This window comes from Chiloscyllium plagiosum, unplaced genomic scaffold (genome assembly GCF_037043375.1).
Source record: "Chiloscyllium plagiosum isolate Xiang-an unplaced genomic scaffold, Cpla_swu_hap1 HiC_scaffold_2, whole genome shotgun sequence".
Taxonomy (NCBI): domain Eukaryota; kingdom Metazoa; phylum Chordata; class Chondrichthyes; order Orectolobiformes; family Hemiscylliidae; genus Chiloscyllium; species Chiloscyllium plagiosum.
Window position 1 is genome coordinate 115,194,441 of NW_028270140.1, and position 483,911 is coordinate 115,678,351.

The window sequence follows — 483,911 nt, forward strand, 5'->3', positions numbered from 1 at the left end:
TTAGGGAAACAGGAGGTCACTTATTCATTGCACAATTCATTGCTTCTGACCTGTTCTTGAAACTGCAGTATTTATGACAGAAAATTTTGCTACCAGTCAGGCACAAAATTTTAGCGGTTGATAAAGATGGAGAATGATGATTCTTTTAGGTAGCAAGATACTCAATGAAATGCCAGGAAAGTGAAATCATCTGATTTTGTTATTTTGCACACTTAGCAGGAGGCCACTGCTTGATGCCTGAGCAATCTGTTAGTTCATGTGTTCCTGTAACGCACTTTAGGTGCCAGTTTCCTTCACAGGATCTTAGAAAACCACGTGACTCTCTATGTGTTTTGCAAATAAAATCTTTGTAATGATGAGCTACGCAAATGAGAGATGTGGAAGACTATCTCTAGAGGGTTGTACTATAACTAGTTTCAGCTATTTAAGGGCTTGACAAGTGACGTGACACTGTGATCAACTAAGTATTTGCAAAAACAAAACACTCAAAGGAACACTTAAAATGGAATATAAACAGCCTTTGGAAAACAGCTGTAGTTTTCTAACATCCACCAAAGAAGAACTGCTCAACATCTGAGCCTTGATTTGTTTTGTTATCCAATATGGCATTGTATAGAACATTGTCTTTTTAACTAATAATATGGATGTGCATGTTTATTGTAAACCTTTTAGAAGTTATAAGTGTGTGTGAGTGTGTGTGAGAGAGAGAGAGAGAGAGAGAGAAAAAAAGAAATAGGGATGTGATACTGGACACATCGGAAGTGCCCTGCTGAGAATGAGATTCAAGTACCATTGCCCAGACAAAGGTTATATGTCTGGGCTATGCTAAAACAGAGATTGGGCAATTCTAATGAGTGAAAAATAAATTTGGGGGAGATAAAAAGTCAAGTGGGAATTTGTGATCTGAGAAAACTATAAAATGCCTTTACAAGGATTTGAACAGGCTAAAGAATGGGTTAGAACATGGCAGAAGTAATGTACTGTGGGGGGAAAAAATGTAAGGACAACTCTGGTAGGAGAAACAGATGTGCAGAGCATTTGTTTCAATGATAATAGGGTTGGAAAGTATAGATGTACATAGGTATCCTTGTCAATAATTCACTGAAGGCTAATAGACTGAACTGGTCCTCACCCTGAACAACTTCTCTTTCCAATCCTCCCACTTCCTCCAAACGAAAGGAGTGGCCATGGGCACCCGCATAGGCCCCAGCTATGCCTGCCTCTTCGTAGGATATGTGGAACAGTCTATCTTATGCTACTACACTGGCCCCACCCCCCACCTTTTCCTCCGCTACATCGATGACTGTATCGGCGCTGCCTCGTGCTCCCACGAGGAGGCTGAACAGTTCATCCACTTCACCAACACCTTCCACCCCGACCTCAAATTCACCTGGACAGTCTCAGATTCCTCCCTCCCCTTCCTCGACCTTTCTATTTCTATCTCAGGTGACCGAATCAACATGGACATCTACTACAAACCGACCGACTCCCACAGCTACCTGGACTACACCTCCTCCCATCCTGCCCCCTGTAAAAACGCCATCCCATTCTCCCAATTCCTTCGACTCCGCCGCATCTGCTCCCAGGAGGACCAGTTCCAAAAACGCACAACCCAGATGGCCTCCTTCTTTAAGGACCGCAATTTCCCCCCCGACGTGGTCGACGATGCCCTCCACCGCATCTCTTCCACTTCCCGCTCCTCCGCCCTTGAGCCCCGCCCCTCCAACCGCCACCAGGACAGAACCCCACTGGTCCTCACCTACCACCCCACCAATCTCCATGTACAGTGCATCATCCGCCGTCATTTCCGCCACCTCCAAACGGACCCCACCACCAAGGATATATTTCTTTCCCCTCCCCTATCAGCATTCCGTAAAGACCACTCCCTCCGTGACTCCCTCGTCAGATCCACACCCCCCACCAACCCAACCTCCACTACCGGCACCTTCCCCTGCAACCGCAGGAGGTGCAAGACTTGCGCCCACACCTCCCCCCTCACCTCCCTCCAAGGCCCCAAAGGAAACTTCCATATCCGCCACAGATTCACCTGCACCTCCACACACATCATCTATTGCATCCTCTGCACCCGATGTGGCCTCCTCTATATTGGGGAGACAGGCCGCCTACTTGCGGAGCGTTTCAGAGAACACCTCTGGGACACCCGGACCAACCAACCCAACCACCCTGTGGCTCAACATTTCAACTCCCCCTCCCACTCCACCAAGGATATGCAAGTCTTTGGACTCCTCCATCGCCAGACCACAACAAAACGACGGTTGGAGGAAGAGTGCCTCATCTTCCGCCTAGGAACCCTCCAACCACAAGGGATGAACTCGGATTTCACCAGTTTCCTCATTTCCCCTCCCCCCACCTTGTCTCAGTCAAATCCATTGAATTCAGCACCGCCTTCCTAACCTGAGATCTTCTTCCCGATCTCTCCGCCCCCACCCCAGTCTGACCTATCACCCTCACCTTGACCTCTTTCCACCTATCACATTTCCGACGCCCCTCCCCCAAGTCCCTCCTCCCTACCTTTTATCTTAGCCTGCTGGACAAACTTTCCTCATTCCTGAAGAAGGGCTTATGCCCGAAACGTCGATTCTCCTGTTCCATGAATGCTGCCTGACCTGCTGCGCTTTTCCAGCAACACATTTTCAGCTCTGATCTCCAGCATCTGCAGACCTCACTTTCTCCTAATAGAATATTAACCTTTATGACAAGAGGCTTTGAATACAAGAGTTGTGAAGTATTGTTTCAATTGTGTAGAAGCATAATTAGATGTGTTGGGTACAGTCTTGGTCTCCGTACCTCAAGAAGGTTGTTACAGTGACAAAGGGAATCCAGCTGTCTAGAAATAGAAACAAAAGTGATGGAGAAACTCAACAGATCTAACATGATCTGTGGAGAGACAAAAATAGTGTTTCAAGACTGATTTGACTCTTCTTTGGAATGGAAAGGAGCTCAAATATGATGGTTTTATGGCAAAAAGGGTCGAAGAGTTAGTGGAACAGATGGTGAAGGCACCTAGAACAAATGACAAAGTGAGTACTAATGGTAATGTTTCTTTAGTACTTACAATCTTTATTTCAGATCTCCAGAATTTGCATTACATTGTTCCATTTGAAGATTTACCAGACCTTTTCCCTTGATGGCAGGATTATGAAGAGCGATTGAGTGAACTGGGCCTGTTCTTCTTTAGGGTTTTGAAGAATGAAAGGTGATCTCATTAAAATATATAAAATGTTTAAAAGGATTGAACATCTAGAACTGGGGACCACAATTTAAAAATGCAAGGGATGCCATATAAGACTGGGACAAGGAGAAATTGCTTTTTCTTTGAGGTTTGTGAGGCTTTAGAATTTTTTACCCCAGAAGACTGTGGAAGCTCAGTCTTTGAGTATGTTTGAAGTAGAGATTGACAGATTTATGTTTATTAATGATGTAAAGGGTTATGGGATAGTGTGTGTATAAGGCAATGAAGAGTTTGATTAGCTATGATTGTATTGAATGGTGAAGCAGGATCGATGGGTTAAACAGTTTATTGTTGTTCCTATGTTGTTATCCAATGTTCCTATGTTTCTATTTCCTTCGCTGTCATCCACTAACTCAATGATCACAAAAATCAAACCAAAATTACTGCTGATCTATCATTTGCCATTGTGGAAACGTTTTAAAGAAAATCAATATTCATAAAAGAAAACCAATGCGTAAGAATGCTTTCACATGCAAGTATTTTCCTTTACCATTTTCAGTGAATGGTTTAGCTTTGTTACATCACAGACACATTTTCTAATGATTTGCTTGACATTTCCATGTTTCTTCGATGACTTATGCTTCCATGATTTTAAGGCAAAATCCTCTTACATTTCTCAGCCTCTTCATTTTTCATATGTGACCCTGAACAATTAGAAGTAGACTTTCTGCTTGTAACAACCCTGCTCAGTGGCAATCAGGTGGACAGCATCTGGAAGGGGAATAAATATTCATTACACCCAGAACTTGACCATGTTAGTGGCTGCCAAACATACTGCCTCAATTCAGGAACGAAGTTAACTACTCTCTTGGGACCATGCATGTCCTGCTTACGACTTTTCACCTTTAGACTATGCAAAATGTCAGACATAGATTAGAGCTACATGAAATATCATACAAGTTTGTGAGGAAGAAAGAATTTTTTTTTAAGACACACTTTCAGCTTCTTAACTTCTTTCCTTCAAATTTTTCTAGCCCATACTTATTCATTTGAGTGTTTGCGCTAACTGTTGTTAATTATGTATTTTTTTTCTGTCCCAATCATTTTACTGACAACTAGTTTCCTATTGGGAACAATGAAGAGATTGATAATATATGCAAGTGTACAAGGGGTACTCTGTGACTACTGTTAATACACTCATGCCTGATCTGTAGATATAAGTGAAATTAAGCTGATTTCACACATAATGTGTGCCACTAAAGAAGTCAGGAAGCAAACTTGAGATTGATACAGAAACTCATTGAGATTTTAAGAAACCAAATCATATTGACATCAAGTGACATAAACATTGCTAGTTCTGAGGGTCTGAGGAAAGGTCACTTGATACAAAACACTAACTCTAATTTCTGTCCATAAGATGCTGCCAGGCATGTTGAGCTTTTCCAGAAATGTCTGTTTTTGTTTCTGAAATGCATTGTTAGTTCTGGCATGCATCTTATTTATGGGAATCAGATCTTAACGAAAACACAGTTGTTGACAGAATGGGCCCGAAAAGCATTGAAAGCACAATATTCATGATGCAGAGGTTGGCTAGATTTCTTCAATATATCAAATGGCACAAGTTGCTATTTAATACATTGTTAAAATCAGTCTGATTTAAAAACAAAATCCCAAATTTTTGAAGCAAATTCAAAATAGGAGGAAACCTTCAAGTAAAGAATCAGATAAACTAACGCTGATGGCCTATCCACTTCCTGTCAGCAATTAGCATGAAACTAGGGCCTTATAATTCAGTTCAGAAAGGTTCATTCCATGAAGATGTTTAAGTTAAGGGATGCAACCCCAAGGGAGAAAACAGGATAATTTAATCACCAAGAGTTAAAATCTCAAAGTTCAGGATCCAGAATGCTTAATTGCTGAGTTGCTGAATGAGAAGTATTGCTTCTCAAATTCTGGAACCATGGAAGAAGTCAGGAAGAATGACAAATATCTTTCACAAAGTGCAAACATATGTCAACATCAATATATGGAACACAGAATCAAAGAATAATAGGGATTGCAATGCTGTCTGTGAAGTGTTACTTAACATGTTGCCATAATGCAAATAAGGCTTGACTATGGAAATTAACGTGCAAATGAGTTACAACCAGCATAAATCCACATATCTGGGCAAAGCACAACTTGATGTTAATATAAATTGATACTTGTGTTTTTAAAAAAAGTGTTGTAAGAGTAAATGATTGGAAATGGTGAAGGATGGCCTGGGTAAATAAATAAATGGTAAAGTCCTATCGGACCATAGGCTGCTCTCTCATTAGAGAGAGAGAGAGAGAGATGACTAATGGTGATTTAACCTCCGATTCGCCTAAGGTTTGGAATATTCCAAGCACTGGCAATAATAACTGATTAATTATATTCACAACAGAGACAACCCTGGTTGCTGGAACACCTGGCTGGTGGTCTACACAAACAAAATTTGGTTCATTAAGAAAACCATATTGCAGTTTAGGAACTCTGCAAACATGTGACACATATTCAACCATATAACCTTGCTCTATTTAAAACCAGATTATATGTCCTTAGTGTATATTGACAACAAAAATGAAAATGAAGGGTTGATTTATCAAGATTTATTTATTGGGAACACATCTTGTTATTTTCTATCAATTCACATACATGGGCATGAAATGATATGTCCTGCACCAGTGGTGCATCCCAGTGTATCTCTGCCATAGGTGAATTGATCCTAAAGTATGAAAAAGAGTTAGGTAGTGGAGGCACAATCAGTGGAATTTTATTTTTAAATCTAAATGGTGAACTGTAGATGTTTCTGCGTGGATAAACATGGAAGAAGTTCATAACTACATTTGTCTGATCAAGTGATGTGTAGCAGTGGATAGGTCAGGGTAAATGGACTTGATTATAGCTGTGGGGCTGGGAAAAGATTTTAAAGTCATGACAACTAAAGGACTATGAATGCATGTGGCACAGTAAATATAAGGGAAAGACACAATGCTTATAGGTAGTAGGTAGGAAAGAACATAATGATTCTTTTACAAAAATGTGTTCATGGGATGTGGACACCTCTGGCTAGGCTGGCAATTATTGTCCACACCTATTTGGCCAGAGGGCATTTTAGGGGAGTTGTATTGCTTTTGGTCTGGAGTTACATATAGGCCAGATGGCCAACAGATTTCCTTCCTGAAAGGACATTAGTGAACCAAACAAGTTTTCTGACAATAATACTGCCATGGACTTCTTCAGGCTAGTATTTTATTTCAGATTTGTATTGCATTCTAATTTCTCCTACCCCAGACCACTAGTCCAGTGACGTTACCACTATGTCACCAATTCTGGTTTAACTATGGGGAGGTCTGCAGAGACACAGTGACCAATGTGCTGGGAAAGAGGCAATAATTGGCTACAAGGAGGTCAAAAATATAATTACAGAAGAAAATTACAATAACTACAAATTTAGCAGGACAATCTTTTTTATTCACTAATGGGATGTGGGCATGCTGGCTGGGCCAGCATTTTATTTCCCTCCCTAGTTGATCTTGAACAGGTGGTGGTAAGCTGCTTTCTTAAACTTCTGCAGTTCATGTGCTGTTGGTAGACCCACACTAAGAAGGAAATTCCAGGATTTTGACCCAGTGACACAGTGAAGATGTTGGTAGCTTGGAAGTGAACTAGCAAGTGGTATTGTTCTTATATATTTACTGCCCTTGTCCTTTTAAGTGGTAGTGGTCATGGGTTTGGAAGGTGTTGTCTAAGGAACTTTGGCAAATTTCTGCAGTGCATCTTGTAGATAGTACACACTGCTGCTACTGAGCGTCAATGGTGGAATGAGTGGATGCTTGTGGATGGGGTGCCAATCAAGTGGGCTGCTTTGTCCAGGATGGTGTCACTCTTCTTCAGTGTTGTTGGAGCTGCACCCAGGCAAATGGGGAGTATTTCTATCACACTCCTGATTTGAATATTATAGATGGTGGACAGGCTTTGGGGAGGTTAGGAGATAAGTTATTTGTCACAGTATTCCTACCTTCTGACCTGCAGTTGGAACAGCTGTATTTAAATGGCCAGTCTAGTTCAGTTTCTGGTCAAAATGGAGGACAGGAAACATTGAGATAGGAAGAGCCTAGGAAAGGCCACAGAGTACCTACTGGAGAAAAGATAAAAGGTGCAGAGAGACACAAGGTAGGTGAATAATTTATTGGATTCCAGCAGGTTCATTTTCTCTCTCTTTATATAAATATTTCTTTATTAGACTTCTGTGGATTATAGTTATTTTAAACCATTACACTTTGCAGATTACTATTACAACAATGTATTTTATCTGAGCAAATTTTAAAACTCAGAATAAGAAATTGCGTTCTTGCATTATTTTGAAATATAGGCTATCATAGGTAATTATGCAGACCTAATTTTCAGATGAATTTTAAAATGTACCATCACTCAGGATGCTCTGCAGAAATGTACGTGGTGCTCTTTAAAGTAGTTTAGCAGCAGAACGCAGGCAGTTTTGAATAATTCCTGTCTTTCCAGATTACATTGTGTAAGTGGCAATACCCCACCCCCACAAATTTTAATGAGGTGATTTGAAAATGTATGAATTTTCAAATTCATATGAAAATGAACATCTATTTAACTCCAGCATGTGGTGCCCAGCCCTTATTTGAGAAGGTGGTGGTGAGCCACATTCTCAAACTGGTGTCGCCTTCAGGTGCAGGTAAACAAATAGTGCTTTTGGAAACAGGGTTCCAGGATGTTAGTCCATGAAGGAATGGCAAAGTAAGGCCAGGTCATGATTATGTGTGACTCAGAGGGGAACGTGCAGCCACTGGCAGAAGTCACAGATTTCAAACATGCTGAGAAAGGAATCTTGCTGATTGCTGCAATGTGTCTTGAATCAGCTACACACTTTTATGAAACAGCAGTGAAGGGAGTGAATGTAGAAGGGGTGAATGGCATGCCAATCAAGTAGGCTGCTTTGACCTGAATGGTGTTAAACTTCTTGAGTGTTGTTGCAGACTCTCTCACAAATAGGTGGAGAATATTCTGTCACATTCTTGACTTGTGATTTGTAGATGATGATTAGGTTTTGAAGAGATAGGAGGTGAGTTATTTGATGAAAGATTCCCAGTCTTCTGTCTTAGTTTTATATGTCACAGTTTTATATGTCTAGTCCAGTTCAGGTTCCAGCTAATTGAAACCCCCACAATACTGATATAGGGAATTCATCCATGGTAATGACATTGAATGTCAAGGAACGGAAGTTAATTCTCTCTTGTGGAAGATGTGTGGTACTTGAATGTCATTTTCCACTTATCAGACCAAGTGTGGACACTGTTCAGGTCTTGCTGCATTTGGACATGGACTGCTTTAGTATCTAAGGAGTCACAAACTGTACTGAACATAGTGCAACCATCAGTGAACATCCTCAGTTATGACATTTTGATGGAGCCAAGTCACTGATGAAGCAACTGAAGATACTTGAGGATTCTGAGGATCTACGGGTTCTTGTAAAGTAGTGATAGTGTCCTGATCTTCAAGCCAGGAGACCTGGGTGCAAGACCCATCTGCTCCAGAGAATAACATCTCTGAACAGGTAAATTGAAAAGTATCTATGCTGAGGAACTTGGAGCTCGTGTGGTGCAATTGGGTGTCCGCACATCTGGGCCAGGAGGCCTGGATTCAAGTCCCACGCTTCAGAAGTGTGTAATAATATTTCTTCACAGTTGATTCAATATCAACCTCAAGGATCTCCTACTGACCTCCAACAATCATAATCAGCTTCTTTTGAATGGATGACTCTTGTCAATCTAAAGCTTTCCACATTATTCCCATTTCCTTCAATGTTCCTTGTTACCAAACATGGTCAAACGCTGCCTTGATTTCACTCATACCTCATCTAATGTGGCCAGCTCTTTTGTCTAACTTTGGACTATGACTGAACTAAAGTTGGAACTTCAGTGGTCTGAAATAACTCATTTTCAACATCAGTAAGCAGGTTATTGCAAAGTAAATGTTGCTCGATAGCACTGCTCATGATCCCTTCTTTAACATTACAGATGATTGACAGTAGGTTGATGAGGTATTGGTTGGCTAGTTTGAATTTGAATTTGACATAGCTGGGTAACTTTCCACATGATCAGGTCAATGCCAGTGTTATAGCTGTACTGAAATGTCTTAGCTGGGGTGGGGCTAGTTCTGGTGCAGAAGTCTGCAATACTATTGCTGGAATGTAGTCAGGGCCCATAGCCTTTGCAGTATCCAGTGCCTCCAACTGTTTCCTGACTTCAAGTGCAGTGAATCAAATCGACTGAAAACTGACATTTGTCAGTGGGAACACTGGAGGAGCCGAGATGGATCCTCCACTCAACACTTCTGGTTAAAGAGGCGAAAGCAAGGACTGCAGATGCTGGAAAAGCACAGCAAGTCAGGTAGCATCTGAGGAGCAGAAAAATCGATGTTTCGGGCAAAAGCCCTTCATCAGGAGTGCTTTTCCAGCACCACAATCTCAACTTCTGTTTAAAGATCAATGCAAATGATTCAGCCATATCCTTTGCAGTGATGTGCTGATTTATTGATTTATGTGCTGATTTATTTGAAGGTTGAAGCTACCAAAAGGAAAGACACTTTTCATTCCATCTGCAATGGCCAAGTAAATGAGCCATTCATTCTGATCTGACTTTCCGTTACCTGGTTTGTAGCCTTGCAGACTGCAACAGTTCAGATGAAGATCTAGATTTATTTTAATTGAGTTGAGAGTTTCCACCAAACCAGGCAGTGAATTTCAGTCATCCACCATCTATTTTTCCTCATATCCCCTCCAATCCTTTTACCAATCACCTTAAATGACCATTGATTACTTTAAATGTGTGTCCCTTGCTAAGTGAGTGGTTTTGTTTTAGCATTTCCTTTGCTGAGAAAGTTTCATAAACATCTGTTACAAATGTTATTGATGTATTGTCTTTGAAATGGTATTAACAAATGATAAAGCGGCCTGTAACCTATCACCAGTTTGGCTTGACTGAATGAAATAACATTGCGAAATGCTTCAGGTGCTTTGTCTATTCCCAGATTCCTCATTCTGGTGTAAATTTTCCAGGATGATCTCCAAAGTAAGTATGAGACCCAACAACACTGGAATTAAACCTGTGTTGCTCCCATCTATTTTCCTGTTCTTTTGTCCCACCTCAAACACTGTTAAACCTCCTGGAAAATATCCTCAAAATTTAAGGAAATCTCCAAATCATTTACCGTTGTTGATAATTGTGAGTGTAGTGTTTTTCATGATGGATTTAGTTTTAGCATAATCTATTACAGAGATGCATTAGTGGTAGAGTCATGTGGTCACCTGTGGTCACTTTGTTACATTATCCAGTTGCTATTAACTAGACTCCTTGGAGATAACTCTTGTCACTTTCAAATTTTGACGGGGTAAAGGGATAGCAGTTGAAATTGCAAATTGGTAACTGGACACTAGAGGGCCCCTTGTAGCAATTGGACTCTAGAACATCTCCTGCAATCTAAATAGAATATTCCAGATCCTGAAATGAAAGAAACCATTTTATTACCATATCAATTTGAAAAAATAACCACCACACTAATCAAGTGCATAGAAAGCATCTTATCAACTACACGACAGTCACAAAGACCTTTGCCAAGATCCGAGATCCATTTTGTATTTCAGGAGTGGATCACCACCACAGTTGGGTTGAGTGGGTTGGGTTTGTGAAGGAATCTCAACAATATCTTTCCCAGTCTTATTCACTATTCTCTGGCTATGGAGTCCCTTTAAGTCTACATGAACTGATTAAAAATAGATTACAGTCTTAATCTCACACAGAAACAACTCAACAGTAGAGAAGGGGATTGAGTCCCTTTGGGATCAATTATATTACCTTTTAGCACAAATGTTTGGACCTTCTGACAGCCTCACATCGACTCATGCTGGGCCTCAAATAGTGTTGAGTTCTTCAGCGAGCTTCTAGATGTTCCCGCCACATCTTGCAGAATCATAGAGTCAGAGAGCATGGAAACAGTCCTTAGGTCAAACTAGTCCCAGCTGACAATGTTCCCAAATTAAATTAGTCTCACCTGCCTGCATTTGGCCCAAATTTCCTATTCATGTACTTATCCAAATGTTTTTTAAACATTGTAACTGTACCTACATCCATCACTTCCTCTGGCAGTTTATTCCTCATACTATCTACTGTTTATGTTAAAAAAAAGTTCCTCCTCATATTCTTTTTAAATTTTCTTCTTTCATCTTAAAAATATGCCCCTTGGTTTTGAATTCCCCCACCCTAGGGAAAAGACCTTTGCGAATTCACCTTATGTATTTTATAAACCTGGATATCCTATTCTATTCTATTCTATTCTATTCTATTCTACCAAAGGCCCTACCACTAATTATATAAGTCCTGCCATCCTTTGTTTTATCAAAATGCAATACATCACATTTATCCAAATTAAACTCCATCTGCTACTCCTCAGCCTATTAGCCCAATTGATCTTTATCTTTGTAATGTTAGATAACCTTCTTCAATGTCTACTATGCCATAAATTTTGATGTCATCGGCAAACTTATTAACCATGCCTCCTATACTCTCATCCAAATCGTTTATATAACTGGCAAACAAAAGTAGACCCGGTACCAATCCCTATGGAACACTGTGGTGGATGTGCAGGTAAAGGTTCTGCTTCCTAGATTTGACTGGAAAGGTCAGTTCTGATGAAGAGTCATCTAGTCTTAAATGTTAGCTTGCTTTCTCTCCATGGATGCTGTCTGACCTGCTGTGATCTCCAGCATTTTTTGCTTTCAGATCAGATTACAACAAGATACATTCCCAGCAGAGTTAATTTGGTCTTCCCAATGTGATAATCACCCTGAGTATTGTGAGGCATTTCTACCAATATAATGTCCTCAGAATTTCCCAATATCATCGCCTAGACAGCAGAATATTTTTGAATCATAACTTCATTTGCTTCCTAGACAAAGGCAGCTGCTAAATTGTGCATAGCAACCGTACATAAACAGCAATGAGACCTGATGATGTCTTTTCATCAGTTGAATGAATTGTCCTGCCCAAACTTAAAGACGTTGATATAAAGATACAATTTCAAAGCTGCATGTGCCACTTCTATCAAGGTGGACAGTCTAATAACAGTCATCTGGAGATCACACCCAGGTATTAGAAGTAATCCCTTCCAGTCCCTTGGAAACAGATCCTCTGACTTATACACTCACAGGTGTGTTTCAACTTGGAATTGATCATGGAAATAAAACAGGATTTGAGAGAACCAGTCTGCCATATTTGGATTGTCAGTTTTGCAAGTATCCTTTTTTTGACATTTCAGGTTCAACTTTGCCCTTCAAAGTATATGGAGAAATATAATTAAGTAGAGTAAGAACAATTTGTTAGCTCGTTTCTTGCATTATTGCTGCATGGGTAAGATTTATGTATAACTTTGCAATGTCTTTGTCCAAACACAGAGCTGCTAGTGTTTTAAGACTTCTGTTGTATTAAGAGTTTCGATGAATTAATTCAGATCTGTTAACTTTATGATATATTTTCATCTTATGACACATGGATTAATAGGCTTGAGAGAAAAATATATTGGATTAGTTTCAATGTTTGGTCTCCATTTCCCTCTGGGTGACTGCTTTTAATTTGTAAACGGGATGCTAGTTGGGCCAGAATTTATTAGAGGAGAAAGTGAGGTCTGCAGATGCTGGAGATCAAAGTTGAAACTTTATTGCTGGAACAGCACAGCAGGTCAGGCAGCATCCAGGGAACAGGAGATTCGACGTTTCGGGTACAGGCCCTTCTCCAGAATTTATTACCCAATCTCAAATTACTCTTGAGAAGATGGTGAAGACCTGCCTTCCACACCTGTTGTGGTCCAGGGGCTGTAAGGAAACCCAAAATACTGTTAAAAAGGGAGTTCCAAATCTTATATCCCTCAGCTTTGACGGAACAGTTATATACTTCCAAGTCAGGATGGTGTATGGCTTAGAGGGGAACTTGCAGGTGGTGGCATGTATCTGCTGTCCTCATCCTTCTAGATGAAAGTGGATTTGGAAGATACTGTCAAAGGACCCTTGGATGCAGTGCATCTAGTCGATGGTAAACACTACTGTAACTGTGTGACAGTGATGAATGTAGTGGATTTTGAAGGTGGTGAATCGGGTGTTTATCAAGAGGATAGTTTTGTCCTGAATGCTGTCAAGGTCTTGAGTGTTGTTGAGGTTGCATTTGTCTCGGAAATGAACAGCATTCTATCACACTCCTGAGCTGTACCTTGTAGATTGTGGACAGACACTGGGAGACGGGAGATAAGTTACTTGTCATACAATTCAGTGACTGACCTGTTCTTTGCTGTTCGCTTGTGAAATATGGATGTCACTGGCTGGGCCAGCGTTTATTGTCTGTCCCTAGTTGCCCTAGAGAAGGTAGTGGTGAGCTGCCTTCTTGAACTACTGCAGTCCAGGTGCTGGACATTGACCCATAATGCCTTTATGGAGGGCACTTTATACCAAAGGTGGACAAGGTTTGGGGAGTCTGGATGTGGGTTACTCACCACAATATTCCAAGCCTCTGACTTGCTCTTGCAGCAACTGAGTTTCTGGTGAATGGTAATCCACAAGATGTTCTTCAAAAAACTCAATCAAGTTTGTGAGACATGATTTCACACGCACCAAAGCCAAGTTGACTATCCCGAATCAGTCCTTGCCTTTCCAAATACATGTACATCCTGTCCCTCAGGATTCCCTCCAACAACTTGCCCAACACCGACGTCACGCTCACTGGTCTATAGTTCTCTGGCTTGTCCTTACCACCTTTCTTAAACAGTGACACCATGTTAGCCAACCTCCAGACATCTGGCACCTCACTATAAATATCTCAGTAAGGGGTCCAGCAATCACTTCCTTAGCTTCCCACAGAGTTCTAGGGCACACCTGATCAGGTCCTGGAGATTATACACCTTTATGCATTTCAAGACATCCAACACTTCCTTCTCTGTAATATGGACATTTTTCAAGATGTCACCATCTATTTCTCTATATTGTATATCTTCCGTGTCCTTTTCCACAGTAAACACTGATGCAAAATACTCATTTAGTATCTGCCCCATCTCCTGCGGCTCCACACAAACATCGCCTTGCTGATTTCTGAAGGACTCTATTCTGTCCTTAGTTACACTTTTGTCCTTAATGTATTTGTAAAACCCTTTGGATTCTCCTTAACTCTATGTGCCACTGCTATCTCATGTCCCCTTTTTGCCCACCCAGATTCCCACTTAAATATTCTCCTACTGCATTTATAGGCTTCAAAGGATTCACTCGATCTATCCTGTCTATACCTGACATATGCTTCCTTCTTTTTCTTAACCAAACGCCCAATGTCTTTAGTCATCCAGTATGCTCTATACCTACCAGCCTTTCCTTTCACCCTACCAGGAATATACTGTCTCTGGCAATGGGCTGAGTGGCAGATGGAGTTTAATTTAGATAAATGAGAGGTGCTGCATTTTGGGAAAGCACATCTTAGCAGGACTTATACACTTAATGGTAAAGTCTTAGGGAGTGTTGCTGAACAAAAAGACCTCGGAGTGCAAGCTCATAGCTCCTTGAAAGTAGAGTCACAGGTAGATAGAATAGTGAAGAAGGCGTTTGGTATGCTTTCCTTTATTGGTCAGAGTCTTGAGTACAGGAGTTGGGAGGTCATGTTGCAGCTGTACAGGACATTGGTTCGGCCACTGTTGGAATATTGAGTGCAATTCTGGTTTCCTTCCTGTCAGAAAGATGTTGTGAAACTTGAAAGGGTTCAGAAAAGATTTACAAGGATGTTGCCAGGGTTGGAAGATTTGAGCTATAGGGAGAGGTTGAATAGGCTGGGGCTGTTTTCCCTGGAGTGTTGGAGGCTGAGGGGAGGCATTAGAGAGGTTTATAAAATCATGAGGGGCACGGGTAGGATAAATAAACAAAGTATTTCTCCTGGGTTGGGGGAGTCCAGAACTAGAGGGCATAGGTTTAGGGTGAAAGGGGAAAGATATAAAAGAGACCTAAGGGCAACATTTTCACTCAGTGAATTGATTAATTGTCTACCACCATTCATGGCTGGATATGGAAGAACTTCACTGATCACCTAGAGCTGATCTGTTGGTTGTGGATCTAAACATCATGGCCTAGACAGAGAACACAGGGGACCAACACCTTCAACATATTGTCTAGCTATCACCAAAAAAGGTTTTGTGATTTACAAATGAAAGAAGTGAAACTAACAGATGAAAGGCTTAACAGACAATCAATTTTTCAATGTATAATTTCAGTTACATCACACTGTAAATTTTTGCTATAAATTCTGTGTTAAGATTGAGCCCTCCACTATCACCAGATGAAGGAGCATCGCTCCGAAAGCTAGTCTGCTTCCAATTAAACCTGTTGGACTATAACCTGGTGTTGTGTGATGTTTAACTTTGTACACCCCAGTCCAACACCGGCATCTCCAAATCATGTCAAACATAAGCAGCATCTGCCCACACATACATCAAATTGGTGACTGATGCGTTGGTAAATCTTGGCCAGCAATTTATTTTCCTTTTGTACTGAAAAGCTGGTGCAGAATGACACACCACTCAATGCCACCAAACTGATATATTTCCTCAAATAGAAAAGACATTGAAAGAAGCCCTGTCAGTTATCCTGACCCATTATTCTGTGTTGACAATACAGAATGCAAGTAGCCTGGATTGCAATGGTTTTGAAGAAGTGTATGTGCAAGAGTTTCAGCTGGAGCTTTAATGTGTGTCCTGCCACAGTATGGATATGCATCATAAGCAAGTACAGAGCTGTAACATTGCATGAGGTCTTGCCATGAACCACAGTTTGACACTCTGCACTTTATGACATTTACGTAGTAAATTCTACTCCTGGAAAATCCTGTTTTGGCACCTTCCTTAAGGTGTACCATCTTCACGTGGATCTCTCCCTGGTTGTGTCCACTGTACACAGCATTAAACCTGATCACCTGAGCTCTGGGGTGCTGCACTCAGTCTGTACATAGCTATAATCTACATGCTGTCTCCATATTTCTTTCAGCTGTATTTGGATTTTTCCAGGCATGTATTTTGTCTCATACAGCCTTTGGAAACGTTGCAAACACATTTCAAATATTCTTGAAATGGTTGAAAACATTTCTTTTTCTCTCTGCAGCAACTTACTCTTAAGCAGCTGCATCCTTTTATAATTATTGGCAATGAGCCTTTAAATTGCTCATATGTGCAATTCCACTGCCACCACCTCCTTGCTTTGGCAAAATTGCAATACCAGGTCATATGAGCTGGTAGTGTGCCATGGAAAATGAACTAAGTTTGTTCATAGTGCTACTGGGACCAGAAATCAAATGGAAGCCCACCATCACCTTCCCACTGGCAATGGGCAATAATATGTCCCGTGAATGAATAGAAAGAAAAGCCTCTGGGCTCAAGCTTGATAAGTACAGCTTTTATTTCTCCCTTTGCCAAAGTGTCATAGGTTCAGGATTGATAGTAAGTGCAGAGAAGGATGAATGAACCACTTGCTGATAGGCAGACTCCAAAAAAAGAAAGAAAATGAAAGAGAAATCCCAAACAAAGAACAGGAGAGGAGAAAGCAAAGCTGAAGCAATAAAAAAAAAACACAAAATTGTGTCTCCGTTGAGAAATAAAAGATTCACTTGGGATCTGAAACTTTGCATTGGGTTTGGAAACATAAGTGTCTGTTTCCTAGTTCTGAGAGGAAAAGAGACAACGATCTGATAATTTCACAGGGATGCCCTTAATAAGTGTGGAATTGGGATTCTCTATTTGCTGAACAGCAGGTGGGCCCTTAAGACTGCAGAGGCAATCAGAGGCATTCTAGTTTGAAAGTAGCAGCCTGCAGTAAAAGGTCAGTAACCGAGAGACAGCATTTTGATGAAAATTGGAGTGAGGCTAAGAGAAAACACATAAAGCAACCAGGTCACACCTGTACAGAGAATCCCTCAATAGGGAGGCTTTCAGCTGCACCATCCCTGGACAGGTGAGGTGGGCCTCTAGTCTTGCTGTTGGATGCCCAACTCCAGGTACTTAACTGGCCCCTCCGTCAGGTTGGAGGTTGGAAAATCCCAGCCAACTTCTTCTCAGTGCCCTACTAAGGCTCTTAAAGAGCCACGTGGCAGACTGCCACTTGGGACGAGAAACCCCACTGATCAGAAACTCACCTTCACGGTGAGGGTGGCTCAGTGGTTAGCACTGCTATCTCACAGTGCCATGTGGGGATGGGGTGAGTCTAAAGTTGGATGCTCTTCAGAGGGTCAGTGTGGACTTGATGGGCTGAATGGCCTGCTTCCACACTGTAGGGATTGTATGAAAATGGCAGCACTGGGAAGACATTGGAGAATCAATGTGCTACCTGGTATTGCCATTTAACTGCCCAGAAATATTGAAGCTAACTTGCAGGTCGCTTTCCATTCTCAAACTCAGCAACACCCAAAGGTCAGCCCTGAATTTCCCCACATAATGGGCTAGGTTTTTATTTGCATTGGATGTAGGGCCAAGTGGACATCAAGTTTGCATCTCCACTGATGACACTGATGTCACTGAATTATCAGGAAAAAGTGAGGACTGCAGATGCTGGAGATCAGAGTCGAGATGAAGGGCTTATGCCCAAAATGTCGAATCTCCTGCTCCGCGGATGCTGCCTGACCTGCTGTGCTTTTCCAGCACCACACTCTCGAGTCATTGAATTATCATCCAGTCTGTGTTCCCTATGATTCTATAAAACTCAGAGCTTCGATGCTTGAAATGGGAACTGCTCTCAGGAATATATGTAACAGAAAACGTTGCTTCCTTCTTTCCAAACCACACTTTCTCTGAGAACAGGACCCAGCTGGCTGCAATGGAACATTAAGTTTACTCTTAAATCAGTTTGCTATTTGGCAGTGGAAAAGAAACTTTGAACTTTGGCTGCAATTTGATTTTTTTTTTAAAGAAAAGCTTTAATTCTCTGTTGTGTATAAAACAATAATCGTCAAAATTGTTGGAAGTGCCAATTCATCAAATGGCCACACACTAAACTTGCAAGATCCGAACAAGTACCATTGTAATATTGATCTATTTTGTTTAGTGAGTCCATTAAAATAGAGAAAATAAACAATGCTCACACAGGTGTCTTGCTGCCAAAAACATTGCTCAAAACTTGAGACCTAATGAGAAAGAGGTTGTAAACGCAGTGAGAAGGAAACATACTTCTGGAAACTAAACATGCTCTCTGGATATTCTTGCTGCTGAATTATTTTCCTTTTACTTTTTTTGTCCAGCTTATTCATAACCTAAAAACATTTTCTGCCTTCTTTATCCCAGCACCTGTTTCAATAAAACCTTAAGGGAACTTCATGATTTATTTCTGGTTTCCATAGCAGTTTCTCAACATACAGAGTTGTATTATTCTAAGGGTCCCAAGGATATAAATGCAATAGAACAAAATAGAAATCTAATCTCAAGCCAGCTAACGCTACCTTTTGAAAGTGATCAACAAAGTCGCAGACAGGGAAGGAGACAAATTGAGCATTGGCTGAAATCAGTGCCAACTGACTTCCATTAACTGTTTTCACAATACTCAGAATAGAAATTAATTGTATTTAAGTCAAGTTCACAGACAACATTCTAGAGGGTAGATTTACCTTCAGCCTGGGCATGGACTGAGACAATCTTTCCTATTAGCATGACCCTGGAGAACTCTATTTGCAGACCAGCCACTTGCTAAGCCTTGGGTCAAAAGGACTAGAGGAAATTGGAATATGTCTCCCAAACTGCTGGATTTTAAGCTCTGCCATGATTGATATAAAGACATGCTGCTCAGAACCAGGCAGAGGACCCTGTGCTTCATATTTTCCTGGAAGCAGTTGGGGGCAAGTGTTGCTGATTTAAATAGAAATAATTACTTTCTTCTGTATCTCCACCCAACCTGATCCCTGGAACCTTCTGCTTGACAGAGTTTCTTGGTTAGACTGCTGCATCAGCTTTATTCTCCAAAGTTAAACAGAATTAGTTCCATATTAATCCCACTACCTGACCTCTCCCCATTACCTAATATCTTTTGCAGCTTTAAATATTTATCTGATATGCCTTTAAGTAATCTCTTCTGCAATCACATTCTAACAATCCTGATATAAAGAAATAAATACTTCTTGTGTTACGATGACCAGAATCAGACACTTATTTTAAGGGTGGTTGCACCAAGGTTCATAGATTTGCAGGATCACCTCACTATTTCAGATCAAACTATCAAGAGACACCACTGGATCAGCATACAGTTCAGAAGGTGCTTTAGCTGGAAATCTTATGCTCATTAAAAGAAATAGCTAACAAAATTCAATATTATTTGATAAGTCTCAATGCTGTTGTCAAGAAAATGGCAGTAATTTAAAGCTGAGGGGACAAAAAGCATTTCATGTTGGGTGTTATCTCACACAATCATATGAATATGCTTAAATTGCTAACCTCTCACAGGTGCAAGTGTTCAAAATGAATTTGTGTAATAGCTATAAGCCAGGAAAACAATAACTGCACTCAAATTAAAGTAAAATACTGTGGATGCTGAAAATCTGAAATAAATAGAGAATTTTCAAGAAATGTAGCTGGTCTGGCACGATCTGTTGAATCCGGTATGACTGTTAGAGAAACATTAACTGTGTTTTTCTCTCTCTGCAGATGTGACCAGACCTCATGAGTTTCTCTAGCATGCTCTTTGTTTGAAACAGTAACTGCAACTTTGCAATGTACTCCTTTGAAAATACAGATTTTTAAAAATCTCTTTGTTTCTATTTGATTACCTTGAGCCACATTTATAATTAAGATTATGTAACATAGCTACTTTCATATTGTTTTGAAAGGGAAGATGTTAGGCACTTGTTGCTTTCACATGTTGCTCTTTAAATTCATGCAGTCATTTCACTTTACCTGTCAGACACCATCCAAGAAATAAAGGTGAAGGCCAAATGATACAATCTGTAGCACAAATATGCCAATTTCACAATCAACTTTGAATGTACCTTCTATATCCAGCGTGGATCTGTCAACCATATCCAGTCATGGTGTAAATTAGTCCCATCACTGATGATTATTTCTAATTTGTACCTTATATCTTACTCTTGTCATTTCATAGTTGATATGAATCAGGAATCCAAGACAAGTTTATATTAAAAGGCGCACTGCAGAAATTCATCAAATATCCTTAGACAGCACCTTCTATACACATGGCCAATTCCATCTGGAAGGACAAGGGCAGCAGGTACATGGGAACACTACCACCTGCATCCCCTCCAAGTCTCTGATCATCCTGACTTGGAATTATTTCACAGTTCCTTCACTGCCACTGGGTCAAATTCCTGGAATTCCCTCCCGAATGGCATTGAGAGTCAACCTACAGCACCTGGACTGCAGCAGTTCAAGAAGACAGCTCACCACCGCCTCCTCTAGGGCAACTAGGGACAGGCAATAATTCTGGCCGGCCAGTGATCTCCATGTCCCGCAAGTAAATAAAAAAGTGAGCCTAATCCATCTTTCATTCCATTTAACCTCAACCAACTGTACCACCTTCCCATTAAGTTTTCAATGTTTAGATTTAACATCTAATTTGAAGGACAGAAACATGAGCAATGTGGCACAGCCTTAGTAGTGCATCAGAGGATGGCCTAGATGATAAGGTCATCTTTACATTAGCATCAAACTCATAGCCTTCTGATACAGGTAAAGCCACCTGTAAAAAACCTGGTTTACTAATTACTTTTGGAAAGGAAACTGCTGCTCTTACCTGGTCTGGACTGCATATAACTTCAGAGACACACTAATATGGTTATGTTTGAATTGGCCCAGCAAATTCACTCACCATCATCTTTTCAAAAGCAACTAAGGATGGGCAGTAAATGTTGTCTTAGCCTATGTCACCCACATCTCATGAGTGAATAAGGACAGATAGCATTTCCAATTCTCCCTTTATTTGTAAATATCCATCCCGAATTTCTGACAGCCTTTAGAGTTTGGGGTGTTTAATTATAATGATCTAGTTGGAATTCTATTTGTGTATTTGAGAGCGGCAAAGGTGACTCGAGGCTCTGCTAATGTGCATAAATAATGAGAACAGCTCATTTGATAAACTTGATTATGAAATTTCATCACATGGAATTAGAATCTAAGTCAGAGTTTCTTTGGATTCACACACTAACCAGACCCAAGGCTTACAGCAGAAGAGTCATTGTATGAAAAAGCAACAGCTAGAATACTATTTCATTCATCATTACCGAAATAATATCCTCCTACAGGAGGACCTTGGCAGTCTTTGCAGTCGGAGGTCTGTCTTTTCAAACCTGCTCTGCACAATAAAGTGTATTAAGAAGGAACGACAATAGCATGAATTTCAGCTTACCCCCTTTTCTGAACTGAATTGGGAACAGGCATGAAGTCAATATAGTTGAAGCACACTAAATGAGATGCCAAGGTGGAAGTGAAATTTTCTCATTTACAGAGTCTTCATTTACTTCGTAAAATAATGAATTAAAGTGATTTGGAAACTGAAAAACTGTACCATCCAGAATGGAGGTCTGTGTAAATGGTGTAACAGTAATTTAGACCACTTTGAGAAGAATTACTAATTTCACTTTTTGGAGATGCTGGTGTTGGACTGGGGTGTACAAAGTTAAAAAAATCACACAACACCAGGTTATAGTCCAACAGGTTTAATTGGAAGCACTAGCTTTCGGAGCGCCGCTCCTTCATCAGGTGGTTGTGGAGGAATAAACTAATTACACTTTGTCACAGAATCATCTTATTTTGGAGGATATCTCAGGATGCTTACTCACAGGAAAGCAGCACTGGTTTTGCTAACCATGATCCTAATTCAGACTTCTGAATGTGCAGAGTAGCTACCCAGTGCCAGTGGGGTTTTCTTTAAGGCTGCAGATCTGGGTCCGGTAATGTTATCAGATTCTAAGTGCATTTCATCTCCAGTTGCCAGCAACTAGTTTGAAGGGCAGCAAGTCAGTACTCTCAACTCTTACGTTCAGTATCTGCTTAATGATTAATCAGTTTGGTATAACAATAAGTAACACATGGTGCATGGACATATAAATAGAAATAAGTAACATTGCTAATGGCAAATGTATTCACTGAAAAACAGAATGACAAACACAGGCTCATGCAAGAAGGCAATAGCTGGGCGTGTATTTGTTTTGAACAGAGCAATGTTTTCAGCCTATTTTCATTAAACATTCTGCATTACAACAATTACAAGAATTCATAGAGTTCCTCATTGGCAGGAACCACTCTAGGACATCTTGAGGTTGAAATGCACTGTGTGAATTAAAATCTTTAAGACGCATTTGTGCCCACTATCACTGCTGCAGGTGTCAGATCAATTTTCTTCGGAGTCCAGCCAAGGAAAGCGATGGGCCTAGACGGACTCCCCAGCCAAACACACAGATCCTGTTGGACCAACTGGTGGAGGTATTCACCGGTATCTTCAACCTCTGCGTCCTACGAGCCAAAGTCCCCACCTGCTTCAAGAAGACCGCCATCACCCCTGTACCTATGAAAGCACAGACAATGTATCTTAATGACTGCCACTCAGTAGCTCTGACCTCAAAAATCATGAAGTGCTTCAAGAGACTGTGTGGAGTTTGCACGTTCTCCCCGTGTCTGCGTGGGTTTCCTCCGGGTGCTCCGGTTTCCTCCCACAGTCCAAAGATGTGCAGGTTAGGTGAATTGGCCATACTAAATTGCCCTTAGTGTTAGGTAAGGGGTAAATGTATGGGTGGGTTTCGCTTCGGCGGGTCGGTGTGGACTTGTTGGGCCGAAGGGCCTGTTTCCACACTGTAATCTAATCTAATCTAATCTAATCAAGGCTGGTCATGGCCCACATCTGCTCCAGTCTCCCAGCCTGCCTCGATCCCCTGCAATTTGCCTCCCGATGTAGCAGGTCCACAGCGGACATCGTATCCCTAGCCCTGCACTCATCCCTGGAACACCTGTACAACAAGGACACCTACATCAAACTCCTGCTCATTGACTACAGCTCTGCCTTCACCGCCATTATCCTGGCCAGAATGATCTCATAACTCCGAGACCTAAATCTCAGCTCTGCCCTCTTCAACTGGATCCTCAGCTTCTGGACCCACAGACTGCAATCAGTGAAGATAGATAACTGCACCTCCTCCACAATAAGAATCAACACTGGAGACCACCCCAAGGATGCGTCCTCAGCCCCCTACTGTACTCCCTGCACACCCATGACTGTGTTGCCAAATTCCAAACGAGCGCCATCTACAAGTTTACTGATGACACCATCTTAGTAGGACGGATATCAAACAATGACGAGTCAGAATATAGAAAGGATGTCACCATGGTGACATGGTGTAAAACTAAGGATTGATCATTAACTTCAGAAAGAAGGGAGGAGAAGGCACCCCCCCCCACCCCCCCCCACCCCCACCCCCCAATCTACATCAATGGAGCTGAAGTTGAGGGTGGAGAGGATCAAGTTACTAAAAGTGACGTTAACCGACAGCCTGTCCTGGACTTCCCATATAGGTCCGACAGTCAAGAAGGCACAATACTCTTCTTCCTGAGGCAGCTCGGGAAATTTGGCATGTCCACAAGGATCCTTACCAATGTTTACAGATGCACCATAGAAAGCATACTGTCCGGGTGCATAACAACCTGCTCTGCTCAGGACTGTAAGAAACTACAGAAGGTTATGTGCGCAGCCCAGACCATCACAGAAGTCAACCTTCCATCCATGGACTCCGAGACCTAAATCTCAGCTCTGCCCTCTTCAACTGGATCCTCTTGTTGCCATGGAAAGGCTGCCAACATCACCAAAGACCCCGTCAAAGCTCTCCTACAACCTCGTCTGTCAGGCAGAAGATACAGAAGCTTAAACCCATGCACCAGCAGGTTCAAGAACCGTTTCGTTCCTGCTGTTATTAGACTGATGAATGGACCTTTCTAATGTCAAATCGTGCTGATCTTGCTAATGTTGATTTTGCCGAGCACACACCCTGTGCAATGTAACCTGTATGCCTCTGACTATTTTTTTCTCACTCTATGATCCATATGTCCTGGCTAACTATGATCTGCCAGTACTGCTCGTAAAACTGTACTTAGGTACACGTGACATTAAGTCAACCAAGTCAAATCAAATCACAGAATTCCTTCAGATGGGAAAAAGTGAGGACTGCAGATGCTGGAGATCAGAGTCAGATTGTATTGCTGGGAAAGCACAGCAGGTCGGGCACTGTATTGGCGCTATCTCATTTCCCACGAGGAGGTTGAACAATTCATCAACTTTACCAACACCTTCCACCGCGACCTCAAATTCACCTGGACCATCTCAGACACCTTCCTTCCCTTCCTGGACTTCTCCATCACCATCTCTGGCGACCAACTAACCAAGGACATCTACTACAAGTCCACCGACTCCCACCCTCCCTTCTGTAAAAACGCCATCCCTTATTCTGCCTCCGCCGCATCTGTTCCCAGGATGACCAATTCCACCTCAGAAAGTCACAGATGGCCTCCTTCTTCCATGATCGCAACTTCCCTTTCCACATGGTTGACGATGCCCTCCAGTGTATCTCCTCCACTTCATGCACCACCGCCCTTGAACCCCATCCCTCCCAACGCAACAAGGGCCAAACTCCTGGTCCTCACTTTCCACCCCACCAACCTCCGCATGCATCCTCCACCACCTCCAAACGAACCTGACCACCAGAGATATATTTCTGTTCCCACCCCTATCAGCGTTCCAGAGAGACCATTCCCTCCATGACTCCCTCGTCAGGTCTACACCCCTACTAGCCCACACCCGACTCTGGCACCTTTCCCTGCCACCGCAGGAAGTGCAAAACCTGTGCCCACACCACTCCCCTCACCTCCGTCCAAGGCCACAAGGGATCCTTCCACATCCAACAGAAATTTACCTGGACTTCTACCAATGTCATCTACTGTATCCGTTGCACCCAGTGTGGTCTCCTCTACATCAGGGAGACAGGACGCCTTCTTGCGGATCGTTTTCAGAGAACGCTGGCACACCCGCACCCACCAACCGTGACTGAACACTTCAACTCCCCCTCCCACTCTGTCAAGGACATGCAGGTCCTGGGCCTCCTCCACCACCAAACCGCTACCACCTGACGCCTGGAGAAAGAACACCTCATATTCTGCTTTGGGACCCTGCAACCACATGGGATAAATGTGGATTTCAACAGCTACCTCATTTCCTCTCCCCCTACATTATCCCAGTCCCAAGCCTCTAACTCAGCACTGCCCTCCAGACCTGTCCATCACTCCCCTTCCCCGACCTATTACCTTCTCCCTCACCTTCATCCACCTATTGCTTTCTCAGCTACCTTCCCTCCAACCCCACCCTGCTCCCATTTATCTCTCAGCCCCCTGCTCCACAAGCCTCATTCCTGATGAAGGGCTGATGCATGAAATGTCAATTCTCCTGCTCCTCGGATGCTGCCCGACCTGCTGTGCTTTCCCAGCAACACACTCTCGACTTCCGTCTGATGGCTCAACCTGAAGTTTATTAAAGTCAGTGATGCAATTGCCTTCAATTCATCAAGGTTCCTAAGCTAGCAACTTCCAAACTCACTAACGCCTCAAAGGATAAGGACAGCAGATACACAGGAACACGATCACTGCAAATTCCTCTTTGCTGTTGATTTGAGTCCATGTTTACTCTATGCTGAGTCAACTAATCTCAAATTTCTCTCAGTTCTGATAAAAACATCATCAACACAAATATTAAGTGGAATTTTCCCTACTTGTGCCAAATGGCAAGATGGTTTGTAATTTGGGAACCTATTGTCAGTTGGCGCAGGCTTGGCTGAAGATCTTTAGCTGAGCTGTGATGTTAACATGCCCCCCTGGGGTTACTAGACTGATCAATCAAGATAGTTTATATGGGCAAAGAAGGATTCCTAATCAAAAAGACCATGGAATGCTTATAATGGCTGAACACCATTTGGATTTTTGAGGCTCTCTCAACCATAGGAATGTAGTGGAGAACTGGGAAGGTTATTCCTGATATCTCTCATGCCTGCTTGCTGTGAAATTTGAGGGCTTGCATTCACGTGATGTTCCCCAAAGAGAGGAAGACTTGGATGGAAATCGAGATGAAGTCAGCAGCAGAGATATAGCCACTCCAAAACCTGTAAACTGTTCAAGAGGATCCAGGACTTCAAGAGGGCAAGAAAGGTGAGCGGTGCAATACTTTCAGGCACCAAACCCTGTATCCTTGACCTCTCCAGCATTTTCTCTTTCACTGATCTCCTCAGAACAAATCACTCTGCACATTCCTCTTTCTTTGGCCATCTCACATCCCAATCTCAACAGCCAATCCCCAGGCTCACGCTTATCCTCTTGCCCAATCAAAACCATGCCTCACAGTCACTCACCACAAATATCCCCATCCTCACCACATGTTATATTCATAGCCCTCTGCCTTCTCCCATTAGGAAAGCATTTCATATTGTTGACAGGGAGAGTACCTCTGTTCAGGAGTGTATGCAGTGTGACCCACCAGTGACAGACAACTTCATTGTATTAGTTCATGGGATGTGAGCATTGCTAGCTAGGCCAGCACTTATTGCTCACAAGTAATTACGCAGAGGACAGTTAAGTGTTATCCGTATTGTTATGGGTCTAGCATCATATATTGGCCAGACTAAATATATTTCCCTCTTTAAAGGATATTACTGAATCAGATGGATTTATATGACAATTGACAGTGAATTACAGAACGTTTATAGTATGGAAGCAGGTCATTTGGCCCATCAAGTTCTCACCGACCCTCTGAAGAGCATCCCACCCAGACCCACCCTATCTCTGTAACCCTGCATTTCCCATGGTGAATTCTCCTAGACTACACATCGCCGGACACTATGGGTAACTTAGCATGGCCAATCCATCTAACCTGTATCCATCTTACATCTCTGAACTGTGGGAGGAAACTGGAGCACCCAGAGGAAATCCACACACAGTCCCAGAGGTTGGAATTGAACCTGGGACCCTGGCACTGTGAGGCAGCACTGTTAACCACTGTAATACTGTGCTACCCCATGGTTACAGCTGCTGTTAGGCTAGTTTTTTAGTGAATTCAAATTTGATCTCCTTGATAGAATTCGAACTTTTTGTCTACAGACATTCGCTCAGGGTTGTGCATTACTCGTCCAGTGACACTATTAGTGTGCAACTACCTTTCTACATATTGCTCATTGGCAATGTATAGTGACCTGCCTCACAGGGAAGAAAGTCTTGTTGTAGGATATGATGGATGTCAGCAATGACTGCCATCAGAACCTGAGCCACCTGAGGCATGTCATGACTCCTGATCTTCTGTAGATAAAAGCTGGAAATAGTCAGCAGGTCTGATAGTATCTGTGGCAAAAGCTGTATGACTCTTTGCCAGAACTGGGAAAAGTTAGAAATGTAATAAGCTGTGAGAAAGTGGAAAGGTGGAAAGGATTTAGAAGAACAAAAGCGAAGGTTTATGATAGCACAGATGGCAGGAGAGGTTAAATGATATAAAGTTTTTTTTTAAATAATGCAAGGCCGAAGAGGAATTGGTGATAGGACATCTGTGAATCACATGGCCTGAATAGTTGCTGTCTGAAAGCAAAGGAAAGAAAATAAGAGAGATGAAAAGGAAAAAGAAAGCAAATAAACCCAAAAGATAAATGGGTCAGAGGTTATAATCGAAAATTGCTGAACGAAATGTTGAGTTGACAAGAAGTGTCCAGTTGAAAGATGAAGTACTCTTCCCCAAGCTTGGGGTAAGGTCCGGTAATACATTTCCTGAACCTTTCAGGCAAGTGTGCCTTCCCAACCTTGTTGGGAACCTGTTTCACATTCATTAACATGCCTTAAATACTCATTAAGGCCATAAGGTGACCATAATACATAGGCACAGAAGTAGACCATTCAAGTGTATCAAATCTGCTCCAACATTCTATGAGATCATGGCTGAATTTATAATCCTTAACCATCCCTCCCACTTCTTTGGAAAACTGCAGCAGACTAAAAGGTCAGAGTGGGAGCAATTTGCAGAATTAAAATAACAGATGACTGAAAGTCCAGTTTAGAGGCGATCACATTGTAAGCAGCCAATATATTAAAACCAGTACATACTAAAAGAGGTCAAATAAATGTGAACCTTGGATGTTGAGAAGGTCTGAAAGGACAGATGGTATCTTCTGAGTCTACCCATAGCACATTGAAAGGCAGGAGGGGGCCAAGAAACCAAAATTCACAATCCTGATGTTGGTTAAAGGTCCGGTAATACATTTCCTGAACCTTTCAGGCAAGTGTGCCTTCCCAACCCCGTTGGGAACCTGTTTCACATTCATTAACATGCCTTAAATACTCATTAAGGCCATAAGGTGACCATAATACATAGGCACAGAAGTAGACCATTCAAGTGTATCAAATCTGCTCCAACATTCTATGAGATCATGGCTGAATTTATAATCCTTAACCATCCCTCCCCCTCACTTTCCTGCCTTTCCCCATAATCCTTGATTCTCATACAGATTTAAAATCTTTCCAATACATCCTTGAATATACTTAATGAGAGCATCATCAGCCCTCTGTGGTTAAAAATTCCACAGATTCACAACCTTCCAAGAGAAGAAATTCCTGTCCATCTCTGTTTTAAATGTGCAATGCCTTATTCAAATGGGCCCTCTGTTTCCAGATTCTCCCACAAGGGCAAAATATCTGTCCTGTCAAGTCCCCTAAGAAGCCTTTATGTTTCAATAAGATAGTCTCTTGTTCTTCTAAATCCTAATAAATACTGGTCCAGCCTACTCAATTTCTCCTCAAGACAGTCCCACCATAACCAGGAGCAGCTAAGTGGATCTTCTCTGGACTGCCTCCATTAAGACGGCAACTTGTTGGAATTACATTGATGAGTGATATCTTGTTAGGCAAAAATAAGAAAAATGTATGTTCAGAAACCTGACTAAATTTATAAGGTTCCAGCGCCTCCTCTTTACTATGGACATAAAATCCCTTTATACGTCTGTCCTTCACCAGCATTGTTTCAGGGCTCTCCACTTCTTCTTGGAAAAAGGCCTGAACTGTCCCCATCCACCACCAGCCTCCTCCTCTGCCTGGCTGAGCTTGTTCTCACTCTTTTAACTCCTCTCCTTTCTTCAGGTCAGAGGAGTGGCCTTGGGTACCCACATGGGCCCCAGTTATGCCTGCTTCTTTGTGGGATATGGAGAACATTCCTTGTTCCAGTCCTACTCCTATCCCTACCCACAACTTTTTCTCTGGTATATTGATGACATCATTAGTGCTGCTTCCTTCTCTTGTCCAGAATTGGAAAATGTTAATTGCTTTTGCTTCCAATTTCCACTCCGTTCTCACCCGCACCTGGTTTACCTCAGACTTCTCCCTTCCCTTCCTCATCATCTCTGATTCCATTTCTGGGGATAGGCCAACCACCAATAACCATTATAAACCAACAATCTCCCACAATTACCTTGATCATGCATCCTCACCCTGTAAGGTGCTTCCTGTAAAGAATCTGTTCCACTCTCCCAGTTCTTCTGTCTCTGTTGCACCTGTTCTGATGATGCCAACTTTGACAAGGGACCTCGAAACGTCCACCTTCTTCCTCAACCAAGGGTTAGAAACTGCAAAAAGATATGTGCACAGTCCAGACCATCACAGAAACCAACCTCCCATCCATGGATTCCACTTACAATTCTCATTGCCATGGCAAGGCTGCCACCAACATCACCAAAGACCCCTCCCAGGCAGAAGGTACAGAAGCTTGAACATATGCACCAACAGGTTCAAGAACAGTTTCTTCCCTGTTGTTATTAGACTGCTGAATGAATCTAATTTCAAATAATGCTGATGTTGCCAATGTTGATCTTGCTTTTTTCACCTCCGGTGCAGCCGTAACCTTATATTCTTCGCTTTGTCTAAGCACTTTATAATCTGTATGCCCTTAATTGCTAATGATCTGCCTGAGCTGCTGGCAAAACAAAATTTTTCAATGTACAAAATTTTTCAATGACAACGAAAAATCAAGTCAAATTCGCCAGCACCGCAGTTATCAAGGCACTTGGCTGGGTCCAACCCATTTCCCACACTTCAGCCCTCATCCCTTCTCCTGCCTCCCACAACAGTGATAGGGGCCCTCTTGTCCTCACCTACCATCCCACCAACACCCACATCCAGAGGATCATTAGCCGCCATTTCATGCTACCTCCAGCGAGATGCCACCAGACACATATTCCCCTCCCCTCCCTTGTCAGAATTCCATAAGTGCCATTTCCTCCGGGACACTCTGGTCCACTCCATCTTCACTCCTAACACCACCGCCACCACCAACCTCCTCCCTCCCTCCCCAGGCAAAGCCCCATGGCATCTTTTCCTGCAACCGCAGATGGCGTAACCCCTGCCAGTTTACTTCCTCTGTCCTCAGCATTCAAGGGCCCAAACACACAGCTTCCAGGTGAGGGAGCCTAAATATGTTCAGTGACAATGCATCCCCCTCTCTGGGCAGGTAGTTCCAAATGTTCATATCCTTTGAATAAGAAAGTTCTCAGCTTTCCTAAAGTTTGGCGACTGACTGTGTGGAGTTTGCACATTCTCCCCGTGTCTGCGTGGGTTTCCTCCAGGTGCTCCGGTTTCCTCCCACAATCCAAAAATGTGCGGGTCAGGTGAACTGGCCATGCTAAATTGCCCGTAGTGTTAGGTTAAAGGGGTAAATGTAGGGGTATGGGTGGGTTGCGCTTCAGCGGGTCGGTGTGGACTTGTTGGGCCGAAGGGCCTGTTTCCACACTGTAAGTAATCTAATCTAATCTAATCTAATCTAATCTATCTTTAAAAAAGCTCAGTCTTAAATGATCAACCCCTTGTGCTGAGGCTGTACTTTCTGAGAACTGTGTTTATACTACACTATGTGTTGGAGTCTTGCCTCCTGCCAGCGAGAATCATACAATCCCTACAGTATGGAAACAGGCCATTAGGCTCAACGAGTCCACAGTGACCCTCCGAAGAGTAACTTATCTAGACCCATTATTTCCCTACTCTATTACTCTACATTTACTCCTGACTAATGCACCCAACTTACACATCCCTGAACACTATGGGCAATTTAGCACGCCAATTCACCTGACCTGCACATTTTTGGATTGTGGGAGGAAACCAGAGCACTTGGAGGAACCCCACACAGACACAGGGAGACTGTACAAACTCCACACAGGCAGTCGCCCGAGGCGGATACTGGACCCAGGTCCTTGGCGCTGTGAGGAAGCAGCGCTAACCACTGAGCTACCATGGCGATAAACTTTATATTTATCCAAGTCCTGTATTCTGGTGTGTGGCTGAGCAGGTGGCACCTCATGTTGATTACCTTTCTCCTGGTGTCCTTCGTCGGACAAGCAAAGCATCCATCTCATAGCGTAGGCTGGCAGCAAGGATATCCAGCTGAAGGGGAGTCAAGCAACGGGTTAGACAGGTGGAGTGCCTTCCAAAAGGTCAGCAATCACCTGTGAAGCTATGATAGCACTCAGAGAAAATGCTATGACCAACAGCTTCAGAATGATCATGGCTAGAGCTCTTCAGTTTCACTGATCAAAAGCTGCCCAGCATGTCAGTTTCACTTGAGTTCTCCCCTCTGTGTATTCACCTTGGACAGCTGGTAATTTGCTGACAGGTCAAGATCCAGGTCCCCAAGCAAGATTTAATCAGCTTTTTATGTATCACAATCCGAGGACAGAAGTAGTGAAGTCTTGCTTCAATTGTCTGGGAGCTTAGTTAGAGCACACCTGGAGTATTTTATGCAGTTTTGATCTCATTATCTCAGCAAAGATATTATTTCCACAGAGGAGTGCAAAGGTTCATAAGACTTGTTTCTGGGATGGTGGACTCATCTATTGAAAGAAATTGGACAAATTGGGCCTGTATTCTATAATTTTGGAGAATGAGTGGTGATTTCATTTTAAATATTTCACAAGTTTCAATGATAGACACAATAGATATTCCCCCCGATTGCAGAGTCTAGAACCAGGTACCACAAACAAGGGAGGAATTTGGTCTGAGATAAGAAGATGGTTGTGAATCTTCAGAATTCTTTACTTCAGAAGACTGTGGAAGTTCAACATTTGAGTATGTTTTGGCAGAGATTGATAGATAGCTGATTACCAGTTCATACAGGGTTGTGTGAATGGGGTGAGTAATAGACATGGAAGTGTGCAATCAGCCGTGGCCATCTTGAGTGGAGAGGCAGGCTTGATGGGCTGATTAGCCTAATCCTGTTCCTAACTGGTCTCCCGACAGATCCTATAGATAGTGCTCACTTTCAATCCCACCCTGGTTAACCCAGAGAGTGGGTGACATTCAGACTCAATGTCAATTGCGAGCAATTTAGCTCCCTGTACACATCCAAACCCACCTCCTCTAACCTGGGAAAATCCATCCATTAATCTGGTTTATCTTTCTACAGAAGCTGTCTTGATTATCTGAATATTTTTAATTTTTTTCTGATTTTAGTTGGGACAAGTGTGAATTCCCTTCAGTGCGCCCACTCCGGGAGAAATCAGAGTTAACATTAGATCCAGTGAGCGTTCTTCAGAGCAGTTCTGAGGAAGGTTCATTGGACCAGAAACTTGAACTCTGATTTCTCTCCACAGATCCTGCCAGATCTGCTGAGTTTTTCCAGCAATTCCTGTTTTTGTTTCTGATTCCTAACATCTGCGGTTCATTTGGTTTTTTTGTTGAGAGTTCATATAATCCTGGCTGCTACTGATCAAACCGCTGGAACTCAATGCTTGTAAATATTGTGTGAAGCAATGTGTGGATATGATAGCAGTGGCCCTCATAGTCAAATGGCTCACTAAAACCCAGGTGATAGGGGACGACTAGATTCCGGAATAATCTAGTTAGTTTCCACTGAGACGCAGTGGAAAGTAGTTTCTACCTTCATAAAGTATGGCAATATCAAAGAAATATATAATTTGTTACTATTGCAGTAACAACAGTAATTCGAAAAAAAATTATAATTTATTTGGTCTGGTTTACAATACATTACACTGGTTACAAATTGTTCTTTTTTTTCCCAATTTAACACAGTATCACAATTAGTTTTTAGGCAGACACGATTTTTTTTCCCCTGATTCCTAACAAAATGCACAAGTTAAACATAATATTCCCATTAAAAAGCAGCAGGCTTTCACACAGTCCTGTTTTCTTAGCTCTCTGTACAAGCAGCAATAAAGGAAGAATGATGGTATAACTTTATTCCAACTCATCATTTTATTTTAAAAGTTTGCTTTATTTCAACTTCACAGCATTTAGGAAGCAAAAGCCGAGCAGAGGGGAAAGGGAATCAGTAGCTTCTCTTATTTAGAAAGGTACAAAATGTAATCTGGATCCTGCGTTGAACAGTGTGGTCTGTATTGATGTTTAGGGATTCTTTCCAAGACAAAAGTTCTGGCAACACCTTTATAAAATTGGCCAAAGGTTATAAAAACATGTCAAGACTGTATGATTTAAGGCAATGAGCACTGTTCAGACTGCTGAAATTTATCAGTGACATCAGAATTTTCTTGATACACATCTATTCCATTTTCAGTGCAAGTAAAGGCAAAAAAAGCCTTATAAATCATTTCAGAAATGGTTGGATGATATGAACGAAATGAGGACGCAGTAGTTTTGCTGGATGAATGAGCCCAGATGTGTTAATTGTACTTCCTTACCTATATTTATCTTGTACTGTAGGATTTACATGGAGAATGTAAATAAGAACAAAGCTGGGACAGAGTACAACTACCTACAAGGACAGTGCAATTGAGTATTTCTTTCAATGGGTGTGAAGCAAAATCCCAAGTTTCCCTTGAAACCAAACACACACAAGTAGGAGATCAGCATCTCATATCCATGTATTTATTTTAAAAAACAGGAACAAGTAATCTCTACTTATTCACCATCACCCAATCCATCAGTTCTTTCCCTTCATTTATTCTCCAGACTTCAAAGAAGGATTTCATTTTCTTCCTACAAGAAATAATAATAACAGGGTGACAGATTGTACATGTGGCATTAAGAATTGGCTGTAATTTATATGACAAACACAATGGAAGTGTTAAAAAAGGTTTTTGTAACTAATTATATGTTTTTCTTTGAAGATGTGGTGTAAATCCCACAAGGATGTGGGAACAATGTCTTGATTGTCTTAGCAATTACAACAGATAAGAATCCATATTTGGAGTAAATATAAACGGTTTTACCCCAGATAAATGTAAGTCAATAACAAAGCATATTACCAAACATTGTTTGATAGCTTTCAATCTCCTTTACTGATACCTTCATGGGGGCTGAACAATTTTTCTGCCCACGTTGCTAATGTCATTTTATGGTCATCTACACACACAATCACCTGATGAAGGAGCGGCGCTCCGAAAGCTAGTGCTTCCAATTAAACCTGTTGGACTATAACCTGGTGTTGTGTGATTTTTAACATTGTACACCCCAGTCTAATACCGGCATCTCCGAATCATAACCCTTACTCAGCTGTTAGGGAGGACCCAGCACACAGAGGTCAACTAACTGTTCAAAGAACCACATAAATTCCAGCTCACAGCCAAGTAACTTATTACCTGCTGATTATGCCGTGGAATTTGCCACAAAATTGGAAGTAGTTCTGAAGCATTAACATGATAGCTGTTACATATCTGCACTGTAACACACATTTGTTTACCACTCACCAGTATCCCTGCCACTCAGAAATGTGAAAAGGAAACCTCTATCCACTCAAAAGGATAAAATTGTGAACCTTTGAGATTCTCCACCAAAGACTGGGGATGCCTAGTCAATGAAGGTACTCAAGAGTAAGATTGACGTGTTATTGGCACTAAAGGTATCAGAAAATAGCAATACCACATGCGGTTGCTACAGAAGTTCAGTTAAAATCTTATTAAATAGCAGCATAGGCTTGAGAATCTGCGTAATCTACTTGTATGTCTATAACTTACATTCACGTAATATTATTTACATCTGGTATTAAACATAATAGTCTCCAAACTTTCCAGTGCTTCACTGGGATTTATATGTAGCTGAAACCTGTTACTTATTGGTGGAATCCACCGGAAAGAACATGAGACTTGACTGTGCCAGGTCTCAGCGGTTTCCAGGATTTTCTGGGCTCTCTTGTTCTAGTAGAATTTCCACCTGTTCCTTATAAAGCAAGGATTAGTGGACGGCTAAATTGGGATGAAGTGTTGCTCTGCTGTGATGATAATAGACTAACACCACTAGTGGGCGGAATCTTATACAAATGGGAGTAATGTGGCCTATAGAGAGACTTGTGGCAGAATCAGACCACAAGAGTAACAAGGCCCAGCTCAACGTCGAGATCTTCTCATTCCTATTTTCACAAGTGGTGTGGTGAGATTCTCATCTGACAGCGGCTACTGGCAGGGATTAGCACTTGTTAAATATCTCGTTGAGGGCCAACAATGGACAATAGACAACAGGTGCAGGAGTAGGCCATTCTGCCCTTCGAGGCTGCACCACCATGGCTGATCATCCTTAATCAGTATTCTGTTCTTGCCTTATCTCCATAACCCTCGATTCCACTATCCTTGAGAGCTCTATCCAACTCTTTCTTAAATAAATCCAGAGACTGGGCCTCCACTGCCCTCTGCGGCAGAGCATTCCACCCAGCCACCACTCTCTGGGTGAAGAAGTTTCTCCTCATCTCTGTCCTAAATGGTCTACCCCATATTTTTAAGCTGTGTCCTCTGGTTCAGCACTTACCCATCAGCGGAAACATGTTTCCTGCCTCCAGGGTGTCCAATCCTTTAATAATCTTATATGTCTCAATCAGATCCCCTCTCAGTCTTCTAAACTCAAGGGTATACAAGCCCAGTCGCTCCAGTCTTTCAGCGTAAGGAAGTCCCGCCATTCCAGGAATTGACCTCGTGAACCTACGCTGCACTCCCTCAATAGCCAGAATGTCTTTCCTCAAATTTGGAGACCAGAACTGCACACAGTACTCCAGGTGTGGTCTCACCAGGGCCCTGTACAGCTGCAGAAGAACCTCTTTGCTTCTATACTCAATCCCTCTTGTTATGAAGGCCAGCATGCTATTAGCCTTCTTCACTACCTGCTGTACCTGCATGTTTACCTTCATTGACTGGTGTACAAGAACACCCAGATCTCTTTGTACTGCCCCTTTACCTAAATTGATTCCATTTAGGTAGTAATCTGCCTTTCTGTTCTTGCCACCAAAGTGGATAACCATACATTTATCCACATTAAACTGCATCTGCCATGCATCTGACCACTCACCTAACCTATCCAGGTCACCCTGTAATCTCCTAACATCCTCCTCACATTTCACCCTGCCACCCAGCTTAGTTTCATCAGCAAATTTGCTAATGTTATTACTAATACCATCTTCTATATCATTAACATATAACGTATCATTAACGTTTATCACTACTCTTTGTTTCCTGTCAGCCAACCAACTTTCAATCCAAGTTAGTACTTTGCCCCCAATACCATGTGCCCTAATTTTGCTCACTACCCTCCTATGTGGGACTTTATCAAAAGCTTTCTGAAAGTCCAGGTACACTGCATCTACTGGATCTCCCTCGTCCATCTTCAGAGTTACATCCTCAAAAGATTCCAGAAGATTAGTCAAGCATGATTTCCCCTTCATAAATCCATGCTAACTCTGACCTATCCTGTTACTACTATCCAGATGTGTCGTAATTTCATCCTTTATAATACACTCCAGCATCTTTCCCACCACTGAGGTCAGACTAACTGGTCTATAATTTCCTGCTTTCTCTCTCCCACCTTTCTTAAAAAGTGGTACAACATTAGCCACCCTCCAATCTGCAGGAACTGATCCCAACTCTATCGAACTCTGGAAAATTATCACCAATGCATCCACAATTTCTCGAGCCACCTCCTTCAGTACCCTGGGATGTAGACCATCAGGCCCCAGGGACTTATCAACCTTCAGACCTAACAGTCTCTCCAACACCAATTGCTGGCAAATATAAATTTCCTTAAGTTCAGGTTCTTCAGCCACTGTTACCTCAGGGAGATTGCTTGTGTCTTCCCCAGTGAACGCAGATCTGAAGTACCAATTCAATTCTTCTGCCATTTCTTTGTTCCCCGTAATATATTCCCCTGTTTCTGTCTTCAAGGCCCCAATTTTAGTCTTAACCATTTTTTTGCCTTTCACATACCTAAAAAAGCTTTTACTATCCTCCTTTATATTTTTGGCCAACTTGCCTCATTAATATTCAGGTTCTGAATTTACCAAAGTTGCCCAACAAACTAGACTTTGGGATACTCAACATGGAAATTAGAGCAGATATCAGACAGGTCCAGTTAGCCACAACCTCCATGTTGGAAAGCAGCATCAAACCCTCAGGGCACAATCCATGGCACCAGCCGCATGCACTCCACATCCACAAACACTGGCGCGCAATATTAACCAGCCTCCTCATGGCACACTTCCAATCCACTTACAAGATGCTACTGCACTTTAATGCTGCACCTTGGGCAGCACTGGAAACAATCATTGTAATGCTGTACCAATGACTCTGCACTCAGTGAACTCACCATACTCATGGAATGCAGCAGGCTGCATCTCCAGGCTCTTTGCTCATTCTCATGGTGCTCGTTCACTCTGAGCCTGTCTGGATGCTCACAGCATCCTGCCTTGTAGTGTCTTTTGTTTTGCACTATGCCCTCTCAGCCAGAGATACTGGGCTCATATTCCTTCTATCTTGCAGTTTAGCTCAAACACAGAGGTCTTAATCTTGTCATAGTTAGCTTTAGGCTTTGGTCAAGTCAAGGAAGATGGACTTCACTCAGGAGTTCCTGACATTGTCGGCTAAGGGTAACCACCGACACTAGTCCAGGCCCTGCTTGGGGCAGTCAGATTCAGAATGCCCTCCTCATAAAGGGTAAGGAGCAGAATGGTGGGCAGCCCACTACCCATCTTAAAACTTTATGCTCTGTAGTGGGCTGTTTTCCTCCTGGAATGAGAGGGGCAGGAGATGGAAGTCAGTGGCCCAGTTATTACTGTTGGTACAGGTGGAAAGCGTCCAAAGTGAATGAGTAAGCATTACAGAGGGCATGCAGAGTCAGTGCTGTCAGGGAATAGGGCAGTGACAGCGAGGGAGGGAAGATGTTTCAGATAATAATGAAAGTGATAGAGCACCAAACTTGGATGGGAGTTGGATACAGCAGTAGAGGATACTGAGTGTGAGGAATCGGAGAGAAGGTGTTGGAACTTACCCTGGCCAAGTGGAGAATGTCACTGATCTTCCTCCTCCAGTGCTGGGTAAGCATTGCTCCAGATGTCCGAGATTTAACCCTGGTGGCAATCTCAGACAATAGTGCCGCAGTGTCTACTGCTGGGAGGATGAAGTCCTGTGTTCAGCACCATCTCATCCAGCAGGACCTCCAGGAGCCTGTCCACAAAGCGGTTTCTCCTTGTCTACCAGATCCAGGGGAAATGTGAGGAATGATGGAGGACAGCACTGGACTCTGCTTGTCTGGGTGCACAGCCTTTTAAAAGATGGTGCAAAGCAATGCCAGTGAACTCCAGGATTTCCACTGAGTGGTGAGTTCCACAGAGCACGTGGTAAGAGATGAAAATCGGATGTGAGAAACTATAGGGGCGCAACTAGGTAATTAATTTGGTAAGATACAATGAGAAAGCTCACTGAAGTTCATGAGGATGATCACTCCTCACAATCTGACTTGACTCGTACTTAATCTAAAAAAGTGTAAGATCCAGCCCAGTGCAGTGAAGAGTACTGGCCAGCTGGTTGGAACTGTGTCTGACCAAACTTGTCAAGTTGGCTCCCTGGAAAATAGGGTAATTTTCAAAAATAAATTTGACTGGCCCTTAAGCACAGGGGGGAAGGTGCTATCCCTTCCCTAATCTAATATTGAACACGTGCCAGGTTCTGTCTGTATTGGGCAGCTGGGCACTGGGGAAACAATTATGTTCTAGTCTGTGTGCCACATGCAAATTACATTCCTCCCACTATCACCATAAACTCCACCAAGGTTAATGCTGGAAGATAACAACAGCCCTGCTCTGATCGTCAGGAACAGCAATGTTCAATGCTGGTGACAAAATATGATCAACAACCCGGCAGTTCTCATTCATGTAAGTATTATTTGCATTTCTCAAAGTAGACCTGATCCATACTGCTTTTACAACTGAGGTGTAGGGCTTTGGTGGGGTTGGGAGTGCGTTCATCAGGGTCCAATAATCAGGGTTCTGGGCTCAAGTCAGGGACTAGGGTTTGGGCCAATGGCAGGACCAGACCTAATGATTTCAGTCCTAGCTAAAGTCTGTAGATGTTTGTTACGTAAGACAATCAAAGGATATGGAACAAAGGCAGGTAAATAACAATTGAACCAATCATATTTTTATTAAATGGATGAATGAAGTGTGGGACTGAATATTCTACTCTTGTTCTAAATATCCTTATTTTTTGATCACTGTGCTTGTAAATTAGCAAAACCAACAACACTACAGCAACATTTGCAATATCAATATGATTCATATGCTGAGATATGTGGAATAACTTATTTTCTTAAAAATTCTATACATGTGTTTTTAATCAGTTATGCTGAGAAGAGACAAAATGCAAAGGTTCTACAGCCTGTGAGCAAATAAAGTATAAAACCTTCACCAATGATGAACTCTCTCAGAGTTCAGCTTATTGTGTTTTCTTTTTGAAATGGAGAAGGAAAAAAGCAGTTTGGGAAATATATGAGGAAGTCTCTGGGGTAGAAACAAAATGAACATCAGTGAAGTGTTTCCACTCTGAGAGTGAACTTCTTAAGGCCTAAAGGTAATTAGTTACTTTGAAATGTCTCACTGGAAATCTTGTGTCTCTGACTATTAGTGAGCTCACAGAACATGGCATTTCATGGAGCAAATGAATACACTTGGAAAGAGAAAGCTTTTGGCCTCCCCACAATGCTGAGGAGATCGATGGAAAACAACATGATGACTGAAGAAGACTATAATACCAGGCATGGTAACCTTGGTCTCACACTAAAGAACACATCTCAATGGATATTTCATGAATGTTGAATGATATCAAAAAGTGAATGGCTTAATCCTTTTTTGTTTAGTAGTTGGCTGGGTTGGGGGGTGGTGTGCGGGATTGGTGGTAGAGGGGAGTGTTCGATCATGACTATTCCCAAAAGCAGCCTTCTGTAATGGCATTTGCAGCCACTTGTTAAATTTAACTTTGAACTTAATCCATATAGGAAGGTTATGAAATTATTTATGAGTTTTGCAGGTGTGAATGTGTTATGTAACTCTTCCTATCCAAGTTGAAATCCATAACAATTCTGTTTACCTTAGATTTTCTTTTCCTAAGGCATAATGACAAGGTTCATTTCTCTCTGGGGATACTGCAGAGAGAATCTGCGAACTGTAGCCTTTGGGAGACAGCAATTTAAAGCAATGGCTGGTGTTCTCACACAACCCTCCTGGAAATCAGCCTAATTACACTTCTATTGGTGGAAACTGGCACAGGAGCTAGAGGTGATGGACTCCAGTTCAGCTATAACACTGGCATCTACTCAACAATGTGGAATGCCCAAGTATGTCCTTTACAGAAAAAAAGGACATATCCAATACAACCAACTACCACCTCATCAGTCTACCCTAGATCACCAGTAAATTGATAGATTGTGTTAACAATAATGTTGTCAAACAGCATTATCTTAGCAATAATAATATTAGAATCAGTGGGAAGTGGGGGAAATGCTCAGCTGGTTGGAGTCATACCTGGCACATCTTCAGGTAACTCATAATAATCTTCCCTTTAGCATAAGGTCAGAATGGGGATGTTTGCCTGTGTTTGCACAATGTTCAACACTGTTCATGACCTCTCTGATACAACATTCAGAAGCATGATATCATCTAAGACACAGCAACCTGCTTGATTGGCACCATATCTACAAACATTCACTCCCACCACCACTAAAGCTCAGTATCAGCAGTATGTACCATGCACTGCAGAAAGGCTCCAAAGACAGCAGCTTCCAAACCCACAACCACCTCCATCTAGAAGGACAAGGGCAGCGGATACATGGGAACACCATCACCTTCAAGTTCCCCTCTAAGCCACTCACCATCCTAATTTGGAAATATATCGCTGGGTCAAAATCCTGGAAGTCTCACCGTAACAGCGTTATGATGTACCCACACATAATGAATTGCAGCACTTTATGAAGGCAGCTCACAATCACCTTCTGAAAAGCAATTATAGGTGGGAAATATGAACTGGTGCCCATGTCCTATGACAATGAATGTAAAAGAAATGTTATCTCCATAAAGCATTCAGTAAGCTGCTACTTAAAAGGTTTCTTGAAGATTGGCATGGATAGAGGATGGGCTAAAAACAGTAAACAGTTTTGAAGTAAATAGCTCATCCTCATGATGGCAAACTAGTGAGGTGTCACAGGGATCAATATTGGGGCATCCACTATGTCTAGTCTATATGAATAATGTGAATAATGAACTAATCATATTGGAACCAAATTTGCTTGGGATACAAAGATAGTTGAAAAAGCAACTTGTCAAGTGAGTGGTCAAAAACATGGCAAATGGGAGCCAACGCAGGAAAATATGAGGTAATCCACTTTAGGGTAAGAAGAATGCACAAGTTCTATATTACTTAAATGGTGACAGACTACAGAATGGTGTAGCACAAAGTGCCATGGGTGCCCAGATAAACAAAACCCAAAAAGCCAGCAGGTAGGTACAGTAAGCAAACAGCAAGACAAATCATATGCTGACCTTTATTGCAAAGGAATGGAGCATAAAAGTAGGGATGTCTCACTACAAATGTGCAATTGTAAATGTAAATAATGCGAACACACCAAAAGTACTGACTGCACAGTTTGGGCGTCTTAATTAGAAATGGACACATTTGCATTGGTGGCAGTTAAGAAAGGGTTAATTATGTTGATTCCTGGGATAAAAACATTGTTTTATGAGAAAAGGGTGAGTTGGTAGAACCTAAACTCTTTGGAGTTTGGAAGGATGAAAAGTAATATTATGAAGGGGCTTGCCAGCTTAGATGCTGAGAGATGTTTCCCCTTGTGGATGAATCAGGAAACACATGGCACATTTTCACAATGTGGGACCTCTCCTTGAAGACTGATATGCTGAGTAATTTCTTCTCTTAGAGGGTGGAGTACCTTTGGAATTCATTGTTCACTGTTCACTAAGTCATCGACCGTATTCAAGGCTGATGTACAATATTCTGGAACTACAGAACAAAGTTTGTATACAATAGACAGGAAAGTGGTGTTGAGGCCAAACTTAGATTAGTCATGATCTTACATAATGACCTTGTGACTTAAACCCTAATTCAGCTGCACTGGTGATTTATTGTCATTTGAGACACACGAACAGTGAGAGTGATGCACAGCCAAACAATGGGCTGGATTTTCAGTCTGGAATCCAGAACTAGATACCTGATCATTTTCAGGCCCACCCTTCCCACTGATGTGCAGTGCTACATTAAATTCAAAACCTTAATTTGGACCATCCAGCTCATTGACCAGTTAGTGCTGCTGGGTGCTGACTGGGCCAGGAACTGACTTGGAGTGCAATACTCATAAGCAGGTGGGTAGTCATGGCTGGCCATACTCAACCTTGTAGATTGGAGCGGACAGCAGAGCAGAAGGCCTATAGCCTCACAGTGACCAAACAGTTAAACACTTGACTCGCTTTGTCAGTGATGGCAACATTATACCACCAGTTGAAGAGGTCAAGTTGAACAACCATCTTCTTTCAACATTTGAATACAGCAGGAGCACTATATTATGGCTCCTTGCAATCCTCCACATGTCTCAAGATGGTTCACTCTTCCTGTTCACTTTGAAAACCTCCTTCTGGCCCTTCCAGACTGTCACTGAGTTCTATACTGACCTTAACTGGCAGTTAATTGGAAACAAATCTGATCACCTTTGCCCTTCTTTTACAAATGGCTTTGTATTCTGGAAGGGTTTGGATACTGACATACTAGTTTCAAAACATACCCACAACCGACCCTGGGTCTAATGGTGTTTGAAAATCTGTTACATTTGAACAATGAAGGATTAACTTTGGTGGAGCCTTATGATGGCCAAGTGCACAACATTCCACCTCGGCACAAAATGGGCATTGCAGATTTATTGTCAAATGTAAATTGGGCTCTCTCTACGTCTGGCAGATGGTCTACAACAACAGGCACCAAGTTAAACATTTACCTGAACTCCCTTTTAATGTATGACACTGGGAAGTTTTCCCAAACACCTTGGAGGTATTTTAAAGGTACAGAGCCCTGCCAAAACCTTAGAAAAGTACATTGAGCTAGCTCCTTGAAAAGCTCCCATCTCTGACCACTTTGTTGAAAGCTGAGCTTGCACATAGCAACCTCCCATACAATATGATTTACTACCTCAGACAATGGAGAGACCAATTAAACTGAATGTTATACCTCTACAACTACAACTCACTGTCTTACAAGAATGAAGTCAGAGCACCACTGTCAGAATTTAAGACTCAGTACTTGAAGGAATAGATAGTTCTTATAGCACATCTGCAGGCACATGTAGGATTTGCATCCATTGCCCCTGTGCTGTGGATTGCCAATTCCATCATGAGCTGAGTGCTGCTGTCAATTGGTATCCTTACTCTCCATCTGCATTAACACCACCCAGCTTTCTCAATGGCCAGCAGCCCCCTCAACTCTTTTAATGGGCCCTCCTGTATTTATGTGCCACCCGCCATCCTTAATCAGATAGCAAACATGAAGGCAGCCTACCAATTGGCCACTTCCTGCAAAATTATACTGACAGACAGGATTGGGAAGCAGATGGAGCCTAGATCCAGAAATGGTGTCACTTTCTTAATCCCTGCAGCATACTTCAGCCAATTGAAACTAAAAAGGACTGATTGTGAGAGCTGGTAGCATTAAGTTAGTACTTAAATATAACGTGAGGAGATTATTTTATGGAATTACTGTTGCTTAGTTACAATGTGTGTGAACGGCTTGTTGCTGGAGAGGTTTAACCTTGGGAAACATGACAGGGTATCTATATAAAAAAGGCTTTTATATAATAGTGGTTTGTTCAATGACAGTGGTTTATTCAAAGGGATTATATTCAGACATACATGGGAGAAGTTTTTATCAGCTGATTTCCTACAACTCTATGGCTCAGTGACCTGGTTATAGCCTTTCATACCAACATACTGCAATCAAAGAGCATTTGGCAGCCAGCACTTCTGCGGCTAATTCCTTGGCTATCATCCTAGAAAAAGATCTTGGAAAATTTTCATTCTGCAAAGGCCCCATCTGAAAATGGATTATATAGGAAAATTGCACAAGAATACGGAGCTGAGTTCTTTAATGCCTGAAATCCTTGATCATTTCAAAAATTATGAATCCGTGTCTTTCTGCTTTCACCCATTCAATTTAGAGAATTTCTTTAATGGGATTCTATCTCTTACCTCATGGATGAAGCCTGGTATACAATTAGCATTTTGCAAGTTGATAATTCATGTTTTGAGGACAGAGCCATCATTCACATGAAGGAGTTAATCATAGAATCCCTACAGTGTGGAAACAGGCCCTTCGGCCCAACCAGTCCACACCAAGTCTCTGAAGAGTAACCCACCCAGACCCGTTCCCCTACTACTCTCCATTTACCACAGACCATTGTACCTAATCTATGCATCCATGAACACTATAGGCAAATTAGCATGGCCAATTCACCTAACCTGCACATCTTTGGATTGTGGGAGGAAACCGGGGCAACATGGAGGAAACCCACACAGACACGGGGAGAATGTCTGTGTGGAGTTTGCACAGTCGCCCGAGGCTGGAATTGAACCCAGGTCTCTGGCGCTGTGAGGCAACAGTGCTAACCACTGAGCCACCGTGCCGCCCTTACGAGTGCTGTGAGTGAAGATTACTGATCTTAGCTACGTGGGGTAAAGACTTTCTAAAATATATTTAATGTCATGTGTTGACACCTTGTGAGGATAATTTTTATTCACCAAGTTGGCAGTCACCCACCAATCTCCCATTTATTTAGAAATGTCACTGCCGGTCATGAACGGTATAAGCATTGGGATATACTTTAGGTGGTTGAAAATACTCTGGGTGATTTAACATCTTCAAAGCCAGCCTCAAACAGATATGTCACAAAGAATATTTGAATGTTATCAAAATATGTATAATTTGAGAATTCATACCAGCAAGACAAAGTAAAATATTTGTGATATTGTCATAAGATTCACTAACACACTTACTGTACTGGTGTCAAATGCATAATCAGCTACTGGTGAATGTAACATGGGGCCAGAAAACTGCACCATTCAAATTATTCTTAGATGCAGTATTTTATAATAGGATAAAAAATGGCAAAGATTCACTGTGGACCAAATTAAACACAGTTAATCCTCACCGAGGACTGAGAACCATAATGTGGAAAGTTACATTTCAATCATGATCACCAACAAACTGTGGTTGGCTGAAGAAAACAAATTTAGAAACAGTTCCATTTTACAACGTTGTTTTGTCCAAGAGCACTGATTCAGTTTATCAAGGGCTTAATACCTTAATACTTTCCAGCCAATTATTACTTAGCAGCTGTCAATGACAGCAATGCAGCATGTTTCCTGACAGATTTATGCATTTTGAATACAACGTATCCTCAGAAAATAACTTTACTTTCTAACTATAATGACTAGCATGCCCCGTCATAGGGAGTTGAGCTCATCTTTCAATCTACGATGGAAGTTGTTGGCATCTTCAATGCAAAAAGAGTGCAACACAAATGTCGTGAGACACTGCTTTTTGGAGCTTGGTTTTGTAAAGGCGACTTCTCCACATTCCCTTCAGTGTTTACTTATGGGACATGGAAACAAGTTTGGAATCCACCACAAGTGGTCAACTTAATTGTGCCACAGTAAGCTTCTCATGAGGGGTAACAATCAAATCCTTTCAAAAACACACTTCAGTTTTCATCATTATCTTGGTGATGATAAACAGAAACACAATATTTTACTCTGATAGCACAAAGTTTCCACTTAAAAATATGAGAAGTACCTAGTGGTACTGTGATAGCAGCTACAATACTTAGGTAATTACAGACAACATGACTCACATTGGACATTTTGTGGACTTCAGGAACGACATGAACCTTTCTCTCTCTTTGTAAACTGCAAAGTAGTTGAGATAAAACCTGCTAAAATCACTATGAGCAGGTTCTGCAAATATCTTGATCGGCTAGGAATGATTCTACTAAGTATAATACATGCAAACAGTCTTTTCCACTGAGTGCTTAGTGGTGATTTGTCACTGGTCTTTGAGAAGCAGAATCCAACTGGTTCACCAGATCAAAGTCCTTAAACAAGCAGGTGGGTGTTGAAGGATCCCCCCATTTTGAGATTAAGAAAACCAATCCAGAATCTGACTGCTCAACCAACCGAGAATACGCTTTCACTCTTCCTTAGACTTAAAGCCTCACAGATACAGAATACAAGTTTGACCTATGTGTGAGGCAAACTGAATAATTATAAATAATTCAAAGACTGAAGGGAGAGCGGTACCTTCATGACTGAAATAATTTCTGTCTATAAGGCTTGCTACTGAGTGCTCAGCTTAGACAAGTTTTGCTTTGTTGTGAATGTCTATTTATATTAGGTTTTTGATTTACTGTCTAGTGCTTTTTCCTCATGGGTTGTTGTTTATGCAGATGATCATCAAGTCGGAGATGTTTAATGATCGCAGTGTAAAGAATTCAGTGACAAGAGTATTCAATTTTGAAAGCTACTGCTTATTATGAAGCGTAACTATTGTTCATTAGAGAGAACTGGTAGTTTTAGTGTTTTCAACAATAATTCATCCAATGTAAAGGGATTTTGTTTTACCAACATTTGAGTGTGAGGAGTTTTAATAGTTGAGACACAATTGTGACTTCTCAGGTAAATAGGCTATCTTTTATTAACTAAAAAGTACGTAATGATGATTTATAGTCTTAAATCAAAATAGAAGTGTATTTAAACATTTTTTGATGTGACAGTTCAATGCAGTAGACATGACCAGAAACAGCACACAGTGGGAGGACAGAAATCATGAGCAAATTTTGAGGTCTTTAATTTCATTGTGGGTCAGGGAGGCTCTCTCTCTGTGTCCCAGGCAGCAGCTGAGAATCAGCAGGCACCACATGCTGCCAGCACAGCAAACCCAAATGGATTGGTTGTTGGGTATGCAATGTGAATGTTTGTTTGCAAAGAGCTGGATTTATTGGAGTTGATTGATGAGTAATTTTATTTTCTATATTGTAATCTCTAGTTTAAAGCAAATAGTATGAAAGTAAGCTTAAGGCAGGTCAGGATAAACTGGGTGCATGGAAAGTCCGTCTCGTGCCATACTCGAACTTGTGGGCCCTTTGTGTGGCAACCAAATGTGTGGGAAGGGTCTCTGACTTCAAAATCTTGAGTTGCCGGTTTGGAACTTGAGTGCGAGTTGGAGTCACTGTGGTGCATCCATGAAGCTGAGACCTACACTGATATCACACTGACACAAAATGGTCACACCGTGGATTAAGAGCATGCAGACAGAGGGGGAAATGGGTGACGACTACAGAGTTAGGAAGACCAGGTAGATGGTGTATGTGTGTGGAAGAGGTCCATTAAGATTATCTCACTTATCAACTGATTTTCCATTTTGAATACTTATGAGGGTGATGGTTTGCCAGAACAACAAGAGCAAGAGCCTCCCCAAACTCGTGGTACCACACTTGGCTCAGCTGCACAGACTGGGTGGAAGTAGTATGGAAGATCAATCATGGCAAGCGTTTCAATATTTTGGGGAACAAACAAATGTTTCTGCGCTATGATTGTACTCATAGCGCTTCATGTGGCAACAAAATGTGTGGGAAAGGTCTCTGACTTCAGGATGGTCAATTGCCTCCTGGTGCTAAGGCCAAGCATTTCACTGAGCAGCTGCAGGGCATTCATTTGATGGATGTTAAAGAGGCTAAGATCATGGTCCACATTGGCACTAATGACACAGCTAGAACAGAGGATGAGGTCCTGAAATTAGAATTTAAGGAGCTGGGCAAGAAGACAAAAAGGCAGGTTCTCTCAGGCAGTAATGTCTAAATGGCCCCCAGTATCATGTGCTAGTGAATAAAGAAATGCTCAGATTGAATGAACGAACACATTGGTGGAAACATTATGCATCAAGGAGACCTTTAGATTTCTGAGGCACTGTGCCAGTTCAGAGACGAGTGGATCTGTAGAAGGAAGATGAGTTACACCATATTAGGATTGGAACTAATATCCTCATGGGAAGATTTGTTGGTGTTATTGAGAAGGTATGAAACTAGTGTGTTGGCAGGATGGAGACCTTAGTGAGAATTCAGATAGCATATGAGAAGTAGAAAAGTGGCAGAAACAAGTACGAGTGTTAACCAGAGTCAAATTAGTGTTCAAATGACAGAATTAAAAAGCACCAACTGAATGCATGTAGCATTCACAACAAAACAGATTAAATGATGGTGCTAGTAGAAGTAAAAGAGTATGATCCATACAGATCACCAGCCATGATCTAGAATGGCAGAGGAGGCCTGAGGGGCTGAATGGCATACCCTTGCTCCTGCGTTCCTTCAATAATAACTGCATGAACTTAATTGCTACACATAACTGAAATTCCCTTAAGCCCACTAAATTGTGTACAATACAAACAAATAACATGAAATTCCTTCAAACTACAATGTAATAATTCTGCATATATCTTCCTTCATATCTAACACAATTGTCCATCATGACCAAAAACACAATGTAGCATCAACATTGTATTTTAATTACCATTAGCAGAAAATCTGAAATTTTAACAATTACAGATACTCAAGCTTCCCCCCTAGCTGACATTAATGTGAAATATTAATGACAGAAGTAGACCAAGTTTACAAATTAACTTGGCTTTCATGCAGGTGCAACAGGCAGTGAAGGAGACAAATAGTGTGTTGTCCTTCATAGCACAATGAGTTGAGTACACGAGCAGGGATGTCTTTCTGCAACTGTACAGTGCCCTTGGTGAGACCTAAAGTATTGTGTGCAGTGATTGGCCCAGACGTAGTCTCCAGTCATGCACTCAGATCCTGTGCAGATCAGCTGGTGGGAGTATTCGCTGACATCTGTAACCTCCACTTGCTACCATCTGAAGTCCCCACCCGCTTCAAGAAGACCATCATCATGCCTGCACCAAAGAAACATATGCATTGTGCCTCAACAACAACCACCCGGTGGCTCTGACCGCCATAATTTTGGAGTGCTTCAAGAGGTTCGACGCAGCTCATATCAACTCTAGCCTCCCAGCCTGCCTCAATCCCTTGTAACTTGCCTACTGACGCAACACGTTTATGAAGACGCTATTTCCCTGACCCTACGCTCATCCCAGGAACATATGGAACACAAAGATACAAACATCAAGCTTCTATTTATTGACTACAGCTTCACCTTCAACTCCATAATTCCAAGCAAACTAATCTCCAAACTACGAGACCTATGTCTCAGCTCCACCCTCTGCAACTGGATCCTCAGCTCCCTGACCACAATCAGTGAGAATAGGCAACAGCACTTCCTCCACGACAATCCTCAACAATGGTGCCCTACAGTGAGGTGTACTCAGCCCCTTACTCTATTCTCTGTACATTCATGACTATGTAGCCAAATTTTGTCCAAACTCCATCTACAAGTTCACTGATGACACCACAATTGTAAGCTGGATATTAAACAATGACGAGACAGAACACAGGAAAGAGATAGAGTGCTTTGTGGCGTGGTGTAAAGATAGCAATCTCTCCCTCAATGTCAGCAAAACTAAAATGCTGATCATCCACTTCAGGAAGCAAAGACGACAACATGCCCCTATCTACATCAATGGAACTGAGGTGGAGTGTGTCGAAAGCATCAAGTTCCAAGGAGTGACAATAACCAGCAATCTGTCCCCATCCTCCCACGTTGATGTGATGGTCAAGAAGGCACCACAACACCTCTTCTTCCTCGGGAGGCTAAGAAAATCCAGCATGTCCACATGGACCCTCACGAACTTTTATAGATGCACTACATAAAGCATTCTATCTGGATGCATCATGACTTGATACAGCAACTGCTCTGACCAGGACTGAAAAAAACTACAGAAAGTTACGAACACAGCCCAGTCCATCACACAAGCCAACTTTCCATCCATTCACTCCATCTATACTGCTCACTGCCTCGGAAAGGCAGCCAACAGCATCAAATACCCTTCCCACCATGGTTATGCTCTCTTCCAACCTCTTTCTTCAGGCATAAGATATCAAAGCTTAAATACATCTACCAACAGATTCAAGAACAGCTTCTTCCTCGTTGTTATTAGACTTCTGAATGGACCTCTCAAATTTCAAATCTAATGTTGATCCATGATTTGTAGGTGCCGATGTTGGGCTGGGGTGGACAAAGTTAAAAATCACACAACACCAGGTTATAGTCCAACAGGTTTAATTGGAAGTTCTGGCTTGCACAGCACTGCTTCTTCATCAGGTGATCCAGCTCTTTAAGCACCTTCTGCATGGCCATAACTTTGTATTCCTCGCACTGTTCACCCACCCTTTGATCTTTGGATATTATGATCTGCCTGTACTGCATGCAAAACAAAGTTTTCACTGTACCTAGGTACATGTGACAATAATAAATCAAATCAAATCAGTTTGGCTTCCTTATTGGAGGAAAGATGCTCTGGTTATGGAGGGAGATGTTCTGCCTATGGAGGGAGTGCAACAAAGTTTTACCAGACTGATTCCTGGGTTGGCAGCACTGATGTATGAAGAGAGATTGGATCACTTAGGACGATATTCACTACGATTTAGATGAATGAGGGGAGATCCTATTGAAACCAATAAAATTTTAACAGATAAATGCAGGAAGAATATTCCTGATGACCAGAGAGTCCAGAACCAAAGGTCAGTTTAAGATTACATGGTGTGCAATTTAGAACGAAGATGAAGAAAGATTTCTTCACCCCAAGAGCAGTGAGTCTGTGGAATTCACAGCTGCAGAAAGTGGTCAAGGCCAAAACACTGATGTTTTTAAGAAGCAGTTAGAGAGAGTTCTTCAGGCTAAAGGGATCAAAGAATAAAAGGGAGAAAGCAGGAACAGGGTGCTGAGTCAGACATTACATTACATTTTTTTTTACATTACATTACATTACAGTGTGGAAACAGGCCCTTCGGCCCAACAAGTCCACACTGACCCGCCAAAGCGAAACCCACCCATACCCCTACATTTACCCCTTGCCTAACACTACGGGCAATTTAGTATGGCCAATTCACCTGACCCTGCACATCTTTGGACTGTGGGAGGAAACCGGAGCACCTGGAGGAAACCCACGCAGATACGGGGAGAACGTGCAAACTCCACACAATCAGTCGCCTGAGGCAGGAATTGAACCCGGGTCTCTGGCGCTGTGAGGCAGCAGTGCTAACCACTGTGCCACCGTGCCGCCCACACAGTCAGCCATAATCATACTGAATGATGCAGCAGACTCAAAGGGCCGAGTGACCTATTCATAGAGTTATTCCATACACGTACCACCCTCTGCATGAAAAAGTTGCCCCTTAGGTTTCTTTTATGCCTTTCCCCTCTCACCCTAAACCTATGCCCTCTATGTCTGGACTCCCCAATCCCAGGGAAAAGACTTTGTCTATTTATCCTATCCGTGCCCCTCATAATTTTGTAAACCTCTATAAGGTCCTGCTCTTATTTTTTATATTTCTGGTTTAGTTTAAACACATTCAATATGCATTAACTCAGGTATCAAGATAATACCAATTAAAACCCTTTGGTTACTTTTTAACCTCTAAACCTGGAGAGACCAGGCAGTGAAAGGTCTAAATGGGAGGCAGTTCTGAAAGCAAAGCTTTGAATATATAGCACATCAGACGAATGTTTCGACACCTCCAAGCCTTTTTCAGGAGGTGGAGTTACCTCACCAATCTGCCGAGCAGCGAACATCTGGTCTAACTAACAGCCAAGTTCGAGACAGGATGAAGACTCTCCTGAATATTCCAGGCATTGAACAGGACTTCACTCCAGAAAATCAGGAGGCGAGTGGCATCTGGGAGGCAGCCACCTGCTGGTAGTTCTTGAAGTCATCAGGACCTCCAATGGATCACCCCAGCCTGAACCATTTGGGATATGTCTAGTGAGACACAGATGTTAGCCATACACAGACTGATGGTTGGGCAGCTGTAGCCATGCAGGATTTTTAATTTGTCTTGGCGATGCCGGGAAGGATGGTCTCCTGCCTTCCTCAGCATGCCCAACTAGCACCATGGGGCTTTTGGCCAGACATTACTGTAGTCTCTCCCACTGTGGCTCTTCCCTCGTCCACCCACCATCCGTAATTAAACAGGGCCCTGAGAGGCAGTTTCTCTGGGAAGACCATAAGGGACATCAAGAGCTGAGGTGAAGTCAGAAACTGCTCTGCCCTGGACCGTAAGAAGCTAAAGAAGTTGTGTGCACAGCCCAGACGATCACGGAAGCTAACCTCCCATCCATGGACTCCACTTATACATCTCATTACTGCAGAAAGGCTGCCAACATCATCAAAGACCCTTCCTCCCCCGGCAATGCTCTCCTATAACTTCTCCCATCTGGCAGAAGATACAGAAGCTTGAACACATGCATCAATAGGTTAAAGAACAGCTTCTTCACAGTCATTATTAGACTGCTGAATGGACTGTCTAACTTCAAATAACATTGATCTTGTTAACGCTGATCTTAATTCGCACACCTCCTGTGCACTGTAACCTTGTATGCCTCACTCTATCTCAGCTCTCTATGATCTGCATGTCCTTGCCTGCTATAATCTGCCTCTACTGCTCGCAAATAAAACTTTTCACTGTACTTCGGTACATGTGACTACAATAAATCAAATCAAAATCAAACAATGATCAACAATAGCAGCGTGAGCTGTCAACAAAGTTCACTGCAGATATTCACCAAGGATCCTTAGACAGAATTTTAAAAACCACAAATACTTAGAAGGATGACAACAGAAGATAAACAGGAAGACCACGACCTGCAAGATCCCCTCACCATCCTGATGCGGAAACGTATCACCATTCCTGCAGTTTTGCTGTGTCCACATTGCGGACAGACCTATACCAAAGTGACTACAACAATTGAAACAAGTGGCTCACCACCATTTTCTCACTAGAGATTGACAATAAATACCGATCCAGCTAATGACATCCACATTCGATGAAAGAATTTTTTCGGGCAATCATTTTCTTACGACAAGCTGTTGGGTGACCTGCACATTAATAACAGCAAGTACCAATAAATTCATTGTTACTTTGTCTAGAATTCTGAGAGCATTATTGTACACACTGGTGCGCAAAAGAAATATTTTGTAGCAAAATATAAATGCCAACCCAATTTGTTGCATTATTAAAACAATAAAACTTTAATAAATTGCCGATTATTACTTCATGTCCAGCAACAACATAGTGGACTCCAAAAATTAAAAGCTGCATTTTTATTCCTTGGATTACTCTCATCCAAAGGCAGATGGAATGTAGCTTGTGATTTTTTTCAGTGACAAATTTTGGAACAGTTTTGAAAGGCCATCATAATTCACAGACTTTTAATACTTGAGCCTAAGGACCACTTATCTGTTGAGGTAACTCAGAGCTGTCAAGAATGGGGAAATGCCAGTGGAAAGTTTTGACAGAAATGAATGAGAAGGATTGAAAATCCATTAAGAATGAGAAATGAATATTTCAAGTAAATATTTTCATCCAACTCTGATTATTACCTATTGCAGTGTAACATTCTTCTATTCTTTTCCCAAAGTAACCAGTGGTATTTTAGAGTGAAGTTACTAATTCAATGATCATTCCTGTCAAATTAGAGAGCCATTGTGTACTTTCAGCCAAAGCTCCCTTGGAACTAGATCTAGGTTTCCCAATCAATAATAGAATTGAAAATCCACCTCCTTGAGATGATAGTTTAGGGCCTACCACCATAGTGTCGCTTAGAGCCTCCCAAATGTATTGAAGTGTGTTGGTCTTGAGTCAGTGATAGCACTCTCACCTCTGAGTGAAAAGGTCATGGTTTCTTACCCCATTCTACTGCCTTAGCATGTTATCAGCAGTGACATAGGCTGATACTCTAATAATAAGTATAGCAATTCCACAGCACCACCTTCTGACACATCAATTCCTCTGGGTGCTCCAGTTTCCTCCCAAAATCCAAAGATGTGCAGGTTCGGTGGATTGGTTGTGCTTAAAAACAAATTCCCTGTAGTGTCCAGGGATGTGCAGGTTATGTCGGTTAGCATCGGTAAAACAGGGTGTGGGGGGTTTGGGGGTGGAGCTTGGTCTGGGTGATGTGCTCCAGAGGGTCAGTGCAGACTCAACGGCCTCCTTCTGCACTGTACAGATTGAACAGTCACATTTTCTAATGTAAGATATGGAATTGTGTTAGAAACACAAGATGATCAACTAGAAGCAATGGCTCATATTAAAACCAACTTATGTTAGGGTCAGGTCCTGCAGATCAATTCCTATGTGCTATATGGAAGCTAAGCAGAGTCATTGGGGACATTTAAGCGACTGCTGGACATGCACATGGATAGCAGTGAGTTGGGGGGTGCGTAGGTTAAGTTACTATATTTTACATTAGGATTAAACTTCAGCACAACATCGTGGGCCAAAGGGCCTGTTCTGTGCTGTACCTTTCTACGTTCTATGTTCTAAATAACAGGAACAGATGTCATAACTGATTTTACATGTTGTCATTAGCATAGTTTAAGTGAAGTAATGCATCAGCATGTTATAATCTCATCATACAAGATGTTTCTGTTACTTGTCTTCAGAAATTATTCCACTGGGATTTATCCGAGGATTCTCTGGGAAGCTAGGGAGGAAGTAGCAGAGCCGTTGGCTTTGATATTTGAGTCGTCATTGTCTACAGGTTTAGTACGTGAGGACTGGAGGATTGCAAATGTTATGCCATTGTTCAAGAAGGGCAGCAGAGATTACCCAGGTAATTATAGACCAGTGAGCCTTACTTCTGTTGCAGGAAAGATTTTGGAAAGGATTATAAGAGATAAGATTTGTAATCATCTAACAAGTTAAAATTTGATTTCAGATAGTCAACATGGGGTTTCTCACAAATCTCATTGAGTTTTTTGAGAAGGTGACCAAGCATATAGATGAGGATAGGGCAGTTGACGTGGTATACAAGGGCTTCAGAAAAGCCTTTGATAAGGTTCCACATGGTAGGCTGATGGAGAAAATGCAGAGGCATGGAATTGAGGGTGATTTAGCAATTTGGATTAGAACTTGGCTTTCTGGAAGAAGGCAGCGAGTGGTGGTTGATGGAAAATATTCAGTCTGGAGTTCGGTTACTAGTGGTGTGCCACAAGGATCTGTTTTGGGGCCACTGCTGTTTGTCATTGTTATAAATGACTTAGACGCAGGCATAGGTGGTTGGATTAGTATATTTGCAGACGACACTAAAGTTGGTGGAGTAGTGGACAGTTTGGAAAAATGTTACAGGTTGCAAGGGGACTTGGATAAACTGCAGAATCGTGCTGAAAAGTAGCAAATGGAGTTCAATGCAGCTAAATGTGAGGTGATGCACTTTGGGAAGAATAACAGGAAGGCAGAGTACTGGGTCAATGGAAAGATTCTTGGTAGTGTGGATGTGCAGAGGGATCTTGGAGTCCATGTGCATAGATCCCTGAAAGTTGCCACCTAGGTGGATAGTGCTGTTAAGAAGGCAAACGGTGTGTTAGGTTTCATTGGTAGACGGAATGAGTTCCGGAACCGCAACATCATGCTGCAACTATACAAAACGCTGGTGCGGCCACACTTGGAATATTGTGTACAGTTCTGGCCGCCCCATTACAGAAAGGATGAGGAAGCATTGGAAAAGGTGCAGAGGAGATTTACCAGGATGTTGCCTGGTCTGGAGGGAAGGTCTTATGAGGAAAGGCTGAGAGACTTGGGTCTGTTCTCGTTGGAAAGAAGGTGGCTAAGGGGGGATTTGATAGAGACATACAAGATGATCAAAGGATTAGATAGGGTAGACAGTGAAAGTCTTTTTCCTAGGATGATGACGTCAGCTTGTAAGAGGGGGCATAACTACAAATTGAGGGGTGATAGATTTAAGACAGATGTCAGAGGCAAGTTCTTTATGCAGAGAGTGGCAAGGGCGTGGAATGCCCCATCTACTATTGTAGTCAACTCAGCCACATTAAGGAGATTTAAACAATCCTTAGATTATCTCAAAATCATCCATGTGCCTGTGTACAGGGACGAGCTGAGAATAGTTCATAGGTCGGCGCAACATCGAGGGCCGAAGGGCCTGTTCTGCGCAGTATTGTTCTATGTTCTATGCTCCCTGGGCATTCAGATTATACTTTCATTTACAGTTATTCCATCTAGCATTTCAATCTTTCCTGAACAACATTAAAGTTGCTTCCACTTTCAGGGGTGAATGAGATTTCCAAATCGCTAGAACATCAGTTTCTAATGATTATATTATTTGGGAAAATTCCAATTAACTTCAATCTTCACAAAGATAACTATCATGTAACAAGTACTTCCTAATATTCCAGTTCCCTGCTCCTTTTAACTATGGTAGCATCCTGCAATGTAAGCTTTCACACACAAACCTGGAGAAAAGTGGGTCACCAACTGAAGACCAGTGGGTAGGGGAGAAGAGAGTGATATACTGTTCAGAGATTTAAGAAAAAGCAATGTACAATTTTTTATTGGGAGGCATCAATGAAATATGAAAATTATGTATTAGTCCATCAGGATATTATTAATTACTACAAAAATATTTGATTTAAATCTATTCAAAAGCTGACCACCAAGTAAAGTAGAAGAATTAGACAATAAAATACAAGATCTTTTTTATATTTTACTCATGAGGTGTGGGCATCACTGGTTTAGCTATATTTATTGTCCATTTCTAATTGCCCTGTCAGAGGGTGGTGAGCTGTCATCTTGAATGGTTGCAGTCCTTGGGGACTGCTATTAGGAAAGGAATTCCAGGATTTTGACCCAGCAACAGTGAATGAACAGTGATATAACTCCAAGTCAGGGTGGTGAGTGGTTAGATTAGATTAGATTAGATTAGATTAGATTAGATTACAGTGTGGAAACAGGCCCTTCGGCCCAACAAGTCCACACCGACCCGCCGAAGCGAAACCCACCCATACCCCTACATTTACCCCTTACCTAGCACTACGGGCAATTTAGTATGGCCAATTCACCTGACCCTGCACATCTTTGTGATGTGGGAGGAAACCGGAGCACCCGGAGGAAACCCACGCAGACACGGGGAGAACGTGCAAACTCCACGCAGTCAGTCGCCTGAGGCGGGAATTGAACCCGGGTCTCTGGCGCTGTGAGGCAGCAGTGCTAACGACTGTGCCACCGTACCGCCCACGGTTGGAGGGGAAATTACATGCAGTGGTGTTCCTATATATCTGCGACCCTTCTACCTGACAGAGAATGTGAGTTTGGAGATGATCTTACAGGAATCTTGATGAATTACTACAGTTTATCTTGTAGATAGTACACACTGCTGCAAACATTAGCTTGTGGTTGAAGATTCTAATCAAGAGGGCTGCTTTCTCCTACATGCTGTTGAAGCTTGGGTGTTATTGGAGTAGTAATTGGAGAGTAATGCATTAGACTTTCAACTTGTGCTCTGTAGATAGTAACCAGGTATTTGGAGATTAGGAGGTGAATTACTCACTGCAGAATCCTCAGTCTCTGACCTGTTCTTGTAGTCAGGATTTTGATAGTGAGGGATTCGCCAATGATAACATCAATGAACGTTTGAGATGGTCATTACCTCATACTTCTGTGCTGCATATGCTACTTGCCAGATATCAGCCCAAACCAGGTTTTACTGTTTAGGGACAGGGACTGCTTCAATGCCTAAGGAATCATAAATGGTGCTCAGTGTTGAACAATCAATCATCAGCAAACATCCCCACCTCTGACCTTACGATGGACGGAAGGCCAGTGATAAAGCACCTGAAGGTGGCTATGCCTAGGACAACACCTATAAAGAACACCTATACTGGTGTCCTGACACCGAGATGATTAGCCTCAACTGTCATTATCCTTTGCACTATGTACAACTCCAAACAACATCAAGTTCTCCTGCTGCATTGATTCCGGTTTCACTGGGTTCCTTGACTCAGTCAAATATTGCCTTGACATCAATAACAATCACTGTTTCTCAACTCTGCAGTTCAGCTTTTTTGAGCATGTTTAAACAAAGACTGTAATGAGGTCAGAAACAGAATGGGCCTGGTGATCCCCAAAGTAAGCATCAAGAAGCAGGCTAATGCAAAGCAAGTTATGCTTAATAGTGCTGTCAGTGACCCCTTCCACCACTTAGTTAATCATCAAGAGCAGACCTTAGGGCAGCAACTAGCTGTGTTGGGTCAGTGTTGCTTTTTGTGTAGAGGATATATCTGGGTAATTTTCTACATTGACACTTAGATGCCAATATTGTAGCTGTACTGGAACCATTTGGCTAGGGATCCAGCAGGTTCTACAGCACACGTCTTCAGTACATCTGGTGGAATGTTGTCAGGGTCTTTAGCTTTTGCCATATCCACTGCCCTTCAGTGGGTGGCACGGTGGTTAGCACTGCAGCCTCACAGCACCAGAGACCCGGGTTCAATTCCCGCCTCAGGCGACTGTCTGTGTGGAGTTTGCACATTCTCCCAGTGTCTGCGTGGGTTTCCTCCAGGTGCTCTGGTTTCCTCCCACAGTCCAAAGATGTGCAGATTAGGTGAATTGGCCATGCTAAGTTGCCCGTAGTGTTAGGTGCCCGTAATGTAGGGGAATGGTGTGGGTAGGTTGTGCTTCGGCGGGCCAGTGTGGACTTGTTGGGCCGAAGGGCCTGTTTCCACACTGTAAGTAATCTAATCATATCACATGCCAAGTGGTCCATATGGATTCTGATTTTAGATGATCACAGATCAATATTATCTGCAAGCCTAGTCCCCTCTCTGCAGAAACTAATATGGTTTGCAGCAAAAATTCTGGGGCTTAATTTTATCCTTTGTGTGCAATTAACAAAATTGATCTAAAATTGCAGTTGTTATCAGAAATTTTTTTGAGTTTCTATTCTGTCAATGCAGAACTTTCCAAGTGTGGTGAGTACTCAGATTTTAAATGACTGACAGTTACTTTTAAGTAACAATAAGAACATTTCTTAGTTATATTAGGGGACAGTCGTCAGTTTCTTAGTAAATTAGAAAAGTGCACACTCAAAAGTTTTAAAACCCCTTCTAATTCGCACCTTTGTGCCCAAAAGAACATGCCTACTTTTTAAAGAGACCTACAAATGAGTCCATGGTAACACAGCTACTTGTTTGGACAAGACCTGCATCTAGCACAATGTTTTTTTAAACCTCATACAAAAACTGAAGAAACTCAGGGGCAGAACGGTGGCTCAGTGGTTAGCACTAATGCCTCACAGCACCAGGGACCCAGGTTCGATTCCAGCCTCGGGTGACTGTCTGTGTGGAGTTTGCACATTCTCCCAGTGTCTGCGTGGGTTTCCTCCGGGTGCTCCGGTTTCCTCCCACAGTCCAAAGATGTGCAGGTCAGATGAATTGGCCATTCTAAATTGCCCACAGTGTTAGGTGTATTAGTCAGAGGGAAATGGGTCTGGGTGGGTTTCTCTTTGGAGGGTCGGTGTGAACATGTTGGGCCGAAGGGTCTGTTGCCGCACTGTAGGGAATCTAATCTAATCTAATCAAGTGGCATTGAACTTGATTATTGCTTAAATGTTTTGCAGATATCTACGTTGGGAAATTGCAACTGAATAAAGACTCAAAATCCAGCATTTTAATTTGGAGAGACTAAAAGAAACTTTTCTCATTAATGCTGAAAGGTTAAGTACAAATTGAACAGAGGTGACCAAATTCTGAACTCTTTTGTCCAAGGTTAATAAGGATAAAGAATTTTCATTAGTTGCTGAGTTGGTAACTAGAGAGCATAAATTTAAGAACCATAAAAGACAGATAAGTATTTAATGCAAGAGATTGTTGGGACATGTAACATCCAATGAAAACTACCACTGGAAGCAAACACCATAATAGTGGGGGAACGGACAAATGCGCGGCAAGAAGAATTAAATGTATGGGGAAAGGATAAGAAAGGAGTATATAGATGCTCAATAATTGGGCTTTGCTGTAAAATTAGATTTTATCAGCGCGTGCTCCAGACCAGCTAAGTATCTAGCCCTTGTAAACAAATTAAACTGAAATATTTAATTTGAATAAGTCTGATATGTTTACTTGTTGCCAGCATAATGCTGCCCAAATGGGACCTTTATAATGCTCTGATGTGAAACACCAATGACTAAACTGATGAGAAAATACTCAAAGCATCAGAAATGGCTATACATTTCAGAATTAATCAAACCAAAGTTTGGAAAATTGTATTCAGTCATATGCATGCAGGTGACTGCAATTTGGGGAACATTATGCAAGACGTTGGGAAGATAATGGTTTATAATAATTGGCAGAAATTAATTTTGTGGACTTCTGCAAGCTATATTTAATATTGCTTATTTCACATTTATTATACCTCTTGACATTCATTAGACTTTCCAACTCCTTCGATTTCTGAGCAGCTTTCTTCAGCACTTCTTCAGGGATACTTGCTAGTTTTGCAACATTCAGGCCATAGCTGCGATCAGCAGCTCCCTGGGTCAGTTGATACAGAAAAGTGATCATCTCTGGTTGCAGCTCCTCCACAAATCCTACAGGATTAAAAGGGCATGTGTTAATAATCCTCTCCCAGGCTAACAACCAAAACAGATGGCTGGAATTAAAAGGTGAATAGTTCTTGTACATGATTTGTAACAGAGTAAGTGCAAAATGAAAAGACCCAAATCTATCTCCCTCAGTGTCACTTAGCTAAAAGACTTTTGCATAAGTACACAGACATTTTTACTTATTGTCAAAGTGTGCCCAAACACACTGTATGATCGAAGTAATCCTTGTTCTCAGGTTTCTTCACAAAACTTGTTCATGCTTTTTTTTGGGGCTAAATGATACTTTATATGTACGGTGAACCCATTTAATTACGAAACACAATTTAACAGTTACACTATATTTGATTAGATTTGTAAACAGGGTGCGAGGGGATTAAAATAGAACTGCCACACACTTTGAAAGAAACATCTGATTTTAAACAGACTAGAAAGTTACACTGTTGAACACTTGTTACAGAGAACTCACACTGGGCCTCACCAGACTGTGTATAAATATTTTGCCAGCATAGTGCTTTAAAGTGCTTATCAAAATCATTTTAGGTAAGGACAATTCATTAGACAGATCACTACCCAAAATCTAGAAATTTTTCAGTTTATGTCTATGAGTAACACAAGCACATCTTAATATAATTGGGATCTATAATCAAATAATTATGTCCCAAATACTTTAATTTGTCTTTTCCACCTAACAGGTTACTCTCAATATCCACTCTCTGAATAAGGAAGTCTTCCTAATTGTATTTTCAAATTTACTTCTCATTAATCTAACTTTTCTGGATTGTTTTGAAATACCTTATCTATAATGTTTAATATTTTACATTTGAAATAAGTTTATAGAATTTGAACAATCCAATTAACCACTCAGGGGACACTTGTTTCAAAATAACAAGACAACTTGCCGCAGTAAAAAGTTTTTAGAACTTTTTTTCTCTTCAACACGTTGTAACTAACACTATTTGCTGCTGAATCACGATCCATTCACTGTTAGTCAGAACCATGGGATGCAATATTGTGAGGTAACAGTGACACATTCACCAGCCAGAGCATCGGGGCAATCTTACCTCAGTCCATCATAGCAGCTCACCTGCATTTTATGCTCATTGGACAGCTAACTGTGTGCAGTTAGGGCTTCCACCTCTCCAAAGGACAAAGTCTGCCCCAAGGAGTGCTGGCCAATCCAATGTTTACTGAGCTCTTCAGTCCCAGTAGCATCAGCGGGAGCAGTGGCTACTCCTGGAACAAACAGTAAGCCAGAATCGGAGTACAGCAATTGGCTGGGCTGCTGGACAGGTTGCTGAACTAACACAGACTCAGTGTAGGGGACTCGAGCAGTTGAATGGAGCAGTGCTGTCAGAATTTGGAGGGAGGTTTTGGGAATTAGTAGACAGCTAAATGTTGGAGTCAGAATTCAGAAGAGGTTCTGGGGAACAGAGAAGTGGGAAGGTCACTGGTTCTGTGTAGGGGAAAGCTGTGAAGGCCTGCCTCTGAAGAGGTCCATGAGCTTTAATACTTCAGTATAGCTGAAAGTAGTGTTGAAATTCTGATGCATGCTGTGAAGCATAAATCCCAATCTATTATCCATATTTACCCTAATTCTGGGTGTTACAATATAAAAACTGCACATGTATTATTGTTCCAACATTGTGAAGTAGAGTTTATTATTTGTTGCATAAAACTATGGAATCCTGTAGTTTCATTCTCTTAGAAAACCCTTGATGTCTCACTTCCCAACTTATAAGGAAAAAATTATTGATCCTGAGCCAGATTCTAAAATAAATTTGGCTGGCTGGTCCAGCATTGCTACAGAATTCTAAAAGTGGGGAGGTTTTACTGCAGCTGTACAGGGCGTTGGTGAGACCACATCTGGAATATTGTATAAAGTTTGGTCTCCTTATTTGAAAATTGATAAAATTACTTTAGAAGCAGTTCACAGAACGTTCACTCAACTTATTCCTGTGATGAGGGGTGTATTTTATGAAAAAACATTAAAGATTATATCTAAAGGCACTTAGAAGAAAGAAGGGTGATTGTGTTACAATATAGGATCTGGAACAGATAAATATGTGGAGAATTGTAAGGGGAAGAGACTGGCATTTGGCATTTCTGCAGCTGCAAGAACAGACTCCAGGATGTTGTCTCCCTGGTGTCAGGGTCAGGAATGTCACTGAATAACTACAAGATATTTTGAAGGGGGAGGGCAAACAGACAGCAATCATGGTACGTATTAGTACAAACAACTTAGGTAGAGACAGGAATAAGGCCCTGTAAGCAGAATTTAGGAAGCTAGGAATCCAAAAGATCATAATCTCTGGGATACTTCTGGTGCTACGTGCTATTGAGTATAGAAATAGGAAGTTAGCCCAGATGAAAGCATGGCTGGAGAGATGATGCAGGAGAGAGGGACTTCAATTTGTGGAACATTGAGACCATTTTTGAAGGTGGTGGGACCTGTCCAATGCAGGAGGGTTACACCTGAACCAGAATGGGACCAGCATCTTGGGAAGAGGTTTTTTAATGCCTTTGGGGAGAGTTTAAACTAACTTGGAAGGGGAGTGGGATCTTGAGAGATGGTTCATCCGGAGGAAATGAATAGGCAAAATTAGAAGCGACAACAAGGCACAGACATTATAGGCCAGTTCAGATACAAATGAGTTTGGCAAGATTGGATGGTATTTATTTTAATGCAAGGAGCCTTCAGCAACACTTCCTAGGACCTTACCATTAAGTGTATAAGTCCTAGGAGAAAGTGAGGACTGCAGATGCTGGAGATCAGAGCTTAAAAGTGTGTTGCTGGAAAAGCAATTCCTGAAGAAGGGCTTATGCCCGAAACGTCGATTCTCCTTCTCCTTTGATGCTGCCTGACATGCTGCGTTTTTCCAGCAACACATTTTTAAGCAGTGTATAAGTCCTGCTAAGATTTGCTTTCCCAAAATGCAGCACCTCGCATTTATCAGAATTAAACTCCATCTGCCACTTCTTAGCCCATTGGCTCATCTGGCCAAGATCCTGTTGTAATCTGAGGTAACCCTCTTCGCAGTCCAATACACCTCCAATTTTGGTGTCATCTGCAAACTTACTAACTGTACCTCTTATGCTCGCATCCAAATCATTTAAGTAAATGACAAAAAGTAGAGGGCCCAGCACCGATCCTTGTGGCACTCCACTGGTCACAGGCCTCCAGTCTGAAAAACAATCCTCCAACACCACCCTCTGTCTTCTACCTTTGAGCCAGTTCTGTATCCAAATGGTTAGTTCTCCCTGTATTCATTGAGATCTAACCTTGCTAATCAGTCTCCCATGGGGAACCTTGTCGAATGCCTTACTGAAGTCCATATAGATCACATCTACTGTTCTGCCCTCATCAATCTTCTTTGTTACTTCTTCAAAAAACTCAATCAAGTTTGTGAGACATGATTTCCCATGCACAAAGCCATGTTGATTATCCCGGCTCAGTCCTTTCCTTTCCAAATACATGTACATCCTATCCCTCAGGATTCCCTCCAACAACTTGCCCACCACCGAAGTCAGGCTCACCAGTCTATTGTTCCCTGGGTTGTCCTTACCACCCTTCTTAAACAGTGGCATCACGTTTGCCAACCTCCAGACTTCTGGCACCTCACCTGTGACTATCAATGATATAAATATCTCAGCAAGAGGCCCAGCAATCACTTCTCTAGCTTCCCACAGAGTTCTCGGGTACACCTGATCAGGTCCTGGGGATTTATCCACCTTTAACCATTTCAAGACATCCAACACTTCCTCCTCTGTAATCTGGATATTTTGCAAGATGTCACCATCTATTTCCCTACAGTCTATATCTTCCATATCCTTTTCCACAGTAAATACTGATGCAAAATACTCATTTAGTATCTCCCCCATTTTCTGGCTCCACACAAAGGCCGCCTTGCTGATCTTTGAGGGGCCCTATTCTCTCACTAGTTCCCCTTTTGTCCTTAATATATTTGTAAAACCCCTTTGGATTCTCCTTAATTCTTTTTGCCAAAGCTATGTCCCCATTTTGCCCTCCTGATTCCCTCTTAAGTATACTCCTATTTCCTTTATACTCTTCTAGGATTCACTCGATCTATCCTGTCTATACCTGACATATGCTTCCTTCTTTTTCTTAACCAAACCCTCAATTTCTTTAGTCATCCAACATTCCCTATACCTACCAGCCTTCCCTTTCACCCTAACAGGAATATACTTTCTCTGGATTCTTGTTAACTCATTTCTGAAGACGTCCCATTTTCCAGCCGTCCCTTTACCTGTGAACATCTGCCTCCAATCAGCTTTTTAAAGCTCTTGCCTAACACTGTCAAAATTGGCCTTTCTTCAATTTAGAACTTCAATATTTAGATCTGGTCTATCCCTTTCCATCCATAGGATATTGAAGGCGGGGTGTGGTATGCTTTCCTTTATTGGTCAGAATACTGAGTACAGGAGTTGGGAGGTCATGTTGCGGCTGTACAGGACATTGGATAGGCTACTGTTGGAATATTGTGTGCAATTCTGGTCTCCTTCCTATCGGAAAGATTTTGTGAAACTTGAAAGGGTTCAGAAAAGATTTACAAGGATGTTGCCAGGGTTGGAGGATCTGAGCTACAGGGAGAGGCTGAACAGGCTGAGGCTGTTTTCCCTGGAGCGGAGGCTGAGGGATGACCTTATAGAGGTTTACAAAATTATGAGGGACGTGGATAGTATAAATAGGCAAAGTCTTTTCCCTGAGGTTGAGGAGTCCAGAACTAGAGGGCATAGGTTTAGGGTGAGAGGGGAAAGATATAAAAGAGACCTAATGGGCAACCTTTTCATGCAGAGGGTGGTACGTGTATGGAATGAGCTGACAGAGGATGTGGTGGAGGCTGGTACAATTGCAACATTTAAGAGGCATTTGGATGGGTATATGAATAGGAAGGGTTTGGAGGGATATGGGCTGGGTGCTGGCAGGTGGGACTAGATTGGGTTGGGATATCTGGTCGGCATGGACGGGTTGGACATGCTGTACATCTCTATGACTCCATGAGCCTGATAAACAAGACAGATGAGTGGAGGACACAAATTAAAACAAGGCAACATTACTGTCACTGCAACTTGGTTGAGAGGAGGGCAGGATTAGCTCCATACTCCAGGATACAGAGTCTTGAGACAAGACAGGAAAGGAGGTAAAAGAGGAATAGATGTCACTATGTTGAGCAGGGAATCAATTCTAGCAGTGACAAGGGAAGACATCTGAGAAAGCTCCTTAAATGAAACCATATGACTAGAATTTAAAATCCAAAAAGAAACAATCACATTGCTGGGAACGTACTATAGGCCCCAACAGCCCGAGAGAGATTGCAGTGCAGATATGTCGGCAAAGAGTAAACGGAAAAAGGAATTTCACTTTCCCCATTGTTGACTTGGGTAGTCATAGTGTGAAAAGGTTTCGGAGTGGAATTCTAAAAATACAGCCAGGAGTGCTTTTAAAGCCAGTATGTAGAAGGTCCTACAAAAGAGTTGGTTTCTACAGGGATCAGTGTTGGACCTTTGCTGTTTGTGGTATAATCCGATGATTTAGATTGGAACATGGGAGGGCTGATCAGTAAGTTCGTTAATCTCACAAAGATTGGTTTCGTAGCAAATAGTGAAGGGAAAGCCTTGGATTACAAGAGGATATAGTCAGGCTGGTCAGTGGCAAATGGAATTCAATCTGGAAAAATGTGAGGTGATACACTTGAACAGGACAAACAAGGCAAGGGAGTACACGATGAAAGGCTTCCCTGGGAAGCACTGGTGTGCAGGTCCATCGGTCTCTCAAGTTGTAGGAAAATGGTTGAGTTGGCATATGAGATACTTGCCAAGGCACAGAGTTTATGAGTAGGGAAGTAATACTGGGACTGTGTAAAATGTTGGTAAGGCCGCAGCTCGAGAATTGTAGGCAGTTTTGGAATTCACATTACAGGAGGGCAATGCTTGCATTGGTGAGAGTGCAGAGAAGATTTACCAAGATGTTGCCTAGGCTGGAGAGTTTTAGTTATGAAGAGGGAGTGAATAGACTGGGATTGATTACCTTGGAACAGAGGAGACTCGGGGTGAACATGATTGAGATATATAAAGTTATGACGGGCACTGATAGGGTGGACAGGAAGAAACTCTTCTCCTTGATAGCGGTTTCAATGACCAAGCGGATACCTTAAAGGTAAGAGGCATGAGGTTTACAGGGAATGTAAGGATTTCTTTGACCAGAGGATAACAGGACTCTGGAAAGTACTGCCCTTGAGGCTGGTAGAGGCAGAGACCTCAGAACATTTAAGTCGCATCTTCATCTCGACATTTTTAAATCAACCTGTTCAGAGGGGTTAATACAGACCCCTGGAGGAAGCTGGATCTGAATCAAGGCCTCATGGTTCAGAGGCAGGAACTTTGCAACTGCACCACTACAATCCCAGTATTTAGATGTACATTTGCAAATGTCAAGGCATACAAGGTTATGGACCAAGGGCTAATAAAATGGGACAAGAACAGCTAAACAGTTGTTTTGACTTGATGGATCAAATGCCTTTTCTGTGCTCTTGAACTCTATGACTACACCTTGTGTGTAGTCATGCTACGTGCTAGTGAGGATAGAAATAGGAAGTTAGCCCAGATGAAAGCATGGCTGGAGAGATGGTGCAGGAGAGAGGGACTTCAACTTGTGGAACATTGAGACAATTTTTGAAGGTGGTGGGACCTATGAGAATGTTTACTCTTGCATGCACCTGTGTGCATGTATGCACCTGTATGTGTTTGTTTAGGTGGCGACGGGGGTGGGGGAATGACTAAAATTAGGGAACATGGATAAAGAATTAATGATTTCCTTTTAAAACTGGGCTGACGAGAATTACTTCCTTTCCAAAGACTGTGGAATTTTCTTCCTCTGAAGGTAGTAGAGGATGGGGCTTCACACTTATAAAAGGTCATGTCGAATTGACTTTTGAATGTCAAGCCAAGTGTTTGAGGTGCAGACAGGAAAATGAAGCTGAGACCACAACTAGACCAACAATTAGCTTAATGGATGGAAGAGTCGGCTCAACAGGGCAAATTAATTATCCTGTTACTAAATCTTATGCTTCTATGTTCCTGCATCAAATATTCTATTCTCTTCTTGCTACCTTTGTCATTCTACCTTCACAAGGAGGTTGCCTTTTTGATCTTATTTCGCCACATCAATAACAGATAAAAAGCAAGAGTTTTTTAGGTTACAAGGAAATTAAACCAGTGATAGATGGAATGTCATGAAGCTATTACTAGTGTAAACAGTTTAACAGGTCATTTAACATTCACTGGCTCCCAAGCCAGCAACTTCTCAATTATCACATTCTCGTTGTTACAATTAAGCTAGATAATGTGAACGTTTTCAAAGAAATCCAAATAACCTATTCTAACTAACACAATTCTGCTGCAGATTTCACTTTCTTTAACAAAGCAAAGTTTATTTTAAACAGTACACGCATAGCAACTTAATAATAAATGTGTACAACCACCCCAGATTTATTTTTTACTTTCTGCAAGAACTTTCTTATAAGAAATCAATCTTAAAGTTATTTTCTATTAGGATCTACTCATGAGTATGCCACATCCTCTAGAGAATTCTCCTCAGGTCCAGCTGCTCTCCGAGCTAAATCTTTCCTTCACCACTTCTTTAGTTTGGATGTCTAGTCCCTTTTTCTCAATACTTTTCAACACTTCCATGGTAATTCAGCTGATTGCTTCGTATTGCAATAAGACACTGATGGCCAATGTGACTTCTCCAACTTGCTTCAAAATATGCAAACTTATAACTTCTGTTTCCTCAAGATTCCAACTGAAATTAATCCCCACTTGACAAAAAAAACTGAAAGAACTGTGAATGTCGCAAATCTGAAATGAAAAATGAAAAGGGTCACTGATTAACTTTGATTTTTCTCCACAGACACTACCAGACACACTGAAATTTTCCAGCATTTCCTGTTTTTGTGTCATTAATCCTCACCTGTTTTCCACCAGGTGAATGATGATTTTAGTTTGTATTCTGTTCATGCTGACCTACTGTCAGTTAATTTGGCTAACTTCTCTCAATAAACTGTAAATTGCACACAACAGCTCCAAGTCGCAATTAATTCTCTCAACCAACACTCAGGTAAATTGAAACCAGAGAACCAAAATGATGTAGCCTCACCAATTTTGAATCTTTCATTGGATGTACAGGGTTACTGGCACTACTAACATTGGTTGTCCATTCAAACTGTCCATGATCTGAGGGGCTTGCTAGGCCATTTCAGAGGGCAGTTAAGAGTTAACTATATTACTGTGGACTTGGAGTCACATGTTGACCAGACCTGGCAAGAATAACTGATCCTAGAATGGCATTTATGAACCAGATAAGTTTTTACAACAATTAATGTTTTTTTCAGGGTCACCATACTAGCTTTCAATTCTCAATTTCATTAATTTAGTTTAAACCTGTACTCACAGCCTGACCTCTTAATGACTAGTCCAGTAGCATTACCACTATGCCGCAATGTCCCATCTTTTATGATGTCCTCAAATCAATATTTAGCTAAATTCATTTTTGGTTACTTGATCAAATCAAAAAATAAATAGTAAATGTGGTTTATAATTTTCCTGAATGCTTTCCGAAATAATTGCGCAGAGGCCGGTATCCCGCCACCAACTCAACCTTTATTGATACAAACACAGTACATGGACTCTGACTAACTCGCTCAGTGCCAATCCCTAGAGTGAGGAGATTCTCTGACACTCCTGTCAGCCAGGTCTCCCTGATTGGCCCAGGTTAACAACTCCAATCAGGTATCTCTTTGAATTGAAATGAACTGAATTTATTGTCACGTGTGCAGAGGCACAGTGAAAAGCTTTGACGAGATCTGCCTGGCCAACCTCATTCTAATCACCAAACTTTCAAACTATTTTAAATCTAAGCCTCAAAACAAAAACATCTCTCTGGGCCCCCTTTATTCTTGTAAGCATTGTGAACATCATGTCTAATACTTTAGCTAAGTAAGGCCACCTGCTGTTTTAAAGCTCTTACTATATAGCTGAGGAGACAGTGGCCTAGTGGTAAAACCAAGCTGATAACCTCTCAGTCATAATCTCATCATTTCAATATCCTCTTGTAATATGTACTATTGTACTACTGTGACAAAGCTTTTGGTCGACATTATCCATCAACAAGTCAGAATTTAATTGAAATATTTATTATTAAAAATCAAATGTACAATTGGATGAACAGCACAATTAGCTCCATTTTGTTTTAATAGAGTCATAGAGTCATAAAGATGTACAGCATGGAAACAGACCCTTTGGTCCAACCCGTCCACACCGACCAGATATCCCAACTCAATCTAGTCCCACCCACCAGCACCCGGCCTATATCCCTCCAAACCCTTCCTAATCATATACCCATCCAAATGCCTCTTAAATGTCGCAATTGTACCAGCCTCCACCACATCCTGTGGCAGCTCATTCCACACATGTAACACCCTCTGCATGAAAAGTTGCCCCTTAGGTCTCTTTTATATCTTTCCCCTCTCACCCTAAACCTCTGCCCTCTAGTTCTGGACTCCCCGACCCCAGGGAAAAGACTTTGTCTATTTATCCTATCCATGCCCCTCATAATTTTGTAAACCTCTATAAGGTCACCCCTCAGCCTCCGACACTCCAGGGAAAATAGCCCCAGACTGTTCAGCATCTCCCTGTAGCTCAGATCCACCAACCCTGGCAACATCCTTGTAAATCTTTTCTGAACCCTTTCAAATTTCATAACATCTTTCAAACAGTGGCCTAACCAATGTCCTGTACAGCCACAACATGACCTCCCAACTCCTGTACTCAATACTCTGATCAATAAACGAAAGCATACCAAACGCCTTCTTCACTATCCTATCTATCTGCGACTCCACTTTCAAGGAGCTATGAACCTGCACTCCAAGGTCTCTTTGTTCAGCAACACTCCCTAGGTGTATAAGTGTATAAGTAATCTGCAAACTTACTAACTGTACCTCTTATGCTCGCATCCAAATCATTTAAGTAAATGACAAAAAGTAGAGGTCCCAATACCGAAACTTGCGGCACTCCACTGGTCACAGGCCTCCAGTCTGAAAAACAATCCTCCAACACCCTCTGTCTTCTACCTTTGAGCCAGTTCTGTATTCAAATGGCTAGTTTTCCCTGTATTCCATGCGATCTGACTTTGCTAATCAGTCTCCCATGGGGAACCTTGTCAAACACCTTACTGAAGTCCATATAGATCACATCTACTGCTCTTCCCTCATCAATCTTCTTAGTTACTTCTTCAAAAAACTCAATCAAGTTTATGAGACATGATTTCCCATGCACAAAACCATTCTGACTATCCTGAATCTGTCCTTGCCTTTCCAAATACATGTACATCCTGCCCCTCAGGATTCCCTCCAACAACTTGCCCACCACCAACGTCAGGCTCACCAGTCTATAGTTCCCTGGCTTGTCTTTACAGCCCTTCTTAAACAGTGTCACCACGTTTGCCAACCTCCAGTCTTCTGGCACCTCACCTGTGACTATCGATGATACAAATATCTCAGCAAGAGGCCCAGCGATCATTTCTCTAGCTTCCCACAGAGTTCTCGGGTACACCTGATCAGGTCCTGGGGATTTATCCACCTATAACAGTTTCAAGACATCCAGCACTTCCTCCTCTGTAATCTGGACATTTTGCAAGATGTCACCATCTATTTCCCTACAGTCTATATCTTCCATATCGTTTTTCATAGTAAATATTAATGCAAAATGTTCATTTAGTATTTCCCCCATTTTCTGAGGCACCACACAAAGGCCGCCTTGCTGATCTTTGAGAGGCCCTATTCTCTCCCTAGTTACCCTTTTTTCTTTAATATATTTGTAAAAGCCCTTTGGATTCTCCTTAATTCTATTTGCCAAAGCTATCTCATGTCCCTGTTTTGCCCTCCTGATTTCCCTCTTAAGTATACTCCTAATATTTAATAGTAAGACAAGTTATCAATTTTATATAGCCACAATTGAATTGTGCTATGAAAAATGTATATTTTGTGACCTGTAGATTTATTTACTGGAATGAGTCAGATATCATTATGTTGCTTTCTCATTGTTGTAACTACATAGATGGGTTAACTTGTGCAAATGGATAAGAAACCAATTATAGTATGCTTCCTTTAATTAGCACTGCAAAGGCTCTGAGACAAGAACTACTTCACAACTGGAGCAACAGTATTCCGATTTCATGTGAAGCAAGCAAAAAAAAAGTACACTGTTTTTGGTTATGTGCTTCCACTCTTTCCCAATAAAATTAAAAAATTAAATCTGTTACTTATCACAGACAAGCAAGCACAATATTTTAGACAATTATGCAATACTCAAGCTAAGATTTCAAAAAATAAATGGCATCATGGAAACTTGCACAAAGATTCCCTCATATGAAAGACTTAATGAAGTTGTGACCAAAAACCTCTTTCTGCAATCATTTATAGAAAATTCTGATGCTCAAAATGTACACAGGCTGCGCTAGTCACCAAGTCCGTATTCCTAAAGCCCTCTATATACACATAACACTCACTGTAGTTTTCCTTCCACATTTTGCATCAGTCATGCAATATCAAAAATGCATTTTTTCTTGTCATGTGAGAACTACAGAGAGAATACCTGTTGGCAGGAGATTACAGCCACATTTTAATATCATTTTAAAAGTCAGTACTCAGGTTGGAGATGGATGAATGCCTTCCTGCATTGTGATATCTCTTCACAATTCTGCAGAGTTCAAAAGAATCTTGAGGCATCAATGAGCTAATAGTTCCAATTATCCTGATACACAAAGTACCATATACATGAAAAGTAAAGCCGCAAACAATTTTAGCGCATTCAATTCTTCTCTTTTAATCTGAGTTCCTTTTGTGTAATTTCCATTTTCCTTCTTCCCTCTAAAGTACCTGTGAACATGATAACCAATGTATATTGAAATGCCAGGGTGCTAAAAATAAATTTTATAATTTGACACAAAATGGGCAAAATATACCTTCCCTCTGTCCACTCTTGGCATGGCGGGGTTTGTGCCTCATTTGTATCCACACAAGATGTGCACAGCAAACCAGTGTTATAATGGACCTGGCCTCACCAGAGGGATCAGAAAATTGGTCAGCTTCTACTTGACAAGAATGTACTTATTGACCTCACAATGTTATACAACGACAAAGATTTAAAGTCACAATGTCTCAAAATAAAGTGATGTATATGATTTACATCATCGGAAAATTATTTTCACGTTAAACGTGTCCTCTTGACCATAACAGTGTATACTTCAACCATCAATCTAATGACCCCTAACAAGTAGATGGCAAGACTACCAATGTATATCGGATAGTAAATGACTCAGTGTCATTACTATCTTGTTTATGCAGCTGCAGTTAAAATAACTCCATTATTCCTGAGGCACTTCGAAATACAATTAACCAGGAGGCATTAAAGTAAATAGCACCGGAGTAATTTTTAAGTACTTTTGACAATACTCTAACTGGGCTTAATCATTAACAGATGGGACAGATATTCTGACAAACCAAAATTCTAATAGAACACGTATTGAAAATTTCAAAATAGTTAAGATAACCACTGTCTTGAATAATGATCTAAGCTACAAAATTCAGGAGAACAGCACCCATTTTGTCAGTACGAGTGCATCTGTAGCCTGCCAATCTACATTTTCATAAATGTTAGGATGGCACAGGGTCAGTATACTGGAAATACACAGGGTAGGCTGATTATGGCATCATAGACAGTGTGTTACATTGCTTTGAGACAATCAGTGCCACTTGACAGTTCACTGCCATACTGCTTTTTCTTAAATTTGCACAGAAACCTCACCAAGAACTATCAACTATCTTCAGGATTGTTGTTGATTGGCTCTTACTGCACTTGATAGTTCCAGAGTGGTTTAAAGTTTCTGATCTCCACACAGAGCAGTGTGTCTTGTGCTGAAGAGCACGAACCTGACTTCAAGGGTACTGCTTCAATCATTTACTCACAGTAAAGGGTAAGAGCTCACACTCTCTTAGCCAACAATATGACAAAACCTTTTATTTTGCTCTGCTTTTACCCAGGCCTTTGCGTCTTCCAGAGTTCTAATGAAGGATCACTGGACCCAAAACATTCATTTTGATTTCTATCCACATATGCTGTCAGAGCTGCTCTATTTCTCCAGCAACTTTTGCTTTTGTTTAGAACGAGTCGAAGTTGCATTGCTCATGATGCCATCATTTGGTGTCAGGCCATTTGCACTTGAGTCACCAAGACAAACTAAAGGGTTACCTATTGACCACATGGCTCGGAAACTACACATGCAAGGACAGTGTGTATAAGGCACTGATGTTGCATGAAATATCATTGAGAAGATTGTAGGAGTGCTGAAGCAACATTTCAGTTGCCTGGACCACAGTGGAGGAGCCCTACAGTAAATAGCAAAGCATGTGCAAGTTAGGGCTTGTGGTGGTTTACTGAATTCCAATCTTAAGGGCACAGCATTCACCACCTTCTATTTGGCAACTAACTGATGAGGTGGAAGAACCAGCAGTAGTAGAAATCTAAGAAGAAGGAAATTCAGAATAGAGGCAAGAGAGAAGAGATTTATGGGAATTTCAATGAAAAGACTTGAATTAAAAGGGGATCCTCCCAAACTGTAAATGTGAGGTGTACTAGTACCAGAGAATGAGATGAAGAAGTACAAAACAAAAAGGACTTGCAGTTATATAGTGCTTTTCACAACCAGCAAATATCCCACAGCATTTTACAATGGAGTACTTTTTAAGGGGTTTAATGTCAGAAATACAGCAGGTGGTTCATGTACAACATGCCTACAGCGATGTTAGCACAACCAGGTCATCTGGTTTTATAATCTGGTTGAGGAATAAATATTGGTCAGGACACTAGAAGCAAAGGCATCCTACTCCTTCAGATAGAGCCAGGAGATCTTTCACTGGGAGTGTAGACACAGCCTTAATTTAACATCTCATCCAAAGGTGTTTCCTCTGATAGTACAGTGCTTTCTCAGTACTGCACTATTTTTGTGGTTTTTTTTTGTGTTCAGTTCTTGGAATGACACATGAACTTACACGGATTCTGAGGTAAGGATGCCACCAATATCAATGCAAGCGATTATTGATAGAGATTGTTGCTGGTTGGTTTGCTCTATTGAGCAGCATCTGGGTGTGGTGATGCTGTCAGTGGAATAAGGCTTTTGAAAATCCATTCACTGAACTTGACCACTCCTAAGGGCAACACACCACTTGTGGCACTGTATCCATATTCTGGGCACTACACCCTGGCAGTGATTACCCTACTGCCTTCTGAGAGTTTGTCTGGAGGTTCTCCTGTCCCCTGTCAAACTGGATAGAGAACATTTATCCTCCTCAACCAAGATATCTGCTGCAACTTCAGTAAATCTTGGAGTCTGCTCTTGCCATGCATCCTTCCCAAGTCAAAATCACATGTAGAATAAGTTCCAACACCTGCTCCAGCCTAAGTACACCTCTGCTTTAAGAGGCAGTCTTGCTTGTCGTTCAACTAACTTGTACTCCTCGTAGTCTCTTTTGGTTTAAAACAGATTATTTGTACAATCTAGGATGTTTCTAAACAAATCCTAGACTGTCCATGGAATAGGTTATTTACACAACAAAATGCCTAAGTTTCAGAATGTGGTGACTGACCTAATCGCTTTAAAATGGAATATCTATTGCCCAAGATAAAACTGAACTTTGCTAATCTTCCTTTCAATGATCATTATACTGAGATAAGATCAATTATATCATAAAGTCAACTTATTTTACATTGCATGTGTATACAGATTGCATGTGTATTTAAAGTTACAAAGCACATCATTCAATTCATGATGTTAGCCTTTTTTTTTTATTTCAAACAGATTGGTAGTCATCCCAACGTGCAATTACTCCTTGTGAAGTACCTTGGGGCATTTCAACTATATTAAACATAAACCCAAGCTGTTATTGCTATTAAGAATGCCAGGTTTTCAATCTACAATAAGCCAAAAGGTAGTCAAAAAAAGTAAGCAGAAGGTGATTTACTGCCAATGAAATGACAAGGCTGGACTTTGGGCTTTCTTTAACAAAAGTATCCCAATTCAGAAAGTTAAACTTATTCAGATATCCACATCCAAACCTTTATTCGTACCATTTTGTTCATCAGCTTCCTCATTGAGCAGGAAGGCCATGTGATAATTCCTGATATTCTTAGGGTAGAGTTTCTCCAGCTCACACACTGGGGGGTAGTGGGTAACAAATAGCGTCAGAGATTTCACCTGAAAGTAAATTGTAAGACTTTATTACAACATACTGAACAATCAGCACCACTGAACTCCATTGTCAATAAATACACACATCGTTAGAAAAGTAGGATCAGTTAAAATTCTGAAATTCTTACAAGAAATTAAAGGACCTGTAGCAAAATAGAAAAATAAATCCCTGACTTGCTCATTGAAAAACGTATTTATCCTTGTTACTACAACTAAAGTCGTGACAACCTTGTGTTAGCAAAACACAAGCCGCTGTTTAATACTGCCATTAAAATGATGGTATGCAAGTTAATTAAGAATTATATGATAACCTTCATCACAGCATTTGCTAGTTAATAGCTTATCACTTGTGAAGAAAAGGAGCAGAGGTTAAAATTGCATTGATTGCCTGAGTTTATTAAGGCTACAATTCAATAAATGGGTTTTTGTGGCACCACAGATACCTAAATCTGAGTCAGTTTCCAGTCTCACTCCAGGACTTAAATGTCTAAGAAATTTTAATTCACAACAAGGCTAAACAGCTCATTTATTAACCTGCAAATCTTTCCAGCACACCAAGAGCAGGAGAGATCCTAGTCAGCATGCGATGAAAAGGAAGTTGGAGCCTCTACCATATCACTAACCATAACTCCCAGTTACAACTTCAATGAGAAAGTACGCATTATTACAGGAACTCTGACTCCAGGATTGTTCACACTACTCCATAACCTCACAGCTGGGTAAAGATAACCAGAAATCTTAGTCTGATTATCACTTATTTTGGCAATTGCAGAAATTACAAAGATATTCTAGAAGAAATAAGTGCAACACACAGCATCGTAAATATGTTTTCAAAAGTCTAAAATCCTCAATCAAGTCAGCCTTTAATTTTCTATATATCGGAGAGTAAAAGCTTAGAATAAATGATCTCTCCTTATATTCTAGTCTCATGCACAGATTCAGACATTTACAGCACAGAGAAAGGCCATTTGGGTCATTGTATGTGCAACAGTCAAAGATAAGACTACATTCATCCCATTTTCAGCTTTTGGCCCAAAGCTCTTGGGAGGTTATGGCAGCACAAGTGAATATCCAGGTCCTGCTTAAATGTTTTGAGAGTTTTTCCACTCAACCACCCTTTCAAGCAGTGAGTTCCAGACTCCCATCACCGAATGAAAAAAACTCTTCAACTGCTCTCTTAGCCATTTATTGCTTACTTGAAATCAATGCTGTCTTGCTACTGAAACAAAAATAGAAATTGCTGGAGCAATTCTGCAGGTCCAGCCATATCGGTGGAGAGAAAGCACCAGTCAACATTTTGAGTCTACACGATTTTGTTCGTCAACTAAGCAGGAAGGCCATATAATAATTCCTGACATTCTTTGATTAGAGTTTGTCCAGATCATGCACTGCAGGGTAGTGGGTAACAAACAATGCCAGGGATTTCACATGGAATCTTGTGTTCTGAAGAAGAATCACTGGACCTGAAAGATTAACTCTGCTTTCTGTCCAAAGATGCTGCCAGTTTTGCTGAGCTTCTCCAACAATTGCTATTTATGTTTGAGATTTCCGGCATCTGCAGTTTGTTTATTATGGACTCTTCTACTAATGGAAAAAGTGCCTTCCTATCCACGCTATCTATGCCCCACACAATCTTAAATCTCACTATCTAAGGAAAACAATCCTCGCCTCTTCAAACTTTCCTTATAGCTCAAATCCTCAAGCCCAGGCAATGTCTTGCTAAATCTCCTGTGCATTCACATCCATCCAATCATGTGGTGACCAGAGCTGCATGCAGTACCCCAGTTGTAGCCGAACTAGCAGTTTACATTGTACCAGCATCACCTCACTGCTCTTAAATTCTATGCTTTGGCCAGTAAAGGCAAGTATTCCATATGTCGTCTTAAACATTGTCAGGGATCTGTTCATAGACACATTAAAATCACTCTCATGATTGCACAATGTTCAGCAACATTTACAACTCCTCAGATACTAAAGCAGTCTGTGTCCAAATGCAGTAAGATCTGGACAATATTCAGATTTGAGCTGTCAGGAGCTAAGTAAAAATTACACCACGCAAGTGCCAGGCAAAGACCATCTCTAACACAGAATTCAACCATTGTTCAGTGCCATCGTTGAATCACATACTTTCAACAGCCTCGGGGTTACTACTGACAAGAAACTCAATTGGACTAGCCATACAAATACTATGGTTACAAGATCAGATAAGAGGCTAGGAATTCTGTGACAACTAACTTACCTCCTGTCTCCCCAAAACTTTTCCACTGTCTACAAGCCACAAGTTGAGAGTGTGATGAGTGCAGATCCAACAACACTTAAGTAGTTTGATATCTTCCAGGAAAGCAGCCCGCTTGATTGGCACCACAACCACCACCTTTAACATTCATGCGCTTCAACAGTGACGCACATTGGCAGCAGTGCGTACCATCGACAAGATACACAACATGGTTCTTTTGACAGGATACTTTAAATGCATTACCTTTACTATCTGGAAGGACAAGGTACTTGGGAGCACCACTATCTGTAGTTTTTCTGCATATCTCAGACTACCCTGACTTGGAAATATATCGTCATTCCTACACAGTCACCAGGTCAAAATCCTGAAGATCCTGTTCCACCATTGGATGTACCTGCACCCAAACAACTGCAGTGTTTCAAGGAGGAGGCCTAGCACTATCTTCTCTGGGTCAAGCAGGCACTGGCAATAAAGGCCAGCCTAATCAATGACACCCACTGGCCATGAATGAGAAACAAAAGAGAACTCAGAGCTCCACCACAGTCCATTAGATAAAGCAGTGTTGAGGGAGATGCTGATGATAATAGATTTCTACAAGCTGAACACTTCAAGCTTTTATTTTAGAACTCTCACTACGTAACCATCACCACAATCATAAAATGGACCACGTTACTACAAGATTTGGTGTACTGTCATCCATACTTCAAAGATTTTCACTACAACCTCAAGATAATCTATATTCTTTACGTCGAGAATTCTTTGCCCAGGAAGCCGTGCCTGAACAACAGAACGCTCATTGTTCCCTCCTTCATAAGCACCAGTTCAGCTACTATTGAAATTGCCAGGATAGAAGAGAGAGGAAAGACAAGGTGGTAATGCGCAGCTGCATTGGAGCAGGTGGTGCCAGGGAGAAGGAACATGAAGTTGTTGTAGAAAGCATCAGCTGGAATCCATCCTGACCTCAAGCCCAGGGAGCAGAACCTCAAGGGGCCTGCTTTGAAAAAACAAGGATACTTTTGCAGCAAGAAGTGTTCCCAACATCAAGGTTCCTTTCAGCTGGTACCAGGGAGCTTCAGCAACACTGAGGTTAGTGAAGCTCAAGGAAAGTCTGTTCCAACCAGTCTCTACTCAGAGATTTACACTTGTACTTTTTGACTATTTCAAACAAAAATCAGGAAATTGGCATAACTGTATCTAACACCAATATTTTTTAAACTTGGCATAAAAAAATGGACATTATGGTTGTGGACGGAATCATTTGACTCTTTCCAAGTTTTGGCAATACACAGAAACACAATATTACTATTTGCTAGTTTTGCTTTACATGGAAAGCGTCATAGGAAGCAGGATTAATGTCTTTTTAGTAATAAACCAAATCCAGGTTTACTTATGTTCTTAACCCAAAGATTGCAATACATTCTATCAAAAATAAAGTCAGTGGTGTCCTGGTCAAATTGTGTGTCTTTGGATCTAAATTGAATTATGCTAGCATTCATTAGCAGAATGTTGAAGGTGCATAGTTTAAAATTTGTTTTGATTTATTATCTCATATACCAAGATACAGTGAAAAGTAATTGTTGTACATGCCAAACAGGAAGATATTGAACAGATTCTCTGACTGATCGTTCAACAGAGAGTTATATAGAAATCATGGAAATGACATTTCAAAGATACACTTTGGGGAAAGGAAACTTGTCTAACATATTACTAATGAACCTCTCCAAAATCTGGCTATAGTGTACCATGCTTTTCTAGTAGCTATGCTAATGCTCTGCTCCATGATTCAACACATTTGTCATTTGTGGCCACTCCTCAGAAAGCCAAAGTAAAATCTAATTTTGTAAATTTTACATTAAGCCAAGCACTTGTCTGTTCACTGCTTCCAAAAGAAGGGTTTTTGGCAATATATAGAAACACAATTGTACCTTACTAAAACGTTAAGGAAGTAAATATCACAATGCTGTTTTTATACTTGGGTGTAGAAGGTGAGAAAGAGTACAAAACTCTGTAATTTCTACCATGTTACAAGGTCAGGATCTCAATGACCCAGTATCATTTAGTTTAGTTTAAAAGGAAAAGAACATTTTTGTGGAAGAAATCTGAGAGGAAACAGTTACTACATAAAACCATTCCAATTCACCCCTTGTGATTTTTACATCCTCAGTGACTGTACAATCTTGACTGAGGACAATTAGGAGATAAATTCTGGCCTCTACTGTATTTCTGATTTTAGATGTTCCACCATTAATGGTTTTGTCTTCAGTTTACTTGGCCCCAAGTCCTGGAAATCTTCCCCAAATCATTTGACCTTTTTTTTTTAAGTCACTCCTTAAAAATTGCCTTTTTGACAAAGCTTTTGGTAATCTGATCTAACATCTCTACATAAAGCAGTATGACACCAATTCAAATTAAAATGCTTTGTGAAACTCTTGGAATGCTGGATTATGATAAAGTGCAATGTAAACATAAGTTGTTGTTGATTTGTACATGCCTAGGTTTATGAATTGACACTTGTACTGCAGATATTGTATCTTTAGATATCTATTAGGCACTATCAGGTCATCACTGCTTTAGTGGAAGAGTTGGAAATAAAGTCTTCTTTGTTAAATATCTGGATAGGTGAATATTAATTGTGCTGGAAATGTGTTGCTGGAAAAGCGCAGCAGGTCAGGCAGCATCCAGGGAACAGGAGAATCGACGTTTCGGGCATAAGCCCTTCTTCATTCCTGAAGAAGGGCTTATGCCCGAAACGTCGATTCTCCTGTTCCCTGGATGCTGCCTGACCTGCTGCGCTTTTCCAGCAACACATTTCCAGCTCTGATCTCCAGCATCTGCAGTCCTCACTTTCTCCTCTAATATTAATTGTGTCCAAATAATGAAAATTTGAAGAGGAAAGAACACGTAGCATTTATACTTGAAATACTGCATTGGATGGAGTTGCTAAATATGTCAATGCAGATTAAGAACACTACTTGTCAAGCGTATCTCATGTGTAGCCATCGCACAATGGAAATTGAAAAAAAACCATGAATAAGGAGCCAACTTCGATAGTGCTTGGTATTTAAATAGCCTTAAAGAAGTAAAGTTCTAGAATATTCATAGCCACTTCTAACCACCACTTGGCTTCCCTCCAGGGCAGCAGTCATTAGGAGATGTTGGAAAATTACAAGTACAATTAAACAGTGCAAGTCGTCATGTTTTCATTTTAGGAGCTTTTTGTTCATCCAACACTGGATTCCTGACAAGCCACATGAGAAATTAACAAGTAGAGTAATGAAGGTGGTGGTAATGAGGTGGACCTAGGGCTGTCAGCATACATGTGGAAACAGCTACCGTATTGTCAGATAATGTTACTGTGTGGATGAGAAATAGGAGGGGGTCAGGGGGACAGTCGATACAAGAAAGATCTTTGGGGAAGCCAGAGTGACTCAGAGTGTTCATAATAAGTGATTCCCTGGCTAAATATAGACAAATAAGAACAGAAACACAGTTACGATCCCTCCTATCCTTCTGGTTCTGAAGGGTCACTGTACTCTAAAATTAACTTTATTTTCTCTCCACAGATGATGCCAGACCTGCTGAATTTCTCCAGTAATTTCTGGTTGTGTGTGTTTCTACCCAAATGGATGATAGAAGAGAAATGTTGGAGGGGGATGGTGTGGTAAACCACTTCAAAGGCTACTGAAAAATCAAGGAAAAGGAAGGAGAACTTTGCTTGGCTACAGACGGACAAAATAACATTTACAATTTTGATAAGGGTTGTCACAGTACTGTGACAGGGCAGATAACTGATTGGAGGGATTCAAACACAGAGCTCTGAGAAAGATGAGCAGAGATTTGGATGTTCAAGGACTGTTGAGGAGAAAGGGGGTTTAAGATGGGACAACAGTTTGCCAGGACAAAGGGATTAAAGTTGGAAGTTTTAAGGAGGGTGGTGATGATGACAGATTTAAAGACGCAGGAGCAGGGCCGAAGGATAGCAGACAATATTAGCTAACATTGGAACCAAGAACAGAACAGGGTGGTGAGCAGTAATCGCCTTAGCAGCTGCGCACAGTCAGGTTTTCTCCCCCTGTGCACAGTCCCTTTAGATTTGGCCCAGTGAACCAGAGAAAGAGAGGACAGTTACAAGGGCAGCTGAAAACGAAGACTAAGTTCTTCTGACCAAGAAACCCAGAGTTCCTTGCACATTTTAATGAATTGGGGATTGGAGGATGCAAAATTTAAGATAAGCATAGCAGGATGATCCAGGAACAGTTTTGGCAGAAGAGTGCAGAAGCCAGTATATAGTGCAGACAGATCTGGTATTGAGACACATTAAACATTGGTATAAAGGAAGGGAGATTATACACCATAGGAGGGTTAACTTGAGTGAGAGAGCCTAATACCTTTATTGGGGATCAAGGATATAAAAGGTATAAGTGAAGATTTGATTGAATAGGTGGGCAGCTGCAAAATTCCAGTGAATGGAAGGTTAAGCTAGTTAGGTGGAATTCTAAAAGTGCAGGTAAAAGTGACTTGAGGGAAGAGAATACACAATATCGAATATCCTTTTAATGTCATGTGTACTCTATTGTAGGAATACAACAATATCTGCCTTCTTATGGCAACATCTTAGGTACAAGTACCTAGGTACAATTCTTGGATACAGGGGAATAAAAGTAGATACATTACTTATAGAGTTGAAAATAAGTTTAAAACAGGACATCATTAAAAGGGTTGCCACTGCAGTAGGGTTGGAAATTTCAAGAAGATATTACACTGTAGTAACTCAGCGCAGGGCTTCCGCATGTGGTCTGACTGCGCATGTCAGAACCCAGTCCAACAGCCTTCCCTGCTCCACTCCAAGCCCCAGTCTGCTCAGTATCCGCACTCAGCCACTCCAAGCTAAGTTCCAGGACTGTCTCCACACCAGTCTCTACCCAGGACTCGCTGCCTGTTCTTTCCAGGCACAGATTTTTTTTGAGGCCTAGTTAAATCATACAGAATCCAGAAGTAGTTTTGGTCTCTACCTGGTGTTCCAAAAATATTCAGACAATATGTAGAAAATGGAAGATGTGGCATTCTTGAGAGAGAAGCAGTGACAATGTGGACTAAATATATACCTACAAGCAGCAAATTCAGACTAACCAGGCATGACCCTAAGTGAAGTAATTAATAAAATAAAGAGAAATAAAGACAAACAAATTCTTATAAATTCTGCAAGGACTAAGCAAAGAGGGATCTGCAGGCTGCATATTAGTGCAGAAATAACTCAGAGCTGTGGCTGTATGGAGCAAAAAGAAACAGAGAAAATCTACAGCTTCAGATACAAAATATAACGGAATTAATTTTGCCCATGGTTAAAAGGACAGTCAGTCAAGAGGCAACAACCATTGCAAGCAGGTTTAAAATAAAAAGAAAAAGTAAATCAGCAAACATTTTGCTTGACAAGTATTCACTGGGAAAGAATGAACCAAACTCAAATAGCTCTCCCAGGTAAAACTAAGAACTTGCTCCAGCTTAAGTTCTAAATGAGTTAAATTTGCTCAAAAACAATAAATTAATGATAAACAGACAAACTGTCTAGCATTCATATAGAACCTTTCACAAATGGTGGACATCCCAAAGCCCCTTACAACCAATAAAGTACTTCTAAAGTGGAGTCAAGGCGGTAAAGAAATGCAGCAGCAAATCTGCACACAGCAAGAACCCAGAAAAAAAGCACTGTGAGCATTACTGATAACCAGTTTTGTCATGTTGATTGACAGCATTGTTAGCCACCTTACTATGGATAACGTTCCCTGCTTAGCTTTAAAATCACACCACTGGATTTTTTTTAGTTCCAGCAGAGGAGGACACACATGGTCCCAATTCATCCCATGGAAAGGTTGGGGCACTGCTCCCTGAATGAACCGAGGGGAGGCCTTGATTTTTCAGCTCCTTAACTGAGAGTTGAATCCAAAACCTGGGACTCAGAGGTGAGAATGCTATCAGTTAAGCTGCAACCGACAGCACATTGACAGTGTTTATACCAAAGTACCAAAGAAGATTACGGACGAGGTTTGGGCAGCATTTAAGAAATAAAATGTAGAGGAATCAGTGAACATGAAGATATTAGTTTACCAGAAACAAGCCTACATACCGCCCCATAATCAAAAGGGTGATGATATCTATGAATTTGTCTCACTCCAATTCAGTGTAAAATAATGAAATTGAATATTAAGTCAACTTTGGAACATTATCAGAGTAATACCTTAATCAAACTTTTTCAAAGTGGAATCAGAAATAGTTCATTCTGTCTCAAAACCCACTTAGATTATTTTTTGGAAGCAAGAACTCAGCTGAATTCTGGTGACACCAACAAAGTGCTATCCAAAGCTACCAGCAGTCATTAGGACCTGGCCTCCAATTGTCTTGGAGATCCTTTGCTGGTGCAGCAAAGCTCTGCCCTGCTGGGACCTTGTGATAGTCTGTGTGAAATAGCCAGTCTACATTATATAAAAACAGATATCATTACTCAGGAACTCAGGCACCTTGACATCAGCATTGCCTTTGTGCAGAAGGAGAAAGTGAGGTCTGCAGATGCTGGAGATCAAAGTTGAAACTTTATTGCTGGAACAGCACAGCAGGTCAGGCAGCATCCAGGGAACAGGAGATTCGACGTTTCGGGCACAGGCCCTTCTTCAGGAAGGCCAATTGAAGGAATAAGGCAGAAGTACATCTTTCTCTATAAGTTCCTTCCAGAAGTGCAACCACAGGATCGGTTTCAGCATCACTAATAACCTTGTCTAGTGTCTCAGTGACTCTAATGAGGGATCAACATCTTACACTCAAAGCAATGGACAAGGCCAAGGAAGGACTCGAGTGAATCTTGAACAATTCCTAGCCTGAATCCCAGGAGACAGCAAACTAAAATATCCCTTTGGATCTTCCAATCACAAATTAAAGAAAGATGAATATCTGGAAGTGCATGAGTGGCGAGAACAGAGCGCAGTAAACAAAGTACGATGGTATCCTCACCCTGAGGAGATACCTAGAACATGCCCTTGTCCTAACCAACACCTGTGTCACCTTTATGGTCCAATGTTGCATGGCTCCTACTGGGCTATATCATAGTGTGAGCATAGAACTGCAGAAATGTCAATCTCTCTCTCTCTCACACACACACGCACACACAAAATTGACAATCTTCATCGGGCTGGCCTCCTAGTTGAAGCAGTGCTGCAAGAAAATTAACATCAAAGACCTCAAAGTTACAACCAAGATGGCTCTTCCCTGTCAGTCACTCACTGCCAACCTCTTCTTCAGTCATCAGGAGCTACAGTGTGACAATAATGCCTGGTCAGCCTCAGAGTACACCAGAATAAACACCTGTAAAGAGGCCTTGGTCTCTCTACAAAGAAACACTTTGACCATTGTGATGCAAACAACAAACAGATGCAGGATTTAATCAAGTTTGTGCACAGACTTATCAAGATTGGATTTTCCACAATGGCTCAAGAGAAAAGTAACAAGCAGCTAAATAAGCCTGAACCCATAACATGAAGAACAAGTATTGGGTAGACAGAGTTTGGGAGATGCAGCAACTTGAAGACACCAAAACATCTCTTCAGCACTATCAAGATGAACAATGTGGCCCAAGTACTGAAGATTAGTAGAGAGAATATTTTGATTCTTCAACCAAAATTCTGTCTTTGACTCAAACATCCTCAACTTCATCACTCAATGCCCTTCCAGCTTGGTATTGATGCTCCTAGTTCCTGAGTAAAATTAAGAAAGCAACTAAATAGTTGAAAAACAACATAGCCCCTGTACCAGATGGAGTACTTGCTAAAATTCAGAAACATAGCTAAGAAGCACTGCTGTTACAGCTGTACAATCCTGTTTTGCTCATCTAGGAAGAATAATATATGCCAGACAAATCTCAAGGTCACTTTGATCATGACTATCTTAGGGGGATGGTAGACCCATACATTCAGTGTCATGGGATCAATGTAATCATTGCTGTTCCTGAATTACATTAGTTACTTGAAATTTTAAGCCTAACATAAATCTGACAAATTTGCAAAAGGCATTATAATAGTTCAGGCAGTGGAATAAAAGGGATGCAACTGAAAAATGACAAAATTAGAAAAGAATAATTACACATTTGGCTTTATATTGATCAATACAAAGCACTGCATTTAGGAAACAAAATTCTTTCCATATAAAAAGAGAGATCAAAAATCAGTATGTGATATCAAATAAAGAAGCAGAGGTGGAACTTCTGGAATCATTTAAGATCAAGTTAGATCTTGAAATGGGAGAACTTTGGGGTCATCCTGGACAGATGATTTAAGATAGACAATCAAACAAACTTCCTCACAAGAAAGTGAATTCGTAAGATGAGGAAGGAAAGGAGAGAAACAAGGAACAGCCAGCTCCAAAAAATTGCGGCTAAAAAAGGTAAAAGAAATTATGTGAAATCATTCCTAGTAAGGCAATGGTCATCAATTTACAAAAACAAATCAGCCAGAAATCACTTCTGGAATCACCATTCCTGTGGCATAAAATATATATAAAATAGAAACATAAGAAACATTAGTAACAAATAAAAGCATTCCACACAAAGCCTGCTCCAGTACATTAACTCTTACTCTACCTAACTGTAATTTAAGTAATGTGAATGCATTTGCATTTCTTTGCTACATTATTTAAAATAGCTGTGCTTCATTTTGTATAAATTGTCAATGACAGTTAGTAGTATTTAATTGCAAACTTTTATTGGCTTATTTAGAATGGCACACAATGCAAAATAACAAAATATGGGCCAAACAAAGGTTGTCAAACACCCCTTTATCCCAGTCCTATTGTGTCTGCAATTGTCTGCTCATTGTCTGCAATTATTCCATGTTGTACAGTTTTAATCTAACATAATGTAACTTGTAAAAATAGAAATACGTTGCCAGGAAACACTGTTAAAAGCCCTTGCAGCAATGAACCAACACTGACATGAAACACAACTGAGAATGTTGATCAATAAGCATTCCTACAACAACAGTTTGAAGCTGTCAAAAATGTTTATTCAGCAAGAAAAAGGTCATCAGCGGTAATAACTGGCAAGTGGTGACTATGAAATTAAGATTTCTATGAAAAAACATAGGTATTCATACTAGAGCAAATGTCACGTTTCACTATGCATATTGTAATTGTTATTATAATTGTGCAGTAATGATAAGCTATGCAGGGCAATCATTCATTTTAAAACACAAGAGAGTATAGAAATGTACAGTCCAATTCACAGTGTAGAAATAACCAGTTCAAGGAATAAAGGAAATATACAACCTACATACAATTTCAAACAAAGTGATAAGAAAAGTGGATACAATAATATGTCAAAACAACAAATTAATGTTGATCTGCGTTTCTCTGAATGTTGCTGCAGTTAAGACTAGTCTTCTACATTACTATATTGATAGCAGGTAGTGTGACAAAAGTTTTCCACATTATTTCAGTTTCTGAAATAAAAACAAAGTACTGGAGAAATGCAGCAAATATGGCAGTTTCTGAGGACAGAGAAAGAAAAAGACAAGTCCAAGTTCAAAGTGACTTTCCTTCTGTAAAGACATTCTAAAGCAGAGTCAGACTGGATTTCAGACATTAAATCCATTTTTCTCTCCATAGATGCTCCCAGACCAGCTGGATTCTTATTTTTTGTAAATTTCAGATCTCCAGAAACTGCAGCATTTTGCTTTTATTTCAGAAGCTGGAGGGGAGCGTTTTTGGGAGGGGAGAGGGGGTATTCGTGTGAGCACAAACAAGAGAGGATTACAGGGATAGGGTCAAAGATGGAGAGATCTGCACAAGGAGATTGATCTGTATAAAGCAATGACATAGCACAGAGAAGAGAATGATGCAAAATATGTGATTAAACATATGGTCAAAAAGATACACAAATACAGTTTAGCAACACAGAATTTGAAGTCATACAATATGGTTGAAAGATCAGGAATGACAACATAATCTTAACTGGAAAACAGAGAGAGAGTGAAGGGGAGGAAAAGCAAAAGAAATTTGTTGTCCAAATTCAATTTTTCAGATTTTGGAGTGTCACCAATGTAATACTATTTTCCACAAGGGGCTAGCAGTGACAGGGGGAGAAGTCAAAATTGAGGGCATAGCGTTTGGAGACAAGGAGGCTGGGGGTGATCAGACTGAAGTGTTGAAACATGGAAATTGACTGAAACAGTTAAATAAGTATTGTTTGTTCTAGTAGAGAAGAGGTATAACATTAGAAGAGGTATAACATTAGAATTTGAACTAAATTAATTAAAAGGAAATTATATAAATAGAAAACCAAAGAATTAAAGAACTGTGAATGCTGGAATTCAGAAATAAAAACAGAAATGGCTGGAAAAACTCAGCAGCTCCAGCACCACGTGTGGGAAGAAAGTGAGTTGATGTTTTGGGTCCAGTGATCCTTCCATTCAACTCCCATTCTGAAGAAGGGTCACGGGACCTGAAACGTCAACTCTATTTTCTCTCTACAGATGTTGCCAGACTTGAGTTGTTCCCAGCAATTTCCGATTTTATTGCTGTACAGAATAGACAGGGAGAAACACCTCCCATTGGCAGAAAGGATAAAGATACAGGATACAGATTAAAGAGAGATTGACAGGACCAATGGTGACACAAGAAAAATCTTTCCGTGCAGCAAGTGGCTAATATCTGCCAGAGAGTATGGTGAAGCTCAATACCATCTAGGTTCTCAAAAGAAATTATATAAGAACCTGCAGAAAAGAATTGCAGCATGATGGGAAAAGTACAAGGGAGTAGGGTCAGATGAGCGAGCCAAAGGGTTACATCTGTGGTGTAACCATTCCCTGATTCTAGGGGCACAATCCAATACATCAATAGAGAGAACAGACACTCAGTCTAGATCGAAATAATAAACGACCAACAGTAAAAGAGCATTTGACCTTACTGATGCACCAAAATCCAACTTTAGTACTAATAGCTTTAGATATTTAGCATTCTGGGAATTCATTTGGCATGCAAAATACTTACATCTTTAATAAAGTGCTCCAGAGTAGCATAAGCGATGGCAATACCATCGTGAGTACTTGTGCCTCTTCCCAATTCATCCAAAATAATTAATGATCGTGATGTTGCTTTTCTAATGATCTCAGCTGCCTCTGTCAGCTCTTCCATAAATGTACTTTGACCTTTGTAGATGTTGTCAGATGCTCCCATTCTGAAAGACAAAAGATTTATTCTTTCAAAACCAGCTGAGATCATGATCCTATGAAAAAGAATTCAAAATTGTCTCCTTTATTGTGAATGCTATCACCAGGTAACAAATAGCACACATGCACTCTGTCACAACCCCCCATCAGCGTGGAAGGAAATGATGCTATGGGATCCCTGCATAATGTGAATAACTATATCGAAGGTGCGTGACAGGGCTCAGAGGGAATTGGTGGGAGTTGGAGCCAATGTGGAGGAATAGATCTTACACAAAATGATCCACACTTTCTCCCCACCTCTGGGCAGGCAGCAATGACTGACAAGGGAGTATGGTCCCAGTTTTCAGCCAATAACACACCGCTCCAACTGGGGCACAGCCACCACCTCACCTCCTTGACCTTCTGAGCAGCACATGCACTGGTAATGGGGTCACTGTGGGTCGCTGTGCATGTGCACAGGGACTTCCTGCAGCCTGCTCTGTCACAGCCAGCTGACATCACCTGCCACATCCACATTGGGCAGAGATCACATTACATGATGTAGAATTATTCTGTTCAAAAACTTCCTGGCAATATTTTACGTCGTGGCATCCTTGGCTAACTCTCTCCAGACATTACATTTTAAATATTCTAGGTTCCTGGAATGCAGTTTCTGATGGGGGTAGATGAAAAATGTTCAGTACTAACTGGTGTTGGAAATACCACTTGAGAGTAATAAGTTAGAGATTCAGAATATGTGCGTACCCCTCTATCAGAAGTTCCCTTTGATTCTGTTCCAAATTACATCACATTAAAGACAAAGTAGCCTAGCAATCATTCATGCCATTCTGACAAATTCAACACAGCTTTGCTTTATAATGTATAAGTGATCATTGTTCAGAATGTGGCTGCTTACTAATCCTCTTTGGTAAAATGACCAGGATAATGACAGAGGATAATGAACAAGAGGACTCGCCAACTCTTGATCTCCTCAGCAAAGACTCAAGCATGGATCCTTCACATGATTTCTGCTGAACGAGTGAGTACCCTCCGATTGGGAAGGGAAAGGTAAGTGGTACCTCCTAATGGTCCGGTTGACTTGAAAATTGTGGTGCAAGACTAGAAGAAGCAGTCCTCTGTAGCAACTTTGTTAATCATTATCTGAGTAAAATACTCTTCAAAACTCTTGGAGACTGTTGATGGCGAACAAAATGCTTGTTACAATGATTATATCTGAATGGGTAAGTTAAAACTTTTTAGACAAATCCAATTGCCCTGAAAGTCAATTATCTAAAGATTATGCTGCCTTTAGCCATGGAAACATCAGGCAATATATCTGTCCTGGTAAACTCGGAATTTTAAGCTGGTTAACAGCCTGCAGAGACTTTAAGTGTTGTCAATCTGTATGCAAGTCCTCTGGGCTTGGATGCAAGAGTGCCTCAAGGGAGACAATATGCGTTTTTTTTTCAAGCAAACAAATATTAGTATACAAAAACAGAAATTGCTTGAGAATCTCTGCAGGTCTGGCAGCATCTGTGGAGAGAAAGCAGAGTTAATATCTTGAGTCCAGTGACCCTCATTCAGAATTATTATTCAGATCATGACTGCTGTTCCTTTTGACCTTGTTTCTGCATACCATATGTTGCTAATGATTCTGTTTTTCTCATACACATTTCACATCGACTCTTCTTCTGCCTTTTATATGCCCAATAACCAAATATTTATACCAAATAAATCATTGCCTTAGTCATGTAATCTCTCCTGCCTTGCACTGTAACATCCTGTCTTTTTTCTTCATCACCTACTAGCACCACTCTCCTACCTCACCTTCACCACTTTCCCTGTCTCTATTGAGGCATAAATCTCTGCATCTTTATATCTCATCCCTTTACATCTCAGTTGCGAGGAGATCTCATCGAAAGATAAACAATACTTCTCTTCCTCAGATACTATCAGCCCTGCAGAGTATTTCTGGTATATTTGGATTCATATCAGATTTCCAGAATCTGTGATATTTTATTTCCCAAAATTCTGATGCTTGCTTTTCAATCCTTTCATGGCTTCTCCTCACCACTTCAGATCTCCACCAACCCCACAACCATCACGGCCTGCTGGACCAACCTCAACCATCACGGCCTGCTGGACCAACCTCAACCATCATGGCCTGCTGGACCAACCTCAACCATCACGGCCTGCTGGACCAATCTCAACCATCACGGCCTGCTGGACCCACCCCACAACCATCACGGCCTGCTGGACCCACCCTAGAATTCTACTCTCCATTGATTCTGGTCTTCCATGAATTCCCTTTTCCTCATCCTAGCTCAATCTTCAGCAACAAACAAAAGCATAAACTGTCAGAGAAACTCAGCAGGTCTGGCAGCATCTTTGCAGAGAAAATATAGTTAACATTTCAAGTCCTGTGATCCTTCTTCAGAATTGGTAGATGTGCTGTGTTTCTCCAGCAATTTGTTTTTGTTTGTTCCCGATCGCCAGCGTCTGCAGTTCTTTGGCTTACTCTAGTTTCAGCCGCTAAGATTTCATGTCCTTTCCTCTTGAATACCTCCACCACTTCTCCTTAAAACTAGACATCTTTGATCAGGTTTCTGGCCATCCATTCCATCTGTTTTTGGCCCAGGTTCACTTATTTGTACTACCTCTATGAGATAACGGAACACGTCATTCTCTGCTAATGATGCTATCCAAAGACAAATTGCATTTTAAGTTTTTGTGGATTAAAACGTTGCATCAAACACAAGAAGCCTAATAAGATTATAGAGTCATAGAGGTGTACAGCAAGGAAACAGACCCTTCGGTCCAACCCGTCCAAGCCGACCAGATATCCCAACCCAATCTAGTCCCACCCGCCAGCACCCGGCCCATATCCTTCCAAACCCTTCCTATTCATATACCCATCCAAATGCCTCTTAAATGTTGCAATTGTACCAGCCTCCACCACAGCCTCTGGCAGATCATTCCAAGCACGTACCACCCTCTGCATGAAAAAGTTGCCCCTTAGGTCTCTTTCATGTCTTTCCCCTCTCACCCTAAGCCTATGCCCTCTAGTTCTGGACTCCCCAACCCCAGGGAAAAGACTTTGGCTATTTATCCTATCCATTCCCCTCATAATTTTGTAAACCTCTATAACGTCACCCCTCAGCCTCCGACGCTCCAGGGAAAACAGCCCCAGCCTGTTCAGCCTCTCCCTATAACTCAAATCCTCCAACTCTGGCAACATCCTTGTAAATCTTTTCTGAACCCTTTCAGGTTTCACAACATCTTTCCGATAGGAAGGAGACCAGAATTGCACGCAATATTCCAACAGTGACCTAATCAATGTCCTGTACAGCTGCAATATGACATCCCAACTCCTGTACTCAATGCTCTGACCAATAAAGGAAAACATACCAAACGCCTTCTTCACTATCCTATATACCTGTGACTCCACTTTCAAGGAGCTATGAACCTGCACTCCAAGGTCTCTTTGTTCAGCAACACTCCCTAGGACCTTACCATTAAGTGTATAAGTCCTGCTAAGACTTGATTTCCCAAAGTGCAGCACCTCGCATTTATCTGAATTAAACTCCATCTGCTACTTCTCAGCCCATTGGCCCATCTGGTCCAGATCCTGTTGTAATCTGAGGTAACCCTCTTCGCAGTCCACTACACCTCCAATTTTGGTGTCATCGGCAAACTTACTAACTGTACCTCTTATGCTCGCATCCAAATCATTTAAGTAAATGACAAAAAGTAGAGGGCCCAGCACCGATCCTTGTGGCACTCCACTGGTCACAGGCCTCCAGTCAGAAAAACAATCCTCCACCACCACCCTCTGTCTTCTACCTTTGAGCCAGTTCTGTATCCAAATGGCTAGTTCTCCCTGTATTCCATGAGATCTAAACTTGCTAATCAGTCTCCATGGGGAACCTTGTCAAACACCTTACTGAAGTCATACAGATCACATCTACTGCTCTGCCCTCATCAATCTTCTTTGTTAATTCTTCAAAAAACTCAATCAAGTTTGTGAGACATGATTTCCCACGCACAAAACCATATTGACTATCCTGAATCAGTCCTTGCCTTTCCAAATACATGTACATCCTGTCCCTCAGGATTCCCTCCAACAACTTGCCCACCACCAACGTCAGGCTCACCAGTCTATAGTTCCCTGGCTTGTCTTTACCGCCCTTCTTAAACAGTGGCACCACGTTTGCCAACCTCCAGTCTTCCGACACCTCACCTGTGACTATCGATGATACAAATATCTCAGCAAGAGGCCCAGCGATCATTTCTCTAGCTTCCCACAGAGTTCTCGAGTACACCTGATCAGGTCCTGGGGATTGATCCACTTTTAACCGTTTCAAGACATCCAGCACTTCCTCCTCTGTAATCTGGACATTTTGCAAGATATCACCATCTATTTCCCTACAGTCCATATCTTCCATATCCTTTTCCACAGTAAATACTGATGCAAAATACTCATTTAGTACCTCCCCCATTTTCTGTGGCTCCACACAAAGGCCGCCTTGCTGATCTTTGAGAGGCCCTGTTCTCTCCCTAGTTACCCTTTTGTCCTTAATATATTTGTAAAACCCCTTTGGATTCTCCTTAATTCTATTTGCCAAAGCTATCTCATGTCCCCGTCTTGCCCTCCTGATTTCCCTCTTAAGTACCGTAGCGCCTCGACTTACGAACTTAATCCGTTCCGGGACCCGGTTTGCGAACCGAAAAGTTTGCAAACTCAATCAATTTTTCCCATTGTTCAGATAGTGTTCACAGTGCACGCTCCAAAGACGAACTGAATGAGATCACGCGGGGCCAGAGAGCTTTTGCGTTCAACAAGCGCATAGCAAAGCAGAACAATGAAACCACGTGATCGCACACGGGTTTTTTGCGCTCGTACCTTCGTTCGTACCTTGAATTTTGTACGTATGTTGAAGCAAAATTTTATGTACAATCCTGTTCGTAAACCGATTTGTTCGTGAACAGGGTCGTTCGTATGTCGAGGTGCTACTGTATACTCCTACTTTCTTTATACTCTTTTAAAGATTCACTCGATCTATCCTGTCTATACCTGACATATGCTTCCTTCTTTTTCTTCACCAAACCCTCAATTTCTTTAGTCATTCAGCATTCCCTATACCTACCAGCCTTCCCTTTCACCCTAACAGGAATATACTGTCTCTGGACTCTCGTTATCTCATTTCTGGAGGCTTCCCATTTTCCAGCCGTCCCTTTACCTGCGAACATCTGCCTCCAATCAGCTTTCGAACGTTCTGGCCTAATACCGTCAAAATTGGCCTTTCTCCAATTTAGAACTTCAACTTTTAGATCTGGTCTATCCTTTTCCATCACTATTTTAAAACAAATAGAATTATGGTCGCTGGCCCCAAAGTGCTCCCCCACTGACGCCTCAGTCACCTGCCCTGCCTTATTTCCCAAGAGTAGGTCAAGTTTTGCACCTTCTCTAGTAGGTACATCCGCATACTGAATCAGAAAATTGTCTTGTACACACTTCAGAAATTCCTCTCCATCTAAACCTTTAACACTATGGCAGTCCCAGTCAATGTTTGGAAAGTTAAAATCCCCAACCATAACTACCCTATTATTCTTACAGATAGCTGAGATCTCCTTAAAAGTTTGTTTCTCAATTTCCAATACAATCCCAATAAGGTGATCATCCCTTTCTTATTTCTCAGTTCCACCTAAATAACTTCCCTGGATGTATTTGCGGGAATATCTTCTCTCAGCACAGCTGTAATGCTATCCCTTATCAAAAATGCCACCCCCCCACTCTCTTGCCTCCCTTTCTATCCTTCCAATAGCATTTGTATCCTAGAATATTAAGCTGCCAGTCCTGCCCATCCCTGAGCCATATTTCCGTAATTGCTATGATATCCCAGTCCCATGTTCCTAACCATGCCCTGAGTTCACCTGCCTTCCCTGTTAGGCCCCTTGCATTGAAATAAATGCAGTTTAATTTATTAGTCCTACCTTGTCCCTGCCTGCCCTGACTGTTTGACTCACTTCTGTTCTCAGCTGGACCCGTCTCAGATCGATCTCTTTCCTCACTATCTCCCTGGGTCCCACCCCCCCACCTTACTAGTTTAAATCCTCCCAAGCAGTTCTGGCAAATTTCCCTGCCATTATATTAGTCCCCTTCCAATTTAGGTGCAATCCATCCTTCTTGTACAGGTCACTTCTATCCCAAAAGAGATTCCAATGATCCAAAAATGTGAATCCTTCTCCCATACACCAGCTCCTCAGCCATGCATTCATCTGCTCTATCCTCCTAATCCTGCCCTCACTATCTCGTAGCACTGGGAGTAATCCAGATATTACTACCCTTGAGGACCTCCTTTTTAAATTTTTGCCTAACTCTCTGTAATCTCCCTTCAGAGTCTCAACCTTTTCCCTTCCTATGTTGTTGGTTCCTATATCGTTGGTTCCAATGTGGACAATGACCTCCTGCTGGCCCCTCTCCCCTGTGAGAACATTCTGCACCCTCTCTGAGGCATCCTCGAACCTGGCACCAGGGAAACAACACACCATTCTGCTTTTACTCTGCTGGCCACAGAAACGTCTGTCTGTACCTCTGACTACAGAATCCCCCAACACAATTGATCTCTTGGAAGCCGACATACCCCTCGTTGCATTAGAGCCAGTCTCAATACCAGAAACTTGGCTGTTCATGCCACATTCCCCTGAGAATCCATCACCCCCTACATTTTCCAAAACAACATACCTGTTTGAAATGGGTATATCCACAAAAGATTCCTGCTCTAGCTGCCTACCTCTCTTACCCTTCCAGGAGTTAACCCATCTATGTGACTGTATCTGAGACTTCCCCCCCTTTCTATAACTGCCATCCATCACATACTGTTGCTGTTGCAAATTCCTCATCGCTTCAATCTGTCTCTCCAACTGATCCACTCGATCTGATAAGATTCGCATCCAACAGCATTTATGGCAGATATAATCCGTAATAACCCTTAAACTCTCTTTAAACTCCCACATCTGACAAGAAGTACATATCACTGCAAAGGCCATTTTTGCTCCTTCACAATCTACAGACCCAGAAAATAACACCGCCTTATTCTCTACAAACACTGCCCCAGGGTAAATTAATAGCTATGGCTTATAGTTTAAGTTTAATCAAGAGACTTATCTCCAAAAACATATAATCAAGAAAGAATCCACTATTCTCACTACTGCAGCCTTTCTCTTGGACAGACTTAAAACAACAATTAACTTATCTGATTCTGTGCTGTGAACTTCACCCAACAGTTCCTCCAAGATTAGGTGTGAATTTCACTGTTTGTTAATTTTCCCAGATGCAGTCCGATGTCCAGCGATACACGAATTCAAACATCAAAGGCTGTAACTGTGCAGGTTCTAGGCTAGAGGAGTTCATTTTCTCAGCATCCCTGCTACTATCTTCAGTGTTCACTCCCTCTACAAAGAGTGTACTGTGGCTTTGGTATATACTATTCATACAATACAAAAATTCACCAAGCTGATTTCAATTGTAACTCCCTTTTCATAACCTTTACTATTGAGCATGAAAGCAGAATGTTGTAAAAATACCACCAGCATCAAATTCCACTATCCCAACCTGACATTGTCATTTTGTGATCACTCCTGCGTCCATATTCTATAATTTTCTATCTAATGCCATTGTGGGAACATTATCATCCAGAGTAATAATACAAGTAGGTGACCACCACTGTGTCACCACCGTTAACTAAAGATGGGCAATGATTGTGGAAGTGCCAACGTCACTCATATAGGAACATTGGAATGGGGAGGCCATTCAACACTCTCAGCCTGTTCCACCATTCAGTGAGATCGTGGCTGATCTGTGGCCTAAATCCGTAGGCCTGCCTTTGGCCCATATCCCCAAATACTATGCTTAATCAAAACTTATCATTCTTCCATTTAAAATTAACAACTGATCCTCTGCATTTGTGGAGGAGAGTTCCAAAACTCTAACACTTGGTAATATTTCTCTTGAATAGTCTGGCCCTAATTCTCAGAATATTCCTCCTAGCTCTAGAATCTTCAACTATTGTAAGTAGTTTATCATTATCTACCATGTCTTTTCCTGTAATGTCGTGAATATTTCCATCTGATTACTCCCTTAACCTTCTAAATTCTACAGACAGCAAGCCTAATTTGTATAATCTCTCCTCACAACTCATTTTGAATAACTGCAGCATAACTTCTGCATCCTTATACTCCAATTCTCTGGAAATAAAGACCATTATTCCATTAGCTTTCTTGATTATTTTCTGCACCTGTTGTAACATTTTAAAGATCTGTGCACATGAATCCCCAAGGCTCTGTGGACATTTACTAGATTTAATTTCATACCATCGACAAAAATAAAATCATTCCTTTTTCGATCCAAAATGGATAACCTCACACATTCTTACATTGAACTCCATCAGCCACAGTTTTGCCCATTCACTTAGCATAACAATGTCCCTTTATAACTTTCTGCTATCATTTACATTGTCTACAATACCGTCTAACTTTGTGACGTCAGTAAACTTTGGATGTATGACTTTCTGTGCCATTTTACAAGTCATTCATAAATAATGTGAATAATTGAGACCCTATCACAGATCACTTTTGGATACCACTGGTCACATCCTGCCGATTTGAGTATCAAGATATTACCCATTGTTTCTGTCACCTGCTCGTCAACCAATTTCAATTTCATGTCAGTAATTTGGTCCTCAATTCTATGGGCATCAACCTTAGTTAACAGTCTCCCATGTGGGAATTTATCATGTGCGACGTCCTTGTGGAGGTCCATGCAAACCACATCCCAGGAGGACCAGTTCCAAAAACGCACAACCCAGATGGCCTCCTTCTTCAAGGACCGCAATTTCCCCCCCGACGTGGTCGACGATGCCCTCCACCGCATCTCTTCCACTTCCCGCTCCTCCACCCTTGAACCCCGCCCCTCCAACCGCCACCAGGACAGAACCCCACTGGTCCTCACCTACCACCCCACCAATCTCCATGTACAGCGCATCATCCGCCGTCATTTCCGCTACCTCCAAACGGACCCCACCACCAAGGATATATTTCCCTCCCCTCCCCTATCAGCATTCCATAAAGACCACTCCCTCCGTGACTCCCTCGTCAGATCCACACCCCCCACCAACCCAACCTCCACTCCCGGCACCTTCCCCTTCAACCGCAGGAGGTGCAAGACTTGCGCCCACACCTCCCCCCTCACCTCCCTCCAAGGCCCCAAAGGAAACTTCCATATCCACCACAGATTCACCTGCACCTCCACACACATCATCTATTGCATCCTCTGCACCCGATGTGGCCTCCTCTATATTGGGGAGACAGGCCGGCTACTTGCGGAGCGTTTCAGAGAACACCTCTGGGACACCCGGATCAACCAACCCAACCACCCTGTAGCTCAACATTTCAATTCCCCCTCCCACTCCACCAAGGATATGCAGGTCTTTGGACTCCTCCATCGTCAGACCACAACAAAACGACGGTTGGAGGAAGAACGCCTCATCTTCTGGCTAGGAACCCTCCAACCACAAGGGATGAACTCGGATTTCACCAGTTTCCTCATTTCCCCTCCCCCACCCTGTCTCAGTCAAATCCATCAAATTCAGCACCGCCTTCCTAACCTGAGATCTTCTTCCCGACCTCTCCGCCCCCACCCCAGTCTGACCTATCACCCTCACCTTGACCTCTTTCCACCTATCACATTTCCGACGCCCCTCTCCCAAGTCCCTCCTCCCTACCCTTTATCTTAGCCTGCTGGACAAACTTTCCTCATTCCTGAAGAAGGGCTTATGCCCGAAACGTCGATTCTCCTGTTCCCTGGATGCTGCCTGACCTGCTGCGCTTTTCCAGCAACACATTTCCACATCCACGGCTTTTCCCTGTCAACTACCTTAGAGTCTTACAACACGGAAACAGACCCTTCGGTAATACTCGCCCATGATGGCCAGACATCCCAATCTGACCTGGTCTCATTTGCCATCATTTGGCCCATATCTCTCTAAACTCTTACTAATGTATTCATCCAGATGCCTTTTAAAATGTTGTAATTGTACATCCTTCCACCACCTCCTCTGGCAGCTGGTTTCATACAAGCACCATCCTGTGTGTGAAAATATTACCCCTCAGGTCCCTTTTAAATCTTGTCCCTCTCACCTTAAAACCTATGTTCTCTAGTTTTGGTCTCCCCCACTTGAGGTAAAAGACCTTGGCTATGCCCCTCATGATTTTATAAACCTCTATAAGGTCACCACTCAGCCCCCAATACTCCAGGGAAAACAGCCCTAGCCTATTCAGCCTCTCCTTATAACTCAAACCTTCCAGTCCGGATAGCATCTTTGTAAATCTTTTCTGCACCTTCTGAAGTTTAACAACATCCTTCCTATAGAAGGATGAACAGAAATATATGCAGTATTCTAAAAGTGGCCTCACTAATGTCCTGTAGAGCCTTTACATGACCTCCCATATACTAAATGCCCTGACCAATGAAGACAAGTGTGCCACCTTGTCTACCTGAGACTCCACTTTCAAGGAACTATGCACCTGCATCCCTAGGTCTCTTTTGTTCTTCCTAAAAAGTACAGAGTGATGTGTGCAATTTTCCAATCCAGAGAGACCATCACACACTTAATAAAAATAACCTGCACCCGAACTCCTTAAAACATGTAAAGAGACATCGGGGCCAGATCTTGGTGTTCTCCTGGAATAAGGAGCAGCACCAAGAATGACTAAAACATTGTTTTCTAAATGAAATTTAAACTTCTTACTAAAAGTAGACCATACAGTCTTTCCAAGCAATCTTATCTCAGCAGAAGGATGTAAACCTAGTTTGACTGGTGATATTATTAAAGGATTATTTGTTTTTGACAAGGTTACTTCATAGACAACTGAATGAAAAATTGAGGGGATAGCTTTCATTGAGTCAGGAGATTTCTTCATATGAATGATTATAGTTCAGAGTAACAGCTCTATTAGATTGTGGAAGCACACTTTGTTATGCTCCTTTTCAGAGATTTCCAATTTCTAACTCATGGCACCCATGAACTTTATTTTCACTGTCTATGTCCGCCCCGGGATACTGGATGAGGATCTATAGAGAATATTTGGGAGCATGGAGAACATGGAGATATGAAGCAGTGTGACATCTGGTACAAGGATAAAAGGCATAAGAAAAATGTTGGAGACTTGAGCCCTTATGAACAGAGGTAGACTTCTAGCTCATTCTGCCTTCAGAGTCCAAAATCCAAACCCTGTCTAGCTACATGCCCCAGAATGAAAATATGGCGCATGTGGACAGAGGTGACCAATGTGGGTTTCCAAAGTTGGGAAATGGCCTAATTCAGATTTTCTCATCCCAATATGAAAATCCAGCCCCATATTGTCACTACTGCCCACATACAATGTTAACCTGACATATATGGCACGCACCCAGTGGTCACAGACAGATTGCCAGGTTATCCTGATTTATTTCAGAGACAAGCTTGTGGAGGATCATATCTGCTATCAGAAATGTAGCTTCATCCATAAGCCTTCTAAGTGCTCTTATAAAGTTTGTGTTGCATCATTACATAGCATCCATGATATGAATCTGTTAGCACAATGCCTTTAACAGGTCTAGATGGTGTTTGTTTTATGAAAAACCAAAGGACAGTATAGAAATTGTTGAATCTTCACCTCGCTGCAACATTATTAGGAACGGCCAAGTCACGGAGTAATGTAAATAGGAGAATTTATTAGATTACTATGTTTCAGAAGTACACTAGCTGTCAAGTGTTTTGGGATGCCCTGAGGTAATTAAAAAATGCAAGTCTTTGTTTCACTTCGATTAGCTCAATGGGTTTTCTTTTGATATTGATCTCTCTTTCAGATCCTCTCCTCATCAAAATCTTCATGATAACCAGAACACTCAAGTTGGTTATATTTACTACGTTGAACAATCCACTTCCTTCACTGTGCTGACATACACCTTGTCCTGCTCCTATCTGGAGTAATTGCTAGATTTTAGCAAATTTGACCTATAAATTTTACTTGATGTATGCCTCTCACGTCCCACTTTGTCTTCTATCTAGAAAATCTAGAAGAGGTTTGCCTGCTGCCTTCCTCCAGTTTTGGTGAAGGCACTTTCTCTAAAACATATCTGAAGCTTTCAGTATTCAGTTTCGGTAGTGCTGTCTTTGACTTCTAATTGTTTACCTAGATCAGTAAAATTCAAGACTATAATTAAGAAGAACATACTGTAAATAACCTTCCTCCAGAGCAGCTATTAATAATTTCTCTAGTTGCAGTAAACATCGTTTTAAAAAAATGTAGCAATTGAATCACAAAAAGCTAGCATCCAAGTTTAGCAGGTAATAGGGAAAATAAATGGAATGTTAGTCTTTATTTCAAAGGGAATGGAGTACAGAAACAGGGAAGTCTTGCTAAAACTTGACAAGGTAGTGGTCAGATCACAGCTAAAACAGTAAACAGTTTTAGACCCCTTATCGAAGGAAAGACATACTGGTAAATGAGAGGCAGTCTATACTGGAGGCAGTCTATACTGGAGGCAGTCAGAGAAATTTCACTAGGCTGATACCAGGTATGGAGCAACTGTTTAATGAGTAGAGGTTCAGTAGTTTGGATATGTACTCATTGGAATTCAGAAGAATGAGAGGCGACCTTATTGAAATATACAAGATTCTTAGGGAACTTGGCAAGATTGATATGAAGAGATTGTTCCACAAGGGGAAACAGTCTGGGACCAGAGGGCAAACTCTCAGAATCAGAGATCACCCTTTTAAGACAGTAATGAAGAGGAATTTCTTCTTTCAGAGGGTAGTAAATCTGTGGAATTCTTTACAATACAGAGCTGTCAAGGCTGGGTCATTAAGCATATTAAAGGCCAAGATAGACAGGTTTTTGGTCAGTATGTGAATCAAGAGTATATGGAAAAGGCAGGAAAGTGGAGTTAAGGATCACCAGATCAGCCATTACCTGCTCTGTCATTAATGAGCTGAGTAGCCTACTCCAGTTCCGGTGTCTCATGGTCTTAAAAATTCAGTTAACTTAGGCAGATTGGTAAAAAGGTTAACCAATTATTTTACAAAATTGCAAATTCTTTGGATATGATTCAATCTAACTTGGAATATTTAAAACTGTATCCTTGCTAGAATTTTTTCCATCGTGAGCATGGATCTTCACATGATTTCTGTTCACATCAAGGGGATAATTTACTTTGGCCATTATTCCAGCTCTTACTTGTGAGTGTCAGCAAAAATGTTCAGTTTGAAAGATAGCTACAATAGTTGCATATTTCGATCCACAGGCCGAAGCAACGAAACCATGCTATTTTTAAATAGAAATGGGGTTTTAAAAAGATGGATAGGAAGGTGAAAAGACAGAAAGGTTTAGAAAGGGATTTCCATGAGATAGAACTTGGGGTTAGGTATTCAATGTGACTTTGACCACAAGGACTCTGCATCTGTTTATGCCTGCACTATATTCACCTAAAATGTTGTAAACTTACAGTAGGAGACTCGCCAACTTTAAGGGCATTTGAAGGTCATTGGATGAACACATGGATGAAAATGGAATAGTGTAGATTAGATGGGCTTCAGATTGGTTTCACAGGTCAGTGCAACATCAGGGGCCAAAGGGCCGGTACTGCGCTGTAATGTAACTATTGTCAAAATGTTTGCATATAAACTAACAAGTGAAGGTTTGATTACTTTTCCCATCTAGTTTTGTAAATTGAAATGTAATACACTCACTTTAAAATTGTTTTAATCCAGCAATTGGTTTTATAAACAAAGACATGACTAAAAGGACAGGAAATCCCCACCTTAAAAAGGTAGCTGCTTTTTCATGTCAAACTGACTCAATTTAGTAGTGATTTGCATTTTATGAAAAGTCACTCTAACTTACAAACTTATTGTTCTACGTAAAATTCTAGCCATCAACACCAAAGGCAAAGCAGGATACAAATATTCCCTGCACTACTGCCCACTTCTGTCCACTGTGGTAAAACTGAAAATTCCTTAAAGAAATGGCTCTTTGAATAGTTCAGTGGGAGCAGGCTTAGAGGGCTATAGACTATAAAATTCCCCTTTCGTGAGTCCTGACATGGTGAACTGTAGATGAAGAGTTGGATTAATCACACAGCCACTAAAGGGCTTGGTCTGCAATCTGTTGCAGATGGTTGCTGTTCACCTTTGATGAGAAAAAAGGTCAACAAAGGCCACGCAGAGCTCTTAGCATCATTCTGAGACTTTTCTTGCATTTGTTAAGTAACAAAGATCATGAAATTAGCCCCGCACTGAACTCATTCGAGACGAACTTCGACAAGGAGTCATGATTGAGCTTTAGGTTGACAGGAATGCTACTGAACTTCAACAGACCGGGAGCCAAGGTTAACAGAACATTCAGAGTTTACAATACACTGGTGACTGTGCAGTTTTGGGCCAACACTAAGCAATATTCAGACTACTCGCAACCTCTTCAATTCAGTAATACAAAGGAGTCAGTCTTGCCTTGCCCTTTTGTGCTTTGCTTCCTCTGTCAGAAATGCCAGGCTCTTGGTAGACAGATAGAATCCCTACAGTGTGGAAAAAGGCCCTTCAGCCCAACAAATCCACACCAATGCTCCAAAGAGTAACCCACCCAGACCCATTCCCCTATCCTATTATCCTATTATCGCTCCTCACTAATGCACCAAACTGACACATCTCTGCACACTATGGGCAATTTAGCGTAGTCAATTCACCTAACCCGCACATCTTTCGTTTGTGGAAGGAAACCGGAGCACCTGGAGGAAACTCACACAGACATGGGGAGAATGTGCAAACTCCACACAGACCTGAGGCTGAAATCGAACCCGGGTCCCTGGCGCTGTGAGGCAGCAGTGCTAACCACCAAACCATAGTGAGGTCCAATTCTCTGCATCAGTGGAGCTACTTCTAAGTCAGAGTGTGAAACAAAATGGGTTTTCTCATTTGCATTTATGGATTTTAATTCCTACAACTATCGTGAAGATCGACAGCCTAGTGGACAATGAGGCACTATATTTGCACTCTCAAATTCTGGCATGCAAACTCTAATTTTGATCATGTTGACAAATAATAATTCTATTCTGTCCAAAAAATATGACTGACATCAAACTTTAGTCCTCTAAATTTTATTTGTGTCTGGTTCATCACTCTCTGAATTCCAAATAAACACAGTCATCATCTTTAGGGCCTAAGTTTATGAACTAATGGTTTTTCTTTGACCTGAGAAAGTACACAAGAACCAGTTGTTGTAAATAGCACTGAATTGAGAGTATTGACCAGTCAAAATATAAATTATTCAAACATGTTTAAATCCCAATCTGTTCATTCAATGTCACCTTTTCAGTGACTTAACCCTTAGCCTTAGCTTCCTTTTTGAAAACTGATTTATACCCATTCTATCATTCTAACTATTTGCATTGCGCTCAGTACCACTGGTACTGCCATGCCATTCACACAGACAAAGCCAGGAAGCAGTCACACAGTTGCCAGCAGACCTCCACCAAGTTAGGGTCAATAACCTTCTCTCAGGGGTCTCAGTATTGTAAATCAACCACTCAGGTCAGTCAAAGTCAGGATGCTCCCCATATAAGGGGTGAAGAGCCAAATGTTGGGCAGCCTATTCCCCATCCTGATGCTTTCTGCCCTACAGCAAGCTGTTTTGGACCTCCACTATCTATCTACAAAGCAGGGCATATATTTCCCCTTCAATGTCTTGTCCAGAGCAAATGTTAGGAAACGTGCCAGGCAGCTCAGAACTAATAAGGTTTTCTGGATTCACAATAGCCCTTTAATGGTGGTGCCAGTAACAGGAATGCCAATCAATTCCAGGATATCCTGGTAGTGGCGATTTGTTCCAGGAATGCTATGTGATAATATGGGGCTAGAATAGGGATACAGGGGCTGACTAGGTAACTAATGAGGCGAGTTTGGAAAGATCAGCTAGCAATCTTGCCAAAACAACCATTCAACATACCTGCTGAAACTGACATTTGGCTAAAAATGTCCTTAGATTCAGTCTTACGACACCAACTCTTTGGAGGAAATTCAGAAAAACATTTGAACAAAAACAATCAACAATATTTTAAAACTTACTAAAGTTTTAACAAAACTATATCTTGAAGTTAAACTTATGGGTTTCCAACTTCAGTTAAAATGTTTTCTAATGTCCAGCAACATAGAAACAATTCAAACACCACATTTATATGTGGACTCACCTGAATTTTAAAAGCTCGGTTTATAAAATTTTACAACGTTGCCATGTAAATTTAAGTTTACATAATTGTAAAACATTACAGAATATAATCACAGGGATGTGTAATATTGACTGAGTTTCTTGGCTACGTTTGAGGTAACTGAATATTCCAGGAGTCGTAGGAATATTATAGAATTACCGAGAGGACGCAAGTATAACATCATTCCTCTTGGTTGTAAACATTACTCTGAAGAGAGCAGTTCCTAGCATTTGGAATCCAAACGAGCCTTATCTTCAGCACCTAGAGACATCTGTACAGTGAAATGGCCTAAAGATTTTAAATGCTCCTGCCTGAGGAAATGGGTGAATCAAATGGAACCATTGAAAGGTCCTAGCCAGGTCAGTGAAGGTACAAAAAAAATGCATTCAGTAATATTATTATGAAGGCGTATTATTAGGGCTCAACCGAAAGCCAGCCGAGTGCTGGCAAAATGTAAACAAAATCAGGAGAATGTAAATGGCTAATCATAAATTAGTGCTGATAGTTATATCTTTCAATTTATTTCCTGATATCCCATGGCGCCATCTCAAGGATGCTGCAATCTACAATTGTGACACTACACCATACACTGTTATCGCTTTCCCGTCCAGTTACAGATGGTACCAAACGGAAGCAACAATTCTAGACATACTCTAATGAAACCAGATATCGCTGGAAATATGCAGCAATTAGCATAAATTTATGATTATCAGTAGAATATCAAAGGATCTAGTTAGAAAAATACTTTACCTCAAACAGCTGTTGAAACAATTACTATGTCTAAGAGATGGAGAGTAACTGAAAAAGATGCTGAGTGAATTTGCACATGAATACATATCACCATATGAAGACCAAACACCAGAAAAAGTAATGGGCCTTAAAGGCTTCCTTATGTGCTGTAGGATTTATCAATTATGGATTTCAGCAGAAATTAAAGATAGGATTAAGTGGAAAACTGAAAAAATATTCCACAATAACAACTGTAACACTTTCATGATTCTTGATTGCTTCATATTTTGTTTAAAAATCCTGATCAGAAGTGACAAGAAGTTCGCTCCATTACTAGCACGTCACATCACTCCCTAATGGAGAGGCAAGGCAGATAATCATTCCCAGACAGATGATCATTACACAGTAACCATGTGTACTGTTAACTGACCCTGTCACGCCGCTTCTAGATTGAGTCATGAACTCACTCATAAAGCACGTTTATCGGTGGCTGACTCCATGATTATGTCTGGAAGGAGAATAGCATTAAATCGAAGGTTGTATTTTGTCAGGTGATTGTCCTTACAACCCTGCTACATGGCACAGAATGTCAGGTTTACTACAGGCACCATAATTAAAGGCACTGAACGCTTGCAACAAAGACAAAGATCCAGTATGAGAGTTCAACGGCAGAACAAAAATCAAAAGCAACGAGTCCCTTCATCGTCACAAACAAAAATAGAAATTGCTGTAAAAACTCAGGCCTGGCAGCATCTGTGGACAGAAATTAGAGTTAATGTTTCGGGTCCAGTGACTCTTCTTCAGAATAATGAGTCCCTTCATTGTGCTTGGTAACAGAATTCCCAGTCCTGCATTCCATATGGAATTTCATACAAGCAATACAAGAGCACCCTAAAAGAGATCTTTACAGACTGCTGTATTACACCTGAATGCCTTGGGAAAATACTGCAGCCAAACCCTCCATGTGAAAGCAATCAGAGAACTTTGATTCAATATTTGAGAAGGACTATCGTCGCCAAACTAACATCCAATATGCCCAGAGGTAGGTCAGGGATAGCAGAGCTGCAGAAGTTCTCCTAAACACCAAAGACAATGTAACTTGCCTGTTCTCTGGATATCCATGTCAATCCCTCATTAGACTCTTCAGTCAAAAGAGAGAGTCCACGAGAATGTGGGAACTCATTTAGAGCCTGAACACTCTTGAAAGAGATGTCTACCATCATTAACCATTCTATACATTTTAAGAATGTATATATATTCTATATTTATTATAAATCATTCCAATCTTTGGAGGAAGAACCTTAGCTTTGCTTAGTCGGTCCTCAGATTGGCAGGCTGGGTCTGGATACGCCTGTAGATTCACAGAAGGAGCTAGTGGAACAACTCAACAATTTGAGTAAAAGCAGAAGTTTAACAGAGATGCTGAAGATTTGAAATAAACACAATGTTGACGAAACTCAGCGGAGAAAGTTTTGTATGCATTGGCTTCGCAAGTGTGCATCAAGATACTTCTTAAATGTTATGAAGATTCAGCACTCTACCACTCTTAAAGGCAGCGAGTTCCAGATGCCCACCACCCTCAGGGTGGAACATTTTTTCCTCACATCCTCTCTAAATCTCTTGCCCCTTATCTTAAATTGATGCCTCCCAGTCATTGCTCCCCACACCAATGAGAAAAGTCTCTTCCAGTGTACCCTGCCTATGTTCTTCAATTTTATGCATCTCAATCATGGACGCTCAGTCTCCTCTGCTCTAAGGAAAACAACCCCAATTGATCTCTCTTCACAACTACAACTCTCCAGCTCAAGTAACATCCTAATAAGTCTCTTGTACACTCTTTCCAGTTCAATCACATCATCCTACAATGTGAATACCAGAATTGCACACATTACTCTAGCTGTAGCTTGACCAATGTTTTATAAAGGTCTGGCCTGTCTGATAAGCAGGTCCTGAAGCTGAATCTCATGGGTACCTTTCTTAATGGCTCTTAAGGTGCAGTGCTAGCATCCCATTCAATCCCCACCTCTTTCAAAGATGTGGATCAATTAGATTAGAAATACCTATAAAGTTATACATAAGAGAGGGACATGACAGATGCTGAGGGGATAGATGTTTGATTACTCTAGGTCAAGTCGGCATAAGGAAGGAGGAAGTGTTGGGTATTCTAAAAGGCATAAGGGTGGACAAGTCCCTAGGTCATGATGGGATTGATCCCAGATTACTGAGGGAAGTGAGAGAGGAAATAGCTGGTGCCTTACCAGCTATCTTTGCAGCATCCTTGAAGATGGGTGAGGTCCTGGAGGACCGGAGCATTGCAGATGTTGTCCCCTTGTTTAAAATGGGTAACAAGGATAATCTAGGTAATTACAGACCAGGGAGCCTGACATCAATGGGAGAAGAGCTGCTGGAGAAGATACTGAGGGATAGGATCTATTTACATTTGTGTGAAAATGGGCTTATTAGTGACAGGCAGCATGGTTTTGTGCAGTGAAGGTCATGTCTTACCAACTTAATAGAATTCTTTGAGGAGGTGACAAAGTTGATTTTGATGAGGGAATAGTTGTAGATGTCATATACATGGACTTCAGTAATGGGTTTTGATTAGGTTCCCCATGGTAGGCTGATGGAGAAAGTGAAGTCACATTGGGTCCAGGGTGTACCAGCGAGACAGATAGAAAACTGGCTGCACAGCAGCAGACATAGTAGTAGTGGAAGAGAATTTCTCAAAATGGAGAACTGTGACCAGTGGTGTTCCACAGGGATCTATGCTGGGACCACTGTTGTTTGTGATATACATAAATGATCTGGAGGAAGGTATAACTGGTCTGATTAGCAAGTTTTCAGATGACACTATGAGTGGGGGAGTAGCTGATTGTTGAAGGGGACTGTCAGAGAATGCAGCAGAATATAGAAAGATTGGAGAGTTGGGCGGAGAAATGGCAGATGGAGTTCAATCTGGGCAAATGCAAGGTGATGCATTTTGGGAGACGCAATTCAACAGCAAACTATATGGTTAAATGGAAAAGGCCTGGGTAAAATTGATATACTGAGAGATCTGGGTGTTCAGGTACATTGTACCTGAAGGTGGAAATGCAGATCAGTAGATAGCTACAGGTGAAGTGCCGGAAGACTGGAGGTCGGCTAACGTGGTGCCACTCTTTAAGAAGGGTGGTAAGGACAAGCCAGGGAATTATAGACCATTCAGCCTGACGTCAGTGGTGGGCAGGTTGTTGGAGGGAATCCTGAGGAACAGGATGTACATGTATTTGGAAAGGCAAGGACTGATTAGGGATAGTCAACATGACTTTGTGCGTGGGAAATCATGTCTCACAAACTTGATTGAGTTCTTTGAAGAAGTAACAAAGAAGATTGATGAGGGCAGAGTGGTAGGTGTGATCTATATGGACTTCAGTAAGGCATTCGACAAGGTTCCCCATGGGAAACTGGTTAGCAAGGTTAGATCTCATGGAATACAGGGAGAACTAGCCATTTGGATATAGAACTGGCTCAAAGGTAGAAGACAGAGGGTGGTGGTGGAGGGTTGTTTTTCAGACTGGAGGCCTGTGACCAGTGGAGTGCCACAAGGATCGGTGCTGGGCCCTCTACTTTTTGTCATTTACATAAACTATTTGGATGCGAGCATAAGAGGTAGGTTAGTAAATTTGCAGATGATACCAAAATTGGAGGTGTAGTGGACAGCGAAGAAGGTTATCTCAGATTACAATAGGATCTTGACCAGATGGGCCAATGGGCTGAGAAGTGGCAGATGGAGTTTAATTCAGATGAATGCGAGGTGCTGCATTTTGGAAAAGCAAATCCTAGCAGGATTTATATACTTAATGGTAAGGTCCTAGGGAGTGTTGCTGAACAAAGAGACCTTGGAGTACAGGTTTATAGCTCCTTGAAAGTGGAGTCACAGATAGATAGGATAGTGAAGGCGGCTTTTGGTATGCTTTCTTTTATTGGTCAGAGTATTGAGTACAGGAGTTGGGAGGCATGTTGCGGCTGTACAGCACATTGATTAGGCCACTGTTGGAATATTGCGTGCAATTCTGGTCTCCTTCCTATCGGAAAGATGTTGTGAAACTTGAAAAGGTTCAGAAAAGATTTACAAGGATGTTGAAACTTTATTGCTGGAACAGCACAGCAGGTCAGGCAGCATCCAGGGAACAGGAGATTCGACGCTTCGGGCACAGGCCCTTCTTCAGGATTCCTGAAGAAGGGCCTGTGCCCGAAGCGTCGAATCTCCTGTTCCCTGGATGCTGCCTGACCTGCTGTGCTGTTCCAGCAATAAAGTTTCAACTTTGATCTCCAGCATCTGCAGACCTCACTTTCTCCTTACAAGGATGTTACCAGGGTTGGAGGATTTGAGCTATAGGGAGAGGCTGAACAGGCTGGGCTGTTTTCCCTAGAGAGTCGGAGGCTGAGGGGTGACCTTATAGAGGTTTACAAAATTATGAGGGGCATGGATAGGATAAATAGCCAAAGTCTTTTCCCTGGGGTCGGGGAGTCCAGAACTAGAGGGCATAGGTTTAGGGTGAGAGGGGAAAGACATAAAAGAGACCTACAGGGCAACATTTTCACACAGAGGGTGGTACGTGTATGGAATAAGCTGCCAGAAGTAGTGGTGGAGGCTGGTACAATTGCAACATTTCAGAGGCATTTGGATGGGTATATAAATAGGAAGGGTTTGGAGGGATATGGGCCGGGTGCTGGCAGGTGGGACTAGATTGGGTTGGGATATCTGGTCGGCATGGACGGGTTTGACCGAAGGGTCTGTTTCCATGCTGTACATCTCTATGACTCTATGAGTGATCAAGAACAAAGAATCTTACAGCTCAGGAACAGGCCCTTCAGCCCTCCAAGCCTGTGTCGATCCAGATCCTCTATCTAAACCTGTAGCCTATTTTCTAAGGATCTGTATCCCTTTGCTCCCTGCCCATTCATGTATCTATCTAGATACATCTTAAATGACACTATCGTTCCCACCCCTACCACCTCCGCTGGCAACACATTCCAGGCTATCATCATCCCCTGCGTGAAGAACTTTCCATGTATATCTCTCCTAAACTTTTCCCCTCTCACTTTGAACTCGTGATCCCTAGTAATTGAGTCCTCCACTCTGGGAAAATGCTTCTTTCTATCCACCCTGGCTACACTGCTCATGATTTTGTAAGCCTCAATCAGATCCCCCTTCAACCTCCTTCTTTCCAATGAAAATAATCCTAATCTATAAGACCATAAGACATAGGAGCGGAAGTAAGGCCATTCGGCCCATCGAGTCCACTCCGTCATTCAATCATGGCTGATGGGCATTTCAACTCCACTTACCTGCATTCTCCCCGTAGCCCTTAATTCCTTAATCTACTCAACCTCTCTTCATAGCTAGCACCCTCTATACCAGGCAACATCCTGGTGAACCTCCTCTGCACCCTCTCCAAATCATCCAATCCTTTTGGTAATGTGGCAACCAGAACTGTACGCAGTATTCCAAATTTGGCCAAACCAAAGTCCTATACAACCGGAACATGACCTGCCAACTCTTATACTCAATACCCTGTCTGATGAAGGAAAGCATGCTGTATGCCTTCTTGACCACTCTACTGATCTGCGTTGCCAGCTTCAGGGAATAATGGACCTGGAACACCAAGATCTCTCTGTACATCAATTTTACATAAAAAAGGCATACAGCATGTTTTCCTTCATCAGACGGGGTATTGAGTACAAGAGTTGGCAGGTCATGTTACAGTTGTATGGGACCTTGGTTTGGTCACATTTGGAATACTGTTTACAGTTCTGATCGCTATGTTATCGAAAGGATGTGAATGATTTTGAGTGGGCACAGAGTAGGTTCACCAGGATGTTGCCTGGTATGGAGGGCACTAGCTAAGAAGAGGGATTGGGTAGATTAGGATTATTTTCATTAGAAAGACAGAGGTTGAGGGGGACCTGATTGAAGTCTACAAAATCATGAGTGGAATAGACAAGGTAGATAGCAAGAAGCTTTTTTCCCCCCCAGAGTGGGGGAACTCAATTACTAGGGGTCACGAGTTCAAAGTGAGAGGGGAAAAGTTTAAGGGAGATATGCATGGAAAATCTTTTACACAGAGGGTGGTGAGTGCCTGGAAAATGTTGCCAGTGGCGGTGATAAAGGTGGACACGATAGTATTATTTAAGATGCATCCAGACAGACACATGAATGGGCTGGGAGCAGAAGGATACAGATCCTCAGAAAATATGCATAGAACAATAGAACATAGAACAATACAGCGCAGAACAGGCCTTTTGGCCCTCGATGTTGCGCTGACCTGTGAACTATTCTCAGCTCGTCCCCCTACACTATCCCATCATCATCCATGTGCTTATCCAAGGATTGTTTAAATCTCCCTAATGTGGCTGAGTTGACTACATTAGCAGGTAGGGCATTCCACGCCCTTACCACTCTCTGCATAAAGAACCTGCCTCTGACATCTGTCTTAAATCTATCACCCCTCAATTTGTAGTTATGCCCCCTCTTACAAGCTGATGTCATCATCCTAGGAAAAAGACTTTCACTGTCTACTCTATCTAATCCTCTGATCATCTTGTATGTCTCTATCAAATCCCCCCTTAGCCACCTTCTTTCCAATGAGAACAGACCCAAGTCTCTCAGCCTTTCCTCATAAGACCTTCCCTCCAGACCAGGCAACATCCTGGTAAATCTCCTCTGCACCTTTTCCAATGCTTCCTCATCCATCCCGAAATATGGGGACCAGAACTGTACACAATATTCCAAGTATGGCCGCACCAGCGTTTTGTATAGTTGCAATATGATATTTCGGCTCCGGTACTCATCCCCTCTACAAATGAAACCTAACACACTGTATGCCTTCTTAACAACACTATCCACCTGGGTGGCAACGCACATGGACTCCAAGATCCCTCTGCACATCCACACTTCCAAGAATCTTTCCATTGACCCAGTACTCTGCCTTCCTGTTATTCTTCCCAAAGTGAATCACCTCACATTTAGCTGCATTGAACTCCATTTGCCACCTCTCAGCCCAATTTGGCAGTTTATCCAAGTCCCCCTGCAACCTGTCACATTTTTCCAAACTGTCCACTACTCCACCAACTTTATCATCGTCTGCAAATTTACTAATCCATCCACTTATGCCTGCGTCTAAGTCATTTATAACAATGACAAACATCGGTGGTCCCAAAACAAATCCTTGTGGCACACCACTAGTAACCGGACTCCAGACTGAATATTTTCCATCAACCACCACTTGCTGCCTTCCTTCAGAAAGCCAGTTTCTAATCCAAACTACTAAATTACCCTCAATTCCATGCCTCTGCATTTTCTCCATCAGCCTACCATGTGGAACCTTATCAAAAGGTTTTACTGAAGTTCATGTATGCCACGTCAACTGCCTTACCCTCGTCTACACGCTTGGTCACATTCTCAAAAAACTCAATAAGGTTGTGAGACACGACCTGTCCTTGATGAAACTATGTTGACTATCTGAAATCAAATTGTTGCTTGCTAGATGATTGTAAATCTTATCTCTTATAATCCTTTCCAAAACCTTTCCTACAACAGAAGTAAGGCTCACTGGTCTATAATTACCTAGATCATCTCTACTACCCTTCTTGAACAAGAACACAACATTTGCAATCCTCCAGTCCTCTGGTACTAAACCTGTTGACAATGATGACTCAAATATCAAAGCCAAAGGCTCTGCTATCTCCTCCCTAGCTTCTTCGAGGATCCTCAGATAAATCCCATCCGGCCCAGGGGACTTGTCTACTTTCACTCCCTCTAGAAATGATAACACCTGTTCGTAACTAACCTCGATCCTTTCTAGTCTAATATCTCATACCTCATTCTTCTCTGCAATATTCTCCAGTAACTACCGTTTTTTCCCCTTTGAACAGTCACCCAGCTTTCTTCATACCTAGGAGTAACTACTTCCCTGTAACTCCTATCTATCACAGCCTCTGCCTCCCAAATGATCCCCAAAGTTCATCCAGCTCCTGCTCCAGTTCCCTAACACAGTCTTGGAGGAGCGAGAGTTGGGTGCACTTCCAGCAGATGTACTTGGATGGGACACTAATGGCGTCCCTCACCTCAAACATCATGCAAGAAGAATATTGCTCTCCCTGCACTGCCATCCCTGCTACCCTATACGGTAGGTTTAGATAGAGAATCTGGATCAGCGCAGGCTTGGAGGACCAAAGGGCCTGTTCCTGCGCTGTAATTTTCTTTGTTCTTTGTTGAAACTCACCAACTAAGAAATGTAAAATCCATGATAATGGAGCAATTCATAGAAGGCTAAATTCTCCTCAGTATCTGGAAGCTATATTTTTGCTCTCAGCAGCTTTACAGTATAGCAGAAGCTGCACAGTTAATAATTCTCCCGTTTGGAACAAAATGTGCTCTGTGTTAGCTTAAAATCTTCCGTTGCAAAAGGAGTTCAATGCTTGCACATCATTAACATGAGCAAAAAGGTTTTCCAAAAAAAATTAAAACAACTAAAGTATGTTTATTTATAGGTCATTAAAACTAAGTAACAAAATATTGAGACAAAAAGTAGAACTATAATGAGCAATGCCCATATAATGGACAAAATTATCTCTGACAACAGCCTTTGGAAAATTAAGTCATTGCCATGCCAAACTTTGAATGCCTTAGTCCTTTCAGGTTTGGTATTGCAGAAATTCGAAATTATGGAGTCATACAATCGTACAAAATCGATGGTCAGGAAAGATCATAATCACAGTCATCGAGTTATTCTCTGGGAAAGGAGAACAATCTAACATCTAGTTTTCCTTTACTCTTACACAGGTTGCCAGAATCTGTTTTATCATCTTTTTCTGAATTTAGAGATCCGAGTCAGTATCTGCTTTCTTCTGAAGTCCTGTCTCTGGCCAAACTGAGTAAGATTAAATTTTAGACATATGACAATCCATTGGACAATTAAATATACCCAACTGATTTCTCATAATTCAAGCAACACTGACAGATTGATATTTGCAGTAATCGAACCATCATTCCATTACAACATCCATTGCTTAATAGACAAATCTCCAGACACATGCAGTTGGCAAATCATGATTTAATTGAGAACAATAAAGAATGATCATGTTCTCATGAATAATTTAAATGGACACAGTATTTTGAAAGAAAAATTACAGCTGACTTGTTTTTATCCTCAAAAGCAGCACACTTATTGACCTTTATTTCTAAGTAGCATAAGTTAATCTGTGCACGTACAAGAGAGGTCACTTTTGAGTGGCAATTCCACACTTCAACCTTTACCCAGAGACTGCAGCTAGTTTTCTTTAACTATCACAGCATGGTGGAAACATGCAGTGTCGAAAATTGAGTCCACACAATTATTAGCTCAGAAGAGAAAGCACTGAATCGAAATCAAAATGTTTATGAAAACCCAGCTCTGAACTGGCTCCTTTGTCTTGAGGTCTCTGTTCCATTCAAATGTTGGATGACCTAGACATTTACTACTGATTCATTATGAGCAGTGCACATATATTTTAAAACAAAATTCAGTTTAACTACATGAAGGGGTGAAGAGAGTGAATGTTAAAAGTGGTGGATGGGGTGCCAATTAAGTGGCCTCTTTACCATGAATCGTGGCAAGCTTTTTGAGTGCTGTTGGAACTGCACTCATCCAGTCAACTGAAGAGTATTGCACCACATTCCTAACATGTGCCTTGAAGATAGTGGACAGGCTTTGGGGAGTCAGGAGGTGCGTTACTTGCTGCAGGATTGCTTGTCTCCTACCTGCTCTTGTAGCCCTGTATTTAAATTGCTCGTCCAGTTCAGTCTCTGGTAAATAGTAAGCCTTAGAATGTTGATAGTGGAGGATTCAGTGACAGCAATGCCTTGGCTGTTAGGGGTGATGATTAGATTCTCCCATGTCAGAGATGGTCATTGCCTAGCACTTCTGTGGCACAATGTTACTTATCACTTGTCAGCCCAAACCTGGAAATTGTCCAAGTCTTGCTGAATTTAGACATGGACTGATTCAGTATTTGAGGAGCTGTAAATGGTGATGAACATTGTGTAACTATCAGCAAATATCCTCATCTTATGATGGAGGAGAGCTCATTAATGAAGCAATTGAAGATGGTTGGGCCTAGGACACTACCCTGAGGAACTCCTGCAGAGATGTCCTGGAGCTGAGATGACTGCCCTCCAACAGCCACATTCATATCTCTATATGCCAGGTAGGGCACCAACCTGTGGAGAATTTTCCCTTGATTCCCAGTGACTCCAGTTTTGTTAGAGCTTCTTGATGTCACATTCATGCAAATGTTAAGGACCATCACTCTCACCTCACCTCTGGAATTCAGCTCCTTTGTTCATGTTTGAACCAAGGCTGTACTGAGGACAGGAGTTGAGTGACTCTGGCGGAACCCAAACTGGGCGTCACAGAGCAGATACTGTTTGATCATGCTATTGGTAACACCTTCCATCACTTTACTGATGATCATGAGGAGACTTATGAGATAGTAATTTGCTGGTTTGGATTTGTCCTGTTTTTCATATCCAGGACATACATGGATAATTTTCCACATTGTTGGGTAGATGTCAGTGTTGTAGCTGTACTGGAACAGGTCAATAGGGGCATGGCAAATTCTAAAGCACAAGTCGTCAATACTATTGTCAGAATGTTGTAGTATACAGTACTGGCAGTACTTTACAGTATCCAGTCCATCCACATTTCTTGATATCATGTGGAGTGAACAGAATTGGCTTAAGATTGGCATCAGTGATGCTGAGATCCTGTTGGGGACGTCAGTCTGGATCATGCACTTGGTACTTCTGGTTGAAGATTGTTGCAAATATATCACTCTAATTTCTTGCACTCACGTGTTGGGCTCTTCCATTGAAGATGGGGATAGTTGAGCAGCTCCTCCTCCAGTGAGTTGTCTACCACCATTCACGATTGGATATGGCATGACTACCAAGCTCGGATCTGATCTGTTGGTCGAGGGATCACGTCTATCATTTGCTACGTTTGTTATTCAACATGCAAATAGTCCTGTTTTGTTACCTCACCAGGTTGACACCCAATTTAAATACAACTACTTCTGACATGCAGGCCTGCAATCTTGATTGCACTAAGGTTGATCCCCTACCTTGATGGAAGTAGTAAAGTGGGGGATATGCCAGGCCATGAGATTGCAGATTGTGTAAGAGAATAATGCTGCTGCTGCTGATGGTGGTCCAAAGGCCTCATGGATGTCCAGACTTAAGTTGTTGGATCTGTTTAAAGTCTGTTCCATACAGCAAAGCGATAGTGTCACACAACAGGATGGAGTGTATTCTCAATGTGACAGGAGTCTGTCTCCACAAGGTGGTCACTCTTACTAATATTGTCATGGACAGTTGCATTTATGATTGGCAGATTGGTGAGGATTAGGTCAAGTATGCTTCTCGCTCTTGTTGGTTGACTCACCAATTGTCACAGACCCAGTCAAGCAGCTATGTCGTTTGACCAGCTCAGTCAGTGATGTTGCTGACTCATTCTTGGTTTATGGATGTTGAAGCCTCCATCCAGAATACATCCTGTGCCCTTGCCACTCTTAGTCCACCCTCAAAATGGTATTCAATGTGGAGGACCACTGCTTCAGCAGTCACAGTGGGCTGTATGTGATGATCACCAAAAAAGTTTCTTGCCCATATATGGCCTGATGCCATGAGACTTCATAACATCTGTAATCAATGTTCAAGACTTCCATACTTTATTTCACAGAGGGCGAGACAGGACATGCCCAGGGTGGTGATGGTTTTGTTGTCTCGGACATTGACTGTAAGATATGATTCGGAGAGTACGAATTGGTTTGTTGCTTGATTAGTCTTTGGGACAGCTCTCCCAATTTTTGCACCGCCTCTAGATGTTGGTGAAGATGATTTTGCAAGGTTGACAGGGATGAGTTTGCTGTTGTTGTTTCCAATGCCTGAAAAGGTGGTCTGAATCAAGATTAGCGTGGTGCTGGAAAAGCACAGCAGGTCAGGCAGCATCCAAGGAACAGGAAAATCGACGTTTCGGGCAAAAGCCCAGTCATTATTCATGATGCAGGGCTTCTGCCCGAAATGTCGATTTTCCTGCTCCTCGGTTGCTGCCTGACCTGCTGTGCTTTTCCAGCACCACGCTAATCTTGACTCTGATCTCCAGCATCTGCAGTCCTCACTTTCGCCTTAATAGAACACTATCTGGGTCACTGGTTTACAAGTCTAGAACAATATCACTCGGCCATTGCCTGACCAGTTCCACCACAAAACACACCAGATGGTCTCCTTCTTTAGAGACCGCAATTTCCCTTCCCACGTGGTTAAAGATGCCCTCCAACGCATCTAGTCTACATCCCGCACCTCCGCCCTCAGACCCCACCCCTCCAACCGTAACAGGACAGAATGCCTTCCACCCTACCAACCTTCGCATAAACCAAATCATCCGCCAACATTTCCGCCACCTCCAAACAGACTCCACCACCAGGGATATATTTCCCTCCCCACCCCTTTCCGCCTTCCCGCAAAGACCGTTCCCTCCGTGACTACCTGGTCAGGTCCACGCCTCCCTACAACCCAACATTTCAACTCCCCCTCCCACCCTGCCGAGGACATGGAGGTCCTGGGCCTCCTTCACCGCCGCTCCCTCACCACCAGACGCCTGGAGGAAGAACGCCTCATCTTCCACCTCGGAACACTTCAACCCCAGGGCATCAATGTGGACTTCAACAGTTTCCTCATTTCCCCTTCCCCCACCTCACCCTCGTTCGAAACTTCCAGCTCAGCACTGTCCCCAAGACTTGTCTGGACTTGTCCTACCTGCCTATCTCCACTCCACCCTCTCCTCCCTGACCTATCACCTTCATCCCCTCCCCCACTCACCCATTGTACTCTCTGCTACTTTCTCCCCACCCCCACCCTCCTCTAGTTTATCTCTCCACGCTTCAGGCTCACTGCCTTTATTCTTGATGAAGGGCTTTTGCCCGAAACGTCGATTTCAAAGCTCCTTGGATGCTGCCTGAACTGCTGTGCTCTTCCAGCACCACTAATCCAGAATCTGGTTTCCAGCAACTGCAGTCATTGTTTTTACCTCAATAATTAGATTAGATTAGATTTAGATTACATTAGATTACATTACAGTGTGGAAACAGGCCCTTCGGCCCAACAAGTCCACACCGACCCGCCGAAGCGAAACCCATCGATACCCCTACATTTACCCCTTACCTAGCACTACGGGCAATTTAGTATGGCCAATTCACCTGACCCTGCACATCTTTGGACTGTGGGAGGAAACCGGAGCACCCGGAGGAAACCCACGCAGACACGGGGAGAATGTGCAAACTCCACACAGTCAGTCGCCTGAGTCGGGAATTGAACCCGGGTCTCAGGCGCTGTGAGGCAGCAGTGCTAACCACTGTGCCACCGTGCCGCCCACTAATGCTAATGCTGTTGAACAAAGATAATTCGATGCTCTCTAATCGCAGATGGTTATGGCCTAGTACTTGTGTAGAACAAGTGTTATGTGTCAGTTGGCAACCCATGTCTCAAAAGATCTCTTGATGTTGGTGCAGGTGGGTATAGATTGCTTCAGTATCTGAGAAGTTCTGATTCCTTTAATATTATAAAAAGGAGCACTAATGAGAACTCAACTGAACCAAGCCAAATGTCAATAAAGAAACGTGTTTATCTTACATGGAATATGTAACAGAGTACGATGATCATAATGAATTTCAGCTATTTCCTGCCATCCCTTACAAACCTCAGTCATAAATAATGCAAAATCCACCATTAATCCAGGTCTGTCCCACTTTAGTCACCAAAAAGGGCTCTAACACCTCTCCTTCTTTGAATATTTCTGCTTTATTCTGGACACCACACAGAATGTGTATGGGGGCAGACAGCGAGACAGACAGAGAGTATGCAAGTGCACATGTACAAGAGATGGAGGAAGCGAGGAAAATAGAGAAAGCACAACAGCACAAAGTACACACCAGTGCCAAATACCTAATCGCTGTCTCTTCCCCAACTCCCTTATGTTGTGCCTCAAGGATAGGCTCATCAGCACCTCTGAATGTAAACCAATCTGACATCAGAGATAAAATACCTCAGAGGTGTTAAATAAACATTTCTGTCTCAAATTAATCTGGCAATGGAGACACACAATTCTATGATTCCTTCACTTTTTGCTTCAGTATATGGACTTAAATCAACACTTGTGCTAACTATGCATTTCTGGAATTTAACCAGAAAAGACAAAAAATATCTGGAAATAAGACAACACATGCCTGTCATGAATGGTTAAAAATCAGCACCGTAAGAATCAATTTAGCTCATTAGTAGCATCTTTACAATCAAGTTAGAAGTTCACAAATGCAAAGCCTCGGATCAAGCCTAGACATTTGAGTGCAATATTGGGGTCATGCTGTATTGTTAGAAACCTTGGCTTTCAGATGAGACATTAAACTGCAATCTCTGTTCAGACAGATCGGAGATCCTATAACACTACTCTAACAAGAATACCTTTCTCCCCGACTATGACCTCTATCGTTGAGAAAACTGAAGGCAGCAGACACTAAGGAACAGATTCATCTCCGAGTCACAAACCATCCTCTCAGACATGTTTCTTCTTCATTGCTGGATCAAAATGAGCTTCATTTAACAGCAGCTTGCAGTAACGTTAACAGTTGGATTGCAGCAATCCAATGGAAACAAGGGATGGGACAACGTTAATAGCGGCACCGATGTCCCCGTTTTTGAAAACTTGTCCTGGTCAACAATCGTACCTCAAATAATGACGCCAAAAATAGCATCTTGACTAAATAACAGTAGCAGTGAGACGGTATTCACAGGGCAGCAGTATAGTCAGAATGAAGTGCCCCTAAAATGGCTGCCTGAAGCATATGCACCTCAAGGTAGAGGTCCCATGATTATGGCAGTCCAGAAAGGACATTTATACATAACGGCATTTCAATCCAAACATTACCCTTATTCTCCAAAAAAAAGGAGTGCATGCATTATTATGTATATATTGAGTTACCGAAAATTCCCAATATACACACAATTGTTCTCACACCTTAACAGTTAGTTATTTTCATCAGGATTGGCAAACGCTTTTCATGCAGAATATTTAAATTGCGCTATTTTTTAAAATAACATACATGTATTAGTGATGGTTGTTTCACCTGGGTGATGTTCATTTCCCAGCGAGTGTTGTTCCCATGATACCTACTGTTGTTCTATTGTTGTTGTTGTTCTGTTGCTGTGGACCTCTGGGTCTAATGGCTGATCTGGAGACTGTGCAGGTGGCGAGGTCATATGTTCCTGATCAGCTGCCTGAGACAAGGAACAATTTCTTCAGTTCTGCATACATGCTGGTGATTGCCATAGTATATCTGGTCATTCACTTCTACTGCATATAATCGAAGTGGCAACTTCTTTATGCCAGTCCCAAGTTGCCGCTTCAGCTGACCTTTGGTGAGAGTGTTGAAAGTTTGGACTTTGACTGGATCTCCAATGTTCCACTCAATGTATCTCTGCAGGTCAAAATTTGATCTTATAGCAACTAATGTGTCCTTGATGCTTTGGGTTCATCCTTTCGTCATCACTTCTTGCAACCTTGGACAGTTGGGTCCAATTCTACTGTCCTATTGGGTAATTTGTTTCGTTTAAGCAAGCACTGTTTGTTATATTCAATACCTCTGCTGGGTAGATGACTTCCAGACAATGCTGAGTTGCTGCTTCACATTGAAGAACAGAGAACAGTACAGCACAGAAATAGGCCCTTCAGCCCTTCATGTTTGTGCCAACCATGATGCCGTTCTAAACTAATCTCATCTTGCTGCATATGGTCTGTATCCCTCTATGTTCATGTGTCTGTCTAAATGCCTCATAAACATTGCTATCATTGGATCTGGAAAGTTTCAGACTTTGTTACAGCTATTACCTTCATGGAGAGTTCTACAGTATGCAGTCTGCAATAAACATTGGCTTCACTTGTTTCTATGTCACATTCAGATATTATCCCTGTAACGAAAGTAACATTCTTTGAAGATGCTTTGAAGCAGGTGGTAGCGACTTGAGGAAAATGATTTGAAGAAGTGGCTCAAGGTTGGCCTCAGCTGTCACTTTGTCTCTTCCGTAAGGGTTGAAAATACTCCCTAACAAAATCAATGACTAGGCACTTTTCTCAATCTGGCGAAAATGTCTTTCATTTGTGTTAATGGCCTGGATGTAAATACAACTGCTCCTCGGATGCTGCCTGGCCTGCTGTGTTTTTCCAGCACCACATTTTCCAACTCTGCAATTACAACTGGCCATGCATTGGTGTGTGGGTTTATTCTCCCATGACAAATTGGCCAGGAATTTTGCTCAATAGTTTAACAAATTGCTCCACTGCTGTTACAAGAATTGATCACTGAATCACTGCTACAGGTGGCACTTTTTAAGGATTGTTGAATTCATTTAGCTGTCAGAACATGGTCTATATACTTGACTTCTGGCATCTGTAATCATAATTATTTATTTTCAGACTCAAGTTCAAGCACTCATAATAGATTTTGACCACAGCCAACAATGGCTCCCTCCATGGTGTCTTTGTATCCATAAACTAGCAGATCATCCACTATAGTTCCACTTTGGGAAAATCACCATCTCATGTTGCTTGCATTGTCATTCCTCGGGAACCATGGATATACTAAACAACACGAGCAATCATCTGCAACACCCAAAAGATTCCAGAAAGTACTTAGAAAGTTTCTTGCCAGTAACCATTCTTTGCTTCTGACTACATTAAAGTCTGATAACAAGATTCAAAAGCCAAGAGGAATTATCCCCTTGCAGCCCTTAACAGACATCTGACGGAGAGCATTTCTGCATTTATTGTGCTAGTCAAAGGTGATCTCTTGAATGCTGAATTCAGCAGATGGAATATCACTGAATGTCATGAGAAGAGACACTTGTTGGAGATCGTCAAAACCTGGTAATTTTGTGGCACTGAATTTATTTGCCACTTATCAGCACCACAGGTGCAGCAAATCCATCTGATGTGGTATTACTAACAACTAATGGTATTATCAATGTGAACTCCAGTATACTGTATTTCATTCATTCATTGGATGTGGCAGTTGCCAGCTGGTCCAGCATGAACTACCCATCCTCAGTTACTCTTGTAAAGATGGTGGTAAGCTCCATTTGTGTAAGCACACCTTCAATGTTGTTAGGGAGAAAGTTCCAGAGTAAGTCTGAACAGTTGCAATCAGCAACTGCCGAAGATGAGAAATGTTGGCCCAGTTAGTAACACCCACATCCCAGCACTGAAACAGTTCAAAAATTAAGTGAGTCGCAGAAGAGCATTACGCAGGGATGATGTGACCATATTAAAGCAGTACCTGAAAAGATTTGTTCGTTTTCACCACACATACATGAATTTGGCATTCACTAGTTGGAGCAGCATTTATTGTCCATCATTAACCCCTTGCCTTCTAAAACCACTGCAGCCTATTTAGTGCAGGTAGACCCACAATGCTATTAGGGACCAAGTACAAGACTTTAATCCAGTGACAGTGAATGTGATCTAATCCGAAGTCAGGACAGTGAATGGCTTGGAGAAGAACTTGGAGATTGTGACATTCCTGTGTATCTGCCGACTTTGTCCGTCTGAACAGTAATGGTTATGGGTTTGGAAGATACTGTCTAAGAAACCTTCATGAATTTTTGGTAATACAGTAAGTAAAAGGTTTGCACATGGTTTCCTGATGTCCTGGCATTTTCTAAGAGATGTTAATTCTCCTTTAATGGTAAGAGCAATGAGAGTAATTATGCAACCTATCTGACTTTTAATTTCAGTGAATCCACAGCATGAAATAGGAATGTTTGAGGAGAAATGGATAATTCGCAAATCATGGTGAGCTATTTGGAAAACTATTCAAAAACAAAGAACAATATAGAGATGAATAAAAAAAAAAAAAACTGCATTTACCAAATATGGCCTATTCAATTCTAGTGAGCTAGGTCAGGTTGAACTCAAAACAACTTAGGTTTGAAATTCTTCCAAATAATTTATTTTGCCCGTGAACATGAATCAAATTGTTTTTCTACAGTGAATGTGAAAGACAACACATTATTTCAAGTCAGAATTTTTGGTTATAAGTTTAAATTTAGTCACTCTGGAAGACCATGCCTACTTCTTGACCACAACATCAATGGAAAGTCTTTGTTTTTGCACAAAAATAAATAAATAAACTTTTAAGACACTGCAACCAACAACTTTGGGAGTGACATTAATGCAAATGAATATTCCATTTCAGCCAACTGCCGATTTTAAATGCTGTGAGTAAACAGTTGTGAAATTAACACAGTGCATTGTTACAAAATACAATTTACAAACCTACAGGTCAGTCAGCATCTGGGAAATGTATATGAAAGTTATTCTTGCACTCTAATACAAATCTAGGCTCGTTTATAATGTCTGGCGTACTAAAGTCGTTATTGCAGTTTTGTCTGAATAACTGTTTCATCTGATGTTGTGAGTAATAAGGATGCAGTTAGCTCAATTAAATTAAATTCTTCATATAATCTCAGAAATGTTGAGATAGGATTGAACCAATTAGGAGGAATATAACTTATATTTCATTGAATACACTCAAGACACATGTCCAATGATAAATGGCATTATTGTTAAAATTAGCCTGTGGGTTTTCATTTAACTATTAAAAGGATTAAACAGGTAGATCACTCACTAAAGTAATCCTCCTCCCTCAAGCGGTCTGCTGAATTTTGAAATAAATTATTCTGGAAGCAGAACAGATAGCATGAACTATCCCAAATGAATACATAGAGCTCATCTCTCTGAAAGGCTAATTTATGAGCTAATATATTTCAGCTCAAGAGCTCAGAACACAGTCAGCTGCTTACATTATACATTGGCAGATACTTTAATCACGACTGGTTGGTTCTCAGATAGACTGAGAATGCAGGGTGACTCCGTAAAACATTTTTCAACCTTTCTGTTATCCAATGACATGTTTAACATCAGATATATTTGCAGCAGGCAAGGAGGAGGATTCTCAAAACCTTTCAATTTCATCCAGAAATTATTTGCCTTTCTGCACCAGTCACTGTGTTGGCATGTTCAGTGTTATGGTTTATGTTCAGTAGATCTTACTGGTAGATTGTTTTGAAATGTAAACTACTTTTTAACCTTGCATGATTATTAAAGGAAAACTTTCATATACTAATTACATATTTAAAGGGCTGTTTGTATATTACTTAATAAATCACAGAATTATAACACTTTATAGTACTGAAGGAGGCCATTAGGCCCATCATGTCTGTACTGAATCCCAAAACAGCCAGTTAGTTCAACTCTCCAGTCCTCTCTCTGTAGCCTCTAATTTCATCACTCGCAAATATATTTCTAGCTCACTTTTGAAATCTCGTACGAAATCCAAACTCTCCCCGAGCGGCATTCCAAATCCTAACAACTCTGAGTAAAGACGTTTCCCTACTCTCACTCCTCACTTTCTTGTTGACAATCTCGTGACTCCCTAGTTACTGGCATACCAACTAGTGGAAACAGAATATCCATCTTTACCTTGTAAAAATTATTCCTAATTCTGAACACCTCTGTAAAGTCACTTCTAGTCTTTACTCCAAGGAGAATGAGCTCAATTTCTCAAATCTTTCCTTGTATCTCTGTTTATCACACATCCTTGTAGGAGGTTCCCCATATTCTCACCACAAGGTCTAGGTCAACAACCTATTTGCTACATATGCTCAGGTCTGCTTCGAACCGATTTCAACTGCAGCAGCAAGCTTCCTTTTTCTTATAATTTGCAAAATTAACCCTGGTTATGCTATAGCTTTATCGTACAAATTTTTAATATACTCCACAATTACCCCCCCCTTTGATTCTTCCCAAATAGAATCACAAAAGTAAAGCAAATTAATAATGATTCACATAGTTCTGGGATAATGCGCGTTTTGGCAGCACAATGTAGTTGAAGAATTAGGGAACAGTATTTTCAAGACCGCTTTCCTCCGTTGTCAATATTGCAATTCCAGTGGGAATCAGATCGCACGCTTCGTTCTGCACATGTGCAACATCAGCATCAGTCTTCGAGCCATTCTGCGCATGCGCCAATGTTAGCTGCTGACAGAGCAGCTTTCTGGGAGAGGTACTGTATAGAAAGCAGCTTTCTTACATTAAGTGTACTGTGTTAAATTTACTTTTGTTTTGTTCATAAATATGATTTCAACCTTCATTCAGGTTGTGCTTTACTTTGCATTAGACTTTTGGGTGATTTTTGAGCGATCGTGAATGATATTTTTTGTCTGCCCCTAACACCACTTTTCCCATAGGCTCCATTAGTTCTATTAAGCAATTTTCTATTAAATAAGGTTTCGCAGGAATGCAACTACAGCACTATAGGAGAACCACCTGCACGTAGGTTGCTTAGCACATTTGAGAGCAGAAAAATACTGAACTTCAGGCTTCAGTATTTGCTGAATACAACAGTTAAGCAACACGAACACAAAATACAGGATAAGAATCTCAACAAAAAGGCAATACAATCAACTTCCCCATTTTGGGTTACTGTAACAATTCTTATCAAGCTTCAAGTTCAGTCACTGGTTGTTCGTTAACATCCTTATGGACTCAAACTTCCCCAGTTCTCTTGCCCGAGGCATCTGTATGTCATTTTTTGTTCGGCTCTTTCACTCCAGCTCACTATTGCTGCTTTAAAGTCAGTTTCTCTATGGATTATGTGTCAGTCTCTTATTATTTAAATTACGCTCGTACTTTTCCAAGCCATACTAATCTGTTTTGTCAAGTAGGTGTACATGTCCGAGGCCCATTCCCCAGTGCAAATTCTTTTGTAACCACGCATTCACTCATGTTTGAGAGTATGTTGCTGGAAAAGCACAGCAGGTCAGGCAGCATCCAAACAGCAGGAAAATCGACGTTTCAGGCCAGAGCCCTTCATCAGGAATGAGGCTGGGAGCCTCGGGATGGAGAGATAAATGGGAGGGGGTGGGGCTGGAGAGAAGGTAGCTGAGGGTGCTACCTTCATGACGTGTCCCACCTGTCATGGAGGTGGGGGTAAAGGTGATATGATGGAGAGGGAAGTGGAGCGGCGAGGTGGGAAGGAAGATTGACAGGTGGGACAGGTCATGACGGTGGCGCTGAGCCGAAGGTTTGAACTGGGGTGAGGTGGGGGAGGGGAAATGAGGAAATTGGAGATGTCCACATTGAGGCCCTGGGGTTGAAGTGTTCAGAGGCAGAAGATAAGGCGTTCTTCCTCCAGGCGTCGGGTGGTGAGGAAGTGGCAGTGGAGGCGGCCCAGGACCTGCATGACCTCAGCAGAGTGGGAGGGAGAGTTGAAATGTTCAGCCATGGAGCGGTGGTGCAGGTGTCCCAGAGATATTCTCTGAAGCGCTCTGCGAGAAGGAGTCCAGTCTCCCCAGTGTAGAAGAGACCGCACTGGGAGCAACGGATACAATAAATGACACGTGTGGAAGTGCAGGTGAAACTCTGACGGATGTGGAAGGCTCCTTTGGGGCCTTGGACAGAGCTAAGGAGGGAGGGTGGGTGCAGGTTTTGAAATTCCTGTGAAGGCAGGGGAAGATGCCAGGAGGGGAGAGTGGTTGGTTAGGGGGCGTGGACCTGACCAGGTGGTCACGGAGGGTATGTGGAAGGCTCCTTTGGGGCCTTGGATGGAGGTGAGGGGGTATGTTTGTTATTTCCAAGGTAGCACTCACTCTTACACACTTACATCAGTATCCAAGACCGTATTACACATTCTTGACTTTCGTATGACCTTATCAAAGGATTTATGAGAATTTCCTTATCTCTCCACATACAGCCCTGATGCCTTAGGTAGCGACTCAATCACCAAGTTCACCAAGGAAAGGAAAGACAAGGAGACAAACATCGCCAGGAGAAGGTTATCAGTTCAGTACTCTCATTTAAGGATCCTTTTCGCTATAATGCACTTTAACTTCAATTGCTGTATCAACTCATTATTCCAATTTGTTTCTCTTCTGCCACTGCTTTCCATTCCTAATTACTTAATCTCATTCAATTTTGCCATTTAACTGTTATCACCTATCTAATTAGAGAGATCTGGAGAGATCTGTATTCCATGGTCAATCATCTGTTTGATTCAGGCAAAGCATACTTATTCCTATTTTCTCAAAGATGGCCAACATTTAGCGAGTTTTAAGAAGATTTGTAATGCAGGTTGAGGTGAGAAAAAGAACAGGAAATGACATCACCACAGGAAATGCCACCACCAACCCAAGGAAACCTAAACACATAAATAGAAAGTGGGTCACTAACATCATGCTTCACCGGAGGCTCACTAATGATGTTACCTAGTATGGTGACAAAACACCTGAAAACGAACCTTCCAGCTGAGTGAGCAAATTACATCCATGACCTACATTTTTAAAATTTATTTTACAGCTTATTCTAGAAATTTCTGGAGAATTCAGTCTTCAGATATGTCAGGCGGGGCCTGTCTGCCTTTAACATTATGGGCAACTCAGATTTAGACATCGTAGCTGATGCTTACACTCCTGCTTGTAGTGCCGTTGGGCCTATTAGGGGATCATGTGTCTTTTGTGATCTTCGAGCTATGGGTGTGGAGTCACCGGATTTTAGATGTCTAGTTTATATTTTGAGGTCTTATTATTAACAATAGGGTTCTTTTGATGGAATCGTGTTTGACTGTCCCCGAAAAGCCTTTACAGAGGTGGACATTTATTAAAAGAGGAGCCCTCACCTCGGGGGGCCAATGGATGTAGGGGTTGTCCTTAGGGTCTCTGCAGTCTTTGCCAATTACACCACATTAATACATAGTCTATTCAGCCATAGAAAAACCAGTCACCAATGGTTCAAGCGTTTATTAGCAGAAGCAGTAACAGTTATTTTCAGCAACCATTATGTAACTATCACTACGTCTGCTTGAACCTTTGAACCACTGGTGATGGCTATTCCATGAATGAATAGAGTATCCATCAGATACCATGCAACCATCAGATTAACTGTCTTCAGCATCGGACACAATGAGTTCAATAATTACAATCTGAGCAACTTTGGCGGTGGCACCATTGTAAATTTTCAGCTTATGAACCATCCTTCCACAACAAATCAGCCAACTCCATCCATTCCTTTTTTTTTAGGATAATTTGTGCATCAATAACATCCCATGACTTGATGACACACTCACACAAAACAACAAGTTGGACAACATGCATATTTCCACACGAAGGTTTTTTTCTACACGGACCATCCACCTATTCAATTCAGTGTGAACATGGTCCTTGAATGGATTTTTAAGGCTCATATCCAAAGTTTGAACTGCAGACATTATATTTTTTGGTATAACTGCAGACTGAGTGCTCCTTTGTTGCAGACACTACTTAATCTCATCAGTCATATGGAACCTGAATATGTTCCAGATGACAAAACTGCATTCTTTACATGGGTTAATGGGGCATCTACTCCACACATTGAGCTAAAACTTGAATCCGTCCTCATCAGTGCAAAATCTTGGCACGGATAGCTCAAAACCTCTTGCAAGGAAGTTGCTTTCGGCATGGTTTAATATTGAAAATTGCCATGGGCTTTACTTTTGTTCTATTAGCCAATCAGGAAAGTACGACCGTGAATTTTGGCTTCTCAAGTCCCCCTCAAAGTTTCACTGGAACTCTTCCCACTCCACAATTGGGTTGCTGAGCATTTCAAAATTCAAGGGTACTTCATCTTGCCGATGAAAAAAGATGCGTTACTCCTGTTTTTTTGCAGCTGTCAGTTGTGGAATCACTGGCAAGAGGTAATTCTGGCACTGAGGTCTCTTGGTAGACAACATTTTTCTGTCAATCAACATTAATGGGTGCATCCACAACTCCCAGCCAATCAGCACTCAGATATCTTGAGGGCATCACTCTAAGGAAAGGCAAGGGGACAGGCCTCCTCAGAATCAGTCAAAAAGCCAGCCAGCTTGAATTTTACCATACTTGTCCGCTTATGACTTAGAACTTGTCTGTGTACATTTATCATTAAAACATACTCAAAACTCTACTGTTTCAACTCTTTAGGGAAAAAAAGTTTAGTCGAGAGACTCTGCCAAAGAACTGATAGAGGCACTCACTTATATAACCAAGTTGCAACCTAGCTCCATATATATATATATCCAATGACATAGTACTTAAAGTAACGCACGTGCTATCTATCAGCAGTTCTCAAGTTGTGTTGGTTGCAACAGTCCTCCAGAAGGAGGATTCAAAATGCAAGTTACTGGCATACAACGGCACGATGGAAATTGAATGAGAGAACAAGCTGGACCATCTTCCAAACGACACAAATAAACCATATCCTGCAAGCATTACACGAGTTGTATTCATAGAAGCAACAAGGACCTGACTTTATAACCAAGATTTAGGCTTTAGTTACAATATACTAGATCTCCCACACTTGCAAGGCTGTAAAAAAAGATAAAATGGCTGAACATGGAGATTGACATGAGACTGAAGCTCTCCAGCTTCATCTAATTTATGTCTTCTCAAAAGCAGTGCCATTCTTTCCATTAGAATTTTATTTTCTTGGGACAAGCAGAAGTATGTAGTATAACACCAGTTACTGGCAGGCAGGGTATTTTGACCCCAGCTAAATGGTCTGTGGGTGAAAAGGTTTCAGAGTTTATTTTTTGTTTCCTTCACTCAGGGATATGGATGTCACTTATTGCACATCTCTAGTTGCCCTTGTGTAGGTGGTAGTGAGCTGCCTACTTGAACACTACAGTACATTTGGCGTAGGTAGACTCACAAAGCTGTGAGGGTAGCAGTTTCTCTGTGAAATATGTAATGCACAACGTATTCATAAGGTAAATCAATGTCTCTTTCAAGCTGTAAGATGTAATTGCTGTTAAGTAAATTTGGGTCAAACAGGGTTTATTTCCTCTTTGGCAGGAAAATGCAAATAGAAGTTTGTTGCAAATTCATGGCTTTCTGAAAGCGGTCTAATTACTATGTTCAATCACAGTCTCCTGTGTAAATAAGGTATCTTCTGTCACTCGGAAAATTTTTCTCAACTGATGCAAATAATGGACCTTCGTTGGGGATACTGACATTGTCACCGAAATAGAAATACAGAGATGCAGGGTAATGACCTGAGGGCATGGATTCAAATCTCACCACAGCAGATCATGAAATCTGAATTCAATGAATAATAGTCTGTAATTAACATTAAAAGTAGTCTAAAAATGACCACAAAATAATTGTCAATTTTTGCAAAAACCCATCAGGCTCATTTGTTCTCTTTATGGAAGGAAAATCAGTCATCCTCGTCTGATCTGGCCTGCACAAGACTCAAAACCCAGAACAACCTGGTTGTCTCTGCAATGTATTCTGAAATGATCTAGCAAGACACGCAATTGTATCTAACCACTATAAAGTCCAATAAAAGGAATGGAGCTAGATGGACAATTTTGAATCAACCAAGGAAGCAACAACAGCCTTGATGCCCTTGAAAAATCCTACTTATTAATACCTGGGGTTGGCGCTGGAATTGGGAGAGCTGCCCCACAAACTAGTCAACTTAGTCATTCAGCATCCTAAGAGCTACAGTGATGCAAGAACACAACTTATTATCACCTTCAAGAGAAATTATGGATGGGCAATGAAGGTTATTCCAGACACTAACAGCCACACTCCATTAATGAATTAAGATCTTTTTATCAATATATTTTTGAGAAATGACAAACTGTGCACCACACCCAACCCCGCCCCCACGCCAATCCCCATCCCCGCCCCCAGGCCTAACCCCGCCCCCACACCCAGCTCCAGCCCCACACCAGGTCCTAGGTGCTAGCTCCCAGCCCTGCCGTGTTTTCACTATCCCTCCATACCTACCCCTCTCTGAGGATGAAAGATCAGTCCTCAACAGAGGCCTCACCTTCATTCCCCTACGCTCTCGGATTAATGAGTTCAACACGCGGCGTGACATCGAACAATTCTTCCGCCGCGCCTACTTCTTTAACCAAGACTCTCGCCCACCCTCTGACGACCCCTTCTCCCGCCTCCAACACACCCCATCCGTGCTGGCCTCCTACCTGCCCTCGACCTCTTCATAGCAAACTGCCGCCGCAATAATAACCGCCACCTGAACTCCCCCACCCCTCTCACCCACTCCAACCTCTCACCCTCGGAACGCGCAGCCCTCCACTCCCTCCGTTGCAACCCCAACCTCACTATCAAACCAGCAGACAAGGGAGGCGCGGTAGTAGTTTGGCGCACCGACCTCTACACCGCTGAGGCCAAATGCCAGCTCGCAGATACCTCCTCCTACTGCCCCCTTGACCATGACCCCACCCCCCACCACCAAACCATCATCTCCCAGACCGTCCATAACCTCATCACCTCGGAGGATCTCCCATCCACCGCCTCCAACCTCATAGTCCCACAACCCCGCACTGCCCGCTTCTACCTCCTGCCCAAAATCCACAAACCTGACTGCCCCGGCCGACCCAGTGTCTTCGCCTGCTCCTGCCCCACCGAACTCATCTCCGCATACCTTGACACCGTCCTGTCCCCCTTAGTCCAAGAACTCCACACCTACGTTCGGGACACCACCCATGCCCTCCACCTGCTCCATGATTTTCGCTTCCCCAGTCCCCAACGCCTTATTTTCACCATGGACATCCAGTCCCTGTACACCTCCATCCCCCATCACGAAGGACTCAAAGCCCTCCGCTTCTTCCTTTCCCGCTGTACCGACCAGTACCCTTCCACTGACACCCTCCTTCGACTGACTGAACTGGTCCTCACCCTGAACAAATTCTCTTTCCAATCCTCCCACTTCCTCCAAACGAAAGGAGTAGCCATGGGCACCCGCATGGGCCCCAGCTATGCCTGCCTCTTCGTAGGATATGTGGAACAGTCCATCTTCCGCAGCTACACTGGCCCCACCCCCCACCTTTTCCTCCGCTACATCGATGACTGTATCGGCGCCGCCTCTGCTCCCACGAGGAGGTTGAACAGTTCATCCACTTCACCAACACCTTCCACCCCGACCTCAAATTCACCTGGACAGTCTCAGATTCCTCCCTCCCCTTCCTCGACCTTTCTATTTCTATCTCAGGCGACCGAATCAACATGGACATCTACTACAAACCGACCGACTCCCACAGCTACCTGGACTACACCTCCTCCCACCCTGCCCCCTGTAAAAACGCCATCCCATTCTCCCAATTCCTTCGACTCCGCCGCATCTGCTCCCAGGAGGACCAGTTCCAAAAACGCACAACCCAGATGGCCTCCTTCTTCAAGGACCGCAAATTCCCCCCCGACGTGGTCGACGATGCCCTCCACCGCATCTCTTCCACTTCCCACTCCTCCGCCCTTGAGCCGAGCCCCGCCCCTCCAACCGCCACCAGGACAGAACCCCACTGGTCCTCACCTACCACCCCACCAATCTCCATGTACAGCGCATCATCCGCCGTCATTTCCGCCACCTCCAAACGGACCCCACCACCAAGGATATATTTCCCTCCCCTCCCCTATCAGCATTCCGTAAAGACCACTCCCTCCGTGACTCCCTCGTCAGATCCACACCCCCCACAAACCCAACCTCCACTCCCGGCACCTTCCCCTGCAACCGCAGGAGGTGCAAGACTTGAGCCCTCCCCCCTCACCTCCCTCCAAGGCCCCAAAGGAAACTTCCATATCCGCCACAGATTCACCTGCACCTCCACACACATCATCTATTGCATCCTCTGCACCCGATGTGGCCTCCTCTATATTGGGGAGACAGGCCGGCTACTTGCGGAGCGTTTCAGAGAACACCTCTGGGACACCCGGACCAACCAACCCAACCACCCTGTGGCTCAACATTTCAACTCCCCCTCCCACTCCACCAAGGATATGCAGGTCTTTGGACTCCTCCATCGCCAGACCACAACAAAACGACGGTTGGAGGAAGAGCGCCTCATCTTCCGGCTAGGAACCCTCCAACCACAAGGGATGAACTTGGATTTCACCAGTTTCTTCATTTCCCCTCCCCCCACCTTGTCTCAGTCAAATCCATCGAATTCAGCACCGCCTTCCTAACCTGAGATCTTCTTCCTGACCTCTCCGCCCCCACCCCAGTCTGACCTATCACCCTCACCTTGACCTCTTTCCACCTATCACATTTCCGACGCCCCTCCCCCAAGTCCCTCCTCCCTACCTTTTATCTTAGCCTGCTGGACAAACTTTCCTCATTCCTGAAGAAGGGCTTATGCCCGAAACATCGATTCTCCTGTTCCTTTGATGCTGCCTGACCTGCTGCACTTTTCCAGCAACACATTTTCAGCTCTGATCTCCAGCATCTGCAGACCTCACTTTCTCCTCAAACTTTGCATATAGACAGCTGTGACAAAATAAATGCTATATGTAGCACAGATGAGTACATGTATCATAAGCCACCCACAACATTGTTTATATTCCTTTAAAAAAAAAAGTCATGCTATTGAAGCTTTTCATTGTCTATTCATTGGTACAGATACAAAAATATCATACAAATTCTGGAAAAATTGATTCATCTTGCAAAGGACAGATTCCTTTCTATGAAAACATGCAGCTTCTCACAAACGATATGGAGTTGCTCTGTGCACCCGGTTGATGATCTTAAGTTGGTGTTGGTATCATTTTTGGCATACTCTGGATAGTTGAATGAGTGCTATCCAATCACAGAGTTATCTAACATTAGAGATATGTTCTAAGCTTGCAGGCAAGTGCCATTTGATTGGATGTGCCCATCTCGCGGACTGAGCAACATACATACCTGGAATCACATTGTTAAAAATCACACAACACCAGGTTATAGTCCAACAGGTTTAATTGGAAGCACACTAGCTTTCGGAGCGTCGCTCCTTCATCACCACCAGATGAAGGAGCTTTGCTCCGAAAGCTAGTGTGCTTCCAAATAAACCTGTTGGACTATAACCTGGTGTTGTGTGATTTTTAACTTTGTACACCCCAGTCCAACACCGACATCTCCAAATCATGGAATCACATTGGCACTGAAGTTTATATAACACATTACTCAGCTTTATGGTGGGCATAGCACCTTTGTTAGGTTGATGGCAGCAGCTTGAGTTGGTGACAGTGGAGATTATCACTCAGTGTTACAGCCCTGGTAGAGTGGAAAGACCTGTTTCACCTATCATTTTTGGAACACCTTATTCTTCCAGGATTACTTGAAGAACACTGGACAGTTTTCAGATCTATAAACAGCGTCTGTGGGCATGCTGTGTCTGTCTGAATAAAACAAAAGCATCAGGAACAATAGTTCCCTGGTGAATTCTCCTGCAATGCCTTAACTGATCACAGCCAATTTGCCAACCAATCAACATCCTTTCCTAATGTGGAATAAGTTGTTGCTTCCTTTGGAAGTTGTTGCATCTGCCATGTTGAGTACAAGATGAGAAGCTTCAGCGACGTCTTTTTTCAACAATACTCAAATATTGTTCTACTAACATACGTTGTTCATGATGTGACATTTCATGAATTATTCATTGAGAGGTGGGTGGGAGCTTCACTGGCCAGGTCAGCATATGTGCCAAGCCCAGATGCTCAGAGATGACGGTATCATGCCTTTTGTTCGACTGTGGGTTTTATGCAAGCAAGTGGTTTTCTTGGTCACTTCATAGGTCAGATAAAATTTAAAAGGACAGTGAAGGATTGGGGTGGGCCATTAATGACTAAGTTGAGGAGAAATGTCTTCACCTAGACAGTGACAAGCCTGTGGAATTCTTGGTCACCAAAAGTGGTTGAGGACAAAATACTGAATGTTTTCAAGAACGAGTTAGACATTGTCCTTAGGGATTAAAGGATCAAATGGCATGGGGGAAAAGCAGGAATTGGGTAAAAAAGGTTGGATGATTAGCCAAACGGTCATTCTTGCTGGTTATTTTTCGGCGTTTCTAAACGTTACAATAAGGTGATAGCCAGCCAAACCAAAATCAACCTCACTATCACTGGATTCACAACGCAGTGATTTAAAACATTCAATGACCCTCAAAACTGCTCAGTTGCTCCAAACTAGATTTTACAAGTGACAAGTGGAGGTCAAGTTTATAACTTAAACAAAAATTAGCAAATTTATACTTCAGAATGTAACTTTAACAGAACACTGATAAACAACAAGACAATCCAATTAAAAACTATAAGCTAAGCCTAACCTTCTTTGATCATAAGTCCCCAATCTCACATTGATGGACAGACAGACAGTTGGGGGATAATTTTGAAAAGAAAATAAATGAATTGTAATTTGCCAGTTTGTGAACAGTTTCACCAGGAAATATCAGGCATTCATGAAAACCTTGGATGGTGGTTTGTATTACAGGTGCATAAGACTGAATATCTCACTTGAATTCCGAAGTCACCAGTCAATGTAAACAGCTTCCACAGATCTTTGGAAGCTTTTACTCATTTCTTACAGACTGGGATTCTTTTCTCAGTTTTTAGCAAGTTGATAGCTGGAGAATAACTAGGGAGAGCAAGACTAAAAAACATCTTCCCAGTCTGGCAGCTCCAAAAGCAAAACTGCGGCCCGTTCAAAACCCCAGTCAGAACCAGTTCATTCTTTGTTTTCTTTCTTTTTCAACATTGTCTGTGGTTGGCTGGCCAGCACTGGTCTTCCCTTAACTGACCAATTCAACACTGGCTGCCAGTCTCTGAGCATAACAACATCTCTGTGTCAAATCACCTACTGTGTCTTCACAGCAGTAATTCTACTCCATTCTCTTTCCAGACCAGTTTCCCACAGTCTTTTGTTCTCTTCTCACTTTTTTTAAAAACAAGCTGCTGTTCAAAGTTCAAAATTCGATTCTCTATTGAAACTCAGAGTTCCAAATCAAAACAGAGAAAAATAAAAGAAAAACAGCGATGGTCTCCACAGTAATCATCTTTGTGTAAGAATAGAGGCACAGATCAGGTTTACCTTGAGTTAGGATTATAGAATCCCTGTAGTATGGAAGACCGTTCAGCCCATCGAGTCCCCACTGACCTTCCGAACAGCATCTCACCCAGACCCACTCTCCTATCCTATCTCTATAATCTGCATTTCCCACAGATAATCAATCCAGCCTGCACATCTCTAGACACTGTGGGCAATTTACCATGGCCAATCCACTTAACTTGCACATCTTTGGATTGTGGGAGGAAACCCGAGCACCTGGAAGAAACCCACGCAGACACAGAGAGAGAATGTGTAAACTCCACACAAACAGTCGCCCAAGGGTAGAACTAAACCTGGATCCCTGGCGCTGAGAGACAGTAGTGCTAACCACTTTTCTACCATATCGTGCAAGTTGAATGAGGAAAAATTTTTAAAATGTTAATTTGACAGCTTCATTGTCAATTTTAATGATCCCAGTGGGATTCTTTCTCTTGCGCCTTTAGATTCAACTTCTCTTTTCCATCTTCTGATTACCATATACTGAAAACATTCACCTCACTGCAACAAATTCATCTCCTAGTCTATAAATCTTTCCATTGCCAAAGTATCATTTTTTACTCCTCTGCATTGCTGCTGTTTTTTATGTCCTTCCTCAACACATTTAATGGCAGAGCTGACAGCCATTTTAGTATTACATTTTTTTGCAAATGACTTAACTCGCCACTTTCTTCCCCCCCGTTCATAAAATCAAATCTTTTCCAGCAAGCACTTAGTTACCTAAACCACTCTCTTTCCCTCCACTACTAAGCCTCTGGCACCGTTTCCATTCCTTCTCTCAATCAGGTTAGGATGATCCCTATACTGAAGGCACAGGTAGCTGATGTTGTCTCCCATGGCCTTTTGCACCCGAGACAGCTGGTGCATCATCTATTCTTAGACTCTTAAACAGTCACTCCTGCAGTTGGTCACCAGGAAGCAAAAAAAAACATTTCAATAAATGTTACAGCTGTAAATGTGTGCAAGTAGGAAATTGGCAAGAGTACTCAGTTACCACATCCTCCAACACAGGATTAAAGATTTTTATAAATAAAAACAAAATAAAAGAAAATCCAAATATATGTACATCCCTGTAACCCAGATTCTTTTTCTCAATAATGCTTTCCCACACAACCGCTTCTTATCCATGCTAGCAGCATTCATTATGACAGCTTTATTATAGTCAAAAGCCTGTTGCTATGTTACATGGTGTGAATTACTTCAGTATTTTGCCAGGGAAACAGAAACTAGTCCCTTGCCAACAAAATACTCAAATACGAATACAATGATGCAGGGAATATTACAGACCCTTTTTTATTAAGATTTTTTTTACTACTGCTCATGTTACTCACTTAAATTGCTTTTCAATAAGAACTGCCAAAATAAAATGGCAAGTGAAAAGGATCATCAGTGGACACCTGGCAGTATCTCCCATTGACTGTCCTTCTTTTCCCTAATAACACGAAGCAGCTGAAGTAGGGCGTAATGAAGACATCGTGTGCCTCTTGACATAGAAAGGCTGGTGTCGGAAGTACATAATTAAGTACCACTGATGTCCATTTTGCAGAAGAGGATTATAGGGATTACTCTATCCACAACTAAAAATACCTCAATAGAAACTCTAACTTGTAGGTGAACTCTATGAGACCAGAAATGCATTTTTTTGTAGGTATGAAATACAAATTAGGCTGCACTGATATGTTTCAGATAGATTTCAATGTTACAGTCACTTGGGAAGAGCAAAACATCTTGTAACAATTGCCATTTTCTCGCAGTTAAAGGGAAAAACATTGCAGCTTTGTTGCCATTCAATGCCAGAGACAGATTCTTGCTGAGAGATTGGGAAACTTGGCAATTAGCTCCAATACACCTGTTTTTGGCAAGATCCATCACACTGTTTCACTCAGACACCTGACAGGACAGCAATGGAGCTTCCCCTTCTCCCACAGCTCCGGGGTTAATGTCATGCTCATTGAAAGCTGCCACTCAAACAAAGGAAGAGCCACCAGGTAAACAGCACAACAGTCACCAATGAGCTAGGACTGTCATTGGATCCCAGGCCACGTGTGTGAGGTTACTCTGGGGGGCGGCAGCAAGAACATTGGCTCTCAATGCTCCCTAATTCCCGATGACAGGGCCCTCAATCAGTCACTGAGTGCCTTTGAGTATAAAGGGCCACCCTCTCCTCCCTGACCTTGGCCAAAAGTCAACATACAAACTTTCACTGACTTGCTTACAGTGGTCCCTTAAAGTCATCTGCAGCAAGATAGGGCATTAACTGCCCACTGAGAAGGGGCACAATTTGAGTTAAGGCAAGAAGGGTGTCCAAGAGGGTTCCTGTCACAACACTGTAGGTGGAGGCATGAAAATGCCAACATTTGCACTCACTGCCCTCATAACCCTGCAATTACCAAAGCTAACATGGAAGGGGCAGTGCACATGGATCTGCCCACTGTTTGTGAGCAACACTGATGAGATTTTAACAAAAAGAAACAACGGGGAGGGCACTACAAGGATTACTATACATTTTACTTTTATTTATCTGGGATGTGGTTATCACTGGTGAGGCTGGCATTTGTTGACCATCCTAAGACACCTGATTGGCACCTTAAGACATTTCAGAGGGTAATTAAAAATTAACTGCATTGCTGTGAATCTGGAGTGACAGATCACATAAGGACGCAGATTTCCTTCCCGAAGGGACATCAGTCAACCAGATTTGTTTTTACAACAGCTGACAATGATTACATGGTTAGCTCGTAATTCCAGATTTTTGTTTTTGAATTCATAGTGATCACTTGCCATGTTGGGATTTGAACCCATGTCCCCAGAATATTCACCTGGAATTTTGGATTATAAATTCCAATAGATTACCACAGCACCAGTGCTTCCCATTAAAAACGGTGGACAGATTAGGAAGGAAGGAAACAGAGAAAGCGGTCAGCCAGCATAAAACACTGCACAACATTAGTTTCCCATTGCTAAGTGACAAGCTTGTAACTAAACTGTCTCCGTGTCTACTGTACATATTGGTTAGGCTGGAAAGTACAACAAAACAGATCTCTTTAGTCACACATTTGAAAGATGACAACCTCAAATAGTGTTAACAAAAGCTACATCATGGCAATTGGTTAAGACAAGAAAAACAATGTATTTTATAAGAGCCCATTGTCCCTGTTCAATATAAAACCAACTGTCCCCTCACCTCAACTATTCTATTTCTTTCCCATTTCTTGGTCTTGTACTTTCTTCAGTTTCAAATGTTCAGATATTCTTCCCTTAAACAATAATGGCTCATGATGCAACACCTCCCTTTGACAAAACATTTCATGCTCCAGCAACACTTGGAGAATTTTCTCACCCTCCTTCTGCATTGCCATAATAAACACTTGAAATTGATTTCACTCCAGGACGTTTGTGCAGAACTCCCTGGTACCACAAATTTCCCTGCTTCATCAACAACCTAACCTCCATTATAAAGTCAGAAGTAGGGACATTCAGTGATGATTGTGCATTGATCAGCAGCATTCACAACTCCTCAGACAGTGAAGCAGTTAATATCCAAATGCAACAAAAACTGGACAATATCCAGGCTTGGGGTGACAAGTGACAAGTAACACTGGTGCCACACAAATGCCAGGCAATGACCATCGCCAACTAGAGTGAATCCAACCATCTCTTTATGGTTTTCAATGGCATTCTCATTGCTGAATCCCCAGCTACCAACAGATTAGTGGTTGCCACTGACTAGAAATTGAGCTGGACCAGCCATATAAGTACAGTGGCTACAACAGCAGGTCAGAGGCTACGAACTCTGTAGTGTATAACTCACCTCCTGACTCCCCAAAGCCTCTCCATTGTCTACATGGTCAAATCCATTACGTAATGGAATATACCACACTTGCCTGAACAACTGCAGCTTCAATAACACTCCATAAGGACAAAGTCCACTTGATTAGCACCACTACTCATTCACTCCACCACAGACACAATACTAGCGGTGTATACCATCTACAAGATGTGGCTGCAACCATTCATTACCGCTCCTTGGACAGCAACTTTGATCATTTCCATTTAGAAGGACAAAAGGCAGTAGATACATGGGAACACCACCATCTGTATTTCCTCCTTCAAGCCATTCATGTTCCTGACTTAGAATTATATTACCAGTCCTTCATTGTCGCTGGGGGAAAAAAATCAGAAATCCCTCCCTAATGGCATCAGTGGTGTTCCTACACCAAACAGACTGTAGTGGTTCAGGAAGACAGCTCACCACTACCTTCTCGAAGGTAATTAGAGATGGTCATCAGGAACATCTTATCTGCATTTACATTGTCTAGTCCTGCCAAAATTTCATCGGTTTCTATGAGACTCCCTTTCATTCTTCTAAACTCAAGGAATGTAATCCTAACTGACCCAGTCTTGCTTCATACATCTCTCCATGAATCAGTGTAGCAAATCGCTGTGACACTCCCCCCATAATTAGAACAAAACGTGGGAATAAGTGACTATACTTGGAGTTACCCACCGTCTGTGTCTCCCAATAAAAGAGCCAAGACAAATGCAGAACGATGAGCAACTTTGTTATGGTCTCTCCCTCTGCTTGGTTATACATTGAACATTGCTCCATGTCGCTTATTTTGGATTTGTCATTTTAGATCATTTTGCTTTTTATGTGCCAAATAGCAGACTTTATATTGGTTTATTGTTGTGGGCAAAGTCACACCGTTAGTAGCAATAAAAGCAATGGATTGAATGATGTGGTCAGCAATTTTTGATTGCTAGAGTATTTGGATTTTTTTAACCTTCATCACTTTTGTAATTGCTCAAGGTTTGACAATAAGTGCAGCCTCCCCCAGACATAATACATCATTTCTAATACTATTTCTAGCTCATCTATTTTCAGAGACAAGGTTATTTAAATGGGATTGCAGTAATCAATCTACTGATGACCTCAGCACTTCATAAAACTGGGTGCAATGAGATCAAGACTTATAAAGAATAGCCAGACATTGTTGAGGAGATTACCTGCAAAAAGATAAATATCTACTTATATTAAAAGACTGAGCAATCATGTGTACTTCTTGAGTCATAATATTTGAGTTATTCCATTTGTCAACATCTATATTATGAAGTGCAATTTCAGGATAAACCAAGAGACAATGGATGTCTACACCACAGCAAGAGTTTATTCACACTATTGAGAGAGAAATTGGAGACAATCTAATACTTTTAAATTTTAAAAGAAAGTTCTGTACACTTTCAAATTGTATTTATCATAATCTGAAATATTTAAAAGCGAGGTCGAGGAACCTGAAATAAGTTTGCATTCATTAACAAGAACCTCCTTTGCTTCAAATATGTATTCAACTTTTCTTACAAAGATGTCATAATCTCCGCTTCAACCATTTCCTGTACAACAACACAAAGTAACAATATTTCTCCTAATTTCCAAATTTATTCTCTTATTGATAATTTCAAAATGCAAGTCTCCCATTACCCATCCCCCACCTACATCGAACTTCTTTTCCCAATTTGTTCAATCAAAATTCTTAATATTTTTGGGAAAAGAAAATTGCATCAAATGTCCTCTTTATTTTCAAAACAAGAAACATTAAGTATTTTGAAGGAGGCTCACTGGACCCAAAATGTTAACTCTGATTTCTCTCCACCGATGCTGCCAGACCTGCTGAAGTTTTCCAGCAATTTCTGATTTTGCTTCTGATTTTCAGCATCCGCAATTCTCCAGGTATTTTTTGGTTTCCTCTTTACATTGCCTATTTCTGTGAAAATAGTCTTATCGTCTCAAGCGAATTGTTTCCAATATTGACCCATTCCTCTCATCCTCCCACTTGATCTACCTTGCATCAGCTTTACAAATGCACAAATTAGATTTAGGCCATTTGTCACCTTCCTCAAACCTGATCCACAATATTATATGATCACGGCTGATCCAATTGTGGTCTCAAATTCACATTCCAGCCTTGCTATACAAGAACGATCTACCGTTGCCTTAAAAACATTCAACAATCTGCGTTCCAATGACTCTCAGCCCTCATCTCTCTCTCAAAATGCGAGGTGCCTTACTTTAGAATCATGGCCCCTCGTTTTCTAATCTATCTTGCAAGTGGAAACGCCCTTTCAACATCCATCCTGTCAAGGCCCCTTCGGACCTTATGTTTTAATAAGATCACCTCTCATTCTTCTAAACTTCAAATAATACTGGCTAAGCTTTTCCAATTTCTCCACATAAAATAATCCCAACCCAGGTATCAGTCAGATAAATCTTGCCTGAATTGCTTTTAACACATTTACATCATAGAAGTATCACAGAATCCCTAGAGAGTGGAAGTAGGCAATTTGGCCCATTGAATCCACATTGACCCTCCAAACAGCATCCCACCCAGACCCATGCCCTACCCATGTAACCCTGCATTCCCCATGGCCAACTCACCTAGCTTGCACACTACGTTAAATTAACCAATCCACCTTACCTGCACATCTTTGACGTGTGGGAGGAAACCGGAGCAGCCAGTGGAAACCCACACAGACACGGGGAGAACACGCAAACTCCACACAGTCACCAGTGGCTGGAATCGAATCCGGTCTCTGGAACTGTGAGGCAGCGGTGCTAACCTCTGAGCCACCCGTGCCACCCTTTCTTAAATAAGACAACCAGATCTCGGACACAATAATCCAGCTGTGACCTCACCAATATTTTTTAAAACTGCAGCAAAATATTGTAATTTTTACATTTTTTCGTCTTGAAATAAACATTCAATTGCCTTCCTAATCATTTGCTGTAACTGCAAATTTTGTGCGATTCATGTATCGGCACATCTAGGTCCCTCCATACCTTCGAGAGATAAAGACTCCCCACATATAAATAATATGCTTTTTATAATATGCCATCTGCTAAATTTCTGCCCACGGACATAACCTATCAATATCTCTTTGCGGACTCTTATGCTGTCATCGCAACTTATTTTCTGTGATCAGTTTTGGGGACCCTTATCGAAAGAAAGATATACTGATATTGGAAACAGTCCAGAAAAGACTCTCTAGCTTGATACGATGTACAGGGGGATTGTCATATGAGAAGAGTTTTGATTTTGTTCTAGGAATTCCCTGAACAGCCAGGGAATTCCTAGAGGCATGGCACTCATCCACTGATTCAATCAATAAACACATCGACCTGGACCCAATATACCGACCACTGCAGTAGACAGCTGGAACTGACAACCGGAAGCGGCAGATTCAAACCACTATAAATGCCGGAGGAAACAACACAGAAGCGCTTCACAGGAGGCACCCAAGGACTGAGGATGTCACCTAGACAGGGGACAAAATGTCTGCAACACAAATTCCCAGCTCGGCGAACAGAACCACAACAATAAGCACCCGAGCTACAAATCTTCGCACAAACTGTGGAATCAAGAGGAGGCAGGAGTGTGGAGTTGAGGATTATCAGATCAGCCTGATCTCAGTGAATGGCAGAGTTAGCTCAATGGGCTGAATGGCTTTCTGCTTTCACGTCTTGGAGTCTTAAATTTATCAACCACACAGTCATTCCCTCTATTCAGTAATCTACATTAATTATAAATAACTGATGCTCTAATAACCCCTGTGGCACATCATCCTGCAAACCCAAAAAGGACATATTTATGTTCATCCTCTGAACCTCCCTACACCATGAATTCTTATTGTGTGGAGTAACCTTTGATGTGCACCTCCTTAAATCTTATTTGGAAATCCAAGTCCAAAACACTTGCTTGTTTAAAACCTTTCTCCCTGCATTCAGACAATGCTTCAGACTTTCTCTATCAGTTCCCTCAGAACAGACTATTTGTTTATTTAACAAATTTGTTGTTTGCACATATTTGTGCACAGATTAGTTGTCAATTTTCCTTTGTAAACGTCATGTCACATAAGGAGTTTACAAGCTATTAAACTGCTAAAGATGATCTGAAGATAAGAACATTGTTATATAAATAAAAACATTTCTACAAAAAAGGAAATTATGAACCAAATGTCTCTTAAGTCAAATGATCTTTTTAAAAACCAAGAAATAAAAGCATTGCTCGCAGTTTTGCTAAAAAGCCAAGTTGTAGATCTGAAGGACAAGTCTGCAATTTATCTCCGAAACTAAACAAAGAGCTGGGATTGATGAAAACAAAGCAATATAAATCAAAACAACAGGTAAAAACAAAGAGGACCATAGGAGATTTCCACGTTATTTGAAATATTAACGCAGTTTCTCTCTCCAATTGGAAGGGTTTGGAGGGATATGGGCCGGGTGCTGGCAGGTGGGACTAGACTGGGTTGGGATATCTGGTCGGCATGGATAGGTTGGACCGAAGGGTCTGTTTCCATGCTGTACATCTCTATGACTCTACTAGACCTGCTGCATATATCTAGAATTTCCTCTTATTTTCAGCATCCACAGTATTGTACTTTCCTTGTTAAGCAAAAGCAGGTTTGTACATCTCAGTTATTCAATTTACTAATGCCAACCAACCAATCACTGAACACTGTTATTTTTCAGATTTAATTCCCTGACTGTTGAACAAGTTGAAAATAAATTCCAAGTGTTAGCAAAACATACTCATCACGGAGCAAGAATTCCTCTGGGTTAAACCTTATTATGAAATCACCTAAGTGTAATTTTTGTCGAGTTTCAATGAGGGTTTCTATCTGGGAGCCCTCAAAAAACAATGCCCTAACATTAATCCCTTCAGAGCCCCACTGGACACAGGTTTCCAAGCACAAAACACTCTGATCCCTGACACTCAGCCAATTCTGGATCCATTATTTTCAAATGTTTTGGATGTCATGGACTTTTACTTTTGATATCAATCTCCAATGCAGGACCTCATCAAAAGTCTTAATGAAATCCAAGTATGATGTGGAGGTGCAGGTGTTGGACTTGAGTGGACAAACTCAGAAGACACACGACACCAGGCCATTGTCCAACAGGTTTATTTGAAATCACGCGTTTTCAGAGCACTGCCCCTTTGTCAGGTAAAGTCATCAGGTGACTTTATCAGGTGAAGTCATTGATGACTTCACCTGATGAAGTCACTTGATGAAAGGGCAGTACTTTGAAAGTTCGTGATTTCAAATAAGTCACATAACATCTAATGAAATCCAAGTAGATTATATCAAAAGCATGACCCACCATCATCCACCCAGTTAGTCAGACATGACCTGCCCATAACAAAATCAAAACTGTTTGTTTTAATTTGTTATTGTCACATGTAATAAAATACAGTGAAAAGTATTTTTTGTGTGCTATCCAGGCAAATCATACCTTATGTAATCATACCTTACAGAATGCAGAATCAAGTGTTACAGCTACAGAGAAAGTGCAGAGAAAGATTAACTTTAATATAGTTAAAAATCATACAACACTAGGTTACAGTCCAACAGGTTTATTTGGAAATACTAGCTTTCAGATCACTGTTCCTTCATCAGGTAGCTGTGGAGCAGGATCACACAATGCAGAATTTACAGCAAAAGATCACAGTATCATGCATGCAACTGATACAATATATTGACCACACCGAGGTTGCTGTTAAGTCTTTCATCTTTTAGAATGGGCTGCATGTTTCAATTCATTAATATGTAAATCTTAGAACTTCTTTCAAGTCACATTCTCAAGATAACTTAAGGTTTTATAAAAAAGGGGACATCTCAGCTCAGTCAATGCATTAAAGGTGTGAGGTTAGAGTCTGTCTGTGTCCCAATCTTGAGTCAGACTGGTTCCATTTCCAAAGTAAGAATTTACAAAATACACATGGATTGACAACTTGCATTGACTGTCTGAAGATTGTGTACTTTGTGAACAAGAGAATGCATCTGCAATTACAATTCTGCACACACAAATGCACCCCATAGACGTGTGTGTGTGTGTGTGTGTGAGAGAGAGAGAGTGAGTGTGAGAGAGTGTGAGAGAGTGTGAGAGAGTGTGAGAGAGTGTGAGAGAGTGTGAGAGAGTGTGAGAGAGTGTGAGAGAGTGTGAGAGAGTGTGAGAGAGTGTGAGAGAGTGTGAGAGAGTGTGAGAGTGATTTGTTCAATATATCGTATCAGTTATATACATGACACTGTGACAAATCTGTGTCTTATGATCCTGCTCCATAGCTACCTGATGAAGGAGCAGCGCTCTGAAAGCTAGTGTTTCCAAATAAACCTGTTGGACTGTAACCTGGTGTTGTATGATTTTTAGCTTTGTCCACAGATGCATCTCCACAGGGCTTTTGCCCGAAACGTCGATTTTGCTGAAGCTCCTCGATGCTGCCTGAACTGCTGTGCTCTTCCAGCACCATTGATCCAGAATCCATCTCCACATCATGGCTACCAACTTTAATATATGAGCGGCCCATTCGAAAGTCTAATAACAGTGGAGAAGAAGCTGTGATTGAAACTGTTCATACACGTTATCAAACTTTCATGTCTCTGCCTGATAGAAGAGGATGGAAGAGAGTATAACCGGGATAGGAGGGGTCTCTGATAATGTTGGGTGTTTTTCCAAGGCAGAGGGAAGTGCGGATAGAGTCAATAGAAGAAAGCCTGGTTTTTCATGATGAACAGGACTGTGTTCACAACTCTCTGTAATTTCTTACAGTTTTAAGCAGAGCAATTGCCATACCAAGCTGTGATGTATCCATATAAAGTGGTTTCTACGCTGCATTGATAAAAGGTGCTAAGAGTCACTGTGGTCATGCTGAATTTCCTTAACTTTTTGTTCCTGCCTCTCCGATTGCAGATTAATTCTGTCCCTCAGAACTGTTTTGAATAGTTTGCCCAAAAACAAAGTTAGACTAATTAGCCTGTAGTTTCCCGATTTATCTCTTGCTCCTTTCTTGAACAATACCACATTGGCTGTCCTCCAGCCTTCTGTCACCTCTCCTCTGGCCAGATGGCAGCTCAAAACCATTGTCAGCACTTAGGTACAACAGAAGCTACAATAACAGATCCCAACAGCCTGGTCGGAGATTGCCACCCATGTCAATGTGGCCTCAACCAAAGGAATGCCCAGTAATGCCACAAGGAGGTTACATTGAGCCCACAAGGCTGACAATGGCCTACTTCCTAGGCTGTAGAGGTACAAAGCCCCTGACACTGACTACCCCTAGCAGCTGACTGACTTTGCCATTGCCCAGACCTGAAATCAATGTGTCCACTCCCTTGCCTGACCACGGCTGACAACGATGACACGTTTCCTGGCTTGGAGTCTGTGCTAAAAGATCAGTCAAGATAGAAGCACTCTTAACATTTAAGCTGTCACTGAGGGGACAAAGTGCAAAATGGCAAGGCAAGGCAGTGATGCTGTGAAAACTAAAGTAGGCACAAGTGAGTGAGTGCTAAGAGAGTATTCTGAGGTGCACCCGAGTCCAACCATGGGTATCTAGCCTTGGACATTTAAAGTCCTGGAATCAGCAGTATAATACAAGGTGCCAGCGTTCTCCAAAGTGCAGCACTGAAGTGCAACAATGTACACTAGGTGGATCAGTGATGTATCATGATGCTGCTGAGAGGCTGGTACATGTTGGGTGTCTGTGGCGGCATGATCATGCAGGTTACCATTCTGAGTTTCCTGCCTGGATCTCGGTGTCCAACATCTATCCACCAAGTATGAAAATGGAAAAATGGAGACAAGATTAGATAGTAATGAGAGTGATAAAGGACAATACTCCATGAAAATAGGCCTCTTGCTGCTCACTGGCCAGAATCTCATCTCGCCATCCAATGCTCAGTTTAGAAAAAAGGGACGGTTTGATCTTGACATCAGAAAGGTTTTCGTTGGAAATGTCATCCGATTTTGCCAAATTCATTCCCATTTCTAACATCATTCAGAGGCTGGGAAGATTTTTCCCTGTGCTTCAAGGATTGTAAGAAACTAAATCATAAATTCATCCCGATGACAGGCTTGTTTGTAAATAACGAGGCAGATACCATACTGCATGCTGACATGTGCGATAAATGAGTTCTTTGTGCATTCACATTTGTTAAATCTGGCATCTATGGATATTGGAACAAGGATGGGGCTTGTCACATGGTTCTTCCTAGGTCACTCAAAACACTTCAAAGTTCAGTGAACAACTGTGCTGAAGTTAGTTCTAGTTAGTCAAAGAGAAGGTAGCTGGCAGAGAAGATATAATGTAGCTGGCAGACTTGCATTCAGAGAAATCCTTAGGCAGTGAAAGTTTAGTGTAGCTAGCTGTCTGCTAAACAGCTGGAGGTGTGCTGAATGTAGTCTCAAGAATCCAGTGAGGTACTTCAAGAAATGGTATTCAACTACTGGGTGGTGAGCAAATCTTTGTGACAGTCCTAGTGGAGGCAATAACCTGGTGGTATTATCACTGGACTGTTAATCCAGAGACACAGATAATGCTCTGGGGACCTAGCTTCAAATTCCCCATGGCAGATGGTGCAATTTGAATTCAATTAAAGAAAAATCTGGAATGAACAGTCTCATAATGAGCACGATATCATTGTCAATTGTTGGAAAAACCCAACTGATTCACTAATATCCTCTAAGGAAGGAAACTGCCATCCTTAGCTGGTTTGGCCTAAGTGTATGTCCAGTTTCCAGAAATGTGAATGACTCTTAACTGCTCTGGGCAGTTAGGATTGGGCAATAAATGCTGCCTAGCCAGCAATGTCGTCTTCCATGAATGAACAAAGGAAAAAAAAGTCAAAGAGTTGCTTTTGAGGAAATTCAGAGGATAGCTCTTCAAAATGAAAGATGTGATGAAGGACAGTTTGAATGAGATTTGATGACCCATTGTGTAACCAACATCTGTATTGGTTGCTGAGAAATCTGTGGGATCTGTCATGACTGCACCAGCTGGTTGACAAGATCTTTGGTGCTCAAACACAGTGTGGCTTTAACCATATTTACATCATGTTAATTCTGGATTTTAAAGTACAAGATTAAAATATTATGAATATTATTTTACTTTTCCAACTTGTACAGTACTTTGTTTGCTAAACAAAGTGGAATCTTGTGGCTTTATTCTCTTCATCAGTAACTGAGATTTCAAATCGTATCGACTTTAAACAAAAATGTTACTGGTCCCCAACTAGACCATAATATAAACTTAGTGGTCACAGACTGGATCACGGAAGAGATACTAATGTCAAGGAATCAAACAAAATTTGTGCATAAGTAAATAGGACATATGCTAGGCCTGCTACAGAGAAGCAGATAGACACACCATTCTGCTATAACAAAAGCAAATTAAACACTCAGGTTTATTGCTAGAGTAATAGAACTGAAAAGTAGTACATACTTGTCAGCAAAGAGTGATATTGGGCTTGGTCGTCTCCATAGATGCAGAGAAAGCATTTGATCAGGTTGAATGGCCATACCTTTTTTAAATTTTGGAATGTTTGGCCTTGGAGAGGTTTTTACCAAATGGGTCGCAGTGCTATATAATAACCCGAAAGCAGCGGTACTTACTAACAGCATAAGATCAGATAGTTTTAGTGTTGGCAGAGGTTGTCATCAAGGGTGCCCTCTTTCACCACTATTATTTATACTAGTGATCGAACCACTGGCAGAAGCTATCCAGACAGACCCCAGTATAACGGCCTTGGAGGTAGGACCAGGCAAGCATAAAATTACTCTTTATGTGGATGACGTCTTTTTTTCTTAACTGATCCATTAACATCTGTGCCCCACTTAATACAAGTGGTTAATTTATTTGGTACGTTTTCAGGGTACAAAAGTAATTTCATGAAATCAGAAGCCATGCCGGTGGGAGGTCTTACCAGCATATCCAACTTCGCGGATGGAACCTGCTTCCACTTTCGGTGGTCACAGGGAGGTTCTCTCTACTTAGGCAATTTAATTACCCCGGCATTTGACCAGTTATATAAAGCTAACTATGTGCATCTGTTAGAGAAAATAAGACAGGGCCTTCAGTGCTGGGAAGATCTCCCAATATCCTGGTTGGGAAGAATAGGTCTGGTCAAGATGAAAGTCCTCCCTCGCCTATTATACCCTATGAGAATACTTCCTTTGGTATTGCCGAGGCAAGCGCTGCGTAGGCTTTATGGTTGGTTCGGTTCCTTTGTTTGGCATCATAGACGGCCCCTTAACAAATTAGATAAATTGCAGCTCCCACGAGAAGGGGGGGCTGGGGGGGTCTAGATTTCCTGGGTTTTAGGAAGTACCAACTGAGCTCCTTGGTATCATATGTGGCTGATTGGGCCTCTCGTGATCCACAATCAATTTGCTTGGATATTGAGGCTTCCCAGGCAAAATACCCCCCTCATCAACTTATTGTTTATGGATAAGACGAGAACTGTCACGGATCATTGTAAAACCCGAATGTCCAAAACACAATCAAAGCTTGGAGGTTGATCCGACAGGGTGAGGGTCATCTACAAAAAAATAATCTCCCCCTTCACTCCTATAGTGGGAATGTTGGGATTTCAGCCAGGCTTGATAGATGCTGGCTTTAAACTTTGGGAGTCCAGAGGAACTCCTGCTTGGGAGATCATGATGTCCTTCGAACAGTTGCATCAGAAGTTCAGGCTGCCTAGCAAGGATCTTTGTCGATATTTTAAAGTACAAGACATTGTACAAAAAAAAACCACATTGATGGCCAATCCTTATAAATCGGATATGGAGAGGAGAGTGCTTCACCCGGTGGGTGTGCCCTTGGTCAGTACTCTCTATCACTCGCGATGTAATAATGTGTCAAAGGACATGGAACGACTATATAAAACCTGGACTCAAGAATTGGGCGTGGAAATCTCCTCAGAGATGTGGGAGTTCATCTGGGAAAATGCCAGGAAGATCTCTTTCTGTAATAGGACTCAAGCTAATTCAATTGAAGATACTTCATAGGACCCATATGGCACCACAGCGGCTTGCAAAGTTTAAGATAGGAGTGTCCCCAATGTGCCCTAAGTGTAAAATAGAAGTCGGTACTCTCACTCATTGTTTGTGGACATGCCATAAGATCCGCAGATACTGGGACAGTGTAATGAATGCCTTAGCAAAGATCTTGGGAACGGAGATTGGGTTGGAGCTGGTGTCTCTCCTTTTGGGTTTTCCAAATTTTCCTTCTCTAGATGCACATGGGAAGAAACTGTTTACTATCCTCTCCTTTTGTGAGAGGAAAAACACCGTAGTAAGCTGGGTATCGGAAAGTCTCGAATTGGCATAGGATAGTTATGGAACACATTCCCCTGGACTTCTTTACGAATATGATGCACCAAAAAACTGAATTGTTTTATAGAACATGGCAGCCCTTTTTGAGCTACATCAATGCAGATGTATCAGCCATATTATCTAGGGCCTTTGTCTAGCCATGAGGAGGATGTCTGTCGGTCGGGTGCCCATGGGAGAATCCCGTATAAATATGGGTTTGCTTACTATTGCTCCCATTGATGGGGAGCTACAATGAGAGTGCATTGAGTGTTGCAACTTTACTGAAAGTAAATTAAGCTGTCTTGTTGTGACTTGATAGAATTCTACTTTGAATGTTTATCTTTTTTTTCTTTGGTTAGTTATTTACTGTATTGTAGTTTTTTTATATATAGAGATTTTTTCTTATATTTTACTCTGTATTTTAGTAGTTTGCAGAGTAGATTAATAGTTTGTTTTCTTTATTTATATTGTTGTTGCTATTGCATTGTAATGTGGTTGCAAAACTAATTTTGTATTAGTTTTGTAATTTTGTAAAACAAGCCCAAAAAGTTTTTCTTTTCAATAAAAATATTTATTAAAAAAGACATACAAATTAGATAAGAGTGATAAAAAAAAACATCTGCCCAGTTCTGCAATTCTACTTCTTACGCCACTACCACCTCAGAAACTGGAACAATCTATTTTAGTCCTATTTTTCTGTATCCATGTCAAATACCTATCCAGCTTATTTGTGAATTATATTATTTTCACATTACTTGCAGCTGACACAATATATGATAACATGAACGTAATGTCAATCAAATAAACATTGCACATTTTAGGTACTTGTGAAAAAAAAAGAAAAATACTCTCCATTTTAAAGACTGGAACTGCAAAACGGGTAAATTAGATTGGAATGCTTTTGTCGTTAACCGGTATTTAAGAATTACTTGCTCCCCTGATGATTTTCTGGTGTTTGGCATTGCGTCTTACAGATCAGGAGAATTCCAGAACCAATGCATACTATTTGCTGAGCTAGCCAATGTCACATTCAGGTGCAGGATAAGATACAGACCTCAGGATTTAGACAGGGCAGAGATGCAAATCAAACAGGATTCCCCATCTTAAAATGGAAACCTCCAGTGCACCTTGCCAAGTGCAGGGAAGGACATGATGAGGCTCAGCTGTTACAATTTTTATTTGCTAGTTTTGTTTCATTTAAATACTGCTAATTGTTGGTAGATTTAGCCTGTCTGCTATAGGCCAGCAAGGTGGATTTAATTCATTGCCCCGAAAGCTCAAAGGGCAATTCCAGCAAATCAATGATGCACCTTACAATTATGACATGAAGATTGGATTTGAAGGAGATCTCCCAATTCCCTAAAGCATTATCCAGGGTTTTCTCGAAACTGTTACAATGGTGGATAAGGATAGCTCCTGTAAACATTCTGTGCCTACAATCAAATTAAATTATACTATCAAGATTGCCACTTTGTCACTCTATTCTTAACTATCATGTAATGTTTTAAAACGGATTTCAAATAATTTTTATTCCTGTATGATGGCGGCTAATACTAGGTAACATTAATATAATTAAATATCAAAACAAAGTCTGATATCAAAGTTGAGTGTTTCATCAATTGCTTTTCAAAATTTTCAAGTAAAAGTTATGAATGTATGCAACTGGTTTTAAATCAACCATTGTTGAACCTTTTACTGATATTGTCAGAATTATTTTACGGTCAAAGTGCAGCCAATAACTCTGAAATAAATAAAAAATTATTTCTAGTGAGAAATGGCTAATAAACAGAAACTAAAGTTCTCAAGTGCCAGTTTATGGTCAGTACCATAAATCCCACTGCAGGTGATGAAGCTCCTGCCATACCACATTGCACAGTCACAGAGTTACAAATGAAACAAGACTGTGAAAGCTCTGGTGCCTCCTTCTTATATTTTAGGATCTGGAGTTACAAAATACACTATTGTTCATGCAACATTTGTAATTGTGCATGTCATTACTGTTTAGTTCTTTATCCAGTAAAGACAGTACTGATAAAAGTCAAACAGTGAGACAATCTATGGTCAGCCCATTACTGGTATTGATAAAGCTAATATTGGACCAGCTGGGAGCCCTGATAAACTGTCCCTGTGTGATCTGTTATTCTGCAGCCAAATAAAATGAACCACGCATAACAACTATTTACTGGATAAATCACTTCTTTCCTGGTGTCAAATCTTATAAATATTTAAAGCCATACCATCTGCTAAGATCTATTTATCAATGCCAAGTCAGTACCATAAATTCAATTAAGTTCCCGACAAATTATCTGTGTATCTGAGGCAGTTCAAAGAGTGACAACTGGTCAAATGCAAAATAATGAAGAAATGCCAAGGTAAAATGCACTACTTCTTTGAAAGCATACACAGATTTATCAAAACTTCAAACAAAAGCACACGTTCCTGATGGATTGTCTCATTTATCAAGAAACTGCAAGACAAACATTCCCATTTTTCGACAAGTTTGTGGCATCAGCCTGAGTAGCTACTGCTATTACAGAAAATGTCACTTTCAAGAGAGGCTTAGAAAGCAAATGGATAATACAGTGAACTGTTGATGAAATGTATTAAAAGTTTTAAACCCTGCAACATCCATTTTTATATTACTAAAATACAACTAAAAATAGTACAATGTTTATTTTAAACACGCTGAGAGAGTTCCATTTACATGTTGTTTTGAATTCTCTGTATCAGAGGAGATACTTCTACATCAGGGAGAGTGAAACAAAATGGGTTTTCTCATTTGCATTTATGGATTTTAATTCCTACAGCTATCATGAAGATCAACAGCCTAGTGGACTATGAGGCACTATATTTGCACTCTCAAATTCTGGCATGCAAACTCTAATTTTGATCATGTTGACAAATAGTAATAATTCTATTCTGTCCAAAAAATGTATCTGACATCAAACTTTAGTCCTCCAACTTTATCTGTGTCTGATTCATCACTTCTGGATTCCAGTGGGCGGCACGGTGGCACAGTGGTTAGCACTGCTGCCTCACAGCGCCAGAGACCCGGGTTCAATTCCCGCCTCAGGCGACTGACTGTGTGGAGTTTGCACATTCTCCCCGTGTCTGCGTGGGTTTCCTCCGGGTGCTCCGGTTTCCTCCCACAATCCAAAGATGTGCAGGTCAGGTGAATTGGTCATGCTAAATTGCCCGTAGTGTCAGTTAAGGGGTAGATGTAGGGGTATGGGTGGGTTGCGCTTCGGCGGGGCGGTGTGGACTTGTTGGGCCGAAGGGCCTGTTTCCACACTGTAAGTAATCTAATCTAATCTAATCAAATAAACATCGTCTTTAGGGCATGAGTTTATGAACTAGGTTTCTCTTTGATCAGAGAAAGTACGCAAGAACCAGTTGTTGTAAATACCACTGAACTGAGAGGATTGACCAGTCAAAATATAAATTATTCAATCATGTTTAAGTCCGAATCTGTTCATTCAAATCAATGCCACCTTTTCAGTCTCTTAACCTTTCGTCTTAGCTTCCTTTTCGAAAACGAACTCATGCCCATTCTATTCTTCTAACTATTTGCATTGTGCTCTTTAAATTGCACTTTCTAAAATTCAAAGCTGGCAATAATTAATTCCAAAACAGCTCACCAATACCATGATTATCAGTATGATTTTTGCATTGGCATGTCACAAGTGGTCTTTCACCTTTGTGACACACAGATGGAATTCTGCTCATGACTACTTTGGAGAAGTTTTGGACTGAAAACAATGAATAGGAATCAACTAAGTGTGAAGCCTGACATGAGACTGAAGATCTCCAGCCTGGAAGGAGATCATCCCCTCATTGATGTTTCATCAAAATTCCTCCTATTAATTCTGAAGACTTATTTTGCGGCAATAAGCAAGAGGATTGGGGGAGGAATGGTAGGTGGTCAGTGAAGTGTTTTACTCTGCTGAAGTGGTTTGCAGATGGGAAGTTTGATAATTACTGTGTTAGACAATTCCAATCATCACCACGCCACATATCAGTTAAAGGTGATGGCTCAGGAAAGAGTCTGGGACTTTGAGCAAACATAATGGGTGTAAAGTAGCTGTAAGTAAAGCAAATAAGGCTTTAGTTTAAACCCCTAAAGCCACTAAACTGAACAATGAGTACTGGTTAATTTTATTGGAGGCTCTGTTTATGGCTGCATTTGCTGTACTGCAAACAGTTCTTGTCCTCACGTACAGTGGAAAAAAATGTGCAGAGAAACACATGAAAAAATATCAAATCTCAGCTATTGATTTATCAATTAAAAATCACCGCTTACAGCAACTGGAAAGGAAAAACAAATGTGTTACTTTCAGGATTGAAATGTTTTATTTCTGCAGCGATCCAATTGCTTTTAACAAACATTCACACCCCAAAATTGTCCAGCTACCCAGGAGCCAATCACTTAGTTGTTGGCAGACAGAAGGTTTTTGTCAGTGATAACTGGTCACTAATCCACAGATCAATCAGCGACTTATTACCAACCCAACCTCTACTTGTACACAGCCCCTCCAGATCATCTGTAAACTAGGCTTCCACTACTGCTGGGCCAAACAGCTGTGTAAACACTGTTTACAATGAGTGTCAGGTTACTTGCATTTAATAAGTGCAGCTATCCATCTTAGTTTTTGAAATAGCTATTTACCCATTTTACTTCACAATCAAAATCCAGAAAAATAAAAAGATACATCTTCATGAAACCGTACCAATAAAACACACAAATTAAGAATCCAGATAACACCCAAATAATTTCTTGACAAAAAGGTCATGACATTATAAACTGTGCTATTAAAAGAGGAACTTGATAATTTTCTGAGTGAAGAAAGTATTCCCAATTATAAGTTAAGATGATACCTGGTTTTGATGAATCATGAACAACCAGTCTCTTGTGCTGACTTGATTACCTTTGAGAGTCAGGGAGAAATTTGCCCCATCACTGTTTTGTTTTATTAATTGGTTAGTTGTCTTTTTCCCCTTTATTGTTGCCTTTCCCAAGAAATATCATGGCTGAACAGTGCACAAAATTATACCGTTGAACAGCCGAGCAGGTTTAATGAGGTACTTATCTGTTCTCACCCTTCTTTACGTGTTACCTATAATACAGCTAGCAAATGTCTATCTTTCTCTTCCAAGCATGTTGTGTTCTACCCTTACTGTATTTCAGCTCCACCTCAACCTTCTTCCACGTACACCTGTTTAAACTGTTCTACCATCTATCCATATCTTCCTCCCTCTCAGATCAATATAAAATTCTTTGCTCCTTCTCATTCCATTCCCAAATCTTTGCTCTTGCTCAATTTAGCCACAGGTCATAATTCTTCTCTACCTCATCAGCTTCTCATCCTACACAACCACCCATTTGCATGAGTTTAAAATCCATCCTGCCAACTTATAAAGTCACCTTTTCCTAAAATAATTAGTTAAAGGGCAAAAAAGGTTTTTTTTAAAATACGAATGAAATATACTTCCAACAGGTAAAACAATGAGCACATATTAAATTTCTTTCTCATAACAGTAACAATCTTAAACAGCTTTCATATTGTTATTATTAGACAGAGACTGATTAAATGTAAATGCATGAGAAATGTCTACAGCTTATAGCAAATTGATTACGCAATGAGGGAGAATTATTTTATAATTGCTTTTATGAATGAACCAATAATATGACTAAATCGATAATTTATCTTATTTACACAACCAATGCAATCAGGAAACAAGACTGGAAGATGTTTGTCAAAACAGAATTATTCTCAACGGCTGAAAGTGAGCCTTGACAACTGAACAGCTTTCTCTTTTTCAAGGTTTCTGAGCTTCACTGTCAGCTGAGTCAGAGCGCTGGATTTGAATTAATCATGCTTTTATTCAACATATTGCGACTAGGGACAGCTCTGGAATTAAGCTACTTCCTTACAAACTGTGATTTACACCATAGATAAGTGATAGATTATTATTACCTGAACTGTATAAATTGGAAGTGGGTCCTATGGCAATAGAAGCTACAGATCTGTTTATATACTGAAACCTCTCACATACTAACAAACATCAACACAAGCAACATAAACATTGGTGATATTGAAAATTTGAGAAGTCATGTTATTTTTAAGAGAACGGTTTACACAGGAGCAGCTATCTTACACCAAGCAAGAGTGTGAGAACTGAGCAGGAAGGGGAAGGTTATCATGGCTGTCACCCTTCAACACGCCACTGGAATTTTACCAACAGTGAGGCATGTGCCAACTGAGACCTTTAAGTGGCCAATTAATGTTCTTCCTTTTCACACTGGTAAAACACCAGGAGTGGGTGGGTGAAGGGAGGTGGATAATTCACCATCCCGACAGGCATGATGGTAAAAGCCAGTGGCCTTCCTGCAGACACAGAACAAGGTAGGGTGGGGAAGGTTTCTCTCCTGATCAACACCCTGCGGCCATGGGATGGGGGAATTTCCTTGGAAAGTATGACCAAGTTCTTGAAGACACCAGTGTTCCTTCATTTGCTCCTCCCCATCCCTGCCCTGAGTGCACCAGGACCTGCCAGTTTGGCCCCAGTGAGCTCAGTCCTGCATACCTGCATCTGGATTCAAGGTACAGCACCTCAAGGTTGGTCAGCATTCTACAGCCTTCTGGACACAATACGGTTACAACAACTTTAGATCATAATTAATCTCTGCCTCCACATCGCTCTGCATGTTTTCTTTTTCAATGGCACGTTTCTTTCTTTACCCCTTCATGTTGCATTCAGATGCCTGCTATATTGTTATTCACACTTAACTATGGCCTGAACCTTTGCTCCACTACAATATCCGTTGTCACTGTCTTCAGCTTTTGCATCATGAAATTTTGTGTCAGTTCATCTCTTTTTGCCTCAACTCTACCACAGATACTACTTTTTGTCTTTCTTGCTCTATCCCATTCTATTAGCTTAAAAACTCTTTGGTTCCCATCCTTCTGTTCTGATAAAAGGTCATCAATCTCAAACATTAACCTTGTTTCTTCCCACATATGTCACCTTTCTCCAATGCTTCAAAAACAGGGTTGAGAATTTTAAAACCAAGCAGTTTGTGAGCCTGTGAGCATGGAGGTGACAGGTGAACAGATGTAGTATGGATTAAGAATTAGACAGTGGAGCTTTCAATTAGCTCATTTCCAAAAGGGAGCAAGGTGAGAGGCCCTTGCATAACATAATTCAAAAGAGAACGAATGAAAAGGAACAGTGATAAAACATGCTGCTTGTGAAATGACTGCAGGTTGTTCATGTATCTATTCAGCAAATTGTCATGATCACCAAGGAAGGTCATGGAGGTGGACAGAACGAATGAGATCGAGAGGCAATTAGATGCATTTTTGCAGAGAGACAAGATTATGAGAGAACTAGTGATATGGCAAACAATCGAAACTGATTTATGAATAAGGGACAGATTTGTTTGGATATAATAGCTCTTTACTGTTCCTAAAAAGGATGGTTATTAGTGATGAATGGGAGAAGGCTTAAGAGGATACTGCCAATGACACTCTAATCATCAACATAGCAAACACACCGACTGCTCCTGCAATTACAATATTCTAACTGATGTAATGGAACACATGACAGGATATTAAACCAGTTGGACTATGATAAGCTATCTAACATTACGCATGTAGATTACACTGTATTTATGTAACAATGCTCATTACATCTCCTTTGTTGTGACAAACTTTATGATAAAATTAACAGATGATGTAACACATTGCATTCATAAAAATGATTACTGGAATCCCACAATTAACAATTACTTTTATAAAAAAGCAACAATGAAATCCCATGATACTGCACATAATGCACACTAGGAGAAGTTCACTTCCAGCTCCTAATTTGAAAACTCTGTGCTAATTCAAAACTCAGTTCCATTCATCTGCTAAAAGTTTAGAACAAAATAAATTGTACAACCTGACAGAAAATTGTTGCCATAAGGTTTGTATAGTTAATTGCATGGTTTCACTAGTCTGATACTGCTGAAATTATCGAACTAAACAAAATTTGGGAAGATTACAGCTCTTTCGGTATTGCAGTTAACATGTAGCTATAACCAGTCTGTTACAATCAATATTCAAGACAAAAATGATTAAAACATTTTAGCAAATTCAACATGCTGGATTCTACACACAATCTTGGAAATAACTCCACAGAGGCCAGTATTCTGTCACCAAATCACCCTTTATTTACAAGTCAAGTCCTTGAAACTTTCCAACTCCCTCAGAGCCAGCTCTGAGTGAACAGAACCGCTGACATTTCTGTTTATATCTGTCAGCCAGGGTCTCTGATTTGACCAGATTAACAGCCCCAATCAGGGACCTCATGTTCTATGAGTTCCACCTGACTGACCTCATTAAAATCGCAATATTTTATCTTGTTTCTCAACAAAATAACCAAATTAAATACAAGTAATCAAGTTCAAATACTTGGGCAGAAATCTCTTAAGTAGTATGATAGTTGAAATAACAAGAAAGTGTAACTTCTTCACTGGAGTGACAGCACAGGAGGTAGTCAAATAGTCTTCATACATCAGTACTGAACGTTTCCCAAATGGTTAAGCTTCATTATATGTTAAGCTGCATTATAACCTTCTGGCTCCCAACAAGTGCCTTCAAGGCCATCCACAAGGTGGTGTATATTCAGTGGGTCTTCTCAGCAGCAGCTTGAACCTTGCTGGCACATTTACTTGCTACCGACTGTTGCTTCTGCAGCATCAGCTACTGTTCGTATATCCTGTTTCAAAACAACTTCAGGCATATCCTGTACTAGCCAAAATAAACAAACAGTCTCCAGGTCTTCCTATAGATTTTATCAGTAATTTAGAACTTAGCAAAAAGACTATGCCAGCAAGTACAACAGAGCGAACAAATTCTAGTGGATTACTCTTGTATTGTCAAAAGAAGTTAGAGTATATTCCACAGGATCCTATTATGGCTGAAGCACCACAACTTCAAAGAACTGAAATAAGACTCCTCAAAATCACACCAGACCATTGAGGATGAGGAGAAGGTGACAGCAAGAATGAGGGGAGAGGAAAGAAACAAAAGCCAGTATCGGTGTAGACTAGAACTTTGTCTTGAATGTGAACCTAAACCCAGATCATACGGAACTTGTTCAAATAGCATACGTAAGAACTTGACACACATTTGTTCACCAATCTAGTGTTAATGGCAGCACATTTCTCCCAAATTCAATTGTTAACTTGTTTTTTTCTCTAAAGTAGATCCATTTCAAATTCCTTATTTCAAAATTAATTAAATTAGATGAAAGACCTACATAGCAAGATCAAATGTTGGCAGTGTTTTAGTGCAGAAGATCATGTGAAACGACCACAAGGGATTAGGTAAACAATAGAAATAAAGGCCTATCTGAAGTGTATGCCCATTTTGTGAAATTAAAGTCATACCTTGTGTAAATGGTGTCCACGATGCCAATCACAGCTTCTTCTGCAGGGACATAAGACCCAATTTGTGCCATGATAGTAATCAGTGCCACTTGTTTAATGTAAGAACTCTTTCCTCCCATATTGGGCCCAGTAATTACCATAACTCTCTGTCCATCTCCCTGAAAAACAAGGCCCAGCAAAATTAATGATCAGTGGAAAGCTCAAGAAAAAGCAGTCTCAAAGCGTGACCTGGGCATTCATGAACAATATCATAGCTTTATTCTTTTTTAATTATTGCTCCAGATCCACTGCTGTGCTTTAAATTAGTTTGAAACACTAACTAACATTTCAACAAGCATTTTATTATGAAGGTTTCAAAGCAGTGGATGTGGCTCAACAAAGAGAACTCTAAGTGAGTCCCACACAAGTGGGAGAAATACTTGTATGAAAAACTCAAACGTCGAGTGTTGGAATTGCAAATGTTAACATAGGTAAAACACTCCTTGGATCTATTTGACTAGATTTGAATAGGCAAGTAAACTAATGAACTGGTGAATTGCACACGTGTCAAGGTACTTATACCAATTGAAGTTGGATTAGTACAATTTTCATATTTTTCATAATTCCTGAAAATTACAAAGAATGAGGACATACATAAACAGGATGACAGCATTTTTCACAGTGACATTATTGTAACCAGTCTATAATCTGATCAGTTCATTACTGCTCAAAGTGAATTGTAACAAAACAAATTACCCAGGCAATATGACTCAAAGTACACTGATACTACAAATAACATTTGACAAACATATTTTGGAACAAGAAAAAACAAATTTTACAAGTTGTATCAATAGATCTATGGCATCATTTGTAAAGTGCGATCCATTCACAACTTCAAAAACACTGAATAAACACAAAACAATTTAATTAAGATTTAAGATCACATTTTACAACCAGGGTGGATTTGCTGGTCTCAGTACATTAAAATTACCAGAATTTGTAAGGTTGAGCTAATTTATTATTCAGCACAAGCTTCTGGCATAGGATATGCTTGCTGTACTACACAGTAAGTGGGAGAATGAGAACCAAAGAGGAAGGTGGTTTTAAATGTCCTTCCCTGCTGCATACCATCTAAGAACAGAGATTCCCTCCACAAACCTTTCCCAATGGAGATCAAATCAATACACTCCATTGGAGTTGGCCTACAGCCATTGTCAGTATCCACAGGAACAAAAAGAGACCACTAGGACTTATAACAACACACAAACCAACAGCCACCCTCAGACAACAACTCACCAGAACGAAGGACCCAATACCCAGCATAAGCAAAACTAATGTAGTGTACAAATTCCCATGCAACGACTGCACAAAACACTATATAGGACAAACAGGAAGACAGCTAACGATCCGCATCCATGAACATCAACTAGCCACGAAACGCCACGACCAGCTATCCTTAGCAGCCACACATGCAGACGACAAGCAACATAAATTCGACTGGGACAACACTACCATTATAGGGCAAGCCAAACAAAGAACAGCCAGGGAATTCCTAGAAGCATGGCACTCATCCACAAACTCCATCAACAAACACATAGACCTGGACCCAATATACCGGCCACTACAGCAGACAGCTGAAACTGACAACCGGAAGCGGCAGGGACAGGCCACTATAAATGCCGGAGGAAACACCACAGAAGCGCTTCACAGGAGGCTCCCAAGCACTGAGGATGTCACCTAGACAGGGGACGAAACGTTTGCACCAAAGATTTCCAGCTCGGCGAACAGAACCGCAACAACGAGCACCCGAGCTACAAATCTTCACCCAAACTTTGAACAAAAAGAGAAGATGGTGACAAACTGCAAGAAAGCTACAATGGTGAGGGTATCCAATATTGTGTGCCAGAAAGATGACCCATATTGATCTGTTACTGACTTGATCATCACCACATTTACTGCTGATGCACGTAAATACTTATTATCTGCACAGTAGGTGGACAAACACTCAAGTTTCAAGGTAACACTGAAATAAAAGGTACACAAGTGTAGCAGACAGATGTGCAGCTCCCCAAAGGTCTAATTCATAGTTGAGACTATTGCAATGATCAAACATCCAAAATCCTACATCTCCATTTATTTAATCGCCAACTATTTGTATGAATAAAATATATAATCAATCTAGGATATGCATAGATTTAAATTCCATTGTTGCTGATAAATTCATATAGGTCAAATCCTATAGTCCCTTATGCCTCTTCGAGCTATAGTCCAGTTATTTACCGGTACTCCCCTTCAAGACGAGAAGATAGAGTTGTTTGGTTCCATTTCTGTACTTAAGAAAGATTATATGAAAAACTAATAGCTGAGGACATAAAGAAATCAACTCTTGTATTAAAGTAACATTAAAATTGCCTATGAAACTCAGCTAATCTGGCCATATCTGTGAAGGGAAACAGACTTAACGTTTGAATCCATTATGCCTCAGAACATTAGTTCTGCTTTTCTCCCAACGGAAGCTGCCTCACTTGCTGAGTCTACTTTTACTTCAGATTTCTGGCATCTGCAGAATTTTGCCTTTGTTTGTAGTGAAACTGATTACCTTTGGAATAGTTTGCTCACTGTCAATAGAAATTACCTTTCACATTTGCCAGAACTAAAACTAACGTTTGGGCTATCAGATAATGACAAAATAAACCTTCTTTTAATTTCTCTTGCATGCTGCAGCTTTGATAGAACTGCAATACTCACCATATCTGCCAATGTGAACAAGCAAGGATCCCTGATGAGTCAAGGAAATTGTTTTCAAAATGAATGCTATATAGAAAGGGGTGGAGAGGAGATGAGATATGCTCAATAAAGTAGGTGCAAAGTAAAACTCTGCGAGGATGATACTACAACAAAATGAAGGCCAACACCTTCAGACTTTATGAAAAGATTAGGTAGGGTAGATGCAGAGAAGATATTTTCACTTTTGAGGTAGTTCAAAACTACTGATTATAATCATCATAGTCATCATTAAATCTGATTCATAATATAGGAGACAATCCTTTATCCAGAAAGCAGCTAAATGTGAAAATTGCTACAGCATAGAGAGAAACCTTGAAGAGAAAGCTTAAGTACACGAGGGGACAAAGGATAGGATTGTAAACAGATAAGGCAAATGAAGGAGGGGGTGTTCATATTCTCTACAGTCTATTGCAATCCCTTAATTTGGCTCAACCCAATATATAAGGATAACACTCGCATGCAAAGAAACCCAACACTGGCAGAGTACAATCTAATCATTCCGCATTGTTGTGAGCTGAAGACTAGGAAGAGAGACACATGCTCTCACTGACGTGGAGTCTACCGCCAGTTCTCACCAGTGATGCAGGATGGGCAATCTGCAGAAATTCCTCAACAGGATATTGGGCAGAATAAGACAAAGTAATGTATCTGAAAGAGAATTCAGTTGCATTAAACTTGATTATTTTATGGCAAAACAAAATCAGACAGGATACAGTACAGCTCCATAAATGTATGCTAATATAATTTGTTGGAATAAAACTGTACATTTTCTTCTGAGAAATAGATGTTCTTTTATTCAGCTCATCATTCATGTGCCAGCTCTTTGAAATCTCTTTGCTAATGTTTTCCCCAGAGCGCTACAATTCTTTTTCTTTTCAAGCAAATATCCAATTCCCTTCTACAAGATTCTCTTGAATCGGTTTCCACAACCCCATTTGGGGAATACATTCCAGTTTATTGGAATTCACGCGAATCCCTTCAGAGCTATTTCCCACTAGGGCCAAGTCTTCGACTTGACTCAAGAAAATCATGGCTAATATAAGAGGAAAGGGACAAGATAAAACTAAAAATAAACATCCAAAGTGTAAGAGATCGTTTAAACTCCGTGTCAGACATGCAAAGAAGAAAAATGGAGACCAATCAAATAGTAAGATCCACAAACAAGAAAATTGCAAAGGAAATCATAATCAACAAAAACATTTTACAATTATATTAATTCAAGCAATGTGGTCAGCAGCAATGCAAACTGACAATAGTGACATGGTCAATGAGAAAAAGGAAATAACAATTATGCTAAATAATTACTTTGCATCAATAAAAAGTGATGTCAAGCACAATGACACTTGAAGGAATTTAAATTCAATTAATAAATTCTGGACTGCAAAACTCATCTAGACCATGAAATCATTGATTAGTAAACCAGATGGGGTTTCATAATAATGTCCTTGAGGAAAGTTAACCTGTAATCTTTACCTGGTCTGTACTACATGTGATTCTAGATTCCCGGCCAAATGGTTTGGAATAGCAGGTGAAGCCACACAAGTCAACAGCAATCAGAGATGGGCAGCATGTGGGGCCTTCTCAGCAATGCCCACATCCCATGAAAGAACATATTTCTGATAACCATGTTGGAAAAAGGTGGGCATATCGATATAAGCTCTTATCATTATAAAAGTATCTGTGGATTTCCATTATTTGCTGACTTAGGCAGGTTCGATGTTATGCAATATGGTAATCACAATTGCAAGTTAAGGCACCTCAAAACAATCAATAATAATGGACAAGGAACACGCAATGCATCACAAGTTTTATCTCAATCCGTCCAAGGAATGCATATGCCAAACAGAAATGTTCTGAGGAAGGGTCACTCGACCCAAAACATTAACTTTGATTTCTCTCCACAGAGGCTGTGAGACCTGCTGAGCTTTTCCAGCAATTTCTGTTTTTGTTTATGTTTAAAGCAGTAGCTGTTACATAATTAAAGACATTAAAAATGAACTAAAGAGTGAAACTTGCAATAAAATGCATTACTGATTTATATTATATATGATTTCTACCACACTGCAAAGCCTGTAAAAGTCATAGAAAGCTTTGTTCCACAACTCCTACCAACCAGATATTGGCAAAATACGGCTATAACCATTAGACCTTTACTACCTGCATAGAATCTGAAACAAATAATCTACAATTTGCAGTAATTAACTAACCAGGTAAGCAACTCAAGTGGACCGACTGCCTCCCTGAACAGAACTTAGTTTGGGCAAAGTCAGGTAGGTGGCAGGAATCCGGTTCACCACCATCCAATCTAATTAAGTTCTTTCTCACTACCAAGGATGAAAGATTCCACCCATGATTCCAGTGGCGAGTTGTGATGTATGAGATTTACATACATTTTAACATAATTTAATTTGGATTTTAAAATTTTGAACCAAATATCAGAAATTACCCTCCAAGCTACGCTTCGAATTTCAGAGAAAAACTGACCAAAGCATTGGAGTTGGCTAAAATCAACTCAAAAATGCTCACCATGCAATGAAAATTAGAATAGATAAAAAGGTCAAAGTTCAACATTTTCTTACAGAAGCCAAGGCACTAGTGTTGTTACCGGTCTGTGGGGAAACCATTAGAAAATAAGATAAATTGGATCTTATCAAATTAAAAAGAAACGCAATTATGTGAATTAGGTAATAAGTACTCAAGTCAGGAGAAAGAATCAGTGATATGTCATGTTAATGTGTTGAAAAGATAAACATGTTAAAACAAATCAAATTACTATAGATATATTGGCAAGTTGACAAGTTCTACTGACTGATAAGAGCCAAAAAATATCAGCTTTTGTAACAGCAAATGTATCAGCACAACTTTAGAATGAAATGTGCACCAGCAACATTTCAAAGGATTAGCCAATAAAGGATTGTGTAACTGCTGTTTCCAGCTTTGAAAACTTAAAAGCTGCTCTGACAACCATATCCCTTTATCTGCGCTGAAATATGTAAAGCCAATCAAACTGGCGGATGAGGTTGGCAACATCAATGTGGGGCTGTTTTATTGCAAGGTCAGGAGATGGGGATTGAATGACCTGTCAGGTATCTTTCAAAAGAAACTGACCGCATGTCAACAAAAATATTCTACAGTGGAAAAGGAGTCTGTAGAGTCTTGTTACACTTCTACATCACTTTTGAGATGTATATCATCAACAACATGAAATAAACTGTTTTTTAAACATTCTTTTGATTTCCTTGGAATTGTTTGGAGAGAAGACTTTAAAGACTGTTTTAGTGAAGCTTAATTCTCCAAACGTACAATTTGAAAATCATTCATTGATATGAAATGTTATTTTCTAGGCACAGGCTTTATCACACATTTGAAGAGCATTGAGGAGTACTCAGGAACTAATGCAAAATATGGTTGCTACGTAACTCATTGAATATATAATGCCAAAACATTGCTACTGTCACTGTACTGTTATGGTAATATTGATGAGTAATGATAATTCGATCAACAAGATACATTTTCATTCTTTTGTTGGGGGAAGGATGTTTGATGTAAAGTGGATGACTTAAATATATATTAATATCATTTATTTTGGAGTTTTGAAGCTTGAACTAACATGCATATTCTATCAAACCAGATTTTAGGCTGGGGTCTGACTTGTCCAATAATCACATCAGCTCTGATCAAAGAAAGGGTTGCAACAAAATGATCAACGACACATTCTCTGGCCCTTTATAACCAAAATAATAAACACGTGACTTTGTCTGATCTGAGACCATGCATACTCCAATAGAAGTTGCCTGTTACAATAATGGGAAAATATCGCAACAGCAAATAACGAACACCTCAATTAGACCACCTGGCATGATTTTTTAAAATTCATTTGTAGGACGTGGGCATTGCTGGTTAGCCAGCATTGATAGCATTTCTCTATTTGCCCTTGAGAAGGTGGTAGTGAGCTGCCTTCCTGAATCACTGCAGGACACCTGCAATGGGTTGACCTACAATGCCCGTAGGGAGGGAATTCCAGGATTTTGACCCAATGACTGAAGGAACTGTGGTATATTTCCAAGTCACGGTGGTGAGTGGCTTGGAGGGGAATTTGCAAGTGGTGGTGTTGCCTTGTCATTCAAGATGGAAGTGGTCATGGGTTTGGAAGGTGCTGTCCAAGGATCTTTGGTGAACTTCTGCAGTGCATCTTGTAGATAGTACACACTGCTGCTACTGAGCACTGTTGCTGAGGGATTGAATGATTGTAGATGTGGTGCCAAACAAACGGGTTGCTTTGTCCTGGATGGTGTCAAGCTTCTTGAATGTTGTTGGAGCTGCACCCATCCACACAAGTGGGGAGCATTCAATCACACTCCTGACTTGTGCCTTGTAGATGGTGGATACATTTTGGGGTGTCAGGTCGTGAGTTACTCACCGCAGTGTCCCTAGTCTCTGACCTGCTTTTGTAACCACTGTGTTTATGTGGCGAGTCCCCAGTTGAGTTTCTGGTCAATGGTGACCCCAAGAATGTTGACAGTGGGGTATTCAGTGATGGCAATACCGTTGAATGTCAAGGGGCGGTGGTTAGAGTGTCTCTTATTTGTGATGGTCATTGCCTGGCATTTGTGTGCCACTTGTTGGCCCAAGCCTGGATATGGTCCAGATCTTGTTGCATTTGAGCACAGACTGCTTCAGTATCTCAGCTGTCGCGAATGGTGCTAAACACTGCAATCATAGCGAACATTCCCACTTCTGACCTTATGACAGAGGGAAGGTCATTGATAAGCAGTTGAAGCTTGTTGGGCCTCAGACACTACCCTGAGGGACTCCTGCAGAGATGTCCTGGAGCTGAGATGACTGACCCTCCATAACCACAACCATCTTCTTTTGTGCCAGGTATGACTCTAACCATTGGAGTGTTTGCCCCCGATACCACTGATTCCAGTTTCGCCAGGGCTATACTTGATGCTATACTCGGTCAAACGCGGCCTTGATGTCAAGGGCTATCACACTCACCTCACCTCTGGTATTCAGCTCTTTTGTCCCTGGCTGTAATGAGATCAGGAACGGGGTGACCCTGGTGAAACCTAAAATGGGCTTTGTTGAGCAAGTGCTGCATGATAACACTGCTGATTACCCCTTCCATCACTTTACTGATGATGGAGAGTAGACTGTTTGGGTGGTAATTGGCCAGGTTGGATCTGTCCTGCTTTTTCCACACTGGTGGGGAGATGCCAGGGTCGCAACTGTACTGGAAGAGCTTGGCTAGGAGAGCGGCAAATTCTGGAGCACAGGTCTTCAGTACTATTGCCGGAATGTTACCAGAGCCCATTGCCTTTGCAGTATCCAGTGCATCCAGCTGTTTCTTGATATCACGTGAAGTGAATTCAATTGGCTGGAGACTGATATCTGTGATGCTGGGGTGTATCTGTGATATTACAGATACAGTTCCAGAGTTTTCATCTTCAAAGTTGCTACATTCTTTACTAAAGTTAACTTGTCCCAAATACATAATTATCAGAGTATTGTGGTCAATGCAGACATTTGACTTGGGTACATACTGTGAAGAAAGTAATCACTGACAGTGCAGGGAATTAAGTTCAACAAATATCTTCTCATATGTAATAAGAAATTTAAAATCAAAAAATGTATTTTCTACCAAACAAAATGAATAGATCAAAGTGACTATATTGTGGCTTATTTCCAAAATTGCACTCAGGAACCAAAGTCTTTATAACGTAGTCAATGATATAACAGGAAGGACGGAGTTAGTTCCATAATTCCATTGCTACATTGCTTTGCATTCACTGTTACATTCACTGATCTCAACTCCACCCACTAACGTGGGTTTTCTCTTTTTCATAAAAAGGGAAACTAGGTTTGATGCCTCGTCTCAAAATGAAAATCAAGAATCAGAGCACATTAGGTTTCCAGACAACCAAAATTCTCTTCTTTTGTCAAAAAAGGCAATCCTCCCAGCAGTTGTGGCATATCTGGCATTGAAGTGAAACTTGTCTCATAAACAATGAGCATAGAATCAAAGAATCGCTACAGTGTGAAAGCAGGCCACTCGGTCCATCGAGTCACATCGGCCATCTGCAGAGTATTCTACGTAGACCAATTCCCTTACCCTATCCCTTAAACCCTGCACCTCCCATGGCTAATCCACCTAAGCTGCACATCTTTGGATTGTGGAATGAAACCAGAGCATCGCGAGGAAACCTACGCAGACATGGAGAGAATGTGCAAACTCTACACAGACAGTTGCCTGAGGATGATGAGATTAGATTATATTCCCTACAGTGTGGAAACAGGCCCTTCGGCCCAACAAGTCCACATCGACCTTCCGAAGAGTAACCCACCCAGACCCATTTCCCTCTGACTAATGCACCTAACATTACGGGCAATTTAGAATGACCAATTCACTTGACCTGCACATCTTTGGACTGTGGGAGGAAACTGGAGCACCTGGAAGAAATCCACACAGACGTGGAGAGAATGTGCAAACTCAACACAGACAGTCGCCCAAGGTTGGAATCAAACCCGGGTCCCTGGCGCTGTGAGGCAGCTAACTATTGAATCTCCGTGCCATTCTAAATTTGGCATTCCGAAGTTATTACTGCTCAGGTTTTTAATGATTATATTTTCTGGATAGTATGCTAAATATTAACAGCAATTGCAATAAAAAAAACAATGGTATGGTATTATTTGTGAAGTATATGTTCCATAAATCATCCTATCCTGTAAAAGTCCTTATAATGGACATAATAAAAGCTGCAAGTAAAACTGAAAGGTATAAAATGTTCCAGATTTTAAACATGTTCTCTGGACATAGGAATCCACCACTGTCTCAAGTTAATACATTCTGCATTTCAATATGCCTGATGTACAATAATTCTCCAAATATCACCACTCCACCGTTTGGCAACATCTAATAAGATCTGGTTTACTGAACTCATGGAACTGGTTCTTTACTACTATTCATAAATATTGAGTATTTCCATCAGCTTTCCTTTTATCCTCTGCTCTTACTAATCTATGCGTATAATTAAAGGCCTCGTCCTGGGACCAATTTAATAAAACTCTTCGGCATCCTTTCAACAACATTCTGCCTAAGGTATATCTAAAAGGCAGCATGTTATTATTACCCATAATCTAGCCAAAGATTTGCATGAGGTCGCTAACCTCTTTGCTTTTGCACTCCATGCCTTTAACAATAACACTCAGGATAACATGCGTCTCTTTTTGTATCTTTTTGAATCTGTCCTCCATTTCAAAACATTTGTGAATTTGAGTGCCCAAATTTCTTTGCTCCTCAACTCCATTTAGATCGGAGCCCATTTAGTTAACAGACAGACAGAGTTGGAGAGGTTTATGGAGGAAAGGATAGGGATGTGACAGATGAAAAACGCTGCCAAAGATCAGGCAAAGGGATGCACAACAGGGTGTCTTGGAATCCTCAATGGGGTTGGGACTGAAGAAGCTTACAGAGATGCATTACTCCTGTATGACAACCTCCCATGGAAATACCACCAGGAGAGCATAGGAATAGTTCAGTGTGGAGATAACAAAAGCTCAGATGAGGGTTTCAGCAGTAGATGGTGTGAGGCAGAAATAAAGACTGGTGATTTTTGCGGTGGAAGTAAGGGGTCTTTTTGAAGGAGGCGATGATTACTAATATCAGTGCAAGGAAGTAGCACAGGTAGACCAAAAGATACGTTGAGCAGAAGATAGCAAGTTTCATCCCACATCCCAACTTGACTTTTTTTCTTTTTAGGACAGTAGACAAAGCCTCTGAGGAATTAGGGAGAAGGAATCAGGGAAGCTGGTCAAGAGTGTAGAGCCTCTGGCTCACTTTGTCAGCAAACTTTGGAAGTGCAATAAGGAGGTGATATGATGAAGGAGAACAAATAAAAGGGAAGAAGGAGAGAAGCACAAGGAGAATTGGTGAATGGATGCCAGGAAGAGAAAAGGGTATTGATCAGGTGGCATGGTGGAGAATGCAATGGGACGAAGAGAAGCCCAATGATTTGGGGAAGGGAAGGCAGCTGGCAAGGGCCATGTTTTCCTGCAAGCCTAACCAAACTGGAACTGTAAGGTTGCTGCCAGACCACCCATCATCATCTCTGGATCAGGAAGGAAAAGAAAATTGAGAGAGAGAAGTTAAAAGTTGGGGCAGAGAAGTAAAATCACAGGACAAGGGTCATAACAAGAAAATGCAAATCTGAGAATTTAAGAAGGAACCTTAGAGTATTTAACATTAGGTTTTCATCCATTGTTGACAATAACATCAATGTATGTATATAGCAGTGAACTCATTGCACTGCACTTTTTCCCTATCCCAACACTTCACATGGACAATCCGGAAAAAAACATTCTAATGCAATTTCTTTAAGCCACATGATCCAAACAAAAACCTAAATGTAGAGCAAAGAATATCCAATCAACCCAACAGATATCAATTTAATAACAAAATATGACACTGAAAGATGTTACTGAATACTCACATGTAGTTCAGTACTATTTGGAACATATTGCTCCTGTTCTCCCATTAGAATGTCAATCACTGGGTGCCTGCCATTCTTGATCACTATTTGTCTTTCTTCTTCCAGCACAGTTGGCCTGAACAAATAACATAACATTTAAAGTATTATTTTACACGTAATACATCTACAGAGTAAGAGCACTCACATTCGTTTTTTTTAAATTACAAAATAGAAGTCAACATGTATGGATCACTCTGGGAACAGCTGGCTGTTTCAATACATAACTTCATCATTGCAGGAAAAAAAAAATGTGCTTGAAGATTTGGACACAAGTGTTTGTGCATCTTCGCCAATGTTTTCCATTATTCCTCTGTGAACCGTTTCAAGGTGTTTGGTGACTTTCAAAATGAACCTTCTCCATTTTGGTCAGTCACAAACCAGGGACTCATAAAAGTGAGTGGGATATTTGATGTTTTATTGCTTTGAGGACATTCCAAAAGCATTTTTACTGCTCTCTAGGAGTCTCCTGCCGTGACAGAGTTCAGACTAGAGCAATTTCATCAGGAGCCTAATGTCAGGGGATGAAAGTAGACTGCCTGACTAGTTGATCAGGATTTGATTGGCAAGTATCCTGGTAATGGGCATGTTGGCTTAGGAAAGGATGCTGTACTTGGAAAGCCTTTGCAAATTCTTAAGATCTAGTGGTGGCAAAGAGCTGTGGTGCCTGGAGTAGGTTTTCGAAGTCTCCTAAATATACAGGAGTTCCAAAACCATGGCTACTCAGTAAACCAAGATCTTGGTCTTGGGATTGAGATTCCTGTCCTCAAATACACTTTCCCTCAGTCGAGTGAAGGCAGAAATGGCATATTGGAGATGGAGGAATTCCAAGTAGAGGGTTTGCCAAGACATGGAAAACGTTCAATATATTCCATAATATGTCTGTTGACCTTAATCAGTTGGGTGAACTGATACTGTTGGGCTGTGGGAGCTGGTTGGAAAAGGTCCTTAGTTTTCAATGAAGTTGTCATGCAACAACCATCTAAGGTCAAAATAAAAATCACACATAAGCAACTTCCAATCGCCAAGGTGAACTCTGAGATCTCGAGCATTAGGCACCTCGTGGACAACCTCCATACTGACAGACAAGAGCACTGCACTAACAATGCAGTTCAAGTACCAGAGTGCTTCAACACGGATATTCCCCAAAGTGAGGCACAATACGCAGAAGGCGGCTAAATGGAGGAACAAGATGACAACTCCAAATGGTGGAGGTGGCCATCAAAACTATTTGTCTAAATCTCAGTGCATTTCTAGTGGAATAATCAAGTTTCTCATGATTACTCAGCTCATTCCAATAAGAAACAATGTAACTGTGTCATGGCCACATTGGCTCCTACATATGAGGCAATGACAAAGGAAGAATTGGCAAGGACGGTAAAGAGGAAATATAGTGTCTATGGCTTCCGCTTGATGGTGTGCAGAAAATGATCTTGTCACAACTAACACATTGTTTTGCAATGAGACATGCACAATATCTCGTAGCAAAGCCAACATCCCAAAAACTGGCATTCGTTCAACTAATTTACCAATCGGGCAAGGAACTGCACAGAAGTCTGTGTTACCCATGCCATGAAAGGTTAGATATAGCAGGACGAACTAATCTAAAGGCTGTGCTTTAGACTCCACAACTAATCAACTGAAGAGACAGCAAAATCAGCATCACAAAAATTATCTATTTATCTCTAGATGAATAACCTATTCTAATCCACCATCCCATTCAGTTCTCATGCCACTTCAAGCAACCATCTAATTCCATTTAAGAGAACTTCTGGATGATTTCAACAGTGGCGCACAGCGGAACATTATATTTTCAATATGCAAGAAAGTTCTATGATGCTTTTCCATTCTAATATAATTTTATATTTGTTCCTTTTTATTATTGACTGGTGGTCACAATCTATTACTATTTCATAGATCCTTTCATAAATCATTTGGGAACAATGCTCAACTCAGTAGCATTATGTAGACCAAAAGCATCCTCCCATTCTATTTGAGGAAAAGATCCTTTTTTAGAAAATTCACTGACTTTTATTTGAAACCATGAAGGAGCAACTTTCAAAGAAATCTCCTCGGATATTGTGTCCAGTTTCGGTCTCCTTTTCTGAGGAAGGATGCTCTTGCTCTCAAGGGAGTGCAGCAAGGATTTACCAGGCTGATTCCAGGGATGGCGGGATTGATGTATCAGGAGACGTTGACTGGGTTTGGATTGTTTTCGCTGGAGTTCAGACGAATGAGGAGGGATCTCATAGATACTTACAAAATTCTAACAGGACTAGACAGGATAGATTCAGGGAGGATGCTCCCAATGGTGGGTGCGTCCAGAACCAGAGGTCACAGTCTGACGATTTGAGGTAGACCATTTAAGACGGAGATGAGGAGACATTTCTTCACACAAAAAAAAGTGCTGAGCCTGTGTAATTCATTACCATAGGAAGCAGTTGATTCCAAAACTTTGAATGTATGCACGAAACAGCTAGATATGGCACTTGGGACGAATGGAATCAAAGATAACGGGAGAAAGCAAGATTAGGCTATTGAGTTGGACCATCAGTCATGATTGTGATGAATAGCGCAGCAGGCTCTAAGGGCCAAAGGACCGCCTCCTGCTCCTATCTTCTATGTTTCTATTCAATCTAGTGGCTGGTTTCTCATTTGCTTCTGTGTTAACCTCTCACTGTGCGTGTCTATCTCTCTCTGTTCTAATAGGTGTCAGCATAAAACGTTCACAATTTTCAAATTCATAAACACATGTAATAATCAAAATATCTCTACTTGAAAACAAAAATCATTTGTCCTTTTCAATGACAAAATTTATTCAAGTTAGATGCAGGCAAGGTTCCTTTCTTCCCTAATTCTTAAGATGTCCAATAAACTGTCTGTAATATTGTCCATGCTCAGTTGATTAACATAAAGATTGGTAAAGAGATAGGAAAGAGCTTTCAAAAACTTATTCCATGTTGTCAAAACATTGAATTTCAATTAGAACTTCCAATTACCTCATCACAGACTACTGACTGCCTACAGAATATTCACTTTCCTTGCATCTTGGCAGTTTCAATGCAAAATGTTGATTTAAAAGAAACAGGAAGAGTATATGTAAACAAGACATTTGCTACCATGAGGCAAATGCTGCATCAGGTGTGGAAATTAAATCAGTCTGTTTTCTACACAGACCTTAGCAAATAAAAGGATGTAAATTTAACATGAATAAAGCTTTTGAACATTTTTTTTCAAGCTTTTCAAATAATTTTGAATATCATCCAAAAAGATTTTGCTAACAAATTAGAGAAAACACCCTACTGATGCATCTCAGGAAATTTTGCAGTAAATATGTCAAGGCTATTGATGACAAACGCCATTTTGTTGAAGTTTTTCATCTTACACATATTAAGACAACTGACAGGAAATATCAATGTAAAGGGAAAATATGCTGTAAGAAAAGAGAGTGCTAATTGGTGAGCAAGCAGACCCTGCTTGGTAGAAGTACTGGCTACAAAGAATGCACACATTACATGATAACAGACAGTTAACTGCCAAGCTACATTTAAATTTAAACCATGCAGGTTTACTCCAATTGGACCATAGGAGTGGCCATGGTTTACAAACAAGATTTTAACAAAATCCATTAAATAACATTTTAAAATACATTCAATTTGGCAAGTTAAATGATAGTGTAATATACAATAATTTGTTTTTTTTTAAATTTGTTTGAAATTTAATTTTGAACATTATCAATTTTAAGAAAATGCTACTTTAGACCATGAAACCATCATCAATCAGCAAATCAGATGGGCTCTTACAACAATGCTATTCAGGGAAGTTAACCTGTAATCCTTACCTGGTCTGAACAACATTTGATTCCATTCCCATTCCCAGAATCTGAACATATAATCCAGTTTAATATTTCAATACAATTTTGAGGGAATAGATAGAACATAGAACATTACAGCGCAGTACAGGCCCTTCGGCCCTCGATGTTGCGCCGACCTGTCATACCAAGCTGAAGCCCATCTAACCTACACTATTCCATGTACATCCATATGCTTGTCCAATGATGACTTAAATGTACTTAAAGTTGGGGAATCTACGACCGTTGCAGGCAAAGCATTCCATACCGTTACTACTCTCTGAGTAAAGAAACTACCTCTAACATCTGTCCTACATCTATCACCCCTCAATTTAAAGCTATGCCCCCTCATGCTCGCCTTCACCATTCTTGGAAAAAGACTCTCCCTGTCCACCCTATCTAACCCTCTGATTATCTTATAGGTCTCTATTAAGTCACCTCTCAAACTTCTTCTCTCTAATGAAAACAGCCTCAAGTTCCTCAGCCTTTCCTCGTAAGACCTTCCCTCCATACCAGGCAACATCCTAGTAAATCTCCTCTGCACCCTTTCCAAAGCTTCCACATCCTTCTTATAATGCGGTGACCAGAATTGTACACAATATTCCAAGTGCGGCCGCACTAGAGTTTTGTACAGCTGTAGCATAACCTCATGGTTCCGGAACTCGATCCCTCTATTAGTAAAAGCTAAAACATTGTATGCCTTCTTAACAACCCTGTCAACCTGGGTGGCAACTTTCAAAGATCTATGTACCTGGACACCGAGATCTCTCTGCTCATCTACACTATCAAGAATTTTACCATTAGCCCAGTACTTTGGATTCCGGTTACTCCGACCAAAGTGAATCACCTCACACTTGTCCGCATTAAACTCCATTTGCCACCTTTCAGCCCAGCTCTGCAGCTTATCTATGTCTCTCTGTAACCTACAACATCCTTCGTCACTATCCACAACTCCACCGACCGTAGTGTCGTCTGCAAATTTACTAACCCACGCTTCTACGCCCTCATCCAGGTCGTTTATAAAAATGACAAACAGCAGTGGACCCAACACTGATGCTTGCGGTACACCACTGGTAACTGAACTCCAGGATGAACATTTCCCATCAACCACCACCCTCTGTCTTCTTTCAGCAAGCCAATTACTGATCCAAACTGCTATATCTCCCACAATCCCATTCCTCCACATTTTGTACAATAACCTACTGTGGGGAACCTTATCAAATGCCTTGTTGAAATCCATATACACCACATCAATCGGTTTACTCTCATCTACCTGTTTGGTCACCTTCTCAAAGAACTCAATAAGGTTTGTGAGGCATGACCTACTCTTCACAAAACCTTGCTGACTATCCCCAATCAAATTATTCTTTTCTAGATGATTATAAATCCTATCTCTTATAACCTTTTCCAACACTTTACCAACAACTGAAGTAAGGCTCACTGGTCTATAATTACCTGGGTTGTCTCTACTCCCCTTCTTGAACAGAGGAACCACATTTGCTATCCTCCAGTCTTCTGGCACTATTCCTGTAGACAATGACGATTTAAAGATCAATGCCAAAGGCTCGGCAATCTCCTCCCTGGCTTCCCAGAGGATCCTAGGATAAATCCCATCTTGCCCAGGGGACTTATCTATTTCGAGAGGTCAGAAAGGACCTGAGCTTAACGTGTCATTAATAGGGCAGTATGCAGAGGGGGTTATTGAGAGGAGTTACAGGGAGGTAGTCACTCCTAAGGTACAAGGAAAAGACAAATGGGTTATAGTCAGGGAACGGAAAGGGAACCGACAAGCAGCACAGGGATCCCCTGTGGCCATTCCCCTCAACAATAAGTATACCGTTTTGGATACTGTTGGGGGAGGACTTACCAGGGCAAAGCAGTGGCACACAGGGCTCTGGCACAGAGTGTGTCCCTGCTGCTCAGAAGGGAAAGGGGAAGAGGTGCAGAGCAGTAGTCATTGGGGACTCCATTGTTCGGGGGACAGATAGAAGGTTCTGTGGAGACGAGAGAGACTCACGGTTGGTGTGTTGCCTCCCAGGTGCCAGGGTTCGTGATGACTCTGATCATGTTTTTGGGATCCTTGAGGGGGAGCAGCCCGAAGTCATGGTCCACATAGGCACTAACGACATAGATAGGAAGAGAGATGGGGATTTAAGGCAGAAATTCAGGGAGCTAGGATGGAAGCTTAGAGCTAGGACGAACAGAGTTGTTGTCTCTGGTTTGTTGCCTGTGCCACGTGCTAGTGAGGCAAGGAATAGGGAGAGAGAGGAGTTGAACACGTGGCTACAGGGATGGTGCAGGAGGAAGGGTTTTGGATTCTTGGATAATTGGGGCTCTTTCTGGTGTAGGTGGGACCTCTACAAGCAGGATGGTCTTCATCTGAACCAGAGGGGTACCAATATCCTGAGGGGGAAATTCGCTAAGGCTATTGGGGTGCGTTTAAACTAATCCAGCAGGGGGATGGTAACCAAAATTATAGTTCGAGTAAAGAAAATGTTGAGAGTAGGGAGGTCCAAAATAAAGTTTCAGGGACGCAAGATGGCACCGGGCAAGCAAGAAGTTGGTTTGAAGTGTGTCTACTCCAACCACAGGAGCATCCGGAATAAGGTGCGTGAGCTTGCAGCATGGGTCGGTACCTGGGACTTCGATGTTGTGGCCATTTTGGAGACATGGATAGAGCAGGGACAGGAATGGTTGTTGCAGGTTCCAGGATTTAGATGTTTCAGCAAGAACAGAGAAGATGATAAAAGAGGGGGAGGTATTACAGTTGCAGAAATGATGTTTGGAGACTTGTCAACTGAGGTAGTATGGGCTGAAGTAAGAAACAGGAAAGGAGTGGAGAGTCACCCTGTTGGGAGTTTTATATAGGCCTCCGAATAGTTCCAGAAATGTAGAGGAAAGGATAGCAAAGAAGATTCTCGATAGGAGTGAGAGAGAGAGACAGGGTAGTTGTCATGGGGGACTTCAGCTTTCCAAATATTGACTGGGAACACTATAGTACGAGTACTATAGATGGGTCAGTTTTTGTCCAGTGTGTGCAGGAGGACTTCCTGACATAGTATGTAGACAGGCTAACAAGGGGCGAAGCCTCATTAGATTTGGTACTGGGTAATGAGCCCGGCCAGGTATTAGACTTGGAAGTAGGTGAGCACTTGGGTGAGAGCGATCACAATTCTGTTATGTTTACTATAGTGATAGAAAGGGATAGGTGTATACCACTGGGCAAGAGTTACAGCTGGGGGAAAGGCAATTACGATGCGATTAGGCAAGATTTAGGAAGCATAGAATGGGGAAGGAAACTGCAGGGGATGGGCACACCTCTCAAGTGGGTGTATATGTCAATAGCACTAACAGCATGATGGCAGAACAAGAAACCTGAATGGATCTCAAGAAGAACATGGACAGGCATTAAGTCAAAAAATGAGATAGATGGGCTAGATGGACTACAGCCCTTCACTTACTTGATGCTGTTACCACGTTTGCACAAATCTGAACCTTTGTATATTTTGCCAATGTAAAGGACAACTGCTGCTATGAAAATGTTTTATCTAAACAAGTGGGAAATCCTTACCTCAGGAAAAGGAATTAGCATTTAGGACTGTGAAGATGACAAATCTTTTCAATCAGAGGATTATGAACCTTTGTAATTCTCTCTCCCAGAGAACCATGGTTACTCAGTCTATAGATATAATTAAGACTGGGCACTAAGGGAATCAAGATAATAAGGAAAGTGGAGACAATGATCAACCATCATCTTACTGAAAACGGAGTAGATTTAATACTATTTCTTACTTTCTTAATATCAAGCAAACTTCAAATGATATAATATCAAAATATTCACATGAAACTAAATACACAGCATCTCACACACACAAACATCAGAATTAGAGATGATTAAGTTTAATTTGAAGCTTCAATATACCTTTATTAAATAACAAATCCTTACTGTTCAGATGTCATTTTGAAAATTATATACTATTCAGTAGAAATAGACATTTCATAACAGACTAAAACTGAGTGATTCAGAAAGACTACAGAAGATTGTGAATTCCAACTGCACTCCAGGACAGAATCAAAAATTGTTCAGGCTAACATTTCAGTAGCCAGACTTTGCATTGGTAGGATGCTGACTTCCAAATGACATATTAAACTAAAGGTTCTATCTTCTCTCTTGGATGAACATAAAAGATCCTAGTATACCAATTAAAGCAGTTCTACAGATAGTCTGACTCTCAATCAATCAGAATCATTTATCTCAATGCTGTCTATGAGATTTTGCTGTGTGCAAAATTAGTGGTCACATTTCTTCATTTCCAATGGCATCAACATTTCAGAAATGCTTTATTGGCTATAAAGAGTACTGAGCATCATGAAGTTGTGTATAGTATTGTATGAATGCAATTCTTAATTCCTAGAGCAGAAATTGCAAGAAAATATAGGACTGGACAATTACCACAAAGAACTGTGCTGGAAGTTCTAGAATGAGGTCAAAAATTAAACAAAACCTCAAGAGGAACAGCAGAAAGAGATAACAAGATTATAAAACCATTTTATTACCTTGAATAGCCTCCTTGCTTAGCAACTGCTGCCAATGAAAAGATGCAATCAATGGTTGCCAGGTGACTGATTGCATTTCTAATTCCATGATAGTGTTCACCAAACTGACTGTACATAAACAGAATGAAGATATAGCAAAAGAAAATCAGTTACCAATGTGTAATTAATGTTGTTCAAATAAGTTATTATCCATTCACTTCTGTATCCTAGCATAGTAGTTAAACCATCCTATAAAAAAGAACATTGAATTTTGGAAAAGAGGATATAACATAGTTTATAGCATTTTACTCAAACTTGGGCATTTTTAGATTAGATTAGATTACTCTCAGTGTGGAAACAGGCCCTTCGGCTCAACAAGTCCACACCGACCCTCCAAAGAGCAACCAACCCAGACCCATTCCCCTAACACTACAGGCAATTCCGCATGGCCAATTCACCTAACGTGCACATTTTTGGACGGTGGGAGGAAATCCACACAGACACGAAGGATTTTCAACTGGATATTCATTTTCTGTGTTGAGCTCAGTCTTATCTAAGCTGGTTCACTTCATTCCAGTTTCCAACATTTTCAGCATGTTACAAATGTTAGAGCTGCAATTTGTTTTCTGAAATGATGTTAAATTTGCCTCCTTAGATGGAGAGAAACCAGTTCATATCACCATCCAAAGATGACTTCTTTGAAGAGTCTGGCATCTTGTGGCAACACTAGCCTTTATTCATTGTGGAGACAAAGTGGGATGCTAATCTGCTGGTCACTACAATGAAGAAATTGAAGATCTATGTTTGAAAGATCTCACTGTTGTTTCCTGGTCACTCCATCTTCCCCAGTAGCTCCTCCTCAATTCCACATATCAATTCTCAAACATTTAGATTAGATTATTTACAGTGTGGAAACAGGTCCGTCAGCCCAACCTGTCCACATCAACCCTCCGAAGAGTAACCCACCCAGACCCATTTCCCTAACACTATGGGCAATTTAGCATGGCCAATTCACCTGACCTGCACATCTTTGGATTGTGGGAGGAAACCGGAGCACCCGGAGGAAACCCACGCAGACACGGGGAGAATGTGCAAACTCCACAAAGATAGTTGTCCAAGGCTGGAATTGAACCTGGGACCTGGTGCTGTGAGGCAGCAGTGCTAACCACTGAGCCATTATGCTGTCTTTGTAGTATTTCACTAACTATAAGCTTCAACTGTGTGGTTATTAACAATGTCAGGCCACCCATGTTACGAATCGATAAAAATAAAGCGCAGCACCATTTTACACAAGTGTGACAAGAACAAGAACCCATTTCTACATTTTGGACTTCTGGCCTTGTAACAGGTAAAATATGGAGGTGAGGAATTTCCAGTGTATCAAACAAGCTCTGCAGAATTGAAATGATTAATCTAATGGATATTTTCACATTACCTACTGCCTTGAACAAAAGGGTATAGACACAAACTAATAAAATTAAGCTCTGGATAGATGTTAGGATGCATTCCTCATAAATACAACAATTAGTATATGAAATAGTTGTCTAATTAGAGTAACGGAAACAAAAACTTTGGAATTATTCAAAAGGCAACGCAGAACGAAAATCAGTAAATCGAGTGAATGACATGCACTGGCCTTGTATACTTTGAAATGGAGCTCCAGTACAACCAAGAAATTCATTTCTAAGTATTACCTTTTTTTTTAAAAACTGTTTCTTACCCTCAGGGAGTATAATGTTCTGGCAGCGGATTTTCTTGAAGGGATGTGAAATAACCTAAATTACACTTCACAAATTTTCAAGATCCTCAACAATAAATAATGGTATCACTGCTAATATTATAGGATAAGAGATATCAAATACCCCAATCTGTAAAAAACTGAACATCGTTTCTATTTTATTGTCGGCAAAAAAGCACATTTATTGAGTCTTTTCTCCTTTCACTCTTCAGGAAGTTTTGCAAGAATACCAATTCAAGGGCCACACAACAGTTATACTGCGTGAGGAGAGTATGATGATTGATTGGCATGTGGACATCGATTGGCAGAGACAATGCCTTGGGGAATGCACCAATTAACAGAGATTGACAGTTAACAGCCAGGTTTTACTTAAATTTTAAACCAGGTAAGTTGACTCTGATTAGTCAGGGTATTGGCTTGAAAAATAAACCAACAACTGGCTGTCACCTTGCAAACCTGATGGTGAAATAGGGCACATCAAAGCTAACCTGAGCGACGATGGCGACGTGGAGCAGACTATATTTTGCTGCATACTGTGCAGTCTCATGAATGGCAGTCCTGAAAGGTGTCCAGACTATCTCAGATAACACTGGAAGGATAAGGTATCTGAAAGGTCTGAGCAATAGGTGAAACTTGCTGTTTCACACTACTGTGCAATAGCAACACAAGTGGTGTTTGCCAGCAGGATGCTGCAATCAAGCCAAAATATACATTCTGCCTATCACACACATTGCATATGAAATTCAGTGACAGAAAAATGCCAGGCTACGAAGGTCATACGTTCAAAGAGTGGTCGATCGTATCAAGCAGGCATTTGCATTTTTATTTCTCAGGACAGAGCTTTGAACAATGAGAGCAAACCTGTCTGCTCAAGACTGCCAGTGAAAGAATGATTGTACTCAGAGGTGCTGCTCTCAGATGTAAGACTGTACTGTGTAGGTCAGTCTATGTTTAAGGATTAGATTTTCGATTGTGTGCACCGTGCATTCAGATAGTCCAGTGGTCATGGGACAACCTGGAGAAGTAATGTGATCAATACTCAGTTTCTTACATTTTTCCTAAAATAACATACCAAAAATTGCAGACCATTGTCTGGAATGATTTCCTGGCGGAACAGAAATAACCAAAAATGAAGCTTATCATATGTTATTCTTGATGTACTTCACAACTGACAAATAACGGCGTACCCCGTAGTCAATTATAACAATGCAGTCTTAGAATGGTCAGATGCAATTTTGGACTAATGACGGATTGGGACTTCATGCAGTATCAAAGGATTTCTGCAATGACTTGGCACATGCCTTTGACACATCTTGTAACTCTTAAATTTTGATGCCACTGGTGATATCTGGCCAAAATACTGACTCTCTTCCTTGTTTTCACATCCATTTCCTGTCCATGGGTGAAGGAAAATGTAGTGGAAGACTATCAGCTTAAAAGAACTCTGGTGTGACAATGCGAATCCCCTTAAATGTGATTCCTAAGAAGACAGTTTGTTAATCCCAAAAAAGGCGAAGCCGGTCTCACTTGTCTGTGGACATGCTGAAATAAACAGGCCATCTTTCAGTGATAGATTTTCTGTAGATTCTGTAATGTGGAATCTATAGCTGCTGCTTCTTATAGCTGTTGGCATTTACATTGTGCAAACTGTATTATGTCAGTTTAGAGAACATCTTCAGTTCCAATGTCAATGAAGTAAACTTGCAGATCCAAGAGTAGAACTTCTGTTTTCATCAGATTCAGCATCTGTTAAGTAAATCTGATGTGATCTTGCTTGTACCACATCTTACGGTCATAACCTTGGATTTTTGTTTTTGTTAGTGAAGCATTGGTTAATTTTTTTTACCAAACCATAGACTGTGGATCGTGGTTGGGCAGTACCACAAATCCTTTGTCAAATAGATATGTAGGAAATCACAAGACGCAATAGACTGGGGCTATTTTTCCTGGAGTGTCAGAGACTGAGGGGTGACCTTACAGATGTTTATAAAATCTTGAGGGGCACAGATAGGGTGAATAGCCAAGGTACTTTTTCCTAGGGTAGGGAAGTGATTTATTTATTGATTTGATATTGTCACAGGTGTGTAGATATGGTTAAAAGTGTTGTTTTATATGTTTATACAGGCATATCAAAACTAGAGGGCTTAGGTTTAAGGTGAGAGGGGAAAGACTTAAGATGAACTTGATGGGTAACTTTTTCATGCAGAGGGTGATGTATGTATGGAACAAGCTGCCAAAGGAAGTGATGAAGACAGGCGAAATTACAATATATAAAAGACATCTGAATTTATATTGAGGGATATGGGCCAAATGTTGGCAAAGAGGACTAGATCAGATGTCTGGTCGGCGCAGACCAGTTGGATCGAAGGTTTTGTTTCTGTGATGTATGATTCAATGACTCTACAAAGTTTCCTCAATGTCTGAATAGTTACAATTGCACTACAGACACAGCTTTAAAGCAAACATAGTATATATGCTCCATGAGCCATCTACCCCCAGGACAGCTGTCTCCCTATGGTCATAACATCGCAAGTTAGATGCTTCCTATAATGACTGCTTCAATGCTTGGAAGTGGCTCTGGTGGTCCTCAACCCACAGGAAAGGCACAACCATTTTCAATAATTCCCTTAGTGCTGAAGAGTTTTGAGCGAAACTGACAATGTGCAGCGATAAGAAATTACAAAGACCTAGACATCTTTGAAGATGATGGCCATGACTCAACTGGAACAGTGAACCGATAATATAGATTCACAGGTTCAGACATTTACAACACAACTAGAGGTCATTCACTATATTGTGTCTGCACTGGTCAACAAAGACCTGATTCCATCAATGCCATTTTCAAACTTTGGAAATGCAAATTAATATGTAAATAATATTTGAACGTTACAAGAGTTTCTGATGTTTCTTTCAAGTAGTAGACTCTGACCACCCTCTGGGTGAAAAAATCTTCAACTCCCCTCTTAGAATTCTCTCTCTTCCTTAAGTCCATGTCCCTGGTTATTGAATCTTCTACTAATATTTAAAAAAAAAAGGGCCTTCCTATTCACCCTATCTTTGCCCATCATAATCTTACACACCTCTCTCAAGTCCCCACTCGACCTTCACTTTGCCAAAAAAAAATCAATGAGCCCATCTGCATGAAGTGGATTCCATAGGTTTCTGTCCAGTTGGCACTAACTCTAGTAAATGAATATGGAACTTTAATCTGATTTTTAATTGCTCTTCTGATGTACTGCATATCTTTTGGAAATCTTTTTGCTGTTCAGATGTTAATCCTGACATGTCACAACAATACAGATCTTTGTTCCCAATTGCTAAGCATATGTTGTGTACTCGATGCACCTGAATTTAGGAATCATAGCTCTGAATGTATTTTAAATTCTGTTACAATGTCTGCTGTGTCCCAATTTAAACTAGTGAATTCTGACAATATGTCTTTAACCATCCTTTTTTGCTACCAATCTGGCACACATCCTGATCACTTGTCTTCCTCAAATGATTTAAAATTGTCTTTCTGTAGGGATTTGTCTGCTTGCCAACAAATTACATTAACAATACTGTCTGATGCCATAACGAATAATGACTTATGAGGATTGTCTCTCACATTTTAGCACAATTTAAGACTCTGTGCTCTCACTGTAGATTAACTTGCTTGCTAACTGTTCAAGCATGATAGGCTTCATCAGTAGATGTTGTCCAATGCTGTCACCATGTCATGTTAAAGATATTGGTCGAATAATCAATTACCTACTAGGAACTCATTAACTCCATGGATTTGTTTACTTCAAGCAGTAAAATGCACAAGTTATGAAGTAGACATTACAGCAACCAACTGATTTATGTATGTGCAACTTGCAAACACAAAGCAGGCCAACAGGCAGGCAGAGTCCAGCACTGTATGCACACAGCACGAAGTCCTTAAAAATGAGTTTTCTTAAAGGCGTGGTCTTTTTACCACATCTTAAATGAACACCGATTTGTTCTTGAAAAATAAATTGGTGTCTGGGCCAGCATTTATTGCCCATCGCTAATTGCCCAGGATCTAACCACTTTAGAAGGCAGTTTAGAGTCAAACATACTACTGAGAGTCTGGAGTCACATGAAGACCTAACCAGAGAAGCAAATTCATTTCCCTGAAGAATACTAATCAAACAGATGTTTTTACAACAATTGGCTGTCATTATTAGACTAGCCTTTTTCAAACTTCTAGATTTTTATGAACTCAAATTTCACAATCTGACATGGAGGGATTTGAACCCATGTCCCTAGAACATTATTCTGGGGCTCTAGAATACTAGTCATCAGTGACTATTACGACCAAGCCATCACCTCCCGAGAGATCTGTTGTCAAACACTGCAAATATATTGGTCAACAATAGCTCACTCTAGCTACCGGTCATCGAATCATGCCTGCAACCAATTGGATATTTCTGATGATTAATTTGCAACCAAAATCATTTTAATAATATCAAAGTAGCCATGAGTAATGCTAATACTATACGTTTAGAAGGTGCAAACTATTCAATTTTATTACACCTTAAATGCTAATTTCTCTTCATGTTATTACGAATTCCTTGCTTTCTAAAGCTGCATAAGTAGCAGAAATATAAAGCATCAACAGAATATGCTTTGGAATCTTGAAACTATTTTTCTTTTAAACTGTTGTAGATGCAGTTGATAAATGTTTTAATTTAGTTTTACGTTCCTGTTATCTAACTTCTATAACAAACATTTTAAATTCAAACTTGATACCCATGACGTACTCCAACAATTTCTGCCACTCTGCATTGCAGTCAAGGGCAAGCTGCTCTCGAAGTTGGCACAGACGCTTATACTGCTCCACGATGAATGGAGTATGGAAACGTATGACGGCTTTTGTACTGTAGATGAAAAGAAACGGAAGCAAGGTTATTACTAAAGCAATCGATTCTGTCACTAGTGGAGGAAATTAGACTCACAAAGACATCTTTTTCTGAATTAGCCTTGAAAAGAATGAATAAAATAGTGCCATTACACACAATCACTTTCTATACCATTCATCATACCAGAAGCAGCACTTGGTAACTATGATGCACACACCTCAGGGCCCAGTAAATACAGACTTCAAAGAAGAAGCCCAATTTAATATTGGAACTTGCTGTTCATGTACTGAAATGAAATATTGAGTAGGCTGCAAAACTGTTACAACATTAAACATGGAACTCTCAATCAATCAGTAATACAAGTTATTTATTTTGGCAAGTTTGCATTATTGCTCAGAAAACAGCTATTTAAGACAACTCCAATTTTTCTTTAAATGCACAACTGCTGCAGATAGTCACACAATAGCCGGTAAAGGCAGAAGTTGTGTACTGCTGTGTTGAGGCAAATTGCTGATTCCCATCAGTGATTAAATAAAATCATACTGGGTGTGTACACCAAAATCACAGAATGATATACAAGTTTCACCAGTTAGTTCCATTACCCAGTTCTTTTCCTATTGCCCTATAATGAAGGGAATTAAATTTTCTTTTGAATGTGACCAGTTGAGCCTGCTTCCACCTCCCTTTCAGGCAGCGCGTTGCAGATCAGAACAACCCATTGCATAAAACATTTCCTCATGTCACCACCTCATGTTATCAATTAAATCTCTGCTCATTGGATTACTAACACTTTTCAGACACTGGAAAGTTTAGTTTTATTCATGCTATTCTCCTAACCTTTCCTGCTGAGGAGAATAATCACAGTTTCCTGGTCTCTTCACATAAATTTCATATACCCATTACCATTCTGGTTAATCACTTCAATGTGTTGTCCAAGGCCTTGACATTCTGCCCAAAATGTGGTGCCGACAACAGAACACAATACTCGAGTGGATGATGAACCAGTGCTTTATAAAACTTTACCGTTGATTCCTTGTTTTTGCACTTTTATTCCATTAATGAAGTCAATTACATGAGCTTTTCAATAGTCTCAATTTGCCATCTTGTGTCAAAGTTTTGTATATATACATTCCCAGGTTTTTCTGCTCCTAAATCACCTTTAAAATTCTAGCAGTTATTTCCCATCATCTCTTTTCATATCAAAATGTATCAGCTCACATGCCTCTTGATTAGATTTTATCTGCCACACGTTAGTCTATTTTGACAGCCTCTCTATGTCCAACTGAAGGCTGCTACCATTCACCACACTGCTTCACTCATTTCCATATTGGAGTTATCTGCAAATTTTGAAACTATACCTAAACCATTAATATGTACCTAAAAGAGCAGTGACTGCAAAACCAAACTCTGGGGAATACCATTACAGGTCGTTCTGCTATAACGTGCGTTTCATTAATGCAAATTAGCTATAACACGATTGACAAACTGCAGGCTCTATTTCTAAAGCACATACTTTTAAAGCAGGCATGGTCATAATGTGATTCTGGCCCCATTAGTTTAAATAGTGCTGCTATTACATGTTTTTCTTATAACACGGGATTGCACGAGAACTAAATTACCACGTTATAGTAGAACAAGCTGTACATACGATCTTTAAGCCTGAAGAACAACTTGAATCTTGATTCACAACTTTAACGTGAATCTTGGCTTCTATCTCATGCTGCCACTATTTCCTTTAATCCCATGGGTTTTACTTTTGTTTCCAAGTCTATTATATGCTGCTTTGTCAAAAACATTTTTTAAAGTTCCCATACACAGCATCACTTGCAACAAGTTCTGAATAAGAGTTTTTGAACTCAAAATGGTAACTTTTGGTCCTCTCTCCACTGATATTGCCAGACCTGCTCAGTTTCCCAGCACGTTTTGTTTTAATATCACCTGCAAATCCTCCCTTATAACCCCCATCCATAATTTCAAAGGACTCAGCTCAATTACTGAAATAGGACTTGCCATCATCCTCACTTTCAGTTAATTGTTTATACTTTTTCAAATGCCAATAGATTTTGTCCCAAGTTAGTATATCCTAAAGATACCCGCCATGACATTAAACTGACTGCAGTTGTCAAGTTTATCACTTGCCACTTTTTTTACGCAGGGACGTAATATTTGCAATCCTCCGTCAAGCAGGCAATCATTTCTTAGTGTAATTCAGTTGAAGGATGACGTGTGCTCTTTACAAAAACACAAAATATTCTTAATTATGCTCAATGATATTAAAACACACCTGGGTGAGAGTACAGTCTTTTCATCTCTGACCATAAGATCATAAAGACATAGGAGTAGAATTAGGCTATTTGGCCCATCTAGTTTTCTCTCCATTCGATCCTGGCTAATATGTTTCCTAATCCTGCCCTCCTGCCTTCTCCCCATAACCCTTGATCCAGAACCTATCATAAATATACTCAATGATTTGGCTTTCACTGCCCTCTGTGGCAATGAATTCCACAGATTAACTACCCTCAGGATGAAGAAATTCCTCCTCATCTCAATTTTAAAGTGTAGCCCCTTCAGCCTGAGGCTGTACTCTCGCTCCTAGTCTCTGCTATTAGTGGAAACATCTTCTCCAGGTCCGTTCTATCCAGGCCTCTCAGTTTTTTGTAAGTTTCAATGAGATCCCCCCCTACTCATTCATCTAAATTCCATTGAGTACAGACCCAGAATCCTATACTGCTTCTCATAAATCCTTCATCCCAAGATCATTCCTGTAAACCTTCTGTGGACCCCCTCCAATGCCAGTGCATGAATCCTGAGATATGAGGCCCAAAACCAGGACTTCCATCCCTGTGTACTTCAGATTTCCAAAGCCTTTCACCATTTAGAAATTTGTCTGCATTTCTATTCTTCTACCAAAGTACATAGCCTTAAACTTTTCCAGATTTTATTCGACTGCCTCTTCGTTGTCCACTCTCCTAGCCTATCCAGGTCCTTCTGCATCCTCCTCACTTCCTCCACACTAGTTGTCTCTCCACCTATCTTTGTTATCTGCAAACTTAGCAACAATGCCCTCAGCTACTTCATCCAGATCATCAACGTATAAAGTGAATAGCTACGGTCCCTGTGTGGAACTGCACTAGTCACCAGCTGCCATCCTGATAAATATCCCTTTATCCCCACTCTCTGCCTTCTGCCATTCAGCCAATCCTCTGTCCATGACAGTAGCTTGCTCCTAACACTATGGGCTCTTAAATTATTTAGCTGCCTCCTGTGTGACACCTTCTCAAAAGGTCTTCTGGAAATACAAATAGACCACATCCACCGGATCCCCTTTGTCTTATTTACTCATTAACTCAAAGAATTCGAACAGATGTGTCAGACATGATCTCCTCTTGATGATGCTGTGTTGACTCCAGCCTACTTTACTATACATTTCCAAGTACTCCGCAATCTCATCCTTAATAATAGATTCTAAAATCTTACCAATGACTGAGATCAGGCTAACCAGCCTATCGTTTCCTGTCTTCTGCCTTCCTCCCTTCTTATGATAACTAATTTTCCAGTCCTCTAGGATCTCCCTGACTGGAGTGGTTCCTGAAAGACCACCACCAATGACTCCACCACCAACGACTCCACAATCTCCTCAGCTATTGCCTTCAGAACTCAAATGTAGTTCATCTGGTCCAGATGACTTATCCACCATCACACCTTTCAGTATCCCCAGTACCTTCCTCTTAGTGAGGGCCACTACACTCAACTCTGCTCCCGACTCTCAAAGTTCTGGTATGTTACATTGTGTTTTCCAATGTGAAACTGACGCAAACTACCTATTCAGTTCCAGCCCTATTTCTTTATTTCCCATTACGGCATCTTTAGCCTCATTTTCCAGCAGTCCAACATCCACTCTTGCCTCTCTCTTACCTTTTATTTATTTGAAAAAAAACACTCTTACAATCTTCTTTTATATTCCTTACAGCTTACTCCTATATTTCATCTTCTCCCCCTTATTGGGCTTTTAAATTATCTTCTGCATGGTTTTAAAGGATTCCCAATCCTCTGGCTTCCCATTAAATCAACACCACGTTGTATGCTTGTTCTTTTCATAGATTTGAAATTGAACTGAATTTTGCTTTTATGCTGCCCCTGACTTCCCTTGCCAGCCATGGTTATCATGTCCTCCTCTCAGTACGTTTCTTCTTCCTGAGGATGAAATTCTGCTGTGCCTCTCGAATCACCCCCAGAACTGCTATCATTGCTGCTCCACTGTCTTCCTTGCTCGGCTCCTCCTTCCAATGAACTCTGGGCCAGCACTTCCCGCGTGTCTTTGTAGTTACCTTCAGTCAAATATAATACTGTTACATCTGACTCAATCTTCTCCCTCTCAAACTGCAGAGTGAATCAGATTATGGTCACTGCCCATAGGAGTTACTTAATCTCAAGCTCCCTGTGGGACATAATTTTTAACATGGACATGGGAAGCTATGAAGCAAGGGGCAGCATGGTGGCTCAGTGGTTAGCACTGTTGCCTCACAGCACCAGGGTCCCAGGTTCGACTCCAACCAAGGTGACTGCCTGTGTGGAATTTGCACATTCTCCCTGTGTCTGTGTGGGTTTCCTCCGGGTGCTCCGGTTTCCTCTCACAGTCCAAAGATGTGCAGGTCAGGTAAATTGGCCATGCTAAATTGTCCATAGTGTTAGGTGCATTAGTCAGGTGGGAATGGGTGGGTTACTCTTCGGAGGGTCAGTGTAGACTTTTTGGGCCAAAGGGCCTGTTTCCACACTGTACGGAACTTAATCTAATCTAATCAAAAATATTCTTTCATTACAGAAATCATATCCATCTTTAACTTGCCTCATCCAGTCCTGGATTCTTCCAACATTATAACTCATGATAAAAACCCTGATGTTTTATAGAAAGCATGTATAGCATTCTGTTCAAATACAGTATGTCTGATATTTTAAATTAAATATCAATAAATGTCAAGAGGCAATGGTTAGATTCTCTTTCGTTGGAATTGGTCATTGCCTGGCATTTGTGTGATAAATGTTACTTGCCACTGGTCAGTCCAAACCTACATACTGATCAGGTCTTGCTGCATTTGAAGATGGAGCATTTCAGTTAATGTGGAGTCACAAATGATGCAGAATATTGTACAGTGAACATCTCCACTCCTGACCTTATAATGGAAGGAAGGTAATTGAAGCAGCTAAAGATGATTGGTTCTAGGAAACACCCAGAGGAACTCCTGCAGAGATGTCCTGAGGCTGAGATAACTGACCTCCAACAAACAGAACCATCTTACTTTGTGCCAGGCATGATTCCAACCAGCAGAGTGTCTTTCCCCGATTCTAATTTTGCTTGGGCTCCTTGATCCCACACTAGGTCAAATGTGGCCTTGATGTCAAAGGCTGCCACTCTCACCTCACCTCTGGAATTTAGCTCTTTTGTCCATGTCTAAACCAAGGCTGTAATGAGGTCAAACACTGAGTGGCCCTGGCAGAATCCAAAGTGGGCATCAGTGAGAAAGTTACTGCTAAGCAAGTCCTGCTCGATGGTACTTATTAATGACTCCTCTAATCACTTGAAACAGTCAATATCACACAGAAAGGACCCACAATCAATAATCACCAGATAATGTGTTTCAGTGACATTATAGAAAAGATATATATTGATCAAGACACCAAAACATCAATCACTTGCTCAGATAGCAGGCATAGGATCCTTTTTACTCCCAAAAAGAAAATAATTTATCATCTCCTTCAATCGCACATCATTCTCTGCTTCATCAATTACCTTCCCTCTATCATATTGGGCATGCACTCAAGCGTTGACACAGATGGTGTACTCAACCTTCTATAGCAGGGTTAGAGTCCACAATTTTTGTGACTATAGCACTCTTTGCTCAATCTGGCCCTCCTCCTCTATGACCCTGGGCCAATTATAGAAGTAGACATATCATTAAATAGCACAAGAGACGTAAATCCAAAAACAAAACCACAAGAGAAATTCAAACTAGTAAAAAGCAAACTCAGGACACTTTTATCACACAGTGAACTCCTAGGTAGAGCAATCTGGAATAGTTTAAGAAGCAACTGGTTGCTGAAAATAGGATGGGGACTTGAGTGTCTTTCAATATTGTTGAGTTGATGTTCATTCTATAATTATCTTCTGAATACAGAATAAGATCTTTAACTGCTTCCTCCCCCTCTTCATTTTATTGCCTTTCCTATCATGAACAGGAGAAACTTTTTATCCAGCTCCCATTGAGAATCTGGTTGGCAGATGGATTTAACAGTTTAACAGATTCTCCCTTCTAATCTCTTCCTCCGATAATTAGCATTTATTTAGTTTGATTCAAAATCATATAAATCTCTCTGAAAATGGGAGCTGGATAAACAGTTTCTCCCACTCTTGGCTGGAAAGGCAATAAAATGCAGAGTATGAGGAAGCGATTAAAGATCCAATTCTTCACTCCAACAGTCTAACAGTCTTGGCATTATAATCATACAACCTCAAAATAGATCCTTCGCACCAACCAGTTCATGCCCACCGTAATCCCAAATTAAACTAGTCCCACCTGTTATCTGCAAATTTGCTTAATATTCCCCCACATAGATAGCAGAGGATTATGAAAAAAACCAATGCAGATCAGAGGTGATTCCTGAGAAAAATAAGATGCAGAGACAGAAATAAGCAAAATTGACACTATTTGTATGTTCATCTGTGAATCTCAGGTCAAACAGAAAGCCAAATGTTTTGCACAGTCAAGATCAGGTGAAGGAAGGAAGTAGGTTTTCTGATAATCTGGAGATAGCCAAAGGATTAAGGGCCTTGATGAAGATATGAAGAAGTCATCCTAGACATCTTCAGCAATAATCCGAAGGCTGGCCCACTGCCTGCAGATGACGCTACTGATTCTCAGCACACAGATAAGGAGAGGGGAAGGGTTAGGGCTGAGGGAGGGAGGTGGATGTGTTGACGGATTGAGTTAGATTCTTGAACTCTGCTGAAAGAACTATACAATACGTGGGAAGGTGCTCGCAAGATGACAAAGCGTAACAGTGCATTAAAGATCAAGGTACACAATTTAAATGCCAGGTATGCAAGAGGTTTTTTTTTTAAAATCAAAAATTTCATAATCTGCCTAAAGCATCGAAGTATCTCCATACAGTTTTCCCTGAGAAGGTCACCAGCATTTCCTATTTAATACACTCATCACTCTATATTTAGTAAAATCCATGAAGTGCAAATGCATAAGGAGATCTATCTGGAGAACAGAAATCTTGCTGGACAACCTTTACCGTCCAGTCTGTGTTAAAAATCGTACAGGAAGAAGTACTGTTCAAATAAGATTTCATTTTACTATTTCCATAATGACATTTAGAATACATAATCTAAAAACAATGCAGTTCAAATGTAATCCCTGGTGGCCACTAACACTAAAGGCCTGCATTATGCTGGCCATGGCAAACTGTGCAAGCAGGAAGAGCTCACAATAACTAAACTATAATAACATTATCTCTCTCAAAATAAAACTCACCATTGCTTTTAATTATGTACATATTTGCACTAACTGTATAAATACGATAAGAGCATTCTGCCAAAGACCTAAAACAGCCTTTCACTCTGAGCTTTTATGCACTAAAATAGGCCTTGGCAGAAAATAAGCAGTCTATAGCAGAGCCTGTGGCTCACATTGCAATTCAATGTAACACTTTTGAAGAGTAATAAGATAAACAGATGAACATTGGCAAAGAAAGGACCCCAGCATTTGGTTGGTAAAAATCAAGAAGTTACATTGCAAATACCTCCAGAGTTTAGACTTTAAATATAAGTCACTACCAGAATCTGAAAGTGGAAGCAACTCACATGGTAATACAGCTGGTAATTCTAAAATATTAAAATCTTTTCATGTACGCAAAATAGAAGTTACACCATTCATTCAAAAGATTAACTGGCACAAGTAAGAACACCCTTTTGAATTTGAAATTGCAAAATGCTTACAGCATAGAGGGAGGCCACTCTCTCAGAGGGCAGCCCTGTATGTCCAACTGCCTTTCAAGTGGTGATGTTTTCTAATCAACCTGTGCAGAGATGCTATTGTACATTTCTGGGGCAGGTGTGACTTAAACCTAGGTGTCCTAGTCCAGAGAGAAGGATATAACCCAACTAGAGCCGTGCCTTTCAACTGTTCATTATAAGGTGGCAAGAAGATATGAATTTAAGAAATAGGGGGTTTAAATGATGGAACTCCTTCAGGCAACCCCACCATCCAATTGGATCAAGGCTGAAGTCAGCACAGGCTCAACTCCAATTAGCTGCTTACCCCAACCCCAGCCACCCTGATAATGTGCAGTTCCCTTACAAATCAAAGAATGGAATGTACTAAAAGCTGAACTAAATAACGATCCAACTTCCATAGACTCCGCAGAAAGAGAATTTCAAAGTTTAAAAGACAAAATTCCTTTCTGTCTCAACTACGACCCTTTATTTTGAAATTGTACCCCCTCATTAAAAATTCCCCCTGATGGGAACATCCTCTCAGTATTTACATTGTTGAGTGCCTTCTGAACCGTTTAAAATTTCAGTAAGGTCATCTCTCATTCTTATTTCCAATACCTGTAGTCTGCTTTGCCTTACCTTATGATATCTCCTTTACCTCAGAAGCCAACCTTCTCCAAACAGCCTCCAATGCAAGTCTACCCTTCCTAAACAAGGGGACCAAAAGAGCAGGGTCTATTTCAGGTATAGCCATACAAAAGCACTGTAAAGTTGTAGTAGGACATCTCTACTTTGACACTCTATCACCATGCTATAAAAACATATGTTTCATTGGTCTTCCTAATTATTTGCTGTACATCAACGCCAACATTTTGTGATTCAGATTTGAGGATTATCCAGATCTCTGTTCTACAGCAGACAGTAAACAATATACTGTTTCTCTATCCTTCCCACCAATGTGGACAGATTCACATTTTCCCACAACATCTCTCATCTGTGAAATTCTTTATCTACTCCCTTACTAGTCCACATCCGTTTGGAGACACTTTGTATGCTCCTCACAACTGGTTTGCTCATCTATCGTTGTATCATCAACAAATGTGTTGACCACGCAGACTGTCCATTCATACAAGACAATGGTGTGGATGCTCCAGTCAGCAGCAATGCTACAATCCTTTCACAACCTAATGCTTATGTCCATTTTTTTCTAAGATCAGGATGCAGCAAAAAAAGGCTGTGCAGCATCACATTAAAGTCCAGCAGATCGCAGTCGAGTCAGGGGAAGGAGAGGATGCATTAGCTTTTTACCGCACTAGCTGCTGTTTTTGGGTAACTTTAAAGGTACAGTATTTGAGTATGGCTGAGTGAATTGGTCTATGGGTAAAGTGGGTAAGTGTAGAGGTGGAGTAGGTGAATGAGTGGATAGCCAGGTGAGGAAGTTGGTAAGTAGGTAGTGGAGTGACAGGTGCTGTCAAATGGTCAGGTGTTTGTCTGGTTAAGGGTGGACATTGTCAGTTATTGAGTTACCAATGTGTTAGACCAGGTTTTAAACCATCTAACACCCCCTGATTAACTAGTGAGAGAAGGTATGCATATCTGCCCCAAATCTCTGACTCTAGCTGAGTGGGAGACATTTGCAAAGAGTTCTGAGCAATGTGGATTTGTTCAGTAAAAGTCAAACATTCTTGGGCAATTCCGACATCAGTCCACATCTCAGGCCTTCTGCACGTTTACAACATAAATCTTCCGTCATGTGTCTCATCTTGGACAATCCAGAGATCACAAGCTTTGGATCCTGAATGTAGATTGCTAACAACTGACAACCCCCACAGTTAAAATTTCCCAATCATCAAATGACCCATCTCTCCCAAGTCTCTGCCTCAAACTTAATCAATGGAACACCACTCCCGATGGTGGAATAGAAGAGGCTGTCACTTCCATCCTAGTAAATCACATCCTTCATATAATGTGGTGACCAGAACTGCACACAGTACCCCAGTTGTATTGTAACCATTGTTTCATACAGTTCAAGCAGAACCTCTTTGTTTTTAAGTTCAGAGCTTCAGCTCAGGCAAGAATCTCATATGCACATCAAGGTAGTCTTCATCTCCATTGCATTCTAGGGTCCCACATTCACAGTGCAATCTCTTGCCTTGTTAGTCTTCCCCAAAGACATTATTACACAGACCTTTGCAGGGTGAATTCAATTTGTCATCACTCTGCCCATCTGACCAGTCCAAAGGTATCTTGCTGCAATTTACAGCTATCCTCTTCATTATTTTCCATGCCACCAAGTCCCACACAGACCACACCTCATCTGCGCCTGTGACCTCTCCGCTTTCCCTGCTGCTGCTCTAAGTCCCAGACCAGACTGCCTATTTGTGTCCTCTATGCTCCTTTTAACCTCATCATTGCTGCTCCAGAGTCTCATGTAGATCCACCATGGTCTATCCACCTCACAGACCTCTCTGCCACTACGACAGGGTCCTGAACAAGACTGCCAGCAGCCAATCTAGTTCTGCCTCACCTCTCCCATTCATCTAGGCCCTGCTAACCGACTGACTCAGGACCCTAACCCAAACTGCTTTTCCAGTTTACATAACCGGACACAATAACATAAGAAATTAAAGCAGGAGTCAAATCATTCAACTCCTCCAACCTGCCCCACCATTCTGTAAGATCACGTCTGATCTTCCCCAGGCCTCAACTCCTCTTTCAGCCAGTTAGTCACAGTCCTCAGCTCTCCAATATTTCAAAAATCTGTGTACCTCATCTTTAACTATTTAGTGATCCAGTCTCCACAACTCGAGGGTAGAGAATTCCACACATCCGCTATTCTCTGTGAGAAGTAACTTCTTCACATATCAGTTTTAAATAGCGTCCCCATATTCTGTAACTATGTTGCATAGTTTGAGAATCCACCTTTGTGGAAACATCGATCTTTACGAGACCCCCTCAGAATGCTTTAATAAGATCACCACTCATAATTCTAAGATTAATGAATAAAGAGCTATCCTGTTGTTCTCGATAAGTCAATCCTTTCATCTCAGGAATCAGCCAAGTGAATCTCATATCGGTCTTCAAAGATACTATATCCTTTCCCAAATACAGAGACCAAAATTGTACACAGTACTCCAGGTATAGTTTTGCTGTACAGTTGTAAAAGATTTCCAAGTTTTTAAACTCCAATCCTTTTAGCAATAAAGGCAAAACTTACACTTGCCTTTTTGCCTTTTACACTAACTTTTGGTGTTTCATGCACAAAAGGACTCCGATCCTTTTGTGCTGCACTTTTCTAGTCCCTCTCTATTTCAATAATAGTCTCCCTTTTGATTCTTCCTATCAGAGTGCATGATTTCACACTTTCCACACATTAAACTCCAATTGCCAATTTTTTCACAATTCACTCAATCTATAGTCTCTAGTGGATTCCACATGTCCTCATCACAATATGCTCATCCACCTATTTTTGTACTGTCAGCAAATGTGGATATATTATACTTTGTGCCCTCCTCCAAGTCATTCATCTGGATTGCAAGTAATTTAGGCCCCAGGATTGACCTTTGTGCAACTCCATTAATTATATCTTTCTAATCCGAAAAGACCCATTGATTCCGACTCAGTCTTCTGTGTGTTAACCAATCCTCCTCACTAATTCCTCTTGACTAACTTTTTCTCTGAACCTCCCCTGCTCTAACAAAAATCCCAATGTCACCAATCTCTCTTGAAGTATCTTATTCATGTTACTACAGTGGTACGGCGGCACGGTGGCACAGTGGTTAGCACTGCTGCCTCACAGCGCCAGAGAACCGGGTTCAATTCCCGACTCAGGCGACTGACTGTGTGGAGTTTGCACATTCTCCCCGTGTCTGCGTGGGTTTCCTCCGGGTGCTCCGGTTTCCTCCCACAGTCCAAAGATGTGCGGGCCAGGTGAATTGGCCATGCTAAATTGCCCGTAGTGTTAGGTTGTAGGGGTATGGGTGGGTTGCGCTTCGGCGGGTCGGTGTGGACTTGTTGGGCCGAAGGGCCTGTTTCCACACTGCAAGTAATCTAAAAAGAAAAAAACCTCTCTGTATCTTACTCAGTAGTTGTGTTCCCTCACTGAACCATTTCACACCATACAGCGGGTCCCCGATTTACAAACAGCTGGTCTACGAACACTTGCACTTAAACAAACGAGATCCCATACAGGGATGCAAGTTTAAAAATCCAACACGTAAATGTTTCTTGCACATACAAATTGCTATTTTAATTGTCCTGCATCATGTTCCGACATGTGTACAAATCGACTTGCAAACAGATTCAAGAACAAAACACAGAGATTGCCTGTATAGTAAATGCATTCGCAGAGAAATTGATGGAAAGAACAGTGTAACGGTAGAAGGAGATATTGCTCACAACATCCACTCTAACAACAAATACAGTTGCTATAGCAACAAACAAAGAGGATTTGCCAAAAAATAACAAGTATAAAGGAAAGTGGTATATACAAGGTACTCAATTGCAAGAAAACATATGCCATGATGGGGACAAGGTAAAAGTAAGCAACATCGCTGAAAATGGAAAGAAACTGCTAATTACTCAGAGAACATCATGGATACCCATGAGATCACAGAGGTATTCAGAGTGATAAGGCCACACAACACTGGTGGCTGCCCTCAGTGTGAAAATGGTTGTAATCTCACATGAACTGGGCTGCATCTTAATTATTTTTTCTGCTCCACATTCCATTCTCTAACTATCAACTCTTAACAGCAGTTCTCTGGCACTGAACCAGATGGTCCAGAAAGTTGGATTGTTTTTCACATTGAGGTGAGCTCCCAACCACTTGTTTGTTCCATCACCTTTATCAACCACGTTGATGCAATCTGTCTCAGGACATCTGCTGCTGGAATCCACTTTCATGTTGTCTTTACCTCTGTACCTAACTATTCCAATGCAATCCTGACTGGCCTCCCACTTTCTACCCTCCATAATGTCAAAGTCATCCAAATTTCTGCTGCTCTTGTCTACTTGTGTCATGTCTGGCCACTATCACTGATTGCTAGTTTACAGTGGTTCACAGTCAAGCAATATTTTTGATTTAAAAGTTCTCATTCTTCTTTTCAAATCACTTCATGGTTTTGGTCATAATTATTTATGTAGTCCCCTCCGTCTCACAACCATCCATCATATTCCTCTTTTCTGGCTCACTCTGGCCTTTTGCAAATCCCCGATTTTAATTACCCCACCATGGCATGCTCGGAAATTTTCTGCAAAAAACTTGCCTTTTCGCTATCTCAATTTCCTCTTCTAGGACTGTCCTGAAACCTATCATAGCTAGTCACCTGATCTAATACATCCTTATGCGGTTTGGTGTGATATTTTGTTCTACAATACTCTTGTGAAGCACCTTTCAGGTGTGCCTGCAGATGTTGACCAGCTCAGTCAACAGGGTTACAAGTGAACCATTTTCAGTGACAGACATTGGCATTCTCCACCCAGACTGCATTCTATGCCGTTGGTATCTTCAGTGCTTCTTCCAAGTGGTGTTTAACACGGAGAAGTACTGGTTCATCAGCACAGTAGATGGTCATTGGCAAGAAATTACCTTGTCTGTGTTTGTACTGATGTTCTAGCATTTCATGGGATCTGAAGTTAATTTTCAGAACACCCAAGGCCACTCCATGCTAAGGGTCACCACTTACCACCATCTCTGTTGGGTCTGTCATGCCATGGCCTAGAGCAGAACTGTTCGACTTTGGCTTGATGAAGGGATTGCATGATGCTACAGATGGAACTGTGGTGAAACAGGTGGGGAAATAAAATTGTTCCCAGTCCCCCAGCATTTACCTTCATCCACCCTCCAAGACTTGATGGCAATGTCAAAAGGCCAAAGTCTGATCCTATGTCAAACAAGCTGCCTCCAGAGGCAATATGTTGCAGTTTATTACTTTTGCTGAATTGAGGCCAGAGATCTAAATTTGGCTAATCCGCTAGCTCTCGCTTTCAGCACAGGCTTGAATAGCCACACTGCGCCATAAGGATTTAGTTTTTTCAAAAATGCCACTCTGAAAATGGTCTTGAAGACACAGCTTTTCATGGCTAATCAGTCTTAACAGCAATATGGTGAGCATTGTTAAACTTCATTTGCTTTCATTAGTCATTGCTAGTTATAAAATATGCTGCTAATTTTTTTCAAAAGTACTTTTTATTTAACCTTCCCATGTTTTTGCCATATTGCACACCACGACAAGCTTGGCCCCGCAGAATTGTCCTCCAATCACTTCCAAGTAGTTTTAAACATTTAATTCCATCGCAACTTGTTGCTTACGTAACTAGTTCATGCAGTTTCCATTCATGTCCACAAAGGAATGCAAAATTAATCATAGTTCATGTGGATGTTCTGGTAATTAAATTAATTACATGTTCTGTGTGACAGACTTTACCAGTTTAAGTAGAAGTGCTCAAATGGTAGAGCAAAGCTTATTGTCAAGAGCATTTAAAAGCATTGAAGCTGGTTGAAAGTTTTTTTTGAAACTTAGCACCTTTAGGTTTGACAGGTCAAGATAACTATTTTCTCTCACTTTCATCCATGCTCTTTTCCTTATATTCTCAGTTTTTTTAAAATCAAAGAGTGGGTGTTTCCAGAAAATCTATATTTCTCATCTATATACTACCCCTTTGCAAAATCACCCAAAATCATGTCAGTCATCACCACAAACTCCCCACCCCCTCCCTTAATTCATTCACTGTTGGAAAACCATCTAAGTAATTGCCCAATATTCATTCCTGGCTGAGCAGATATTTACCCTCAATCTGCTGACTTCTGACCAAAGCTTTGAACAGGCTTTTGGCCATTTACCCTAATGGCATCTTCTGTGCCTCAGTGTCAAATTATAAAGTTGATATCAAGTGCCTTGGGGTGTTTTATTACATTAAATATCCTATAGAGTCATAGAATTCCTACAGTGTGGAAGCAGGCCATTCAGCCCATTGAGTCAATACTGAGCCTCTGAAAAGCATCCTACCTAGACCCACTCGCCTCCCATATCTCTGTAACCCTGAATTTCCCATGGTGAACCCACCTAGCCTGAACCTGCCTGAACACTATGAGCAATTTAACTTGGCCAATCCCCACCAAACCTTCAGTTCTTTGGACTGTGGGAGGAAACCCACACAAATACGGGGAGAATGTGTAAATTCAACACAGTCGTCCAAGGCTGGAATTGAACCTGGGTCCCTGGCGCAGTCAGTCAGCAATGCTAACCAATAAGCAACTGTATATAATACTATACTTGTGTAATTATAAGTTGTTTTCTTTGAAGATTTATTTCACAAACTCCCCTTCAAATGTTACTCCATCACATCAAACAATAAAAGAAATGGTGAGAAGTGGACTGTCTTGCATCTGTTGGACTATAACCCGGTATCGTGTAATTTCTGAATTTGCCCATTGTCCACCATTGTCCAACACCGGCACCTCCGCATCATGTTGACATGATGTACAGTAACAATTCAGCAGCACCTGGCAAGCCATCGACTATTTGAATTCACTTTTGAATTTCTTGATGACTTCCTTATGCTGATGTGATCTAGATGTACTCGTTCAATGTTAGGAAACATTTGTTCTGTATCTACTCCAGCAACTTTCAGCACAAAATAAAGACTTTTACATAACCATGTTACTCTGGAAAACTGCCAAACCTTTGGAACTTTTCCACAATCTAAGGATTATCAGAAGATTGCTTCCAGTGCATCCACTATCTCTGCAGCTACTTCCTTTAGAAAATAGGGACACAAGAACTGGGAGGAGGAGCAGGCAATTCAGCCCCTGGAGTCTTCTCCACCACTTAATACAATCATGGCTGAGCCCATCTCAGCCTCAACTCCACTTTCCTGCCTACTGTCCATAGCCCTTCAACCCATTACTAACTAAAAATCTGTCTATCTCCTCAAGTGTACTCAATGTCAAAACATCCACCATACTCTGGGATAGTGGTGCCACAAATACTTTGAGAGAAAATATTTCTCCTCAGCTGCTACCCCTTATCCTAAAATTATGACCTCCTGTTCTTAATATCCTAGAATATCCTTTAATACCCTAAGATGTATAGGGTGTAGATTTGCTCGCTGAGCTGTAGGTTTGATATCCAGACGTTTCATTACCTGGCTAGGTATCATCATCAGTGGCGACCTCCAAGTGAAGCGAAACTGTTGTCTCCTGCTTTCTATTTATAGGTTTGTCCTGGATGGGGTTCCTGGGGTTTGTGGTGATGCCATTTCCGGTTTGTTTTCTGAGGGGTTGCTAGATGGTATCTAGATCTATGTGTTTGTTTATGGCGTTGGGGTTGGAGTGTCAGGGCCTTAGGAATTCTCTGGCATGTCTTTGCTTAGCCTGTCTCAGGATAGATGTGTTGTCCCAGTCGAATTTTTTTCTTTTTATTTTTTTAAAAGAGGCCTGGCACTCCAACCACTACGCCATAAACAAACACATAGCTAGGTACCATCTATCAACCCCTCAGAAAACGAACAGGAAATGACATCACCACAAACCCCAGAAACCCCATCCTGGACAAACATATAAATGGAAAGCAGGAGACAACAGCTTCGCTTCACTTGGAGGTCGCCACTGATGATGTTACCTAGCCAGGTAATGAAACGTCTGGATATCAAACCTACAGCTCAGCGAGCAAACCTACACCCTAAACCTCAACCTGAGCTACAAACCTTCACAAACCTTGCAAAAACCCCAAGATGTATTCCATCAGATCTAAGGGCCTTATTGTTCTTTAGCCCTATTAGTTTCCCTTGCACGTTTTTCTCCAGTGATAGTTATTGTGTTTATTTACTCTCCTCCTTTTTCCCCTTGAATATTTAGTGATTTTGTGATGCTATCAGTGTTTTCTACTGTAAAAATTAATGCAAAGTATTTATTCAACTCCTGTGCCATTTCCTGGGTCTTCACAGTTTTTATAATGCCAGCCTAATTCTTGAAGGGGCCTATGCTCATTTTGAATTCTCGCTTCCTTTTAAAATACTTAAAACAGCTCTTAAGGTTACTTGCAACTTAATTGTCAAAGTTATCTTCTCCCCCTTTAGTACTGACTTGGTCACCCTCTGATTTATCATCAAACATTACATAGATTTTCTTTCAATCTGATGCTGTCCTTAATTTCCCTGGTTAACTACAGTTGATCCATCATCTTCACTGGATTATGTCTTTGCTGTGAGCCAGGATCTGTTTTCTAAATGTCTGCTATTGTTCCTCCACCACTTTTGCTGCTAAAATTCTTCCCCAGTCTACTCCAGTTAGCTCATTCCTTTGTAATTACCATTACTTAAATGACAGGAATAATTCTAATTTCCACACCTTGTGCATGAAAAGGTGCTTCTTCATTTCATTTTTAATCTAAAGTATTTTCCCATTAATGTTGAAAGGAGTCTAATGACAACTCTATTCTAGATCAGATGTTCTCCAATGTGTTCATTGTAATTGGGAGCATTTCAGCCGATATATTTATCTGGTTTATCTAACAAACAGCTTGAGGAGACTCCCTGTCAGGTTTCTTCATAATTCCTCCTTAAATTTATAATTTTTGGCAGTTAGGAGCAGACAAAACACTCAATTGAAGTTTGTAGTTACACTTCCCCTCCTCCTCCTACCCCTAAATATTGCAATGTATCCCTTTTCTGTAGCTTTTACCATGCTTTTATTGCACCAAATCCTTTAATGTGACGTATCAAAATTGACCAGTTGAAGGGCAAAGTTAAAATTTGTTAAAAGGGCAAAATATATGATCCTGGCATTTCCTAGGCCTTTATGCCCTTTATAACCAAGTCACAAACCAATTACAGCAATTTTGAAAGTTGCAGAAAATTAAATGCCAGTTACAAACATGGCCACAATAAGCACAAGTCTCAGTGAACTTTTACATACATCTATCAACCTCTTCACCCTAATGAATTTTCATCCACAAAAAACAAATTCCACCTCCAAATTAAGTTCAATTCATTGCAACCGCATATTCTTCTGCTGTTTAAATGCATTTGTACCTCCTCTGGACCTTCTATTTCCTTCAATAGACTTTTATGGACAAGCTTCTCCAATTCAAAGTTGCTGAATCTGCATAAATTATTAATTACATGAATTGAAAAGTTATTTTTCATACTTAAGAAACATATCATTTAGGTTTGGTGCTTTCCTTCAGCCCTGACTTTACCCTTTTTAAAGTTCAAATGTATTCAAATGCATTTGGGAACATACTTGGACATAACTTCATATCCTCAAATAGGCCCAACAATAGGCTCTTTTGCAAATCTGACCTCCAGGTTCTGTCTAAGGAGGAAGCTCTGGGCTTGAAGCAGGAAAGTAATAGACCTTAGAACATAAAATGCTGCCCGATTTGAACATTCTTTCAAACAAACTGCCAAAATGATGCTTGAAGTATTTCAGTACCACAGAACATGATTGCCATGGTAACAATGTGACGCAGAAGTAAAAGGCTTAGAGGCTATCATACTTTTCTTAAAAGTCAACTGCTACCTTTTCTTATGCAGTCTTCGAAATGGCTACATCAAAAGTCAAAATTAGAATTTGTATCATGCTAGTTTGGCCCAGCTGATTTTGGACTCTCTATTGACTTGAGCACATCACACCAGCACAACAGTGTCATACTGAAGGAGTTCCAGGACTTTTCAGATTAGATATTAAACCAGGTATGGCAACTTAGTATAACTGATCCTATGATAGTATTTGAAGAGGAGCAGAGAGCTCTCCTGTTTCCTAACCAATATTCATTTCCTCAACTATCATCAAAAACAGGTCATCACTCATTCATTTACTATTTGTGTTTTACTTGCTGTATGCAAAGTGACTGTGGCATTTGTCTATATAAATTATCACATAACCAAGGTATCCCATTATTGTAGTGCTTTGAGATGTAATGAATGGTTAATTATATACTACATAAGTCCACATTCTTGTTTGTACAAGTTCTAGCCTGTAATTATTATCAATGTTCCATGATTTGGAGATGCTGGTGTTGGACTAGGGTGTACAAAGTTAAAAATCACACAACACCAGGTTATAGTCCAACAGGTTTAATTGGAAGCACTAGCTTTCGGAGCACCGCTCCGTCATCAGGACGTCATTGGACTATAACCTGGTGTTGTGTTAATCAATATTCTAGGTTTTTAAGTAACCTATATGAGCCAAAACTTCAAATTTCATTCATACATACCTTGAAATTTGTGTCCAGTCAGATGGAACGATGGACAACAGAGAGCTTTTGACTTCTATCAGAAACTGGAAGAAAAAAAACAGTAATAAGAATTTTTTTTAACAAGTAACTAAAATGCACTATTGCGTAACAACATGACAACGTATCCTTTCCAACTGTCACCGTACTTTAGTCAGATTCAGATGGTCTCTATATCACAGATGGTGCTGCATTTACAATGTTGTAATGTTCTCAGAATAGAACCATTTTCATTAGGTATATCTTCAATACTCCTTTCAGAAGAGAGATCCATGCATGAAGGTACACACACGTACACACACCCTTTTTTAAACATTCAAATTGATTTGTACAGAAAATATCAACAACAGCAATCAAATTTATCTAACTGTAGCTGCATGTTTCGTTGAAATAGGGAATAATGAGAGAGGCAGAACAATGATAGGCAATAAGGCAGTGAAAATAAATCATGATTCAAAGAGTAAAGCTATTTTAGATTGTTCCTTGTTTTTCTCCATTACTAATCAAAACCCAATATTGCAAAGATCACTTTTACACGTGTTCTCCCACAAACATTTGCTCCAATTTGCACAGTGCAAACTGCAGCACCAGATCCAATAGTATGTGGTGAAAAAGGCTCAATTTCTGGTGAAAAGGGAACTGGTTTTGACACACAGAGTCCAAGATATAATGGACCAAACTTTTCAGTAATTGGCAAATGCAGCCTTGATATCAAGGGCCGTCACTCTCACCTCACATCTAGAGAACCTGGGAAATTCTACACAATGTCAGGGAGATGTCAGTGCTGTACCTAAACTGGATCAAGTTGGCTAGGGCTGCAGCTTGTTCTGACGCACAGGTATTCAGTGCTGTTGCTGAAATGTTGTCAGGGCTCACATCATTTCAGTATCAAATGCCTTCAGCTATCTCGATTCACATGGAGTGTATCAAATTGGCTGAAGGCTGGCATCTTGGCTGCTGAGGATCTTGGGAGGAGATTGTGATGGTTCATCCACTCAGCTCTTCCTGCTGTAGATGGGAGCAAATGCTGGCACCCACCCCCCGTCATTGGGGATGGGGATAATTGTGGAGTCAAACTCCCTAGCGAACAGTTTAATTGTTGACCGCTATTCATGGCTAGAAGTGGTGGGATTGCAGTGCTTAGATCTCATCAGTTGGAGGATCACTTAACCCTGTGTATAGCATCCTGCCTCCACTGATTGGCGTGCAAGTTGTCCAGTCATGTAGCTTCACCAGGTGAACATCTCATTTTTAAGAATGAGTGGTGGTCTTCCTGGTATGCTCTCTGCACTCAAATGAACCAGGGTTGATCTCCCAGCTTGGTGGTAAAAACAGAGTGTGGGATATGACTGTCAATAAAGGTTACAGATTGTTGTTGAATACAATTGTTCATAACGTTTCTTAGACTGATCCCTACTAACATTGTATGACCACCTTCTGACTCCTTCATGCAACTTTTTCACATTTTAGAAGTTTGTTCCCATCCCATGCCTACTTTGTTTAAACCTAAATCAACCAAACTCAATAGCATGCACACATTTGACATTATCTGACTTAGGCTGATCAGCAAGCTTCTCTTAATCTAAAAACATGGTTCATGATCACACAGTCACTATGAGCTTTTATTATTGAACGTTGTGACATTAAAGAATACATTGCATACGCTTCATAGGTACAAGTGGGAAACATACACAATGAACAGAACTCACAACACATTCCATTCAGATCATCAAGTATTGTTGGTGCTCAGGTGAACGACCAACCAATGAGATCTGGGAGGGGATGGGGCAGACCGGTCATTAAAGGGTGAGATTTTTCCCGTTTCACCACAAATGTTGCGGAAAATTAACTAGTAGTATGAGCTGTGTTAGCATAATGCTAACCTAAGGATGTTGTTAAACACTCTTGAAATTGAGTTAAGATATTAATGTCCCTACAGAATGTGAATGTAGCGTATGATATTAACTGTGAATTTCTCAATAATTTGGCTTTGGAAATTATTTAAAAGGTGGTGTCATTGATAAAGTCACCACTCCACACAGACTGCAGCAGTTCTAGAAGATGCCCAGTCATTAATTTGTCAAGAACAACTTTCTTATTTTTCCATGGGATGTGGGTGTCGCTGGCAAGACAGCATTTATTGACAAGCCCGAACTAACTCTGAACTGAGTGCATTGTTCAGCATTTCAGAGGGTACTTATGAGTGAACCACATTGCTGTTGGCTTGAGTCACATATTGGCAGACAGGAAGAAGATGGCAGATATCTTTCCCTGAAGGACATCAGTGATTCCGATGGTTTTTACAACAATCCAGTTACTTTCAGTTATTTCTATCACTAGATTTTTAAATTTGTTGGTACTTTCACAGGCATCATTCTCTCAGGGATTTTAAGGACCTTCTCCTTAAGTTACAAAAGACCGAAAAACCTCATGGAAATTCTCCCCCTCAAGCCCCCTAAAACTAAGTTCAGGTTTAGATTCATATTCACATTATCCCTTTGTAAAATGGGCAAAAGGACACAGGATAAGATCAAATCTACAATTTCACAACCACAAAAAAAATCCCTTGGAGGAAATTACCTTCTCAGTCAATTAGCTTTTAAGAAGTGTACCAATTATGAATATGCTAAATAGTCACACTATCATCTCTGCCTAGAACAACAAAAAAGCTTTTTCCCTTTAAAAATATACTTTAATTTGGTTTGCAAACCCCTATTGTCCAATTACACTGCAACAAACAATGACCACTCTAAAATATTTCTGAAAATGGCTGGTACATTAATATTATACCATGCAAAACTTATTTCCGTATACAGCATGGAAAGAGACCCTTCGGCCCAACTCATCCATGCTGACTAGGTTTCCTAAACTGAACTAGTCCCATTTGCCTGCATTTGGTCCATATCCCTCTAAACTGTTCCTATTCATGCACCTGTAAAAGTGTCTTTTAAAAGGTTATAATTGTACCCACCTCTATCACTTCCTTCTTCACCACCCTCAATATTTCGAGTCATCCTCTGTTTCCTGCAACTGTCAGCCTTACCTTTCACAGTAACAAGAACATGCTGGCCCTGAACTCTCGTTATCTAGTTTTTGAAAGCTTCCCACTGGTCAGATGTCCCTTTACCTGCAAATAGCCTTCCTAATCAACCTTTGATAGTTCCCGTCAAATATCGTCAAAATTGGCCTTTCCCCAATTTTGAACTTTAACTTTTAGGTAGGGTCTATCCTTTTCCACAGCTAGTTTAAAACTAATAGAATTATGATCACTGGCCCCAAAGTGTTCCCCCACTGACACCTCACTCAGTCACTTGCCCTGCCTTATTTCCTGAGAGGTGGTCTAGTTTTGCCCCTTCTCTAGGGGCCATCTACATATTGACTATATTGCTTAAGTTTGTGCATTCTTCGAAGCTACATTCATGTTATGTGTTCATGTGACACACTTGTTTGATTTTACTCCTTAGATTTTAAATAGCTCTCTGCATACAGTTATAAAAGGGTGTTTTTTGAAAGGAACAAAACCTAAACAGATCTGTTGTCAGATTAATAATTCAAAAGTCATTTTGAAGTTAGTGTTAATTGATAAGCATTATAACTTTCAGCATTTTCTACAAAATAATAAACAGAACAAATTCACAGAAATACATTTCAGTAAAACTCTTTTCCTATTGGTACTTGTAACATTTATAACTGCTGTAATTCCTTTCCACGTTACCATCACAGAGAGCAGGGATTTGTAATGTGAGCACCAACAGTGAATTGACTGTCTCAACGAGTAGTAGTACTAGACAGAAAATCCCAAGGTAAAATGTCTGGCCTTCATCAAAATGTATTACTGCCATAGTATGTAAAATACATCACAACATTACTGCAGTTGCATTCAGAGGTCCTGCTAACCTGGATTGTTTGGAACATAATGATGTTATTTTTGCCAAGTCCCTGCAAACTCAAAAGATCAAACAACACTTTAGACTACACAGGGCAAGATGACAGCCAGAGGTTTCTGAATTTCTTTGGCTTGGAGATCTGAATGATGTTAGCAAGGTTATGATGAGGGACCATCCTTGGTTATCATGAGATGATGATTGTGGGCATTTTCTTGAAATTGTGTCGCCAGTCTAAAATTGGACATAAACAGGCTGCAGCAGTCCTGAGAAACAAACGGGACTTCAACCTCAGTGGATGCATTTAAAGTACTCAGCAGATTATTCCAGCCTGATTAAAATCGAGCTCAGTTTACCTCTTGCCCCGAAACTGTCACATAATCTAAAGACGGCTTTTTCAGAATCAATCGGATCTCTCTGCGATGATTCTGCAGTCGGGAAAGTACCTCCTGAATCTCCAGCTTTCGCTGCTGGATGATAGGGAAGTCAGTGAGGTCTGTAAAAAGCTGTGTCTTATCACCTATCCTGCAAAAATGACAAGACACAAACCATGAATACGTAGTCACTCTTTCAATACCATGGGAAACACACACAAAAAAAAAAATCAAACATTTCAATGTTGTCTTAAGACATTGCATTTTAATTGTTTTTGGTTACCGTAAGTTTACCATTGTTTGAGTTTTAACAAAGGATGCTCAAAGGAATTTATTTTAAAATTAATTTTTTACTTATTTCAGACTAGGATTAATCTAATTTTAAGTTTTCATTGTAATTACACAGTTTCTTTTTAAGTAGTGCCTTAGCTGGCTGTCTGCCAGTTCAAAGTTATTAGAGGCTAAATGCAGTGAAGAGATTAATATTTTTGGCCATATGTTGTTATGGAGACTAAGCCAGGATTATTTTGGAGAAACAATTAGATCTGGAGATTGGATGGGTGGGGAGGAAGAGAAAATAAAGCAAAGCATCATATTTCCACCCTACATCCAAAATGGCATTTGGCAAAATACTTGTTTATTTTAAAAGAAAAAAATGAACTGAAAAGAAACAAAGAATTTCTGTATTGATTGAATGGCTCCATAAAATGCATCTTCAGAGCTGCTCTCATCATGACAATCTTAAAGCCTCTAGACCTCAACAGGTTGAGAAATAACCCAATTTAGGGCCTACTTTTGCTAACTGAGCAACAGATGACACAGGTAAACGATTTGCATTTTCATGTCATTTTAAAATAGCAAAATGCACCTTCACATATTTCATGAAGCAGGGTAAAGATAAAAGGTGCCCAATCTTTTTGTCTTTTTATAATTCAAACCTTACATACACTGGCAACATCTTAGTAAATCTCTTCTGAACCTTCTCCAGCTGGGTAATATCCTTCCGAGAACTGGGTGACCAGAACTGGACACACTACTCCAGAAGGGGCCTCACCAATGTCCTGTACAACCCCAACATTTTTTTTTTAAAATAGATAATGGGAATGTTGAAAAATGTGATTTATGAAAAGACACATGAAAAATGGGAAGTAGGGAAAGAGAATGTTTTGAGGGGGATTTTCAGGAAATAGGACTGGAGGAGAGATGGGAGGGAAATTCACTGAAGAGTGTAGGAGGACGTGTAATAATGTTAATCTTGCTTTATGCACCTCGTGCGGTGTAAACTGTACATCTCACTTTGTCTAAGCACCCTACAATCTCCATGTCTTTGCTTACTATGATGTGCTTGTACTGCTCTCAAGCAAAGCCTTTCACTGTACTTAGGTATGTGACTACAATAAATCAAATCAAGGATGGAGAAATTTTCAAAGCTAAAATGGGACAAGGCTATGAGGATCTTCTCAGTTAAATTAAATGGGTGAAACTACACCAACTTCAAAAGATCCTGAGACAGCACCTTCCAAACCCACGACTACTTGTATCACGAAGGACAAGTGCAGCTGATGCATGAAAACACCATCACCTGCAATTTCCCCTCCAAGTCATTCATCATCCTAACTTGGAAATGTATCACTGTTCCTTCACTGTCAATGTGTCAAAATCCTGGAATTCCAACCACTCCTTCCCCCCTACCCTGGCAATGGCATTGTGGGTCAACTGAAAGCAATGGACAGCAGCAAGTTGAGGAACGGAGCTCAACACTATCTTCTCAAGAGCTACTAGGGACAGATATCAAAAGCTGGCCAGGCAGCAATGACCACATCCCACAAGTGAGTTTAAAACAAAATGTACTGTAGATCAGAAGGAGGCTCCTACATCCCAACTTCACCATCACCACCTTCTGAACAGAAATTAGGAATGGCCGATAAATGGCAAATGGTAACCACTTACTACAAACAAACAAAAGGAAACTGGATGGAAAGAGAAATTAGTGTAAACTGGTGAGGTTAGTGTTGAACAGACTAAAGGTCCAAGATAGGCTGCAGGCAGAGAAAGGGATTCTACTCTCAATAGCAATAGCAAGAAAACATTCACTTTCCATCATGTGCAACCTAATGTTGGAATAAAACATTTTGGATCAGATCCAGCATGCCCAAGCGAGAATAAAGCTTTCTCCACCCTGCACTAACAACATCCTGCAATTGTGAATAAAATATTTACAATTCAATGAAAATGGACTAAGCAAAACAGCGTTGACAGTATAGATTTAGCAAGCTCCTAAACTACCTAAACAGCAAAAAAGTGGGACTAAGCAGAATTTACATGTCTAACTTTGAGGTCAAAAATTGATCTAGGGACAAGGAAGGTGTGTGTATTACACAGCCAAATGGGTTGAGTGTTCATGTGTAAATCCTTCCACCAGGCACAATAATTGCAGGTGCTAAGAATGGAAGAGGTTCATGGAAAGAACTTTGGAGCCTGCACCATCACCATCTGTAGTTACAGGCTGCTACACATGCTACCACGACAACCCAGACTCCACATGAACTTTCACACAGGTCCACAGGATCTCAGTGAATCAAGATTGGGCCCTGATAACCAATTTGTTAATTGCAATGAATTACTGGCATTTTAGTAATTCCAAAAATAGTTCTCCACATTTCTACAAACCATCTTAGTCCATTCGCCTCGCCAGAAGTGACCCTTAAGCAAATCTGGAGGGTGGGAGATTGAGAATATAAAAAGGGCTAGACCAGGCAAATATACCCCTCGCAAGTGCTCTGCCATCTAAAAAGGGGGTGGGGGAGTGGGTTCTATTTTCACCCGCTCTCCAGTGATGAGATAGCCCTGCAAAACTGGTCATAAAGTCATACAGCAAGGAACAGGCCCTTCGGCCTAACTCGTCCATACCAATCAGATTTCCTAAACTGAAGTGGTCCCACTTGCCTGCATTTGGCCCATATCCCTCTAAACCTTTCCTATCTATGTACCTGTCCAAAAGTCTTTTAAATGTACCCACCTCCACCATTTCCTCTTTTTTTTGTCATTTTCTATCTAAGGAGCCAGTGAAATATGATCCAATTTTCATCACAAAGAATCAAAGTATGAGGAAAAATCCACGTGTCACTAATATAGAAACAGGTCAATTGAACGAGGTTACAAATATTTATCACAAGTAAAGAACCATTCCAGCTGAACTTACTTGGCTGCACTTTCATCCAAAATCTTCACATAGTGATGCACAGGATCCAACAGCTGTGGCAGTTCCAACAAAATATTACGAAGGAGGGATGAGTTTAACTGAGCCTCAACAGCTGGGAGCAAGGCCTGAAAGCCCACCTGCAAACCTGATAAAGCGTGGACCAACTGGTAAAACTCCCATGTGGAGCACTAAAACAAAAAGACATTATTGGTTTAAAAACCCTGAAAAACACAGAATCAGCTGCAATGCCTGTCTTAGATTGCTGCCTTCAATTAGCACCCAAGATCACCCAATTTGCTTTTGCAATGAATAGCTTCACACAAAATGAAAGCCTGCGAGAAATTTAAAAATAAATGCACACATCGCTCAGCCTTGCAAGAGACTTTCGTTCTGTGTCGCCATCAACTGAAGAAACAAAATGGAAGACGAGTGGCCTGGCCAGAGATAATGTGCAACATCTGATATCAATTAGAAATCACCACACTGGACACCTATGCATACTGTTCAAAATATTTTCATGTTTAATAAAAAAATATTTTTATGAACACTTGAATATAAACATACAAAATTGAACTGGGGTGATATCACATTGCAAGCCAAGTATTTAAATATACCACTACAGAACCTCTCTAGGTTCTGTGTGAAGGAAAGATTTAACCCAGTTAAAAAAAAAGTGAGTTAAGGTATATCCTAAATTAACAGCCACAAACATGCACACAAATCTATTAAAGAAATCCATATGCTAATAAAGTGAAGCAAGAGTTCACCAGCAATGCATTATAATGAAACCAGAGGAAACATCTTCTTTCTGAAGAAAATAAGATCATTGTGACACAGTGACTTTTGAGTGTTGCAGCAGTATTTTGGTGATGATTATCCACAGTTTGGATAGCATGCAAGAAATGCAGTCCAACTTCCCACAGGCTGTCAGCTGGGGAATAATTGAGGCAAACTCAATATTTGCATTCAGAAACCTAGGTGGAAAAGGTGTAAGGAGGATGCAAAGAGGCTGCAAAGGATTACAGACTGATTAAATAGAGTCATACAGATGCAGAGAATGGAAATAGACTCTTTGATCCTACTCATCAATGCCAACCTGAGATCCTAAATTAATCTAGTCCCATTTGCCAATATTTGGCCCAAAACCCTCAAAACCCTTCCTGTTCTATACCCATCTAGATACCTTTTAAAATGTTGTAGTTGTACCAGCCTCCACCACTTTCTCTGGAAGCTCATTCCATACACACACCACCTTCTGCATGGAAAAGTTAGCCCTTAGGACCCTTTTAAATCTTTCTTCTCTCACCTTAAACCTATGCCCTCTAGTTTTGGACTCCCCCACCCTAGGGAAAAGACCATGACTATTCACTTTATCCATGCTCCTCATGACTTTATAAACCTCTGTAAGGTCATCCCTCAGTCTCCGAGAGTCCAGGGAAAATAGCCTCAGCCTATTCAACCTCTCCCTATAGCTCAAACTTTCCAACCCTAACAACATCCTTGTGAATCTCTTCCAAACACTTTCAAGTTTAACAACATCTTTTCTAGAGCAGGGAGACAAGAAGTGAACACATCAGTTCTGAGGAAGGGTCATTCAATCTGAAACTCTGATGTCTCTCCACAGTTGCTGCCAGACCTGCTGAGCTTTGCCAGCAATTTCTGCTTTTGTTTGAGACCAGAAATGAACACAGTATTCCAAAGTGGCTTACCGAAGTCCTGTACAGCCACAATGTGACCTGCCAACTGCTATGCTCAAAGCACTGACCAATGAAGGCAAGCATACCTTACTCTACTGCCCTGTGACTCCACTTTCAAGGAACCAATGGTGCTGCACTCCAAGGTCTCTTAGTTCAACAACACTCCCCAGGACCTTAGCATTAAGTGTAAGTCCTGATCTCATTTGTTGTAGTCCGAGATAACCTTCTTCACTGTCCACTACGCCACCAATTTTGGTGGCATCTGCAAATGTACTACCATACGGGCGGCACGGTGGCACAGTGGTTAGCACTGCTGCCTCACAGCGCCAGAGACCCGGGTTCAATTCCCGCCTCAGGCGACTGACTGTGTGGAGTTTGCACGTTCTCCCCGTGTCTGCGTGGGTTTCCTCTGGGTGCTCCAGTTTCCTCCCACAGTCCAAAGATGTGCAGGTCAGGTAAATTGGCCATGCTAAATTGCCCGTAGTGTTAGGTAAGGGGTAAATGCAGGGGTATGGGTGGGTTGCGCTTCGGCGGGTCGGTGTGGACCTGCTGGGCCGAAGGGCCTGTTTCCACACTGTAAGTAATCTAATCTAATCTAATCATACCTCCTATATCCGAAATCATTTATATAAATTACAAAAAGCAGTGGACCCAGCACCAATCCTTGCAGCATACCGCTGGTTATAGCCTGCAACCTCCTACTTTCAAGCCAATCTTGTATTCAAATGGTTAGTTCTTCCTGTATTCCATGCGATCTAATCTTGTTAACCAGTCCACATGCAGAACCTTGTCAAATGCCTTACTGAGTACATATAGACAACATCCACCATTCTGCCCTCATCAATTCTCTTCATCACTTCTTCAAAAATGTCAACCATGTTACTAAGACATGATTTCCCCGACACAAAGCCATGTTGACTATCCCTATCAGTACTTGCCTTTCCAAATACATGTACATCCTATCTCTCAGAATTTTCTTCAACAACTTGCCCACCACCGATGTTAGACTGACCAGTCTATAGTTCTGTGGCTTTTCCTCACCACCTTTCTTAAATAGTGGTACCACATTAGTCACCCTCCAATCTTCCAGCATCTCACCCGTGGCTATTGATGATACAAATATCTCAGCATGGGACCCAACAATCACTTCCCATCTTCCCACAAAGTTCTACGGTACACCTCATCAGGTCCCAGGGATTTATCCACCCTCATGCGTTTTAAGACATCTGTAATATGGACACTTTATGATATCACTATTTATTTCCCCACATTGTCAAGCTCCCATATTCTTCACCCCAGAAAACACTGATGCAAAATACTCATTTAGTATCTCACTCATCTCCTGCAGTTTTACACGTAGGCAGCCTTGCAGATCTTTATGGGGCTTATTCTCTCCTCAGTCACTCTTTTGCCTTTAATGTATTTGGATTCTCTTTAACCCTATATGCCAAAGCTATTTCATTCCCCCTTTATGCCTTCCAGATTTCCCTCTGAAGTTTACTCCCATTGCTCTGACACTTCTCTAGGGATTCACTCAATCTAAGCTGTCTAAAACTGATATATGGTTTCTTCTTTTCTTGACCAGAATCTCAATTTCTCTAGTCATCCAGCATTCCCTATAGCTACCAGCCTTTCCTTTCACCCTGATAGGAATATACGGTCTCTGAACTCTCATTATCTCATTTTTAAAGGCTTCCCACTTTCCAGCCAACCCTTTACCTGGAAGTATCCACACCCAATCAATTATTGAAAGTTCTTGCCTAATCCCATTAAAATTAGCTTTCCTTCAATTTAGAAATTTAACTTTTAGACCAGATCTATCCTCCATAACTATTTCAAAACTAATAGAATTATGATCATTTGCCTCAAAGTGCTTCCCCATTGACATCTCAGTCACCTGCCCTGCCTTATTGCTACGTTTTGCTCGTTCTCTACTAGGTATATCTACATAATGAACAAGAAAACTTTCTTGTCCACCTGAAATTCCTCTCCATTCGATCCCTTAACACTATGGCAGCCCCAGTTTATGTGTTAAAATCCTCTACCATTACCAGCCTATTATTCTTACAAATAACTGAGATCTCCTTACAAATTTGCTTCTCAATTTCCTGGTGACTATTGGGCTTCTATAGTACAATCCCAATAAGGTGATCATCCCTTTCTTATTTCTGTTCCAAACTGTTAACTCCACTGGACATATTCCCTGGAATATCCTCCTTAAGTACAGCTATAATGTTATCCCTAATCAAAAACACCACTTCCCCTCCTCTCTTGCTCCCCTTTTGACCCTTCCTGTAGGATCTATACCCTGGAACATTAAGCTGCCAGTCCTGTCCATCCCTGACCACATTTCTGTAATTGCTATGATATCGCAGTCCCGTGTTCCTAACCATGTCCCAAATTCATCTGCCTTACTGGTCAGGCCTCTTGCATTGAAATAAATGCAGTTTAATGTATCAGTCCTACCTCATTCTCTGCTTTGCTCCCACTCGCCTTGCTCACTGTTTTTACTAACTACACCAGCCTCAGACCGATCTCTTTCCTCACTATCTTACTAGTTTAAATCACCCCTGTGCAGCTCTAGCAAGTCTCCCTGCCAGTATATCAATCCCCTTCCAATTCAGGTGCATTCACCTTAGAAGACATTCTAATGATCCAACAACGTGAATCCTTCTCCCATGCACCAGCTCCTCAGCCACACATTCATCTGCTCTATTTGAGAATGTTCTGCATCCTCTCCAAGGCATCCTTGACTCTGGAACCCAGGAGACAATACTCCATTCTGTTGTCTCACTGTTGGCTGTCTGTCTCTGCCTCTGACTAGAGAAACCCCTATCACAATCAATCACTTGGAACATGATGTACCCCTCATTTCAGTACAGCCTGTCTCAGTACCAGAAACATGGCAGTACTTGTTTGAGAGGAGGATAGCCACAGGAGACTCCTGCACTACCCATCTACTTCTCTTACCTTTCCTGGAGTAACTCATCTATCCATCTGTATCTGCAGTTTTTCTACCTTCCTGAAACTGCCATCCGTCACCCTCTCCCCAGCTTCTGTAGATTCCTCAATGCCTCTAACTGCCGCTCCAACTGGTCCATGCAATCTTATACACACTTCATGCAGACATAATCGCCAAGGGCATTGAAATTCTCCCTAATTTCCCAATTCTAGCAGGAAGAGCACATCACTCTATGAAAGGCCATTTTTGCATCTTAATCTACACACCCCCAGAAAATAGCAGTCTTACTGTTCTAAAAATACTACTCTAGGGAAACTTGGTATCTATGTCTCATATTTTTATGCAAGTTTAATCTGGAGACCGATCTCTATAAAACATAGAAACATTACAAAAACACCCTACTCACTATTGTAGATTTACAAAACAAGGTATCATTATACTTAAAACTAAACACACTTAGTTGTTCCTCTGCAATGAGTACCTTCCAATACGGAGGTTTCTCCAAGGTCAGTTGTGATTTTCACCGTTTGTTTATATATCTTATGACTGAGAATAAGTTAACAGATTAAATACAACATAGGTAAATGCAAAATTATACATTTTGTAAGAAAGACAAAAAAGCAGTTTTTTTTTAGAATGTGAAGAGACAAATAGTTCAAGAGGAATTTGGAATCCTATGCACATTACAAAGAATTAGCAGATGTATCAAGTAATTAGTTAAAAATCACACAACAGGTTATAGTGCAACAGGTTTATTTGGAAGCATAAGCTTTCAGAGCACTGCTCCTTCGTCAGGTAGCTGTAACTATTGTATGAGGCTAGATTTATTTTAGAGGAATGCGTCAAAGATTCACCAGCTTCATTCCCAAAGGTTGCCCATTGAGAGATTGAGCAGAAATGACCTATACTTTCTGGGATTTACCAAAACAAGACACGATGTCATTGAAACTGGGCAGTGTGGATGCTGGGATGCTGATTTCTCTAGCCGAATAATAAAGTGTCAGCCCATTGGTGCTGAGATGCTTTTTGGACGATTATGCATCTTTGGAAATCTCTATCCAAGTGTTGAGCATTCCCCTTCAATGAGTAAACTTAGGACTGAGACTGACTACTCTTTGGAGAATAAATGAAGAAAGAGAAATGGGTGTTATCTGCATATTTATTAGAATTATGTTTAATTACATGCATTCACTGAGGACTCACTGGTGAGACGGGGAGGGGGAGAGTGGGGTAGGTGATGTTTGAGGAGGGCAGGTGGGGCCATTGTGGAAGGGGTAATCATATCGTGGATTAAGAGGCACCAGAGTTTACCTGCTGGTTTTCCCATGAGGTAGAGGACCCGTAACCATCTCCAGCAACAGCTGGAAGAGGCCCTTAAATGGCCACTTTAGAAACTCAATTGGCTTCAGGGCGAGCACACCATCTACTGCCTTCTTAAAAGTAGGTACAGAGCAATCTACTTTTCTATCTTCTTTACAAAATGTATAATTATCATAATGAACGCACAGCAGGCACAACAGGCTGAATGGCCTTCTCCTGTTCATATTTTTTGTGTCCTGCTTCCCCACCTTAGGCAAAGTTGCCGACAGTAGAAAAACAATGGGCACTCCAACTCCATTCTTACCTTGCCATTTTACAACTTCTCCTCTCCCCCATATCTCAGCACATTCCCAGAGGGCTAATAAAATCCAAGCCTTGGATTCAAGAGGCAAAATACTATTTACATAGAATTAGCCCTATTCAATTTTTATAAAGTCCCATGAAAGAGTTAAAAGTCATGTTGTCAGTTACTCTGTTACAGTTACACAAAACAGCTTTCAGAAAATAATCAGTTTCATCAGTATTTGCATTACCAAACTGCAAAGGTAATCCTACACTGGTTTACATCTTAGATGGGAAGCAGGTCAACATGTAGTGAATTACTTTTGCATAATTTCTGTTTTACATGAAGCATGAATCATTTCACCGATTAGTAATTTGGATGAAATTTGTCTGGAAGTGTGCTGTTTCATCTCTTTCTCAATTTGTAGCTGGGTCTACAACTGTCATAATGAAACACAACACACCAGGACATCATAGCACAACAATGTTAAATTAATGTTTCAAAGATTAGGATTTCTATAAAATTTGCCCATTTACTGGAGTTGTGTCAAAGGTTCACAGAACTCAAATGCCAAGTGGAGTTTTTGTTTGGATGAGAAGGCAGGACTCCAGATGGGGCTACCACAGTTCTAGTGCCAGCCACTGTTCCTAATGACCATCATGGTTCCATCTCCTGAGAAATTTTGGAAGAAGCTAGCTCAGAAGTGGGGTTTAATGGCCATCAACCCACAAACAGAAGGTATTAAATTGAGGCACTAAAATTTTGACGCAACTGGAATTTGACATGCTGGGGCAGAATGAAAGCCTCGTAGAGTGGAATCCCACTCTCTGTGACAGGCTCTGGGATTTGGAGGAGAACTCGGCTAGGGCTTTTTTTTTTTAAAGATCCGCCCAGCAGTTATCATTGACATTGACGCCAACCATCATCACATACATAACCCCCATCTCTCCAAACCTGCATTTGCAAAGGTGAAACAGCCAGACCTCCAGCCACAAGAGATATCATTTAACCATGTTCCCTCAATAATAATGATTTGGCAGACACAACTAATGTCTGAGTGCATATATTAGTCAGTACAAGGGTACTGTACTCCTGTCTTGAGGCACTGTCTCTCTCTGGCCTGCAAAAGTAGTGGCATCTCTAACCAATCTCTCAAGACTGGACAATCATTGATTAATTGTGCAGTCTCTAGAGGCCTCCTATGGTGCTCAACTGGATAGCGTGTGTCCTCCCAAGCCAGAAATTAGCCAAGTCTGAAACCACATTGGGTGTCAGACAGTATCTGTGGAGAAAAGGACAGGAACGCAGAGTACTGGGCGAATGGTAAGATTCTTGGTAGTGGAGATGAGCAGAGGGATCTCGAGGTCCAGGTACATAGATCCTTGAAAGTTGCCACCCAGGTTGTTAGGGTTATTAAGAGGACATACAGTGTGTTAGCCTTTACTAGTAAAGGGATTGAATTTCGGAACCATGAGGTCACGCTAAAGCTGTACAAAACTCTGGTGCAGCCACACTTGGAGTATCGTGTAGAGTTCTAGTCATCATATTATAGAAAGGATGTAGAAGCTTTGGAAATAATTCAGACGAGATTTACTAGAATGCTGTCTGGTTTGGAGGGAAAGTCTTACAAGGAAATGCTGAGGGATTTGAGGCTGTTTTTGTTAAAGAGAAGAAGGTTGAGAGGTAACTTAATTGAGACATAGAAGATAACCAGAGGATTAGATAGATTGGATAGGGAGAGCCTTTTTCCTCGGATGGCAATGGCTAGCACGAGAGGACATAGCTTTAAATTGAGGGGTGTTAGATAATAGAACAGATATCAGAGGTAGTTTCTTTACTCAGAGTAAAAGGGGCATGGATCGCACTACCTGCAACAGTAGTAGACTTGCCAAATGTAAGGGAATTTAAATGGTCATTGGATAGGCATATGGAAGAGAATGGTATAGCATAGGTTAGATGGGATTCAGATTGGTTTCACAGGTCGAAGCAACATTGAGGCCAAAGGGCCTGTACTGCGCTGTTATGTTCTATGTTCTGGTGTTGATAAGGCTCAATTCTACTACTAAGGTCAGGATCCCATCACCTGGTACATTTCTGTGTCCCTGTTTAAGTGTAATGTGGGGTTGGGCACCAAAACACATCCAGCTATGGGGTTTTCTGTTATTTTCACCACACTGACATGCTAGATATTCCTGGTATTTTTATTTTCACTTAATTCTTGTCTAAAATAACATGCACACTTGAATTTCTATTTGTTTTTCATTGCAAGGTTCACTTTCAGCCAGACCATGTGAGTCATCAGCAACACTGAGAACATTTGTATTTAACTGAAAGGATATCCAATTACAGTTCAAAAAGTCAAAACATTTAACTGCTACCTGCACCTTACTATCATGCAAAAACCAGGGTTTAATCCAAATTTGGGTCCCAGTAAATTTCAAAGTCACAATTTTCCTAACATCTCAATGCTGAGCAGGCTTCCACAGCACTAACTTACTCATACACACAAAGATTATTCTCTCTGCTTCTTCCTAATAATTTACAAAGAATATTACTGAAAAAAATACATTTTCTCAAAGCTTTTCAACTTGAACTGATCAGGAAAAAACAACAGCAAGTGGTTGCCACCTGTTTTGGGAGATGACACGGTTGCCGTGAATGGACATTTTTTTTTTTACAGCCTGTGTATTAATATATATAACTTCCAATACACAGAAGCTTTTCACACTTTGAGCCCAACTGACAATCCTAAATGGCCTGATTTTTGTTTTGGGAACCTGGGTTCAAATCCTGTCATGATTCGAAATCAATTTTAAAAATTCTGGTATTAAGTGTCTCATAATGACCATGGATCCATTATCAATTACTAGACGAATTAATCTGGTTAACTAATGTCCTTTAGGGAAGGAAAACTGTTACCCTCACCTGGTCTGACCTACCTATGAGTCCAGACCCACAGCAATGTGGGTGACTCTTAACTGCCTCTGGGTAATGATGGATGGGCAATAAATGCTGACCCAGCCCAGCAAGAGCCACTCACATCCCATGAATAAAAAAGTTTGGCTTTCAGCATAACTCTTCACACATTCAGGATTATACACTACATGCTGTTGAATTATTTCAACCAATATGTAAATTAGAAGAGGTAAGCTGTCTATTGAATTTGTTAAAGTGTGTATTAAACCCAAGGTCATACAGTTTTACTTTCCAATGATACTGATAAACGATACTGAGGTGTGACACAGTCCCACGACTGAATGGGCGTTTATGCAAGATCAGATTGAATGGATCAGTAATATCAAAGTTGAGTCCTGCATATCACTGAACCCATGCAAGAGATCACATGTCTTCCTTTTGGACTCTCAACTGGAAAATGAAAGCTACAGAACTGAAAAAAAGGTCTTTTCTTTGCAAGGAAAGATCAAGTGGGATTGTGGGGTATACATGCCAGCTATACAAGTCCATGTTACTTTCCATTGCATTCAAATAGATACTTTGACAGCGGCACCAGGAATCTTTTCAGTTAAGAGAAACATGACTAACAGCAGCCTTGGATTGGTCTAGCTGAAGCTTTACACATGCATCCAAACAAGAAGCATCACTCACTATTTCACTCTGTGATTGTAAAACTTAGAGAGACTTAATAAAAATAACTTTAATACAAGAAAAGGTCACCTGATCAGCTTCGGAATTGAATATCAACCATTGCTGTGCAGCGAATGTCATGTCATGCTAAAATCAAAAGAACTGTGAGAAGTAACTCCCAATCATTTTGGATCTGGACTTTTGATCTATAAAGTTAATTATCTCTGATCATAACAAACAAGATACTGACATACCATTCACCCTGTACTTGCCAAACTCACAACATAGTGTCCAACGTTAAATGTGATTCTGTAACTGGACAACATTTGCTGGATAATCCTGAATGTGTGAGGAAGTTCACTGACAACGGATTTAGGATTGCCAGTCAGGTTCATTGTGTGTGGTGCATGTGTACACTAAGAATTACATTTGAAAAATTATTTTCACGTGTAACGTGAATTTTTGGCACCATTACAAGGTCTGTGGGCCAAACGGGTCACTCATATCCGTGAACCCGTGTAAGGGACCACTTGTTTTCCTTTTGGACTATAAAATCAGAAAATGAAAGTTGGCCACTGCTACAGACAGAAAAAACATTTATAAACACTGCTCCTGCTACAACTCAACAAAATAGGTGACAGCCATTCTCTGGCTCATTTCTCAGGCAATGGCCTGACTAACCAGAGCCAGACTCCATCTGCCTGGTTTAAAATTTAAACATAGCTTGGCTGTTAACTTCCAGACATTTGCTCACTGGTACATTCTGCACATCAAGACCTCTACTAATCACTGTCTACTTTTCAACCAGTCAGCACTCTCCTCACATTTGCTTTCCCCCTGAATTGGTATTCTTGTGAACTTTTCTGATAACAAGATGAAAAGCTTCAACAAAATGCGTCTTTTGTCAGCAATACTTAAATTTTGTAATACCAAATGATTGTTTTCAAAATTGATAAACGCCTCGAAAGAGTATTTTGTTCATGTACCTTCTTGTGGTAAATACTACAGATTCCTCTCTCCAGATCCGGGAGCTTCGACAGGAGCTTTTCGGTCTTTGACGGGACAATGGACTCTGATGACAGAATTTCAGTGACTGCATCCAAACGAGCATTAATTTCACTTGAAGTGCAAAGAGAAAATTGAAGAAAGTCAATGATGGCTCAAAAAAAAATTATAATAAGCTAAACAGTTTCATTGCTGGAAATCAGGCAAAGATGAACTAAGAAATCAGGTGACAAGTACATCCAGCTGCCTCTAGCAGAAACACAATTCCTTCCAGGCTGTATGGCTACATTTTAATCAGGAAGCAAATTAGTAGTGCTTTGTGATATAAGTGGGTCACTGATATTGCTCACATCTGGATTGTGGTTCAAAGAGTATATTCATGCTTGAAAGGGATGGAGATGCTTAAAAACACAATGCAATCATCACAAATTGACAACAGCAATCATTTTTTGATGCAATTCTGATTGAAAGTTATTTCTAACTTTCATGCAATGAAAGGATGAGTTGCACACTCAAATTAAAAAGCATTCACAGATTTTGTATCGTACAGAAAATGGAGATTTATTTACCCTTGTAACTGCAGTTAATATTACTGCATATGCTCCGTGTCTAGTGGATTGCATAATAGTGAGACTACCAAAATCATGGAGGTCATACAGAAAATATATAAAAGAAGCCTCTAAAAAAGAACATCCCTACAGTCCTGAAAACAAAAATCAGGCATACAATACTGGAGGTCAATTTGACACGGAGTTAGAAAATGATTTAATGAATCAAAGTTGGTACCAACAGACAACAAAATCCATGCAAAATTAATTAGTTCACTTTGACTTTGTGTCAAGGGATTTAAGAGTTGAAATTAAAGTTGAACAGCAGCACAAATCTGTAATCATCTCGTCAATTCTGATCATAAATAAAACAGCAACTAACATGTTAATAATCTTCCCTGTTCCAAGCTTCAACTTTGTAACTAAACTAGACTTGTTCTCAAAATACAGACAATCCTCATTTGCCCCCCAGAAAAAAGGTGATAGTGGATCTTCTCTTTGAACTGCTGCTACGCTTGTGTTCACATTATTTCCACAACTTTATTAAGTAGGGAATTCAATGACATTGATCCAGTGACAATGGAGAAGTAACAATATATGGCTTAAAACTGTGTTGCTGGAAAAGCGCAGCAGGTCAGGCAGCATCAAAGGAACAGGAGAATCGACGTTTCGGGCATAAGCCCTTCTTGAGGAAACTGCACTTTTCCAGCAACACATTTTTAAGCTCTGATCTCCAGCATCTGCAGTCCTCACTTTCTCTCAAGTAACAATACATGTCCAAGTCAGTTGGTGAGTGAATTCAAGATAGTGGTCTTTCCTCCATGCTGCCACATCTACTGCAATAAAAACATTGCAAAGGGAAGGCGATGTAGTCAAAATTACATTGGTGGACCTTTGGCATATGTTGAAAAGTGTGGTGCTGGAAAAATACAGCAAGCCAGGCAGCATCCGAGGAGCAGGAGAATCGATGTTTCGGGCATAAGCCCTTCTTCAGGAATGATTCGGGCTTATGCCCGAAACGTCGATTCTCCTGCTTCTCGGATGCTGCCTAGCCTGCTGTGTTTTTCCAGCACCACACTTTTCAACTCTGGTCTCCAGCATCTGCAGTCCTCACGCACTCCTAGTGGACCTTTGGCATACGTTCAGTAAATAATACATGAATTGAGGTCAGCAATATGGATATTCAGTCCTGTAGCAGGGGCACATTCGAAGATGCTTTGATGTAGATGGTGTCAAATTTAAAATGCTGTTGAGGTCACTTTAGCGAGAAACATTCACTATTCAGCATCACATTTCTGACATGTATCTTACAAATGCTGAATGGAATTTATTAGATTTTCAGGGAGTCAAGAGGTGAGATACTTAGCTCTGCCTGTTCTTGTTGGCTGGTCCATATGAGTTTCTATGGAATGATGACTCACAAGATACTGAAATTAGCTGTTTTGCCTCATTGTTTTCTTTTGCATAAAGTCTTCAAAGTTGGAGATTTTATTACATTCTTTTCTCATCTCCTCACATCTGATTTCCTCATTGTTGCTCTCCACGGAATCAATTCTTCTGTTCGGATCAGCAATAGAGACACAAATGTCCAAATCCAACAGCTGACACTCTACCTGTCATCCTTGTAAGAGGCTTTGCCAATTCTCCTGCTCTTTGGATGCTGCCTGACCTGCTGTGCTTTTCCAGCACCACACTCTCAACTCTATCTGTCATATTGTCAGCTCACTGGCTTCTCCACTCATTCAATCCAAAAGAGATAATCAAGTAGCAAAGCAAGTTACACAATGCAGAGTTACTTGCAGATACATTTGACTTAATTTTAAAAGTGTCATAAGATTGTAGATAATAACAGATTGAAAATAAATAGATGCAATCTCTAGTTATTGCATGAATGGACCTCTCCAAGTTTTCATTTGCCTATTATGCAATATTTATGGAGAAAACACGATTCTCTTTGTAGTCCATCGCTGTATGCAACATTTTATCTCCACACATATAATGTTTTCTTTGGTATGCAAAAGAAACTGGAGCAACTTCCCTAGCTGAAACAGTAGGCAGATCTAATGATCAGTTCTTACACAATTCTCTCAATCCTTTAAACATAAATGAATTTAAATTGTAAGCAAGCTGCTATTATGATATAACCATGACAAAGGCCGTAATGACAATAAAGCAGAAACATTGAAGAGCCTCTTCTGCAGATATCTTATCCTCTATAAAACACTGCTGAAAACAAAATCATTCCACCCACAACAGACTGTTACTGATAAAAAGGAGAATTTTCACTAGACTGCACTGTACAGCACAAAAGGAGACTGGGTTCATCATAAACAGGATAAAAGAACCAGTTTTTTAGTGAAATGATCTGGACTGCCAAAATACTTACAAATGTTTTCGACTACATTTGTCCTTCTCATAGGCATGTACACACAACTGCCATGAGGTGTGGCATATTTAACGTAGGTCTTAAAACATTAAGAGGTTAATCGGCAGTGTAATCATCTCCACATGCAACTGTACTAATGCCCAAAGTTACCAACTCAGTTGTTTGCATCAATCCTTAAAAAAATTTGAAGTACGTCCTTAAAATGATTGCAGATCAACCATAATCCTTATCCTTCTCAGTCCAAGGTAATCATAAGCCTGCATCCCATTGAGTGATTACAAATCCACATTGTTCTGAGGTAAACATGAGCCTACACTACACAAAGATAGTTTTAAACCTGCATCACATGAAGGTAGTCATAAATATACATCATACTAAGGTAGTCATAAATATACATCATACTAAGGTAGTCATAAATATACATCATACTGAGGTAGTCATAAAACTACAGAGCCCTTCCAGAATTTATTCTGAATTTTAATTCCAGTGAATTCAATCATCAAGCTTCAACCCAACTCTCAATTAGTCTCAAAATTGGATAACAAACTAAATCTCACCTTGCTTTTGTTAAAGGCTGTGCCACCCATTTCTTCAGAAGCCGCCTCCCAAAGGAATTCTGGGCATGATCAAGTACCCAAAGTAGACTACCTTTTGTCGTGCCGGTGGTCTGCCCAGAGAAAGATTAGACATTAGATTTTGCAAATTTTAATTTTACTTTTTCAAAAGAAACCTCTGTTTTGCGTTTTCTTTCCCTATCACCACTAGGTTGAATTCCGAGTGCATAATTGAAAAGTTAAGCAAACATGGCAATTTTTCAGCAAGGTGAATCTGAATTTTCACTATAAAGTCAAACTTTCCAAACTTGAAAGTGTAAGTTCAAATCTGAATATTAGTAAGGTTGCACTGTATATACACAGTAATTATTCAAAACCAGGGACATCCAATTGGTTCAGCCAGTCTGAGCTAAGGAGAAATAGCTAGATTGAATCCTCAACCTATGATAAGTTAGTTGATCAAAACTAAGCTAAGATGTTTTGATTGATTTCTTACTTGATGGAAACGTTTGTCCAGAATATCTTACTTATAACTACTAGCCCCTACTGGAAGAATAAGTGTGTAACTGAGAAGGGTGCAATGTCAGATTTCCACTGTGAAGCTGCAGTGTTGACTTGCCTGCAAATACAAAATGTCAGGATTTAAAGAGCAATAGTGGCCACTTAGACGTGGTACCCAGAAAATCACAAACTTAGATTCTTGAGACAAATTCCAGATTGTCAAACGGCAGGCTTTGAATTAGCACAGCAAGGGTGGTCCTTGTTAAACAGGTTCAGGACCAGGGCACCTATGCAGCCAACTTTCATCATTGAAGCCTCAGTACACACTCCTTAACTTTTTGTGGAGGGACACAAACAATGCTGCATATTGCACCCTTAACCAAGGGATGTCCCCTCTCAATGGCAAAGTAATCACCTTAGATTCAGCAAGCAATGACAGCTATCGATGGGTTCCTGGTATTTGCATTTACTAAACAAAATAATTTTGTATTACAAATCACACAAACACTCCTCGTGAACGTTGCTGCATTTGGTTGACTTGTGAACTTGATAAACAAGTGAATACTTTAATATAAGCAATCAGGATGTGGTGAGTCAATGGGAGACAAGAATACAAATCAAACCTGTGGAAATTCCATTCATTGGCTCATTGCCAAGTTAACCAACAATCGTCCATCCATCGCTGCTTGAGGGGAATGAGATACGCCATTTCTTTTGACAGTTTACTCGTACCTGGTTTTGTAAAATTTCCAAGTTCTTCAAGGTCGTTCCATTGATTGACATGCATGTGGAGTCCTCAGAAAATTTGCTCAATTTACTGGAGAGGGTGAAACAAACAGTCACAAATAATTGTTGAACATGCCCAGAAAAACACACAGACATCCATCATTTCTCTGTTATCTGGTCAAAACCTCACAGTACAAGCACTAGTGCTCCTTTAAGACATTTTCTGTCTGTATTCATTCACTCAGTCACTTGTTTCTAGTTCACCAAGTCTGACAGACTAAAAACCAGTCCTAAGCTCCTCTGAGCCAAGCTGCCAGGAAATCCATAAGACCAGTGCCCATTATGCAGTGTATACTCCTCATTTACTCTCAACTTACAAAAGGTTGGGCAGCTTAAGGGTAAGTTAGCTTAATGAAAGTTGAAAAGGACTCCAAGCACACATTGGGTTTCTTCTGAAATTCAACAACTAAAGTCTCACATTTCAACAGAAAAAGTAAATGCATCTCCCTATCACACAGTACTGTCAAGCTTCCCATGCTTATACAACTAGACTATTAAATTTACATCTTGCACATTTTATAGAAACATAGAAACTAAGAGCATGAGTAAGCCATTCAACCCATTCAATGGCTGATCCTCTATCTCAAGGCCATACTTTCACAATCTTCCCATTCCCCTTGATGCCTTTTGAATCTAAAAATGTTTTAATCTCTCTCTGAAACATGTTCAGTACCTTTTGCAGTAAATTCACTACCCTTTGTGCAAAGAAATGTTTACATCTTAGTCCTAAATGGTTCACTCTGATCCTGTCAGCGTAACCCCTAGTTCTAGAATCTCAAACTAGGGAAAACATGCTTTGCTCTTGCGTCTAATCTGTGCAACCCCATTAGAATTTCAATCAGATCCTCATTCATTCTTCTCAACACTCACAAATATTGGCATAATTGAATCAAATCTCTCTTGATAGGTTAGTCCTGCCATCCCTGGTATTAGTCGAGTGAATCCATACTGCCTACCCTCTCTGGGAAGTGTTGTCTCTCAGGTAGTGAGAACAAAACTGCTTACAATATCCATCTTATCATTCATACATTGTGGCTTTTATTGCAGTATAGTTCAAAGGTTTACAGGACCACAATGCCACCTTCAGCGCCACAGGTCAGTCCAAAGTCTACTCAGACAGCTCTATTTTGCTTTTCATGGGATAGGAGCATCGTTGGCTACAGCAGCAATTATTGCTGATCCCTAGTGCCCTGGAGAAAGTAGTGGTGAGCAAACTTCTTTTACTGCTATAGCCAGTGGGAGGTGGCAGCACCAACTAGGGACAAAGTCTGTGATAGCATAGAAATTGCAATATAGTTCCCAGCCAAGATATTTTATGGTTTGGAGGGGAATTTGTAGATGCTGATATTCTTACGTGTCAATTGCCAGTCTTTCTTGGTGATAGATGGCACCGGTTTGAAAGATCAATGGAGGCCTGATTTGTTTCATCAGTGCACTTTGTGAATGATACATATTGCCACTATTGGAGATCAGTGGTCGATGCATTAAGTTTAAGGTGGTGGATAGGGTGCCAATAAGAGGGATACAGTTCCACAACATTCAAGAAGCTAGTGGCCATTCAGGAACGTTATGAGCTACAGAATTCTCGGCCTCTGATCTGCTGTTGCAGTTAGTGTTTACATGGCTGGTTCAGTTCAGTTTCTGGTCAATTGTAAAGGTGCAAAATTTGGATTTATTTTAGAAAGTCAGTCATAATCAGCAGCTAGGATGTCAAAGCACATAAACTAGGAGACAGGCTGAGCCAATGTACAGAATAACCTGTCAAATTGTCTACTAGTTCGAAACCACACCAATTCAGCCCCATAAAAGGTTTGTGCAAAATGCACATACATTCTTTACTGCCTCCCAAAGGACAATACCAAGTCTCTGCTTTGTAATTACTATACAGGACCACAACTATCAGTCCACCAGTACAAACTGTGCTGTGGTGACTGCTTACTTCTGGCTTACTCCAAAAGGACCTTTATGTCTGATGCTGGGTACCAACATGTCAATGCATACCCCATTTGCAATGGCCACATGAGCCCCACATCCACAGACACTGGCATCCAATATGTGCCAGGCTCTAAGAACCCTGATGACACATGCCCAATCCACATACAGGATGCTTCTGCAATTCAGGCTGCACCAACAACTGTCATTGTCATGCTGCTACAAGGACACGGTGCACTCAGGGACACACACCCAGCTCATGGAGTGGAGACTTTCTGGTCAACACCCTCTGACCTGGTTGTCAATCTCAGACCAAGCTGGCATAGCCTGGTTTCTACATCATTCCTGGGAAAAGAGGAAGTGTTGCCTCTGCACCATCCCAACCAGCAAGACTTCCAGGTCCGTACCTGAACAACTGGGTACTAATACCATTTATCTTCCACGTCTAACACAATGTCAGGAACCATCTAGGACAGCTACAGCCTGACACAACTTGTCCTGATGCACAAGTGCCATTTAAAAATGGCACAGATGCAGTGAATTCTGGGGTACCACTGAATAATAAGTGGTAAGACAGGGCTGAAATCCAACACAAGGCATGTTATAGGAGTGATGGAAGTAGTCAATAAGGGGAGTTTGTTAAAATAGGTTGAAAAAACCCACCAAGCCTCATGGGGAAGTCTATGCAAAAACATGCAGCATGAAGGACATGGAAGATATAGAATGTAGGGAAATAGATGGTGACACCTTGAAAAATGTCCATATTACAGAGGAAGAAGTGTTGGATATCTTGAAATGCATAAAACTGGATAAATCCCCAGGACCTGATCAGGTGTACCCTGCGGGAAGCTAGGGAAGTGATTGTTGGGCCTCTTACTGAGATATTTGTATCACCAATAGTCACAGATGAGGTGTCAAATGACTGGAGGTTGGCTAACGGGGTGCGACTGTTTAAGAAAGGTGGTAAGGACAAACTACGGAACTATAGCTCAGCGGGCCTGACGTCGATGGTGGGCATGTTGTTGGAGAGAATCCTGAAGGACAGGATGTACATGTATTTGGAAAGGCAAGGACTGATTAGGGACAGGCAACATGGCTTTGTGCGTGGGAAATCATGTCTCACAAACTTGATTGAGGTTTTTTTGAAGAAGTAACAAAGAGGATTGATAAGGGCAGAGCAGTAGATGTGTATATGGACTTCAGTAAGACATTCAACAAGGTTCCTCATGGTGAGCAAGATTAGATCTTAAAATACATGGAGAACTAGCCATTTGGATACAGAACTGGCTTGAAGGTGAAAGACAGAGGGTGGTGGTGGTGGAGGGTTGTTTTTCAGACTGGAGGCCTGTGACCAGTGGAGTGCCACAAGAAACGCTGCTGGGTCCACTACTTTTCATCATTTATATAAATAATTTGGATGCGAGCATAAGAGGTACAGTTAGTAAGTTTGCAGATGACCCCAAAATTGGAGGTGTAGTAGACAGCGAAGGAGGTTACCTCAGATTACAACGGGATCTTCATCAGATCGGCCAATGGGCTGAGAAATGGCAGATGGAGTCTCATTTAGATAAATGTGAGGTGCTGCATTTTGGGAAAGCAAATCTTAGCAGGACTTGTACACTTAATGGTAAGGTCCTAGGAAGTGTTGCTGAACAAAGAGACCTTGGAGTGCAGGTTCATAGCTCCTTGAAAGTGGAGTCGCAGGTAGATAGGATAGTGAAGGCGGCATTTGGTATGCTTTCTTTTATTGGTCAGAGTTTTGAGTATAGGAGTTGGGAGATCATGTTGCGGCTGTACAGGACATTGGTTAGGCCACTGTTGGAATACTGCATGCAATTCTGGTCTCCTTCCTATCGGAAGGATGTCGTGAAACTTGATAGGGTTCAGAAAAGATTTGCAAGAACGTTGTCAGGGTTGGAGGATTTGAGCTAAAGGGAGAGGTTGAATAGGCTGAGGCTGTTTTGGAGAGATATGGGCCAAGTGCTGGCAGGTGGGACTAGATTGGGTTGGGATATCTGGTCGGCTGCACAAATCGAACCAAAGGGTCTGTTTCCGTGCTGTACACCTCTATGATTCTATGACTCAAACTGAGCCAAAAAATATCTAAGATTCAGACTTTTGTCCAGAAGGCAATCACGTTCCTTAGGTTAGGGTCTTCTGACTTGTTCCATGATCAGTTTCAGGAGGATGCAGCTGCAAATGAGGTAGGTATGGGATCAAGAAGGTACAGGAACCCCCTCATCAGAGCAATGAGAAATATTCATGAGGGTAATAGCGAGAGTGCAGGGCCAACATATTCCCATAAAGGTGAACCAATAAGCACAAAGAAACCTGGATGTCAAGGTAAATACTGGATTGGATAAAAAAGAAAAGAAAGCTTATGGCAGACACTGAAGGTTCGATGCCGTAGAAAGTGCAGGGTGTTGCTTAAAGAAGGAATTCAGTGAGCAAAGAGGGGACATGAAGAAAAACAGATTAAGGAAAATTCAAAGCATTTTATTAGTACTTTAAGGACAACAGAACACAATTTCCTTTATAAGGAATCTTCTGCAATTTCTATAATCCTCTAGGCCACCTGCAAAGTTAGTGTTTCGGGACCAGTCCAGGATCAGCATTTAGTTCTGAAGGAGGGTCACTGGGCTTGAAATGTTAATTCTGTTTTCTCTCCACAGATACTGGCAGACCTGCTGAGTTTTTCCAGCAATTTCTAGTTTTGTCATAGTTTCAAGGCAAGGAGAAAATTTAGAGGGGATTTAAGGAAACTTTTTTTTTTAAGTCAGAGGGTTTTGGGCATAAGGAACTCACTTCCTGAAAGGGTGGTGGAGCAGAAAACCCTCAAGACATTTAAGAACTCTTTTTATGGGCACTTGAAATGCCATAGCATATGTGGTTATGAGCTAAGTGCTGGGAAGTGGGATGGGAATACATGGATGTTTGATGACCAACATGGACACAATGGACCAAAGGGCCTCCTCTCGTGCTGTAAAAGCCCAATGACTCTGTAATCTGTTTGGGTATAGTCCCGTAACAAAGAATACCATAAATACCAGGGGTCTGTCGGATGTGTACAGCAATAATGATGGCTGATTTTAACAATACACATGCCCAGGACAACAATTAATTACCAAATCCATTCGCAATCATTGAGATTCCTGCTAATCCCAGTCATCTGCATTCTTTTGCAGGAAAGATATATTCACTTAGGGACAAAAACAAAATCTGAAAATCATTTAGGCTAAAATTGAATTTTTAATGTGGTAAAACGTCACAGGTCGTTAATAATCAGGCAGAATAATTACTTGGCTTAGAGCTTTTTTAATGTCTTCATCACCTACATTTAAGAAACTGCTACACCATAGTGATCAATATTCAAAGCTGCTGAATTCAAATCCACTTTTTTATTTCAAGTTCATAATTTGTGGTTTTATTTGCATTGCTGAAGAATAAGTATTTGATCATTTTTGACAAGAGAACAAGGATTTGATTGTATTCCATTACATATTGATTCAAAATCCAATTAGTTTTGTTTTTACAGCTGATATTAAATAACACTAGTTAATAAACAAGGCAAGGGTTCAGTTGCCGCTATTTGAATGAAGTATTCAATTATGTATTAGCAGCAGAGTAAAACTTACAAATCATACAAGCAAAGCCATACACTGAAACACTAATATTACAACTTTGTAGCAACTTACACACATTCAGATTCTTTATTAGAGAAAAAAGTAAAATAACTGAATGGTAAGGCTCTACCTTCTGAGTGTGAGAATGTGTCCTTTGCAAATGGGTGGCGAGCAACATTACATGGCTGACAGCCTCTGTCCATAGCCTCTCTCAAGTGGCCAAATAAAACTTCTTCATGGGTTAGAAAGTCAGTGTTCTTAAGCCTAACCTTGTCCGTAACCGGTACTCAATCACACATTTCATCGTGAATCACTGGACAATGAACAAAAGTGGATTTTCCTACGCCTCATCTCACGAGTGCAGAAATCAATTGCAACTACCCAACCATCATCTGACTCATTTCAGTCCTGGATCAAATCTGGGGCTTTGCTGAACAGTATGCGAGGAAAACATGGAATTATTAGACAAAGCATAGAATACAAGAGCAGGGTCATTATGCTGGAACTATACAAAGTGCTGGTTATGGGTTATCTGGAGTACTTTGTGCAGTTCTGATTACCACATCATAGGAAGAATGTGACTGGACCAGCGAGGGTGCCGAGGAGGTTAACGTGGATGCTACCGGGCTGCAGAGTTCGAGCTATGAGGAATGATTGCAAAGGCTGGGGTTCTCTCTCTTGGACCAACAAAGGTGAAAGGTTATGAGGGGACCTGATAGAGATCTAGAAGATTGTGAGAGACAGAGTGTTTTACAGTACAGAAAAAGGCCAATCAGCCCATTATGCCGAGCACTGGTCAATCTATTTTAGTCCCACTTTCAGCACTTAGCCTGTAGCCTTGCATGCTATGGCATTTCAAGTGCTCATCTAAATGCTTCTTAAATGTTACAATGGTTCCTGCTTCTACCACCTATCAGGCAGTGAATTCCAGAGACTCCCTTGGTGAAGAGAGTCCGCCTTAAGCCCTCACTAAACCTCCTACCCCTTACCATAATACAATGTGCCCTGGTTATTGACCCCATTACTAAGAGGAGTAGCTTCTTCCGATGTACCCTATTTATGTCCCTCATAATTTTGTACACCTCAATTAGCTTTCTCCCCCACTCCTTAGAGCAGAGAAGGCTAAGGAAAACTATATGGCCTATTTAGTCTCTCCTCATTACAGCCCAGGCAACATCCTAGCGAATCTCCTCTGAACTCTCTCTAGGGTGGATAGGAAGACACTTTTTCCATCAGTGCAAGGGTCAATAATCAGGAGGCAAACATTGAAGGTGAGAGATAGAAGACTTAGAGGGGAGTTCAAGAGGGTTTTCTCACTGAGATGAGGGGAATCTGTAACTCATTCCCTGAAAGGGTTATTGAGTCAGAAATCCCCCAGGAGATAGAACATAGAACATAGAAGAATACAGCGCAGTACAGGCCCTTTGGCCCTCGATGTTGCGCCGATCCAAGCCCACCTAACCTATACTAACCCACTATCCTCCATATACCTATCCAATGCCCGCTTAAATGCCCATAAAGAGGGAGAGTCCACCACTGCTGCTGGCAGGGCATTCCATGAACTTACGACTCGCTGAGTGAAGAACCTACCCCTAACTTCAGTCCTATATCTACCCCCCCTTAATTTAAAGCTATGCCCCCTTGTAATACCCGACTCCATACGCGGGAAAAGGTTCACACTGTCAACCCTATCTAACCCCCTAATCATCTTGTACACCTCAATCAAGTCACCCCTAAACCTTCTTTTCTCTAATGAAAACAGCCCCAAGTGTCTCAGTCTTTCCTCATACGATCTTCCTTCCATACCAGGCAACATCCTGGTAAACCTCCTCTGCACCCGTTCCAGTGCCTCCACATCCTTCCTATAGTATGGCGACCAAAACTGCACACAATATTCCAGATGCGGCCACACCAGAGTCTTATACAACTGCATCATGACCTCAGGACTCCGGAACTCAATTCCTCTACCAATAAAAGCCAGTACGCCATATGCCTTCCTCACCGCACTATTTACCTGGGTGGCAACTTTCAGAGATCTGTGTACATGGACACCAAGATCCCTCTGCTCATCCACACTACCAAGTATCCGACCATTAGCCCAGTACCCCATCTTTTTGTTATTCTTCCCAAAGTAATCACCTCACACTTAGCTACATTGAATTCCATTTGCCACCTTTCTGCCCAGCTCTGCAGCTTCTCTATATCCTGCTGTAACCTGCCACATCCTTCCTCACTGTCAACAACTCCTCCGACTTTCGTATCATCCGCAAACTTGCTCACCCAACCTTCTAACCCCTCTTCCAGGTCATTTATAAAAATGACAAACAGCAATGGTCCCAAAACAGATCCTTGCGGAACACCACTAGTGACGGCACTCCATGAAGAAACTTTGCCATCAACTACTACCCTCTGTCTTCTTCCATCCAGCCAATTCCTAATCCAAACCTCCAACTCACCCTCAATGCCATATCTCCGTATTTTCTGCAGTAGCCTACCATGGGGAACCTTATCAAACGCCTTACTAAAATCCATATATACCACATCTACCGCTTTCCCCTCATCAACCTCCTTCGTCACCTTTTCAAAGAATTCAATAAGGTTTGTGAGGCACGACCTGCCCTTCACAAAACCATGCTGACTATCCTTGATCACATTATTCCTATCCAGATGTGCATAAATCCTATCCCTTACAATTCTCTCTAAGACTTTGCCCACAACAGAAGTGAGACTCACCGGCCTATAGTTACTAGGGTTATCCCTACTCCCCTTTTTGAACAAGGGAACCACATTTGCTATCCTCCAGTCTTCTGGCACTACTCCTGTAGACAAAGAGGACATAAAAATCAAGGCCAATGGCTCTGCAATCTCCTCCCTTGCTTCCCAGAGAATCCTAGGATAAATGCCATCAGGCCCAGGGGACTTATCTATTTTCACCTTTTCCAGGATTTCCAACACCTCTTCTCTACATACCTCAAAGCCATCCATTCTACTTATTTGTGACTCAGTATTCACATCGACGACAATGCCCTGTTCCTGAGTAAATACTGAAGAAAAGTATTCATTCAGTGTCTCCCCAATCTCTTCCGCCTCCACACGCAACTTCCCACTACTATCCTTGACTGGACCTATTCCTACCCTAGTCATTCTTTTATTCCTAACATACCTATAGAAAGCCTTAGGGTTTTCCCTAATCCTACCGACTAAGGACCTTTCATGTCCCCTCCTTGCTGCTCTTAGCTCTCTCTTCAGGTCCTTCCTGGCTACCCTATAACCCTCAATCGCCCCAATTGAACCTTCACGTCTCATCTTGAGATAGGCCGCCCTCTTCCATTTAACAAGGGATTCCAATTCCTTATTAAACCACGGCTCCCTCGCACGACCCTTTCCTCCCTGCCTGACAGGTACATAATTATCAAGGACACTCAATAGTTGCTCCTTGAACAAGCTCCACATATCATTTACACTCTTGCCTTGGAGTCTACTTTTCCAAGCCACACATCCTAAGTCATGCCTCACCGCATCATAATTTCCCTGACCCCAGCTATAACTCTTGCCCTGTAGTACACACTTATCCCTCTCCATCACGAGAGTAAAAATCACCGAATTATGGTCACTATCCCCAAAGTGCTCACCTACCTCTAATTCTAACACCTGGCCTGGTTCGTTACCCAGAACCAAATCCAGTATGGCCTCACCTCTTGTTGGCCTGTCGACATATTGTGTCAGGAAACTCTCCTGCACACATTGAACAAACACTGACCCATCTAACGAATTTGAGCTATAGCTTTCCCAATCAATATCAGGAAAGTTAAAGTCCCCCATCACAACCACCCTATTACTGTCACTCATCTCCTGAATCACCTTCCCTATCCTTTCTTCTACGTTTCTAGGACTATTGGGAGGCCTGTAAAAGACTCCTAACAGGGTGACCTCACCTTTCCTATTCCGAACCTCAGCCCAAACTACCTCAGATGGCAAGTCCTCATCCATCGTCCTTTCCACCACTGTAATACTATCTTTGACAAGCAATGCCACACCTCCCCCTCTTTTACCCCCACCTCTGACCCTACTAAAACATTTAAATCCTGGAAGCTTCAACAGCCAATCCTGTCCCTGTTCTACCCATGTCTCCGTAATAGCCACAACATCGAAGTCCCAGGTACCAACCCACGCTGCAAGTTCACCTACCTTATTTCGTATACTTCTTGCATTGAAGTATACACACTTCAAGCCACTTTCCTGTTTACAGACACCCTCCTTGGAAATTGATGCCATGTTCCTAACCTCCCTACACTCCAGGCCCTGCACCCTGAAGCTACAATCTGGGTTCCCATGCCCCTGCAGAGTTAGTTTAAACCCCCCCCAAGAGCACTAGCAAACCTCCCCCCAAGGATACTGGTGCCCCTCAGGTTCAGGTGTAGACCATCCTGTTTATAGAGGTCCCATCGTCCCCAGAAAGAACCCCAGTTATCCAAAAACCGGAATCCCTCCCTCCTGCACCATCCCTGTAGCCACGCATTTAAGTGTTCTCTTTCCCTATTCCTCGAATCTCTATCACGTGGCACGGGTAACAAACCAGAGACAACAACTCTGTTCGTTCTAACTCTGAGCTTCCAACCTAGCTCCCTGAAAGCCTGTCTAACATCCTCGGCACTCCTCCTACCTATGTCGTTGGTGCCAATATGGACCACGACTTCGGGCTGCTCCCCCTCCCCCTCCAGGACCCGGAAAACACGATCAGAGACATCACGTACCCTTGCACCTGGGAGGCAACATACCAAACGGGAGTCTCTCTCGTTCCCACAAAACCGCCTATTTGTGCCCCTAACTATCGAGTCCCCAATTACTACTGCTCTGCTCTTCTTCACCCTTCCCTTCTGAGTAACGGGGACAGGCTCCGTGCCAGAGACCTGAGCCCCGTTACTTACCCCTGGTAAGTCATCCCCCCCACAAGTATCCAAAACGGTATACTTGTTCTTGAGGGGAATGGCCGCAGGGGGTCCCTGCACTGGCTGCTTCCTCCCAGTCCCCCTCACTGTCACCCATCTATCTGCCATCTTTGGAGTTACTACTTCCCTATAACTCTGATCTATGACCCCCTCTGCCTCCCGAATGATCCGAAGTTCATCCAACTCCAGCTCCAGTTCCCTAACACGGTCTTGGAGGAGCTGGAGATGGGTGCACTTCCTGCAAGTGTAATCGGCAGGGACGTCGATGGCATCCCTCACCTCATACATGTTGCAGGAGGAACATTGCACTGCCTTCACTGCCATCCCTCTAAAGCTAACTTTTATTTAAAAAAAAAACTGGGTCTAAAGAATACAACAAGCAAAATTCAGCACTTACCTACTTACCACAACAGATGTTATTATTAGGTTAGAGGAGGAGGGCGGGTGGGAGGCACTACCCGTGTAGTGCCTCGGGTTCCTCTCCTTCGCGCTTTTAAAGGGGGAAAAAACCTACCCAGGTAAGCTTACACTAACTGCTTCCGGGTCTCGGCTGCCCCTCTGATCAAAGCGGTACTTATACATTTAATTGCATGGCCCAGAGAATTGGAGGCAATGGCAAAGAGCTGGAAAATGGGATGAGTGTAGTCAGATTTTTGTAGACCAGTGAATACAATAGGGTTAATGGCCTCTCGCTGTATCGTAAACATCTATGAGTCTGAATGGGTAAATATAACAATTAGTGTACTTAATGAGCAAGTCATTAGGGAATTTTGTCCTTTACTTTTTTTTAAAATTCATTCATGGGATGTGGGTGCTGCTGGCTAGACCATTATTTATTGCTCTTCCTTAATTGTCCTGGAGAAACTACAAACATGATCGGATTGCAATAAGCTCAAGTGCTGTTGTGAAGCTGAAAAGAAATGAAAACACGTGTCCAATGATTTTCCAAGCTCACCTCAAATTATGTAAGACCTTCTCCAATCTGAATTCAGATAGGTATCTGATGACAGCTGCCAAACATGAGACGACTGGCATCTCCAAATTTAATATTATGGACAACTTTTGTGATTCTACAAAACAAAAAAATTAATTTCTCCCATAAAACAGCATAAAACAACACATGAATTTCCAGTCACAGCAGCACTGTAAAGTCAAACTTGGCAAAAGCTACCAAGACAGATCGAGAAACCCTGGGAATTAACAGGGAATCTTCATTATTACTTCTTCAGAAATACAGTAAAAATAAAAAAAAACTCCACTCATCTCCCAGCTTCAATTCATTTTGAAACATTTGCTTTGAGTAAAGAGAAAAACTGACTGACCAAATTATGGAAGGGGGGGGGGCAGAGTGGTAGTGTCTCTATGTCTGAGTCAGGAGGCTTAGGTTCAAGTCCAACATGCTCCAGAGGTCTGTGATAAAATCCCTGAACAGAGTGATGATTAAATATCCAGAACAATAATCTGATCTACCCCTTCCCCTCCACCACCATTAGCATATGTTTATGACATAGCAAGGATCTCAAAACGTTAGTTCGTATTGTTCCCTTGGAGGAAAATAAGCGTGTAGCATCAGAAGTTATAGAATTGGGCGTTAGTAACCAATTTATTCTCTGAATGATACTTGAATACACACAACAGAGCATATCATGGGAAGAGAACATTCATCCCATTATCCCTATTTGTCCCACACGTCATTGAGCTCTTTATGTACTTAGATGCTCCACGGAGCCTTCTGGGAGGAAGATTACCTACTATTGTCAACTAATATTCCCCAAGACTACCCATCCACAGACTTCAGCAATTCAAACTTGTTTCGCTTTTTTTTTATACATAAGCCTTTCAGTAAAAAACTGTTTGCATTTGGATAGCATCTTTAACATGGAAAAACATTCCAAAGTGCTTCTCACAGGCATAGCCATAATATTTATTCCAATTTACAACAACATTTTCCCTTCTGTAACTTAAATCAATATAAGATCACATTCAGTTGAAAAAGCATAGATCAATTTTTAGTCAAAATCCAATTCATTTGAACCTCACGACAATCTGCATAGCTCAACAATCCAGCCCTGTTAGCAACAGAATTCCAAAAGAAAACATGTGGGCTGTGTAGTGGCTGGAATGATGTCAGTCAGGTGGACCTCAGAATATTACTTCCCTGATTGGAGCTGTTAATCTGGTCCACTCAGGAAGCCTTAGCTGACTGATTTAAACAGGAGTGTCAGAGGTTCTGTACACTCTGAGAGCTAGCTCTGAGGGACCTGGGTCAATGTCAAGGACTCTCCACATGTAAATAAATGGTGACTTGGTGATGGGATACCAGCCTCTGTGGAGTCATTTCAGTCTGAATCTTAAATCATTGACCACTACCTGAATCCAGAACAAAAGGCCAGGTCTCTGACTTCATGTCACGTAAATATTTATAACTCCTTTAAAACGTTCCTATGTACTTCATGTCAACAAATTTAATAGCCAAAAAGCATTAAATTTTTCAATGCCAAAAATCTACCATACTGTTTTTATATTGATTTCACAGAAATATTTACAGGAGTGGAATAATTTGTCTGCAGCTCATACAGTTTCAAAACCTATAACACAAGCAAACTCTATATTAAATGTCCCTCCAAATAAGTGGGTTAGCTCTCACCTACATAAATTTGCCCCACTGTTCTTTATTGAGAGATAGAATAATATTTATTGAACTACAACTACAAGGAGCAAAATGCTACTAATAAAAATATAGTGATGATGTGATTTAAGAAGAAATGTCAAGATTTGAAAAACTGAAGCAAGTAGATTATTAAACATTTTCTTGGAATCTAGAAACAAAAGTCCAAAGAGAAACATATTAACTGTCACACAAAATTTGAATAACAAAATTATATCCTGCGTATCCAACTGTTCTGACAAGCTTAAGTTCTGACACTGAATGGACTTTAGAAGCTACTACTTAAATGTTATGGAGGGAGAATTCAAAACATTCAAGGTGATCAGGCAGATTGCAAACTCAGCTGATTCACCAAGTTCTGTTCACCCATTACCCATCTACTCACTGACCTACATTAGCTCCCATTCCAGCAAACACTTTATTTTAAAATTCTTGCACTTATTTTCAACTTCCTCCATGACCTTGCTCTTGGCTACACTCACTGATGTTCTACAGTTCAAATACCCTTAGATATCTACACACAACAAATTATTACCTCTTGTACACAACAATTTTCTTGCTTCACCATTTGCAGCCTTCGACAGTCTAAGTCCTAAACTCTGGAATTCCATCCCAAAGCCTATCTTCCTCTAACTCTCTTTTTATGATATTTCTTTAAAGCTTACCTTTGTTGGTCACATGTTCAAATATCCTTTTAGGTGTTTCATTGTTAGATTTTGCTCGATAAGGCCTCTCTGAAGCACCTTGGGATGCTTTATCACATTAAACATAATACAAATTGTTATTGCTATGTGTTCTGTGGAAATAAACTTGCAAGTCCTGTGTTCACTGTTGCTAAAGGATCTCTCAATGACAATAGGCCAGTTAAAAAAAATCTTAGTTTGCAAATTCATGTCTGTTTAGAGATCCTGCATGTTGAAATATCAATCTACTGTGTAGGACATTGCACAGGTACTGTTTAACACAATTGTCAACAACAGTGAATCCTTAATAATGGCTTTCTTTATAATTTAATGTAATATACAGTACCTGAAACATCAGATGTACCACTTGCATAGAAGTCAGAGGTCACCTGGAAAGCATGACTATATTCAAAATGAATACTATCCATCCTCTCTACACGAATTCGGTCATCACGTAAACTGTAAGAAAATGTAAAGGATAATCAATTATGCGCTTTTGTACACTAGCAAATCTGCACAGTGGAAAACACATTGTTTAAATACTGACGATGTACCAGCTTTGTTTCAAGTTGGGAATACTCCAGGAGGAGCAAGTGAGGACTGCAGGTGCTGGAGACCAGAGTTGAAAAAATGTGGTGCTGGAAAAACACAGCAGGCCAGCCAGCATCCGAGGAGCAGGATTCTCCAGCACCACATTTTTCAACACTCCATGAGGAGCCCAGAAAAACTAAGACAACTCAAAAATTAATGTTTGTAAATGAAAATGCACTTTTGCAATCAACAACCTATTACAAACACAATATAATACAGCAGCCTCTCTCTGAATTCATCACATTTTTTACAGCATGGAATGACTCATACAGAAAATACGGACAAGCAGCAACTTTAAAACATATCTCAAGGTTGTATTTCAAATGACTACCTTGGCTAAGTAAAACTCTCATGCCTAAGCCACAAAGTTTTGGGTTCAAGTTCTACTCTAAAGCTGTCGTGTTAAGATAAAGGCTATAGCTCAGCTGTATTTGTGGCGTATCTTTTAGAAAATACAATGTTCAGCTGATGAAGGTAAACAATGTCATTTAAAAGTTGAAAATGTGTTTTTGGTGAGGAAAATTTGCAAACTGGAACCTACTGGTCAGTTTCAAACTGCAACTCAAAACAGAGGATTTTAGAATTCCTTTGATATATGTAATCTGTATCAACAATACAGCAAGATCTGGATAATGTCCAGATTGGAGTTGGAAAGTGGCAGGAAACATTCGTGGCACATGAGGGTAGGTAATGACAATCACAAACAAAACAAAGCCTCAGCATATGAGCAGGAGAGGCTGTTTTTTATCTGTACTGCTAGTAACAGCCATCCTTCTTCTGCAGCAACTATTATTGTTGGTCATATTGCATATTTCACTATTAATATTCCAGTATGCCAAGTCTTTTAAAGTAAATACACCACAAGTAAGTTTATACTTTAAAAATGATCATTTCAAGTGAAAACTGACAAAACTCTGTTTTCAGAGCACCTAAATGATTTCAAATTAAAATTGTATTGTTGCATTTTCAGAATATTACAGAATGTATGAGCACGCAAATACAAATGAATGATGGAGCAATTGTGTATGTAACATTCTGCTTTCTTTAATACAGGAGGTAAAAGCAACTTGTTCTCACCTTCAGCAGCACTCTCACTGCTGAGCTCCTCCATCATTCATATTCAAGGTTAAATGGAGTACCAATGATCAGAAAGTGAGCTAGGCTTATTGTGATAGGAACGAGGTCAGCCAGGTGGACCTCAGAATAGGAGTTCCCTGATTGGAGCTGTTAACCTGGTTCAATCAGGGAGTCCTGGCTGACAGATATAAACAGGAGTGTCAGGAGTTATGTTCACCCTGGGAGCCAGCTGGGTCAGTGTCATGCACATGTAAATAAAGGGGAACTTGGCGACAGTTTACCAGCCTTCGTAGAGTTATTTCAGGACTCGCCATATTGACAAATGTAAACATATAGTTATGAAAGTAGGGGAAGGTGCGTCCTCTTCAGAAGAAAGGCACATCTTCTGAACCCTCAAAAACTATTCTCCACCTGTAAGCTTCAAGTCAAAATAGTGATGAAACAGTTATCAGTTTCCCAGATATGTGCAAACTGTAACAATTCTCAAGATTACCAAGACAGAACTTCGGAACATGCAGGAAATAGGAAAATAGGAACAGGAGTAGGCCATTCACCCCCCCCCCCCCTCCCCCTAGTCTGTTCCACCAGAACAGTCTGGACTGGATATTTAAATAATATACAGCTTCTCTATTCTTCTCAACAAAGCATATATCCTCAAATTTCCTCATATTATATTCCACCTACCAAGTGTTTGCCCATTTGCTTAATCTGTATCACTCTGCAGTGCATTCTACCTATTTTGGGGTCATCTGCATGTCACCTATAAATTTGGTGATAGTACATTCACTTTCCTCATCCAGGGTTATTAGTAGATATTATCAATAATTATGAGCCCCTGCAAGATCCCTGGTCTCATATTCTGAGGGGCAAATGTTAACTTTGCCTCTCTCTTCCTTTTCAAATATTTAAAGCAGCTCTCACTCTCCATTTTTATATTACTTGCTAATTTACCCTCAGTTTATTTTGTCTCTTGTTTGATTATCTTTTGTTGTTTCAAAATAACGTCCAGATTGGAGTTGGAAAGTGGCAGGAAACATTCGTGGCACATGAGGGTAGGTAATAACAATCACAATCAAAACAAAACAAAGCCTCAGCATATGAGCAGGAGAAGCTGTTTTATATCTGTCCTGCTAGTAACAGCCACCCTTTCACAGAATCATAAAATCCCAACAGTGTAGAAGCCCAAAAGTGTAGAACCCACTCTTTAATAAGTGATCCACCGAGACCCATTCCCTTACTACTTTATATTTACCCCAGACTAATGCACCTAATCTACAAATCCCTGAACACTATGGGCCAATTCACCTGACCTGCACATTTTTGGACTGTGGGAGGAAACCGGAGCACCCGGAGTAAACCCATGCAAACACAGGGAGAATGTGCAAACTCCACACAGGCAGTCTGTCCGAGGCTGGAATCAAACCTGGGTCCTTGGCGCTGTGAGGCAGCGGTGCTAACCACTGAGCCACCATGCCTCTGGTATAGCACTAATCTTTACCAAATTGTGTGCGTTTCAGTTTTAATTGATACTATCACTAACTTCATTGTTTAACCATGGTGGATTTACTCTCTCCTTGGAATCCTTCTTGCTCACAGGGCTAGATCTTTGCTGCAAGTCACGACGTATTTTCTTAAATGCCTGCCATTGCTCATCAACTTTCTTTGCTGTTAAACTCTTGCCCCAGTCCATTCCAGCCAGTTCTCCTCTCATTCCTTCATAATTGCCCCTATTTAACTTTAGCATTTTAACTGCCTCCAACCCAATTTTCTCCTTCACAAATTGAATGCTAAATTCTGTCATGTCGTGGTCACATTTTCCTAGGAGATATTTTATTCAGAGATAATTTATTAAACCTGCCTCATTGTGTATATCCTAACTACACTCTATGAATTCTTCTTCATTGTTTCCTCCGCTGACTTGATCTTTCCTAATGTACATGAAGATTAAAGTCACCTGTCATTAATATACTACCATTTTTGCATGCCCTCATTATCTCCTGATTTATTCTTTGTACCATTCCTATGGATTCCTATGGGCCACTCCCAATATCTTCCTTTCATTATTTCTTACCTTCACCCATACGGATTCTTCCAACCAAAGGTCATTCCTTGCTATCCTAACAAAGCTACCCACCCCCTTTCCTTCCTAACTGTTGTTTTGAGAAGTCACATACGCTTGAACAGTTAGTTCCCAGCTTTAATTTCCTTGTAACTAGGTCTCTGTAATAGATATAAGATCCTACCACATTAGTCTCTGTTTATTTTGTAAATTCATTTATTTTGTTTCAAACACTATGTTTATTCTACAACCTGCATTTAAACTAATTCAGTATCTTCACAATAAGCCCCATTTCTCATGTGAATACAGATATCCCAAATGTACAGAATATTACCAGTTAGGGATGGGCACTGCATTTCTCCTGCTCTTTTTCAAAACACTAGTGAAAGAAACATGCAGTTTTAAATCATTCAGTTCAAGACTATTTCAGTTTGCAGTTTCTATAGTGATAGAGTAAATAGCAGACATTTTCACCAGATTATAAAAGACCATAAATATGCTATCTTGCACAATAAGAAATATTTTCTTTTGTTGCACTGGAACACATCAGTCCAAAAAGATGGAGGGGTGACAGAATGATTTCTTTCAGTTATGAGCCACAAATCAAAATTTGTTTCCAAATGGTAACAATACACTGAAAAGGTGCAAGAGAAAAGCACAAAGAGTTTGCTTATACACATCAGTGACCTAGGATGTTATGTCTATAATTCCTCTGACCTACAAATTAATTATGAAGAATATGTATGAAAATTATGGAAATGAACAAAATCCGAACAACAATAAGCTACAGCATGTAATCTTAGAAAATACCTGTGCATCAGCTTAGAAGATCATCTGTACGTTCATAGAGTCATACAGTCATAGAGATGTACAACATGGAAACAGACCCATCGGTCCAACCCGTCCATGCCGACCAGATATCCCAACCCAATATAGTCCCACCTGCCAGCACCTGGCCCATATCCCTCCAAACTCTTCCTATTCATATACCCATCCAAATGCCTCTTAAATGTTGCAATTGTACCAGCCTCCACCATTTCATCTGGCAGCTCATTCCATATACATACCACCCTCTGGGTGAAAAAGTTGCCCTTGAGGTCTCTTTATATCTTTCCCCTCTCACTCTAAATCTATGCCCTCTAGTTCTGGACTCCCCGACCCCAGGGAAAAGACTTTGCCTATTTATCCTATCCATGCCCCTCATAATTTTGTAAACCTCTATAAGGTCACCTCTCAGCCTCTGACGCTCCAGGAAAAACAGCCCCAGCCTGTTCAGCCTCTCCCTCTAGTTCAAATCCTCCGACCCTGGCAACATCCTTGTAAATCTTTTCTGAACCCTTTCAAGTTTCACAACATCTCTCCGATAGGAAGGAGACCAGAATTGCACGCAATATTCCAACAGTTTGAAATTATAGGCCAGTTAGCCTGGCCTCCATCATTGCTAAGATTTTAGGGTCTATTATTAAGAATGAGATTGCACAGTATTTGCAAATGTTTGATAAAATAGGGTGGGGTTAGCATGGCTTTGTCAAGGTGAGACCGTGACTGACAAATCTATAGGTTTCTTTGAAGAGATAACGAACAAGTTTGAAAAGGAGAGCCAGTGGACACCATTTATTTGGATTTCCAAAAGCCTTTGACAAGATGCCACACGCAGGCTTCTAAATAAGAGTCCATGATGTTAGGAGCAAGGTACTAGCATTGACAGAGGATTGGTTGACTGGCAGAAGGCAGAGAATGAGGGGTAAGGGATACTATGCAGCTTGGCAGCTGGTGACTAGTGGAGTTCTGCAGAGGTCACTTTCGAGACCCCAACTACTCCTGTTATACATTAACAATCTAGATAAAGGAATGGATGGTATTGTTGATAGGTTTGCAACAGTTGACACAAAGAGGAAAAGGCAAGGCTGCGAAAGAGCTTGGGCAGGCTAGGACAGTGGGCAAAGAAGTGGCAGACAGAATGCAATGTGGAAAAGTTTGAGGTTAGGCACTTTGGTGGGAAGAATAGAGGTGTAGACTATTTTCTAACTGGGGAAAGACTTTGGAAAACTGAAACACAAAAGGGACATAGGAGTCCTAGTTCAGGATCCTCTTAAGGTTAACATGCAGATTCAGTTGACAGTTAAGATGATAAATGTAATGTTAGCATTCATTTCAAGAATGCTCGAATACAAGAGCAGAGATGCAATGCTGAGGCTGTATAATGCTTTGGTCAGATCGTATTTGGAATATTGTGAGCAGTTTTGGGCCCTATATCTAAGGAATGATGTGCTGGCCTTAAACAGGATCCATAGAAGATTCACAAGAATAATCTCAGGAACGAAGAGCTGGTCATATGAGGAGCAGTTAAGACTCTGGGTCTGAACTGTGGAGTTCAGAAGGACTCGGGGTGGGCTGGGGCATCTGATTGAAACATAGAGAATACGAAGAGGTCTGGATACAGCAGATGTGGAGAAGATGTTTCTACTAGTAGGACAGACTAGGACCTGAGGGCACAGCCTCAGCATGAAGGCAAAATCCTTTCGAACTGAGATGAGGAGAAATTTCTTGAGCATACTGCAAGCCTATCGGCAAGATGCCATGATGGTTGTGGGGGGTTAAGAGATGTCGGAGACCAATGTTGATGGGTGAGGGGCGTGGGCAGTTATGGATTGTGCCTCGAGATGCTGAGCAATATGGAGGCTCCTCACAGTTGTCGAAGAGCTCATGTCGCCAAGTATCCACCCTAACTTCCATGTTGAGATTTCTTGACACCAGCTTGCTTGTCGAAATTTGTAAAATACAAAGCTGAATAATAATGAGGGGAGTTGTAGTATTAATAAGGTGTTTAACATCCAATTATCCCCTTTAATTAACAATTCGTTGTTGTCAATTAAGAAACAAAAATGTTACTCATACACCCACCAGCTTAAATTGCTGCACCGATGTGGAACTATATTTTTCACTCACAATAATGCAATGCATTACGAGAGAATATCTGTCCATGGTTTCTGTGCAGCTTTAGTGCACAGCATCCTGAATATAGTCCCTTACTACCAAAGCCTCATTCAATACCTGATAAGGGGAACTCAGGCCTATTATGCTGGTTTCTGCACCTTTCTTGTCAAAGAGAATTTACACAAAATTTTCTGTGGAATTTATTTGCCTATGTGATAAAAGCCTTTGCGAAATGGAGTGCAAATGCAGCACCACTCACAGTTGAAACCCACTCACAGTTAGCCACACTGGGGGCTCGTATACAGCAAGACTCTCCTCATTGACAAAGCCATGGCAAAGTGAAACGGTACAAGCTACTGAACACAGATCAGAAGTCCTCATCACAATTGGAGGCTTTTTCTATCTGTTGAAAGATTTCATTATTGAAGAGTTTTATTGCTAAGCCAAATGTTCAGCATCTGGAATTGGATAAATTCAGCTATTAAACGACAACTTTTAATCAGCTAAACACACCCAACGTTCCCATTAAAAATCAAATTCAAATGTTGCCATGGTACCATTAGAATCCAGCTAATTAACTATATATATGCAATGAAATTTCCAGAACTGCAGTGACAAATAACTGATGGTGGACACTGCCAGGAATATGGACAAGCTTTCGCAAAAAGATAAGCGAAAACAATACACCAGATGTGCAGAATCATTAGCCATGAAGTATTATTTTATGCAATGGCCCTATTTAAATTTAAATCTTTTAAAGCAACGACGCATTGAAATATTTCAGAAAGCAGTTCCCGTGGCTTCAGCCCAACCTCACATTAAAGCAGCAATAAAATTCCTGCCTTGCAGTAAAGTAATAAGTAGGTAGAAACCATGCATAACTTTAATTACAGTTACACTTGTCAATCAATTCTTAAATTGCCTCTCAGCTAGATACAAAGGGTTATAAACTATTTTATTGCATATTTGTACTAAAAATTGCATTCTCATTCTTGTCCCAAGTATGCGAATGACAGCTAGAACTCATAGCAAAGGCAGCTCCTGACAAATTAGAGATGAGGAACAAGAGAAAAAAAAAAAAGATATGAAATACAGCTTGTCGCATCTTCAGTTAGCAAAGAAAGTATGACACATTCAGAAGTTAACACAGCCTTGCACGTCTAGCCACTCTTCGGAATTTGAATGTCAAACAGCGTGGACATTTTTCTAGTGAGAGCAAGGAATTGTAACGGACTCCTTTCCAATTCCTATTTAAACCATAATTACCAGAAGCATCCATGAAAAGCTGGTATATCATCACAACAAAATCACATCACAAATCATTTCTGAAAATAATTGTTTGGGCTTACATAAAATAAGCTACATCATCATATTGTTAACTATGAATCCACAACTTACAAAATACATTAGATCCTAAAACTATGGAAATAATATGATTCCAAAAGAATACCACACAGGTGAAGTTTTGTTGATTACCAACGGGTTAATAAAGGCAGCAAAATCTCAGACAAGAGATAGAACCAGGCAACATGATAGCTGACAGAACAGTACTATGCATCCTGTAAAACGTAGTATACTACATGATCTAAACTCAGCTATCAGTACCATGGCTCTGGGCAAAACTATCAAATCCAAGAAACATAGACATTAATTCTGGAGAAACTCAGCAGGTCTGGCAGCATCTCTGGTGAGAGAAACAGATTTAACATTTTGTGTCTGCTATGACTCCTTTTCACTTCTGAAGCTGCTAAACCTGCTGGGTTTCGACAGCATTTTGTATATTTGCTTCAGATTTCCAGCATGCATAGTATTTGCTTTTAACTCCTGTTTTTGTGAGTGGCTGAAGTGAAAATATTAATTGTGGCATCAAAAAACACAGAAATAATTCAGTGGATTAATTTAATCATAACATTTTTAAGAATTAATATTTGATTGCTTATATCATTAGTTGTACTCTTATTTTACAGATTAGAAATTGTGCTTCCAAAAAAAAAAGCTCAGGTGAAAGTTTTTTAAAAAGCAACCCCAGTGATTTTGTGAGGAAAAGTCGACAGGTGGTGACAATGCCATCAGTTGGAATTCCGTCCCTTGCATTCAAAATAAACCATTATTGGCATTACATATGGAAATAAAACTAATTTGGTTTGGGGTGATGATACTACAGCACAAATTTTCCAGGTTTGTTTTGGGCACATATTTGAGACATAAAAAGCAGTATTTGAACCAAAAGACACATTCCCAAGGTATGAACATTTCTATAAAAAGGCTATGTAGAAAGCACAATGTTGTCCTATGAAACATAATACAGATAGTAATTCTTTGTAGCCTAAAACTAAAGTAGTTTTCTATTTTCATAGAGAGACACAGTTTAGGGGTGAAATTTGATTCAGATGATGGGACCTCCTGGAAATAAAATGCTATGCAAAACCAATGTGCAAGTGAATTAATAACAAAAGAAAGATAACTCCTGAGAAACTAAACAATTGCTTGAGAAAGAGTAATATTCAACAATTTACGATTACGCCTTTAACACCCTAAGGCACTTCGTGGGAGCATTATAAAACAAAAGTATGACACCAAGCTACATTAGGAGACATTAGGTAAGAGGACTGAAACCTTGGTTAATGTATTTAATAAAAGCAAAATACTGCAGATGCTAAAGACCTAAAATAAAAACAAAGTACTGGGGGTATCTATGGAGAGAAAAATAAAATTAATATTATGAGTCTTGTCGAATGACTTCTTCTGTGAAGCAATAGTTAGGTTTATAGGTATGTATTAAAGAGGAAATGTGAGGAAGAGATGCAATAATGTACAGGAGGACATTAATAAACGTTCAGAAATGACTATGTTACAGGTACATAAACTTCGATACAGGTAAATGTCATGTAATGCATCATGGCAGGAAGAATGAAGGAATCACATGTGCCTTGAAAAATAAGCTTCGAAATGGATTAGCGAAACACTACACATACTTAAATCACTAATACACTGGTTAAGAAAGGCAAAAAAAATCAAATAAAACACTGGGACTACTTTCAAGAGGGGTGTTATTGAAAAGTAGAGAAGTTATATTAAACTTATATAGAACAGTGATTAAACTCCATTTGGGGTGCTATGAACAGTGCTGTTCTCCAGATTATAATTAAAATATTTATACAGGCAGCAGAGGAGGTGAAAACATGTTTACTTGATGATACCACAACAAAAGCTTTAAATTCATCATGAAATATTGAAGAGGCTGGGCTTCTTTTCTTTAGAAAACTGATGAATAATGGATGGAGACACAGGATAGATGTTTCCATTTATTGGTGAGAAGCAGAACTAGGGCTTAAATGCAAAATATCACTCAGAAATCCAGTTGGGAATTTGGGGATAACTAAGTGGTTAGAAAGTGAAACTGATTACGATGTGGAATTACTACATGAGGTAAATAGCATGGATGCATTTTAGAGAAAGCTAGGTAAAGAATAGCATTGGAGTTAGAAAAAGAAGGATGGGTAGAACCTTGGGTAGAGCATGGACCTAAAGCAGTAGCTAAATGGCCGAACTGTGATCCATGTAACATTCTACAGTAAATGAAAAGCTTTAACAGAGGCAGCCTAGCAATAAAAGAGCACCTTCAGCCCTCCTTCTCCCATAAAATGCAGGTTAATAAAATCCTGCAAAACATTTCATGTGCTATTAATTTTCTTTTATACCTCTAAACTGCTCTTTCCTTTTTTAAAAGAAAACATAATTCTTGCTTTCCCTTAGACTTCAACACAAAGCAGAAATATATTTACATGCCATTTACGTAATGCGCTGCCGAGCATTTCCTCAAGCCTTCAGGAGTCTTAAAACATCTGAAATCTAAGAAATACAGACTTCTTGGAAGCAGACTTTTGAGAAAAGGGGCAAGGCGAGACCAAAGTAAACAGCATGAATTTATAGGCGAAAGTGAGGACTGCAGATGCTGGAGATCAGAGTCAAAGTTAGAGTGGTGCTGGAAAAGCACAGCAGGTCTGGCAGCGTCAGAGGAGCAGGAAAATCGACATTCGGGCAAAAGCCCTTCATTGGGAATGAAGGCTGAAGGGCTTTTGCCCGAAACGTCAATTTTCCTGCTCCTCGAATGCTGCCTGACCTGCTGGGCTTTTCCAGTACCACTCTAATCTTGAGTGTGTATTTATGTCTTATTGTAAGTACTTGAAAATTCTCTGCATTTACTTTTACAATAAACCTACTCTCCTTCCACCTAAAATCTTGCTTCATGCTTACCCTTCACCTTTGTCAGCACCCAGAAAGATTGCATGTGCTGGTATTAATATGTTTGGACAGAGTAGACAAAGCATTAAAATTAATATCAAGTGTTTCTTTTGCTTCCTCCCAAATGATCTATTAAAGACAAAGTTTAACAACTCTTTAGTCACCAGATTCAAAACGTTAACTCTGCTTTCTTTCCACAGATGCTGCCAGACCGACTAGATTTCACCAGCAATTTTTGTTTTTGTTTCAGGTCTGCAACATCCACAGTTGTTTGTTTTATTCATCTGAACATGCAACTCCCTGTCTCGCTTCAATCGGATTGATGCAGGAAAGCCAATTTTGCTCTGAACTCAAATGGCCAGAGTAAACCAATTACTTCACAACTCCGTAGTCCAGAGGGATGTGGACGCTCAGTTGTTCAGTGCATTAAAGACAGAGATCGACAGATTCTTGGATGCTAAGGATATCAAGGGGTGAGGGAATAATGCATGAAAGAGCAGCTGATACAGAAATTCAGCCCTGATCTAACTGAATGACAGAGCAGACTTCAAAAGATGGATTTTAAAAAACCTGAAAGAACTGCAAATGCTGTAAATGAAAAAAAAACAAAAGTTTTGGGTCTGGTGACCCTTTCACTCCACAGATGCTATCTGACCTGCTGAACTTTTTCCAGTAACTTCTGTTTTAGTTTCAAAAGACTGACTGCTGCTCCCATTTATGATGTTTCTCATCATTATAATTTTTTGGGAAGTATTATTTTTAAGGATCAACCATGACTACAATACTTTTCTTTTACACTCAAATATATCTATATTTACTTTGGAACCTGCGTAAGAGACATGCTATGCGACATACAAAGAGTTACAATTTTAGAAATGCAAAAGTACAGATCAGGAAAATGCTTTACTGTGGCACGGGGGTCCAGCTGAAAATACCATTTAACCTTGCATTGCTCTTCAACAGAAAGGATACGACTAAACTAGAAAGAATGCAGAAATGATTTATTTGGATGCTACTTGGTTTGGAAGGTTTGCATTGTTAGGAGAGGCTGGATAGGCTGGGACTTTTTCCCTGGAGCATTCGAGATTGAAGAGTGGCCTTATGGAGGTCTGTAAAATCATGAGAGGCATAGATAAGGTGGATAGCCTACAGCTTTTCCCCATGATAGGAGTGTTTAAAACTAGAGGTTTTAAGGTAAGAATATATCCACAGGGACAGTTTTTTTTTTCCCCCACACAGAGGATGGTGAGTATCTGGAACAGGCTGCCAAATGTAGTGATTAGATTACATTACAGTGTGGAAACAGGCCCTTCGGCCCAACAAGTCCACACCGCCCCGCCGAAGCGCAACCCACCCATACCCCTACATTTACCCCTTACCTAACACTACGAGCAATTTAGCATGGCCAATTCACCTGACCTGCACATCTTTGGACTGTGGGAGGAAACCGGAGCACCAGGAGGAAGCCCACGCAGACACGGGGAGAATGTGCAAACTCCACACAGTCAGTCGCCTGAGTCGGGAATTGAACCCGGGTCTCTGGCGCTGTGAGGCAGTAGTGCTAACCACTGTGCCCCTAGTGGTAGAGGAAAACACCATTTCGACATTTAAGAAACATTTGGACAGAAAAATGGATGGGATCGCGACGAAATGCAGGCAAATGGGACTAGATTAATTGTGAAAATTGGACAAGTTGGGCCAAAGGGCCTGTTTCCATGCCGTAAACCTTGATGACACTACGATCACCTATTCCCACCTATTCTTGCACTGGCTCAGCTCCTAGTAGCTCTGCTAACTATTCAGATTGCATCACTGCTTACCATTTGCCAATTTGGAATTTCATTCTTTTCAAAAAGCTTTTTTTTTACTGAACCAGTTGATAAAGTGCTGTGAACCAGTTTACATGATTATTTGTCATCAGTGTGACAGATCTGTTTACTGAGCTCATCAATCCTTCACCATGAGCTGCCAAAGGGATCATTCAAGCAAAATGAGAAGTTCATCAATTTTCCTTTTGCAAAGTACAACAGCAGTATCCCGACTGATTCAACTAACTTCAGCCTGTAGCCACTGGTTAGAAATTTGCACTGCACTAATCAAGTTGACAATCCATCATCTCTTTCCTAGATTTCCAAAGTCATGGAACTCTGTTGAAAAGACATTAACCAATATCGTGAGCAGATTTTTTTTTTATAACTTTACTCAAAGTTTTTATTTGTATCTAAATCTTTAAATCTTTAAATCTTAAATAAATCTAAGTTTGACGATTGGCAGAACAATGAGAAAGAGATGACAGTGGTGTCAAAATGATGGTGACCCTTAAATCAATCTCCCTCAGCATAACTTTAAGTAATCTTTTTAAGTTCACAAGAGAGGATTTTTAAAAAAGTGGTCTATCAACTGTATTTTTGTTACAGTTCATATTACAAGTCCCATCTCAATTATTTCAACGAGATGGAACCTTTCTCAAAATGATTCTCTTAAGAAAGAAAAGCTGAACAAAACAGCAAAGTATTTTAGACTCAGTAGGTTTTCAAAACAAGGACAGTTTCTGATTCCAACAAGCTTGATCATCCCTGTCTATATTTAGTTTTATAACCTTCAATCCAATTAGCAGATATTTAACCAGCTTCTCTTTCACAAAAGAGTCAATCAACACAAGAACATGGGCACCTTGACAGACTGCAGTCAGCAGCTGGTCATTTTGTTTGAGGTTTGCTTGAGAATTGTTAATTTTGTACTTTGTTATCATTTATACTCCAAGTTAAGTTGCCTATTTGCTTCCACATTATTTATGTGTCAGCATTTTGAAGACCCAGGTCATCCCCCATTCAATCTTCTTTACTCAAAAAGACACATTTAGTGTTAGGAATCTTCCTTCCTAATTGGTCTATTCCATACAGCCAGGAGCATGTCAAGCACATAATTCAAGAGCAGAGTCCACTTTAAAGCTCCTCTAAGGTGTTGAAACATCCAAAAATTCATAAGACGATTATGAAAGAAAATTTGGCATTAAGTCACATAAGGAGGACTAGATTAGGTCAGCATGGATGAGCTGGACCAAAGGGTGTGAATCCGTGGTGTACATCTGTATGACTCTATGACTATGAGAAATAGGTAAGTTACAAGGATTCTCTTCGAACGAGAGAGCCTGTAGCTGTAATCCAATTGAACAATGGCAGTTGAAATTCAGTATAACTGAAAGGTAACTCTCAGAATCCCAGAATCATGGAAGTGTTATCGCCCTGACTGAGGCCACTCAGCTCATTGTGTCTGCACCAGCTCTTCAAATGAGCGTTATGACAATCTCCAGCTTTTACCTATATCCCTGCACATTATTTCTATCCAAATAATCTACTAGAGATGGGACAATGTTAGACCTAATCCTAGGGAATGAAGCCAGTTAAGTGGTTGAAGTTTCAGTGGATGGGAATAGTGACCATAACTTGAAGTTTCAAAATCATTATGGAAAGGGATAAGGACAGTGCAGAAATTCAGTGTCCAAACTGGATGAAGACTGATTTCAATATTATTACACAGGATCTGGCAAACAGAGACTGGGAGCAGGCAAATATACATTTAGGAAGTGGGAGCCTTTTAAAAGTAATATAGATTTCAGAGCCTGAGAGAGAGAATGCAGGAGAACGGGAGGACTGCAGATGCTGGAGATCAGAGCTGAAAATGTGTTGCTGGAAAAGCGCAGCAGGTCAGGCAGCATCCATGGAGCAGGAGAATCGACGTTTCGGGCATGAGCCCTTCTTCAGGAGGGAATGCAGGGCAAGGGCAGCAGGTCCACAGAACCCTGGATGTCAAGAGATTGAGAGTTTGGTAAAGAAGAGAGCAAATGTCAGGTGCAGTGTGTCAAAAACATGGGAGCCCTTTCAAAAATATAGAGTGGAGGAGGTTGCTTAAAACATAAATTAGGAGGGCAAAGAGTGACCATTAAACATCTTTGGCAGATGGGATCAAGAAAACTGCCAAGACTTTCTGTAAGTATATCAAGAGTAAGAGGATTACCAGGGAAAGAGGGGGACCTATCATAGATCAAAGGGCCGACCTGTGCGTGGGCCCGATGGGTGAGGTCTTAACTGAATATTTCTCATCTGTATTCATATAACGGGCATAATGTTTCATAAATCCCCAGGGACTGATGAGATGAATCCCATCTCAGCCATGGGAGGCAAGGGGAGAGATTACTGCAGCCTTGGTGGAGATATTGTGGTTCCTTTATTCAAGAGGACAGCAGATATAGGCCAGGTAATTACAGACTAGTTAGTTTTTTGTCAGTGGTAGGGATATTATTGGAAAAAATTCTGAAGGACAGAATTAATCAATATTTGCAAAAGCAAAGATTGATCAGTATTGAATTATGTGCTAGAGGAGATCATGACTGACTAATTTAATGGAATATTCTGAAAGGATGAATAAATATATTGATGAGGGTCGTGCGGTTGGTGGGATTTCCATGTACTTCAATAAAGGCTTTGACGAGGTCCAAAAGGAAGAGCCCATGGGATTCAAAGCAATTTGGCAAACTAGACCCAAAGACAAAAATAGAAAGTGCTGGAAAATTTCAGCAAATCTGGCAACATCCGAGAGAGAAATCAGGGTTAACGTTTCAGCGAGAGTGACCCTTACTCAGAACTGATGAGAGATAGGAAAATGTTGGTTTATATGCAGAAAATAGGATGTGGGGCTGGAAGGCTGCAGGGTTCCCAAGTGGAAAACGAGATGGTGTTCTTCTAACTTGCACTGAGTTTCGCTGGAGTACTCCAGCAAACCTGAGGCTGAGATGTTGGCCAGGGAACAGGGTGATGTGTCGATGTGCTAGGCAACAGGAAGTTCAGGGTCTTTTTTTGCAAACAGAACACAAGTGTTCTGAGAAGTGATCACCCAGTCTATGCTTCGTTTCCCCACTGTAGAGGAGACCACATTGTGAGCATGAAATGCAGTCGACTAGATTGTGTGGTGTGCAGGTAAAGTGCTGCTTCGCCTAGTAGGTATGTTTGGCCCTTGCACACTGTGAAAAGAGAAACTGAATGGATGAGTGAGAGAGTGAGAGCGTGCGACAGAGAGAGAGCGCACGTGAGAGTGTGTGTTGGGAGGCAGAGTGGAGTTTCGGAGGGGTGAAGGAAGTGTGGGCCAGGGTGTCCTTAGGGAATTCTCCCTATGGAAGGCTAATAAAGGAGGGGAGGGGAGTGGGTGTCTGGTGGTGGCATCTCACTAGAGGTTGCACAATTGACAGCTAACAATCCTCTCGATGTGTATGTTGGTGGGATGGTGGGTAGAAACAAGGGGGAACTTAGCACTACTGTGGGAGAAAAGAGGGGATGAGGGTTGAAATGCAAGAGATCGGTCAGACCCAGTCTGTTGAGGAATCCTCAGTTGAGGAAGAAGGTAGAAATCTCAGAGGCTCCCTTGTCGAAGATGATCTCATCGAACAAATGCAACAGAGACTGAGAAACTAGGAAAATGGAATAGAGTCTTTAGAGGAAACAGGATGAGAGGATGTATAGTTCAGGTAAGTGGGAGTTGGTGCGTTTCTAGTGGCTATTGATGGCTAGTTTATATCCAGAAATGGACACAGCAATATTGTGGAAAGGAAGGGAGGAGTCAGAGATGGACCAGATGAGGGTGAGAGCAGGGTGGAAATTCCTTGCCCACCCTTCATAGCCCAGAGGGCAGTTAAGAGTCAACCACGTTGCTGTGGTTTGGAGTCATATGTAGGCCAGACCAGGTAAGGATAACAGATTTCTTTCCTGAAAGAACATTAGTGTACCAGATGGGTTTTTCCGGACAATCAATTACTCTGCCTGTGGGATTTGAACACGGATCTCAAAAACATTAGCCGAATTTCTGGATTAACATTTCTAACAATAATACCACTAGGCCATTGCCTCCCCAATAAATTTTATTTCTTACTTAATGGCCTCTTTATATGGCCCCTTCTATCGACCACAGGAATTTATCACTACTGTACATACCATCACAAGCAAAGGTTAAGGAAGCTCCAGATGTGCTGTACTCCACCACTAACACCCTGGAGACGGAACATCCAGAGGCCCTGTTTATTGTAACTGGCCTTGATCAAGCCAACGTAAGGAAGGTGTTGCCCATATACCACCAGAACATTACCTGCCCCACCAGGGGCCCGAACATTTTAGACCACTGCTACACGACTGTGAAAGACGCCTACCACTCTATCCCCTGCCTTCATTTCAGGAACTCCTACCACAATGCCTTCTCCCAGCTTACAGACAAAAGCTCAAGCAGGAGACCCCCCCACCCTCGCGGATACGGGACCAGTGCTGGTCAGAGGAGGCAAATGATCAACTCCGGTGCTGTCTGGAATCAGCTGATTGGGCCATGTTCAAACAGTCCGCAGGTATCTTGGACAAATGCGCCACCACCGTCACAGGCTTTATCAGCAAGTGTGTGGAGGACTGCATACCAAGGAAGTCAATCCAGGTGTTCCCCAACAGGAAACCCTGGATGAATTAGGACATATAGAACCTGCTAAAAACCAGTCATGAGGCCTTCAGATCAGGAGACCCACTCAAATATAAGGAATCCAAGTATGACCTTCACAGAGGCATTAAGACAGCCTAGAACCAATATCGATTCAAACTCGAGACTCAGAAGACACCCGGCGACTATGGCAAGGACTGAATGACATCACAGGCTCTACAATGAGACAGTCCAAGATAGCAGATAATGACATCCCTCCCAGATTGTCTCAATGCCTCTATGCTCGCTTTGAGCAGAATTTCGGCGGAGAGGTAACACCTATTCCAACAAGTTCTGATGAGGCAGCTGAGGAAATTTGGCATGACGGCAAATACCCTTGCCAACCTTTATAGGTGGATGTATCACTACCTGGTATGGCAACTGTACCATTCAAGATTGGAGACGGTTACAGAGAGTGGTGAACTCCACCCGGACATCTGTAGAATTCATCTACTAGGCCCGCTGTCAAGGAAAGACCGCCAGCATTCTTGAAGATCCATCCCACCCTGGCAATGTTTATCTATTACCTCTACCATTGGGAAGAAGGTACAGAAGCCTGAACACATGCACCAGCCGGGTTTCAAAACAGTTTCTACCCTACTGTTGTTAGAATACTGAATGGATTCACAAACTCATAACATGAGCCTGTACCTGTGCTTTTGTTTTTGCCGCTGTGTACCTATTATTTACTTATCTATGCTACTTAACTCTGTGATCTGTCGGTAGTGCTCGCAAGACAAAGGTTTTCACTGAGCCTCTGTACATGTGACAATAAATTCAATTCAATTCAATTCAATTCAATTCAATTCAATAGGTTTCCTTTATGGAGAGCAAATAGTTTAAAGCTTCTTTCATCTCCTATCTTGAAAGGTTCTCTACAAACTGTCACTACTTGGAGATTTCATGAACTAGCTAGGGTGAAACTGATCTCTTGAAAGAAGGACTTTATTCTTCGCCAGGATGATCCTGATTCTTGCAAACTGAACACTCAGTCTATACTACCAATGTACTCCAAACATTTGCTGTTCCATAAGTCACAAACTCAGCAACATAAACACTTCATCAGTTAACTTTAAAGTAACTGACGAGGTACTTACTAAGCCATAGGCTTTCTTGGAAATGACGTATTTAGGTCAATTGTGAAAATGATTTTCTCACCTCTTGAAAATTTTACCTTCAGAGAACTGAAATCAAAACCTCTACTTTAAAAATCCAGGTGTCTGAAATGATAATATACATAAGACACACCTTCATCACAACATGAATTGCTCAACACAATTACTCCTGAACGAGCTAAGGAAGTCATGATCCTTATTCAGAGAAATGAGATAGTAAAAAAGTTCCAAGAAAATCTGGCTTCAACTTTGAAAATCAAACAATTGATAAAGGGCCGTGTAATTATTAAAGATGTTAAGAAGTGTCATGTAAATCAGGAGCATTGCTTCAAGATATATACAGCCTATAAAAAGGAGAAATCTTAGGTTCTAGAGGAAAAATCAAAATTGCAAACAAAAATGGCTTGACAGTATGAACTGAATGATGTCTCTGCTACTGATAATTATGAATATTTTGAATATAATTCTACAGCATAAATAAGGCAAACGTTTGATTGACATTTAAGAAACAATTTGACATCAGAATGGGTGGGGTAGGGTGCTGAAAAACACAGTCAGAAAGAACTGTAGAATTAGGTAAGGAGACTATTATGAGCCAAATGGCTTTGGCTTTCTCACCTACACCAATTTTCTGTGCATATTCTTGTCGTGCCTATTACAAAATCTCATTTAATCTGTCTTGTAACCAGCAATTCAAGGACATGGTCATTAGGTCTCAAAGCAGGATGTGACCTGGATGACATAATTGTTGTGGCCAATTTCAATATCAACAAAGGTGAATGCATGATGTTGACATTGTGAAGTTGAAGGATCTGTCTGCTCCTCTGAGAAGACAGTAAATCTGTGAAAGTCATTACGCAGAGAGCTGTTGAAACTGGTTTGTTAAGTATACTCAGGGCTGAGATAAACAGGTTTTTAATTAGTAAAGGAATCAACCGGGATAAAGATCAAGAATTATCAAATCAGCCATGATCTCATTAAATGGCGGAGCAGACTTGATGGGCTGAATAGCCTACTTCAGGTTCTACGTTATTTGATCTTAAAGTGCAGTTAATGATAATTACAACAACCTTTTACTGCAAAGGGAATGAGCTACAGGCATAAAGAAGTGTGCAGTGTTTTGATGAGACTATATCTGTGGTATTGTTTGCAGTTTTGATCTCCACATTTATTAAAGAATATATTTGCACTGGGGTGGTATAGTGAAGGCTGACTAAGTTGGTCCCTGGGATGAGACGCTTGTCCTATAATGAGAGGCTGAGTAAATTGGGCCCAAATTCTCTGGAGCTTGGAAGAATGAGAGATGGTCATTAAAGATTTTGAAGGGCCTTGACAGAGTGGATGCTGAGAGAATATTTTAGATTCATCCATAGGAAACAAAAACTTACAACATAGTATTGAAGTAAGGGGCCAATAATGTACAACTGAGATGACAAGAAATGACTGAATTAGATCATGAATTCTATCCCCAGAGGGTTGTGGATGTTCCATCTTTAAATACAATCTTTGAAGGCGGAGACACACATATGTTTGGTCTGCCAGAGAATCAAGGGATATGAGGAGTAAACATGAACGTCTGATAGAACCCCATGATCAGATTAAATGCTGGAGCAGGCAAAACAAGTGATATGGTCTATTTCTGCTCCTATTTCTTGTATTCTTAGACAAGTGTTAATGACCCTGCCACTGCAACGTAACTAAGGGCACCGTGAATACATATGCAAAAGGCTTTTACAAGTTGGCCATAACTAGTAATATTTTAATGCTAGCCTGATTAAGTTTTATATATTTTATATTTCAGATTAGGATTCTGTACAATGGGAAGGTAGTACTTAGAACTACGTGCCTGCAACAAAATAGGTGTAGCTAAACAACAGAAAGAGTCCACATTAACTGTTAAGATGTATTTCTGACCAATGCTTTCAACAGCTAATATAAACAAATTTATCGCCTATTACTACTTTTGAAGACAATCCACTCTTTGAAGATGACCTTTTAAATTATAGAATACACAATGCATTTTATTGGTCTTTTTTGCTGTCTTGTAATTAATTTCCTTTTGTTGCCTAGCAGCTACAGATATTAAAGCTGTTTGTTCTGTTTTCTGTATACAGAATTCATGAAAAAAGAAAGTTATGGGTTTCACTGTCCATAGGTCAGTTCATACAAAATCAATAAAATCTGTATTGAGTTCCTAACATAAAAATCCATGAGAGAGAAGTTCTTTTCAGCAAAACAAAGCCTCTATGATTAATACCCTATTAACAAAATCACATTGACATTCTTGCAAATTCTTCAGCATTTTGAGTTACAAAACACATGATTTTATTTTCCTTTTTATTCAAAGATTTATTTTACATCCTTACTTATTTATTTCAATTCATACACGACAAATACTTGAAATTTTCAAGATATGAATTAGCATCAAGCGAGCCTTCAATTTTCAAAAGCAATTTAGCTTCTATCCCCAACAGCACATGTTCCATCTTGGATCATGTAGTCAATTCGGTTCCTTCGGTGACCAAACTGATATTTACTGTAAAGAATTTAACAGACACTAAACTGAAGCTTAGACAAAGAATAATGTCATTCTTCTTTAGGAGAAGATAACCTCAATGTTCAAGAAGCATTTGGAGTTTTAAATCAGCATCCACTCATGACAAGCTTTACTATCTACGTCAAGATACCCTTTATAAAAATATATGTAATCAATATCTTAATGTTTAAAAACTGCAATTGTGTAACCACTCAATCTTTTCAGTAATGCAAACACATTAGCACCATGTCTCTCTTCATTAGTTAGAAATCAGGTTCAGAATCCTCCTTCTCTCTTCCAGTGTAATACATATACTGCTTATAATAGTGAGGTAATACATGTTCTTCTAGAAATTGGTCATTTTCAGGACAAATGAATTTTTGCAGTGCAGACAGTGACCATTAAGGGGTCTTAAAGGGCTGAGGCAAAGGAAAGAAATGCACTACTTGTAGGATTAAAACTTCAGAGATGGAAACAAGGACAGATTTTCTTTTATATTTGTTCATGGAACGAGAGTATCATTGGCATTTGCACCCCGAATTGCCCTCAAGAAAATAGCGCAAAAACGCCTTTACGAAACACCGCACAGTCACCCCAGTGTAAGTACATCCATACTATTAGGGAGTTCCAGGATTTTGACCCAGCAACAGTGAAGTAAAAAAAAAAAACAATACATTTCCAACCCAGAATGGTGGGAGACTTGGAAGAGAATTTGCAAGTGGTCATGGTTTTACTATGCACATACTGCTTCTGGGTGAGAATGATTGTAAGTTTGAAAGATGTAATAGAATGCTGCAAGAACTCTGCCTTAATGTATCTGAGATTGTACAACTTTGGGCATGAGTCCTTGGATGCCTTGATCAGCAGATGGTACACTGCTGCCATTGGATGGCAGTGAAAGAAAATGGTTGATAGGGTGCCAACCAGGAAGTCTGTCGTTAAAAAAAAACGCTTCTTCAGTGTCATTGGAGCTGTTCTCATCCAGACTACTGAAGAACATTCCATCACATTCCTAACATGTGACTTGTAAATGGTGGAGAGGTTTTGGGAAATCACATGGAGAGTCACTCACTGCATCCTCAGTATGTATGAAATATCAAATATCTCTAATCAAACAGAAGAGTAGACTTGAGAGACCAAACAGCTTACTCATGCTTCTAGTTCCCACGTGACTAAATCTCTGGTCAATGGTGATCACCAGTACATTGACAGTGGGAAATTCAGCAATAGCAATGCCATTCAAGTGGAGATGCGAGATTCTCTACTGCTAGTCATTGCCTGTTGTTACTGCTAGTCATTGCCTGTTGTTACTGCTTTGGTGATAACGCTCCTTGCCACTTATCTACACAGGTTTGATTGTTGTGCAAGTCAAGTTGCTTATGGACTCAGATTGCTATCGTATCTGGGGAGTCGTGAATGGTGCTGAACATTGCGCAACCATCAGGGATCATCACAACTCTGAACTTACAATGGACAGAAGATGCTGTAGATGAAGATGGTTGGGCGAATTCCTGCAGAGAGACCAGGTTTGATTCCAATCAGTGCAGAGTTCCTTAATCACCCAAATTCTATTGCTGTTAAATTTCCACAATTAATGGATAAATGCCAGTATCGTAGCTGTACTGGAACAGCTCAGCTAGGGTCGCAGCTATTACAGGTCTTTGCTGCTATTGCTGAATGCTATCACAGCCCATAGCCTTTGCAGCTTCCAGTATTCCCACTTGTTTCACCAGGTTGGCACCCAATTTACAGCACAGAAGCAGGCCAGTCAAACCAACCAACCCCAACCAACTAACCACGTACATTTAACCTAACAAACCAAATATTCTATCAGCAGGGGAGAGTGTTCTCAAACACTTAAAAGCGGTATGTGGCAATAATAACTGTATGAAACATGAAGTTTGAAAAATTATTCCTACAGTAATCCAAAATTCACAGATAAAACCAAAACTCTACAATAATTTAGTCCTGTTGTGGAATCAGTACACGATGACCAGATTTCTTCTTTTCAATTCATTGTCTATTTCAGCAAGCATCAACAAGTAGCTACATGGTAGGGCAATGTCTATCCTACATGGACAATATTCTGGTTCAATAATTTCTGAACACCTCCCCCCCCCCAACCCCCCACGGGTTACTTATTTGTTATAATCATAAAGAGCTAATCTGACAGAGACAGGCCAATAAACCAAGATGTAAAACACAGCTGTTTACCCAGTGATCAGCAGCAGCCTTGGCAAAAACCAGATAACAGAAAACATCCACAGCATTCTCTCAACAGCACAGGGTGGGGAATTAGCGAAGAAGGCAGGAAAATAGCTGATCCTCTTCCCCAGCTATTATATTATAAAAACTCTGAATATATTTGGTTATTTTCTCATGCCACATAAGCAAGGTTTCATACACATGACATATGCAATGCCTAACCAGAGTTAATACATAAAAACTAAAATACCAGCCATTCAGAAAATTGATTCACATAAACAAATAGAGTTTCCCAGCAACAGTCCTGAAGGATCCATGTGAAGCCACATTTTGATAAAGTCTCCTGATGTTTTTCCATTTGGTAAGCTGCTCACACTGATTCCACACAGAGTCACAGTGTGGAGCTGTGTTTTCACCAGGAAATATATTTTTATGCATTTTCTTAAATTGTATGTGAAAAAGCAAATCAAAAACATACCAAACTTAGGCTGCTTCTACGAAAAGAGTGGCAGACAGCCCCATTGTACTAAGACAACCAGATGACCAAACAATGTACAAGGTCAAACATGGGGTTTTTCAATACTTTCACACAATTGCCTCGACTTTGTCAAAGAATAGGTAGGTCAGAATTCAAGTATTTAGCAAAAGTTCTGGCTAGTTGCTTTATAACTGATAAATATACTGGCCACATCCAATATGTCTGAAGTTTAAAAAATGGGCTTGAATTTGGTAGCTACTTTTAAAATTATTCTTGTATGGGTTCATCCCTAGTTTCCTTGAGAAGGTGGAAATGAGCAATTTCCTAGAACCACTACAGTCTGTGCAGTGCAGGCACACCCAAAGTGCTTGAGGAATGAAACTTCAAGATTCTGACCCAACAATAATGAATGAACAGCAGAGTGACTGCAAGATAGAAAAGGTGTGCGACTTAGAGGAGAACTTTGAGCTGGTCAAAGTTGCAGATTTGGAAAATGCTGTGGAAGGAGCCCTGGCGAGTTACTGTAGTGCATCCTGTAGATGTACAGTGGCAGCAATGTGTACCAATGCTGATGGAGAAGTGAATATTCAAAGTGGTGAGTGGAGTATTAAATGATTGAAATGCTTTGTCCAGGAAAGTGTCAAACTTGTAGGAGACATATTCATTTGAGCCAATGGAAAGAATGCATCACAGTCCTAACTTGTGCCTTATAGCTAATGGACAGGAGACAAGTTACTCGCCACAATATCCAGAGACTCCTGAATGGCTCTTGTAACCATAGCTAGTCCAGTTCAGTTTCTAGTCAATGTTAACCCCCTGTGATATTCACAGTGGGGGATTTAGCAATGATAGTTCATTTGAACATGGCTTACAGGGAACAGGGAAAATCCTGGCGGGGATGCTCAATGCCTTTTACTTCTGTGGCATGAATATTATCATTTATTATCCCAAGCCTGAAGGCTGTCCAGGACTGATCCAGTATCCGAGGACTCATGCTTAAAGCTGTACAATCACAGATACATCAAGGCAGAGTTTTTACAGCAGAGAAACCAGGTCTTTAGCCCATCATGGCCAGTTGGTCATCAAACATCCATCTATTCTAATCCCATTGTCCAGCACTTGGCCCACAGTCTTGTATGCCATGGCATTTCAAATGCTCATCTGAGTACTTCTTAAATGTCCCAAGGTTCCAACTTTACCACCCAATCAGGTAGTGAGTTCCAGAGGTCCAGAATTCTCTGGGTTAAAAAAACAGTTTCCTCAAATCCTCTGTAACCCTCCTTAACCTCATCTTAAAGCTGTACCTCCTGGTTATCAAGCCTTCTACTAAGGGGAAAGGTTTCTCCCTATCTGCTGTGTCTATGTCCCACAAAATTTGTATACCTCAGTCAGAACACTCCTCAACCTCCTCTGCTCCAAGGAAAACAACCCCAGACCATGTGGTCTCACTTCACAGCTGAACATCCTTGTGAATCTCTTCCATACTCTTTCCAATGCAAACACTTCCTTCCTATGGCGTGGCAACCAGAAATGCACACAATACACCAGCTGTGGGCTAACTAATGTTATATACAGCTCCATCAATGATTGCACAATGTTCAGCATCATTTGGGACTCCTCAGATACTGAAGCAAGCCATGTTCAAATGCAACACGATCTGAACAATATCCAGTGGTAAGTAACATTCACGCCACACAAATGCCAGGCAATGACCAATCTAACCACTACCATTTGACATTCAGTGGTGTTACCATTATTGAATCCCTCTCGATCAACATCTTGGGGCTTATCATTGACCAGAAACTCACTGCACTCACCACATAAATGCAGTGGTTACAAGAGCAGATCAGATACTAGGAATACGAAGGCAAGTAATTCACCTCCTGACTCCCAAAGCCTGTTCACCATCTCCAAGGCACAATCAGGGGTGTGATGGAATACTCTCCACTTGCCTGGATTAGTGCAGCCCCAACAATACTCAAAAAGCTCGAGACCATCCAGGTCAAAGCAGTCAGCTTGATTGGCGCTAAACTCACAAGCACCCACTCCCTCCATCACTGACGCTCAGTAGCAGTGGTCTGCACTATCTCCAAGATGCACTGCAGAAATTCAAAGATCCTCAAACAGCACCTTCCAAACCTCTGACCACTTCCATCTAAAAGAATAGAAGCAGTAGGTACATGGGAACACCAGTACCTTCAAGTTCCCCTCCAAGCCACTCACCATCCTGATTTGAAAATATATCACTGTTTCTTCAGTCTCTGGGTCAGTTCCCTCCCTAAGAGCAAATTGGTTCAACCCACAGCAGGTGGACTGCAACAGTTCAAGGAGGCAGCTCACCACCACCTTCTCAAGGGCAATTAGGGACAGGTAATAAATGATGGCCAGCCAGCAACATCCATATCCCACAAATGAATAAAAAAACATAACCTCATTACTCCTATATTCAACATCTTGACTAATAAAGGGATATCCCCCCGATGCCTCTTAACCATCTCATCTATCTCTCCTGCTGCCTTAAAGGATCTGTGGACATCCACACCACAGTCTCTCCAATCCTCTGTACTATCTAGGGTCCTACAATTCAATGTGTACTCCCTTGTTTCATTAGGCCCTCCAAAATGCATCTCCTAACATTTTTTAGGATTAAATTCCATTTGCCACTGTTCAGCCCATCTGACCAGCCCATCTATATCATCCTGTAATCTAAGGCTTTGCTCCTCACTATTTACCACACCACCAATTTTTGTGTCATCTGTGATCACCTCCTATATTCATGTCTAGATCACTAACGTAAATTATAAACAGCAAGGGACCCAGCACCGAATATTGTGGTAAACCACTGGACCCAGACTTCCAGTCACAAAACACCTTTGAACCATGACGTTCGGTTTCTTGCCACTAGGCTAAATTTGGATCTAATTTGCCAAACTGCCATGGATTCCTTGTACTATTTGTTTCTTGACCAGCCTGCTACACAAGACCTTGTGAAAAGCCTCACTGAAGTACATGCAGCCATCAAGTACAGTACTCTCATCTACACACGTAGTCACCACCTTGAATTTTTTCAATTACTTTCCCTACTGCAGATGTCAAATCACCAATATGCAATGCCCTCATTTACCACAATCACCCTTCTTGAATAACGGTATCACATTAGCTATCCTCCAATCCTCTGGCACCCTTCCTGTGACCAGAGATGATATGGAAATGTCGGTGTTGGACTGGGGTGTATAAAGTTAAAAATCACACAACACCAGGTTATAGTCCAACAGGTTTAATTGGAAGCACTAGCTTTCGGAGCGCCGCTCCTTCATCAGGTGGTTGTGGAGGGCTCAATTGTAAGACACAGAATTTATAGCAAAAGTTTACAGTGTGTCTTACAATTGTGTCCTCCACAATCACCTGATGAAGGAGCAGTGCTCCGAAAGCTAGTGTGCTTCCAATTAAACCTGTTGTACTATAACCTGGTGTTGTGAACTTTGTGACCAGAGAGGATTTGAAAATTAACATCAGAATCCATGCAATCTCACCATCCCCACACATAGCAGGCTGGAATACATCACATCTGGGCCTACCCTAAAACCCACTAATATATCCTCTCACTCAATATACTTCGTTCAAGTCTATCACAGTCCCCTCCCTACTTTCTACACATACATCATCCTTCTCTCCTGTGAATACAGATGCAAAGTACTCATTTAAATCCTAGGCTGGGTCTTCTGGTTCCACTCACAGGTTGCCACTTTGGTCCCTCGTGGGCCTTGCACTTTCCTTGATTATTCTCTTGACCTTAACATACCAATAAAATGCATTTAGATTTTCTTTAATGTTACTCACCAGAGTTCTTTCATATCCCCTCTTCACTCTTCTAAATTTTCTCTTTTTAATTAACCGCACCCCCCCCCCAAATTTTCTATACTCCTCTAAGGCATTTGCTGCTTTGAACCTAAAGTGTCGACTATAGACTTCCTTTTTTTTCTTTATTTAATCCTGTACATCTCTTCATATCCAGGATCTCTGCACTTGTTGATCCTACCTTTCACCTTTACAGGTATATGTTGGCCCAGCACTCTCACAATTACCCTTTTGAATGTCACAGACTACGTCCTCTAAGTAGCTGGCCCCAGTCCACTTTGGCCAGATCCTACATTAACTTATTAAAATTTAAACTTCCCCCAGTTCAACACCACTTTTGGTCATATCCATAACTACATGAAATCTTACTGAATTATCATCACTATCAGCAAAATGCTCTCCTACTGCAACATCTACCACTCACCTGGCTTCATTCCCTAAAATTAGGTCTAGCACCATTTCCTCTCTTGTGGATTTTCTACAAGGTGGTTTAAAAGGCTCTACCAGACACTTAAGAATTTCATCCCCTAGACCATTCACACTTTGTCTATCCCAATTAATATTAGGGAAGATGAAATCTCCTACTACCCTATTATTTTTACACTTGTCTGAGATTTGCCAAAATCACTCCCTTTTCTATCTGTCTCTGACTCTTGAGGTCTATAATACACATTCTGCAAAATGATTACCCCTCCACCATCAGTAGCGAACTTTCCCATTTCTGATCTCATGATGGAAGGTTAATGATAAAGCAGCTAAAATGTTTGTGGCCCGGATGCTCCCCCAAGGAATTGCTGTATAATAGAATGAACAGAGTGGTGAGGTAGGGATATGTAAACATAGGTAGAGGGTAAGGCTTGGTTGGGTGATGGGAGAAATGAATCCGGTTGGTAGCCGAAACAACCCTTCTTTCCAGCTACCAACCGGATTCATTCCTCCCATCAACCAACCAGTCCATACTCTCTACTTGTGTTCACCTATCCCTACCTCACCACTCTGCTCCTCTCCCCACCCTCTCTTTATCTGCAGCTCCACTAACCTCTATCCCAGTCCTGTAGAAGGATTATACTCGAACATTGACTTCTCCACTCCTGATGCTGCCTGGTTTGCTGCGTTCTTCCAGCCTCCTGTTTGTCCATCTTGGATTCCAGCATCTGCAGTTTTTTTTGTCTTTATCACAGAACAGCAGCCATCTTCCTTTATGCTAGGCAGAACCCCAGCCAGTGGCGTGTTTAAATGATTCCCATTGACTTCAATATTGCTCGGGATTCTTGATGTCTTTCTCTGGCAAATGCTGCTTTGATGTCAAGGGCACTCTCATCTCCTCTTGGGTTTGGCTCTTTTATCTATGTCTGGACCAAGGCAGTAGTCACATGCCTTGGCAAAACCCAAACTGAGAAGCAGTGAGCAGATTGTTGCTGTGTAAATGCTGCCGACTGCACTGTAACTGACATCTTCCATCACATCACCGAAAATGGGGAGTCGGCTGATAGGATGGTAATTAGCCAGACTGTATTACAATAGGAGAAAGTGAGGTCTGCAGATGCTGGAGATCAGAGCTGGAAATGTGTTGCAGGAAAAGCAGCATCCAGGGAACAGGAGAATTAACGTTTCAGGCATAAGCCCTTCTTCAGGAATGGGGAAAGTTTGTCCAGCAGGCTAAGATAAAAGGTAGGGAGGAGGGACTTGGGAGAGGGGCGTCGGAAATGTGATAGGTGGAAAGAGGTCAAGGTGAGGGTGATAGGTCAGACTGGGGTGGGGGCGGAGAGGTCGGGAAGAAGATCTCAGGTTAGGAAGGCGGTGCTGAATTTGATGGATTTGACTGAGACAGGGTGGGGGGGGAGGGGAAATGAGGAAACTGGTGAAATCAGAGTTCATCCCTTGTGGTTGGAGGGTTCCTAGCCGGAAGATGAGGCGTTCTTCCTCCAACCGTCATTTTGTTCTGGTCTGACGATGGAGGAGTCCAAAGACCTGCATATCCTTGGTGGAGTGGGAGGGGGAATTGAAATGTTGAGCTACAGGGTGGTTGGGTTGGTTGGTCCGGGTGTCCCAGAGGTGTTCTCTGAAGGGTGTCCCAGAGGTGTTCTCTGAAACCTGCCCCCTGTAAAAACGCCATCGCATTCTCCCAATTCCTTCGACTCCGCCGCATCTGCTCCCAGGAGGACCAGTTCCAAAAACGCACAACCCAGATGGCCTCCTTCTTCAAGGACCGCAATTTCCCCCCCGACGTGGTCGACGATGCCCTCCACCGCATCTCTTCCACTTCCCGCTCCTCCGCCCTTGAACCCCGCCCCTCCAACCGCCACCAGGACAGAACCCCACTGGTCCTCACCTACCACCCCACCAATCTCCATGTACAGCGCATCATCCGCCGTCATTTCCGCTACCTCCAAACGGACCCCACCACCAAGGATATATTTCCCTCCCCTCCCCTATCAGCATTCCGTAAAGACCACTCCCTCCGTGACTCCCTCGTCAGATCCACACCCCCCACCAACCCAACCTCCACTCCCGGCACCTTCCCCTGCAACCGCAGGAGGTGCAAGACTTGCGCCCACACCTCCCCCCTCACCTCCCTCCAAGGCCCCAAAGGAAACTTCCATATCCGCCACAGATTCACCTGCACCTCCACACATATCATCTATTGCATCCTCTGCACCCGATGTGGCCTCCTCTATATTGGGGAGACAGGCCGGCTACTTGCGGAGCGTTTCAGAGAACACCTCTGGGACACCCGGACCAACCAACCCAACCACCCTGTAGCTCAACATTTCAATTCCCCCTCCCACTCCACCAAGGATATGCAGGTCTTTGGACTCCTCCATCGTCAGACCACAACAAAACGACGGTTGGAGGAAGAATGCCTCATCTTCCGGCTAGGAACCCTCCAACCACAAGGGATGAACTCGGATTTCACCAGTTTCTTCATTTCCCCTCCCCCCCACCCTGTCTCAGTCAAATCCATCAAATTCAGCACCGCCTTCCTAACCTGAGATCTTCTTCCCGACCTCTCCGCCCCCACCCCAGTCTGACCTATCACCCTCACCTTGACCTCTTTCCACCTATCACATTTCCGACGCCCCTCTCCCAAGTCCCTCCTCCCTACCTTTTATCTTAGCCTGCTGGACAAACTTTCCCCATTCCTGAAGAAGGGCTTATGCCCGAAACGTTGATTCTCCTGTTCCCTGGATGCTGCCTGACCTGCTGCGCTTTTCCAGCAACACATTTCCAGCTGTATTACAATAGGCTTTAGATAAAGAAATTTCTAAAATCTTAGGAACAAAAAGTGGCACAAACAATGGACACGTGTTTGCTGCTCTGCACCAATGCTAGTCCATTCCAGTTTTTCCTCAACTAAATACCCCCTTTTGCTCTTGACCACAACTTTTGCTCTTTCTTGTATAAGACCTTGTCTCAATTAGAAGCATCCCACTTGTCAGTCAGTCAGAGGGTCATGAGTTTAAGTCCATGGCTACAGTCTGAACACAATATATATTAAAAAAATCAAAGCTGACACTCCAGAGCAGTCCTGATGGAGTGCTGCACTGCTGCAGCATCGTCTTTCAAGTGAGATGTTACATCAAAGCTTTGTCTGGCATCTTGATTGGCCACACAAGTGAAAAAAAAAATCACATGGCACTACTTCAAGGAGAATCAGAGTCACGAACCCTGGTGCTTTGGTTAATATTTAACTCCCCAGCCTTCAGACTAGTAAGGTCACAGGCACTGGCCCCTTAAAAGCCTACTGCACCTGGTATTTTCCAGGCAGCCTCCCACCATCACCACTAAATGAACTGTCCCTGATCATTATCAATTTTGCTTAATTTTATACAATAATACAGTGACATTCCAAAAGTATTTCACAAGCTATCACACTGTGCAGAGACAGTAGCCCAACAGACAGACCATTCCCCCAGCGCAGCACCCCTTCCCCAATACATAGATACATACACGCACGCACACACGAGCTTGCTTCCACTTGGCATGGTTATCTACAGCCATCAATATTGCCGTGTGAAACAGTGACCAACACTGGCACTACAGGCAGTCTTCAATGACAGGTCATGCTGGAACCAATTCAAAAGATCAGATGGGGTTTTCCACCTGACCAACATAGCACCACCAACAGGGGTTTAGGATGGCGAGGCCTCCATTAGGCAAAGCATCCCCAAACTGGGGAATACAGCACCAAACCCTCCCCCATACTGCTGAAAGGCAATCAGATTAAATCTGGCATCACCAGATGGCATGAATGCTTCACGGCATTAGTAAAGGACCAGTAGCAGAGAGAGGGGACATTAATTAGATGCCACATGGTAGGAGAGAGAGAGGACTGCAGATGCTGGAGTTGAGTGGACAGTACAGTGCTGGAAAAGCACAGCAGTTCAGGTAGCATCCAAGGAGCAGGAGAATCAAAATTTCGGGCATAAGGTCTTCGTCCTGATGAAGAGCTTATGCCCAAAACATTGATTATCCTGCTCCTCGGATTCTGCCTGACCTGTTTTGCTTTTCCAACACCACACTCTTCGACTCTGATGCCACATGGTACCCAGTGTTATGGCCTTCTCTAAAGATGGGAGAGAGGATATAATTCTACCCTCAGATTATGGAGCATTTTGGGATGTGCTGAGGTCTAGATACCATATATGTACAGATTGTTCACTTTATTTCTGCATACAATTCACACATAAATCAGTTCAGCAATACACTGTTCAACTGCAGAAGCACCAAGTCCAACCTGATGTTAAGACATGAGTGCACTGGACCTTTTAAAAATCAGCAATGTTGCAGTTTTCTGTAATACTCAACATCAAATTTCAACTTTCTTTTTGCTAAGGTAGCTGTGAAGGTTACTGATTTTTGTTACCACTGACTCAAATTTAATCAGCAGCTCAGCAATGTTGAAGAGGGAGGTCCAGTCCAATGAGCTGCAAAATCCCAATTTTACTTTGATATTTAATCCAGAACGACCAAAGGAAGAATAAAAATAGGCAGAGAGATTATAGTCTCAAATTGGTGAAACGATTGTTGAATTAGGAAAAATGTGAAGTGTCCCATTGAAAAATGAGGAGCTGTTACTCAAGCTTAGGTCAAGCATCATTGGAACAATGTAGGAGGTCAAGGACAGAGGTGCCAGGCTGGGACAAAATGCTCAGAAACCTCAGTGTAACTGACAAATGAGCCTCAATATTGGCAAAGTGTGAGGTGGTGCATTTCGATTAAGGGACATAAGGAGACCACCTACTCCTTTGGAAAATACATCTAAATAGTAATCAAGGAATAGAAGTACACAATCTGTATAATGCAGGTTAACAAAATATTTCAAATCCAAATCAACCATCAATCTTGTTTCTATAAGAATAGAATTGAAAAGCATAAAGTAGTGAGAATTCAGAACCCCATTACACATAGAAGAATTGTGAAGAATAGAGGCAAAGTTGGATAATCATAAGGTGAAGGTAAAGAACATCTGGGCAGAGGAGGAGAAGGATACTGGAAGGAGGGCCTCTGTTCTGTGCTAAAGATTCGATGTTATGCTGTCTCAGCCAAGTTCACTCAATAAAATCAGTTTAAGGTCATTATGACTGAAAGTGCTTTATTTTTCAAAGGTTGGAGAGCATCTGACCATAAGCTTTGCAGAAATATTTGTACTTCCCCCATTTTTTACCTGTGCAGTTTGAATCCCAGAACATTTAGATAAAATTACCAACATATTCAGATGAATTTGAATTTAATTTTCTATTTCTTTGTGGCCATGAACGAAAATCCCATGAATTTGCTTAAAAGCAACAGGTAGCTACGTTGAAAAAATTAAATATTCAAAAACACTTCAACAGACACTGAAGGAAGGGATCTGGGAAGTGCACAGAAAGGATATACAAAAGATAAATTTTCGGAATTAGCATCAATGCTTATACAGTAACAATCAAAAGGAACAAACAAGGTTTTATAAACCTTATATTATCAGTGATAGCGTTGTTAAAATGTGATTATCAACAAAACATCACAACTTCGCATAAATCGGAGAGAAATTTTGAATAATTATGCTTTAAATCCTGCAGAGACAGTGGGAAAATTCGAGCATTTGATTCTAGCCAGATCTACAGCCTCAGGCAAAATTGCCTCCAATGTAATTTCAAAAGAGGAAAACTTCAGTATCTATCTCACTTCAAGCATCAGCTCTCCAACAAATTTTGAGCTTTGCAACAATGATGGAGATGGACAGAGAAGGCAAGGAGCTAAGTAAAAGGTGGCAGCAGCCCATGATAGAGCTATGGGGCTGGAAGAAAAAAACCTCTCCACAATTTCTTCAGTAGCTTTGAATTATTTTCATAAATTGGGTTTAAGACCCAATAGAACAGGAAAGAGACACTGGGGCTAAGATGGTTCATTTTCCAGGAGCAAGTACAGAATCCATTTTTCACTATGTTAAATAATCCAACACTGCTCACATGGCTGTCAGGGATATTCTAAACCCAAAATGGTAGAATCCATGCTGACAGAATGGTAGAATACAAGAGCAGGGATGTTAAATAAGGCTCGAGTCAGATCATATTTGGAATATTATGCACAGTTTTGGGTCCCATACTAAGGATATGCTGGCTTTGGAGGGGATCCAAAGGATATTCACAACAATGATCCGGGGATGACAGGCTGGTCATATGAGGAGCAGTTGAGAATTCAAGGTCTGTACTCGATAGAGTCTAGAAGGATGAGGGGTGGATCTGATTCAAACTTATAGAATCCGGAGAGACCTAGATAAAGTGGATGTGGAGGTGGTGTTTCCACTGGTAGGTGAGACAAGGGCCCAAGGGCACACCCTCAGAGTGAAGGGATGATCCTTTAGAACTGAGATGAGGAGGATTTTCTTCAGCCAGATGGTGGTTAATCTGAAAGAAATCATTGCTGCAGGGAGCTATGGAGGCCAATGTATTTAAGACAGAAATGGATGGGTTCTTGATTGGTAAGGGAATCAAAGGTTACGGGGAAAAGGCAAGAGAATGGGGTTGAGAAACATATTATCCGTGACTGAATGGTTTGTGCAGTCAAGATTAGAGTGGTGCTGGAAAAGCACAGTAGGTCAGGCAGCACCCAAGAAGCAGGAACAAAAAAATTTTTTTTAAAAAAAATCAACGTTTTGAGTAAAAGCCCTTCATCAGGAAATTTCCTGCTCCTTGGATGCAGCCTGACCTGCTGTGCTTTTCCAGCACCACTCTAATCTCGACTCGGATCTCCAGCATCTGCAGTACCCACTTTCGCCTGAATGGTTGGTAGAGCAGATTCATTAGGCTAAATGGTCTAATTCTGCTCCTATATCTTACAGTCCCATAGGGAGTGCAGAATAACAACAGTACTTTGTGTCAAAATATTTAACAAAAAAAAAGCACAATGCTTACAGATTCACTAGAGCCCAGAATGTCTTGAATAATGTTTGCTGAATGTGTCCCTCACCAATACCAGTCTTTGCAACAAGTTTGACTCCCCTATTATACACCTTACATAGACAAGCCAATTTCAAATATCATCTCAAAGAAACGTCATCTCAGAAATGCCTAGAACCCTACCAGAAAAGTCAACCTGCTCACACCTCAGATTGTACCTTGAAGCAGTGATGCTTGCAAGAAGCTTTTCCGTGTGCTCAGACAACTCCACTGGAAGCAGAATTTCGACTGGCTGTAGACATAGGATCCGGCTTTCCAGCTCAGATCTGGATTTACAATCGAGAAAACAGTCATAAACCACGTCGCCAGTGTTGGGTTGGACTGCCTGTGAAATACAACAGCAGATTTCAGACATGCAACAGCCAGAATTTCAGATTAATTATTTTCTAAAAATGTAATTCGTCATATTTTGTTCTTTTTTAATACATTGACTGACCAGACAGATGGAAGTGTACCAGTGAATTTATATTTAAATAAATTTGACATTAAGATAGATTACAAGAGATGCCCCACAAGCCAAGGTACTGAACCATGATTCAAGTATTAGAACGTAAGAAATAGCAGCGGGAAATTTTACAGCTCCTGGAGCCTGCTACATTCAAATATTCATGGCTGATCTGATCTTGTTCAAGAATCTGACAGCTCTAATTTGAGATTTCCCATGAAGGGAAACAGCCTCACAATATCTACTTTGTGAAACCCTCTCAAACTCTTACCTGTTTCAATAAAATGACCTCTTATTCTTCTAAATTCCAATGACAATTAGCTACAACACACATTAAAGACTTGGATGTGGAAAGTGAACGCACCATAGCCAACTATGCAGACAACATAAAGACGTGTGTGTGTGCACGTGTGTGTGTGTGTGTGTGTGTGTGTGTGTGTGTGGGGGGGGGGGGGGGGGGATGACAGTGTGTCTGCAGAGAGCGAAAGTCAGTTTAAGTGAGTGGGCAAAATCTTGGCAGATGGAACATCAATTGGAGAAATGTGAAGTTATACACTTTGGCAGGAAGAATAGAGGCATTGAATATTATTTCAATGGAGAAAGCTACAGAACAGAGGTATTTGGGAATCCTCATCCATCAATCAAAAAAAAATCTGACATCCAAGTTCGAAGGGCGAGAGAGAAAGCAAAAAGCGGATACACTATAATCCAACAACTTCCATTATTCATGCAGGAATCAGAGAAATTGAGACAGGTGCACTACTTCGCATTATAAAATAGACTCCATTCTAATTGAAAATTTATTCTGTTAATCTACAGCTATCTTAACTGGGTAGTAAATCAGTAGTGTAGTTTTATATCAATTTATAGTTTAACATGTAACAATTATTTATATAGCATGAAGAGCCATATTTCTGGGGAGTGGGGGGGGGGGGGGGGAGAGAGAAGCAAAGCGCTTTGCATATTATTCCTAGAGTTACTTAAGTAAGGGCACCCAGGTGTAATTAGATGAATGAATGGGTTTCTGGAGGTATTGGTTGAAAGGAAGAAGTTAATCTTTTTTAAAAGTACACCTTGGGAGATTTAGTGTCCACCTGAAGTTAGTCAGGTTCAATGTTTCATCCAAGTGACAGCCCTTCTGACAAAGCAGCATTTCAACCACAGAGTCCAGAAGGATAAAGAGGCAGGTTGGGATGTAAAGTGGATCACAGCAGCATGGATGGAGACTGAGGGGGAGAAAACATAATCACAGACTTGAACAGGGATCCAGGACATTCTGTTGGTTGCAGCAACAAGGCGAGACCATGATTGACAGAAAGTTTACATGAGGAACGTGGGGGTCCTTCTGGCTCATTAGCAATGCACTAAAAATCATATGGACTATGTGCAGGCAGATGGAATTATTTGAGAATGGCGTCATGGTCGCTGCAGACACGATGGGCCGAAGGGCTTGTTGTTGCGCTATACTGTTCTGTTTCTATGTTAACTGCTTGATCCACTCCATTTAGTTACCAGATTTCCTGTACCTTCGGAAACATGACCAACCTGCCAAGTACATGGTGGATACCTGATTTCATTAATATAATGATGGGTTGCAACTCTCAAGAGTGATACACAAAACACATTACCACAAAGATTGCAGCAAGCACACACAGATTGGGTTTAAGTTGTGTTGTGTAATATTTATTTTTACCTGTCATCTTCCATTGCCATTATGATAAGTTAATATAAACCCCATATGGTCTATTCTGAATTTTAGAAGGAAGAACAGCTCACATTTAGGGATACAGAAGAGCTATGGATTTATTCTACAATGTTATATTTTGTTGATAATCACATCTTAACAGCAATACCACTGATATGACAAGCTGTATATCTTTTCTGTGCACTTGCCAGATTCTACCTCAGTGTGTCATAGTGTTTTTGAATATTTAATTCTTTCAATGCTGCTTTAAAAGCAATCATGGGATTTTCATTCATAACCACAAAGAAATAGAAAAATAAATCAAAATTCATCTGAATGTTCTGATAATTCATCCACTTGTTGATATAGAGTTCTGTGATTTAAACTGCACAGTTAAAAAGGGGGGGAATACAAATATTTCTGCAAGGATTATTGTCAAATGCTCCCCAATATTTGGAGAAAAAAAAACTCTTTTTGTTATAATGACACTGAACTGATTGATTTTATTGTGAGGGCTCATCTAAGACAGCGTTGCATTGAATCTTTAGCACAAAACAGAGACAGCCCTCCTCCCAGTCTACTTCTCCTCTTTTGTCTCGTTATCACAGTATCTGTCCCTGTGCACCAAATGGCCTGGCAGAGTAATTACAATGCAAGCTGCAAGTACACTCCAAAGTACAGCATTGAAGTGGAGAACTGTATTGTTGATGGCTCAGAGATATACCAGGAGCATGTAATGAGACTGGTGAGGACACAATGCCTATAACTGAAGCAACATGAGGTAGTAACATGCAAATGCATGCAAATAGATCTCTTGCTGCTCATTAGTGAAAAAATCCAGATTTTTCTCTCCTCGATGTCAAGAATCTCATTTTTCCAATATTGCCGCATTTTCCCAACTGACTTGTCAATGTGTACATCATGCAGGAGCTGGAAAAATACGGTCCCAAGAGATGGTCAGGAATGGACACATTTTGTATCACTGTCACAACTAAACACACTCACTACTATAAAACAAAGAGATAAACAAATTATCATAGGAGACAAGAGGATTGAAATTGTGATCGGAATGAAAAGAGTATTTCAGCACCTTTGTTTGAACATCTTATATTAATTTAACCATTAGCCATTTACTTTGTTTGAGTTAAAGACTTTGCTAATCTAAAAAACAGAGAATTCCATAGGGATGTCTACAATGTTCTGTTACTGCTAACATACAGTTGCAATTACTGAATAAATTGTTTGAATTAAAATGCATCAGCCCTGATCTAACACCTAATGGAATCTACCATTATTTAAAGAAAATGCTGGAGAAACTCAGCAGGTCTGGCAGCATCTATGGAAAGAGCAACAGAGTTAATGTTTCCAGTCTCGTGTGGCATTGTTTAGATTTTTTACAATTTGTGCACAGTAACTTGGTGAAAATGTCAGCTGATATCATGGACCAGATTTTATAATCAAAATTGCAGTGAGGTTTTATTTATGGGTAGTGATGCAGGTGGTCCATTTAAAAACAAAGGACAAACATACAATCACGAGAAGTGAGAAGAACTTGAGTGAACATGGCAACGGTATATCGCCTTAACCCATCAGACCGAAGGATTGAGAAAGAATGAGTAGGAATAAAGGGTAAATTTAAAGAGGTAAATTTAATACAAAAGCTGGCACGGAAAGAGAAGTCAATTGCGAGATAGGAGTCAAAGGAAAAGTGAAAAAAAAATTAATGTGGCATTTTAAGATCTCCAACTACAAATAATGCATAAAAGGAATGAATCGCTTATTGATAATAGTTTATTTTCAAAGCTAGAAAGAAGGATTAGAAAACAATAATTTGTTAAGAGTGCCATGCCTCGAGGAATTCCCTGGTTGTTCTCGGTTTGGCTTGTCCTATAATAGCAGTGTTACTACTATTATAGGACACTACTATTATAGGACAAGCCAAACAGAGAACAGCCAGGGAATTCCTAGAGGCATGGCACTCATCCACAGATTCAGTCAATAAGCACATCGACCTGGACCCAATATACCGACCACTGCAACGGACAGCTGGAACTGACAACCGGAAGCGGCAGATTCAAACCACCATAAATGCCGGAAGAAACATCATAGAAGTGCTTCACAGGAGGCTCCCAAGCCCTGAGGATGCCACCTAGACAGGGGACGAAACGTCTGCAACACAAATTCCCAGCTCGGCGAACAGAACCACAACAACGAGCACCCGAGCTACAAATCTTCTCACAAGCTTTGAGCTTTGAGATATTTGCACATAACTGCATGTTTGTCCTTTGTTTTTTAAATGGACCATCTGCATCACCTACTCATAAATAAAGATGAGTGCCACAAACCCCACCATTATTTTGACAATAAATCTGATCCATGATCCCAGCTATGTCTCCCAAAATTCAGAACCAGAAACTAGAACTTTGCTGCTCAAGTCAGTTTGCAAATAAACAATATTTTTTTCATTACTACAGTTACCATCTAAAACCATGCGATTTTAAACTATGTCTTAAAACTCCATTCAATATTAAAACAAATATTTTAAAACTTGAAAGACCTTAGCACAGTGAACAATTTAGATACAAATAAATATTTTTTGACAAAGGAGTTTGGTACATAAAAAACAAAGTTTTACAAGAATTCTCTGTCTCTGACAACATCTCTAGAGAGAAACAAAGTTGACAGGTCAGGTCTGTGATCCATCACCAGAACTCATGAAATCTTAACTCTGTTTCACTCGCCACATGCCGCCAGATCCAATAACATTGCCAGAATTTTCTGTTTTCATTGCAGATCTCCAACAGTGTTATTTTGCTGCTGTATGAGGGAGCTATGTTTCCTGGCTGTCCAAGTTAACACAACGGATAAAGCTGACATCTTTAAAATAATACTCGAAACAACTGAACAATTGTTGCTACCCATCATAAAATGCCACAGCACGTTTGTCACAACAATAGGTGCATCAAGTAAGTGACCTCCTTAACTGCAGGTGTCTGGCTGTTCTAACCATTGAATGGATAAACTGGATCAGGCACTGTTGCCTTTTGCTGCCATCTAGTGACTACATAACATTTTGCCAGAAACTTATTCAAAACAGAAAGCATCAGGTAGGTCCTTGATTTTTACTGATGTCCTCAGGAAAACGTTTTGTTGGCAAAGCTGTGCTTATTGTCCATTCCTGCCTTGAACTGGTTATTATGGACACATTTTGAAGGCCAGGTTTTTCTGCTCAATTTGACACCATGAAGTCTTCATTTTGATAAGTTGCAAAAATAAAATTCCAGTGTGAATTGTAATAGTTTATTAGCAATGAGAAGTTCTAGAGGGGAAACTGGTCAACAAGTTAACATTAGGTTATGTTCAAACTCAGCCATGCAGAATCAGTTGCTATGTTTCTAACATAAGAGTGGCTACATTCCCAAAGTACTTCACTAACTGTAAAGTGATTTGGGTCACCTTGAAACCATGAAATAAATGATAATGAGAGTCTTTTTGCTTTCAGGTTCAGAGAACAATTCAGCAGTGACAGTAATGGTTCAACATAATGAAACTTAACAGTTTTATAAATTGCGGGCAAGAAAACAACTGTCAAAGGAAGACTGGAGACAACTGCCCATGATGTAGCCACGAAAGAAGTAGTACTGCCTGGGAAAATGGAATTGTTTCTATATGGTAACTGAACTTTGAACAAGTGAATGGCTCATTATATTCAAACTTAAACTTAAGACCCAAAAATACAACTTGAGTTACAAGTTGTTATTTTGACATGTCTTACACACAGGGTCCCAGAGCAAAATTAAATCCATTATTATATCAAGGTAATCAATTTACACCAATGTCATAAAAACATATGGATCAAGAGGTCAGCCAAGATTCACCTTTTATTTATCTGGTGGATATTTATAAATTCATAAAATCACAGATGCCTATGAGCACAGCTGATGGCCATTTGACCCATTATGTCCATTCTGGCCCTCCTAAGGAGCAATTGGCATACTGCTCCTCTATCACCTTTTCCCATATCCCTGCAAGTTCCTCTTCAGCTATTTAAAGAGAGTGTAAAATATGTGGAAAGATTTATGCCCCAGAAGGAGACGACCACTCTGCCCATCATGGCTGTGTTAGCAGATGTTATGGACCAGGCCAGACCCCCTCAAAACATTCCATGAAAATGGCCCGGACCCTAACTTTGCTAGTTGTTTGAGCGGGTGTATAGTGGCTATTCCAGGAGTGATGCAGCTGGCCCAACAGTTTGAAAAAAAACCAGAATTTATTTGCAAGATTACCGAATGAAACACAAGCAAAAGAGAACCGAATATAGAATAACTTAACCTATCCAAAAACCTAACAGATTATCCCAACTTTATAATGTTTTTCCAAATTCTTTGAACAATCTTTGGGAAAGTAAGGTAAAATCAAACACAGGATCTTACAGGAGAGATGTCAGAGAGATTCAGCATAGAACACCCTCCTCCACGTAGCTGTTTCTTTGACCTCAAAACTGGCCGACTGCTCTGAACAACCAGACTATTAAAAACCAAACCAGAGTAAATCTGAGCTGGGAGAACTGGCCACTCCCCTTCCATTGTACAAGTGCTTTTGTTTTTAAACTTAAAAGCTTCCTCAAGTAGATCAAGCCAGACATTTCAGATCCGGTGTCTCGTAAAACACTTTTGAGAAAAGCCAAGGACAACACAACCTTGTTAAAGGAGCAGCATCATCACAAGAAAAAAAAAAACCCTCATCCCATTTCCCAGCACTAGGTTCGTATCCTTGGGAGGTTATGAGACTTCTGGTGCACATCCAGACACCTTTTAAATCTTCATTGTGAAAGAAAGAAATCTTACCACAAGTCCAATCTGAACACTTTGCTTCGCATGATCTTTTCTCTTCTGCAGCTGTTCACAGATACACATCAGATAGTTGTTGGGAAGCTCACTAGGTACATCTCCAACTTCAACTGAGTCACTGTCCAGGTTCAGCAGTGGGTTAATATGTAGCAGTCATTAAGGACAATAGAGCAAATTTGCATTTAATTAAGTATACATCTGCCATTCCACTTAAACTGTCACCAAATCCGGTTCAAAAATCACAAATGTTAATTCAATTCCACTTTGCAGTCCTGTTATCAGACAATACTATATATTTAGATTTCTCAGATGTACAATTATTTGTAGCACAGAAATAGGTCATCTTAAGACCATAAGTCCATAGGAAATAGAAACATAAGATAACATTTGGCCCCTTGAGCCTGCTCTACTAATCAATAAGATCCTGGCTGATTTGACATTCTTCACATCCACATTCCTGCCCTTACCCCTAACTAATCAGGAATCTATCTATCTTGGCATCACCGCTCTCTATGGCAAGGAGTTCCAAATACTCACAGCTCAAGAGAAGAAATTTCTCTTCAGCTCAGTCTTAAATTGGCTTCTTTTTATTCTGAGGGAACTCACACCCCCCTGGCCCTAGACTCCAATGGGGGAAAACATCCTCAGCAATGACCTTGTCAAGCCCCTCATAAATCCAAAATGCTTCAATGAGATCACCTCTCATTCAACTAAATTCCAATGAGTACAGTCTCAATCTGTTTAACCTTAGTTCGTAAGACAATCTCTCCATATCTAGGATTATCCTAGTGAACTTCTTTGAACTGCCTCCAATGAAATAATATCTTTCCTTATATAAGGGGACCAAAGATACTCTCAGTACTCCAAATATGGTCTCAGCAGCACCTTGGACAGTTGCAGTAAGGCTTCCATACTCTTATAGTCCAAACCTCTTGAAGTAAGAGCCAACATTCCATGAGCCTTCCTGATTTCCTGCTGCATTTGTGCAATAGCTTTCTGTGTTTTGCGCACGAGCAACCCCATGTCCCTTTGTCATGCAGATTTTAGCCGTTTTTCTTCATTTAAATACTGTTCTTTTGTTCTCCCAATCAAAATGTGCAACTTCCATTAGCCAACTTTTTGTCCATTTTTGTAACCTATTTCTGTAAACTGTATCCTTCTCACAACTTGCCTTTCTATATATTTTGTGTCATCTGCAAATTTGACTGCAGTACATTTACTTCTTTCCTCCAAGTCATTAACATATATTGTAAACAGTTGCAATCCCAGCACCAACTCTGTGGAACTGCATTCGTCACAGGTAATCAACCTGAAAAATAAAACCCTTTATCCACACTCACTGTTTCCTGTCCATTAGCTAATCCTCTATTCATGCCTGTAGACTACCTCCAACATTATGGGCTCTTATGATGTAACTTTCAATAGGTAGCTTGTCAAATACCTTCTGGAAATCCAAATACAGCATCTCTACTGGTTGCCCTCTATCCACTCTGGTCGAGACTTCCTCAAAAAAACTCTTAATATGGTGAATGAACCATGTAGGTTAATGAACCATGTAGGTTAATACGACAATCTAATAACTCCATACTTACTTTTACTGATATCACTCTTTCATGTTCAGATTACAAGGAGTCATATTCCAAACATCAGGTCACCAAACCTCTGGTCAAATTGCTTTCAAGTAATATCATTACACTATCACATCATATAACAAGACATGGACTCCAACTAATGTTTTTGTTTCTAGGAAAAAGATAACAAAGAATAGAAAGAAATCTTTAATAGTGAAATTGGTTTGACTGACAGACATGGAAATAATGTTCCCACTCATGGGCAAGATCAGAAACTAGCTTAGAAGTGCAAGATAATCACTGTCAAAAATAAAATTTGGCAAAATATTTCAACTTCTATCACCTGATTTTAATGCCTGTGATCTTTCATGAATATAGTTTTAAAAATAAAGGAAAAGAATGCTAATTTAAAATGGCTAATATTGGTTAAGCCAAACTCACGAAACTAAAGATAAACAAAACTAGCCACCAGGATACATGAACACCAACTAGCCACAAAAAGACATACCCTCTCTCACTAGTATCCTTACATACAGATGAGGAAGGACACCATTTCGACTGGGACAACACATCCATTCTAGGACAAGCCAAACAAAGACACGCACAAGAATTCCTAGAAGCATGGCATTCCAACCGGAACTCTATCAACAAACACACTGAAGTTAGACCCCATCTCCCATCCCCTGAGAAAAGGAACAGGAAGTGACTTCACCACAGCAAATATCATCACAGGAAATGACATCATCAACCCAAAGAAACCCAAACATATAAATAGAAAGCAGGGATTTTCAGCATTGCTTCGCCTGAGGCCCACTGAAGATGTTACCTAGCAGGGGTAACAAAACATCTGGAAATGAACCTTCCAGCTCAGCGAGCAAACCTACGTCCAAAGATAAACAAAAACAGTCCAAGCTGAAATTAACATTTTATCAAAAGATACCAAGATGTGGTCAGGAATGAAGAAAACCTCATCTCCTATTTTTGATTTACACCTTTCCAGAGGTTCCACATATTGAGATGAAAGTCACCTATTCAAAAAAATAAGGGAACCAGATGTGGCAATACACAAGTTAACTATATTTGAGGAAGACAGTTTTCGGGCAGAACACAGAAGGAAAATGGATTTTTAAGACCGAATTAAAAGAGTCTCTATCTCTCTCTCTCTGTTTCACTCAGCATCTCAAAAGCAACAGTCAGTCACAAAGGAGACTCATCTTTTCACTGAGAAATCAAGAATATTTACAGATTTCAGCTGCTGAGGATACATCACATCCAGTAAATAACTATGGGTTCAGGTTAAGATTTAACACCTTAAGAACTCTTAATGATTTGCTTTTTAAAAAAATATACTTTATTGGATCTTCCTTTGTACCAGATAATATCTTCAGTTTAAGCTTTAAATCTGTGTTTGCATGCATGCTTGATGTCACATTTTATTATTTTTCTTGAGGATAATAGGTAACAAAAGTCCCCTTTCTTTCACTCAAGAAAACCTTGATAACTGAAGCTTTCATTTTGATCTAGAGAACTAGGTTTTAATTAAAATGCTTATTAATTAAAATAATTTAGCTACATGCTAAAGTGAGAAAACAAAAATTTAGATGTGACTGACGAAGAGTGGTTAATAAAAATAGGTGGAGCGAGCAGGGCAATTTGCCCCTTCTCATCTGGTTGTAACATCACTGGTGAATCCAATAAGCAACTCAGAAGCACTACTCCAACTAAAGAGTTGGCAAGAATGTAGAATTCGCTACGACTGGAAGTAATTGAGACAATTACACATATGCCTTTCAGAACAAACTAGAAAAAAAAGCATGTGGAAGGACTAAGAAATATCAATGGCATTAGTTGAAAATGCTTGGGAGAAAGGTCATGTGGAGCAGAACACTGGGGTAGATCTATAGACTGAATGGCCTGTTTTTGTGCTATAAAATCCTACGTAACTATACAACCCGCATCATTAAGCAGCAAGTTTTACTGTCACTGAGGATCACATCTATACCTTGAATGCAGCATGGCATCATGTTATCACTAAAAGAAACTATTAAATGTAGAAAATTCATAAATAAGAAAATCAATGCAAGCATTTCTCACTTTATGCTTATTATTGTTTACAAAATCAGAAGAAATAATGTTAGGGCTTAAGTTACATAACTTTACACTGCTTTTTAATATCCTGTAGACTTGGGACTCCATTTCTCTGTTAGCAGTCGGCAACGCCAACATACACTGTTCCCATGAAATCCCAACCAGGACCACCTCCTGAACACAAGCAAAATCCCCTAAAAATCTAAAATTCTTAGGCTTGTGTGTGGGAATCTGCAACACAGCTGTCAGGTACATTAACCCTGCCAAATTGGGATCATTCTGGACAACAGAACAATTCTGCTCACAGAATAAATCTATATGAGCTTAAAACCCTATGAGGGGGCCTTCTTGTAGCACTGAGGTAGTATCCCTACTGCTGCACTGAGAGGCCCACCTGCTCCAAAAGGTACATAATAAGATCACTAAATAGGTAGATTAGAAACAAAACTCTTCTTTTTTACTTAAAACCCTATGAGGAGTGCTTGTGATGCAGTGGTAGTATCCCAACCTCTAAACCAGCAGGCCTGGGTTCAAGTCCCACCTGCTGCAGTGGTGCATAATAATGTCTCTGAACAGGTTGATTAGAAAATATCTGAAAATCCTGAGACCATCCGTGCACTTCCCTGTTCACACCATGAGGTGGTGCAATGGAGAAGCGAACAGAGTTCAAAGAGATAATGGAGCTGAAAGGATATCTTCTCCAATGAGTGTAGACTTGGTGTAGAGAGCAGTCAGCTTGCGAGTGAACAGATTGCCTTTGTTCTCTCCAACAGCTTTAAGAGCTGCAGTCTCAGTCTGTTTCACCACTCCCACCTGAAACAGATACATACACAGTAATGTGCTTCAGATTCAATGCAATATTAAAGGAAATGCATGGTCAATAACATCGCATGTTGCTGTTAAATAGTGGATGGAAATACTGCAATTCCTCAAAAACAAATTCACTCAGATTTACTATTTGCTAACGGAAGAAATACTCGAGCTCATTGGTTTTAAATTAATTTACAGGGTAACACAATGTATATTTATATATATAACTGCATATTTCAGCACAACTTGCATTAACTCAAAGAACACTTTACACATTTTTGAGATGTAAAATTTGCTTGGTAGTATAGAACTTGCATATTAAAAAACATTAGCTACGACCAAATGGAATTATTCTGCCACTAGCTGTCATCCATTACACAAAAGATAAAACACTTATTCTCTTGCAGTAAAAAAATGCCTTCAAAAGCACTTTACACAAAAAAAGAAAAAAAAAGTCAAGTTGAGTACAGGAGGGAAAAGAGCAAATGGAGAGAATTGGGATGTTAGGCCACAAGGATAGTTCAAGAGAATGTTTTGGTAAGTCAGCACTCCAGTGCAGTTCTGAGGAGTGTTACATGGCTAGCACTGCCATCTTCTGGATGAGATATTAAAGTAAGGTTCTTGAGCTAGATGCTCAAAAATCCCACAGAATTATTTCAAAAGAAGGGGTGTCCCAGCCAGTGGATCAATCAATTAAGATCACATAAACAAATGACCGTCATTATCAGGTTATCATTTACAGGAATAAGTCAGTCACATTGCTTCCTACGTTAAAGCAGCGACTGCACTTCAAATGTACTTCAGTGACTGCAATGCAACTCGGTCATGAAAGGTGCTATACAAAGGCAAGTCTGTCCTTCTTTCAAAAATAAGTGAGAAACAGCCAAATGGAGATATGATTACAGTTTCAATGGCAGTAGGGTGGAAAGTTATAAAGGTAGGGCAAAGTTGTGGAATCGGAACAAAGTGTTCTTGATTATGAAATGAGCAAGTGTCAGGCAAGAGCAGTGCCTCGACTTGGAACAGGAAATTGAGCTCAGGACCAAGCTGCATACACAAGACAGCAGACCATGAGGCTCTTAGGTGCTAGGTAAAAGTAGAGAGATGTTAACAAGGATCAAAGATTGGCTTTAACAGATATCATCATCATTCTTCCCCTTCACCCTTTCTGTGAAAGGCCTCATAGATATCAATCGAGAATTCATTTTCTGGGGAGGGTTTTGGAAGAGACACATCATTCCTTCACCCACATACAAATCTCACCCTCCTGATGGTCTCCATTTAAGTTATCTGTCCAGAGTTACTGCAGAGAATGACACTGAAAGTGTTCCATTGTGTCATCTCAATGAATTGTAAAACTGACATCAAAGCTTACTAAATTTGAAAATGGAAAATGTTAAATGGAATCCTAGAGAATTCCACACGACAAAGAGCAGTAAGAAAATCTACATTCCTCCCACATCTTCACCCTCCCAGCAGCAAGTTATAACATATTGCTAATCGCCATTACTTTGAGTTTCCAAGAATAGTAAGTGTATGGAAAAAAAACAAGCAAAAATTTAACCAATTATTCTTCAACCTTTTAAGAGAAGGGAAACAGTCAGAACTCAGAACTCAGCAAGCATACCTTATATCCTTTCGCGACTAGCCGACGGACATGAACAAATAGACGGTGAACTGGTATGCTGGCAGTCATGAAGTTATGGTCAGGGTGACAGTAAATATTCAGCTCTCGAGCTGCAGTCTGAAAACATATGCACGAAGTCACTGTGTTAATAAATCCTGAAAACTGGACACAAAGTAACAGATGTGAAACAACTTGTCAAGGGGGGAAAATTTGGGAGAAGAATTTGGAGGCATTTAAAGGGAATATGGGAGAGGGATGTAACTGGTTTTGTGACCACACTGACTGTCCCAAACTCGCACTTTTCTTTCATGCAAGACAGTTCCAGCACCTATTAGCATACCAGATACAGGAACGAAAATAACACCTTTCAACCAATACATCATTTCTTTTTACTCAACTGCAGATGTGAGCATCCCTGGCAAGGCCAGCATTTATCATCCATCTCCAATTTGAGAAGGTTGTGGTAAGCCGTCTCCTTGAACCATTGCAGTTGTTGTGGTGCAGGCATTCAGGAGATCCCAGCACAGTACATTATTCCCTCTTTCTCCACAGACCCTTTGATCCTTTTAGCCCTAAGAACTAAGTAACTCCTTCTTGAAAACATTCAATTTCTTGGTCTTAAGACTTTCTTGACAATTCACAAGGAAAATGTGAATTGCTTGGACATCACAATATTTAATTTGGCACAAATAGGTCTAAGCTAGTAAAAAGCCCCCTTTTTTAAAAAAAAAAAGTGACACACGCTTACACAAAAAAAATCCTAAATGCACCTACTGCAGATTAGTGAGGTCAAAACTAATACATATCCACTTCATTTGTGCAAAGCTGAAAGCTTTTAAACAGTCAGTTGCTATTCTCTTCACTGCATTTCAGATTTAAAATTTAACAATTAACAGTGTTGATTGTAAGTGTCCACTAAACTTTTCCTCAATTATAGCTCCTGAACATAGGCAACCTTAAGCTTGAGATTCCACATTAATTTCAGGAATTTTAGGTATTCCTAACTTCCAGTTGGATAAGCATTCTCAAAAACTTGAAAACTGTCCTTTCACCCATACAGCCTCTCTCCTAACACGTAACTTGCAGCCTCTCCTCCTCCACTGCGTTTGAGAATCTTTCTTCTCCCCACATACACTGTACAGATTCTTTCCTCCCCCTCTCTGCCTTCACAGCTCTTTCTTCCACCTCTCGTTTCCTTGGAGCTCTTGCTTCCTTGGAGCTTCTCTCTCACCTGTCAGATGCTTTAAACCCTCCCAAATAAGACTGAACTGACTCACAACAGGTGACTCTCTGGTTTTTTCCCCCCACGCCCCGATCACACACACAAAAGGCATCCCCTGGTCTTAGCTTTCCTGCCTCAACAGCACCTAGTAACTCACTCACTTATTTTCCTTTCCTTTTCACTTGCAGTGTTTCTGGGTTCAGTGTTTGCTGGTGATGTGTGCACAATGTGCTTAGCAATACCCAGTGCAAGGGAGAACCAGCCTGTGATTGAAGATAAAGCTCCTGAGACTCTATCCATTCTATGATGGAGTGACTTTTCCCTAATGGTCTGCTCCACGATTGAATTTTCCCAGGCATTTTGGAAACTTCAGTGACAAGTCAATGTGCCATCCCATGTATTTGAATCGCTGGTTACAAGTCCAAACAGTGTGCAACTCGAAGGGGTCTTGCAGGTGGAGCCCACATGTTTGCTCCCCTTTTCACAGAAGTTCTTTCCACATTCACAGATTTAGTTAAGTGCAGCTACATGAGTTAGCTCCCCATATTTGTCAAAGACCAACTTTATTTCACATCTTGTTGGTTTCCAAACATTTACTCAACAAGAATTAATTATTCCTCTGATTTGCCTATAAAAAGATTTGTTCTCATTCTAATCAGGAGTGAACCATTCTCAACATAGTCAAGAAATTGATTTATGATAGAACGCACATGCACTATGTCTAGTCACCATGGCTAATTTATTTGCTAAAGCAGATGCAGACAGGCACATTTGACACATTCTAAGTAAGCAAATAACAGAGCATATATTTATGGTATAAAGTGCATTGCTCATAGAGTGGAAATACTTCACTTCAAATTGCACTGACATTTGAACTTTGCCAAAATGGAGACAGTAGGGCATCTTCCAAAATGCAACACTCTTGTACCTGTGGCAAAATAAATCATAGCTCGGCGTCTTTCTCAGCCTCCAACAGCCTTTGAAACTATCATCCGACAGTGACTCTCCATGGTCATTTTAGATTTGCCGAGAATTGGAAACAACCTTTCCATATCTACCCTCTTAACATTCCTCAGGGTCTGATATGTTTCAATCAAGGCTCCACTTACTCTTCTAAACTCCTGAGGATACAAGCCTATCCTGTCCAACTTTCCCTTATAGCATAACCCACCCATTCCAGTTGTTAGTCTCGTAAAACATCTCTGATCTGCTTCCAACATACTTTCATTCTTCACAAAAGTATCAGTACTGTATGCAATACTTCAAATATAGTCTCACCAGAGTCAGTATAACTAAAGCAGAACTTCCTTACTTTTGTATTCAATTTTCCTCACAATAAAAAAAAACCATTGTATTAGCATTCCTCAATACTTGCTACACCTGCATACTCATCTTTTATAAATCATGCATTAGGATGCTCAGATCCCCAGGCATCTCAGAGCTCTACAAACTCTTAGTATTTAGATAATAAGCTATTATTTCGTTCTTCCAGCCAAAATGAACAATTTCACATTTCCAACATTGTACTCCATTTACCAGATCTTTGTCCAGTCAAAAACCACTGTAGCTACCTCACGTCTTACTCAAAACTAAATTTCCTACTTATATTGGTGCCATTAGCAAATTTAGCTACCAAACCTTCACTGCCTTCATCTAAGTTATCTTGTATAAAATGTTGAGGAGTCAGCACTGGTCACATCACCTGTTACAGCTCGGCAACTGGACGATAACCTTTTTTATTCCTACTATCTGCTTCCCGTTAGAAAGCTAATCTTCTATTCGTGCCAATGCACTAACACATCACCACGTGCTTTTAATTTCCACAATAACTTTTGAGGTGACATCTTATTAAATGGCTACTGGGAATGCAGTTATAGTTTACTATTGATTCCCCTTTATCCAAAGCACATTACTTCCTCAAACAACTCAAATGGATCAATTAAACATGGTTTCTCTTTCACAAAACCATACTGACAATGGCTAATTATTTTGAATTTATTTAAGTGCTCTCCCATAAAATCTTTAATAATAGCATGTAACATCTTCCCTATGACAGACGTTAAGCTAGTAAAACCAAAGTGCTGGAAAAAATTCAGCTGGCCCAGCCCCATCTGGAGAGAGAGAAATTGCATATACATAGACTTTAAAATTACTCTGAATCCTAAACCGAGGGGCTATATGAGGGTTTGAGATATACACATGCAGCTTTTCCAAGATTGATTAATCCAATTCATAATACAAAGAGTTTCCACTGTTCGACCTTTCAGGCCATGCTATTATAGGAATGTGTCCTGGAGAGCAACACCAGCAGTAAACTGCTAATTGGTGGTGCTGAGCCTGACATTAAGAGAATATGTGGAGTGAATTCTGAAACTTTGTTGCATTGATTTCTGAAATCAACACAGTGCCAGAAGTCTCTGGATGTTTACCAAGTGGGAGATGCTAAAGCCATTGCATGGCGTCGAGTTGGGACTAATTTGAATTGAGAGAAATGCTCAAAATCCCCAAAAGCAGATAGCGATATGTCATTTCATTTGCAACAATCCATATGATTCTGAACATAAACTGGAGGAGGAGTGCACTATTGCTCTAGTCCCACTACTCCACAAATCAAAGCAGAATAAAATTATTTTCCAGTTACCAAAATAGCCAATTAAATATCTTATTTACATTTAGGTTTGAAAGTAAAAGATCTACCAACCAGGTTTCTTGATAAACGGTTATTGGTTGAACAAAACAAAACTGTGTGGAGCCACAGAAAATGGGGGAGATACTAAACGAATATTTTGCATCAGTATTTACTGTGGAAAAGGATATGGAAGATATATACAGTAGGGAAATAGACAGTGACATCTTGCAAAATGTCCATGTTACAGAGGAGGAAGTGCTGGATGTCTTGAAACGGATAAAGGTGGATAAATCTCCACGACCTGATCAGGTGTACCCGAGAACTCTGTGGGAAGCTAGAGAAGTAATGGCTGGGTCCTTTGCTGAGATATTTGAATCATCGATAGTCACTGGTGTTGTGCCGGAAGACTGGAGGTAGGCTAACGTGGTGCCACTGTTTAAGAAAGGTGATAAGGACAAGCCAGGGAACTATAGACCAGTGAGCCTGACATCGGTGGTGGGCAAGTTGTTGGAGGGAAACCTGAGGGACAGGATGTACATGCATTTGGAAAGGCAAGGACTGATTATGGATAGACAACATGGCTTTGTGCGTGGGAAATCATGTCTCACAAACTTGATTGAGTTTTTTGATGAAGTAACAAAGAGGCAGAACAGTAGATGTGATCTATATGGACTTCAGTAAGGCGTTCGACAAGGTTCCCCATGGGAGACTGGTTAGCAAGGTTAGACCTCATGGAATACAGGGAGAACTAGCCATTTGGATACAGAACTGGCTCAATGGTAGAAGACAGGTGGTGTTGGAGGGTTGTTTTTCAGACTGGAGGCCTGTGACCAGTGGAGTGCCACAAGGATCAGTGCTGGGTCCTCTACTTTTTGTCATTTACATAAATGGATTTGTTTTGGATTTACATACATTGGATACGAGCATAAAAAGGTACAGTTAGTAAGTTTGCAGATGACACCAAAATTGGAGGTGTAGTGGACAGCAAAGAAGGTTAGCTCAGATTACAACAGGATCTTGACCAGATGGGCCAATGGGCTGAGAAGTGGCAGATGGAGTTTAATTCAGATAAATGAGAGGTGCTGCATTTTGGGAAAGCAAATCTTAGCAGGACTTATACACTTAATGTTAAGGTCCTAGGGAGTGTTGCTGAATAAAGAGACCTTGGAGTGCAGGTTCAGAGCTCCTTGAAAGTGGAGTCGCAGTTGGATAGAATAGTGAAGAAAGCGTTTGGTATGCTTTCCTTTATTGGTCAGAGTATTGAGTACAGGAGTTGGGAGGTCATGTTGCGGCTGTACAGGACATTGGTTAGACCATTGTTGGAATATTGCGTGCAATTCTGGTCTCCTTCCTATCGGAAAGATGTTGTGAAACTTGAAAGGGTTCAGAAAAGATTTACAAGGATGTTGCCAGGGATGGAGGATTTGAGCTATAGGGAGAGGCTGAACAGGCTGGGCTGTTTTCCCTGGAGCGTCGGAAGCTGAGGGGTGACCTTATAGAGGTTTATAAAATTATGAAGGGCATGGATAGGTTAAATAGGCAAAGTCTTTTCCTCGGGGTCAGGGAGTCCAGAACTAGAGGGCATAGGTTTAGGGTGAGAGGGGAAAGATATAAAAGAGACCAACGGGGCAACCTTTTCACACAGAGGGTGGTACGTGTATGGAATGAGCTGCCAGTACAATTGCAACATTTAAGAGGCATTTGGACGGGTATATGAATAGGAAGGATTTGGAGGGATATGGGCTGGCTACTGGCAGGTAGGACTAGATTGGGTAGGGATATCTGGTCGGTATGGACAGGTTGGACCGAAGGGTCTGTTTCCATGCTGTACATCTCTATGACTCTATTATTCAAGGAAGATGTAATAAGTTATTAACATACAAAGTAATAGAAGCATAAACACTTTCCATTCAAATGTCCCCAAAAAAGTCAAACACATTTCAGGAGAGATAGGAAAAAAAAACAGATTTCTCTCACAGCGATTCACTAAACAAAAATATTCCTGGACAAAGGTGTTTATTCTGGAGACTCAAAACAGAAAAGCATGGAATGTTCCAAAGTCTGTCAATCTGGAGTGACAAGTCAATAATCATGTACACTTGTCTCAGGAGTGTTAATACACAACTCATTCAGGAAATACAATGTTAACAAGTTCCTCAGGGGAGATTCAAGATGGCGGCAACCCAGCAAGTCTGAGTCTGTAGTCCTCTGCCGAAGACTCCGGCAAAGTGGGGCACCCGCCTTCACCACATCTTTTAAATCATTTAAAATAGCTTTTGCCCAGTGTAGTCAGTCATTTTACATCAAACTTGAACAGTTTGGTGTTGTTCTTAAAATGACTAAGAGCAAAAATTCCCGCAGTTCGCAACAGGCAGGGACCCCTCCCTCAGCAGCGGAGACGTCTGCGGCCGCCTCGGGGGACTTACCTGCAGAGGTGAACCTGATCTTTGGGATCAACAAGCTGCAGGAGAAGATCGATGCCTTTATTGAAGAATCCAGGTCCAGGTGGGAGTCGATCTCGGTTGTGCTTCTACAACACGACCGAGAAATTGAAAAACTCGAACAGTGCATCGGAGGGGCTGAGCAAAAGGCCATGACCTTGGAACCTGCTGCCGAGTCGGCCGTGGGCCGGGTCCAGGCGCTCGAGCAGTGAGTTCGGACCTTGGAAGAGCACATCGACAACCTCGACAATCGGAGCCGTTGAATTAATATTCGATTGCTGGGCCTTCCCGAACGGGAAGAGGAAGGCCAGCTTGCAGCTTTTTGGAGCAATGGCTCCTTCAAATATTAAAATTGGAGTCTGAACCAGGCCAGGTACAGGTGGAGTGGGCCCACTGGGTTGCTATACGCAGGCCTGGGTCGGACCAGCGCCCCCGCCCGGTTCTGTTCCAGCTCTAATGCTATAAAGAGAAGCAGGTGCTCCTGGAAGCCTCCATAGTCGTGGGGAAGGATCCCCAGGCCATGATGCATAAGGGTTCCAGGATTATGTTATTCCAGGATTTTTCTCCAGCCATGGTCCGCAAGAGGAGGGCATTCGATGAGGCAAGGAAGCGTCTCAGGGACCTAAATATCCAACACTCCTTGCATTACCCAGCATGGGTTCCGCAACAGCCACAAAGGATCCGTATATAACTTTAGATCACTGGAGAAGGCTAAAGAATTCTTGGACTCTCTTAAATAGACTGTGAGGCTTAAACCGTATGGATAATGATTTATTTTGCCCTCCCCCCACCCCACCCTGGTTTACTCTATTTTTCTTCTCCATCCTTTTTTGTTCATTACCTTCTCTGGGGGGTGGGGAGGGGGACTTACTTGTTACTCACTGTGATTTTGTTTTTACAGGCTGCGCACCTTATTTGATTTGTGTGGGGGGGGGTTTGTTTTGTTCTACCTTTTTTTTTTTAAGAGCAGGGTTCTCTTCTTCGGTCATCTTACTTAGTTTTCTAATAATTGCTGGGATTGTAACTTTGTGGTTTTATATATTTATATTTTGTATTATGCTTGCTAAACGCATCTATGTGTTGGTTGGGGGGCAGGGGGGATGGTTTTATAGAACACTTGAATTTGTCTACTCTATTTTATAATGCCTGGGTTGAGGGCGGGGCACTAGTTAGGAGATGTTATGGTGGAGTTATTGACAGGTAGTTACACCCCCTGGGAGCAAGGGGGAAAATCTCCTTTCAAATGTGTTTTGTATTGTTTTCTGTAATTAGGAATAGTATTTAATTGTGTTGGTGTAAATGTCTTCAAGAACTTCTGCTTTTGTGAATTTTCCATAGTCTTTATTCAAGGTGTTTTGAGTGGGGTTCTTCGTCCTGGGGAGGGGGGGGGGGGGGGGGGGGGGGGGGTCTCTTGCCTGGACGATCACGGCTGGCCATTCACTTAGGTGGTCAAGGAATGTCAAGGAGAGTAATTCACCAATCAAAAGGAAGAAGATATTATCAAAAAAGAAAGGGTTGATGTAGCTCTCTTACAGGAGACACATCTACTTGACAAAGAGCACTTAAAATTACAACAGAGTGGATTTGACCAGGCCTCTTTCTCATCTTTTAGTTCAAAAAGTAGGGGAGTAGTCATTCTCATTTGCAAGAATCTGCCTTTCAAAATATTAAGCCAAATAAAAGATGAATCTGGACAGTATATACTGATCAAAGCCCTAATAAATGGAGAGGAGTATGGGATTTTGAATCTTTATTGCCTCCCGGCATACCCCGTCAAATTTGTAATGGAAGCGTTCTCCAAGTTGATGGCTTTTGGGGCCCACCATACAATTATAGGAGGAGATTTTCATTGTATTATGGACTCGGAGACAGATAGGATACCCAAGAGTACTATGGGTATATCTCTTAGATCTAGACAATTGGTGGATCTGAATAAGGAGCTAGGGCTAGTAGATGTGTGGAGGTGTCTTCACCACCAGGGCAGAGACTTTTACTTTCTACTCAAACCCACACAAGTGTCATACTAGAATCGATAGGTTTTTTGCTCACTCGACCCTTTGGAATTCCATATTGTCCTGCAAAATAGGTAATATAGCAATTTCTGATCATGCCGCAGTATATATGGAAGTTAAGACTAGGAACGATGGGACAGGCCCCTGACATTGGCGTATGGATTCTTTCTTAATGAAGGATAGCAAATTTATAAAATATTTTTCTCAGGAATTCAAAACCTTTTTGGAAATTAATTCAGGTATGGCCAGTAACCCGTCAACGATGTGGGAGACCATTAAGGCTTATGCGCGAGGTTTGATCATCTCATATTGTACGATCCAGAAAAGACAAAAGGGAGAACAACAGCGCCTACTCGAGGCTCGCTTGAAGACAGCTGAGATAGCGTATGTTGATAGGCCCTCCATTACTAAGCTACAAAGGATCACAGCCCTTAGGACAGCCTTGAATACTGCACTTACCCAAACAGCAAAGAGGGAAGTATTATTTGCAAAGCAAAGACTATATGAATATGGTGACAAACCTGGCAGATACCTAGTGTATCTTGCTAGGAAAAGAACTGCTAGTTCTTTTCAAGTTATCACATACATTAGGGAAAGTGCTGGTACTCTGACTTGTGATTGTAATAGGATCAATACAGCCTTTAGCAAGTTCTATTTTGAATTGTACAAATCACAGGACTGTGAGGATAGAACTAAGAAGATGGAGTCCCTCTTTAAAAACTTGGCCTTTCCGGATTTAACCTCGGAGCAGGTGTCGATCCTGAATGCCCTCCTGACAACCCAAGAAGTACTCAATGCAATTAGACAGCTTCAGAGTGACAAAACACCTGGACCAGACGGATTCCAGGTTGAATTTTATAAAGAATTTATAGGGGAACTGGCTAGTCCACTTACAGACATGTATAATTACTCACACAGTCAGGACTGCCTCCCGCCTTCGTTGAGAGAAGCAAATATTTCTCTCCTCATTCTTAAGGCAAGGCTCCAGAAGATTGCTCATCCTATAGACCAATATCCTTGTTAAATGTGGATTTTAAAATTCTTTCTAAAACATTAGCATTATGATTGGAGAGTGTCTTACCATATATTATAAGAGAGGACCAGACTGGGTTTATCAAGGGCCATAAATCAACCAACAATATTAGAAGCATCTTAAATATGATACAAGCCTGTCAACAGGAAAGAATACCAGAGATAGTTGTTTCTTTGATGCAGAGAAGGCATTAGTGTTTATACTTGTTTGCATTACTTCATAATTTTGTAAAAAAAGTTTAAAAATTTCCTTTTTTCCAGTAAAAATACCTATAAATAAAAGTTCCTCCAATCACTGTTTCAAAGGAACAAATAGATTTCACCTGACCTCAAACACGATGCTTATTTCAGAATAGAGAGATCTGCTGAGGAGCCATTCCTTGCAAGCTTCTTGAGCCCAATTAACTCCAGATCTCCAAGCCAACCACTGTTCGAAACAAGCTCAGCGAGAGTCTATAAAAAACAAGCGGCTATCACCAGTCATGTGATTTCTAGGAACTTCATTTTTTTTAAAAATCTCCAAAGTCTACAGCGATTTCTTAATGACCTCTGAAAATAAACCACTCCAGGAGTTTCCACAAAAGTTGAAATAAATCAATTTTGACCCATCCTTCAAAACAGAAGTCCCTCAAGAAATGTCAAACATGAAGCATCTTCATAACAGGCTCAGTCTCTATGGAAGCAACCATGGGGAGAATCAACAGAAGAACACCATTCAGTGAACAACAATTAAAATAGTATCTATATGACTGAAACTCGGGCCAGAACAAATACCTGGACTATAAATGAACCTTCAAGTACTTGAGATAGCTAGTGCATTGAACTTTTGAGAAACGTCCCGGGTTCAATTCCCACCTCGGGCGACTGTCTGTGTGGAGTTTGCGCGTTCTCCCCGTGTCCACTTGGGTTTCCTCCGGGTTCTCCGGTTTCCTCCCACAGTCCAAAGGTGTGCAGGTTGGGTGAGTTGGCCATACTAAATTACCCGTAGTGTTAGGGGTAAAATGTAGGGGAATGGATCTGGGTGGGTTGTGCTTCGGTGGGTCGGTGTGGACTTGTTGGGCCGAAGGGCCTGTTTCCACCCTGTAAGTAATCTAAAAAAAAAAATAAGACTGAAAACTCTCTTCATTTCATGTAAACCAAAGTCTCCAGAAAGAGTGACCCACCTCAGCATCTTCACCAAAAAACCGATACTTGTATCCACACTCCACACACAGCACTGCATCCTTGTGTTGGTTTTTGATCTCCAGGTACTGTAGTTCTAGTGGAGTGTAAGTGCTCCTCGTTCTACGGTTGACTGTACCCGTTTCAAAAGTGTTCTTCACACTGTTTCCCTTGTTTGAAGCTGAAAATCGATGCCAATCCAGATTTACAATTTCTTGAGAACGACACTGTCAGAAATGAAAAAGATAATTTCAGGATTGCTCTTAAAATCTTCACAACCAAAATTTGACAAACTAAAAAATGAATATTTTTCAGAACAAGCTTAAATAGCATGAGGCAACTAAGCAGCAGCAAATCTAAAATACAAAAGGAAATTCTTGAGGAGCAGCTGGTAGCACCCGAGAGTCAGAGTCAAGAAAATAATGAGGAAGAAACTGGGTTATTCAAACTTGAAATTGTTAAAGGTTTGAGTAAGACATTTACTAAGGATACAAAAAGATTTAACATTTTTTGCAAAATTTCAGTGCTTAGACATACAATTTAAACTGAGCCTCGAAACATGTTAATCTACCTGATACAATCCGTCTCTGTCTGCATTTTTGGGATGAACAAAATCATCCCATTCTCTGCAAACGTTGTCAGAGTTTAGATCATAATTTTCTGCATCTTTGAATCTTTTGAACTGGATATCCACATCCGGGCCTTTAGCAACGGATGGTTCTTGCTGATTATCGATTGAAAATCCCTTTAGTCTATCCATGGTAGATGAAGATACAAGAGCATGGATATGTGCTGTTGGTTGATCTTTGGAAAAGAAAAATAAATTAATTGCATGAATTAAACAAAATGACAGCTTTATATTTACAACTGAGGCTGAGGAATACACCCACAAACATACGACAAAACAAAATGGATTTTTCTCTGAAAACAAAAGCTGGGCCAAAGAAGGGCGACCTTATAGAGGTTTATAAGATCATGAGGGGCATGGATAGGATAAATAGGCAAAGTCTCTTCCCTGGGGTGGAGGGGGGGGGGGGGGGGGGAGGAGTCCGGAACTAGAGGGCGTAGTTTAGGGTGAGAGGGGAGAGAAAAAAAAGAGACCGAAGGGGCAACCTTTTCACACAAAGGGTTGGACGTGTATAAAATGAGCTGCCAGAGGAAATAGTGGAGGCTAGTACAATTGCAACATTTAAAAGTCATCTGGATGGGTGTATGAATAGGAAGGGTTCAGAGGAATATGGGCCTGGTACTGGTGGGTGTGACTAGATTGGGTTGGGATATCTGGTCAGCATGGACAAGTTGGATCGAAGAGTCTGTTTCCATGCTATACACTCTATAACTCTGTGACTCTGAAGGCAAAAAGGATGAGGACTAGAATGTTCCCAAGTCTGCTGTTTTGATGCTCTAATGCATGTGGTCAAGCCACAGTTATTTTGTGTCTTAGCAGTCAGAGCTCACTCAAAAAACATAATCTTGAGAATTTTCTTCAATAACTGGTGGGCGGCACGGTGGCACAGTGGTTAGCACTGCTGCCTCGCAGCGCCTGAGACCCGGGTTCAATTCCCGCCTCAGGCGACTGACTGTGTGGAGTTTGCACGTTCTCCCAGTGTCTGCGTGGGTTTCCTCCGGGTGCTCCGGTTTCCTCCCACAGTCCAAAAGATGTGCAGGGTCAGGTGAATTGGCCATGCTAAATTGCCCGTAGTGTTAGGTAAGGGGTAAATGTAGGGGTATGGGTGGGTTTCGCTTCGGCGGGTCGGTGTGGACTTGTTGGGCCGAAGGGCCTGTTTCTACACTGTAATGTAATGTAATGTAATCTAAAAAAACTCTTTTGGAAGAACTAAATTTGTTTTACCTTTAATTCAACATGAGACATCATTTCAGAAAATAGGAGAGATTTGTTGGGCAATCTTTCCAGACAGGCTTCTTGACCTTAACCAATTCCGATACTAAAATATTCTCCACCCAGTCACTGTTCAAACAGCCCTAACAGGGGCCTACAGCAGAACAAGCAGTTATCACCAATCATGCAATTTCAAGTTAGCCTTGTTTAAAGAGGCCAATGCCTAAAATGATCATTCAACAACCTCGTTTGAAGAAACCACTCAAGATATTTCCACAAAACTTGAAATAAAATCAGTATTTCCACAATCCTTCAAAACTTAAGCCCTCCAAGAAATAACATATATAAACAGAGTTTTGAAAATGCCTTACGTAAAGTGTAAAAAAGCATCTGTAACTTATTTAAGAAACATTTTTGTCTCTCAAACATTTGATCAATGAACCTGACCAGGTGTTAGATTTGAAGGTAGGTGAGCACTTTGGTGATAGTGACCACAATTCGGTTATGTTTAATTTAGCGATGGAAAGGGATAGATATATACCACAAGGCAAGAGTTATTGCTGGGGGAAAGGCAATTATGATGCGATTAGGCAAGATTTATGATGCATAGGATGGGGAGGGAAGCTCCAAGGATGGGCACAATTGAAATATGGAGCTTATTCAAGGAACATCTACTAAGTGTCCTTGATAAGTATGTACCTGTCAGCAGGTCCAGTGAGGGAGCCGTGGTTTACTAAAGAAATTGAATTTTTTGTCAAGAGGAAGAAGGAGGCTTATGTTAGGATGAGACATGAAGGCTCAGTTAGGGTGCTTGAGAGTTACAGGTTGGCCAGGGAAGGCCAAAAGAGAGAGTTAAGAAGAGCCAGGAGGGGACATAAGAAATCATTGGTGGATAGGATCAAGGAAAACACTAAAGTTTTCTAGAGGTGTGTTAGGAATAAAATGACTACAGAAAAATTAGGGCCAATCAAGGATAGTAGTGGGAAGTTGTGCGTGGGGTCAGAGGAGATAGGGGAAGCGCCAAAGGAATACTTTTCGTCACTGGAAAAAGACAATGTTGTCGAGAATATTGACATAAAGGCTACGAGACTAGACAGGATTGAGGTTCACAAGAAGGAGATGTTAGCAATTCTGGAAAGTGTGAAAGTAGATAAGTCCCCTGTGCCAGATGGGATTTATCCTAGGATTCTCTGGAAAGCCAGGGGGGAGACTGCAGGGTCTTTGGCCTTGATCTTTATGTCATCATTATACAAAGAACAAAGAAAATTTACAGACCAGGAACCGGCTCTTTGGCCCTCCAAGCCCGAGCCGATCCAAATGTACGGTCTAAACCTGTCGGTCAATTCCTAAGCTTCTGTATCCCTCTGCTCCCCACCTACTCATGTATCTGTCCAGACACATCTTAAATGAATCTACCGTGCCTGCCTTTACCACCTCTGCTGGCAACGCGTACCAAACACCCGCCACCCTCTGTGTGAAGTACTTACTACGTGTATCCTCCTTAAACTTTCCACCTTTTACCTTGAAAGCATGACCTCTCATTGTTGAATCCTTCACCCTGGGAAAAAGCTTGTCTCTATCCACCCTGTCTATACCCTTCATGATTTTGTAAACTTCAATCAGGTCCCCCCTCAATCTCCTTTTTTCTAGTGAAAATAAACCTAACCTACTCAACCTCTCTTCATAGCTAGCACTTTCGATTCCAAGCAACATCCTCGTAAACCTTCTCTGCACCCTCTCCAAAGCGTCCATATCCTTTTGATAATGTGGCAACCAGAACTGTACGCAATACTCCAAATGTGGCCGCACCAGAGTTTTGTACAGCTGCAGCATGACCTCGTGGCTTCAAAACTCAATCCCTCGACCAATAAAAGCTAACACACCGTATGTCTTCTTAACAACTCTATCAACCTGGTTGGCAACTTTCGGGGAGCTGTGTACATGGACACTGAGATCTCTCTGCTCATCTACACTACCAAGGATCTTACCATTAGCCCACTACTCTGCATTCCTGTTACTCCTTCCAAAGTGAATCACCTCATATTTTTCCACAATAAGCTCCATTTGCCACCTCTCAGCCCAGCTCTACAGCTTACCTATGTCTCTCTGTAACCTGCAACATCCTTCAGCACTATCCACTATTCCACCAATCTTAGTGTCATCTGCAAATTTACTAACCCATCCTTCTATGCCCTCATCTAGGTCATTTTTATAAATGAAAAACAGCAGTGGACCCAAAACAGATCCTTGCGGTACCCCACTAGTAACTGAACTCCAACATGAACATTTCCCATCAACCATCACCCTCTGTCTTCTTTCAGTGAGCTAATTTCTGATCCAAACTGCTAAATCACCCTCAATCCCATGCCTCCATATTTTGTGCAATAGCCTACCGCGGGGAAACTTAACACTTAACTGAAATCCATACACGTCACATCAACTGCTTTACCCCTATCCACCTGTTTGGTCACCATCTCAAAGAACACAGTAAGGTTTGTGAGGCACAACCTACCCTTCACAAAACAGTGTTGACTATCTCTAATCAACTTATTCCTCTCTAGATCCTATCTCTTACAACCTTTTCCAACACTTTACTGACAACCGAAGTAAGGCTCACTGGTCTATAAGTGCCAGGATTGTTTAGATTACTTGCAGTGTGGAAACAGGCCCTTCGGCCCAACAAGTCGAAGTGCAACCCACCCAGACCCATTCCCCTACATTTACCCCTTCACCTAACACTACGGGCAATTTAGCATGGTCAATTCACCTAACCTGCACATTTTTGGATTGTGGGAGGAAACCCACGCAGACACTGGGAGAATGTGCAAACTCCACACAGAGAGTCGCCTGAGGCGGGAATTGAACCCGGGTCTCTGGCGCTGTGAGGAAGCAGTGCTAACCACTGTGCCACCGTGCCACCCACTTCTTAAATAAGGGGTCAGCATTTGCTATCCTCCAGTCTTCTGGCACTATACCTGTAGATAATGTGAGGTGATGCATTTAAGCAAGTCTACTTCTAGAGCGAATTATACAATGAATGGAAGAGTCTTGGGGAGCAGTTCTGGTCATTGCATTACAGGAAGAATGTGGAAGCTTTGGAAAGTATTCTGAGGAGATTTACTAGGATGTTGCCTGGTATGGATGGAAAGTCTTACAAAGAGAGGCTGAGGGGCTTGAGCTGTTTCTATTACAGAGAAGAGTTTGAGAGGTGGCTTAATTGAGACATAGAAGATAATCAGAGGGTTAGGTAGGGTGGACCAGTGAGAGCCTTTTTCCTTGGATGGTGATGGCTAGCACAAGGGGACATACCTTTAAATTGAGGGGTGATAAATGTAGGACAGATGTCAGAGGTATGGAATGCACTGTCTGCAACAGTTGTAGACTCGCCAACTTTAAGGCCATTTGAATGGTCATTAGATAAACATATGGATGAAAATGGAATTATGTAGGATAGATAGGCTTCAGATTGGTTCCACAGGTCGGCGCAACATTGAGGGCCAAAAGGCCTGTACTCTGCTATAATGTTCTATCGCATTTTATTGAAATTTGAAAAGAATATGCATGTCTAATTAACCTGTACTGTGGGTGGAATATCAATCATGAAGTAATCACACAAAGTCTGAAGACGGAATGGGGTTATGGGATGAATGATCTTTTATGACTTGAAATTTGTCACATACTTATTTAATGCAAAGTGAAACAGTACATACTGAAGCATGCGTAGATTGGACAGGAGATCAGGATTCAGTTTGGAGGATTATCAAAAGCCCTGCTGTAAACTTGTGCCTCAGACATCTCCAGCTCAGGAGGTAGCTATTCAGCCCATCATATCCAGTTTGATCAACAAAGATCTGCCTGCACGACTTTCACTTTCCAGCTCTAGGCCATAGATCTGGAAGCTATGACAATGCAAATTAATATCTAAATGCTGCTTAAGTATTTTTTAAGATTTCTGATTCAGCCACTCTTGCAGGCAGTGAGTTCCACATGCCCATCACCCTCTCGATGAAAATATTTCTCCTGAACTCTCCTCGTAGTTCTCTATCTCTTACATTAAATCCAAGCCCCCAATTACTGACAACCCTACTAATAGGAAATGTGCCTTCCTATCTACGCCTCTCAACCTTATACACTACTATCAGGTACCCACTCAAGCTTTGCTGCTCAACCCTAGCCTTTCCCATCTTTAGTTATATCTCAGTCTCTCCAGCCCAGGCAACAGCCTGGTAAATCTCAACAGACAGTAGACAATAGGTGCAAGAGTAGGCCATTCGGCCCTTCGAACCAGCATCACCATTCATTATGATCATGGCTGACCATCCATAATCAGTATCCTGTTCCTGCCTTATCCCCATAACCCTTGATTCCACTACCTTTAAAAGCTCCATCCATCTCTTTCCTGAAAGTATCCAGAAACTTGGCCTCCAGTGCCTTCTGGGGCAGAGCATTCCATATATCCACCACTCTCTGGGTGAAGAGGTTTCTCCTCAAATCTGTTCTAAATGGCCTACCCCTTATTTTTAAACTGTGTCCTCTGGTTCTGGACTCACCCATCAGCGGAAACATGCTGCCTGCCTCCAGAATGTCCAATCCTTTAATAATCTTATACGTCTCAATTAGATCCCCTCTCATCCTTCTAAACTCAAATTTATACAAGCCCAGTCGCTCTAATCTTTCAACATATGACAGTCCGCCATTCCAGGAATTGACCTAATGAACCTACACTGCACTCCCTCAATAGCCAGAATGTCCATCCTCAAATTTGGAGACCAAAACTGCACACAATACTCCAAGTGACCCACCGACTCCCACAGCTACCTGGATTACACCTCTTCCCACCCTACCTCCTGCAAAAATGCCATTCCGTATTCCCAATTCCTCCGCCTCCACTGTATCTGCTCCCAGGAGGACTAGTTCCACCACAGAACACACCAGATGGCCTCCTTCTTTAGAGACCGCAATTTCCCTTCCCACGTGGTTAAAGATGCCCTCCAACGCATCTCGTCCACATCCCGCACCTCCGCCCTCAGACCCTACCCCTCCAACCGTAACAAGGACAGAACACCCCTGGTACTCAACTTCCACCCTACCAACCTTCGCATAAACCAAATCATCCGCCAACATTTCCGCCACCTCGAAACAGACCCCACCACCAGGGATATATATTCCCTCCCCACCCCTTCCCGCCTTCCTGCAAAGACCATTCCCTCCATGACTACCTGGTCAGGTCCACGCCCCCCTACAACCCACCCTCCCATCCTGGCACCTTCCCCTGCCACCGCAGGAATTGCAAAACCTGCGCCCACACCTCCTCCCTCACCCCCATCCAAGGCTCTAAAAGGAGCCTTCCACATCCATCAAAGTTTTACCTGCACATCCACCAACATTATTTATTTTATCCGTTGATCCCGATGTGGTCTCCTCTACATTGGGGAGACTGGACTCCTCTTAGCAGAATGGTGCGGGTGTCCCCTAAAGCAATCAACCACACCGCCCTGTGGCCCAACATTTCAACTCCCCCTCCCAATCTGCCGAGGACATGGGCCTCCTTCACCGCCACTCCCTCACCACCAGACCCCTGGAGGAAGAACACCTCATCTTCCGCCTCGGAACACTTCAACCCCTAGGCATCAATGTGAACTTCAACAGTTTCCTCATTTCCCTTCCCCCACCTCACCCCAGTTCCAAACTTCCAGCTCAGCATTGTTCCCATGATTTGTCCTACCTGCCTATCTTCTTTTCCACCTATCCACTCCACCCTCCAACCCTCCCGACCTATCATCTTCATCCCCTCCCCCACTCACCTATTGTACTCTATGCTACTTTCTCCCCACCTCCACCCTCCTCTCAGTTATCTCTCCACCCTTCAGGCTCTCTGCGTGTATTCCTGATGAAGGGCTTTTGCCCAACACGTCGATTTTACTGCTCCTCGGATGCTGCCTGAACTGCTGTGCTCTTCCAGCAGTTCAGAATCCAAGTGCAGTCTCACCAGGGCCCTGTACAGCTGCAGATGGACCTCTTTGCTCCTGTACTCAGTTCCTCTTGTTATGAAGGCCAGCATGTCATTAGCTTTCTTCATGCATGCTTGCTTTCATTGACTGTACAAGAACACCTAGATCTCATTGTACTTCCCCTTTACTTAATTTGACTCCATTTAGATATTAATCTGCTTTCGTGTTCTTGCCAAAGTGGATAACCACACATCATCCACATTAAACTGCATCTGCCATGCATCCATCCACTCACCTAGCCTATCCCAAGTCACCCTGTATTCTCATAACATCCTCCTCACATTTCACCCTGCCATCCAGCTTTGTGTCATCAGCAAATTTGCTATTATTACTTTTAATACCTTCATCTATATCATTAATGTATATTGTAAACTGCTGTGGTCCCAGCACCGAACCTTGTGGTACCTCACCGGTCACCGCCTGCCATTCCGAAAGGGACCCGTTTATTACTACTCTTTGCTTCCTGTCAGTCAGACAATTTTCAATCCAAGTCAGTATATTGCCCTCAATACCATCTGCCCTAATTTTGCTCCCTAATCTCCTATATGGGACTTTATCAAAGGCTTTCTGAAAGTCCAGGTACACTACATCCACTGGCTCTCGCTTGTCCATCTTCATAGCTACATCCTCAAAAAATTCCAGAAGATTAGTCAAGCATGATTTCCCCTTCGTAAAGCCATGCTGACTCTGACCTATCCTGTTACTGCTATCCAAATGAGTCGTAATTTCATCTTTTATAATTGACTCCAGCATCTTTCCCACCACTGACGTCAGGCTAACCGGTCTATAATTCCCTGTTTTCTCTCCCCTTCCCGAAAAGTGGGACAACATTAGCCACCCTCCAATCCACAGCACTGATCCTGAATCGATAGAACATTGGAAAATGATTACCAATGCGCCCACAATTTCTAGAGCCACCTCTTTAAGTACCCTGCAGATCATGAGGTCCCAGGGATTTATCAGCCTTCAGACCCAACAGTCTACCCAACAACATTTCCTGCCTAATATAAATTCCCTTCAGTTCATCCACTACCCTATCCATTCAGCCACTATTACATCTGTGAGATTATTTGTGTCTTCCCCATTGAAGACCGATCCAAAGTACCTATTCGACTCTTCTGCCATTTCCTTGTTCCCAATAATAAATTCACCCGTATCTGTCTTGAAGGACCCAATTTTAGACTTAACCATTTTATTTCATACCTAAAAAAAAACTTTTACTATCCTCCTTTATATTTTTGGCCAGGTTGCCTTCGTACCTCATTTTTTTCCCCCACGTATTGCCTTCTTAGTAATCCTCTGTTGCTCTTTAAAAGTTTCCCAGTCCTCCGGCTTCCCACTCAGCTTTGCTACATTATACTACTTCTCTTTTATCTTCATACAGTCCTTAACTTCCCTCATCAGCTACGCCCCCTCTGCATCCTCTCTAATACAATAAATCTTTCCAATAATGCAGTGATCAGAATTGCATGCAGAACCTCAGCTGTGACTTGACTGCATTTTATACAGTCCAGAACAACCTTCTTACTCTTATATTTTATGACTCAACTCATAAAGGAAAGTATCCCAAATGCCTTCTTAACCATCTTCTTAACCAATATATCGACCCCCCTGCTACCTTCAGAGATGTATGGATATGCACATCAAGGTCCCTTTGAGCATTAGTTATTCCAGGGTCCTTCCATTTAGAATGGATAAATTGTAACGAGCATGGCAGCTTTTAATTTTCAAAGCTTAGTTGAAGGGATAGAGTACATTAGTAAGCTTGAAAGAGCAGAAAGCAAGATACAACACTAATTTGTGATTAGGTGGCAACTTTGGTCCAAAGAGTGGAGAAAGCTTCACAATTCTGAAGTTCTGCAAAATAAGTAGCTGAAGAAATAATGGAAATGCTGGCTAGAAGAAAGAAGGTGGAAGCAATTACAGAAGAGGAAGAGCATTGAAAGAATGAAAATGGGGTGTAGTTCTGAATTACACATCATTTAATGTCCCGGTATGGAATGCTCAAAAATCAAGTTTCATAAGAGTAACATAATATTCTCAGGTTTATACATGAGTAAACAATGGATGATTCTTCTCTCATAGGCAACCACCCTGGACACAGTGAGGAGCATCAAGTGTTGCTGGGAAGGCTGAAGCTTTCTAGGTCTGAGCTATAATCTGAAGGTGAGATGGAATCTGAAGGAGAGATTTTTCTATCACTAGATGCAATGAGTTGCCTGGACTGCAGCAAATTTCAAAGCATCAAGCATTTTGGAGAAGACATCTGTAAAAGAAGCTATCAAAATCTTCTTTCATCAATTAAATAAAGATAACTCATATCCCTTCACAAGCAAGCACTCCATTAAATGAATATGCCAATATTTGCTGCAACATGGAAAGCCAATGCATAGGTACAGACCCAGGTAAATTTATTCTATACGTATTTAGATTATGAAGTATTATTAGGACATGTGCTACTTAGCCATCACTGATTTAGACAATTAACAAGGGAGACAACAAAATAAATCAATCAGTGAAATGGATTTGACACTGAACTAATTTTTAAAAATTCACAAAATCAGGGCACAGTAACAAGGCCGGCATTAACCAACCTTGAGAAGGTGACAGTGAGCCACCATCTTGATCCACAGCAGCCTGTGGTAAATATGTTGTTAGAGAGCAAGTGCCAAGATTTTGACCAATGACAGTAAAGGAACAGAGATACAAGTTTCAGATCAGGAGAGCGTGCAGCTTGGAGGGAAACTTGCAGGTAAAGATGCTCCAATGCAATTTGCAGTCTTGTCCTTCCGGCTGAGTGTGGAAACTGTTATTGACTGAGCCTTGGTGCGTTACTGCAGTGCATTTTGTGGATGCATAACTTTACTGCCAATACACAATGGTAATGGAGAATGACAGTGTTTAAGGGGATGCACTTGGTTCAAATCAAGCAGACTGCTTTATCTTGAATATCACTGAGACTCAGTACAATTGGAACAGCCTTTACCCAGACAAGTAGCCACAATATGTACATTGCTATTCCAACCAAGTTTCTAGCTAATGATGAGCCCCAGGATCATGATGATGTGAGATTTGGTGATAGTAATCTGATTGAACAGCAAAGAAAGGTAGTGAGACTCTCTCTTGTTCAAAATATTCATAAACAGCCCCAGGCTGATTGTTGTGTTGAGGAGAAAGTGAGGTCTGCAGATGCTGGAGATTCTTCAGGATTCCTGAAGAAGGGCTAATGCCCGAAACGTCGATTCTCCTGTTCCCTAGATGCTGCCTGACCTGCTGCGCTTTTCCAGCAACACATTTCCATGATTGTTGTGTTGATCTTGGTGTATGTGGGTATGGGTTCTCTGAGGAGTTGCAAGTGCCACTTCCCTTTTATTTATTCATGGTACTCGGGAGTCATTGGCTGGGCCAGCATTTTGCCTGTCCCGAGTTCATCTGGTGAAGATGGTGGTGAGCTGCCTTCTTGAACCGTTGCAGTTCATGTGCTGTGAGTTGACCCATAACACCTTGAGGGATGCACAGTGTGCAAACATAAACATCCTATTTCTGACTGAATGGTGGAGAAAAGCAAAGCAGGACAAATTGAACAACTGAGATCACACCAATTACAAGCCATTCCGTGGTGGCACCCAAATTAACTCGCACAAGTTTTCTCCCAATTTTTAAATATAAAGCCCATACTCCATTTCTGAGATTCTCTTTTAGCAATTGTTTGAATTTAAATACAACTGTAACATAGAAAAATCTCCACAGACTCGTAGTGGCATAAAGAAGTGACTATTGGTTTTACTCTAATGCCAGCTTTGTCACTGATAACCAATAAAAAATAATTTGCAAGGGTTCAGGAATAACTATGTACATACCACAAGCCTTTTCAACTATTTCCCCATTTCCATTCTCTTCCTCACTTGCCAGCCTCTTACGTTTTGACTTCGGTTCATCTTGATCAACTTGTGCTTTCTTTCTCTGACTGCAGGCTGGTGTCTGCGAGATGAATTTTCAGAATCAAAACAAGAAAAAAAATAAAATTCAGATCATGTGGACAATTACTTTGGCAATCACTAATGTTCATATTGTGTCATCCTGCTTTTCGAGACATACCAAGTTCTATTTAAAGTTGTAATTGCATTCTTGAAAACTTTAAGCAAAATAACTTTAAGTGAATCAGCTTTTCCCCATTATAACAAATGGAAAAGCTGCAGTTAAGTTCCGTAAGACGTCTCATCAGGAAAAATATTAAAACATTAGATCTTCCAAGTCAAAATACTTTAATTTGCTCAATTCCGAATCAATAAATGAAATAGATCTAAAACATAAAAGGAATAAGTTAACTCTTTCTACTTATCTCCTGCTCACTACATTTCCCACTCTCCCATTCCCCAAACTTCCAGCTTCTCACTAATCCTGTTTGGAAAATGCTCCAGCTCACCCACACCCTGTTGCCTGATCACTTATGCTGCCAATTTAACAATTCTTCCTGAATCAGCCAATCCATTCCCCACTGATCCTGTTCGCCATATCTCTCACTTTCAAAACATCCTACTCTCTGACCCTGCCTCTAGTCACTTCTCTCTCCTGAATCCTTGCTTGGAGTGAGGGCTTTGGAAAGAAGCAGACAGAGAGGTAGAGACTAGAACAGTACTTTCAACTCACAGATAGCAAGCTGTCGAGGTGGTGAAAGAGACAGGTACGACTCTGGAAAAAGAAAGGATGCAAGCAAGAGAGTCAGGGTGACTGGGAAGGTCTGAGAATGGAAGGCACTGCAAGCTGGGTGGTTTGTGAAAGGGAGTGTTAACGAGCAGTGGGAAGCTTAGAATGGCTGTAAGACAGTGTGTGGGGAATGAGGATTGGAGATATTTATTTTATTCATTCATGGGACATAGGCTTCACTAGCTGGACAGTATTTTTACTGCCTGTCCTTAGTTGACCTTGAGAAGGTGGTAGTGAGCTGCCTCCTTGAACCACTGCAGTCAACCTGCTGTGGGTTGACCCACAATGCCCTTAGGGAGGGAATGCCAGGATTTTGACCCAATGGCAGTGAAGAAACAGCGATATATTTCCAAGTCAGCGTGGTAACTGGCTCAGAGGGGAAATTGCAAATGGCGGTGTTCCCATGTATCTGCTGCCCTTTTCCTTCTCGATGGAAGTGGGCATAGATTTGGAAGGTTTTATCTCAGGATTTTTGGTGAATTTCTGCAGTACCTTGTGGACAGCACACACTGCTGCAGCTAAGCATCAGTGATGGAGGGAATGGATCCTTGTGGATGTGATGCCAATCAGTGGGCTGCTTTGTTCTGGATGGTGTCAAGCTAGAGTGCTGTTGGAGCTGCATTCTTCCAGGCAAGTGGGAAGCATTCCATCACACTCCAAACTTGTGCCTTGTAGATGGTGGACAGGCTTTGGGGAGTCAGGAGGTGAGATACTCACCACAGTATTCACAGCCTCTGGCCTGCTCTTGTAGCCACTGTGTATATGTGGTGAATCCCATTGAGTTTCTGATCAATACTAACCCCCAGGATGTTGATAAGAGGGATTCAGTGACAGTAACACCATTGAATGTCAAGGTGTAGTGTTTGTATTGTTTCGCATTGGAGATGGTCATAGCCTGGCATTTGTGTGGTGCAAATGTCAGACCAAACCTGGATATTGTCCAGATCTTGTTGCATTTGAACATGGACTGTTTCAGTATCTGAAGAGTAGCAAATGGGGCCAAACTTTTGCATCGGTGAACATCCCCACTTCTGGCCTTACGATGGAGGGAAGGTCATCGATGAAGAAACTGAAGATGGTTAGGCCAATGGCACTACCCTAAGGAACTCCTGAGGAGATGTCCTGGAGTTAAGATGACTGATGTTTAACAATCACCGAAGGAGAGACCATTCCAATATGCCAATCAGGTCATGCAATCCTATGTCAGGGCTGCGCAAAACCATGTTAAAACAACACTACATATGAATACACAGTCTCTTAACTGATCAACTTTAAAGCAAAACGACACAACATGAGGCAATTTAAAACAGGGACTTACTATACAATTATAATATTTAATTTCACTTCAAAAGCAATAAAATACGATGACATGCTTCAGGCAGAGTTGATGCTGTTTTGACAATATAGCCTGCTTATACTTCAAGTATATTGTAAGCTGGATCATGTGCCTCAGGAAAACATCAAACCATCTAAACACAAAGTTCTTTTTCAAAAAAATACACATTTCAAAACAGAGGTAGCTCTAATCCTTGAAAATTACTTCCAGTCATGGAAAATCGCATTTGGATCATGGCACTGCCACAAACATTGTTGGTTGAAATTTGTGAATGCACACTTCAGAGGCAGCATCCAACATTCAGGATTAAAATTTTGAGAAATTACAGGCTTTTTCCCCCCAAATTTTCCTGATGAGCTTATAATGAACTCAAACTATCAAGGATCTTCTAGAAGGGAAAGTTTGCTAAATTTATCTAAAGGTGTCCACGGTGGTTTGTGCTCACTCTTGTAGTCAGAGAATGATGGAACTGTTGCAACACACTACATGGCCCAACATTTCTGTGTTGACTCCCTGTAGGAACAACTTAACTACAGCCACATCCCCACCTTTACCCTGTCGTACTGTACATTCTTCCTTTTAGAATAATAATCCAATTCCCTCTTGAATGCCTCAATTGAACCTGCCTCCAACACACACAAGCAGCACGTTCTAGATCTTAACCACGTCAGACAGTTTCTTCTCATGTCGCCATTGCCTCTTTTGCCCGAAATCTGTGTCCGTTTGTTCTCAACCCTTCCAGCAATGGGAAGGTTTTTTATTCATTTCTGAAATGTGGGCATCGCTGGCTAGGCCAGCATTTACTGCCTATCTCCAATTGCCCTGGAGAAGGTGTTGCTGAGCTCGCTTCTTGAACCACAGCACTCCTTGGGTCTAAGAGTATCCAGAGAGCTATCTCCTCAGTCCAGGCCCCTCATGATTTTAAGTACCTCTGTCAAATCTCCTCTCAGCCTTCTCTTTAATCTATGTTGCTGAAACGCAATCAGAACTTCTGTATTGTCACTTTTGTACAGTGCAGTAATGTTGGCATGAGGCTGAGTGGTAGTGGCAGCGGGTGGGTGGGTCCTACAGGGGACCTCTCTCATCCATCCTGACTTGCACGAGGAAGACATACAGCCTTGTACTGAACCTTTGTTTTGGAGGTTCCCATGTCCATTGCTCAGTTTGCTACTCACAGATAAAGTAACCTTAAACCAACACAAATACTGTGAACGTTGGATGTCAGAAAATTAAACAGAAAGTCAGGTCTGGCCGTGTCTGTGGAGAGAGAAACAGATAATGTGTCGAATGCAGTATGACCATCCTTCAAAACTTTGGAGATCCAGATCCATTGCTGCCACTATGTACCAGAGGTAAAAACAATGACTGCAGATGCTGGAAACCAGATTCTGCATTAGTGGTGCTGAAAGAGCACAGCAGTTCAGGCAGCTTCCAAGGAGCTTCGACGTTTCAGGCAAAAGCCCTTCATCCAGCACCACTATGTACCAGAGGCAGATCGAGTAAATGTTAAGCGAGTGAACCAACTAATGATTATTTTATAAGAAAGTGAGGTTATCTTGTTGAAATAAAGATGATTCTGGCAGGGTGTCTAAGATAGATGCTGAGAGGATGTCTCCCTTTGTGAGGGAATTTAGAACTGGGGGCAACAGTTTCAAAACAATTGGTCTTGCACTTAAGATTGAGAGATTTCTTTATTCATAATTTTCTGAGTCTTTGAAATTCTCTTTCCAGTGAGCAGTGAAGGCTGGGTCATTGAATACATTAAAGGCTGAGTGAAACAGATTTTTGATCACCAAAGTGAAGGTAGAGTCCAGGGCACTACCAAATCAGCTGTGATCTTACTGAATGGCAGATTGAGCTCAAGCAACTGAATGACCAACTTCTGCTATTATTTCTTAAGTTCTTATGTTCACATTCAGTAACTTATCTAACTCCTCATAATGAAGCAGTTTATGCCACATCCAACAAGCGCTGGACAACATCGAGGCTTGGGCTGATATGTAAACATAACATTCATGCCACACAATTGCAAGTCAATGACCAATTCTGACGAGAGGGAATATACACATCTCTCCATGACATTCAATGGTACTGTGACTGCTGATTCCCTCACTATCAACATTGTGGGGTTTACCATTTACCAGATATAGAAATGGACTAGCCGTATGTATACTGTAGCTAAAAAACAGATCAGAGACTCAGAATTTTGTCTAATTTTGACTTGCCTCTGGCTCTCCAAAACATGTCCACCCTCTAAGTGGTACAAGCCAGGATTGTGAAGGAATCTCCTTCACTTGTCTAGAAGAGTAAACTCCAACACATGAAGCTCTGTACTGCCTAGGGCCAAGCATCCTATCTAATTAACACCTCTGCAACCCCCCCTGCCCCCCAACTACTTTAAAACACATGTGCAAAGTGAGCTGCAGCAATTTTCCAAATTCCTTTGACAGCATCTTCCAAATCCAACCTCTAACAAGGAGAAGGCAGGAGATGCATGGGAATACAAACTCCTGCAAGTGCAACTCCAAGCTACTCACCTTTTCAACTTGAACCTATACCACAATTACTTCGCTGTTGCTGGGTGAAAACCTGGAGTACTCTTCCTAACAGCACTGCGGGTGCACTTGCATTATATGGACTGCAGCAGTCAAAATGGCAGCTCACCAGCAACACTGAAATGGTACTTAGAAATGCCCAATAAAAGTTGGCTGGATCAGCAGTCTTTATAAATATTCTATCGATATATTTTCTCCATGCTTCTTTTAATCAGATTTTAGATCCCTATACTGACATATTCAGAATGTTTCTAATAAACTTTGAACCCAGCATTTGTCACAGCAATTATTTTACTGTCACATTCTAATCTCTGATCTTTCATCATCCTGGAGGCTCTAGCTTTTGATGCCCTCCCTTTAATGCATTTCTCATAGAGTCATACAGCACAGAAACAGACCCTTCATTTAACCAGTCAATGCCAGAGTCCCAAACTAAACCAATCCCATTCTCCTGGCCCATATCCCTCCAAACCTTCCCTCTTCATGTACTAATCCAAATGTCAATTTCTGATCTTGCTTCACCTAATTTTCTAAAGATTCTCTTTCTCTTTTGTTTCAGATTTTATGCATAATAAATTCTAACGCAGTTGTATATTTTACCAGGCAACTGCATCTGATCTGTGAAGGAGCCAGGTGGCCTTCTTTCACTTTGAATAATCATGCATCCTGCAAACATCCTCACCATGCAAGCCCTTATTATTGTCAAGCATGGTTGGAGTTTCAGAACATACATATGCTACAAAGTGAAGTTAGAACACTCCCACACAACCTCAGGCTACAAATTCTCCAAAACTAGCCAACAGAGAAAACACAAGTATAGAAATTAGCTTTTAAAAATGCATGTTGTTTAAGACATTAGGATGTGAGTAGCTGTCAAAACAAAAAAAGACTCGAATGTCAAGTGATAACTCTTGTATCTGTTGCCAAAGTCTGAACATGTGTTTTTATACATACATTACATATAAAAATCACATGCAATAAGGTCTGTCAATTAACCGTCTGTAAATGAGTAGTCAAAAATAACCTGGCAACACCCAACCTGCTGCCCTGCTGCATCTGAGGTGAGAGGGATTGTCGCTGCATTGTCTTGCCCCTGTCCAATGCCCCGATCTTTGCTGACTACAGGGCGGAAGAATTTGCTAATCACAGCCTGGTGCTGAGCAGTCCTCTTCCCGCGGCCTTTCGTCTTGGACATTGCAGATATCCCCCAGGCCCCTGTACAGGCAGCAGACTGTCCCTTCGCCTGGATTCCAGCAGCTGCTGCTGCAAGCGCTCAGTTCCGGAGCGGCGGCGGCACAAAAACACGTCAGAGAGAGAGTTAGAATTAAAGCTGGGACCCACGTGCTGCTGTTATCTTTCCCTTAAAGCTACACCGTTCTCACTGTAACAACATGATAACTGCAAAAGTGAATACCTCTACTTCACCACAATGTGGAAAACAATGCAGAGCCTGCTGACTGAAACATATGCCATTTTCTGTTTGCACCCGTTTCATGCTATGGTAGCAATATGTATTCCTTAAAGATGTACTCCTCATCCACAAAAATACAACGTAACTCTTTGTTTCTTAGCAAAGATACTGCAGAAGTACAAACACTATTGCACTGGTCAGAGGGTATGGCTTCAGCTACAGGAGACTCCAGAAGACCTGTGACCAGTGGTATCCCACAGGGATCTGTGCTGGGACCACTGTTGTTTGTGATATACATAGATGATTTGGAGGAAGATGGAGATTGCCTGATTAGCAGATGACACCAAGGTTGGTGGAGTAGCAGATAGTGAAGGGGACTGTCAGAGAATACAGCAGAATGTATATAGATTGGAGAGTTGCCAGAAAAATGGCAGATGGAGTTCAATATGGGCAAATGCAAGCTGATTCATTTTGGAAGATTCAATTCAAGAGCGAATTACACCATAAATGGAAAAGTCCTGGAGAAAATTGATGTGCAGAGAGATTTGGGTGTTCAGATCCATTGTTCCCTGAGTGGTCAAGAAGGTAGACGGCATGCTTTCCTTCATTGGACAGGGTATTGAGTGCAAGAGTTAGCAGGTCACGGTACAGTTTGGTTTGGCCACATTTGGACATAGAACAATACAGCACAGAACAGGCCCTTCAGCCCTCGATGTTGCTCCCCCAAAACTATCCAACCAGCATCCATGTGTTTATCCAAGAATTGTTTAAATGCCCCTAATGTGACTGAGTTAACTACATTGGCAAGACAGCGCATTCCACGCCCTTACTACTCTCTGATAAAGAAACTGCCTCTGACATCTGTCTTAAATCTATCATCCCTCAGTTTGTAGTTCTGGCCCCTTGTACAAACTGACATCCTAGGAAAAAGACTTTCACTGTCTACCCTATCTAGTTCCTCTGACCATCTTGTATGTCTCTATCAAATCCCCCTGTTCTTTCCAATGAGAACAGACCCAAGTCTCTCAGCCTTTCCTCATAAGAACTCCCCTCCAGACCAGGCAACATCCTGGTAAATCTCCTCTGCACATTTTCCAATGCTTCCACATCCTTCCTGTAATGGGGTAACAAGAATTGTACACAATATTCCAAGTTCGGCCACACCAGCGCTTTGTAAAGTTGCAGCATGACATTGCAGCTCCACAACTCAATCCCTCTATCAATGAAACTTAACTAACTGTATGCCTTCTTAACAGTACTATCAACCTCGGTGTATTTTCAGGGATCTATGTACATGGACTCCAAGATCCCTCCTCACATCCACACTACCAAGAATCTTTCCATTGACCCAGTACTCTGCCTTCCTGTTGTTCTTCCCAAAGTGAATCACCTCACATTTAGCTGCATTGAACTCCATTTGTCATGTCTCAACCCAATTCTGCCGTTTATCCAAGTCCCCCTGCAACCTGTAACATTCTTCTACACTGTCCACTACTCCACCGACTTTAGTGTCATCTGCAAACTTACTAACCCATCCAATACTGCAATGGGATACTGCATACAGTTCTGGTTGCCACATTACCAAAAGGATGTGGATGCTTTGGAGATGGTGCAAAGGAGGTTCACTAGGATGTTGCTTGGTATGTAGGCTGCTAGCTATGTAGACAAGGTGGATAGCAAGAAGCTTTTTTCCAGAGTGGGAGACTCAATTACTAGGGGGTCACAAGTTCAAAGTGAGATGGGAAAAGTTTAGCGGAGATATACGTGGAATGTTCTTCACGCAAAGGGTGTGGGTGCCTGGAACGTGTTGCCAGCAGAGGTGGTAGGGGTGGGAACAACGGTGTCATTTAAGATGTATCTAGATAGATACTTGAATGGGCAGGAACCAAAGCTTATGTAAAGATTGGGTCACACGGCGGTCCAATGGTTAGTATGGAGATAGTGTTACCTGGGAAATTGTCACTAAGGTACGATCCCGTGAGTATGACAATGTTAGGTTCTTGCTTTATATAGTTGTGTGGGAAATAGAACCCATTCACTTCAATAATTTCAGTCCGAGACAAGATCTGAAGCAACAGTGTCATTTATTATATGTTTGCAAGCGTGGTGCCAAAAATAGACGCGCAGAGTTTAGCAAGTACATATCTAATATAGGATTTGTTTCTCTTTCCTTCCTCCACTACTGTAAACCCGGCGCCCATTACTATTGTTTATCTCTTGCCTTATCCGGCCTTGTGCACAACAAAGTACAAGTTTTACTTGGCCATTTCACCACAACCTGCTGTGGTCCATTGTTAGGTATATCCTCCTTCACTACCATCTGTTTCCATTGCTTGTAACATTTCCTCCCATTCTTCATCCATACTGAGCCTTATGACCTTTTAATTGTGGTTTGTTTTTGTTTTTGCAGAAGCGGGAAACAGATGCTTATAACTACTGCTGGTACAAGCATATCTAGCTTAACCTACACCCCTTCCCCTCACAGCACCTTATCTATTTGTCTGTAACATCTAGCATTGTTTGCAGGCACATTTCATTCTTGTATGCACATTTTAGCTAATACAAAAACAATTATATATTTCCTTCACATAGTTTTAATTTTTGTTGACTCAGCTCTTGTTTGAAAGAATTATACACTGGTGTGAGTTCATTTACCTAGCATAAGTAATTATGATTGCAGAAGTAACACTGCTTTACCTATATCCCACAGTTGTAACCACCACAACCTTGTTTTCCACCCATGCTTGGACTATTCTGTTCTTCCCATTATTTTGTTTATTTCCCTTCATCCCTATATTGACCGTTTGCCATCAGTCAGCAGTGTCTATTCCCTGACATTCCTCCCTTTCTATCCACCATGCCTCTCATTGGGAGTCTACTTAGAATCAGTGTGTCTTTGATTAAACCTTACCACTTTGGTTCAGTATCTACTTTTTCTCTGATTACACTTCTGAAACTTCTTTGGGGTGTTTTTCATGTTAAAGTGCTCAATAAACAGAAGTCTAGATTAGATTAGATTCCCTACAGTGTGGAAACAAGTCATTTGGCCCAACAAGTCCACACCGACCCTCCGAAGAGTAACCCTCCCAGACTCATTTCTCTCTGACTAATGCACCTAACACGATGGGCAATTTAGCATGGCCAATTCACCTGACCCGCATATCTTTGGACTGTGGGAGTCGTGCCTGAAAATTTAAAATAAAGTATTTGCATCAACCTTTTAATAAAGCGAAGTAATTGTATTTTAATCTCTCAGTGGAAGTGGACTGGACCTTTAGACCCAATGAATAATCAATGTAACTATTTAGGACGTTGAGCCTCCCATTGGTTGCGCTGGAGTGGCGTCAGTTTGGCGCGTTCTTTTTGCTGCGCTTTGCGGGAATTTACTTTCAGTTTGGGAACCGGCTGCGGGCTCAGGAAAAAGCTGGAAGATGTCCCGCTTGCTGAACTGCATCGTCGCTGTTTGCCCCAACATGGGGATCGGCAAAGAAGGAAACTTCCCCTGGTACCCGGTCAGATTGAAGTAAGTAATCCAGGAGTAACTGAGACGGTGCAGGCCTGAGCTTGCCCGCAGTACACTGAGCAATCCCGCTTTCCCTGCTGGACTTCTCCGTGACCCAACCGCTTTTTCTAATGACTTTCCCGGCAACGGAAAGGTATTCCCACGTTCTGGTTTTAAAAAGAGTCTCCTGCACCGAACCTAGTTCTATGCATATCTAATCTGCATGATATGATATTCTTGCAGACCAGGAGAGATACCAACTTAGACTCGCATGCAATTGCCAGGCTTTGCTGCTGTTTAGATTCTCTCCAGCCGAGATTAACAATAATCAGCACAAGAACTGATATTCCATGTGGATATGGTGTTTATGATGGAATGCTACGGTAATTGTTTTCAGAACACTGGTCAAGGCAGTTGTACGTGTTCGGGGAGGGGGCAGAGGTTATGTAGTGAATATGACTTTTCAGTCAATAGCCACAGGTTCAATGGTCACTATTGCCAGACATTCCTGAATAACTTTCTTTATTTGGACTGTATTTTTGCCAGCTATTTAGATGCAAATTAGCTTGCCATGATGCACGGTGTCAGGAAATATTTAAACCTATCTATCACATTCAATATCTAAATTATACTTGTACTTATAATTAATATGGTGCTTGATTGCATCCACCCAGATAGGAATTGTAATATTCAAAGTGTGTAACAAAACTCTGTAGAATTCTATAGTGGTCACACTGGGGATGTCTTCACAAGCCCTTTTTTTTGATTTCTGGTAATTTGGGTCTCTTATCTACAAGGTGGTGATTGTGGAGGAAAGACACATTTGGCCATGGTTGTATTGAATGCCAGAGCAAACTTGGGCTAGATTAGATTACTTAGTGTGGAAACAGGCCCTTCGGCCCAACAAGTCCACACTGACCCTCCGAAGAGCAACCCATCTAGACCCCTTCACCTAACACTAGGGGCAATTTAGCATAGCCAATTCACCTAACTTGCACATTTTTGGACTGTGGGAGGAAACTGGAGCACTGGGAGAATGTGCAAACTCCACACAGACAGACAGTTGCCTGAGGTGGGAATTGAACCTGGGTCTCTGGTGCTGTGAGGCAGCAGTGCCAACCACTGTGCCACCCACTACACGGGCTACTTCTTTCATGTGATGAAAGGTGTCATCGAGTGCTGTCATGCATCACCTGGTCAACAATAACCTGCTCAGTTGGGGTTCGTCTGGGATCCGGGCTGCTCAGCTTCTGACCTCCATATAGATGTAAGTCAAATATGGACAAGTGAGCTGAATACAGAGGTGAAATGAGAGTGACAACCTTTGACATCAACGCTGCATTCAACTGAATGTGACATCATTCCTGATGATGGGCTCCTGCCCGAAATGTCAATTTTCCTCGGATGCTGCCATGACCTGATGTGCTCTTCCAGCACCACTCTAATCTTCACTCGGATCTCCAGCATCTGCAGTCCTCACTTTTGTCTGCCTGACAAATGGCAAGTAACATCTATGCCACATAAATGCCAGGCAATGACCATCTCCAGTAAGTAGCAATCTGACCACCACCTTTTGGCATTCAGTGGGTGATGATCACTGAATCTCTGACTGTCAACATTTTGGGAGATTACCATTTAACCAGAAACTAAACTGAACGTGCCATATAAATACAATGGCAACAAGAGCAGGTTGGGAATACTGCAGCAAGTAAATGACCTCCTGACTCCCCAAAGCCTGTCCACAAGGCACAGATTGGAGTCTGATGGAATACTCCTCATTTGCTTGCATGAGTGCAACTCCAACATCAGTCAACAAGCTTGACATTGTCCAGGACAAAACAGCCTGCTTGATTGGCAGCACATTCACAACCCATCCACTCCCTCCATTTCCAATGCTTTACTATAAACCGACTGACTCTGACAGCTACCTAGACTACACCTCCTCTCACCCTGCCCCCTGTAAAAACGCCATCGCATATTCCCAATTCCTTTGTCTCCACCGCATCTGCTCCCAGGAGGACCAGTTCCAATACCGAACAACCCAGATGGCCTCCTTCTTCAAAGACTGCAATTTCCCCCCAGGCATGATCGACGATGCTCTCCACTGCATCTCCTCTGCCCTTGAGCCCCACCCCTCCAATCGCCACCAGGACAGAACCCCACTGGTCCTCACCTTCCACCCCACCAACCTCCATATACATTGTATCATCCATTGTCCTTTCCGCCACCTCCAAACGGACCCCACCACCAGGGATATATTTCCCTCCCCTCCCCTATCAGCGTTCCGAAAAGACCACTCCCTCCGTGACTCCCGCGTCAGGTCCACACCCCCCACCAACCCTACCTCCACTCCTGGCACCTTCCCCTGCAACCGCAAGAAATGCAAAACTTGCCCCCCCCCCCCAAGGGATCCTTCCATATCCGCCACAAATTCACCTGCACCTCCACACACCTCATTTACTGCATCCGCTGCACCCGATTTTGCCTCCTCTGTATTGGGGAGACAGGCCGCCTACTTGCGGAACGTTTCAGAGAACACCTCTGGGACACCCGGACCAACCAACCCAACCACCCTGTGGCTCAACACTTAACTCCCCATCCCATTCCACCAAGGACATGCAGGTCCCTGGACTCCTCCATCGCCAGACCATAGCAACACAATGGCTGGAGGAAGAGCGCCTCACCTTCTGCTTAGGAACCCTCCAACCACAAGGGATGAACTCCGATTTCTCCAGTTTCCTCATTTCCCCTCTCCCCACCTTGTCTCAGTCAAATCCCTCGAACTCAGCACCACCTTCCTAACCTGCAATCCTCTTCCTGACCTCTCTGCCCCCCACTCCCACTCTGGCCTATCACCCTCACCTTAACCTTCTTCCACCTATCACATTTCCAACGCCACTCCCCCTAGTCCCTCCTCCCTACCTTTTATCTTAGCCTGCTTGGCACACTTCCCTCATTCCTGAAAAAGGCTCATGTCCAAAACGTCGATTCTCCTCCTTGGATGCTGCATGACCTGCTGCGCTTTTCCAGCAACACATTTTCAGCTCTGATCTCCAGCATCTGCAGTCCTCACTTTCTCCTAGAATGCTTAGTAGCAGCATTGTATGCTATCTATAAGATGCACTGCAGAAATTCACCAAAGATCCTTAGACAGCAACTCCCAAATCCCTGACCACTTCCAGAAGGACAAGAGCAGCAGATTCATGTTAACATTACCACCACTGCAAGTTTCCTTCCAAGTCACTCAGGATTATGACTTGAAAATATATCACTGGTCATTCAGTGTAGCTGGGGCAAAATCCTGGAATTCTCTTATTAACAACATTGTGCCTGCAGCAGTTCAAGAAAGCAGCTCCCTACCATCTTTTCAAGGGCAACTACGAATGGGCAGTACATGCAAGCCAGCCAGTGATAGCACAAAACACTTACTTGATTCATACTGCCTTATTTTAACTGGTTTCACTTAGCAATTTCCATCAACTTCAAGTCCTGGGAGAAGTTCACTCAGGGTCTTTGTACTTAACATCACTAATGGTAGGCCATATTCAGATTGAATGACCACATAGGGCAAAAGACCTCCTGCTCCTATTTTCTGTTTTTAAAGAAACCAATGTGGCCTCTTTTGAAAGCAAACCCATGTCAGAAGCAAGGAGAAAACTCTTCGAGAAAATCGTGAGGCAGCAACTGTTCAAACTCTATTTCCTCTGATATCCTGAGCCATTTGCAGCTGCTTGTGGATTAGCCTTTGCAGTCACCTGTGCACCCACCAGAATCCTACCAAACATTCCAGATGATGCAAATGGTTACCTTCGTTTCGAAGGACGAGCAAGATTCTGAACACCTCATTCCATGCTGCTCTGTAGAAGGTATAGCATAGGCCTTATCTAAGATGTCATGTGAATGACCGACTGACTGGGTCCTTCATGTGCTGCATAACGTATAAAGCTTTCTGAAAAGCTCAGCATGAGTGTTCCAGTGATAGGCCATAGGCCTGCAATACTAATCTGTTTCCCTTTACACAACTGCTACCAGGCCTGCAGAACAGTTCCAACATTGTGTTCTTATATCAAATGAGTGTTATTGGTCCTTGCATGTCTCGCTGGTTATTTAAATCTATCTGTTTGGGCAGGTTTTGAATCATCCTCATGGCAAGTAGGACTTGAACTTCTGACCCAGCATGGAGACATCATCACTGTGTCACAAGAACCACCTTGTATGTCTCAATAGGCATAGAGAATTAGATGCTTTAGTTTTGAGAAACCATTGAAATAAGTAAGGATTCTGAAACATTTTCGACATTACTTTAGAGTCAGCCAGGAACATTAAGTTTGCAACAAAAAAGGGGTGAAATAAAAATGTCTCTAGCTCCTGAATAAGTTGCTTTTTGTGTAATGGATAAATGTTAAAGTTCAAGTGGTGAAAGGAGCTGACCTTTTGACTGATAAAAGGATTTTTAAGGATTGAGCAATGAAGCTGTCTTTTGAACTCCTGGAACCTGCTGGCTTTGATCTTGCCGAGGAAAGTGGAATCTCCTGGATATTTTTTGCTGCGTATTCCATGGTTTCAAATATTTAATTTATAATTTTGAGATATTTTAAAGTAACACATATCTGGGGTGGGTGGGACTTGAATGAATGGCTCAAAGTAAAGTTGTTCACTTTTAAGTCTATTTTAATAGTTGCATTTCCTTTTAAACTAATTGTTTCAAATTTTGCTTTTTTCAACTTTTAGCAAAGAACTCAAATATTTTCAGAAGATGACCACCACGCCATCAGTAGAAGGTACTGCCAACACTTTTTAAAACGCTCCGAACTGTTATAGAACCAAGTAACTCCTCTGTCCAAACTCTGTATCACACCTTATTAAGGCCCCCAGCAAAAGATATTTGAATTTGTCAGCTGAGGGTCATTGCTTCTTCCTCATGATCTAACAATTGCTCAGCAATGGGCAGTTAGCCTTGAAATGTTTTCCTGATTTCCTGCCTTTAATTCTCTAATTGAGAAGGATGATTAGGTAATTGGCCTGCTGTTTGTGAGACCAGAATGGCACCAGGGCTAAAGGGCTTGAATTCAGAGAGCAGGTTGCATAAATGCAGTTTGTGTTCCCACGATACAATCATGATTGAATAGAGGTATTTAAAATGACAAAAGATTAACAGAAACCTTTTAAGACTTTTTACAGCCTCTTGTTCTGCTCAGTTCAACAAAGGTTTGACTGAACTAATCCCATTTTCCAGCTTTTTGCCCATAGTCCTGAAGACTATGGCAACATCAGTGAGCACCTAAATATTAAATTATACAAGGTTTTCTGACTCACTCACCCTTTCGGACAGTGAGTTCCAAACTCCTAGCATCCTCTCAGTGGAAAAAAGATTGTTTCAAGTCTCCTCCGTCTTCTACCCTTTAATCTTAAGTCCCTTGGTTATTGATCCCTCTATTAATGGGAAAATTACCTTCCTATCCACCCAGTGGGTTCCCCTAGTAATCTTTTATACCTTTATTCAGTCCCTTCTCAACCTTCAGTGCTTCAAGGAAAGCAACCCCGGCCTATCCAATCTTTCCTCGTCTCTGAAACTCTCCTGTTTTCTTTGGAAGAACACGGGAACAGGGCGATTTGAAATTAGAGTCAAGACCTTCAATGACAAAATCAGGAAGCACTTGTTTCGATGAAAGGTTGTAAGGACTGTCAATCCTGCAACAGTTGAGCTTTGAAAACTGAGATGGATAATATTTTCCTCATTTATATGGAGCTACAGGTAGATGATTGGGCTTGCGATCATGATCAGCCATGGTTTGACTGAAATTCAAAACAGGTTCAAGTAGCTGCAAAGCTGTTCTGATGATTAGTTGCACCATTTGAGAAAATTGTATTAATGGAATATTAATTTTCTTTTTCTGCCACTGTGTCACTATTACACAATTTCCTTTTAGCTTCCTTTTTATTGTTACTTTTGAACAATGCTTTATATCCATGATTTGGAGATGCTGATATTGGACTGGGGTGTACAAAGTTTAAAAATCACAACATCAGGTTTAAATGGAAGCACTAGCTTTCGGAGCGCCGCTCCTTCATCACAATTGTAGGACGCAGGATTTGTAGCAGAAGTTTACAGTGTGATGTAACTGAAATTATACATTGAAAAAGACCTTGACTGTATGTCAAGTCTCTCATCTGTTTGAATGACCATGTTAGTTTCTCATCTTATGTAAATCGCAAAACATTTTTCAAAAGTTACATTCTCAAGTGAACTTTAATAATTGGTGTCATCCCGGATAATGTATTAGCCTCCTGTGTGCTGCTGTCTGTGCCATAATGTTTAGACTCCAGGATGCTCTCATAAGAACAAGGTATGATGCACAACTCATCGGCCACCAGTTCCGACGTGCCAGAGCGAGGAACTGTAATAGTCTCCTCAGGAGACAGATGTGCTGCAACCACCGGGTACCCTTCGTTGTCCAGTACTTCCCAAAAAACTATGCCATGTACATGGTAGGTACTCTTACAACTCAGCCAGCATTGTCTATCTCATACACTGCAGGCAAGGATGCCCTGAGGCAATATACATTGTTGAAACTGAGCAGAGGTGACAGCAATGGATGAATGGGAACCACACAACGATCAACAGACAGAAGTGTTCCCTCCCAGTCGGACATTCTACCTCGGACCTTCGGGTGACAATCCTCCAAGGCAGACTTCGGGCAGGCAGCAGTGAAAACAGGGATGGCCTCAAACAGGACCTTGGGTTCATGTCACACCTACTGGTGACCCCATTGCACTATACACATGCGCGTGCGCACACACACTTGCGTTTGTGGGGTGAATTTATACTTTGAGTTACATTGTGCTTTGCTCAAAAACGGCATGAATCCATGTAAGATTCTGTTAATTCACTTTTTAGATTAGAATCAGTCTAACCATTATGGCACAGACCGAACAGGTGCTAACACTTTCAGTACGTTATCTGGGCTGACATCAATTGTTGAAGTTCATTTGAGAATGTAACGTTTTTAAAAAGTTTGCGGTTTTACATATGAAAGAAGTGAAACTGACATGGTCATTCTAATAGATGAGAGACTTAACAAACAATCAAGGTATTTTTCAATGTATAATTTCAGTTATATCACACTGTAAACTTTTTTGCTATAAATTCTGTGTCTTACAAACATGTACTTCACAACCACCTGATGAAGGAGCAGCGCTCCGAAAGCTAGTGCTTCCAATTAAACCTGTTGGACTATAACCTGGTGTTGTGATTTTTTTTTTAGCTTTCTATCCATTCTGTTTTGAATTGACTGAGCAATTATTACCATTAGCGTGACCCTGGCACTCCACGTGTTCAAGTGTTTCAAGCCTGTTGGGTGGCTTTAAAGTCTGGACATATTAGCCCCACTGCCCACCCCACTCTCCCTACCTCTTCCTCATCTTTTGATGGTTTGCATTACCCTACATGGTTAAAAATCATAAGACACCAAGTTATAGGAGCTTTTGCCCGAAACATCAATTTTACTGCTCCTTGGATGCTGTCTGAACTGCTGTGCTCTTCCAGCACCACTAATCCAGAATCTGGTTTCCAGCATCTGCAGTCATTGTTTTTACCTCTACACCAGGTTATAGTCCAACAGGTTTATTTGGAAGTACTAGCTTTCGGAGTGCTTCTCCTTCAGGTAGAGCAGCACTCCGGAAGCTAGTGCTTCCAGATAAACCTGTTGGACTATAAACTGGTGTTTGTGTGACTTTTAACTTTGTCCGTCCCAGTCCAACACCGGCACCTCCAAATCATAGTTACCTACATGGTCTTTGCATGCGAATTATTCAATTTGAAACACTATATTTGGTGATGGTTAATAGGTGAAAAAAAAACCCTTGGGTGATTGGGAATAAGCTTTCAGTTGTGTATAATATAAAACCATTTAAAAGTGAAGACTACTTTGTGTTGGGGCAGAGCAAAATGCTAGCCTAGTTCTCTAGAATTGAACTGTATTTATTGGGCTTTGTGATATGCTCTCTTTTGTCCTGTAAAAGTGATCTGTGCTATGTTTGACCTTCTAACAGGGAAAATCAATGCTGTCATAATGGGACGGAAAACCTGGTTCTCTATTCCTGAGAAGTTTAGGCCACTTAAAGACCGGATAAATATTGTACTAAGCAGAGAACTGAAGTAAGTGTCTGAAAGGTGATATTTGTTTCTGGTAAAGGGAGTCTGCAGTATTTTCCGTTATATTTGATTTACCACAGACACTGATGCCTGCATCTTTTATTTTGGATAAGGTGAGGAATAAGTTCATAGTATTCGCTTTTGAACAATTTATATAATTATGCAGAATATAAATTGCATTAACATGATTGAACAGATGTTCTATATGCTAGTTTAGTCTTGCATACCTCCAGATCTCCTCTCTATCCTGAATTTTAGTTGACCACATAGAGAAAATGAAATTACAGCTTTCCTCATTTTGGAGAACTACATAATGTGGTGTAATTTTATCTTTAACCTCTGTTGCCTAACTTGTTTTTGTTTTGCTCCTCCCTCTTGAAGATATTGACCCCTTATTGTCTAGCACATGGGTGCTTGCCCAGGTATTGTTTATTCAAGCGTAAACTATTCAGTCATATTGTAGAAATACAAGCAATAGTGTATCTAAGCCTCATCTACCCTTGTGGGGTAGGTAGGGAGGTTCTGCTTCAGCTGTACATAGTGCCCCATTTGTTGTCTCTCCAATGCACAGTGTGCAGTTTAGGTTTCCTTATTTAAGGGAAGGATGTAGATGCATCGAAAATAATTCTGAGAAGGTTTCAGACTAAGATCTAGAATGGACACATGTCTTGTGAAGAGCAGTTGAACAGTCGAGGCTTGTATCTGCTTGGGTTTTTGAAGAGTCAGAGATGACTTGATTGAACTACAAGATCTTGGATTGCTTGCCCAAGTGGATGTGAAAAATGAAGTTTCTAGTGGCCGAATCGCAAACTAGAGGTCACTGCTTAAAGATAAGAGATGGATGAGAAGGATTTTTTGTTTCAGATGTTCATGTATGTAATACTCAGTACAGCTCCAGAGGATAACTGGAGAAAGGGCAGGAACCTTGGCCTGTTGCCTATCCTAGGGAAATAAAGAGCAATCAATATTTATGATCAAGCCATCAGGAATCGATATACATTATTTCTTTATTAATAAATGTGTTCATTGATGCATTTCCCACTACCTTTCAAGTTTTCCATGAATCTGATTTAATGAGAAGGAGATCCAGAAAATAGGACCATATGCAAAGTGGAAACAAAGATAATTTTGATCTTTAAGTGAAAATATCTGTATGTTTAAAATCTACTTCATATCCTGTAGGTCAGTGTTTGAAACTACTGTGTTTTGATCTGGTGGATTTCAGAGTCTGTGAAATTTTGTCATTGAGCTTAAACAAATATAAAGAGACCAAGAAGAAAACTGTGCCAGCTTTGTGGGTGTGCTGGTTGCAATGATCCACCTTTTGTGGTTGTGTTGCAATCCCTTTAATCAATGGATGTGCTGCAGCCTTTAGCTAATAAGACCCATTGACTGCAATCAGTGAAGATAGACAATTACAACCCTCTCCATGAGAACACTCAATACTGAGGCCCTCCAAGGAGGTATTCTCAGCCCCTACTGTACTCTCTGTACAGCCACGACTGTCACCAAATTCCAACGAACGTTATCTACAAGTCTGCTGACCACAGCACCATGATAGGATGGATATCAAACTATGATCAGTCAGAATTCAGAAAGGAGATACGGCTCCCCCTTCCCCAAAAATATACATCAACGGCATGGTGGTTGAGAGCGTGGAGAGCATCAAGTTCTTTGAAGAAGTAACGAAGGGAATTGAGGGTAGAGCGGTAGACGTGATCTGTATGGACTTCAGTAATGCATTCGACAAGGTTCCCCATGTGAGACTGGTTAGCAAGGTTCGATCTCATGGAATACAGGGAGAACTAGCCAGTTGGATACAGAACTGGCTCAAAGGTAGAAGACAGAGGGTGGTGGTGGAGGGTTGTTTTTCAGCCTGGAGGCCTGTGACCAGTGGAGTGCCACAAGGATCAGTGCTGGGCCCTCTACTGTTTGTCACTTATGCTTGCATCCAAATCATTTATATAAGAGATACAGTTAGTAAGTTTGCAGATGACACCAAAATTGGAGGTGCAGTGGACAGCGAAGAGGGTTACCTCAGATTGCAACGAGATCTTGATCAGATGGGCCAGTTGGCTGAGGGGTGGCAGATGGAGTTTAATTTAGATAAATGCAAGGTACTGCATTTTGGGAAAGCAAATCTTAGCAGGGCTTATACCATTAATGGTAAGGTCCTAGGGAGTGTTGCTGAACAAAGAGACCTTGGAGTGTAGGTTCATAGCTCCTTGAAAGTGGAGTCGCAGGTAGATAGGATAGTGAAGAAAACGTTTGGTATCCTTTCTTGATCAGAGTATGGAGTACAGGCGTTGGGAGGTCATGTTGCGGCTGTACAGGACAGTGGTTAGGCCACTTTTGGAATGTTGCGTGCAATTTTGGTCTCCTTCCTATCAGAAGGATGTTGTGAAACTTGAAAGGGTTCAGAAAAGATTTACAAGGATGTTGCCAGGGTTGGAGGATTTGAGCTATAGGCAGAGGCTGAACAGGCTAGGGCAGTTTTCCCAAGAGTGTCAGAGGCTGAGGGGTGGCCTTAGAGGTTTATAAAATCATGAGGGGCATGAATAGGATAGATTGGAGATGTTGGTGTTGTACACCCCAGTCCAAAGTTTAAAAAAATCTCACAACACCAGGTGATAGTCCAACTGGTTTAATTGGAAGGACTAGCTTTCAGAGCACTACTCCTTCATCAGATCGTTGTGGGCCACAACGACCTGATGAAGGAGCAGTGCTCTAAAAGCTAGTCCTTGTCCCTACCCTCCCCTTCACTGTTTTGATCACACAGCACTGCCCTTTGATGTGAAGGGCAATGTTTGTCACTGGCCACCCGGGTGTTTTCCTATCTTCCTGGTGGTGGAATTTGAATAAAGATTCATGCACTTTGTGTCTTCCACTGTGTCTCACACCTGCACACACACACCATGGCTGCTGGGGAAAAAATAAGCACTACCGCACTTACGTGGTAGTGTGGGGGAAAAAAAAACAGGAGTGATGCACTGCCCTCTGATGTGAAGGGCAGTGCTTGTCACTGGCCACTTGGGTGTTTGCCTAAACAAAAAAAAGAAAAAAGGCTAGTCCTTCCAAGATGGCAGCGACCTAGCAAGTCTGAGTCGACAGTGCTCCTCCCAAGACTTGGGTAAAGTGGGTCACCCACCCCCACCACACTTACCAAATCATTTATAATAGCTGTTTAATTTAATTAGTTGTTTAATATTAAATTTAAACAATCTAATCTTTAGTAAAAATGACTAAAGGGAAGGGAACCCGCAGCTCTCAACAAGTAGGAACCCCTCCCCCACCCCCTCCAGCTGCAGCTGAGGCATCCACAGCTGCCCTGGGGGACTTACCTATGGTGACAAGCCTTGTAGAAATGATCTCCAAACTGGGTGCGAAGATCGACGCTTTCATCGAAGAATCCCGAAATCAATGGGACTCTCTCTCGGCCGCGCTGCCGAAGCACGACCGAGACATCCAAGAAATCGAGTGCCGAGTCAGAGGGGCGGAGTTAAAGGCCGTGACCTCCGAAACTACAGCTCAATCGGCCGTGGATCAGGTCCGGGCTCTCGAACAGCGAGTCCGGACCTTAGAGAATCACATTGACGACCTCGATAATCGAGGTCGTCGAAAAAATATTCGTTTGCTGGGCCTTCCCGAACGGGAAGAGGAAGGCCAGCTTACACTGTTTCTCGAGCAGTGGCTGCCACAACGTTTAAATCTGGAAGCTGGATCAGGCCAGGTAAGGGTAGAATGGGCCTACCGGGTCGCAATACGCAGGCCCGTCTCGAACCAGCGCCCACGCCCGGTCCTGTTCCGGCTGCAGAGCTACAAGGAGAGGCAGATACTCCTAGAAGCCTCTAGAAATCTTGGAAAAGACCCCCAAGCTATGATCTATAAAGGATCCAAGATCATGTTATTCCAGGACTTTTCCCCAGCTCTGGTCCGAAAGATGAAGGCATTCGACGAGGCGAAGAAGCGTTTAAGGGACTTAATTATTCAGTACTCCTTACGCTACCCAGTGACGCTACGCTTTAACCATGAAGGATCCGTATATAACTTCGGATCACCAGAAAAGGCTAAGGAATTCTTGGACTCTCTTAGATAAACTGTAAGACATAATGGATGTTGGTTGGCCTTTTCCCCCCGGCTTTGGTTTATATCCCCCCCTTTTTTTTCTCTTATCTTGCTGTCTAATATTATCATGGGGGGTGGGGAGAGGGATTTGATTTTCTCCCCTCCTTGGGGTTTTCTTTTATTATTTTATGTATGTGTGTGTGTATGTATGCATGTATGTATGTATGTGTATATGTGTGTGTGTGTGTGTGTATATATATATATATATATATATATATATATTTATATTACACACTGAGGGGTTTGGTTAAGTTGGTGGGGGGAGGTGGTTACCTTATTCAATTTTACCTCCATCTTTAGGAGCGGGGTTGTTTCTCCCTTGTTATTTTGTATTACTATATTTATATTTAATTATTATTTGTTGAGGTTGTAATTTTATAGTTATATGTTTATATATGGTATTAACATTACCAAATATACCCAGGTGTTGGTATGGGTGGGGGTAGGATGCTCACTGTTAACTCTAGCTTTGTATTATATCTGAATTCTCATTTTATTGAGGAGCGCCTGGGTCAAGGGTGGGGAATTGGTTGGGAGAGGATATGATGGACTTTTGGAGAGGAAGTGACTCCCCCTGGGAACAAGGGGGAAAATCTCCACTTAGATACGTTTTATATTTTTTTAAATTTAGAAATAGTTTTTTTTTATTGTATTGTTGTGAGTGTATTAGAGAGGCTTTATTTTTGTAAATTTTACATGCTCTACGCTCGGGATGTTCTGGATAGGGTTTCCCCTCCCGAGGGGTCTCGGATTTGCCCAGATGATTATGGTTGATCAGTCGGTTAAGTGGTGCACCTGGAATGTCAAGGGGAGTAATTCGCCAGTCAAAAGGAAGAAAATATTATCAAATCTTAAGAAGGAAGGAGTTGATATAGCTCTCCTATAGGAGACACACCTGTCGGATAAAGAACACTTGAAATTACGACAGGGTGGATTTGATCAGCCCTTTTTTTCTTCTTTTAGCTCAAAAAGCAGGGGAGTTGTTATTCTTGTTCGGAAGAATTTCCCTTTCAAAATCCTAAAGCAGATAAAAGACAAATCTGGACGATATATCTTGATTAAAGCCCTCATAAATGGAGAGGAATATGGGATTTTAAATTTGTACTGCCCCCCGGCACATCCTATAAATTTATAACGGAAGCCTTTTCAAAATTGATGGCTTTTGGTGCCCGTCATACAATTATAGGGGGAGACTTTAATTGTAGTATGGATCCGGAAATAAATAGGATTCCCAAGAGTACTGCAGGAGTATCTCCCAGATCTGGACAATTGGTGGATCTGAACAAAGAATTAGGATTAGTAGCTGTATGGAGATGTCTTCATCCACAGGGCAGAGATATTTCTTTCTACTCCAATCCACATTAATGTCATACCAGAATTGATATGTTTTTTGTCCCCTCGATTTTTAAAAATTCCATATCATCTTGTAAAATAGGTAGTATAGCAATTTCCGACCACGCTGCTGTATATATGGAAACTAAGGCGAGGAACAATGGGACATCCCCTCGGCATTGGCGTACGGACCCCTTCCTGATGAAAGATAGTAAATTTGTAAAGTACTTCTCTCAAGAATTTAAAACTTTTTTAGAAATTAATTCAGGTACAGCTAGCAACCCATCAATGATGTGGGAGACCATCAAAGCTTACACGCGAGGTTTGATCATCTCCTACTCAGCGACCCAGAAGAAATTGAAGGGAGAACAACAGCGTCTGCTTGAAGCTCGCTTAAAAGCAGCTGAAACAGCATACACTGATAGACCTTCTATTATTAAATTGCAAAGGATTATGGCTTTAATAACTCTAAACACTATGCTTACTCAAACGGCTAAGAGGGAAATATTATTTGCAAAACAAAGGTTATATGAATATGGCGACAAACCGGATAGATACTTAGTATTTCTTGCAAAATAAAAAAAGGCCCCTCAGACTATTACGTCTATCAAGGAAAGTACGGGTATTTTGACTCATGATCATAAAAAGATTAATGCGATCTTTAGAGAATTTTATTCTGAGTTATATAAATCGCAGGATTGTGAAGACAGGACGAGGAGGATGCAGTCATTTTTTTAAAAATTTGACCTTTCCAGGCCTAACTCCGGAACAGGTATTGGTCCTAAATGCTCCTCTGACAGTCCAAGAAATACTTGATGCAATTAGGCAACTTCAGAGTGGTAAGGCACCGGGCCCAGATGGTTTTCAAGCTGAATTCTATAAAGAATTTATAGAAATATTGGCTGGTCCACTTATGGACAAGTATAACTATGCATATAGTCAGGGCTGTCTCCCGCCTTCGCTGAAAGAGGCAAATACCTCTCTTATCCTTAAAGGAAAGGATCCAGAAGATTGTACATCATACAGACCAATATCCTTGCTAAATGTAGATTTTAAAATCCTTTCTAAAACGTTAGCACTGAGACTAGAAAGGGTACTGCCACATATTATAAAGGAGGATCAGATGGGGTTTATTAAGGGCCGTAGATCATCCAATAATATTAGAAGGGTGTTGAATATGATTCAAGCCTGCCATCAGGGAAAGATACCAGGAGTAGTAGTTTCATTAGACACGGAAAAGGCATTTGATAGGGTTGAATGGTCATATTTATTTTACACATTGGAAAGGTTTGGCGTTGGACAGGTGTTTACCAAATGGGTCTCAACATTGTATAGTGATCCCAAAGCAGTTGTGGTTACCAATGGATTAGGTTCGGATAGCTTCAGTGTGGATAGGGGCTGCCGTTAGGGATGTCCCCTCTCGCCATTGTTATTTATGCTAATAATTGAACCACTAGCAGAAGCTATACAAGCTGATCCTAATATAGTGGCCCCAAGAATTGGTACAGGTAAACATAAAATTACCCTTTATGCAGATGATGTTCTTCTATTCCTCAGTAACCCTCTGATGTCCATACCTCACCTAATCCAAATTATTAATACAGTTAGCGCATTCTCAGGCTATAAAATTAATTTTTCAAAATCGGAGGCTATGCCAATGGGTGGCCTTGCTATGACACCCCACTTAGTAGACGGATCCCTTTTTCCCTTTCGTTGGTCCCTGGAGGGCTTCTTATATTTAGGCATTTTTATTACTCCAGTATTTGGTCAGTTGTATAAGGCTAATTTTGTGCATTTACTGGAAAGAATTACATTAGATTTCTTTTTAGATTACATTACAGCGTGGAAACAGGCCCTTCGGCCCAACAAGTCCACACCGACCCGCCGTAGCGCAACCCACCCATACCCCTACATTTACCCCTTACCTAACACTACGGGCAATTTAGCATGGCCAATTCACCTGACCTGCACATCTTTGGACTGTGGGAGGAAACCGGAGCACCCGGAGGAAACCCACGCAGACACGGGGAGAACGTGCAAACTCCACACAGTCAGTCGCCTGAGGTGGGAATTGAACCCAGGTCTCTGGCACTGTGAGGTAGCAGTGCTAACCACTGTGCCACCGGGCCGCCCACCTGCCACCGGGCCGCCCACCGATAAGGCAGGACCTCCAGCGATGGGGAGACCTTCCAATTTCCTGGTTGGGTAGAATAGCACTAATCAAAATGAATGTCCTGCCCCGTCTCCTATATCCTATGAGAATGCTTCCGGTGATGCTGCCAAGGATGGCTCTACGTAAATTGGGTGGGTTCCTTTATCTGGAATCATAGGCGGCCCCTCATTAAGCTGAAGAAGCTACAGCTTCCACAGGCAAGGGGAGGATTGGACTTCCCAGACTTTAGGAAATATCAGCTAAGTTCCCTATTAAGTTACATAGCTGATTGGGTCTTGTCTGATCCACAATCAATCTGGTTGGACATCGAGGCCTCTCAAGTAAAATACCCACTTATTAGTCTTTTATTTTCAGACAAGAGGAAAATCATTACAGATCACTGTAAAAACCCTATAATACTAAACACAATTAAGGCTTGGAATATAATGCGGCAAAATGAGGGCAACTCACATAAAACATCCCCCTATGCACCGATAGTGGGAGCTTGGGGATTCCAACCGGGGTTTACAGATGCCACTTTTAAACTCTGGAGATCTCATGTCTAGGGGACCTATTTAAGGATGGGGTCCTGATGTCTTTTGAACAGCTGCGTCAGAAATTCGGATTACCTAATGGAGACCTCTTTCGATATTTCCAAATTCAAGATTATATCCAGATAGAGAATATCTGATTTATATTCTCTATCTGATTTATAAAGACTGTAGTGTCCTACGACCAGTGGGGGTATCTTCCGTCAGTACTATTTATCATTTACTACATGATGAAGTATCGGGATATATGGATAATCTGCTTAAACCATAGGATCAGGATTTAGGACTAGAAATCTCTATAGAAACATGGAATGATATTTGGGAAAACGCTAGAAGAATTACTATCTGTAACAGAACCCAGGCTATCCAGCTGAAGATACTTCATAGGGCCCATATAGCACCGGTTCGATTGGCAAAATTTAAGGCAGGAGCATCTCCAATGTGTCCCAAATGCAAAATAGAGGTGGGCACTCTTGTACACTGCCTATGGACCTGTCATAAGATCCGTAGATATTGGACTAAAGTAGCAAGTACCCTGACAGAAGTTTTAGGAACGGAAATTAAAGTGGACCCTGTATCTCTCCTTTTGGGCTTTTCGAACTTTCCCTCCCTGGACATGTACGGGAAGAGACTATTTTCTATTCTTTCTTTCTGTGCAAGGAAAAATATTTTGGTGAACTGGGTGGCTGAGGGCCCCCCTGGACTTTCAAATTGGCACAGATTAATTATGGAATGTATTCCCCTTGACTTCCTTACAAATATGGTGCACCAAAAGACCGAATTATTTTATAAAATATGGCAGCTCTTCTTGAATTACATAAATACAGATATTTCAGCTATCCCAACAAGGTCTTTTATTTAATTGAGATTACAAACCTGGCTGGTCCGGGGCCCCTTAGGAGAGGAATCCCGCACGAATATGGGTTTTATTACATCTGATGTTAACACATTCCGAGCATGTAAGAGACTTAAATATACACTCTGATTAGTAGTAGATAGTTGAGTTTTGTTTTATTTTTATTTTTTGGTTTTTTTTTCCTCTTTTGTTACATTTTGGCTATTGTATATTTGATTTAATTGTATATCAATGTTTATATTTGAGAGTTTTGTTTATTTTTGTAAACTTGTAAAATGTTAAATTTCTAATAAAAATATCTATATAAAAAAAACCTGTTGGTCTATCACCTGGTGTTGCGCAATAAATAGACAAAGTCTCTTCCCTCAGGTGGGGGGAGGGGGAGGGGAGTCCAGAACTAGAGGGCATAGGTTTAGGGTGAGAGGGGAAAGATATAAAAGAGACCTAAGGGGCAACATTTTCACGCAGAGGGTAGTACATGAGTAATCTCTATGTATGGAATGAGCTGCTAGGGGAAGTGGTGGAGGCTGGTACAATTGCAACATTTTAAAAGGCATCTGGATGGGTATATGACTGGGAAGGGTTTGGAGGGGTACGGGCCAGGTGATGGCAGGTGGGACTAGATTGGGTTGGGATATTTGGTCGGCATGGACAAGTTGGACCGAAGGGTCTGTTTCCATGCTGTACATGTCTATTACTCCCAAGTTTCTAGGAGTGACAATAACTGACATCCTGTCCTAGACTTTCCTCATAGGTCTGATGGTCAAGAAGGCACAACAACACCATTTCTTCCTTCGGTGGCTCAGGAAATTTGGTAAGTACATAAGGCCCTGAAACATTTACAGATGCACCATTGAAAGCATTCTGTCCTAGTGCATAACAACCTAGTACAGCAACTGCACTGCCCAGAACTGTAAGAAACTGCAGGAGGTTGTCTGCACAGCCCGATCATCACAGAAGCCATCCTTCAATCCATGAACTCCGTTTGCACGTCATTGCTGTGGAAAGGCTGCCAACATTATCAAAGACCCCTGCTGTCCCAAATAATGCTGTTCTGCAACCTCTTCAATCAAACAGAAGCTTGAACATGCACCGCAGGTTCAAGAACAGCTTCTTCTCCGTAACTAAACTGATGAATGGACTTTCTAATTTAAAATGATGAACTTAATAGTGGTGTTCTTGCCTCACATATATCCTGTGTGGTGTACCCTGTATGCCTCTCGCTGTCCAACATTTTTTGTCACTCTGTGATCTGTCTGAACAGTCTCACATAAAGCTTTTCGCTGTACTTAGGTACATGTGGCAATAAACCCAGTCAATCAGGGAATTGTGTAAGGTATCCAATATTCCTGATTTGAGAACATCTCAAAGTTAACAAAGTGCTTTATTTTATGTTCACAGGTACAGGTTATGCTCATGGTGAGCCATTCCACACTGATCTTTCTGGATCGATTTGAAGTAACAATAGTTAGGTGCTCTTTGTTATTGTTTAGGTGTGAGTGGGGAGAGATTTTAAAATCAGCCGCATTAGAATAAAGAAATCTTGGCCTTTACCAAATAAGAGAGAGTAACTTTAGTCCTGCAGATGCAGTTTAAAATACGCGACACTTAAAGTTTTTCTAGGTGATGTTAGGCAGCTTCATTTGAACTGGTGTGTGTGTCTGCCTGCAATGGCACAACATCCTGCAGTGAAGAGTGGGAGAAGGGATGGCTGGTCGGAATGGACACGTTGGATTGAAGGGTCTGTTTGTGCTGTATAACTCTGACCTAATAAACACAGATTTGGACATTGGTTCTCAGAGAGGAAAGTCACCCCACCTCTCTGCTTGAGTAGATGTGAGATGCACCAGTCTCTGTCTCTCTGTCCCGGTAGAATCTAGAGTAACTGTTGAGAGCCACCTTTCCATGCATACACCATTGTTTGAAATGTTCTGTCTATAACTGTATAAGAGCACAGACACTAATACAATCCACTTCTTGCCTGATGCATGTTTTGGCAGATCTGGAAACGCTGCTGTCGAGAGTGGAGCAGTTAGAATGAGGGGTGTACAAAGGGTTAGGATCTGGGTCGATGTAGGAGTTGTATTTTGGCACCATTCAAGACAGAGTTTCTTGTATGAGATAAATTTGAGATATTTGTCTCGGGACACCCTCACCAACCAACCCCACCGTCTTGTAGCTGAACACTTCAACTCCCCCCTCCTACTCTGCTAAGGACATGCAGGTCCAGGGTCTCCTCCATTGCCACTCCCTAACCACCTGACGCCTGGAGGAAGAATGCTTCATCTTTTGCCTCTGGACTCTCCAACCACACTGCATCAATGTGGACTTCACCAGTTTCCTCATTTTCCCTCCCCTCACCTTATGCCAGTCCCAACCTTTTTAACTTGGCACCACCCTCATGACCGTTTTCTACCTGTCCATGTTCCTTCCCACCTATCCGCCCACCCTCCCCTCCAACCTGTCACCATTACACTTCTTCCCCCATCACCACCTAATCTACCTATCGCACTCTCAGCTACTTTCCTCCCCCAGCCTCACCCCTCTCCCATTTACCTCTCCACCCCCTCAGCTCAGCCTCATTCCTGATGAAGGGCTTTTGCCCAAAACGTCGATTCTCCTGCTCCTCAGATGCTGTGTGACCGGCTGTGCTTTTCCAGCACTACACTCTCCAGTCTGATCTGCAGTCCTCACTTGCGCTTAGTTTTGGCACAGATGCAGCTAGAGTCACGTCATATCATGGCGCAGGTACCGCCTTGTGGTGAGCTTTCTTGAAAATTTAGATCTCTTGACCATAATCTCTAGAGCCTTAATATTTACTGGTTTTGCTTTGGTCAACGAATTACAATAAGAACTTCCTGGTGGCATTCTCAACGTTTTGCCTAGAATTTGTTTGACAACGAAAACCATGTCAGATGCTCCTGTCTACAGCCACACTAATTTGCGAGGATGTCCTCGGTATTCAGGAATATGTTGACCACTTCACCTACCTTGACAGACACCTCACTCAAAAGACTCCCATTGAAGAACAGATTCAACACTGGATCAACTGTGCCAGGTCAACCTGCGAAAGGTTATGCCCACAAGTGTTGACAACAAAGACTTCTGCAAGTCAACGCGAGTCTTATTGGGCAGAGCAGTTGTCAACAATGGGCGAAAACACGAGGACTGCAGATGTTGGGGATCCAAGTCAAAGAGTGTGGTGCTGAAAGAGCACAGCCAGTCAGGCAACATCTGAGGAGCAGGAGAGTCGACGTGTTGGGTGTATGCCCTTCATCAGGAATGAAGGGCTGATGAAAACGTCGACTCTCCTGCTCCTCTGATGTTGCCTGACTGGCTCTGCTTTTCCAGCGCCACACTCTTTGACAGTTGTCACCACACTCCCAGTATTGCCGTGAGACTTGGGCTGTGTATCTGTGATGTCAGTATGCTGGAGAAATTCCGCCAGCAATGCCTCTGTTACATTTTCTTGATTGATGATTTAAAGAATCATAAAACAAATGATAGTGCCCTTCTGTAGGATGCTGGTTTGCAGTCAGTAATTTGTTGATTTTTAGGTGGTTCGAATCACCTCCAGATCTCTGGTTCAGGTACTTAATTGGGGAATGTGAAATGAAGGCAGTAGACCGGTGTTTCAGGGCAAAAGGATCTGTGTTTATTTAAATACAAAAAGGTAAGTATAATACAAGAAATAAAGGCAAATGTAATAAACAGTGAAATTGACACAATCAAATATGCAGAGGGGAGTAATTAAATACACTCTTAATTTAAAGTTTAAAAAAATCACATAACACCAGGTTATAGTCCAACAGGTTTATTTGGAAGCACCAGCATTCAAAGCACTACTCCTTCATCAGGTAGTTGTAGAGCAGGATGATCAGACACAGAATTTATAGCAAAAGATCACTGACATGCAACTGAAATGATAAATCAAACAAATCTAGATTGCTGTTAAGTCTTTCATCTTTTAGAATGGTTTGCAGGTTTTGGTGCATTGATATATAAATCCCAGAACTTCTTTTAAGTCCCATTCTCGAGATAATTTAAGGTTTTATTTAAAAGCTGACATCTCTGTGATCTTTTGCTATAAATTCTGTGTCTTATGATCCTGCTCCACAGCCACCTGATGAAGGAGCAGAACTCCGAAAGCTAGTGCTTCCAAATAAACCTGTTGGACTATAACCTGGTGTTGTGTGATTTTTAACTTTGTCCACCCCAGTCCAACACTGGCACCTCCACATCATATTAATTTAAATGCAGATTAAACACTATTTGAAGTTAAACAGCAATTTTAATCACAAAAAAACTTTAATCAGATTTCCTAGCTTTGGAGTTCCTGCACTGTCAGCACCCACCTTCCCCTCCCAGCTAGCTCGGTTGGAAACTTTGGAGTCGAAGGAATTTCAGCTCACCAGTGAGGAAAATGCAGTTCAAATTTTTTTTTTTTAAATTGTGTTGAAGGCTGTTGAGGTTCTTGCCATCAGTTCTCTGTGTTCGGAACCGACGCGTGTGGAAACTCTTTGGATAGTAAAGAAAAATCCCCTGCCTGTGTGTCTCGAATATCCTTTGTTGCAATGATGTTCTTTATTCAACTTTCTGGTTCTGAAGCTGCTTAATGGGGCTAGAGCCTGTGGGGAAGCTGTAAGTACAGGAGCTTGCTGTTGAGAAAGGCTCTCCCTGGTGAGACCCGACCTGGCAGATGTACAGACTGTGTGGTCCATTATCTCCTCTCAAATCTGTGTTCTCCATTGTGTTTCTGGTGTTCCCTTTTCAGGTCAGTTGACTTCCTGATGGTTAAGAGTACGTGTGAATGGGTGCTGATTAAAGTTGAATTTCCAGTATCTATGAAGGTTCTTATGTTGAGTAGCCCAAGTTGTAAAAGTTAGTTTCAGTCTAGAATGTTAATTCTGGTTGATTTGCTCTCTTGGAGTGGAGAATTACGTTGGAATTCCAGATTGAACGGTAGTCCCAGACTGAAATCATTCTGGCTGTGTGTATTTATTGAGACCTGAGCGGAGACTTCTGCCCAGTATTTTAGGCATTGGAAAAGTCCAGGATCTTGTCCATTTGTTGTGGTTCTGTTCGCCGAGCTGGGAATTTGTGTTGCAGACGTTTCGTCCCCTGTCTAGGTGACATCCTCCGTGCTTGAGTGCGGAAGCAGGTCATTCCATCCATTGGGTCCACACTGACTCTTCGAACAGCAGCACATTCAGACCCACTCCCCCATTCCTATCCCTGTAACCATGGCTAATCCACCTAGCTTGCACACCCTGGACGCTACAGGGCAATTTAGCTTAGCCAATCCACCTAACCTGCACATCTTTGGACATCGGGGGTAACGAGAGCACCCGGAGGGAGCCCTCGCAGACATGGGGAGAATGTACAAAATCCACAGACAGTCGCCACTGGGTAGAATCGAACCCAGGTCCCTGTGAGGCAACAGTGCCAGCCACTGTACCACCCAACCAGTTAGACCATTCTCCTGCCTTATCCCCATTATCCTGCAGGCTTGCAATACCACTCACTGTGCAAAAAACTTTTCCCCAATTTTAAACTGTCATTCTTGTTGTATTTAGTAACCATTCAAGCAGTGACACTGCCTTTCCATGAATGGAGTAAATCATTACTATTTGTTGTGATTCTCAGGGAGATGCCAAAAGGAGCGAATTACCTAGCACGTGATCTGGAGTCAGCACTTGTTCACCTGGATTCACCAGAGCTGCAGGACAAAGTGGATCTTGTGTGGATAATAGGTGGGAGCAGCCTCTACAAGGTACGATGTTGAACTTGCTTATCTGTTTGCAATTTTGAATAGTAATGATTCAGAAGTTTCAGTAAAATCTTTCACAGACTGGAAGGATCGGCATTCAAATTTTTTGCCACAAATCTGAAGCTAATTTTGTCGTTAGAAAAGGGGGGGAAAAAAAGAAATGCAGGGCTGAGGTATAGAGCAGAGGAGTGTGACGAATTAGCTAGCTCTTTCAAAGAGCTAATACAGGGAAAAATCAGATCAATCTTTCTCTCTGGATTCTACAATATTGTTAAATTCTACCCTTTATCAGTCTTTGGGGATGACATTTGCAGTCTTAGCTAAGTTACTCTCCTCTTCTATTGGGTTCATGGGCTGATGACTTTAGTGTCACTTAACTTGAAAGACAAATGTTTTTGCTGGAATTGGCAATAATGTGTGGGAACATTTGCCAAGTGTGATGGAGCTTCTTACAGTTAGAGCTAAAATTACAAGGACTGGGCAGTCCATGTTTGGGGGCTGATTTTGGGAGACAGAGCTGGCACCCACACAGGCAGTGAAAACAGTGTGCCCCTCGGGTGATGCTAGTGTTTATTACACAGGTTTCCCTGTCCCTAGTGTACCATAGATCACACTTCTTATACTATATATTTTTATTATTTCATGAGATGTGGATGTCACTGAGAGCCAGCATTCATTACATGTCCCTCATTGCCCTTGAGAATTGATTGCTAGATCATTACATGGCTCACTTAGAAGTGAACCACATTGTTGTGGGTCTGGAATCACGTGTGTGCACATAGGGCAAACCAAGTGAGGATGGCACATTTCCTACCCTGATGGACATTAGTGAGCCTGGGAGTGTTTACAACAATTTATGGAAGTTTCATGTTCGCCATAATGGAGCAGATTTCAATTCTGTCAGTTGCTGTGGTGAAATTTTAATCTGTGCCTTCAGAGCATTCAAGACATTTTTAGAATTGCCAATCTGAATGGCATTTTTGCTGTCTCACTGTCAGTTTTGTTTTGGTGTCCCCACTCCAGAATGTTAGACTCTAATGTTAATGGCTGTTAATGTTAGTTAATGTCTCTTGACTAAGTCATGTCTGCACCTGAACATTCCCCTTTAATGTGACCAAGGATTAGATGCCACTTTATGAACTCTCTAACACACCACAATGATATTTATCATCAGTGTACTAGGAATCACCATTTACCAGAAGTTAACACCATGACTGCTTGAAGAGTTCATTTCCTAAGCGCATCTCTACGTAATAAGGCTCAAGTCAAGAGTATAATGGAGTACTTGCTGCTCACCTTGATAGGTGAGCCTGACTGCTATGGGTTACTGCTTATTAACCCTTGCTAGACGTAACTACTGCTTTGTCAGTGGCACCGTGGACTCTGGTTAGCTACAGCAAGAACAGCATTTGACCAATCTCAGGTTGGCTAGATGGTGTATCTCCAGTTTCAGATTGATTGATTTCTTAAGGGTAATAGTCATCTTACTGATGTAATTTCCTTTCATCTCTTGGCTGACATTTTAGTGAGTCAGCCATGTGTGGGCGTATCCTTTCCATTATTGCTTTTCTCGTCTTCTGTTAAGATAATGTAACCATTTGTTAATGGCTTCACAGTGACTGCTGGTACCTGAAACAAGTTGACTAAAAATAATGAGTACAAGTTGTTCCAACAAAAAAATTTTGATTAAAATTGCCTATTATATACTTTTAAAAGAAAGTAACTGTTTGTAACTTAGAATGGCTTTAAAGGCTAAGATAAGCCGGTTTTGGACAGAGCTGTCCCTTGAAGCGTAAAGCTGGTTCACATCTTCAAAGTGGTTTCACATTTAGTCATACAGCTCAGAAACAGACCCTTTGGTCCAACTCGTCCATGCTGACCAGACATCCCAATCTGACCTAGCCCCATTTGCCAGCATTTGGCCTGTATCCCTCCAAACACTTCCTATTCATATACCAATCGAGATGCATTTTAAATGTTTTTGTAATTGTATCCACCTCCTCCGTTTCCTCTAGCAGCTTGTTCCATACTCTTCCAAAAGCATACAACCATTTGCCCTGTAGTAAAGCAAGCCATAAAAGTTAATCTCTTCAACCATTTGAGTTTCTGTTATCTGAGTCGACTTAATAAACCACATACAATAATACCTTGATGATGTTAATACCTTGCTTAATCATTATACGTAACTAGACTACAACTAATTATTGAAAAATAAACTCAATCCTACATACTTGTTCCTTGATTGTCTGAATTCTAGGGAATAAAACCCCAATTTGTGTAATCTGTCTTGGTAACGTAGCCCTTGCAGTTTGAATATCATTCAGCTGATCATACACTGCACTACCCTAAGGCCTACGTGACCATCCCAAGGATGTTGTGACTGAAATTGTGCACAGTATTGTCCAGCTGTGACCTAACCAGGTGCCCCAAAGAAAATGTCACTTGTATTTCTCAACTTTAAAGGAGAACTCCATGTAGCTTACAACATTCAAGGTTTGGTTGCATTCCTGAAAATCGCAGAAAAACAAGAATTGATTTATTTGATTTAAATTGCAGTATTGTGCATTCAGAGCAGAAACAGCTTCAAAAGATAAATCACTAAATATTTTTAAGCTATATGATTTATATGCTTGAGCACAAAAACTTGTGTTGAAATGCTGGATATTTCTAAATACTTACATTCATAAACAAAATAACCTCTTATAAAGTAAAATTTTAAATATAACAATGAATAAATGTAACTGCTTAAAATGGTTTTAAAAAAAAAATGACTCGCCTAATGTGGGTTTTGAGTGACCTGCACAGGTAGGCCTGTAGCTTTTGGGACTTTGTTTTTGCTGCAGAGAACTTGTGTGTTCTTCTGACTGTGCTGCCCCCATTGCTATTTACTTCTTGAAACAAAACATGAAGTGGGGACTTGCTGTACTCACTCAATGTTAACCTCTGCATAAATGAACTTCCAGCTGGCCACTGTATCACATGCAGGAGTACCTTTCCTTTATACACAAGGAACATTTGAAGTGAATTCTAACTCTACCACCACCCATCCTGAATTGAGGTTTGTTGGAGCAATCTGGAAATGAAACTGCTGTATGTGCCATTTGGTTGCTGGGTTTCTTGCCAGCCCAACATTTGGAAGACACCAGTGCTGCTAATGCTGAGAAGAATGGTTAATGATAATTGGTTGTTTTAAAATCTCAAATATCTCATTAAGAGTAGGTAGTAAATGATTAATAACATAGTAAAAGATTATTAGATACTTGGGAGCATCATAGTAGTCTCTGTACTATAGACTTGAGTTTATAGAGTCATAGAGATGTACAGCATGGAAACAGACCCATCGGTCCAACTTGTCCGTGCCAACCAGATATCCCAACCCAATCTAGTCCCAACTGCCAGCACCCAGCCCATATCCCTTCAAGTCCTTCCTATTCATATGCCCATCCAGATGCCTTTTTAAATGTTACAACTGTACTAGTCTCCACCATATGCTCTGGCAGCTTGTTCCATACACCTACTACCCTCGGTGTGAAAAATTTGCCTCTTAGGTCTCTTTTTATATCTTTTCCCCTCTCACCCTAAACCTATGCCCTCTAGTTCTGGACTCCCCCACCCCAGGGAAGAAACTTTGTCTGTTTATCCTAGCCATGCCCCACATGATTTTATAAACCTCCATAAGGTCACCCCTCCGCCTCCAATGCTCCAGGGAAAACAGCCGCAGCCTATTCAACCTCTCCCTATTAGTTTGTTTGTTTGTTTTCTGTTTGTTAGTATTTGGTGAATTGAATATCTTTTTTTCCCAATCCATTCTTCTATTGTCAGCCAGGGTGTGTAAATCATGTTGCATGTAACAGATTCTGATCCAATATCCAATTTCTTTTTTAAATTGCACTAGCTCAATACAAAGGTGATGCTTTTAAATTGAGATTTCAAAATGTCTCTTATTTTCAAGCCTAGATTTAATCGGCAATTTAAAACTCCCAGGCTTCAGTCGAAAACAGTGTCTCAATAGACCAATAGTCTTTTTAAACTGAGATAAAAGGATTTAGCATTTTTATAATTTACTCTCTGATCTTGTCAGCAACTATGGTAAGTCACTTTGATATCGTCTATTATTGTAGTGTCAGTATGCCCCTGTTTAATTTGCTGTATGTTGTGTAATCTTTTACACCTGATTTTATTATGGCTGAAAAGATCCTTGCAGCAATTCGTACCCTGGCCATGATGAGATAACAGTTGCACAATTCTTTTGAATATTTCAATTTTAAAGTCTTTGTGAAAATTATTTGGATTACAACTGAACAACAACAACCCAAAAAGCATCAATGCTGAAGTAAAACACAGCAAATGCTGAAAGTCTGGGAAGAAAATACCCAGAAAATTCTGGAAATATTCTGAAAAGCAGGTCTGGCAATATCTGTGGAGAGTGAGTTTTAAAATTACAGGTGGGTGGAAGTATCATGTATTCTGGCAGGTTTCTGATGTACATCATGCATTAGTTCCTGGGCTTTTTATTGCCCTCAAACTGCTTTCTCACTACTACTTAATCTAAGACTGTTTCTGTTGATTCTTCTTTTAAGTGTATACGTATAGGTTTAGATAAGCACTAATTAGGAACGGTATGTATAAACCTTTGCAAAGGTCCGCTTACCATAAATAAAACTGAGACATGTATGACATTGATAAATCTCCTGGCCCCGATGGGCTACATCCTAGAGTTCTGAGGGAGGTGGCTGAGGAAATAGCGGAGGCGTTGGTTGAGATCTTTCAAAAGTCACTGGAGTCAGGGAAAGTCCCGGATGATTGGAAGATTGCAGTTGTAACCCCCTTGTTCAAGAAAGGATCAAGACAAAAGATGGAAAATTATAGGCCAATTAGCTTAACCTCTGTTGTTGGTAAAATTCTAGAATCCATCATTAAGGATGAGGTTTCTAAATTCTTGGAAGAGCAGGGTCGGATTAGAACAAGTCAACATGGATTTAGTAAGGGGAGGTCGTGCCTGACAAACCTGTTGGAATTCTTTGAAGAGGTGACAAGTAGGTTAGACCAGGGAAACGCCGTGGATGTGGTCTATCTAGACTTCCAAAAGGCCTTTGATAAGGTGCCACACGGGAGTCTGCTGAGCAAGGTGAGGGCTCATGGTGTTCGAGGTGAGCTGCTGGTATGGATTGAGGATTGACTGTCTGACAGAAGGCAGAGAGTTGGGATAAAAGGTTCTTTTTTGGAATGGCAGCCGGTGATAAGCGGTGTTCCGGGAGGGTTCAGTGTTGGGGCCGCAGCTGTTCACGTTATATATTAATGATCTGGATGAAGGGACTGGGGGCATTCTAGCGAAGTTTGCCGATGATACAAAGTTAGGCGGACAGGCAGGTAGTACTGAGGAAGTGGGGAGGCTGCAGAAGGACATAGACAGTTTGGGAGAGTGGTCCAGGAAATGGCTGATGGAATTCAATGTGAGCAAATGCGAGGTCTTACACTTTGGAAAAAAGAACACAAGCATGGACTACTTTTGAAACGGTGAGAAAATTCGTAAAGCCAAAGTACAAAGGGATCTGGGAGCGCAAGTCGAGGATTCTCTAAAGATAAACATGCAGGTTGAGTCCATGATTAAGAAAGCGAATGCAATGTTGTCATTTATCTCAAGAGGGTTGGAATATAAAAGCTGCGATGTGCTACTGAGACTTTATAAAGTTCTGGTTAGGCCCCATTTGGAGTACTGTGTCCAGCTTTGGTCCACACACCTCAGGAGGGACATACTGGCACTGTAACGTGTCTAGCGGAGATTCACACGGATGATCCCTGGAATGGCAGGTCTAACATACGAGGAACGGCTGAGGATCCTGGGATTGTATTCATTGGAGTTTAGAAGATTAAGGGGAGATCTAATAGAAACTTACAAGATAATACATGGCTTGGAGAGGGTGGACGCTAGGAAATTGTTTCCGTTAGACGAAGAGACTAGGACCCGTGGACACAGCCTTAGAATTAGAGGGGGTAAATTCAGAACAGAAATGCGGAGACATTTCTTCAGCCAGAGAATGGTGGGCCTGTGGAATTCATTGCCACAGAGTGCAGTGGAGGCCGGGATGCTAAATATCTTCAAGGCAGAGATTGATAAATTTTTGATGTCACAAGGAATTAAGGGCTTACTTCCATTCCTATGTCTTATGGTCTTATATTTCCAACCTGTTATCAGTGTCCTTGAAATCCTGTCGTGCACTAGTGAGTCATCTTTGAAATTTTGGAATGATGCAACACGTATTGAGCCCTGTAAATTATTTCCCATCAAAGGCTTACCAGTTCTCTTTTGATGGGGGGAGAAACAAGGTATTGATTTGGCTTCCAACACCTTTTTTTCAGGTAATGCATTGGACGGTCTTTACTATCCACGTCTGAGTTTTGTCATCTGGAGATTTTGAACTGTATTTCCTATCCACTCAGGCTCAGGTCCTAACATTGATGAAAAAAATCCTGGAGGTATTACCGTGTTCTACCCCCTGGGTGATTTAGCATTCAAACTGTGTCTCTCTCCCTTTAATTCCAGGAGCTTTAATTTTGTTAACATGTCTGTGCCACTTTATTATACTGTTTTTGAAAATTCTTATACAAAATATCAACCATATTTCCTTCATTGCTCTGTTTCATCCCCCAGAAATCTTAGAAGTTAGTTGAACACCAATTGTCTGTAACAAATCCATGTTGACTTTCAATTATTATTCATTCTTGTCCCAGTTATTTTAAAAAGTTTCTTCAGCACTGCTGGTCACTGGGCTTATCCCCTTCTGTCTTTCTGGGAAGAGGGAAATTATGTCTGCAGTACCCCATTCCTTTGGCATATTTAAGAAATGATTTCTATTTCAATTAGACCTGTGATAAGGTTATGGAATAAACATGATTACACTTGAAGTTTGCTTTTATCTTGTATTTACATGAAATCTTGCTGCATCTCAGTAGGCTTCTTTTTTCCCCTTTGATTCAAAGGGACTCTTGAAAAAGAATAAACTCAAATGCAGCTTTGATTGTTGTGTACAGCCTTAATGAAATTACCATCAACTAAGTTAGTAAGGTAGCTATATTAAAAATCAATCCTCTTCATATTTTTAAGTGCATGCATCTTATTTGTGAGTGTATATTCATGTATCTAATTACATTTTTATCAGTATCAATGTAAGGAAAGCTAATGACCTCATTTCTCTAATTTTTCTAGTCTTTGGCTCATGAACTATAATACGCTAAATCACTAACTTTAATTCTTGATTAGATTACTTACAGTGTGGAAACAGGCCCTTCGGCCCAACAAGTCCACACCGACCCGCCGAAGCGCAACCCACCCATACCCCTACATTTACCCCTTTAACCTAACACTACGGGCAATTTAGCGTGGCCAATTCACCTGACCCTGCACATCTTTGGACTGTGGGAGGAAACCGGAGCACCCGGAGGAAACCCACGCAGACACGGGGAGAACGTGCAAACTCCACACAGTCAGTCGCCTGAGTCGGGAATTGAACCCGGGTCTCTGGCGCTGTGAGGCAGTGCTAACCACTGTGCCACCGTGCCGCCCACACGGCACGGTTCATGAGTAAATACAACAGACTGTGACCTTTGGAATTTATCATTGAATCATTGTCCATTCCTTTGCTAGCACCATACATGACATACATCCAGTGTCAGTCACTCTATAGTTTGGTTGCAAGCAATCTGTGATCCAAAACTATAAAGAAAGCAGCAAATGGAGGAATCTGTTGAATTTTTTTGTATGATCAGACCATTTGTACTGGAAATCCATGCCACAGTTGACCACTTCAGAACTGCAGGTAAACTAATGTGGTTGGCTCTTAACTGCCTCTGAAATGGCTCAGCAAGCCACTCAGTTGTATCAAATTTAAGACCACTATGTGTAAGAGCAGAAGTAATCTATTCGCCCTTCAAGTCTGCTCTGCTATTCAATTACATCTTGGCTTATCTCCTAATTGAACTTGACTTTGTTGTTGTATCCCCATAATCCTTTATTCCCTTATTGATTAAAAGTCTGTCCGTTTCAACTTTGAATAGACTCGGTTACCCAGCCTCAACAGTCTTCTGGTAAACAGTTCCACAGCTTCATTACCCACTGAGGGAAGACATTCCTCCTCATCTCTGCCTTAAATATACGACCCCATTTTCTGAGATTATGCCGTCTGGTTCTACAACCTCCCACAAGGGGAAACCATCTCTACCCGGTCAAGCCCCTATAAATCTTGTGTGGTTGTTCTTCTAATCGCCCTTGATTACAGGCCCAACTCACTCAACCTCTCCTGTTGTCGTCCTGTTTCCCTATGCCCTTATCAGTCGAAGCAAACACTCAGAGACACAATATGGCTTTACCTCCTTCAGCTTTGGAGCCCTGGAGGGAGAGAGAATGAACACCCATGTGCACAGACATGAGTTCTTGGTCTTCTCTCGAACAGCAGATTCTTAAGTAATTATATAGTCACTAACAGGGAGCAGCATCCAAATAAAGCAACATCTATATTGATTGGGTGACCATTACAATCAGCGAGCATCAACAGTAAAGACTAAGCCATCTGGCATTACACAATGGATGGTTTTCACCTCGTTAACCCTTTGCCTCCAGCACCTCATTGTATACTGCAAGTTCTTATCTGGTCAAAGACATGCTAGTCATTATGGTGTCAGGTCAAACATGGGCAAGAAAACCTACTCTTGCCATTTACTGCCCTCCAACCAATCTGCTGAATCAGAACTCTTCCATGTTAAACAACCCTTGGGAAAAGGACAGAACGTGGCAACAGTACAGAGCATACTTGAAATGAGGGGCTTCGGTGTCTATTGAGTGACATGGTCACATCACTACTGAATCCAGAGTACCTCAGTACTGCCACTACAGACTGAGCTGGCACCATCCTATAAAATCTGGCATCTAAATTGGGTCTATGGCAAGTGACGAGGAAATCTACACAACGTAATATCCTACTTTATCTCATCCTTACCAGTCTACCTGCTGCAAATGCATCTGTCCATGACCATATTGTTAGATCTGACCACCACATGGTCGTTGTGGAGTCAAAGTCCTCTATTCACATTGAGGATATCCTCCATCATGTTGGGTGGCACTATCACTGTGCTAGATTGGGTAGATTTTGAATAGATGTAGCATCCATGAGGCATCCTGGGTCATCAGCAGCAGAATTGTATTCAATCACAGTCTGTAAGCTATTGCCTGGCATACTCTCTGATCATTTTTAGCTCTGTTTTTTTTTGTTTCCTTTTTTTTTTCATTTTTGGGACTTGGGCATCACTGGCAGACTAGCATTTATTGCCTGCTGTAGTTGTTCTTGTGAAGGTGGTGATTAGCTGCCGTCTTGAACCACCACAGTGCACCTGCTGTATGTTGATCCACCATACCCTTGAGGAGACAATTCCAGGATTTGACTCTGCAATAGTGAGGGAATGGGAATATTTCCAAGTCAGGATAGTGAGTGGCTTAGAGGAGAACTTGGAGGCTGCCTTTTTTCTTCTAAATGGAAATCGTAGGGTTTGGTGAATTTCTAAGGATCCTTGGTGCCAATCAAGCAGGCTGAGCAATGTAAAGCTTGTTGAGTGCTGTTGAAGATGCACTCATCCAGGCAAGTGAGGAGTATTCCTTCACACTCCTGACTTGTGCCTTGCAGATGGTGAATAGGCTTTGGAGAATCAGGAGATGAGTGATTCTCGGCAGTCTTCCGAGCCTCTAACCTCTTGTAGCCACTGTTAATGGAGCAAGTCCAGTTCAGTTTCTGGTGAATGGTAACCCCCCACCAGAATGTTGATAGTGGGGGATTCAGTGATGGTAATGAATTGAATTTATTGTTGCATGTACCGAGGCACAATGAAAAGCTTTGTCTTGCAAGCTATACAGGCAGACCACAGGGTTAAGTAGCACAGATAAATAAAAATAGGTAAACAGCAACAAAAACACAGCAACAACAACACAGCTACAGGTGAATGTTAAGAATTTGAGAGTCCATTCAATATTCTAACAACAGTTGGGTAGAAACTGTTTCAGAAGGGCTGGTGTGTATGTGTGTTCAGGCTTCTGTACCTTCTCCCTGATGGCATTAGTTGTGGCATCGATTTACTTGTCACTTGTCAGTCCAAGTCTGGATATTGTCCAGACCTTGCTGTATTTCAACATGGACTGCTTCAGTATCTAAGGAGTTGCAAATGGTGCTGAATATTGTGCAATAATCAGTGAGCATCTCCACTTCTGACCTTTTGATGGAGGGATTGATGAAGGTGGTTAGGACCAGGACACTACCCTGAGGAACTCCTGCAGAAATGTCCTGGAGCTGAGGTGACTGACCTCTGATAATCATGGTCATCTTCCTAATTGACAGGTATGACTCCAGTCAGCAGGGAGTTTGCCCCCAATACCCATTGATTTCAGTTTTGCTAGGGTTTCTTGATGCCACTGTTGGTCCAATGCAGGCCTGATGTCAAGGACTGTCACTCTCACCTCCCCTCTGGAAGTCCGCTGTTTTGTGCATTTGTGAACCAAGGCTGTAATTGAGTCAGAGGCTGAATGGCCCTTGCGGAACCCAAACTGTTTGTCGTTGAGCAGGTGCTGCTTGATAGCGCTGTTGACTGCATTTTCCATCACTTTACTGATGATCGAGAGTCGACTGATAGGAAGGTAGTTGGCCAGAGTCGCCACTATCACATCATTGGAACCATACTTAAAGCCCAGCTGAAAAGCAGCCAGCCAGGAACTGCCCACTGTATTTGACCATTACTATTCAGAACATGACCCAGAAGGGAAAGCAGACCCTCATTCCCAGAATGTTTTCCAGGAAAAGAAATGTTATTGGCTGTGGGGTGATAATGCTGCTAAAGTGAGCATGGTGAATTGTGGGAGTGCATCTTATTAATTGTTCACTAATCCTCAGTTGTATAGACAGGCTCCAGTGTGGGTTCACTCCCCCCTGTAGTCCTTGTAATGTCAGAAATTGCTTCTTCATATTTAACTAGCTGTGTAACTTTCTTGTTACAAGACTTTGGTTTTGTATTAATTGAATGAGAGAGAGAATATTGTTGATTTGGAATGGGTGCGGAAAAGTATTACAAAAGTGTTACCGAGATTAGAAGTTTTCAGTTATAAGAAGAAGCCAGGTAGGCTGGGAGTTTTTTCATTGCAGCATTAGAGGTTGATGGGTGACCTTATAGAGGTTTATAAAATTGTGAAGCACATGGATAAGGTGAATAGCCACGGTCTTTTCCTCAGAGTAGGAGAGTCCAAAACTAGACGGTGTGAGTTTAAGGTGAGAGGAGAAAGATTTAAGAGATCTAAGGGGCAACTTTTCCACTCAGAGGCTGGTTCATATGGTGAATGAACTGCTAGAGGAAGTGGTGGATGCAGGTACAGTGATAACATTTTAAAAGACATTTGGACAAGTACATGAATATGGTTGGCTTAGAGGGATATGTGTCAAACACTGGCAAATGGAATTCGTTTAGTTTGGGAAATCTGGTCAGCATGGATGAGGAGCTCCAAAAGATCCATGCTGCATGACTCTACGACACTTGGAACACTCTGTAAATTGGGTGTCCATATTTATAGAAGGATGCATTTATCCAGCCTCTCTTCTTAGCTAAACTGCTCCATCTTAGTGAATCTCCTCTGCACCCCCTCCAGTGCAATCACATTGATCTGATCAGAACTGCACTCAGTGCTTCAGCTGTGGCCTAACCAAAGTCCTGTGTAGTTTCAAAATAATTTCACTCCCTATATTCCATGATAAAGGCAAGTGCCTCATGCTATCTTAACCATAGCCTCTAACTGAGATGGACAGAATCACCTCCAGAATCACGGGGAGCAGATGGGAAAGTGAAGTTGAAACGCACAACCAGCTATGATTATTTTGGATAGTGAAGCAGAGTTGACAAGTTCTGTGGTCTTCCACTGCTCCTATATCTTGTGGTGTTATGTTTTTAATTTGCATTTTGGACAGTACTTTGACCTCCTAATGTCTCAAAAAATACTAAGTGATTTTTTTTAACAGCAGAAACTTCACTTGATTTCCATAGTCACTTGCCAGTTCAAGAATGACTGATGCTCTTTATAAATCCTGTACACATTAAAAATTGAAGGGCAAGGGAATTAAATGGGAGCACTTTGCAGGCAATTGCTACATCTTTCATTTCAAAAATAGACTTTGTGGGATATAGTTGAAAGAACATACCACTGCTACTTTTATTTGTGTCAGTCTGAAGCTGTGTTTCCGCTCACAGTTGGTTTTACTTTTAAACCTTATTAAACATCAAAGGAAAGCTGTTAGCTGAAATTGCCACTGAAATGCTCCAAAGTGACAGTCAATTATTTTTAGAACCTGATCTCTTTCCCACCCACCGATTTCACAGAGGGAGTTTCTTTCAAACCCCCGACGGGCTGGATCTGGAATGTCTCACTGGGCCAGTTCGCCACCTTCATTTGGCTTCTTAAGGTCTCTTTTCAGAGGACAAGATAGCAGTGGGGGCTAATCCAGCCAGTTGGGAGCCTGTGATAAGGCCCATCATCAGATGCTGACTGGAATTTTTAGAATAATATGCAAACGAGGGGTAACATAAGAAACAACGTGTCCACACAGTGAGTGATTACAGGGTAGAACTTGCTGCCTGGCAACTTGGTGGAAGCAGGTTCATTTGAGCCATTTAATTTGGCATTGGATTTGGGGAAAAAGCTGATGTATGGCACTAGGTAATTGCACTGGTGCAGGCATGATGGGCCTAATGGCCGCCACCTGCATTGTAATGGCTTTGTGATTCCAGTTTCCTGAGGATGTAGGGAAACTTGCAGCCCTTGGCTGGGTCACCCAGCAGCAGACCAGGGTTCAGGGAGGTTTGGGGTGCTGTGTTCTCCCAGCAGGCTTAATACCTTACCCTCCTGTCCAGTTTCAGGTGCCCTGTTGAGGGTTCTGTGCTCATATCCTTCTGTGCCTCTGTGAACCTCCCTACGTACAACTATGGCCCAGTTGCAGTGACTATTGCCTTCATTTAAAAAAGCTGGAGAGGTCCACCTCAGGGCACCCTTTCCCTCAGTTACCTACAATGACAGTTTGAAGCTGCTCACAGGCTGAAGAACGTCCTCATGATCCTTCAACCCTCATTGAAAACTGCTACCGTCCTTAAATGGAAGGTGAGCTCAACGTCTAGCCACATCCTCCGCTCATTCAGGCAGAATACCGCCTCGTCCTGAAGCCCACAGGGAAAACAAATGTGTTTGCTCCTACCACATTTAGTATGATAGTATCTAATTGATTGGAAAGTGGTCACTCCTTAATATCGGATTCACCAGTTTTAAAAATCCTTCATCCTTTTAAAATGCAGTTAGTGATGACTTCAGGTATTATTCTGATGAGTATAAGACAACTAAATAAATGCAGTTTTTTCATGCTAAATCAATGGTTTGTGAATGAAATGAGTGAGTTTTGCAAATTAGTATTCTCACAGTAAGTGCTGTCCATTAGAGCACTTAATCAGAAATTCAGGGTCATGGGTCAAAGGCTTTGCAGGTTGGCAGATAGAAACTCCTCTGGGGCCTTTGTGCCTGAGTTCCTGCTGTGTCAGCAGAGGAAGCTCTGCTCCTACTCCCAGCAGAGGAAGCTCCGTGACACCAACACGCTCTTAGGAGAATAGAGTTTGTAATTCAAACAGCTGCAGCTAATACTATAAACAGCCCACCATTCACCCACCTTCTAATTGCTTTATGCCTTGTTTAACACATACAATATTTGATCTTAATCTTGAGTTGAAAGAAGAAATGTAAATAGTCCTATTATATTGCAGGGAGACCACATTATGAGAATTTTTGTTTGTCATTTAGGCAATTTTTAATGAACAAGCAAGAAAAGCTGTTCTCATGATGACACCGATGTGGTTTTATATGAAAGATGCAAGGGGCTTGTGAAGGGCTGTCATGTAGAGTCCTGATGACCTAGAAACCAGTGCCTCTGGGAGTGTTGCAATTGGGAGTAATCAATTTTTGCAAAAATAAATTGGTTGGGGTTTTGAGGGTAGTGAACTTGCAGAGCTACAACAAAGACGGGCAATGTGTGAGGGTTAGTTCTGCAACAAAGTTAACCAAGCTGTTTTACATGGGAAAACCCACTCAAGATCTTTCTCTTGTTTGGAGGGCCAGTGAGCAAATTCTGGAAAAAATAAGGTTTTAAAGAACAGTAAACATAAACTTCATGAAAAAAATAGCAAAGCGATAACTTGATCATTGAGACCATTAGAAATGGGGACAGGAGTAGACCACTCGGCCCCTCGTACCTGCTCTGCCATTCAATAGGATCATGGCTGTTCTGAGATTTTTCATATCCATTTTCCTGCCCTTTGCCCAGAACCACTGATTTCCCTACAGATCAAAGATCAATCTGTCTCAGCCTTAAATATACACAACGACTCTGGTCCTTCAGCTCTCTGTAACAAGGAGTTCCAAAGACATTCTCTGAGAGAAGAAATTCCTTCTCATCTCAGTCTTAAATTGGTGCCCCTTTCTTCTGAGACTATGCCCTCTGGTCCTAGATTCTCCCACGAGGGGAAACATCCTCTCAGAATTCACTCTATCAAGCCCCTTAAGAATCTTGTGTTTTTCAATGAAATCACCTCTCATTCTTCTAAACTCCAGTGAGTAGAGACGTATCCTGTTTAACCTTTGCTCGTAGGACAATCCCTTCATATCAGGGGTCATCCTTGTGAACCTTTCCTAAAATACCTCCAATGAAATGATATCTTTCCTTATATTAGGGGACTAAAACTACTCTCGGTACTCCAAATGTGGTCTCACCAGCACCTTGGACAATTGAAGTAAAACTTTCCTACTTTTATATTCCAACCTCCTTGAAATAAGAGCCACCATTCCATTAGTATTCCTAATTACCTACTGTAATCTGTGTGCTAGCTTTCTGCCTTTCAGAAACAAGTATCCCTAAGTCCCTTTGTGTTACAGCTTTCTGCAATGTTTCTCCATTTAATTAATATTCTGTTCTTTTGTTCAAAATTAACAACTCCACATTTTCCCACATTATACTCCATTTGTCAAATTTTTGCCCACTGTCAGTATCTGTCTGGGCAGTATTTATATCCTCCTCATTACCTCCCTTTCCACTTTTTTTGTATTGTCTACAAATTTGGCTATAGTACATTTGTTTCCTTCCACCACGTCATTAATATATATCATAAACAAGTGTTATCGCAGCACTGGTCCCTGTGGAATCCACTGATTATAGGTTCCCAATCAGAGAGAGAATCTCTTCTTCCCACCTGTTTTTTTTCCCCATGAGCTAATACTGTGCATGCCTTCTATATAACGTCCAGCACTTATCTTATGACTTACACTTCTGCGAAGTGCCTTCTGGAAGACCAAATACAAAATATCTACTGGCTCCCCTCTATCCACTCTGAGACTTGCTCGAAAAACTCTAATAAATTAGTCCAAGACAATTTCCTTTTCATGGAATCATGTTGACTCTGCTTGATTAGGTTATCATTTTCCAGTGTACTACCATTACCTCACCAATAGATTAAATGAATAATTAACATAATGACGGTTTGAAAAGTGTCCATCAGTAAAGCTAACCAATAAAACATTGTTTGCTGTTAGTTTTGCAGAGCTCTGGAGAGAGCGAGAGAGAGAAAAAAATCCAAACCTTGATCACTGGGGATGTGGGGGGAGGGGGCGAGAGCCTAGTGAAGGACTGGGTTTTATTAACATTGATAATGAAACCTTGAGAGTACCTTTAAGTGGAACTAGCACCAGTGTCAGATACTAGAGGGAAATAAATGAATGCTCCAGGAGGAAAAGAAAATGCAACTTGGAGCGCAGGATGACTTTTTTCAAATTATAAATTGATTTGAAAACCCAAAGGAATTGATTTTAGTTGGGTTTAAAGCTGCGCAGAACTAAATCTGGTAAGCTATTAATTCCTTTGGAAGGACAAAAGACAAAGTCCTCACTTTCTCCTAGAAGGACAATACTACAGAAAAGTTCAGCTGTCTGAGAGCAAGCCCTATTGATTTGACATTATCCGAGAATTAAAAGCAGAAGAATAATCTCAGATGTGAGTCAGAAAGAAGCAGTCACAAAGGACGTAACTACTAGACTTCAGTTCTTTCAATGCCATTTCAAAGACAGTGTGGGAGTTGCAAGGAAAAGGAGAAGAGGCAGCCTTTGAAGGCAGCATAACTTTAACAGCTATTGTTAGCTGCACCACACCAGAGTGTGCTATATCTCTGGTTGATGCATTTGCTTTTACACTTGGGTGACTGAAGCAAGAGTCATAGAGATGTCCAGCATGGAAACCGACCCTTTGGTCCAACTCGTCCATGCCGACCAGACATCCCAATCCAATCCAGTCCCACCTACCAGCACCCAGCCCACATCCCTCCAAATCCCCCCATTCATATAGCCAGCCAGATGTCCTCCAAATGCAAGTTGTCCATATATTGTACCTTTTTTGCCAGAAAACAAAAGATTGTAGAGACTGCTGATCTTTATTATGCTTCCTCAGCGCGACCCTGACCAAGATGTTCCTGCCTAGCCTGAGAACTAAGGTTGACTAATTATTGTCATCCTCATGCTAACAAAACCCAACAAGTCAGCACCCTTATCACAAGCTGCATAAATTAATGTCCCTTTTCTCCAGTCTGCTTCTTGATTCCTACTTACTCTAATGTGCAAAAAGAAAACCTTCCTTTCAGCAATGTTTGAGTTTTGTAGTACCAAGGCACAAGTCACAATCATGATGGAATACTCCATTTACACTCAAGTTCAACACTAACCAGCAGGCTGAAGGAGTTTGATTAGTTGTAGGAGATCACTCCCTCTTTTTGCTCCATGTAATGAAATTACCTTCTTTATTGAGAATAAATTGAACATCTTGTTACAATGCACAGACAGAACCTTTTATTTTTGGAGAAAAGCTTTTCTCTTGGTAAAATTTCTGATACTGCTGAAAATGTGTTGCTGGAAAAGCGCAGCAGGTCAGGCAGCATCCAAGGAACAGCAGAATCGACGTTTCGGGCATAAGCCCTTCTTCAGGAATGAGGAAAGTGTGTCCAGCAGGCTAAGATAAAAGGTAGGGAGGAGGGGCTTTGGAAATGCGATAGGTGGAGGGAGGTCAAAGTGAGGGTGATAGGCCGGAGTAGGGTGGGGGCGGAGAGGTCAGGAAGATGATTGCAGGTTAGGAAGGCGGTGCTGAGTTCGAGGGATTTGACTGAGACAAGGTGGGGAGAGGGGAAATGAGGAAACTGGTGAACTCAGATTTCTCCAATTTCCTCATTTCCCCTCCCCCCACCTTGTAATGGGCTAAGTAAGAAAAAAAGCAAGACTCTTGGATATCAGGATCCCAAATGACATCGCACTCCTAGAGCAAAGGAAATGGGAAGGAAAAGAACCAAAACCGCATTAGGGGTTACAATATAAAATTACTTCAAATGAGTCCAGAAGGCAGCAAAGTTGGATCCCATGATTGTGTTTGACCTTCATAGGAACACTGCGAGAGGTCGGGGCAGAGAGTGACTGGGACCAGCATCACCAATCAGAGTGACTGAAAAGCTCAGACCCAGGTTCGCTGACTGAGATTCTCCACACTCTGCATTTTTATCACAGACATTTTCTTCTGTGATTTTGAACCACAAATGCAGCATAAGTTTACAAACAAGACACCTTTCATATTTTGTATGGAATAATTCTAGAATTTCTACTGGAATCAAAAAAGATTAAGTTTCTATTGCTGACTGTGCAATGGACCATATCTCATCAACTGAATAATACACATCTTGCCAAAGGTTAATTGTGTGGACATGCTTTTTGAAGGTGTCTGGCATCAAAGGTTTTTAAGAAAGAGAAATGACATCTAGGGTCCGCATTTCTGTGATTGATTTTTGTTTTAGTCGTCACTATTATTCTCAAAACTGTGCCTCACCTTAATAGTTTCACCATTGTAACTTACTCCACAGCCAAGATTTGGTGCTCTTTGTGTGAAGTGTGATTCCCAGAGATGACTAAACCATACAGACACACACCCTCAATACCGGCAACAGGAAAGCTGCTAGATCGAACTCTGAACAGCCATTGCAGAGCTGTCTAGTGGGTTTCTGTGTCAGGTGCCTCAGCACTGATATCATGGCCTTCTGATCAGCCTCTTGGGAATGGGAGATCATTGTAGGCGACCCAGGCTGCACAGCAATAAGGGCTGCAATAGTGAGGAGGTCTATCGATATGTTTTATACTGAGAGAGGGATTTGAGGCAAGGTGGGATGGTTTTCTTCCCATCCATGCTGCCATTTAGCCCCTGACTGGAGCTTATGGAAGTTCACTCAATACACAATCTTGTGGTCAAGCTGCTCTGGTTTTCATACCAGGAAGGCAATGGGCACTGGTGGCAGCTTGGGGCCCTTTTAGATGTGCATTAATTGACCACTTGAGAACTTTTAATCGGTGGCATGTTAGAGAGGGCTCCCATTCCTCTGTTGAGCCAGGGATTTTTTTGTCTGTGCTGCATTGCTTACTCTTCCTGTCACCTCCCCCACTCCACCCCACCCAGACAGAGGACACTCCTGCCCTGTGTGCCTATTAGCCTTTTGAAGTTATACTTGCCTGCATCTCCATCCTCTGCAGAACAGGTTTGAAAGGCCGAATGGCCTACAGCTGCTCCTGTTTACCCTTCCTGTACTAGCTCTTGCTCTATGCTTTTTGGTCTACTTTGGGGAACTTTGAGCTTATTCTTCCCAAATAACTCCTCTTTTTAAATTTCCTGACTCATGAAGTACCATCTTTTTGTTGACTGCAGTCTCCCCAGCGCATTAGTGTTCTTCTTCAATTAGGTATTCTTCCTTATGGAACCATAATTGTCACAGCATCCTAACTTGTGTACATATCACTGTTATATCCTCAAGACCAACCCACCTTGATGAAGCAACTTCATGACAAGGAATGCAACGGTACAAACTGTAGCTTCCCCACCCATCCACCACCAATTTTCCAGGAACGCATGGAATCAGCATTAAGTGCAGCTTGCAACCTTCCCAAAGACTAGGTAAGCAAAGGAAATCATAATGAATGAAGAAGTCCAAAGGAATAGAGGGACCTTGAAGTGCACAGCCACAATCTTGGCAAAGTGGCCGGACAGATGGATGGCCGTGAAGGTATATGTGAGACCTCAGTTTCTTAGACGAAGCATAGAACACAAGACCTGGGAATGTCTGACCGAACATTATAAATACTCGTCGATTTTCAGCAATGCTACCTAATACATGTGCTTGCGACATTATAAAAAAGTATTTAAAGTGCCATAACCTACAAGACCACTGACCTAAAACTGGGAAGTGAGATGAGGCTGGATGGCTGCTTATCAGCTAGCAGTCTCAGTGGGCTGAATTGCCTCCTTCCATGCTGTACATTTCTGAGAAGATTGTCAAAAGTCTCATTAGCCGAGACTTTGTTATTGTTCCTTTGTTTCTGGTGCGCGGCCGGTTTCTTGTTATTCGCAATGTCTATGATTTTGGTGACCTCTACCAAGAATTTTTTATTTGATCACTTTGTCCAAGACCTCAGTTTTTGTAAAAAGAAAGCTAGCATTTATAAAGGATGTTGGGTTTTTTTCTGATCCCAATGGTTTATCAGACAATGATATAATTTAAAAATACATTTACTGTTACATAAGCAAATGCAGCAATTTATGTGCAGCAAGCTCCTACAAACACCAGATAAACAGATGGTCAAAAAGTCTGTGTTTGTTCATGTTGAAATAGGAATGTTTTCTAGAACGTGATACGTTGTGCCTGCTGGAAGCAGAATGTTTGCTTTTAATCCCATTCGCATTTTATTCATTAATTTATCCAATGCATTTGACTGTATTTCTAGATATTAAGAATAAAGAACAAATATTAATGTAATCTTGGTTCCTATAGTCTCAGCTGTCATTCCTTCCAGGCTTGTTGTACATTCTGAGAATTTTTTGTCACTCAATGCTTGTATCATTTAATTAAACATAGTGGCTCCATATTCAGAACTATCAATAAGGTTTGTCAGCAGTTTGGTAAAACTGTGCATTATTGTTTGCTTTTGTGCCCTGAGAGGTGGAAACTTGGTCAACACCCTCTTCTTTAATCTGTAAAACCGCCTAGATTCAATTTCAAGCGATAGATGCAAGTTTCAAAACAGAAACACTGAAGTATTTTCAACTAAATTGGCAAGCTGTCTCTGAGTGTGCAAGGATGAACAATGTTGGAGATAGCAGTGTCTCACTGGCTCGGGACAAGTTTGGCAGTATTTCCCCTTTCAAAAAAAATTCCACAAAAGCTTACAGTATAATGAGCTAGATAAATCTGTTGAACTGAATCCAAAAAACAAAAAAAGATGCTTTGCCTCCAGTTATAAGCATAAAGTCACTCCAAACAGAACTCCAGGATGGTTGTCTTTTGAAAAGATTGATAGACAGTTGCCAAGCTGTCTTGAAAAGGAGAAGCAGAGAAATGAGATTTTATTCTGCGCAAATTTTTCATTTATTTTGTGCAGTCTTATTTTAATTCTGTTGGAGACAGATGCATTTGCGTATACAACTGTTATCAGGAATAGTTGTTCTACCAGAAGTAATACTGCCCAGAAAAGAAGCAGTCACATTTTGATCCAGTTACACGTATTTTTGTCATTTTTGTTCAGAGGTTTAAATGTTGTATGCAGTCTTTAATGTCTTTCATCTCGTCAAAAGCACTTTACAGCCAATGATATATCTTAGATTTATTAGTCACTTCATTCCCTACAACATTGAACTGCATAGCAAGCTTCCACAAACAGTAATGTGACAAAGGACAGATTCCGTTTTAATGACGATTGTGGGATGAAGGCTGAAAGTTAATAATTAAGAGGCAAAACCATGTTCTATGTTCATTTTGTAATTTATTTTCCCCAGGAGGCCATGGGAAGTCCAATGTCACATCGGCTTTTCGTGACTCGTGTCCTTCAGGACTTTGAAAGTGATACCTTCTTACCGGAGATCAACTTAAATCAGTTCAAACTCCTTCCTAAGTAAGTCATTCTGTTGCAAAATTCTGCTACTGAATAGTTTATAACAGATCTCTTCCTTAAATTAGGCAATTGCTGTTGGAGCGCTGTTCAGAAAACTACGTGACAGAAATTTACAATTCACAACTAAGACACAATTCAATATTCAACCTGAACAGTTCTCGATTATAGTTATAAAGATACAATGAATGATTTGAAGTTCAGCTTAAGGTAGAAGTAACATTGGGGCTAAGGAAGTCTTTCTGCATTTTGCGGCCTTTTCAATCTGCCGATTTCCATGCTTGCTAACAAGTGTCATTTCAGAATTTAATACCTGGGAAATGCCACAACACTAAATGCTTTAAGGTGCTTGTTTAATCATGCTGTGCTTCTTAACTAGGGTTCTTCAGATCAAATATAAGAGAATGGGCGAATGGGGATGAGGGGGTTGTCTTATGATGAGAGGCCTAAGTTGGGCCTAAACATGCTGCAGTTTGTAATAAGGAGAGGTGATCTCACTGGAACATACAAGATTCTGAAGGGATTTGACTGGGTAGATTCTGAGAGATTGTGTCGCCTGGCTGGGGAGCCTAGAACACCAGATCTCAGACTCAATAAAGGAATGGCACTTTTAAGACTGAGATGAAGGATAATGTCTTAACTGAAAAGTTTGTGAATTTTTGGTATTCTCTGTGCCAGTGGATTGTGGATTGGCCATTATTGAATATGTTTAATGCTCAGATAGACAGATTTTTAGTCTCTTGGGGAATTTAGGAAAATGGGGAGTGAGCAGTGAAATGCAATTGCAGACTCGGGTCAGAATCAAAGGTGGAGCATTCTTGCCGGGCAGGGTACTCTTATTTCTTTTGTTCTTATGAGGTAGAGCGTGGGGAAATGGGTAGGGCCCAGCTTTTCTGCACAGTTGGTGCAACTGCACTCTGAGGCGTATTCTGTGAGGAAGCGAGTGAAACCATGGGGCTTCACTGTGGATAACTAGTGCAAGAATGTTCCTACTGTTGAGTGGAGAGGGAACAGAAATTGATGAAAAAAAAAGACTTTTCAACTGAAAGCTTTAGTCTATGAGATACATTACCAGTAGTGGTCATTGATGTAGAAATTATAAGATTATTTAAAATGGAATACATAATTGAAAGAATCTGGAAAGAGGGGAATGTGAGGAGAGTGAGCATGCTAGCACTAAGAGTTAAATTACTTCTTTCTATACTATAATTTCTATTCACTGAAAACCATTTCTATTAAGATGGAGACCAGAAAGTGGTGGTAGCAATGAAAATAAAAAATGCTGGAAATCACAGCGGGTCAGGCAGCATCACCTGATGAAGGAGCGACGCTCCAAAAACTAGTGTGCTTCCAATTAAACCTATTGGACTATAACCTGGTATTGTGTGATTTTTAACTTTGTACATCCCAGTCCAACACCAACATCTCCAAATCTGCCCATTTGAGCATTCTCTCAATTTGGATCTGTCAGTTTGTACTGCCTGGTTTTAAAGTCTGAGATGTTGTGATTGAGATTGAGTTCAGAGTTGTCACCTTTTGATCATTGGTGAGTATCTAAAGGAGAAAGATTTGATCAGGCTGCTCAACATTGTTTTGACTGCTAATCCCATTACTTAAGATAAACATCAAGAGGTTAGATAATTACTTTTTTTATTGTTGATAACATATCTGAACTTAACACCAATGGCAGACTGTCAATGAATGGGGAAATCTGAGGGTTTAATTGAATAATTTCAGAATGTTACAGTTACTTTAGAATAAAAGTTTCTACCATCCTTCATTTTTCCATCCCCCTACCTTTGATTTCCCACTGCCTGTAAATTCTTCTGGGCCTTTGAACTTCTTATTCTTCACCATTTCTTTCTATCATAATCTCCATTTGTGAGCTATACCTAGGGCTTCCACTTTTGATTGGAAGTACTCCAGGACAGTTTAATTATGTGACATGACCATGTGATATCCGGTCTCAGGTTACCAGGTCACATGACCAATGTGACTTCTGCCTGCATTTCTTTATCAGTCGGCTCACCAGTTGTTGAGTGGTCTCAGTGTTGTTTGAAAGTATGAATGAGAGTACAGCCCAGAAGTATTGGCTATGTTAGGATTGTTTCTCATTGAATTGGCAGTCTCATTGAGTTCACAGGATAATTACTGATAGCAATTGGAACAATGTTATGTTGATACAGTAGAGGGAGCGATGTACGTTTCACTGTCGTACCTGATCTATGAGCGCTCAGTGTTGAGACAAATCCAAGAAGTGAAGGTGTTTCCACCACCCTATGCTAACATTCACATCTTGAAAATAAAACAGAACTGGTTCCCTGAATTCAGAAAAGAACCTAAGAGGTAATCTTGATCAATTTTTTTCTGAAATGTAATTTGTTCTGGTAGAGGTTGTCTCTCTAAGACGGGGACAGTTGTATTGCTTTGTTTGCATGAATTGAGATTGTAGACAAGTTGCGAATGGTTAGTTGGCTTCCCTTTTGAAGTCTACACTTTTTTTTTATTTTGTAAAGCTTTAAATTGTCATGAATCAAGCTGAATTATCTTTGTGTTTTTACACAGATTCCCTGATGTTCCTGCTGATGTTCAGGAAGACAATGGGATCCAATATAAATTTGAGGTGTATGAAAGGATTGCACAAGCCGAGCTAAAGAAATTCTAGACACGTGGATTTTTAAATTTTGTTTCTGAAATGTCTAAAGTTTGAACTATGTGATCTGGCCTTCACAATGGAATGTATTTATAAGGAAGAATCTCAATCAAGAAATTAATCATTCTGAAGAGCACTGTGGTAATGATAACCATCATCAGATCCCATACCATGAACATCTTGGGGAGGCACTATATGAAACTCACTTGATCCAGGTGTGGCTCAACTAACACTGACAAAGCTCAACACCAACTAAGCTAAAATAGTGTGCTTGGTCTGAGCACCAGACCTCCAAGGTCAGCAGGAACACTGGAATATCACTTCAAGTTCCAATGGGTCAGATTAAATTTCGTCCCTAGTTTGGGAAGCAAATCATTGAAATATTTGGGAATATGGCAACCGTGGTTAGTAAATGAGCTATTGTGCTATTAAATGTGTTTTGCAAAATTAGTTACTGAATGTAATTTATCGGGCAAATCATTGATGATAAAGACATTGGAGGCCTCTCCCAGTCGTTTATTTTGTTATTATGATAGACAGTACTAGCAAGGCTACATTTGTCAATCATAGTTCCATACACAAAGTGGTGGTGGGCATCTTCTTTTCACTGCTACACTCCTTAGGATATTGGTGCAGATGCAATGATATAAGGTAGAGAATTCCAAATTACTGGGTTTCCTTTTACAACAGTGACTAACAGTTTGTGATATTCTGAGGCCACAGAACTCTAATTACAATTCATATCTTTCTTGTAGTTTTTTGGCATTTAATTTTATTTTCTCACATCGCTCTTATTGGTCCTTTACTGGTGGCTGCTGGATTCAAGGTCAGGAACTGGGGATCTGGTGCCTCTTTGGCTAAGGCACAGCGCCCTTCTTTTCACAACAAAAGAGCCCACGGTCTCAGTATTCCAGCATGCGGTTGTGATTTTAACCCTGACTAGGAATTTGTATAGATGAAGCACAACTTCTACTGCTTTGAAATATTAATACTTTAAATATAAACAGCATTGTTCTATTAACCTTTTTTGATTGTTTTCTGTACTTCATCATGACACTTGAATTATGTATATGGAACTGCCCACAACTAGCCATCCATTTTTCCAGCCAAATTCCTAACCACATCAATAACTTACTTCCAGTTAAATCACTTCTACTTTTATCAGCCTTTTTTTATGAGAGAGTTTTACAGTGCTGTCCAGAAGTCCATATAAATAATATCCTCTATCCACTCATTTCTGTTCAATTAGTTAACAGGCATAGCAACCCACTGCAGTCTTCTCAAATGTACATCCTCTTCTATGCAGGAATTGCAGGATGCTTCTTGTATCATGGAGTAATAAGTGCAGTTTGTTGGAAGAACCAGCGGCAGATGGGGTCACTGCTATGCATCTGGGATAACAAATTTCTACCCTTTGGCCGATTTCTGACTTTTTCCTCTAAAATCTGATGTTTTATGAATCCATCTGCAGTCTCCCTGCCAGAGTTTGTTTTTAAAAATTGCTGTCATGAAAACTTCATCTGTGAGAACAGGAATTCCCTGCAGGTTTGTGGTGGGTCAGCGGAGGAGATTCCGAGCAGCTGTTCCGATCTCCGATTCTTCCTGTCTCTTATGCTTGCTGCTCCTCCAGTGACAGTGTCTATTTGGACCAGCAATCGAGGGAAGGAGAAAGGGAGGCCATGTTTGACAGAGTTGGAGTAGGTATTCTAGATGATAATTTAAGAAAGGAAAAATAAGAGGTGACCACAACATGGTGAGAATATTTGGTCAAGGAAAATATATAGCAGATACTAGCTATGAATGTTTTTTTTGAATTACCACAGGTGACACACTGGCTCAGTGGTTAGCTGCTGCCTCAACACCAGAGGCCTGGATTCGATTCCTATGTGACTGTGAATCTTGGACATCCTCCCAGTGTCTGCATGGGTTTCCTTTTAGGTGCTCCGATTTCCTCCCACAGTCCATGATGGTGTGCAGGCTAAGTGGAGTGGCAATGCTAAATTACCCACAGTGCTCAGGCTAGATGGATTAGCCATGGGAAATACAGGGATACAATTGAGGGGGGAAGAGGGTGTGAATCTGGGTGAGATGATCTTCGGAGGGTCAGTGTGGACTCAGTAGACCAATTGGCCTGCTTCCACATTGTAGAGATTCTGTGGACATGACTAGGGAGAAGGAACACTGGAGAGTAAATGTCCATTTTCCCCTTCGGATTACAAACTTTCCTGATGAGAGTTTTCTTGGGATGCTCAGTTTAACTGTGCCTCACTTGTTGTCAAGGTCTAGTGTGTTGGGAAGCCTCTCTCTGTCTCACCCTTTGACAGTCGGGTCTGTTGCTGGTTGCCATGATGGCACTGGACCTGAAAGATGAGCCCTCCCCCTTGTCCTACTGCCAAAGCATGGCCTGAGGAAATTCTGCTTCCTACGCCACCCGCTGGCGCTCTATGGCCCTGCTGAAGGTGAAGGCCATTGTTACCCTGCTAACACCAAGGTGATCTGAAGCAGCAATCACCACCATGTGGTGGGCCTTCCTGCCCTTCTCCATTGAAGCTTCCTTTGCTGAGCCTCTTTATGATCCTGTGAAGAACTATCCATTCCTTGTGATCTGTCTTCTGCCATTGTGGTCTCACAAAGTAAATGTATAGAGTTTGGGGAGAGGTGCTCCTCACATCCATTCACTCCTCAGTAACATCTCTGTTAGAACTGCACTTCAGTAACTATGGGCTCTCTCTTTCTGTCCCTCCCTTTCTTTCTCTGTCCTTTCCTGCTTCTCTCCTCTCGCTCGCGCTCTCTCTCTCTCTCGCTCACTCGCTCGCTCTCTCTCCCTCACACTCACACACACACCCCCATTCTTCCCTTCCCTCCTCAGTTGATCACTGTCATTCCACACTCTACCCCCAACACACTCACACCACAGGATCATGGGATGCTTCTGAAAGATTTGTGTTCTATATTTTTGTAATAAAGTAGCTGAAACTCAGGATCCTAGGCAGGGTCAACAGCTATTACATTTGGGTTTCAGAAATGAGGCTACCTGCATTAATCTCAGTGCTTTTTCACTTACAGCCACTTGAAATGTCAGCATGTCACCACAGATCTTCGAAAGTGCTGTCATTTTCCAATGCCTTGCACTGCAGTAACCTTGTCGCTTTGTGCTATAAAATGTACATAATTTCTTGTCACAGAATGTTTTCAGATTTTTTTTTGTGTCTGGCAGTTCACCTCCCTGATGCATCTAGCTATTAAGATAGCAGCTTTCTCAAGTTAATTACCTCAGCAGCTTAAGAATGTGCACGGAAATAGGTCATACTTGTTAGCCTTGTTCCTAGCTCCTTTAAATCTGCCTGCAGGATCCTATTTTCTTTAACCCTACATGATTGCCTTTGATGTGGACCATGATCACTGCTGTTTACCCTAATCCTATAAAGTACTCTGCAGCTGCTATGAAAGGAACATTTGACTATACAAAGCCATGCTGCCTATCACTAATAAATCCATATTTTTCCAACTATGAGTAAATCCTAAGAATCTTCTACAATAATTTCCCTACTACTGATGTATGGCTCACCAGCCTGTAATTTCCCAGATTATCCCTGTTACTGTTCTTAAGTAGAGGAAAAACGACTGTTCCCCAGTCCTCTGGGAACTCTCTTGTGCCTGTAGAGGATACAAAGATTTTGTACAAGGCCTGAGCAGTTTCCTCACCTGCCTTCCTCAGCATTCTGGGATCGATCCCACCACTACCTGGGGACCTGTCCACATTAATGCTTTCCAAGATACCCCATACCTTTTTTATGTTGCTGTGACTTAGAATATCAACAAACCCTTCCCAAAACTTATGATCCACATTGTCCTCCTTTGTGATTACTGATGCAGTGCTCATTCCACTTCCTCTGGCTGCATACATAAATTCCCTCCTTTGTCCTTGAGGTGGCCTACCCTTTCCCTAGCCATCTTCTTGCTTCTTATACAGTTGGTTTTGATGTAACGTCATAGTTCTGCTCTCTTGCAATCTCGTGTTATAGGAAAATTGGGCAATACTTGCACCATTTAAACGAATGGGGCCAGAATGACATTATAGCCAGTGCAAGTAAGGAAAGTTCAAGTTCTACAAATAATGGTCTAAATTCTTCAACTGTGTTAAAGCCAAATCACGTTGAATGGACGCACATTATAGCAGAATAGACTGTATATAAAGAGCCTTGGGGATTTTTCTTCTGTTAGCCAAAGACATTTCATGGCTCCTTTGTAGCCCTCCTAGTTCCTTGTTTGAATTCTTTCCTGTTACCTTTGTACTCTTCGAGAGCTCTGTCTGGCTACAGTTTACTAAACCTTACATATGCCTCCTTTTCCCTTTTTTACTAAGCTCTCAAATTTTCTTGTCAACCAAGGTGCCTGAATCTTGCTGTCTTTATCCTTTGTTTCACAGGAACATGCTAGTCCTGAACTCCAATAAACTGGCCTTTAAAAGATTTTCACATGGATTTATCCTCAAATAGCTGTCCCCAGTCTGCGTTCCCCACTTCCTGCCTAATTATACAATAGGTAACCTTCCCTCAAATTAAAACTTTCACTCGAGGATGACTGTTAGTCTTATCCAGAAGTAACTTAAAACCTACAGAATTATGGTCACTGTTCTCAAAATTCATCACCTGCATGATGAAGAAATCCCTCTTTGTTTCTGTTTTAAATGGCCTACACCTTATCCTGATGTCATATCCTCTTGTTTTGGAATCACCAGCTAAGGGAAACATTTTATTTACATCAACCCTGTCATGCCCTATCAGAAACAAAAACAGAAATTGCTGGTGAAACTCTGCAGGACTGGTAGCCATCTATGGGGAGAAAGCATTTTGTGCCTGGTGATTGTTCACCAGCTCTTCATCTTCCGCTCGATCATTAGTTATAATGTCACTAATAAAAAGCATTGATGCCCAGTTTGGGTTCTGCCAGGGCCACTCACTTTCTGACCTCATCACAGACTTGATTCATACATTGACAGCTGAATTCCAGAGGTGAGACAAGAGTTTGTTCCCTTAACATCAAGGCTGTATTAGACCAAATGTAACGTCAAGAAGCCCTAGAAAAACTGGAATCACTGGGAATTGGGGGAAACTCTCCATTAGTTGGAGACATACCTGGCTCAATGGAAGCTGGTTGTGGTTGTTGGAGGTCAGTCATCTCAGTTCCAGGACATCTCTGCATATGTTCCTTGCGGTGGTGTTCTAGACCTAACTATCTTTAGCTGCAGCATCAATAACATTCCCTCCATCATAAGGTCAGAAGTGGTACATTCACTGTTAAATGCACAATATTCAGGACCATACACAATTCCTCAGGTATTGAAGCAGTCCATGTTCAAATGCGACAAGATCTGGACAAGTCAAATTCATGCCACACAAATGCCAGGAAATCACCATCTTCAATTGGATTAGCCATATAAATACAGCAGCTACAAGAACAAGTGGAAGGTTAAGAATACTACAGCAAGTACCTCATCTTCTGACTCCCGGAAAGCCTATCCACAATCTACAGGGCACAGTCAGGTGTGTGATGGAATACATCCCCAATTGGCTGAATGACAGCAGCTCCAACACCATTCAGGAAGCTTGATATCATCCAGGACAAAGCAGCCCACCTGATTGGCACCACATCCACAAACATCCAGTCCCTCCACCACTGAAGCTCAGTAGCAACAATGTGTGCCATCTACAAGATGCACTGTTGAAATTTGCCAAAGATCCTGAGACAGCACTTGCCAAACCCATGACCATGGCTATCTAGAAGGACCAGTGGCAGCAGAAATGGTGAGAACACAATCCTCTGCAAGTTCCCCTCCAAGCCACTCAACATCCTGACTTGGAAATATATTGCTGTTCCTTCACGGTCATTGGGACAATATCTTGGAATGCCCTCCCTGATGACATTGTGGATCTCCCTACAGAACAGGGGGCTGCAGTGGTTCAAAAAGGCAGCTCACCACCACCTTCTCAAGAGCAAATAGGACAGGCAATAAAAGCTGGCCCAGCCAGTGACACCCATACCCCATGAGAGAAAAAAAGTTTCAGTTTTCAAGATGTGGTGTCACTGGTATCCTGCATAACTGAAACTTGTATCTCAATTCTTCTCCTGATAAAGGCCAGCATCCTATTATCAGTGATTTCTAATAACGTGCTATACCTGCATAGTAATGTATTTACATTTCTCTGTGTTAAATTATAACTGCAATGCAACTATCTGTTTTACAGATCTGCACACTAACAGCCAGTTGTGTGGACTGCATTCACTTCATTTCTTTCCTACTTGTCTAATCAAAGCCAGAGAGTTGCCTGCAATGGATCATCTTCCTACTCCCCGCTGTTACCTTTGGTGACCCCAAGGATCTATCCTTGGCCTCTTCCATTTTAAAATTCCAAATGGTCCTCCAACAGCATTTTCTGAAAGAATAGAGCCAGATTTTCCCATTGGAGGTGAAAAGTAAAGAGGTTTAAATTATGATTTGTGAAACTGATGCGGAACTGGATGTGTCTGCTATGTTGATCAAGATAGGAGCTATTTACTTAAGGGATAGGTTCATAGAACAAAGGAAAACAAGGTCTGATGATCTGCAAAGGTCAAGGCACAGATCAGTCAAAACATGCCATCTTGTGACTCATTTGAGCATCTATTGCTATTTATACATGGATCCTTTAGAACACAGGTTGGCAAAGTTATTTTATTCTTCCATGGGGTATGGAGTCTGCTGGCAAGACCAACATTTGTTGCCTGCTCCTCAATACCATTGAGGCCATTGCTCTGGACCATTTCAGAGGGCATTTAAGAGTCAATCAAATTTCTGTGTGTCTGGAGTCACGAGTAGATCAGACCAGATAAGAATGACAGATTTCCTTCCCTAAAAGACACTATGTCATCAGATGGACTTTTATGACAATCTACAGTGGTGACAAGGTCACCATTTGACTAGATTTTTAAATGTTTTTACTTACACTTTCATTTTCTTTTTATGAGTTACATTTCCATAGTTTGAATGGCAGTGGGAAGTCTGAACCCCAGGATGGGGCAGAGTAATGATGCACTCTTTAAAATCAGAAGGTAACCCCCACCACTTCCATGCTCAGCCTGCAGTTCCGCTTTGAACTACGCCTTGTCACATAAACATACAACTGACTCTGTCTGCATCTCCATGGAGCTGGAGTGATTTCCAACAGCTGCTAAATCTGACCTCCTCGCTAAATATTTAAAAGTATACAAGAATGGGCTCATAATAAATCCAAAATGATGTTAAGTACTTCATGAATAATGTGGCCCTGATCCAAGGCCCGATCCCTCCCTTTCTCTCAGGAAAATGGCAGGGCAGAAATGGTGGCAGGACTTCCAGCTGAGCACCCAGTATTGTACTTCCATTCCTGGGCCAAGACAAATTTGCTCAAAATTTCAATCTGTCATAATTATACTGACAATATCCAGCTGTACATCACCACCACTTTCCTTGACTCTCCCAATGTCTATAGATTGTCAGACTGCTTGCCTGACATCCAATACTCAATTAACTGAAAATTTCTTCAAATTTACAAATTGGGAATACATATAGCTTTGTTCTTCCATTCTCATCACAAACTCTGTTTCTGAGCCATTCTCTGTCAACTAACTAATGTTGAACGAATAAGTTCACAAGCCTGATTCTGAGTTGAGCTTCTGACCCCACATTTCTGCACCATTACCCAGGTCCTCACTTTACATGCATAATGTCACTGCACTCCACCCCTGCTTCAGCTTAGACATTTCTTTATACCCATTCATAGGATCAGGGCATCACTGGTTATAGCTGTAATCTTTCTGAGCCACACAGACCTTCAGGTTATCTGCTCTCTTTTAATTCTGGTCTCTTGAATATCCCCAATTTTAATAACTGTACCATTGGTGGTCATGACTTCAGTTGCCAATCCCTATGCTCTGAAATACCATCCTTAACCTCTCCACCATCTAACTCTCTTTCCTCCTTTAAGACACTCCATAAACGTACATCTTTAACCAAGTTATCAGTTCTCTTTCCTCAGATATACATTTTTCACTTGGTGTCCAAGTTTTGCATTGTAATGTTCATGTAGGTACCTTGTGACATTTTACTGCATTACAGAAGCCATATAAATGCAAGTTGTTGTCTTGACCTTTTTGATATTTATTATTGTCCTCTTCACCGAATACATTGTCTAATCTGCAAATTTTATAAAATGGCCAGTATACCCAGACCCAGGTCATTAATATATATCAACCACAGCAATGGTGCTAATACCAATTATTGAGGGACAGCACAGCATATTTCCTTCTTGTCTGAACAACAACCATTCACCACAATACGATTTATGTTCCTTAGTGAATGTTATATGCATGCAGCTGCTGCACCTTTAATCCCATGAGCTTCAATTCTGCTGGGAAGATGAATGTTTGCAGAGCGCACTTGTATGGGAAGTGAACTATCCAATAGAAGGATTTAGTACTTTAATATTGGTTGCTGTGTAGAACAGGTTCTTAGGTTTTCCATTTACTATATATATGTACACTCAGATAACCAGCTGCACCACAAGAGAGACAGGTTAAAGGCCATTAGCTCGCCTATGAAGAATTTGTGAAACAGAGAGAAATGTATATCCATACAACCAGAAAGGTAATAAAGCTTGCCAAACTGTGGAAATCAAGTATTTTTAATACTATTTTGTAAATGTCCATAAATGTCTAATGTTATTATTAATTGGGACTTGGAGGAAAAGGAGTAATTAAGAAACAAAATTCTGCAGGGTGGTGGCTGTTTAATCTACTTCACTCCATTTCATGCAAATTCCTTTAAATATCCTTCTGCTTATTTTTTGCATTCTTGTTATCCATTTAATATAAACAGGTAAAGACTATTAAAACAGCACAAAATGGAATTCAGGACAATCCATGTGTTAAAAATAGTGCAATTCATAAATTAAACCATCAAACTGAATAACAAGTAAATATTCCTCTCAATTCTTTCAGAATTAAGGTTAACATTTACATAAGTCAAATTAGTTCATGTTTCTGCGCATGTTGGTGGTTCACCTTTCTGAGAATGTAGTATATGTGTCGTACTTGTATGTGCTCAGTGTGATTTATGTTTATTTATGCATATGTGGCCCATGTTTATATACTCACACTTATGTGTATAAATGTGCTTGATAGTTGCTGAGACACATTACTCATTTATACTGACTTCAAATATAAAATAAAACAGTTGGAGAGAATTCATCTGCCAGACACAATATCTCTTTGAAGCATTTCTAACAATCACAGATTGGTTTGAAGTGAATAATTTTTGAAACAAAAAGAATCTGCTGAATTATTTTCAGAAATATTTGAATCGTTTCCTGTTTGTTTTATTCAATATGCCTGCAACATACATTTCTATTGATAATGGACTTCAGCTTCCATATCAGTTCTTGTGTAATCCAATGTTTCCAACTCAGCTAGCAATTTTGTTATAGAATATGCATTGTAAATTTTAGATCATTCAGATCTTGAGCGAAATTCTTTAGTCTTCCTAAATTACAACAAGAAAAATAGCCTTGTAACCAATGACAACTGCTCTGATATAAAAGATTCTGTCATATTCTCCAGAAATATTACCTGAAGTGAATCAATTGCTGGGTACATTTAACAATTCAAATTAAATCAACATACTTCTTTATTCATTTGTTGCTTTTAACAGCAAATATCTTGTTGAAATAACACTTTAAAAGAAGAATCTATTCACCTCAATTGATCCCCTTCATATATGCCAGGCTGAATTTTACAGTTTCCCATCAATGCATTTGGCAGGTGAAAGCAAAGTTCATTGGGTGGCTTTCCACTGCCCATCCACGAGGTTGCCCCATCTTGTCATCCATTTTAGACAGTGGAGTGCTGTTGGACTGCCTACCTGCTCCTAAGCATTTTGAGGCCCTTAAGTGACCAATTAATACCTTAAGGGTCTCACCCTGTCATTGCTAGTATTTAAGCCCAGAGGGAGGTCTAAACACTGTGGGAACCTGACAGCTGGTCTGGTGTTGGACAAGCAAAGAGAAGTAATATCCCCTGGGAGCTCCCTCAGTAACCAAACTTGCCAACATTTTCCTCAAGTTGTACAAGTATTTGTTCCCTTTGAAATTTGGCATTCTTGCATATGTCCTGATGAACACTAGACAAAATATTCTGTCAGCTTTTTTTTCAGCTCTATTAAAATATACTTGTTTTCTCCTTTCTTGGCATATAAGCATTTAAATTGTGTACTCTACGCAGCCAAGGGAAGAATGGATAATGTTTGTTGTTTATGTTAGCAACTGGGAGCCAGTTACATGAGATTCTGCAGTGCCCAGTATATCTCTTGCTTTTTATAGTTTATATACATAATTAAAACTCAAATGTAGAGTGCATAATAAAGAAATTTGCAGATGTTGAAAAGAATTGGTTGTGTGGTATCCACAAGAAAAGAAGCTTGAGAGTGCAGGGAAGTATAGATGGTCTGGTCTGTTGGGCAGAAAAAGGTAACAGAACTCACTTTTGAGAAATATAGAATAAAATATTTTGGGCAGTGCAACAAGGGAATATACAGTAAGTGGGAAGATGCTGAGTAATGCAGAGAAGCAGAAGGACCTTGAAGTGTCTATCTACACGTCATGAAAGGTAATAGAATAGGTTCATGAGTATTCCTTAATAGAATGCAAGAGTGAGAAGGGTATGCTAGAACTGTGTACAATAGGTAGACTGCAGATTGTGTAATGCTCACATTTCTGGTCACCAAATTACAGCAAATTTGCAGGGTTACACATCTAACACAAGAATGAACTACATGACCTCCTGTGACATAAAGTTTCTAGGATTTGTATGATTTCTAAATTCTGGCTATCCATGCTTAAAGTGTGTCAGAATAAACTTTGTTTTTACTTTTATTGACAAAAGCACAGTGCTTTTCTCCCAAAGAACTGGCTTAACAGACTGAAAATGGTGATCCATACTAGTTTTCTGGACATTTCACCAGTCTCTGACTGAAATTATTGTTAGAAACCAATGGACTCCTCCATGCCCCACTACCCCAAAGGATTTCAGTGTACACATCTTGGGTGCACAATTTACCAGTAATACTTTATTTCTGTACATGAGGTACTGAACGGCTACAACCTACAGTGTTATTGCATGAATGCTTTAAAGCTACCATTTCTAATGGCTAACCTAGCTATTATGCTGATTGAGCTGAATGTTAACCTATGTTCTAATCAACCTGTTCAGAGATGTTATCATACACCACTGGAGTAGGTAAGAGTTGACCTCAGGTCTCCTGGCTCAAAGGTAGGCACACTATCAATGCGCCACAAGACCTTTAATTGTACTGAACTACAAAGCCTCAGAATCTCAGATTTGAATTAACTCCACAAAGGCCGGTATCTTGTCACAAAGTCATCCTTTACCTACATTTGAATAGTACATGACACTGACCCAGCTAGCTCAGAGCTGGCTCCTAGAGTGAACAGAACCTCTGACACTCCTTATCTGCCATGGCTCCCTGATTGGACCAGGTTAACAGCCCCAGTCAGGGAACTCATATTGTGTGAGGTTCACCTACCTGAACTCGTTCCAATCAGAACAAGGTTCACCAATTGAACTGAGTTTGCTGGTCATGGCTGACCACTGGAAGCAGGAAGAATATGTCACCTGCCCCCTTATATAAATTGGCTTTGATAGATCTTTCTGAAGAGTGCTGCAAGGATCCTGAAAGATAGTACAGCTGCAAAACCCCTCATAGGTTCGCAAGGAAGCAAAAGGTTTCTTGCAAAAGGTGCTGTGCCGAAGAAGGACACTATGGAGGGCTTGAGCAGTGAGGCATTATGGGTGGAGCTGAGAAATAAGAAGGCTGCAGTTACGTTGGTGGGGCTGTATTACAGGCCTCCCGACAGTGAGCATGAGGTAGAAGAACAAATAGCTAAACAGATTATGGAACGATATAGAGGCAACAGGGTGGTGGTGATATGAGATTTTAATTTTCCCAACATTGACTGGGATACACTTTGTGCCTGGTTGTGCAGAATTTGTAAGGACCATCCAGGAAAGTTTTCTAGATCAGTATGTCAATAGTCCGACAAGGGAAGGGGCCATATTGGACCTGGTGATGGGGAATGAGCCAGGCCAGGTAGTAGAAGTTGCAGTGGGGGATTTCTTTGGGAATAGTTACCACAATTCTGTAAGTTTTAGAATACTCATAGACAAAGATGAGAGTGGTCCTAAGGGACAAATACTACACTTGGCCAAGGCCAATTGTGTCAAAATTAGGCAGGAGTTGGAAAATGTGTTTTAGAAAAAGCTATTTGAAGGAAAGTCTGCATTTGATCTGTGGGAGGCTTTCAAAGATAGGTTGAAGGTGCAGGAGCCTTTCAAAGATAGGTGCAGGATAGGCAGGTCCCTTTGAAAACAAGGGATAAGAAAGGCAAGATTTGTGAACCGTGGATAACAGGAGAAGTCGTGCAACTAGCCAAGAGTAAAAGGGAAGCGTACATAACATCCAGGCACCTAAGAACAGAACGGGTCTTGGAGGAATAACGGGAGAGTAGGACCACTCTTAAACAAGGAATCAAGTGGGCTGAAAGGGTCATGATATAACTTTAGTGAGCAGAATTAAGGGGAATCCCAAGCCTTTCATTCTTATATGAGAAGCAAGAGGGTAGCCAGAGAAAGGGTTGGTCCACAAAAGGATAAGGAAGGAAGGTTGTGTATCGAACCTGAAAAAATAGGTGAGATTCTCAATTATTACTTTGCATCAGTGTTCACTGAGGAACGGGAGGTGATGAATGCTGAGATTAAAGATAGAAGTTTGTTTAATCTGAATCACATTGACATAAGGAGGGAAGATGTGTTGAGTAGACTAAAGGATATTAAGGTGGACAAATCCCCAGGACCGGATGGGATCTATCCCAGGTTGCTGAGGGAGGCAAAAGAGGAAATAGCTGGAGCCCTGACAGATATCTTTGTATCATCCTTAAACACAGGTGAGGTGCCGGAGGACTGGAGGGTTGCTCATGTTGTCCCCCTGTACAAGAAGGGTAGTAGGGATTTTCCGGGTAACTACAGACCAGTGAGCCTGATGTCAGTGGTGGGAAAGTTGCTGGAGAAGGTACTGAGGGATGAAATCTATTTATATTTGGAAAGGTATGGGCTTATCAGTGATAAGCAACATGTGTGGCATAGATCATGTCTTACCAACTTAAAAGAGTTTTTTGAGGAAGTGACCAAGTTGACAGATGAAGGAAGGGTTGTAAATGTGATATACATGGACTTTAGTAAGGCGTTTGATAAGGTTCCCCATGATAAACTAATGGAGAAAGTGAAGTCACATGATGTTCAGGGTGTTCTAGCTAGGTGGATAAAGAACTGGTTGAGCAAAAGGAGACAGAGAGGAGTAGTTGAAGGGAGTTTCTCCAAATGGAGAAAGGTGACCAGTGGTGTTCCACAGGAACCAGTGCTGGGCTCACTGTTGTTTGTAGTACACATAAATGATCTTGAAGAGGGCATTGTTGGTCTGATCAGTAAGTTTGCAGTTGACACGAAGATTGGTGGAGTAGCAGAAAGCATGGGGGACTGTCAAAGAATACAGGAGACTGGACAGTTGGGCGGAGAAGTGGCAAATGTAGTTCAATCCAGGCAAATGTGAGGTGATGCATTTTGGGAAGTCTAAGTCTAGAGCGAACTATACTGTAAACGCAAGAGCCTTGGGAAAAGTTGATGAGCAGAGAGATCTGGGAGTTCAGGTCCATTGTACCCTGAAGGTGGCTGCACAGGTGGATAGAGTGGTCAAGATGCCATATGGTATGTTTGCCTTCATCAGACGGGGTATTGAGTATAAGAGCTGGCAAGTCATGTTAAAATTGTATAAGACTTTGCTTCGGCTGCGTTTAGAATACTGTACAGTTCTGGTCGCCACATTATCAAAAGGATGTGGACATTTTGGAGAGGGTGCAGAGAAGGTTTACGAGGATGTTGCCTGATATGGAAGGTGCTAGCTATGAAGGGAGATGGAGTAGGTTAGGTTTGTTTTCATTGAGCTCTACAAAATCATGAAGGGTATAGATAAGATAGATAGAGGTAAGCTTTTTTACCAGGGTAAGGGATTCAATAACAAAAGGTCATGTGTTCAAGGTGAGAGGTAAAAAATTTAAGGGGGATATACGCAGCAAGAACTTTACACAGATGGCGGTAGGTGCCTGGAACACGTTGCCAGCAAAGGTAGTAGAGGCAGGCACAGTCGATTCATTTAAGGTTCATCTGGATGGATGCTTACGAACTGGGCGATAGGTTCAGACAGTAGATTTGGATCGGCTCAGGCCTGTTCCTGGGCTGTAAATTTTCTTTGTTCTTTGTTTCCCTGAAGTTAAAGATGCTTGTACAAATTATAATTAAATCATCAAAACATCCATTTTCAAAAAATAAAGAAATTCATCAAAGGTATGCAATGCCATAAATAAATGATATTTCCTAGGAGTCATCATTTGCAACTACTCTTCAACATTTATTTATAGCTCATAAAATATAAAAGTGCCATTACTTTGCAAACTGGAAAATGACAAGGAGTAGGATAGAAACTCTTTCCATTACCTGGACTTAAGTACCACTTCTTAATCAGGGTTGGTGAAGCATGCATGAGATCACAGGAAATTTCTCCTTGCCTGCTGACATCCAGTGCAATTTCTCTAATGATGTGTGAAATCATGCCATCTGATATTAATAACAAACACATTAAAATGTTTAATGCCATTTTCGTTTATAAATTCCATTTCTAAAAGCATTAATAAACGTATTATTCATGTCACCATCTACAACTTCACCCTGCAAATGTTTTTCAATCAACCAGCCACAGTGATCTTATTATATATCTGTACATTTAAAGGCACAATATAGAAAAAAGGGAATTGTCATATATTAACAGCAAAATTTGCATGACATTACTCATGATTAATTGGAGGATATGTTGTTCCATTAAATAATAGATTTAATCAGTAAAGTCTGGTGGAAAAGAGTTCCAGGACATAAGTGTAACAGTAGGTGAATGCTCTGTGCAAAATTGTATGTTATTTAGGCATTGCTATGCAAAACAAGAATCATTATATGTGACATAAACTAGCTGGATTTTTTAAACAAAACATTTGCAATAGAGATTGATGAAGTAAACTAAGTAAAAGAAATCTTAAAAGAAAAAGACACAGTGAAAGTTGAAACATCACTGCTAGCAGAACTGATTTTTTTATACTCTTCTTGCAATTCTATCTTCAGATACTATGACATTATGCTTTTTTATTGACATATGATAGCAATTTGTTCCACTTATCCACCAACATTTAACAGGTAAGCAATTTCATCATAGTCAATCTACCAATGTTCAAATTCCCATCCTGAGTGTTGTTTGATTGAGACGTCATTTTATGCAGACATTGAGTTCAACATCAAAGGTACACTCATTTTACTTTCCATAGCAACAGCTAATGAAAGTGGAAGATTTATAGCAAAGTAATTTAGTAATTACTGAGACAGTTGTTTGATAAATGGATGGTGATTAAACATGCTGATCTCTTTCTTTGTGCTCTTTGAACACAAAAGGATGCCGAGTTTTTAAATATCAATAATCTTGCGATAATTACTGACCACTAACAAATTTGAAGAATACTTTTAATTAAATGAAAATAAAATAGACTGAAAAGCAGCAGTTAGCAAGTGGATACAATTGACTTCAATTCTGGTATCTTCAGCAATTGTTAATTCTGATTCAAAGCATTCTTACCAGTTATTAATTCGACATTTTCTGGTCATCAAGAACACAATAAAAGAAAATATGGTGCATAAATATAAACAAAAGCTGCTTATATTTGCTTCATAAATTGCCCCAATCAAACACAAAGCAAGAAGCAAGATACAAAAGTAGATGTGAGCTAGGAGTAGGAGCAGACCATCTGCCCCTCAAGACTGCTCCACCATTCAATAAGATTGTTGTTTATCTGATCATGACCTCACATTCACAGTCCTGTCTATCCTTGACAACCTGTCACCTCCTTGATCCACAAGAATCTATTTATCTTTGCTTTAAAATCTGGATGTAGATTTGCTCACTGAGCTGGTAGGTTCATTTCCAAACGTTTCAGCACCCTACTAAATAACATCTTCAGTGGGCCTCAGGCAAAGCACTGCTGATCAGTCCTGCTTTCTATTTATACATTTGGGTTTCTTTGGGAAACACCACAGGAAATTACATCACCAACCCAAAGGATGCTGATAGATTGGACAAACACAATTTCTCTTTCATAAACCATGGCAACTCTACCTGATTACCTTGAATTTATCTAAGCACCCAATATAACACTTTTAATTATAGCTTCAAACACTTTCCTTATGATAGATGTTAAGCAAACCAACCTGTGATTTCCTTCTTCGAATAGAGAAGTTTTATTCCTGATCAATCCAATGGGATCATCCCTGAAATTAAAACTATTGCACCAACTATCTCACCAGCCACTTCTTTTAAAACCCTAAGATAAAGTCCATCAGGACACAGCCACTAGTCAGTCTGCAGCTCCAGTAGTTTACTTTGTACCACTTCTCAAATGATTGTGATTTTCTTGAATCCATTCTTCCTTTCCATTATTTGCTTTTTTTGTTGCTTCTGGGATGTTACTTATATCCATGATAATGAAGACTGGTGCAAAATACCTATTCAATTCATCTGCCATTTCCTTATTTTCCATTATTAAGATATAGTAGATAACCCAAAGCGTGCACAGTGAATCAAAGATATAAGAACATAAGGTGACAGAATAGACTAATTTTTCTGAAGCTTTGCGTGAAAAATCTAAACTTTGCAGATTCAAATTGGCCTGGTTTGGAAGGAGCAGCTTTGGGTCAAATAATACTAACAGATATCCTTGCAAAACTAAAGCAACCCAGAGCACATTATAAACTAGATCAAATCTTTAAAGAGGATTTGGTAGGCTGAAGATACGTGAAAATCTTGCTAACAGACCTTTGAGAATTTGGTGTGCAGCAGGCATTTCTGCAGGCTGTAAAATCTGACACATCAGTAGCTTTTAATGAGCAGCACCTTCTTTTGAAATATCATGGTAATAGAAAATGTGTGGACTAATTGTTCACTGTCTGCATTATTGTTTCCTTGAAGATAAAAAATTGCCAAAACTGGTACACTAAAGGCCATGTTTCAGGCTGAACGACACCCTCCAGATTCATGTTGTTAAGGACAGTCTTGACAGTCAACTAGATTCCTTATGCATGGCTGTAAATGGAGTTTATAGATATTATAATGTAGGGGATAGTGAGTATGCTTGTCATGTCCCCATACAATTCTTATGTACTGGCTTCTCTGCTGGATACTATTTAAAGTATTGTACAGAGCATAGATTTCATTGTGCTCCAGTAGCATGACACATTATTCCTGGCTCTTAAAGTGGTAGCTAAGGAACCACAAACAGAATGATGTAAAGACCATTTTTTATTTTCATTTTTGTTTTTTTTATTGTGGACTGAAATGAAAAAGGAACTTTTTAGAATCTACTCAGTCCCAAAAATCAAAGCACCTCTTTCTTCAGGGATGGTCTTGGAAATTCCTTGACAACCTTAATCTTCATGTTCCTCGGGGTCATCCCTCCATGTCAAATGTTATGTCACTTCTGCTTCCGCAAATCCCATTTTTTCTGATTTTTCAATGGTTAGAGAATGGCAGCATATTTGAAAGCAAGTATCCTGATGCCCATTGCAAGTATCATTTACACAGCTGCTTGTGAACAAATAACTGTATGGGAGCTCATATGGGATTCAGAGTGAGCTTGCCAAATGGATACAAAATTGACTTGACAGTAGAAGACAGAGAATGGTGATGGAGGATTATCTTTTAGACTGGAGGCCTGGAACCAGTGGTGTTGAAGATCTTGACCCCCTGGGAGGGGTCTCTCAGTTCCGCGATCAGTCAAGGAGTTCAGTTTGCTTCAACAAGATTTCACACTTTAGTCAGTATCGGCCAGGTACAGGTTGTCCAGCAACACAGAGGTTAAAAGCTTCTGTATTCCTTGGAGAAACTATGTGCAGTTGCTTGAATTACAGAGTAAATTCAATAAAGTGTAATAAAATGATATTATGGACAGCAGGTTAACCCAATAGTATTTCCTGGGAACCAATGTTGTTTTGCACATGTTATCTCTCTGCACCTATATCTCCAAGGTTAACTAGGATGGTTAGTAATGTTCTATCTAGCTTGGTTAATTCGATACTGTGAAGGGAGCATTGTCTGCTAGTCTTTGATTCAGTTAGCTCAGGAATGCAACTTTTATCTGGGTGAAAAGCCATTTTAGACACAGTGTTAACTTGCAGCCTAAAAAGCCATTTTATTATGTTACTTTATGTTACTTGCATTAAGAAGCCATTTTGTAGTTAGTAAAAACATGCATTAAATGGTTGCTCCTGACAACAGCCTAAAGTCCAGATTTTAGATCCTCAGTGTGCCCCAAGGATTGGTGATTTGTTATTTATACAAATAATTTGGATGAGAATAGAGGAGGCATGGTTAATAAGTTTGTGAATGGCACCAAAATTGGTGGTATAGCAGGCAGTGAAGAAGGTTATCTAAGATTATGAAGTGATCTTGATCAATTGAGTCAATGGGCTGAGGAGTGGCAGATGGAATTTAATTTGGATAAATGTGACGTATTGCATTATGGTTAAACAAATCAAAGGGCAGGACTTATACATTTATTGATAGGTCCTTGGGTAGTGTTACTGAACAGAGAGACCTAAGAGTTCAGGTACATAATGCTTTGAAATTTGTGTCACAGAATTGGAACATCATGTTGGGATTCGTAGGATATTGGTGAGGCCACTTCGGGAGTACTGCGTGCACTCTGGTCGCCCTAGTATAGGAAAGATATTATTCAATTGGAGAGGGTTCAGAAAAGATTTATTAGGACTTGGGAATGGCGGGTTTGAGTTATAAAAATAGACCGATAGGCTGGGACCTTTTTCATTGTAATGTAGGAGGTTAAGGGGTGAACTTACAGTGATTTATAAAATCATGAGGGGATGTAGAAAAGGTGAATAGAAATGGTCTTTTCCATAAAGTGGGGGAGTTCAAAACTAGGGGCATATTTTTAAGATGAGAGAAGAAAGGTTTAAACAGGACTAGAGGGGCAACATTTTTAGACAGAGAGTGGTTCACATACGGAATGAACTGCCCAAAGAAGTGGTGGGTGCAGGTAGAGCTACAAGAAATTTAGGTAAGTATATAAATAGGAAAGGTTTGAAGAGATATGGGCCAAATACAAGCCAGTTTAGTTTGGGACATGGTCAGTGTGGGCTAGTTGGCCTGTTGAAGGGTCTGGTTCCATGTTGTATGACTTTATGATTCTATCATTCTATGAGTCTAGTTAATTATAAGTGGAGCTTTGGTTAGCAACCAGTAGCAGGTTGGTTTGTAGACCAGTTACCAGTTACCAATTACAAATGTCTTCTGCCTGCCAACAATGTGATTGTTTCTAAGGTAGCTGAACAACTTGAGGCTGTGAACAAAATACAGAGAAGCCTTTGGACCATCAACAGCTTAGGAGCTCTTTTTATGTTCTCTGCAGATAGCTAATTTAAGCCTGAAGTAAACTAGTTCATCTATCCTTCAGCAGCTGTTTGAAGCTGTAACTGATAATTCAGAGACTTTGTTAAAAATCACACAACAACAAGTTATAGTCCAACAAGTTTACTTGGAAGCATGAGCTTTCAGAGCACTGCTCCTTCATCAGGTGGTTGTGGAGTATAAGATAGTAAGACATAGAATTTATAGAAAGGTTTACATGTGATGTAACTGAAATTATATATTGAAGAAGACCTGGACTATTTGTTAAGTCTCTCATCTTTTAGAATGACCATGAAGGTTTCAGTTCTTTCATATATAAATCGCAGAACTTTTTTAAAGTTACATTCTCAAGTGAACTTTAACATTAGTGTCATGTCAGCGCAGATAATGCATTGGAGGTGTGAGGTACCCTGTGTGAGACTGTGCCACAATGTTCAGACTGATTCTAATCTAAAAAATGGATTTACAGAATCTTACAAAAATTCATGCAGTTTTTGAGCAAAATAAAATATAATCCCACAAGTAAAAATTCACCCCACAGACGTGTGTGTGTGTGTGCGCGTGTGCGCATGTGGGTTTGTGTGTTGGGGGGTGGGGGGTGGGGAATGCAGTGTTATGAGTATCTGTGAGAGAGTGTGTGTATGTGTGTGAGTGTGAGTGTAAAGGGGTATAAGTCTGTGAGAGGGTGCATGGGAGTGTATGTGTGAGCATATGAGAGAGAGTTTGTGTAGGGGAGAGGGTCTGTGTGAGTGTATGGGTCTGTAGGAGTGTGTATGTGTGGGAGTGTCTGTGGTCTGTGTCTGTGTGTCTGTGTCTGTCTGTGTGTGTGTGTGCATCTGTGTGTGTGTGTCCATCTGTCTGTGCGTGTGTATAGTGCAATGAGGTCACCTGTAGTATGACATGAACCCAAGGTCCCGGTTGAGGCCATCTCCATGGGTACCAAACTTGGCTCTCAGTCTCTGCTTGGCCACTTTGCATTGTTGCCTGTCCTGAAGTCTGCCTTGGAGGATGGTCACCCGAAGGTCCAAGTTCAAATGTCCCGGACTGCTGAAGTGTTCTCCGACTGGGAGGGAACACTCCTGTCGGTTGATAGTTGTGTGGTGCCCATTCATCTGTTGCCGTAGCCTCTGCTCAGTCTTGCCAATGTACCATGCCTCAGGGCATCATGTCACACTACAGGTGACCCCACTGCACTATACACATATATATATACACACACACACACATAGAAACTGACACACACAGACACACACAGACAGACAGACAGACACACACTCACAGACACCCACACACTCCTACAGACACACACACACATTCCTACAGACCCATACAATCTCATAGACCCTTTCTCATACACAAGCTCTCTCTCATACACTCACACATACACTCCCACACTCACAAGCACACACGCACCTCTCACAAACTTATTCCCCTTTACACTCACACTCACACACATGCACACATTCTCTCACAGACACTCATAACACCCCCCACCCCCCATCCCAACACACACCCACATGTACACACACACATATAAGTTTGTGGAATGAATTTGTATTTGCAGAATTATATTTTATTTTGCTCAAAATTTGCATGAATCCATGTAAGATTCTGTAAATCCATTTTTTAGATTACAATCAGTCTGAACATTGTGTCACAAACAGTCTCACATAGGACACCTCACACCTTAAGTGCATTATCTGGGCTGACATGACACCAATTGTTAAAGTTCACTTGAGAATGTATCTTTAAAAAGTGCTGTGATTTACAAATGAAAGAACTGAAACCAACATGTTTATTTTAAAAGATGGGAGACTTAACAAACAATCCAGGTTTTTTTTCAATATATACTTTCACTTACATTACACTGTAAACATTTGCTATAAAATGTGTTTTACGATTGTATACTCCACAACTACCTGATGATGGAGAAGCGCTCTGAATGCTAGTATTTCCAGATAAACTTGTTGGATTATAATCTGGTGTTGTATGATTTTAACTTTGTCCACCCCAGTCCAACTCCTCTCCAAATTCAGAGACTTTGTACGTGAACCAACCATGCTGTGCTTCTTGCAAACCAATGGAAGCATTTGAAGAAGGATAACTGACAAGCAGTATTTTGACCAGCAGAAGAATCATAAGAATCAAATCAGCAATCTCAGTGAACAAGAACCATTGAACTATTTTCCCTGTTTATTTTTGTCTATTCTTAATCCAGTGTGTGTGTCTGCGTGCGTGCGTCTGTGTGTGATGGGAATCTACAAAAGATTAGAGTTTTAATTTGTACAGTTATATGCTAATGATTCATAACTGTTTATCTTTGGATAATGTCAAACTACTTGTAATAAATAGTAATTTTTGTTAAGTACAGAAATTGGGCCCATGCTTTCTGTAGACTTAGAAGACAGGTAAATTGGTGGATTTTGTTTACTTTTTAAAATCTTTAACCTTTGCTTGGATTACAGGAATAATGGTGTTTGGTTTCCTGTGTGCTCCCACCATGCAGCATAACAGTGAGCTAAAACCCTGATTTTAATGCTAATTTAATAAATAAATGGATGGGGTGCTGAAGGAATAGATTTGTGGTATCAATTCCTTCATAGTGTATCTGTTTGAAACAAAATCTGATAGTTCCTCCCTTAACATCAAATAAAGTAATACTGGTCCAATCGTTAAATTAACATGTCAAAATAATACAGTAAATCATGTAATAAAATCTGAAATTGCTGGAAAACTCAGTAGGTCTGGCAACATCAGTGGAGAGAAAACAGAGTTAACAATTCTGGTCTAGTGACCCCTCCTTAAAACTCAATGAAACTTGTACTTGTTATCTAAATTCATACCTTTTTTCACAATTTAGATAATTCCATAATTTCTTCTAATAACTATATAAGATCACCAAGCAGTTCAATTGGAAATTCAGACACAATGTCTTTACCCAACAAGTGATGAGAAAGTCAAACTTGCCACTACTAAGAGTGGTTGAAGTAAATTGTATAGATGTATTTAAGGGAACTCCAGAGATGCACATGAGGAAGAAGAGAAGGGTTACCACGATAGAGTTATATGGAGAAAAATGGAAGGGTGCCCAGTGACCCATGAATGCTACCATGTACAGTTCCGCCAAAGACTTGTTTTGTATGGGGTTGTATATGTTGTGTTGTATTATTTATGTATAATCTCCAAATAATACTGTTGATCTTGCCCAATACTTTGTGCATTTTCATTGTCTTTTTATTACCATTCCACATTTTATTGATTCCAAAATATTTGAATGGCAATTAGAGGAAATCACATTATTCAGTATGGCCTAGATTAGAGTGGCGCTGGAAAAGCACAGCAGGTCAGGCAGCATCCGAGGAGCAGGAAAATCGACATTTTGGGCAAAAGCCCTTCATCAGGAATGAAGGCCTTTTAGCGGAGGAAGAGGTGGGGAGTGGTGCCTGTGTAACTACAGAAGATGGACTGCTCTTCGTAGCCAAAAAAGAGACAGGCATAGCTGGGGCCCATGCGGGTGCCCATGGCTAACCCTTTGGCCTGGAGGAAGTGGGAGGATTTGAAGGAGAAATTGTTAAGAGTGAGGACCAGTTCAGCCATACGAATGAGAGTGTCAGTAGAAGGGTACTGTTGGGGATGTCGGGAGAGGAAGAAATGGAGGGCTTGGAGGCTCTGGTCATGGCGGATGGAGGTGTAGCGGGTGGATGTCCCTGGTGAAGATGGGGCGTTAGGGGCCAGGGAAACAGAAGTCTTAGAGGAGGTGGAGGGTATGGGTTGTGTCTCGAATGTATGTGGGGGAGTTCATGGACTGGGGGGAGAGGACTGTATCGAGGTAGGTAGAGATGAGTTCAGTGGGGCAGGAGCAGGCTGAGACAATGGGTCGGCCAGGGTGGTCAGGCTTGTGGATCTTGGGAAGGAGGTAGAACCGGGAAATGCGGGGTTCCCGGACTATGAGGTTGGAAGCTGTGGGTGGGAGATCTCCTGAGGTGATGAGGTTCTGTATGGTCTGGAGATGATGGTTTGGTGATGGGGTGGTGAGGTCATGGTTGAGGGGGCAGGGGGAGTACGTGTCTTCGAGGTAGTGCCTGGCTTCAGCAGTGTAGAGGTCAGTGTGCCAAACTACCACTGCACCTCCTTTACCTGCTGGTTTGATGGCAATTCACCATATTCAGTATGGTGTCCAGTGTTTGTTGTAGTTAATTGTTTTGAAACTTGCATAGAAAACAAGATACAAAAATGAAAACCAAATTTATAGAATATTATGCCAAAATAGAAATGCAAGGTATCTGAATTGAAGCAGTTTTTGTATTTGTATTTGCCTGTCTCCTGAGGAAACAGCTCTTTGCTGTGTTAAAGGGTGGCACAGTGGCTCAGTGGTTAGTGCTGCTGACTCACAATGCCAAGGACCCAGATTTGATCCCAGCCTTGGGCTGTGTGGAGTTTGCACACTCTCCCTGTGTCTGCATGGGGATAAATATAGGATAGGGGAATGGATCTGGGTGGGTTACTGTTTTGGGGTGGATCAGTAGTTAGCACTGCTGCCTTGCAGGGCCAGGGACCCTGGCCCTTGGGCGATTGTCTGTGTGGAGTTTGCACTTTGTCCCTGTGCCTGCGTGGGTATCCTCTAGATGCTCTGGTTTCCTCCCCCAGTCCAAAGATGCGCAGGTCAGGTGAATTGGCTGTGCTAAATTATCCATAGTGATAGGTGCATTAGTAGGAAGTAGGTGAATGGGTCTGGGTAGGTTGCCCTTTGGAGGGTTGGTGTGGACTTGTTGGGCCGAAGGGCCTGTTTCTGCACTGTAGGGAATCTAATCTAAACACGCCGATTAGAATTGACGGAGAGTATTCCTTATCTGCTTTGGTTAACAAAAGCATCATGAAACACAATTTCATCCTGCAACTTTTTATTGTAACTAAATTAACGGAAGCAGTCCGTTTCTCCTGATGTTTTTCCAAGACTCCCATTGAGTAGCGCTGGGGATGTCTCTCCCAATAAGAATCAGCAGTGTTGGGGGAAGATAGAGCTACAAACAATAAAAAAAGCAACGTCTATCAGATAACGTTATGTCAAATAAAAGATGTAAGAAGATACTGGCTGGAGAGAAACGCCTTGAAAATGCCCATTGGAAATCAGACACTTCCCTACTGATGGTGTAACAAAAGTTGTTCACCTTGACTGTTTCTTTGAATAAATGTGAATTTTATTTTTATTTTCGACTCCAATTCGTATTAATGTCAGGGAAACCTGAAAGTGATGAGATAGACCCCCGGCTAGCACCTTACAACATTCAAAAGAGCTCAAACTTCCGATTGGGCGAGTCAGTCCTGCTACACATAACTGGAAACATGATTTAGGGCGCCCTGTCAACCCTGGACACATCTTGAAAATTGGGGCTGCAGAATTTCCTGCCGCATGCCAGGAAAGTGAAATTGCTAAAACAGCGACCCGCCATATCAGGTTACTTCTAGCCCGTTTCCTTTAATTGGAATGGAGATAACAGAAACGTGGAAAACCGCACCGCTAAGTGTCTGGTTGTGAATTCTGACAGTTTCTGTTTGTTAGCAGCTTTCCCGACTGGATACAAATGCAACAGCGTCCTTACTCAACGGTACCCCTTTGTGAATCAGTGCGCAGAACAAACCCGCAGTGATCCAGCTAACAGCGAGAAACTATGCAGTCCTCAAGTTAATCAGAATCATAGCAATTACAGCTTTATTTTGCGATATGCTGTTTAGGCACATAACCCCAGAGAACTGTATTGAAACACTCCCCCCCAATTTTAAGTACTTGCCATTCACTCAGATTTTTTTTTCACAAAAAATGTATACGTATAGACCGAAGTGCAGAGAGACCTAATGCCCAGCAGACTCCTCTTTCGTGCTTTCTGTTGCAGTACCAATGGGTGCTTGGTGATGGAGATGCTGCTGCCTGTTCAGTAACGCCCCGCTGCTGGTTAGATACCTCCTTATAACTGGCTGCTGAATGTGTCGATCAGAACATCAGCAGCACAGACTTTCATCAGATCAAGGGTGGCACAAAGTCCCGTTTTGAGGCTGTCAGGTACCATGATAATCCTGGAAGTGGATCTATTTTTACTATTCTAATATTCGCACTGCTGTATCAATCGTTTAAAATATTTAGCATTGAAGGATGGGGGAAAATAAAAACTCTAAAGAACAGGTCAATTAAGATTAGCTGGGGATTTTGAAGCGAGATCAGTGAAGATTTTCTTTCAGAAAGTACAAGACTCCTCATATATTGTTGCCTTATTCAATGTGTAAACACTGCAGTAGAGTGCATGAGCATTGGCATTTTGCTGAAGATTGTCATATTTCCTACTGAATTGGTATCCTGAACCATATGAAGAAACATTGTCTGGTAAGACTTCTTATGCTTTGCTTAATACAAAGACTTGGCACCTGCCTTTTAGAAACCTTCACCTAAAAATTGCAATTGTTCCAATAATATCTATATTACTGGTAGTTGTTGTGCCTTTTATCGGTTGTTCCGTTTTGATTCCAGCTTTGTTTGCCATTGGTGGTCAAAATGACTGTTCACCCACTCGTACCCTCTTCTGCTTCTTGTGTTCTAAAGATCTGTTTACAACTAAATCAGACAAGATTTCCTGCATTTGGTTAGGTGCAGAAAACTGATCTGCAGACTTCGATCTCTACTTGCTTCCTCCGTTGCTGGAATAGATTGGAGGTGTTATTTCTGTAGCATTAATTGAATTTCCCTGACGTATATATGTTTCATCGCTGCATTGTCACATTTAACTAAATTTAGTTCCATAAGTCTGGGTTTTTGTTTTGTGTATTATGATGGACTAACCCTTTCCCTTTATTGGAAATTCTTGCAAAAATTCATTTTTTTTCAATTTCTGTCAAATACTCACAGAGTAAGAGATTTTTAAAGTTTAAAATGTTGATTGTTGGTTTGGGTTTGTATGCTGTAATTACCCCTTTGGTTTTTGAATTTGAATCCAGTCTCACACTGAACAAGCTGTTTTACTGTTTGATCTTACTTGCATATTACAGCATTTTTTTTTCATCTGAGAGAATCATTCCTTCCTAGATGCCAAAAGCTTTAACAGTCACTTAAGGAGTACATTTCATTTTATAGTATCTAGTCATATGAACAAAAAAAAATTCTGACATCTTTTATTGAAAATTCTAAATTTATGCTATTATGCTAAGTTAATATCAACAAGTAGTAGAATAGCATGCCAACTTATCAAGAATAGAACAGTTTCTAAGCATCCACTAAGCATCCATAATTTGCTATGCCACAGAATCTAGGCTTGCATTTACATTTTGTCTTGACCAAGATATATTAAATTAGTATAAAATCGTAAATTCATTTAAAAATAAAATGAGGGATAATGGGCCTGATGCTGACTTTATGGAAGTTGTTGGGTTTTGAATGAGTTAAAATCTTGTAAGATGCCTTGAAGTTTGATTTTGTTAACAGCAAATACAGGACAACATTCTTCACACAAAAGATTTCAAGACTGTGAAATTCATCGCTGTACAAGCTACTGGTACAATGTTAATTGGAATGTTTCAAAAGGAAAGTAATACTACTTAGGTAGCATGTTTCAATTATAAAGACTAAGTGCCCTGTTGACAAGGATAATTAGGAATGTTCCTTGTGCCTAAAGAGGAATAAACAAGAAAGAATTCAAAGTAGAAAATAGCAAAACAATACTCTAAAAACAGAAAAGGAAATTGTGTTAGAATAGTGTTAGAAGACTGACAAAAACTCACTAAGCACTGATAACAATTACGAATGGTTAAAACAGACATCATACTGTTGCACAGACGAGAAGGAGGAAAAGGAGGGAGTGTTATTCATTGGGGACCCAATAGTTAGAGAGTCAGATAGAAGGTTTGTTGGGAATGAATGAGACTCACGGTCGGTGTGTTGCCTCATAGGTGCTAGGGTCTGTGATGTCTCGGATCATGTCTTTGGGGTCCTGAAGGGTGACCAGGCCCAAGTTGTGGTCCATGTAGGTACCAATGACATAGGTAGAAAGAGGGATAGGGATGTAAGGCAGGATTTCAGGGAGCTAGGGTGGAAGTTGAGAGCTCGAACAAATAGAGTTGTTATCTCAGGTTTGTTACCCATTCCACGTGATAGCAAAGCAAGGAATATGGAGAGATATCAGCTGAACATGTGGCTGCAGGGATGGTGCAGGAGGGTGGGTTTCAGGTACATGGATAATTGGGGCTCATTCTGGGGAAGGTGGGACCGCTACCAACAGGACGGTCTTCACTTGAACCAGAGGAGTACTAATACCCTGGGTGGCATATTTGCTGGTGCTAGTCAGGGGGGTTTAAACTAGCTCAGAAGGGGGATGGGAACCTGAAGTGTAGTTCCAGTGCACAGGAGGATGAGAGTAGGGAGGGCATAGACAAGATTTCATGGTCACAGGAATGTGCTGGCAGACAGCAAGCTGGTTTGAGGTGTGTATACTTCAATGCCAGAAGTATCCGAAATAAGATAGGTGAGCTTGCAGCATGGATAGGTACCTGGGACTTCAATGTTGTGCCATTTCAGAGACATGGATAGAGCAGTTAGGAATGGATGTTGCAGGTTCCAGGATTTAGATCTTTCATTAAGAACAGGGAAAGCGATAAAAGAGGGGGAGGTGTGGGGTTGTTTGTCAAGAACAGCATAACTGTGGCTGAATGAACTTTTGACGAGGACCCATCTACTGAGGTGGTATGTCTGAGGTTAGAAACAGAGAGGAGAGGTCTTACTGCTGGGAGTTTTTTATAGGCCTCCATAGAGTTCCAGGGATGTGGAGGAGAGGATCGGCAAAACGATTCTGAGTTGAAGTGAAAGGAACAGAGTGGTCATTATTGGGGACTTTAACTCCCCCACCATTGACTGGAAATGATATAACTTTAGTATGTCGGATGGATCAGTTTTTGTTTAATGTGTGCAGGAAGATTTCCTGACTCAGTATGTCAAAGGGCCGACAGAGGGGAGGCCACACTGGATCTCATGCTTGGTAATGAACCAGGCCAGGTGTTTGATTTAGTGGTAGGTGAGCACTTTGAAGAGAGCGACCATAATTCAATTATGTTTAGTTTAGTGATGGAAAGGGATAGGTACATGCCACAGGGCAAGAGTTATAGATGGGGGAAGGGCAATTATAACACGATTAGGCAAGACTTAGGATACATAGAATGGGATAGCATGGGATGCCGGCGATGGGGGCAATCGAAATGTGGAGCTGGTTTAAGGAACAGATATTGCGTGTCCTTGATAGGTATGTCCGTGTCAGGCAGGGAGAAAGTGATAAGGTAAGGGAACCATGGTTTTCTGAAGAAATTGCATCTCTTGTTAAGAGGAAAAAGGAGGCTTATTTGACATTGAGATGAGATGAGGCAATGGAGAGTTACAGATTAGCTAGGAAGGATTCAAAGAAAGAGTTAATAAGAGCAAGGAGAGAGCATGAGTAGTCTTTAGCAAATAGAATAAAGGAAAACCCTAAAGCTTTCCATAGGTATGTGAGGAATAAAAGGATGACAAGGGTAGGAATAGGGCCAGTCAAAGACAGAAGTGGGAAGTTGTGTGTGGACCCTGAGGAGATCGGAGAGGTGCTAAACAAATATTTCTCATCTGTTTTCACTCAGGAAAAGGAGAATATTGTAGAGAAGAATGAGATATGGGATATTAGACTAGAAAGGATCGAGGTTAGTAACGAGGAGGTGTTATCAATTCTAGAAGGAGTGAAAGTAGATATTTTCCCTGGACTGCTGGGATTTATCCGAGGATTCTCTGGGAAGCTAGGGAGGAGATATTGGAGCCTTTGGCCTTGATCTTTGAGTCATCATTGTCTACAGGTTTAGTACCAGAGGACTGGAGGATCACAAATGCATGCCCTTGTTAAAGAAGGGCAGTAGAGATGACCCAGGTAATTATAGACCAGTGAGCCTTACTTCTGTTGTAGGAAAAATTTTGGAAAGGATTATAAGAGATAGGACTTATAATCATCTAGCAAGCAACAATTTGCTTGGAGGTAGTCAACATGGTTTCGTCAAGGGCAGGTCGTGTCTCACAAACCTCATTGAGATTTTTGAGAAGGTGACCAAACATGTGGATGAGGGTAGTTGACGTAGTGTACATGGACTTCAGTAAAGCCTTTGACAAGTTTTCACATGGTATGCTGTTGGAGAAAATGCAGTGGCATGGAATTGAGGGTGATTTAGCAGTTTGGATTAGAAACTGGTTTTCTGTAAGAAAGCAGCGAGTGGTGGTTGATGGAAAATATTCAGCCTGGAGTCCAGTTACTAGTGGAAGGCCACAAGGATCTGTTTTGGGACCAATGCTGTTTGTTATTTTTATAAATGACTTGGACGCAGGCATAGGCAGGCATTAGTAAATTTGCAGATGACACTAAAATTGGTGGAGTGGTGGACAGCGTGGAAGAATGTTGCAGGTTGCAGGAGGACTTGGATAAACTGCAGATTTGGGCTGAGAGGTGGCAAATGGAGTTCAATGCAACTAAATGTGGAGTGATTCACTTTGGGAAGAATAACAGGAAGGCAGAAAACTGGGTCAATGGAAAGATTCTTGTAAGTGTGGATGTGCAGAGGGATCTTGGAGTCCATGTACAGAGATCCCTGAAAGTTGCCACCCAGGTTGATAGTGCTATTAAGAAGGCATACGGTGTGTTAGGTTTTATTGGTAGAGGGATTGAGCTCCAGAACTGTAATGTCATGCTGCAACTTTACAAAACACTGATGCGGCCACACTTGGAATATTGTGTACAGTTCTGGTCGCCCCATTACAGGAAGGATGTGGAAGCATTGAAAAAGGTGCAGAGGAGATTTACCAGGATGTTGCCTGGTCTGGAGGGAAGGTCTTATGGGGAAAGGCTGAGAGACTTGGGTCTATTCTCATTGGAAAGAAGAAGGCTAAGAGGGGATTTGATAGAGACATACAAGATGATCAAAGGATTAGATAGGGTAGACAGTGAAAGTCTTTTTCCTAGGATGATGACGTCAGCTTGTACAAGGGGGCAGAGCTACAAATTGAGTGGTGATAGATTTAACACAGATGTCAGAGGCAGTTTCTTTATCAGAGAGTACTGAGGGTGTGGAATGCGCTGCATTGCCAATGTACTTAACTCAGCCACATTAGGGACATTTAAACAATCCTTGGATAAGCATATGGATGATTATGGGATAATGTAGGGGCGTGGGCTTAGATTAATTCACAGTTCAGCGCAACATCGAGGGCTGAAGGGCCTGTTCTGCACTGTATTGTTCTATGTTCTACGTTCTATAAAGGAAAGTCATAGGCCGATAGCCTTATTAAATTCTTTGAAGAATAGAAATTCACAACTGAATGGAATGATCAGGGTGGCATGGTGGCTCAGTGGTTAGCACTGCTCCCTCACAGCACCAGAGCCCCAGGTTTGATCCCAGTCTCAGGTGGTTGTCTGTGTGGAGTTTGCACATTCTCCCTGTGTCTGCGTGGGTTTCCTCACTCCATCCAAAGATGTACGGGTCAGGTGAATTGGCCATGCTAAATTGCCCAGAGTGTTAGGTGCATTAGTCAGAGGGAAATGGGTCTGGGTGGGTTACTCTTCGGAGGGTTGTGTGGGCAGGTTGGGCCGAAAGGCCTGTTTCCACACTGTAGGTAATCTAATTTTTAAAAATTGTGTTGAATAGTATAAATAAGCAAATAAGTACATCATGGATAAAAGAATAGAAGGTTCTGTTGACAATGTGGGATGAAGTGAGATGAGACATCTGGTTTTTCAGTCTGCTGAACGCCTTTTTCTGAAAGTTCTGTGTGGAAAAGGATAATAAATGATAACAGCGACGGAAATTACTGTGAATTCACTTCCTCCTAATTTCTTGGTGTGTTTTTGCAAGCTCCCTCTTGTTCCCATTGGGAATTTACTCTGTGTCTTTCAACTTACCTAATGAAATCCCAATTCAATTATTTCCAATGGTTGTAAACATTAGGCTCTAGTGTTTCCCACAATAGAACAAATCAAATAAATGCAATTAATCATTAACATTGCATAGGTAAGTTATTTCAATTTAATCTGCAACTTTCCAGTATTAAGCTTTATCCACTAGTGTTTCAACGAATACGAAGGGTCACTGGACCCAAAACATTAATTCTGATGTTGCTCAATAGATGTTGGCCAGACCTGCTGAGATTTTCCAGCAATTTCTATTGTTGATTCAGATTTCCAGCATCCACAGTTCTTCTGTTTTATTTTTCATATCTTTTAATGCAACTGGATTACAAAAAGCCTACTAATAAAACAAACAATAAATTAAGTATTTATTTTCAGTTGGGTAAGAGAGTTTCACAAACATCTACCCTTTGTGTCAACAAGTGATTTCTAATTTCACTCCTGAGAAAGTTGACTCTATTTTTTGACTGTACCTCCAAGTTCGAGATTTCCTGATCTACAATTTCTGGCATTCATGTGCCCATCAATGTCTTTGTTATTTCATATGATGTTGGCATCACTGGTTAGGCCAGCATTTGTTGCCTATTTCAAATTGCCCTTTACCTGAGAGGACATTTAAAGAGTCAACCAAACACATTGCTGTAGGTCTGGAGTAACACATAGGCTAGACCAAGAGATTGGGAAGAAAGGGCATGTGTGAATCAGATTTTTTTTACCTTAATAGATGGTTGTATTTCCACTCAACTTTGGACACCAGCTTTATATGCCAGATTGATTCATTCAGTTTAAATTCTGCCAGTTGCCCTGGTGAGATTTAAACCCATTTCCTTGGAGCATTAACCAGGACTCTGTATAATTTGCCCAGGATGCTAGTGTTTCTATATGGCTTATGCGAACAGAAAGAATATGAACTCAGTTGTTGCTCAGGTCATACTTGACTAGTGCATCATTAATGCATAGTGGTGATAGTCATCCATAACAGTGCTGATAACTTTATTGCACAGAGGTATAGCACCTTCAGTTTTTTTAAAATAGATCATTACATGCTATGATAGGCAAAGCTGCTATGGGCTTTCACAATTATATCGTACTAACCTAATAACATTACTACAACACTTCACAAGCCCAGTGACATTACTTCTATATCTACTAAGCTAGTTACATTACTACCACACCTCACCAGCCCAGTGACATTACTACTATATCGCACTAGGCGAGTAAAGCTACTATCACACCTCACCAACCCAGTGACATTACTACTATATCGTACTAAGCTAGTAACATTACTACCACATCTCACCAGCCCAGTGACATTACTACTATATCGTACTAAGCTAGTAACATTACTACCACATCTCACCAGCCCAGTGACATTACTACTATATCGTACTAAGCTAGTAACATTACTACCACATCTCACCAGCCCAGTGACATTACTACTATATCGTACTAAGCTAGTAACATTACTACCACATCTCACCAGCCCAGTGACATTACTACTATATCGTACTAAGCTAGTAACATTACTACCACATCTCACCAGCCCAGTGACATTACTACTATATCGTACTAAGCTAGTAACATTACTACCACATCTCACCAGCCCAGTGACATTACTACTATATCGTACTAAGCTAGTAACATTACTACCACATCTCACCAGCCCAGTGACATTACTACTATATCGTACTAAGCTAGTAACATTACTACCACATCTCACCAGCCCAGTGACATTACTACTATATCGTACTAAGCTAGTAACATTACTACCACATCTCACCAGCCCAGTGACATTACTACTTTATTGCACTAGGCTAGTCACATTGCTACCACACCTCACCAGCCCAATAACATTACTACTATATCATACTAAGCCGGTAACATTACTACCACATCTCACCAACCCAGTGACATTACTACTTTATTGCACTAGGCTAGTCACATTGCTACCACACCTCACCAGCCCAATAACATTACTACTATATCATACTAAGCCGGTAACATTACTACCACACCTCACCAACACAGTGACATTACTACTATTTTGTACTAGGCTAGTAACATTACTACCACACCTCACCAGCCCTGTGACATTACTACTTTATTGCACTAGGCTAGTAACATTATTACCACACCTCACCAGCCAAGTGACATTACTACTTTATCGCACTGGGCTAGTAACATTACTAGCTGGAAATGTGTTGCTGGAAAAGCGCAGCAGGTCAGGCAGCATCCAGGGAACAGGAGAATCGTAGTTTCGGGTATAAGCCCTTCTTCAGGAAAGGCTTATGCCCGAAACGTCGATTCTCCTGTCCCCTGGATGCTGCCTGACCTGCTGCGCTTTTCCAGCAACACATTTCCAGCTCTGATCTCCAGCATCTGCAGACCTCACTTTCCCCTAGTAACATTACTACCACACCTCACCAGCCCAGTGACATTACTACTATATCTCACTGGGCTAGCAACATTACTACCACACCTCACCAGCCCAGTGGCATTACTACTATATCGCACTGGGCTAGTAACATTACTAACACACCTCAATAGCCCAGTGACATTACTACTACATCTCACTGGGCTAGCAACATTACTACCACACCACACCAGCCCAGTGACATTACTACTATATCGCACTGGGCTAGTAACATTACTACCACACCTCAGTAGCCCAGTGACATCACTACTATATCGCACTGGGCTAATAACATTACTACCACACCTCACCAGCCCAGTAACATTACTACTATGTCATACTAAACTAGTAACATTACTACCACACCTCACCAGCCCAGTAACATTACTACTATGTCGCACTAAACTAGTAACATTACTACCACACCTCACCAGCCCAGTGACATTACTAATATATCGCACTGGGCGAGTAACATTACTACCACATCTCACCAGCCCAATGACATTACTACTTTATTGCACTAGGCTAGTAACATTGCTACCACACCTCACCAGCCCAATGACATTACTACTATATCATACTAAGCCAGTAACATTATTACCACACCTCACCAGCCCAGTGACATTACTACTTTATCGCACTGGGCTAGTAACATTACTACCACATCTCACCAGCCCAGTGACATTACTACTATATCACACTGGGCTAGCAACATTACTACCACACCTCACCAACCCAGTGGCATTACTACTGTATCGCACTGGGCTAGTAACATTACTACCACACCTCAATAGCCCAGTGACATCACTACTATATCGCACTGGAGTAGTAACATTACGACCACACCTCACCAGCCCAGTAACATTACTACTATGTCATACTAAACTAGTAACATTACTACCACACCTCACTAGCCCAGTGACATCACTACTATATCGCACTGGGCTAGTAACATTACTACCACACCACACTAGCCCAGCGACATTACTATTTTATCACACTAGGCTAGTAACATTACTACCACACCTCATCAGTCCAGTGACATTACGACTATATCACACTGGGCTAATAACATTAGTACCACACCTCACCAGCCCAGTGACATTACTACTATATCGCACTGGGCTAGTAACATTACTACCACACCTCATCAGTCCAGTGACATTACTACTATATCACACTGGGCGAGTAACATTACTACCACACCTCACCAGCCCAGTGAAATTACTACTATATCGCACTAGGCTAGTAACGTTACAACCACACCTTACCAGTCTGGTGACATTACTACTATATCGCACTAGGCTAGTAACGTTTCTACTACACCTTACCAGCCCAGTGACATTACTACTATATCGCACTAGGCTAGTAACATTACTACCACACCACACTAGCCCAGCGAAATTACTACTTTATCACGCTAGGCTAGTAACATTACTACCACACCTCATCAGTCCAGTGACATTACTACTATATCACACTGGGCTAGTAACATTACTACCACACCTCACCGGCCCAGTGACATTACTACTATATCGCACTAGGCTAGTGACATTCCTCGATTAGTGGTGCTGGAAGAGCACAGTAGTTCAGGCAGCACCCGAGGAGCAGTAAAATCGACGTTTCGGGCAAATCCCTTCATCAGGAATACAGGCAGAGAGCCTGAAGGGTGGAGAGATAAGTGAGAGGAGGGTGGGGGTGGGGAGAAAGTAGCATAGAGTACAATAGGTGAGTGGGCGAGGGGATGAAGGCGATAGGTCAGGGAGGAGGGTGGAGTGGATAGGTGAAAAAGAAGATAGGCAGGTAGGACAAGTCATGGGGACTGTGTTGAGCTGGAAGTTTAGAACTGGGGTGAGATGGGGGAACCGGAAATGAGGAAACTGTTGAAGTCCACATTGATGCCCTGGGGTTGAAGTGTTCCGAGCGGAAGATGAGGCATTCTTCCTCCAGGCGTCTGGTGGTGAGGGAGCGGTGGTGAAGGAGGCCCAGGACCTCCATGTCCTCGGCAGAGTGGGAGGGGGAGTTGAAATGTTGGGCCACAGGACGGTGTGGTTGATTGGTGCGGATGTCCCGGAGATGTTCCCTAAAGCACTCTACTAGGAGGCGTCCAGTCTCCCCAATGTAGAGGACACCGCATCGGGAGCAACGGATACAATAAATGATATTGGTGGATGTGCAAGTAAAACTTTGATGGATGTGGAAGGCTCCTTTAGGGCCTTAGATGGAGGTGAGAGAGGAGGTCTGGGCGCAAGTTTTGCACTTCCTGCGGTGGCAGGGGAAGGTGCCAGGACGGGAGGGTGGGTTGTAGGGAGGCGTGGACCTGACCAGGTAGTCACGGAGGGAACGGTCTTTGCGGAAGGCGGAAAGGGGTGGGGAGGGAAATATATCCCTGGTGGTGGGGTCTGTTTGGAGGTGGCGGAAATGCTGGCAGATGATTTGGTTTATGCGAAGGTTGATAGGGTGGAAGGTGAGCACCAGGGGCGTTCTGTCCTTGTTATGGTTGGAGGGGTAGGGTCTGACGGCAGAGGTGCGGGATGTGGACGAGATGCGTTGGAGGGCATCTTTAACTTACTACCACATCTCACTAGCCCAGTGACATAGCTACTATATCTCACTGGGCTAGTAACATTACTTCCACACCTCACCAGCCCAGTGAAATTACTTTATCACACTGGTCTAGTAACATTACTGCCACACCTCACCAGTCCAGTGACATTACTACTATATCGCACTAGGCTAGTAACATTACTACCACACCTCACCAGTCCAGTGAAATTACTTTATCACACTGGTCTAGTAACATTACTGCCACACCTCACCAGTCCAGTGACATTACTACTATATCGCACTAGGCTAGTAACATTACTACCACACCTCACCAGCCCAGTGAAATTACTTTATCACACTGGTCTAGTAACATTACTGCCACACCTCACCAGTCCAGTGACATTACTACTATATCGCACTAGGCTAGTAACATTACTGCCACACCTCACCAGTCCAGTGACATTACTACTATATCTCACGGGGCTAGTAACATTACTACCACACCTCACCAGCCCAGTGACATTACTACTTTATTGCACTCAGCTAGTAACATTACTACCACACCTCACCAGCCCAGTGACATTACTACTTTATCGTATTAAGCTAGTGACGTTACTACCATACCTCACCAGCCCATTGGCATTACTGCTATATCGCACTAAGCTAGTAACATTACTACCATACCTCACCAGCCCAGTGACATTACTAATATGTCGCACTGGGTTAGTAACATTACTACCACACCTCACCAGCCCAGTGGTATTACTCTTACATCGCACTGGAGTAGTAACATTACTACCACTCCTCACCAGCCCAGTGACATTACTACTATATCGCACTAGGCTAGTGACATTACTACCAATTCTCACCAGTTCAGTGACATTACGAATGTTGAAGGGCCTTTGCCCAAAATATCGACTGTCCTGCTCCTCGGATGCTTCCTGACATGCTGTGCTTTTCCAGTGCCACGCTTTTCGATAGCAACATTACTACCACACCTCACCAGTCCAGTGACATTACTACTATATCGTACTAAACTAGTAACATTACGACTACACCTCACCAGCCCAGTGACAATACTAATATATCGCACTAGGCTAGTAACATTACTACCATACCTCAACAGCCCAGTGACATCACTACTATATTGCACTAGGCTAGTAACATTACTACTACATCTCACCAGCCCAGTGACATTACTACTATATCACACTAGGCTAGTAACATTACTACCACTCTTCACCAGCCCAGTGACATTACTACTATATTGCACTAGGCTAGTAACATTACTACCACACTTCACCAGCCCAGTGACATTACTACTATATCGTACAAAGCTAGTAACATTACTACATACACCTCACCAGCCCAGTGACATTACTACTATATCACTAAAGGCTAGTAACATTACTACCACTCTTCACCAGCCCAGTGACATTACCAATATATCGCACTACGCTAGTGACATTACTACCACACTTCACCAGACCAGTGACATTACTACTATATCGTACTAAGCTAGTAACATTACTATGACACCTCACCAGCCCAGTGACATTATTACTATATCACACTCGGCTAGTAACATTACTACCACACCTCACCAGCCCAGTGATATTACTACTATATCGCACTAGGCTAGTGACATTACTACCACACTTCACCAGCCCAGTGACATTATTACTATATCGTACAAAGCTAGTAACATTACTAGCACACCTCACCAGCCCAGTGACATTACTACTATATCACACAAGGCTAGTAACATTACCACCACTCTTCACCAGCCCAGTGACATTACTACTATATTGCACTAGGCTAGTAACATTACTACCACACCTCACCAGCCCAGTGACATTACTACTATATCGTACAAAGCTAGTAACATTACTACATACACCTCACTAGCCCAGTGACATTACTACTATATCACACAAGGCTAGTAACATTACTACCACTCTTCACCAGCCCAGTGACATTACCAATATATCGCACTACGCTAGTGACATTACTACCACACTTCACCAGACCAGTGACATTACTACTATATCGTACTAAGCTAGTAACATTACTATGACACCTCACCAGCCCAGTGACATTATTACTATATCACACTCGGCTAGTAACATTACTACCACACCTCACCAGCCCAGTGATATTACTACTATATTGCACTAGGCTAGTAACATTACTACCACACTTCACCAGTCTAGTGACATTATACTATGTCGCACTAGGCTAGTAACATTACTACCACACCTCACCAGCCCAGTGACATTACTACTATATCGTACAAAGCTAGTAACATTACTACATACACCTCATCAGCCCAGTGACATTACTACTATATCACACAAGGCTAGTAACATTACTACCACTCTTCACCAGCCCAGTGACATTACCAATATATCGCACTACGCTAGTGACATTACTACCACACTTCACCAGCCCAGTGACATTACCAATATATCGCACTACGCTAGTGACATTACTACCACTCTTCACCAGCCCAGTGACATTACTACTATATCACACAAGGCTAGTAACATTACTACCACTCTTCACCAGCCCAGTGACATTACCAATATATCGCACTATGCTAGTGACATTACTACCACTCTTCACCAGCCCAGTGACATTACTACTATATCACACAAGGCTAGTAACATTACTACCACTCTTCACCAGCCCAGTGACATTACCAATATATCGCACTACGCTAGTGACATTACTACCACACTTCACCAGCCCAGTGACATTACTACTATATCTCACTACGCTAGTGACATTACTACCACACTTCACCAGACCAGTGACATTACTACTATATCGTACTAAGCTAGTAACATTACTATGACACCTCACCAGCCCAGTGACATTATTACTATATCACACTCGGCTAGTAACATTATTACCACACCTCACCAGTCTAGTGACATTACTATTATATTGCACTAGGCTAGTAACATTACTACCACAACACACCTGCCCAGTGAATTTCCTACTTAAGCGCATTGAGCTAGTAACATTACTACCACACCTCACCAGCCCAGTGACATTACTACTATGTTGTACTAAACTAGTAACATTACTACCACACCTCACCAGCCCAGTGACATTACTATTATATCATACTAAGCTAGTAACATTACTACCACATCTCACCAGCCCAGTGACATTACTATTATATCGTACTAAGCTAGTAACATTATTGCCACACCTCACCAGTCTAGTGACATTACTACTATGTCGCACTAGGCTAGTAACATTATACCACACATCACCAGCCCAGTGACATTACTACCATACCTCACCAGCCCAGTTACATAACTACTATATCGCACTGGGCTAGTAACATTTCTATCACACTTCACCAGCCCAGTGACATTACTACTATATCGCACTAGGCTAGTGACATTACTACCAATCCTCACCAGTTCAGTGACATCAGGAATGTTGAAAGGCCTTTGCCCAAAATATCGACTGTCCTGCTCCTCGGATGCTTCCTGACATGCTGTGCTTTTCCAGTGCCACACTTTTCGATGGCAACATGACTACCACATCTCATTCGTCTAGTGACATTTCAATGTCTCTCTAGTCCAGCGCACACTACAATCATATTTTCATTAATCCAATGATATTATAATCTAATCTGACTAATCCAATGACATTATAACTATATCCAAACCTTACTTGGCCTAACCTACATGTGACCAGACCCACAGCAATGTTGTTGTCTCTTAATTGCTAGCTGAACAAATAGAGATAGGCATTAAATGCCGGCTTAACCAGCATCGCATAATCTCATGGTGAATTTAAAATAATGATTACCACTATATCACCATCTTGGGCCAGGAGGGGGCTAGACTGATTTTCTCCTTGAAACGCTTGAGGAATTTTGTACAGCTGGTGGCATTTTGAAGGACAAGTCAAAATAACTGTGCCATCTCTAGCTCACATCAATGTAAAAGAAAACACAGCTACAAACTTTTTTTTTCCTATGGTATTTAATGGTTTCTTTTTACGTTGTAGAATTGTAAAAGCTTGCTAGAGTATAAATGGAACAGGAACTTTCATTGCACGTTTAATAAAGGCCGGAACTGCTTTTAGAGCCACAAGTGATGTTCACGAATAATCAGGACCAATAAAGTATTGGCCATTCCAGATCAGCAGATCAGGGAAAGAAGCTTGCTGCCATGAGTTGACATGTATTGTGCCCTTTTGCTCGTTCGGTATTGACTAATTGTTGAAAGTAGCTAGCATGGTCCAGGATTGTGTGCTTAGGGATGCACTAAAGCTTGGGGTAGACACTGGAAAGGTCAGTAAGAAATGGTCACCACCTGAGGTCTTTCAGTTATTAAATGTTTAAAGCTGGAACTGGGTAAAACCACTTGAGCTTAATGTTTGACGTAATGAATATTTTAGATATTAATTGCAATTGTAAATGTGGTGAGTAGCATTGTTATTGGATGATTTGGTTTGTATCTTATGCAATGTCAATTTGAAAGATCATTTACGATATATCTATGAATATGAATAAAATATATTTTTGAAAAAGTAAGTTCTTTCAGCATCCTAGAATCACTGCAGCTGCCATGGTCACTGCTAATAAGGCAAGTTGGTGTCCAAGTGAGCAGTGAGTAGTCTCTCAAGCTCTCCATGATTATAAGAATATAGATCTTGGAGCAGGAGTGGGCAATTCAGCTCCTTGAACCTGCCGCACCGTGTAATACAATGATGGCTGATCTCATTTGGCCTCAACTCCAATTTCCTGCCCACTCTACATCACCCTTTGAACCTTTAATCCGTCACTAATTTTAAAATCTACTCTTTAAATTTATTCAGCGTCCTGGCATCTGCTATAGTAAATTCCATAGATTCACAGCTCTTTGAGAGATTCTTCCTTGCTTTGGTTTGAAACCTGCCACCTCTTAACCTAAAACTACAACTTCTCATTCTAGATTGCACCATAACAGGAAACATTTGTTCTGCATCTAATTTGTCAATCATGTTTAGCATCTTACATTGCTCAATTAGGTCTCCTCTCATCCTTATAAACTCTAGCAAGAGTAGGCCTAAACCACTCAATCTCTACTCGGGTTAATCTCTTCAGGTACAGGTAGCAGTTGCACTGCTAGTTTTGCTACCTTATTCAGGCACCAATCAACTTTGAACCATTTACCACCTAATCCACCATGGAATTGCAGTTTAGTCTGAGGTTTAAAAAGTGGTTCTGATATTTAGTTTCTAAATTGGAGTTGCTTTTAAACCCTGAGTCCAAACCCTTTGGGCTTGGACATGTTATCAAGTTTAGACAACTGAGCAGATTTCTAATTTTTATATTAAGAAAACATTGAAATATGATTCTGGACTTTGGCCCCTGAGTTGGGAGAATCGTGACAGTCTCAAAGTTCCTGGCGCTGGAAGGACTCTTCAGGCATGGTAATGGAGGGACATGAGAAAAGGGTGGAACTAGACTTTATGCTTGTTGTTCTTCACAATGCATCCGGTCGGGAATGAGTAAATTAAAATGCAATTTAAATGATGGGCAAAGGTTATTAAGATAGATTACATACTCAGCAATGCTCAAAGCACAGGATGCTAAATATCAATCTGAAAAGATTAATTTTACAGTAACTACCTGGAAATCTGCAATAAATGTTTCAATTGCAGCCACTTCATACAATACTTTGCCCTGTTGAGAATAAATGTAACACTTATCTATATTTACATTGCAAAGACCTTACACTCTATTACGTGAAACAGAAACACGAAAACTAAACATACTCAACCAAAACATAGATAAACTGTTGAAAGCAGAGGATATTTGTCCACTTGGATTCGGCATTTTATTCAGCCTCATTATATTTAGTTTCTGCATTATTTTTATCTTTTATTTCCCATTTTTCCAACTGCTGTTACTTGTTCCTTACCTTAGATCAAAGTGTTAAACACTTATTGATCTGTAATTGATAAATGGCGAAAAAAAAATCTCTAGAATTCAAAACGCTCCTACAGAGATCATTTCAAAGCTTCTGCCTCTGTGGTGTGTTTCAAACAGAGAAAAAAAATTGCTTTGAGGGAATAGATTTTACAGTATAACCCAGTTAAAAGGATGTTATTAACTCAGTGGGAGAATAAATTCCCAAAATAGACTCAAACAGCAACAGGATCAGGCTTCGCCCAGATTGGAGATATTTCTATTGACCATTTTCATGCATCTTTCTACGGATTCAACCGAGGTATCAACCCGGAAAAATGACAGGAAATTGGTCGGAAAGATATTTGCACCATTCAAGTCAAGCCTGTCAGAGTATGAGGGAAATACCTGAGGTGGTTAGCCAACTGTTGTAAGAAATTGTATGACCTCACTTCCAGAGATTCATAGGCACGATCTTGTCAACATGATAACATTAACTACCCTCAAACCAACATTGTAGCGCTCCGTCTACTCAATGAGAGCATTGGCTTAAGATGTGGGCCAAGGGCAGGTTTGGAGCTTTGACCATATTGCAAACTTCAAATTTACCTTTTTATATCAACAATGCTTGTTGGCTATCACTATGGAAATAAGTGTTGGTTAGAAGACATAATGTAGTGCAGCTTCAGTGGAAGAAATGTGCAGCATGTTCTTGTGATAATTAGAGTAAGCTGCACAGGGATTGTGTGGTGAACCAACTTGTTAAGTGAGAGGTGTCCATTGGTGAAAATAATTACTTGATCACTGAGTATCAATTGTACCTCCCTCTTTGAACATAATTGCAGCAATGACGCATTGATGTTAGAAAAGTATTCTTGGGTTTGTGGCAGTTCTGATAGGGCTACTATTTTACCCCTCCAGCTGTGCCACTGAATGACTAAGTAAGCCACTTCCAAAGACTGAAGATGGTTAAAGAGTCTGGAGTCACATATCAAGTTTCATCAAGTCACAGCACAAAACTAGTGTATAGAACCCACCTTCTAGCATTTATCGTCCACAAAAGAGATCAAGTGAAGGTACCATCACTTGACCTTGCAGCTACCACCTCAGCTACTAACATTGCAGGGATATCAAAGGCTAGTGTAGAGTTAGCATCTAGTAGATGACAACCAGGACAGGAGGATAAGTCAGTTTATGTGTAAACTCTATGTAGGTTTACGTCTTACATTAGTCCTGCCCTTGGCACTCAGATGAGGGCTACATTGTGCTGGACTACAAAAAAATATTAATGACAATTCACACCAAGATACTTGGTCTATTATCAGATAGCCTCCCATTACAGACTCAGAACATTGAGGAGTCCAGCTGCACTAAGCAGTTTCCAGATCTTGAAGCCCAGCCTTTTCACTGTGGAAGAAGTGGACTCCTCTATGGAAGCACTGATTGACCAACCCATAATACAGCATCTTCCAGCTGGGTCTCAGCTTCCACACACTTGAATGTGGTGGTATTCCCATGTATTTGCTGCCCTTGTCCTTCTAGATGGAGGTGGTCATGGTTTGCTGCAGTCAGGATAGCAGGCATAAACGGAGATGGATTTTTGCAAATTGTCTGAGTGGTAGTCCTCAAGGTTCTTATATCTGTACCTATTGATGTTGAGTACGCACACACAGTTAGCTAGCCTCTCTTATCTGGCTGCTGGCTCCTACAGCACGAATTGGACTCAGCACTGTCCTCATGACCTGTCCTACCTGCCAATCTCCCATCCCACCTATCCGCTCCACCCTCCCCTCTGACCTATCACCTCCATCCCCACCCCCATTCACCTATTGTACACTTTGCTACCTTCTACCCCTCCCCCCCGCCCCCATTTATCTCTCCACCCTGGAGGCTCCCTGCTTTCATTCCTGAAGAAGGGCTTTTGCCTGAAACGTCGATTTTCCTACTCCTCGGATGCTGCCTGACCTGCTGTGCTTTTCCAGCACAACTCTAATCTAAACACAATAAAAAGAAGTTCATCGCATTCTACTAAGGATTTCAATTCTTTCACCCTCCTCACACACTCTGTAGTCACTAGTTCTCTCACTCACACACACTGTAGTTAGCCCTGTTATCTCTCACACATACTTCAATCAGTCCCTCTCTCCATGCACAGATTGTAATCAGCTTCTCTCCTGCCTTCCTTGCACACACATTGTGATCAGCCTCTTCCCTTGCAGACATGTTTCCCCATGTTTCCACTACAATGGGGTGTATTAAAGTCCAATTAACCAGCCTTTCCCTCCCATCTCACCAACAGCCACCAAACCCCCCCAAACAGTCCACAGTATAGACTTGCTTCACTAGCCATTTTTATGTAGAACTTTAAAACATCATTGAGAGTGGGGCTTTATAATGAAGAGCCCTCTCTATTACCTGCTGCTTCCTTCTTGAAGTGGAGAGTGAACTCATTCTTTGGTCATTAATGGGTCACTCTGAGGAAAGAGTCATAGTTCTGAATCAATCTCCACCCCCCAGCCAAGGTTAACCTGGGGCTTGCCTTGTCAGTCAAGGTGCCCTGTAGTAACATCATGGCATAAACTGTAGTTCGAAGGCCATTGAATAACCAATGGCGATACCAGGACAAGAAAATCTCGCTATTTGCTAACCATAAAGTAATAATTATAATTAATACCAATAAAACAGATGTTCTCCAATTTGGCACACCACTAATGATTACTTGCAAGACAAAGCATCAGCAAAGTGAAAATGGTGAAATATCTTCTGGAAAACCAGGCAGACCCTAACATTCAGGACAAATCAGGAAAGACTGCTTTAATGCACGCATGCATAGAGCAGGCTGGTGCAGAGGTCATAGCATTACTGCTGGCAAGTGGAGCTGACCCAAGTTTAGAAGAACATTCTTTTCAAGCTTACAAGTTTGACAAGTGTAACCTGGATAATAAAGAACTATTAAAATTTATTACATAGCAGCAACGTCTGCTCGAAGCATGGTTGAAAGCAGCCGAGAAGGCTTACTCTGACAGGCCCTCGTTGGCTAAGCTACAGAGGATCACAGCGCTTTGGTCTACATTGAACTCCATGCTCACACAGACAGCAAAGAAGAAGCTTATGTTTGCAAAACAAAGGCTGTTTGAGCAAGGCGACAAACCGGGCAAGTACTTAGTGTGTCTTGCCAGGAAAAGGAGTGTCCTCAATCCATTACATCGATCAGGGAAGTTTCTGGAAACCTAACCTGTGATTCTAAAAAGGGGAAGAGGGGGTTAGGGTACACTCCTGTGTAGAACTCCAGTGAAAGGGTGGGGGGAGAAAGGGCGGGAGGTCAGTCATTTGGAGACAGTGCCTGGACTGTTCAGGACTGTTCTCGGCAGCATTTCAGTGAGCCGAGTTCGTTTTTAATCATTGCACCTGTAAACAAAAGACGCAATCAGGGTTGAAACAGCTCTTTGACATAATGTTTCAATCAGGACCTTGAGATCCCCTTCGGATAATCCGATATTCGGATAATTAAGGTTCCTCTGTATATTGGCTCCAGAAGGGGGATCAAAATTACATAAGATTTTGTTGTACATGGATGATATCCTCATATTTTTGACAAATCCAGCAGTTTTGGTGCCTCATCTGATACAAAGTGTCCAAACGTTTGGCACCTTTTCGGGTTACAAGATCAATTTTGCAAAATCAAAAGCTATGCTTACGGGTGGTCTTACAAAAATACTAGGTTTTGAGGGCAAATCTTGATTCCCTTTTAAGTGGTCACGGAGGTTTTCCTTATTTGGGTTTATTCATTACTCCATTTTTCAATCGACAAAATCAAACAAGAGGGGAGGCACTTCCAGTTTCTTGGTATAGGTCAGATAGCCCTCATTAAAATGAACATTCTCCCCTGTATATCGTACCCTATGCAAATGCTCCCCTTGGTTTTCACTCAGCAAGTTCAGGAGACTGAATGGCTGATTCAGTTCTTTTATCTGGCATCCCCTTATTAAGGTAGCTTAATAAGCAGCCCCTTATTAAGGTAGCTAAATTGCAATTGCCTCATGGACTGGGGGGAGTGGATCTCCTGGACATTATAAACTATCAACTAAGCTCGCTTTTATCTTATGTGAGTGACTAGGCTTGTGGGGACACTCTTTCAATATGGTTAGATATCGAAACCTCTCAGGCAGGGTGCCCCCTTACGAGCTTGCTGGTCCTGGACAAAACGAGGACAGTTAATGAATATTGCCAAAACCCGATAATTATTAACACTGTTAAAACATGGAGGGCAATGTGGCACAGTGAAGGCAATATTGCCAAAACATCTGTTTTTACACCTATTGTGGCTATGCCAGGTTTTCAACCAGGGTTGGTGGACTCAGGGTTTAAACTTTGGGCAGTTAGGGATGTTATTTGCAAGGGTGATTTATTTGAGGGGGACACAATGATATCATTTCACCAGTTACATTGGAAATACGAGCTATCTAGCAGAGATCTCTTTCATATTTTTCAAATTAGGGATTTCGTTCAAAAAAGGACTACATTTTTAACCGATCCCTACAGACTCGACATGGAGAAGAGGGTGCTCAGTGCTAAGAACACGCTTTCTGTCAGCACTCTTAACACCTGTTTGGGTGGGGAGCCTCCAGACGAGATCAAACGGCTTTGCAGGCTGTGGGAGAGAGAGTTGGGGGTCGAGATCTCCACAGAGACATGGGAAGATGAGGACATGAGACATGGGGAGACATTAGGAGAACGCAAGAAAGATCTCGATTTGCAATAGGATCCATGCTTTCCAGTTGAAGATTCTCCACAGGGTCCACTTGGCTCCAGATCGTTTATCAAAATTTAGACCTTCAACATGTCCCAAGTGCAAAATGAGTATGGGCACTCTTACTCATTGTCTCTGGTCCTGCTGCACGTTCCGAACATACTGGAGCGATGTGGCAGATGCATTAGAGAGGATCTTGGGGACAATGGTGGAAATGGACCCGATTTCCCTTCTTCATGGCCTGCCCAGTGTATTCCCTGCAGACGCACATAAGAAAAAACTTTTCAACATCCTTACTTTTTGTGCAAGAAAGAATATTCTTTTTGGCTGGGTGTTTCAAAATCATCTGAGTTTGTCAGGTTAGCATAAAATAGTTATGGATCATATCCCTTTGGATTTTCTGACAAGTATGATGTATCATAAAACTGAGAATTTTTATGAGATGTGGCAGCCATTTTTGGATTATCTGGACACAGATCTGTCAGCCACACTAGCAAGGGCTTTTATATAGCTGTAATGATTGGGTTTTATGAGTCTAATGCCCAGAGAGGGGGAACTGTGAACGTATGAATATGTGAAAATGAATGCTCTTGATAGCTGCGAGCCAGTGTTTTGTCTCGCTGATAATAACATTATAATTATTAATTTATTATTTATTAGTTAGTCGTTAGTTATTATTTATTTTAAGATAGATTTAGTTTGGTTTTATGTTTTCTTGTTCTTTCTTTGTGCTGTTTTGAATTATATTGTTTTGTATTTGTTGTAATATCAAAAAGTCTATTTTTCAATAAAAATATATATTTTTTTAAATTATAACATATAAGTTTGTCTCATATAATGTAAGTTGTTGAAATACTTTTATGTGATCATTTCAGCCCAGCTGAGTGTCAGACTTCAAGAACTTCTAGACAGTCAGAGAACCTTGGGAGATGGACACAGCCATGGAAGTACGCACAGATGGTAACTCTCTGTTAAAAGCTGTCTACCTGAGCAGACTGCGCCTCACCAGATTACTGCTGGAAGGTGGGGCTTACATCAATGAAAGTAATGAACGCGGCGAAACCCCTCTAATGATTGCTTGCAAGACAAAGCATGTGGACCAACAAAGTATCAGCAAAGTGAAAATGGTGAAATATCTTCTGGAAAACCAGGCAGATCCTAATATTCAGGACAAATCAGGAAAGACTGCTTTAATGCATGCATGCATAGAGCAGGCTGGTGCAGAGGTCATAGCATTACTGCTGGCAAGTGGAGCTGACCCAAGTTTAGAAGATCATTCAGGTGGTTCTGCTTTAGTTTATTCAGTAAATTCTGATGACAAGGAAGCCCTCAAGGTACTGCTGGATGCCTGTAAAGCAAAAGGAAAAGACGTAATTATCATCACAATGGACAAGTCACCCTCAGGCAGGCAGACGACTAAGCAGTATCTAAATGTACCCCCTTCTCCGAACATTGAAGATCGCCATTCACTAATCTCTTGCACTTCACCCTCCGATATTGAGCTGAAAACATCATCACCTCCCTTAACAAACAATATAGTGAAAGATAAGCAGGTTTTTAACTTCAGAGACCCAGTTCACCTCTTCAGTGACAAAGATTCCTCTGATTCAGCTTCTCCAAACAAGAGGTCTAGCCAGTCACGACCTGAGGCCAAGTTTCCACAGTTGCAAAGGTTGAACTCTGAACCCTGGTTGGCCATTCCTTCGTCACTCTCATCTCAGCACAAAACATCTTCATTTCATGAAGAGATCCAGAACCTAACCACAGAAGAAAACCTCTCCCTGAAAATCAATGGCTTAACTCTTCCCAAGCGACTCTTTACCAGGCATCAGAGTATTGATGTCAAAGAGACTGCAGCCCTCTTAAGAACCTTAGACCAAGAATCAGCTTTAACTGCTCCAAGAAAATTTTCCTGTGATGAAATACACTCTCAACCACTTCACCCAGGGCTGTGTTGTAATAATACAATTCCTGTGGACCAGGATCCAGATTCAATACAAACAATTTCTGTTTCAAGTTTACAGAGTATTGTCCAGAAAAGAAACTTGGGCCTTGATCATTATAATTCTGACTCACAGCTCACAATATGTTCAAAGCAAACAGTAACAGATGAAAGCAAAATGTTACTGGATCGGAAGAAAATGGTTACTTCTCCATTATCTGTGCTAACCAGTTCGAGAGAGTCTCTGGATAATTTGCCAACTGGCTCTCTGAGCACTGCAGGCAAGAAACACACTGGGATTTTGGAGAGGCGAGGTTCAGGGACCCTGCTCTTAAATCAGATTTCACAAACAAGACCAGGCTACCTCCCACCTTTAAATGTAAATCCGCAACGTCCAGTTCCAGATATCACAGCCAACAACAAAGGTCCTGCATCACTTCCCAATGCCACAAAGCCTCTAATACCATCAGCTCCAAACACTCAAAAACGAACAGATGTCAAAACCAAAAAGATGTTGTTCAGGAGACATTCAGTCCAAGTAGAGCAAATGAAACAGCTGGCAAATTTTGAGGAAATATTTGGACAGTGAAGACTTTTGCACCATAATAACTAATAGACGACCAAGGGATACACACAAATTTTGGAAAGAAAGACATTAGTCTTCACATGTTTTGTTGAATTAATATCTAAAATTTGTTTCCACTTGTTGATATCATGAAACAAACTTTCTTTACAGTTAGCGTACATCTCCTGGTCAATCACATGTTAACCCCAATGATGCAGACTCTCAGCATCATCAGACACCACTTTCCAACTGTGAAGTGCACCAATGTTAGTTAGTTAATTAATTAATTCAATCTCAACAATAAATCATAATCATACATTTTGAAAGAATGATGTATATATATATATATATATATGTAGAATCATCAGGAGCGAGAGCAAACTGGGAATCAGATGAGAGATCACGGTACAGTATCGGAGCTCCATGATACTGGCTGCCTGTGAAGTCCTATTCCTCTGTACGGTTGTGAGTATTTCTCGTTGTTATGAAGACTTGATTAGCAAACAGTACAATAGTTTACCTGTAGCTACTGTATGGCTGCATAACAGAACAGTAGATATTCTTTCAGTTTATGTTTTATTATCCAAATATACTTAGGTGTATCCAGTAGGCTTTATGGAAAATTGATAAGAAAGAAAGGTGTGTGGTACATCGAAGAAAAGTCACACAGCGCACTAAATTTTAAAAGTCTTCAACAACGATCTAGTTGTAAACATTTCTGAGGTATCCACACCTCATTGGATATATTTCAACTTTTTAATGGTTGATGAAACTTACCTTTCCTGAACCTCGTTGGCTCCATTGCCAGGGAAACTGTAACCTGCATGGCTGACACTCTGACCAGCTCTTTCCTAAAGTATTAGTATCATCGATGTCTACCGCACAGAAAAATAGTCTTTGACTTATTGGATCTGCGCCAGTCAAAAAACAACTACCCAACTATTGTAATCCCATTTCCCAACACTTGGTCTATAGCCTTGTATGCTTTGGTATTGCAAGTTTGTCATAGGCCTAAGTATACCTAAGGACCTTGTTTTGCTATTGGATTGGCCCGAGTGACTGAAACATTTTGTTAAGACCAATGAAATTGCGGTTGTGTGTTGAATCCATAGAGACGTCCACTAACTCCGTAATGAAGCCAATTCCACTAGGAAATAACAAAATCATCTTTTTGTTTATTCATTATGAAGTTTGCAACCAGAATGCATAATTAATTATACCAAATTCTAAATCAAGTTTGAAAGTTTGCATATTTGTTTCTGCACCTACATATTCATGGATAAGCTTTGGGATTTCCTGTACTTATACTATTGGAAACACTGTAACCCAGACATTCTCAATTTGTCATGAAGGAGAATGACTTGTGATTACACAACTGTGTTGGGAGTCACTTCGCACAGGACAATATTGTCCCTTATGTATTTATTTGGAAATAATAACAGCAAATCTTTAGAAATAACATCTACCCCAGAGCAATACTTAGAAACTGATGGATTTAATCACTGATTTTGACAATTGCAAATCAATTTACATCTCATAACTATGTTTACGTAATGACTCATATTTTCAATGGCATATTACAAAATGGTAATGTACACTTTATTATTTGAGGGATTAGTAATTGGGTTTGATTTTAAGCTCATCCAACCAGCCAGAAATGGATAGGATCCAAATGGCTGTAATTTTTACACTTTACCCAGTTTTAGTCTCACAACTTCAATGGAAAGAGAAACCGAAAAGGGAGTAATCCCAAAATCCAATCTATTCCCATTGGTTCCCCATTGAATGAATTCAGTCAAAATTACCATATTCCTTTTTTAATAAAATGAGTTTGAAGGGAACAAAAAAAACAGGTAGGGTGGATAACAAATAGCTTTTCTCATTCTAACATAAAACATAGGCCCTGAATCTCCTCATTGTCTTTCATGTTGTTGTTATGGCATTAATGTGCTTCTTCGCCTCCTGGATTTAGTATTATCATATTAAAAATACAAATGGAACATCACAATAACATAAATATTTCAGGCTACTTCTTGGCATTTTACTGCCCCAGCTGCCATTCAGACTTCTATGACTGATTTTGTTTACTAATTCTTTACAATCACCAACTAGTTCTGAATGGAACACTCCAATCTAATGGCAGAGGAGGAGTGACAGTGAGATACATCATTCAATAACAAAAGGTAAGGAAAGAATTAACTTGACTGCAATGGCTCCCTCAATGCTATGTATTCTGCACTGAGAGGATGACAAGCCACTTACAGCCGCCAAGAGTTGTGGAAGAGTGAGATTGGTCTAAACAATGATTTCTCTTCCAATGGAGATGCATCTAGTCTGGACTCAGTGTGAAACCATGTGTGAGAATTTTTATTTTTAAAAAATTTAAACTGGTTTCTAATCAACTTGTTTAGATATGTTGTTACACACCTCTGGAGTAGGTGGGACTTGAACCCATGCCTCCTGGTCCAGCGATATGGATATATCACTACACCGCAAAAGCCTCAGAAGTTCATTTCCCTGAAGTTTAATTGTCAACAGATGCAATATTAATTGCTTTGATTCAATTCCATTTCATTTTCCACAGAGGAGAGGCACCTGACCATCATATACAATGAGTTAATTAAATCATACTGACCATTTGTCTTACGTGCAGGTACCAACTCTTCAAAACAATTATCCAATTATCTTGCTACTGTGATGATCTTTGACCTGGAAGCAGTATATACGGGGTCCCTGGTTTACGAAAGTCCAACTTTCAATGCTTGTATAAATCTGATATGAATGTATTCCCATGCAGTGATATAATTTTAAAGATGTGACATACGAACATTTTCTGTACTTATAAACAGCTACTTCATATCGTCCTGCCTTGTGTTCTGACTTGCATCAACTTGTGAATAGACTCAAAAATGAAACTTCTTCACAACTCAAAATTGCTTGTAATAAGAACTTTTCTAATTTCATAAACATTTATCGATTTCATAGACATTTTAATAAGGGTGTTTGTTAAGGATTGTTCAGACTTTGCATCAATTGAAATGTTCTAGGACAATAAGAAATACCCACCTGTGTCTCTTGGTAACCGATAACCTGGAAGTAATATCAGCAGGGAGCAAGTTAACAGACAAAAGCTGTGTGACTGACAGAAAAAAAGGGAGAGCTATAAACTGAAGAACTGGAGGATCAAGGAACAGATGCAGACAAAGAGAGAAAGTAAAAGAGATCAACAAGAGGAACACATCAAATTTTTGTAATGAGAAGGAGAAACAGGTTACTGAGGAACAGATTTGTTTTCTATTTGGCATAAAATAAGACAGGGGCTCTTGGAGACAATGTGCCAGGTGCTTAAAAGAGTAAAACCTAGAAAACCGTGTGAATAGTTTGGAGAGACTAATAAGCTGGGTGCTTTCCATTAGTGTCCCAACAGTGAATCAGGGAGTTATTGATTGGTTAGTTGAAAAGAAATTCTGGAAAGCTACACCATCAGAACTGTCATGCACCAAAAGAGAGGGAGTTCATAAAAAGTGTGCCTTGCTGATGATACTTGTACCTGTGAAATTTGGAAGATGAAGCTCTGGTCTGATAGGATTCAACTTGTTGTGCATGACTAAAGAACAGTCTATTAGAGAACTATGTAGCTACATAATGCCATAAGTCTGTGGGAAATGATTTTGGTCATTGTGGCTTGTAAGACATATCTTTGTTGCATTGACTCTTTATTAAAAACTATTTTTAAATTTTAAACATAATTTGCTGGTCAACCCATGTTTAAAATCACATTGGTTCTGATTCATGTTAAAGTAAAAGCTTAAAAAAAAAGAAATCTTGTTGGTAATTTCTTAACTTAGTGACTTTAGTAAATTTGATTAATGGTACCCCAGAGAAAGCATAACAATGTCACTGCTCCTTCTCCACAGCTCTGTTATGGTTATGTCCTTTTAGGTATTTATCCAGTTTTCTTTTGTAAGTCACTTTGGAACCTGTTGCCATTATTCTTTTTAGGCAGTGTGTTCAAACTCAAAATATCTTACTGTGTTAACATTCATGGTCTTTACCAGCCTCTCTGACCTAAACCGTTGAATTTCCCATTGGATTGGAGATGATCAGTGTCATGTCTCTGATGTCTTTTCACCAAAGTGCATCATATGAAATCTAGAAATGGCATTTTATGCAGAGCAAAACTTGTACATGAGACTCGGAAACTAATATCACCAATGTTGCATGAGGTGAAGCAGTAGTGAGACAATCATGGTTGCATCAAAACATAAGAACCAGGAGAAGCAGTAACATCATGTATACAGGTCATTCTGCTATAATGTGTGTTTTATTAATACAAATTCACTGTAACGCGATTGACGAGTTGGGAACATTGTTTCTCAAGCACAAACTTTTAAAACTTGAATTGGCTGTAATGTGATTACGTTGCCAAACTTTAAGTGCTGTTTTTAAAGCACAATTTTTCTATAACACGGGAGAGGACAAGAAGGCGACCATCACGTTAGAGAAGAACTACCTCTAGTCCCTGCAGCTTGCTCTTCAAATAATGAAATACTTTGGCCTTGCATAATTCACATAATGTTTGGTTTTCTTCCCTAACCTGTATTCAACATTTATCCTTTAACCAACATCACTCAGATAGGTTATAATGTCATTTATCTCATTGCTGGCTTTGCTCTGCATGAATTGATTGCACTATTTCTTTGTATTTCAACAATATTACACTTCAAAACAATATAATTGTCTAAGAAGTGTCATGGGAATGATAAGTTTGTAAAAAGCTCAAGATAGCTGCATATCTGGTCTGTCACCCTCCTTATCTTCTGCTTGGTGTTCACATTACTAAGTTTTCAGTCATGGGAATTGGGTGATGCTGGCAAGGCCAGCACTTATTGTGCATGGCTAATTACCCTTGAAAAAGTGATGATGAGCTGCACACTAAAACCATTGCAGTTCTTGGGGAGTAGGAACACCAACAGTGCTGCTAGAAAGTGAGTTCAGGATTTTGACACATTGACAATGAGGCAACAACAATGTATCTTGGCACCTAGATGGTAGATGTTGTGGATTTGGAATTTGCCATAGGAGGAGATTTGGGGCATTATTGTAGTGCATTTTTTAAATAGTATACATTGCTGCCACTATGAATCAGTGGTAAAGGGAGTGAATGTTCAATTTGGTACTTGGAGTGCCAGTCAAGTGGGTTGTTTTGGCCTGGATGTTGTCAAACAATTTCAGTATTTTTGGAGCTATATTTGTCCAGGCAAGTCTGACTCATGTGTAGATATTGGAGAGTCAGGAGGTGTGTTACTTTCCTAAACATTTCTAGCCTCTGACCTATTTGTGTAGCCACAGAATTTATATGGTCAGTCCAGTTCAGTTTCTGGTCAATGTTAATCTTTAGGCTGGTGTTGGAGGATTCAATGATGGTAATGCCCTTGGAAATCAAAGGACAATTATTAGATTATCTCTTGATGGAGATGATCATTGCCTGTCACTTAGGTGATGTGCATACTACTTATTATTTCTGTTTCCTTCCTTCATTTGGACTTTGTCCTGAGTGGCTTGCTGAGCCATTTCACGCACATTTCTGTGGGTCTGAAGTCACACCTAGGGTAGAGCTCAGTAAGGACATGCAATCGATCTGAGGGAGACTTTGCCTGAGTGAGACAGACAGTGTATTTTCAGGAATTTGATTCAAAGTAGGAATTTGGTGCAGAGGGGATAAAGAGGTGCTTGTGTTAAGTTTACAGCGAGAGGTGAAGTGAGCTGAGTGGGGAGATCAGTGAAGGGTAGGGACGGCATGTTTTTTCATTCTATCCTTTTTCAGTAAGGTCATTAGTTAGTAAGAAAATACTTCGGGGTTGTCTTTAAATTCTTATAAGTTAGAAAAGCATATTATTTGCCATACATAGATTTGCCTGAAAAACATCATAAACAAGTGAAAGTCAGGGCCAATTAAATAAAGTAATATAAGTAACCCAAAGCAGAATCCACAAGGCTCTGAGGTAGAGTTAGGGTTAGGGTTAGGGTTAGGTGTAGTGGTCCACCACAGCTTAAGAGCCTGGATGCAGTCTAAATGCAACCAGGGTCCTGCTCAGCTTTCCATGCACCATAGAAAACATTCTATCTAGATGCCTCACAGTGTGGTAAGGAAATTGCTGTTCCCAAGACCGCAAGAAACTACAGAGATTCATGAACACAGCCCAGTCCTTTACGCACACCGGCCTTCCTTCCATCTATACTTCCCGCTGCCTCAGGAAAGCAACCAACATAATCAAAGACCCCTCCCACCCCAGTAACACTGTCTTTCACCCTCTTTCATCAGGCAGAAGATATAAAAGTTATAATAAACGTATGAATAGATTCAACAACAACTTTTTTCCCACTGTTATCTGACTTTTGAACGGACGTCTCAAATGTTAATTCTGATCTCTCTCTCTGCACCTTCTGCGGCTGTAACTTTAGTTCTGCACTCTGTTCTGCTACCTGATCCACTTTGTATGGTATGATCTGCCTGTACAACACACAAAACAACTGTATCTCAGTGCATGTGACAACAATAAAATCAATCAAGCTAATGAGGATGCTTGTTCCTCAAGGAGAGAAAAAGAAAGAACAATGGTTTCTGTGGGTTTAGCCCTGCTGGTGCCAGGATGAAAGATGTCACAAAGTGACTGCAGGATATTCTTTGGGGAAGGGTAAACAGACAGAGATCAAGATCACATTGGTAACAATGAGTTAGGAAGGAATATTGGGGAGTTACAGATTTTCATGTGAAAAAAAATGCTGTTAGAATAGAATAATCATTTATTATCACTTGTATTTAAAAAAACAATGTAAAGTGTTTACGTTACCATACCACAGCATCTATATTAATAACAGAAGGCATAGATAAGAAAATGTTTTTAAAAATTAAGACAAGGCCCATCTTAATTCAATTCCCAGTTCCGAGGTACCACTGCAAGACAGACATCTAGCTCCAGGGAAGCCAGGACTGAGTGTTAAATATTCCTGGGTACAAAATCTTCAGTAAAGATTGAACAGAAAGGAAAGGAGGCATTATTGGGAATTGAGCAAAGAGAGCTGGAGAAAAAGCATGTGCCAGAGATTTCAAGGACAGAATCAATTTGACTAGACATAAGGAACAAAAAGGGTGCAAATACAATGCTTTGCACCAATTGGTGGGAAGAATATAGAGGTACAAGTCTTCAGGGAAATTACATAGAGATTCCAGCATTATAGAGAAATTTTTATGGAGGTTTTATTATCAAAATAAAGACTGGAATAATGGTAGGGTAAGGGGCAGCAAGTATTCCTCAGTTATGCTCAGGAAAATGTCCTACATCAGTGTGCATCCAGTTCAACAAGGAAGAATGCACTATAGGATCTGATATTGAACATAAATAGATCAAGTAGACAAAGAGTCATTGAGCGAATATTTAGGGGGCAGTAATCAGTGTATCATAACATTTAGGATGATGGTGGAGAATGACAATGGTCGATTCAGAGTAAGAAAAATCAAATTGGTGGAGAGCAGACCTCAAAAGGGCAAGTATGGAGCTGAGCAGGAATTGTAGGAAGAAAGGTTGCTTGGTAGAAATTGCAATGGAGCAAACAGAGATGATTCGGGTGAATTGAAGGTATAGTTCCTCAAAAAGGAAAGGTAAGGCAAACAAATCCAAAACTTTCTGGATGATAAAGAAGATGGAAGTTACAACCTAGAAGGAAAAAAGTGTGCTGTTACACATATCAGATAGCGAGAACAACTGAGCATCAAAAAGAATACAGAAGGTTCGGGGAAAGATGAAAATGCATAACAGAGAAACAAAGAAGAATTATAAAAATCAGGCTCAGCAACCAACATAAAGTGGAATCCTAAACTTGTCTAATGGCATATCAATAATGAGAAAGATTGATATGGAAAGCATTGAGCCAAAAATAGAAAGGGGACATGGCAGGATATTAAGTAAATAGTTTGTGTCTATCTTTAGCAAAAGGGTAGATGTTATCCATGAAGACAAAAGAGGGAACTGTCATTAGATAGGTTCAAAATTGATAAGGAGATCATGTTGAATAGATTCTTGACGAGATGCGTCCAATAATATTGAAGGAAGAAAGGGTGGAAATTGTAGGGACACTGACTGAAATAACTTGACAGAGGATGGTATCCCATCACGAAGTCACCCTTTATTTACATTGAGATTGCTGGTCACTGATCCAACTCCCTCAGAGTCAGCTCTCAGACTGAACAGAACCTCTGACGCTCCCATTCTTATCTGACAGCTAGGGCTCCCTGAGTAGTCCAGATTAACAGCCCCAGTCAGGGAACTCATACTCTATGAGGTCCACCTGGCTGACCTTAATAGAATCACTACATCCCTCCCCTTTGTAGTCCAAGGACACAGGCTGGTTCTTTTTATTTTGTCACTCTTCCTGGGGCATTTTAGCACTGGGTCAGATTCCTCTAACTCTGCTTCTGTTAAGGGTGGTGAGTAATGCACTGTAACTTGTCTCTTGCACTCAGAGTACCTTGGAAGAAATTCATTCTCTTCTTCAAGCAGTAAAGGTGTAAAGATGGTGACATCCATCATGTCCATCTCATTTTCTGGGGTATCATCAACTCTTGGCGGAGAAGGAGAACCCATAGGTTCCGGAACAGTCTGAAAGGCAGTCGAGGAGCTGGGCATATTTTGAACTGGGTGACCACTTAAACAACTATATGTTTTGATTGATTCTTATTTGGGCAATTTAACTGTTCCAAACCAGATGCAGGTTGATGTTCTAAAGGGTGCACTCTCCTGGCTACTGGCCTATGAATTCTCTTACTCAATTTAGATTTAGTGGGACACTTTTGCTGTCTCAAGTACACATACTGGCAGCATCTAAAATGGCCTGCCACTCAGATCCTGAAGAAAATGTAACTGTTTGGACGAGGCTTGCTGTGGCCTGACCTAGAGTCCCTCTGTTCAGGATATGTCCTGAATGAGGCTATGCAATTGCCTTCACTCAAATAGTGTTCCCCAAGCTCAGTCAGACTGGTAAGGATGTTCACATCCATTACACACCCTTCAACTATGGAAAATAAAGAACATGAAAGCATGGGAAGGGTTAAAGCATGAAGACCACTGGCAATCTGTGGTTTGTGGAAGGCAGGATGGGATAAGAATAGTGGAATGCTCTTACACAAATTAGCAGAGTAAGGTTAAGGCTGAATGGTCACTATGGCGAGATAAGATAACATAAGTAATAAAGCAAGTTTCTCTGTTAAGTGTCACTGTGACAAGATTGGGACAATAAATATTTGAGATATGACATTAAAATATCTAATTAATAGTTAGTAGAGTCAGCTTGAGACAGGAGACTGCTGTAATAGATGGAATAACTAAATATCTATCATGACTGGAATGGAAGATCACTGCAGCAGAGTTAGCAATAAATATCTAACTGTGACATTAGAATAACATTAAGTAGAAATGTACAACTAAAGAAATAATGGGAACTAACATCACTAGTTTATTGTGTAGCTAATGTGAGGTACCTTGATTAACATAGTTGAACATGCTGATAAGCTAACAGAAACATGATAAAAAAAATAAAAATCCACAGACCCTGAGGTTCATGGGCATTCGAGAATTTGCTTTCTCAGTGTAATGGTTTATTGTTTGCAAATAAAAGACCCACTTCTTGAAGAACTCTCTGCGTCTCCTGGTGATTCACTACATTTTCTCCACAAAGCAATTCATAAGCTCCACTTGCTTCATTTTCCAGTGGTAAAGCCACTTGCAATACCTGTTTGAAGCCCAACTGAGCTTCAGCTAGTAGGCACTTTTGCATGGTTACATCATTAATCCTGCATATCAAGTGGTCTCACAGCATCTCATTAAGAGTTAAACCAATGCCTCTGCCAGCTGTCTTAACCTACTCAAAAATCCCGATTCTCATGGCTCCTGAATTGCCGAGTAAAACCAATAGCATCTCAGTATTAGAGGAGACTTGGGGTCATAATATTCCTGAACTAAATCCATCTACTCTTGGAAGATTTTGGTATTTGGTGCCTCAGGGAAAGTCAGGCTCCTAATAACTTAAAAAACTTTGGATCGGCTATCTGTCAGGAGATTTTTTTAAAGTCATTCCCAGGATGTGGGTGTCACTGGCCAGGCCAGCATTTGTTACCCAGAGAGTAGATAAGAGTCAAGTAAATTGCTGTAGGTCTGGAGTCACATGCAGGCTGGACAGAAAATAAAGAGTAGGAATGGCCAAGTCATTCTCAGGTTGGCAGGCTGAAACAAGAAAGGAACTGCAAGAATCAGTGATCATGAACCAGTTATTCACAAACTATGTCAATGATTTCTGTCATAAAAACAAACAATTTAGTTAGTGTCAAGAAATCCTGTTTAATTCACCTGCATGATAATTTCACACACTTGGAGATGAAAAGATCGCCTGTCTATTAGCCAGCTTGGAAAAACAATGAGCCAAGCCAGGAATATAAAAATGTACCTATACCAGGAGTTGGAGGAGACAAGAAACAATGGATTATAGGCAAGAACTGGAGAATGCTCTATCTGACTCTCTCATCAACGCAAAGTCAGTGCCTGGTGGAAAGTAATTGGGAACAACAGCCGTTCACTGGGAACGTACTCAGATAACTACAGCTGCTTTTACGTTCCCAGCTGTAAAGACACCCGCCCCCACTTCCTGTTACGTATGTTTACCTTTGCACTTCAATTATTTTTTTCACGGGGGCGAAAGTAACAACATTCCTTCTTATCACTCAAGAAAATCTTTTGTTTCGGCTCCTTCATTTTGATCTGGTTAGTCACATTGTAGTTGGGATAGCTACATGCTAAAAATAAATATAGAATATTTGTGTTGACTGAAAGGGAGTTTGTAAAGAGGAGATGGTCAACTTGTCATTACAAACGAAATTAAAGAAAGCTTTTGGAACATCTGTATAAAACTGGTCAGTACTTAACATATTAGCGAATGCCACTTCAATAACTTACAGTTTGATAAATAGGGTTATGGTGCAATAGGTTTTCGACAAATGGTAGCGTGTAAACTTCCCGTGCTCTGCTGATGTGAACCAGAACATTGCTAGCGTAAGTTGTTTTGTGGTACGGCTAAACATATTCCCCCTCCCCCGGACCCACACAAACAAGTGTCAGTATTTCAAATCGATAAAAGAACGGAAATCAAGAATTGTGGTTTTGCATCTCTCACTGATTGTTGAGCTGTTGTAAAACTATTACAGTGTAAATGTCAGTACTGTATGCAATCCAACTTTAAGAAGTCTACCCACGAAGTCCAGAAGTGTATATTCAATTATAAAGAGAATGGAGGGATCAAAATCACATTGTGCTCCAATCTCTGCTTGTTTGTGTTTATTAATAGAAAATCACTTTTCAACTTCACCATCAGATTTTCCTTCACATGCTCTGCTACATTTAGTGAGACTGATTAGTTTGTTTGTATTGGAAGGGGAAGCAATGGCGACGTGGGGAAACAGGACTGAGGAGTCTACTGATTACACTCAAAACTTCTTATACGCGTTACTTAAATAGAACAGTGCCAGTGACTGATATATCAAATGTTTACACTCAATTACATAACGCTCAATTTCCAACATCATAGAATCTCAATGCCTCATTTTCACTATCTGCACCTTCTTGAGTGCATGCCTCTGAGCTACTGAGTGCAAGGGTGCCTTCATGATTGATGACAGACTGGGAATGGACACAGCTAAAATTGAAACTGACGAGCATTGGTCACAAGATATTTACAGAAAAAGGAAGCAATCCACCCTGGTGCCGTTCTGTTCTGTCCTGTAACGTTCAGCTCCATTCCTTACATTCCACTGACCTTCCTAAAATCAGCTGTAAATCATCTATAAATTTGACCATATTGCATTGCGTTTATGTAAATTAGAAACACCAGTTGTCCTGTAATTTTTCAGATCGAGCTGGGAGAGCTGATGCGAAAATGGGCCCTTAGTTCACATTAGCTGCAGACCACGATGGGGGCAAATATATTGTCACGGTTTCATAGAAAGTGTTAATTAGCTCACAATAAATATAAAAGATGATATTTAACAAAGATAGTGGTATATAGTCAGTTCATTCTGGAACACAGATTTACAATCCTACAAGTGACTCAGCGTTTTCTAAGTTTGTGAGAAGATTTGTAGCTCGGGTGCTCATTGTTGTGGTTCTGTTCGCCGAGCTGGGAATTTGAGTTGCAGACGTTTCGTCCCCTGTCTAGGTGACATCCTCAGTGCTTGGGAGCCTCCTGTGAAGCGCTTCTGTTGCAGGAACCGGAGTTGTTCGTATGTGGCACTTAGGCGGTTGGCACAGGATTCCCATTTCCTGGCTTGTCTTAGCGTCTCTCGCCCGTAGGTGTTCAAAGTTTGTGAGAAGATTTGTAGCTCGGGTGCTCGTTGTTGCACTTCACAGGAGGCTCCCAAGCACTGAGGATGTCACCTAGACAGGGGACGAAACGTCTGCAACACAAATTCCCAGCTCGGCGAACAGAACCACAACAATCAGCGTTTTCTCTTGAAATTTGCTGTTGACTGATTTAGCTTCTTCCTACATGGATACTGTAAGCTGCACACCATGCTGCTGAAAAATGGTTAACTTATTAACTTTTGAGGCTCAGCCCACGTACATGGTCAGTGGTGTTCCCAAGCTCGAATTGGTTTGGCGAGTCAAGATCAGTTTCTGATTGGTTTCTTAAGGGTAATGGTCATCTCCTGATATCAATTCCTGCTTCCTCCTGACTGGTTCCCACAGTGTCAGTAATCTGTAGGATTGTCCCTCTTATAGTTTATTCCCAATCATTACATCAATTTTTTTTTTCAGAGATAACTGGGCACTTCATTGTATTGGTGTCTGCTTATTTGAGAGCATGTAATGCCAAATTTAATGATTAGTGCTTGTGCTTACTTTCCGAAATACCCAATTAACATAGACAAGATATTCTGTAGCATTTCTGTTAAAGCAAATGTTTATCAGTATGGTAGAGTATGTTTCATAGTGACTGTCAATGCAGGGAATGCAGTTAATTAGAACATAGAACATTACAGCGCAGTACAGGCCCTTCGGCCCTCGATGTTGCACTGACCTGTGGAACCAATCTGAAGCCCATCTAATCTACGCTATACCATTCTCATCCATATGCCTATCCACTGACCATTTAAATGCCCTTAAAGTTGGCTAGTCTACTAAAGGGCTAGTCTACTACTGTTGCAGGCAGTTCGTTCCATGCCCTTGCTACTCTCTGAGTAAAGAAAATACCTCTGACATCTATCCTGTATCTATCACTCCTCAATTTAAAGCTATGTCCCCTCGTGCTAGCCATCGCCATCCAAGGAAAAAGGCTCTCACTGTCCAACCTATCTAACCCTCTGATTATCTTATATTCAGCTCTCAACCTTCTCTCTAACAAAAACAGCCTCAAGTACCTCAGCCTTTCCTCATAAAGCCTTCCCTCCATATCAGGCGACATCCTAGTAAATCTCCTCTGAATCCTTTCCAAAGCTTCCACATCCTTTCTATAATGCAGTGACCAGAATTGTACGTAATACTCCAAGTGTGGCCGCACCAGAATTTTGTACAGTTGCAACATGACCTCGTGGCTCTGAAACTCAATTCCTCTACCAATAAAAGCTGACACCCCATATGCCTTCTTAACAACCCTATTAACCTGGGTGGCAACTTTCAAAGATCTATGTACCTGGACATCGAGCTCTCTCTGCTCATCGACACTACCAAGAATCTTACTATTAGCCCACTATTCTGCATTCCTGTTACTCTTTCCGAAGTGAAACACCTCACACTTTTCCGCATTAAACTCCATTTGCCACCTCTCAGCCGAGCTCTGCAGCTTATCTATGTCTCTCTGTATTCTGCAACATCCTTCTTCACTATCCACAGCTCTACCGACCTTAGTGTCATCTGCAAGTTTACTAACCCATCCTTCTATGCCCTCATCCAGGTCATTTCTATAAATGACAACAGTGGACCCAAACCAGATCCTTGCGGTACTCCACTAGTAACTGAACTCCAGGATGAATATTTCCCATCAAGCACCACCCTCTGTCTTCTTTCAGCTGGCCAATTTCTGATCCATACTGCTAAATCACTCTCAATCCCATGCCTCTGTATTTTGTGCAATAGCCTACTATGGGAAACCTTATCAAACGCCTTACTGAAATCCATATAAACCACATCAACCGCTTTACCCTCATCCACCTATTTGGGGACGTTTCTCAAAGAACTCAATAAGATTTATGAGGCACAACCTACTCTTCACAAAACCATTTTGACTATCCCTAATCAATCCTCTCGAGGTGATTATAAATCCTATCTCTTATAACCTTTCCAACACTTTACCCACAACCGAAATAAGGCTCACAGGTTTATAAGTTCCAGGTTGTCTCTTCTCCCCTTTTTAAACAAGGGAACAACAGTTGCTATCCTTCAGTCTTCTGGCAGTATTCCTGTAGACAATGACGACATAAAGATCAAAGCCACAGGCTTGGCAATCTACTCCCTGGCTTCCCAGAGAATCCTAGGATAAATCCTCTCTGGCCCAGGGGACTTATCTATTTTTAAACTTTCCAGAATTGCTAGCACCTCCACCTTATGCACTTCAATCCCAACTAGTCTGGTAGCCTGTATCTCAGTATTCTTTGCAACCACTTTGTCTTTTTCTAATGTGAATACTGACAAAAAGTATTCATTTAGTGCTTCCCCTATCTCCTTTGACTTCAAGCAAAACTTCCCACTACTATGGTTGATTGGCCCTAATCTTACTCTTGTCATTCTTTTATTCCTGATATAGTATAGAAAGCCTTAGAATTTTCCTTGATCCTATCCGCCAATGATTTCTCATGTCTCCTCCTGGCTCTTCTTAGCTCTCTCTTTAGGTCAAAACTAATTTAAAAAGATTATAACTTGGCACATAGTCTTCATCTAATTCAGAGAAGACAAAGTTACTTCATAAAATTCATAAATGGCGTAAAGATGATCAATGTTTAAAAGTTGAAGTTGCAAGAAAATGGAGGGATTTTCAAATGAGAAGAGGTTGAGTAAGGTGGGCTTCATAGAAGTTTAGAAGAATGAGATGAGACCTTATTGAAACATACAAAATTCACTCAATAGGCTTAATGGAGAAAGGTTGCTTTCTATTGTGGAGAGCTTAGGACTAGAGGTCAGAAACTCAGAGTAAGGCATTGCCCAGATAGGACAGAGATGAGGACGGATTTCTTATCTCAGAGGGTAATTACTCTGAGGAATTATTTATCACAAAAAAGCTAGATCACCAAGAGAAAGGCTGCAGTAGTGAATATAGTGGATTCTTTCTTGATTATATGTTTTTTGGAAATAAGTCCCTTGATTAAACTTAAACTATAAGCCATAGCTATTAATTTAAGCTGGGGCAGTGTTTGTAGAGAATAAGACGATGTTATTTTCTGGGTCTGTAGATTGTGAAGGAGCAAAAATGGCCTTTGCAGTGATATGTACTCGTTGTCAGATGTGGGAGTTTAAAGAGAGTTTAAGGGTTACTGCGGATTATATCTGCCATAAATGCTGTTGGATGTAAATCTTATCAGATCGAGTGGATCGGTTGGAGAGACAGATAGAAGCGATGAGGAATTTGCAACAGCAACAGTATGTGATGGATGGCAGTTATAGGAAGGGGGGAAAGTCTCAGATACAGTCACATAGATGGGTTAACTCCAGGAAGGGTAAGAGAGGTAGGCAGCTAGTACAGGAGTCTTTTGTGGATATACCCATTTGAAACAGGTATGCTGTTATGGAAAACGTAGGGGATGATGGATTCTCAGGGGAACGTGGCACGAACAGCCAAGTTTCTGGTATTGAGACTGGCTCTAATGCAACGAGGGGTACGTCAGCTTCCAAGAGATCAATTGTGTTGGGGGATTCTGTAGTCAGAGGTACAGACAGACGTTTCTGTCGCCAGCAGAGAAAAAGCAGAATTGTGTGTTGTTTCCCTGGTGCCAGGATCAAGGATGCAGAGAGGGTGCAGAGTGTTCTCACGGGGGAGAGGGGCCAGCAGGAGGTCATTGTCCACATTGGAACCAACGACATTGGAAGGGAACAGATTGAGATTCTGAATGGAGATTACAGAGAGTCAGGCAGAAATTTAAAAAGGAGGTCCTCAAGGGTAGTAATATCTGGATTACTCCCAGTGCTACGAGGTAGTGAAGGCAGGAATAGAGCAGATGAATGCATGGTTGAGGAGCTGGTGTATGGGAGAAGGTTCACATTTTTGGACCATTAGAATCTCTTTTGGGGTAGAAATGACCTGTACAAGAAGGACGGATCGCACCTAAATTGGAAGGGGACTAATATACTGGCAGGGAAATTTGCTAGAACTGCTTGGGAGGATTTAAACTAGTAAGGTAGGGGGGTGGGACCCAGGGAGATAGTGAGGAAAGAGATCGATCTGAGACGGGTACAGCTGAGAACAGAAGTGAGTCAAACAGTCAGGGCAGGCAGGGACAAGGTAGGACTAATAAATTAAACTGCATTTATTTCAATGCAAGGGGCCTAACAGGGAAGGCAGATGAACTCAGGGCATGGTTAGGAACATGGGACTGGGATATCATAGCAATTACGGAAACATGGCTCAGGGATGGGCAGGACTGGCAGCTTAATGTTCCAGGATACAAATGCTACAGAAGGATAGAAAGGGAGGCAAGAGAGGAGGGGGTGTGGCATTTTTGATAAGGGATAGCATTACAGCTGTGCTGAGGGAGGATATTCCCAGAAATACATCCAGGGAAGTTATTTAGAACTGAGAAATAAGAAAGGGATGATCACCTTATTGGGATTGTATTATAGACCCCCCAATAGTCAGAGGGAAATTGAGAAACAAAATTGTAAGGAGATCTCAGCTATTTGTAAGAATAATAGGGTAGTTATGGTAGGGGATTTTAACTTTTCAAACATCGACTGGGACTGCCATAGAGTTAAAGATTTAGATGGAGAGGAATTTGTTAAGTGTGTACAAGACAATTTTCTGATTCAGTACTTGACCTACTCTTGGGAAATAAGGCAGGGCAGGTGACTGAGGTGTCAGTGGGGGAGCACTTTGGGGCCAGCAACCATAATTCTATTCGTTTTAAAATAGTGATGGAAAAGGAAGGACCAGATCTAAAAGTTGAAGTTCTAAATTGGAGAAAGGCCAATTTTGACGGTATTAGGCAAGAACTTTCGAAAGCTGATTGGAGGCAGATGTTCGCAAGTAAAAGGGATGGCTGGAAAATGGGAAGCCTTTAGAAACGAGATAGCAAGAATCCAGAGAAAGTATATTCCTGTCAGGGTGAAAGGGAAGGCTGGTAGGCATAAGGAATGCTGGATGACTAAAGAAATTGAGGGTTTGGTTAACAAAAAGAAGGAAGCATATGTAAGGTATAGACAATATAGATCGAGTGAATTCTTAGAAGAGTATACAGAAAGTAGGAGTATACTTAAGAGGGAAATCAGGAGGGCAAAACGGGGACATGAGATAGCTTTGGCAAATAGAATTAAGGAGAATCCAAAGGGTTTTTACAAATATATTAAGGACAAAAGGGTAACTAGGGAGAGAATAGGGCCCGTCAAAGATCAGCAAGGCGGCCTTTGTGTGGAGCCACAGAAAATGGGGGAGATACTAAATGAATATTTTGCATCAGTATTTAGTGTGGGAAAAGATATGGAAGAAATAGATGGTGACATTTTGCAAAATGTCCAGATTACAGAGGAGGAAGTGCTGGATGTCTTGAAATGGTTAAAAGTGGATAAATCCCCAGGACCTGATCAGATGTACCCGAGAACTCTGTGGGAAGCTAGAGAAGTGAGTGCTGGACCTCTTGCTGAGATATTTGTATCATCGATAGTCAAAGGTGAGGTGCCGGAAGACTGGAGGTTGGCAAACGTGGTGCCACTGTTTAAGAAGGGTGATAAGGACAAGCCAGGGAACTATAAACCAGTGAGCCTGACCTCGGTGGTGGGCAAGTTATTGGAGGGAATCCTGAGGGACAGAATGTACATGTATTTGGAAAGGCAAGGACTGATTCGGGATAGTCAACATGGCTTTGTGCGTGGGAAATTATGTCTCACAAACTTGATTGAGTTTTTTGAAGAAGTAACAAAGATGATTGATGAGGGCAGAGCAGTAGATGTGATCTATATGGACTTCAGTAAGGCGTTCGACAAGGTTCCTCATGGGAGACTGATTAGCAAGGTTAGATCTTATGGAATACAAGGAGAACTAGCTATTTGGATACAGAACTGGCTCAAAGGTAGAAGACAGAAGGTGGTGGTGGAAGGTTGTTTTCAGACTGGAGGCCTGTGACCAGTGGAGTGTGTTGGGGAGATTTCACTGGGGTGTTTAATGTAGGGCTAGGGAGGGTGACACTAGTTCTGCAACAGACACTTCGAGTTCCAGCCCTGAAATGGTTAACAACGCCAAGCGAGCTGCTGCTGGCGACTGCATGACTACCTGGCTGGAGCTTGTAAGGGATATGCATAATGTTAATTAAATCTTGGAGCCTGTAAATACCAGCCAGTATCAATTGCCCCATCGAAACTCGGGATTAATAAAGAAACCGATCGGAATCTGTAACTGTTAGACAAGTGTGAATTGCTCCATCGGAACCTGTAACTGTTAAGTGTGAATGGCTCTATTTAAGTCTAAAGTTGATAAGTGTAATTGTCAATTTAGTTAAACTGAAACTATTGAAAATGGCTAGCCTGTCAGACGCATAGTAATTCCTTGAAACAATAAACTATTGAATACGGGATCGGAACCGCTCCCGGGGATGGCTGAGCCATTGTCAAGCACAGCAGGAGCTGGACAGGCACTTCGATGCGGCCAATAGGAGGATGGATCCCCAGCGCGCGCAGATGAATGGACCAATGGGGAAGGCGAACTGATCGGGGACTCCAGGCAGCGCGAAGTATAATTGTGTCAAGTTTGAACGAGAAGAGAGAACGCCTTCTCCAACGAATGCATGCTTGTAGATTTGTTGTACCAGTTAAGATTCTGTGAATAAACGGCTGTCTGCGTCTAACCATAGTTGCCAGTGTGAGTCTCTCCTTCCGAAAGAACACGCAAAGACGGGACCCCGCGGGTCCGTCTTAACAAGTGCCACAAGGATCGGTGCTGGGCCCTCTAGTTTTTGTCATTTACATAAATGATTTGGATGCGAGCATAAGAGGTACAGTTAGTAAGTTTGCAAATGACACCAAAATTGGAGGTGTAGTGGACAGTGAAGAGGGTTACCTCAGATTACAACAGGATCTTGACCAGATGGGCCAATGGGCTGAGAAGTGGCGGATGGAGTTTAATTCAGATAAATGCGAGGTGCTGCATTTTGGGAAAGCAAATCATAGCAGGACTTATACACTTAATGGTAAGATCCTAGGGAGTATTACTGAACAAAGAGACCTTGGAGTGCAGGTTTATAGCTCCTTGAAAGTGGAGTCGCAGGTAGATAGGATAGTGAAGAAAGCATTTGTTATGCTTTCCTTTGTTGGTCAGAGTACTGAGTACAGAAGCTGGGAGGTCATGTTGCGGCTGTACAGGACATTGGTTAGGCCACTGTTGGAATATTGCGTGCAATTCTGGTCTCCTTCCTATCGGAAGGATGTTGTGAAACTTGAAAGGGTTCAGAAAAGATTTACAAAGATGTTGCCAGAGTTGGAGGATCTGAGCTATAGGGAGAGGCTGAACAGGCTGGGGCTGTTTTCCCTGGTGCGTCGGAGGCTGAGGGGAGACCTTATAGAGGTTTACAAAAATATGAGGGGCATGCATAGAATAAATAGACATGGTCTTTTCCCTGAGGTCGGGGAGTCCAGAACTAGAGGGCATAGGTTTAGGGTGAGAGGGGAAAGATATAAAAGAGACCTAAGGGGCAACGTCTTCACGCAGAGGGTGGTACGTGTATAGAACGAGCTGCCAGAGGATATGGTGGAGGTTGGTACAATTGCAATATTTAAGAGGCATTTGGATGGGTATATGAATAGGAAGGGTTTGGAGGGATATGGGCCGGGTGCTGGCAGGTGGGACTAGATTGGGTTGGGATATCTGGTCAGCATGGACGGGTTGGACTGAAAGGTCTGTTTCCATGCTGTACATCTCTATGACTCTTTGACTCTAGGCAGGAAAGTGGAATTGAGGATTATCAGAATCGGCGTATTTCTGCCCCAATATTTTATGGTCTTATGGACAGACTTACAAAATTCAGCATGACACTTTCAAATGATACAAGTTCCTAATTCAAAGAATTATATAATTATAAAAACTGTTTGCAGAGAATGGGTCATCAATTCACAGAATCAAAGGGTACATATGGTTGTTATACATATTGAAAGAAAGAAATTACGTATTTTTAATTTTATTTGAAATATGAGATGAGTAATATTCAAAGAGATAATGTCATGGTACGAAAAAGCCTTACATTTATATAGCAGCTTTCACTATCTCATACGTTATCTCTTAGACAACTTGCTATGCTTTTCCGCACTTTTTTCTTCTTTTTATTCATTCCAAATTTCATTCCCACAGTGGATTATTATCCAATGTTTGTTGGAAGTGTAAACACATAGTGTAACATAGAGGATTTACCAGGGTCTACTTGAATTATAATTTCCTCAAAGTAATAAAACAATTTGATCAAGGTAGGATCTTTCCAAAGGAGGCTGGACAGTATCAAGAAGCTATTTCTTTAGTATAATGTAATAATGTTGAAGATCACTTTATCTTGATCCTTTGGATTTCAGGAGAATACCCATAAAACAGTTCACAGACCTGATCAGTTTGGATGCACTAAGACTGAGAAACACTGACAAAAAGGAAAAGCACAGGTCTGGTTCATGACAAAGAATGGGTACGAGATCCAACATCCCATATTCTATTGCATTCCTAATCTTAATTATCCTGGTGTGGAGAGCATTCATACCAGAAATCTCACTGTAAGCAGAGAAAATGGCTAGTGATTCTTTAAGTTCCCAGAGCAGAGCTTCATATAGTTGGTCAGTCTGCACCTCTCTGGACTATATTCAGTGTACAGATAAATAAGGAAAAGAAGGCTCCTCCTGGAAAGATATGTTTGAGATTGCTAGAATCCTCTGTTCAGGTAATTTATTTTTAATGAATACAATGTCTTTCCTTCAATAGGCTCATTGATTGATCAAAATATAACTAATAATGCAAGATTCTGAAGGTTGAATGCAAGGGGTGGGGAGGCACATTTTAGTGTTCCTGTTGCTCCCCAGTCAAGGAGCCAAAGAGCAAATTTCAGAAAGAAAGACTTTGGAGGATTTGAGCTATGGGTAGAGGCTGAACAGGCTGGGGCTGTTTTCCCTGGAGCGTCAGAGGCTGAGGGGTGACCTTATAGAGGTTTACAAAATTGTGAAGGGCATGGATAGGATAAATAGACAAAGTCTTTTCCCTGGGGTCAGGGAGTCCAGAACTAGAGGACATAGGTTTAGGGTGAGAAGGGAAAGATATAAAAGGGACCTAAGGGGCAACCTTTTCACGCAGAGAGTGGTACGTGTATGGAATGAGCTGCCAGAGGAAGTGGTGGAATCTGGTACAATTGCAACATTTAAAAGACATTTGGATGAGTACGTGAATAGGAAGAGTTTGGAGGGATATGGGCTGGGTGCTGGCAGGGGGGAGCTAGTGTTGGGATATCTGGTCGGCATGGACGGGTTGGACCAAGGGGTTTGTTTCCATGCTGTACATCTCTATTTGGGAGAATATTAAACCTGAATTTCAAGTTAAAGTTGAGCTTTGAAGAGAACATAACTTTCTCAGACATGAAAATATCAAACCAATAAATTGATCATTTTAAAAATAATTTATAAAGATTCATAAAATGTGTATATTAATTACTAGAGCTGACACAGTTATTTTGCCATTTAATTTAAAGCAAAGCGAGAGAAAGAGAATGGTGGAAAGGGGAGTAGGGCTAATCTCAGCACTTGGGTTTATCCATCATGTTTGCCTCTGGTAATGCACATTCTTTCAGTTGGCTTCAACATAATTCATATAAGAGTAGGGGAGAAGCAGGTCCTATTTTAGCCTCTTCTCCCAGCCCAAAATGAGAAGGGGGCGAGTGTGTGTAAGTGCATACACATACTGACTCACACACACCCTCTGAATCATACTCAGTCACTCACGCTCACTTGCACACACACATTCACTCAGTTTCCTCTGATTTCATAAAAGATCGCTCTTTGTGTCTTACCAAACCTGCCATTTTTTCCATCTCTACCCAACCCCTATAATGCACCTATTACCCAATTCTTACCCTATCTTACCACTCACTTTTCCTGGTACAACTTGCCTCTCACTGGTTATCTGGCTAAAGACTAGCAAACCTAGCAGCTATATATTTTTAAAAGCATGTAGTGCACTTGGAAAAGCATTGACAATCTGGCATTGCCCCTCACCAGCAATGTAATGACACAACAGCCACAAAGTTACACTGCTCACATTGCTAACGCAGCTGACATTCCCTCACACTTACAACCCCATCTCTCACCCTAATCACCACACAGGCTACCTGTGCTTAGCTCCATCTAAATATTGTCTCCAAGTCAGTTATATTATGTCTCTATTTCCCATTAGACACTCAAATCTTGTCATTGGCCATCCAGGGGACATCACACACTGGCAGGCAATCAGACAACTCCAAACATGAGGTTTTAATCACATCTACCAAAAGAAAACATAAATGAATAGAGGGGGTAACTCACCTCCACAATGCAAATCAACTGCTGGCATCATAACCAATAACCCAGTATCTTCACCATTGCCCTTGAAAGACTGCTCCTATTCCCCCAGGTCCTCGGCATCTAACCCATCGCCTGCTCTAATTGTGCAGAGTACAGCATGCCAGGAGGATGTGGTGGCATGTGACATGGATTTAAATCCCTACCCACAGCAGATGGTTACAATCCAACACCAGTAAAAGAAGATGGAATGAGAAGTTAGCCCAATCAGCTGTGATTGTTGTAAAAACCCATCTGATTCACTAATGTCCTTTCGGGGAGGAAACCTACTAATCTTACTTGGTCTGATCTACATGTAACTCTTCACCGAGAGTAATGTGGTTGACTCTTAACTACCTTCTGAGCAACTAGAGATGGATAATAAATATTAGCGTAGACATTGACATCTACAGCCTATGAACAAATAAAATAAACTTCTAATCTGACCATAGGAGCAACCCATCCTCCACCATCATTCTGAACATATCAAATTTTACTGTATACCACTTCATCTTATGGTATCAAAGTTCAGTAACAGAGTAAGGCGATTGTGAAAGAGTCCACACCTCAAAAGGGGCCATTTGGCCCGATTGGTCCATTCTGAAACATTGTTCTACAGTAGCCTCTGAACTCTCCCTTTAACTCTATCACATTATTCTATTATTTCTCCCTCAAACCTTCACCTGGCTTCTCTATATATGGCCCTAAATAACCCTATCAGTTAATTTCATAGTTTGATCAGTCTTTGTGTAATCAGGTTTCTCCTGAAATCCCGATTAGATTTAACTTTGTTATGACCTTATGAAGCAATGTACAGTAACTAGTGCTGTGCAGCACAGTCGAAAGCACTTTATCAGCAATAGCTCTGTAGACAGGAAGTCTAAATACTTCCTTCAACAATCATCTGTTCGCGTCAAGAGTTTAGAGCAAACAAAACTACAACCAAAAGGTTCAGAATTATTGTAAAGCGAACTGAGTTAAAATGGAATTGCGAATCCATGCAATGAGTGAGGCTCTGGAAGAGCCTCTGCAGAAATATTACACAGATTTTGTGAAAATGGAGCCAGGCGAAAAGGTTAAGAAGGTCACTTTACAGCGGATGCTAAAACAGCTTCTGGAGTTTATTCACAGTCAAGACGATTTGTTTGCGGACTATTTTATCCAAGTGGGAAGTATTGCTGACGGAACCAAAGCCGAGGCTGTCGATGAGCTTGATGTCCTCATTCCCTTGCGGAAGGATAAACTCCGGGTTACTGCAGTTGACCAAAGTCTGAATTTATTTTCCATCGATGAGTATGTCGATGGAGATTGGAGGTGCCTTTCTCACGATGAAACTATCTCGAGACTGTATGAATTGGTACGCGACTACAAAGAGAAATATTACAAGGACGACCCTTACTTTGCAGGTAAAAACACAAGTCCCTGGCCTTACCTAAAAACCTAGTTCAGCCAATCAGTATGAAGGGTAATGAGTAAATATACTCGAATTTAATGATCAAGTCAGTGCCAGTGGACCAGTTGATTTAATTAATTTGGGTAAAACACTGGAGAATGTCTATTCACACCAAAAATCTCACAGGATGGTGAAAAGCATTTGGACCCTTTGGACTACAGGCAATATGTGACTGAGTCAGAAAAAAAGAGAACTGATGCTTCGGAAAAAAATTGAGAACTATTGTCCAGATGTCCATTTGTTTTGTGGGAGTGATTTTTTTTTTGTCTTTTCTTAGTCTCATTAATTGATCAGAGTAAAACTGTAAGGGAGAGGATTGTGTGGGTGTAATGCTACTGGAGGAAATGGTAATTCACCAGTTGTTTGCCTGAACTTTTCACCCGAGGGGTCACATTACAGATTTTATTTGTCACATTCAAGGGATCATTGACCAAATTGCAGAAAGATAGAGTTTGGCATAACATTAAACTTGTATTTCAAAGTAAAACTTGGGGTGTGCGGAAAACATAACTTATAGAGTTGTACAGTGCAGAAGCAGGCCCTGTGGTCCAACCAGTCCATGCTGCCCATAATCCCAAACTAAACTAGTCCCACCTGTCTGCTCCTGGTCCATATCCGTGGGCGGCACGGTGGCACAGTGGTTAGCACTGTTGCCTCACAGCACCAGAGACCTGGGTTCAATTCCCATCTCAGGCGACTGACTGTGTGGAGTTTGCACGTTCTCCCCCTGTCTGCGTGGGTTTTCTCCGGATGCTCCGGTTTCCTCCCACAGTCCAAAGATGTGCAGGTCAGGTGAATTGGCCATGCTAAATTGCCTGTAGTGTTAGGTATAGAGGTAAATGTAGGGGTATGGGTGGGTTGCGCTTCGGCGGGGCGGTGTGGACTTGTTGGGCCGAAGGGCCTGTTTCTACACTGTAATGTAATCTAATCCCACCAAACATGTATTTATCTAAATGTCTTTTAAACATTATAATTGTACCCACATCCACTACTTCCTCTGGAAGTCCATTTCATACATATACCACTTTAAGTAAAAAAAATTACCCCTTGTCTTTTTTATATCTTTCTCCTCTCACCTTAAAATGGGGCCTCTAGTCTTGAAATCCCCCACCCTAGGGAAAAGACATCTGCCACTCACATTATCTAAGCCCCTCATGATTTTATAATCTATAACGTTACCCCTCAATCTCCAGTGCTCCAGTGAAAAACATCCCAGCCTATTCAGGATGTCTGGTAACTCTAACCTTCCAGTCCCAGCAACATCTTGGTAAACCTTTTCTGAATGCTTTCCAACATAATAATATCCTTCCTATAACAGGGCAAAAGAAAAATGAAAGCTCATTTAAACAGATCATTTAAAAATAAGCTATTATGGAGATAACCATTAGAAAGTGACAATTAAGTACTGGAATTAATTAATAAAACAGATTTTTGTCTTCTCATTTAAAGCACAGCCAGAGACTGAAGCTGACTAGATCCCAATCCCAGGTAATTGCTAAGCAGTTGGATCCAACTATCACTGACCTTATTCCTGAAGGGCCACACTCCAAGCTGGTCTAGCCACGCTTCATGTGAGACTAGGGGTGAAGCAGGTTGCCTTTGAGCCTATGTTTTCTTCCTCTCCCGGCCCAGTATGTGCATAGGTTTTAGTGGAGTGAGCTGGAGGTGGCTGGGGAGGTGGGAGTGCATATATGTGTCTCGCACAGAATCTCTCGAACACATACAATCTCACACAGATTCATAGTCACATGGACAGTCTCACATGGACAGACTCACATACTTGCTCAGAAACACACTAAAACAAAGTGACAAGTAGACTCACTCCCACACACAGACTCACTCACTCAAATGCAGTCTCATTCACTCACAGACTCACAGAAGCAGACACACATGAGATTTAATTATACACACACAGTCACTCTCTCACATACACACAGACGCACACTGACAGGGACCACCTCACTCACAGAATGAACACACAAACTTCCTTTATGGACCTATTCGCTTATTTATACATGCATACAAATAACTTCCCACCTATTTGAGTGTCATTTGCAAACTTACCGATAGTACATTCATTTTCCTCATTTAAGTTATTAATTTATATTGTAGGTAATCGTGGCTATAGCACTAATCCCTCCACCATTCCACCAGTTACAGGTTGCCAGCCTGAAAGTTCCTCCCTATATCAACTGTCTGTCTTCTGTTAGTTAGCCAATCTTTTGTCCATGCTAATATACTACTCCCAACACCAAGGGCTCTCAATAGTCAAACACCTTCTAAAAATCCAGATATATTATGTCTACTGCTTCCCTTTTAACTAACATCCTCCTCAATATCATGGGTTTGTATCTTATAAAGTGAGATTTATGTGTGGTACCTCATTGAATGCCTTTGGAAATCCAAATGGATTATGTCTACTGGTTCCCCTTTATCTATCCTGCTTCTTACCTCCTCAAAGAATGTTAGTAATTTTATTTTAGGTATGATTTCCCTTTCATGAAGTAATATTGACTCAGTGATTAGATTGTGGTTGGAATCTTGTAGGGTCTGAGCAATGTGGGCTGTCGTGAGGTTTGTGCAAGAACTGAGCAAGCAGTCAGGCAAGATCTATCTTGTTGTTTGGAGCAACTCATAGCATCTTTTATGTATTTGCCAAGCAGTGAGCTGTGTTTCTCACTAGTTGCCAATTGAGAGGGAGTTGTTAAACATTTTATTAACGTTGCAATTTGCCCCAATAACATTCAATTTCTTATTTTACCAAGCAAACTAGACATCAAGAATTCTTGACATGACAGTCAGAGTGGGTACCCGGCAACTACAGTTCACTGCTGGCTGTGAGGAACCTCCATGTGGCTGAGCACCAAACAGCATCTCAGTCACAATCCATGGCCACCAGCTAAAAACTCCCTTCGTCTACGAATATTTGGCAACTCCTCGTGGCCATTGTGGTACCTCTCGAATCCACTTGCAGAACACTCAGGAAACGTAGACCTGCATTGCAGCGCATACCAGCAACTAACATTGAAAGGCTACAGCACGAACTCTTTTTGTGCAATGACTGGAACCCAGCTTGTGAACTGGACCAGGTTGTATTCCCAACTCACTTGCTGTGACTCATGTCGTGCCTGCCTTTGAGGCTCACATGCCTTGAGAATTAGCTCAGTCTCACACAACCAGGCAGCTTGCAATTTTGAGAGCAATCCTCATTCAAGATGGGTGTACATCTTCAGAGGTTGCTGGAAAAGCTCAGCAGAAAGGGCAGCATCTGTGAAAAGAAATCAAACTTAACCTTTCGAGTCCGGTGGCCTTTCCTCAGAACTTGCAGGAAGGGTCACTAGAGCCAAAGCATTAACTTTGGTTTCGCTTTCAGATGCTGCCAGATCTGCTGAGCCTTTCTAGCAACTTCTGTTTTTGTTTCTGATTTACAACATCTGCAGTTCTCTTGGATTTTTGGGGGTGTACATCTTGCTGTATGGCAGCTTACTCAGCAAACACACTGTATTTGCAGCAAGCAAGCTGCAATGTCTCAAAGTCTTAGGTTTCCCCAGGTTCAGGGGGGCATCTGTCAGTCAGCGGTCTGACACAGTAAGTCAAGGGCAGACCTAATATCAATCCAGGTATTGGCCATGGTCAGACATCCCACTGGGATGTTCTCAGGTAGGGCCTGCATGCCTGGATCACATTTAGTTCTGTAGCTTCCTCACAGACACTCAGTTCTGGGTGGTATCTCCTCAGGACTGTCTGGTTTGGTCACTCAAGGGAGGCCACTCTGTCCATTCAGAAATGAAGTGGGAAGAGTGTTAAAGGAGCTGACAAGGAGGGACCTGCTGTGGGAAGGAAGCTTAAAAACCATTCATTGGAATTGGGGGCTGCAAGCTGGAAGGGAAGGATGATGCCAGTTGTGAAGAGGAGCAATTATGTTTCCAAATGGGGAATGTAGTATGGCATGGATGGGAAACAGGTCAATATGGAAAGAGGATTCATCCATGATCAGGAGCACCTTGGCTTCCAGGGAGGTGCAGTTATGACCTATATAGCATAGGGTTGGAGGGAGGGGGAGTGTAGGGAAATGACTGATACTCAGATCTGAATCCCCTGTTATTCATATCTTTCTGAAAGTGTCATATATTGGGATGAAAGGCTTGATATCTTATGTATTTAACTAATAGTAAACTTCTGTTAATAGTTAAGAAAAACACGATCACAGCTACAGCTTTGCCTCTGAAGATCGACTGGATAAAAATTGATTTGGTGCTTTGCATTGAAAGTGCCCTTCGGTTCTCTAATGTGGAATGGCCTTTTCCAAAATGGCTGAACGGTCAGTCCAAGTGGCTGACCTATCAACAACAAGAATCTGTCAGAAAAATGGGGATAGACATGACATGTCGTGGAATACATTGGAGGTAAATGAAACAGTTGTATTTGCCACATCAAATTTTGTTTGATTTTATTGAAAATAGTAAATTGGTAATGTTAGTGGGATATGATAACTTTTGCACTGTGCATGCTGGGAGATTACTTGCTATAATATCAGTAAATAATAATAATGGTGAGTTTGTGAATGTTTTGAGCTACATCCACTCAAATAGATAAAAAACACTCTGTAGAGGCATTATAGGTTTGTCGTGATTCTGGAGAATGCACTTAAGGCTGTGTAACGTCATCAGAAAATAAAAATGTAAGATATAGAAGCAGGAGTAGCTCCTCAAACTTGCAGTCATTCAATGCAATGCAATACAATCTGATCTCCTCCTTCAACTTCATTTTCCCACCAATATCCTTTGTTTCTGTTAGAGCTCAAAACTCTGTCTCTCAGTTTTAAATAGAATCAAGAACATAGCATCCATCAGCTCTGGGGTAGACCATTCCGAAGATTCATCATCCTCGGAATGAGGACATTTCTCATCCCAGTCATGGATCAGCTCTTAATCATGAGACTTTGCCCCATTTTCTGGATCTCCACTCAAGGGAAACAAGCTTTCAGTGTCTACCTTGGCAACCCCTTTCACAACCTTGTTTTGTCTCACTGAGATCACCTTTCATTCTTTGAAACTGCAGAGAATATAGCCCAATTCACTCAACCTCCCATAAGAGGATAACTTTCTCATGCCAACAATCATTCTGGTGAACCTTCTCTTTAACAACTCCAAGACAGCTCTATCCTTCCTTTGATGTGGAGACAAAACTTTGTATGGTTTCCCCAATGAGGTCTCAGTGTAGCCCTATACAATTGTAAGAAAATTTAATTATTCTGTTACAATCCCAGAGAAGATTTGCCAAATTTATACCGTAAGCCTGGATGAGACTGCTAGATTTAGTTTACGACTTAATTTGAGTTCAAAGTCAGCAAAGTTTGAAATCCTAGATATTTATTAAAGAAAAAAATGCATGTTTTTGAACAAGCAAAATAAGCATTACCAGGCAAATGATGAAAAGGAAAACAATGTACAATATACTTGTACTCTAGCACCAGAATTAGCATGAGGTAACAAACAAACTCTGGTTGAATATATCATTTACAAAGTATATCAAATAGCAGGGACAATCAAGACAGATTCTGTGGATTTCTCAGCAACCCATCCAGATTTAGCAACCCTGTGAGACACTAAACCTCTTTAAACTTTACCTCAGAGCATTCCATCCTTATTACTGAGCAGAATCAAATGTAAACATTTACAGCTGCCAACTTCAAACACACAGAACAGAAACTGATTTATCACAATTTCTGTATTCAAATTCCTTTGCAAAAAAGGCCAACATTTCATTTGCCTTCCTAATTGGTTGCTGTTCCTGCATGTTAATTTTCTCTATTCCTTGAACAAGTAAAAAAAAATCTACAAGCATCAACATTTTGAATTTTAATACCATTTTTAAAGAAGTTCTGCTTTTCTACTATTAGAAAGTGAATAGCCTCACATTACAAAATTAAAAACAGAAGAATTGAAGATGGAGTAACTCAGGAACAAAAGCAGAAGTTGCTGGAAAAGCTCAGCAGGTCTGGCAGCATTTGTGAAGAAAAGTCAATTCTAAGGAAGGGGTCACCAAACCTTTGAGCCTCACATTATCATTAGTTCATGGTCCTCTGAAATTACTTTGGGTTATTTTATTTTATCTTCATTCCTTTTGTGTAATAAACTTCTGTTTTATTGTTAATCAAATCTCTACATTGTGTGCTTTTCTTTCAGTGAAAGACCACCTTATCAAATAAAAACAAAACAAAATAGGATCTATCAAACCAAATTACAGACTGGATTCTGACTGGTCTAGTAAAAAAGTTGTCTGAGATCATAACATTAACAGAACGGAATATGGAGTCCAAAAGCAGATAAAAATTAAAGAAATTATAGTCTCTGAGTCAACCGTGAAAAGTAGATATTAGATTATCAGCTGACCATTACAGCTGATGTTACCAGTAACATTGGTAGGTGAACAGTTGATGTTGAGATTCTGGGCTTTGCAAGCTGATTGAACTCTTTCGTCCTGGTTCCTTTCAACAGACATTGGTTGGCAGCTCACAGAATGAGACCTATTTTTTACTTTTTTTTAAACTGCATTGTCGGGCTGTTTAGTGATGATTCTAAAAGCTCTGAACGTCACAGCACATCAATCCACATAATAGGACATTAGGACATTAACAGTCACTGACCAAGGTTGAAGCTATTTTTCTATTTTAAGTAGCTTTTTGCTATCAGTAAACTTGTATGCATTAATTTTAATCTCTTTATATAAGTCTTTAACAGAGCTTACCAATAACTGAGGCCCCAGTATGGATTCTTGTAACATTTCAAGAGCTACAATCTTCCAAATTGAATACATCCTGTTCACCCTACTTTCTACATCCTGTCATTGACCAATCCTCCATCGATGATAATGCATTACCCTAGCTCCATATGCTCAAATCCTACCTTATATCAATCAGTGTGATTATGGTTATTGGTGGTGATAGTGGTAGGAATAATTTTTAGTTACCAATGTTGCATGCAAAGTTTATCATAATGTTAGTTAAAGTAATTTAACAACAATTTTTCCTATAAATGTATGGGCCTTTATTCTTTCATGGGATGTGGGATTGTTGGCAAGATAGACATTTGTTGCCTATAAGTAAGTTAGCTCGCTGAGCTGGAAGGTTTGTTTTGAGATATTTCATCACCATACTAGGAAACATCTTCAGTGAGAGTCTCCGGTGAAGTGCTTGGTGGTATTCTTGAGTCTCTATTTATCGGTCTTAGTTTCTTAAGGTGGGTGATGTCATTTCTGATTCTTTTTCTTTCAAGGGAAGGTAGATAGGGTCTAAATTGACATGTTTATTAATGGAGTTCTGGTTCGAATTCTTGTGTGTTCTTTGTTTCGCCTGTCTTTGGATGTGTGTTTTGTCCCAGTCAAAGTTTTTTTTTGTTGCCTATCCCTAATTGCTCTTAAAGTAAGTGGTTTATAGACTATGTCAGAGGACTCTTCAGAGTGAATCACATTGCCAAGTCTACGGAATCATACATGGGTAAAGATGGCAGACCTCCTTCTCTAAAGGACATCAGTGAACTAATCAACAAGCAACAATGGTTTCATGGCCATAATAATAAGCTTTTAATTGCAGAATGATTAATTGATTTTAGTTCTGCGAGTTGTCTTGGTGCATTCAAACACATGCCCCAGACCATAACTGTGGACCTTTAGATGAGAGTCCAGTGGCATTAGTATTATCTACCACTGCCCATGATTGAGTGCTAATGTGCTCGATGTTATGAGCAACTCATTTAGAATGACTTGCATTTAATTTATAAAAATATTCCAAGGCCATTCACATTCGCACAATCAGATCAATTTCTCCCTCCTATTTCCCATCTACATGCTGCTCCTCAAAAACATCACCTAAAAAATACTTTCACATGTACACTGATGACACTGCACTGTTTCTAAACTATCCAATTGCCTTTCCAACACCTAATACTGGCTGAGCAGAAATATCCTCCAGATAATTATTTGGAAGATTGAAGCCATTGTCTACCAACCCTGTCACCAACTCTCTTCTCCACTTACCAACTTTGTCGCTTTCCTGAACGACTCTAAGAGTCTGAGGTAGACTAGGTGTAATTTTGGTGTCATATCATCCACATACTCAGTATCACTAAGATCCCTTGTTTCCTTCTCCATAATATAATTGTACCCCACACTGCCTCAGCTCATCTGTTCCTGAAAACCTCATCCACGGCATTTCTACCTCTACACTTGACTATTCCAACTCCTAACTGGTTTTCCAAGTTCCATTCTTTGCAACTTAAAGTCAGCCACACTTTGTGACCGATATTCTACTTTGTACCAATCATCAATGAGACATGTTCTTGTTTACCTACATTGGCTCCCAGTTAAGCAACACCTCCTTCAACCTGGTTTTCAAATCACTTTACTCCAAATTTCTGTTATCTACTCCAGCCATATCATCTTCGTCTAATTCTGATCTCCTGTGCATCCCAATTTTAACAGCTCCACCAGTGATAGCCATGTCTTTTGCAGCCAGAGACCTGAGTGTTTGAGATACCCCAGACAAAACCTCTCTCTATGTCTTTTAAGAAGATGACCAATCTGTTGGTCATCTCTCCTAGTATCTTCTTAACATGACTTTGTGTCCAAATTTGTTTTAGAACATTAGAACTGAAGATATTTCAGTATAATGAATTGCAGACAACACAAAGCTGGGTAGGAGGGTGAACTGTGTGGAGGAAGCAAAGTTGCTTCAGTGTGATTTGGATAAACTGAGTGAGTGGACAAATGCATGGCAGATGAAGTATGATGTGGATAAATATGAGAGCAAACTCAGGAAAGTATGTTATTGTCTGAATTGTATTGGATTGGAAAACAGACCTAGGTGTCCCTGTGCACCAGTCACTGAAAGTAAGTATACAGGGTCAGCAGGTGATGAAGGTGGCAAATGATATGTTGCTCTTCATAGCAAGAGCATGAATGTCTTTCTGCAATTGCACAGGGCTTTGGTGAGAGCTTACCTGAAATATTGTTTGCAGCTTTGGTTTCCTTACCTGGTGAAGAATGTTCTGGCTATGGAGGGAGTGCAACAAAGGTTTACTAGATTGATTCCTGAGATGGCAAGAATGATGTATAGAGTTTGGATTTTTAAGACTACATTCACTGGAGCTTAGAATAATGAGAATCTATAATCTAAGAACCTATAAAATTTTGACAGGACTAGACACGAAGACTGCAGGAAGGATGTTCCCAATGTCCAGGAAGTCCAGAACCAGGGGTCACTATATAAGGATAGGTGGTAGGCCATTTAGGACTGAAATGAGGAGAAATGTCTTCCACAGGTGAGCATATCACAGAAAGGGGTTGAAGCCAAAACATTGAATGTTTTCAAGATGAGTTAGATATTAACGAGTTTTGAGAAGATTTGGAGCTCAGGTTGAGGTTCTGGATGTAGGTTTGCTCACTGAGCTGGAAGGTTAATTTTCAAATCTACATCCATGAATTAGATATACTTGTTAGGGTTAAGAGATTAAAAGGTATGGAGCGAAAGTGGGAAAAGGTACTGAGTTGGATGATCTACCTCAGTGATATTGAATGGTGGAGCTAGCTTGAAGGGCTAAATGGCCTATTCCTGCTCCTATTTTCCGTAGATCTATTTTAAAGACATTTTATAATGAACAGTTTTTTGTTGTCTTTGTCTATACGTGCGACACTGTTTTAATCAGAAAGTGTATTTGCGCTCACTGAATACCCAGCGATACCTAGTTAGAGCTAGGTTTTCCTTACTTAGTTAAAGTTAAAAATCACACACACAACATCAGATTATAGTCCAACATGCTCCGAAAACTCGTACTTCCAAATAAACCTGTTGGACTATAACCTGGTGTTGTGTGATTTTTAACTTTGTCCACCTTGGTCCACCGCGTGGGGTGGGGACAAACAAGGTATTTAATTCAATCCCTGAAATTCAGGACACCGTAGACCACCCTACTGTGCTCCAACACATCTTGTCTGTTTTCTAGCTGTGTAGGATTGTCCTCACTTGCTTCTAATCTTTGTTATATGAACACAGCCCAAGTATCTTCAGTAATTGGTGGGCGGCACGGTGGCACAGTGGTTAGCACTGCTGCCTCACACCGCCAGAGACCCGGGTTCAATTCCCGACTCAGGCGACTGACTGTGTGGAGTTTGCACGTTCTCCCCGTGTCTGCGTGGGTTTCCTCCGGGTGCTCCGGTTTCCTCCCACAATCCAAAAAATGTGCGGGTCAGGTGAATTGGCCATGCTAAATTGCCCGTAGAGTTAGGTTAAAGGGGTAAATGTAGGGGTATGGGTGGGTTGCGCTTCGGCGGGTCGGTGTGGACTTGTTGGGCCGAAGGGCCTGTTTCCACACTGTAAGTAATCTAATCTAATTGTGAGGATTACAAAACATATATTACAGAAACAGATCATTCAGCCCAACTGGTTCCATGCTAGGGCTTATACTTGTAGGAATGAAACCCTGTCCCCCTCACCCTGGGCCAAAGACTCAGGAGGCAGGTAGGATTCAGGCACGTGGCAGTCTTTCTTCTTATTCACAACGCTCCACCTGCAAAACCTCTTCAAATCCTGCTTTGTTATTCTATTCGTGATTCTGCTGCACCTTGTCTTCTGGCTGTCTTAAGGAGATACTCCCTATTACTCACCTAGATGCTGTTCGTCAGTAACACTGTTCGCAGGTATGGGGTCAGCTTACTAATTACACTGAAGACCCCCAGCTCTGCGCCTCTCTTAATCCCTTCACTGCCTCTGTGTTGTAGAACACATGACAGCCCTTTCGTGCAACACAATGAGTTGTAATTACCTCCAGCTAGAAATTAAGAAGTCTGAATCTCTAGTCTTGGTCAACTTCACAATCCAAATAGGACTGGAATAAATTCTAACCTTTCCCCAAACACTGTCACAGATTCAACCAAACCTGTTAAATCCAAAACTCTCAAAGCTAAATTCTGATAATCAAAAAGTTGTCTACTTACATCTTCATAACTTTGCCTAATTCTCTCTGCCTTAACATATCTCCACTAGAAATTTCATCGCATTTCAATGTTGATCTCTCATCAACGACTCTGCATAAACTCAACTTATCTAACTGACCATATCTTATTGGCACCAGTCTCAGTCACACAATATCATCACTAAAAACTTTTGATGCCAACCCTCCAATACTGCATACTGTAAATGTCTAAGTCTCATATTTAAAGCCTTCCCTATCTCTGTACTTTCTCAGGCCTATAATTTTCACTTCACACTGACCTTGTGAATCTTCTCTCCTACTCCCTAGCTAGGTTCTATGGTTTGAGTCGAAAAGTGTGACATTGGAAAAGCACAGCAGGTCAGGCTGCATCTGAGGAGCAGGAGAGTCAATGTTTCAGGCATAAGCCCTTCATCAGGGATTCGCCTGCTCCTCAGATGCTGCCTGACCTGCTGTGCTTTCCAGTGCCAAACTTTTTGTCTTTAATCTCTAGCATCTGCACTCCTCACTTTCTCCTAGTCTATGGTATTGCGTCCATTTCCTTAATCCCCTCTTCACTATTATTGGACTTTTTAAACATTCTTCTTAAAAGCCACATTTTTTAGTTAAACTTTTGTTCAAGTTATATCTTTGTTTGTCCTAGGATCTATTTGATTGCTCCTTTGCAAAGCACTTTGTGTTTTTGTTCTTACATTATGGGTCCTAAAAAAGTACAAGTTATTGTTGTTATTGATTCCTTCTTTTAATCTTAAAAGTGTGGGTAATTAACACATTCAAAGACTGACTTTGCGGTAATTAGAAATTGATTAATGCCACAATTACAGAACCAAATCGTATAGTCATTCAGTAAACAATTCTAACCAGATGATGCATATTGCAAAATTACCAATTTGCATTTTTGTTTCAAAAGGCCATCCTTCTCAAGGATCGATGCCTACTTAATTGGTAAAATTGATAGCAAAGGTGGTTATCGAAAAAAAGCTTTCAAAATCTTTAAATCTCTCAATGGCTACAATTGGACAAAGGATCAATTACGCAAAGACTACCAGGGAAAGAGCCAACCTTTTCTTGGGTCCTTCATGACGAAGGTAGGTTTTTTTTACTCATTTTTACTCATTTTACTCATTTTAATTAACAAATCACCTTGTTCATGTTCTCACTGTTTCTCTCCTTTGCAGATTCTCTATTTACATGCGAGAGAAAAGTATCCAGAATCTCAGCACTGGAACTCTCTGGGAAAGTCGTTTTGCAACTTCTTGGATGTTTTAAACCAATGCTGTAATGAGAAACGCCTGGATCATTATTATCAAACCAACAACAACCTCTTTGAATATGTTGCTGGGGAAACCTTCCTGTGGTTACAAGAAAACATCTGCAATATTCTACAAAATCCAGAAGAAGAGCTTTCTTAAACTGTTTTGTAAAAAAATGGTTTAAATTAAATACCTGCTCTAAAGGAATATATTAGACTTTAGTTAATTAAAGCAAATAAAGCAATTAAGTAATTAATTTGTTAACTAATAATTCATTTGTAGCAAACTAGTTGCTTTAACTAATTTGCTTTAATTAAATGTGTTGTTTATCATTTGTAAACCAACTGCAGCTAGGATTGCATTGGGCATTTCCCCCACTCAGCTACCTTAAAGTAAAAGTCAAGGCAGCATCGTCTTACCAGATCATAGAATCGCTACCTCATTAGGGACACAGCTGGTGGTAGTTTAACCTGAGGTCACCAAACCTCAGGTGAGGGGAGAGGCTGAGATGGAGAGTCCTTTATGGGAACATCAGCCAGTGTAGGAATTGATCCCATTCTGCTGGTATCACTCTGCATTGCAAACTAACTGTACAGCCAACTGAGCTAGCCAGTCCTTTCATCTGCTATAGCTCTGGAAATTATTAGAGAATGCATAAAGTCAATGTTACAACAAATAATTGGGAGATTCACTATATTATTAACCAAACCCTAATGCTCCCACTTGTAAAATTCGTTTTTTGTATTATACATCAGGCTGAATTTACCTGCAGTAATCCAAAATCCAATATTGGGATCCTTTTTGAGGCCTGAATCCAAAATAGTCTCCAATGGTATGATTTTACATGAAGTGTGCTCTTAATAAGGCTGTTACACTGTTCTATTTCTTTCTTCACGTTAAACACAATCAATTATTTAACAACACTGTAATCAGATCTTTATCTTTAACAAGCTCATAATACAAAGTTCAATGACAGTACTCAATTCATTAAACTAATGTGATTCCACTTGATTAGATTTGTTTTATTGTTGAATTTGTGGCTCAGATGGCAGGACCATGCTTTGCCCTTCCACACTGACAGCAGTGTTTGTTCAAAACACTTACACTAATTCAATATGATCTTTGCACTAGATGCATGCTCACACCAAATTACAATACATTAAAAGAAAAATTATGCAGGTTTCATATATTGTGCACCAAGAAGATACACTCATTTTCATTGCAATCTCTCCCAATGTTTCTGTTCTTATTAGTATATGTCCAGATAACATGTTCCAGAACCCTAAAACATGAAAAAGATCCTAAAGACTTTTCAGTTCCTTAGCTCCTCAATCTTACCATTTCAGAAGAAGTGAAAGCTGATTTAACTTATTGTGTGCTCATCCCATAAACAACCCTGGGATTGAGCCTGAGAATTTGCATATCCATATCCACCTCCACATTTTTTGTTCAGTCAAGAATAGCATAGGTGGAGAGCCGATGAGAGGGCAGTCAGCAGTCCCATGATGAAAGGTTAGTGCTGCTAAGGCAGAAGGGTAAGCCTGAGACTGTCCAAAAACCAACTAAAAATTTAAAATGTAAAAGAATGCTCATAGGTGTTATGCCCAAGAGTCATCTAGACTTGAAATGTTAGCTTGCTGTCTCTCCATGGATGCTGTCTGGCCAGTTGTGATCTCCAGCATTTGTTATTTTCAATCCACTTCTGGATTGGTTAACACCTTGGTTGCAGCTTTTTCAACCTTGTGATTTATTCGTTGAACCTTGCAGTGAGAGGCAGTACCACTTGCCCTCTGGGCTGTTCACGGGAGATCATTTCTAAGCGGCTGCCCATCTTCAGACTCACCCATGCACTTTGATGTGATGAAAATGCCATCTATCTCTGAAAGTGACCCATAATTGCAACCTTCATTGACTTAGTTTGCCGTCCAACATGGTGGGTAATTCTGATTACAGCTACCTCTGCAAACTCACCGACAGGGAGAGGACAGCAGCATGGGGATGGCACAGCATGGTCGATTGCTTATTTTCCAACGACACAAGCCCCCACCCCCACTCCCACCTCACCACCAGAATCTGATATATGAGGCTGCATAAATTCTAGCCATTTTCTTTCACATAATAATAGTAAATTATTAGAGCCTTTATCAAAAGCGTGGACCAAAGAACTGGACTGCAGGGGTGAGGTAAGAAATACTGCAGTTGAAACCAAGATTTGACTAAATCCGATGCCTCCACAATCTCTTTAGCTATCTCCTCACCCAAGTGATGGGAACTGGGGGAAAGCTCTCCACTGGTTGGAGTCATACCTGGCGCAGAGGAAGATGGTTGTGGTTGTTGATTAGTCATCTCAGTTCCAGGACATTTCTGCAGGAATCCTTTAGAATGGCATTCTTGGCCAAACCATCTTTCGAAACTTCACTCATAAATTTTCCTCATCCTAAGGTCAGAAGTGGGGTTATTTACTGATGATTATGTAATGTTCAGCACCATTCTCAATTCCTCAGATTCTGCAGGAGTACGGCAAGACCTGCACAGCATTCAGGATGGGCCTGAGAAGTGGCAAGTAACCGTTGCACTGCAGAAGTTGCTAGGTGACGACCATGTCCAGCAAGAGAGAATCTAACCATTTTCATTTGAGATTTAATGTCTTTACCATCACTGAATCCCACTCTATCAATATTCTGGGGGTTACCATGAACCAGAAACTGAGCTGCAGCTCAGTCAATGTGCTCAGTGACACGAACCAAGTTCATGACTGGATACGGATACATCTCTGGGCTCTACCCTTGTTGTCATGGCACTCACTCTGAGGCTACCTAGATGCTCTCCACATCCTTGTTTTACGATGCATTGCCTTGCCTTGTCTTTTTATGCTTTGCCTCCTTAGCCAGAAGTTACTCTGATATCATTGGATAGAATTATATATCTTCTCTATCCCACAGGTTTATCCTGGAATGCCGATGCCTGGCTCCTGATACCCAATACTGCAAACAAAACTCTCTACTGCACTGCAGCATTGCAGTCTCTAGGATTATCTGGTACCCTTGATCTTAAGCCCTCTTGACAAGTTAAAAAACCCATGATTATTTGGAAGCAATGTTTCAGTTGGTTAGTTATTAAATAGTAGCAATCAAAACAAGAGACAATAATGCAAGCAGTTGTATTTCCAAAGTGACATTTATCTGCATGAATATAACTGTCACACTAATGAAAAATTATATCATTCCTGTGGGAAGGTATAACACTTCTCAAAGCGCCATCATTTAGAAAGTGAATGCTGCTACATGATGCCACTCAGAAAATTATGTAAAACCCATAAACGCAGAGCAACAAAGAAATTAACAAATCAGTTTAAATCAGGGAAATAATAGAGAATAGTTTATGACTAATTAGCAAAACAAAATTGTTTCATGTGAAAGAGTAAGCAAGGTAATAGCAAACTGTGAGTCAGCTAAGGATAAATGGGATGTTACACTGTATTTAAGAAAGGTGAGAGTGATCAAACATATAAATATAGGTTTGTCAGTTTAAGATCAGTCTGAAGAAAGATACAAGTATTTACTATTAGAGCACCTGGAAGAAATATGTTCTATCAGAAAAAGTTTTGTTAAAAGTGGGTTTAAATAATTTAGTTAATATGTTGATCTTTAACAAGATGGCCACAGCCTGCCTATGGATGTAGCCTGCATGACTTTCTAGAAGACATTCAATAAGTTTTCATGCAAAAGGTTATTAACAAAAATAAAACCATAAGATGTAGGAGCAGAATTAGGCCATTTAGCCCATTGAGACTATAGGTAATTTTGCTATTAAGCAGTAGTTGCATTCTATTGCGATCCCATGCTGTACAAAAATCACACAATACAAACACACTTAAAGTGTTGGTGATGTAATCGTGTTAAAAGTTCTCATTTTGAAAAATCATTCAGCAATTCACCGATTGTGTTACTGCCAAATCGCGGTGACGATATGCGAGCAGTAGGAGAATGACCTGTACTCCACTATTCGATTATGGTTGATAATGTTTCTTAACACCATTCTCCAGTTTCTCCCCCAACCCTTGATCCTGTTGCTAATCAAGAAATTGTCTATCTCTGTCTCAAATACACACAATCACTTGGCCTCCACAGCCATCTGCAGCAATATGCTGCACAGATTCACCACCCGCTGGCTGAAGAAATTACTCCTCATCTCAGTTGTAAGGGGTCATCCCTTCGCTCTAGGGCTGTGCCCTCAGGTCTGACTCTCTCCTACTAGTGGAAACACCTTCTTCATGTCTACTGCATCCAGGCCTTTCAGTATTCAGTATGTTTCAGTGAGATCCCCCACTCATCCTATAAACTCCTTACAGTACAGTCCTCAACCACTCCTCATTTGGTAAGCCCTTCATCCCTGGGATCATTCAAATGTGATCTAAGGAGACCCTTATACAGCCTCAACAGTACATCTCTGCAGTATATTCTAGCCCTCTCTAAATGAATGCTAACATTGCATTTACCTTCCTAACTGCCAAATGAACCTGCATGTTAACCTAGAAAGAATCCTGAACTCTGATTCCTGAATTACTTTGTGCTTCAGATTTCCAAAACCTTTCCCTAGCCAAGCTGTTCCAAAACAGTTATAAAACTGGCATCTACCTGGCAATATGGAAAATTGCCCGAGTAAGATCTGTACATAAAAAGCAGGACAAATCCAACACGATCAATTACTACCCCATCCGTCTACTTTTGATCATCAGTAAGGTGATGAAAAGTGTCATCAACAATGCTATCAAGCAGCACCTCCTTAGCAATAACTTGCCCAGTGATGCTTGGTTTGGGTTCTGCTAGAGCCACTCAGCTCTTGATTTCATTACAGCCTTGGTTCAAATATGGACAAAAGAGCTGAATTTCAGAGGTGAGATGAGAGTTACAGCCCCTGACATCAAGGCTGCATTTGGCTGAGTGTGGCATCAAGGACCCCAACCAAAACTGGAATCAATGGGTATCAAGGGGAAAACTCTCCACTGGTTGGAGTCATACCTGGCACATAGGAAGATGGTCATGGTTGTTGGAAGTCAGTCATCTCAGCTCCAGGACATCCATGCAGGAGTTCCTCAGGGTAGTGTCCCAGGCCCAATCATCTTCAACTGCTTCATCAATGACTTTCGCTTCATCATAAGGTCAGTGATAGGGATGTTTGCCAATGACTGCACAATATTCAGCACCATTCACAACTCCTCAGATGCTGAAGCGGTCCATGTTCAAATGCAAGAAGATCTGGACAATATCCAGGCTTGGGCCAACAAGTGACAAGTAACTTTTGTGCCACACAAATGCCAGACAATGACCATCACCAGTAAGAAACAATCTAACTACTGTCGCTTGACCTTCCATAGTATTATCATCACTGAATTCCCCACTATCAACAGTCTGGTGGTTACCATTGATCAGAAACTCAGCTGGACTCACCACATAAACACTGGCCACAAGAGCAGGTCAGAGACTAGTAGTACTGCAGCAAGTAAAACACCTCCTGAATCCGCAAAGTCTGTCCACCGTTTATAAGGCACAAGTCAGGAATGTGATGGAATACTCCCCACTTGTCTGGATGGGTGCAGTTCCAACAACACTCAAGAAGCATGGCACCATCCAGGACAAAGTAGCTCATTTGATTGGCACCACATCCACAAGCATCCACTTCCTCACCACCGACGCTCAGTAGCAGCAGTGTGTACTATTTACAAGATGCACTGGAGAAATTCACCAAAGATACTCAAATAGCACCTTCCAAATCCATGACCACTTCCACCTTGAAGGACAAGGGCAGCAGATATATGGGAACACCACCAATTTCAAGTTCATCTCCAAGTCACTCATCATCCTGACTTGGAAATATATCACCATACCTTCACTGTTACTGGGTCAAAATCCTGGAATTCCCTCCCTAATGGCATTGTGATCTGCAGCAGTTCAAGAAAGCAGCTCATCACCACCTTCTCAAGGGCAACTAGGGAGGGGCAATAATGCTGGGCAGCCAGTGACACCCACATCATACAAAATGAATAAATATGTTTAAAAATTGGTATTCTTGTGAATTGTCCTGATGTCTCTGGGCTGAGGGAGTCCAGATCTAGACGACATAGTTTTAGGGTGAGAGGGCAAAAAGTTAAGGACTTAAGGGGCAACTTTTTCACGCAGAGGGTGGTGTGCACCGAGGAACCTCTATTATCTGGCATTTGATTATCCGAATATCGAATTATTCAGCAAGATCGCAAGGTCCCGATGCTTGGCTAAACTATGTTATCCGGCATTTGATTATCCGGAATTCGATTAACTGAACGACATACTGCCCACCCGTGTCCTTCAGATAACCGAGGTTCCTTTGTACATGGAATGAGCTGCCAGATGAAGTGGTGGAGGCTGGTATAATTGCAATATTTAAAAGGCATCTGTATGGGTACATGAATTGGAAGGGATTTGCTGGCTATGGGCCAGGTGCTGGCAAATGGGACTGGATTAGATTAAGATATCTGGTCGTGAGGTGAAAATCTTCAACAAAATGTACAATTTATCTTAATACTTAAGTTTTGTACTAACAAATGTCAATAAACCTGTGGAGAAATAAAGATCAAGGGGATATAATCATAAAACAAAAGTTAGTTTATTCAGAAGCAAAATTAAGGAGCCATTCCTCACATAATTAAATCTTCAATTCCCTCTCTCAAAAGTTGTAGATGTTATGGCAATGTTCAACCCTGTGATAGATTTTTGGTAGATATAAGTGTCAGGGCAAAAGTAAAGAAAACTGTCTTTATTCACAGTTAAGCCATTTTTAACTGGTTTGAGAAAAGGCCTGAGGAGTCACTTAGTCAATTCTTGTTGCTAATGTTCTTAAATTCCAAACTTCCCATGTCCTCCGAGGACTTTACTGCTACTCCAGGAAACTTAATTTATCATTTTCATTTTGCAGCTTTCCAAACATTATAATTGACAACTAGGAACTTCACTGTCCATGTTTTACAGTGTTTCAAGTCTTGATTTATTTTGCTTCAATGTTTTTCTCCATTTAAAACAAATTCAATCATGTAACACTTTCATTGCAGGTGGATTAACTCTCATAATAATGATCTCAATTTCTTTTCTGACATCCTATTGACTACATTACTATATTTAGATATGAATAGTGATAAATGCAGAGTGAGGAAATTTTTCACCTTTAGAGTGAAGTAAATTGCCTGTTGAAGTATTTAGTGAAAATTTTAGATATTAGATTAAAAATCAGGAAACAGAGGTAAGAAATAAATACTGACCTAGCCAGTGAAGTCCACATGACATGAGGGAATTTTAAAGAGTTGCATGTGTAAATGCACTGAAACTATCACAATTATTTGCAAAACTTGTTATTTTAAAAGATTCATAGAGTGCAGAAAAGGGCATCTGCATTGACATAACTACCACTAAAAGTGAGCTAATCCCAATTTCCTGCACTTGTTCCATATCTTTGAATGTTATGATGTTTAAAGAACTCATCCAAATACTTTTTTAAAGGTAGTAAGTTTTCTAGCCTCCACTACTTTCCCAAGCAGTGCAGTCCAGATTGCCAATACTCGCTGAATGAAAGTTCCTCCCACATCACCTCTGAATTTCCTGCCCGTTATGCTAAAACTATGCCTTCTCATGATTGATGCCTCAACTAAGGGGAACAGCTGCTCTCTCTATTCACCCTGTCCATAATCTTATACACCTCAATCATGTCACCCCTCAGTCTTCTCTGCTCTAAAGAAAATAATTCAAGCCTATCCAATCTCTCCTTATAGCTCAATTTCTCCATCCCAGGCAACATGATGGTGAAACTCCTCTGTATGCCCTCCAGTGCTATCACATCCTTCCTGTAGTGAGGTAACCCGAACTATACACAGTACTCTAGTTGTGGCCAGACCAACACACTATACAATTCCAGTATTACCTTCTTGCTGTTATACTCTGTTAGGGCTGTCCCATGACAGCATGGCAAAAATGTCCAGCGAAAGTCCCAACAAGCTTTGCAATATGTTTAACGGGAATTTAGAGAGTGTAGGAAAGGTTTGTGTTCTCAGCATTTAAACAATAAGACTTGGACATTTTCCCAAGGGGATAGCATGTTGGTACTGTTACCTGCTATAAGAGATCCCTTCAAAGCCAGGTTAGTGGTCTTTATCAAATTGAGAAAAAATTGAGTCAGGTGAACTATTTAGTAAAGATGCCAGATAAAAAGAAAAGGTATCGAGTATGTCATGTGAACATGCTAGGCCAGGCAGCATCCGAGGAGCAGGTGAATTGATGTTTCGGGCATAAGCCCTTCTTCCTGAAGAAGGGCTTATGCCCGAAACGTCAATTCTCCTGCTCCTCGGATGCTGCCTGGCCTGCTGCGTTCTTCCAGCACCACACTTTTCAACTCTGGTCTCCAGCATCTGCAGTCCTCATTTTCTCCCTGTCATGTGAACATGTTGAAACCGTATTACACTAGTGAGAAAGAACTGGAGAAACGTGTGTTAGTTACTGCCCTGCAGAGTGAGGAATCAAATCTAGGCGATATGGATTTTGATTAAATAGATTAAAAAATGAAGAAGTCTTTGAGGAGCGGGATAGGTTAGTAAGCTATCTGTCACAGGAGCATAGAACGGAGATGAAAGATTTGTTACTACAGTATAAGAACATATGTAAGAGTCAGATGGAGAGGACTAATGCTATTGTACATGAAGTAGACATAGGGAATACTGCTCCGATAAAACAACACCCCTATCGGCATCATCCTGTCAAAGTCAGACAGGTCCAGAAGGAGGTGGAGGCCATGCTTGACGAGGACATCATCAAACCAAGCCAGAGCAAGTGGAGTTTGCCAATCATCTTAGTTCCCAAACCAAACAGGACTCAACAATTCTACATGGATTATTGGAAAGGTCAATGCCGTTACAAAATTGGACTCTTATCCAATTCCTAGATTGGAGCTCTGTATCAAGAAAGTTGGACAAGCCAGTTACATCACCAAGTTGGACTTAATGCATGGTTACTGGCAAGTACATTTATCAGAGATGGTGAAAGAAATTTCTGCATTTGTAACCCCCAAATGGACTATATCGGTTTAAAGTGATGCCCTTTGGAATGAAGAACACACCCGCCACATTCCCAAGACTCATGAACAGAGTTGTGGCTGGGTTAACAAACTGTGCAGTCTATTTGGACGATGTAGTGATTTTTAGTAAGACCTGGAAAGATCACATGGTACAAGTACATGCTTCTTGCTCTTTGATTGACTGCAAGAAGCAAAACTGGTGATAACCTTAATTAAAATGGAATTTGTGAAAGCAGAGGTGATGTTCTTGGGACATAACATCGATCACAGAAGGTGGACCCCACGGAACACAAAGACGAAGGCCATTGAGGAATTTTAAACGACCAACCTCGAAGAAAGAGGTGTGTCAATTCTCAGGACTCAGCTGATTCTATCAGAAGTTTGCTCCAAGCTTCAGCAGTGTAGTGGCGCCATTGACCAATTTGCTGAAGAAGAACACGGTCAACAGAACCATGCCAGGAGGCATTCGGCCATTTGAAATCGATATTAACCACCAAATCAGTTTTAGCTCCACCAAACTTCTCAAAACTTTTTAAAGTTGCCATCAATGCTAGTGACATAGGAATTGGAGCTGTACTCCTCCAGGAAGATGAGGATGGGACTGAACTGCCAGTTGGTTACTTTTCAAAGAAGATCAACATCCACCAGAAGAAATATTCCACAAGCGAAAAGGAACGATTGAGTTTGGCACTGGCCTTACAACATCTTAATGTGTATGTCACGAACTGCCGGAGACGGTTGTGTACACAGATCACAATCTGCTTACATCCTAAGAACATTTTAAAGTTAAGAATATAAGACTATTTCGTTGGAGTCTTATGTTTCAGAGTTTTAATTTAAAAATCATACATGTTGCGGGTCAGAAGAATATAATTGCAGATTCATTATCGTGGATTTAACTGATTGAGTTTAGATGAGATTTGATATAATACATACATATGTAGGTATATGGGAAGAAGTTAAGGTGAACTTATATTTAAATTATCTATATGTTAGGGTAATATTTAGAGAAAAAAACAAGCCATCTTTTCATTATAATGGTTCTTTTTTTTTAAGGGGGGAGGTGATATGAAGATGTGGGTGAACTGTACCTTTTTAAGAGAATTAAAAGCGAGCAGTTACAGCACCAAGTGTTCTCAATAAGATACAATATAACATGTACTGCAGCTCCTGGAGTAGCTGTTTGCCTGGAAATGACAAAAAACAGATTCAAATTAGGCGAATCAGTTTAAAATATTCCCCGAAAAAGTACCAAATTCCAATCAAGTTTGAATTAAGTAAATTGACAATCTTAAAAACCAAAGACACAATCCGATTCTCTGGGGTATAAGACCGGGGAAATATTGAACAGATGGAGAAGAACTGCTAAGCCCAGCATGTCAACAGACGTTTGCCCGAAAAATAGCCCTGTTAAAAGGTACCTTTTCAATCAGTAACCTGTCAAGCAGAATCCCTAAGAAGAAAAGAAGACACAGGAAGATCCAAAAGAAGAACCGAAAGCTGCCTGGTTTTGAGATAAGAAGTGTTGTTTTGTAAATCTTAGAGTCATAGAGATGTACAGAACAGAAACAGACCCTTCGGTCCAACCCGTCCATGCCGACCAGCTGTCCCAACCCAATCTAGGCTCACCTGTCAGCACCCGGCCCATATCCCTCCAAACCCTTCTTATTCATATACCCATCCAGATACCTTTTAAATGTTGCAATTGTACCAGCCTCCACCACTTCCTCTGGCAGTTCATTCCATACATGCACCACCCTCTGAGTGAAAAAGTTGTCCCTTGGGTCTCTTTTATATCTATCCCCTCTCACCGTAAACCTATGCCCTCTAGTTCTGGACTCCCTCATCCCAGGGAAAAAACATTGTCTATTTATCCTATCCATGCCCCTAATGATTTTATAAACCTCTATAAGGTCACCCCTCAGCCTCCGATGCTCCAGGGAAAACAGCCCTAGCCTATTCAATCTCTCCCGATAGCTCAAATCCTCCAACACTGGCAACTTCCTTGTAAATCTTTTCTGAACCCTTTCACGTCTCACAATATCTTTCCGATAGGAAGGAGACCGGAATTGGGAGTTTTATCAGACTAGTATTATGGAAGGGAAGATGATAGTTAGGTTAGAGTAAGGACTTGTACATAGTTGTTAGTTAATTATCCTTGATTATACCGTATGAAATAAAGTTGTTAATTTTTACTTTAAATAGTTCTTGACCACTCGAATTGTTACAGACTACTGCATGGGATAAATGTTTTCTGTGTTGCTGGTTTTAAATTAAGCAGGAGAGTTTGCCCCGCGTCGTAACAAAGGTCAAATGTGACCATGGAGAGTTCCGTTTCTTACATACCAAAAAAGGCCATTCAGATCACAGCAACAAGTGTTTACTAATGTCGAGTAATGTACTGGAAACCCAATCATAGTTGAACAACTCAGCACTAATTAATCAATAGTATACAGTGGGCGGGAGTATGTGACAATACTGCCATTTTAAAAAGGTTTTTTGGCCCTGGCTTTTTTTGAAAGAGAGGTTGTAAAGGCAGAGGTGCTGAAGAGTCTAGGGGGTCACAGCTAAACAATGGAAGGGGGGAGGCCAGTTCCCCCAGTTTGGGTTTTTTTTTGCTCGAGCAGTCACAAGATGAGTTAGTTCAGAAGAGCTACAAGCTTCAGTAAAGGATTCATCTGACTTTCTCTGAAATCTCTCTGTGGAAGTTGTTCCCTCCTGCCTGTAAGAATCTGTGTTTGAATTTACCTTTTTACCAAGGGTTATGTTTATGAGATTTTACTGTATTGGAACAGTTATTTTGTAATAGTTACTGTACTGGATCGGTTAGATTTTCCAATAGTTAAGTTATTCTAAATTCTGCTTTCTTTTCTTTGTGTTTCAAATGTAACATTGAAATAAATTCTGTTTTGGTTAAAGCTGAGTGGTTTGACCAGTTGCATCACACCCACATCACATCTGCCTTTAAAATAAGAAAAAAATAGAGTCTAGACTACCTTTTTAAAATACTTTGAGAGGTGTATGGCCTGGTCCCTAACAAGTATGTGCCACCGTGTTAATGTTACAAGAAGCAATGGAGAAGGGGTTAAACGGACCCTTCCCTATCAGCCTCAGAGAGCAATGCCTTTCAGGGTCACTCGACTAAATCCCTTTGAGCTCATGACAGGCCGGGCAATAACATTCTCTCAGGACCTGATCACTGGGGGAGCAGAACTTACTAACAGTAATGGGACTGGTTTGGGATTACATGAAATCCCTCTATAAGCATTTACACATACTTTACACATACTTTATGTACAAGCATGAGACCAGCAGCTCATCAGAGACTGGAAGTCTGAGGGACACCCAGCCCCAGGATCAAAGGTCCTGGTAAAAGTAATTTCAAGCAAGGATGCCCTAACCCTTCAATGGGAGGTAATATTAGTAGGTTAATGAAAACTGAATTGGTAAATGGAGAAATCCTGTGGAATGTAAAGTATATAAAACTAACAGCCGGCAGCAAGTCTGGTATTTTCCTTTTCTCTCTTTTTCAGACCATAGGATGCCCTCTTGCAACATTAGCTCAGAACTTCACCAACAATCAACATATTTCTGAAGACCTCGAGAACCAGATCGTGACACGGTTGTGCGGTGGTAATTGTAATTAAGAATAACACTGATAAAAACGCTACTCCTCTGTTGGTTTCTCTTGATTTTGATCCCACTGAGAACAGATGGGCACATGGAAAAGAGAGAACTTAATGGTAACACATTTATATACATGTCATATGCTTATGCCAAATGTACTAATGTCTCTGGTTGCTGGGTTTGTTTCCAGGCATTCAAAGGGCAGTATCTCTCTAAGACCAATTCCTTTCCTCCAAAGAATGGATCACTCGCCAAAATGAATCCCTAATGGCTGGATTTCATATGGCTGACAAGTTTTCTGCAGAGACTGGGTTATATTGGGTGGACATTAATGGTACCTGAGATAAGTGGGCATCAGCAGGGTACAGGTTTTTTGCTTTTGAAGGCTGGTACCAACCCATACCAACTAGATTAATACCTCCCATAAACGACCATTTGTTACCATTACCAAAACATCAGGGGTTGAAAAAGTGGTTGCTTCTATTTGCCTTATTAGATCAGATCCAGGGGGTTGGTCTACAGGTCAGAGTAGTTGCATTCAGTATTTTAGTGTCACTTTGCCTACATCTAAATTTAATTTTACCAACCTCACATCAGCAGGAACTATTAATCATGTCTGGTTTTCTAAATATATAAATCATTTTATCCTGAACAATGGCACTTTGTGTGTGGACATAAAGCATTGCACAGCTACCACCATCTTGGACAGCATCGTATTACCTATGTCACATGGTGTCATTTGTAGCCCATACATCATCCTCCTGGAAGGATCAGTGAGACAGCACAAAGGTGTCATTACACAAACAGAATGATTATTTGCCATCTCGTTACCCTGGTGCAGTATAGTCAAGCTAATTAGGGAATCTATCAGTGTGGCAGTTATCCCAGAACAGGAAGCAAATGACATCTCTCAGGGTCTTGATAAGATTAATGCTGAAATGGTCACCATCTGAAACACAGCATCACAAACAGGGTGGCCGTTGATTGGCTACCAGCATAAAAAGGAGGCACATGTGTGCACTCATTGGCAACGAATGTTGCACATGTATTTCAGACAAGTCCGAGAAAACTCTGATTTGACTGATCACATTCATAATGAAGTGATCAAGCTTGAACAACCCCCAGTTTCAAACCTGTGAAGTTGGGCCTGGGAACATCCTTGATCCAGGAAATAGTGATCTTGGTTGTCAATATCCATATGCTTTACATTGCTGTCACAATGTTTAAATATTGTTTACACCAGCTACTGGAGACAACAGCAGTTCGACTGCTGCCTCCACTTTCTGAAATATACTAAAGAACGAGCAACAAGAACAAGGTGACCCTATGGTTATTCTGGGAGAAGACTGGATCAATCCTACCAAAGAAACACAAGAAATCATCAAGCAACAGAATATTAAATTTAAGGACTTTTTTTTGCATTTGAGTGAATTATTATTTTGTGCTGAAACTCCACAACCTGAAAGGATTGATGGGAGAAATGAAAAAAAGATGACATGACAAATATAGACCATTTCTGATTCAAAACTCCCATCAGGGAAGTGCGAAAGGTACAAAGAAACATACACTATTGGTTAATTAGTGCTGGGTTATTCAACTATGATTGGGTTTCCAGGACATCACTCTACATTAATAACCACTTGTTGCTGTGATCTGAATGAGCTTTTGTGGTATGTGAGAAACCAAACTCTCCATGGTCACTTCTGTCCTTTTATCTCTCAACTGTGATGCTGTGTCTGCTATTTTATACAAGACCATTACAGAGTCATCTTTGAGATTTCTCAGCATTTCAACTCTCTTAGCCGCTGTCCTTGATAAGAGGTAGGAAGGCCCCTATTACTCTATTACCTGTAATTAGTATTTAAACCTTTCTCTGTTAGTGACTTTAAAGATATGTGTGTGTTAAATTTATGATTTATTAGGAAACTATATCTATGATTATCTTGAAGAATCTTAATTAAAACCTACATTTTAACTGATTGATTAGAAAAAACTTAAAATAAATAACTAATTGATATGAAATATTCTTATCTTTAGGATAATAAAGAATGTTGCTCATCTAATCTTACTCAAAGGAAGCAGACAGCTATTGTTTTAAGCATTGAGAACGCAAGCCTTTCCCTCACTCTCTAATTCCTGTTAAACATACTGCAAAGCTTATTGGTGCTTTGGCGGCCATTTTTGCTGTGCTGTCATAGGCAGCCCCAACACCATGACTGATGAAAGCAAGTGTTCCATATGCCTTTTTCGCTATCCTATTCACGTGTTCTGCAACTTCACAGATTTGTGAATCATTACCCAAGGTCCCTCTGGTTCTCTTAGCTACCCAGTGTCCTGCCATTCATTAAATACTCTCTTATTTTGTTTCTTCTTCCAATGTGCATCACCTCACACTTTTCAGGATTAAATACCATGTGCCACTGGTCTGCCCATCTGACCAATCCATCTATAGCACATTTCAATAGCACTAGTTTAATTACAGTGCAATAAATTCAGCGAGAGATGGTGCAATGGTTATGAAAGCCAACACATTAGCACTTGTTCAAATTGTTATTACTTATCTATTCCTTATCCCAAGGAGTATAAATTCCAAGCTTGTTGCAACAGAATGTATTTACTGGGCAATACTTCTCTTACTTGAGAGGTAACCACATCAGGTTTTATTTATATCCCTTGCATCTTAAAGGTAGTATCTTGAGATCGAATTTCTTGTCTAAACCCAACCCCTTTAATTTCCCAACCCCTCTTTTTGACTCTTTATCACAATTGACTGAGAAATATAGAATGCCAGCTTGCTCAGCGCTGCACCATAAACAAATAATTAAAATGTTTCTTTCTGTGTGGAGTAATCTGGTTTGCTCTTGGAAATTTTGCCTGATGATGTTTCAAAAAAGGAAATTATTCTACAAAGGCATCTGTAAAAGTTAAATTTCAAAACTCGAGCTACCATGTTGCATGTTTTATTCTTTGTACTTAAATGTAACTGCAGTGCTCTCATTGTGGATAGTAAGTTTTATGTGTACGAAGTGCAACTAGCATTAACAGGGGCAGATGTGCAATATTATCTCTTAGCTATTACTGTGTTTGTTTTCAAAATGATACAGCTGTCGACAGTGTTGCAAAGTCCAGTATTAATTCATGAAGTAGTAACCACCCACATTTTTGCTTTTCGAAAGAAGTACTGTATTTTCAGTGTACTTTTTATCTGATCTGTGCATGCTTTGTATTGGATTCAATCTTCACATTCTGAAAATACATGTAAGAAGCTGTAGAATAGGTGTTGAAATATTAAAAATGTTAATTGTTTAAGAGCATATGGTATCAAACCTTTCTACATTGACAGGATGTGGTTTCCTGGGTAGGTGAGTTAAGTGTTGAAAAAGCCTGGTGCAGCTGTTGTTAAAGGACATCTGATCATGAGCCTTTCCAAAATCAGTTGGTGATCTAGTAGTGATTTGTTTTCAGTAATTTTAGATTTATTACACTCTTGCCAAATAGCTCAAGACTGTAGCTGGAGATATTTAACTGAGGCAACAATTAAAGGTGTGTAGAATTTGATAGTCCCCAGAAATGAGAACAGGGTTGTTATGCACAATTAATCCAAACATGTCTCTTCCAAAAAGCGTAGTTTGTAGCTCAAGACAAAAATCAGTGTTGAATGGCTGCATAACTCAGTACTGAGAGTAAATTCATGTAAGGTTAGAACCAATTAAAGCTCACCTTAATTACATAAAGCTAGCATATACCTCTTAAAGTGGAAATGTGTCCTGGTTGAAGCAGTGTCGAGAAAGAGAATCTGAATTGTAAGAATAATGATTAATAGGACAACAGGTGAGAAAGTTTGCTCAAGGTTCTGAGGGTGCACCTAAGGCCTTAATGCAGGAGATAAAAAAGGAGGACAAAGATCCTCTGTTCATAAGAGGTTAGGAGACCCTAAAATAGACATTACACTGATTGTGCTATCAGACTGCCACTTCAGTCAATAGCAGTGGAATAATCTAAAGGACCTGAAAGCATTGTCACAAGAAATTCAATGTCCTTCTGGAAATGCCATATGCTTACAACTGAACTACAGCCCCAGTCATGTGCATGGACTTTCTTACAAACATGGATGATATATAACACTCAGAGCCTTACCTCATCCTCACACAAGTTCTATTGCAGAAGACTCCGTTGAGTACTTCGATGAGATGGTAAGGTTGAGTGAATGGACAGTTAGGATTGCTTTACTGGTCTTGTACTCAAATGAGTTGATTATGGATAGGCTGACCACATAGAGGCTGTGCAGGTTGCATTCTCTTTGGTTGGTCACCAAATTTCTGACAGCAAGGCTGTTCCCTCATGATGGCAAGATTGTGCACAGAGCAGACCTCCATAAATCTTAACACACTCTTCAAGGTACTGCTGTGCCCCTCCAGAGCAGACATATTGGCTAAAACATGCTAATGGTCCACTTGAGCACGTAGTAGTATGGTTTTCATAATACCCATAAGCTTGTACTTGCACAGGTTGTGTACTGTGGTCAAGAGCCCTGTGGTCTGTAGCTACCATTTAGTTAATTTAGTGCTTCAAATGCAACTGGTACATTGGAGTACACAGAATGAAAGCATTATGATTGCTGCCAGCATTCTGGAACTGACCAACATGATGCACTGAGTATGCTCATAAACCAGCTAAGCATTGGAATGTAATTCTCCGTATCTGTGGCACATCTCAGAGTTCTTGTAGAGAATCTGCAAAGCAACATGTGTGCAGTGACCAGTACAGTGAAGCTGCGTCTTCACTCTGCCTGTTTCTCACTGGCAACAGAACAAGACGTATGCAAGTTCTCTTTGCGCAGAAAGACTCAATGGTATGTCATATACAACCATAGACAGAGAATAAAGTATTGGAAATATCACCAATTTTAACCTTGAAGAATGTTTAAATCCATGATCAATTTCACAACTACTGGCAAAGTTGTCCTCAACTTCCTGAGATTGCAATTATGGCTGTAGCAGGTGACAAATTTTCACCTGTTTAGTGAAAGAGGTACTGTTTCTTAAAGATGCTAAAGTACATAAATCTCTGAATGCTCTGGTAGATACGGTCTCGAGCTGCTTGTCCTGTTATACCACCTTTTTTTCAGATTCCTTGTCATTCTGTGGTCAAAGTGGGGTTGCAAATAACATATATGAGAACAAGTTTGTTTTGTGTAGAATTCTTCAAGGCAGGACAACGTCTATCAGCATCTGCCAAACACTCCTCATATACTTTAGGAACCTTAAATAACTGTATGGACCAGTAAATAATACTACAAATTTGGCAACAGTCAGGAAGAATAATCCAATAACTAACCAAAGCCTTAAATAGTACTGGAAGGGTTTTTTCTGCTAATGAATGCATGTTCTGCTGTTCATATTTAAGAAATGGTACCAGCTGGAACATTTAGCTCCAAAATGTGAGCATTGCTGTCAAACTAATGTTATATACTGATTGATATCAATATCTGCTGACACTATATAAGCTTCCAGTGCATGCTTCTAGCATCAATACCTTACCCACTACAGTGTAATACACAGCATAAATGGACATGCCAGCTATGGATGCCATTTTGGAAGCAAAACAGGAGCCATTTTGACAAAACTGACAGATGTCCAATAGAAACAAATTTTGTTCCTGGAAATGTAAGATTTTTTTTTCTATGTATTTATTGAAAAATGTTTCACTCTTATAATTTTTCTTTCGGTTGATTTTTGTAAACGTACAAAAGTACAGAAAAATAGAAATAATATTGTACTATTATATTACAGTAGTGTTGACAATAAATTGCCTACTACTCTTCAAGATACTGTTGTCTCATATTTACTTAACTTAACCCAAATAAGTATAAACTCAAATTAAATAACATTAAATTACAATCCACTAAAATTAAATTACACTACATTGTACTATATTACATTACTCCATACCTCCACCAAGGCTCCCATCCATGGGAGCAACAGTTATTATACCCATATTTACTAGGCCTTCCCCCCGCCCCAAGTCCCTGGACCACCACATACAGCCCTCATGGCTATATAAAGGCCCTAATCAATACCATCGACAAATCCATGTCTATGTAATTTAGAAAGGGCCACCATGTCTTATAAAATTGTTCTGTTCCATGGTGCATCGTACTCGTTAGATAATCTTGAGGGACATGCTCCATCACAAGTCTCTGCCACTCTGCAAGACCTGGATGCTTTTCTGATATCCAATTCATTAGGATGTTCTTCCTCGCACAGTGTGTAAGAGTATTGAATAACCTCTTCCTGTGCTCACCTGAAGAGGGAAGATTCAGTAGTCCTAAGAGGAGGGATATCAGATCCTCCCTAACTTCCCAGGATCCTCTGCAGCTCATTCACGGTGACACCCCAGTATCTGTGGATCTTGTAACAGGACTAAAAGCAATGTGTAATGATGCCGATGCTGATTCTACATTTGGGACATTTCAGGAAAGATCCATTCTTAAACTTTGCTAACCTCTCTGGCACCTATGGACTCTGTGGAGGATCTTCAACTGCATCGCTTATACCTATTGCACATTGAGATTTTCGTTACATTCCCCCATATATCCTCCCATGTTTTCAATGAGATTTCTTCCCCTAATTCCTGATTCCAAATCTCATGGAGTCTCTCCATAACCCCCCAGGCATTCCCTCTCTGCAGATGATATATGGTACTAACTGAGAGACTGCCCCCACACCAGAGCACTCTACATTCTATATCTGACTTGTAGGGCTGGGTCAAGAGGGTGGTCTTCTTCTGTATGTAATCCTTAACCTAGAAGTATCGGACAAAGTCCCTATTAGGGATTCTGTATTTTTGACCTAATTGGTTGTAAAACATCAAGACCTCGCCCTCAAATAGATCTCCCAGACAAGAGACTCCTTTACCCTCCCATGCTGTGAAGCCGGAGTCCATTGACCCCAGTCTAAATCCTGGGGCTTCCACTAATGGGGTGAATGGCGAAGTCTTAAGTAAATTGCCCTCACCCTGCCACAATATCCTCTGTGCATTCACCATATTTATGATCATCGGACTCTCACAATGCGCAACTACAGATCTCATCTTACCCATAAACAGTAAGTTTATGAGGGGAAATCTCAACATCAAGCCATTTTGACTTTGAGTCACTGCGCACCCATTCATCTACATGTGAATGGTATCTCTTCAGATCTGGGAGGTCCACTCCCTACCCCTGTTTCTCCCCCCCCACTCCCCCATCCCCCAAAATATCCTGTGCAAGTTGCAACTCGGTAAATTTAATTAGGGGACGCCTATGGCACCAAATAAATGATCCAAGCCATCCCGCAAACCTCCATAGCACCGGTTTAGGTAATAACAATGGGAGTATCCTCATAGGATTTAACAACCGAGGAAGAACATTCATTTTAATCAAGGCTATACGGCCTAGCCATGATATGGGCAGTCCCTCACATCGCTGCAAGTCCTGCTTTATTCTTTCAAACAGCTGTACAAAGTTAGCCCTGTACAGCAGCCAGAGGCAAGGGGTAATAAAAAGTTCCAAGTAGAGAAAACCTTTCTGTGACCATCTAAAAGGAAACTCCATTCCATCCTCCAGCTTCGGTACTTCCACCAATCCCCCACATGCATGACTTCCAACTTTGTAAAATTTATCTTATATCCTGAAAAGCTGATGAATAATTTAATTTTTTGTATTAATCGGGCTATGAACTTTTCGAGGTAAGCCAAAAGCAGAAGGACATCGTCTGCACAGAGAGTGATATTGTGTTCCCCAGTTCCCACCTTTGGTGCCAATATTTCAGGGTCCTTTGGATAACTCCACCAGCGGTTCAAGACCAAGGTAAACAGCAACAGCGATAAGGGACATCCCTGTCGGCTGCCCCTCCCCACACCAAAATTGTTCGATTTCACTTCATTTGTAATAACTGCCACCTTAGGGTCTTTACATAACACTGTCACCCACCTGGCGAAGGTCCCTCCCAGGCCAAAGTGATCTAGATTAGCAAAGAGATACGACCATTCCACCCAATCAAAAGCCTTTTCTGCATCCAGGGAGACCACCAACCCTGGAATCAGTCTCTGCTGACATATTTGCACCATATTCAATACCTGCCTGATATTATTAGAGGAACTGCGACCCTTGATAAAACCTGTCTAGTGTTCGTTTATAATAACAGGCAGCACCTTCTCCAAACTCAGAGCCAACACCTTTGATAGGATTTTAAAATCCACATTCAACAATGAGATGGGTCTACATGACGTGCAATCCTAGGTGTCTTTCCCTTTCTTTAAAATAAGGGCGATATTAGCCTCCCTAAGAGAGGGTGGAAGACAGTCCTGGCTATACGAATGACCATACATCTCTAGAAGTGGTTCAGCTAACATCTATATGAACTTCTTGTCAAGTTCACTCAGGAACCCGACTGGACTGGGTGCCTTTCCACCTTGGAGCTGCCTTACTGCCTCTTGCACCTCCTGTACTGTCAGAGGTGCATTTAAAAGGGAGGCCTGATCTACATCCAGGCCTTATCTGGAAGTCCAGGTTTTCAAAAAAGAATTCCATTCTTGCTATTCTATCCCCACAGCCCTCCAACCAGTATAACTCTACATAGAATTCCCAAAATCTGGCATTGATCTTTTTTCAGTTCACGAGTGACATTACCAGTTCTCCCCCTGATAGACACAATGGACTGTGGGGCACTTTTCTTCCTAGCCAGCTAAGCCAGGTATCTACCTGGCTTATCCCCATATTCAAACAGCCTTTGCTTTAGAAAGGAGACTCCTCTCTTTGCCACTTGTGTGAGCACTGAGTCCAGAGCAGTCCGGAGAGCTGTGACCCATTGCAATTTGACCACAGATGGTCTGGTGTAATATGCCGACTTGGCTGCCTTCAGCTGGGCCTCAAGCGTCAAGCATCCGCTGCTGCTCTCCTCTCTGTCTCCTTCTCGTTGTTGAGTATGAAATAATCAGAAGCCTTAAGAACGCTTTAGTAGTTTCCCAGAGCATTGATGGATTACTGGCTGTACCCCGATTGATGTCCCAAAAGCCCTGAATCTCTTTGTGATATACTGTACAAAGTTGTGATCCTTCAACAGAAATGGATCCATTTGCCAGTGCCGCATGCCTACTCCACTACCCTCGATCTTAACATCTAACTATACTGCCGCATGGTCCGAAATATGCTCCCAATCCTGCAGGCCAACAGCAAGTCCAAACAAACCGAAGGAACAAAGAACATATCAATTCTTGTGTGGCACTTGTGTGGGTTGGAGTAAAAGGTAAAATCCCTCCCACGCGGGTGGAGACACCTCCACACATCCACTAGCTCCAACTCCTCACATAAGTTCACTAACTGTCTAGACTGACAAGATGTACCTGACAGAACCTTTGCCATCCTGGCTATCCCAGGTCCATGTGACGATTAAAGCCTCCTCCTGTAATCGTATGGCACACCCCAAGGGCCAGTAACTTAGAGAATGCATCAACTAAGAATTTGAGAGCATGCGCAGGGGGACACTAAACATTCAGGATGCCATACTCTTCTCCTGTATCAGTGCCTTGAGAATGATGAACAGTCCACACTCATTCTTGATTTGATCTGTCACCTGAAATGGAAGGTTCTTTCGTACCAGTATGGCCACTCCTCTGCTTTTGGAGTTAAAGGAGGTGCAGAATACTCTATTGTATCTCCCATGCTGTAACTTCAGATGTTTCCCATCTGTCAAATGTGTCTCTTGCAACAATGCGATGTCAACCATTTCCTGCTTAAGATTTGAGAGCACCTTTTTCCTTTTAATGGGGCAATGGCTCCCCTTTATATTCCAGGTGCACCACCTGAACAGATCACGAGCCATGACCACACATTACAGCCCGCAATCCCTCGAGAGGAAGAAGCCCATTCAAGGTGCAGCAAGTAGAGAAAATACAGACTTTATCAAATCTAAAGACTATTCTTACAAACACTACCAAAACTACTAGAACTAAGAAACTAACCTCTATTCCTAACTTGAACAAATAAATACAAAAAACACAAATCTCCAGAGATCTCCCCCCTCGCCCATTGGGGGCATTCACTCCCAACCATCCTCGCACCTTCCAGTTAAAGCCACGTCCCCTAAACCCAAGCAATGGAAAAAAAACATGTTATTTACACTCCTGCAAGTTAACAATGGACGCACACCCCTCCCCCTCCACATCTCAACCCCACACATCTTTATGTCAAAGAAGTAACCTCACCCCCCACCCAGCAAAACAGAACAATAGAACAACTAATAACTACCAAACGGATATAATATAAAACATTTTGTATTTTACACCAGAGCAATACCAAGCCTATAAGGCCCGAGTACCCAAAAGGGAAAAGAACAAAGAAAGTGAAGATTTAAAAAAAATTATGCCATTGCCCACACATATCTTTTCCTCTTTGCCCCTCAGTCAAAGTCTATCATTTCAGAGAATTCAAAAATTCTTTTGCTTTTTCCGCCGAGTCAAAGTTGTAGGCAGCAATCCCATAATTGAAACGTAGCAGTGCCGGGTACCTCAGAGAATATAGAATATTTAAATATCTTAATTTTTTTCTTTACATCAAAGGCCTTCCTTTTCTTAATTATGGCCCCAGAAAAGTCATGAAAAAACATTATCCTCGAACCTTTATAAACCAAAGCTTGTGGATCTCCTTCCAGTCTTCTGGCTGTGTCTATTATTAATTACTTTTCCTTATAGTGCTGGAGTCGCACTAGGACGGGGCATGGAACCTGCGCACTGCGATCTGGTGGCCCACTCCACACCCACCAAGACGATGCCCCAGCAACTCCAGAAGCCACCTCCCAGGAAATTCAGCAAGGTTTTCGCTCTCGTCACGCTCCGGAAGGACGCAATTCATAAGTCTTTTCTCTGACCTTGATTTTTGAGGTCGCCTACTTGTTCCAACAGGGCCTGAGCCTGGCCTTCCAAGGTTTAGACCCGCACCTCAAAGCTCTCTGTTGCAGCCTCCAAGGCCGCAGTTCTCTGTTTCAATGCTTCTATGCAGTGATCCAAAGTCCAGATCTCCTGCTCACGCTTTGTCAGCATGGTAGTAATTAGCTTCAGCGCTCCCTCAATTTTTTCACGGAGTTTTGCGAACCCACTTTGTAGGAACCCACTTTGCCTGGGGTGTGGCACAGAGCCCAACAGAATGAACCCATGAATCCTTTGAACTCCAATCATTCCAGGTATGTTTTAATATGTCCCACGTAATGACATAACAGGAGGGCAACATGTGAAAAACATTGTCCCATAATGCATTGCCAAAGTTAACAGAATGCCAGGTTAAGGTTCAGCACATTGTTTGATATATCCTGCAAAGTTGGATTACTGTTCTGAACAAAACACATTATGTGCAATAAAGGTAGTAGTTAAGTTGCAAGCATTATGTCGATCATAGAATGGGAAGAAAAGCATGTTATTTACATTCCTGCAAGTTAACAATGGACACATCTCAATCCCACACATTTTTACATCAAAGAAGTAACCTCACCCCTCACCCAGCAATCCACCGAAACTGCACATAGAGTCATAGAGATGCACAGGATGGAAACAGACCCTTCGGTCCAACAGTCCATGCAGACCAGATAACCAACCTAATCTAGTCCCACCTGCCAGCACCTGGCCCATATCCCTCCAAACCCTTCCTATTCATATACCCATCCAAACGCCTTTTAAATGTTGCAATTGTACCAGCTCCACCACTTCCTCTGGCAGCTCATTCCATTTTTGTACCATCCTCTGTGTGAAAAAGTTGCCCCTTAGGTCTCTTTTATATCTTTCCCCTCTCACCGTAAACCTATGCCCTCTAGTCTGGACTCCCCGACCCCAGGGAAATGGCTTTGTCTATTTATCATATCCATGCCCCTCATAATTTTGTAAACCTCTATAAGGTCACCCCTCAGCCTCCGACTTTCCAGGGAAAACAGCCCTAGCCTGTTCAGCCTCTCACTATAGCTCAAATCCTCCAACCCTGGCAACATCCTTGTAAATCTTTTCTGAACCCTTTCAAGTTTCACAACATCTTTCCGATAGGAAGGAGACCAGAATTGCACGTAATATTCCAACAGTGGCCTAACCAATGTCCTGTACAGCCGCAACATGACCTCCCAACTCCTATACTCAATACTCTGACCAATAAATGAAAGCATACCAAATGCCTTCTTCACTATCCTATCTACCTTCGACTCCACTTTCAAGGAGCTATGAACCTACACTCCAAGGTCTCTTTATTCAGCAATACTCCCTAGGATCTTAGCATTAAGTGTACAAGTCCTGCTAAGATTTGCTTTCCCAAAATGCAGCACCTCGCATTTATCTGAATTAAACTCCATCTGCCACTTCTCAGTCCATTGACCCATCTGGTCAAGATCCTGTTGTAATCTGAGGTAACCCTCTTCGCTGTCTACTACACCTCCAATTTTGGTGTCACCTGCAAACTTACTAACTGTACCTCTTATGCTCACATCTAAATCATTTATCCAAAAGACAAAAAGTAGAGGACCCAGCACCGATCCTTGTGACACTCCACTGGCCTCAGGCCTCCAGTCTGAAAAACAACCTTCCACCACCACCCTCTGTCTTCTACCTTTGAGCTAGTTCTGTATCCAAATGGCTAGTTCTCCCTGTATTCCGTGAGATCTAACCTTGCTAATCAGTCTCCCATGGGGAACACTGTCGAATGCATTACTGAAGTCCATATAGATCACATCCACCACTCTGCCCTCAATCCTCTTTATTACTTCTTCTAAAAACTCAATAAAGTTTGTGAGATATGATATCCCACACACAAAGCCATGTTGACTATCCCTAATCAGTCCTTAAGATGGTGGAATTTGAATTTCAAATCAACAAACCTGGAATTAAGAGACAAATGATGACCATGAAACCATCATCCACTGTCAGAAAAAAACCCACCTGGTTCACTAATGTCCTTTAGCGAAGGCTACTGCCAGCCTTTCCTGGTCTGGTCTACATATGACTTCAGACCCACTGTAATGTGACTAACTCTTAACTGCCCTCTGGGCAATTCGGGATGGGCTATAAATGGTTGCCCAGCCAGCGATGCCCTCATCCAGTGAATGAATAAAAAAACGGAATGGAATCCTTTCAGTAAGAAGGATGCGCTGGAGTACAGTCAAGCAAACAGAGTCGGTGGCTTTGTAGTGGATATTAGTGGATAGCACCCCCAGAAATGGAAAGAGTGAAGTCAAGTGAGGAAAGAAATCAGATGGAACCAGGAGGGAGCGAGAGCAAAAACAAAAGCCATGT

At 41.2% G+C, this 483,911-nt stretch overlaps 4 protein-coding genes and 1 pseudogene across 7 annotated transcripts; 4 read left to right on the forward strand and 1 right to left on the reverse strand.

The window, feature by feature from the left end:
* Nucleotides 1-33,288: 33,288 nt before the first annotated feature.
* On the reverse strand, nt 33,289-321,363 carry msh3 (mutS homolog 3 (E. coli)). 4 transcript variants are annotated; one of them, XM_087999818.1, is made up of 24 exons: nt 321,129-321,363; nt 315,352-315,472; nt 304,212-304,444; nt 303,643-303,867; nt 293,144-293,260; nt 291,398-291,519; nt 287,045-287,189; nt 280,215-280,393; nt 245,365-245,477; nt 242,623-242,737; nt 231,110-231,194; nt 229,880-229,989; nt 226,370-226,502; nt 215,537-215,724; nt 212,317-212,485; nt 208,059-208,123; nt 188,742-188,858; nt 182,259-182,366; nt 173,816-173,930; nt 162,558-162,715; nt 89,771-89,957; nt 76,386-76,512; nt 60,998-61,172; nt 33,289-34,300 (listed from the first exon to the last, which is right to left on the reverse strand). In XM_087999818.1, exons 1-24 carry the CDS (start codon nt 321,282-321,284, stop codon nt 34,219-34,221), a joined length of 3,345 nt encoding a protein of 1,114 aa, XP_087855944.1. In that variant the 5' UTR covers nt 321,285-321,363; the 3' UTR covers nt 33,289-34,218. The 4 variants fall into 4 exon arrangements, with proteins under 4 accessions (XP_087855944.1, XP_087855941.1, XP_087855933.1 ...); XM_087999815.1 differs by having other exon boundaries at nt 280,227-280,393; nt 321,114-321,363; XM_087999807.1 differs by having other exon boundaries at nt 321,114-321,363.
* Nucleotides 321,364-324,867: 3,504 nt separating this feature from the next.
* Nucleotides 324,868-372,169, forward strand: dhfr (dihydrofolate reductase). Its single transcript, XM_043708196.2, has 6 exons — nt 324,868-325,023; nt 329,734-329,783; nt 333,055-333,160; nt 347,820-347,946; nt 368,898-369,013; nt 371,576-372,169. Exons 1-6 carry the CDS (start codon nt 324,932-324,934, stop codon nt 371,673-371,675), a joined length of 591 nt encoding a protein of 196 aa, XP_043564131.2. The 5' UTR covers nt 324,868-324,931; the 3' UTR covers nt 371,676-372,169.
* On the forward strand, nt 336,154-337,222 carry LOC148151970 (uncharacterized; annotated as a pseudogene).
* Nucleotides 372,170-397,433: 25,264 nt separating the features above from the next.
* On the forward strand, nt 397,434-422,138 carry ankrd34bb (ankyrin repeat domain 34Bb). The gene is made up of 2 exons (XM_043708173.2): nt 397,434-397,696; nt 419,771-422,138. Exon 2 carries the CDS (start codon nt 419,825-419,827, stop codon nt 421,424-421,426), a length of 1,602 nt encoding a protein of 533 aa, XP_043564108.1. The 5' UTR covers nt 397,434-397,696; nt 419,771-419,824; the 3' UTR covers nt 421,427-422,138.
* A 22,690-nt stretch (nt 422,139-444,828) lies between these two features.
* Nucleotides 444,829-458,900, forward strand: LOC122559027 (cyclic GMP-AMP synthase-like receptor). Its single transcript, XM_043708147.2, has 4 exons — nt 444,829-445,601; nt 449,838-450,054; nt 457,547-457,724; nt 457,815-458,900. Exons 1-4 carry the CDS (start codon nt 445,178-445,180, stop codon nt 458,046-458,048), a joined length of 1,053 nt encoding a protein of 350 aa, XP_043564082.1. The 5' UTR covers nt 444,829-445,177; the 3' UTR covers nt 458,049-458,900.
* Nucleotides 458,901-483,911: the final 25,011 nt, after the last annotated feature.

What these genes read in the sequence shown, in the direction of transcription:
- ankrd34bb (XM_043708173.2), top strand. Translation starts at nt 419,825, where the DNA reads ATGGACACAGCCATGGAAGTACGCACAGATGGTAACTCTCTGTTAAAA.
- dhfr (XM_043708196.2), top strand. Translation starts at nt 324,932, where the DNA reads ATGTCCCGCTTGCTGAACTGCATCGTCGCTGTTTGCCCCAACATGGGG. An exon ending in TGGTACCCGGTCAGATTGAA is followed by an intron (nt 325,024 to 329,733) that starts GTAAGTAATCCA and finishes TTCAACTTTTAG; the next exon opens with CAAAGAACTCAAATATTTTC. An exon ending in GTGGGAGCAGCCTCTACAAG is followed by an intron (nt 347,947 to 368,897) that starts GTACGATGTTGA and finishes TATTTTCCCCAG; the next exon opens with GAGGCCATGGGAAGTCCAAT.
- msh3 (XM_087999807.1), bottom strand. Translation starts at nt 321,284, where the DNA reads ATGTCCAAGACGAAAGGCCGCGGGAAGAGGACTGCTCAGCACCAGGCT. An exon ending in TGGTACATCTGATGTTTCAG is followed by an intron (nt 242,738 to 245,364) that starts GTACTGTATATT and finishes TTTGTTTTGTAG; the next exon opens with AATCACAAAAGTTGTCCATA. An exon ending in GTAGTATTTACCACAAGAAG is followed by an intron (nt 215,725 to 226,369) that starts GTACATGAACAA and finishes TTTTTGTTTTAG; the next exon opens with TGCTCCACATGGGAGTTTTA.
- LOC122559027 (XM_043708147.2), top strand. Translation starts at nt 445,178, where the DNA reads ATGGAATTGCGAATCCATGCAATGAGTGAGGCTCTGGAAGAGCCTCTG. An exon ending in GGACGACCCTTACTTTGCAG is followed by an intron (nt 445,602 to 449,837) that starts GTAAAAACACAA and finishes TTCTGTTAATAG; the next exon opens with TTAAGAAAAACACGATCACA. An exon ending in TTGGGTCCTTCATGACGAAG is followed by an intron (nt 457,725 to 457,814) that starts GTAGGTTTTTTT and finishes TCTCCTTTGCAG; the next exon opens with ATTCTCTATTTACATGCGAG.